This window comes from Musa acuminata, chromosome BXJ3-2 (genome assembly GCF_036884655.1).
Source record: "Musa acuminata AAA Group cultivar baxijiao chromosome BXJ3-2, Cavendish_Baxijiao_AAA, whole genome shotgun sequence".
Lineage (NCBI taxonomy): Eukaryota > Viridiplantae > Streptophyta > Magnoliopsida > Zingiberales > Musaceae > Musa > Musa acuminata.
This window is the reverse complement of record NC_088350.1, coordinates 28618915-29110299: the sequence shown is the minus strand read 5'-3', so window position 1 is coordinate 29110299 and position 491385 is coordinate 28618915. Positions and strand designations below refer to the sequence as shown.

General features: G+C 38.7%; 61 protein-coding genes, 3 long non-coding RNA genes, 3 other non-coding genes and 1 pseudogene across 115 annotated transcripts; 37 read left to right on the top strand and 31 right to left on the bottom strand.

Moving 5' to 3' along the window:
- Positions 1 to 14372: 14372 nt before the first annotated feature.
- LOC103975673 (serine/threonine-protein phosphatase BSL2 homolog) lies at positions 14373 to 26843 on the bottom strand. The gene is made up of 21 exons (XM_009390697.3): positions 26074 to 26843; positions 25665 to 25725; positions 25384 to 25462; positions 25155 to 25234; positions 24977 to 25071; positions 24764 to 24863; positions 22864 to 22933; positions 21021 to 21122; positions 20841 to 20922; positions 19838 to 20017; positions 17930 to 18203; positions 17522 to 17765; positions 17187 to 17357; positions 16638 to 16876; positions 16192 to 16276; positions 15975 to 16073; positions 15689 to 15888; positions 15513 to 15588; positions 15298 to 15433; positions 15076 to 15215; positions 14373 to 14949 (listed from the first exon to the last, which is right to left on the bottom strand). Exons 1-21 carry the CDS (start codon positions 26435 to 26437, stop codon positions 14866 to 14868), a joined length of 2961 nt encoding a protein of 986 aa, XP_009388972.1. The 5' UTR covers positions 26438 to 26843; the 3' UTR covers positions 14373 to 14865.
- A 1678-nt stretch (positions 26844 to 28521) lies between these two features.
- LOC135631878 (nuclear transcription factor Y subunit A-10-like) lies at positions 28522 to 35235 on the bottom strand. The gene is made up of 6 exons (XM_065139927.1): positions 35089 to 35235; positions 33812 to 34072; positions 32797 to 32906; positions 32628 to 32696; positions 29967 to 30107; positions 28522 to 29640 (listed from the first exon to the last, which is right to left on the bottom strand). Exons 2-6 carry the CDS (start codon positions 33906 to 33908, stop codon positions 29236 to 29238), a joined length of 822 nt encoding a protein of 273 aa, XP_064995999.1. The 5' UTR covers positions 33909 to 34072; positions 35089 to 35235; the 3' UTR covers positions 28522 to 29235.
- A 3059-nt stretch (positions 35236 to 38294) lies between these two features.
- LOC135631877 (uncharacterized) lies at positions 38295 to 43478 on the top strand. Of its 5 annotated transcripts, none has more exons than XM_065139922.1 (11): positions 38295 to 38347; positions 38733 to 38779; positions 39150 to 39206; positions 39324 to 39562; positions 41006 to 41120; positions 41197 to 41277; positions 41364 to 41505; positions 41582 to 42024; positions 42265 to 42389; positions 42834 to 42923; positions 43219 to 43478. In XM_065139922.1, the coding sequence occupies exons 3-11, from the start codon at positions 39186 to 39188 to the stop codon at positions 43322 to 43324; spliced, it is 1362 nt and encodes a 453-aa protein (XP_064995994.1). In that variant the 5' UTR covers positions 38295 to 38347; positions 38733 to 38779; positions 39150 to 39185; the 3' UTR covers positions 43325 to 43478. The 5 variants fall into 5 exon arrangements, with proteins under 5 accessions (XP_064995994.1, XP_064995998.1, XP_064995993.1 ...); XM_065139926.1 differs by having other exon boundaries at positions 38297 to 38347; positions 39144 to 39206; positions 41364 to 41487; XM_065139921.1 differs by having other exon boundaries at positions 38297 to 38347; positions 39144 to 39206.
- Positions 43479 to 45868: 2390 nt separating this feature from the next.
- On the top strand, positions 45869 to 48930 carry LOC135632153 (uncharacterized). Its single transcript, XM_065140624.1, has 4 exons — positions 45869 to 46019; positions 46765 to 46866; positions 47950 to 48110; positions 48666 to 48930. The coding sequence occupies exons 1-4, from the start codon at positions 45920 to 45922 to the stop codon at positions 48768 to 48770; spliced, it is 468 nt and encodes a 155-aa protein (XP_064996696.1). The 5' UTR covers positions 45869 to 45919; the 3' UTR covers positions 48771 to 48930.
- Positions 48931 to 49051: 121 nt separating this feature from the next.
- Positions 49052 to 54590, bottom strand: LOC103975678 (methyl-CpG-binding domain-containing protein 11). The gene is made up of 3 exons (XM_009390707.3): positions 54332 to 54590; positions 50029 to 50179; positions 49052 to 49902 (listed from the first exon to the last, which is right to left on the bottom strand). Exons 1-3 carry the CDS (start codon positions 54449 to 54451, stop codon positions 49274 to 49276), a joined length of 900 nt encoding a protein of 299 aa, XP_009388982.1. The 5' UTR covers positions 54452 to 54590; the 3' UTR covers positions 49052 to 49273.
- A 1082-nt stretch (positions 54591 to 55672) lies between these two features.
- LOC135632152 (uncharacterized) lies at positions 55673 to 60777 on the bottom strand. Its single transcript, XM_065140623.1, has 4 exons — positions 60182 to 60777; positions 58294 to 58443; positions 57361 to 58023; positions 55673 to 56992 (listed from the first exon to the last, which is right to left on the bottom strand). Exons 1-4 carry the CDS (start codon positions 60515 to 60517, stop codon positions 55913 to 55915), a joined length of 2229 nt encoding a protein of 742 aa, XP_064996695.1. The 5' UTR covers positions 60518 to 60777; the 3' UTR covers positions 55673 to 55912.
- Positions 60778 to 68819: 8042 nt separating this feature from the next.
- On the top strand, positions 68820 to 74478 carry LOC135631369 (protein YABBY 2-like). 2 transcript variants are annotated; one of them, XM_065138983.1, is made up of 7 exons: positions 68820 to 69327; positions 70830 to 70949; positions 71485 to 71602; positions 71919 to 71967; positions 72106 to 72181; positions 73673 to 73804; positions 73958 to 74478. In XM_065138983.1, exons 1-6 carry the CDS (start codon positions 69259 to 69261, stop codon positions 73796 to 73798), a joined length of 558 nt encoding a protein of 185 aa, XP_064995055.1. In that variant the 5' UTR covers positions 68820 to 69258; the 3' UTR covers positions 73799 to 73804; positions 73958 to 74478. The 2 variants fall into 2 exon arrangements, with proteins under 2 accessions (XP_064995055.1, XP_064995054.1); XM_065138982.1 differs by lacking the exon at positions 73958 to 74478 and having other exon boundaries at positions 68821 to 69327; positions 73673 to 73924.
- Positions 74479 to 76902: 2424 nt separating this feature from the next.
- On the bottom strand, positions 76903 to 79253 carry LOC135632024 (fasciclin-like arabinogalactan protein 17). 2 transcript variants are annotated; one of them, XM_065140299.1, is made up of 3 exons: positions 77694 to 79253; positions 77086 to 77189; positions 76903 to 76989 (listed from the first exon to the last, which is right to left on the bottom strand). In XM_065140299.1, the coding sequence occupies exons 1-2, from the start codon at positions 79048 to 79050 to the stop codon at positions 77116 to 77118; spliced, it is 1431 nt and encodes a 476-aa protein (XP_064996371.1). In that variant the 5' UTR covers positions 79051 to 79253; the 3' UTR covers positions 76903 to 76989; positions 77086 to 77115. The 2 variants fall into 2 exon arrangements, with proteins under 2 accessions (XP_064996371.1, XP_064996370.1); XM_065140298.1 differs by having other exon boundaries at positions 76903 to 77189; positions 77694 to 79252.
- A 4167-nt stretch (positions 79254 to 83420) lies between these two features.
- On the bottom strand, positions 83421 to 84269 carry LOC135585961 (uncharacterized). The gene is made up of 2 exons (XM_065138984.1): positions 83973 to 84269; positions 83421 to 83805 (listed from the first exon to the last, which is right to left on the bottom strand). Exons 1-2 carry the CDS (start codon positions 84097 to 84099, stop codon positions 83651 to 83653), a joined length of 282 nt encoding a protein of 93 aa, XP_064995056.1. The 5' UTR covers positions 84100 to 84269; the 3' UTR covers positions 83421 to 83650.
- A 2054-nt stretch (positions 84270 to 86323) lies between these two features.
- LOC103975682 (uncharacterized) lies at positions 86324 to 87656 on the bottom strand. The gene is made up of 2 exons (XM_009390712.3): positions 87267 to 87656; positions 86324 to 87128 (listed from the first exon to the last, which is right to left on the bottom strand). Exons 1-2 carry the CDS (start codon positions 87591 to 87593, stop codon positions 86658 to 86660), a joined length of 798 nt encoding a protein of 265 aa, XP_009388987.2. The 5' UTR covers positions 87594 to 87656; the 3' UTR covers positions 86324 to 86657.
- Positions 87657 to 88823: 1167 nt separating this feature from the next.
- LOC103975683 (myosin-binding protein 7) lies at positions 88824 to 93330 on the bottom strand. The gene is made up of 3 exons (XM_009390714.3): positions 91841 to 93330; positions 89301 to 89347; positions 88824 to 89220 (listed from the first exon to the last, which is right to left on the bottom strand). Exons 1-3 carry the CDS (start codon positions 93149 to 93151, stop codon positions 89118 to 89120), a joined length of 1461 nt encoding a protein of 486 aa, XP_009388989.2. The 5' UTR covers positions 93152 to 93330; the 3' UTR covers positions 88824 to 89117.
- A 3374-nt stretch (positions 93331 to 96704) lies between these two features.
- On the top strand, positions 96705 to 102831 carry LOC108952198 (probable inactive leucine-rich repeat receptor-like protein kinase At3g03770). 3 transcript variants are annotated; one of them, XM_065138902.1, is made up of 9 exons: positions 96705 to 97303; positions 97382 to 98801; positions 99144 to 99277; positions 99874 to 100114; positions 100224 to 100426; positions 100519 to 100565; positions 101340 to 101451; positions 101634 to 101934; positions 102447 to 102831. In XM_065138902.1, exons 2-8 carry the CDS (start codon positions 97466 to 97468, stop codon positions 101910 to 101912), a joined length of 2352 nt encoding a protein of 783 aa, XP_064994974.1. In that variant the 5' UTR covers positions 96705 to 97303; positions 97382 to 97465; the 3' UTR covers positions 101913 to 101934; positions 102447 to 102831. The 3 variants fall into 3 exon arrangements, with proteins under 3 accessions (XP_064994974.1, XP_064994972.1, XP_064994973.1); XM_065138900.1 differs by having other exon boundaries at positions 96705 to 97318; positions 97393 to 98801; XM_065138901.1 differs by having other exon boundaries at positions 96705 to 97318.
- Positions 102832 to 104724: 1893 nt separating this feature from the next.
- Positions 104725 to 112935, top strand: LOC103975685 (cationic amino acid transporter 2, vacuolar). The gene is made up of 14 exons (XM_009390720.3): positions 104725 to 105182; positions 105837 to 106038; positions 106292 to 106376; positions 107245 to 107385; positions 107464 to 107582; positions 107658 to 107754; positions 107950 to 108122; positions 108228 to 108294; positions 109654 to 109812; positions 109981 to 110251; positions 110441 to 110549; positions 112155 to 112267; positions 112355 to 112430; positions 112599 to 112935. Exons 1-14 carry the CDS (start codon positions 105023 to 105025, stop codon positions 112750 to 112752), a joined length of 1926 nt encoding a protein of 641 aa, XP_009388995.2. The 5' UTR covers positions 104725 to 105022; the 3' UTR covers positions 112753 to 112935.
- Positions 112936 to 113819: 884 nt separating this feature from the next.
- Positions 113820 to 116086, top strand: LOC103975686 (glucan endo-1,3-beta-glucosidase 8). The gene is made up of 2 exons (XM_009390721.3): positions 113820 to 114747; positions 114826 to 116086. The coding sequence occupies exons 1-2, from the start codon at positions 114416 to 114418 to the stop codon at positions 115940 to 115942; spliced, it is 1449 nt and encodes a 482-aa protein (XP_009388996.2). The 5' UTR covers positions 113820 to 114415; the 3' UTR covers positions 115943 to 116086.
- A 2500-nt stretch (positions 116087 to 118586) lies between these two features.
- LOC135630861 (uncharacterized) lies at positions 118587 to 122190 on the top strand. Of its 2 annotated transcripts, none has more exons than XM_065138110.1 (7): positions 118587 to 118932; positions 119033 to 119109; positions 119290 to 119424; positions 120324 to 120378; positions 120587 to 120674; positions 121581 to 121679; positions 121767 to 122190. In XM_065138110.1, the coding sequence occupies exons 1-7, from the start codon at positions 118622 to 118624 to the stop codon at positions 121893 to 121895; spliced, it is 894 nt and encodes a 297-aa protein (XP_064994182.1). In that variant the 5' UTR covers positions 118587 to 118621; the 3' UTR covers positions 121896 to 122190. The 2 variants fall into 2 exon arrangements, with proteins under 2 accessions (XP_064994182.1, XP_064994184.1); XM_065138112.1 differs by having other exon boundaries at positions 118794 to 118932; positions 119013 to 119109.
- A 775-nt stretch (positions 122191 to 122965) lies between these two features.
- Positions 122966 to 123722, top strand: LOC108952162 (uncharacterized). Its single transcript, XR_001976752.2, has 2 exons — positions 122966 to 123076; positions 123162 to 123722. It is a non-coding gene; the product is annotated as an uncharacterized LOC108952162 (long non-coding RNA).
- On the top strand, positions 123446 to 123526 carry LOC135632175 (small nucleolar RNA R12). The gene has a single exon (XR_010494630.1). It is a non-coding gene; the product is annotated as a small nucleolar RNA R12 (small nucleolar RNA).
- On the top strand, positions 123653 to 123735 carry LOC135632166 (small nucleolar RNA SNORD24). The gene has a single exon (XR_010494623.1). It is a non-coding gene; the product is annotated as a small nucleolar RNA SNORD24 (small nucleolar RNA).
- Positions 123736 to 125496: 1761 nt separating this feature from the next.
- Positions 125497 to 126390, bottom strand: LOC135587079 (zinc finger A20 and AN1 domain-containing stress-associated protein 9-like). Its single transcript, XM_065138299.1, has one exon. The coding sequence runs from the start codon at positions 126246 to 126248 to the stop codon at positions 125739 to 125741; it is 510 nt and encodes a 169-aa protein (XP_064994371.1). The 5' UTR covers positions 126249 to 126390; the 3' UTR covers positions 125497 to 125738.
- Positions 126391 to 127979: 1589 nt separating this feature from the next.
- Positions 127980 to 132314, top strand: LOC103975690 (uncharacterized). Its single transcript, XM_009390726.3, has 7 exons — positions 127980 to 129011; positions 130223 to 130277; positions 130503 to 130577; positions 130669 to 130760; positions 130943 to 131024; positions 131873 to 131956; positions 132041 to 132314. Exons 1-7 carry the CDS (start codon positions 128674 to 128676, stop codon positions 132158 to 132160), a joined length of 846 nt encoding a protein of 281 aa, XP_009389001.2. The 5' UTR covers positions 127980 to 128673; the 3' UTR covers positions 132161 to 132314.
- A 783-nt stretch (positions 132315 to 133097) lies between these two features.
- LOC103975691 (GATA transcription factor 12) lies at positions 133098 to 134482 on the top strand. Its single transcript, XM_009390727.3, has 2 exons — positions 133098 to 133325; positions 133731 to 134482. The coding sequence occupies exons 1-2, from the start codon at positions 133254 to 133256 to the stop codon at positions 134346 to 134348; spliced, it is 690 nt and encodes a 229-aa protein (XP_009389002.2). The 5' UTR covers positions 133098 to 133253; the 3' UTR covers positions 134349 to 134482.
- A 1418-nt stretch (positions 134483 to 135900) lies between these two features.
- LOC135631752 (glutamate dehydrogenase 1, mitochondrial) lies at positions 135901 to 144510 on the bottom strand. 3 transcript variants are annotated; one of them, XM_065139587.1, is made up of 12 exons: positions 144371 to 144510; positions 144209 to 144273; positions 142810 to 142886; positions 142580 to 142708; positions 141777 to 141890; positions 140412 to 140633; positions 140231 to 140305; positions 138984 to 139100; positions 137647 to 137897; positions 137358 to 137433; positions 137178 to 137264; positions 135901 to 136307 (listed from the first exon to the last, which is right to left on the bottom strand). In XM_065139587.1, exons 4-12 carry the CDS (start codon positions 142685 to 142687, stop codon positions 136122 to 136124), a joined length of 1236 nt encoding a protein of 411 aa, XP_064995659.1. In that variant the 5' UTR covers positions 142688 to 142708; positions 142810 to 142886; positions 144209 to 144273; positions 144371 to 144510; the 3' UTR covers positions 135901 to 136121. The 3 variants fall into 3 exon arrangements, with proteins under 3 accessions (XP_064995659.1, XP_064995660.1, XP_064995661.1); XM_065139588.1 differs by having other exon boundaries at positions 144367 to 144497; XM_065139589.1 differs by lacking the exon at positions 144371 to 144510 and having other exon boundaries at positions 143821 to 144273.
- A 1773-nt stretch (positions 144511 to 146283) lies between these two features.
- Positions 146284 to 150119, top strand: LOC103975694 (autophagy-related protein 8C-like). Its single transcript, XM_009390733.3, has 6 exons — positions 146284 to 146424; positions 146545 to 146594; positions 148104 to 148159; positions 148236 to 148288; positions 149638 to 149756; positions 149820 to 150119. The coding sequence occupies exons 2-6, from the start codon at positions 146558 to 146560 to the stop codon at positions 149912 to 149914; spliced, it is 360 nt and encodes a 119-aa protein (XP_009389008.1). The 5' UTR covers positions 146284 to 146424; positions 146545 to 146557; the 3' UTR covers positions 149915 to 150119.
- Positions 150120 to 150980: 861 nt separating this feature from the next.
- On the top strand, positions 150981 to 154551 carry LOC103975695 (FRIGIDA-like protein 4a). Its single transcript, XM_009390735.3, has 3 exons — positions 150981 to 151996; positions 153336 to 153508; positions 153764 to 154551. The coding sequence occupies exons 1-3, from the start codon at positions 151120 to 151122 to the stop codon at positions 154298 to 154300; spliced, it is 1587 nt and encodes a 528-aa protein (XP_009389010.2). The 5' UTR covers positions 150981 to 151119; the 3' UTR covers positions 154301 to 154551.
- Positions 154552 to 155301: 750 nt separating this feature from the next.
- Positions 155302 to 156379, bottom strand: LOC103975696 (non-specific lipid transfer protein GPI-anchored 5). Of its 2 annotated transcripts, none has more exons than XM_009390736.3 (3): positions 155854 to 156373; positions 155654 to 155788; positions 155302 to 155569 (listed from the first exon to the last, which is right to left on the bottom strand). In XM_009390736.3, exons 1-3 carry the CDS (start codon positions 156254 to 156256, stop codon positions 155493 to 155495), a joined length of 615 nt encoding a protein of 204 aa, XP_009389011.3. In that variant the 5' UTR covers positions 156257 to 156373; the 3' UTR covers positions 155302 to 155492. The 2 variants fall into 2 exon arrangements, with proteins under 2 accessions (XP_009389011.3, XP_018677870.2); XM_018822325.2 differs by having other exon boundaries at positions 155348 to 155569; positions 155654 to 155782; positions 155854 to 156379.
- A 545-nt stretch (positions 156380 to 156924) lies between these two features.
- On the bottom strand, positions 156925 to 158495 carry LOC135632128 (leucine-rich repeat extensin-like protein 6). Its single transcript, XM_065140556.1, has one exon. It carries the CDS (start codon positions 158254 to 158256, stop codon positions 157111 to 157113), a length of 1146 nt encoding a protein of 381 aa, XP_064996628.1. The 5' UTR covers positions 158257 to 158495; the 3' UTR covers positions 156925 to 157110.
- A 16245-nt stretch (positions 158496 to 174740) lies between these two features.
- LOC103975698 (uncharacterized) lies at positions 174741 to 176443 on the bottom strand. The gene is made up of 4 exons (XM_009390738.2): positions 175932 to 176443; positions 175488 to 175645; positions 175330 to 175410; positions 174741 to 175153 (listed from the first exon to the last, which is right to left on the bottom strand). Exons 1-4 carry the CDS (start codon positions 176071 to 176073, stop codon positions 175019 to 175021), a joined length of 516 nt encoding a protein of 171 aa, XP_009389013.2. The 5' UTR covers positions 176074 to 176443; the 3' UTR covers positions 174741 to 175018.
- Positions 176444 to 176675: 232 nt separating this feature from the next.
- On the bottom strand, positions 176676 to 180806 carry LOC103975699 (2-methyl-6-phytyl-1,4-hydroquinone methyltransferase 1, chloroplastic). 3 transcript variants are annotated; one of them, XM_009390739.3, is made up of 4 exons: positions 180655 to 180806; positions 179410 to 180020; positions 178463 to 178769; positions 176676 to 177113 (listed from the first exon to the last, which is right to left on the bottom strand). In XM_009390739.3, exons 2-4 carry the CDS (start codon positions 179970 to 179972, stop codon positions 176958 to 176960), a joined length of 1026 nt encoding a protein of 341 aa, XP_009389014.2. In that variant the 5' UTR covers positions 179973 to 180020; positions 180655 to 180806; the 3' UTR covers positions 176676 to 176957. The 3 variants fall into 3 exon arrangements, with proteins under 3 accessions (XP_009389014.2, XP_009389015.2, XP_009389016.2); XM_009390740.3 differs by having other exon boundaries at positions 179410 to 180035; positions 180655 to 180790; XM_009390741.3 differs by having other exon boundaries at positions 180608 to 180724.
- A 154-nt stretch (positions 180807 to 180960) lies between these two features.
- Positions 180961 to 185086, bottom strand: LOC103976288 (large ribosomal subunit protein uL4z-like; annotated as a pseudogene).
- A 460-nt stretch (positions 185087 to 185546) lies between these two features.
- Positions 185547 to 190762, top strand: LOC135630803 (F-box/LRR-repeat protein 17-like). 2 transcript variants are annotated; one of them, XR_010494144.1, is made up of 11 exons: positions 185547 to 186118; positions 187135 to 187236; positions 188081 to 188225; positions 188313 to 188497; positions 188731 to 188835; positions 189038 to 189135; positions 189260 to 189507; positions 189590 to 189656; positions 189735 to 189820; positions 190182 to 190295; positions 190402 to 190417. XR_010494144.1 is itself a non-coding variant. In XM_065138016.1 (11 exons), exons 1-11 carry the CDS (start codon positions 185547 to 185549, stop codon positions 190462 to 190464), a joined length of 1770 nt encoding a protein of 589 aa, XP_064994088.1. In that variant the 3' UTR covers positions 190465 to 190762. The 2 variants fall into 2 exon arrangements, 1 of the variants encoding a protein (XP_064994088.1); XM_065138016.1 differs by having other exon boundaries at positions 190197 to 190295; positions 190402 to 190762.
- A 764-nt stretch (positions 190763 to 191526) lies between these two features.
- LOC103975702 (auxin-induced protein 22D) lies at positions 191527 to 192736 on the top strand. The gene is made up of 4 exons (XM_009390743.3): positions 191527 to 191795; positions 191871 to 192088; positions 192174 to 192276; positions 192366 to 192736. The coding sequence occupies exons 1-4, from the start codon at positions 191587 to 191589 to the stop codon at positions 192445 to 192447; spliced, it is 612 nt and encodes a 203-aa protein (XP_009389018.2). The 5' UTR covers positions 191527 to 191586; the 3' UTR covers positions 192448 to 192736.
- Positions 192737 to 193703: 967 nt separating this feature from the next.
- Positions 193704 to 195862, bottom strand: LOC103975703 (sec-independent protein translocase protein TATA, chloroplastic). Its single transcript, XM_009390744.3, has 2 exons — positions 195446 to 195862; positions 193704 to 194080 (listed from the first exon to the last, which is right to left on the bottom strand). Exons 1-2 carry the CDS (start codon positions 195755 to 195757, stop codon positions 193940 to 193942), a joined length of 453 nt encoding a protein of 150 aa, XP_009389019.2. The 5' UTR covers positions 195758 to 195862; the 3' UTR covers positions 193704 to 193939.
- Positions 195863 to 196133: 271 nt separating this feature from the next.
- On the top strand, positions 196134 to 205253 carry LOC135631837 (light-inducible protein CPRF2-like). Of its 3 annotated transcripts, XR_010494528.1 has the most exons (7): positions 196134 to 196859; positions 198620 to 198716; positions 200704 to 200887; positions 203557 to 203632; positions 203707 to 203832; positions 204316 to 204496; positions 204673 to 204810. XR_010494528.1 is itself a non-coding variant. In XM_065139812.1 (6 exons), the coding sequence occupies exons 1-6, from the start codon at positions 196392 to 196394 to the stop codon at positions 205081 to 205083; spliced, it is 1338 nt and encodes a 445-aa protein (XP_064995884.1). In that variant the 5' UTR covers positions 196136 to 196391; the 3' UTR covers positions 205084 to 205253. The 3 variants fall into 3 exon arrangements, 2 of the variants coding, with proteins under 2 accessions (XP_064995884.1, XP_064995883.1); XM_065139812.1 differs by lacking the exon at positions 204316 to 204496 and having other exon boundaries at positions 196136 to 196859; positions 200728 to 200887; positions 204673 to 205253; XM_065139811.1 differs by lacking the exon at positions 204316 to 204496 and having other exon boundaries at positions 196138 to 196859; positions 204673 to 205253.
- Positions 205254 to 207025: 1772 nt separating this feature from the next.
- LOC103975705 (protein WVD2-like 1) lies at positions 207026 to 213630 on the top strand. Of its 7 annotated transcripts, none has more exons than XM_065140471.1 (8): positions 207038 to 207234; positions 208597 to 208679; positions 208820 to 209258; positions 209790 to 209878; positions 209978 to 210050; positions 210142 to 210213; positions 211280 to 211390; positions 213061 to 213630. In XM_065140471.1, the coding sequence occupies exons 2-8, from the start codon at positions 208633 to 208635 to the stop codon at positions 213361 to 213363; spliced, it is 1134 nt and encodes a 377-aa protein (XP_064996543.1). In that variant the 5' UTR covers positions 207038 to 207234; positions 208597 to 208632; the 3' UTR covers positions 213364 to 213630. The 7 variants fall into 7 exon arrangements, with proteins under 7 accessions (XP_009389026.2, XP_009389025.2, XP_064996543.1 ...); XM_065140469.1 differs by having other exon boundaries at positions 209960 to 210050; XM_009390749.3 differs by having other exon boundaries at positions 208597 to 208708; positions 209960 to 210050.
- Positions 213631 to 215684: 2054 nt separating this feature from the next.
- LOC103975706 (TNF receptor-associated factor homolog 1b) lies at positions 215685 to 231142 on the bottom strand. 9 transcript variants are annotated; one of them, XR_001976844.2, is made up of 14 exons: positions 230985 to 231141; positions 230234 to 230457; positions 227885 to 227996; positions 224662 to 224750; positions 224489 to 224557; positions 224266 to 224395; positions 223203 to 223361; positions 222676 to 223039; positions 221169 to 221281; positions 220596 to 220746; positions 218630 to 219084; positions 218351 to 218549; positions 216122 to 217518; positions 215685 to 216016 (listed from the first exon to the last, which is right to left on the bottom strand). XR_001976844.2 is itself a non-coding variant. In XM_009390752.3 (13 exons), exons 2-13 carry the CDS (start codon positions 230418 to 230420, stop codon positions 216172 to 216174), a joined length of 3375 nt encoding a protein of 1124 aa, XP_009389027.2. In that variant the 5' UTR covers positions 230421 to 230457; positions 230985 to 231142; the 3' UTR covers positions 216030 to 216171. The 9 variants fall into 9 exon arrangements, 3 of the variants coding, with proteins under 3 accessions (XP_009389027.2, XP_009389028.2, XP_018677979.2); XR_010494131.1 differs by having other exon boundaries at positions 230234 to 230449; positions 230985 to 231138; XR_010494132.1 differs by having other exon boundaries at positions 220596 to 220743; positions 230234 to 230449; positions 230985 to 231138.
- A 2341-nt stretch (positions 231143 to 233483) lies between these two features.
- Positions 233484 to 237570, top strand: LOC103975707 (uncharacterized). Its single transcript, XM_009390754.3, has 5 exons — positions 233484 to 233702; positions 235225 to 235297; positions 235387 to 235435; positions 235898 to 236021; positions 237257 to 237570. The coding sequence occupies exons 1-5, from the start codon at positions 233700 to 233702 to the stop codon at positions 237335 to 237337; spliced, it is 330 nt and encodes a 109-aa protein (XP_009389029.2). The 5' UTR covers positions 233484 to 233699; the 3' UTR covers positions 237338 to 237570.
- Positions 237571 to 238079: 509 nt separating this feature from the next.
- Positions 238080 to 238963, bottom strand: LOC103976289 (uncharacterized). Its single transcript, XM_018822084.2, has 4 exons — positions 238703 to 238963; positions 238425 to 238569; positions 238208 to 238325; positions 238080 to 238133 (listed from the first exon to the last, which is right to left on the bottom strand). The coding sequence occupies exons 1-4, from the start codon at positions 238752 to 238754 to the stop codon at positions 238080 to 238082; spliced, it is 369 nt and encodes a 122-aa protein (XP_018677629.2). The 5' UTR covers positions 238755 to 238963.
- A 1986-nt stretch (positions 238964 to 240949) lies between these two features.
- On the top strand, positions 240950 to 241023 carry TRNAN-GUU (transfer RNA asparagine (anticodon GUU)). Its single transcript has one exon. It is a non-coding gene; the product is annotated as a tRNA-Asn (tRNA).
- A 2957-nt stretch (positions 241024 to 243980) lies between these two features.
- LOC135583151 (glycine-rich RNA-binding protein RZ1C-like) lies at positions 243981 to 249125 on the bottom strand. Of its 4 annotated transcripts, XM_065138055.1 has the most exons (4): positions 249002 to 249064; positions 248752 to 248888; positions 245948 to 248202; positions 243981 to 244996 (listed from the first exon to the last, which is right to left on the bottom strand). In XM_065138055.1, the coding sequence occupies exons 3-4, from the start codon at positions 245993 to 245995 to the stop codon at positions 244148 to 244150; spliced, it is 897 nt and encodes a 298-aa protein (XP_064994127.1). In that variant the 5' UTR covers positions 245996 to 248202; positions 248752 to 248888; positions 249002 to 249064; the 3' UTR covers positions 243981 to 244147. The 4 variants fall into 4 exon arrangements, with proteins under 4 accessions (XP_064994127.1, XP_064994126.1, XP_064994124.1 ...); XM_065138054.1 differs by lacking the exon at positions 245948 to 248202 and having other exon boundaries at positions 249029 to 249125; XM_065138052.1 differs by lacking the exon at positions 245948 to 248202 and having other exon boundaries at positions 249034 to 249114.
- Positions 249126 to 249580: 455 nt separating this feature from the next.
- LOC135631882 (small heat shock protein, chloroplastic-like) lies at positions 249581 to 250614 on the top strand. Its single transcript, XM_065139945.1, has 2 exons — positions 249581 to 249969; positions 250068 to 250614. The coding sequence occupies exons 1-2, from the start codon at positions 249690 to 249692 to the stop codon at positions 250499 to 250501; spliced, it is 714 nt and encodes a 237-aa protein (XP_064996017.1). The 5' UTR covers positions 249581 to 249689; the 3' UTR covers positions 250502 to 250614.
- Positions 250615 to 251110: 496 nt separating this feature from the next.
- LOC135585775 (peptidyl-prolyl cis-trans isomerase FKBP16-4, chloroplastic-like) lies at positions 251111 to 256897 on the top strand. 2 transcript variants are annotated; one of them, XM_065139946.1, is made up of 10 exons: positions 251111 to 251228; positions 251325 to 251474; positions 252416 to 252471; positions 252565 to 252620; positions 253467 to 253524; positions 254710 to 254784; positions 255046 to 255135; positions 256099 to 256176; positions 256455 to 256495; positions 256579 to 256897. In XM_065139946.1, the coding sequence occupies exons 1-10, from the start codon at positions 251174 to 251176 to the stop codon at positions 256604 to 256606; spliced, it is 687 nt and encodes a 228-aa protein (XP_064996018.1). In that variant the 5' UTR covers positions 251111 to 251173; the 3' UTR covers positions 256607 to 256897. The 2 variants fall into 2 exon arrangements, with proteins under 2 accessions (XP_064996018.1, XP_064996019.1); XM_065139947.1 differs by lacking the exon at positions 256579 to 256897 and having other exon boundaries at positions 256281 to 256485.
- Positions 256898 to 257406: 509 nt separating this feature from the next.
- On the top strand, positions 257407 to 259226 carry LOC135631881 (GDSL esterase/lipase At5g03810-like). 2 transcript variants are annotated; one of them, XM_065139943.1, is made up of 5 exons: positions 257407 to 257923; positions 258005 to 258135; positions 258210 to 258443; positions 258619 to 258877; positions 258947 to 259226. In XM_065139943.1, the coding sequence occupies exons 1-5, from the start codon at positions 257557 to 257559 to the stop codon at positions 259153 to 259155; spliced, it is 1200 nt and encodes a 399-aa protein (XP_064996015.1). In that variant the 5' UTR covers positions 257407 to 257556; the 3' UTR covers positions 259156 to 259226. The 2 variants fall into 2 exon arrangements, with proteins under 2 accessions (XP_064996015.1, XP_064996016.1); XM_065139944.1 differs by having other exon boundaries at positions 257419 to 257923; positions 258962 to 259226.
- Positions 259227 to 259634: 408 nt separating this feature from the next.
- LOC135630911 (exonuclease 1-like) lies at positions 259635 to 269708 on the bottom strand. Its single transcript, XM_065138211.1, has 14 exons — positions 269436 to 269708; positions 266821 to 266940; positions 266510 to 266633; positions 266183 to 266320; positions 265838 to 266047; positions 264902 to 265077; positions 264734 to 264806; positions 262888 to 263011; positions 261795 to 262024; positions 261670 to 261724; positions 261242 to 261594; positions 261103 to 261154; positions 259998 to 260217; positions 259635 to 259897 (listed from the first exon to the last, which is right to left on the bottom strand). The coding sequence occupies exons 1-14, from the start codon at positions 269594 to 269596 to the stop codon at positions 259843 to 259845; spliced, it is 2091 nt and encodes a 696-aa protein (XP_064994283.1). The 5' UTR covers positions 269597 to 269708; the 3' UTR covers positions 259635 to 259842.
- A 308-nt stretch (positions 269709 to 270016) lies between these two features.
- On the bottom strand, positions 270017 to 272929 carry LOC103975713 (protein NRT1/ PTR FAMILY 2.13-like). The gene is made up of 4 exons (XM_009390767.3): positions 272766 to 272929; positions 272475 to 272692; positions 271102 to 271673; positions 270017 to 271025 (listed from the first exon to the last, which is right to left on the bottom strand). The coding sequence occupies exons 1-4, from the start codon at positions 272869 to 272871 to the stop codon at positions 270164 to 270166; spliced, it is 1758 nt and encodes a 585-aa protein (XP_009389042.2). The 5' UTR covers positions 272872 to 272929; the 3' UTR covers positions 270017 to 270163.
- A 2303-nt stretch (positions 272930 to 275232) lies between these two features.
- On the top strand, positions 275233 to 283921 carry LOC135631315 (exocyst complex component EXO84B-like). The gene is made up of 7 exons (XM_065138874.1): positions 275233 to 275722; positions 276832 to 276929; positions 277934 to 278972; positions 280727 to 281242; positions 282233 to 282421; positions 282529 to 282662; positions 283497 to 283921. The coding sequence occupies exons 1-7, from the start codon at positions 275525 to 275527 to the stop codon at positions 283657 to 283659; spliced, it is 2337 nt and encodes a 778-aa protein (XP_064994946.1). The 5' UTR covers positions 275233 to 275524; the 3' UTR covers positions 283660 to 283921.
- Positions 283922 to 284429: 508 nt separating this feature from the next.
- On the top strand, positions 284430 to 298383 carry LOC103975715 (squalene synthase 1). The gene is made up of 14 exons (XM_009390769.3): positions 284430 to 284706; positions 286907 to 286949; positions 287904 to 287993; positions 289057 to 289132; positions 291268 to 291337; positions 293010 to 293153; positions 293260 to 293364; positions 294344 to 294490; positions 295586 to 295661; positions 296605 to 296693; positions 297626 to 297717; positions 297790 to 297832; positions 297918 to 297992; positions 298119 to 298383. Exons 1-13 carry the CDS (start codon positions 284512 to 284514, stop codon positions 297978 to 297980), a joined length of 1233 nt encoding a protein of 410 aa, XP_009389044.2. The 5' UTR covers positions 284430 to 284511; the 3' UTR covers positions 297981 to 297992; positions 298119 to 298383.
- A 1583-nt stretch (positions 298384 to 299966) lies between these two features.
- Positions 299967 to 307086, top strand: LOC135631665 (uncharacterized). 3 transcript variants are annotated; one of them, XM_065139418.1, is made up of 9 exons: positions 299967 to 300359; positions 300922 to 301014; positions 301195 to 301590; positions 302200 to 302335; positions 302459 to 302621; positions 304238 to 304366; positions 305595 to 305789; positions 306333 to 306455; positions 306580 to 307086. In XM_065139418.1, the coding sequence occupies exons 1-9, from the start codon at positions 300170 to 300172 to the stop codon at positions 306673 to 306675; spliced, it is 1521 nt and encodes a 506-aa protein (XP_064995490.1). In that variant the 5' UTR covers positions 299967 to 300169; the 3' UTR covers positions 306676 to 307086. The 3 variants fall into 3 exon arrangements, with proteins under 3 accessions (XP_064995490.1, XP_064995492.1, XP_064995489.1); XM_065139417.1 differs by having other exon boundaries at positions 300033 to 300359; positions 300934 to 301014; XM_065139420.1 differs by lacking the exon at positions 306580 to 307086 and having other exon boundaries at positions 300032 to 300359; positions 306261 to 306399.
- An 804-nt stretch (positions 307087 to 307890) lies between these two features.
- On the bottom strand, positions 307891 to 316538 carry LOC135631667 (succinate--CoA ligase [ADP-forming] subunit alpha, mitochondrial). Its single transcript, XM_065139421.1, has 7 exons — positions 316223 to 316538; positions 315642 to 315851; positions 313987 to 314157; positions 313785 to 313908; positions 311538 to 311599; positions 309985 to 310066; positions 307891 to 308266 (listed from the first exon to the last, which is right to left on the bottom strand). The coding sequence occupies exons 1-7, from the start codon at positions 316457 to 316459 to the stop codon at positions 308127 to 308129; spliced, it is 1026 nt and encodes a 341-aa protein (XP_064995493.1). The 5' UTR covers positions 316460 to 316538; the 3' UTR covers positions 307891 to 308126.
- Positions 316539 to 318129: 1591 nt separating this feature from the next.
- Positions 318130 to 329191, top strand: LOC135631905 (serine/threonine-protein phosphatase PP2A catalytic subunit-like). 2 transcript variants are annotated; one of them, XM_065140018.1, is made up of 12 exons: positions 318224 to 318461; positions 319794 to 319850; positions 320155 to 320238; positions 320384 to 320455; positions 321497 to 321571; positions 323004 to 323075; positions 323262 to 323302; positions 326060 to 326126; positions 326858 to 327049; positions 327122 to 327211; positions 327307 to 327414; positions 328859 to 329191. In XM_065140018.1, exons 1-12 carry the CDS (start codon positions 318366 to 318368, stop codon positions 328922 to 328924), a joined length of 1020 nt encoding a protein of 339 aa, XP_064996090.1. In that variant the 5' UTR covers positions 318224 to 318365; the 3' UTR covers positions 328925 to 329191. The 2 variants fall into 2 exon arrangements, with proteins under 2 accessions (XP_064996091.1, XP_064996090.1); XM_065140019.1 differs by lacking the exon at positions 321497 to 321571 and having other exon boundaries at positions 318130 to 318461.
- A 1834-nt stretch (positions 329192 to 331025) lies between these two features.
- On the bottom strand, positions 331026 to 334458 carry LOC103975719 (lipid phosphate phosphatase delta). 2 transcript variants are annotated; one of them, XM_009390775.3, is made up of 9 exons: positions 334284 to 334458; positions 333904 to 334201; positions 333620 to 333715; positions 333441 to 333515; positions 333182 to 333312; positions 332883 to 332986; positions 332569 to 332697; positions 332354 to 332469; positions 331026 to 331737 (listed from the first exon to the last, which is right to left on the bottom strand). In XM_009390775.3, the coding sequence occupies exons 2-9, from the start codon at positions 334066 to 334068 to the stop codon at positions 331330 to 331332; spliced, it is 1224 nt and encodes a 407-aa protein (XP_009389050.2). In that variant the 5' UTR covers positions 334069 to 334201; positions 334284 to 334458; the 3' UTR covers positions 331026 to 331329. The 2 variants fall into 2 exon arrangements, with proteins under 2 accessions (XP_009389050.2, XP_009389049.2); XM_009390774.3 differs by having other exon boundaries at positions 333904 to 334209; positions 334284 to 334457.
- Positions 334459 to 335959: 1501 nt separating this feature from the next.
- On the bottom strand, positions 335960 to 339311 carry LOC135631672 (uncharacterized). Its single transcript, XM_065139428.1, has 3 exons — positions 338908 to 339311; positions 337966 to 338288; positions 335960 to 337888 (listed from the first exon to the last, which is right to left on the bottom strand). Exons 1-3 carry the CDS (start codon positions 339302 to 339304, stop codon positions 337229 to 337231), a joined length of 1380 nt encoding a protein of 459 aa, XP_064995500.1. The 5' UTR covers positions 339305 to 339311; the 3' UTR covers positions 335960 to 337228.
- Positions 339312 to 343823: 4512 nt separating this feature from the next.
- LOC135631117 (protein TIME FOR COFFEE-like) lies at positions 343824 to 350353 on the top strand. Of its 3 annotated transcripts, XM_065138545.1 has the most exons (14): positions 343922 to 344191; positions 344286 to 344666; positions 344734 to 344873; positions 344978 to 345284; positions 345365 to 345737; positions 345813 to 345858; positions 345941 to 346030; positions 346112 to 346346; positions 346442 to 346505; positions 346583 to 346658; positions 346729 to 347130; positions 347232 to 347862; positions 347956 to 349659; positions 349765 to 349906. In XM_065138545.1, exons 1-14 carry the CDS (start codon positions 344062 to 344064, stop codon positions 349806 to 349808), a joined length of 4623 nt encoding a protein of 1540 aa, XP_064994617.1. In that variant the 5' UTR covers positions 343922 to 344061; the 3' UTR covers positions 349809 to 349906. The 3 variants fall into 3 exon arrangements, with proteins under 3 accessions (XP_064994616.1, XP_064994615.1, XP_064994617.1); XM_065138544.1 differs by having other exon boundaries at positions 343824 to 344191; positions 347265 to 349659; positions 349765 to 350353; XM_065138543.1 differs by having other exon boundaries at positions 343824 to 344191; positions 347232 to 349659; positions 349765 to 350353.
- An 873-nt stretch (positions 350354 to 351226) lies between these two features.
- LOC108952184 (uncharacterized) lies at positions 351227 to 354310 on the top strand. Of its 2 annotated transcripts, XM_065139917.1 has the most exons (5): positions 351227 to 351918; positions 352026 to 352176; positions 352250 to 352316; positions 352428 to 352492; positions 354173 to 354310. In XM_065139917.1, exons 2-5 carry the CDS (start codon positions 352114 to 352116, stop codon positions 354212 to 354214), a joined length of 237 nt encoding a protein of 78 aa, XP_064995989.1. In that variant the 5' UTR covers positions 351227 to 351918; positions 352026 to 352113; the 3' UTR covers positions 354215 to 354310. The 2 variants fall into 2 exon arrangements, with proteins under 2 accessions (XP_064995989.1, XP_018677823.2); XM_018822278.2 differs by having other exon boundaries at positions 351228 to 352176.
- Positions 354311 to 355309: 999 nt separating this feature from the next.
- LOC103975723 (uncharacterized) lies at positions 355310 to 356546 on the top strand. The gene is made up of 2 exons (XR_010494548.1): positions 355310 to 355807; positions 356433 to 356546. It is a non-coding gene; the product is annotated as an uncharacterized LOC103975723 (long non-coding RNA).
- A 7540-nt stretch (positions 356547 to 364086) lies between these two features.
- On the top strand, positions 364087 to 367095 carry LOC135631874 (protein neprosin-like). The gene is made up of 7 exons (XM_065139916.1): positions 364087 to 364285; positions 364796 to 364882; positions 364963 to 365214; positions 365368 to 365532; positions 365613 to 365666; positions 365894 to 366040; positions 366210 to 367095. Exons 1-7 carry the CDS (start codon positions 364121 to 364123, stop codon positions 366585 to 366587), a joined length of 1248 nt encoding a protein of 415 aa, XP_064995988.1. The 5' UTR covers positions 364087 to 364120; the 3' UTR covers positions 366588 to 367095.
- Positions 367096 to 374228: 7133 nt separating this feature from the next.
- LOC135631692 (tubulin alpha-3 chain-like) lies at positions 374229 to 377468 on the top strand. The gene is made up of 5 exons (XM_065139464.1): positions 374229 to 374479; positions 374973 to 375187; positions 375289 to 375488; positions 376346 to 376854; positions 376953 to 377468. The coding sequence occupies exons 1-5, from the start codon at positions 374367 to 374369 to the stop codon at positions 377266 to 377268; spliced, it is 1353 nt and encodes a 450-aa protein (XP_064995536.1). The 5' UTR covers positions 374229 to 374366; the 3' UTR covers positions 377269 to 377468.
- Positions 377469 to 380043: 2575 nt separating this feature from the next.
- Positions 380044 to 386864, bottom strand: LOC135631833 (protochlorophyllide-dependent translocon component 52, chloroplastic-like). Its single transcript, XM_065139806.1, has 7 exons — positions 386270 to 386864; positions 384831 to 385018; positions 383692 to 383784; positions 383346 to 383529; positions 383053 to 383256; positions 381137 to 381324; positions 380044 to 380715 (listed from the first exon to the last, which is right to left on the bottom strand). The coding sequence occupies exons 1-7, from the start codon at positions 386765 to 386767 to the stop codon at positions 380460 to 380462; spliced, it is 1611 nt and encodes a 536-aa protein (XP_064995878.1). The 5' UTR covers positions 386768 to 386864; the 3' UTR covers positions 380044 to 380459.
- Positions 386865 to 389061: 2197 nt separating this feature from the next.
- On the top strand, positions 389062 to 400423 carry LOC135630652 (uncharacterized). 2 transcript variants are annotated; one of them, XM_065137747.1, is made up of 17 exons: positions 389063 to 389395; positions 389841 to 389997; positions 390096 to 390284; positions 391478 to 391654; positions 391856 to 392264; positions 392523 to 392641; positions 393957 to 394034; positions 394146 to 394286; positions 394395 to 394439; positions 394979 to 395145; positions 396616 to 396694; positions 396775 to 396860; positions 398367 to 398496; positions 398578 to 398710; positions 398876 to 399018; positions 399411 to 399603; positions 399804 to 400423. In XM_065137747.1, the coding sequence occupies exons 2-17, from the start codon at positions 389878 to 389880 to the stop codon at positions 400007 to 400009; spliced, it is 2415 nt and encodes an 804-aa protein (XP_064993819.1). In that variant the 5' UTR covers positions 389063 to 389395; positions 389841 to 389877; the 3' UTR covers positions 400010 to 400423. The 2 variants fall into 2 exon arrangements, with proteins under 2 accessions (XP_064993820.1, XP_064993819.1); XM_065137748.1 differs by lacking the exons at positions 399411 to 399603; positions 399804 to 400423 and adding an exon at positions 399110 to 399394 and having other exon boundaries at positions 389062 to 389395.
- Positions 400424 to 401649: 1226 nt separating this feature from the next.
- Positions 401650 to 410513, top strand: LOC135583122 (phosphoglycerate mutase-like protein 1). 3 transcript variants are annotated; one of them, XM_065137756.1, is made up of 10 exons: positions 401650 to 401914; positions 402732 to 402793; positions 402892 to 402999; positions 405869 to 405948; positions 407508 to 407670; positions 407965 to 408039; positions 408143 to 408231; positions 409687 to 409806; positions 409936 to 409980; positions 410057 to 410513. In XM_065137756.1, the coding sequence occupies exons 1-10, from the start codon at positions 401704 to 401706 to the stop codon at positions 410172 to 410174; spliced, it is 1071 nt and encodes a 356-aa protein (XP_064993828.1). In that variant the 5' UTR covers positions 401650 to 401703; the 3' UTR covers positions 410175 to 410513. The 3 variants fall into 3 exon arrangements, with proteins under 3 accessions (XP_064993828.1, XP_064993829.1, XP_064993830.1); XM_065137757.1 differs by lacking the exon at positions 405869 to 405948 and having other exon boundaries at positions 401780 to 401914; positions 410057 to 410338; XM_065137758.1 differs by lacking the exons at positions 402732 to 402793; positions 405869 to 405948 and having other exon boundaries at positions 401782 to 401914; positions 410057 to 410338.
- A 3202-nt stretch (positions 410514 to 413715) lies between these two features.
- On the top strand, positions 413716 to 418415 carry LOC135631721 (probable E3 ubiquitin-protein ligase LUL2). Its single transcript, XM_065139514.1, has 3 exons — positions 413716 to 414460; positions 416259 to 416760; positions 418020 to 418415. Exons 1-3 carry the CDS (start codon positions 413898 to 413900, stop codon positions 418152 to 418154), a joined length of 1200 nt encoding a protein of 399 aa, XP_064995586.1. The 5' UTR covers positions 413716 to 413897; the 3' UTR covers positions 418155 to 418415.
- A 2879-nt stretch (positions 418416 to 421294) lies between these two features.
- LOC103975730 (patatin-like protein 6) lies at positions 421295 to 424244 on the bottom strand. The gene is made up of 3 exons (XM_009390790.3): positions 423940 to 424244; positions 422545 to 423839; positions 421295 to 421781 (listed from the first exon to the last, which is right to left on the bottom strand). Exons 2-3 carry the CDS (start codon positions 423775 to 423777, stop codon positions 421512 to 421514), a joined length of 1503 nt encoding a protein of 500 aa, XP_009389065.2. The 5' UTR covers positions 423778 to 423839; positions 423940 to 424244; the 3' UTR covers positions 421295 to 421511.
- Positions 424245 to 427538: 3294 nt separating this feature from the next.
- On the bottom strand, positions 427539 to 429123 carry LOC103975732 (phosphoenolpyruvate carboxylase kinase 2). The gene is made up of 2 exons (XM_009390791.3): positions 428292 to 429123; positions 427539 to 427941 (listed from the first exon to the last, which is right to left on the bottom strand). Exons 1-2 carry the CDS (start codon positions 429094 to 429096, stop codon positions 427871 to 427873), a joined length of 876 nt encoding a protein of 291 aa, XP_009389066.3. The 5' UTR covers positions 429097 to 429123; the 3' UTR covers positions 427539 to 427870.
- Positions 429124 to 431178: 2055 nt separating this feature from the next.
- LOC108952185 (uncharacterized) lies at positions 431179 to 441971 on the bottom strand. The gene is made up of 3 exons (XR_001976777.2): positions 441360 to 441971; positions 431656 to 431765; positions 431179 to 431445 (listed from the first exon to the last, which is right to left on the bottom strand). It is a non-coding gene; the product is annotated as an uncharacterized LOC108952185 (long non-coding RNA).
- A 2890-nt stretch (positions 441972 to 444861) lies between these two features.
- On the top strand, positions 444862 to 446723 carry LOC135631661 (protein SHI RELATED SEQUENCE 1-like). Of its 2 annotated transcripts, XM_065139413.1 has the most exons (3): positions 444862 to 445160; positions 445243 to 445931; positions 446167 to 446723. In XM_065139413.1, the coding sequence occupies exons 2-3, from the start codon at positions 445301 to 445303 to the stop codon at positions 446553 to 446555; spliced, it is 1020 nt and encodes a 339-aa protein (XP_064995485.1). In that variant the 5' UTR covers positions 444862 to 445160; positions 445243 to 445300; the 3' UTR covers positions 446556 to 446723. The 2 variants fall into 2 exon arrangements, with proteins under 2 accessions (XP_064995485.1, XP_064995486.1); XM_065139414.1 differs by lacking the exon at positions 444862 to 445160 and having other exon boundaries at positions 445168 to 445931.
- Positions 446724 to 450906: 4183 nt separating this feature from the next.
- Positions 450907 to 454281, bottom strand: LOC103975734 (uncharacterized). Of its 2 annotated transcripts, XM_018819422.2 has the most exons (2): positions 451830 to 454281; positions 451593 to 451744 (listed from the first exon to the last, which is right to left on the bottom strand). In XM_018819422.2, exons 1-2 carry the CDS (start codon positions 453803 to 453805, stop codon positions 451732 to 451734), a joined length of 1989 nt encoding a protein of 662 aa, XP_018674967.2. In that variant the 5' UTR covers positions 453806 to 454281; the 3' UTR covers positions 451593 to 451731. The 2 variants fall into 2 exon arrangements, with proteins under 2 accessions (XP_009389069.2, XP_018674967.2); XM_009390794.3 differs by having other exon boundaries at positions 450907 to 454280.
- Positions 454282 to 456352: 2071 nt separating this feature from the next.
- LOC103975735 (uncharacterized) lies at positions 456353 to 466156 on the bottom strand. Its single transcript, XM_009390795.3, has 11 exons — positions 465437 to 466156; positions 463278 to 463663; positions 463091 to 463180; positions 462695 to 462934; positions 461845 to 462063; positions 461429 to 461765; positions 461154 to 461338; positions 461000 to 461064; positions 460868 to 460917; positions 458179 to 458234; positions 456353 to 456754 (listed from the first exon to the last, which is right to left on the bottom strand). The coding sequence occupies exons 1-11, from the start codon at positions 466041 to 466043 to the stop codon at positions 456683 to 456685; spliced, it is 2307 nt and encodes a 768-aa protein (XP_009389070.2). The 5' UTR covers positions 466044 to 466156; the 3' UTR covers positions 456353 to 456682.
- A 384-nt stretch (positions 466157 to 466540) lies between these two features.
- LOC135630672 (probable protein S-acyltransferase 14) lies at positions 466541 to 472063 on the top strand. Its single transcript, XM_065137785.1, has 7 exons — positions 466541 to 466841; positions 467389 to 467635; positions 467746 to 467837; positions 469349 to 469472; positions 469562 to 469647; positions 469727 to 469792; positions 471733 to 472063. Exons 1-7 carry the CDS (start codon positions 466629 to 466631, stop codon positions 471850 to 471852), a joined length of 948 nt encoding a protein of 315 aa, XP_064993857.1. The 5' UTR covers positions 466541 to 466628; the 3' UTR covers positions 471853 to 472063.
- Positions 472064 to 472678: 615 nt separating this feature from the next.
- On the bottom strand, positions 472679 to 484831 carry LOC135631745 (uncharacterized). Its single transcript, XM_065139578.1, has 13 exons — positions 484639 to 484831; positions 484404 to 484562; positions 482567 to 482818; positions 482326 to 482445; positions 480704 to 480784; positions 479441 to 479533; positions 479008 to 479103; positions 478486 to 478539; positions 478203 to 478406; positions 477639 to 477764; positions 475182 to 475247; positions 473545 to 473844; positions 472679 to 473345 (listed from the first exon to the last, which is right to left on the bottom strand). The coding sequence occupies exons 1-13, from the start codon at positions 484699 to 484701 to the stop codon at positions 472869 to 472871; spliced, it is 2091 nt and encodes a 696-aa protein (XP_064995650.1). The 5' UTR covers positions 484702 to 484831; the 3' UTR covers positions 472679 to 472868.
- Positions 484832 to 491385: the final 6554 nt, after the last annotated feature.

The following is a 491385-nucleotide window of genomic DNA, read 5'->3' as shown; positions in this document are numbered from 1 at the left end:
CTAATGTATCTCAGGATGACTTGCTTGGATTACCTTCAAATGTAACTTTGCTTTTGATTTGGTCCTTGGGACAATCCCAATATCTAAGCCTCTCTACGTAATGATATCATTTAAGTAAGTGGAATTAAAAAAACAATTACAAGAACTATTAAATAAGGATTTTATTTGGCTTAATATTTCATCATTGGGTGATCCGGTATTAGTTAAAAAGATGAATGTAACATTGAGACTTTACATTAATTTTAGACAATTAAATCATGTGATAAAAAAAAAACGAGTATTTTCTAAAATAACGACTTGTTTGATTAACTTCAAGGTACACAAGTATTTTCAAAGGTTGATTGAAGGCCGGGTTACCATCTATTGAGGATCAAGGAGGAGAATATTTTGGACAGAACATCCACATTCATATAAAATTAGAGAGCATTTGGTTGCCCACAATCAAACTACCTATAGATCTGTTTACAATAGGAAGCTTGCTGACTAACATTTGATTATCCGCAAGTAAACCACTTACAACATATATCCATCCTTATAAGTGGTCTTGGGGCTAATTATATATTATCTCATGTAATTAACTATCTATAGCATCTCGATCCCTATACTTTTAAAAATTATATTGAGATATCTATACTTATGAAAATAAAATATTTAATATCATTTCTCTCGACTTTGCTAATGAAAATACTATAGGGTTTGCCACTGAGCATATATTGACTCTATTTCATTTTGATTTATCACTAAGTATGTACGATATTTCCATCAATAGAATCGACAGTGTGAAAAAAAATGAGATTAAATATTTCACTTTTATAAATATAAAGATTTCAATATAAGTTTTGAGAGTATAAAGATCGAAATATTAAAGATAATTAATTATAAAACATAATATGTAATTAGCCTATGATCTTGAAATGTTTCATTCTGCATTTACAGGTTAAATTGTAAATCAAAATAAGATCTGAATACTTCTCTCATGCATCGCATCCTAATAAATTGTCATCTTCTCTACAGTAGTCCGCAGAGCCACAATCACTACAATACATGTAGGTATCAAAACAATTGTGCCCACAAACTACTACACGCAGCATTTCTTTCTTTTTGTTTTCGTTGAAATGCTATCCGCTGACATCTCTAGTTATCAGCAATCAAATCCACCTAATTGCAAAGCAATGAATTGGTGATCATATCTCATCTAATCTTCACCGACCGCAGCCATTTTAGATACATGGATCCAGTAGCAAGATAAATATCTACCATATGTCACCATTCCGCGTTCAATCTCATCTATCTCAAAATAAGCACCAGGACTGCTTTCTTTACAACCGGAGAAAGTAGTGGCAGGTCCGTCACCCCCACTCTTTCCACTCAGTCCTATTTGTGGGCGCCACATACAAGCCTTTTGTAGGTCCGTCACCCCCATCATTTACGCTATAAGCAGAACAAGGCTCAAAATATTCTGTTTTTATCCAAATAGCCATTACAAAGGGCGGGTTGACAAAGCATCAGTCCTGGTTAGAAAAAATAACTATTTCCATGTAAAGAAGTGATAAAACAACTGCAGCCATTCAGTCCCAAGTCAAATGTTATTCTGCTGCGGAGCCCATTGCTGAATGAACACATCGATCAAACAACAATAACAAGAATCCCAATGACTTGAGAACCGCTATATAGATTTTTCTTGAATCAATCATACTTCACTTTATCTTGCATACCAGACTCCAATAGGTTTTCTTACGGCATAAAGTGCCAGTACATGATCCAGGAACCTATCCTCATAGAACACAGTTAACAATCCTTTGAAACTCCTTGAAACCAAACTTGATAACGTTCAAGGACAAATATTCATCCAATATGCTATCATATAACTTCTCTGCGTGAAGTACATTATCCATAAAAGCATAAAAATACAGTCACATATATGCTTTGTATTTTCTCCCCATAAGTATGGGTTTCACTATTTTCTATTATCTTGGTGTTAGTATAGAGGCAAACTATTGTGCGTAATCCATGACGTTATAAATTATTGTTTAAAATTATGAGAATATAAATCAAAATTTATGATTAGATAGGATTTTTAATTTAGGAGTCTTAGTCAAAATAGGATTTCTTATCATAGTTAAAGTCAAAGTCTTGAGTTTATCCCTCTATAGATAAAAAAACTCATGAACAAACAATTAGAAGAGATGAGATAAAATCTAAAAAGTCATATCTCTAGAATTTGAAAGATAAGTTTTCATATTTAATAAGTTTTTGAGTTTTGAAGTGTCTCCTCTATTCTGACTCCTCTATGATTTCATGTTCATGACTTTTTTGAGAGATTTTTTAATATGATATTTGAGCTTTTTTAATTTCTAACATGGTTTTGGAGCGGGTTTGATCTTGAAGGTCAAGCTAAAACTTGAAGCGATAGATCAAGAGAGAGAGAGAGTACTCCATCCTAGGAGAGGTGCCGAGAGAAAAATAAATACTACAAGTATCTATCTTATATTGTTGAGAGACTTATTTGAGTCACATTAGAGAGAAACATAGGTATATTAGACAAAGAAATAGATCTATAAAAAGAAAATACTATTGTTAGAGAGAAATAATAAAGAGAGAAAATCCAAGGAGGAAAAAACTATAAAGAGAGAAAATTTAAGGAGAGAGAAAAAAATCCTAGAAAGAGAATATTACTCACAACATCAATGAAGAGCATATTTGATCATGATAATCAATAAATAAGAGGAGATATCGAGATAAAAACAATCATATTTAATTATAGCAAAAGAAGGATGATCAACGAAAGAGTATCACGATGATGATTAGTTGATAGAGAAAGATCGACATATTGAAAGTTTGATCACTTTCAAAAGAAAAATTAAAGGTATGAATGATGACTTTTATCGATTATTTTGGATCTCATTATTACTTAGATTTGATAGAAAAAATTACTAGAGATGAATAATTATAATGAAAACTTTTCTCGGATCGAAATGTTTAAAACAAATTATCTTGTATGATTTTAAAAATGTGATGGATGACAGAAAGAATAATTGTAGCTGGTGTTTAACCGAGAGGGAGATAAAAAACATTGAAGTTTATCTCTCAATGAATACTAGATAAAAGCATTATTTTATGAATTTCTGGAGCTAAGATAGGCAAAGAAGTCTAGTTGATTTTAGAATATATTTATGAAAGAGGTATATATCCTTCTACATCATTTGAAAATGTTAGAAAATATTCATATGTGAGGATTAATTGGAAAAAAAAGGACTAAGAGAATAGTCACACATTGGAAAATATCAAGAGAGCCGGATGATATATATTTGAGTAAAACCCACAATCCAATAGCTAAACTTTTATAGTAGTCATTATAAAAGTTTTAATCTAATATCATAGCTACGGTATGTAAGATGATACCCAAGTAAAGTTTGTGATATGGATAAAGTTAATTGCACAAAACAATCAAGTTTGCGATTGCAGATAGAGTTAACTATATCACTTACTAAGCTAAGAATGTGAATTAAGTTGGCCGCACTACATGCCCAATGATTAAGCTGACTAGGGGAAGAATGTTATAAAGATATTCATGTGTGAGGAGAGATTAAAAAAATAAAAAATAGTCCCACATTGATAAATATTAAGAGAGCCAAATAATATATATTTGAGTCTAGTCCACATTCTAATAGCTTAAGATAAATCAGAAGTAAATAATGCAAAATTAAAAGTGACTAATTATCTTTTATCAAGTGAAAATGAAAAAGAGATATCATGAAACATGTTAGAGATTCCTGAGATTAAATATACTAAGATCTTGTAAAAACAATATTTAGACTACAAAATGGATAATATTAATTATGTTGGAATAGATGATTTTATTTTTATTGAAAGCATGAAAATATTTTTAAATCACTATGAGAAAGAAAAATTTTCACAAGCAACTATTGAAGATAGAGAGGAAGATGTTGTTAATGCTGATATGAAGATCTAGAAGCTAATGGATATTCTACGATAAGGTTGTTAGATATATATATATATATATATATATATATATATATATATATATATATATATATATATATATATATATATATATATATATATATATATATATATATATATATATATATATATATATATATATATATGCAAATGATAATATTGATTAGATTAATTTCGTATTTGAAGAATGATTGAAGAAATTTGACAATTTTAAACAGATCAGAGTTTTACAATTTATCACAACAGATGATCTTATTTTCATCGAAAGCATAAAATATCTTTACCTAACTATGAAAAAGAAAAAAGTTATAAAGCTAACCATTAAAGATACATAAGAAGATGCTATTAATACTGATATGAAGATCATTGTTATTTAAGATCCAAAAGCTATAAAGATAGATGAATATTCCATGATAAGTCATATATATATGCAAATGATTATGTTGATCAGATAGATTCTGTATTTGAAGATTGGTTCAAGAAATCTAACAATTCTAACCAAATCACAAAGTTTTATAATCTATCAGGGCAATTAAGATAGATCGAGCACATGGATGACTATTATGGATTTTATAACTCAAAATTCATATATTCAAGAAAACATTATATATAGTAAGAACATCAAAGGAGATTACATCAAGCTTCAAGGTTTTTCATAATATTTTTTTATAAAATTTAATTTATGGGAGGAAATTAGAATATAAATCATATTTTGTCACTAGATAAAATTGTTTGAGTCTCAATCAAAATAAGAGTTCTCGTAGTAGAAGTCAAAGTTTTGAATTTACCCCTATATAAATAAAGAAAAAAAACTCATGTAATGCTTTAGGCACACACTCATGTAATGCTTTTGTCACTCCTCTTTGATTTTTTTATGTTCACCATTTTTTTTCGAGAGATTTTCTAACTTAGTATCAAAGTTTTTCTATTTATAACATGATATTAGAACATGTTTGATCCTGAAGATTAAGTTAGAACTTATAAAGAGATAGATCAAGAGAGAGAGAGAAATCCACCCTAAGAAAGAAGTGTGGGAGCCAAGAGATTACCGAGATAAATATAGGTGCTATGAGTATCTATCTTATCTCGTATAGAGTTCTATTAGAGAGAAAAACAGATATGTTAGAGAAAGAAATAGACCTATAAAGAAAAAACACTACTATTAAAGAGAAAATTAGTAGAAAGAAAAAAAATCCAATAAAAGAAACTATAGAGAGAGATGATTTGAGGAGAAAAAAAATTCTGGAGAGAAGAATCATTCACAACATCAATGTGGAGTAGATCTGATCGTGACAACCATCAAATAAGAGAAAAGATACCGATTTCAAAATAATAACTAACATATTAGATTGCAATAACAAAAAGATGATCAACAAAAGAGAACATCACGATGTTGATTATTTGATTAAAAAAATCGACAGATTGAAAGTTTGATCACTTTCAAAAAAAAAAAAAAAATTGAAGGTATGGATGCTTTAAAGATATAACATATAGAGATTTTGAGTTACTCATAAAGATATTACAAAATCACGAGAAGAGACGAGGTACAATTTAAAGAACTAACTATAAGTTCTTTTTAGCATCCCGATCCTTAAGAAATATTTTTATCTAAGAAAAATCTACGGATCAGGATGCCTAACTATAAGAGATAATCTATAATTAACCCTTAAAGAGATAAATCAAAAGAGTGAATAATTCAAGAGGCGCAAGAGCCAAGAGATTGTAGAAAGAGAAATGTTTTAGGAGTATTTATTTTTTCTTGTCCAGGATCCTAATTGAGTCTTATTAAAGAGAAAAATAAATATTTTTAGAGAAATAAATAGATCTATAGAGAGAAAACACTTCTATTAGAGAGAGAAAATCCAAGAAGAGAAAAACTATAAATAGAGAAAAAATCCTAAAGAGAAAAGAATTACTCATTACATCAATGATAAATAGATCAATAACTATCAAATAAGAAGAGATACCGAGATGAAAAAAGTTAATCAACTTATTATATTATAGCAAAAGAAAGATGGTCAATGAAAGAGATTATCACAATGCTAATTAATTAATAGAGAAGGATCGACAAATTAAAATTTTAATCACTTTCAAAAGAAAAAATTGAAAATATGGGTGATGGCTTTTATAAGTTATTTTGGATCATGTTATTACTTAGATTTGATATAAAAGATTACAAGAGATAAAAATTATGATGAAAACTTTTCTTAGATAAAAATATTTTAAAAAATATATTTTAGATGATTTTAAAGATGTGACAAATGAAAGAGACTTAGTTACTCTCAAGAACAATTAGTTTTTAATAAAAAGAGAGAGATAAAAGAGCATTAAAGTTTATCTTTCAATCAAGATGAGAGCATTCTTTTCTAAATTTTTAGAACTAAGATAGGAAGACAAGTCTGGTTGATTTTAAAATATATTTATGAAAGAGATAAATATCCTTTAACGTTATATGAAAATGTTAGAAGATATTCATGTGTGAGAATTAATTAAAAAAGAACAAAAAATAATCTCACATTGATAAATATCAAGAGAATCGAATGATATATATTTGAGTCTAACCTATGGTCTAATAACTTAAACTTTTAAGTTGAATTGATGTCCGACTTGATATATGTTTATCCTGACTAAAATTATTTAGACTAATCAAGTTTGCAGAGCCAAAGTTCATAAGATGATAACTAACTCAAGTTTGCAATGCGAATAAAGTTAACTACACCAAACAATCAAGCTTATGGATGGAGTTAGTCGGACCACCTATCTAATGATTGAGACGTATGGATAATAAGAGATTGTTAAAAAGATATTCAAATGTGAGGAGATTAGAAAAAGATTAAGAGAATCATTTGATATTGATAAATATCGAGTTAGATAATATATATTTGAATCTATTTAACAATCTAATAACTTAAGCTAAATCAAAGATAAATGATACAAAATTAAAAGAGACTAAATTGAGATCTTGCAAAAACAAAATCAAATTACGATATGGATAATATTAATTTTGTTGGAGCAAATAATTTTCTTTTCATGAAAACATAAAAGTATTTTTACCTCCCCATAAGAAAAGAAAAAATTACAAAGCCAACTATCAAAGGTACAAAGGAGGATGTTGTTAATGTTGATATAAAGATCATTATTGTTCAAGATCCAAAAGTTGATAAATTTTCTATGATAAGTTAGATATATGTGCAGATGATCATATTGATCAGATTAATTTCGTATTTGAAAAACGATTCAAGAAATTTGATAATTTTAAATAAATGAGTTTTATAATTTATCAGAACAGATAATTTTATTTTTATCAAAAGTATAAAAGTATTTTTACCTCCTTATGAGATAGACAAAAATACACAACCGACTATTTAACATACAGAGGAAGATGTTAGTGTTGATATAAAGATCATTATTATTTAAGATAACGGTTAAAGACAAATGAATATTCTATGATAAGAAAGTAAGATATATGTGGAGATGATTATGTTGATCAAACTAATTTCAGATTTAAAGGTTGGTTCAAAAAATCTACTACTCTAAACAAATCAAAGTTTTACAATTTATCAATCAATTAAGATAAATTGAGCATATGATGACTATTATAGATTATGTAATTCAAAATTTAGATAGTCAAAAGAATACTACGTATAGCAATAACATCAAAGGAGATTACATCAAGTTTTAAGGCTTTTCATAATATTTTTTTTATAAAATTTAATTTATGAGAGGAAGTTAGAATATAAAATAAATTTTGTGATTAGATAAGATTGTTTAGGAGTCTTAATAGAAATAAAAGTTTTTATCATAATTGAAATCAAATACTTGAGTTTACTCCTTTATAAATAAAAAAGCTCATGTAATACTTTAGATACACAACTAGGTGAAGAGGTTGATAGAACCTGAAAAGACCAAATATCTAAAATTTAAAAGATGATAAGTTGTCGTATTCATTAAGAGTTTTTGAGTTTTGAGGTGTCTCAACTATAAATTTTATATTTAAACCCAATGCATTAGCTATCAGTGGTTCATATTGGATTGTGCAGCTTATATGTAATTAAGTATTCTCAATATTCAAATTGCATTGCATATGCTTTAGCATACTGTCATACGCAATACTTTTTTACTGTCGAATGTTGTGGCTGCTTCTTTCAGTATAACTCACGTCACGCCTCGGAAGAGTAAAGAAAGAATATATCGTGGCTATTTTTATTATAGTTGTCGTCGCCCATATGAATACTATATGACACACAAACCCATCCATCTTATAGTCCAGACACTCTTGGGATGTCAGACGTCAACTCATCAAGAATATGATGATACTTTTGACTAAAGTAAATTATCTGCCTCAACATCGTCTGCTGAAGACCACGGAGGAGTGTGACGAAAGAGATGATGGTAAATCATACAGCACCATCCGACAAACAAGAAAAGACACCAGCATCTGCTGGTTGGCAGTCAAAGGTTAGATTAAGTCATTCTCCCGAAACCTCACCAATCACGGTCCATTCTCAAAATTGCATAATCTAATGTCGACACTGATATCCCATGCTAGTCTTCTTTATAGACACGGAGTTATAGTTGAAGTCCCTCAACCTTATTCGAACTTTTGTGTCATTAAAGGACATAATTGGAAAGGGGAGGAAGTGGCCACTCAAACACCTCCCACTTCATCCATTGGTCGGCAAAGCTGCCCTGCAGAATGGAGGCTAACGGGAAGTGAGCAACCCTAATCCCTAGAAGGATAAGCAAAACAACACTAGAAATAATTCCCTAATAATGAACCCATCTGAAGTGGGCGGCGGCATCAATGGAAGGTTGACTTCAATTAAATTACTACGAAAGAGGAAGAGTTTTCAAAAGTCAGACGCTAGAATATTTATGTCAGCCACATTCTGATCAAGTCTACTTGTGAAAGTGGAATCACAGGCAGCAACATCACATGGCTCAAATGATCTTCGATTTCATTATACTTCCTTGGACAAAGTCAACATGCGACCAAATCTTAGAGTGTGCTTCACAAAGTGGCTTCCTAGGCAAGCATATCATATCTAAAAAGTAGTCCCAAATGGGATTTGGACTGAGGCCTGTGATGATATGAGCAAGTTTCCACCCAAAATAGATATTTTGAGTTGACTTATCTCGCCCATGTGGTTCCAAGCGACTGGTGAGGTATGATACGATACAAGAGCAACAAGACACTCGCGTAGTATGAACGACGATGGGATCTAATCTGCATCCCGATGACCATCTAATTTAAGTTTACGATGTATATGAGTCATACATTTAACCTAAAAGAAGACCTTATTATTACTATTTTTCAGCGTTTTGATCAATGAAACCTTCGGATTTAGATTGTGACGCCATAGCCTCTCTAATGATCCTCGCCCCTCCGATAAAATACTATGATGGATTTCTAGAATGCCCAAAAGATATACAAAAATGAAAGTGCAACATTCGGATCATCACAATGAACATCAGCGGCAGCAAGGAACTGCTGCTGACTGGAGATTGATAACTGATTACAGCCACTAGGTGGTGCATACACTTTGGTGGTAGAGCACAAGGAATCAATCGGATCTTATGTTTATAATAACATCCAATCAAATCGACGCCGTTAAAGAATATCTTTGTGTGTCGAATGATATTCAAAGAGGGCAGGGCAGTTGACCGAGCCACGGGAAAGGCACAATCAGACCATCCCACTATAGAACTATTCGTCGATTGGTGGAGAACATGTGATCAGTAGTGCTCGTCTGATGGACTGAAATGTCGACGTCTACCAGCTAGCACAATCTATCCATCCGTTAAAGGGTCAAAATTAGTGGAGGTTTGGAAGCAATGTGGACTTTTAACACCATAGCAAATGCGTCGGCCGTGATGCCATCAAGCAGACGAGGCCCAACCGAAGCATGATGGTAAATGAGATACTTGCAAGTGGCGTCTCCAATACCTTGCTGATTAGGCTGGTAAAGAGAACATCACTTCTTTGAAGGGGCCGATATATGATCAGCCACATCTCTTGGACAGTGGACTTCTAGCCTGGATTACGGTTCTGGAGTTGACCAAAACAAACATGGTACTTCACGACCAAACAATCCCCAAAAGACACGTGAGCCTCCCAGATACCATGAAGGCAATGGTCGATATACCCTACGTCAACTCGAATTTGATTAAAGACTAGAATCCATATCGAAATCCAACTCAACCACCTATTTTCCTTATTCGAAACTAAAACAACAATATATCATCATACCATCATTTAACACGAATTAGAATGAGCAATACACTTGCTAACCCTACTAGAACCTGGATCAAGTTGAAGTTGAATATAAACCTGTCTCAAACCCAATTAAAAAGTACCCCAACATGATGATTTAATAAGGGCTGAGTAGGGGGTATATATCCAGAAAACCCCCAGTACACTGTCATTCCTAAAGAACAGAGGACGCTACACTAGACGTGCACAATGACGAGCACAAACACAAACACAAAAGCTAAGATTTCAATGTCAGAAGCTCCAATGTCCCGTAGATGTCTTTTCTAGCACTAGTTTATGATATATATTCCATTCAAATTAGATATCCACATTTTGGTCGGAGTTGATCTCTTCACATGGACGCATGCACCCAAACACAAAGCATAGTTTTTATAATTGCAAGTCCCATCACGCCATCTATAAGTCCGCCCTTCTATCAGTTGTTTTCCTTATGGCGTCTATATCCGATTAAGACGTATATGGACCGACCAACGATCTAAGTCCAGGGTGATGTTCGTGAATAGCTGAAACTCGAAACAATTTTCTGCTTGTAAAGCATGAGAGCCAAACCCAAACGACGAATAAAGATGATGGCCTAGTTAGTTCATGCTGGGCTTAGTAAAAGCCCAATAGTATTTAGTTAAACCAGTTTATATATCACAAATAATATGACGACATAACTACAAGCTAGATAATGATTTAGATAACTACAACATGACTACCTCGCTTGTAGTTATCTATAATGATTTAGATAATCAAATTAGATCGGAAACGCAAAGCCGATCCCCGCCTTGCACTCTCTCTCTCTCTCTAAAACTCTCTCTTCCTCTCTTCCATCTTACCCCTTTTTATCTTTACATTCATTCTCCCTAACCTGACGATCTATCAAAATCTAACTCTCTGTTTAACAGAGCTGTCGCATCTATCATTGAGATTTTGGATGATTGATCGACAACCTCCAATACTAATTTGCGTGGATAATTACGCTTTCGCCTGTAAGTAAACCTCGCCATCCACCTACTCGGTGACTTGAAAAGGCTACTAACTACATTGGTCGCACCATGATAATGTCCTTCACTTGACCCAGTCCGGCCTGATATCCTCCAAGTCCAAGACCTGGGCTCCTTGGCTCCCTTCAAGTCACCTTCGAGCTCAAAGCGACTCTGAAGTCAAGCAATGTAAATTTGAGGCTAAGCCAAGCCCAAACACGAGAAATTGATCTCTTCTAAAACTTGAAGCAACGATAACAAGGAACACAAGAAGATAGAAGGGTCATGATTTAGCACTACGTAACTACTATAGTGCCTCAAATGTTATTCAATGCTTATGAAAAAAATCATTAAGCTTAGGAAATGTAGAAACTAGATGCAGCAGGAAAGTAAATGGTGAGTACAACTGACGGAACAAAATCAATGAGACAGTGGGTAGCTGAGATACTTACAAGATGATGGAAGTATAACGAGATCCTTGATAGACAATGGAGGTAACCAACATTTTTGCAAGATGTCACACCCAGCGAGTCATTTACACTGTTGCAGAACTCAATGGTGTGTAAATTGGAACTAGAGCAGCAAATCAAAGAAAATTTATGACGTCTTATGCAGCAGACACTAGATGTGATTGTTATTGTTCATCAGTAGCCATCTATTCCACAGCAATGTTGCATAAAGAACAGGACACTGATTGGGAACAAGTGTAACATTCATTAAATGATAGCTGACACTGATTGAGAACAAAAGGGTGACGGAAATTCATGACAGGAATAGGATCAAACAATATTGAAAATGAATCAGTGCCACAATTTTAGATTTCAAATTAGGAATCCTATGGCATAACTGGAATCATTCACAATTGCAGACAGAAATTTCCATGCACTCGCAACCAAATCAGTTAAAAGCTAACCCAAAACAGGGTAGGCTAAAGGGGTTTAAAGTTGGTGAATACTCATTTAAATGTTCCTCCAAGTCAGAAACACAAGATAATTTAAACTACTCAAATCGAATCAAAAGCAAAACATGAAAGGTAAATGAACAAAAATCATCTTGCTATTATGTTTCCAGAAAGCTAAAATTGTATGCCTGATATAACTCCCGGTAAGAGATCCTACATCTGTATATTACCGTCTGCCAGTGCATACATGAATAAGCACATTCAAAGTTTAACATAACTCCAAATCTGAAAACCCAACTTCTGGAACATAAATTGAACTCATTATTTAAAATTTGATGCCACAACAAAGCATCTTACCCAGTCCTTCTAATGCTTAAAGTTCAAACTTCTAATTAATATTGAGAACTTACTGATTTATCGTTTCCATCATGCAATGTCATATAAATAACTAGTTCCCCCGTCCATAGCTCAAAATAAGCCAATATATCATAGTTTTGTTCCATACATCGCTAAAGTTTAAACCGTCCTCTCTAATGACTCCAAGAAAGTCTGAGTTTACAATATACAAAACACAGGCGCAAATTTAATATTAATTTACCACTTTACTATACTGTTCCAACTAACACCAAATATAGAACTGAAATAATCTCGTCGGCTTCTTCAATCCTTCGCACAGCAACTACAACAACCACGTCTATCAGGCTTCAAGAGTTCAGCGGCACTCAGTGACTAATGAATTGCATTGCAACGATCTTATTAGTGAATACTGATGTTGCATTGTAACGATCACTATGAAGCGACTAATGTGCCATCTATACTCAGCATTGCTTGAAAACCATATCCGTCCTAATACACCAACACCCAAATCACCACCATCAAGAACAAAGTAATCTGATCTTCATCAAAACACAAGTCGAGGAACAAGAACCAAATTCAACATTCACATGCCATCTCGGTGAACGACACTAAACCGTAAACGCATATACAGGAAGTAAAAGAAACACGCAAAAATATAAGATCAAAGAGGTAAAGACGAAAAAGAACCCTAACCTCCCGAACCGGCGATCAGCTTTCGCGCGACACCACCTCTCCCTCCTGATCACAAACCAGAGGAACTGTGCTGCGATTAGAGGTAGAGTGATCAAGCCAACAAGGAAGAGAAGAACCAAGGAAAGAGGGCGAGCCAAGATCGCTTACCTTTCGGTGAATCTCGACCTCAAATGAAACAACGAGAAGAGGAGAAACCAGCGAAATGTGCCACAATATCGTCTTCCCTCATATATATACCTCCATGGTATGTAATTTTCCAATTTACCCCCTACAAAGTATAGTTTATCATATATGTCTCTATCACAATATGGATTAACGTGTTGTAGGAATGTTTCCACATTTAAATAGGGTCGTATATGTTATTTACAAACTTCATAAGGATTGATATGAAAAAATACCGAACGCAAAGACAAATCGTGTTCTCACCGTAAGTTGGGATCCTCTCCAATACGTAGTCTACCATTCCTGACACTTCTCTCGTTACCATCCGTCGCCATATGTTATGGATGTCCGCCTGTCACACGTGGCAGATGGTCAAGATGATGGAACTCATAAGACACAAGCAGACTTGAACAGGATCCCATTGTCTCGACTTTCTCTCTTTGGCAAATGCCCGCGCTGGATGACTTGGGCGCCAAAAGTTAGTTAGGGAATAACTTTTGTTTTTTGAAAATTCAATGAGACTATCTTTGTATTTATGTTTCTAGAAAACACTTCACACATGGTTTTTTTAGCTGGTTTCTCTTCCCAACGTTTACAAGAAAAGTGATCAGGATTTGCGAGGATTTTTATTTTTGAGATTTTTAGTTTTTATGTAATTTAATTGCAAGCATTAGATTAACTTAAACGAAATAAAATGAAAAAACTTCAAATTTCAATTATCATTCCATCAACCAATAAAAGTTAGATAATAAATAGGAAAATAAAAAAACACTAGATGGTGTTATAACAGTAACCAACTGACTCCCCCCAAAAATATGTCAATTGTAAATGAGATGAAATCTATATTTGAGTGTCAGATTTTTATTTCAAATTAATAGAAGAAGTAAAGAAAAACCTCAGAGAACACGGAGACGACTCATGTGTTCATAAACGACTCAACGATCCAGCAATCTTAGGTCAACCTTGATCGTCGGTCTTCATCCCAAACTGCGTTGTACAGAACACAATCACACAAATTACATGGCACGAGTGCTAAGAAAGAAAAAATCTACTATATTTATTATACAGGATTTCTCACAGAATTGCCCGACTCAACGTTTGCTTTCACCATCAACATTATGTCTTCTACAAAGGAGAGATGTAAACATAAAGAATACCCGCCATGGCATGGTAAGCCTATTGATTTGAAGAGATGACACGACCACATACACTAGCCTACTCAAGCAGAATATACAGGCGTGAAGCTTCTCTCGGTCAGTGAGGCAATTTCGAATCCATTTCTTCCTGGTGCAGGTAAACCAACAGCCTGGGTTTCAGTTTACAGGATGATGACCCTGAACCATCAACATCAGCTACTATGCATCTTTTTGGATTTAGCTCTCCCTATCTGGAATCATCTAGATCTTTACAAGTTTGGATGGTTATCTCAGAAACCCGTATGCCTGGTTGTAAAAAGAATGGGTTGGGCAAACCCCCACCAGGAGCCTCAGACCAAAGAACACGAACGACTGCGACATCAAAGATGGCTAAATCCAGGCAAGAGAACCCCGATCACTTGCCACTTGAGGACGGCCCCTGGTAGGTGTCGGTGGTCGATTGGCATTGAGCTCCTAATGAAACATGAAAAAGGGAAAAGGGTCAGAAACCCCAAAACATCTGGTGGTGGTTACAAACTCACAGTTATACTGTAAACATCAAAGATCCAAAGATGTAGACTGAAAGAAATTATGCCATACCTGCATCCATGTATCTTCAATGTGATGCTCTGGTGATGCTTCAGGTGAACTTACGGCAGGTGGTATAGGATGAATCAGCTTTGGAACAACCACAAGATCTCTGCCCAAAACCAAGATTGCGCCTGCATTGTTTGCAGTGCCTGTTTATAGACCAAAAAAAAAAAATCAGGGATGAATACCTAAATACAGACATCTAGGCACATCATGAAAACCAATCCTTACCGCAATAATTAGTTGCAGAGAAAAGAGTAATCAAATGACCCTGAGCAAAACGCTCAAAACCATCCATGACGCACTCATGTGCTCGAACTATCAACTGGAGGTCATTATTATTGCAGAACTCCATAACTCGGTCAGGCTGTGGCCACAACAAGCAATCAATCTTAACAAACTAGCAAAAAACAGCAGAATAAAAAATCAAAGGTAAAATCACTAACCCCAAAGGTAACCAGGCCTGGACCCCTGGCATTTGGCCTTAAGCCCTCAACACTATCGTTCTCCGTTGGATCAGACCTGCATGGATAAGAAAAATGCCAGACAATTATGTACTGACAGACCAGAACACACATACCTAACAAAGAAGTCATTTTCTTTTAGCTGTTGGAATATTGACCATAGTAAATCCATAAGAACTACTGAGCCTGTTTCCATGGTGATGGGTCGTTGAAGGTTTTCAATCTGTTCTACATGATTTATTGACCGACCAATTCCGCCATGCATGCAGATAATTTTCTTCTCAATTAAAGCTGCTAATGGTAGCCAATTAAATAGTCGATTAATGCGGTGCCAAGTCCAGATTCCATCACGCTCACCCTGTATCCGAATAATGAAAAATGACAATAAGGAGCAAACTTTACTCAATAATTTCAATAATAGCAGTAAAGGGTAAATAATAATACCATTCGCTCAATGCACTCAGTCCGGAACCCAAATAGAGCATTAATATCTGCTGCCTCATGGTTTCCACGAATTAAATGTACATTGTGAGGATGCTCAACCTGAAAATATCAATTAACATATTTTTTATTTGGCTCCTTAGATGACTATTCTCTTAAAAAATATTTGCAAAAAAAGATTGGATCTAATTAAGAGCTTGCTTGCATTATATACAATAACCTTCAATGCAAGGAGAAGAGCAATAGTTTCCAGACTATGCTGGCCCCGATCAACGTAATCACCCAAGAAGAGATAATCGATATAACTGAAAGTGGAAAAAGTAAAACACCATTATATTCAGAGAAAGTGGGGAATGAACAATACATGATATATTTCAGAACAGGGAACATAGCACCCTATTGTGTTGTAAGAACTAAGAACTATAAGTGAATAATGGCCACCTATTTGCACTTCAATATAAGCCATACGGGTGGAAAAAATTGAGCTTGTTGGCTGACATACACATGTTAAAGCACAAGGGAACAAGATAAAAAAGATCGATAATGTTTTACACTAATTTAATGACAAATTATATTGTATTAGATAACTTCCAGAAAAGATCAATCTACAAAAGAAATCCAGCCTCATCATAATTGATGTATCTAATGTAGTAAAAACAAACTTACGCTATGTCGCCTGCTGTTGAAGGGGCACCATACTCATCAAACAAACGCATGAGATCTCCAAACTGACCATGTAAATCACCAAAGATTTTGACAGGAGCCTTAATTTGCAAAACACTTGGCTCACTAGTAAATATTCTTTCGGCACTATCACAGAGATCAGCAATTTCATTGCAGTCTAAGAAGAACTGCCTGCGGACAGGGGGCTTCCAACCACGGGGTTTCAATAGATGAGCAATAACCTATATATTGAAAGCATGAGGTGAAGTCACTATCTGCAAACACATACTTTACATACATCATTAATAAGATAGCATAAGTGTCATTCTGATGCCTTGGTCTGAACTCTTTCACTTCGGTTTGTAGTAAAATAAGAAAAAAGGAAGTATAAAATGTTAAAACAAATTATTTTGAATCCATATTACATGCTGATAATTTACCAAGATTAAAAAAATTCACATAAAAAGCCTCTTGATTATTAAATAGCAAGGGAAAAATACAAGACTACACCTTCATGAACAGTACAAACATACTATATCTAACTATCTTTACCTTTTTTGGCACACTGTTGATTGACATTTGCCGATCTAATAATTTCCTAGCTGCAGTTGCACTCTCGGGAGTGCCATAGCTGACCCTTCTGCCTTCATTTTCAAACTGATCAATTGAGAGCTGCCTAACCATACCACCCAATGCACCCCCTGTCTCGGCAGCAACGACGACCTGCATAAAGGATACTGTTATTTCATGACCCAACAAAGCAGCTATTGTTTTTTTTTTTTTCCCTCTAATAGCTATTTTCTCAAATGAATAACAAAGTTATGTTATTTCATATATTCTGGCAGAACTATGGCAAGGGAGCAAATTTCATGTCTCAGTGAACTGACCGCTCTGTGATGTAGTCGGACCCCAGTGGGTGTGCCATTATTAGGTAGCGAAGAATCTGATGCTTTACTCAGGTTACACACTTGCTTTCCACCTAGAGTAGCCTCTGAACCATGAGCTTGATCAGGCAATTGCTCAACCTCACCATTAACTTGCCGAGCTTTGGCTGCAGCTAAAGCAGCACTAATTGCCTCAGCCTCTGCTGCTGAGGCTTCAACCAAGTATTCAACACCTTTGCTCAGTCTCCTGAAACCAAATAAGTCCCAAGTAATGATTCAAAATAAATTCCAGCAAATCCATTCTAGTGAAATACAAAGGAACTAAAAAGATTCGCAGTCTACAAAAAAAATCCAGATATATTAAGTCAAATAAAATGCTTTGACAAATCCTAAACCTAAGCAGTATGCTACCTTGATCCCTGGAACAGAGCATTTTCAGTACTTATGTCAGCAAACATATCTCCATTGACAGGAGGAGCCACTGGAGTTCCCAAGGCAACTGCACCATCAGGAACTGCTTCAGGACTACTTTGCCTTGATCTTTCATCAGAAAACATGTATCTTCCAGCTGATCTTCCTACTTGTACATTTGAAGCAGCAGCTACTGCAGCGGCATGGGAAGCCGAGTTTGTTGTTTCAGCAGCAGCCAGGTCTTCGGCAACAAGTAGGTCATCAAGCAGAACACCTGCAACAAAAAACATCTAGCTAAAACTAAAGTGACAAAACTTGATGGATATCAACAATGAAAGAGCTAACCAATGGACCTAAATAGGCATCATAAATGCAGCATTCAGAAATAGAAAAATCCCAGTGTATTCATAGGGTTTGCACTTATGATCTTGGTGCGCTTTAATCCAACGAAAACTAGATAAACAAAATAGCTAAACTGATCCAGAATGTCAGATAGAATTGAAAACCAAAAAAGGTTCGTATAGATGGTTAGACACTCCAGGTATTTCCATACGGGTCAACCAATAAAGATATGCTTCTATTTAAGATGATGAATAGTTCATACACGTTTATATTCAGAAACAGAGCAATGGGTGTGAATCCATCCTTTATCATCTACCACCTGTGCTTATAAGACTTTGATCTCACTAATCTGACAAGTCTTTGAAGTCGGTGGTTTTTCAAACATTGTCCTTTTAGGATAACTATGCTAGTAGACAGTCATTTCTTCTTTCCTTGTGCGGTTCAGAGAGCTGTTGATTGATGCTACCACAAACATAAAGATATTACATAAAATAAAACAAATATATGAATGGTTCAAATAGCTAAAATGCATTATCTCAAAAATTGAAGTAGTTTGCAGTACGGATTACATGCTAATACCGAAGGAATGTTTACCAATTGTCTATAATAGAAAACAACCAGATAAAATTAACATTCCATAAGCATTCATATATTTGTAGAAGCATGATTACATGGCAGCTAATAGTAATTCCAACAGCAAGCAAACAAATGAAATCCTAGGATGATACCAGAAAGAAGGATTAAAGTTTTGGAGGCAAAGGACCTATCGGTAGAATGATAATGTTGAGATGGATGTGTGAATTTACTAAAAAAGAGAAAAAAATAAGTATCACTTTGATAAATGATAAAATAATAAAGAATCATTTAAGATGATATGAATATTTGCTCAGGAGATCTACAGATATAGTAGTTCAAAAATTAGAATGAATATTATTAGTGGTAACAAGGAAAGGAAGAGGAAGACCTAAAACATTTTTAATAGAAACTTTAAATAAATATTTAAATATTTTTACCGTAACTAAACATATGCTTTTTACATGTCTCAATGATGGCAAAAGATATGTAGCTAAGTTAGAAGTTTACGGCTTTTTTGTTTTGTTGTAATGGCAAGATAGGCTAAAGGTCATTACCAATATACATTTAATGATTCTTATTTGAAATACTTCAATCCAACAGAACTCCTTGGTTTTGGACTATGTGTTTTGGACCTATGCTCGGTATGACATGGCCCTTAAAACCATGACTAGAAGTTCTCTGAAAGCCTTGATTTTATCTATCCACTCTCAGTATAGATAATTTAACTTGTATAAATGCTGCAAGTACTGTCATCAAAAAATTGGAGGTTACAAAAATAGAGTGAATGAAGAATTTATCAGATTACTAATAAAAACAACAAAAAAGGTAGGCATAAATGCTTGTAGAATAACCAAAAAACTTCATGCAATGTAATGAAGCAGAATATAAACTGAGAATGTCTCAGTTAAGAGATACAGTAATTGACCTCTAGGTATTACAAATCAATCAAATAACATGTGCCAAAACAAAATAAAAGGATTCAATTCTTACCACCACGTAGTCCTCCATATATGAAAATTAGATCACCAACTGCAGCAGCTGCGTGCCTACAACGCCTTGTTAGCTCAACAGAAGCATCTCCACCGGCTGCATCAACACTGTACCTCCCTGGCCGGGGACTTGTAACAACAGACTTTGTATCACACCAAACTCCAGCAGCAGTATCCAGCACTAAACCAAACAAAGCATATAACAGGTTATGTAGTAAACTCACACCTAGAATACAAATATATTAGACCATGAAATTCAAGATTTCAAGACATCCAATAGCAACACGTGAACGTACTACCCTATAACTTGTATGACAGATCTTGCCACGTTGCCTAAGGTATTTATGCCTGAGTTATAAGTAGTAAAAAGTAGTCCATGGATTGAACTACTGGAATATCAAGATCTTCTCACACAAATCCATAAAGACCTCATGAAGGCACCATGTATCCCCTAGAATGTCTAACTAGTTTCAATATTTATATTAGAAAAGTTAAACTATTCTGTACCAATGCTATCCCAACTAGCTAAAGCTTCATTGATTATCATACCTCCATCATACACATTTAAGCTTCCAATAGCCGGACAAATACCATCCACTCATATTGCATCATTAATCAACGAAGCAATTTGGTTCTACCAGCTGATCAAGCATCACCCTTCTCTCACACACACTGAATTCAATGTCATCACTGTTCCTTTGTAATACTCATTTTTCCATTTCAATAATTTTTGTTTGAGCTTGAGATTCCCTTCTCAAATATAAATGGTAGACTAGGACGTGCTTGATATCAGTAAAATTTTCAAAACATCAATATAATTCAGAAAGCATGTTGTCTTAGCATACTCTAAAATACGATAACTCAACTTCCATGCTTCAGCAACCAGTCAATTATCTCACAGGCTAATATATGATAGGAGTTAACACATCCAGTTATCGAACAAGCCAAACACAGAGTTGGTGTACCTTAAAAATTAAATTTTTTAATCCATAACTATCAACTACCTGCTATGCTTGAAGAATCTTCAACCATGCGTCCACCACCAAGAGCCCCTCCAGAGACATGAAGTCTTGCATTGACAAATACCTACAAGATTATTGATATATGTACAACTACAGATTTAGTTATAACACATAAACAACAATAACAAAAAACAAAAGAGAAAAACAAAATGTAAGTCCCACAGCAGCATGCTGGTATCTCGGAGATGGAGAGACCCCAGGAGCAATAGCCCACTCCCAACGACCATCCCTGTGTTTTGCAAGACCATATGCACTTGATAAAGGCTGCAGGAGTAACATATATGTAAATCAATCATAAAATACCTATTCAGTAATATAGACAACACACAGTATCTACAATAGTTCAGATAATCCTACAAGCTGGTTTGCTCACTTATGAACAGGACATATCCCATTTGTAGTTAGCAGCCTAGGAAATGCTCCACAGATTGCTTATGAAACCAGATAAGTTATTAAAATCTCAGTAGGCATTTTTTCCTGAACAGATTATGTAAAACGAAAGACAATGATAGGGAAGTCTTACAAGAATCCTAGCATCTTGGTCACTGAGAACATTATTCAGGACAACGATTCAGGCTAGTTAGAAGTCTTACAAGAATCCTAGCATCTTGGTCACTGAGAACATTATTCAGGACAACAATTCAGGCTAGTTAGATCAGTTGACTTATGGTTGACCTAAAGAATTAACCCAAAAGGAACCTCCGGATGATACATGTATCAAGTTTGAGCATGGATATGCAATCACATTTGCAGATTTTATTTTGCTTTTATTATAATTGTTCTTATAAATGTTAAATTTAATATTGCCACAACCAAATAGTTCTTATGTTAAAAGACAATCAACAAATAGAAAAGAATCATTTGGAGCTTTACTCATTTTTAATTGCTTATCACATAATGATTTAATAAATGAGTACATATATCATCCGTTAGTGCCATATAATAATATTCTTTATTCGTACTTGATTATAAACTACTCTGATAACTTTACTGAAACCATGTGGAATATGTGTATTGCAGTTCCTTGACTGCCCCATAATGTAGCCACTGTTTTGAATTTAGATAATTGATTGCAGCAACTGGAACCAACAATTTTCTCTCGAAAGCATTGATATATTTATACCCTATTGGACATTGTGGTTCCTTGACTGCCCCATAATGTAGCCACTGTTTCGAATTTAGATCATTGGTTGTAGCAACTGGAACAAGCAATTTTCTCTCAAAAGCATGGATATATTTATTCCCTATTCCTTTGTTGTTTAGACATAACAACTCTCCTGCTACTTCTGCTTTTCCATACATTTTCCCTACTCAGTTTTTTATCAACAAAGTCCTAATTTACTGGATTTTGGATCCAGTATCATCAGAATAATCAGATAACTTAATCTTTAGCATTTGTAGCTTTTTGGTGCTCTAGCTGTAAACTAAGTGGAATCAAAGTGAAGATCCTGTAAGTGATGAACTGTGTTACTGACAGAAGATACATACAAAGGCAAAGAAACCATTGTTTTGAACAATATAATGGAAAGAGTATAACTTATGTTCAAAGATTATTTAAGTTAAATATATATAACTCAATCCTAACTAACTCCTTTATAATATTTATTTTGATACTTTTGCTTGTGTTCACATCAACTTTCAACTGTGGGTAGCATACACACTAATATTAGCAGAATGTATTATGTTCCACAGGTCTACTGCACTAACAATTTTCTTCCTCTAATTCTTCTCATATACTTTATTACCCAAAGTATCTATGAATTTAGTTTCTCTCTTTATGTTCCAAAAATTCTCCAAATTTCAGAAATATCTGTAAATTTAAGGTATTTAAATTCACCTAATATGCATTGGATCCTTGCAAGGCAGAATATGGAAATCACCTGGTGAAAACAAATTGAAATATCATATAATTCAAAATTGCAACTTACCACAGCACTAATAATACTTACTTTTTCTGCTTTGCATATAGTTAAACCATTATTCAAAAGCAACATTGTTTACTTACCACACCATTTGCATCCCTCCCACCACAAAGCAAAAGAAGACCATCAGAGCGTGCACTTGCAGTTGCATACCTAAGATGAGAACAATCAACCACATCAACATATATCATGGCTGAAAAGACAACAATCACTGGTAAGAGTAATCATACAATTCCTTATTTAAATATTATGCATAAAAAATTCCACTCCTGAAACTGGCCATGAAGAATTTTTAAATAGTCATTATTGGATTAAAATTTAAAAATAAATTTAGCCAGCATTACATTCTATAATCAAATTCTTCACAGCTTTCACCTGAAAGCTTAAACAACTGATATGCTACAGATATAGAGTTCAGTCTCAAAAGACAAGTGGCAGCACGACCACAATTGGCCATTACAAGTGTTTGCATCCAGGAAGCCAATAACTAGATCCAAACAATATAACATTGAGTAAATTGCAGTTGAGTCAATTTAGGTCAAAGAAATTAATTAGGAATTGATTTGGAATAAGTATGAGGCTCCCGACATGCAGGGTCTATAGAGATTCAAATATATAATCTTAGCCCTATATGCTTGAAGGTTGTTTCTATTACTCAAACCTTAATCACCCAAGTGACAATGAACAACCTTATCATGGTGCCAAAGGTTTTCTGATTTCATTTATCTAGCATGATAATTCTAATTAAATGATTGTCGCAGTTCATCATACTTTTATGTCATAACCACTTATGCCTAAAAACAATGTCAACAACCCAAAATCATAGAAGGTGCTTATATAACAGATAAGAATATGATATCCAACAATATAACAACATCAAGAATATAATTAATTGATAAAATTTTTCAGCATCAGCTCAGTATGCATGAAACACATTTTAAGACATAAATTACTACCATCGAGGAAATAATAAAATGGACAAGTATGAACTTTATTTTATTTGTAAAAGAAAATCCAATAGAAGTAAAATTAAAGTATTTTTTAAACACCAAGAAACAAATCACAAGGAGGATATGCAGCATTCAGAAAAAAATATGGAACATCCAAAGAGGCAACTAATCAAGCAAGTGATAAAACAGATGATGCACAATAATACAGAATATCCTCAAATACATCAAGCAAGTGATTTAAGTCACTATTCAGTGCATCAATCCTAGTTATCAATGGTTACCAGGATACCAGTGAAATTATCCATAAAAGTATATCACTTTGTAGCGGACCTAGAAATCTAGTATAAAGCAGAGAGTGCAAGGTTCTAGGAAGGTTAAGGATTAGTAATTATACTTAATAAGCATGCTAGAAAACCAAGCCCATGATTTTATTCTTCCATCCAAAGTAAGTGCAATATAGTCACAAAAGAAAATTTTAGAATATTAGATTAATTAAAGACATGTCTGGAGCTAAATATGATGCCTGTTAGGACTATGGCACATTCATATTCAAGAATGTAAAATTTTATTTTAAACATTCTCTTGGCCTAAATAACCAAACAAATGCTAAGGAGATTTCTATACCAAAATAAGAAACCAAAAAAATCATAATTTCAAATGGTCATGGCTAAAACACTAGCATTGAACAGATCAGCCTATTCAATGATTAACTTCTAGCTGATACAAAGCATGAACTAAAAATCTGCAATCAGCTAGTCAACAAAATTAAGTTATCCAATTTTAGAAAACATTTATTGATCAAAAAACATTTTCATGACATTAAATAAGCAATCTTTACATGCTTCTAACATTCATTGATTAGATAAAAAGCATAAATGGATGAAAGGCCTGTAATTATACAATACTTAATATATAAAAAGCATTAACAACTAGGACATGCAGTATAGAAACACTCATCTACCAGATTGCCCCTACATGACATAATATATAACAAGACCACTCTTTTAAAAGAATAACAGCTTAGATTACTCACATGCACGGAGGTGGACCTTCGCCTTCCGGTTCCAACTTCCTCCATTCATATGGTTTGGCAGCAGTATCTAGGGCCCAAACATCAGCTAAAGGTCGCTTTCCTGACATCATAACTTGTTTTTATAAACTCATCTATAGAAAATGCAAACACATATACTAATTCTTTTTGGTACAAAAAACCAAGCTCCTACTTATACAAACAAAAAGAACCGACCATCATTTCCACCAATTGTCAGTAGGAATCTCTGCCCAACTAAAGCCATCACATGCCCATAACGTGCTCCTGGACCAGGTCCTTGGACAACAACCCTATGTGCAAGAATTTTATTTCAGCATTGGTAAGTAGAAAGTCGATATAATAGTCAAAACTGTCATGTTGATGTGACCATGACCTATGCCACCGTGGCCGCTGTTGTGTCAAGTCCAGAACATGAAGATCCTCGGCAGACAAACCAGCAGGGCCAATTCCACCCTGAATAGATCGCAAAAGATAAAATCTTCCCATGAATGTATTCAAAGTGGTTTACTTTCTCACTAAAGGTTAAGTCATGTTAGAAAGTGCATACTATCTTAATTAAAGAATCATGCAGTAAAGCTACTGAATGCAATGTATAAGACTACCTGAATTACCACCATAGTACCCACAGCAGTTGCGACATGTGCAGCCCTGGGTGATGGGGGTTCTCCAAGAGGTGTCACCCTGAAAACACATACCAGGACCACTCATGATAGCTAAATAAATATCACACAATTTCTTGAAGGGATACTCACATCCAAAGACCATGAACAAGATGCTGTTCTCAAAGAACTTGTTGTTGCTAGATAAAACAAAATCAACTACAAATTCATGGAATTCGATGTATCAAATATAAATGAATTATCAACTTGTTAATGAAACTTACCTTGTCCATTTATTAGAGAGCACATCATAGCAATGAACATCAGCTGTTGCACCTGCAAGACCTGCAACCCAGCGAGGAATCAGCAATAGAAAACAATTGCAATAGCAGATCTTCATAGTTACAATCTAACACACACTAAACCGCTCATATAGAAGCCAACGTATAGTTCGTCAAATAGCATAATTCGAATTTTTTTTCTTCATCCGGTCCTACCCATTTTTTTCTGAATGCCTAAGCTAGGTTCCTAAGAGTTCGATAAAGATCCCAAAACTCCAGAACTATCTCAGTTCAAACCACTGACCGAGATTCTTTCTGTAACGAGAATTAGGGTTCCAATATGTTAAAAATGGGGATCCACAACTATGCATCAGCTTAAGAATCGAGGCTTTAGAGAAGAGAGAGGACATACGGATGCCAGCACTTCCGGTCGGTGATGCTGGAGCAGCTGAGTTGCCCTCGAGCGCTGTCGCTCCTCCAAAGAGTATAAGCCGCGGCCCGATGTACCCAGGCGTTCCCTCTTCACCGACGGCCGCCACGGCCGTAAGAGTGTGGCCGCACCTGCAACCCGGGCCATCCTCCTTCCTCTCTATGACAGCATTCACCACCGAGTACCCCGGCGCAGGCCTCGGCCCGGCCGCGACCGGCTGCGCCTCCGCCGGAGGCACGGCCCCGGGAGCGGACGGCGACGAGGAGGGCTCATTCGGGTTCCCGGTGTGGTTCCCAGCAGCCGGATCGTGGCCGGACTCCGTCGACATCGTCGAATCAACCTCCATAGCAGCAGCTCGTCGCGGGGGAGGGGATCGGGTACAGGGAAGGGTGTCGACCTAGGACTCGGTCCACCGGACAGCGCTGCTCCTCCGCAGCGTCCCCGGCGCTTTCGGCATCACCGCTGTCCGGGGCAGGTTCAGCAATTCAACTCGACCGCTGCCGCCGCCGCCGCCGGCGAAGAAGGAGGCCCCAATCTATCGGAATCGCCCGCCCGTATCGGCTCGCGAGGGAGAATCTTGGATGAGAGGAGGAGAAGGAGCGATCGCCTTTTTCCGTTGGACTCTTTTCTGTCGATCTTTCGCCCAGGCAGACGGGAAATAAGAATTGAAGCGGAATTAATCCGGGAATTAAAGTGGATGAGAGAAATGAAGCGAGAGAGAACCCTTTCGTTCCTCCCGTGTTCTTTTCACTTCTTTTTTTGTCCTTTTCCCAACTATCTGTTAATGACGTCCAATTAAAGGTTTCAGGTTTCTAAACCTACACATACCCATCCGAACGGTACCCGCATCGTTTCTCCGTTATGATGCCACGGACGTCCGATCGAACGTGACCGCGGCTACATGGGACCCACCAGCTGTGATGCCGGTGTTGATCAGGTAGGACTCCCGAAGACGACGGGTGTATGTCCGCGTTTTCCATAGAAATCCATGTTTTACCCGTTTTTGTTTTTCGTAGCACTCCTTTTTTTTTTCAGGTGGGAGCCACAGGTTAACCAAATGGCAGAACAGAGGTACCGCTGGGTGCCTTCAACCAACGTAAGAAAACAAAGGTTGCCATTTCCTACGGCTCATCGGTGGGACCACTATGGGTCCCATCTGTTCGTTAACCTGTTCCTCCGGTCTCCACGCAGGTAACTGAGCGAGTACTGAGGTGCTGGGTAGGTAAAGCCTAAAGAGTGTTTGAAATGATGAAAAACCTACGAAACAGGTGAATATATATATATATATATATATATATATATATATATATATATATATATATATATATATATATATATATTATAACCATATTATGGAAGGATACGAATGTATCATCTTATATGTATGTAAATGAATGCTATGAAAAGGAAGCTTCTGTTTTGAGTTTAGGTGGTGTTTGGCTTCTTTAGGTTCCCTCAATGTTCTTCCAACCAGGTTCTAGGAAGGTGGTTGACAATGATAAATAAATAATGTAAAACAGCATGAGAAGATGCTATGGCAGTGCATCTCTTTCTCTTTGTGGATCATAAATGTGCATTAGTTTTAAGGTGCCTTCTGATCTAATTGTAATCTTGAGTGAACTTATGGGATCTTATGCCCAATTTCAGAATAAAATACTTTTTGTGGGTCGTTGACATAAATAGATCAACTGCATCTTGTGCTATAAATAAACACTTAATCACAGGTGCTAATCTTTTATTTTAGGCATTTATCAAAAGCTACTTTTAGTAGCTTGTGAGAGAAAAAGATAAAAATAAAACTACCAGTTGAATTCTAACTACCTGTCAAGATTAACACTTTTTCCCCTGTCCCCTTATTAAAGTAAATTCTTTTTCCCTGAAATATACTAATTTATCATTGAAAGCTGCAAAAAGCTGTTTCTCAACACATTGAGAAACAGGGACTAGAGAGCTTTCTCATGGAGGCTGCCTTGGCTGAGCAAATATATGCTGAGGGGCTAAATGCAATGGTGGATTGCTCATCAGCATGCTGCATAGATGAATCACATAATGCAGACAAAATATTCAGCTACAACATACTCAGGTGAAATTTACTGGAAGATACATCTAATTAATAGATTTGTTCTAACCAAACTGATCACATGAAAATTATATGAACCCTAGCTTCCTTCAGTCATTCATGTATTTCAAATTCGAGATACCAAACATGTTCAAAAAGCTGAGCTAATAGATTATATTATGGGCTAGTAGAAGATTCAACCTAGGTCATGTAGGTTAGCTGACATCTTTCTGAATTGGTAGGCTTTCTGGTACTAGTCTTCCTTTGTTGACTTGCATGAGGAAGAAGCCATCATAAAGACACCAGAAGCCCCCCTGTGGATCATCATATCCATGTGAAAAAGGAGCAATGTGAAGAGTAAAGAGGGAAAGTGAAAAGGAAAACCAAACTGCCACAATGATGTCCAGATGATGATCTAGCTGCACATAAAAGGCAAATTTTCCAAAGGGATTTGTTATCAGGTCCCCAGTTCAAGGAGCAACCATCTGCACTTACAATGTTCAGGAAGACCTTGTTCACATCAAACCATTATTTCAGTTGTGATCAGTGTCATAATATCTTCATTAGGAGACCTGTAATGGAGCAAAATAGATCACCAACATTATTTGAAAGGTCCTAAACATATAGATTCATCCAATGTAAGACCGCTTTCACTGTGAGAAATAATACCAAAGCCACAACTTCACATTGTCACAAGGACTTAGCAAACAAGGTTTCAATCAAGCAAGCAAACTCCAGGGCCACAATGCCCACAGGTATCTGACTACTAATACTTCTGATACTTGGTGTCACAAGCCCTGTCCATATTGTTACAGTGCATAGAGGACTTCCATCATCACTGTCCCGAGACTGCAAGATTTCTTAGAACTGTTGGTGATTCTGAAAGTCTGATGAAGATGAGCCAAGAATGAATTGCCTTCTAAAAACAACCAAATGATAGCATGCCATTAGTCAGCTCTTCCATCTGGTCGTATTTAGTTTTGGAGGGGAAGTTACCAGGTCATGGCACTGCTCTCAAGCTGAAAATACTCGGCTTAAGGATGCAAATACTGCAACTTCCAGCAACCCTCCCAGTATCACTCTCATCAGACATTGAGGAGATCACAGCAGCCATCGGCTGCTGAACCCCACTTGCTGTGGATAACACTGGTACTTTGTCCCCCATTCATCACACTTGACAGAGAATGCAAAACAGATGGATGTAGATGCTGAATGGCACCAAAGTGATCAACATCGTTGAGAGTGCACACACTGGTCACCTCTGATCCTGATCCACTTGACCCACCCCTTGCTGAGTTGAGATTTAAGCTGTCAGATTGCAGGACTTCAGAGCTTGGAGATGCAGCAGGGAGACGAGGCACCACATCATTCACCTTGTGACCAGTGTTCCCAGCCTGTGCAATTACTTCCTTTTTGGTGTTAAAAAAACGACCACCACAGTCCCTAGCTCGGCGCGCTGCATGAAGATGACGCGACACATGCATATATGGCTGCAGGAGAGAGAAAACTCAATAAGCATACAATGGAATCTAAGACCATATATAAGTAAAAGAAAAGTAAGGATGATGCCTCCTACAGTAAATATATGATGATTCTTTTGACTGTTATAAAAATGTAAATTAAATGTGTCACAAGTATTAGCCACCAGATGGTATATAAAATGAAACGACTGCAAATTAATTATATTGAGCCCCTTAAAAGATTGATATGGTCTGCCAAAAATAGATAGCTCAAATAAATAGTAGCTACTGTTATTATTGGTCATACAGGAATACATGAATCTCAATATGTTGAAAACTTCACATCTATTGCATACCTTCCTAACTTTAATCAAGTTGTTCTCTTTCTCAGCCTTAGCTCGAGCTTTGCGACGGCGAATAATTGCATTGAACTGTTTTGCATTCACATAGATTGGTCCTTCAGCTGTTGTATCCATTGGTAAAAGCATTCGTCCATGCTGGAAAATTAACATAAGGAATTCACTATCACTTAATTTTTGATAATAATTAACTACTAGAGGTAAGTTGCAAATGCTCATGATTGATGAAGCTGTTCCTTGGTCTATCATTTTAACTATGTTAAGCCACCAAGCATCATGGATCAAAAAAGAAGTATAATGCAAAGTGGTTGGCGAGTACCTATTTTTATTTGTAGATTTGCTTCCAGATTCACAAGGATAAACAAGATTATAATTATTTTATGCAAACTTCTAACCCCAAGTCAGTGAACTTGAATATATGTTCACAGATGAGGCCATTTCAAGAAAAATAGACCTCTATCACAATTCTACATCAACCAACAAGTCCTATAATTTCCAATAGCACCATTTAACTTTTCAAATGGGCTGCTTGTTGACTAATTAAGACCACAATAAGCACAAAATTCCATGTAGCGACATTTGATAAAGCACTGGAACTTTTTAATAAACGTTTTCAGATGCTTCAAATACCAGGCAGTCTACTACATAAGGCACTAGGTTGATGGTACTCAGCTTTTCAACAGTCGTGCATTTTTCATGTTCTGCTGGTAAGGAAGCATACAAGTTATAGCAAAGGTAACATATACTAAATTTCGCAATACTAACCTACAGAACACAAGATGTGCCTCAAGCCAGAAGTACCTCAATGGCTCAATTAGCATGTCATTCTTTTGGATTGTCGTGGACTATCGTCGCGCACCCACAACACCTTCGTGAACAGACCGTTCGTCGCTTTTGTTTGCTTTTACATATGTTTGACAATGTGTTTTACCTAGTTTTATGTGTTTTTTATTGAAAACTATGAGTAGAAACAGTTTGCAGGGTTGTAGAGCGATCGCTCACCAGAATGGGCAAAAGTTAAAAGTACCCCATCATGGCCTAATTTTCATGTGTCATGACCTGTTTTCTGCAAGTTGTGGTGCAGTGCAAAGTGTCAACCATCTCAGTACCCTAGAACCACCCGGGTGACACAGAGCTAGATGGCGGTTTTAGATAGTGTTGGGCGTTAATTGAATTCACAAGTTTACATGTAAAACCTACGAAGACTTGCCAACACACTCTACACTCAGTGAGCAATCGTTTCGTTTATGGACTTGCAACTGTTCGTTTGTCTTCTTAAGTCCTGTTTTTCTCTTTTCTCTTTTTTATCTCTTGCACACCAAGTGCTTGCTGAATTGCTTATAAAACTACCCTCTTTGTGAGATGCCAGGACTTGTCCGTCATTCGTTTTTGGAACTAATCAGGTAGTTCTTTTACCGGTTGTTTGAGACCTAAGCGAGGTTGCAACTAGGCTGACCCTTTGCAGACGGATAATGCAAGGGTGCTTTACGACTTAGACAATTCCAGCTAAGTCTGTGACAAGATAGCAAATGCAGCAACCATGTTGAGTGGCAAATTGACTATTGTTGACCTGATTCATTGCAGCTCAACAAATTTTCTAGTCAATCATGAAAAAAATATTTGATGACAATCCAATCTCCTAGCATTTTAAATGTCAATTTGTCAAACCAATAATTTCACAACTAAGGTGATAATGCATTTATTATTATCATATTATGGAAATTCCAGCTTGTTTAGGTTATTTGATCTACGAGCAAAATCAATTGACTCTCATTAGGTTTCTTGGTTTAAAATAAATGTTCCAACCATTAAAGTAAAATGCATAACATGATGAGATGAAATCATTCAGATTAAAAAGAATCTAGTCGTTCCTTGCAAACAAACAAGATGCTGCTTGCAAACAATCAATAGTAGCATAATATTAGATTTAACTTGTCTTTATAAGAGAGCAATAAAAATAATCCGCCCATGTGAAAATTCTCAGAATGCTTCCTAATATATATTAGAGGTCTAATCCAAACAATATATTTCAGACCTATTCTGCAACTCATTGACCAACCTTCACCTTTCTTAGGTTCATTGTATTTTGAGATAGATGAACTTTGCCAGCAACTTAGGCCAAAGATTAACCAAGAAGAACCTCCATGTCAAAATTTAACCAAATAGCTTTCCATACATGTGTGTTAAGAAAGATTTAACACAGAAACCTAAGCATTTAATGAATCTAGTTCCAAGTCAATCCCAGATTCTTAGTCCATACTCCTAACATCTAGCAAAAAAAGAAAAAAATTGTTGAGAGATTGATTTTGATTGCTGCTAAGCAAAGGCAGGACTTTTCCAATATAACAACATTAAGGATTAGATATTTATTATTTATTGTAGCTCAAAAATGAAAATAACCCAGAAAACTAGAGGCTCCCATCAACAATAACTGAAGACAGCTAAAATGTTCAGGCTCATATGCAAAAAAAAAAAAAGAGTATTTTCTGTGAGAAATTGAAAATTAATGAGAAAAAGACCAGTATAACCACTCCAATGGATTTAATTACTTGAAATAATCCATACAGTCAAAATAGTTTCCTTCACTCAAGAAAAAAAAGAGAGCACAATTGAAACCCTTATTGTCATTCAGATTATATAAGATTAGAAGAAACCAACCATTGCTTGAGCTCCATAAGTTGCATATAAGCCATAGAACTGGTCAACATAAGACTGACTTGGACAAACCTACACCAGTATTATAAAAACAAAAGAAGAAGAAGAAAGCTAAGTGTCGTTGTGAATTTATTAGTCAAACAACTAGAGAGTGAGAAAACAGAAGCCCTACCACAGACTGACCAACTCCTTTGAAACCTGAATTTTCAGGTAATAATGACTGTAGAGAGAAGTGCCCAAAATGTTGCTGGGTCTTCGGCTCTCCTCCCAACTCCTTGGAGTCTAAAGTAGAAACACATAGAAGTTGTCAAATTTACGTTACACAAGCAACAGCAGAGAGAAAACTAGAGAGTACTAAAGCTTGGAAGAAACTTGTATGCAGTGGAAATTTATACCATGAGTTCCTTTACAACTCTACTAATAAGTGTAACACATCACCTGGAGATCTATACATGGCATTTTAAGCTTTTACATGGTGGAAATAATTATCCAAAATCAATAACACTTTAAATTAATAACTTTGCTTTTTTATGCTTATTGAAGCAGATGATTATGTTCTAGTTCAAGGAATTGATAGTTATAAGTGATTTCTTTATGATATTCAAACATCCTGCATAAAATCCTTTAAATAATTCTATATTTCAGCACATTCAAATAGCTCTTGCAGAAGGAGTTTTATTCGGACATTGTATCCACTGGATCCCACATAAAGTAGTATCAAGATTCAAGTATCCACACCCTGAGCCAAATTATAGCAACTAGAGCAAAATTTTAGTTCCAGAACTATGATTTGGATTCAAATGTCAAGAGTAGCCATTAAAAGTCAACTTAAAACTATTTTTCTTAGTAGCACCAAGAAGATATTGAAACAAACACACCATCAAGGAAAAAAAGCTATAAATACTTTCACCAACAGCAATGATCAGAATACGAACAGTCACCTATAAATAATTTCCTGTTAAATGTTTTCTTTAACTATGTAAAGAGTTGTTTCAGGACCACAGATAAATAATGGTATTGTTGCCAGAAAAATGGCACCTAGAGGCTTAAAGGAAGAAATATTTCAGTCAGACAAATAATAATAGATCATGATTAGATTTATTTCAGGACCACAGATTAATAATAACATCAAATGCAATGATAATGGTCTGAAACAGGCTCAAAAACAGTGCCTGCAAAAACAGTACCTGGGAATATTGTGAACTTAGCAGTATTATTGCCCCCTTTCTCTGGGATTCCAAACCCCAGTCGTGGCCCCTGACTTGGGTCTTCTAAATGATTCATTTGTCGGGTTACTGCAGGTAGCTGATCCTCAGTTTTCCCACAAAAAAGTTGATCACGCCAAGATCCTTAGTTATTGGAAATCTGAACCCCAACAAATCTTAACTCCTACTATATCAGATATCTTGCTGCTTCTTGATTGTGACGATCAGCTTGTCTTCCATTACCTGCAATTTGAAGATCGATGTCCTAAATTCTATCTGCTATGAACAAAGAGAAGCGTAAATAAAAACATAACCAAATCAGTGCCATAAACCCGCACTACCAAGCAAGAAACAGGGTGGAGTAAAGGAGCAAGACGAAGTAGGGGGAAACTAAGCATAAGTAACCAACACACAGTGAGCTCAGTTTCAACGAGCTATGATTACACACCAAAGTAGCATCTCTCCGCCCTTTCTGCTCCGAAACTTCAAGAAAAGGTGCTCTCAACTTGTTATCAAGAGACCTTTGACTCGCAAAGTTTTCGAGATTTGAACTTTACTACGAAAACCCATTCGAAATCAAGAACACGGAAGCCAAACCAACCAAAGGAGGATGTTTTGGCGGTTCCATGTGCGAAAACACTCCATTCAGAGAGACCAAACATCGAAGCATCAACACAAGATCAAGAAAACGTGGAAGCAGCAAATCCAGCCAAAAGAATCCTCGACGGCGACAGAAGGCGCGTAGTTCCAACCAAGAACAGAGAGTGGGAAGACGCCACTCACGTTTTCGTCGCGGCGGCCTTTCAAGATTTGAACTTTCAATACGAAAACCCATTCGAAATCAAGAACACGGAAGGCAAACCAGTCACGGGAGGATCTTTTGCCGGTTCCACGCACGAAAACGCTCCATTCAGAGAGACCAAACATCCAAGCATCGATACAAGACAGGCAAAAAGAATCCTCGACAGTCCAAGCAAGAACAAAGAATGGGAAGACGCCACTCACGTTTCCGTCGCGGCGGCCTTGCAAGATTTAACCTTTCCGAGAAAAACCGTTCCAAATCAAAAACACGGAGGGCAAGCCAACCAAAAGAGGGTCTTTTGCCGGTTCCATGCGCGGAAATACTCCATTCAGAAAGAACAAACATCCAAGCATACACACCAGATCAAGAAAACGCGGAAGCAGCAAACCGAGGCAACAGAACCGACGGAAAGCGCGGAGTTCCAACCGAGAATAGAGATCGGAGAGACGCCACTCACGCTTCAGTCGGGGCGGCCGTCGCATAGAGCGGAAGACAAGAACGAGAGGCAAGCGTGCGCGTCATTGTGTGAGAGACAGGAAGAGGGAGAGAGGGGGCCGTCGTGCCCTCTGTGAGTCTTCAAGCATTTGGTGGTGATACATTTCGACATGATTATCCACCACTACTTTAATCTCTCCATAGTTGTTCGCATGCTTTTCTCTTCCTTTTGGTGGTGCACGACTTCATGAAAAGGCCAACTTGGATCAGCTCATAGAAGGACGGACGTACTTTATTGATTAGTTAATTGGTGGGCTCGGAGAATTTTGCACAGCTATCCACTCACCTAATTAAGAACCTATTTTATTAAAAAATTAATTCTTAATTTAATTTTTAAATATTAGTAAATAGCAGAATTTTATAGTAAACTAATATGATTTTATAGGAAATAAATTCTTCTCAACCAATTACAAAATAGTTAATTGACCTATCAATTTTATTTGATCTAAATCAATGATCAAAATATTTAAGCTGAAGTTGATAATAATACACTCATCATATTCTTATAAGTCGATCTTAATCCTACTCACTTCTAATATGAGATTAATTGGTTATATGTACATAACTTTTATATTCTCTTTGTCTTCGAGAATATAAAACTATGAAAAGACAAACTAATTATTCATATAAAAAATATTTAAGTTACAGCTGATAAAAGATAAAACAATATAATCAATAATAAAAAAGTAAATAGTATCTTTGAAGGATAAAATCCCACCTGCCATAGTAAATAATAATAATAATGATAATAATAATAATAATAATAATAATAATAATAAATTAATTTTGAAAGATCAACTAAAGCTGTAAAGTTCATCTATAAGTACAACTATGCAATTTAATTTACAAGGACACAGTAATTGATTTAAAGACAATGAATATTGAACACCTTAAGCTTTTGAAGGAGGCAAATCAATATGCCAATTATTTAAGAATAGTACAAGGCTAATTGTTCTAGTGACAAGTTTCTTGGTTCTTTTGTCCTCTCCAAAGCTTCATAGTTGACCTTTAACTCGCTTGGCCTTGCTCAGATTCTGACTTTTGAATGATTTCCACCAACCATATCTAACATTGAAAAAAAAAAATCTAACAGTATAGTTAGATCCAGACATTTCAGCTACTAGCAGTCACTTCAGTGCTAACACATTATGTAACATCTTTTCTGGCATAATTCAAATAAAATGTTCCTCTATATTAGCCATACATCAACAATGCACATACACACTGAAAAACTTGATGGAAGCAGCTAACTGCAATGATTGGTTGGTATCAGAACTAGAAGAAGGCAATGGAGAAGTACCAGTAAGCTTCCTGGAGGTCTACGAGCCCTGTAAGGATAATGGAGGAAGTTCTTGGCAATTCAGATGCACCTCAAATAAGTTAAAACTGGTGACAGTAAGCATCGGCGTTCAGTTAACGCAGAACGGAGAACAGCCAGAGAACAGTAAGAGAGAGCAATAGATCAATGGAAATAAGCGTTGCCAACATCATTCCGTTCTCAGTCGAGCTTACTCAAAGTGTTCCATAGGAATAAACTTTTAGAAGGAACAATTTATAGTCTTATTGGAAATTTTTATTAGCCAAACTCACCATGAGACCACCTTGTGATCCCCTCTTCCAATCCAAAAAATTAGTCTTTTACGAACTAGGTGTTGGTAAACTTATGTGTTGGGGCCGAGGAGTCAGTACGGCTTGGTCCACGGGTCAATGTCTGGAGTTCTTGGTCGGTTAAAAGAAGTGCTGGAGCTGGCTAAATTAGGGGTTGGGACATTGACACCATTTTCTGGGAGCGCATCTCTCGATCGTTTGGAAGAGGTTATAAAGCCGGTTGGGTCAGGAGATGGGACGTTAATGTCTTTTTCCGAGAGTACATCTCTCGGTCATTTGGAAGAGGTGCTGAAGCCAACTAGATCAATGGTCAGGACGATTGTGCCTCCAGGGATGGTCAAGTTCCTGCACACAGGCCCCGATCGAGGGTTCTGGACGCTTGTAGATTAAGTCAGTGGTTTTGTTTCCCTCCTTTTTTTCCCAAATCAGATGTTGGTCAGGGGCTGGTTTATACTATTACTCGAGGATCAGTCGTATGCGGATTTGACATGGCGATCAATCTCCCGAGTGATGAGATGGTGCCGTTATGCGATCGTCACTCGGTATACACAGAACGGCATCATGCGGTGTCGTCCCGAGCTTTTCGAGATGAGACTCGTCGAGGGGACGTCTCCCTATACGGGCTTCGCGTGGGAAAGCACCCCTCATGCTGACTTCACAGGGGCATGACGCAGCGTGGGTCGTGATCCAAAATATATCTTGAAACAATGGAAACTAAAAGAGAATGATCATCAAAGGTAAAACAAACACATATGAGATTGTGATACCTAAAACCAGAGTGACCTAGAGCCTCATATGGATCGACCGATGTTGTCAAAAAAATCCATATGGATTGGGAATTACTGTGCATCTTTGGGAGCGAACTAAATCCCACGATACCCGACAAACAGAATCCAATTGACAACATCAAACGGACGACCAATAGCAACTGAATGAAAAATCGGGACTTGAGGACTAACAAACAAGAAGAGAACACAAAAGATTCAGTTTCAGCTTACGCGATACCGCCGGGGTCCAGAATCCAATCGACAACTTCAAGCGGACGGCATCGAGAAGGAGGGGATCAAGCAAGCGCCCATATCCGACCACACACACTCCGACGAGAGAGAGGGGGATCCGAGAACGGTTTCGAATCCAAAGCTCAACTGCAATGCCGCCTGTCACTTCCCGTCTCGCTCGTCCGCCGCCACTTTCCTCTTCCTCGCAGTCGCCTCCGAAGCCGCCGGTGTCTATTCATGATTACCCGGGGTAAAATGGTAAAATAGCTACCTCATTCCTGCTCTAAATTCCAATCTTACCCCTCTCAGACGCACAAATTGCGTACATTAAAAAGGTGATGCCTCGTAGTCGATCGAACCTAAATCGAGCGAATGTCGAGTTTGTGCTCGGCCAATGATCCAGCGGATTAATAATCGATATCTGATCGGGTTTGATTCGAACCAAAACGTTCCCGGATCCAGGTCCGAGTTTGAGTCGGGTTATCGGGTTGTCATACTATTTCGGATCCGCGCCTCAACTCCCAAGTGCCACGGTCTATATAAACGTTACCCATTCCCCCCCCTAGTCGCCCCTCTCCCTCGTCGGCCCCTTCTGCTCGTTGCGCTAGAGATCAGGTAATCCCTTCTCTTCTTCGGTTCCTTGTTTCCGTTTCGAATTCGCCTTTGTTTTCGATTTTTTGCGTTACTTTCTCGTCGACGTATCAGTTTATTGCTTTAATTTTTCTCATGCTAGTTGGCTTGCGGGATCGAATTTTAATTCTGAAAGGAGTCGTTTACGGGAAGGCCGATTTTTTCTGTTCTTTTCCCTTCGTTTTTGGTTACGATTTTACTTTTAGAGTGATCATTTTTCTTATCTTTTGCCCCTTATTGTTTGTTGGATTTGGCAGTAATTTAAGGGTTCTTGGATTGGATTAGGGTTTCTTTGAAAATGCTATAATGTTAATGGTTAGGTACTTTTTGATCTAGAAATCAGTTAAACGCTTTGATTTTTCTTGTGCAGGTCTGAGATTACGGCATCGATCTGCTTGACGATTTTCAAATCTGAAAGTATGTTCTTGAATCAAAATTTCATTTTTTTATTTTTTTTACTTCAAAGTTTGATAGGGTTCTGCTTTTGGAGTGATTATTTTTCTTTTCTTTTAGTTAGCGTCTTGCTCTATGGTTGAATTTGTAGTGATTTTGGACTTTTGGATTCAGGTTAGGGTCTCGGTAAATTTCAAAGTAAGAATCTCGATAGATCCGTATGTAGAACATATTTTGACAGATGAATTGATTTTGTTATAAATCCAAGAAATTCCCTTTACAAGAACTATTTTCTTCTTGGTTTGTTTGGTTTTTTCCTTTTCGTTTGCCACTTTGTTGGTATTTTTGTCAGATTAAGCAATGATCTTTACTTTTTTTCTGTTTGAAGTTTCAGGTCTTCTTTAGAACCAGTTGAAGATTATAGAATAAAATGATTCAGCATCATAGAAACGTAAGTTATTCAATTTTTTTGGCCTTTTACCAACAATATATGTGCATGTTCAGTTTGCCTGAGATGCTCTGCTTGTTACTTTTGCTGATTTATTTTGGTATTATGTTAAATATGCAGGGTTTTCATCAAAGGCCTCATGAATATGAAATGGAAGACTATGAAGAATATGAGGAGGAAGCTTCTGAGCCTGATGAAGAGGAACTGGAAGCTCCAAAATCTACCAAGGATGAACAAGATTTTCTTAAGCTGAGAGAACAATTAAAAGCTAGATTCAGACAGAAACTGAAAAAACAAAGCGCTGGTGCTCTTGGTCGGCTATCTCAGACTCAGGACAAAAGAACAGCGACAAATGACAGGTATGTTATTTCAGCTTTGTACGCTTTAGGCTGGCACCGTGTGATTTTGTTATGCTGCAAAACTATTGTGAGTTTTATCTTTCTAGTTTGTATCATCTGCACAAGGACAGATCTAACAAAATGTACAATATAAGTGTGTAACTTACCAAATAGGTGATGAAACTGGATAAAGGATGTATTTGAAATAATCAATACATACCTGCGTTAGATTTTTATGGTCTTTGGATAATTTAGTGGTACAGTTGCTTTTGGTACAACGTAGTTACATACTCAGTAACTGGAAATGTGAAACTCTCTTCATGGCTCTTACTAGTTTTAAAAAATCATTACATCATATCTCTCCAATCCATGTGTATACCATGAAGGTACATAAGTTGTACTTATGAATCAACCTCAAACGAAGCGAGGTTGAAATTCATTTATCTTTTTTTAAAATTGATGATTTGAAATAAGATAAATATCCTTTTTATTAATGGTGTTGGTGGTGCACATTGTATCATGACTTGACATGATGATATAATTGGCTTATTAGTTTCGTTGGGCCTAAACTATCGACTAAAATGTTTAAGCTTGAAGTTAACAGTAGTACATCCATTAGACTCATTATAAGTCAATCTTAGTCTTAGTCCACTTTCGATATGGTACTAATCGGGGTGTTATAATATCTCCCACTTAAGGGCTTGACGTCCTCGGCAAGGCTCAGCATAGCCCATATCAAACCCTAGCATAGTGAATGTAAGACATAGCCTGGTGGTGGCTCCATGCTATGACAAGTCCTCTGACTTCGTCTAGCGGTAATCCTTTCTTACTCGAACCCCTCACTATGCCTCAATAGTAGGTTGACTTTGATACCAATTGTCACGATCCAATATGATAGAATAACTGGCCTATTAGCTTCGTTAAGCCCAAATCACTAGTCAAAATGCTTAAGCTAAAATTAACAGTATTACACCTATCAAACCCTTATAATGCAATTTTGGTCTTAGCCTACTTTCAATGTTGGACTAATCAAAGTGTTACATAGTGAATTGAATTAAAACATGATCGCATGTTTTGCTCCATCTAATGTGTTAATTAAGTCTATCTGCAGAAAATCCAATCAATCCTGACTTGCTCTTTGTAATCATCTGCCATGTTGTATAGAAGGATATGATAATCTAGATATCTGTGCTTATATTCATGTATTCAACATCATGCATGATGCTCGAAATAATAGTGAACTAAGGTTGAGATAAAAGGCTACATTTTCACTGTCAAGTTAGGTAAACAAGGTTCATCGTAAGTGATGAAGCTTTCTTAACTGAAACTCGGGATAACTGCACTAAGATGAAAATTTTATTGTCAATGATCAATAATTCATACTTGGCTTGCTGGAATGCGAGAAATTTCTGAAGTTGTTCCTTCTTGTTCCTCTTTTCATGTATGAGTTAATTACTCTTGCAGATTTGGCTCCTTTTTTGGCCCTTCACAACCTTCTATTGCTCCACGAGTTATTGAAGAAAGCCGATCTATTCGAGAAACTAAACATATCATGACAAACTATTCAAGTTCTTCAACTGTATGTATATGGTCCATTTCTTCATTCCTTTAAAATTTTATCTGAACTTATATAAGGATCGCTTCCTGATATGCAGAATAAAAGAGATCCCACGTCTTCTGTACCAAGGACATCTGCAGATCACCAAAATCACCAGCGACCAAAAATTGTAAATCAGGTAGTGACCATTTAGCATAGAACCAATTGCAGAGCTTGTGGTTATTTTATATGACTTTGACATGCTAAAATTTGTACTATTTTTAGATTAAAAATAAAGCACAGACACTAAAAGATATGCGAGACTATTCCTTTCTACTGTCTGATGATGCTGACCTTCCTACCGCAAAGGAGCAGCCTAAACCGAGGAGTGCCTCATCAGCAACGTCTGGTATGCACAAGCCTCTAGGTATTGACTAGTATATAATGGGGCATCTTAGTCTTTTCATAGAGGATACTTATACAGGTTTCTGATCATGTGGAAGATGGTCGGATGGCTCAATCATCATTAAAGAGCAAAGTACCAACAGGCAAACCTGCTAAATTAGCATCTGCCGGGCATGAACAGAAGAAACCAGCTCTAAGCAATCAACATGTACAGAATAGAGTTGGACATGTGAAGGAACCCACACTCAACAGACCCAAGTCATCTTCAAATGATTCTCAGAAGGTCTTCGGTGATGTTAGAAATGGACCTGGAAGAACTACAGGAAATATTGCTTTGAAGGGCAAAGTTCCTAATCAGAGTACGATCACAAATAGGCCTCCTAGGAGCGTTACAAATGCGCCTAGTATGAAGAAGAATGTTCCATCCGCCAAGACTCATTCTTCTGCACAGAATCATTACTCTGAGCAAAAAAGATTGCCTCCTGGGATGGATCGAGCAAAAACAACAATGAAACAACCAATGTCTTCCTCAAAAGCTGAGGTGTGTTTATCTCTCTATTTAGCTGCTTGTTTATAGATATGTCATGTGTAAAATTTATGCTGGAACGGTAATAACGTTACATAGTCAATAAATATACGGATTTCTTATACTACTATCGATAAGCTGTCACCATGTTCTTCTGCAATGCATACATGCCATGTACATATATGACGTCTGGATAATTTTGGCATTAGTAATTACTGTTGACTATCCTGACATTTGGTTTTCAATTTGGCGCAGCCTTCTAAGCAGAACTCATCACGCGGAGTCCATAATGATCGTCTAAATCAAAGGCCTGCAAAAAGAAAGTCCAGTGAGGAAGAAGACGTCGATGATTACCGCAGAGCGATCAGAGAAATGTTTGGGTAAATATTACTTCAGCAAATTTGCATATGTTTCTATGTTATTTATATCTCGATGTGGTTTTGTGCATCCTGCCATTTAAAAACCTCTGAAAGTGTTCTTTGATACCACTATCAAGTCAATAGACTCAAAGAGCATTTTTAGCAATTCTATTTTAATAGGCTAGAGACCAATTTGGAAACTCCACAAGTTCAGATACGAGGAATTCTCTTGTTAGTGTAGTACTGTTTTTTCAAATTTCTTATTACGGTTGGTGTAATTCTGTCAGACTACTGGAACAATGCTTGGGAAGTATGATTTCTTGCATAGAGCTTCAATTTCTTTCTAAAGAACTTTCGTTTTCTTACTAAATCACTTTGATTTGTTTAAGGGGCTTTCTTTTGGGAGAAGTATCAAGTTTGTTGTGTTTTTGTATAGTGTACTGAGGTTATCAAATTTTTATGCAGGTATAATCCTAATAGATATGCTGGGATGGATGAAGATGACAGTGACATGGAGGTTGGTTTTGATGTAATCCAGAAGGAAGAGCGGATAAGGTATTATATTCTTTCTTAAAATTTCATGGTGCCATATAGCGCAGTATTATATTCTTTCTTAAAATGTCATGGTGCCATATAGTGCAGTAACACTGGAGTGCTGTGTAATTTTGAAGACTATCTTGCAGCTTTTGTTCGTGCTTTCTTTTTTGCATCAAGAGATGATATTGATTCTACCGATATATGTCTACAATTCTACGTTTGGTAGAAAGGAGGACTAAGCATGGATGTTTTTGTTATTGCATTCTTTTTTGCATCAAGAAATGAGATGAATTCTACTGAATTATGTCTACAGTTCCAAGATTGCTAGAAAGGAGGACGAGGAGGAGCTTCGCCTGATCGAGGAAGAAGAAGAACGAGAGAGAAGGATGAGGACGAAGAAGAAACTAAAACGAAGCTAGCGGTGAAGCGGAATGATTAGCATTTATCCAAGTCCATTTGTTGTGGAATGATTAGCATTTATCCAAGTCCATTTGTTGCTCTACATCATGTGGTATTGTGAAAGCAAACGAGTCATTCTAAGATGGATGAATCAAAAGAAATCTCTTTGCTGCATTCATGTTCCAGGCTAGTATTTTGTAGGGCAGGTAACTTAATTTCTTTGTTGATCATTGCTGTGACGATCAATATGGTCAATTCTGCTCTGGCATTTGGACTGCTGGAAATTTATACATTGCTTCCAAGTACAATGAGAAAGATGATTCGAGATAGACAATAAATGTAATGTTCAAATGAAGAGAGTATTATTCTGTGCCTCCCCTGGTGGGAATTATAGTCTATTCTAAACATCAGCATCAACCATTTTGGCATTAAAGAAGTCCTTTTGGTGTTCCAATCCATCATAACGAAAACATTTCGGGAGATAAAATGTTTGATAAATTACTATATTTTTCCTCAAAAAAGAAAACTGTATATATATATATATATAAATAATATATATATATATATATATATATATATATATATATATATATATATATATATATATATATATATATATATATATATATATATATATATATATATAAGAGTTATCCAATTGGATGCTGCAAACAACAAAAAAAAATTAATCAATTCATCAGTAGAAGCTTTGTGCAAAAGTTCAATTATCTTCTCCAAGCTGTATTACATTTCTTATGATTGCAAGATCGAAGCAACTCCCCCACTTTCCCACTCGAGTCACAGTTATTCTCTCTTTCTTCAACTAACCAATCCTCGCTTCCCACTACAGATCATAGACAACACAAAGAACCGTTCTCATTTCCACTCTTCATTGTCAACCATATCATCCCGTAGAAAGGCAGAAGACTGTGATCAATGCGAGCCAAAAGGTGGCCGATCCAACTCCGACTGGCCGTCGTAGCCACTGCCTGCATTGGCTGTTCTCTTGCTCATCAGCACCTCGTAGGGGACTCCATATGGTCGATTCCTCCCAGCAATGAGTTCTACAGCAACTGGGCCAGCAACAGATCTTTCGCAGTCGGCGATGATTTAGGTAACCTAAACTTTCACTCACTAGAATCGTTCACATGCTTCAGATATAAACGTTCGAGTCCTTCCTCAGTCTTCAGGTTCGAGTTAGGGTTCTACGACGTGGTGCAGGTGTCGAGGAGGGAGTTCGACAGCTGCAGCGCCGACAACGCCTTCCGTTCATTTCTCGTCGGTCCGGCGACGGTGAGTCTTAACGAAGAAGGTGTGTTCTACTTCATATGTAGCTTCGGAAACTACTGTCTTCTCGGCCAGAAGCTATCTGTTACCGTTCAGCGTCTGCTACCACCACCGACCGGTGCTTCTCCCTCTTCAACTCCTCCGGCGTCGCCACATCTCAAATGACTAGAAAAGTACTGGAATGAGATCTCATGTACTGCACCTGTCGTGCCATGTTTCGTTCTGCTTGTTTGGCTCGTTAGAATTTGATGCACTTGACTAACATGAAAAGGAAGAGAAACTTATGCGTGGGACTCTCATGGAAGTGGATGATGAATACAACATCTAACATAAATACTATCTCATCAACGTGAAAATTTTATGAAAGGAAATAATTGTAAGAAAAATAATAAAAAGTTCAAAAAAAAAATTTCTGGAATCGTGTTTGATGATACTCTCCTAACGAACGGTTCGTTAAGATCGATTAAAATTAGACATAATAAGATTTTTTAAAACAGTGAAAGAGAAAAGAAGAAGGAAATATATGACCGAGAAAGATATATGAGAAAAAGAAAAGAAAATAGGAATGAAATATGTGGAATCTTCGAGAAGAAGAAAAGATCTCGACGGTTTAGGTTACCTTAAACATTAAACCATAAAATAAATGACACGTCGAAAACAATATATAAAGGAAATAAAACAAAAAGATATGAAAAATAATAACGTTGAAATAAAACAATAATAACACGTCGACACATTAAAAATAATATAAAGAAAAAAATAAAGTATTTTTGATATTTTTCCGTTACTCAATCCTAACAATAATAACGTTGAAATCTCGGCTCCATCCAAACTCTTCTTCAATAGTATAGATAAAGGTTGGTTAATCTCTTGATGATATGGATGATCGAACCAACGAAGCAATCTTTCCTACGGAAAAGACGAGTCGTCGTCGTCTTCTATCCACCCGCCCTCACCTAACAGTCTTTTCTTTTTTATTTTTGCTAAATTCTCTTGGAAAATTGTTCTGCGCCGTAGCAAATTTACATGCGTATATAATTATTAATATATTGTCACAAATTTATAATATTGATTTCTCCTCCTTCGCTTTTGTTATTTACTCGAAGCGTATTTATTTTAATTACTACAAATTTTAATTAATAATCCACAGAATTATAAATTGTATTAATAATTCCCGTTATAAAATTATTAATGGATTATTACCGGTTGAGAATTCGAGGGCTAAATATGTAATTGCATCTGTACAAGTATCCTATAAATTCCGAAGGACAGAACGTTTCCCTCTGTCATTGGATTCTTCCGCTTGATCTCCGCGAAGAAGCCAAACGATGGCGTCGATGGTCGGTCGTCTCCTCCTCTCCGCCGCCTCGCTCCTCCTCCTCCTCCTCCTCGCGCCGCTAGCGGCCGCCACCGACGTTGACTACTGCAGTGAGTTCCCCTTCGACCCTTTCGCTTCCACTTTCCCCTTTCTTCTTTCGATCGGTCTGTGACCCCGTACAACCCCCTCGGCGATCTTGTTCTTGGGTCCTAATCTTTATGTTGTTGAGATCCTTAGGTTTTTTTCGTGGTCGCGTGTTCCCTAGTCTTGCCTTACCGATTGTTCTTGACCACTGCGTTCACTCTTTCCCTCGTCGATCGCTTGGTTTTGGTCCTAGTTCTTCTCCAGCCCGGAAACCAGAGCAGGGATTAGGTGGGCCGACATGTGTCCTGTATCTCGTTGCGTAGATTTGCCGCATTAAACAGGAAAGGAATGTTTTTTTGTTTATTTTTCTTTTTAACGAATTTTGATCTTATTATCAAGAAATGTTTGTTTATACGATAGAAAGGGAAACCTTTGCAGCACTAGTTAATAATCTGTGTGCGTTCAATCCTAACATTATACTTCAATTTCCTCTTGTGTCTTCTTGTATCTCATTTGGTTTTATCTGAATCCTTATTTTGTTCTCAAGTTTGTCCTTTCACAGGAATTCTTAACTCTTTGGTTAAGCTTGCTTAGTTCATTATTGGTAGCTTGTACTGCTTGTTTGTTCGGTTATACGTTGAGCATGATGATCGAGTTGATTGTTCAAACAATCGTTATTTCCTCGAGGTTGATTATTTTAAAGGATGTGTGATAGCCACTATAGATGATATTTTTGCTGATCTCTTTCTGAGGGTTGTGTTATCTTTACAGAAAAGGGAGCTGACTATCCAGTGACGGTCAGTGGAATTGAAATATTTCCTTATCCAATTGCTCGCGGCATGCCAGCGACATTCAATATCTCAGCAAGCACTGGTACGGTCAGATGCTTTGCATGTTTCTCATGTTCTTTCTTGGAGCAGCTTTTGGCATCCAATTTATTTTGCTTCAATCAACTCTTTTGTTTTGATAACAATTTATTGATTTGAAATGAACCACTTGTTGTGGAAATTGACCTAGCACCGACAATACATCAAGTACATTTACATATTTTTATCATGGTGCTCCATGGTCATTTCGATAGTGGTCTATCTATCACTGCAGTATTACAAAGAAGGATTCTAAGAGATAACCAGGTTACCAGCTAGTTAGCAAGGGGCAAACTGTGAATACATTTGTTTTGTTTTGAAATCTAGATCAGACATTGGAGAGAAGTTCAGTGTAAAAGATAATCAGAACCTACGAACAAGATTCTCTTATTTTCTTTTTCAGACAACAGTATAGCTTGATTTATAGAAAAAAAATTTAAGTTTATATATGATGTCCCACAAGAGTGTTGATTGTGAAAGGTAGGAAGGTTCTTAGACATTATATTTTTTCTACAAGCTAGCGAGGGATGTTTGCTTCCGTGTCAGCAAAATAGAAGATAAGCAGGTTAATTTAGAGGAACAAGGATCGGAAGACTAGTAGATATCCCTATTACAGATTTGGTAACATGCAGTAGTGTTTGTCCCGCTAAAGAGTATGCTATGGACATCTAGTAATATCTGATTGTTGAATCGCCGACGGTAATTAAGGTTAGATGATCAGTTCTCCAATGGAGAGGTAAGAATTGCACATGCCAGTTAGCACGCGTGGGGCTAGTGTTCCTGACCTGTCTTTGTGGGTTTCTTTTCTAAAAAACTTTTGTCTTGGCTTAGAAAAAATCTGTTAATTTTAGGATTTATGTTAATTAGAATTTCCAATACTGATCTAGGTTTTACACAATAAAAGTATGGAAAGAAAACTTTTAGCCTGCTTAACTTATGCAATTTGCTTCACAATTAATTGTTGATGCAAACAAAGTGTTTTTGAGAGTTCTTTGGAGTACATCATAGATATTAATTTGCTTATGTGAAGTTTCTACCTTGTATTTCGTTTGAAGCCCAAGTTCATTTCTGATTTTGGTGTCTTAAACAGGAGATGAAATATCAGAAGGAAAGTTGATAATTGATGTCAAGTATTTTGGATTTCATGTTCACCAAGAAACTCATGATCTTTGCCAGGAGACATTGTGCCCAGTCTCAACTGGTGACTTTGTACTATCTCATCAGCAGACTCTACCATCATTTACGCCACCAGTAAGATGTCCTATTCAAAGTTTTTGTCATTATGTTTTATTGTTATGGTTGCTTTAAACAACTTCGATTTTATATGGTACGAAAATGGGGTATGATTTTGGAGAATTGTGTTTGGCTTTCTTGACTAGTATGTTGATTGACACCTTACATCATTGTTGTTTTGCTTCAAGACTAAGAAAAAAGGAATAGGAAGGGGAGAAAAAGGAAGTGTGTAGATAGGGACTTAAGATGTTTATTGCATGATATGTACCACCTACCAAGAACAATATATATGATTGGAGTATCTAAGAAGAATTCCATTAGAAGAATTATGTCGTGGAACATAATCACCAGTATAAGCTATTCTATATTATTGTTCTACATTGAATGGAATCTTTTTGGTCTCTTCAACAATTTAAACGAAGCAAATTATATTTGCATGTTATACACTAGCGTGCAAGTTTTCATGTTTGTATCCATAATGCTACTTGAACTTGAGATTCAGATGGAACCGATTTGATTGAATCACATCAGTAGTGAATCTGATTTGTTTGTGGTGGTGTCTTTATCCTGCAGGGTTCATACACACTTACAATGAAGCTGACTGGAGAGCAAGGAAAACAACTGACATGCATCGTTTTCGATTTCAGCATTGGATTTGCATCTGTGGCTGATAGCTGAATGTAATCCAAATTTACATAAGGTGGTGTGTTCTTTTGTCTATAATACTACAGCACTCAGAACCATAGTTCCTCCAAGGAATCAACCCAAATCTGGCATGTATCTAGAACATCCATCTGAAGACTCTCCTCCATAAATAAACTGTTTCTATTTTATGGTTTGCCAGCGTTTTATGGATATATCGTGTAGAAGCTTCTCCTTGATGTTGTGAATTCTGATGATACCATTCCATCAAGACCACAGATGCCCTCAGTTTCTTGGTGTAACAACAGGAACACTCATGAGTCACAAATTAGTTCTTCTGTTGACAGATTCTACTGGAACCTGTTCAAATGATACATACAAAGCATGACAAAAGACTAAACCACTTAGTAGTTTACACAGGATGGTGAGTTCCGGTTGCCATGATCGAGTGTCTGCAACCGCCCACTTATACCAACTACAAGTTCATACAAAGGCCTACAACTAAATGACATAATGGTACATCCGAGCATTTGTGAGTTTCAACAGTTAACAGGAGAGGTCTTAGGCAGATGTTGCCCATCTGTCGCCGAAGGGACTTCCTTCATGACAACGGCACCAGCATCCTCCTTGTGACTGCTTTTCTCTGATAGAATCTCTCCATCCTGGTTCTCCTTTGCAGCTGATGCCTCTTTGTGGTGGTCAGATGGAGGTGGTACCTCATTGTCAGCTGGTTTGTCATCTGCTTCCCCATTGTTCTCCAAAGTAGTGTCAGTTTTCTCTTCAACACTTCCATTGGTTTTGAGGAGGGAATTATCTTGCTGTGGTGCATCTTCATTTATAACTTCAATGGCAGGATCCTTGTTCACTGCAACCTCTTCAGTGACACCCTCATCAGCCGAAAGCCCCACTGCAACATTCTCGCCTTCCACCTTATTCACATCGTCATCAGCTTCTTTCATTTCCACATCAGTAGGCACTTTCGCTTCTTCTGTAGTGACATCCTCCTTCATCTCTGACGTTCCATCCGCTGCATCTCCACCATCTTTCTTTTCTTTTGCTCCTTTCTTTGAGCTTGATTTCCTTTCTCGCTTCTTTGGCTTTTCGTCTTCTGGGGTTTCCACAGCCTTGGCTTTCTCCCTAATTCTTGCTGAACGTCTTGGGGTGTCACCTGCATGCAAGTCGTGCAATGAAGGAAGCACAAACTGATTCTTTCATGCTAGATTCTTATGGGTGCACGCTACATAACTGTATACGTCCACAGGCACTTTAAAAACATAGGGAGGGAGGAAGGTACCAGTTCCCCAGTCAAATTCAGATGATGAGGGCCCTCCAGGGTGAGTCTTCAAGTATTGCTGTAATTGTCGTTTACTCTTAATCTCCTCGCCAGTTGGTGATATGAAGACGATCTCATTCCTTCTTGGACTTCCATCCTCATTTAACATGAACTATCAATGTAAAAAAATATATATCATCAGTGTCGTAAAGAAAGAACAAGATGAATGGAAGCATTCCATAGTCCAGACATGTTGATTATATATATGACTTCTACAATTAAGAAGCAAATCGGCTAGAGGTATTAAGGCAATAGAATTTTTAAACAATAATGTCCAGAAAATATAATTGTTGCACAGCTGGTCTTACATCATTAGAGGAAAAAGTTCCAAAAAAATACAGAGTGGTTCAAACTCTTTGCTATCAATCAGAAATGATAGAAGAATATCATAGATACAAATGGTTAATAAACATCACTCGAACTTGTCATTACCTGATTCAAATAAGAAAAAAGAACATATAGAACATTCAAGTCTCTTAAGGCCAATGAGTATCTAGAGATTAGTGTTACTTTTAAGCAGTGATGGAGTAAGTTACCCCAAAAGGCAACAGAGCTTACTTTAATAAAAAAAGGTTTTCATCATAAAAAATGAAGGCAAAAGGTAAAGGTAGCCAGCACTGTACAGGATATGGGCTGGCTTGTCTATACTAACATATTGATCCACCTAATGAACACACAATAGAAATGTCACATGTGCCTGGAATTTGCAAATTAATGATTAAAGCATCTAGCTCCCACATTTAAATAAAAAATATAAAATGACAGCATTATGTGCTTAAATAAAAAAGCGAGCCTCAAATTTTGGTTTATTGAATATGCTCAAACAATCAAAATCAATAAAAAAGAACACACAGGCACATGTTTCAATAGGCTAGAAACACTCAAAATCAATAAAAAAAAAGGTGATTAAAACACAGTAAATAGTAGCACATGTCTCTTATGGAAACAACTCTATAAAAAAGGAACAAATATGACACACATGAAGCACTAACTACCTTATGCCAATACATCCATGATTATTTGTGAGAACAAGGACTATGATTATTTTTGATAAATCCACTTCACTGTTACAAATCCTATCTGAAGCAATACTTGATTGTCATTTAGATTTGGTTTTGTTCTATTCAAAGGCTTTAATGCTATTTGGCACAATTCCTTTCTATATGGTCCCTTTTTTTTTTTTTTACAAATTACAGCGATGCTTTCTAAGCTCTGATTGCTCATCTTCCTCTGTCTTCATCACAAGTCTGCCAGCAGGAGAATCATCAGATAATCGTCAATCTTTATCATAAGAAATGCAGCAACAAATTGTTTAATTAGTAAAGAGAAACTAGTCTGCTTTTCTCCTACATTGTTAATCAATTACTTTTTACATTTAGCTATATGTTGGCCATGTCATTCATTAAGGAAATAACATCCTCAATTTGGTGCAGAATGAGAAACAAAGAAACATTCTATATTAGAATATAATTAATCAACTGAGTTCTTACAAGTTGGCAGTGGCAAATACATCATCATATACAAGTAGAGTGAAACTAAAAACAAAGGGAATCGAGATATGCAAAAGAGGAAATGCTGACAGAAGCAAGAATAGATCATATGAAAGGGCTAAAGACCCAAAACAGCTCTTCAATCAAGTAGACATGCAATTCCAACAGAACAGTTGAACAAACCATCACAGGAAGGAGACAATTTAACACATTCCTCTTTAGAACGGTAGAAAAAGGAACAATTGATAGCTGTTCCAGACTTTCCTTAATTAAATAATTGAGGACTATTTAGACTTCTGGTAGTGTCCGACTAGATCCAAAAAACTGCACAAGGCCTCAGTTAGCCTCTCAATGCATCCTTGTCTGGGTTGTATAATTGGTGTTATCAACAAGAAATTATAGTTCACAACTGGTGAACTGAAGCACTGAAGACATGAAAATTTTTTTAACCACCCTGATCAACATATAACTTTAGCAAAAAGATCCACTTAGGATTATCAAATGATGTCTATTTTTATCAAAAAGTAAAACCCGTGAATTTTGGAAAGTAATCACATGACTCGGAGGTTGGCTAATCACTTTCATATGTCTTGATCAACTACAATTAAAGACATCAATCACCTTGAACTTCACATTATATAACCAAAAGCTTCGTATCATCATCTACTCTGAGCATTTTGCCTTTATAAAAAAGCAAAAAAGAAAACAAGCTTGATCATATTTAATGCTAATGTTGACCCGATTTCAATTACTGTGATAGAAATCAGTTGCAGCCAACAAACAGGATAAGAAAAAATGATGGACAAAATTAATAAAAAATATAACAAGAATAAGAGAGAAGGGGATAAATGCTTCATTTCACTCTAAGAACTGATCTACCATTCCAAACCTGCCAAAGATAGATGATTAGTGAAGCTTAACTGGATAAATTGCCAAAGAAAGAGATGATCCGTAAATTTGTCCTACTTTAATATAAAATCCAGAAAGGAAACCAGAGCAGTTAAGCAATTGTCATAGTTTAGTTAACTTAAAACACCACAATCCAGAGGGCAAGCTTTGTTACCACAATCCAAAGGGAAAGCTATATTACCGCAATCCTTTGAAACTTGGATGATCAAAGTTCGTGTCAAGAAGAAAACAATTTTTTGCTCGCAGGGACAAGGTTGCATACATTGACCTTCCTGAAACCCCGCATTTGCAGGGAGCCTAGTACATTAGGTTGCCCTTATTTTCTTGAGGACCACACATAAAATGCCAACAAGCAGAACACAGAAAAAATAGAAACGTAACAACGAGTCAGCTATTATGTGCTCTTCACTGCGTTGCAATAAAACAAATCTCAAAAAGGGAAAAAAAAAACCATAATTAGTTGACAAAGTACCGAAAGAAAAAAGTTTCAAGGTGTTTCAAGAATTCAAAGCCCTTGTTTGGATGACAACAGAGCCATTAACTTCCTTCAAATAACAACTAAAGATAAATATAATGACAGAAATTCCTGCAACATACCAAAAATGACTCAAAGACCAATAACCTGCTACACAAATTGGTTGACTACCATATCAATTAATTCAGGATAACATATCACAAAAACCCAAATAATTTCAGTTCTCATCAATATGCAGCAGGATGTATGTTAGACATAACCAAGCCATGGATTTCATTTCAGTAGTTGCTGCCACGAGTTTGAATAGCTTCATATGTCAGTTTTCAGTTAAATCAGCCATTACATAGATGACTTTTATCCAAAGCTAAGATCAGTACTCTGCGTCTAAGCATCTTCTGGACTTAATTTAAATGTCTTCTCCCCTCTTCCTCTTCTATTAAATCTCAAGTGACATGTGATTTGTGTACAGGATCAACCGGAAGCCAGTGCTTTTACTTAGATTTTTTGGTGGTCACAAAAGTATCCAACGGTGAAGCCGTCGTTACTTAAGTAGCTTTCACCCAATTCCACACAATAAAAAGATTGTCTTATGGACACATATTCACTATGTAAGTTTCGAATTTATGAAATTACCAAATTTCTAGTTTGATGGTGAACATGTTAAGAGTCCTTCCCCAGATTCCATGGCATCTCGAATGCAGAGCTTGTGTAAGCACATCTCCTGTGCTCTAATCTAAAAGCAATTAGATGCTGTACTAATTAAGGCATGCCTTGAAGAGTAGGTTGCATGCCGCCATCACTTTTATCATGCAGCTCAGAGCAACACTACGATAAAGATCTTCAGGGATAAAATGGCATGCAACAAACTATTTAGCAAAAGCTAGTCCTTGGACAGGAAAAGGCGCGTCTTTAGCCAGAAACTAAAAACCATTCATGTTTCTGACAGCGCACCTTGCAGGAATGCCACTAAGCACCTACTTCAACAAGTATAATTCTAAATACAGACTAAGCATAAAGACCATCAAATCCATACTTGGACAGCACTATATCCAGAGATAAACCACCACTCAGCAAATATACGAGTACCAAACCCTAGGTCGAGCTAAAACAGGGACACGAAGCAAAGCAAGAAGAATTACCAAAAAGGAAGCAACCACGACCACCAATTTGACCATGCTCATACCAAATACCCTTTCAAAACCCTAATTCAAACGCATACCTGCTCCAGAAAGCACGGAAACCCTAGAATGCACACCACACAATCATGAACACACACACACACACACACACAACAACAACAATTACGTGAGCTCCCCAGTGCAGCTGAAACCAGAGGACAAGAAATTAGGGCAGGGGGAACCGAACACGAAGGGATTCCTTGGAACCGGACCTTCTTTTTCCACCCGGTGGGCGCCGGGAGCTCGACGGAGACGACCTCCGCGTCGTCCCTCGCCTTCTCTGGCGGCGACCCCTTCTCGGCGCTCGCCCCTCCGCCCTCCTCCGCCGTCATCGCCCTCTCCTTTTCGCGCTGCCTCGACTTCCCGCTCTCGGATGCGCCAACGAATCAGCACGAAACCAAGCGAAGAAAACGAGCAGAATAGTTCCTCCGTCTCGAGGCCGCAAAAGCGAAACACCACACCGTAAACGGCGTCGGGTAAACGGCGGAACTCGAAGTGAATCCTGCGTCGGATTGAAACATGGGCTCTCGCGTCCGAGATTACCGACTCCGGATTCCCTGTGTGGTACCGTTCGCAACCATTCTGTGTCATCGCTTCCGTCGATCGGATTCGGTGGGACCCAGTAGCGCTCCTTGGTCACCCATCAGATTAAAGATATAATCTTGAGATGGTTTTCAGACAGGGGATTCACAGCACGGGCAGATTTTGATGCGCGCCACCGCTGTGGGGGTTGGGCTCGGGGAACGTGGCGCACTGCGATTGGCGAGAGGTGAGAGGATAGAGCAGACAAGTGAATCTTAGGAGTGGCACGTGTGGCGTCGACGAGGTTTGACGGCGTTTATCAAACATCGTTTATGGTTGAGGATGTGAGCGGGGCGGAAGTTGACAGCGACGCGTGGCGTGGTGGTATCGCCTCGGCATATGCGTTCTCTCGGTTCAAATCTTATCCACTCCCACACGAGTTAGAAGAGCTTGCAATGTTGGATTAATTTAATATTTCTTTTACACATATTTTTCTATGTAAGTGACTTTTCTTACTTGTCCTGTAAATTTAAATTTAATTATTCTTTACTATTATTTTGTAATTATTAAAAATCTAATTGACATCAATAATCTTGATTTTCGTACTAAATTAATCTTCACAATTCCACATATATTTTTCTATGTAAGTGACTTTTCTTACTTGTCCTGTAAATTTAAATTTAATTATTCTTTACTATTATTTAGTAATTATTAAAAATCTAATTGACATCAATAATCTTGATTTTAGTACTAAATTAATCTTCACAATTCCACACCCTTCCAATAGAGTGAATACACCAATAAAACAAACATAACTACATATATACAGACAAACACCTAAGTTAATTAGGTTATATACTTACACATGCATGCGAAATTATAAACCGAAATAATATGATGTTTATCAGCAAAGCTAACACCTTCAAATTGAAAAAATAAATAAATAAATAAATTATTCGATAATTTCTCTGTCTATAAAATTCTATCGGTGATCACCGAACCATCAACGATAATCCATGCAAGTTCAAAAATGATGGTAAAAATCTTAGTGTGCATTGGCTACTAGCTTACTTCATTAATATACAGGAAGACCAACAAGTTGAAACAAAGCATTCAACACAAACTTCACAATGTACCAATGCAAACAGACACAACAAAGTCCCTATAGTTAGTTGAGGTCAAGAGAGAAGCACACTATTTAATGTTTCTCTATTTTCCGCCATCCATCCAACTCAGATAAGCACATAATTACCTAACATTGGAGATCGATCTTATACAACCAGAACTGCAGGTGCTGTTGAAATTGCTCCTGCTGGTTTGACTGGCCATGCCAACTCAGGAACAGATTCTGTTGATGAGGATAGAGTAGCCAAACCGAGCTCATTGGACAACTCTGTGTAATGGAACTCGATCTGAAGGCGGCGATGCAAGGGAGCGGAAGATATCCGCCCTTTCTTGATGTCGGCTTCGAGCTCCCTGATTGGAATTGCCGCAAGGAAGCTCTTGATGTACTCCTTGCATGCCTCCTTTCCCCTGCACACAAGATCCCCCTCCACAACAACATTTCCTTTTTCCAGGTCCAAACTCCCAGCAACACCATTTCCTGCTGCTGTGGCCTCACTGTCAACATTCTTGCTCCCACTAGAAACCTTGTGAATGGCCGTGCTATCATCAAACTTTAGGATGTAAGCCTGCTGGCACCCCTCGTACAGCCGCTCACCAAGCGTGTCTATTATGTAGCAAGCATGGTGTTCAACCATGAGGACAAAGAAGTGGTCATTCCAGCTTACTATGTATAGCTGAGGACAGCGTCCATCGCTTGGGCAGTCTAAGCCAATTCGGCTAATCTCATCCCAGATGCTGTCAAACGACATGGCTCCATGTAAGAAATCGAAGCCACTGTTGCTGGCGGGGCCTTCAGGATGGAAGAATCCAATGAAAGATTTCCTTGGAACAACAGAAAGTGGTCGAATCTTGGCTTGAAGAACTGTCTCAAGGTCAAAGTGCTTGTCAGGGAAACATTCACGATATGCCTGATTGTCGCAAAGGTTTCTCCACTCGAGGGAGCCTTCTCGGATGAGGCTATCAAACTGGGACTTGATAGGCATCATGTCTTTGTTCCTATGAAACCAGTCAGCAATGACAGCAACAAGAGCCGTGCATGCACTTTCACCAGCGGCTCGCTCGCTCCTCTGGTCAATGGATGCAAAGAAAACCTGAGTGGCAAGCTTCATTTGCCCATCACGGCTAACTAGTTCCTTTGATTCCCAACTGCCTATGACAAAGTAGTCATCACCAAAATCAGATAGTGATGATCGGTACATAGCACTATCGTCATACCCTTTGTGCCTCTGCAAGAAAATCATGCAAACATTCTCAAATTCCTTCCCAAATAGGCTATATAATCAACATAAAGAAAACATGTATAAAGACATTTTTTGGTCAAAATTCTGTAAATATTTGATTATCTTTACTGCATGTAGGAGAAACCTACTAGCCAATTATGACTGTCAGACAATCTAAAAACCGAGAACAGGACCAGGAAAGGGAAGGCTGCACATTATCATATGGTTAACCCTGTAAGGCTTGTTCAGTTATCAATAGCTGGAAACATCAACCCATACAAAAATAAAAAAATAATAACAATGCATTCTATATATCAATCTAAATAGCTTTATAAAAAATAAACTAGCAGAAGCAGTAAGCAAGAGAAGCATACGCCAGCAGAAAGTGATTCATCAGAGGAACTCAGCAGCCGCCGGTCATAGTCAATGTCATCACCTCCTTCTTCATATGCTTTCTTTAGCAACGGCTCCCCTTTGGGCTTGGGAGATCTGAAACTCAGCTTCCTCTTTTTCCATGGGAGGATACTTCTCTTAGACAGGGAAAATTCAGGAACGGATGCAATTGTATCCTCTGCATGTGAACAACCTACATCTGATCTTCGATGATTGTAATAGATACAATCCTCATGGTCCCCATCTTCCCTCATCTCATAGCCAATATTGTTAACAGATGCTAATGTACCATAACTGAATGACTTTCTTACATTGGTATCCTCTTTGCTTTCTTCTACTTCTTCATCAAGTTCATCATCTGGGGAGTCTGTATCACACGGATAAGGGAATTCTGCATCATCACTCTTAGTAGAGCACTTCCCCTCACTACCAGCATCATCTTGGCATGTCTTTTTAGATTTACGAGTTGACACAAGCTCGGTCAAGATTTTCACCTTTCTTAATCCAGCTTTAAGAGCAGAAAGCTCATCTTTCTCAGGAGGAATAACATCCCCAGAGAAGGGTGACGAGGGTGCAGCCGGTGACCTCTGTATCATATCAGAAGAATCTTGTGAAGTTCTCAGTTCTAATATATTGAGAGCCAGCTGCAAAATAAACAGCTTCACATGTCACATTCTAGAATTTTGTAAAAATTCTTCTAACGAGGTTCAGCGATGAACACAGAGAACATAGGGGAAGAGTAAAGGGCAGAGCAGAAAAGTTAGTTGAAAATGGGCTTGGGGAGGAAGATGTTCCATGAAAATGAATCTTGAATGGGATATTCAAAAGCATCATCATTTCCTAAAACCATAGTTATCCACATTAAAGTAGAACTAGTAGACTCGAAAATCAAAATCTAAGGTGTCTTAACATACATGAAGCGCCAAGTGAGACTCGACGGCACCAGGAAGCAACAATGGAAGGTAGAGCTCAATCTCCTGATCAGCAGTAGATGTGAATTCTGCTATGTTCACTGAAGCCACTCCAAGAACAGATTCCTTGTTCTTGGCACCATGGTTTGAGCCCTAGATCAGATGGAAATCAGTTTAGCTCCACCATACTTAATTTGATCAAATTTATAACAAATAGACTTTCACAAAAAAAGGAAAACCATAAAATTTCACAAAACAGATGGAAAAATAAAACGCATAATAATTTGACAAGTAAAACAGGTCTATATGCCAAAAGGTAAAATAACTAAACATGTCCCTTCCAAATTGGTAATAATGACGCAGAGCAGATCTCGACATAAGCTGACTTATTTATTTTCCAAAGTGACTTGATTGAAGTTATATATGGAAGATTGCAAAGCTTCAAATTATGATGTTCAATATTAATTATTAAGCAATTAAGCATATCATTGCTCTACAGCAGCACATCTTACAAATCATTAAGTTAAGAATCATTGCCAATGATTTTATATATGCCAAACAACAATGTTTTTCATTTTAGAAATGGCTTTCTCATTAACAGCAGTACATAGCTTCCTAACAGAAGCTATGTGCCACAACCCGGGCCTGATAGGTTAATTGGCTCATCAGCTTAATTTTACCTAAACCACTGGTCAAAATGCTTAAGTTAAAGTTGACTATTACAAATCAATCTTAATCTTCCCTACTTCTAATATGAGACTAATCGAGGTATTATAATTTTTCTCACTCAAGAGCTTAACATTCTCGTCAAGACCCAACATAACTTAGATCAAATCTTAGCATGGTGCATGTGAAGCATAGCTGGTCGGCTTTGATACCAAATATTATGACCTTAGCTTAATAGGTTAATTGGCCCATCAACTTTGTTAGACCTAAATCATTAGTCAAAATATCTATGCTAAAGTTGATATTAATATACTCATTAGACTCTTATAGGTTAATTTTAATCTTATCCACTTCCGATATGGAAGTAATCGAGGTGTTACACTATGAAGAATAAGTTAGTGTCAGAGGCAGCTATTAGGCGATGTTAAAAGTTAATTAAAGAAAGTTGACTTTTTTTTTGACAAAGCAACTCTTTAGATGTAAAGAACCAAATTACCATTAGAAATCAAACAACCGTTAAAATTTGAGAAAGACATTTATAAAAAAAGACCAATATTTAGCAATCAATAATTCATAAATATAAAAGCAATACAAAATGTTTCTCGCTTTCATTCATGAAAATATGGAAAGAAAGGAAAAGGAGTAAGATGAGTACTGAAAGAAGGAAAAAATCTTCTAAAAACTGAAAGAAAGAAAAAAGAAGAATAAAAAATTATGTGTGTGAAACACTTGACAGAAAATGACATCCTGGTTAAAAACAAAAATGAATTTACAAATAATATAACTAATTCACAGCGAAGGATGCCATCCGATACGGGATATTCAAAAGGCATACATAGGAGAAGATACAACTTGACCAACCTCTAACTCGCGTTCAAAGAATCGGTGTATCTTTCTAGATTTCGAGATAAGAAAACAAACTTCACCACAAAACCCCTAAAACAAATATCAAAAACACATTTTTGATCAGCCTAAACGAAAACCGTGAAGAGAATTCGAAACGTTCGACATCAATTTCGACAAGTATAGTCTAAATGAATTAGCCCAATAATGAAGATTGTCGAGAACGAAACTGGGACCCTGGTATTGGTAAATGCCCTAATGAAACACCAAATCGCCAAGATTCGGCACAAGAAAACAAAAGTAGGATGAGAAAAGAACAAGCAAATCAAGCAGCATTTCAGATGAGAAAACAACAAGGGAATCAGGGCCGATTTGGACTCACATTGAAGACGGCAAATACGATCTCCCATGGATGGAACGCGTTTCTCCTATGCGCCGTCAGGGTACAAACCATCTCAAATTCCTCATTCCACGCTACCACACCCCCATCGCCCACCTCCTCCTCCCTCGTCCGGTTCCTCTTTACCGTCCTCCTCAACGAGCTCAGCGCCACCTTCGGCCCCTTCCACCTCACCTCCGCAGCCACCTTCCTCCGCACCTCCTCCGCCGCCTCATCCCCAGCACTGACCCCTTCGACCCTCCGAACCACCAGCCTCACCTGAAACTTCTTTGACACCAGCGGCGGCCACGGCCGCCACCGCATCATCGTCACCGCCATCCCTGCAGCCGATCCAACCGCTGCAGAGCCCACAACTTAGCACAGCCACGGGAAGCCAAATCTCGAGGTCCAGGCACCAAAACACCTTCGGATCACCAAATCTCCACCAAAAGGAGCTCAAAGACCACGAGAAAAACCGCGCCTTGGTATCAAAATCGACGCAGGGGTCGAAGGATCAACAAGTGTGGGAGAAAAGGAGGGTTTTTGGCGGAGATTAGGCGAGAGATTGAAGAAATGGGGGAGAGAACAGAGCAGAAGCGCAACGCATATGCGAACCTTGACGTGGATGTGGATATATATATATATATATACATATATATTTATATTTATATTTATATTTATATATATGAACAGATGAGGGGAGTTCTTCGAGGCCTCTGCCGGCGTTACTCTGTCGTTAGCAATATAATATATATTCCCGATAAAGCTGGTCCGACGGTTCTCGGACTTAACGGTGACGGAATCATCATACAATTACCAAACTAACCTTCCTGATTGCAGAGAATTCACTTGAAATGCACTCAATAAGAGAGGGGAAAAACACACCATCTATTTAATTAACCTAAAAAATATTTATAAAGAAGAATAGATGTAATATTATAAAATATTTTTTTTCTTTTTTGCAGTATTAACATGACTATATAAATCCTGTGATATAAGACAAGTTATACTATAATTATAATTATTGATTATATCTAATTGCAGTCCACCATGTTTATCCTGATACAAACTTAGGTAACTGAGGGGTAATTTTGGAAGGGAAAAAATAATAATTGTGATTTTGATCAGATGTGACAGATGAACAAGAGTAATTAGAAGATCCAAGATATATTATTTGATTTTGTTGGTGGGGTTTTAATATAATATTTTGGATTTAGAACATATTCTAGTTAAGCCAATTCCTAGTTGAGCATCTTTCATGTGGATAAGTTCTTCATCATTAATCCAATAAAACATTCATGAACAGGATCTTGTGGATATGAATCTTCTCTTGATACACTGTCCACTTATATATGTGTATGAAGGTAAAATATTGAAGTCTAATAAATTTGCATGAATGTCACCCAATTAAAAGCTCAGGATTACCAGACTTGTTTCTCTGCATTTGTTGTTGTGTGCCAATTCAACTCAACTGTATGAACTTATATGTTGACACAACTGATATTTGAGGGTTTCAAGTCAAGGTTGCCTCTTTTGTTTTCTTTTTCTTTTCTGTGTTTTTTTTACAGTAATCTTATATTTTTCATATCAGAAAGCCTCAATCTTGATCATCTTCATGTGATCCTATTACACAATTCTTGTGTACTTTGTACTCTCTTCTCTCTTCTTCATCTCCTCCATGTGATCTCCATTTCTTGAAGTTTCATTGTAATATATTTATATGAGACAGCAAGAGAGAGAAATCATGGCTTCTTCTATATTTTTACATCTATCAAGAAATGAATCACATCATTGCAGTAATTCCTTTTGTACCTACCTTTAATTAGCTAGGCTTGTATTTGAGTGTTCTGATACAAGAGAAGGATGAACAAGATTCTATTGCTTCTCTGTAGCATGTATGATGATATGATTTTTTCCTTTGGATGATTGGTTTCCTAGTAAAGTGGAACATATGGAGATCTATTATTCCTTGAGTCCTTTCATGACACATCTAATCTGCAACAAAAGGTTGAAAACTTGTGCTTTCCTTTTTTTCTTCCACCAGTGGAAGTGACAGACAAGATCATTCATTTAGTCTTCTTTTGTCAGTGCTGTTGGGTTGCCATTACATGAGATTTGGTCTCATTTTCTTAAAGTGAAGCTCAGACACCATGCTTGATCATATAAAAGCTGGATATCAGGAGAGTAAGAAATCAGATATTTATGTGAATCTTAACCTTGGTTTTCTTTAGACTGAAAAATGATCTCAATATCCTTCACAAGTTTATGAAACTTGAGTCTGAACAATGAGCAAAGGCAGTGGAACTACATTCAGGCAAGTGCCTTTCTTTAGAAGCTAAATGTGTCATCAATCTCAATTGTTTCATTCTGTCCTTCTGCATTCAGTTCCCTTCATACCATTGCTGTTTGCTTCTTGCTTTTCTTACAACTAATTTGGTTCTAGTCTCATGCAATACCAAACAAGCAGACAAAATGCTTACAGATTCCACACCCACTCTCACATGTTTTGGCAATTTGCTTTCTGACATCATGACCACAGGGGAAGCACATCCTCTGAGATGTGTTGAGTCATTGGCTTTCTGACCCTCAAAGTTGGTCTCCACACTTTCCAAAGAGAAGCCCTCATTTTGCTGGTGTTGACCAGGTAGATATATATGCTCACATGTGGTGAGGGGTGACATGTTGTGTTCCTTGAAATGGCTTGCATTTTAACCTTGGCAGTGGCACTTGCTTTGCTTGAAATCAAAGATCTCTTGTATTTTCTCTCAGCACTTCAACCATCATCAGCCTGAATAATGAGATTTGGTCAAGGCTGAGAACCAAGAAATGAAAAGCTAATAATTATTTCCAAAGGAAATGTTATCATTCACTTGTCAGCATCATTCAATTTCCTTATCTTCCAGTCCCTACTTGGGCATTGGAAGATGAACAACTGAAAACCTCATTGAGTGATTCATGAATTCTCGGACCACAGTGAGAGTGATTCTTACCATGAATGTTCATCATGTTTAAGTGCTATATTAGGTTGAGTTTGGAGGAAACACTTTAAAGTCCACCTACCACATCTTGATTTCTTTACAACAGAGTAAAAAAGGATGATGGAGCAAGGCAGGTGATGACTCCTTGTTGGATGGTGATCTGTAAGATAATTCGGTACAGATCTTTTGTGAACAAGGTCTCACTCAATGACAGGTTCCAGCATCCATCAACCGAGGAAGGAAGGAACATGTCATAGTTACTCAAGAACCAATCTTTCAGCAAAAGATTGCTGAAAGAATTGAATGAGGCAGGGGATTCTTCTTAGGTTGTTTCAAAATCTTACCATAAATTCCACTTGTCTGAAAGGAAATCAGTAGGCCTACATTTGCAGTCCAGTTATCAATCCTAAATCAGAGAGTAGTCAGCTGCATTTTTCTTGGGCAAAGTTTTGTTCATTGACGATGATTAAAGAATTGTTAAAAATATGAAAAGAGGCCACTTTGTGAATCCAAGTTGAACAGCCAAGATCACAAGCAACAGAAGGAAACAAAATCTTTTGGAGAACCTAATGCCTGTTTGAGCTCTTGGCCTTGGCAGGATCTTAATGGCATAGGTTTGGCCACTGACCTCAGCTCTTCCACAGATGTGACACAAAACACCAACAAACGACAGTGGATTCAATCAATCACCGACCATTTGTCCTTGGCTGTGACTTGTTCTTTTTGATCCACTTCGAGGCCAAGAAGACAAAAGGAAAGGTTTCCCAGCTGCAGCCATCATCACTTGGCTTTATCTCCAATGGTTGCTGATTCCATCCCTTGTTGTGAGCCTGACAGTTGTTTAATGATAATGGCAAGGATAAAGATGTGGTGGTTTAGTGAGTGCAACAGTTTTGACACACTTTCTTGTTCTAATCTTCTGCCCTTCGATGTGATATCCAAGAAATATGAAATGCAGACCAAATGCTCCAATGAGTCACTTGGCATCTGCCTCTCTTGCATTCTACTTTGATTTGAAGGTAATTTATCCGAGTGTGTATGATGCCAAACATCATTGCACACTGGCTGACCACTTGTAATGTCAGCTTCGTCTTCTGGTAGAACATATTATATTCGTGTGATCTGGTGTCATGTATTGGCACCAAATCACACCAATTTGGTTGCAGAGCAAGAATGATTGTTGTCACCTGTTCGACTAGTCTCAGAAGTGAGCTCGTGAGAATAAATGTTTGATTTGCCAATGATAGGATGATTCCTGGAAGAACACTTGGCCGACATTTATCGAACATGGAAGCCACCATCTTAAAAAAGCAACACCTGCTTAGCAAGGCATCCACCCAACCTTCATATGCTGCTTTTGGAGATTAGACAATGCCATCACACTACCTAAAAATGAAATCTTGAACATTGGTTTGTGGCCAAGAGGTCACGCAAAAGCTCCTTTGTCAAAAAGAAAATGGCAAGGGACCCAGAGCTTAGAGCAGAGCTGAGCCTCCAGAACGAGGAGGGGGATGAGAGCTAGTGGGAGAAATTATGGCTCCATTTTTTATGCCTCACCTGAGTGAGGGACATGATGGCAGGATGAGGGTGAGGAGATTGGAGGTCCACACACCCTGTGGCCTTTGTGACTGATGGATCCTTCTCCTTTTTGATCTCCACTATGTCACAGGTCCCCAAGTTCATCTCATGGATGTGCCATGAGAAGAAAGCATCCTGTTCTATCCTTGGGGAGAGGATTCTGTCATCACATGGCCGAAAGGGATGGAATGCTCCTTACTCCAGTGATTGATGTGCTTCAAAATCTTTCCCCTGGAAGTGACCGATACATTGCATTAGCTGATTAATTATAGTTCTTCCAAGACAGTGAATCGAGAGAAGAAGATTGCTGCAACTATCTATCGAGCTTGATTGTTTATTTGATGGCATATACGATGAAAGAAATGTCAGATTCCAGCTGCTAACGTGCTGTCCACTTCAGGGATCAAAACAGGAGCTTGATTACACCAACCAACCACTATACTGTGACCCACTGCAGATCATCATAAATGAGTTGGAGCAGTTTAATGACCTAAATAAGACAGTCTAATGCTTGCTTGAATGCGAGTTTAGCAAGTGTCGATGTACACAATCTTACTCACTCGGTTTTAATCGAATGAACAATTTCTCCTCGGATCCAAGTGAATGCCAAGCAGTCCTCAAAATGTGGGGATGCTGCTGAGTGCACTACAGAGTGGGACATGGTCGAGTCCAAACCTGAGGTCCAGATGTTTCCCACCAAGATCTCTCAACATGATCCAAGTGGATTAGGTTTGCCTGATGCGTGCAGACCAACTGCAATGTTCACCAACTTGTCAGCAGCTGATCTTTGCAGAAACCTCGAGCCCTGTCCTCTGCCAAGATTCACCTTTGTACTGGCTCCATTCTTCCTCCGATTCCATGTTCATCATTCATGGCTTCCTGCTGGCCATTATGTTGGTGGTGGGAGCTCTCATTTTCAAGCTACAAGCAAAGCGACAATAAGGAGGGTGACGGTGCAACCTAAGGAGAAGAATCCTGAAAGTTCATTGGCAAGAGATGGAGATGCTGAATTAGGAATTCAGTCACTTATATATCACTGAAAGCTCATACAATGATCCCATCGAAGAAGTTTATAGACAGCACAGACCATTGAATCTGATCGAAAGTTCATTCGAGCAACTTCAAGAAAAGTTGCTCAAGCAAATGGTTTGTGAGCTGTGTGGCTTTGTGTCTGCAAACCGATGGCCTTTGGCGGCGAGGTTGCATCACCTTCGGCATGTTGCCATTCTACTTGGTGACTGTGGATGGAGTTGGCTCCACTGGACAACCACTACAATTCTCACAGCAAGATTGTCAAAGTTCAGAAACTACTGCTTTGAGTGGCCATATCCACCTTCAGAGGAAGAGAACTCCACTTGATTGGCCCATCACCGAGTCAATAAAAACCTAAGGGTGAGGGTTTTCCATGAATCTAGGTTTTAGGCTTTATTCAAATGCAATACTGGAACTACTCTCTTGGACACTTGTAGCCCTTTTCCATGATCAAATCAACCTTACCTCATGGAAAGAAAGGGACAAGTCTTTGGGATGCAAACTCTGTAGACCATTCTACTATAGATCTTGCACCCGGTGCTTTGTCCTCATCTTCCCAGTCTTCTATGTTGTCACCAAACCATCGTGAAGCTTTATGTGGGCACAGGAAAAGTTTACATTTATCTGTATGCATCTACATTGGTCATGAATGATTCTAAGATGAAGATGATAACACTCGCTAGATAACCAGTGATTTGTTCTCAGAAAGGGGAAGAGACCAGTGATTTGATGAGTTGTGATGACATTAGAGAAGATAACCTCACAAAAGGAATCCAAAACAAAATTGCTAATCACAATGTAAAGGAGATAACCTCAGCTTTGATGGACTTGACTGAGGATGACTAGATACAATTACTTGTGAGTGCTTTGAGCATTACTCATCACAAAGTACTTGGATGGAACACTTTCATGGATGACTTTAGCATGTGGCAACTATCGATTAGATTAGATGATTCCGATCGATAGATAGTCGAAGTCATTGATGATGATGATTTTGAGGTAGTCGACGAGAATCGACATGTCGATTGGTTTTAATTTCTTATATTGTAGTCTTAAAAATGCTAGGGGCAAAATCTAGGAATGACATCACTCTAGGAAAGGATTGGCTTTGTACATGGATGCTTCGGTTTTAGTAAATTGATCACGATTTATGATTGGATACAGACGAAGAATTTTCGTTGCTGAAGGAATTTAGCCGTGAAATCTCTCATAATTATTGTTAGCTTTTCTTCATCTATGAAACTTGGTACTTCAGAATATTAACTTGATCAAACATGCTCACTTGAATCTAAAGCCTCCCTCTTTTTCTTGGTGTTCTTGATGCAATTACATAGATAAGGTGGTCAGCAACAAATCAAGTCAAGCATGTAGTTAAGAGGGACAAACACTTTGCAGCTTTCTTTTATCTGTGAACAGTGTAGCATGTCTTGTTTTGTCAATTCTTGCATCCACTTGAGGTACTCAAATACTATTGAGGGAAGGAAAGAACCAAGGCATGCATCATATCAAGGGACATGGCAAAAAGCATGACTTAATACCAAGCTTATGTGGCTACAAATCCTTGATGTTAACTCTATATCGAGATATCAAGAGGAAGAAGTCAGTTTGATGCAGTGTAGCACATTGAAGATGGAGATGTGTTCTTGAGTGCCACTGAACAGTAGATTCTATCAAAATATGAACTTAACTGCTACCTGTACTTGACAGAGGAGGAGGCAAGCAGAATTAATCATGTTATATATCATGACAAGACCTATATATCACATCCATCATCTCAATCTTCACATGTGCTCCAGATGAAGGATCCAAAATGTCCAATCTATGTGATATTACATGGGTGATCTCATACAAAAGTTTTGAGCAAAGCTTGGGCACCTGGGAACAGCTGCTCATGAACATAAAGAAAACTATCAAAGGAATCATTAGAAGGACATGGTTGTAATGCTTGTCTTTTATGCTCATAGAATATACACTTGTGTAGCTGGAGATGTCTGCTGCTACTTCAAAAAAAATGGCAACCATTTAATTCAAAATTAAGTTCTCTCAAAAGATCATAATTAATTTGCAGAAGATTCACATGACATTTTTGGAGGTATTTTCTGCATTTTTCAGAGAGCATCAATGTTGGTAATAGAACTAAATCCATGTCATTTCCATCATTAGACAATGTTAGGGATGATTGAGATACATTAGTTTGTGATTAGATGGTTATAAGAATCCTTGTAGAGTCCATTAAAATGCCTCAAAGATGAACAAGACCAAACTGATGGTAGATACACTTGGAAGGACAAAGATCACACACACTGAATCCATGTCTAGTAGGGGTAATCTTTATGTTGTTCCTATCAACAATACAATCTGATCCAATTTTGACGTTTTGGGGAGACTAAATTGACCAATTTCGATGAATCTAGATGAGACATTGACATCTTCTTCGGTCATACCTCACTCATCACATTTGGATTCTCCCTTATCTCAACTTCAGAACAGCAGCAAAGACCCTAATGACAAGGAGATCTAAGCTCCACATTCCATGTGACCGTGAATCGATCCGACAGTCTACGATAAATGTGCGATAGTCGATCGATGATTGATGCTTTCGGATCACCAGAACTGTAGCAGACGTTTGGAACTTTGCTCATTATGCTGCATCTTCCTGAGTCGTCCATGTCAAATGTACGTTGCGCAAACGACAATTCGGGTCCTGTGAATGAAGGACTCATGCTGATATTTTGGAGCAACGCATGCATGTGCTTGGAAACAGCATTCGGACATGGTAATTGATCACCACAAGCCATGGTTAAAGGATCATAGCAATCTGATCTAGCAAACACTATTTCTTACTCTCTACTTTTTATTTGTTGACATCATAGATCAGTAGATGCTATATATTGTCAATCTTTCATCAAACAGTTTTCAGGATCGATCTTTGCTTTGCTAAATGATCGTTATAAGCTATCATAATGTGTGTCTAATATGAGGAAAAGTAGCTCTTATCTATAATCATCTACCACAATGGTATCATATGATAGGAATACATCCTTTGGAATCTATTGATGTTCTCCATGATCTTCTCTTGAAGGGATTAGCAATTCATTCACCTTCATCTCTCTCCATTAGAATAGTTCCTTGCCACCGCCCACATGATGTCGAGCTACAGAAAGAGAGAGAATGAAAAGCAAGGAAGAAGGATACTCTCACCCACTACTCGTTGATCCAATCATGGCCCCCTCAAATCTCCCTCAAGACCATCTTCTCAGAAGGGGCAGCAGTGTGCTGCCCCCACCCACACACCATCGTCTTTTGATTGTATCCCAGCTATTACAAAAGAGATCCGAGAAACAGGCGGAGAGAAGAAAGATAAGGAGAGCTTCCCTTTCATATCATAAGCTCGCCGTCAGCTTTGCTCCTCGGATCGTCGCTTGTGTCCATCTCCGTCTCCCTCGTCCTATGTGCGGAGTCCTCCTCCTCTTCGCGCTTCATTGATCGCCAATGTCGGCCCAAGTTCTGCCCGAGCACATTTGCTATGTCCACTGCAACTTCTGCAACACCGTCCTTGCGGTATCCATCATCCTGAATTCCCCTTTATTTTCTCCTCTCCTCTCCTCTCCTCTCCTCTGTCTCATCTCAGTTTGTTCCCGTGAATTTTCTTGATTCGATCCAAGTTCTGATCATATCGAGAAAATTAGTTTAGCTAAGCTACAAAAGCTTGAATCCAGAGCTTAAGGAAGTTTGCAGAATGGGTTGAGTTCTAAGTAATTCTTGATGTTAGCTGCGGGACGAGAGGAAGAGGAAGAAGAAGAAGAGGCTTGATATTGTTATGGAATGGGTCTAGAATGTTACATTTCTAATCGGATGATGTGACAAAATCTCATATCATGTCAAGATGATATCTTGCATGGACACATCATGTCTTTGACAGGTGAATGACATATAATATATTTCAATATCCTACCTTTGCTGCGTATTGAAGAGTTTCAGGTTGAGTATAGGTTATAGGTTGATGCTTCAGACTAAAATAGGTATACCTTTTGACCTCTTTGGATCCACTGAGAATCCATCAAGTGTCCTTAAAGATCTATTGCATGCCTTCCCTTCTAAATTTTCTATGTTGTTGTGTCTTTCTTGTGTGGTCAAAATCACTTTTTGGTTTCATAAAGATGTGATAAAGTTCCTCTCTTTTTTTGGCTCTACAAAGCAACATCAAATTCCTTTTGAATCAAGATGTGATCAGTCACTCTTCCAGTGAGCTCCTTGCAATGAGCAGATCTCAACAACTGTTTGTGCTTCTTTGTTCAGAAAAGATAGAATCCAACTTATAATGGTCAAGATCCTCTTTTCCTTGGAGATTTAGAACATAGGAGATTCCATCTCATTCAAGATTTTGAGACCACACTAAACGGCATGGGGAGTGGGGTTTTACGGCCAAATCTTTTTGGTCCTTTTTTCCTGGCTGGGTAATAATGGTGGCTTCAAAGCGGAAGAGATGAAAGATGAGATGAGTCTTCGAAAAAGAAAATGATGCTCTTCACAGGTTCTTTTTCTTTGCTTCTTCATTAGACCTATTCTGACTCCTCTGAACCCTAATTCTAGCAGGGAGACTGCACCCTTGTTTCCGCCCGAGAGAAGGTCCAAAAGTCCTCCAGGTATACGGAGCTCCTACAAACCTACAGATCTAAAGAACAACACAAAAGTGAGATACCTAAAAGTAAACCCATCCTTGTCGAAGATACGAAGAGACCCATCATCTTTTGTTGCTAATCTTGTTTCACCACTTTGCCTTTACTATGTCCTTTCTTCCTTTTCCTTCATCCTCCTCTTCTTCTTGTCGACTAACCTTCTTTTCATCCTGCAAATACTTTGTTTCTCCTGTGCATGCTGTTATGTTAGATTTGGTTAAAAATGGCTCATTTTTCTGATAAGACGAGCATCAATGCATCAAGAACGAGGTCATACAGAATGTTTTGGGTCATCAATCATGATATTTTCTGCTACTGCAGCTGAATGAAGTAGCATTCTTGAGATCAACTTACTATTAGTTTTGATCGTCTTTGATGATTCAGGTTAGTGTCCCTGGCAACAGCTTGCTCAACATAGTCACGGTGAGATGTGGGCACTGTTCTAATCTTCTGTCCGTCAACATGGGAGCTTTGCTTCAAGCACTTCCTTTTCAGAGTCTTCAGGTCTGGATGTTCCTTCCTATCCTGTGATTTCTGGAGGTGTTTGATCTACTTATTTGTTGGTGAATGTTTAAGGCACCAAGGTTCCGACATAACCATTCTTTTTCTTGATCTATTGCATTGCGATTTCTGGTGGCTGAAATAGAACAAGCATGATAATTAGATGCTCAAATCACTAAAACTATCAGAATTAGATGGAAGTTCTTAGGTTCGCTAATATGAAATCGATTGTTCTTTTTGCTTGAATCCAGCAGAAGCTTATTATAGTGAAGAGGTTAACATGTGATGCATCCATATATATATTGTGTACATAATGTAGGAAAATGACCTTCTTCATTTCTGATGAAAACATACCACAATGAAGTGAAAGCATGCTTGAAGGGAGAGCAAACTTCCAATGTAAATCAACTACATTGTTTTTCTCCTTGTAAAGGCAATTATTTTTTAGTTTTCAAGCACTTCTTAAACTTGAATCCAAAGCAAAAGTAGAATCTAACAATATCATCATCTGCTAATTTGGTGGGAGAGGAAATTGCAGACTCGCAGCATATGTTCTCAAGGAAATGGAGTGGAATGTGGATCACCTTCCAAGTGCAAAAGGACTTCATTGTTGTGCACAATGCCGAAGGATCAAGAACAAACGTTACCGATGCATCGTAAGCCTCTAAAACTCTCCAAATTACTCTCTTCTAGTATGTCGAAAGAATTGCAAGGAATTCTCAAGCGAACATCTCATGCAACAAAGGTTGGAGGCTTCATACTAATATGTATTTTTTAGCTAATTGAAGACCAACTACATTATGCTAACCTCACATAATAAGTCATCATAGCCCATTGCTTCCTACTTTTGTTCTTGGTGGTTGGTTTCATCTCTCTTTGATTAGACCATGGTGGTTAGCTTGATAAGGGCTAAGTTGACCAAGAACCAGTTGTGATCAGGCTATTAATCTGGTTTCTTTTATGCAAAACCAGCTCCAGAGAAGAGACACCGCGCGCCTTCTGCATATAACAGGTTTATCAAGTGAGTTTTGATCTGTTGTGCTTCACTAGTTTGAGCAAAATTTTATTGCAACATTTCTGCAGGACACTTATAATGGAAAATTTAAGCTAAATAAACATTGTTAGTATTTACTTTGCAAGTATTTAACTCCATGTTCAGGGAAGAAATACAAAGGATAAAGGCTAACAATCCAGACATCAGCCACAGAGAAGCATTCAGCACTGCAGCAAAGAATGTAAGTGTTCCATAATGTTGCAAAAGATGAAAAGGAAAGCTAAATGATATACTAAGATGAACTGTAGAATGAGCAGTATATCTTGGTCAATAAACATAGATTCTTTGGATCTCTAGTCCATTGCAACCTTCCTAAACAAACAATAGCAGTATCTTTCCTTCAGCCTCTCAGTGATTGGCTCTGGCTTACAGGAACTACTCCTCTTCTCTCTCTCTCTCTCTCTGGATGTCATCCATACAAATGATGAAGTGGCTGTCCTACTGAATATTACTCAGAAGAAGGGGAACAAGAATTACTGTTCTCCTAATGTAACATATGGATAAGAACATATAGGAAGTTACTGTCTTATAAAGCTTGAAATATTTCAATTCTCATTACATTTCAATGCTCACCTTTCAATATTTTGAATGTTCCATCAACACCAGCTGCCTGCAAACTATCAAGAAACTAGAATCAAGATACTGATTGCATTAGTATATGGAAAAGTTGTACAGTAATAACCATTAGGAAAAATAGTATACTTGAATCTGATACAAAGAACTTAAGAAAGATGCAATATGCATCTAACATTATCATGACATATACACTACCTGATAGTTGCCTCAGATAAAAATACAGTTGTTTCCCAAATCAAAGTAGTGAAGTTGAAATACCAAAATTTATGTAATAATGCAAAATTCACTCACGCATCGATCTTTAAAGAAATTATTATTCCAAGAAACTTTTTCTAGGATTGAATTGGTGATTTGATGACATAAATATATGTGCATAAGTAAACAAAAGGAAACCAAAATTGATTACATGAGGACTGTTCATCATTAGCTGGATTAGGCTTTAATATTATCTTTGTTTTAGCCATCCCATTGTCATCATATGAGCAGCATGCTCTTCAATCATAACTTGTTCTATTTATGTTGCTACATTGCACTTTACATTGTTAAGTTACAAAGTCATCCTTGCATCTTTACAAATACTTCATCACTATGCTACTCTAATTTCATCAGGACATCATGATCAGCAAAGTGCATAAATTATGAAACTTCATCTTGAATGCCCCTAGTGAGTTCATCCATTATGTGCAGATAAATTATACATCGGATATTGATACTTGATTATTATAATATTGCAATAGTTAGCAAATTAATTTGTGTTGGTAATATTGTTCTTACTCTGGTAGCTATCGTAGCATGCATTTCTCCCATCATATTAATTAGAAATCTTTCTAAAAGTTCACCATATTTTCATTATATATGAAGAATCGTGTTTTCTATATTTTCTTAAAACCAGTAAAAATTATTGTGTGCCGCTATTCATGCATTTCATTCATCGAAATAATTCGTAAACAACTTAATCTTTTGCTGAAACAGCTTAAAAGAATTTAAAATGGAGTACATGAACACAATTACAATCTACACAATAATCACTCAACACAGCAAAGATGATTCTTTTCATAATGTTCAAGCTAAATTTCTTTCCTTTTTTCACTTGCAGTGGGCACATTTTCCTCGCATCCATTTTGGGTTAAACATTGATGGCAATAAGCAAGCAAAGCTTGATGAGCCAGTAAGTGCACCGGCCAATACACCTGGGGGCCAAAAGGGTCACAGTTTCTGCTGATAATTAGTATGTGTAGTGAGTAGATGCTGTTCTGCAAGTCAATTTGTAGAATATGAGCACTTCATTGTAATAGAATGATCATCTAAGCACTTTGTTATTTAATGCAATTTTCTATGTTTATGCCAACCCAATAATTTTTCTTTTTTTGCTTCTCTTCAGCATGCCTTTGCACTGGAGATCAAATCTCTGATATCATCTAAATCTACAGATTGTGAGTTGTGCTTGAAATGTCCATGAAACACTTGCAGGCTGGTCTTTATTTCTCCTCCTCTGTGATACCTATCTAGATCATGTTGGGTTCTTGGATGTTGTGTTCATTAGTAGCTGCAGCAGTGGTGGCCCTATGGATTCTTTGCCTATGTCCATAGAGATGAAGTTGTAATCTAACAACGGACCAAAGATATACAGCTAGGGTTAGGTTGTTCTTGGGTGTTGCACATCCGAGTAGATAATGCATGGATGCTGTAGCCTACGAGTCCTTTGTCTATGTTCAGAGGATTGGACTTGTAATGAAGGGTTCAGCACACAGCTTGATGATGTGCTGTGGTTTTGTGAGAATGGCTTTTCTTCTCTGGGAAAACCTCACAGACTAATCCAATTGCTTCTTGAAGAGAAAGATGATACGGTCATTACTGTTCCTTCATTTCTCAACCAAACCAATGGCGCACTATAAATGCAGCTACTTCTATCTCTTGTGGGCAGATTTATCATCTAAATTGTAGCAGCAAATAGAGGGATACTAATTATCCTTCTCAAAACTGTATGAATGTCTTTGATATGTAACAAACATGATCTTAACATCATACAAATCATGTCACACATCTTGTTTCCTCCATACCTTTGACTTGGTTTAGTTGTGTCATTGGCAGTGATTTGTGAGTGTTATTATTGCTCATTGCTGTTCTTTCGGTCAATGCTTGAAGGATAATTTAATGTGTGAAAATGAGTGTAAGCTCAATAACTAATGCATGAGAGAGAGAGAGAGAGAGAGAGAGAATCACGGTGGGAATCGGTGGGAGAATGAAGTGTCACTGTCAACAGTGATTCAGAATGTGCGAGGGACTGCAAAAATCTGTAGCTCACAACATTGCAAGGACACTCCCTCCCTAAAATTTCTCGGTCTTCTTCTCTCTGCTTTGCCTGGGATTCCACAACAGAACCATTTTGCCAATCCACCAGCTTAAGCTGCAGCTTGCAGGCCTGCTAAAAAGGCGGCCAACCATGCACTTAATTTCAAGACTACATGAAGCTACTTGTACCATTCCTACCCATTGAACAAGCTGGTAAAGACATCCTACGTAGGAGATATGTGGATGCTTCCCGGAGATCCATTCCAATGGAGGAAGAGCAGGGAACACAGCCACTGGAGAGAACAGGCTGCACAGGCAATGTGCAGTATCCTCATCATGCTGCTCCACAGAGAGAAAGAAGTAAATGACTTTGACCTCATTACTCCACAAAAATGTTACAGTAGTCGAGACATGACCATCCTTGATTGCTTCCAAACATGCTGCTAATAAATCTTGGATGATGTATTCATTCCTGGCATCTTGAAGCAATATGCATCATCCAGCTGCTACCATTCCACTTGTTTGGGGCTTGGTGAAGGAGGGTGAGAGCTCACCATCAAGGGAAATTAGAGTGATGTTTACTTGCTATCAAACTCTTTAACTTACGGCATTGTTTTCCAAGAGAAATAGTACATGAGTTGTGTTCTAAGTCATACACTGTGACATCACTCTTTGGCAAATAGCAGCTCATTCTGACAACAGTTCTCCATCCAACCTTCTGCTTTGAATTCAATCCAACTCGATCCCCGCTCTGCTTTGAGATCAAACGTGCACAGCAAGTGTTCTACGACGAGTGCGTATGTTGCATACAGTATGCATCTGAGTTCTTATTTCATTGTGGGCTTCTGTGAGAAGATTTTAACAGAGATAAGGAATCAGTTCCTGCCTTCATCAAAGATCCAAGTCACGCACACGAAAAAAAGAAAAAGGAACACTGCCTTCATCATGAATGCAGTGTGCATCCAAAAAGCATGCAGCCATACCTCATCCTATCTTGTCCTCCGGAGTCAAACATTGCTAGACTCAAGAAACCAGATGTTGTGTGCTGTTGTGTTTAGCAAATAGATGGATGAGATCTGCAGGAGGAAGCTAGCAATGGCGTTCCTCTTGCAGCAACAGTAATTGATTCCCCAGGTGGACCAGATGCAGAGCTCATGAATGTCCGAGTCCCCAATAATTCTTGTGTTGAGCTGCTCAAGAACAGCCAATAATTGGCTGTCCACCTCCCTGTTCTGGGCACAAGCATAGCTGTGTTCTGAAAGAGACCAGCCTCCTCCTCAATTCATTGCAACAAAATGTTGGGGAATCCTCCATATTCATCATGTCCAAATAAAATCATTGGATCCATAAAGACGGGTGGCATCAGGATTCAAGAATGCAGGAGTGAAGGCCTTTAACTTTTAATCACAGTCACCTTTGTTATAAGATGTTATACATCTGTTTTGCAAGATAAACAACTTAAAATCGAAATCAGAATAGGAATGAAGACCGAATGGAGCATTGGCAAATCAAAATTATGGCTGGAGAGGTCAGAGATCAAACAGATTCAGCCAAATTCTGAATCTGAACTAGAAAGAAATGGTCAGCTTGTAGTTCACAGAATAGGACCTAAAGCAGGCCAACTGGAGAGCATGATCACCTGGTGACAACCAGGCTGGAAGAAGACAGCAGCATAGGAAGAGACAGCTATGAACACAAAAGGCCGAAGACATCAATCAACATGGTGGCATATTTGCATGTTATGCCATGTTTCCACTTTCCCACAATCATCATATGCAAGGCTATTTATTTCATGCATGATACAATTATCTTCTTCCCCATGAGCTCCAGCTCTTAAATCAGAAAACAATTCCTTTTCCTGAATCAGAAAACTCATTCTTCTAATTCTGCAATGTGAAATGAGTGGAGAAGAGAGAAGGCAGTGACATAGTGCATGATCCACACACCAACCGTTCATTCTTAAACAGAAGAATCTTTGAAGGCATTATTGCAGATTGACTTTGTATCCAAACAAATATGGCTGACAACAACAAAGGGCAAAAAAGAAGCATTGCCTATACATGTTCATACACCTCAGTAATCACTGGTATCAACACTGCATACACTCAGTTCATCCCCTCCCTGCAGCATCATCATTATTATTATTAGGTAAAGAATAGAGGGGGCATATACATCTCTCTCTCTCTCTCTCTCTCTCTCTCTCTCTCTTGCTTTTACCTTTGGCTTTTTGTTCTAATGTTTTCTCTCTTATTGGCAGGTGGCAAAGTGAGAACGCTGACCAAACGCCCCGAGCAGATTGCACCCAATTTCTAACAATTTCCCTGCATTAAATTGACAAAGAATCATATCTTAGTTTGATACCATGCACAATAAAAAGACATATGCCAACTTAATTTGGTCTTTGAGAATGAATTCTTAGGGAAAAAGTTGACATTTTCCTTAGGGAATGGTTCAGAGGTCAATGTCAAACAGGGTGGGATTTTGCAGTGCCACCAAGAAAATAATTCTAGCTTTTGAAGGTGACTAATCACCTGTTTGTGTTTAAGTAATATAACACGTTAATGGTGGAGATGATCACTTCATTGGACAAAAGAACTCTAAGCATAATTCTATGGCCTCTAATTTCTCATCTATTATCACCCTACAAAAGAAAAAAGCGTAGAAAAGATGATAGATGTCTCTAAAATCTAAATTGCTGTGTGTTCTTAGAATGAATAATACTGCAAAAACCACATTGCATGTAGAAGAGAAGAAATGGTAATAATTTGCTTCTAAAGAGAGGAAAAAAACTGAGGAAATGTAGTAGTAATGGTGATAATGATTACCTCTCCTGAGCTTGGCTTTGAGCTTGGCCTTGGCCTTGACCTGGGCGACCTCGGCCTTGTGGGCGGCGGGGGAGAGGAGGGAGGCGGGGGGCGCCTCCTCATCTGGAGGGAAGAGGACGGCGTCGATACCCTGCACGGAGATCCGGCCGTCGGTGTAGATGTCCGGGTCGAACAGGTAGGCGGAGCCCTCGCCGGCGCCGAACTTGACGGAGCCGTCGGCCTCCCGCGCCATCACCTTGTGCGGCAGCCGCAGCGTGTCGTACCGGACCTTCCCGAACCGCCGGACCGCGTTGTACATGCTCTCCTCCGTCTGGTACTCGGGGATCAGGTGGTAGTACATGATGGCCTCCGGCGCCCCGGGCTCGCTCAGCTGGTCCGCGGTCAGCCGCGCCATCGCGTCGTCGTTGGGCGCCAGCACCGTCAGCACGTAGCCCTCCGAAACCAGCCTCCCCATCTCCGTCGCCAGCGACGTCAGGTTCACCAGGATGTCCGCGAACTCGTTGTAGCCGCCGTAGAGGAGCAGGGTCTGGATGAAGTCCTTCACCTGGCTCTCGCCGTCGAACCAATGCTTGCCGGAGCCGGGCCCTGGCGCGGGGGCAGGGGCCAGCGACGGCCCGGGGGCCATGGCGTCGTAGATCGGGAGCACGGGAGGGGCGCCGGCCGGGACGGGCGGCGCCGGCTTCTTGAGGCGGTGCGTCCGCGGGTCCACCTCCGGCGCACCGGTAGGGAGCACCGCGGAGATCGCGGCGAGGCTACGCCGGCGGTTGAAGTCCTCCTGCACGGACCGGGGCACGAGCAGGCGCTCGATGCCGTGGATCACACCGTCCGGGCGCACCACCGCGTCCGGGTGGACCACAGCCGCGAGGCCGACCTTCCGGTCAACCGCGGCGCCAGCAGAGGAAGATGATGAGAGTTGGACGTGGTCGCCGGCGAGGGTGGGGCGGCGAGACTGGGGCCAGGAGTCGGAGGCGACGCGGGAGGGAACGACGTGGTAGAGGAGCAGGGTCTGGAGGGAGCGCAGGTTGCCAGGCTCGAGAAGGAAGCGCTTGAACTCGGGGTCGAGGTCGCGCTCGAGGGCCTCGTTACGGGGGGCGAAGATGGTGACGTTGTGGCGGCCGACGGCGGCCTCCAGCGAGGGGAGAAGAAGGGCCTTCTCTACCAGCTCCGCCAACTCAGTGTAGTGGGAGTCGAGGAGGGCGACGAGCACCGAGTTGGAATTGATCTGTCCGCCAGAGGCCGCCACAGGCAATGTGGCGACGGATTCGCGCAATGCAGGCGAAGATTCTGAGGCGGCCGCAGCGGCGGAGACGATGAGGAGGAGGAGCGCGGTAACGCCGCCGAGGGTGGCACGATCCATGGCGACGCCGAGGGCCGGGGGGAGGGGGACCTCTCGAGACACTTTTTATGGGCTTCCGCTTCTTCCTCTTCCTGTGCTGTTGATTTGGTGGCGCTTTGAGAGAGAGAGAGAGAGAGAGAGAGGGGTACTTGCAGCTTGTTCGCTTGTGCGCAGGCTTTGCAGTGAAGGCAGAGGGAGGAGCGGGGGCCCACCGGCTGGGTGAGACACGTGATCTCGACTCGTCGCCTGTAGATGCGGTAGATCTAAACATCGGCAACATCTAAAAGACGTAACTACCCTCACGTAGATCGCTAACCCAGTAATAATTCTGTGGATGGACCAGTAATTTTTCCGGACGTAAAAGAATAAGAGAAGTGCTAGAGGGACATGTAAAAGGACCTGCGAGCCGCATCGGGGAAACGGAAGATGAGCCGTCGGCGTTGCTTCCGACTTCGATGACCGTGCCACGCCGTAACCCCGCACGCGGACTTGCTTCGCTTCGGTGCTGAGTGTTTCCAGAGTCTTCTTTAATTTTTCTTTAGTAATATTATATATATATATATTCTTATAAATACAATTTCGAATTTCCTTATAAATCTGGTATATATATATCGAGTATGAAAACAGAAGGTGGGGTCTGAGACGCCAGGAAATTACTCGGGCGTGGGACCCATGAGAGGAAGGTGAGTATTCGAGGGTGGCTTAAATGTGAGGTCAGATTCTTTCTTTAGCCCTTTTGATTTGGTGATAATGGTGGGCCCGATCAGACAAACAGGTAAGCGAGTGGGTAAGAAATAAATGAACAGGGAAAAGCATCGTTTTGCCACTGTCGGTGGCTCTCTCCACGTCGCTTAGAATCATGGAGGAATGAGAAGACTACGAGAAAGAAAAGGAAAGAATTGGCATGTCTCGTTGTTACAATGTTGATCGGTGTAGAAATATGTTTGGCTTCCACCACCTACCATTAAACTCGGATTACAGTCATGAAAAGGAACGGGAGTAGCTTACTCGCTGCCACGTGCTGATGTGGTTCTTTCGGCCATTGATGTCCTAGTGCAGCTTTCGTTTGTTTCTACGTACTACATGTTTCTGTTGGCCATTAATGTCAAAAGGCCTTTCCATCAGTAAACCAATAAAATGCCTCTGATACTGCAAGCTTTAATCAGTAGATGCAAATGCAATCCACTTACTGACTTGATAGGCTAACTACTGTCTTTGTGGACTCCTCCTAAGTCAAGAGGCTTATTAATTATTAGAACAAATGCAACTCACTCCTCTTCTTCGTATAGAATAATAGCTAAGCAATTTTCACGTCGCATGGGTCTAAAAATTGATATATAAGTCTCACCAACACCTTGTAGGGTTCGACAGTAATAGTCAAACATAATATAATTCCATAACGTGCTCAGAGATGGCCTTAATTTTTCTTTTCCCCCTCGATTATTTAATCAATTAATAAATTGTTTGGCCAGCAGAGCCAATGACAACCAGCATGATTAACTATCAGTCTCTTTTGAGGCTGATGTGATTGAAATAGGCCATTCTTTGGATCAATGGAATGCACATCAAGTCGTCCATTTCTATCTGAATGATAAATATTCTTTTGCATCTCTCATTCTGCTTTTGTCTTATCAGATCACTTTTATTATATATATATTATTTTTCTCTTATCAGGTCATACAGTAATATTTTATTCATCAAGAGTAGGATAGGATAGGACGTAGAGAAAGATACTCCATGTGCATGAAAAATGAAGAGAAATATCAATTACTAATAAAAGGAGAATTATTGATGAAAGCTTTTCTTCTAATGATGGTATGTATATTCATCAAATCCCATTGAAGCTCTGAGTCTTGTCGAATACAAACTAACCAAGAAGGTTAATTCAAATCCCTGACATGATTATCTCAAGTCAAAATAGCATTAAATTTCCAGCCAAATAGCTTTACATCACACAATTTTAGGTTCTTGCTGTATCCTTGATTTCTTCTATCCATCAATGTTCTTTGATGAAGCAACATTTTTAGACTTTGGGCTTTAGGGGGGCCAATTCTATATATATAGCCGGGGGGCCAATTATTAATAACATAATGATATCTTGGAGCAGGCAAAAAGCATCTGGATTGGGTTTTTTTCTTTCTAAATCAGTTCAATCTGAATGATGAGATAGATTACATGAGGAGAATGACCAGCCTGTTATGCTGCCAACAAACTGTAGCAAGTTAAATGCTCTGATGAAACCTAACACAGTAAATAATATTTTCACACAAGTCTAAGAGGAAAATATTACTCTTGAATTTTTCAGAAGGTGCCTATTTGCTGCTGCTTCTGTGTAAGAAAAGAAAGAAAACCAAATTTCTACAATCTTCTATTTGACAATCCATAGTTGTTTGGGTACAAGAATTTGTTCTTCAGAGTTGATGCCACTAGTATCTACCTGCAGGAGATACGACATGGATGAGCTATTCTAACATCCGCCCAGGCCCTCAAACATCTTTTAAACCGACACACAACTTTTCTCTTCGGTGTTTACACCAATCTAAAGCAATCAAACTGAAGAAACGAAAACATAGAAGCCAAGATGTGTTTGGGATGACCAGGTGCCTCTGGATCAATCCTCTTATCCTCCATGCAGCTTGCTTGGAGGCAGCAGTGCAATCACTCATTCACACTTGGCAGCAAGAGAAAGAAACAAGGAAAGAGAAGCAATTTCCGTATACAGACTGTCGTCTTGGGGTGGGGGCGGCTGGGGTTCTACCTTACATGTGTTCTTTATGTAACTTGTAATCCCTGCTCTCTGGGTAATTCCATCTCGAGTGTCGGTTCAGAAGGCAGCTGCTTTGCTTAGCTTCATCAACTTCTCCTTCTCAAATCCATTATAATAATCTGTCCATATTCTATGGGCAAATTGATTCCTGGCCTTGACTATTCTCTTCGTCATCAAAACGATACATCCAACACCATCTCAGACTTCTCACAAAATATTTGTTGCTCTGGTAAAAAGCCTCAAACAGTTCGAATAGCTTGTTCTACTGCTCTTAAGTCTGACATTTGCTTGACTCTTTAGGTTAATGATGCAAATCAATACGAGCAAAATGGGTGTCAATATGTTTCTGGAAATTAAACGTTAAATGCCTAGAGAACTTCATGCAAATCCAAGGTAGATCAGTGTTAGCCATTTTCTTGACTCTATTTGATGATGCGAACCACCTTGCAATAATGAGTTGATCTGTCACAATCATTGAAAGACATAATACTTATAGTCCTAGTCTTTGCTACAATATTTAATCCAACTTAGACTACTAGGGAACATATTACCAGGAAGAATCAGCAATCATTACCTTTAATTTCTAGAGATTAATTCACTGATATTCTTCCTAAAATTACATATGGTAAATTCATGACTATTATTGTCTTACGTCCTCCCATAAATGATTGCATTAACCAGAAAAACTAGCAAAAGACTTCCCCAGTTTTACCCAACAGTATTCATGACAATTATTTTTTTAATTCCGACCATAAATCATTGCATTAACTAGAAAAATTAGCAAAAGACTTCCTTAGTTTTACCCAACAGTTTACAATGATAAGACCCTAATATAGCAGTACATATAGAAGCAAAATGTTAGGTAGAATGCTAATAGCACACACACACACACACACTCTCTCTCTCTCTCTCTCTCTCTATATATATATATATATATATATATATAGTCATAATAAAGATGCAGCAATCCAATGGGCGTTGAGATTGATATATTTGGACAAACAACTGATGGCAGTGGTCAGCTTTAGAAAATGATGTTCATACTTGTCAAGTTAGATTTGTACTATGATACTTTTCATTTGCCTAACCATCACTGTTCTTAGCTTTGGTACATAGTTTTGAATTTTCTAGACTTGATAAGTTCTTGGTCTACATCATCCACCTAAAACTTCTTTCATCTTTTGTCACTGAAGCTTAACTGACTTCTGCAAACTACTATGACCAATGCACAGGGAAAGGTACATTAGTTCGGTATTGTCTCAATGCACATAATTAGTTATCTTAAAGAAGTGTACATAACCATTGATTTCCCTTCACATTAGCCTCTCTTAACAGCTTTCATCAGGAATCAAAACTTCAAGTCATCACCATTACAAGCCTAGTGATAGTTATCATATCAATCAAGCAATCCAAAACACCATGTATATATGAAACCTAGAGCAGAAAGAGAAGCAAAGGAACACCTAGAATTGTCATCAGAAGAGGAGATATCTCTCAAGAAATATTTTGTTTCCATATGATCTTGGACTGGAATTCCTATCATGACAATAATTGTATGGCCTCTGTGATTTTTTTCTTTTCGTTCAAAAACTACATAGAGCCATCCGGTTCGACAACCAAGGTAAGAAATTGAATCCAGGGAATCCATTGTCGCAGCTATAATTCAGCAGATGGCACAAAGCTGTTGCCTTCAACATGTAGGTGTGGGCGTACTGACAGGGACATGAATCTAAGAGGATTCAGATACAGAACAGACTAATCCTTCCGATTTGCCCTATAACAAAAAATTCCACAAAAAAGTAGTGTATTTTTGTTACTTTGTACAACAAAATCTCGGCCAACTCCACCGATACTTTACAGGGACGACATCATCCTACGCCTCCGATACTCCTTATTGTTCGACGACGGCTCCATCACGTCGGGGGCAAACCTCACCTTCTTCTTCGGCCTGTTCCTTTCACGACCTATCCAAGTTCGATTGCAGAGCAAACTAAATGCTTGTACGTGGCCTAAACGACACAAATCGAGGAGGAAGACTAAACCGAGAGAGAACTCCACTTATCCACTACTCCCCAAACCAATCAGCACAAGAAGCAGTTCTCGAACATCTCATCAATGCAGTCGACATGAGGGAAAAACAAGAAGCGGAATCAAGAGACAGGTGGCGAAGACATACCGATTTCGGATTCGAGCTTCTTGATGAAATCGGAGGCGAGGCGCTTGTGGATCTGGAGGACGACGAGGGCGACGCTGCTGGAGACGGCGACGACCACCATGAGTCCCATGCAGTTGGAGCTCTCCATCTCCTTCTTTGGTATCTATGTTATGCCTTCCTGGTCCCTCTTCCTTCGAGCAAGACTACGAATCCATGAGGACGGAGGAGGAGGAGAGAGAATTGGATTTGGATTGGGAGAAGCGCTGCGAATGCGGGAAGGGGATGAAACAGGGAAGAGGAAGGGCCGGGAAAAGCAAAGGGTTGGGCTACATTTAGACGAGGGAGGACACGCTTTGGAATTTGATGAATCTTCGTTTGACTTCGTTCCAACAATACTCTCACCACTCATCGGGCGGTTCCCCAATTCCTTAGCTGGTCTTTGATTACCAAGAGATTGGAGACCGTGCGGGCCCGGGTAAATTACCCCAATCACAAGGCTGGTGTAAAAGATGAGGTGGGCTCGTTTGGCATTTGCTGAATTCTTGCTTGACTGTTCGAGAGGCCATCGTACGAGTGCACGTTACTCGCGCCCGTACCTGCTTTCTGATCCCCCGTGGGACCCACGTAGATGATTGAGTGGGTAAACAGCTGGGGTAAAAGTGGGTTAAGTTTAGACACACAACGAGTTCTCATTTGGCGTCGTGGCGCCCCCATCAGGAGAAATACTTGTCCTTGCCTGAGGACGCCTTGCCGTCGAACGGTACTGCTGGGCCCATCCTAGAATCCATTAACGGTTGAGGTAGGTGAAACGGGTACATAGCGAAGAGGACCGAGAAGTGTTGTCTGGAAGACATTCTTAACTGTCTCTTCGGAGGGACGCCACCTCGGCCGTATCGTCGGGTGACATGAAATGACCCAAATGCCCTCCTATGAGATATAGTTCTTCTCTTTTTTCTGGGTTGACTCATTTCAATTTGGATGTTGATGTTGACCGGATCAGTTTCCCAAAAATTTGATCCATGTAATTATCTTCATCATTCTAAAATAAACAAATAATGCTGCTAAAAAATTATTTATTTATTTAGTTAGCATGTGTCACCATAACAAACACAATTTATTTATTTGTTTGTTTGTCAACATGTGTTGACTTTGGATTTCCAAGTCAAACCAGTAAATTTCATCATCTTAATCCAAAAAAAAAGGGTTAATAGAACAAATGCAGTAAGATGATGGGTTAAATATCATGATTTTAATATTAATATTTTGCTAGTGGTCTAATCCATACATTAATTATATATGACCAAACATGGAGAAGTAGGGAACACACTACAGAATGAAGTCATAGTGTGGGGATTAAGGTCAAGAGGACCACAAAACCTTCACTATGTGGTTAGCACACATATCACACTGTATACTATCAGAAGGGTGGATCCTTCTAGAACTGAAAAATGTCAATAATGTGAGGTTACAGTGAGCTCGCATGTAATTAATGTGCCTTCAACTATAATGCAGTGCCAAATTTCAAGCTGAAGTTTGACACAGATGCATGGATAGCATTCAGTGTCAGAAAAGTTTGGGACCAGATGTCTTTGGAGGACCACACAGTAGATCGTGAGCAGAGCAGAGATAAGAAACAGTACTGATGTAGGACAGGAAGAGGAAGTGAACAGTAGAAACAGAGCATTCTTGAATTTTTTTCTCTTTTTTTTTTTTTTTCCTTTTTTAAGCTGTATCAATCAATATAATGAAACAAAGAAATGATCAATACACGTCGTCTTGCCTTCTTGAAGAAGTTGTACGAGTTTTTGTGTCTGTTCCTGATTCCAAAGTGAGCAAATATTGAGGTATTGGAAGATGGTGCTGATGAAATGGATAATGAGGTGACATGTGCAACAATTTAAGAACAGTGCAGCTGAAAGAGACTGTCTGATCCTTTTTGATGGCTTGTTAGGGTTTAGTTGGAGCTGAGAAAACCGGGGAGAGGTTGAGTAAAAACACCATAAGACACACCATAAGAGAGGAAGAAGAAGATAAGACACACCATAAGAGCAAAGTAGATGACTCCCAGATCTTATATAAGACATCAGACCTTCAAATCTTGATTCCTATGAGTTTAGAAAATGTTTCTATGGTCCAAAAATGAAAATTTGATGGAAATTACCAAAAATGAGATCTTTGAATTAGATCAATGCTTGAATTCACAGTAATTTGTGTTGGACATAACATAAACTATTGTAACAGTTACCAAGATTGTAAACTCATAACTGCAGTAAATGCATGATTCATTATATTTCAGCAAATAATGTGTTCTTGTTTCTCTCTCATGAGTCTCTTCTGCACAAGGAATGAAGGTATCTCTTCCAAGAACCAAATTTTACACAGTACACTGCACACAAAATTTTATTAAGAGGGCTTCAATAACAGAGAAAAACTAATAGGTAAGCTCTAATATCAAGCATTTGAGATTTTGAGGGACACTAAAATCTCAAACATGATGGAAAAGGAAATATAGAACATAACATGGATACATATTTTTCTTGCTGAGATGTAGACTAGTCTCCAAGCATTTTACACATGGATGCTGATTCCAGACACACTTGAACCTTTTTTTCTCAGCACATAGAGATGTGCTAATTATTAGGAGACACTCCCACACTATATCATGAAGATGAAGATGATGATCATCTCCCAACACAATTCATGTGGCTAGAAAACGTAGGGAATCAAAGCCTTGACTTGTTTAGGGAAGTTCTCGAATTTGGAGAGGTACCATCTCCTTGTTGCATAACTCCTGCCCATCAAGTACCAGAGTGTCCCCAGTGCAAATAAGAAGGAATACAGAGTCTGGGAGATGAGGCAGAACCCAATGAAAATAATTATCTCGAAAAGGTAATGTGGACAGATGACCAGTCCAAACAGGCCACCCTTTGGGATTTTGTATGTCTTGTCACCCTTCTCCCTGAGCTTGGAAAGCAGGTAATGGTGGTAGAAGTTGCCTGTGATCCCTACCAGGAAAAACACCTCCCCTGCAACCTTCAGATCCAGTTTTGGCCCTGGCATTCCCTGGGTGAGATACTGAGCATAGATCATGCACACAGTGCCCGTGAAATAACTTAGGGTTATCGGGATGACTGAATCCAGTATCATATTTCCACTGTATTGGTGGATGAACAACACCTGAAAGAATAAGCAGCTCAAGAGAACATAATCAAGATAGAGATGTATAGGATTTTTGGCAGAATATAGGCACAGATTCGGTGTGGGAGGGGGAAGAGAGTTCTCCATAATATTCCATCAACTCCTGGCTATGCATACCTCGAAGTCTCTCTTGAAGAAATGGAGGGCGAGGGCGAGGGCAAGCAGCCGGCACCGATCGTCGGCAACGACGGCGGGGACGGCGAAGGCGGCCGCGGCGGCCGCGAGCGCTGGCGTGTAGAGGAGCAGCATGCCGACGCGGCTAGAGACGCGGATCTGCTCGCCGGAGGGGCCCGAGCCGGCGTTCCAGAACTTGGAGTACTGCAGGTGTTTGCCCCAGGCCTCTGAGAGGCCGAAGTAGACGAGGGCGCCGCTGCTGATCGCGGTCATGGCCGTGATGATTGCCGAGGGCGGCGGCGGGTAGAGGAAGCCGGACAAGATCGACATCTCCTTCCTTCCCTACAAACACGATCGATGAAGAGAGAGAGAGAGTGCGCTTCGTGGCTTTAAGAGGCGAGCACGCGAACCACATGGCATTGACATTGGATGGACATTTTGATGCGAATGACAGGTTAGAGGAATATTGATGATGTGGCCTAATAGTGTTATGATGTGATCATTCTGCGATGTCCACATGGCAATAGATTCTTACTGTGCAAACACGATCGATGAAGAGGGAGAGTGTGTGCAGATGAGTGCGCGCGCGCGTACGTACGTGGCTTTAAGAAGGCGAGCACGCGAATCACATGCCATTAACATAATTGATGAATAGTTGATGAGAAGGCTTTAATACTGTTATGATGTGATCAGTCTGCGATGTCGACGTGGAGTTCGGTGGACCTCAGTGTTTGATTGGAGATGCTTCCCAGCTTGCATCCCCACACCATTCTTTTGTATATAATGAAAATAAAACAGATTGATTATATATATATATATATATAAATATCATTACGAGTTATATGGATTCCTATTATTTATATAAAAATACATTAATTAATTCGAATATCTTAATAAAGACAAAAAAAAAAAGGATTGGCATTAGTCTGAATTTTCACTTAGAAACTCAAATTAGATGCCTCAAGAGATACCCTAGCAAAAATGAGACACAAAACAAAACATTATTCTCTCACAAGTAGGAAAAGGAAAGGAACAAGAGAGAGAAGCAATGAACAAGAAGCTCAAGAAACCAACATAAACAATAAATGGTGTTCTAACCAGCATGAGAGGACCAGATGACCTAGCAAAAATGAGAAACAGCACAGAATACTATTCTCTCACAACTAGGAAAAGGAAAAGAAAATGAGAGAGAAGCAAAGAACAAGAAGCTCAAGAAACCAACATAAGCAATGAATGTAGTTCTAACCTGCATGAGAGGACCAGATGACCTAGCAAAAATGAGAAACAGCACAGAATACTATTCTCTCACAACTAGGAAAAGGAAACGAAAATGAGAGAGAAGCAAAGAACAAGAAGCTCAAGAAACCAACATGAGCAATGAACTTAGTTCCAGAAAATAATGTAACCTGCATGATAGGACCAGATATCCATCCTACAGACGGTCCAACTCAAGACTTCATTATGTAACCAAATGATAAACAAACAGTGACGCTCTTGGTATCCATATACACATTACATAAATAGAAAAAAAAGGTACAGAGAAATCACACAGGTGCACAATTGGAACAGTACAATTTCATCATCAGATTGAAACCAACATGCTTTTCGAATATCAATCCTAAGAACTAAAGAGCAACCCTCCCCAGACAAGCTCATGGTTTACTTGTAAACCATGTGGAACACCTCCAAGCCCAAAAAACGATTACAAGAGGAAAAAAAAAAAGAAGCAAACTTGGGACTCGAACAGATCCTCACGAAAAATGCACTCCCAAACATGATGATTTGGTTAAACAATATCATGATTTACATTTATCTTATTCACTTTGAATTCAAACAAGTCAAACATAGTCAAATTCACCCATGTGTTCTTGTGACACACTTCCAGTTGCTGATTCGATGTGTCTTGTCTAAAAGCAGCAGCAATCCAGCATTGTTATTAGATGACCCAAAAGAGTACCTGTAACATCCAAAGGTATAGCACCATCACTTGGCTTTTGGATTAAAAAAGGAACAAAAAAGATGAGAATGCTCACATACTTGATTCGTGATGCCTTCTTTCTCCAGACAATAAATGACACTATCAACTGAAACAAGCAACACAAGACAAACATTTGGCTTCAAGGCAACAAAGCTAAAGAACAAATAAGAGCATATGCTTCCTAAATTTAATCAACACAGCTTCAAAACCAAATAGGATTGAGAAAAATGCAGTAGAAACTGAAATGCAGCATCAATGGGTTTTAAGTAATGTAGGACATTAGAACTTACTCAGAGAACACTAATAACATTTTCAGTGTTCAACGCCACCACTGAAAGTGGTGAATAACAAGGGAATATGCAGTAAATAAACAGTGAATCACAAAACACCAAGTTGAAAGTTCTTCTAGCAGTTGTTTGCTCATCCTAAAAAACCCAAGTCATGACCACATGTAGATGCATCCCACTACCTGCCACTAGCATCCAGCCCATGGAGTGAAAACTACTGGTAAGTCTACCCTAAGATTAGGGTCCTTTTTTGTGAACAAAAAATTAAAGAAAAAACCATCCGTTAAGTAGAAGCCCATCCAGTAGTGTTCCTTCCTTTCATTTTATTAACAGCAAAAGAAATGAAATTCTACTTTTTAGTGAATTATCACTGCCAAGCAATAGTTATTGAAAATTTGGAGTACTTTTACCAGCATAAAATTTCTGACAGAAATATCATCAAAACAGGAATGTCTACAATCATGCCATCCCTTGCAAGTTTCTTGATTGTAACTGACTGATGTTGCTCGCTAAGTCAATTGACAGAAGTTTAAAAGGAGCCAATCACTGAGAATTTCTATTTTGCCAATTTCATACCAGTTTAAGAGAAAAATAAGTATTTTACTGGCTTCTCTCCTAAAAACCCCAACTAATGCCCTTGTCAATCTAATAGATCTGGACACCACCAAACAAATCTTCGTGTAAGATTGTTGAAATCACAAAAACTTGCTAAAAAGGCATGATATATAGTCAATTCCAAACAAATTTCATGCAACTATTTTACTGCAAGAAATGTTGTCTTTGGTTTCAAAAGTTGCACCATAAATTTTGTTATGATGCATGTTTGCATTCCAACTTCTGCTTATTATGGTATACATTTTAAGCATAATTACTACTGGTCCAGCAAAGTAATTATCAATATTATCAGTATTATATAGCCTACTTTGTGATAAAATCACTTTTTAATAATTGTGTAGCAGGATATTTGCTTTTATACACCTTAATATCAAGATTTTTTCAAATACACTCCCTTTAGTGTTGCCTCATGTGGCCGAACTCATCTTAGCAGAGGATGTGGTGCTCCAGCAGTGACACGGTGGGCCTGTCTTCCTTCAAAAGTATTGACAAAATTTCTCCCAACCTCTTTCTTGTTTTAATTTTCCCTCTTATTTCCATGTAAATCTAGTCACCACTCTTTTAAGTTTTAACAATGTTTTGATTCTCAACCTGGGCTCCATTTGACAAGTAAATTTTTTTTTAAATACAATCATCTCAAAATTTGGGATGGTGATTAAATTCTACTAATTAAAAGGATTAGGCCATTGGCATAACTCTGTCTGATGTATGTATTAACACCAATGGCATGCCCATGGAAAGAATATTGTGGAACTTGCTTATTGTCTTTTCTCCCTGATGCATAGGTCCCCTCTTCCTGTGTTTTTTAACAAATTCAAGACTTAAGCTACACATCAAAGCAGACTTGTCCATGATGAACAAGCCACACATCCGAACTGGGTTAAAATTACCACTATTGCCACAGAGGAGTGATGACTCTTGCAGGAATAACTCGTACAAGTGTAGATTGATCATGTTGTAAACATTAAGGACTTTATTACTTTCTACAATGTCATGTATCATCTCTTTCTGAAACTCATTAACATCTTCTTGGTCCATGTCATTCTGATGCCACAAACAAAATAAATATGATGACAGAATATTTTTTTCAGAAAGCAAGGCACTCTAATGGCCAAAGAAAGAAATCAAACATGCATGAAAAAAAGGGAACATAACTGGCAATTATATTACCACTAATCAGAAAATCAATGTATATAGCAAGAACCATTTACTCTAGGTCCATCACACAGGTCTTATACTAGATAGGTATGTTGAAAAATTAACCCAGGAAACTTCCAATACCAAAGCTTCCAATGTTGGAGATAACAAGCATAGTTAAACGTGTCACGCACATGAAATTGACATATTAACTGACGAATCATTAGTCTTAGGAGCGACAAAGACAATCTACCAACTGCTTTTGAAAGGTCTCACTGTCACAGAAATTTTACTAGTCCCACTTGTGTAATCTTCTTATTTAAATTTCATTTTTTTCTCTTTTTTTCTGTAAACATGATTTCTCAGTATAATTTACTTCTTTAAATTTCATTGCTTCTCTAGATTCTTCTGATGCTTTCGATAAATGTAATACTGTTATCTCTCCACAAATCCAAAATTTGGGCTACAGCACCCAAGGATAACAACTATGTGAAAAAGAAATATGCTATAATTTCCCAAATAAACCAAATTAGTTTGATCAAACACTAGGAAAATATTACCTTAAGCAGACCAACAATGGAGAAATTCGCAGTCGAAGATTTCTTCTTGATGATCTTACTCTCAGGAGCCACCTCCCTGTAAAGCTGCTGTGCTATCTCTCTGAGCAGCACCAATTGTGCCTTCTCTGTTCGCATGGAAATGATGGTCTGCCTCATCGACTCCCTATCTGCCTCGAGCGCCTGTAGCCTCATGTACAGATTCTTTATATCTGGACTCCCACCTTCTAATCTTCCATCCATCTCCCCATTCTTCTCCTCCTTCACTGGCGTGTCCACACAATCCTCGGACACAATGACCATCGGAACTCCATGTACGGCATCTATGGTGTACACCCTATCGGCCATGTCATCAAAGCCACTCCCATCGTCCAATGGTTTGTCCGCTGAGGCAGGAAACTCCTCGCCTTTTGTGAGCCCTGGCAAATTCTTGGCCGACACAGAGCCATGGCTATCAGCAAGCGAATGCCTGGAATCGCTGAGGGGCCGTGGCGATTCCTCGATGACACCCTTTTCCATCAGACTGATGTCGTCTGGATAGGCTTCGAGCTGGCATATACGCTGCTCCAAATCCTCGAGGTCTTCTTTGGCCTGCGGTGTCTCCACAGAAGCATACTTTTCGAGATGAGGAGCCTCATCATAATGGTCCTCTTCGTGTTCGACATCATAGGGCAGGGTGCACTTGAGACGAGGGTAATCAAAGGTTGGGAACTCGTCCAATTGAGGAGTCCAAGCGTCGTCTTTCGCACCACTGGTGGAGGCAGGGGCAAGATCGGCACCAACGGCATTGGGGTCGATGCCGTAGCTGAGAAGGCGGTGCGCATAGGCCTGCAGCCGGAAGGTGAGAAATTGGACGGCCTCCTCGCGCTTGAAGAGGAGATCTTCGAGGGCAAGAATCTCCTGCTGATCGTGGTGCATCTTCTCCTCGGCGAAGCGCTTGAACTGGCGGGCCTCCATCTGGGCCTCGGCCTTCTCGCGCTGGAGACGGAGGATCATGGACATGGCCTCGCTAGCGGCGGAGGCGGCGGCGTTGCGCTCCTCGTCGAGCTCCGCGAGCAGCTCCTGGATCGACTGCTGCTGGCTCGCCATGGCCTCCCTGAGGGCGGCCACCTCGTTCTCGACCTCCACCCTGGCGGCGACATCGCCGCCGGCCGGAGAAGGGGCGGCGCAATCGGCGGACGCCTCTGGGTCAAGTCGGCGCTTTATGGAGCGACGCCAGGAGGGAGAAGGGGACCGGCAGCAGAAGGGGCAGGCGCAGGGGCAGAGACGGGTATAAGCGGCGGCGTCTGGTACAAGTAGGGTCTCGAGATCCATGATGGACCGGGGGCGAGCATGCGATCACAAAGGCACGATCTTTCTCGACGAAAACTGAGGAAGCAGAAGCGAATCGGAATCGGAGATCGAGTTCTTCGTTGGATTCCTCCGCCTCTTATCGATGGATTCGATCAACAGAGGAGCAGAAAGGAAGGGGGGGCGGAAGCGGTCTCGTCTTTGTTGGGGGTTTTGGGAAGCGACTCGGAACGCGATGGTAGGCAATCGTACACACGCCCGGTCGGGAATGCTGACGTCGGATGAAGTCGATAAACAACGAAGGGATAAAGCTGAAGGAACAACTTACGCCACAACCAACGACACGAAGATCGTTGGAGGTGCTATACACCTTTCGGCCCGGGCCACTGTTTTGTAAGCCTAATCACAATTCATAATTAATTAAATATATTTAGTATCTTAATTATTATATTTTTTTAAAAAAATATTAATTTTTTTAATATTTATTAAAATAAAATAAAATATTTTTATTTTTATATTATTAATTTTACTAATAAAAATATCGTAGAATTTACCATTTAGCACATACTAACTATCATTTATCATCGAATACATTTCGTATTCTCATGAAAAAAAAAAAGATTAGATGTTTAAGTGTAATTATAATGGGTAATATATAATTAATCCTTCTTTTTATTTATAAAAATCATGTGCGACGAACAGCACGCATAAAGATATTACGGGTTTATCCGAATCGAATTCAGATATTTTCTTATTAGATTTAAGATTGGTTCAAAAGAATAATAACTATTCAAGTAAATCGAAATAAAATCCACATGAATCATAGCTTAAGTCGTAACTTAAGTTGCGTACTGGGATTGGGATTGGGATGGGTAGATAGGAATATATCCTGTGAAAGATACCGAGGCATCAGAACCAACTACATCAGCCAAAAATGATCAATGGATAGATGTTTAAGCAACCCAAGGGGGATTAAAACAAATCTCAAAATAAATCAAACAATGAATGAATCTTCTTTGGATACATATGTTTCCTAGTGAAATGACAATGTGATCCTACTTAAAAGGATCCCACTCCCAAAGTCAATTAAATTATGATATCATCATCAAAGAGATTTATGTTGTGGCATAAATTTGTACATGATACTAAAAATTAATTAATATCTGGATGGATGGGCACTTTTGCTAAATCTTCTGCTTTATCTTCAAGAGATTTTCTTTTGATCCACTGGTCACAACTTTAATATGTAAATGGGCCAATCATGAATGATACTTGAAAGTGATCATTGGACAGCTACTTGATATGAAAAGAATTTTGAAGTTTTAGTATTATATATAGTTTATCAACATAAACAAGTTTCATCCTTTGTGTTATGGTAAGAATATAAATCAGATCATATCTCATCTACATATTTAAGCTTTTAGATTGCTTTATGCATCTGTCTCTTTTGAATATATATTCTTTTTTCTTCACTTGCTCAAACATAGTTGGCATAATAAACATTTATAATCATACTGGAAAAAAAAATACTCATATATGGCCTACATGTACATATGATTTTGTTTCATAATCAATCTTGGATTCTTTAGATGTTATGTGCTTTAAACTGTTGTACAAATGAGTCTGACAATAGCTGTATCTTTCTTCCTTGTCTGAAGGAATTGCTGTATCACACCTGACAACAAGAGGTTATACTTTTCAGAATCAAACAACATCACATCTGATTTGGACTGGTATTTCAACTTGTTATGTTCTTTTGTTGGATAGAACTCAACCATCAGATGATGGCCCACCTATCACTGGGACATGTCTCTCACTTGCTATTATTACTTTGGACATGCTCTTCTTTTCTACTTTCTCCACAGAAGATGCTTGAGATGCATGAATGATCATTTCTTCCAATTGTTAGCTGCTTGTGTAGATAATGATGCTGCAATATGATCAAAACTTTTGAGTTGTTGCTTATGATTGCTCCTCATAATGATGTTTGAAGTTGGGGATCTCACCTGCAAAAGTTCTAATTCTTGTGCTGGAATACAAATGATTTGAGTCCTATCTCATCTATCAGTTCAAGCTTTTAGAAAGATTTACAGGAGTTAAAAGGTTTTTTGTTTTGTATCTTTCATATTTAATTATTCAATATTGATTCAGCAAATGGTCATTAAAAACAAAATCTAGTTATAGATTAGTATGCAGTCTTAGTGTATACTTATGTGTTCTCTGCATATCACATCACAATATAACTGAAGTGTGCTAAAATGCTACTGAACAAAATTAATTGAGAATATAATAAGAAAAATGTGATTCTCCAGCTCAGGCCAGTCGAGGGAAAGAGAAGCATCACATGATGGAGAGTCTGCATTGTCTTTTGGATTAGCTCTCAGAGTTCATCATTTATGGAGTTTTTTTATCTGAAGTTTGTGCTCTCCACTTTGTTGTGGCCCCTTCTGTGTTGATGACAATGTCCAATCTCTTTCTTTGATATCTTTAAGGGTTTGGGTTCTGTTAAATCCAATCAAGCTGAAAGCCAACAGTCATGAGGACACAATTATGATGCTACAATATCTCTGTGATAGTTGTCTGCATTCTGATGTCTCTTATGATTAGAGTTATACAAGGCTAAAAAGATTGAGAGCCACCAGTGATGGGTGTCTGCAGTAAGAGATATCAACCTCTTAGGATGAGGGTTTTGCAAAGCCAAACAAACTGAAAGCCACCATGGAAAAAGTTCCAATAAGATCCTTCTTGTCTGTAAAGGCTCTAAGAATAGTTAGCAGCCAACAAAGTAGAATCCAATTCTTGGCATGCACTCCAAGGAAGCTATAACAGGATATCCAACACTGACATTTCACCTCAGATCTTGAAATCTGAGGAGCAAAATAATAAACTAGTTCTACTTTTCTAGCATTCCATAGTTATAGAATCGAGGGTGAAGTGGAAGATGATCATGAACTTATCTTCTCCATTGTATTTTTGGTGTGCTTTACAATTTGCAGCTCATCTTACCAAACTAAATTCTTCTTTTTTTTTCCTCAATAGAATTCTTTAATTGTTGAAAATGTTGAGGTTGATGCTGAGAAGTAAATCCAAAATGAGAAAGAAAGATTTCACATCGTCCAGAATTCATTAATTACTGTCCTTCTGAACTTAAGAGGGCAACTTCTCAACCATGGCTCTTACCATCAATCAAACATGAACACCATATGCCTGCAGTTCCCGGCAGTCAAAGTTCTTGTTCTTCTGTTTCTTTCAGGAAGACAGTGAGTGCAGTACTTCAATTCAAACCCCGCAACTTCAAGCCTATCTTCTCCCATGTCTCAGCCCAGTGGGGAATAACAGATCATCACTCTAATGGCAGAAACTCGACGAGTATCAGCTGCACACATTCTGCAAACGTGGTGGGCTTCTCAGTCTCATCCTCATGTGATGTTTTGCTGTTTCATGCGTTTGTCGGAGAAGTCAGAGTGGCTGTCAGTGTTTGGATGTAGATCATTAACCCGAATCCGAGATGGTTGTCGGATCGAGTATGGGTTGCTTGGCCTGGCAGGTGAATCCGACCCGATAAGAGTGCACTCGTGTGTCCTGTCGACTATTTATTAGGGGCAATTTCGTCAATAAAAATATCGACACTGCCACGAGGAGGGCGGGAGAGAGAGACGCCTTCGAGAGATCGAAGGGCGAAAGCCGCTCCGGGGGGGATCACCTCTTTCGCTCTAATGGCAGCGGTGAAAGCCGCAAGGGAGAGAGCATGAGCTGACATGTCCGTGAGACCGCCACGCTTCGTAGGGAGAAAAAGGAGGGTGGGTTTTGTCGCCACCCGCCTTCCGCTCCCGGCCACTTCCAGCTCGGCTTCCCCAGATCTTTTGGCGTTTTCGCCGTCCAATTCACCCGTGATGGAGAGAGAACCCGAGGAGGTAGAGGAAGGCTTCTCTATTGCCCTAGGTTGGCGTTTTTGGATCTGGATTGGAGGACGCAATGATGGTCGAAGGGATTTGGGACTGTAAAGTTGCGAGTTTTGGAGTTCATGTGGAGAAAAAGAGTGAACTTTGTTTCATTTTGATCCAACTGGAGCTGATTTAATTCTTCGAGTGGCACCGATTCTCCGTTTTACTGAGGCACTCAAAAGTTGCGATTTTGATTCGTTCATCCTCGGTTTCTCCTACACACACTTTTGAGGTATACTGAACGAAGGTATGCTCCATTTCTTTGTCCTTAATAGAACAAGATGCAGGCTCCAAATACTATCTTTTATAGTTCTCTTGCAGTATTTTGGTGCAGAAAGCAGGGATATTGTTGAGAAAGATTATTGTGCTTCAGCTGCTAGTTTTGTTCTGGGCAATGTCTCCAGGAAGCTACATTGCTTGTCTGCTCACTCTATTCGTGGTTTTGGTCCTTGTACCCAACACAAATGAGCTGCAATCATCAGAAGCTTGGTCCCTGCTGAGAATCCAGCGACTTCTAAACTATCCATCTGTCTTGAGCAACTGGAGCACCAACACAGACTTCTGTAATGCCGATCCAAATCCATATCTGACAGTCGTTTGTTATGAAGACAGCATAACCCAATTGCATATAAGCGGTAGTGAGAACTCTCCGCCTCTTCCGAGGAGTTTCTCGATCGATTCCTTCTTCACTACCCTCACTCGGCTCCCAAACTTGAAGGTCCTTTCTTTGACATCACTAGGCCTTTGGGGTCCCCTGCCAGCAAAGATTTCTCGTTTGTCTTCTTTAGAGATCGTCAATATGAGCTCAAATTACTTATATGGGGCAATTATTCAGCAAGTTTTTAGTTTGGATAACCTCCAAACTCTTATACTTGATCATAACATGTTTAGTGGCCGTGTTCCTGATGCTATAAGCAAACTTCATCTGTTGGCTGTGTTGAGTTTAAGGAACAATACCTTCAGTGGGCCTTTGCCAAAATCGTTTAGTGTTCTGGAGTCACTTCGAGTCCTTGTGCTGTCATCAAATAGTTTGTCTGGAGATCTGCCTGATCTTAGCCGTTTGACTAACCTCCAAGTTCTTAATCTAGAGAACAACTATCTTGGACCTAATTTTCCACGTTTGGGAAGGAAGGTGGCATCAATCATGTTGAGCAAAAATATGTTTGGTGGTGGGTTTCCAGCTAATCTTAGCTCATATTATTTGCTTGAACAGTTGGATGTCTCTTTCAATAGATTCGTCGGGCCGTTTCTGCCGTCATTGTTGTCTCTCCCTTCTATTCGATACCTAAATATTGCTGGAAACAGATTCACTGGAATGCTTTTCCGAAACATGACATGCAATGATGATCTCATGTTTGTGGACTTGTCTTCAAATCTTCTGTCTGGGAAATTGCCGACATGCCTGACTTCAGATTCTAAGAACAAGGTGTTTCTGTACTCCTCAAATTGCTTGAGAATCAAAGATCATAGTCAGCACCCATCCTCATTTTGCCAGACTCAGGCTTTAGCTGCGGGAATACTGCCTCATAAAGAAATGAGAGTATCAGGTGGAAGAACAGCTATGGCGGTAGGTGCAGCCGGAGGAATTGTTGTAAGTGTTTCCTTGGTCGGTCTTGCAGTATTTTCTGTGCTTAGAAGAATAAATATCAAGAGGGCAATGAAGAAACCTCCAAGAAGAATAGTAGAGCATGCTTCAAATGGCTATCCTCCCAAGTTGCTGGCTGATGCAAGTATACCCTCCATCCCTGCCTCCCTCCCTCTATTTATTCTGTTATAGACTGAACATATGTTGTTAACTTAGTCGAGTTGTATTGCTAGTTGTTTCTGTACAGTGGTGTGGTGTTATAGTCCATGAAACTTAGTCCTATGTTTGCTCATGCCTCTAATAAAGAAAAAGAAAAAGAAAAAGAAGAGATTTAGCTGGATAGTAATGCCTTAAATTTGTGCAATTACTAAGTTTCAAGTATTTGGTCTTAATATATATGAGGCCATTGCATATCTGTTCCATTTATTCTACGTTGATGCCACTCATTTTTCTGCTTTTTAATATTGATTTTATACTTCTTTCAAAGGGTACATATATCAGACAATGAAGCTGGGAGCACTTGGCATACCATCTTATAGATCATTTTCGTTGGAGGAGCTTGAAGCTGCTACAAACAACTTTGAAACATCAAGTTTAATGGGAAAAGGTTCTCATGGTCAGGTATGCCGTTACCTCATAGTCTTAGCATCATGTTCAAGCATATGCTTTTTAGCTCAGATGTTTTATACTTTAAATGTATCACAAACAACTTCTTTTCAGTCTGCCTATTCGTGCTCCGTCGATTACTTGCTTATATTGCTGCTTTGTTGATTACTTGCTTAACATTTCTTTTTTATGTTTTTGTTATGTGTTTTAATGGGTTAATTAAAACACAATTTTCTGCTTCTGAGATTTCTATGATTGTTTTTATCCTGATCTACCCAAATGTTTGTATCAGAAGCGATGTAACATTGATGAATCAACCAAATTGTTTTTACAATTTTAACATTGTATGATAGCCATGCTTTCTAATCGAGTTGTGTTAGCCAGATTGACTATCCATATTTAACCGATGAAATCATCGGCATCAACTAAAATTCAAAAGAAAAAAATATCAACTAAACGTATGGATGCTGAATTGCAATGCTTCTTTCACTTGGTATAAATGATTGTGACAGAAAATTTAGGTTCATTCGACTATTGTTTTCATGTATTTTTCTATGAACCTTCTGATTCGTCCTACAATTTGTTTGACAACCCTTTTTATGTGACATCAGTTATACAAAGGAAAACTCAAAGATGGTTCCCTTTTGGCAATAAGATGCCTAAAGCTGAAAAAGAGCCAGAATTCCCAGAACTTCAATCGCCACATTGAACTAATTTCCAAGCTTAGGTATCATCATTTAGTGAGTGCCCTTGGTCACTGCTTTGAGTATCACCCTGATGATTCCAGTGTCAGCAGATTATTTCTCATTTTTGAATATGTGTCAAATGGAACATTGAGAAGCAATATATCAGGTATGAGGGAAACCTGGCCTTAAAAATCTCCAATGTCATTTTTTGTTAGACAATTATGTTCTCCCTGATTATAATCTTAACCTATTCAAATTATACAATTTTTTTTCAGTGGAAGGACATAAGTTAACATGGATGCAGAGGATATCTACTGCCATTGGCGTAGCAAAGGGTATCCAGTTTTTGCATGGGGGTATTATACCCGGCTTATTTGCAAATGATCTGAAAATTACAAACATACTTTTAGATCAGAACCTTATTGCAAAAATTAGCAGCTATAATCTTCCAGTTCTAGCAGAGAATACGAAAGCCACGGTAAAATAAAGCTTCTGCAGCCTTCTGGCTCCTGTTGATTGACCTATTTGATCCATGCATTCTATCTGATATCCATCTTTGTTTTTGTGTAGGTACTGGCTGGAAGTTCTTCAAGTGGATCAAATGAGCTCGGCGAAAGGCATGTGGAAAGACATTTGATACCTTAAATGCTTAGTTAAGATCTATAGATGACAACAAAATATAGTAGCGTCCAACAAAGGAAACCGAAGAATATCAACTTAACAGATGAACAAAATGAAGAATCAAGGGCTTTAGAATTGGGCAATAATTTTATAATTACGATGTCTTCCAATAATATGTATGATCAAATATTTGAATGGAAAACAAGTGTTTTTGCAATCAACTTATGTTAATAAATTTTGAAGAACAAATATCAGTTAACTCGGAAATCAGGCTATAATTGGCTTACTCTACATGTTGTGCGGGTCAACTTCCAACACAGTTTATGGACAAAACTGTATCTACTTCCTCATCTTATATGAACTTCAACATATAAAGATTGTCTAGAAACATTATATAGCCATCAAGCAGATTCTATATACTTGGTTCATTTATTGCTTTGCTCCGAAAACATGATTTTTTAAGATATTAATTTTTAAATTGGTAGAGTAAGTTGCATGCTTTAGTCAAGCATGTAGGAGCACAATCAGTACTGTGTTTCGAATATTCAAATCACTTGCATGAAATCGATGCTCTTTTGCGCATTGCATGTCTGTATTTCTTGAATGAATTTATGAAATTTGTTTTATTGTTTATGAGCCGTCACTCTTATGTTATTGCATGCATTGGCATTGTGTCAGTTATATATTGCATATATGATAGTATATGTGTTTTGCATCTTTGAGTTATTTATAAATGCTGTAAGCATTTTGTGACTTGTGGTCTTTTGCAGAACTAAGCATTTGGAAACGATTGACATCTATGATTTTGGTGTCATCTTGCTCGAGATTGTATCTGGAAGACCAATCATATCAACAAATGAACTGGACATAATGAAAGATGAGGTGTGAACTGTTTTTGTTTTTAATGTATGCTTCATTTTTTTTAATTGTTTGCAACTGCTTTTGTAGTATTTTTCAAAATTGAATAAGAAAATTTGGTTATGAATGTGAATTTGTGAAACATATTTTTTTGGATCTATTAAGTCTGCATGCTTCAGTATTCACCTTGAGTTTTATTTTTGTAGTTACAAGAAAACATTGTAGCTGATGGAACTGCTAGGAGAAGCATTGTGGATCCCGTCATAAGCAGGCAATGCTGTGATGAATCACTGAAGGTTGTCATGGAGATCTGCTTACGATGCCTTTCATTGGAACCAACACAGAGACCTTCAGTTGAGGATGTGCTTTGGAACTTACAATTTGCTGCTCAAGTCCAAGAATCTTGGAGGGGAGACTCTCAAAGTAGTGAGGAATCATCACATTCACCTTCCCAGCCGCCTCAATCACCAATCAGACTGAATTAGGAACACGAAATATAACATGATAGTAAGTGAAAATCATGACATGAATTTTGTGACTGTTCAATTCAGTTAATTGCCATATGAAGTTGCTGCCTCTTTTATGTTGATGTATCATTTAACATGAACTTTGGAACTCTTTAAGTGTTTCCTCTCTTCCAAATAGACTAGTACGAAAGGCTTGTGTAATTTAAACCTGATGAGTACATGACCGTGATGCAATGTCCCCTAATTAAATCCCTCCCATACTGCACATTTGATAAAATTGTTGCTTTGTATGGTTTAAACTACAAGTGAAGTGAGAGAGCATATTCTTCCAGAGACTGACGCTTCCAAGTTTTGATATCACTCTGTTGCCTATCTTTGCTTTGTTTTGCTTTGCACATACTTTAGTTATCTGTCGATCATAAAGTCTTCAATTGATCAAACAGACAGATGAATTTTCTGGGATCCAAAAGTTGTCATTTCGGTATTTGTCATTCAGAAATTTCTTCACAACTTGCTGTGGTTAATGATTTGATAAATATTTTCTTTGTATAGGTTGATCGGCTTCTCATTCCCAAGCAGCTAGGATCAAGGATTGAAGCCTGTAAATGTGTAGGCCTTGACAAAACTGACGAGTGTTATGAAGATACCTATCCATCAATCACCATTAGATGGGGTCTTCAATATTTTTACTGTCTCAACCTGAAGTTCCAATCTAACTTCACCAGAGAAAGAAATCCTGCAAGATGAATATCAGATTTCATGTCTATCCTCAATTTGTATTTACGCTAGGAATATTCTTCTTCCTTTTCGACATGGCCCCATGTTATTATAAATTCAAACATGGGCAATGACTAAGAACATCCATGATGTCTTACATGACTTTGCATTGGCAAGAGCTGTGTGCATTGGGTTGTCTTCTTATGATATCTTCTTCCTATGTGACAGTATCTCAGATCTGGCTTCAGCATACATCACTCGGGTTGAAACAATTCATGCTTCTTGTTAAATTCTACCTGGATCTGGAATATCAAAAGGATGATAATAATGATGGTTCTTGCCATGGTCATCAAGCTTGGCCACATTATATGGGACAAGGATGAGAACAGATGAAATAATTGTGTCATGTTTGTTTCCAAGGTAGCTAATTGTGACCATAAATTGAAAGGTGTTTTTTGCCATCTGATTTTTCTGAGTAAAAATTTCTATAAGATTTTTAAGGACACAACACAGCCAGCTTTCCTGTGTGTTCTGTGAATGTTTTGGTTAGGTTTAGAATTGTCTCAACTCTCAAATCATATCTGCTAACATTTTTTTCTTCATTTCTCTAATCTCAAACAGGACAAATCAAACAACTATGGAAAATGGAGAATTCATGGTACTTCAATATTGAAGATTTGAGCCTAAAAAATTTGGATCAAATGATCTTCTTTTTTTTGTCCTTTTTACTGTATTGAGTTGGATGAGAATGAACCTATCCCATACTATTATAGATTTCCATCATACTGGCACACTGGATATTTATTGAACCCTTATCTGGAAATCACAGCAACCAATGCTGTGGATGTGCCAAAGTGGAAATCACTTTCAGATCTCATGTTGAGATATTTCCTGATGCTCACATTTAGCTTGTCTACTACTGGAGCAAAAAGTTAGATGAGGAATCATTTCATGTGAAGCTGAATTGGAGAAAAGAACTCTTGCTAAAACTTGACCTCTGATCTTGAGAACATCCCCACTGCAAATTCATATGAAGCACTCTTTGGTAAGTTTTTTTTTTTTTTTGAGATAAATTGTCCAAAATATATGAATGAAGAGATAATAAACTATCAAAAATAAAAGGGAAAAATCATTGGAACTGCACATCTGAACTGTGAAGTTCCAAGTGTTCTTCTTTGTGCTTTCAGAAGTCTGAAGAATTGGGATCTGTGGTTCCTCCTCCTCCTCCATGAACACCAGAAGCTTCATCTCCATTGAAGGTCAGAAACAAAAGCGTTCACTCCACGTTTCCGGTCACATGAGAAACAGCAGCCACACAGCCCGTTGATGAGCTGCCAATTGTCTTGAAGTGTGTGCGGAGAACACGGCTGCAAGTTGCAGGTATCGATCAATCATGGTTGCGTTTCATCATTTCTCTGTTCTTTATATATTATAATGGATGCTGGTTGTGACATCAACCATTATCTCCTTCATTCTTCGCATGCACATAATGCCAAAAGCCACCTCTCTCTCTCTCTAATCTCCATCATTCCATAATTAGGTAAAAATATCTAGATCAAAATGTTCCTTAAAATCAAATATGTTATGTGGGCAGGTGGCGAGTACGTTGACCGAGAAGGTCAAATTTCAAGTATCTCCACCAATTAAATTGCTTGACGTGTTGATGTTAATGCTGTTAGAAATTTTAGTTGAAGTCTCAAGATAGATTCTGGAATCTTCTTCAGTGTCCTTCCCACACAAGTTTTTAACGTGGTAAGTTCGCATGTCGTGTCACCCGCTTCGGGCTACCCTGAGGCAATTGGACTTGAGACCGGGACCCACGTGGTCTGCTAGTTATAATCCTTGGGTACCTCTAGCGGTAAAGTTAAGGCGGGTAGAAGATGTACTTCCATCTCGTATCATCCAACCGGGTCATTTTCTTTGAACCGGTGGTGGGATCCTCTCCACTGGCAATCACAGATCTGGCCCCATTGAACGGTCAGATTTCGAGATATTTGTAGACCGACAGATTGAACGGGATAGATGTGCGAATAGTTGGTTTTATTAAAAGTAGGATTGGAGAGGATCTCTCTCCAAATCATATTCTCTCATTCTTGTGTCGGCCCGTAGGAAGAGGCTGTCTATCGACGAGTAAAAGGCCGGAGAGAGAGGCAGAGAGAGCGCCTCTTCATAGCACGAAGGAGGAGAGAAGGAGGAGGAGGAGGAGGAGGAGGAATAGAAAATAAGAAAAGGGAGAAGAAGTCGTTTTCTTCTCCCACTTCTCCTCCTCTCTGCCCTCTCTCCTCTCTCCTCTCTGCAAAGAAGGGATAACTTTCCTATCTTTTCGAGGAATTCGACATCGAGCGAGTTCTGCCGCCTAATCTGCGGATAAATTTTGCATCTTTTCGGGGTTCGGTGCGTTATTTTCGGTGATGGGATTCGAAGGGGGGAGCGGGAAGGTGGGAGGGGGAGCTGGGGCGCGGTTCCGGTTCCTGACGAGGAGGAAGCAGGTGGATTCGGATCGGGTCAGGAACCGCGGAGGGTATTACCAGCTCGCCAAGGCGTTGTCAGTACCCGAGCTCGTTGCGATTGGTATCGTCGATTGCCTCGTAAATCGTTATTATTATCATCTTGTAGTTCTGAACCAAGATGTTATCCAGTCGTGTTGCCTTGTTTCCATTTTGCCCTGTCAATTAATTGACGATTGGATTAGAATTGATTCTTTAAGAAGGAAAGAAAAAAAAGGTGATTTCTACAGCAGTCAGTGCGTTCGTAGAGACAGGCATTTTTCCCCTTGTGTGTGATTTCTGTCCTTTTTGTTCGCTCTTCGAGAAAGGGAATTGATTTTGCTAGGTTTTGGCACGGTGCACTGACTCTTTAGTAGTCTTATGCTTTCAGTATCAATTCCTATTCCTTTTGTTGCCAGTACTCATATAATCTGTTGTTCTGTATTTTTCGTTCTTGTCTTATTGGTTGTCCATCCATGAAGAGAGAATGAACATTCTTCCTCAGACTAATGAAGTCACATGAAGATCCCTATAATCGTCTTGAAATATTAGAACATTGAAGAATTTGATTTTGTTGTGACCACTGAGTGCTAGAAAATGATTATGCTCAGCTTTTAGTATTCCAAGGTTAGTAGTTTGTAACTTGCTTTCCATGCTTCCATGCTCGTGTAAAATTTTCAAGCCTGACTTTATAATGTTAGGCAATGTCTCTTAAAAAATTTCAGTTCCTGTGTTCCAGGTGTTGGTGCGACAATAGGTGCTGGAGTCTATGTTCTTGTTGGAACTGTTGCCAGAGAACATGCTGGACCAGCTTTGGCCATTTCTTTTCTGATAGCTGGGATAGCAGCTGCTCTTTCTGCTTTCTGCTATGCGGAGCTTGCGAGTCGCTGCCCTTCTGCAGGGAGTGCCTATCACTATTCATACATCTGTGTTGGGGAAGGGTAAATTTTTGAGTTTATAAAAGAATCAGCTTGCATTTTTATTTATTTATGATATATTAGATAAGTCAATTAAAGATTAATCTCAAAAAGGCAAACTATATCTGATAATATTTACCTTCAGCAGTTCAGAGAGTGTAAAGTATACTAGTGACTGAAAACAAATATTGTTATGAATAGAATGATGGCATCAATTAATTGTGCCAGTACCAATAGTCTTCTGGGTATTCTGACTCTTTGTTAATCTTATTGTTAGTGTTGCTTGGTTGATTGGTTGGGCTCTTATTCTGGAATATACGATTGGTGGAGCAGCTGTTGCACGTGGCATATCCCCAAATTTGGTAAGTAAAACTTTATTATTTCACTCATCTTTCACTTAAGTCAATCCCTCACTTATATACAATAAGCACCATAATGTATTTATATTAGGCATGTTCATTATGACTCTGTAGCGTATCACACTTGAGCTTGTATATCTGATGCACTCATGTCTTGGAACAATATTGGCATATTTTATATTCTGAAGCTAACACATTCTGATGCAAAGATGTTTGGAATGATACAAGCAATGATCAGCTGGTGTTAAAATGGCTAAATATTTTGTACTTGCACTCATCAGTGAGGATTCACTTCACAAAATTTGTTGTCATTTCTTTCTTTTCTTTCAAATAACTGAAACCAAGATACTTGCAAAATCTACTTAGATATCTTATTCCCTGATAAGTTGCATTTCCTCTGGAATATCTTAATTCATGATGGGTACAAACAAAGTAATGTTCGGATGGCACAAGTATAACAAAGTAATAACTGGAACAAGGCATGCAATTCCCCATATGGAATTCTTTCTAGAATTAGGGTTAGATTACATATTCAATCTTTCTTAATGGTCAACAATGTGTGCTGATATTTGTAGGGATGAGAGGTAATGTTTGATTTTGGGAGTCCATAGGTTGCACCTTTTTCTTAACCTATTGCATATGTTTCTCAAGGAATGAACTGTTAATTAGAATCCTCACAACATTAGTGTAACACCATTGGTTGGTAATAGTGCAATTTTTCCATGTTTTGTTGTATGCATATACTGTTTAATTAGAATAATCACAAGTTCACAACATTAGTGAAACACCATAATTGATTCAAGTTTTATGAGCAGTGAGAGTAAATTAACACTTGTTTTCTTGATGCGGTTTTTCTTAAAAATATTTTCAGGCCTTGTTTTTCGGAGGACAAGATAGTCTGCCTTCATTTTTAGCACGTGCTCACATTCCAGGCACTGATATTGTTGTTGATCCATGTGCTGCAGTTCTTGTTTTGATTGTTATTGGATTACTATGCTTGGGAATTAAGAAGGTATGCTACTTCCTGTTTTCTGGCCATCCCTGTTATCTAGAATGTTATGATAATAACCTTGGGTGATTTGCCTCACAGAGCTCATTTGTACAAGCAATTGTCACAGCTGCAAATGTCTGTGTGTTGTTATTTGTCATTATTGCTGGTGGGTATATTGGCTTTCAGACTGGATGGGTTGGATATACTGTTAATGACGGGTAATCAGACTTAAACATCTCATGCAGGAATTTAGTTGATTCTTGTAACTCGCTCATTTTGTTTCTCAACTTCAGATATTTTCCTTATGGAGTAAATGGAGTGCTTGCTGGTTCAGCAACTGTCTTCTTTTCATACATAGGTTTTGATTCTGTTGCCAGCACTGCTGAGGAAGTAAGTTTTTTTTTTTTTGCTTCTAGTGCTCATCAATGCACTAGGTGACTAGCTGTTGCTTAGATGAGATTTACATTATGATGTCCAAAAGTTCCTTTCGTGACTATATTCTATAAACTGAAAATGATAGAGTTATTATTTGGCTTCTCTCTTGATTAGTTTCTTTTCTTGTGCTAAGCATTTAAATTTTTGCAGGTTAAGAACCCTCGAAGAGATTTGCCATTGGGAATAGCAACTTCAGTGACCATATGTTGCTTACTCTATATGATGGTTTCTGTTGTCATTGTTGGTTTGGTGCCATATTTTGCCATGGACCCCGACACCCCAATCGCATCTGTGTTTGCAAGGAATGATATGCAGTGGGCAGTGTAAGTAGTAGTTGTATCTGCATTTCAATAATTCTATATGCAGTTATTCTGTACTAGAATCCTTGTTCCTTCTCTTAGGTCTTTGTATATCTTGAATACTAATAGGTATGTTATCACATCTGGTGCTGTTCTTGCACTTTGCTCAGCTTTGATGGGCTCCCTTCTCCCACAGGTATGAGTCAACTTCCCCTCTCCACTGTAACTATTATTTATGAGTGAATCTTCTTTAAACTTCTCTTCTTGTTGACCCATAGATCCAAAATGCTGAAACTTGAAAGCTTTTATTATGAGAATTACTAATCTATCTATTTTACCTATATCTTCGACTATTCATCAATTATTTGGTGAAAGTCATGTGGTTAGCCATAGAGCTGTAAACTATAGAATCATATAAAATAAGAATTGGTATCGAAAAGAAAACTTTTCTGGAAATGCAACTGAGTATTATTATTAAAGCATGGAATTGTTCAAACAGTAATAGATTGCTTTGAGGAAGCAATACACCATTGTGTTTATATACAAGACTCAGGCATTTTCTGATATTATAGAAACATATGGGATAGACTAACTGAAGGATATCTTTATATTCTTTTTATTCAAATATTGTCCTATCTAATTAGGATTTACTATGGAATGCAACCGAAAATTCAAGAAGGGTTTGAGGATCCAACAGATTGACACAACATTGTGATACATGCCAACTGAAAAAACTTTATAGTCGGTACCTACTCTCCAGTCTGAATATGTTCAAGCAAGAAAGACTCTTTTGAATTAAGTTATTAAATGAGAATATTTCTGATACATTGATCTTGAGTTGGCAAGATCAACCACATGATTGTTTACTTGTTGGCTAATAGAAATTTAGAGAGAAGAAGACAATAAAAAGGTTTTAAAACACAATAAAATGAGTTTCAGACAGAAAGGAGTATCTATTCGATGTTGATATGGTCAAGTATATGTTTGAAGAAAAGTGAGTTGCTTGTCACAAGAGATTCACATGAGAGGAAGAACCTTGAGTTGTCTATATAATTTTATTAGCTAATGGGTAAAATTTGAAAGTTTATTGCTATTCTCTTAAATAGCAAGAGTAGAGGACAGATTGTATCCATATAGAGAAATTTTAGAAATCAAGAGGTTTTAGAATAAACAGGAACAAACGGGAATACATGGAAGTATGATTATACCTTTAGTCAGTGTAAATTAAAACAATGAAGGTGTAGTTGAGAGAAATTTGCGTCAATATCACATTGATTCTTGCAGCTTTGTGACATACTGGATAAGTTGTCGTAATATCAGATTTGTTTAAAAATTCAAGTATAACTCAGTTCCTCAGCTATAAGTTGTCAGTTTTACAAGCTCATACACATATTTTTGAGTTTGCTGCTCTGCTTGTCTCATACAGATTCACTAACCTTTGAGATTATTTCATATGCCTATAGCTTATTTCAAGTCGAAGCAAATTTTGGGAAGTGACAAAATAGAGGATAATGCAACCTACTGATGTTTGGATTTTTCTTGCTTCTTTTACCAGCCAAGAATACTGATGGCGATGGCTAGAGATGGCTTGTTACCATCTTTCTTCTCAGACGTTAACAAGCGTACTCAAGTTCCGGTTAAGAGCACAATTCTAACTGGGATTTTTGCAGCTTCCCTAGCCTTCTTCATGGATGTATCACAACTGGCAGGAATGGTAAGATATTGCTTTAGGATTTATCATTTTCTTAACAAGTTTTAAGTTTTCACTCTGTAGTTGTATCTGAAGGATAAATGAAAAGAAACTGCGATAAGATGTATTATTCAAGGCATGAAGTCATGCAATTGACCATTCTGTATTGGACTGTTGTACTGTTTTATGTAGGTCAGTGTTGGCACACTTCTAGCATTCACCATCGTTGCAGTTTCAATCTTGATATTGAGATACGTTCCTCCGGATGAAGTACCTCTGCCGTCATCTCTTAGGGAATCAATTGATTCGGTTTCATTTCGCTATAGTGTTCGACAGAACAATGCAGAAAAGACAGATCCTATTGGAATTAAGAACAGTGACCAAAACCAATGTGATGTCTCATCTCAAGCAATAATTAAGGAATCAGTTGAGTATCCTCTCATGGTGAAGGACAATAATCAAGGTATTGATGGCTGTCAGTCACACTCTTCTGGGTTCTTGGTAATTTGAGATTTCCCGTGTAAACGTGATTCGCACCTAGTTTCAGTTCCTTGTAATTATAGTTGTTGAACAGTTAAATACATGTATTTCCTTTCTAGTTGTTTTGGCGATCATTATTTTCTAGTGTTCATCTTATGAGTTAACTTTGCAGATGATTCCGATGAACAAACTCGGCGACGAAAAGCAGCTTGGAGCATAGCATCCATTTGTGTTGGAGTTCTCTTCCTCACAACATCAGCTTCTTACTCATTCGTGCCTGTGTAAGTCTAGCTGACAACTGTATATATGTCCTGCCACTGATGCTGATGAAAAATTTCATCTGTCTCTCTAGGGTCTTACGATGAATTGTTTACTAAATAATTTACCAATTGCCATGATGAACAATAACAAAATGTGCAAAATATACTAAACTCAGTTATTCATTTCTTAAAATATCTGCTCTATGGGTTATATGTTCTTGGCACCTAGTGATGTTTAGTTACAAGATAGAATAATGGTGCATTCGTAGAATAATGGTACATTCGTAGACAAATACTTGGGGATGGTTCCAAAACACCACGAATCCCGAGTGCAAGTTTTGATAGAAAAAGATGGAGGGTTGCATTAAGCTTGTCACAACTCAACCCGATGGGCTAATTAGCTTATGAACTTTGTTGGATCTGAGTCGCTGGCTCAAAATGCTTAAGCTAAAGTTAATATTAGTGGATCCATTGGACCCTTGTAAGTCAATCCAATTTTTAACCCACTTCCAATGTGAGACTAGATCTGAGGTATTACAATCTCTTTCATTTATGGATTTGACGTCCTCATTAAGGTGGCTCATGTGAGACTTAACCCAATGGTGACTCCGTGCTATTTTGTGCCCTTTAACATTGTCCACAAATATCCCCTTCCCTACTCGAGTCTCTCATCATGTCTTAGTATTAGTTCGGTTCTAATACCAATGTCACGACCCGACTTGATGGATAGCTGACCTATGAACTTTTCTTTAGCCTGAATCATCGACTCAAAATGCTTAAACTAAAGTTAATAATACTACGTTCATTATACCCTTATAAGTCAATCTAAATCTTATGTCACTTCTAATGTTTGACTAAATAAAGGGATTAGAAAGCTACCTATAATTGATATAAAATTTTATCATATCTCATAAGCAAGTTGTAATGTTAATCAAACCGATACATAATGACCTATTATTTATCGGTTTGGCCAATATTGATATCAAAACATATAGTTTTATTCTAGTACATATTAAAATTTCTATTTTTATTACTAAAACTAATATCGGATTGCTACTTAAATAATTGCTCATAAGCATTTTATTTTATTAGGAGGTTAAGAAATAGCATGTATAAAAAATAATGAAAATAGAGGTGGTTGCATGGAGTTAAAAAATATTTTCGTTCGAGGAAAAAAAAAAGGATGTAAGCTCTATAGAGGATAAAATAAGAAAAAATTATCTAAGATAGTATAAATTATTTGAAAGAGATCTATAGATACTATGGTTAGGCTATGTAAGTCAATTAGGATCAATGTTATATAGAAAGATAGAGGGAAACATAAGAATACTTTACTAGAATGATAAAAATTGGATGATCTTGAATTAACTAGAGATGTTGCATTATACATAGGGCTCAATAATGGAAAATATATGGCTAACCCCAAATAGTTTACACGCTCCGACTTCTTATTTAATTCAAGATCTGAGCTCCATTTGGTGCTCTGCTTGCTCCAAAAGCGACTTTTTGGACCATCCAAACAAAAAACTACTCTCCTATCAGATTATCTGTTAGATGTGCATCTTTTGAATGTTCAGATTCATCATCTATGTTTCCTGATGATTCTCCACTCACTTATCATAACAGCTTTGTCCGCTACTTGGCTTGCTCTATTGGAGGCTTACTTGTGCTGGGTGGTCTAGTTGTTCTCTCCTGGATCGATCAAGACGATGGTCGTCATAAATTTGGACATGCCGGAGGTACCATACATATAATCTCATTCCCTGTAGTGTAGCTTATTATGATATGATGACAACCTACTAACAATCGAGGCTGGGTCTATGCAGGTTTTATTTGCCCCTTTGTTCCATTTCTTCCTGTTTGCTGCATCCTCGTTAACGCATATCTGCTGGTAAATCTTGGGTAAGTTATAAATTTTGGCATATCGATCAATAATTAATCACCTAGTCAGTATTATGGCGATTGTCACAGAAATGGTTTGAAATAATTAACATGATGTTGGATGGCTTGTCATGAAGTCAGGATCATCAGAATCAACTCTAAACTCGCAATTTACTTTCTGATACGCAGTGCTGGCACCTGGCTACGTGTTTCTTCATGGCTATTGGTCGGGGTCTTGGTGTACTTGTTCTACGGACGAAGCCACAGCTCGCTGACTGACGTCGTATACGTGCCGGCAGCACATGTGGATGAAATATACAAGACTTCAGAAAATGTCGTTTAGAACTCATCACAACCTTGTATTATATCTTATTCATTAGCGTTATCATGTCGATTATCATTGTGGTTTGGTCATCAAGGATTCATTTCATCCCTGCATGTTTATGTAATACGACCATCTAAAACAAGCATTGCTGCTTACCTCCTACAGGAGGAATGCAAATGGTTAGAATAAATGATTGTATCAGATGAACCTGTGCTTTAATTCTGGATTGATCATCATATACTTTTCTCTATAGTTATATTTAACCCAATTATAATGTGACCCCTTGATATAATGAATCCTAAATTGGCATGATGTGATGTTTTTCTCCAGATAAATAAAATTAGATCATGTAACATTTACATAAACTGAGGAACTCAAACAGGCCAATTTCGTCTCTACAATAGCAAAATTAGCTTTTTCTTCTCCCTATAAAAAACACAACCAAAACGTCTGGAAAATGATGATCCTTTTTAGTAAACTGCGTGCATGTTTTGTCCACGGCTCTGCCTGCCTTTGACTTTTTCCTCCTAAAAGTTGACTTGTGACACACGCTCCTCAATCAGCACGATTGCTGTCTTTTTCTTCCTATAATTCTAACCAAAAATGCTTTTTAATGAGAAAATTCATGATTGATAGGGTCGATTAAGTATAATTTGTAAGATGAAGCAAAAAATATAATCAAAATTCATACATCTCTCCAATCAATCGGAGGAATGTGCACACAGCAAATGATGTGCTGCAGCAGTGTGTAACCAAAGACAAATAAATAATTTAATTAATTAAGATTTTTATTCCATCCCCAATACCCACAGTAGCAGCATGTGGCCCCCACCTTATCGGATGGTGTGTCTCGATCTGCCAGAGGAGACGAGCACTTTGGATATGCGCCACTGACACAGAGCCGTTGGGTCATTTGATTCAAATCAAATCATTGTTTATTTCTTCTCCCTTCGTCGACTGTTGATAGTTACTGCAAACTCCAATGGATGTAAATATTCTTCAATTGTTTATGTTTTTATACTATACTTTGATAATATGCATGTTTTCCCCAAAATTCCCTCACGCCACGTGGATTTGCTGCTATTTCTGATAGCCTCATCCGTCTCTCTCTCGCTCTCTCTGCAAAGTGCTCACGCTTTTCATCTCCCTTTCATGTTTGTTGCCGTCGTCCTTCTTCTTGTTGTCGATGCTGGGGAGAGTCTATCAGAAAGCTGAGCACTCGTAAAGCTTCTCCTTTGTGCTCCTGCTTCACCCAGAAAAAATCTCTTCTTTGAGCTTGAATCGCCTTGTGTTCTGCTCTTTCTTCCTTGTCCGGGCAAATTAGCGTGTTTTCTTTTGGTAGACTGAAGAAAGATTCGAACTTTCGCATAAAGATCATCACTTTCCTGGAGGAAAAGTTGGTGTTCTTGCGCTTTTTGCCATCTTGTGGTTTGCTTGTCCTTTTCCTCTTTCTTGCAGTTTCCTCTTCTTCTTCTTCTTCTTCTTGGTGTCTCCCCTATTAATTTATTTGTCTTCGAGTATATCTCTTGGTTTTCTCCTGGTCAACTCATCCAGCTAACCGATTGGATTCCGAAGCGCCGCAGATTACCCACCCCCTTCACACAGTATCCCAATCCGGCTGCGCTCCCAATCATACATTCCTTCTTCTTCCTCCTCCATCCTACCCTGTCCCTGCAGCGACATGGCGGGGAGCCGATTCTTGGTGGTCTCGGTGCTTGTCGTGGGGCTATGCTCTGCTTTGGCCCAGGGCCTCGGGGTGAACTGGGGCACCATGGCGTCGCACCCGCTGCCGCCAAAGATCGTGGTTCAGCTCCTCAAGGACAACGGGATCGACAAGGTCAAGATCTTCGATGCCGACTCCTCCACCATGAAGGCCCTCGCCGGGTCTGACATCGAGGTCATGGTGGCCATTCCGAACAACATGCTCCGCACCATGACCGACTACGGCGCCGCCCGGGACTGGGTGAAGACGAACGTCACCCGCTACCACTTCGAGGGAGGCGTCAACATCAAGTGAGTCATCCTAACATCCATTGATTTCTCTTGTATTGGTTCTTTGCAGATCCATTGATTCTGTCCATGGTGTTGCAGATATGTAGCAGTCGGAAACGAGCCATTCCTGTCATCCTACAATGGTTCGTTCTTGAACGTGACCTTCCCGGCCCTGAAGAACATCCAGAACGCCCTCAATGATGCAGGGGTCGGTGGCAGCATTAAGGCCACCGTTCCCCTCAACGCCGACGTCTACAACTCGCCCGAAAGCAACCCGGTTCCCTCAGCCGGAAGATTCAGGACCGACATCAGCGATCTCATGACCGAGATCGTCCAGTTCCTGAACCAGAGCGGTGCGCCCTTCACCGTCAACATCTACCCTTTCTTGAGCCTCTACGGGAACCCCAATTTCCCAGTCGAGTTCGCCTTCTTCGACGGCGGGAGCGACCCCGTCGTGGACAACGGGATTCAGTACACCAACGTGTTCGACGCCAACTTCGACACCCTGGTCTCAGCTCTCAAAGGAGTCGGCTTGGGAGATCTGCCGATCATCGTCGGCGAGGTGGGCTGGCCTACCGACGGCGACAAGAACGCCAAGGCGTCCTACGCCCAGAGGTTCTACGACGGCCTCCTGAAGCGTCTCGCGGCGAACCACGGCACGCCTCTTCGTCCCAATCAGTACATCGAGGTCTACCTGTTCAGCTTCATCGACGAGGACGCCAAGAGCATCGAGCCGGGGAACTTCGAGCGGCACTGGGGGGTCCTCAAGTACGACGGGCAGCCCAAGTACAACATGGATCTCTCAGGGCAGGGACAGGCCAAGACGCTTGTGCCGGCGAAGGACGTGGAGTACCTGCCTAAGAAGTGGTGCGTGTTCGATGCGAACGGTGGCGGCAACGTGAGCACGCTCGGGGACCAGATCACGTTTGCTTGCACTTGGTCGGATTGCACCGCGCTAGGCTATGGATCGACGTGCAATGGGTTGGATGGGAATGGGAACGCCTCCTTCGCCTTCAACATGTACTACCAAGTGCAGAACCACCAGGAGCTGAGCTGCAACTTCCAGGGATTGGCCACGGAGACGACGCAGGATCCCTCGACGGCCGGCTGCGACTTCACCATCCAGATTGCTACTTCTGCCGCCGATGCTCCCATGAAGCCATTGCTTGTGGTATTTATGATGTATGCATACGTTATGGCACTTCTGCTGCTGTAGTTGGTTGGAGTTGTCGTCGAAGGGTGTAAGTTGGTGTGATGGTTTTGGGTTGCTGGCCATATTTGTATGTGACATTCTTGAGGAAGTGTAGTTCTTTGGATTCATTGTTACATTTACTAATAATGGTTAGAGTGATTGGGCTCATTTACTTTGTGCTTCTTCTCGAGATAGCCAGACTCTGTTCTTATCAATGTGATTAGCATGATCTTGCAGATTGCTTGGATTAATCTCTCTCTCTCTCTCTCTCTCTCTCTCTCTCTCTCTCTCTCTCTATCAAGCAAAGGTGGCACTTCATATCAAGTATGCTTACATATTTCCTCAACCATTTGTTGTCTTCAACTTAGGCCAACTTGCAAAGACAGCCAATGCCATTGAAGAGGTGCCCAAATTGGTGGCAGGAGAACATGCTACTGAGCAAGTGGTTAATTTCCTCACAGAATGCATGTAGCCATCTGAAATGGAGTCTCAATTATTGATGCCATGTGAAGTGCATGGACAGATCATATGAAGAAGCTCAATTATTTCTCAATAAATGAATCTGAATGAAGAGTATGATCTGAACTTATGAAGATATCCCTCCCAATACATAAATCTGAAGGCCAATTGGATTAGAGGACATGATCCATTGAGGTTGGTTAACATGGGATCTCCTGTAGCTTTAGGGAGTTCAATTCCATAGTTAGAGAGGCATAAAGAATTAGCCCTTCAGTGAATATAAGATTTGCTTGGCCCATAAAAAATCTTTATCCATATGTGTAGCCTAACAAGGAATATAAATATAATATGTAGAGAATAAGTGAGGATAATAAAAAAAATTACAAAGGATAAATGTGATTATGAATATGTAATATTTTTGATTTAGTCTCAACAGAGTAAAATTTTGAATTGATAAATATGTAATAGTTTAACGTGTGTATTAATAGGGCACATTTTGGATCATCCTACGACCTGACATTTGCTACATTAGCCCGAGCACAAAACCTCGGGAGGGAGATAAAGTCATGACAGATGGGCTATTGATAATCCAGGATGCAATGGTCATCTCCCTATGTAGTTTGGCATCGCGCCAACTAGTCTCGTCGAAACAAGGATCGTCCTGGGAAACTCGGGACGACGCCATGCGTATCCCGGACATGTGCCTTTTGCTTTATCCTTATAATTTCATTCTTCATTATCTCATTCTATCATGGTATCAGAGCAGTGAGAAAAGCGAAGTTTCGCTCTTGCCTTTGGCCAGCGACCAACGTCGTTGAGAAAAGCAAAGCTCTGCCCTTGTCTTCGGCCAGCGACCAACGCCGCTGCAGTCACATTCCTGAGAGGCTTCACAGCCAATCCTCATCTTCCTCACCGCGGTAGTCTTCGCTGATCTGCCAACAGTCGGCGGACTTAAGGAGAACGAAGGGCGGATATAAGGAGAACGAAGGGAACGCCTGTGCCCTCACAGCAACAGCAATCGCAACAGCAACAGCGATCTGCTCTTGCCCTACTCACCCTCTTGTTTTAAACCATTCTTTGGTTCGATCCAAGATTGATATCCTTGTTAGGAGCACCATCTTGTCGGGGCATGATAGAAGATAAGATTTCCCCAACTTGATAGAGATAAGATTTCCCCAATTATATGAGGAAATCTCTCTATTCTGTTTATTCTGTTGAGGAAAATCCTTCCTCCTAATCTGTATAAATAGGAGAGGGAACATGTTAATAGATTCAAGCTAAAGCTATTTCATTTCTACAATAAAGCTTCTTCAATTATTGTTCTTATCTTCTATTATTTCTATCACATTCGTCGCTCACAATCATACGACCGACCCCCGGGAGTCATAATAAAAATCTCTCACCAGCATCTAACAAGAAGCATGAGAACATTAGCAAGCTACTGACTCAAGCTTCAGAGGGGCTCAAGTCGGAATCATTCCCATCCCGACCTAGGCCAGTGCGTAGGAATCCAGGTGTAAAAACGACGAACGAGTTCGGGGGAGAAGCGTGTCACCACCAAGTCCAATCTCGACCCACTCGATTGAGATCTTTGCCCTCAGGACGATTCTGGACGTCACCCGTTGGACCAAGCCGTGCCGGCCACACAGCTCGAGATTCGCATAACATAGTTAAATTGAGTTTAAATGTTCTATATTTTTAAAAATTAATTTATCAGTTATATTATTAGGTCATATCATACTAAATGATATCAAAACTAATTTTAATATTAAAATTTTAAGTAAATATATATCCATCACCTATAAGACATATTGATAGATAGCTAAACTTCAAAAACACTTATATTAGATTTTAATCCAAGATTATATTGATCGAGTATATCAATCTCTTATGTATTTAAACGAGATTAGAAGTTATTAAATTATATTGGTTTTACACCTTTATTATTTTAAAAGTAATAATTTATTAAAAAAAGTGGAGGCTCTAATTCATAATTTTGTTTTTTTTTTAATTGCTAGAGCTTGTTTTGCAAAATAAAATTTATAGGATATTTTATTTTTCTCCATATTCTTCTTTCCAAAGCATTTAGGGGATTTTTTTTCCTTAATAGTCAAATTAATTAGGTTTTAACCCTATGTTATGTTTGCGTAGATATTTCTATTTCCTAAAACCCCTCTTCTATATATTTGGCTACCTGAATGCAAAACCTTATCTATAGTTACTCTTGGGGGTCGGGGGCGAAGAATGGAGGCATGCTGTCTCTGCTCCTCCTCCTCTTCTCCAAAGCCCCATCTTTCTTTCAATATCTCCCCCAATTCTTCTCCTTTTTGTGCTCGTAGGCATCCTCTGCTCGTAAGCTTCCATCCGATACCCCTAAAAGGCCTCATCTTGTCGCCGTCCTCTCGGAGTTCCCTGCAAATTTCGCCACCCTTTGCGGTTGCCGAAGCCTTGGAACAAGCGGCGGAGACGTCGGCGTCCCCCAGAGGCGCGTCCTCGTCTAAGGTCGATAAAAGCGGGAGGTTCTGTAGCCCTAGAGCCGCTCGCGAGCTCGCTCTGTGAGTTGGAACCTCGTTTGGGTCTTAAAATTTTCTCCTTTTTTGTTTCTTTGAGGCAATTGGTGAAGAATTTAACTTAGGGAAGAATGGCGATGTTTAGGATGATCGCTTATGCTGCTTGTTTAGAAGGGTCTGATCCGGTTCGGCTCTTCGACAAGAGAGTCAATGCAAAAAGAGGCAAGCTTTCTTATAATCCATGCAGGTGCCGTTGTTTTTGGATGGTTTAATCATGGAAGTATGGTTAATCGAGAAATTTGTTCTATGATTGAACCTTTTTCTTCTTGGGTTGAATGGTGGCTGGTTATTATTGGTTTTGTTGATCTATTATACATGGTTTCCTTGGTTTTCTGCTCCCAGAGCCTGGATATGTTTTCGACAAGGCCATCCTGTTACAGTATGATCACATGAGCTTTGGTGGGGCTCCTGTTGAGGTAGGAACAGAAGAAGAGGCAGAGGGGCTGATGCTTCAAAATGATAAGGATTCAGCTAATGGTAATTAGGTTCCTGTATTGTCTTACAGTTTCTTTTGGGTTTCAATTTGTTGAAGTTAATGAAACCAAATGCTTCTATTATGATTATTTGTGCATGAATTGCCTAATGATATCAGTAGGTTGTACTTTATTGGAAGGGCATCTATTTGACAAGATAAGTGGGACAGCATCATGATAATCAATATGATCAAGATAGGTTGTGGAGCTACAATAATTGTAGGAAAGGATGGCATACATGGCTCATGATGGTCAACTTTGGCAGTGGAAGTGGTGCCTGTTAAATTGCAAGTAGTCGACATTTGTGATCATATACATGCACGCTAATTTTGTCTGGAAATTAAGGTCAAATGGCTTATATTACAATTCCAAATACATGGTTGCAGTATATGCCTCCAAATAACTTCATTATACAAAATAAACATGTTTGTAATTATCAGCAGATGTTAGAAATTGATTCTAAATAATCTACTTCACCAAGTATCAACCAGATGCAAGTGATGAGATAATACCACACTGGAGTGTTTTCTGCATCACTGCCAAAGGTAGCTTAGTTTCAATTGGTCTACATCCTATCACATAATAACCAAGAAAGAAAGACACCTCAATCCCCATACACAATATCAAGGTTCCATGGAGGGGAAAATGTTCTCTTTGTTTCAGTTATCAAAATTTCATAGTAATTGGAGTTGTCATTTAGTAATAAATACTTGTAGGATCTGATGCTTGTTAGTTGTCTTATCGCATGATACAGACTTTTGTGGCATCAGCTTTTTTTTAGTAATTTATTTCATATTTGTTGAAACTTGAAACATTAGTCAAGTTATTCATATGACATGTTCTGTTGGTTCCTTTTACATAGTTTTCAACCATAATTCCCTCGTGATTTTTTGTAATTTTCAGAAGCAGAGGTTCTATCAGCTCCTCCAAAGCTGGTCTACAACAAATTTGTTTTGCGGTGCTTCCCTCTTCCTTCAGCCCGACATTTCTCCCATTTCCGTCTAGCTAAAAATCTCATGCAAGCTGCATAAATCTAACATCTTACTGATAAATTTTATGGATACAGTTAATCATGTTGATCACTAATTGCTCTTTTCATTCTTTTGGTTCACATTATACTCAAATCAAGAATTATTGTTTATAAAGTTGATTAATGCATTTTCCAGCCTGACGAGGAATATACTGGTAGCTGTGGTTGATCGGTGGAATGATCATGTTCGTCTAATCGCCAAAGTAATTCCCCAAAATTGGAAGGTACGGTGTGCATGTCTCAAGGCTTAAGTGAGCTCTTCTCCTTTTCCATAATGACACTGGGAACATCAAACTTTGGAGTTTACAATTAACTGGCTTCATGTAATAATCCTACTCAAGTAAAGAAACTTGATGATATATTTTTTTAGGCTAACACAAATTTTGCACGCTTGAGACATCTTTGATACTTTCAGGCTTTGGTTGGCTCAAAAGATCTATATGCATTATCATTTCTGACAATTGCAGGTTTCATTACATTCTTTGATGGGCATCTTCATATGTTCAATCACACAAAATATTGCAATCTGAAATCCCAAAAGTTCTTATTCTACGGCATATGCTCTTGCGTATATAAACTTATGGAGAAATTTCTAACTCAGAAAATTTTATGTCTTGAGATGTCTGTGTTGTTTGTCTTTGATAAATGTCCCTGTAGTAACTGTTCGAATCTATGGTTTGTTGTTCTTGTTACCTACATGAAATTGAGTTTGTATGTACAATGAGTAAAGGCATTTTAGATACAGTAGATGAGTGCTTTCAAACAAAATGTTCTACCTTTTGTTCCATAGAACACATTAATTGTTTGATAAAATAATTAATTTAGGTATATTTTGGGCTGAGTTATACATTTGCAGAATCAAGCCACATATTTCTAATTTAACTGGAGAAATATGATTTATTTGAAATATAGGCGTTTCAATATCATTACGATCATTTGTCGGTGAACATACAAGTTCTTGACTCTTTTGTTTAGTATTTGTATGCCGTTCTTGGATATTACTTCCAGTGCAAAAAGCTTTTGCAATATGTCTTATCGTAGTTTGTGAATACCTTGTTGAGACCGATTTCATTTAGTTTTCTGGAATTGAACTCAAGACACCCTCCTCAATACACAATCTAAAATCGCAGGATGAGCCTGCAGCAAGAATCTTGGAACTCTGCATTCTACACCTTGCCATGGCAGAGATAACATCAATAGGAACAAGACACCAAATAGTCATCAATGAGGCAAGTTTCCCCATCCCACAGAACCTTTATCTTTGCCTATATAGCCTTCATCATCTTCATAATCGATTCTGATCTCTTGTCGTGAAGGCTGTTGATCTCGCCAAGCGGTTCTGCGATGGTTGCGCCCCTCGGGTAATCAATGGATGCCTTCGAACTTTTGTGAAAGAGTATAACACAGTCGATACTGTTCGGCCCTCAGAAGCACCAACAGCTTGAAAAGCATGCATAGGTTCTCAGTTATCATTCTCATTCTCATTCTCATTACAAAGTGGGGTGATCAACCTCAGAGGATGACTTAATCTGTGGCCACAGCTGAAAGTGTTTGCAAGTTCCAAGTGGCTGCAGGAAGAAGGATAGAGATTGGAGATGGATATCACAAGGCACACTACTAGTATTTGGATCATGTGATGCTTTTAAAGAGAAAGCAATAATGGACACTGTAAAATTTCAACAGCTTCTTGTGAATTTTCCTTTCAGTGGAGATGATCCAAAATTGGTGCCTTGGAGATGATGCTAGATGCTCTTTATTTAGTATATGCATGCAATGTCCAATGGTTTTACTGTACTACTAGATATGATACACAGATTTAGGGTTTTTGTTGAACTTACTGATGCATTAGCATGCATGTGGTGTATGTGATGAAGTGGATCCATGCATGCTCCAAATATATAGTCTCACTTGCCATGTGGATGCCACATCAACATCTTGAGTCACCATGTGTAATATATATATATATATATATATATATATATATATATATATATATATATATATATATATATATATATTTATAGTGTTATTTTATATTTTCAAGGTTGGCCTGTCGCAATTTTTAGCATATCTATTAGGAATCTAGTGTTTTTTTTTAATGTAAATTTAAATTCGGATTTAGTTGGATTAGGAAAGAAATATGCATTCATCTATTAGCATATCTATGTTAATGATCGAATCAATTCAAGAATGTTATTATTATTATTATATATTATTTTATTGATCGGAGCCACTTAAATCGTATTTCGATAATTGATTTTGTATAGGAAAAGCTGCACCCAAAATTATAAGCATAAACCCTAATTTGGGCGCCCGAAACCCCTGATTTATAGACACGGCCGGTGTTTCTGCTGTCCCGCGGTGCATTTCTCATATATTGAACCGTTCGGTCAGCGTGGTCATAAAAACACCCCTGGCAAAACGGTTCAATATACGGGTACTGCACCGCGGGACAGCAGAAACACCAACCGCTTCTATAAATAATGGGTTTCGAGCAGGCGAATTAGGGTTTAGGGTTCGATCGTGTGTTGCCGTCCTCTGCCACCCTTGTGTGATACCTTTTTATATGTAACTGTTAGTCGTTTGGATTTTTCTGAATAGGCTGTTGATCATCTCTGATTATTCGGTACGTTCTCGCCGATTTTAGGGTTTCTTATCTCGGTTTGAAGGCCTAATATTGCAATTTTTTGCTGCTGGATTTTGCTGTGCAGCAAGGAATCTATCGTTGGGCCAGATACATTTCTTCCTTTAGCTCCGATGATCCTTTGCTCGACTTTGTTCTCTCTGTAGGATTTTTCGGTGACAAGGCTGATACATATCTCTTTTCTTTTCTCGATCGATTATGTGCTGCGCATGGTCTTTCGATGCTGTTTAATGTTCGTTCAATATCCGATTTTGATCTGTCCAAACTGGGATTTTTGGTGGTACAGTCGTTTTTTTGCCCTTAGATGCGTCATTTTAGTTCAAAATCTGATTTTGATTTGTTCTACCCGTGATGTTGGATGATGAAAAAAATCAGACGGATTCCCAATGATGTCCAAAAGATGATATCAGAAACCAGCTACTTCTGACACATCACTGGAACAAATAGCAGTAACTAGAGTTTTTGATATGTTCTGCATGATGAATTCTATCTATTTTCTTTTCTTGGACTTGGAAAAGAGTTCCAATTCATATGTATGATTAGGTTTGGTTTCTTGTGGGCCTAAGATGTGAGAATAATATTTGCTACTCTTGATGGGGTCACCCATTTGATGATCCTTATCCACCAAGATCTCTGAGGCCCATCTCATGATTCGCCATGAGTTATATGAAATGATTATAATAGACAAATCATACAAAAATTATTATTATTTATTGTTGTCAACTGTATTTATAAATTATTGTAGTCTATTATATTACCATGATTGTTGCTATTTTGTTTTTATTAAAAATAAGTAATTTTTTATTTTATCTGGATTGTGACTCAAGTTTTCTGGTTTTCTTCTTTTATCTACCCATTTTTATTGGATCAAATTATTCAAAATCATATCCATCCATCTGCTTGCAGCAAAATGTGCAGGAACATTTCCAGAATAAAAATTCTATAGTCCCTAACATAATTGTCATGTAGTTGGCATCAGTGTTGTAATTTCTGATGCAAAACAACATATTTCACAATCAGTACATGAGTTAATCTGGGACTGAACAAACCAACTTCTTATGGTAGAAAATGATCCTGCTATGCTAACACATAGTAGCAGTCTATGGGGCACTTGCATGTGTCATTCAGGTCAATATGTGCAAGAAATTTGCAGGATAGGAACTTTCTGGCACCAACATTATTTTCATGAAAAGATCACCAGAATTTATGACTTCTGATGCAAAAAAATGACCAGTAGATGTATATAGCATCAGTACAAGGAGCAGGTTAAGAGTCCCAAAGTTCAGTATATAATTGACAAAAGCATCTGTGGTTTCACAAATCTAACTTCTACCTTTTAATTTCAATTACTTCAATGCCACAAGAAGTATGCTACATCCAGCCAACTCTTTCACATTGGAGCAATGATAATGTGGAGTAGGCCCTAAAGAAATATTACTGACAGAGCAGGTTCTCTGGAGCTGGAATTACAGGTCTTAAGCAATTTTGTTAAGCAAAACCTCTCTGTCTACCCTCATTACCTAAATCATTCTTAACTAACTCAGGTTTAGAAGAGCTTTGAGCAAATATGTTATTATAGGAACTTGTCAATGCTAGTCCTGTTGTTGCAAATGACCCCTCTCTTAGGTGACACTGACAGATCTTGAAGGACCTAATGCAATAAACTAAATTTCTCTTTTATCTTTGCATAGCACTTGAACATGCTATCCTTAAAGAAATTGTCATACCTCAAATGAAACTAAAGTCAAGCAAGCAATACAAGTCTCAATGTCTGAATCAATCTTCCATGTTGAATGGCTTGAAAAGGCAGCACTTGCACTGGTAATCATGGTCAAGAACCACCTTTTTGAATATTAAGTTGTATCACCAGAATGTTAGGTATAAGATGGCTAGCATTAGGTTGTCTACCATGCCTTTTCTGTGATCAAATGCAATTTTATGTGTTGCAATCACAGACTAACCAACCATGCCATTTGGTTGGCCCCCAGAATTCTTGAATCTTGATTAACACCAAGAGTGATAGCAACCTGTGTCAGGGTATTTCTCATAATCTTATTCATTTAATGAATATTAAATAGTTAATAAAGTTGTCATCAATTGATTAGAAAATATCAAATATCATCTATAAATAGTCAAATTACCTTGTAGAGTTGATGAGCCATCAAAGCTCATCAAAATGTAAATGGTGAATATTACTGCAAAAATGCCAAAATGGCTGCCAAATTGTCACAAGCATTTTAGAAAATTGCACTAGTTTCAGTTTAGTGATCACCAATCTTGTTTTGTCTGTCCACAGATGCAGTATTTGACTGCCCTAAAGTTTTGACATAGCAACCACACAACTTTGTTCTATATGCCACCAGAAAAACATGGACAAACCCACAATTCAGAACAGAGATTCCTGAAAGTTCACCAAAGAGTGGAAAGATACTTAGCACATTACAAGAAACATGGACAATGAGAAGACACTCAATGCTTTTTTACATTATTTACCACTGGAAATCACATCAACATCCACAATCTGATAGTAGACCGACCATATTGTGAAATCCCCATTCATAAAAGTTAAAACTGTTGAAATCTATGGGAAGGTACCATTTAAGATAAACAGCGAATGATGTTTTATACCTTCATCAGAACAATCTTAGATCTTGTTGATCTTTTCTGCCTTCACAACAGGGTTCTCTTTGGCTATTGCCTTCCGACCAGCAGTCTTGTAGTCAAATGAGCATTCATGAGCCTCGGGGTGCCGGTGAGCCGAACACAAGGTGTTCTCGCATCGGCATTTGAACCCCGTTAATCCTACTTTTTTCCGGCATCGGAAACAGCGGTTAGCAGGCCGCTTGTTGCATAAGTCCTCCACTTGATCCTTAACAACATTCATGTCGCATGGTCCTTCAACTTCATCCGAGCTGATAACATTAGGTTCAATTTTCACCGAAGAAGATGGAATACTAGTTGTCTTCTCCGCCTCAGCAGGAGGAGTCGTCAGGATGGATTTCTGTTTCATGACAAGGTCTTTATAGCATTTCGAGCACAGGTTATTGGTCATGGCACTCCCGAAAAAGCCACAGTTATTAGCGCATAAAATTGGGCTTTCAGGTGTCTCACACTCGGTCTGCTCAGTCTCCTTCTTCCAACTCTCCTGAGCCATTATTCACAAGATACTCTGTTGCAGTATCTCAACAGACCTCAAGAAACCTTATTTGCTATTGTCCAACTCGAAATAAACGCGTAAAGCACTAACAATTGAAGATCTCATATAGTTCCAAGTCAAATAGCTCAGGCAGAGGTGAGTAATCAGTACATCATACAGGACCTACAACATCAGTTGAGAATTTATAGTTCATAAGAAAGGCAGCAATAGATAGAACAAGTTGATCATATATAATGCAAATGTAACAATTGAGAGACAGCATCATATTCCTTGAAGCACAATTCTAACTCCAATAATGTTTTGTCGGTAGTAGAAATCAGGAAAACATTGTTCGAAGGCATATGTTCCATATCATGAACTGATGTTCAAGAGCATAAAATTCGTAGGGATATTATCATTCACAGACATCAATCGCATGAACACCAACAAATTACTAGAAAATAAATCTGAAAGCCTATCAGTGAATGATAACTGCAAGAAGAGAGAAAAAAAATCTGTGACGAGGAAAAGATACTTCTTTCTTACACGCTGATGACACAGAAGATCACCGAAGAACACAATACATCTGAAATTTCAACGAGAAAAGTTCCAAATCGAAAAAGGCAGGGGTAAATGCGTCCCATCCCCCACGAATCGCAATAAAATTGGTCGAATCGAAGCCAAGAAATTCATCTACTTCGAATTCGCAGGGTAAATAATCCATAGAAAAGGCCGATCCACATCCGAATTACGATGAAAACAAGGAAACCCCAAAGCAATTCTTGCAACGACGCAAAAAAGATCAAGTAGTCCTCGCAATTGACAAGCGAGGCAGGGATCGGATTACCGCAAATTCGAACAAGAGAAACTGGAAGCAGAAGATTGGCCAAGCAGAGGCCACACACCTCGGAAACCTTCGACCGATCTGCTTCGAGGGGGCCGAGAGGGCGACAGGATTTTTATTGCAGGGTTAGGGTTTCATTTATTTCTCGATGTCTTAGGAAGATCCTTAATAGGACTAAAAGCTACAAGACACTTGCCCTACCCTCTGCCCAAACTCGCCATCTTACTTGGCTGGCAATTCGAAGAATCAACCGGGCCCGCAAGCTGACACCACACAGACACATCGTACTACAAGAAGGTAAGAAAGAGGGTAATAAATTAACGCGTGGAGAAGTGTAGCGCAGCAAATCTTTGGGACAAATGATTAGTATTAGTGTTAGTAGGTTTTAATCGGGCCCCAACTCTAAAGGTCAGCCTCGTGGAGGAGAAGAGTTCCACAATTGGAACTTTAAGATTACCATCGCATGATGTTTGGTGGGATAATTGAGATGATAATAGTAGCCCATCCAATCATGTGTCACAGTATGTGATTTCATTAATGGAGAGATGAGGTTGTACTAAATAAAGGAGAGTTTGGTGGAGTCTCATCTTTGATGTGGCTCATTTGTGTTCTCAAATTTAGCCCACCAATCCATCATAGGCAAATGTCACAACCAAGAATCTATTTTGGATACTGGTCTTTCATGCTGAAACTTTCATGAATGTATGAGAATTTACTGCTAATGATGACTGAAGCTATATATATATATATATATAATGCTAATTTGGTGCTCATTTTCTGCTTTATTGGCTCAAATATTTATATTAGTGTGTTCAATGGTATCAAGCCATTTGGACCTACCATGAAATGAGAATACAAGAAATGAGAATGGAGTGGGAGTTTTTGGTTTTCTTTCAGAACATGGATGTTTAGTGTTCTTAGTAGCTGTTGGATCAAATAGTCATGGTAGTTCATAGTTAGTAATCCACAGAAGCTGGCAAATTGGGTATCTCAGAGCTGCATGAATGTGCTCAATGATGTCTGGGTTTCTGTGGTTGTAGTTTAGTATTGTTCTTCTAAATTCTATTGTGTTTTGTGGCATATTTGCATATGCAAATCATGTAAATGTCAGAGGAATGACTGCACCTGCAAAGGATCTTGGGATGTTGATCTATATGAAAACAATTGTAATTTAGGGACTGATGAGCAATCTATGTTAGATCTCAAAAATCTAAGAAATGGGGTGTTGGGAATCACAGGCTGTGAGGGAGAGAGAGATATTCCTTTGTGCCAAACACAACTTGTGGCTGTGAAACCTCAACAGTTGCCACACTCCGTCAAAGGCCTTCTTCTGTCAACTCTCTCGTCAGGTCTTGCATCCAATTTGCTCGAAAGAAATCTTTAGATCCAATACTCTCCCACCCTTCGCCATTCCCACTCAGGATCCTTCCCTGCCTCTGCTCCCCAAAGGCCCATGTGCCACCCAGAACCCAAGAGTTGAGCTCGGTGAGACAACTACACAGGTCATTTGCAAGGCTTCAGCTACTGCAGACTTGGATCAGGCTTCAGACCTGACAACTTCACCCTCAGACAGGGACCCTGGAAGCCAGAGCTACTCCCATGGCCAAGCTCACAGCCCAGGGGAGTCTCAGGCTGACCTTGTGCGGAGACAGAGCCTCCTTCTGGTGTGAACCACGAGACCAGGTTCGCTGCAGGATTGGTGGTGGGAAGAGGCCACTTGATAGCCCAGTTGGGATCCATAGGAGTAGCAGCGGCTTCACGTCTCCTGAAGCTGGTAGGGTTTGGGCTGTGGGTAAGAAGTCAAAAAGCTTTAAGCCTGATGAGTTTGAGAGTGGGGAGGGTAAAGAGGTGGAGTATGAGGAAGAGGAAGAGGAGAATGAGTTGCAGAGGGATGAGTTGTCATGCTTCAGAGGTTTGGTGTTGGATGTCTCCTACAGGTAATCAATTTCATTTACATTTTGTGTTATCTATCAGTCCAGTGAGATCCTTATTAAGGTTTTCATTGCTTGGGGTAAACAATAATTGAAATTAAGAAGCTGCTACAAATTCTCAATGTTGTTGATGTCCCCCATTTAATGGAGCACTAAAATTTCCTTTGGAACATTGCTGCTGTAGGAAGAAAATATTGCCTTTAGTTTTTTTTTCAAATGATCTTCTTCTTGACATGTTTTTTGATAGGATCAGATTTCAAACAATCTTCAGTAGCATTAGTTTCTTAAGATCTTTCTTGGCCAGCAGCAACTTCTCGTACATTGCTTCAAAACAACAGCATTTGATAGTTGAGCCTGAGCTTTGCAGTATATGTTCGTTTGCGCAGCTGTGTGATGCAGATGATCATCAATTGATTTTTACATCCGTGCCTAGGCTTTCCTGTTGTTTGTCCAATTCATTTTGAAGGATTATCCAAATCATGTAGTTTATAAAATTTTACCGATATTGTTCTATTGCAAAATTAGCCTTTCTTTTTTATCATACCATTAGTACCATACAATTGGCAGGAGTTTTCAGATTAGATTCTGCTCATATAATATGAAGATGTCTAGTAATTTTAGAGAAGGCTGAAGGCTGACTTCAAGCAGATACTTTTGTAAATAGAAAATAAGTGGGTTCTAATTTAAAGACTCAAGCAAGAACTGAAAATAATCCTAGAAAGAAAATTGTTCCAAGTACCAACACAACAAATATGCGACTTATCCAAGATGGGACCAATTCAGGGTATTTGGCAATAACGAGGCTATATAACATACCTAGACATCGTTCTTCAGGACAGGTAAATCTTCTACAAGACCATGATGAATCTCGTAGTGGCTTGATGAACAGGAATCCAGGGATGGCAGAGTTATGAAGGCATTATCAGACTTTTTATTCAGATTTCTTGATTCATAGCAGCACACAAATAAAGTTGCGTCTCGATGAGTAAAAAAAGGCTAAGCAAACTGTTGCATGGTTTGCTTAACACCATCGCTTGATATCAAAATTCTTCTTATTTATTTTACTGAATATCAGAGCATGTGCCTTCTGCATCGTTCTTGTTGTCATTTCACAGTGCACAGTTCTATTATCAGAATAACTTGAAAAAAGAAATAGTACAGAGCCTTTAAAATTCTGCATTTTTGCGTGTGGATCTAACTTTTATCATGCTCACTAGGCCCGTAAATGTTGTCTGCTGGAAGCGTGCCATCTGTCTGGAATTTATGGAGAAGGTTAGATTGCTTTGTGCAGTCTATGATCATATTGCTGCTTGGGATCAAAAATAGAGATTAACTTTGATCTTTATATCGAGGATATATTTGGTGATCTTCTTTAGACGTATTGTCATACAATTTTGTCAAGCATATATGCCATGTTATGTGGAACTATATTACCCATATGCCTGCATGCCTGCCTACGAGCAACGAAGCATAACAATTCTTGATATCGACTGACAGGCTGATGTTCTGGAATACTATGACCAGACGGTGTCTTCGGCACAAGGATCCTTCTACATACCAGCAGTCTTGCAGGTTTGTTGTACACCTCTTGTAACTTTTGGACAACAACGACATACTATTTTACTTCTTAACAAGTTATGTTCAATAATGTTCCACTCCTCAGATTCCACATTTGCTGCAAGTTGTCAAGAGGAGAAGGATCAAACAAAACCTTAGTCGCAGAAACATATTTTATAGGGATTCTTTTACTTGTCAGTAAGTGTTCCTTTAAAACAGTATTTGATGGGAATTGGAAACTTCATACTGTTATCTTTGTTAAGTTCATTAGTCCAAAAAATTAATCCTATTTATTATATGTTTAATTTAGCCATATAGCATAATCCAGTCAAGGCTTGCAGCTTATCACTGATGCAACAAGCATATTATGTTCTCTACAGATATTGCTCTTCTCGAGATAACTTGACGGTTGACCATGTGGTACCAATTTCACGAGGTGGTGAATGGATGTGGGAAAATCTGGTATGTAACACTTATAGTGCATACCATATCATATTTTTTTAATTTCATCTTACTTGAAAACTCAATTCTGAGTGCTATATCTCTTGTTTACTGGGAATAACATGTTTCGTTTCGAGCCAATGTATGTCTTGTTTTTGTCTGGACCATTATGTACATGTTGAAGTACTTGAATTTTGAACGATGTTGTCATAGCTGTTTAAATGAAGTGGTGTATAACAGGATTGTAATTTTGAACCGTTTGGTCATACATTTTGAATGTTTGATAAAATGAAAGCAAAAGTGAAATTTTCTTTTAAGTGAATTATGTAGTCTTAACAGTGTAGCCACTAAGAAGAAATTATCTAATCGTTTCTAGTATTTGTAGTTCTTAGTCATTCAGTTCACCGTCAAATTTATCCCAAATAGCGTATACTCACTTCATCATAATATGAAACCTCAAACAATAGTCACACATGATCCTTTTCCATCTGATAATAATGAAGGCACAGTGTTCCTAGCATATAATAACGAGTACCGACAAGATTTTAAATTTACCTGAAGCTAATAGCTGAAGGCACTCAGGAAACACTGATTTATGGTGCAACAGAAACTGCAGTGCGAACAGTTTCTGATTTAAAAGTTGAATTATCACGGCACGGTATTATGATAAATGGCCTCAGATGCCTATCACGCGATCTTATTTTCCATGCTAGCAATGATTTTGGTTTGCGTTGTGAGGTTCATTTCATAAATCCGCATCAGAGAACTGTTAATCTGAGTTTGAACCAGAGCACTAACAGGTTATGTTGCATAGTTCTAATGCATTGATTGAACCTTTCCTCCTCTCATGCTTCCTATCCTATTTGCAGGTCACCGCATGTGCAAGATGTAACTCCAGGAAGGGACAGAAGACCTTAGAAGAAGCAAACATGAAACTGATTAAAATTCCCAAGGTTTCTGGCAACTATTTCTGATCAATTTTCTCAGCCACTCTCATGGATTTTCCACACCAATGTGTCCTTCAATTCCCATTGCAGGTTCCTAAAGACTATGACATACTTGCCATTCCCTTGACATCAGCTGCTGTCAAGATGCTGAAGATGAGGAAAGGGGTGCCTGAAGAGTGGCTTCAGTACCTCTCCAAGCCAAGTCCATAGTCATGCTTGCCATCAGTGACCCACACAGCCTCATTGGCTTCCTTCAAGTCCTCTGCACAGAATCCCAGCTCGACATGTATTATTATTATGAGCACAAAATTGGCAACTCATGTACATAACAAAACCACAGATATATATAACAATCTCTTCTTCACTCATTGCTCAATCATTGATGGCAGCGTGTATAATGGGTATGTGTAGGGGCAGAAATCATAAAGCTTCTGGGTGTTGAAGTCCATGCAAACAATGCTGAACAATAACTTCCTGATACAGTACCAGCAACTTCTTTGCTGCTTAATCTGTAGTCCAAGTTATCATGGTGCAGATGATGAAGATGAAGTGACAACAAAATAGGACTCTCCAAGGAGGGGAAGGTCAACAAGGAAGCCAACAGCTTGTCCCTTGTTTCCTAGCTAAGATGAGTTTGAAAGAGGGAGCAAAGACAGCTGTGCTCAAGTGGAAGTAATGGAGTTCCTCCAAAAGTAGAGCCTCCAAAGTAAAACAAGCTTCAAGAAATACCAAAACCCCTTCTTCCTTCCTCATTCAAACTCAGTGTCAGCTAATCCAAGAGAGTTGAGCTTAAATAGAATCCGATGGCCAAGACCCTGAGATGGCTTGTCATGGTGGTTGGACCTCAGCATCTCAACACCCCATCCACCCCATTTACTGCTGCATGAAAGGGTTGTGGATATGGACTTGAGGACCCACAGAAAGAAGAGGGAGGAGAGATATCATCACTTGCATCATGGATTCAAAATTTAAAAGGGTAGAGAGAGATGTGTGTGTGTGTGTGTGTGTAGTATACTCATACATATTGGACGGAGATATGTATGTGTGTGTGTGTGTGTCCATCCGTGTGGAAGACGATGTAGTCTGTAGTCTGGTTGTATTCCTCTACCGACAAAAGAACGCGGAGATAAAGGCCAGAGAAAAAGAGGGAGGCAGCTGTTGCCTGCCCCTCTTATTTAGGCCTCCTTAACCCACAACAAACATAGAATTCACCACCTCACTTGCTCTCCCCTCTTCTTCTTCATCATCATCATCATCTTCTTCTTCTTTTGTTCTTTGTCTCTGGCTTGTTGTGCAGCTTAAAATGGACACCTGCAACAAATCCTCCTCTGCTGGCAGTTCTTTGTTGGAGGAGTTCATCCCTGGAGATAACATGGTCATTCTTTTCAGCCATTTTCTTCTCCCTGTGATCAGTGGATTTTCCATTAGAGTGCTGAAATTTATTCCTCGGATGATATGTTCTTGGTTGTGGTTGCTTGGTGCAACGATCACCAATCTCTTTTGAGGGACTACAATTTTGAGTTTGTTCTCAGTCTTCTTTCTTCTTTTCCTTTCGTGACTCTGAAAACTGCTCTCATATGTTTGAATTCTTGATTTTCTTGTGAACACTTGTGATCTATCTTTAGAGTCAAGAAAAGAATCTTTCGACTCTGATGGTTGCCAGCTTTTGATTTGTGGATTTCTGCCCTCATTTTGCTGTCAGATCTTCTTTCTTGGTTTGGTTGCATTCATTAAAGTCAAAAAAAGACATTTGAATTGCTCTCACTGTTCTTGCATGCAGGTAGAAGGAGAGGATGAGAGCCTGGAATGGCTGTCCATATATGTGGAGGACTGCCTCTCTGGTGCCACATCCTACACCACCACCACCACCACCATTTCCAAGCCCCTCCCACCGACAGCAAGACTCCCACAAAACCCAGACCCCAAACCTTCATGCAGAAGTCTTGCAGTCCCAGCAAAGGCCAGAACCAAGAGAAGAAGAATCACCCCAAGAAACCCTTCTCCTGATGCCTTCTCAACCTTCCATCTCACCTCTTCAGACCCACCTCTCCTCCAGCAGACCTACTGGCTTGCAGAGAGTGAGCTGATCGTCCCCATAAAGGAGGAAGGGGGCAAGACAGCAGCCGCGGGTGGAGGAAGAGTAGGGGAGGAGGAGAAGGTGGTGGTGCAGCCAAGGAGGTGCAGCCATTGCCTGTCACAGAAGACTCCACAGTGGAGGGCAGGGCCTTTGGGGCCCAAGACCCTCTGCAATGCATGTGGTGTGAGGTTCAAGTCAGGGAGGCTGCTCCCTGAGTACAGGCCAGCAAAGAGCCCCACTTTTGTGAGCTACAAGCACTCCAACTCACACAAGAAGGTGATGGAGATGAGGATGGCTTTACTGTCCTCCAATTCCACTTAAGATGATGCTTAGTAGTCAGTCATATGCAACATATAAAAGTACATCTTTCATATTTTGCTTTCTTTTTCTTTCTCCTTTTGTTGAGCCTATATGATGCTTAAAATCTGGTTGAACTAAACTACCTTTTATGAGCATTGTTGACTGTTGCATGCTCTTCAGTGCACCAGTTTGACTTCTTTATCATATTGCAAGGGAAAAATATAAGAAAGATCAATGGAAATAAGCTCTTCAACTTTAAATGGGGAAGCATGACAACAATCTGACTATTCCCCTTTCAAATGGATAAAAAAATATAAACAAATCATTTATTTTTTTATTATACATATATTTGGTATAATACATATAATATTATATTGCCATGAATGTCATCAATCTATCACATCAAAACAATGGATAAGGATTCAAAACCCTGTTTTTGGTTCACTTTCCAAGCTCCAAGGAAAGATAATTTTGGGACCAGCCATGTTCAAACATCACTGTTAAGCAGCTGGTTGTGTGTAAACCAGTCCATGTGTTATCAACCTGTGCTACCTTCAATGAATACTCTGTGGAAACCAACCATGCCATCCAAGATAAGTGGCACTGGCAAGGTTCAATGTATCCTTTGACTTGAATGCTTTGGGTTGGTTCCACACTCCTCAAGCTTATTAATTTGAAGGTGAAATTATATATACATTATGATTTTTATTTATACATATCTCCCTAATTGATAGAAAAAAATGTTCATCCTCAATTAGGAGTTACATTAACATAGCAAAAAACGATAAAGGTAATATCAACTTAACAATAAAAGATAAAAGCGATAGATCAAATCCACCACGTCAACAAGAATCGAAAATACACATAAATCTATTTTGAAATTTCATAACTCGGATGTCGGAGTGACCTTATCGAGAGATGCACTCGATAAAAGTCTTATTGTCGGAGTGTAGTTTATTCTACGCCACCACGACACCATGAATTAACACTAATTATTAGGTTAAATATATGCATTCATGCGAAACCTAACAATTTTTTGTGTCTAGTCAATGGAATGTGTGCAAGAATGTGCCTCCACCAGATACCTGCTTTGCAAAGAAAACAAGTAATGCATGACATGGAAATTTTGCTACCAGAGGATGGCCAAGAAGTGAAGTCTTCCTAGTTGGAAAGCAACCTATCAGATGGAATCTTGGAAGAAAAGCACATAAGAAATTTCTGAAAGGACACTTGTGCCAAGAATGTTTTGGATAGCAGATCATGAAGCATGTCAAGCTGAACTGACCTGGTGGAGTTGCATCAAACAAAATGTTCAGCCATGAAGAAAGATTGGTTTCAAGAATGCTGTCCTTGTGTTATGTGAGTCACAAGAAGAGCCATCAGTTTGCCTCTAATTAATTGTGGGCAATTGAATTGCATGACATAAATATGTGACATTGCCCATGGCAAACTTTCAAGACTGACAGGAAATTGGCCAACTACCTTGTTCCAATTGTTTTCTTCATCACTGAATTTTCACAACAACATAAAATCAGCAAAAGCAAGTTTCACAAATTCTCTTGCCAAAGAAGTCTTGCATAAAATCAGATCAATACTAATGATTTGGTTTTAGAAAAAGAAGATCATCAAAATCAAAGTGATTGATGACCATCAAGCATACCCAACCTCACAGTACCTCACATCAAAGTCAAATCAGGTGAAGTTTTTGTTGATGACAGGGCCCAAATTGTTCTCTAAATGACAATTAGGGAACTATTATTTTGTCGCAATATGGAAAAAGGGGGAATCAGGCCACTAAGCTTCCCATCCTCGGAGAACGGTTGCTCGTGCAACTCGGTTGACTCCAAGTGTGAAAGCACCCATGCGGAGGTCACAGTTGTGCGTCTTGCACATCTCCTTCATATCTTTGAAGCCTCGAGTCATATATGTTTTCAGCTCCGCATTAACCTTCTTTTCATCCCACATGAATCCTTGAATATTCTGAATGCAAAGAGAAAAATAACACTTTTGAACTTTGATACATGCAAACTACACAAGAACAGGATAACTGTTGAGAGTACGCACCTCCCACTAGTATTTCTGATATAAGTAGTCATGCAGCTCATAAAATAAGTTTTTACTTGTTCATATGTGGTTCATGAGCCCATATTGTGGGGAACTAAATGTGAGGACATATAGTTCAACTAATGAATTGCCATATTAACAACCATCTGGAGAGGTGATATGAAAGCTAAGTGATTTCAACATCTTAAATTTATTTTCTACCGAAAAAGAATCCGCTGTGTTGTGTGGTTTCTATGGTGACTTTACTGGTCTAGAAGGGTTGTTCTAGAGGACAAATGCTTTGCTCTAAGAGAAACTGATGTTTAATCAAACAACAATGACATTTGTCACAGTTAACTGCAGAAAGCTTAAACTCCTCCTGGAAGATCGCTCAAAACCCATCAGAACAAGCTGATATTTTCATCTCTTGTACACAGATGTTGCATTAATATGTTGATGTCCGGTTGCACTCATCATTCTTAACAGCACTATCATAAGATATTCTTATGCAGAATAAAATAAGGAAACAAGACGATAAGCAAGATCCTCGGTACTCTGTGGAACTCAGTATAGGTCTATCAAAAATTAGTGATTGAAGCTTCTTTATTGATGCATCACTGGTTAGATCGTTGCTAATTACTGAGTCATGAGTGCTTTAATGTTATCAATGATCTACTCCGCTTTCTTACATAAAATAAAGAAATGTCAGATTTAGACGTTGAAATTGAACGTACATAGTCAGAAGTTCATTGATGAAATAAGAGTTTCAACAAAATAATATGAACAGGACGGAAATTAAACACTAACCTGAACCCACTCAAAATAACTCACAGTAACACCGCCAGAATTTGCATATATGTCTGGAAGAATGATAACACCTTTCTTTGATAAGATCTGAAATAGAAGAAAAAGTTCCGAGAATAGCTTCCCATTGTGCTGACAGTTATCATATTCTTAGTCTATAGAGCAGTTAGAAAGTTGTCTTACCTCATCAGCCTCAGGGTCAGTTGGATGATTTGCTGCCTCAATGATGAATTTGGCCCTTATGTCATTAGCATTTTCCCTTCAAAGTGGCAGAAGAGGCCAAAAATAAAAAGTTGATATCAGATTAATGAGTAAATTTAGAAGATCAGCTAGCAAGGAAAAGAAACAACTTATTTCATTTATTCTAGCCAGTTACATGTCAAATTTTCTCAAGAACCACTGTTAGTAGCCTATAGAATTTTAATAATTTGTATTTTTTCTGGAATCAACTAAGAATCATAAGAGAAATAACCTGTTTATTACACCTCCAAGTGCTGCTGGAATAAGAACATCACAGTCTTCGGTAAGCAAGGAACTTGGATCAATTGATTCTCCACCACTGAAACCTTTGATTCCACGATTCTCCGCGCTGTGCTTAAGTAGTTTTTCGATGTCAAGACCATTAGTGTTCTTGACGGCCCCTGTTACATCGCTTATAGCAATCACCTTACCACCAGCTTCACTGATAAGTTGGGCAGCCCAAGAACCAACATTACCAAAGCCCTGATTATTGAAAGATATGAGGAGTTGAGACCCTTACGAACCTCAAAAGTCTCTGATTTTGTAATTTCATTCAGTTTAATAGACCGAATCATCATGTAATGTAATCTGAATTAACAAACTAAGATTTTGAGCAACTACCGTGCATGCATGGCATAAAGATAAGATTACTCAAGTACAATAAATTATAAGGGGCCACTGATTTTGGAGCCAAAAACTTCAGTTCAGGTATTAGGAATGCGAGAGTCGGGCAGGCAGCTGACATTTTGCAGTAGATCTGCACTTGTATACCACCACATATCTGTGTACCAGGGGTCAACAAGATAAACATTCGCAAGCCAAAGAATATAATTCTGCTCTATAAAACAACTTAAGAAATCTCTAATTTTTGCTATATTTGTTTAGTGGAAAATTGAAGTCATATACCACTTGAAAGCCATATAACTAATTCCACAAAACTATTGATGCATAATACCAGTGAAGTTTCTGCCAGCATGCCTCATTTCATAAAAGTGATTTTGTCATAACATTAGATGGACTAGTAATCTTGATCACCGATGATATGAATCACCGTATAAATGCTAGTAGCTAAAGATGATTCGAGAAAGTAAGAATTAGTTAAGTTTGGCATGATAGAGGTGTGTGCTTTCCCAATAGTAGCAGTTATTGTATTTAAATTAATTCTGTAAGTCCTAGCATCCACAGTGATGAAAAAAGAAGCATCCAGGGCACAAAAGAGAGAGCATCAAAAAAGTGCTTTCTTTAAATATTGTAAATGTTAAAGACTTGTCTATTCCTTATAACAATATGCAAATAGCTCTCCCTTCAATGAATATCATCCCCTCTTTATACATAGTAAAGAAATTCTTATTTTAACATTCCAACTCCCCTGTATATTAGAGACCTCAAAGGTTCTCTTTGTGAGTAATCATATTAGTGTTACTTTTGTGAAAAGGAATCACACGATTGTTTGTTTGGCTAATACTCCTAGATTTATGGTTCAAATTGTTGTGATGACTTTTCTTAATTCCCATTTGCAATTGGTCTGTTCATATATGATCAACAACTACTGAAGAACCATAGCTTTACCTGTATTATGAAGCGCTGATCTTTAATGCTCTTTCCATATTCTGCAAGTACGGCTTCTGTTGCAAACAGGACCCCCCTTCCAGTAGCTGCCTCTCTACCCAGAGATCCACCAAGATCCTTTAAAGGAAATCAGCATTAGGTATCCTAAAGGAACAATTAATTACAAAGTATTCAAGAATTTTAAAATATTCTCTCTCAGTGAAGCATAAAATGAAGGAATTACCTTAGCCTTATTTGCTAGTCTAAGATGGAGAATTTATTGCATAGAATGACATCAAGGAACAACCAGATACATTCCATGGTAAGCATGGAACACAGAAGACCATATTCTGGTCCTTTAAATAGAGAGAACACTGTATCAACCATCTTATCATGATTGACGAAGTTGTTCATCAGCTATTCTAGGCTAGATGAATGCCAGAAATTAGATACCATTAATAAACAGAAAATCATAAAGAAAAAGATAAGCAATATTAAAGGAAGATCCATTTGTAACTTTCACTCAACCTGCAATTAAAACCAAAAAAGCTTGACTTAACAATTATTTGTTTCTAATCAACTGCATATATCCTGCTTAAATTAAATATTAATTTAGCATGCTCTTAGTGGTGTTTGTGACAAAATATCTTGCATGACTTTCCAGAAACTGGGTTTAACCACAAGCAAGATCATAAACAACCTTTGTATAGTGAAATGAAGTTTCTACATATAGGAAGACTTCTATCACAGAAATGTGGCCATCATAAATCTCATATTCGCAGTCCAAAAAGTATTTTGTGATGGCTACGTGAGCATTTTCTGGTCATAACATTATTCTCCAAGGTCAAATTCAATAGAGCCTCATGGCATATCTAAAAATGTGAATCTGTATGGTGTGACAAAAGTTTTTATAATTCAGAACGATTTTCTGAGCAATTGAATTTTATGATATTCTCCATCCTTTTATGTGAACTATCTCAATCTTCCTTTCAAGTACCAGTACTTCGTGTTACATACTTAGTTTGGAAAAACCTGCAGCTCTGAAGTGCAAACTTTAACCTAAGATGGATACCTTATTATTCTCCATCCTGCTGCAAAACTAAACATTTTCTTTATATGAAGAACTTTAAATGTCAGGTAAACAAGTAATCACCAATAGTCACATTTTTGAATTGTAAACTATAGTGACAGCAGATCTGCAGGGCCGTATAAGCCTTCAAATTATCTGTAGTAACAAATGTAGTTGTTCCAAATCATAGTGTACTTACAATAGGTTTTCCAGTCACAACTGCTGGTGAGTGGCCATGAAATTTTGAGTACTCATCAAGTATCCAAGCCATTGTCTGTTGCATTTACAGTAAAAACAATTAAATCTGTATTTTAAGCATACATAATATATATAACTTCTCTAAACATCATAAAAGAAAAGTGAAACCAAAAATGAATAACCTGTGAATTAGTTCCCATATCGGGTGCTGGAACATCAGTGTGAATGCCAATTAGATCATGTATCTTCTGTGTGAAAACTCTGGTAAGCCTCTCAAGTTCAGAACAACTAAGTTTTCCAGGACTGCATCCTATTCCACCTTTAGCACCCCCATATGGTATATTTGCTACAGCTGTTTTCCAAGTCATTAATTGTGCCAAGGCATTCACCTCGTCTGGGTCAACCTAAAGTATATCACATATTAAAAAAAATTTTAAAAAAGAAAAATCTGAAATTGTTCGCTTGGTGTCCTCAAGTACTATTGGACTTGCTTTATCAACGTCTTTGATGCTCAAGCATAGACATGAAAAAGAACAGCCACATTGTATGATGAATGTGCACTTATGTTCAATAATTTGGATGCAGACAAATTTGGTATGGCATACTGCTAGGAAAACAATATAAATAATGTTTTCTCACCAATATTAATTTTGTACCAGTTGGTGTGGTTCAATATTTGAAACCTTGGCTTGCATGAGTAATTCTTTTATATACCTCAAGTTGAATACAGAAAGTACAATTACCCCAAGCATATATTTCCTTATTCAACATATAAAGATACGCAGAACACCAATCATCTATTTCCTTCATGTATGCATAAGCTCCCTTTTTCATTTTAGTAGTTCAACAAGGTAAAGAGGGCAATTAGCATTTTGGAGCAGTTTGTGATCCTCATATTTTTTCAATAATAATTATAAACATAATGATGACTACTGGAAACTGGTTCAGAAAACTGTGTAAATCAATAGGATAATGTCTTTACTTTCTATATGGAAAGAAGCAAAGTAGTTTCCCATCATCTATGCTTTATTAAATATAAATATTGTGGATATGACAAGTAGCAAGGAAACACATTTCACACAATGAAACAGCACAAAAGAGAAAATTATTATACATATACAAATAGAATGCACTCAAGTACAATTTGTTTGTAAAATCCATAATCTGTTCTGATAATTGCAGATTTAGTGTGGATGAGGCAAAAACCTTGTCAGATGTTTCATTAGGAAGAAAATCCTGTTTGACAATTTTCCTGAAAACAAGGAGTTACTAGAAGAGAAAATTCAAAAAAAAAAAAACTTGACTCTTTCTTAATCAAAGTTACTGGAGCTAGTGATTGACAGAGGCAATTGATCTGAGACCTTACTGAATATACTAGAGGTTATGCATTGTACAATTGCACTGCCTTCACATCTGTGAATACAGTGTCAATCATGCTTTTAATAAACACTTAAAGAAGTGACCGTAGAATACAATGACACAAATACCAAGTGATTTGACAAAAGATCCAACAGGAATAAGAATGGGAACATGATATAGCAACCCACCTCATGATGGTATCTGATTCCTCCCTTCATAGGGCCTCTGGCATTATCATGCTGCACCCTAAACCCCACAAAAGATGCCAAAGTGCCATCATCTTTTGGAATTGTGCACTCAACCTGCAGTACAAAAATGTTGATGCTGCCAATGAAATAGAACAATTTTTGCATAAATATATTGTATCTTCTTTTTTCCCTGAAGCATATAATATACTAAACATATAATATAACACTCATCATAGATAAAGCTAGTTCACTGATAAATCATTCGCCAGTATCAGAGAGAACATGCTTCTTTAGTAACAATCAACACTCAAGAGTCAGAACCCATTTCAGTTTAACTGATTCACAAATCAACCATCTTTTACTATCATCTAAAGCCAGAGAGATATGCATCATGATGAGATTGGAGACTTGGGCATCACGATGGAAGGCATACACAGAACAAGAAATATGTAGACACACACAAACAGGCATCTTTGCTCATAAAGATAAAAAAAACTAATATTCGCAAGTGTGTAAAAACGGTTTGAAGTGGAAACATATTTTAAAAAACAGCTAATTGAATCATGCCAAAAGGTTCAGAAGGAAGGTCATCCAAATATGCAGACAATGCTGAATTCTTTACAACTCGTACCAGTGCACCTCTGTTAGAGAAGCTATTGAAGACGTGAGTATTATAGTAGGGTAATCAGGCTGAAAAACTAGAGAAGATGGGCTGGACTCTAGGATACTTCAACATGAAGAGTTAGATAACATAAGCAGGACCAATGGGGGAAGAAAAAAAAGGTTTGTGCTGCCTTCCTTACCTTAATCTCTCTGAATGGAATTAGCAAACTTTTTTCCAGCTTAGAGTCCAATCCCAGCAGCTTAGCAGCCTGCTTGAAATTTCTACTTGTTGCGACCAGTGCGTTCATTTTCTCCAAATATCAGATACTCTATATAACACAAGAAGGAAGCTAATGATACCAAAAACCCATAAAGAGTAGGAAAGCCTATGGCCATCTCCTTTCTCTGAAGTCATGGCATAGTTCCTTACCAGAAGTTCTGCAAGCCTACCAACTGCTGGAATCTCTCTTCTCTCTGTGATGGCTTTCCGCAGGATCAAACGCAAACCTGCCAATGAGTAGTCAGTGACTAAGCATGGAAGATGGTTAAGAACCTAGGGTATGTATAAGAGAACAGAGATGGAGAAGCAGACAAGACTATGGTAATAGATGCACTGGAGAAGTACAGATCAATGCTGATGACCCATGTGTTGATCCCTGAAAGGCATGCATAACAGAAGATAGGAATACCACCAATTGCTGACTAAAAGCCTTGTCCAGTGTCAAATATTTGAGTTAAACTTATCCAGGAAATGGGTTATCCATCCCAGGTAAGAATTAATGGTATCTAATCTCATGTTGAAAGGGGGATTAAGAAGGGTACGATAAACCAGAATATTTTTTTTATTCAACATAGGAGGCAAAATATGTACATAGTGCATTATTATTTCTCTGAAATAACTTCATGAGATTAGCCTAATGCAACCATAACAAATGATATTAAAGTAGAAGATGAGATGCCATTTAAATAACCATCAAAGTCATCTAAATGTCTCATGTTTGGCACATTTAGTAACCCACAAACCATCTCAAATGGTTCTATGACTTGGAGAGGCTGACATGAAGACATTCTAAATCAACTAGGTGACAGGAACACACACAGACAGTTCTTTCCTCCATGTTTCTAGTTCCAGACAGGAATGGCAAAAGTTGGCCATGCTGATCAACACATATCATGCTGACACACCTCGCATGTAAACATTATCAGCATGTCCTTGTGCCATGAAACAAAAATCATCAAACCCCATAATTTGTATGGGTTCTATAGGTAATTGATGGGTTACACTAGCAAAGGTTTCACAAGTGCTCGATCAATGTAATTCTGCTTAGAAGCCTCAAGATTGCAGAAAAACACATTATGCAAATGCCAAAAGAGTTAAAATATATTAAGACTAACAAAATACAATAACCCTTATATGTTCGTAATGGTGTATCACACTGACCTTTCAGATTTGCCCTTCTTTAGCCATCTTGTCTACTTGTTTGAACAATGGCACAAGAACAGCCCCGCAAGAAGCATCACACTACCAATTCTATTTTAATCTGCCTAACCAAGGAGCTATCTTTAGGTTGGAATCTGAAGGCGGTTCAGTCTCTGCTACCTAATCACAAGAAAATATCTTTTTTTTTTCTTTTGGACTTCAGACTATGCCTATGCAACTATTATGTGGGAAAGGATAACATTTTGTGTTCCAAACTTCCCTCGCAAAAATTTTCTCCTCCCATACTGCACCCTCACAATCTTGACAAGTGGATGGGACCTACACACAGAGGAAGATCCCCACCGGCTTCGACGCAGTGGAATAAAGCCACGTTATGTACTCATCATACCTCGAAGGGAATCGGTGGAAACGCCTCCCACAAGCCCCGGATGCGGAGATGCAAACGGAATTCACCTAAAATCCAATAAAGATCGATTCTTTAGCGCAGACTTCGGAGAAAGCCTCCGTAAACGAAGAGGAAACGTAAGGAAGATGAGGGCTTAAGACCTACGGAACCAATGTCTCGCAGGATGGTGAGCTCAGAGCTTCCGGGAACGGGAAGGGGGTATAAAAGGCCGCGGGGAAAGGCGAGGGCATCCGCATCCACATCCGGAGATGAGGAATCCTCGGCGGCCGGTGGGCCAACTGCACTGCCGGTGGAATCAGCTTCCATTAATGGCCTCTCTCTTTCATTTTTGTTTCTTTAGGGAGAGATGGGGGGAACCACGTTGAGCCATTGCGGGAGTCGCGCGAGCCAGTCCCTGGATTCCACCTCCTCTTCCCACCTTGACAATCTCCCATTTGCTTAGAAAGAGAGAGACTCTTGGGTGCTAAAGCTAGGGTTAGGGTTTAGTCCAAGGAGATGATTGCTTGATTTGGGTTTCCATGGAGGATATGTGATCACCCAAAATTGATCAATAAAAATTTATGAGAAATTTAGTTTGGACGAACTCCAAACAAGTCAAAATTTGAACTTTTTTTTGCTCGAGATTTTTTGTTTATAATGTTAATTATTAAAAAAAAAAGGTTAAATTATGCATTAATCTTTTGATTTATACTCTTAATAACACATCGAACTGATACGCTACGATGGTACACTTCGAATGCGCATTAGTTTATGACATCAGTGATGGTACATGAGATGAACCAAGAAAGGACCGCCATGAAGGTGGTGAGGGAGGAATCACGGCCCACTGACAAGATACAGACTGATGAGGGGGAAGCATCACGATCCACTGACAGGATGATGTGGGATGATGGAATTGTATTCCACTCCCACATGCTTTGGAAGAGTGAGAGCAGCTTTTTCCTGCAGTTCTTGCTGCCGCAGCAGCAGCAGCACCACCACCATCACCACCAAGAACGGGAAGGCAGTGGGATTCCAGCACTCCTCGCGTTGCTGCCGGTGACAGCGGCATCTCGCGTCCCATTCCTCTCCTTTATGCTGCATGCAACGAGCATCACCGCGACGCACTCGCGTTGAGAAAAAGGAGGAAAAGCTTCTGGATTCCTCATGGAAACTGGCACAAACCTGACATCAAACAATGTTCCCCGGGAATGAATGTAGTGTTGTAGTGGCCAGTGACTCATTACAAATGTGCACTGCAAATATTCTGAGATCTAGAAAGTGAATGTGGATTAGGATGTGAGCGTGTTTGTGGAGGGGCAGAAGGATAATTAGATACTGAGAGAGTGTGGTAAGGAAAAGTAATGGAGGAGGAGGAGCGAGGGAGAAGAATAGATGGAGGACGAAGAGCTGAAGAAGCCAAGTACGGAGGATTTTGAAGCAAGTGGGTAATTTTGAAATTTAAATAAAATGACACCATTTTCAATAAATTATCGAATAATATAAATTAATTAAATTATCCTCTTATGATGATAGGGTATGATAGTTTTTACACAATGCTTTACCCCCCATTGGGACTTACTGATCACCGACAACCTTAGGGCCCACCACATTACTGCACATGTGTGCAACTGAAATCCAGGTATGCAAACCGGGTACTGTGGCAGGGTGAAATTTGTTTTGGTGTATCATGCGGAGAGATCCTCCTAGTTTCCCAAGCAACATACGAATGTACCTGCCTTTCGATTCAGGGATATCCAATGGACCACGTGGATCCACAAAATTTCTTCTTGTACATCCAATCAAAACAAAGGTATGGAAGTCGAGTAGTCACACGAGGTGTCGAAAATTTATTTTCCATTGGGTCTCGTATTATACGGAGATCCATCTTCTAATCATACAGAGCAGATTTGTAAAGGATCGCGCCAGTGTTTACACCACATTTATCCGCCTCGTGATTCGGAATGATACGGAGCCCACAACAATATTGCTGATATAACCAATCAAAAGACAGGTAAACATGCGTTGGGGTCAAATTTATTTTGGATGGGCTTCCCTGTATCATACGGGAGATCCGCTCCCCTTTCTTGCGCGTACATGTAACAGCCACAACGCCACAGAGAAACGTAAGAGTCTTCCCTTCCCCCAAATCCCTATCGAGTCTATCTTCCTTCCGTCGATCGTCCCGAAGACCCTTCGATCTATCCTCGTTGCGTTAGGTGCGTGATCTTTCTCGTATTCATCATGTCGATTTTGATCGATGAACGGGAGATCTTCTTTCACGATTCTTTTCTTGGTGATCTTGACATGGCGATGCCGGCTTGTTTCTGGGATTGCAGGAAAACGGGATCCATGGCGAAGAGTTCCTTCAAGTTGGAACATCCTCTCGGTCCATGCCCTTCTTTTTATCCCCCTTCTTGATTATTCTTGTATTAAATATGATATGATGTTTGTATTATTTTTTCTGGGTGATTATTCTTGTGATATAGGGTTCTCTTGAATTCTTGTTGAAGTTGAACTGGTTACAGAGATCCTGGATTGGAAATTTCCTTTGAGAATTACATTTGGGAAAACGAATTTTCCATAATTTTATGAATATAATGTTGACAGAAATTATTTTTGTGAATACAATGTTGGCCATGGTAGTTCTCTGGTCTTTGGAGATTGGTACTCTCTGTTGTCGTTGAATAACAGGTTTAGACAATTAAATTGGACGCATTTAGAGGATCCAGCTTTTCATTTTGAAATTTATGTAACAAAAAAATCCCCTCCTTTTATAATAATGTTGGCACAAATTATCATGTTTTACACAAAACTTATCACAAGATTTAAATTGCACAAGTTAAATATATGTGTTTTTCATGTCACTGGCTGACCACATTAGGACGTAGGGTAGAGGAAGACAGTGTGTACCTGAAGATTGATCTTTAACAGCCTATTTAAGTGCCTGTCGTAAGCGATTCACAATGACCTGTATTTTCTATTCTGAGGTTGAGGGTTCAAGTACGTCGATAACCTAAGAATTCTTGTCTCTTGTTCGATTAGTTCAACATTTTTTTCTCGTTAGCTTCCTTTTAGCATTACAGTTCTTGATCACAAATTATTTTGGCCATCAATTGTTTTGATTGCTTATTGTGTAAACATCTGTTATGCAAAGAATAAATTGTTTCTGGGGTAGTTCCTGAATTGTAGTGATTTCAATCTTTGTTCTTTTTTAGAACACAATTCATTTCTTGCATGCCATGCTTTTGATCTTTGTCCTAAATTTTAATTTTGAAAACATGGAAAAATGCTCTTTGATCAGTTTACCATTTGTGTAAGACTTCTATAGGATTATAATCCTTTCATTCAGTTTCCTATATATACTTTAATTTCTTGATCTTTTTCAGTCTATCAATTCAAAGGAAAACGGGGTTTTGGTTCTCCCCAACATGCAATCTCTTCATATTGTTAGAAGTTTTTATTTTTATGATTTCAGTTAGATGTTGGCAACCTTGGATACCTGAAGTAGGCATGAAAAGACAGTCCACTGCATTCTAGAAAAGTGTTACATGATAAGACTAATTTGAAATGATTATTTTAATTGTTCCTCGGGGCTATGTGGTACTGATGGTTTGGCTTCCTTTCAATTGCAATGCTACATGCATCACATGATCAAACTTATTTGTTGTGGCAACTGACTAGAGAAACTTTAACTGGTCTAGCACGTGGTTACATTTTAGAGAAGTAGAAGGTAATTGCATCTCAATAGATACTTGGGAATTATTTATTTTTTCGAAGGACACGTGCTTCGTGTAACATCAAGTATGCTTGTGTTGCAATGCTTTTAAGTTTGATTGAAATGACTTTCAAGATGATTTAATTTTATAATTCCTCTAAAGCATATATTGTGTTACAGAAAGGAGGCAAGCAGAGGCTGCTCGTATCAGGGAGAAGTATCCTGACAGGATTCCTGTAATTGACATCATGTTGATTATGCATGAAATAATTAACTGATGTTTTATTTTGTCTAACGCTTCATTTGATATAGGTGATTGTGGAGAAGGCTGAAAGAAGTGACATTCCAGACATTGACAAGAAGAAGTTAGTTTCTTAACATGTTTACATTACCTGTTGAATCATGTCTCATTCATAACTACTCACATATTATGAGGAACTTATAAAACCTTGCATGTTCATAGCAGTCTAATAGTTTGTTTTGAACTGACCAATTATATTAACTTGGATCACCGCTAGGTTCTCCTACATGCTAAAAGCTAAGCACGACTATCATGTTGTGTTACATGTCTTTGGCTATTATAGTCTTATTGGGTTGTCCTTTTTTAATGTTTTACTAATAGATCATCTACATGTTAGATACTGTACTCTACCCTTAGGTGGTTCACTTTGCATAACATGGCATCTATTATTTCTTCCTTTATTCGGAATATATTTTGTTATTCATCTGAAGTGAAGTTAAGAAAACATTGAGATACAATAAATTCCTAAATGGATTCATTGATGTGTGACATGTCATTTACAATGCTGTGTGCCACTTCTGTAGGCCATAATGCTGATGTGCCATGTAATGGCTACATTTTCACTATTTATAATATGTACTTTACATGTATTACTACATTTTACTTGTTGGGCTGTTGTGGCTCATTTATTGCAATTTATGTGACTCCACGAAGGACACAAGCAGATGCTATTCTATGGTTTCTTGTTTTTGCTGTAGCACTAGGCAGTCAATAAGCTGAGTCTTTTTTTATGGGCATTACCTACTTTATTTATTTTGTAGTTATATTCACCCTCTCCATGTGATTTTGAATTTATCTACCAAGGAATTTTCATTATGATATCATTTTTTATGTGATGTGGATATGGTACTATATTTTACATGATTTGAAGAAACTCCTGGTAGTTTAAGTGTTACATAGTGGCAAAATGAAATGAGATGATCCTGGGTAATTTATAATAAATTATGAATGTGTCAACTAACTTATTTGGTAAAGACTTTAACAGCTTATCACCGGGTCCTGAGCTCGAATCCCGCTTTCACTCATTGCAAAAAAAAAAAAAACAACCTGATCTGATATCTAGCTGAGCTAGTTCCGGCAAAGGTCAGAACACTTGAACTGGATTGTTCATTGTTGGGGAGCTGAATCCAAAGCCCCTGGAGTGTTCTCAGTTTGGATTGAATGATGTTACTCAAGTGGGCTGTAAGGGTCTTTATAGGAGCATAGCAGTGTGTCACCCTTAATCCTAATGGCATAGACACGTTGCTGGATAATAAATATGGACAATAATTCTGTACTTGTTGCTTATCAGAATGAGTGATGCTCGAATGTAGATAATTCTTTTGTGGTCTTGGTAGAGAACTAGTTCATCTAGCTGTGCAAGGTTTTTGTGCTAAGATATTGTCATACAATTATGATAACAACTTGATGCAGGTACCTGGTTCCCGCTGATCTCACAGTAGGACAATTTGTTTATGTGGTGCGGAAGAGGATTAAGCTCAGTGCTGAGAAGGCCATTTTCATCTTTGTGAAGAATACTCTTCCATCAACAGGTAAGCTCTACAAGTGTTAAATTAATTGTTTCACAATGTAGTTTAACACTAATTTTCTTCCAGCTGCCATGATGTCCGCAATCTACGAGGAAAGTAAGGATGAGGATGGTTTCCTGTACATGACTTACAGCGGGGAGAACACATTTGGATCCATGTAGACAAAGCAGAACATCTTCTGTAAATAAGAACTGATATTTATGTATATTCTTCTCAGTACTGTTCCATTTTCATATGCACGAGTCTAATTCGGTATACTTTGAAGTTGGGTTTCTTATGTACATTCGTCTCTTTTAACTATTGTTTCTTGATTGCCTGCTGTGCTAGTGTGTTGTTATTGTATATGGAAATCCGGTATTGGGAATACTTCACATGAGTTACGTGCTTTATTCCTGTGCACACGATATGAGAATTAGCTTCTTAAGTTGCAGCCAATGTAGGTACCTACGTCATTGAGATACTTGGGTATCTTTTACCCAATTTTATTCTTTCATGATAGAGCAAACCTTTATGAATTATTTTTTTTTGGAATATAGTCCTTCAAGATTGATAAGCTCTATGAATGCTATTTCTATTTGAAATTTTGTGGGCATATGTGAATTTCGGGTTTCAGCCACAATAACTGAATCATTTGCGTTTTATTAACTTAAATTATTGGTATGTGTGAATTCCTCTTTATTTAATTGAAAATTGGGTGTCGATGTGGTAAATCCCCAAAGTAGGTTTGTCCTATCAAAGTGTAAAAGATTGTTTATTATTTTAAAATATTTTAAGGTAATTCGATCCAATTCTGAACCTAAGCATATAGCAAATCATAGTCGGGTTCGAATCATCACAAACATGTGGACCTGATTACGATGAGCCCCATACGACCTGGACTTGATAGACCAGGTGATCTCGTTTGGCTAAACATCGCCATTGTTGATGTGACCAGACTGGGCTTCACTCGGATCCAGAAGCTTATCATACGACCCGTTATTAGTCACCCTCCGAACATCCGAATTCTGGGTCATGGCCCATGAGATCATTACTCGAGTCCCGTGACACGCGGTGAGCGCACCGGTCTCATCGGCACCTCCCTCCTCACTTGTGACGAGTCACCCCCTTGTATTCTACTCCGCTTTAACGCTTTACAGTGAACAAACCGCCACTTTTCGTCCTCCCATTGGCTCCTCCACCGACCGTACTTACTCCCTCCACCCAGCCCTCCTTTTCTTCTCCTCCCTTTTCCGACCCTTGTTTTCTTTCCCCCTCTCTCCCTCTCTAGGGTTAGGGTTAGGTTCCTCTTCGTCTCTTCCTTCTCCCTTTGCCCTGGCGATCAAGAGCAGAAATCGAGGGTTTTGACTGAGATTCGGTCAGATCAGAGATGGGATCCGAGGCGGCCGCCGCCATTCCTAGCTCGCTGGTGCAGGACAGCTTCGCGGAGCTGGAGAAGCAGCGGGAGCTCATCACCTGCTGCACGCTTCTGTGGAAGGAGCTGTCCGACCACTTCTCCACCCTCGAACGGGGGCTCGAGATCAAGTCCGAGGCCCTCCGGTCCAAGCGCCAGTCCCTCGACGCCTCCACCCGGCGCACTCTCGGCTCCCTCCGCCGCCGCGAGCTCTCCATCGACGCCGCCGTCGACCTCGCCCTATCCAAGCTCGACGAGCGCCGTGTCGCCGCCGTACAGGCCCTCGCTGCCACCGCTGCCGACGGGGACGAGCTTGGTCTCCCCGAAAAGCTGCGATCTCTTTGCACTAAGATGGATTTCGACGGGTTCTTCGACCTCGTGGTGGCGAAGAGGAAGGATGTGGAGCTTCTCCGGTCGGAACTCCCTGTGGCCCTCGCGGACTGCATCGATCCGTCCAAGTTCGTGATGAACGCCATCTCTGGGGTCTTCCCTGTCGATAAGAGGCTGGTGAAGTCACCGAATGATCTCGGGTGGGCCTGCGTGCTGATTCTGGAGTCGCTGGTGCCTGTCCTGGCGGATCCAGAGCTGGGGACGGCAAGGCTGTTGGTAACTCGAACCACAAGGGAGCGGGCCAAGGAGATAGCGGAGGAGTGGAAGGAGGGGCTGGAGCAGCACGGTGGGGTCGAGAACACAAAGCCATCTGATGCGCACACGTTTCTCCAGCTCGTGGTAACTTTTGGGATCGTAGAGAAGGATGACAAGGCGTTATACCAGAGGCTTGTGGTTAGTTTTTCATGGAGGAAGCAGATGCCAAAGCTGGCTATATCATTAGGTCTTGAGGATAAAATGGAAGGTATTCCTTTCGTCTGTGGTTTCCTTTTCGGTAGTCTAATGCATCCTAGGGCTTTCCTGATATTAGATCATCAAAGTAATACTATTACATTTGCACGGTTGTCTTCGCAGTAGTGTAAGAATGTTTCTTTAGCGAACTAGAATAATTATGAAATTGCTAGTCTTAGTAATGCTATGCGCTGTAGTCTACGAATGTTCGAACTAGAACAATTATGAAATTGCTAGTCTTAGTACTGCTATGTGCAGCTATGAAGATGAGGAGAAATAAGGTTTTATCTCTTACAGTTATCTGGAGCTTGTTATCTTCATGCTTGCCATAAACTATCAAACAAATATAACCCTGTGGGATATATATGAAAGTTTGGGTAATGTTGATTGACTTAATGCTACATGCTGTTATCATTAGTATCTTATCTCCCAATTCTTTAGTTCCAATAACCACAAGGGGGTATTTTGTCGGTATTAAATTTGTTATGCTTTATGCATGGTAGCAATTCTAAACAACATGAACCATCTTGAAGTGCCATGTGTCAGCTTGGCTAGGCATTTTTTGACTGTGGATGACACATGTTCCACAGCTGCTGCATCATTTTCAGGTGTAATATGGATCGATGGTTGTTGCATCAAAGTGCATACTCCAATTCTTCTAGATGATAAATTACCTGTTTATTCTCATTGACTTTGGTATTTTGGTCATATTCAAAATGGCCTCGAGTTATATGGGCTACTTGGAACTAGGCTTCTGTAGTCAGAAGTTGGAATGTGCTCTGGTGGCTTTCAAGCACTCATCATGTGTTCTGTGGAAGCTCATGTTAACAAGTGATTCCTGTTGGAATGCATTTTCATGAGTTCAACATGCACAATTATATATATTTTCTGTTGAGGTGCAACTGAAAAGAGATATGAATAACCTAACGCACTCCTGTGGAGTTCTAATTACGCTCCTTAGATGGTGTCAATGTCTCTATTTGAGCTGGGGAGGACTATCTGATAACTATTATGGCATATTACATGAACTATAAAGTTTAGGTGCTATGTGATAACCATCGTTGCTAGACAGAATTCCTTGAGCTGATCGCTTAATATGTGATCCAAGAGTTGCATTAGTCCTTGAATACTTAAAAGCTTGTTGATATTCTTTGTAGTCCTTCCTTTTGGAACTGTACCTTAATGTATCGTGAATTCAGTCTGTACATTTTGGGATTTTGTAGGATTGTTATTTAAATGTCTGCAGGAAAAGAAAATGCAGCTTGTGAAGGATCAGTGCTACTGCCAATTATTCTATGGAAGATCCCATCACATTTAGTTGTTTTACTTGAGTTCTTCTTTTGCATCTGCAGATATTATTGAGGAACTGATCAGCAATGGGCATCAGCTGGATGCAATAAACTTTGCCTATGAGGCTGGTCTTCAGGACAAGTTCCCTCCTGTTCCACTGCTAAAATCCTTCCTCAAAGACTCTAAGAAAGCAACTTCAACATCTGATGATCGCAACAATTGTGGGCAAACTGCGGTATACCTACGCATTCATTCTAGAGGGTCTTGTCTTTAATCAATTGATGTGACTAATCATTAGCTTAATTCAATAATGTTAACTTTAGATACTTCCATATGGGCTGCTTCTTTTTGTCTCTCTGATAAATTTATGCTCATATTCTTGGATACCTAAGCTTAGTAATTATTTGAGATGCTTAATATGATTTTGTAGCTTGTCTAATGTTTCACATGGATGTAGAAGCCAGAGGGTGCTCATTCTGTTCTATTGCAGAATAACACATGCCGCAAGGAACAGTCAGTTATTCGGGCTGCTATTAAATGTATTCAAGAACACAAGCTCGAAGCTGAGTTTCCTTTAGAGGGGCTTCAGAAGCGACTCGAACAATTGGAGAAGGCCAAGGTTGAGAAGAAAAGACCTTCTGTTGGTGGTCCTGCCAACAAGCGAACCCGAGCCAGTAATGGGGGACCAATGCCTCCTGCCAAGGCTGGTCGTCTGACTAGCAATGCCTGTGTTTCCTCCTTCCCTGCTGCTCCCGCCTTTGTACGATCACCATCATCCCATGCGACATACCCTGCAGCTGCTCCTTATCCTTACGATAGTCCAGCAGGACTTGGGGTCTATGGTAGCAGGAGCCCACCAGCTCTCAGGGACTCCTATGGATACCCAGCTGAAGTTGGCTCTGCTGCACTTGGTGCATCATACCCCTCGCCACCTATGAGCTATCCAGTCTATGGGAATTACAACAATGGCTTGGGAGGTTACAACAATGCATTGACACCAGTCTACCAGCAGGCTTACTACAGGTAGGTTTGTATCGAGACTTTGACAAATTGACCTGGCTGGATGATATAACTAGTAATAAATTTCAGCCACTTGCTCGATGGCCTATTTTGTAGCAACTAACTAAAACTGTAGGATGTGTGCTGTGTGCTTACTAGATGGTTTGCTTTTAGTTTCTTGTTTAGATCAGCTGTATTCTGCTTTCCCCTACCGCATGTAAATTATATTGGATCAAAATTTCAAGATGCTTTAATCCTTAGTAGCCGAATACTTTTTCATATCAGATTACTTAATCCATCGTAGAGATGTATATGGTATCTTGGTTCAACACTTGCTGCTTTTCAGACAATCATGATTGTAAAACTCTTTTGTACTGGACATGAAGAATAGGTATTGCATGTTGCAAACTGATTCATGTATGAACCTGTCATTGGTCAGTGTCGATAGTTCCCTTGGGTAGTTGTATTGATGTTTGTAGGGGAACCTGCCATGTGCTCTTGGTTCTTTGAAACCCCTGTTGATAGTGCAAAGTTGACATGGTTTTGATCTCATATGTTGGCATAGTGTGTGCCTACTTCATCATCACTTTAATAGCATTTGGCTTTTTCTGGTGGTTGCTGCATGAATGCTGCACTTGTCACAGCCTGACCATCAACAAAAAGATGCCCTTCTTTGCCTTGCTTTTCCAATCCGTCGGTTGCTTAGGTGCACAAAATTCTCTGCTGGTTTGTCATCATATGTATCAGGGTTTTATCTGAAGAAGGTTGCAATGTCTCAAACGCATAATAAACTGATATTAATGCAGTGGTTGTGCTGTCTGAATTATTTGGATTAGGTGCAGCAGGATCTACTTTTGTTGCTAGCTCTGCTATTCTTGCATGTTTCTTGGGCATATCCCCTCTCATTGTATTCCCTCTCTGTGTGACAAGCTTCACATCATGCTGATATAATTTGCATAATTCATCAACATATCTGATAATTCTCAAAATCTTGAGCTTTGTGAGCACAATGACATTTTATCATCTCTCTTTAATTCTCTTCATCGAGAGACTTACATTATTCTACGACGCACAACAAAAGAATTTACTGTCTTCTCAAGCTAACAAGCAATACATGAAACGAGCCTACTTTAGCTGATATTTGTCGGAAGATACGACAATGAGCAGTGCCAGAAATCACTCACGGACGAAGCCTTCTACTCCACCCATGCTGATCTCTATCATTGATTCCATGCCCACGTACTTGAGAGGAAGAAGAGCAGAACTATCAGAGACCGGCTCGATCTGCTGCCTGAATCTGTGTGGTGTCATCTCCTTTAGAAGACAAAAGAACCAACACCATCGTCGTTATCTCGAGGCATCAAGTATTGTGGAACTCTACCTGCGCTTGACCGTGGCGTCGTCGACGGGATCTCCGACGCTGGGCTGGCGGGAACCAACGGCGTCGATGGGATCGCCGCGGCCGGTAGTGCAGCAGGTGAGGCCGCCGGTGCGCCGCTGACACCTGCTGCTGCACCTATGAAACGACTCGACGTCAACAATGCCGCCTCGGCGGGGGCCTTAGAAACACCGGCTACGTACCTTTGCACTGGCTAAGCGGCGGGGTGTTCACTTTGCAGGCGCCGGGCAGTGCCAAGGCCTGGGTCTTGTTGACGGCGAGCCCGAACGACGTCGCATCGCCGTTGAGCACCGCGCACAGGCACGTCGGCTGGGACCGCACCGCGCTTCCCAGCTGCGTGCAGCACGCGGCGGTGGGCGCCGCAGGTGGTCCAACGCCTCGTTCCCTTATGAAGCTCATGCACGGGGAGAGGCTCATGATCACGGAGGTGCAACCCAGTTGCGCGGAGGCGGGGCCCGAGAGCGTCGCCGCGGCGATCAGTGCCGTGGCGAAGGCGGTCGCGGCGGTGGTCGTGGTCGTCATCTCCATCTCGTGGGGGGCGGCGGTGGTGATTGTGGCGAGGCGAGCAAGGGAGGAGCGGTTCATATGGCAGTTTGAATGGCGTGGTTGACCTCCAAATGGGTGGCCAATTCTGCCTGTCCATGGATGCCTAAAAGAAGAAGGAAGTAGGTGACATAACTATATCTACTTACGTACATATAAAGATTTATTGGCCACAATTAACATCATCTTCAAATGTTTGGAGAGAAAGATTTGATTGAAGCCGTGTATAATGATAGTTAGCTTCGCTTATACGATTATATGGTCTAATTTAGATTGGATTTACAAGTTGGACTTTATGGGTTCACACCACGAATAGCCCAACAAAGTCAAGTCAAAATTGCCATCTTACAAAACCCAACAATAGAATTGAATCAGATCTAACCAATCGATTTCTATGATTCTGTTCTTTTATTCGTAGCTCATTAATAATAATGTAAATCTTTCTCGCATAGGAGTCTTCTTCTCGTGGCGGCTTCGAAGATGCGGATGAGTTAAGGCTGTCAAAGTCAAAAGACATCTCTCTTGGCATTACATAGCCGAATGCCATGGCCTTTCGATTCCATGGTGCTCACCAGCCTGGCATCCTTCAGGTCTTGACCAAGTCAAACAATAACTATATTGTATTTTCATTCCAAATCTTGTAATTATCTCATAAATTATTTATCGATTAGGATGAGGTTTCGAAGAAGAAGAAGAAGAAGAAGAAGAAGAAGAAGAAGAAGAAGTGTTTTTAATTGATGTTTTTATCTCATACATGGCACTATCTGCAAGAAAACGAAAGATGAACTGCCCGTCTCCCACTACTCCACACAAATCCTTATTCTGAATGTAGTCTGTGTCCAGCAACCAATAGTCCACACTTCTGATCAATGATGTGCACCGATCACGGATCGATCTCAGTAATGATGATGTGGAGGCGGCGGCGAGGATGGCGGTGGAGGTGGAGGCGGCGGCGGCGGTGGCCGTGCGATGCAGCCATTGGAGTCGCAGTATTTCGGCTTCGACAAGAAGGCCATGCACTGCTCCGGCGGCCGTTGGTCCGGCCGGTACGGGATGCAGTTCTTCCGGTCGTCGTGGCTTCGGATCTTCAAGCACTGCGGCGGCTCCCCGCAGAAGTAGTTGTAGGAGTAGGTGAAGTTCTTCAGCCTGGGCAGGTCGCAGATGCTGCATGGGATCTCCCCCGACAGCTTGTTGTGCGCCACGTCCAGCTGCTCCAGCTTCCTCATCCCCCCGATGCTCTCCGGCAGCGGCCCCACCAGGTGGTTGTAGCTCACGTCGAGCACCCGCAGCTTGTCCAGCCTCCCGATCTCCGGCGGTATGCATGCTCTGAGGCCGGTGTTCAGGATCACCAGCTCCCGCAGGGTCTCGTGCATGTTGGCTATGCTCTTGGGGAAGCACCCGGTGATCTGGTTGTTGGCCAGCACCAGGACCGACACCGGGGAGTTGCCGATGTTGTCCGGTATGGAGAAGGTGAGTTGGTTGTTGTTGATGAACAGAGCATCCAGCTTGAGGTCGAAGACGCAGGGCGGGACGTCGCCGCAGAACCTGTTGTAGCGGATGTCGAGGAACTTGAGCGACGGCAGCTGGAAGACGACCGAGGGGAACGATCCCTCGAACTGGTTGTTGCTGACGTCCAGCTCGTAGAGCAGCTTCAAGCACTCGAGGGAGGAAGGCAGGGCGCCGTGGAACTTGTTGGAGTTGAGGTGGAAGAGGGCGAGGTCGGCGAGGAGGCCGAGCTCTTCGGGGAGAGTCCCCTCGATGGCGCCGTGGTTGAGGTCGACGCCGGCGACGGTGAACTCGTGGGGGTTGTCGGGGGCGGGCGCGCAGTACACGCCGGTGTAGTTGCACACGTGCGGGCCGCACCAGTTCTCGGTGAAGCCCTTGGGATCAGAGGTGATGGAGTGCTTCCATGCTTGCAGAGCCACGTAGGCCTTCTCGAGCCTGGGGTTGGAAGGGCGATAGTATTCAGAGGCCGAAAGGAGGGGAAGACACAGGAAGAAGAGGCCTAACAAGGCTCTGTGCAGGCAGATAGAGGTGACCATGTTTCCACATGAAGTTTAATGTTTGTGTCGGAGACTGGCTCGGCTTTGGCTTCTATATATACACAGACAATGAATGGGACCAAAGATGAGCAATGGCAGGATGCTTCCATCTCTTACGATGTGGCAAAATGGATCCAGGAAATGAAGGTTGACTGGGTAAGAGAAGCATGTGTTTCAAGTTAGTGTGCGGGCGAGTATGGTGGACAGCAACACAAGGAAGACGACTGTGGGACAATGCACTGTCCGGTTGCTGCAAATGGAGAATAAGATAATAATAGTCTCGTTGGGTGACTGCTATTGCCTGTTGCGACACCAAATACACGGTTTGGGGTTTCCACATGAGTTGTGAGACCAGCTTGCAATGGCCATGATGGACGCTGCAACAAGAAGAAGGCATGTGGAAGGAAAGAAAACCCATATCAATTAGGGTTTTGCTTGCATGTTGGGTTGCTAAATCCACCACTTTTGGTCTTGAGGAGTGGTTGTTTGTGGATGTCTTCTTCTTCTTCTTCTTCTTCTTCTTCTTGCATTATCTATCTATCTTTGGAATAATTGTAGTAGCTTTTCCTTTCTTCTTAATTAGAAGTAACTCATTGTTTCTAATTTTTTGGAGAGACATTTCCATGATCTGAAATCTTTGAAAAGATTTCTTTTGACAAGTCAAACTTATGGTCACCAATCATGCATGCTTTTGGAGAAAGAACAAGTCAAAACCACAGGCAGTGCCCATTTGCTTAAGCAGTAAGAACTCTTTCATCAGCTGACCACTATTCATTGATCAGACAATGAAAATAGAGATCAATGCATAAATATCTACACATGAGATAAAAATAATAATAATGTAATCTTGTATTTGAATATGCCTCATGAGTCATACACCATCACAATTTCATCTACAACCTCTTATATATTTGACTTGATGATCACAAAAAAACAAAAGAATGTTTTGTCATTAAATCAAAATGATGGTTAAGATCAAACCCACCAAATGATCTAAAAGGATTCAGAGAAGCCTTCAAATTTCTTTTTTCTTATTGGCTTCAACAACAAAACAAGAGTCACATACATTCTTGTTGGAAAAGGTTTAATCATTGTTTTCAGTTTTCTTTCTTAGACCATCTCACTTGCACATACAAATATGAAAGGTATCATCTACCTACTCAAATGCTCAAATCAACCACCACTCAATGTGAATTGACAAGTACATGTTATCAATTTGCTTAGCAATCTTGCCTACAATGTATAATATATATATATTACATTGCTTGATTGATGTGATCTTTGGGAGCCACTTGAAGCAAGTCTTTTTATGCAATACTTTTATGTGGTTGGATGTTGACTACTTGGCATCCTTCCTTTTGTTTGGGGGTGAGTGGTTATAGGTACCCAATCCCTTTTGTAGAGACATTAGTTTATTACTTCTTGGATTTTATGTGGAATAACTATCAATCTTAAATGTCATATAATCGAACTCGAATACTCTATTATATTGTATGCATATAATACTAATTCTTCAGATACCTTCAATCATCTCATAAATGGTTATTCGAGCACAGAAAAAAAATATATACATATATATCTTGTAAAAATGATTGATTAACCATTATATATTTCAGGAAATTCTAGATTGACATGCCATCACACACACATGGTGACCATGTCACCTCCTCTTTTACCATGGTTTGACGTGAATTCCATGGTCCAATGGGTGTGCAGCAGCAATGTCCACATCATGCACACAGATGAAGAGAGAGAGAGAGAGAGAGAGAGAGAGAGAGAGAGAGAGAGCACCCTCAAGAACAAGGCAGTGAGAAGAATCTTGTCTGAGTCATTGTGGTCACAGGGTCCTATGAAAAGAAAGAGGATGGTGCCATAGAGCCTTCATTTCATGCCAGTAAAATGCATCACTTTAATACTTTGGATTCCTTCTTTGTGATGCTACTTCTTGCATCAAACAAGCTTTGTCATGGACTGTTCAACCATATATGCCTTTTTGACCATCTCCCTTATTATTATTATTATTTTTCCTTCTTTCTTTTTCTGATTTGGAGGGATGAGTGTTGGAGATTCAATTAAACTTTATCCAAATATCACATGCAAGATGTTAATTAATTAGTCTAGCTGATAAAGATCTTGATATTGATCGTACGATTCTGAAATCGAGCAAGCAAAAAATATTGTTAGTTCTAAATTGATGTATCGAAATCCACTTTCCAAAAGATCTTTTGCTCTCATGTTTCTGATCAAGGAAGCATATAACCTTAATTTTGAAGAGTGCATCAATTATTTGTAAATATGCTAATATTGTTGTTTATTCCCTGATTGCTTCTTGTATATTCTATTTGTACAAATGAAATATTATTGCAGCTATATTTCATAATCAAATGATCATTATCTCTTTCTATTCATTATCTCTTACTTATTTAGATGTGATGATCATTACTTTATGAGACAGTCTATAGTCTCTTTTTCTACTCATTCTTGTATATTAATTGAATCATCCTATCCTTATTTATTCGGTAATGACAATTCTTCATTTTTGTCTGTTGATTGATACTTGTGAATTAAGTTTGGAATGATGATCATGGAGTCTGGAACATAATTATCTACCATATGTTTGACCTAATCCCAAGTATGAAATTACCAGTATAAAAGTATAATAATTATTCAAAATAATAATAAGTATTATTATATAATGCTTTCATCGGCCCATGGGCCTATGGATTTTGGCCCAACAATCGGCCTATGTTTGAACTTTGTTTGTGATAAGCTCAACACACACATCATGCATGATATGATGTGGATAACACACTGATCACAGGGCATATATTTATTTACCTTGCATTTTGTGCCCAAACAATGGTGAAGGTGGGGAGTTGTCATCTTTGATGTGTGCTTGTTGTGCTGCTCATCGCATCAGCATCTATGTTCTTTCTACCGTGTTGATGTCGAGCAATGACAATGCCACGCGTGGTGGTGATAGTACCACAAATGCCTCTCAAAAGATTCACAAGCCTTCTATCGAAACTCTACAACCTTATCCATCTGCAGGATGGTGCCAACCTTTACTACAAAACCTAGGCTTCCTTCATCCTTTGATCTCACCATCATCCGGCAGCTCTCATCTCGATTCCACCTTGTTTTACAGAATCATGCGTGGTTGCAAGCTTCATGTCTGCTTGCTAGAATCATGAATCCATCGGCAACCTTGTTTCTCGATTTACCCAGATGAGCCATGGCTGAGATCGAAGTCTCCACCCACTGCAACTGCTGCAGCGATGACATGCTTCTCTACGGATCATCTATAGCCTCACGTATCAGTTTGCGAGAGAACTAGACGGTGGTGCATCTGAGGCCACACTCGGCACTGCTTCTGATCTTTCAACTGGCCGGATTTGCCACCGTTTCCGCTGGCAGTCCAGTTCTGAATCCGTCCAGCAACGCACTGCGGTCGATCACGGTGGCCTTCTTGCATATCCATGTCTAGGAATTCACCTCCATCCAATTCAACTCCCATGAACACTGTGGAATTTTCATTCCTTGTCAAGCATTCTGCTTTAAGCAGCACAAGTGTGCCTTCTGCTATCTCGTTAGCTCTTTGGGTTAGCAATCGAGCTCTACTTTGTGCATGAGCTAATCATTCGACAACATGCAAACGATCTTGGACTTGGACTTCTCGTTCACGCGTAACATCGGATTTCACAATGGCATGTGCGAGCGATACAGAGCATAATTAGGCGTAATGTGATGATGGTCCCAATCCAATTTGCTCGATGACCTAATAATATGCAAAACGCAGTACACACTTGCTGCGATGCATCGGATATTTAATGGCCTGCTTGTGCTCGTTGGTGGTGGTGAGTATTATTGAATGGGGAAGAGAGGACAGGACCACAGCAATTCAATGGTGGTGACAAGGAAAAGAGAAAGAAAGGCTACTGCATGCATGGACCACAAAGCCATTGTTTCCGATTCTAGGGTTTTTCTTTTTTATCTAGGGTTTATTAGGACTCCGCAGGAAGTTGCTTCACCGTCTGCAAGCCCTGCACGGGGAGACTGGCATCCTCTTGGAATCAGCTCACAGATGCAATGGCAGGGACGGTGATGGGTGAACTGTTTGTTTTGTGGAGAATGGTACACGAGCATCTTTCCAATCTGTTCCTACTAACATACCACTTCCATGTTTATCTCTTTCGCTTACACCATGGACCACTGCGTCGTGTTGCAGAGCTGAGTACAATCGCAGCTGCACCGTGAGGTGTTGATTCCTTGGAACCTCAGAGATCATCGTTACATGGATGCTCAGATGGCCCACCGATCACATTATTGAGCTTTACACCATGAAATGAAAACTTGGTTGCAGATATTGCCTCCGGTACTTTGATTCCCCTATCCAATAAACCTACTCATAAATGTTTGCTGCCGGTACGATAAAGAGATGTCGAGCCACAACTTTGTCCAAGTGGGGCACCAACAATTCCTATACTGGTAAGGTAGTGTAAGGTGAAAAGACGTGGATCCATGGAGGGGTGTGGATTCTCTCCTTTGGATACAATAATAATGTCGGAAGGAAATAAAAGATTACAGAATCAAACACAGGAAACAGAGAGTCATTCCCTGCTTGAGGTGAGCAAAGGTTTGTCGTAAAGATTTGAGATCACAAGTTCTTTTGGTTCATAATTAAGAACCAGCAGAAGATCATACATAGTACAGGTTGCATCAAGATCTTTTTCTTGTTCACTTCTCTATGTCTGGGAGTCGTTTGCTTTCATGCTGTAAAGTGAGTACAACCCTAGATAAGATACAGGAGAACGAAAAGATGGGTGTGGGTGTGCACTACTTCATCATCTTTGCATAAAATCCATTGGGCAGGAACAAAATAGTTCTTGCAGATAATTAAGATCGTCTTTTGGATGCAATAACTTAACATAAAAGTGGACAGAAATGGACGGCAGCAGCTTCTTCCCAAACTTCCATCCTCTCTCTCTCTCTCTCTCAAAGTTGAGACACTTGAAGAGAATGAAAGAACTGAAAGTGATCTTTTTTGTGTTCCCTCTTTGTGACCCAAACAAAGCAAGGGAAAGTAGTCTTCTCTCTCTCTTCTTTTCTCATCTCACCTTCTTCCTCTTCTCTTTCTCTCTTAGATTATTATCCAAACACAGACACTTGTTCAGGGGAGCTGTATCCGATGGAAGGATTGTGGAGATCATGGTGACATTCCCTTCTTCCTCTTCTCTTTCTCTCTTAAATCATTATCCAAACACACACACTTGTTCAGGGGAGCTGTATCCGATAGAAGGATTGTGGAGATCATGGTGACATTCCCTTCCTTTCTGCAGTGGATCTAAATGTTGTGGAAGTGTGGTTGCCTTCCCAAAATATGCATGTTGCTTACCTAATAGAATCTGGCCCTTTGGGAAGGCTGAAAGCAAGACTTTGTATATGGTCGAGTACTACTGCTTCAAAAGAATATTGACAAGACCTTAATTAATAACACTATTAGATATATAACACCAGCCCTGGCAATATAGAAGAAACATAAATAGTTCAATGACATTACTACTGTCATTATAATTTCTGTTTTACACACAACATACACATTTTATCTTGGCATTAGGTGGCTGAATCAAGTACTTCTTTAACTAGTGCAGACTCAACTTTACAAGTACATGTAAAGGAGCACCCAAGAGGAACAAAAGCAAGCATTGGATGGAAAGAAGGCATGGAAAATAAACACTGGAGTCCTTGAGAGGTGATAAAAGAAAAGAAGAAGACTGTATGGGTAGCAAGCTTTGTCTGGTGAAAGGGGATAAAGTGTGAAAGAAAGCTATTATCTGAGGTAATTAAGTTGTTTGACATTATTAACAGGGAATTCACACAGTAAAGTGAGAAGAGCAACAAGAAATAAAGCTTCAATTCATTTTTGTCTCCATATTTATATTGGCATCTTCATCCATCTGACATGAGAGACATTGGATTAGCATCTGTTGTTACCATTTTGAATTTGAATGGGTTATTCACATCATATAATTGGGTTTTATGTTCATTGGAGATGGTATTTATTATATTGATTTATTAGGTTGATGATGAGTGGTACTAAGGGCCTGATCCTTATGAAAGTTGAAGATATAAATTCCTCCTTTGGAGGATCAAGTACTTTTTTTCTCTCTCTACTCTCTCCATTGTTCTCATGTACTTTTGCAACAATGCAAACTCAATCAGAGAAGATTTTGATGTCCTTCTCAATATGAAGTAGCCTCATCATCCCAGTCTGGGAGTAGCAGCACTTCCTTCACAAGATGACATTTTTCAGTGACAACAGGGAACAACATAATCTCACAAATCATTGTGTCTTCTTATTCCCTTCCCATGGATTGCAAATTCACACTTGAATTCTCTAGTACTGTCTTTGATAGTTCCCACTTAGCAATGTAATCAACTAGAACAACATGATGTCAAACATAATTACACATAAGAAAAGTAGCAAAAAATAGATGAACGATTAAGTCAAGCGAACATCAAGTAATTTTCTCGATCACAAATTTATCTAACTAAATCTTGTTTATGACGAATTCGATGACCGATGATAATTGTGGGTCATTCAAGAACATAATTGAGCTGGTTGAAGCAATAGACTTGTGTAGATTCAACCACGATTATGTTTTGCACAGCAAACAATTGAATCAAGTTAGCTCGTCACCATCTTTTAGCACCTGATTAGGTTAACTTAATCAGCCACAATCTTGCATTATCTCTACTCACCGATAAATGTTTTGGTTCCCGAATTATTCAAAGCACTAAATTAAATGAAACTGAATTAGGAAGAATTCTCAAATCCATTCTACTATTTTCCTTATTTTTCTTTCTACTCAAGTTATTAACTATTATTATACTTCGCAAACTTATCAGGAAAGAAACAAGCATGAAAGAATTCACTTGGACAGCTAAATGTTCATCAAACCATCACAGAGCTAAATGTATCATGAAGCTACAGATCGTTCTACATCTTTGCTACGCTATTTCTCTTGTTGTGTGATTCAGAGGTCATAATTTGCATACCATCTCAGAGCTGGCTTCCACTGCTTCGGATATAGCAAGATGATCTCACATCTCAGACTCCTCCATCTTGTTTCATCCAACACTTCATGTGGACATAACCTTACATGCATTTAATCTTGTTGATATCCATATAATATATATATATATATATGTATATATAAAATTAATGCATGGCTACACCTGCAATGTAATATGCATTTTATATGTGTAGAAACTACTACATCATAAGAATATATATGTGAGGGACTTTTGTCCTCGATATTGTAGCATGAAGCTTTAAGACCCAATAATCGATCTTCTGAATCCGCATGGAGTACGGCCTCTCATATATATATATATGACTGTCTCCAAACCTTTGGTGCTGCACTATGCCACCCTACAGCCTGCAACCCTAAAACCCTAGACATAATATAGCACTGTATGACTGTAACCCTGACCCAAACCCTAACACCTAAACACTCTCACTAGCCGCTGTCTCGACTTCCTTCTCTCTTTAACTCTTCACTTTATGTGTCTCAACTACCTTTGTCTTTGGCTTTGGCTTGAATATTTTATGTTGGGGGGGGGATTGCTCGCACCACCAGCATAAAGACTTCATCCTTCCCTCTATAAATCCAGTTGTTGGGTCTTTTGAGTGTGACATATTCCCATCAACTTCCTCCACCATGCTTTACCTTTGTTTTCTTGCTTATTCTATTCCGGGCATACTCTCCTCCTTTTGGTAATGTTGCTTTACATGCTATAGTTTGACATTTTTCTGCCCCTTTTTTTTTCCTCTCCCTTTGATTCTCCTGTCTCTTCGTCTGGTCTGGAGCTGCTCCAGTTAAGTAGTTGCACCTATACAGCTTCTTTTTTTCTTCTCTGGATTTGAACTTTTTCATTGCTTTAGTTTGATCTCTCTTTTCTCTTCTTGATCATTTTTTAGCTACTATTTTTCTTCTTCACACTGTTTGTTCTTTAGTTTTCTCTGATCTTTCCCTGATTTCTTGATCCAGGATTTTCTGTTTTTAGCTCCATAAAGCTACCAATTTGTTCTTATTATTTTCCCTTGGAGAAGCAACAGTTGATGTATTATATGCATCTATCTATGCGACTTTGATAACACTGTTTGCTTGAATGAACTTTGAGAACTTGTGTTGCTTGCTTGTTGGTTAAGGTTCACATTCCTCTGGATTTTGATATATGGTAGGGGTTGACCTACAGATATATGCTCATGCTAGCTCTCAATCATTTATTCTTTGGACTCCTCTCCTTTTCCTTTCTCAAACTGTTAACCTAGTTATCATGTCATATTCCCTAGTTCCCTCGCATTCTCTTTATCTCTCTCTCTCTCTCTCATACTCTTACATCCACACGCTTCTTTTTCTTTCTGATGGAAGAGCTCAGTCAAGGCTACTAAGAAATGCCCAGAGGAATGAGTGAAGCTGCCAGCATGATCTAGCTTTGGGTGACCAGAACACTCGTATGCGTGTTCATGAAGGTTGATCATCGCTAGGTCATGCTGTGCCAGCCTCACTTCTTCCCGTTGTTGGGCATCACGATCACCTCCGGAAACGAAGAACAAGAGGCAGCAGCAGCAGTACCTTTGAGTATGCTCCTTTTCCTTGTGGTGTTCCCTTCACATCATCCTGACTTTGTGTTTTCCTCGGTGTGGCATCCCCACATCTCCAGTCTCTGCAAAAGCCTGAGTGCGCAAAGAAGATGTGGCATCTAAATCTCCATTTTCTGCGCAAGTCAAGAATCTGCAGATAAGAGGAGACCCACTTCACCTGCTGTTTCTCTTATGACCTTCGCGTTTTGCCTCTCGTACGGACAACATGTGTTCTTGCTCTCAATTTTCTTTGCTTTTTACAGTCATATAAAGCACTAACTGAAACAAAAAGGCATGAATGTGATGTGAATAGTAGCTTTTGACATCGTTCAGCACACACATTATTTTTGTGGCCATTTTCTTGTGATTCTGTTTTCCCTGATCTAAGCAAGCATTCTCTGAATCCTCCAAGACTAATCTGTTTACACTCAGATGCTTTTTCTAGCCTCCGATGCAAGGATTCATTGGAAGCAAGAAAGTCCAAGACAATTGTGATGATAATTTCATGCTACGATCACTGGAAATAGGCCTCAAGATAACACTGCATCCCCTGATGCATGGTGGCCACTTGGTAGCTGCCGAAGACAACTGACCTGGGAAGTCTTTGTTCCTCGCTCACAAATCTCACCTCCCATTTCTGGTGCTAAAACATCCCATTGCCGTCGTTTGAAGTGGTCGGGTTCACTAAGAGACAAGATTCACGTCTTCCTTCAGCTCTGTAAATTCTACCAGGTCACAGTCAAGATAAGCGACAAACATGTCCTCTTCACTCTTGCCTAACCTTCAGAATAAACTAATATATTCGGACAATAATATTGGAAATAACAGTGCAAGAAATATATTTCTAGCGTCAGTGGAGATTGACCAGAACACAATGATCAAACGACTACATTGTTGCTTGGAAGAAATAAAGTAATTGATGCCAGAATTGAAAGGTTCTGAAACTGATATGGAATGTTTCATTTTCAAGTTTCTGACTTGTCGACAACTCTGAAGATAGTAGTATGTGATAGATGTCACTCCAACAATTAACTATCTTCTTGCTTCATTTGGATCAGAAGAAGTTCAATTAGCACAATCCTTTTTGGTAGCAGGAAACTAATTCGTGACATACTTCAAAAGAAAGGTGAGACTTTAATGACATCTGAGAAAAGTTGAGTAGGTTGAGTTTGAGTCTCTTCTGAAGGGGCAAATTCTAACTCAGGCAAATGCCTTTTCATCACCTGCAGACAAACAAATTGCCCCATGAACTTTGTCCCAGGGATGAGTCCATCCAAGAAACCTTTTTTCTCAGATCATTCTGACATCACATGCTGTAACTCAATCAGATGATATTACAAATTTAGTCTCATTCTTCAGACATTTAAGTTAATCCATTCCACAAAAACTGTAGAGAATCTAAAGGCATTCTTTTGACATTACCTCCCTAGCCTGTTTGCTAAGTGTTGCATATTTCAGTTCATGCAGACTAGATCTTCAAATATTAATCTCTAAGCATGAGAATTTATTGGGAAAATTAAACCCCTGATGTGATTGCTTCAGATCCTTCATGTGGGGATTTGTTCTTCTTGTATGGTATCAGATAGATAGAACAAAATGACTTGTTGACATGGCTTCTCTTAATATTGCTAAGAAATGATTCTTGTTCATGTGTGATGAGAACCAATGCTGTCATTTTAATCCTACTCAAAAGGAGTGTCCACTTGCTATTGCTTTTGACTTGAGCTCAATATATACCACCTAACTTTACATACATTTTTAATTCATGAAAAGCAATTCATATTCTCCAAGTCTATGCATAACAAAGAATGCACAGTTGTTTGGCAATACAATTAAGGCCTTCGATTTCTTTATAAGAACAATGTTACAGTGATTAATTAGCAAGACCTGCAAATGCTCATTCTGCAGCAAACACAAGTTTGGACTTGACAGTGTAAAGGAAAAGTGTGGATTCCCAAAAGTTGAAGTTAGATATCAGTCTCTATTGAGCTCACATTTAGATCTAACAGAGGTATTTGGAATATCATCAAAGAAAAATTAAAGATCAGTGGAAAAGTGAATCTTCACATCATCTAATGGAAAAATAGAGAAGTCTGTGAAGTTTGCCATCAAAATTCATCTCATCTCTTACTCAACAAACTTGAGAGATTTAGATTGTGAAATGAGCATCGAGCAAAGAGAAAGGTTTTGGATTCTAAGAACGGGGAAGAAAATTTAGAAGAACAGAAACCAAAATATAGTCTTTGTCTGAACTGATAGCAACAAAACAAATCTCCTGCTGAAATCTCTTCTTATCTTTTGAATCCTTCCAACAGTTGTTCTCATATTAGAATCCCCGATCCAAAAGCACATTTTTGCCAGACGTATGACTGTGTCGCTTCAGTCATGCAGTGGCTTGTGCATGCTGGTTTCACCATGCTGCCATATGAAGACAGCTACACCATACACCTCTTGCAAGCAACATGCCAGAGACACAGATGTGCATTCTCTTCGCGGACAGTGGATCCTCACTCGACAAAGAACGTTTGCAGAAGAAACAAGGAGAGCAATCATCCTAGTGATGTTCTTCGACCTACAAAAATTGTTTTTTCAGCAAATAATATAATGATTCAGAATAAAAGGCAAATAAAATTAATCAAAATATAATTTAATGTGAAAGAAATGTTTGTGTGCCACCAAAACTGGGCCTCAACTGTAGTTGTGATAAACGTACAAGAGAGAGATCTGAGCTTATCCCTCCGACCCACACGCAAACAAACAGAGACACATAGGGAAGAGATATCACATGCACTTGTTGATATGCTCACCTCATCCTTGTGCGAGAACAGCGTACTTGTGGAAGCAAGGTGGTGTTGGTCCATCATGGCCTTCGTTATCCTGCGCCCCCTCACCTGTGCCGTCACTGTATGTAGTAGGGCATGCATTCCATGGAAAGGGACGTGCAGATGCATGAAAGGTTGTCACCAGCAGTCTTCGGTGTAGCTCACAATAAAGTTAGAAGCCCCCAACTGGCCCATGCATGTATGACAACATTCAATGTTGTCTTCTGATTCTGGACCACACTTTTAGGTTATTCTTAGCCTTCTTTTTTGCTCAGAATTAAGCCAGAAATCCCATGACAACCAAATTAGATAGCCTCTCTCTACCTTCCCCTTTCCTCCTTCCTTCTATATATTTCCTCTCCCCACCTCCTTCCCCCTCCACAGCCGCCACTCTCTCTCTCTCTGTCTCTCTCTCTCTTGGTGGTTGGTCATGGGTTTAACTGTGATGGGGGTGCACCATGAGAAGCTGAAGCTGCCAGCATGATCTGAGAAGTACTCCATCCTCTCTATCTTCTGGATCTTGGATGAAGTCATGCAGATCATGTTGCAGCTTCATCTACTGGTGGGAGCACCAAAAGAGCACAGAGAAAACTCAGCCTACTTTTTCTTTCTTTCTCCTTTTAACCTAATAATTAAGGTTTCATGGGAAGTAAATGGGATGGTTGCGGATCTTGACTCGCTTGGCATGACGAATCTGGGAAGTAAATGAGATGTTTGCTGATCTTGATTTCCTTACCATGTTGGATTCATGGGTATTGTGCTTGTTTCTATTCTGACACTGTTGATACCTTGTGACAACAAAGAAGACCCCTAATCATGTAAGAGGAATGGGATGGCTTGGCTCTCATTTTGTTGGTGCCTTCGAGATCTCGACCTTGGAAGAGAACCAAGGCATCCTACCCTGTGAGTACTTGTTTTGTTCTATGAATCGTTTCGGCTGCCATATTTTATGCAATGTTCTCTTGACAATGGGTCTCTATACCAATATCTAGGAAGATTTACAGGTTATAACATCATCTCTTGCACGCACAAATTTATGTATGTGCTCATTACTTGACTTCATGACTGCTACTAATTTTAATCCAACTTGCATGCATAAGATTCTTCTTATTTGCTCTCAGAATAATCTCGAAAGATCTGAACCATTTTGAGCACCAACATCTTTGCATGACCTAAAATTTCAAAATTGGGAATTGTGTGATGAAAAGCATGGAATTAGCAGAGCTGCATTATTTTTTTTTTGCATTAGAATGGAGATTTTTATTTTTGTGTAGTATTTATATGAATCTGAGTACCTAAAGAACTCAAGATTTGTCATAGATTTCAACTTCTTTTCATTTTGTTTTTGAAGCTTCCCATGGCCAGAAGATTAGGTAAGTAGGTAGGGTCTTCTCCTGTTGTTTTTGGCCCCTCTCTCTCTCTCTCTTTATATTCTTTTTAAGGTACATATATGTGGCTTTCTTTATAAAGAACAGCAACTTGAATTAACCTCTCACTTGAAAGATTATAATCAATGTTAATTTGTTGATTATTCAACGACACTCGTTCCTTTCCTTTCAACTCTTTTCTCTTGCCTGTTGCTTGCAGCAGTTCGACTTGCTTTCCTCTCCTTGGAAGCTACATGGGTGCCAAGGAAATCCAGCTATATTAGCATGATTTGTTTGGTGCCCTCGTAGCTTTTAATGCCCGATTCACTGGTGGAGGACACATGTTGAACTGTTCCCATCCATGTAGCGTTTGTCTCATGCAGCCTCACCGTTTGGTTGCATGGAGTCCAGAACCTGTGGAGCCTCAGTTGAGCTTAGCACCAAAATGGAATGGCTATGTATGTTCATATATGACTGCAAAAGCTTCTCCCCATGGCTCTTGTTATGTTTAGTTCCATGGCAGTGGCTTGGGCATCTAAACACAAAAGGGATGCTGAAAGGGAGAGATGACTGCAAGGAGTAAAAAGGAGTTGATGCAATTGAGGAAAGTGATCTGTCTCTGAGAATTTAAGTCCCATTGTAAGGTGAGAAAGTCATGTGTCTTTTTCTTTGCTGATGTTACAGACAGTAGTACTTAATTGGTTTCTCAAACTTTGTGGAACTGTTGATGGATTCCATCAACAACTTGCCCAACATCTAATTGACACTCCAGGAATTGCTGCCATGAGACATGCAGACCATGATCGGTTTGAAGTACACAGAGTTCAGAGACAAAACTTGCTGTATAGATTTATCACACAGGTGATGTCAGATTGGAAAATGATTCAACTTCAATTTTATTTTGATTGGATAATCTGTTCATTCATGGTAGCAAATTCCATTGATCCAAACAACAAAAGAGTTCAATGACTAGTGACAGTATTATACCAAAACATCATGCACTACTTTGAGAGATAATGAACAATCAATGCTGTTTCTGACAGTGAACAATTTAAGATAAATAAGAATTTGCATAGTTAATTTGATGAGAAATCTGAAATGGTTACTATCTCTGATTATGAGAAAGGACTCTTATGATTGGGTAATCAAGTCTGCTTCACTTATTATGCATTTATGAGCACTGCAATCTGCAATGAGTTGGTAGCTCCATAAGATGTATTTTTCTTATTGTTAATAAGGACATACTTTCTTAATGGTAAATGAAAACAAAACATTAGATGTAGCATTAACAGTAAAATCAGTTAGATCATCAGAAATTTGCACTCACAAAAGGATAAGATGAACCAATTTGGGATCTTAAATAGATAGAGGAAATCCAAGAAAGACTTATAATATGTGGAAGAGATGATATAAAACAAAGATCTATATTTTCAATGAGAATTAAGTTCAGACTTCCATGAACATCATATCAAAATTAAAAGATCTGCATGTTTTTGTTTGTTTGCTTGCTTTTAACTGAGTTTGTCGCGAAGTCAATCATGTGTATCAATCATTCTTTGTTAGTATAAGGTGTTGATCGAACACAAGTTCTTCATTCAACTCAGCAACATGCACAATGCTGTTTGTTCTTCAGATTCTCCGACTACACTCCTTTTAGCTTCTTGACTGAATTGAAATTGTTCTTCTTTTAGTCTTCGTTGAGGTCTGGAATAATATGAAGAAAAAGCTTTTCTTTCTTTTTGTGTGAATGAGATTGGCTAGCTAGGATCCTATTCAATTATTGAATCGACCGTATTCTGATTAGGTTAGCATTATGGTCCACCCCATTGACAGAAAGCTTTGTTCTCATTTGAGATGAATGTTCATCATTGGAGCCCTGTGGTACTTATTGCTTGCAGATCAGGATCATCATCAGCCACAGTGGAAGCTTTTTGGATCAAAATTTCATGTTTTTTTGTAGCTTCATGAAATTGATAAGCCCACATATCATTGTGCCAATGAATGTATTGTGTTCTTGCAGCAGATGCAGCTTACACAAAACTATAGCAAGAAATGTTCTTGCAGCAGCAGATACATGTACTCTGAACCAGCAAAGAAGCAATCTTACCATTCTAATAGTTACTTCGATCCATGAACAGTGAGTGCAGTATTAGCGTAACCTGATGAAACCAAAGCTACATTTCAGCAGAGGAGGAAGCCATGTCCAAACTGACGGACAAGAACTGCGACACAGATCGAGAGAGGTGCTGTAGCCATGGACCAACTTGTCATGGATTATAGTTCCAGGTTGGTTGGTTGATAGCAACTCCACAACCGAAAGATCTTACGGAGGTGATCCACAGGGACACGGAAAACTGTAGCTTGGATTTTGCTTCACAGTGCCAAGTTGTTCCACCGGCATCATCCAAAAGAATCAGAAACCATGTCTGGCATTCTTCCCTACCGTGGAAGGTGTAATGAGATCATGTACTGCTCTCAACCCAAACGCTTCTTTCTATACTTTGCACCGAGCATTATATTCTATACATCACAAACTTTATCTGTGCATAGATAGATTGGAACAAATCCTCTGAGTAGCATCCTATGAGCTTATGTTCAGTAAAAGCTGCAAATGCAAAACCTGCGAGCTCAGACATTCTCAACATACTAATTATTTGCATCAAGTAAGTCTTCTTCTTCTTCTGCCAAGATATGTACAGCTACAGTGCATAGCCCGTCCATGGCCAAAAACTGATCAGCCTTCTTATTCCGATGATGAGAACAGAAAACCCTAAATGGAAGCAAAAAAATTAATTATTTTTTCTCTTTCTTTTCCCCCTTTCCTTTGCCTTCTATTTCGTCATGGAGTGCTATGCTAAAGCCTTCATTCAAAGAAAAAGGTTGCATTAAGTAAGACCAACTTTTGTGATCAGTGTCATTTGACAAAGGAGTTCCCATGCAAACGTTTGAGGACTGCAGATGACAAATGTTAGGAATGGTTGACCTGAGTCAGCACTCTACTTGACTTTCTTTCTTAGTTTGACTGGGTCAAAGTGAGGACCTGCTCTCCATGTCAACATCTCTTCGATCCAACACATTGCAAACGCTGGAAATGGTTTAGCATTGTAGACAGATATTAGCATCCTGTAGTAGGATTATTGAAGGATAAATGTATATAGATAACACAAAAATCACATTCCTTCTCAAAAGACTATCCATTTTTAAGGCCAGAAAATATATTTCAATACAATAACAAATGATCATGCAAGATCATGAAGGACTTGGAATACAACTATCAGGATGTCACTGCATAGACTCTGTCATTTCATGTTGTGAGACATCTATGAGAGCTTGGCATGCATGCGCAGAAAAGTAAACCTTGGTTTGGAAGATTAGAGAGGAAGAAATCGACTCGACTTTGCAAGTCATGTTTGATGTTTGATCTGCCGTGTCAACGAGGGAGTGTTCTCTGGATGTGTCCAAGATGGAGGAGAAAGAAACACTTCACCTCGTGTGTTAAGAGAGCAACATGAGGACTTGAAGTATCCACCAAGTAAGCTGGAAGATTTGTCGTTTCCTTGACTTGGTCTGAGATGTTTGATTGATGTCATCAGGGAAGCATGTTTCGAGACGATGTCTAATCTCTTGCGCTATGAATCATTATACTGCATTGTGAATTTTCTAGCTTCATTAATTGGATGAACCCACAAACAATCTCAATGAATGCTTATAGTCTTTCGATTTGCAGCTTCAGTGATTCCAAGAAGAAGAAAGAAGAAAACTGAAGACCAGACTGCTGACAAAGTAATGTTCATTAGACAGAAACAAAGACTGTGATGAGAAGACAAATTCAATTTAGTATCAGAAGATGTGGTTTCTTAACACACAGCTGATGGAAATCAGTGTGGATCAATCCATTGTGTGGTCTCTTCTTTGAAAACCAATCAGGTGGTCATCATCATCTGCACAAATTCTTCATAGTTCACTTGCCCATCTCCATCCAAGTCTGCCTCTCTAATCATCTGATCCACCTCTTCGTCAGTCAACTTCTCCCCAAGATTCATCATCACATTCCTCAGCTGCAACAACAGGAAAGTTGGGTGTAAGCTTGAGAGTTGTACACAGAATTCATGGTCATATGATCCATCTAATTGTTCTCAGTGATCATTTTAACTCATGAACTGGTGGTTTAACTAACAATTAATGTTCCAACAAAAGCATGAAAGACAGAGTCAAAGATGAAGCTCAGTTTCACCTCGCTGGCCGAGATATAACCATTTTGATCATTGTCGAAGACCTTAAAAGCTTCCTTTAGTTCTTCCTCCTCGTCTGTCTCCTGCAAGGAGGGAAGTGTTGTGTGTCAACTCCCTTGTTTACAATGCAAACATCTTGACAGAGTTCCAAGTCATTTACCTTCATTTTTCTAGCCATTAGGTTCAAGAATTCTCCAAAATCTATGGTTCCATTGCCATCCAAATCGACGTTTCGGATCATTTCTTGCAACTCTTCCTCACTTGGGTTCTGATCCAATGATTTGATGACTGTGGCAAGCTCTTCCAGTGTGATGCACCCTAAAAAACCAATCAAAGGCAAATAATTCATGTAGAAACAAGTCAAACAAAGTGAAGATTCAATTATACTTCCAACTAAATGCCACATAAAACAACAAAGCCATGTAAGTAATTAGTTCCATGAATCCACCAAAAACATATCTACCTTAAATTGCCATTATACTTACAGCTTTCGAGTTTAAGGATAAATAATCAAGTCCTAAAACTTTCCCTTGGAAACAATCAGTAAATATAGTAGGATTTAACCCATAAAAAATAAAAACTGAGAGAGAGAGACAGAGAGAACCATCTCCATCTTTGTCAAAGAGGCAGAAGGCTTCCTTGAACTCCATGATTTGGTCCTCCGACATAAGATCCATACCAGAACAAGCGGAGAAATGGTCTAGAGGTTTGGATGGTGGAATGAGACGAGGGGAAACCATAACCATGCCTTGACCTTTTATAGACCAGGGAGTGATGGTATGTGTTCTCGGAGACTATTTTGACGTCTGACTTCATCAAGGTTCATAAGAAATCTAGAAGGGAAAGAAATGACTTTTGAATCATCTAAGAGAACAAGATGAACAAATAAAAGTCTTCTCAAACCAGTTCTAAGTGGGATCGATTAGGTGTGTCAGTCACCTACCATTACACATTCAAGAAAAATTTTGATCATGAAATTATTAACACTGTATTTATTCAACCATAAAATACATTGCATTTGTTCAACCAATATTACAACCAGATTAAAATACTATGTTGTTTATTAAGTTTTGATGATTACTCCTTGGTATTGCACCATTTAGAGACGAAGCTGATGAGAAAATAACATGACCTTTTGAGAACATATGTACATAAAAAAAAAATCCCATATTTCCAAATAATAATAATAATAACAAAACACAACACAACATTTTGAGCAATCTATTCATTTTGATATATGGTTGGCACCCCACAGATTTGTTTTTCATTTGGATACCTACGGAGAACTGTACGAGAGAAAAAGATCAGAGAAGTTGTAAAATTATGGAACAAACACATTCTCCAACAGTGAAAAATTTACTACCACTATTAAATTTAAAGGCCTAATGCTGGATAATAAAATAATTTTGCTACATATCAGAACAAAGAAGAAATTCCCCGATGAGTATTTAAGTGTTTCTCGTAGGAGATGCATGCCTTAATTTCTGACTGATACAAGCTGTCCAAACTTAACAAAGAACATCTGTCCAAACTTAACAAGGAACAACTTAAAAGATCTAAAACAAAATATTACATGCAATGGATTATTATCTTGGACTGTGATGTTCGTCGCAGGATCAAGGCTACTGCTCTATATAGGCTGCCCTTTGGGGACAATCTGATCTTTAATCCACATGTAGATCGGCACCAAGACATAATATGTCGCTGCGACCGTACCCAAAATGAAGCGTAGGAGGAAGGCAAATGGATTCACAGGCTTCTTTACGTCCTCCACTTTCGGACCCAGCTGCAGAATGATCCAATAATTTCTTAGCCAGAGAATCGTAATATGTCTATGAAGCAACTGATTAAATGTTATCGGTATCTTTATATGATGTTGATGAACTGCACCTTATGGAAGTAGATTATAGTTCTTTCCCAACATTTTGTGGAAAGAGTTGTCTTATGTATATGCCAAATCGTGACAAGTTTGAAGTCAGTTCCAAGTCTGAAAAAATGCTGAAGAAACAAAGAACTCCTAACCTTATGAATCTCTTGCTACTATGAACCAAAACAAGCGATCTCAAGAGGTATCAAATCCTCTTGTCACTATGAACCAGAATAAGTATGTGCAGGTGATGCACATGATTGCTCTTACCAAGTCAAAGTCTCTTCAACTGAGGAATTCTTTGCTCTCAGTGGCTAAAGTTGTCAATAAAAGTTTGGTACTAACAAACAATAATGGAAAAAAGAGAAATAAATACCTTTATATATAAACATAGCTAGAAAATAACAGAATAACAATAACCAATTCTGGCTTGGCCACATAAGTTAAGGATGGTAGGTATTCAAATTCCACCATGTTATCACTATTGTTATCAATATTTACTGCTCATTCTCTCATTCTTAAGAAGCCTTGCTTATAACAACTCATTTCCATGCTAAGTCAGTCGTAATTTTTTTGCAAATATTTCAATCATTCCACACGAGTCAACAGTAGAATCCAAAATATATGAGGATCAAAGTAGGAATATAAACTTAACTAAATTTTAAGGCACTAACAAATCATTCCAAAAAAGGCATCCTCACAGTGCGGATTATGCTATATAAATACCGGCCATTGAAATTCATCGAGGCCCATATCAGTATTTCAAATGAGTTATCATGTATTTTTTTGTAGTATCTTAAAAAGCTTCCTTAAGTCTCCATTTTCCCTTTTCTTTTCACCACAAACATGTTTTATCATTTTAAATAGTTTCTCTCATTTTATTCTCGACTGTAGATATTTCAAACCGTTCACATTTTTTATTTCAGAAATAAATTATATTAATTTTTTTAAAAAATAAAAAGGACATAGGTGCATATATCAGATAACAACTTCAAATAATTATTAATGATGTGTATCATCCAATATGTGACAACATCACATATGATAAGGTAAACAAAAAGGTCCATCGCAATCTCACATGATGCTGAAAATTATTACCAAAAAATTCAATTAGCATCCAACTCATAGATGCATATCTAAGTATATGACTTGAAACATATGAATGCAACATGATCTATGGTAGTGGACATGATAGTCGAGGTTTTACTAAAACCAAGCAGTTGATGCCAAGAAAGCTTAGAATAATGTCTGATGAAAGAAATAATTACCTGCAAAGGTGAATCACCAGATTCTCTTTTAACACCTGTGACAGAGCAGCCCATAATGAGACCATGACGACGGACACCACGATACCATTTGGGGCCAATTCTTTTCAATTTGACATCTTTAAAACCAGCCTTCTTGAACCACTCAATATATTCCTCTTCCTTGGGGAACAGCATCCACATGTCAGCGAAGAAGCGTGACAACCAAAAGGTTGGGTATACAGGACCAATGATACAGGCCAACCCTCCAAGTTTCAACACTCTGTATGCTTCCTTGATTCCACGTTGAGGATCGGGCCAATACTCAATACTAGATGTTGATCATAAAGTAAGCATTAACAAACAAAGACCACGGTATATGATATAATAATATTACTTGCCATGATCTCTTTGAAATGAATTAAGAAAGCTGCTAATAGTCACGAGTTAGTGTAGAATCTTAGCTAGAACATATCTCTAAAAATGTTTATTTTTTTTATGCCTGAGTGTAAAGATTGTCCTGACAATTAAGGTTAAATCTCCTATTTTCTTTCTTTTGAATTGTTATTGACTTGTATAGAAAGACTATTTACCTAAAAATACATGTGAGGATCTTAATATCTAGAGGGACATATATGCTATATTAAAATTTATAATGACAAATACACTATTCCCAAACTTTTCAAGTATAGATATGTAAAAACCTCCAGAAAAATAAATTTTCAATGAAATTTATCAGGTTTTCTACTCCGTAAGATATTCACAAACAAGAATCAGAAGAACTTTTGTCATTCGATCATCATACTTAATCACAGCTCTATGTGGTCCTATGTGCTGAGGAATATAAGCTCAGGAATCAAACTAGAAAGAAGTATCTTCAAAATAGACTATAACTGGATCACTAGAAATATGAGTTCCATTTCAAAAAAAGTTTTATCAAACGTATTGTAAACAAGTCATGGAAATCTTACCTTCCTGCAGAAATATACCGATCCACAGAGTCGGTCGGGAAGGGAAGTTCCTCGGCATCCCCTTCAATGATTGTGCACTCTTTCAGTTCCTCCTTCTGCCTCGCCTTCTCGAGCTGGTGCGGTGACTGGTCCAGGATGGTTACGTTCTTGGGGTATATGTGTTTAACAATGCCCAATGTGGTGAATCCAGTCCCACCTCCGACATCTACCACCTTCAACCTTGCATCATATAGATCTGCAGGCTCGAGCGCCTCATCCCTCATGTCCTCAGTCCAATGGCCAGGGTTTATGATGTGGTCATAGACTATGGAGAGGAACCTATAAAACCAAAACGCCTCCTTTTTGTGCTGAATGAACCTGGGTTGGGAAGCTGGCCTAGAAGAGGAAAGGCCACACGCTGGCACTAAAGATTTGGCCTTCATACTACCACCACCAACGGAGACCACACCCATCTTGGGAAGGCATATCCCATTGAGAGAAGACCCCCTGAAGCCCAACCCAGTTGGAGTTCTTCCTTTGGGGAAAGTAAGCGCTTCAGCTCCATTGAGCATATAGGAAGTCATCTATGGTGACACAGACAGTAGTGCAGATTGGCCCTCCAACGTGCAAAGCTGCAACAGAAGAAACTACTCTGTTCATCAAATTTCAGAGAAAATACCAAATCTTTTACTAGAAAAAAGCGTTCTTTTAGAGATCTAAGAGAGGATCGGTGGGCCAGAGACAAAATTTGCACTAAAGGCTAAGCCAAACAAATGAAAATATTAACGCTCGTCAAAAGAACAGACGTCGTTTTTCTACACACACTCTGTCCTCCAAAGCTTGGATTGCTGTTCCAACGCCATAGAAAAGCTCTTAAAACAGTAATGTTCCATCACAATCAGAGACAATATCATATTTTCATTTGAAATAGACAAAAGAGAGAACCAAAATTAGCCAAAATCTTGGCAAAATAATCTATATTTTCTCCACCCTTCATTTCCTTAAAACCCTCATGGCTGTTCCCACGCTCCTGCAAAGCTTTAAAAAAAACCTACGTTTCATCGATAATCGCAGACAATTCGAATTTTTCAGTCGAAAAAAGTATCCTTTAGGGGCTTGATGACGGATCGACGAAAGATAGAAAAAAGAAATCACCAAAAAACAGCCAAGAAAACGGGGATCTTTGCACTTCTCCGAAAAGGAGCAGTCTTGTCCTTACCAAGAACGGAAGCCTGAAGAGATGGAAACCAGCGGGATATGGCTTACCTGTTCGCCGATGGATTCCCAGACACTGGAGAGAAGGGAAGAGGCGCAGTACTCCCACACGCACCACAGGTCTTCGGAGGCGGAAGTGATGGGTGTGTGGTAGGGTGCCGGGTGTCTGATTGCGCATACTTGATAGCCTGCCACTAATTTGTGACTCACACAATGGCTCGAGGATGAGGAGAGACATGTGATTGCCACGTGTGGCTCCTACCATCCAAGCCAAATGGAGGGCTAATCTTTCTCCATCCGTAACGCACTCTTATTGTTTGGTTGCTATTTCTTGTTGATTCATGTAATGCGGTGGGACCCTTTCATAATTACTCTCTTGGTAAAGAAATGGAATTGTTGAAGCCTATAAAAAAGTATGAAATAATTGATGAATTATTTAAAAAAAATGTTTAGTGATCCCCAAATCAAATCTACTCAAAATATTACTATGCAAAAATTGGTTGATAATTTAGTTGATTAGAATTAAAAAACATAACTATTTAACGATCTAATAATAAGATTCAACATAGCATTCTAAAACTTACTAAAAATTATTGTTATTTACATTACAGAGAAAAACTTTATTTGAAGATTAAAATCAATTCAAGTATGTTAGAAATTTCTCTAAAGGTCATGCTGTGGTAAGAGTGATCTGACGAACATGAACCGGCCATTGCGATTCCGTGGGTTCCACTTGCATTCTGTGATCTGAACAAATCGGAACAAAAGATTCAACACAATGAATACTTCTAATACGTCAATTGCAATTGATTTGATCGATTGTGCTTGCAGGTCATACATACCATCGGATGTAGATTCTATGAATCTCTCAAGGAAGACAAAAGAGGGGGCTTCGTCAACTCAGATCAGAGCAAGAGCAAATACTGGGCTGCGGTTGCTTACTGCCGTCGTTGACGATGCAGGAATCACGTAAAACTGTTGGAAGCAATGCATCAAATTGGTAGCAAATGATTCCAAAGTTTCCCTAGCTGTAAAATCACTGCATATTTGCAATCGTAAGATCTCTTCGTTTGTCGACCAAATCTACCTCATGAACTACTAGACCATATAATAATGATTAGCAATCCATACATTTAATATAAACTTAGTCATAACCAAAATTTTTCTTAAAGAAACGCAACGGGATGCAAAATTCCCTCTTAATACACATACCTTATGCTGAACACCAAACACTCACTGTCTGAGATCATAGTCTTGTACCATGCCGGACCTGCAGCCTTGATTGCAGCAGCTTCTTCCTGGAGGAGTATAAAGATGGAAAAAAAACTCCAGTCACAAAACTAGAACAAGACAAATTGGCAAGTGTAGCCCTATAGACCATTAAAAGATGAGCATCTTGGTAATAAAATCCCAAAATTGCCGACTTATTAATGAATTCATAAATTCAGCCACTGCTTTGGCTATGACACCTCAACTAGCAAGCAACTATTCTTTGAAACCCTTTTTCATCCTATTCAAGTAAATATACTCCTAGAGAAGGCATCCTTGAATGCATCAACATCATAACCAGAAAGCACCAGGTACACTACTACTATCAGTTATATATTACTTTATCCAGGCTAGTTGTTGCACTACCACTATCAAGAGGGACGGACCGTAGAAGTCTAGGACAACATTCAACCGCATTTACACTTAAAATTCAACAAAAAACACCAGGTGTTTATCAAATAAAATTTCAAAAGAGAATGTGTTAAAGACAATTTCCTGCTTCAGTCAAAGCTGCTGCGATTCCAGTATGTCATGTATTAGGATATCTGTTCCATCTCATGTTCTCTCTTTCAATTTCATACAGTAGAACAACAGCCTTTTAATCTTGAATAATTTTGTAGACGATGTCAATTTTTTTCAATGCTTTTGGTTCATTGTTGGATGCAATTAAGAGACATATTATAGTACATATTTTTGTTCTTAAATTGAAAATTATTCATATTATAACTATAGTCTTTAAAATGTACTACACGTTAGAATGTTAAATTTCTCAACTAGATAATGTGATCTCAATCCCACGGACCCAGTATTTCGATCTTAGGCTGCGAAAGACTACATAAATAAGAAATGAATTAGACTAATTATTTGCAGAAGTTCACCAAGGGTATAATTTACACACTGTCACTCTGGACCAACCTAAAAATAGACTCCTAGAGCATGCTCACCTCTCATGTGGACATCATTGACTTGAAATTTTCCATAGCTAAAACATTTTTTATAAAGGATTCAGGATTATCAACACAGGACATTCTATATCCATTTTTGGTGCCAAAACATCATGTCTTAGTAAAAGTCTAATAGCATGTGAATATCCAACCATGTTATACAGTTACCTGAAATTTTATCTTTAATAAAGGGAAGAAAATCATATGACCATAAACATGACAAACAACTAAAACCAAGCTAAAAATCGTTCCAAAGAAATCAATCATAAAAAAATATATGTACCAAATTTCAAATGCTAACATAAATTATTTTCATCTTAGACATTAATGTCAAATATTAGTACAGATTTTGCAATCAAATAACAAGAGTTTTTGACACTTACAAATCTAATTAAAAGCATCCTAGCAGATGGAGACATTTCATATTACCTCCATGTTTTCCTTAATTAAATCAAGAAATTTCAAGAACAGTGGAAGTAATAATAGAAGTCAGAAAAATGGACTAATTATAAGCTCCATACTAGCCTAGAAAAAAAAAACAACAGAAACAGTCAACTACGCAGCTTAAATTTCCACATATAGGTCAATCCACAAGATAACAATGATGAATTGCAATACCTTGGGAAGCTGGGTCCTCTTCTTGTCAAGCTTCCCCCTCTTTGCCTTTATGTGTTGTGCCTCTGCAAGCAAAGCCATCCTTCTCACCATCTTGGTGTAGGGGTTAAGCTTCAGCAACGTGTAGAGATCCTTCAAAAGGTTCCTCTTCGATGTGTGCCTCTTCACATCCTTCTTGATCGGTTGCACCACCAACTGCACCTTGTCAGAGTTACTGATCCCTGACAGATCCGTATTGTGCATCTTCGACCTTGACAACACATAGCCCTTCTTTTTCTCGGCCGGCTTATTAAAGGTTCCAAACACAGAGTTCAACTTCTGGCTAATTATAGATTCACCCTTATAGTTAATTATCCTTAACATATCGATCTCTATACTTTCAAAAGTTACATTGATATCTTTATACTTACAAAAATGAAACATTTAACCTCGTTTCATCTCCCGCCGTTGACTCTGCTAACATAAATACTGCATGTGCTATACATATGAAAAATAACATTAAAACAAAGTTAAAAAGATAATTTCACAATGTTATTCTCACCGATATTAATTTCTCATTTTGTAACGTCTGTAAAAATAGCAGTTGAGAAATCAACATTTCTGCAACAGTCAACGGATGAAGAGGTAGGATCACAAGAGAAATCCTTTCTACCGAATGCTTTACTTTGAAGACAAAAAAAAAGTGAAGCAATTGTATAATGTGCATCACTTTGTTTCCCAATAAAACTCGACTCTCTCTTATTTTTTCTCCTTTGGACGATAAAAATAATATTATAAAATTATTTTTTTAATTTTATTTTAACATCATTTTATTGGACGATAAAAATATTTCTGTAGCAGAGTCGAGAAAAGAAACAAGATTAAATATTTTGCTTTCATATGTATAGAATTCGGATCGAGATCGGATGACTAACCTGTCGATATGGTCTCCCGAAGCCAACTTTACAAGGTTGAGGCGCTTGACATAGGAATATCGTGGAAAGCTTTCACGATCTTGGAACCCTCGGTTCCGTAAACGATCAGAGGACCCTTGCGAAAGATGTAGCGGCGGTTGCGCATTTTTCTCTTACCAGAACCGATGCCTTGGCTGTCCCTAGCCTTCTCGGCGTCAGGGACGGCGCCAACCTGCTTAAGGATCTTGATCGCCGAGGCGGTCTTCTCTACGTCCTCGGCAGTGTCAGAAACCACGAGAGGGAACTCGGGAACGGACTCGATGCGGTGGCCGCGGGCGAGGACAAGCGAGGGGACGGCGGAGGCGGCGAGGGCGGACGCAGTGAAGTAGCGCCGCATGTTGACGTTGACGTGGCGGTGCCAGCGGCGCCAGGTCTCGGTGGGGGCGAACATACGGCCGCCGCGGCACATGTTGCCGAAGGCACCCTAGCCGGCGCGGTGTGTTCCGCCGCCGGGGACGCGGGGGATACGGGAGACGGCGCGGCCGGTACTCCACAAGACTCGGCGGAGGTCTGGTGGCCGGCGTGCTTAGAGACGGCGCACGGCTGGCGGCTGTTCCTTGAGAGGCTGGCGTGGACGAAGCGGACCACGTCGGGGCGCATCGGGGCCTTGAGGACGTCGGGTCGGGGGACACCGGCAAGAGCGTTAGTGGCCATGTGGCCCTCGAGGGGCTGCACGGTGACGAGGGGACGTACGGCGGCCATCGGACGAGGAGGTAAGTCCCGACTTACGGTTTCAGGAACGGGAGACGAGGCTAAATAGTGACGGGTAAAAAACTTCTATAGGAGAAGGGTAGGGTTTGATCATGACCGTCCGTTGTCTCTTGATCAGTGCGTTTCCGCTGATGCGCTTGATGTCATAGTGGAGGCACAAATGGGAAGAAGGCCCAATGTGTAATGGACCATCGTTATTGGGCCAATTTCAGTTGAGGCCCAATACGTGATCAGGGTCATTTGAGTAAATTTATAGCCTCTCCACAACCCCGCGTTTCGACCTGACGTGATCGCGCACATGACTGAAATGGCGCGAAATCATCTCTAATCTCCCGCCACTTTCCGACGACGCTTCCCTCCCATCCCCTCTATTTCACCTACCTCAACTCCGCCCTCCTCTCTCTCTCTCTCGCTCTCTGAGCGACCGAGGCCCCGATCTCCTTCCATTAACATGATCCACCATCCGCCCACCGCCGCAGCCCCCGCGAGGGTGGTAGCCCCCAAGAAGCGGGGCAGCTACAACTGCGGACGCTGCGGCCTCCCCAAGAAGGGCCACGTCTGCCCCTCTGCCGACGGCGGATCCGCCTCCCTCCACCTCCCTCGCTCCGGCAACCGCCTCCGCCGTGCGCTCTCCTTCGACGAGGACCGTCCCTCCTCGTCCCCCGCCCCGGCGCTGGAGGATGAGGATGAGAGGGTGATCGAGGCGGCGGCCCTGGTGACGATGGGGGAGCCAGAGGTGGTCGTCGAGGAGGGAGGAGAGGAGGAGGACGACGAGGAGGCGGGGTGGGATGGAGAAGGGTCTCTGCCGTCGTCGTGCATGGTGGAGATCCTAAGGCGGCTGTCGCCCAAGGAGCTGATGCGGGCGGCGGCGGTGTGCCGGGGATGGAGGGAGTGCGTGCGGAAGGTGTGGCGCTCCGCGGAGGAGCTCAGGCTTAGGGTTTCACCTCAATCGCAGATCGGGTTTGTCGGGTCGGTGCTCCACAAATGTGCCGGATTGACGCGGCTCACTCTGACGATGGAAAGGTAGGGTTTGGTCTCTCTGAGAAGGATGAGGGTGGTCGATTGGATCGGCTAAGGAAAACAACTTAATTAAGATTACATGACAGTGACAAAAAAACCAACCTTTAGTCAAATATTGGTAATAGATGAACACATGGGGCAGATCTAGGCTTAAACCTCGCGAAAGATTTATATGAAGCAGATTTAAGATAAGAATGAAAATTTGATATTTCGATCGTTGGTCAATTGACAATATCAGATCTGGTCATGGATCTATCAATTTTGGCTTTGATCTTATTGTAGATCCAAGTCAACCTGTGAAGGGAACCATGACATCTGTTGAAGTGAACTGTGAGGAAGAAACGATAAGGACATGTTCTACTCGTTGAATGAGTGGAGATCTTCCTTCCCCACTTCAAGATCTGTTTTTCTGTTATGCGATTATGTCTTCATATGTCCTAGATCTGAAGGGAAGAACTTGCATTGGCGACATGGATCACAGAGGCCCTACCAATATGCCTTTTGATGATCTATTTGATTTGGCTGAATAGTTAAATAATGATGCAGAATGCTCGGATCTGTCATTGATGAAAGGCTAGATCTTAATACTATCTGCATACTACATTTTGCATTTTATACTTTTTCTTTTTTTTTTTCTTGTACAAATATACTTCTCCTTTTGATTATGGTTTTTCACTTTTTGTTATTGTTTTCTTTGTGTCTGGCTTGGGTTCCGCAGATCAGAAGGTTTAATGATTGATGAAGACTCAGGTTAGATGGATTCATTTGTCTATTATTTCTCTTTGTTTTGAGTGAGATACATTTGTGACAATCTAGTATGAATCAACTCAGTTAGTGGCTTTTTAAACTAATAATATATTGATAAAACACGCCAGAAATAAAAGTTATGCCTTTTCAAGCATTTGAAGACTGGACTATGTAACAGATCTTTTCATTTGGTTTGCTTCTTTTACCAGTGTTAGGTGAAAATCTGGTACTATAATGTCTGATTAATCTCTCTTTTTGTTCATTTTCTGCAGTGATATTGATGCTACCATGTTAGCTTGTGTTGCATTCTCACTGCCTAATTTAGAAGCTTTTGAGATAAACATGGCTGAAAATGTGGTCAACAGGATAACAGGGTATATGTCATTGGCTTTTAAACACTCATTTTCTTTTCTTGGTTACGTTTTGCTTTTGATTCCTTGCATCATCCTGTGTAGTTTCAAGTATCTTAGGTCTAAGCTAACAGTTCACTCGTGCATTCTAAGTTTGGTTGATCCTCATCTATGTTAAGCTACTGCACTGAATTGTTGGCGCATGGATATAGAGCTCAATTTTTTACAGAATGACTTGTTTTGGTTTTAGTGTTGATTTCCTGTCTTAGGTCTGGTTTTGTGCAGACCATCTGCTTGACACACATTGTATTTTCTTATTAACTGCAATTGCAACTTAGTGTATTATATTTTTGCTGAAAGGCCTACTAATGTTTTCAAGGATGTTTGCCTGTACTATCTATTCCATTTTTTCTGGCACTTTTGACCACAAAATATTTACTTGATTTACTTAAGATTTGAACCATTCCAGACCAATTTACCTCTCATTAGATGTGTTTCTATCGTTGCATGTCAATTGTCAGACATATTTCCTCAAAGAAGGGTGAACTGTCACATCCTGAAGAGTGATTCACATGTACTTATCATTTCATGCATGATTTTAAGATAAATAATACATTGATTTTTGTGTAATTATTTCAATTCTTTTTGCCTTAGCTGCCAGGATTTTATATCTCTTCTGAAAATCTTTGATATATACCTCTTTTCAGAAGAATGCTGGTGATAAACTCTATAGTTGTGCTTTTAGTCTTGTAAATTCAGCCACATCCAAGGTCTATTAATAGAATTTGTTTTCCAAGGTCATTTACAAAATCAATGCAATTTTTCTTGTGCATAACCATATGTGTGCCATCTTTTTGTTTGTTTGTAGGGATGAATTGGGTCGTTTTGTTGCTGAGAAACGATGTCTCTCAACGCTTAAAGTTGAGGGTTGCACCAACATTGGATTTCTCAGTATCTCTTCATCAAGTCTTTCATCACTCTGGCTATCAAATCTTTACTGCATCTCAAAAATGGTATGTGACTGTCTTGCTTATAAAAATTCATTGTGATTTATTTATCTTTCCTTTTGTGCATGTAAGGACTTCTAATCATTTTGATAGGTATTTAAATGTCCTAATCTGAGAGAGCTGTCTCTTGATTTTACACGACAAGAAAATGATTCGACAGATCTTATCACGATGATGGAATGTTTGGGGCGTACCTGTCCAAGGCTAAGAAATATTCATGTTGCCTCAATTCATCTTTCTAATGAAGCTGTCCTCTCTCTTACAAGTGCAAATCTCAGGTAGGTATTATGCTTGACGTACATTCATGATGATGTTTAACAATTATGAACTGGGCACATGCATCCCATAAAGACTCTAATGCTAAAGTAGGCTTTGTGATGTATTTCTATCTATAGTGTAACAGATGTTAGGGCCCAATCATACTAGATGAAATTTATTAAAAAAGCATTATTTTTCTACCGCTGCTTAGTTTCCATTTCAGTAGATTGATGGTTAAATTTTGTTTTCTTAGGGATTTGCGTATGTTGTCATTGGTTCTGGGTTCAAGAATCACAGATGCTGCTGTAACTGCCATCGTTTCGTGTTGCACAAGTCTAGAATTGCTTGATTTGAGTGGGTATGTTTCATTCTGTGCTAAAGTAGTGGTTATATATAGTTATTATCTTCGAATCTCTGGATTTAGATCTCATTGTAACATTCAATTTTCTATGTGAATGCCAATCTGTTTCACATTGCCTTTAGAGTTCTGGTTGTACATGCTTTTCACTCTTTTTTTTATTATTTGAGTTCTCTGGATTCACACTTGCTTGATTCTTTAGGTCAAGCATCACTGACAGTGGAATCCGAATGATATGCAATGTATTTCCTGAAACTCTATCCAGACTCCTACTTGCTCTGTGCCCAAATATTACTTCGAGTAAGTATTTGTTTGTTTCCTCATCCTTCGGTTGCTTAATTCCTTTGTCCAGCAAAGGTTACCATACCTTGTAAATCGGGTGACTGCATGCATTGTTCCTCATTTCTCTGTCCATCTTTTTCAGATGGAGTCCAGTTTGCTGCAGTTCAATTGCCTCTTCTCCAGCTAATTGACTGTGGGATGAGCATATGTGATACTGATTACCAGAACGAAAGTGCTGAAGAAAATGTATATCCCAATAATGAAAGGAGTGGAGAATATACCAAGTGCCAGAAATCATCTACCATGAAGTCACAGAAGATCTACCAAAAGCTTATTATAAAACATGGAACTCTGAGGAAGCTCAGTTTATGGGGTTGCTCAGGTTTAGATGTAAGTGAAAATGCATAAGAATCAGCAGAACTTCCGTGATTTCTTTCTCATCATGCCTTCTGAAATGACTTTGGCACTGCAGACCCTGTACTTGAACTGTCCGGAGCTCAATGATCTTAATCTTAACTCATGTACAAACTTACATCCGGGTAGAATACTGCCATTGAACTTTATGATGTTATAATGACACATCATGGTTTCTAACAAGGTATGCTAAAATCACACAGAAAGGTTGTTGCTCCAATGCCCTAATTTGAAGAATGTACATGCTTCCGGATGTCAAGACATGCTAATTGGAGCTATACGGAATCAGGTACCATTCTTATAAGCTACATTTAATTGCTTGTGTTTTGTGCATGACAAAGACACCTGTTTTTGTTTTGAATTAACAAAAATTTTACCAACCCTACACAATTTTTACGAAGATAAGAATGTAAACAGGGTGGGAAGATAAGAAGATAACAAAAATTTGTTTCCTTTTTAGTTGTATAAAAATGTAAACAGGGTGGGAAATTTGTCCCCTTTCTTTTATACAAATTTCATCTGAAAACTTGCTATGCTTCAGTGTGCTCCCTCCCCCTTCTAATACTGCCTTGTTTAATATTCCAAGTTGCTTTATGTCTGGCACTCAAATGAAAGAAGTTTTTCCACTGTTTTTTCTCTTCTTCAACCAGTGGCCATACTTGTAGGTACTCAATGAGTTTGCTGCTGCTGTCAAAGACCATTTACCATGTAAGCGACTAGCTGATGGATCTAAAAGGGTCCAGGTTCCCCATTTTGTCCAGCAGGTGAGTACGAGCATCTTCAGAGCTACGCCTGCTTCTTCAATGCCTTGGTGTTAAGTTTTGTTTCCTGAAAACATAGTCATATGCTTGCTGCTGCTGCTGCTTGCAGTTATCCGATGATGAGAAACAGAAGAGGAGAAGGATGACCCAATGCATTGTGCATCATGACTAATTAGCTCCAACAATGTCAAGTATCTTTCAACCTCTAATGTGACATACAAAGCACTTCAAAAGCGTTCAGGAATCAGGGACTTGTAGAAGAATAAGATTGTTCCCAACGTGTTATTGCTCACTTTGCCCAGAAATTTTTTAGCTTTGTATTATTAGTTGGATGGTTTTCAAGTCCTCATCCATAGATTTGAAACCATGGAATCTTAATCTTATTGTCCTGATGCGATTCAAATTCACTACAACAAATGTTGTGAATGAATCATTCGAGAGATATAAAGTAGCTGAACTCTGAACATGTATCCATCTATCTATCTATCTATCTATTATAAACCTGCACAGCGCATGTTGCTTCACCTAAAATGCTCCCTCTTATTTGATTAACATGATGTTGTTAATGGGAATCCAACTAGCAATGGACCACGATTTTGTACTAAACTTCAAATTCAGCAACTTTGACAGAGTGGTCAGTCATGCTTTTCTCGTTGTTGAAAGATGTAAAGATTCTCACGACATGACACGTTCAAATACAAAGAGAAAAGAACTTGTCGTGAAATTGACTTTTGTCTCCCCCTCGTTTATAATAATCGATCTGTCTCTCACCTTTCGGTCGGTCAATAAACGTCGTCCAACATATCGATCACTAATTGTTGTCGAACAGATCAATTTGCACGGTGCGATTATGCAGATATTACGATGATTAGATAAATTAGATGGTGTTAAGAGCCCTACCGACCAAACCCAAACACCTCATGTGCTCCTCCACTGTTGCGAGCTCCAAAGAAAGCTGTGTTGGTTCCCTCGACCACATGCCGCTGTCCTGGGCCAGACCGGAGGGGATGGTTCGACGGCCACGATCTTTGCTAAACCACCGATCAACGAATCCCAGCCGTAGGATCGATCGGATCGGGTCGGCCCGAGGCCTAATCGGTCCGGCATGGTGGTCACCCCTGTCCGCCATCTGGGCGACCAGCGACCTCCGTGCACTAAAGCCTTCGCACAGCGTGCGTTCTCCTACTACCGCTGCTGCTTTCATGTCAGCCACTATATATCTCTACCATCCTCGGAAGGCTTTCTTCCACCTCCACAGGCACGGTCTTCCGGCATCGCTTTCATTTGGCACACCATGGAAGCTGCGGCGAGCTACGTGAAGGACGGCGACGACCTCAGGGACACGGAACTCAGGCTCGGGCTGCCGGGCACCGAAGCGCCCGAGAAACCGGCGGCCCCCTCGACGAGGGGCAGCAAAAGAGCGCTGCAGGAAGATGGCGACATGGAAAGCCGTGCCAAGAGCAGGCCTTTGGAGGTGGACTGCGGCGAAGCACCAGCGGCAAAGTAAGAGTGCCTAGAATGATTTCTCGGTACCATGTGGTTTTTGTTTAGCTGATGGGTGATTCCTTGACATGGCAGAACGCAGATAGTTGGGTGGCCGCCGATCCGATCGTACAGGAGGAACAGCTTCCCGCCGAGGAAGGTGGAGGCGGAGGCGGAGGCGGAGGCCGCCGGACTGTACGTGAAAGTGAGCATGGACGGGGCTCCTTACCTGAGGAAGATTGACCTCAAGGTTTACAAGGGTTACAAGGAGCTCAGGGAGGCCATCGACAACATGTTCAAGTGCTTCACTCAAGGTGAGGGAACTCATCCTCAACAACAGCAACATCAAGAACAAGCATGGCCATGGGAATGATGCAGATCTCCCTTCATTTCTTGCAGGAGAGGTCTCAAGGAAAGAAGGCTGCATCAGTGGATCTGAATCTGCCATCACCTATGAGGACAAAGATGGAGACTTGATGTTGGTCGGTGATGTTCCCTGGGAGTAAGCATCTGATCTGCTCCTGTTAGATCTCATCTCTTTCTCCTTTCACTTGGCTGACATGCTTTGTCTTCTTGATTTGGTGTCTGTAGGATGTTCATCTCCTCCTGCAGAAGATTGAGGATAATGAAAGGATGCGAAGTAAGAGGCCTGAGAACAAGACAATATAGCTAGGGCACAGGCTTACAAAGAAGAAACGAAGATGGAGAGAAGAAGAAAGAGAAAGAAGAAGAAGGAAGCATGATGTCTGTGTCAAGAACAATCTTGTATTCCAACTTCACAAGATGCAGAGTTTGTTCTGCATGAGATGTTTTCTGTATAAAGGATCTCTTTTAAGGTTTTTTGAGTTCTGGTTACACTATATAATCAAAGGATTGCTTGACTTCCTATTTCATGTACCACCATGATCTGAATTTGAAGAAGCAAACAGAACAAAAGAGAAGATAAACCATGTTTCAGAATCTCTCCTATTGTTCTGATATCTCTATCTTTCTACTTCTATTCCTTCTCAAGTTTTCTAGGTAAATGCATTGATACAGGAACTTGTCTTCTTTTGAAACCAGTGCCCAATTTGCATTGCAGACAAGTGTACCACTTGGGCAGAGATTTACATGGTGGGAACACTTGGATCTCAAAGTCAAACAATGTTTTCTATATCAGAGTGATGGGGGTGTGCAAATAAAGCTAACACTTGGTGGCTGACAAGATCCAAGAAGGCCAGTCCATATTCCTTGAATCCAAGACAGTGGGAATCAACATTTCTGACAACACATGTGATGCAGATGGATGAGAGTAGGATGGAAACTTCCAGTTTGGTTGCCATGGTTGGATCCCATCTTATTACAGATCTGTGCCTGAAAGTGACTTGAACTATGTTTAAGAAATTAGGAGCCTACAAAAATGAATGGAAGAACAGATCTGTGACAAATAATACTACTCTCTTATCAGCTTAATTTGTCATATTTTTTGCATCTGAAACTTGAAAGTAATTTTCTCTTACATGATAGCACAAAGATCAACCACCAATACCAACAAAAGCTAGAGAGAGATGTAAACTTGACCCAAGACTGGTATCAAATCAACCCCAAATTGGATGTCATTGGATGAAGATTAATCTTGAAGCCAAGTCAGGTGGAAGTGCATTACATGCCTGGATTGATCATCTTGAAACTTAATCATGTCCAGCACAATCAATCAATTACCCCAACAATAGATGCTGCATATTGATTCTAAAAACATCCTTGCTACAGTATGCACATTGATTATCTTGTACTACAATAAGGAAGAAAAAAAATCCCTGCCTGCAGGATAAAAGCACTCCTTCAATACATGAAAATGAGCAATTCCAGTGCTGAAAGGTTGTGGAGAAACAATCAATTGGTCATATCATTTCAACGATGTGTTATGACCTGGTCAATCAACTCTGACAGTTCATAAGATTCATAAGATTAAAGGATTGAGCTTCAATCTAAGTTGATAGGCATTAAAACTAACAGCCACTTCATTCCTCCTTGCTAGAACTATTAGAACATAACTATAAGCAGCTACAGAAACTCCAAGAAAAGCCGTGGTAGCTTTAACTAATTCAGACTCTCATGTCTTTTGCATAATAGAAGGAAGAACTCATTTGCACCATACTAATAGTTTGGACCTTGTCAACAGTCGATCATGAACTGTCATTTGTGCCTGATGTTTCAAGTTCCTTCTTTTCATCTTCACTGCTAACTGCTTTAGGGCTTTCAGCTGGAGCAGATTTACTTGAATCTTCTGGATCCTTCTTTAACTCGGTTTCAAATTCTTTTGCAGCCTGAACAATCAAAGACAAGCTGGCCAGTTAGACTCAGATTAAAGAAGTAAACTCTAGAATCAATATGGTAAAAGTAAAGAACCCTGGCAATTGAATAATATGCAGTGCTCAATCAAAGTAACTACATAATATGAAAAAAGCTCAGGAAAGTAAAAAAGAACAAAGGTTTTCCTTACTGTACAAATCAGGTTAGCTGGGTTAATAAAGGGGCTAAAACACAAAAAGAGTGTATTGGACCCAACGCAACCCAACCTAGCTATGTATTTTTCACGATCCACCTAAATGGGATGATTATGAACCACTGTTCCACAATTCTTAAGCCAAAATTAATGGAAGGGGACTGATCTAGCCTTTACAAATTCGTTCAAGTCTTCTCTCACTACTGATATGGGAATAAGTTGACATCTTCGTCAAGAACCAATATGGTTAATAATCAAAACATATCATGGTGAAGCTCAGCCTAGTTGTAGTTCCACGTCGTGATGTGTGCTTTGGTCTTGTTCACAGATAGTCTTTTCTACTCTGCCTCTTATCGTGCCTAATACTAGATCACCTTTGATATTATTTGTAATAATCCAACTAGATGGAACAATTGAACCATTAACACTTGTTGAGCCTAAACTAGTGGTCCAAAATGCTTAAGTGTAAACTCGTGTAGTCTCTATAAATCTATTCAAATCTTCTTCCGCTTTTGTTGTGATACAAATTCAGGTATTATAGTAGCACTTCTCAGTTGGATAATAGTGCAAAATTGACATAGTATTAGAATCTATTCTCAACCTTTCTCAGGGATAGAGCTCTGTTGCATGACAAATTTATCTCTAGTACATCACCCGGCAAACATTATATTCATCATACAATACCAGATGAGAACATATTATGCTGCTACTTATTGCTTAGCCAGCAATTCTCAAATTTGGGTGTGATGCTGACAGAGGTACACTATGTACCAATTGGAGATCAATCTGTTAATCAAATCATGGTCAGATAAGATTGAGATGGGAGAAACTGGTTCATCTACCGAAAGAAAATTTTGAGATGGCCCAGTTTTGGCTGAACACAGCCTGAGTTGCCCTGGCAAGTTGCATTTGTGATGACGAGTTATAAAGCATTCACAGGCAAAACAATTGAAAGCAGTAACAGTATAGTCGATCAGATTATGCCAATTAATGGAATAACACAATCAAAATTCAATAGCATAGTGATTGTGAAAATAGCTTGAGAATCGAGATGGAAGATTAGACCCACAGAGGGTGTTGCCTAGTTATTATTCATCGATAGATCCACTTGTTCTTAGGAGGAGGAGACAAAGTGGGAGCAAATGGAGAAAAACCATCAAAAGGAACAATTTTGAGTGCAGCAAACCTGTTGGAAGCTCTTGACGGTCTTGCCGATGCTCCGGCCAATCTCTGGGAGATTCTTCGGGCCAAAGACGAGTGCGGCGACCCCGGCGATCACGACGAGCTCCGGCACCCCGAGGCCGAACAAGCAGCGGCACCCGAGGCCGCCGCTCCTCCCGGGTCGCAGCCTCCTCTGGAGGGCGCGGGTGCGGTGGGCGGCGGCGACGACGAAGAGGGACTCGGATGATGCGAGAGAGGAGCGCTTCGACAGCAGCCGAGGCGAGGAGGACGTCGTCATTAGAGCGGCCGGCGAAGCAGCAAAGGCCATCGCCACCATCTCTCCGTTTGTCTCTCTCTCCCGCCACGCGCGATCGATTTTTTTTTCTTTTTCTCCTTGTATTTATTTCTCAATGGATAATTATCAGAGCGTGAGATTGGGAACAGCGAGCAAAGTCGGCGTAGCGACAAACAAATATCGCCACATGATAATTCGTTGAATTAAAATTATGTCGAATCATAATGTCACTATAAATATTTTTCGTGGCTGTTTTCATAATCTCCTAACTTATATATTTGATTATAGCAAATGTTTATTAATTGGAATAATAGCTATTAACATAAGTTGTCGGAACTACGAATATAATTAAAAAGATAAATACATAAAAGCCATCAACAGAAGCAAAAAGGGACGGAGGACGAGAAAAAGGTAGAAGAAAGCTTTCTTCTCGGTGTAAGACACGCAGCGCTATTACCCAGCGAAGCTACCTGCCTTTTTATTGGCGGTAAAGATGGCCCCTCTGGTGCTTGCTCTACGCAGCTAATTGGAGGTCAGGTAGGCGAGAGGAGAAGACGATCAGCGTGCCGTCTCCCCGCCTCCCCCACCTCACCGAAGAAGAAGAAAAAGGAGGGTAGGAAGACCGGCAGCATCAAATCTCAACTCTGCTTCTGCTGCTTCTTCTTGATCGAGAGAGATGGAGAGGGTCTTCTCGGCGGATGAGATCGCCGACTCTTTCTGGGCCGCCTCTCCCGCCTCGGCAGGCCTGCCCTCGCCCACCGGAGCCGCGATGAGCCGGTGCCCCTCCGAGTGGTACTTAGAGAAGTTCCTCGAGGAGGCCGCCGCTTTCTCCGCCCCCAGCCCTAACCCTAGCCTCAACGCCAACCAAAATAACTGTAATACGGTCCCCTATCCTCCGAGCGCCGTCTCCTCGGCCTCTAGCCGCAACCCTAGCCCTAACCTGGCACCCAATCCCAGCGCTTCGTCCTCCACCGTGGGGTCCAACTTTTGTGGGGCCCCGAGGGCCTCTGGACGAGTCGGAAATGGCGAGGTGGTGGAGATCAAGGCCCCCTTTGGTCCGCCGGCTGCTGTCGATCCCGGGAACTACCAAGCGCTTCTGAAGCAAAAGCTGGACGTGATCTGCGCTGCAGTCGCCATGTCTCGAGTACACCTTGTTTCTAATTCTCTTGATGAAGTATTTAGCCTGTGGTGAAATATTTTCTGCCCAATTGCAATATGCTTATCTTATATATGGAAATTAAACAAGTTTTATCACTTCTAATCTCATAAAAGGATAATCTTTTGACATATTTCGGTTTGGGGATTTGGCGATTTTGCTTCTAAGATTGTGGATCGCCTTTTGACTGTTATCCATATATTTTGCATCTTGTCACCTATATTATACTGTCACTATTGGCCTAGATAATTGCTTGAACATTTTTTAGAAGGATGAAATGTGTTGATTCAAAGTAGTTGGGATGTGTGAAGTCTATAGGAATTGCTTCTTACTGGCCAAATTATTCCTTCTGCCTAGTTTGCTGCTTATACGACCTGTTAGCAACTCTTGAGTGGATGAAGGGGGTAAATTCCTTATTTTTCAAGCGCAAGTTTCACCATTAGTTACTTAAGCAAACATTTAAACCAAACTTGAGCAAGTTGTGACAGGAAACAGCTTGTCTAAATTGAGCTCAAGGTGGCTGATATAGTTAGGGACTAACACTGGACTATCTATGAATGACTTGTTTGAGATTCATGGCTCAATGTAGCTTGCAAAAGCTTTTCAGACATGTATACTTGAATTGAACCATGCTTTGAGAATTGAGATCCAAACCAAGAGACAAAAGGATTTCTGAATAGATAAATTAGAAAGTTGAGTCAGATGTAAAATTAACTTATTTAGTCACTGATACTATAAGCTAAATCAAGTGTGACCAAAATGAGTTGGCAAGTTTCAAATTTTATTTTGTATACTTATGGGTACAAAATTTCAGTTAAATTTCAGGCAGAATGCATACTTCATTAACTCTGCGACCATTTAATAGTAAGTTGCTAAATATTAATAAGCATTCCAAGGACAGAACTCTCACACCAAGAAACAATAGTTACATGGAAGCATGAAATTGTCTGTTTTATTGCTTACCACATTGAAAATTAGAAGGAATGCTTTCGTTTACTTCCTTCCTTAAGATTCGAGGTTAACGTCGGTGCTAAAGCAAATCAGTTATGTAGACCTATGCAAGGAACCATCTTGGTGGTTGGTTTGGCCCATGCGTCTTTTTTTTTTTTTTGGCAAAGGGTTAATGGTGAAGGTAGGATTTGAGCCCAAGACCTTGCGATAAACTATCAAATTCTTTACTAGCTACGTTATTCATTTTATCATTAGCCTTAAGCTAGTAACCAAGCAAAAAAAAAAGGGAGCAATTATCTGCAGTCAAACCATTCTGTAATTGTGGAATATGAGGTTTCACTCCTCTGAGACTGAAAATTTTAAGCAGGATGTTATCATGTTTTGTATTTGATGAATATCATCTACTTCATTTACATGTCTTTTATCTTACTAATCAACTGTTGCTGTCTTTTAAAGCTATTTGTTGTATGCATTAAGTTCTAATCTTTAACTATCACTTAGAAGCTTACCAAAAAATGTATAAAGAACAAAAAGTTATGTATAACACTCATGTTTCTCTTATTACTGAAAGATATGATTGTATGTTGAGCTATTGAGATTTTCTTTTTTCTTTTTAATCTTTGGTTTCTCATTAAAAAGAAATTGACTTTACACATTCTTGGTGCCCTGGATAATTGCTCTTCAGTATAATCTTATATGGAGGACTTTTATTACATTTTAAATTCTATTAGTCAAAAAAGAAAACATATGTGGATGTTTGGATTTGGTTTTTCAAATTGTATATTTCTTCATTGCAGAGCTCTAGTGTGAATCCACAAAATTCTGCTTCTGTAGCTGACAGCAGGTCACCGATTTCCGATGCTTCACAGTTTGGTTCTCAAGTACCTGTGAAGGGTATAATTGCTAGTCCAATTTAGTGTTTGAAGACATGATTTAGGCTAATTTTATCCATTTCTGAATTTTCAATTTGTTCGGATGAAGAGGGTGTTTAAAGAGATATGCATCTTCATGGACTTGTGTGGCTTTTTGACTTTCTTTTTCCCTACTATGTTTGTCTCCTCGATTAATTAGGTAGAGTAGTATTCAGTTTAGTTTAAATTTCTTCTTTTTGGTATGTCTATTATAAATTTATTTGGGTTATGGAGCTACATTAGAGACTTATGTCGAAAAGAGAAGGGGCTAAATAACATTTTATACGCTTATATATAACCAGTTGTCCTTTTTTTATTTCATGTGAAAGTCAAAGAATCATTGAAGGGCTCGGATTTGTCCAAAAATGGTAGTTATGTTGAGTGAGGAATAAATATGGTTGATCTTATTCTTTTTAGTGTCATGGATTAAATGGAACATGACCATTTCCTAGTAAAGATTAGACTGAGCTGAAGAGAAAAGGGATTGTGTACATGATCTCTTTTGAGAATATAATATTTTTGTTATGTTTAGGCCACTCTTGTCATTCTTTCTTTTTAGTCTTGTTCCGCCCAGCATCCCTATGCATTTTATGTTTAGACTTATTTCTTCTATGTCTTTATATTAAACAAATAAAATATACTGAATTACCAGTCATCCTATTCTGAGATGATCTTTAGAGCCATCACTATTATAAATCCTCATTGTTCATGATTTGTTTATAGTTGTATACTAGATGGAAGCATTGATATGCAGGATTTGATCATGAAAAGTTACGACCCCTGAAATCAATAAGAGCTACATCAAGATGCTAGAATAAAATAGTTATATTTGGAAAACGTCTTTGGTAATTTCAAAAAGGATGTTAAACTCAATTACTTGGGGGAAGCTTTGGCTTATCTGTAGGGCTGGATGAACCACACGCAAGAAGAAGTTACCACAACCTTCCAGCAAGATGACCTTAATGAGCCTGTACTACCACCCATATCTCCAAATTGGAGCTGTCAAAATGGATCATAAAGAAATATAGTCATGGGGAGCATAAATATTTAATGGACTATTCAAGGAACAAATTCTTACATCTGATTTCTGAAGTTTACCATGATAATTCTTTGGTCAATGACATTGTTGTCTAGAAATGCTGGACTTTATGAACATTCATTATTGATTGATCCACCAAACAAAATGAAGTTTATTCTAGGAAGTATTCGGGATGACATACTCATTGATAGTGATATGGTGAAAATTTTGTTAATGTATCTGTTCATGTGCAATCTTGAAATGACAGAATTTATCAATTTATATGGATTCAGAGAAGCTGGGTTATGGACAATATAACATCCCAAACATCTTAAGGACAATATTTTCATAGAGAAAAAGATTTTATATATCTAATTTTTATATTAGAGATAGGTAAGTTTCAGTCTCCATCTGTTGGAAATTTGGTAGGCTTTTTGAAAACATCAGGTACATGTTTATAGAATTTGGTTCACTCTCTCTTTTCTTAAACTCCCTAATCAGTCACTATTGGTAATCACTGCTTACAATTTTGAGTGCCTTTAATTTTGTCAGCAAAATTGCTGAATATATAGATTATGTTGTGCATTTGTAAGTTTTAGGTGTAAAAGTTCTGATGTAGCCTGAATTGATCCCAAAAGCTGTATAACCTGCATCTTTCAGAATATGGTGTTGTATTTTGATTGCTAGCTTTTATACAGCCGTATCTTATTAAAATATCAACATGGTCTAAATTTAGAAAGGGTAGCCTTTGTTTATCACTTAAGGTTGAATGCAGTGTGATAGCATACCTTTTGTTTTAGCACATATAAAAATTTTAGCATGCTAATTTGCATGGATAAAATTTGGTTGATGCATATTTATTGCAACTTGATATTTTTTCTTTCTTTTTCTTTCCTTTTCTGCGTTTAACATTGCATAGTTAGGAAATGCTTCTAAGTTGTAACGTAAACAGGTGATGGACCTGTTGGAGTTCCAGCTCTATCCATTTTGCAGAACTCAGGTACCCAAGGGAAGCCAGCGACCAGTGGTTCATCAAGGGACCAGTCTGATGATGATGATGATGATGATGATGAACTTGAAGGAGAAGCAGAGACCAATGAAAATATGGACCCTGCTGAAAGAAGACGCATGAGGAGGTAAAATATGATTGTGTGCTGATTTGAGTATAGCTTTCTTGAGATAGTAAGCCTTTGTTAACCTTTACTCCCACACATTATTAATCATGTGTTCATTGTGTTGTCTGATTAGAATGTTTTTGAGCACACCAATAATTTGCATGAACACCTGTACCTAGGTTTATCTTGGCTCATCAGTCTTTGATTATTCAAGCTTCAGAATGGTAAATGAAGGAACTGTCTTTTTCAGATTTGCTTGGAAATCCGAGTTTTTGGAGCTGCAAAAATGCTGCTGTAGCTAGACTAATTTACTGAATATATTTCATGCCTTGCAAAGTGGATTTTTCTGATAGATCCGGGTAATTTTTGAAAAAAATTACTGAGAAATGAATAAATAAGGCAATGGCACCGAAAAGTATATTGGGTTTGGATTTCTGTTCCCATAATTAGTGTTGGTCAACAGAATGGTTTGCTATTTTATGCGTAATAAACAAGAATGTGCTGCTAGTTTGTCGGCAATAGTGCATTAATTTTACGAGAACAAATGCTTGTCATTTCTTTTTCTTGTGCTAAGTTTAGTGAATGGTAGTGGCTCCACTTGGACCAGCGGCAAGGCATTCTGCAATGGGTTAAATGAATTCCAGTCAGGGAAATGGCATCCCATCTTGTGGAGGCGATGCAGATGATATCCGAACTCCTTATATCCACATTGTCAGTTCTTTGTTGAGCTGTCTTCGCTTATTGGGCAGCCTATATCTAAGCTCTTGCTATCAGCTTATTCTTCTCTTGGTTTTCAGTGGCATAATCCGTTCCTTCTGTGTTTCATAACTGGAGAGACCTATACCAGAACTCCTGAATTTTCATGAGATCAATCACACTATGTCAGAAACAAATGAATTTCAGCTGGAATGGTTGATTTTGGCTGGGTTTTGACTAGTTCTTGTAGATTCTTGAATGGAACTTAGAAGATAGAGAAAATGTATAAAAGGATTTATAAGAATTTGTGAAGTTTGCTCTAGTTAGTGAGAATTTTATTCATCACCAATAAATTTTTTATTGTTGTGATTCTTCAGACATTAAAAAAGGATGGTTCACTGCACAAGTTTCTTTCCAATGTGAGCCCTAGGTAGGATCAATTGCCAACACAGAACTCTGGAGCATTGTATTCTGTTAATAAAGGATTCCAGACTTAAAAGGTTCTGTTGGACATTATATCAATAAAGCAAGGACATGCAATCCACTTAAATTGAAATTATTGTATTTCTGACTATATATATTTTCTCATGAATTCATATTTTCACATAAAGGTCATTCATGAGATTTAGGACTCCAACAAACTCACCTGAAGGATAACCAGAAATTAAATTAAATGAACCAAATAATCTGGAAGACTGTTTTAGACTTCCAGTTACATAAGTAAATCTGAAATTTTTTCTTTAAAATAATAGGCCAATTTCCCACCATTACACTAATGAGAAGTACATCTTTGATAGGATAATTTGCTGCAGAGAATGCACGAAGTGTTGGCTTTTAGCCTGTAAGAAAGTCATTTGTAGAGCCATAGTAGAAAAGGAAGGAATAAGGTGTGCAATATAAGTGCTTCTAGCCACTTGAGATATTTGATTTAAAGTGCTTTCGGCCACTTGAGATATTTGATTTAAAGTGCTTTCGGCCACTTGTATGGTACTTTTTGGGATCCAGGATGGCCCCTTTCACCAAAAGCTTAATCCAACATAAGCATGATATTCTGGTCTTTGGGTGACATGAAGTATCTGCTATGTCTTTCATGTTAAATGATAAAAAAAGGCCAGTTCCTTCAACATAACCCTAATGACAAAGAGATCCGTTAAGGCTAATGGTGCACCAAGTTTAGTTCTAACTGTGACAAAAATGGCCTTGTACTAAGAACATAAGTGAGATGCATTTGACATGTCCTTGTGCTTCTTTCGGAGAAAGTTCTTGTTGCATTTTTTTCCATTTTCTGTTACATTGGTTGCATGACTGGTGTATTAATACAAAATGTTGGTTTTCTTGAACTTTTTTCTATTTTGTGGTATCATACTATCACGCACTTAGCTTGTTTTGTCTAAGTCATGCGGCACCATTGCGTGTCTGTTCGCAATGGTCAGCCTCCCCGAAACCTCCTGTGGTCCCTTAGGACCTACAAAATGGAAAACGGGTTAGAGAAAGCGTCTCACTCGGGATCCACAAGCAATCATTTCAGTAAACACTTCATAGCCAATGCAAATTACAAACAGACTTTACAAGCTCTGAACGATCGCAGAACAAAGAGTCCAAATTGGTCCACTACAGTCCGAGATCCCCACAAGTGCCCATATGATACAACCTTTGTTTGCAAGCCTAGAACGGCCACCAAAACCAAAGAAAACTAAGCCTAGTGCCAGCCTTTTATATGCAAAACCGAAAGACACAGACATACATAAGCATTACATCGAATATCTCATTTACAATTTTGTTCGTGAGAATACGTGATCTTGTATCTCGTCGTTTTTATGTGACATCATTCTTACAATTATTTAAAAGAATGGGCTTGTGTTTCTCTATGGTAAGACGTAAAATGTCATACATAGATAAATTCTAGATTTGTGAAATATATCCTGTGCAGGTATCTTTACTTTAATACTTTTAATTCTGTGTAATGAATCTGAATTCTTTCTGTTTGTGCCCAGAATGCTCTCAAACCGAGAATCTGCAAGACGTTCAAGAAGGAGAAAGCAAGCACATCTAAGTGAACTTGAGGGACAGGTTGCTTTCTGATATTGATTTTTTTTTGTATCTTCAAAATTATTGGTGTTAAGATTTGTCATACTTTTTGATAGGTCTCCGAATTAAAAATTGAGAATTCAACACTGTTAAAGCGTCTAACTGATATTAATCAGAAGTACGGTGATGCTGCTGTTGGCAATAGGATACTAAAAGCAGATGTAGAGACATTAAGAGCAAAGGTAAGCTGTTCACTGGTTTATGTTTGTTTACGCTAGACGTGTGACTGAATCCATTCTGTTGTTCCTTGCAGAAAACTGGTAAATAATACTTATGTCATTTCTTATATTGTTTGTGAATGTAGTAATAAACCTAAATTCTCTATTTCTTGTTGCTTAAGTTGTGAATCTTTCTAAGGATGCTCTTTTATCAATTGCATGGCTTTTGTTCATGGAGATGATATCAAAGGTTTCAATGTCAGTACACTTTTCAAGAGCATAGAAGCAAATACAACATTTTGAGGGGTACGATCTGCAAACAAGAAAACATTATAATGACAAATGAAAGCATGTGAATGGCATGAAATCTACTGATTATATGACATAAAGTGATAACAATGCATTGAACAACTTCTATATTATTGATGCAATATCTGGCTTTAAAAACTTTTTTGATTTTAGACATCCTATGAACAAATTGCTTAATTAAATGTTATTACAAAACAGACATGACTTACAAGCAATGCCAAGGCTTGTGCATTGTCCATCTCAATCATCTTTTAATGCCAATCATTGGACCACTATTCCCCCTGTGATTGTATGGTGATCATCAAGCTCCTATTATTCTTCACTTCATCTGAAGTGGTAGACAGCTAGTACTTTAAAGCACCTGTGGCTACGAGAACAGGTAAGTGGTAGTCTGTAGGTGTATTCTTGCAACTATAATCAGTTTGCTTAAGAACATTGTGATTAGTTCTGAAGTTCTACTAAGATGAGTTTGGTTTCGTCAAACGCATTGTAGTAGAAGTTTTTTTTTTTTTTTACAGAACTTATTTGTTCAAGTCTAATATCTATGGCATTCAGGTGAAAATGGCAGAGGAGACTGTAAAGAGGGTAACTGGAGTGTGTCCTTTGTACCCGATCATCTCAGACATGTCAAATATCAGTTTACCGTTTAACGGGAGTTCATCTGATGCAACCTCCAATGTTGTCATTCCTGTTCATGACAGCACAAACCGCTTCTTCCATGTGTCAGCATACGATCAGAGAACGAACACCTGCCTTCCTGACATTGGGATCCGTCCTCCGGTTGAGGATGCTGTCCATGGTGCTGTGGCTGCGGGGAAGGCTGACGGAGCTGCATCCATGCGGCAAGCTGACAGCCTGGAGCATCCTCATAAAAGAATCCTCGGAGGACCAAACTCATCCCCAGAATGGGACTCAGCAGCATGGGATCCGAAGACCTCTGTCACTGGCAAAAAGAATCAGGGCTAACAAGTTTCTGGGACTGTGTCATATTTAGATGTCATAAGCACATTGTCCATTGTGAAGGCAACCTAACTACTGTTTTGGATGCTACAAGTTATGATCTCATCTTTCTTGTTTGTCAAAACATCAGTCCCTGTTTGGAAGGGCAAAAAAGGCATCTCAGGTGATTTCTCCTCCTTTTTTTCTCCATAGAACATCCCTGGTGAATCAAAACTGATTCAAATATGTGTTATCGACACCAGAAACAGGACAGTGTATTCACAGCTGAAGCGCTCTCTGTGGTTCCTCCTCCTGTCATGTGGTTCCAGCTTTCATAAACCATGACGGATGAAATGATGCATCATTAAATGGATGTGATGGATTACACATTACTGAGTGCATGCAAATCTCATGTCTTCTTCTTCTGTGGACATGATATGAATTCTATGGATCTTTTATTGTCACTGAGTATTTAATTCTTTTCAGGAAACCTTAGATGAAGAAAAGTATACTGATGGCGATTCCATCACATGGGAATGGATTCTTATTCGAGGATAATTAGAAAAAGTCAAAATTACTTGGGAAGGAAGATCAGATTGACATCTGACGTAATTAATAGATGAAATCTAGGGACGGAAGGAAGATCTAAGCATTCGAAGTTTTGGAACAGTGAGTCATCTCTTCGAAATCAAGACAAAGAAGGTGGTCTCGATGAGGACGAGGGTCACCGGCCAAGTCCCGATTGGTCTACAGCCAACGTCAATCGACAGAGACTCGACAATTGTCGCTTACACAGCCTCCTTTGGATCTCACTGGTCGCTCGTCAAAGAAGGTCTAAAGGGAGAACAGACCATGGAAAGAGGCATCAATAATTAAGCTTGACTCATCTTTTACTTGGTGAAGCATGCACCCGCTTGCGTCTCACTCAAAGCTAAAAGTGACTTGCAGATTATAGTAGTCCTACATGAACCATCATCTCTCTCTCTCTTCTTGGCACCTTAGCTTGTGATAGGCTTTGATAACGATCAAGATTAGCAATCGCGATAACCTCAAACAATCAGAATGTATAATAATATCATCAATCTCAAATCTAATTTAGATCGATGAATATCTTATTCCAACTTAAGTATATCATAATTTAGATAGATCGACAGACGTATGTCAATATCCGAATCGTAGTAATTCGAATTAATTATCCAATTATTCCAATATGTATTTTCCTAATCCCAAAAAGAAAAAGGAAAACAAAAACAAAGAAATCAACGTGACACGCGATTCCCGTGATCGAGCAATTCGAGGTGTGTTGGTGACGGTCCGGTAGATGCGCCGATTGGTCCTCGTGGTGGGACCCGTGTTGAAGGAAAGGTGGGTCACGTGGCGGAAGACCATTGCAAGTCTCGCGTCGGTATCTGTAGAAGGCGCCAACGTTTCAATTCAAAAGCCGCTGCAGAGCGGGTCGCTCGGTTCGCAGTCCGACCCATGAGGTGGCCCGCTCGATCCACCACTCGGTACCGTGGGCCATTCTTCCATTTACATCCTCCGAGGATCTCTCTTTTACATCAACGCCCTCGTGAGGATGTGTGCGTAAAAGATCGCTTTACGTGCAATCCAAAATCACGTTATGCAGCTCTATTTAGTCAACTCATGGTCTCAAATGTGACCTAAAAGTCAAACATTTGTCCCACATTTCATTTCAATGACCTAAAAGCCAAGTATTAAGCCACAATTATTGTGCGCTAGGGAGGTACCCATCTACAAATAACACATCGACAGGGGGTAAAACGCGAAAGTAACCTTCCAGCGGAGGGTATTTTCGTAAATTAGGGCGGCTAGTAAGTTCCGTCACGACGAACACGAGGGGGTGACGACGTGGGTTTAGTTCGTGTGGTGCTACCTGGGGATCCCGTCACCGGAAGGTGAACAGGTGACCGTTTTGAGCTAATAAAAGCCGTCGCTGAGCCCCGACAGGCTCGAGAGAACGACGACACCGGGAGGATCTCGAGACCCCCCCCGTTAGTTGACGGCGTCAACTTCCGGGCGGCTATAATAGGAGTAACAGCAGCGGTCGTCGCCGTTCTCGAGGGGGTGAGCGGCGGAGGAGAGCAAGGCCAGGGCACGCAAGGTAAAGGAAGCCGCCTCACGACGAGATCCTGATCTCTTGGACCGGTCTTCCGATTTGTAAGTAATCCGTCTCGTTCTCCTCCGTTTGGTTCTCCCATTCTTGGTTCTTGATCTCGAATGCGGGTAGGGGGTTCGATTGGGAGGGTCGGATCTGGGGTGGGTGTTTGAGATCTGGCGCATTCATCCGGATTTCGAGTTTTTCCTACCGTTTGGGTGGACATGAGCGAGGGTTTTTGGATAGAAATGACGCCTTTGAAGAAAGATTTGCCCCTTGTCGATGCTGGTGGAATGTGCTTTCGGCTGCTAAGCTCGTTCGTTCTGATCCAATCGTTTTCTATGTGGTTTGAAGGAAGTAAACTAATGTTTTAGTTCCATTCCACTTTCCCGTAGTCTTATATTGTATTGGTTTCTTGGGGGATTCCTTCCCTAAAATACTGATTCACGCAAAATAGGGTAATGAGTTTATTCCTGGTTCGGCAAAGGTTCAATTTTTACTGTTGGAATGTGAAGGCAGTCGATGGATTTCCTTGATTCGTTGTTGAATGTTGATGTGTTGGACATTTGATCTATTTCCCTTACAAGATTTCATATGAGAAAACAAGATGTTGATTGTCGGAGAGTCAATATATGAAAGGGAAAGAAATAAAGCAAATAGAACTATAAAGGCCACATGAGTTACTTGTATCAGAATGTCGCACTTGTGTTGAATGCTTCAGAGGTGAGTTTCTGAATGCAATATGAGCGTCATCATGCATGGTAATCTTGTTTAACGTACTTTGACAGTGATATCTAAGCTCTCTGCATGATGTTACAGAGACATACATAAAGAAAAAATTCCTCTTAATTTCTTTAGCTTCAGAAAACAAATTATGATAAAGATGATGTTGCATCTGCCATGTTATGCCGCCGCCCCAACACAACCCCCCCCCCCTTCTCTGTCTCTCTTGTCTCTCTCTCATTTAGCTGCTAGTTATCCAGATAAGTAGTGCTAATTTTATTGGACAGATTTCTCTGAGCAAAATTTTTTTTAATTACTCTGGAGGCACTTGGAAATTTGCTTTTGCTGTTCCATCATACTTCGGAATATGAGAAGCTACCTTTCTCCTTTTGCTATTTTCTCTTTCTGCCATGCTAATGGAAGAAGCTCTCAATTTGTTCCTTTAGAATTGAGCGGATGCTACTTATATGAAAAGTTTCTTCTATAGTCTCATAACATTGAATGGAGAACTGCAAACAGAGAATTTATTTGCCTCCAAGGAAATGCATATAATGGACGTATTAGAGAAAGACCAAGCACTCTTATTAAAAAAATGTTCCTTCACTGGTTCTACATGCACATGTCATTCTTCAAGCATGTCTCATTTTTTTCATTGCTAGACATGACCAAGGAAGAATGCCTCAATTAAGTTAATGTTACAGATAATCCTACTATGGAAGTACTATTCTTGGGAGAATATGAACATGTTCGTGATGATAGGAACCAATAGACATTCCTTCAAATGGTAATATAATTACTGCATTTATGTGATAGGTAAATATCTGATTTATATTTTGCCATTAGATTCATATACACACCATTTATTTTTGTGCTTTATCACTTGTCATACAAAGACATTTGATCTGTGTGGTTCACTTTTTGCAGCTCAATGGGTAAGGAAGTGACAGAATTATCAAGGGATGGGGAAAGAGATTGTGTTCTCATGCATGCACCCAACGGTAAAACTGATCAAAAGAGTCCCTGCAAACCTTCCACAGTTGCTGGGTCAGATGAAGCTATAGATAATAATCAGGATGATGCAAATTCTCAAGGGCATGCAGTACCTCATATTAAAAATTTGAGTATAGATCAGGACACAACAGAAAAGAACTTTGGTGATCCAAAATCTTCAAATCAGAAGTCAGCATCATCAAACTCTGATAATGCTACTGGATCTGACCACACTGTTCCTCAGCCATTTGCTCCCACAACTGAAAAGCATGTTTCTGGTGGAAATCGTGCTTTTGTTGCTAAACCTGCTATCAGTGGAGACAAACATCCTAATGTAGATATACAACGTGCCAATATCCATCAGAAGGCTCAGGTCTGTTTCCTATTGCTTCCTACTCCTGATCTTTATTTATTTATTTTATACACTTGCAATACCATGCTTCAGTGTAATGCATCATTCATACATTTTGCTTTGGATAATCTGAGAACTAGAATCATAACATTTTCTGATACATTTGAGTCTGTTATGTTTGGGTTAGAAGTCAATATATTGCAACATCTCTTGTTTTCTTTTTTATTCAAAATCAATTTACTTCTATAATATGCTTGTTCTAACTGACCTCCCTATGCTAATATGTAAGAGATTACACGCTAAATTTTCTTGTCATGATTGGGCTTCATCTCCTAAAGCTCTCGTTAGCATTTAATATAAAGCATTAAAATTAGTTCTACAACTTCCTGATTTCTCTTGCACATCTTTAATAATTTTGAAGTTTAAACCTTTTTATATATAGTAGAAAAGATTGCTGTATTTGAGAGCATGTATTTTTGTGTGGTACTTCAACATATTGAAAAATTAGTTAGTGGGTTTATTCATTGTGGTAGTTCTACAAGGTGTTTGCAGAGTAACTTGATGCTCACGTCTAGGAAGCCGCTTCATCCCGATAATATCATGCACCCAGACGATGAGGATTCTTGCTCTGTTGCTTCTTCGTATCCTTTTTCTGATTTATATTTCTTGAAGTCCCTTTATTTGTAAACAAAATACAGTATTTTTTCCTGAATTATTCATGGTAGTACACTATCTATAAGGAATTTGAAAGCTAGAACAGTGGCAGTTGCCCCTACATTCAGATCCAGTGAACGTGCAGAGAGGCGGAAAGAGGTACGTTCTTTAAAGTTAAGGAATACTAGAATTTTGCAATCATCTCTGGTTTATAAAGAGGATTTTTAATGTTTTTTCCTACTTTATGTAGTTCTACTCGAAATTGGAAGAGAAACATCAAGCACTAGAAGCTGAGAAGCTCCAATGTGAAGCTAGGACCAAGGTACGTCTTCTTCCATCTATCTGTTGCTGAGAGGAATGGTTCAAAAGGCATTAACATAGTTCCATGTGGAGTATCTAGAGCTCCAATGATATTTGGATTTTGATGTTATCATAGTTCCATGTGGAGTATCTAAGTGGGACATGAAATTTCTCTGCTGATGAAATCATTTCGAATTCTATTTAATGGCCTTGTACTGACCAAAATGATGATCAGTGCCTATGATTCATTTATTTGGACATCAATATTGTGTATCATGTTTAGTGGGTGGGCTGCTGCACATTATACATTCTCCAAGCAGACTCGTATTTTTTAAATTTATGACAGTCTAAATGTGAGCTTTTACTAATGATTTTGGCAGTCTAGCAGAATACTTGCATGAATGCTAATTGACCACTTAAATAAAATCTGCAACTCAGGCAGCAGACACTACATTTAGAAGAAACATTTATAATATTTATTTTTCCAAAGTCGCAAAACGCTTGTGTATTATCTCCTCTTCTTCAATTTTAATTTGCTCATCACTCTCTACCACACAAACTGCTTTTCTTTAGCAAATATGTATCTTGAATGTCTTTCTTGAAACCAGATACTTATATACCTAAATTGTTTCCTCTCTAGCATTGTAATGACCTTTAGTTTTCATCTGCCGTACAAGAGATATGAGCTACCTATATTAGATGCATCACATTAGATGTCATTGGTCCTCTTTTTTATGGCTATCTCAATACCATTATTGACAAACATATTTCAATAGGCCCAGATGCTGGGTTGAAAATTTCTCTCTCCATGTCATTTGACTCCAATTATGTTGTTAATGACAAAATATATTAGAATAATATGAATATGAGGTCCCATTAAAAAATGTTGACAGGAAATCTTGGAGGGTTGTTACTTTATTTTGTATGTGAAATAAAAGACTGAAGGATTATAAAGGACCAAGTTGTAATGCAGTGTGTTATTGGTGTCATTAATGTCATGACAGCTTGTGAGTCACTTTTGAGCTGAACAAGTTCTAGAAAACATACTTTAGTGAGTATTGTTAGTCTCAACTTGTAAATTTTCCCAGGAAGAACAAGAGGCAGCTCTAAAGCAACTAAGGAAGAGTTTAACTTTCAAAGCGACACCAATGCCCAGCTTCTACAATGAGGGTCCTCCGCCTAAGGTTGAACTAAAGAAGGTACTTGTCTTAGGCTTTCATTTGATAGGCTACTTAATTCAAATAAGTTAGTAAGTTACTATAATAATTAGCTATTTGCTGGATAAGTTGAATATAACATGAGCAGAGCAAACATGTTTGCTATTGTTGTAATCAGGCACACTTTGTAGTCCATTTAAATAAGTGCACATTTGAAGGAAAAAACCAATGTGTTTACAGAGAACTGATTCTTCAGTTTTTAAACATAGGCAACAAACTGTATTGCTCGGACTTGGAATACAGGTGGGGATATAGATACCTAAATGTTCTATGTTAGGTTGAGGGATGATTTAAATGGGTTGAAATCAATATGTGGATACAGAGGTTCTAAATATTTTTTACATATTCTAATTTATTTTTACATGTAGAAAAAATGTTCTTTTACTATTTGAAGTTAAAATTTTAGTTTAAAATATATTTCTTTTATTCTCTTCTGTTTCACATCTTTTCTTTTATTTTCTTTTCTTCCTTTTATTATTTTATTTTCTCTTCACTAGACAACTAGGATGATGTATTTTGCAACATGTTCAAAAGTCAAACTTGAGGATGTTCAGGATCAAATCCACCAGAGTTTGAATTGGTTAAGATTAAAAAGGGCTATGAGATTTTGCTGTAGGCATTGGCTATTTCCGATTTGGCCCTTCCCATTCTTTATACAGAAGCTGTAATGGTGTGTGTGGCAGCAGGATGTGACCAATGGGCGATTGTAGGTTGACCTCTTACTCTTCTCCTACCTCCTGTTTATTATCCTCCCCCTCTTCCTCGTCCCCTCCTCTTTCTTCTTCCCTGGTCAGGATCGGCTGGAATTGGCTGGGATGAGTGAAATTTGCTACGATCTGCTGAGTCAACAGACTTCACAACAAATTCTGTGGATCATACCTTCTACTGTCATGACATGCATACCATGCTGAGTGCAGGTTCCATAAACGAGTTTTCAGTTTTAATACTTTTGTTCATAATATACTATTATATTTCACTCAAAGCTCCTAGCATATGCCATCACTAGTGTTACTTCTATATATATAATATATATGTATTTTGCCTTATCTTGGGATTCTGACCTGTAAATTTTCATTACTGCAAATAACTATACATTTTCTTTGTCTGATATCCGGATTATGTGGTTGATATGTTAAATTGATTCACTTTTCGCAATGATGAGCAGAAGCTATTTTAATATTTGTGATTTCCTAACTGACAAATTTCAAGTGTCTTCTCACAAGGAACTTCCTATGTTATCCTACCATGTTCGATCTTGCATATATGACATTACGTGATTTTCCTCTACCCATCCAGGCACATTGCAATTACCAAGATCCTCTATGCTGCATTCTTCTCACAACAAATTCTGATTTGCTATTTGCTATCTAGATTCTTGCTATTTGCAATTACCAAGATCCTTTATCATGATGATCTTTCGACAACATGTGCCTCCTGTAAATCTTTGGTTCAAATTTTAATGCTATTTTAGTGTACTGAAGATATTGTATGGCTTCGTATATCCATCCAGGCCACGTGCTTATTCACTATCTAAGTCTGGTTGTTTATGAGATTTAGGATTTTTCTCCCATCAGATATTCATTTCCTATCTACATCTGATTGTTGAGTTTATGAATCTTGCCTTTGGTTTTGCATTTTCCTTGGACAAAAAGGTACCTCCAACTCGTGCAAAATCACCAAAGTTTGGTCGAAGGAAGAGCTATGGTGACGCGAGCAATGTGGCCGAAGGAGAGAACCACAGCGGAGTACGAGTTCGGCTTCAGCGGCACAGTGTGGGTGCTTGCAAAGATGCCGCAAACAAGTTACACAGTAGTCCCAAGAACAGAAATGCAACCAAAGCCAAGGATGGGGCGAAACCCACTAGGGAGAACTCTACTCCCCATGCTGACAAGGGAGCAGCTCAATCTGCCACCATCACCACCGAGCCAAGTCAGGCGGACACTCTGCAGCCCTAATGTCTGCCTTTCCATGCACTCTTGACCTTAAATTTTTCTTGCCTCGCAAAATTTACCCTATAATTTGCCTCGACATGGAAGTGACAATCATCAATGTGAGCAAGTTTGTCAGTGGACTTTAGATGTAAGTTGTAGAATTAGTATGTATGCAGTGATCCTGACGGTTGTGTATGTAAGCTGCTGGAGTTATTATTATTGTTCATGGAACCTGAAGTAGAACATTTGGTGCCTGCTTGATATTTCTAAAATTTATTTGAATATTTCTCATACCATTAGAGTTATTACACAATCACTCTTTTTTTTTTTTTCAAGTAGTAGGAAAAAAAAAATTATGTAAACAATGTTAAATAATATTTCACTTCAACTCAACTATATATTATGAAAACATCAGTTAACAAAAATATTATTTTTATTTTTTTGATCTGTTATGCCAGAGGTTGGGGAAAAAAAGAGTAAATGTACAAGAAAAAGATGAATCATATCATTATTTTTTTCGGATAGAAGAAAATATTTACTTAAAATTGAACTTATAGTTCATTGTGGAAGACGTTTATGAGGAATTGAACATGAAATAATATTTGATCTATGCATAACATCATGAAAAATAGATACAAATTTGAGAGTACTACTTAGTTGAAAGGATCTGATGTGGTGTGAATGTGTTCAGTCTTTTTACTTCTTTCCGGCCGGATGATAGATATATTTCTTAGAACCGTGTGGGCCTCACACGCTCACAATTAAGCCAGTGATGAGAGCCCCAACCGATACGCCACGAACGAAAGCTGTGGAGCGAGCACCGGCCGCCCCAAGTAAACGGAAGCGGAGACGACGGTGCCTATATATGGGTGTGGGTATAGATGGAAGCGTTTGCAGGGGCCTACATACGAGGGATGAGCTGCGCCCGTGGAAGAAGAGTTGTCTTCTTCCTCCTCCTCCTCCTCCTCGTCTCCCTCGTGCTATGGCTGTCGACCACGCAGTGCGCGCAGGCGGCGAGGCTTTTGGATGAAGCGGATGACGGGTCCAGCCCCGACACTCCCACGGATTGCTGGATGGACGGCAATGGCGAGCAGCACTGCGAGCAACGCGCCCCGGTTACCGAGGTTAATCCTCCGGGGAAGCCGACGCAGGAGCCGTTTAGGTGCAGCATCGGAGGAGGATGTCCTCCTTAGCGTTGTCCAACACGGCAATAAAGTTGTTATGTTTAGGTGCAGCATCGGAGGAGGATGGCCTCCTTAGCGTTGTCCATCACAGCAACATATTATGGTACGAGGCTGTGGTATTATGCAACAAAAATGGCGTCGCATTTCTAATTTTGCTATGTTATGTTCACCAAAACGATAAGTGGTCTTTAGATATGCAACTCTTTTTGCAGTTCTTTATTAAAAGGTGTCGAGTGATTGATTATTGGATTTGCATCTGTCTTGAGAATAACAGATAAAATGATCATCCAGAAGATGATGAATTGGATGACCGATATATATAAAGTCATTATAATAGTTAGATTTTTAATCTAACAAAGGTGAGGGGAATTGCTAATGCAGTATGCCAAGATAGATTCTAATGAGTAAATACAGATTGATTCAACCACAGCGGATGCGAGTTAGTTGACTTGACATAATCAATAAGGACCTATGAGGCAAGTTGACTTGACATAATCAATAAGGACCTATGAGGCATGGGATCACCCTCCATTGTCACTGCATCCATCACTCCATTTCGTCGTCGTCCTCCCACGCACCGATCCAACCTCGAGACGACACAACCCCATCTCTCACCCTCACTTTCTCCTTTCCTCTCTCTCTCTCTCTCCTACTCCTCTCTTAGGATCAAAATGTTAAGATCGACATCCTGAGATTCATACCGATAACGGACGACCCGTGTGTCGATAGGCTGATGGACCGATATGTACCATCCGATACATCCGAAATTAAAAATATTATGAACATGTCCGATAGATGTTTATGGCTGAGAATAACTGCATGTTCTGTGCCAAACATTAATATCGTGAATATAAAAATAATGGTTCGGAAAAGCATGATGAATCAAAAGTTGGAATTCATAAATAAATAATCAACATTCTTGACAGTAAATAATAATTGCCTGGAACATCATGAGAAGAGAGAAAAAATGAACAAGATTGTTGCATTTGAGCTTTTCCAAAGCTTACACTGTTGTAACGATCAATGCCAATTTTAAGTCCCAACTTATTCTGATTCTTTCACGGAAGCAACAGCTCCAACACATGCAATTAATAACCTAACCTAAGAGTTTCCCTTTTCCACGACTCAAAAGGTTACAGGATGAACTTCAAACATGGATGCTCACAATAAACCTTTCTCCAAGTCGATATTCCGTAATGTCATCAGAAAGAATATAAAACATAAGAGAAAGTAATCTTAATAAACCAAACAGGCAAAGGTAAATTTGCTATGGGTGGCGTTGAAAAATCACATGAATCAGCTTCAGAATTCGGAAATTTGCTTGTAGGGGGGAATACTAAATGTTCGTATGGCTTCCTATTTAAACATGAAAGACACATGCCAGTAAATAAGTAGAATTAGCACCTCACCTCCGCACTCGAGGCAAGCAGACAAATTCAGGTTCCGCTTCCGCCGGCAAGAAAAACTCGAGAAACATTCAAGAGCAGATGGCGCTATGAAAGGAAATGCAAAATCACTCTCTACGAAATGCCTTTCTTTAAGTGGAAAAAACAAGGAAAGAATTACATCTCACCGGAAAGCTCAGAAGAACAGATTACCTGGATTATAATCATTGTTATGACCAAATGGTCAATCCTATTATGTGCTCTCAAGGCCCATTAGCAGGATGATACAAGTATCTGTTTCCACCTCTTGCACGATAGACTCGGAACTGGTAAGGGTACGTATTAGCATCCCCGTCCCCCAATCTGAGCATGGATGGATCAGTGTTCCCATAAGGCCAATGGTTCCGCATCAATCCATCAAGCTGGCTATGGTTATTAGAATATGATGAAAGATCCATCTGCTGGAGAGCTCCATCCCTCAGCCCTTGAAGGGGGTTAGCGGAAGTGCCGTAGCCCCCAAGGAAACCCTCTTCATAGTACTGATCTGAATGGTCAAACCGGCCAGAGCCACCTAATGATCCAAACTCAGCAGCAAACAAATTACTTGGCAAAGAATACTGCCTATTGAAGCCATGTTGTGGACCTCTAGCTGCCCGTTCAATGTTTTGTTCATCATCGAGCAAGTCATTGATAATGTCGAGGTGAGGAAACTCCTCTGCCACCGTACCTTGGACCTGATACGGAGTAATCCTGGAAGCAATCTCAGCTGGATATTGTTCTTTCCACAAATTATTATCAATGTCAAGCTTCTGCATGTTATCCACAAGAGATGAACCAATCCTCTGACTGCTGCTGCTGGATTCATGGTAGCTGTCATCTATCCGCGGATGATGGCTATGGACTACTTCCGGCTTGAGGCAACCAAAGGTCAAGCCAGGTCGAACTGATGTCTGGTCCTTCCTTACAGGGGCCTGAGGCGGAAGCATAGAGGCAGATGATAGGCATACCGATGGAGACTGTGAGCATGAAACACTTTGGCCTGAGGAAGTAGTCTCATCAATAATATCAGACCTCCTTGCACGCATAGTTTTACCGATTATCGCATTCCTGTATGACTGCGGAATATAACTTGGGGCAGATGGTGATGGATCAGTTCCCAATCGACCAGCTGCACTAACAGAGCGTGAAAGGAGAGGTACTGCTTGAACTGTGGAAGCGATGGAAGCAGGTGGCCTTGGTGCCGGGACAAGAGGAGCACTGGAAGGCCGTGATATTGCATTGTCTTGATGAGAAGTATTAATCTTTAATGGCATGTTCTGCTTCTGAGCTTCAGACTGGGAACTGGACGAAACTGGTGCTGATCCTGATGCAAGAACAAGAATCTTTTCGGTTTGAGATGTGCTACTCGATGTTGCCTCTTTAGAAGAAGCTGGCTCCACTGTGGTGATAGCAGCGGTGATGGCAGCGGTGGAGGTGGTGACAACTGAGGAATGCTTTGGCTGCTGAATAGTGCTGAGTGGCTTTTTACCGAGGCCAGATGAAGAGGATTGACTGTCCGCATCAACCTGATCTTTGGATGTTGATTTCTTTTGTAGAGAAGAAACTTCCTCCTGGGAGAAAGAAAAAGTCATGAAATTAAGTTGCTTGCTGAGTAACTTCAATAACATTATCGAACACCAAGTAAAATGTTCAAGGTTTGACAAGATCAGCACAAAGAGATTATACACTCCTAGTAGATAGATACAGGGATATGAAAGAAACTCGAATAAGGGAATTATGCAGATGACACAATCATGTCAATCCTAAAATGAAACAGCAGGCAATGACCTTATTCAAGCTTAATAGCTTCGGCAAAGACTCACCAAAAAGACTATGTGCTAAAGTATTACTTTCAATCAAGAGAAAGCTAATAGTTCAGATGTACTCAGGCGAATCCAGAACAATGCAACAAAGACAATTAATTGACATTAAAGCAGCACTAGGCAATGGGAACTTCAAGATAACATTTCATTTCAGGGAACAAATAAGAAATTCAGAGCTCTCAAAAACACAAATAATAAGCATAGCTGCATTTTCAAAAAAGTCAAGGAAACAATAGAACAGACGAGAATTAGTGTATACATAACTGGACACATCAATTGGCGCTACATTTGAGGCCAATGCCAAGCTGTCCCCAAAATATTTACAGTACAAGTTGTAATAGCAGCAAGCATGTCAGAACAAGCCACAATAACCATACAATGTCATTCATAAAGCTGCACAATGGTCAGACATGCATGTCTCTAGAAATTTATAGTAAACTACACCAAGTAGGCATTACTGCATAGTCAAGTATAGAACAAACAAAGAAGCAACATCTAACATATGGAACATATATAAGTTTGGAATGATCATAAAACCCCCAATGCAAAAATAAAACGTCAATGTATCAATAAACTCCACCTTCCTGGCTAAATTTTTGCCAAGATGCTGTATCTCATTCTTGAAGGAGAATCCAGTGGCCTCCAATTCAGGTTGGGAAGCCTTGCTGCCAGTAGCATCATGTGAATGGCCATCAACAGAAGTAGTTTCAGGTGGAATTTGCCCACCATGAGTTAAACTTATGCGGTTGTTTGTTTCTCTACTCCAATGATTTTTTCTTCTGCATATACAGTTTGTCACTCGTTAAAAACTCCAGGTGTTACAGCCACCACAACATAATATGCTCATATCTATATTTACCTGTTTGGAGAAGACTGTGCACCATTGTTGTTTGGTAAAATGTTTCCTTTATATGGTCCACTCATGAAAGCAGAAGGAACTGAGTCGGTTGAGCACGTTGAGGAGCTATCATCCATAACAGATTGACTCCTCTTTTCAGTTTGTCCATTTTGCACATCGCTGCCACTAGCTTCAGTGATCAGATGAATTTCTGATGTATCTGTGTCCCAATTAGTAGGACTGGTATCTCTGTCATCTAAATCAGGTTGAAGCACCTCAGCAACATCATCTCCAGTCTCAGACACATCTTCTCGTGCATCAATCTTTTCAATAATCAATTCTACCTGCCCAGAGGAGAAGCTATCTGAAGTTCGCTCTTCCAAAGGAGTTTCTTGTTGGAGCCTCTCCTGTGCTTGATTACACCTCACGTCCTTTACTTTGTCTTTACCCTTGCGACTATTACGCTTCTGTTTAGCCTGGAACAAGAGTAAAGAACAAGATTAAGCAGACTACAAACTCATCAACTTCTATTCTTGAATTATGAAACTGAAGTTAATCAAACACCAAAGCTAAAAAATAAAGGGGAAAAGCTACTGTATATCTTTTCAATTGCAAAAATGATGTAAAAGCTCAAAAAGAACAAAGAGACACGATGCCTGTAGGAGTTTGCAAAGAAAGCAACTACAATAAAACTCATAAAGTCTAATGCAGCATAGGATAAGTTATATTGGACTTAGAGATGGTTTCATGTGAACATCAACAAGTTTTAAGTTTTGTCACCTCCTCTAAAATCAAAATGCAATTGACTTACCAAGAATAAACACGATCTGACAATCTAGAAGGATCAGCAATAGATTCCATCGGTGAATAAGTCAAGCATGAATGGATCCCTGCTTGTGTTTGCTTCAAATGAACATATGGGTTTTTATGATTGACTTGAGCTCAGAAGGTTCATATCAAGGTTTAAAATTTCAGTCCGGAACCTGTACTTGTCCCTGGGTGGACCGGTAAGGTATCAGGAGGGTTGGACATACAATGCATCTTTATGCTCCTGTGCCGACAGATGGGTCTGGCAAGGGGAGGAGGAGGAGAGGGGGGCACAGAGAAGGAGAAAGAGAAGAAGAATTAAGGAGGAAAACGTGGAAGAGGAAGAAGTGGTGACCTAGTGAGAGAATAGGTGAAGGCAGCAGCAACATGGGGGTGGAGGAGACAAAGGCAGCATGGCAGTGATGAGGTGGCAGCAGTGTTGGTTGGAGGAGGCAGCGGCAAAGGAAAAGAGAGAGAAAGAGAGGAATAGTCAGGGACATAAAGAGATGGAAAGGCGGAGGGAAAGAAGAAAAAAGAAAGATTGACAACGGTGACAACTGTCATAAATTTAAAAAGAAAATAATATAGGTACAAACATTAGGCTTACCACCAGATACTTAGTATACAGTAAGCATACTAGGCCATACAACTTATCCCAAACAAAATCAAGCAAAATCACCTAGTCCGCATGTTGACCCCTACCAAAGTGGTGAAAGCTGACCATCCTGAGAGAAACTGTCGGTCTTTATAACCATGGTGCATATGTTCAGAAATAAAATGAACCTGAGATAAAACCAAGCTCAAGTTCCAGCTGCTCATGAATATATTTCGAGTCTCTCAAGAGCAGAACAGGAAAAATGAAGAGAGGGTCTAGAGGGAGGTGATCAATTAAAGGGATGGGTGAGGCTAAGGCTTTCACAGACAGAATGCGGGAGAATAAGTAAAGCACATAAGAAAGAATTTAGGATTTCTATACACTCTTATACACCATTATTCATAGAAAATTTTGTCTTAAACAAAGGCCAGGTAATTTGGTCATATTTGTCATAATTCATATGTGTCATATTCTGAGGGTTCAAAAAGTGTTCACATAAACTTCCAACCTAAACAGTGCCCATGATGCTAACATATAGGTCTCCAATGCACAATTCCCAAAATATTGACAGAATCAAAACCCCACCTGTTTTTTCTTTGCACGTTTTTCCTTTTCAGCAGCACCACGCTTTGACTTAAGCTCATGTTCAACCTGGCCAGCAGCTTCCTCCTCCCGAATAAGCTCCTCTTGCCTCTTTAGAGCAACAGCCTCCTGGTAGGAAACTTCAATTCTACTGCTGCCCGCAACATAAAAGAACATAGACATTAAGGACAAAAGATCCCATAGATTAGTCCACGGACAATTTGAATAAATAAGAAACAAATACTAATGACAACATCAAACTGTAACATATATAAAAAAAGGTAGTTCATAAAATTTAAATTTCACTACTTTAATTAAAAGAGCATTAGGACCACATTTACTTGCACACATGAAACACTCAACCTGAATGGCTTGTGAAATGCTTAAAGGTATATGGTTAGACATTTTAGAAAGATATATCTAGAACATTACTGTTCATAAACTGATCTAAAAGGATTAAGCATGGCCTGGTCAATAATTAATTGCACAAAGAATCTTCATAGTGTACTGACATAACAGGGTAATGTAAAACTTGGTTACAAATGCAACCAGTAACGTCAGAGATAAGTTAGTTACCTGAATATGTGAGCTAGGACAAAAATTTCAATTGTCCTACGACCCAGCTCCATAAGTCGCTTTTCATCACGCTCAATGGAGTCCTTATTAAACTCATCCCCAGAGCTTCCATCCTACATATGTAACTTGGTTAGTGTATATTAGGGACTAGAGGTCTGAAAGATGGGAGTTTGATGCCCGAGATTTATATTATGTGAAACTTTATCAAAACAACAGACTGTGGGGAAAGCCAGCAATGTCTATTGTAGGGCAAACTATGTACACATTAACAAGATTTCCTAAATAAAAAATCAATGTTTATGTTTTTCCAAAACCAGAGATAAGAGAGATAGTGATGTCAATTCTATTAAATGAAGACGTTCATAATCAACACTGAACAGCACAAAATTTTAAACTAGACAGGATGCATAAACATCAAGAAACATGAGCATGCATCTACTGAATATTTACAACACAAACAAAATGGAAAAGTGGTAGGTACTGTGCACCAAAGCATCAACTAGACTATAAGGTCATGGACACAATACAAATTGGTGAATTTCATTCACTAAAGAAACAAAAGTTGCCAAATTTAGTTGCCTTAGAACCAAATTCTAAATCCTAACAAACATGACTAAATTTTGGATTAGACTACCAAGTCAATGTCAAGGGTTCCCATGAATACAATTTGGAAGAAAAAAATTTATTGTATGCACTATGAAGATATTTGACCATCTAGATTGAGCTAATGAGTACTACGTAAACCCAAAAGGATTTTATGGGACAGTGGAAGTACCTTTTCTCCCACATCTTAAAAAGTACGAGTACCAAGTGAGTGCAAGAGGAAAGGCATGAGTTTATATCTCCTATAAAGTAAATAGCTTATCATAGTATTGGTTTAGCCTCTCAGTTGTTGGTTGGAAGTTCTTATGTTTCCACAAAGTTGATAAGCATTAATTAAGAGGAGTTGTTCCTTACAGAACCACACATTACAATATACATATAAGGAAATTGAGCATCCATACCTCAGTATTATCTTCTTAGCAGTCATCGTTAATTAGGGTCGGCTACACTTATAAATAATTAAAGCTCAACAAATGGCCTAGAGATATCTCAATCCTTAGCCATTAACAGTAGGAATAACACCCATCTTAAAAGCAAAAATAATAATCCCCTAAACTAACTATAGGTTCCCAAATTATGTAACTATCAGGAAGATTACAGATTGCAAACCACCACATTTCATCAAACTTGCAAATTGTGGTCATAACAGAAAATTGAACCCAACAGCACTTACACAATAGCCCTTAAATATATAATGATGCATACTAAATAATACAAGAAATTTCCATAAGCCAAAAGCTAAGTACATCTGCTAAAATGGGAAACCTCACAAAAGAACCTAGATATTTCTCATAGAATTTTATGGAAAAAAAATTGTCACTTCCATTGACAAACAAAATTCATCCAGATTAAGGCATACAACATGTCTACCTAGATAGCAGACTAAAAAGTGTTCTTTACCTACCTTGGTACGATTCTGTGGACACTTGTCATCTTTCGAAGGCAAAGGCTGATGAGGCAAGGAGTCTGATACCACTCTTTCAATCAGAAGAATTACATCATCAGCCAATACAAACAAATCTTTATCAACTAGGATCATAGGAGATGGTAATTCTTCCAAATCCACTAATCTAGCTCTTCCTTTCATGTTCTTGCTCTGAAATTCAAGAGCCTTTAGCCCACTGTATAGAGAATCCATAACCAAAGTAGATGTGACTTCTTTCTCTATGAAAAAATGTTTAACAACTGCTTTCAGTATAGCATCTGTTCTGTCTCTTGACATGCGCCACCTAGAATTTAGATCCATTCCGAACCAAAAGGCACGAAAACTGCAACATCCAAACAATATTTGGTCACAAACTTGCATATGCCAAAAGGGAATCTTAATGCCATCAGGAGGTAGAAAACCAGATGCAGCAACTTTTGATAAAATTAAAAGGTAAGAGTAATACAAGGGCTCATTTTAAACTATTAACTCAGAAAAATGTTTACCCAGACCACCTCACTTTATCCTCAACAAACTTGCTAAGCTTGCCTATTCTCTCTTCTAGAAAATGCCGGCAAACCTTCTCTACATTTGACAAATATACTCGGACCAGTTCCCTCCTGTATTGGCAATCAAGACAACGAAAAGGGCGGTCTGCCTTCTCCCTGAAGTTTCAGTTGCACAAATGAAGAAACATATGTAAAGATCAACAAAATGTCCTCACGCAAAATAAAATAATAAACTATCATAGTAAGTACAATAGAGATTTCCAAGCAAAATGGTCCTTAGAAAAAACCTGAGAATTTATAATAGGTATCCGTATATAAACAAAACAACAATGAGAATATGCAGCCCAAATTAAATATGTAAAAACTAAGTACTGCTCTCAATAGAAACAAGATTAAGGTCAAGTATCCATATCTGCACACATATCAAAAAAATAAGTATTGGAACACCACTGCATTCAAGGTCAACAACATTGAACTAAGAGATCTTCAGTCATTATGTCTTTCATCTCATTTACCAAGTTATAATCCAAAGTACGAAGTCAACAGAACACCATGCAGAAAAGATTGAAAAACTTGGTTACACATGCTTCTTTAATAAGCCAGATGGGTCTAAACCTCTAGACAAAGATTACATATACCAGTCCAATTAAGGTTTCAGAAATTGGTGTACCAGATTGCCCTTATAGTTCCAAGATATAGAGTGATATAACGACTTGTGTGTCTAGAAAATGATAGAAAACTTTATAATGAGCAGTACCAATCTTATAGTTTCATTATTAATGTTTGGTTGGACCTGTAAATTTCGGTCAGTACATACTAATTTGACTAGTATTTTAAACCATGTTTCAAACATACCGCTTCCCCACATTTTTACTGAAATCAACATAACATAATGCACAAGGCAAACTATGAACCGTGACCACATTAACATGTGCATCTATGTCAACTACAGATTCTAATTTTTTGTTCCTGTCAAGAGTTGTTTAACTAACCAATCAAGTTATAAACAGATATTAATATTATGGACTAGGAACTAGAAACAGATATATGTAATGTTTACCTGATAACTTGGACTTGGGCTTTAATAACAAGAGTGTCAGCAACAATAAAGCCATCATACACTTTAGATAACTCCATGAACTTTTTCCAACCCCAATCATGCTCCTTTTTCCAAAACCTATGTAATGTATCTGCAAATTTCTTTACAAGCATAAGCTTTAATGCAGCTTAGTGAAGGCTAAGTTGACTTTCTGTAAGGTTAGATCATCTGATGATTGACTGACCAGAGTACTTTGATTTCTTTGGGTCTTTGTTGACTACAGCTATTGTAAACTGCGCAAAATGACTCCATCCTTCCAACATCATGAATTACAAAGGAATTATAAGGTTTGCTATTGAAATTTAGAAATCAGGCTCCACTTAGCCAAAAAGAACAGAAAAAAGCCATGCTGCAAACCTGGGAGAAGTTTGTCATGATTAGCAACACAAAGAAATAATGAAAGATGATTGCAGACATCACAACCCTGTGGGTAGATCAAAATGTACCTGCAAAATTAATTAACAAACTGTTACATCTTAAGCCAAAGTTACACAACAGACATAAGATTGAGATATATCTGAATAAGTAAGCATGTCTATTAGTACATAACAATTATTCAAGATCCTAGATGCAATAATAAACATGTCATTTCAGCTACTACCAATGCAACCTAAATTCATTTGACCAGAATGTCTCTGTGGTATAACCAAAAAATAAAGAAAGTCACTTGTCTTGTACTTGTACTAAACTGTAGTGACAAGCAATCACATACGGCAACCTACTCTAGTACAAGGTATTCCAACAATACAAGGCAGACCTCATCTAGCCGTTCCATCGGACAACGTAATCATCCATGCTGAACAGTATGGAACAGCATGTCAATCCATGTTCTAGCATACAAAATATTATTAATTTGTAAAAGGAACAAGGAATTGGTAAAGGTAATTCTCAATCAGGGTTTTGGTACCAGTCCGAGCGGTGCATTCCATAGACCATGTAGATCGGCACCAATCTATACTTATCAATGATACTAGGCTGTACAAGCCAGTAAACCATCAAGCAAGCTAGTATCACAGCAATCCGATGAGGTGTTGGAACTGGTATTAGACCAGAAATTTAAAACTTATTTGCAATAATCAAGATAAACAAATGCAATATAAAGCAGTGACAAGCACCTTTGAGCTTAAGTGCTGTCCTGCTGCAATAAAGATTAGAAACTACTTTAGGAAGCATGACAAGCTGTAGATGGGTACTGCATCACCTCCCTTTTTTTTTTCCTTTTGGTTCCATCGCTGTTATATAAATTTGAAGTAAGAAAGAAAAGTCTGATGCTTCATATACAGCTACACAGAAATGGAAATAAGGTCACTTTGCAACTAGCTGAAAACTAAAAAGTAGGACAAGTTATGTTTTGGGAATGGGTTGGAAGTACGGAATAGTATTTAATGGTGATGCTGATCCTATGAAACAATCATTGTGGAATATCAAAGCTTTTTCTCACCATGGGAAAAATAATCTGCCAGATCTATAGAATTATAATGGTAACAAAAGTAAGCAGCCACTAACTTTTTTTCCATATAGACATCTCTTTAAGAGCATTTCAAGAGAGTCAAAGAAGTTTGACCAAGCATATGTGCCTGCTCCAGGAAATCCTACACTTGGAGATATATATATATATATATATATATATATATCTCCAGAGGTTTGATTCAGTAATGTGGCTGTGTCAGAATTATATGATGACGTCATGTATATATTTCTCTTTAATCCATTACAACAAAAGAAGCACATAATGTGCTCAAGTATGTTCAACATATTCAACATGTTCAAGTATGTGCTCAAGTATATAAATTACCATCTTTTTATAGACATAAACAACATATTCAACACAACAGCATACAGCAACATGACAAACATTATATGTTCATATGTGCCTGAGTGTATTAAATTAAAACCTGTTTTGATTGTTCACACATTTATCTCCAGCTTGCAAAATAAACAAGATATTATGTTGTAGCAATTCTCTTTTGTTAAAGCATAGTATACCAAATTAAACATTGTTCTCAAGTAAAGTAGCTAGATAATTTTTTTCAAATACCAAAATTTAAGAGGTGGCTAGGCAAAACTAGTATAATACAAGTTACTAAACAAATCAAGGAACAGAAGTGAGCTTATCCAAAGCTGCAGCAAGGCACCAAAAACAACTATTTTCCTTAATATAAATCATAGTACTGACAGTAGAAACTTAATTATAAAAAATATGACTGATGATAGAATTTTTCATTATTTGATTTTGGGTTTGATTAGTTAACTCATTTGTCTATTTGTTCCTTTCAGGTGAATATTGATACCCTTACAAAAAGTTGTATCCCCCTACTAGACTTTTCATTGGTCTAGGGTGATTTTGAATTTCAAACAAATCCCTATTTTGCCTAAAGGTGCATATGAACTCAGCATTATCTTTTGGATGGTTGAAATTAGGTCGACCATTATGAAACTTTCTCATATCTCCCATGAAACCATCCCAATTCGAGTGTTTGTAAAGACCAACCCACACTCTCAACGAAATGCTTGCTAAATGAATACATTAATTTGTTTTTTTTGTTCTCAAGTAAATTACACAAATGTTCCCAAGTAACAAGTAGATTGAACTACACTCAATTGTGTCTGCAAGTAAAGCACAAACAATAACAATATAAAAAATGACTACAACAACAATAAAACAGTAAGTCTCATCTATTTGGGTCGACTACATGGATCTTTTGCTGCCATTAAGATCTGTAAAAAGTCATATGTTTAGTTAAATTCAGAATACTTAAATCTTTATTTATAGCTTCTATTAAAGTCCTTTTAGATTTTTCTTTATCTCTCTCCGTACCACTAACATTAATTATTTTATCTATTCTGACTATCGCATCCAAAGGTCTCCAAAGCATATGCTCGTACTATTTTAAACGATTTTCTCTTATCTTATCTTCTATCGAAATGATACCTAGTTATTCACGAATAAAAATATTTCTTTTCCTATCTTTTTTGGTAACTCCACACATCCATATCAACATTCTTATCTCGGCACAAACTTTTTGTATATGTTTTTTTCTTAACTGTCCAACACTTAGATCCATAAAGCATTGTTAGTCTCACAACGATCTTATAAATTTTTTTTCAATCTCAAAAGTATCCGATGATCACACAAGACTTCTAACGTCCTTCGTCATTTTAATCATCCTGCTTTTACTCTATGAATGCTATCATCATTAATCTCTCCATCTTGTTGAATAATTGATCCAAGATACCTAAAACTTTTACTTAAAATGACTTCTAGTCCATCCAATTTAACTATATCCTCTTGTCTATTTCTAAAATCACTAAAATTATATTTATATATTCAGTTTTAATCCTACTTAATCTGAAACCTTTAGTTTCTAAAACTTACCTCCATAGCTGAAGTTTATAATTAACTTCACTAAGGCTCTTATTAACTAAGACAACATCATCAGCAAATAACATACACCAGCGAGGTCTATCATGTAAGTGACCAGTAAGTTCATCCATTATTAATGTGAAAAGATAGGGACTTAATGACCAAGTAAACAAAATAATGAAGTATTGGCACAAAAATTTTATATAAGGTTTATACCACTTGTAGCCTCCAACTTCAAATGCATTACTTCGCAATTCTCTTTTGTTGATTGTTGAAAATTTTTCAATCTTCCACGTAAATCTTCCATAGAGCTCGAAAGTCTTTGATCCTAAAAGAATGTTGCATCATAGGTTCAATCTCAAGAAAAATGATAATGCTACGAAAAGCAAAATTTAAAAAGAACAAACATCTCAAGAGGATAACAATACAACCCTGAAAGCAAGTTCTCAGGGCTGTAAGCTGGATCTGTTCAAAGACCATTTGTATAATCATACACCAATACAAGCACTCAAAGAGAGAAGATCACATAAATTAACTATCCAGCAATATGGTATGTCCCATTACAAAAGTAAGGAAGTTATTTCAGGAAGGAATTAGACATAGAAAATGACTACAATACAGGTCTTATCTGTGTTTATATCAAAAAATTAAAATTATTAGTTGCAGAGTTCCACCTAAGTAGCCTGAATTATATATTGAATACAAGCATTGAAAGAAAGAAGATGGCATAAATCGACTATCCAACAATATGGCAAGTCCCATTACAACAATAAGAGAGCCGTTCTAGGAAGGAATCAGACAGAAAATGACTGGAATCCAAGTCCCATCAGTGTTGATGTTTAAGTACCAAAATTATCGGTTGCAGAGTTCCACCTCAATAGCCTCAATTATATATTGAGCACAACAGTACAGAGAAGCCCATACACGACTTCCATCTGCAGGGTGTGAGGTGTATACACTGTCTTAAACCTGCATGTGGAGAAGCTACTTCTACTGCTCAAAACATGATACCCATGTCAGAGTGAAGCAACCTTACGTAAATACAAAGGCTCACCTTCAAGAACAAGAAGCACTATACTGAAGTTATCTATCGGATGAAATCCAGGAATATGAACACAAATGTGTGTATACTGAATGTTATGATTATGCAACACCTCACTTTCAATAGTTTCTAATATTATAAAAACTTGCATATCAATAAAAATTTATTATTGTTGGATACCAAGGTGATAACGCAAAGAAAAATGGTACAGCATCTCACATTCAAAATTTTGATTAGCAGGAAAAAAGGAGGAAGACAGATATTGATCATTCCATCAAGGAACCTAGTAGACAATAAAAGCATACAACTTTAAACAGTTACACAAAGGACTACCTTTCAGAAACTTGTTTAAAGAACAATGATTTTTTCTAAACAACAACTTCATTCAGTGTACATCAGACCCACAAACGAACACCAGTGTGTGTTTGTCAGACCAACAAACATCTCCTCAGGTAAAGTTACTCAATGGAATTGACATAAGAGGAAATCATGACTATCAAATTTCTTGAACAACACATACTACAAAGTAAATGGTCTATAGAAAGACCACTTCACTTCATACATAACCTATTTTACTATCCATCATGGTATTAAATTTGAAGGGTTTGGAACTTCTTTTTGTATATTTTCTCATTTGCTTCTAACAGCACAGCAACTTCCCACTATTTCATCGTGTTACTAACTTGTTTGCAGTTCATATACAATTTCCGAATTGTCAAAGCTGACATACTGCAAAAAAAGCAAATTGAACTCAAAACTATTACACAGACAAATTGAGTTGTTATATATGCATCTTTCCTCAGAATTCTAAGGTACATTTTGTAGTTGGTTTCTTAACATGTTAATGTTTCAATTCAGAAATATAGTTCAGAAGCTAACTGAAAAAAATATATCAGTTATAGTTTTTATGTGGAGAACCCTTAAATTTCACATGTAGCAAGCAACTGGCACCATATTTTTCAGGAGCTCTACTTAGCTGATTGTTTGATAGGACTTCAGATTTAAAATTTATGGCCAATGAAAGATGCAATGTCAACTGGGACTGCAGAATCACAGAGGAAATTCTTAAGAAAGAATAGCAAACATGTTTCTATACATTATGTAAACTATGTGAGACCTGCATTCAAATCAATATATTAATAGAAACACAAACAAAGAGATCACTTTAATTACCCGTCTGATAACATGTCAACATCATAGTCAGTTTTATCAACTACATAGATGCTCGTTCCATTTCATGTGTGAATGTGGCACAAAAGAAATAGATTTTTAGTTTCAAGTGACTAGCTTAATTTAAATATAAAGCCATGTAAATCAGCTTTTAGAATGCAGCATAAATCTTTTGATGCATGGAGATTAAAGTCCATCAATGAGTACACTTATGTTTAAGCAAACAAATCTAAAATGACAAAATAAACAACTACTGATTATACCCAAAAGAGAATCAAAACCACATGATCTGATTGCAAGGAAGATACTTCACAAGAACAGAAAAACAACAAACTGAGGGGAAGATAGCTCACTGCCATCATCGTCATCATCAGTATCCCAGTATGGGGGTGAAGTGGAAGGTGTCCCATTCTCAACCTGCTCGCAGGACCGCCATTCCGTGATTGAATCACTGGACGGGCAGCGCTGCTCGCTTAACATTCCCTCTGTAGCTGAAGACCTAAGGCTCATTCCGTAATCCTCTGTTATAGTTCCGGTCATTGCCCAAACAAATCCCTTCTCTTCTTCACCTGACAAACTTATCAAACACGAGCATGCATGAGGAGGAAGAAAAAAGACATAAGAAGAGATGTTGCCATTTTTGTTCGCCGGAATGACCCATACCGAACTGCTAAACAGAATCTTGAAACAAAGTATGGCAAAAACTACAGCTCTAGAATTCATAAAAACGAAATAGGTCAACAAAAAAAGAAATCCACAAGCTCCAAATCCATGCCCATAAGAAAAGGCTCCATGAAAGCCACAAATCAAGCCCTAAAAATCCTATTAGAAACCTGAGCCATTCACCAATCTCAGTTTTCCCTCGTGTTCCCGCAACCATAAACCTCGAAAACCAAATCAAGACCAAAACGCCCAATCGAATCTAACATCTCCAACCGCACCGCAGGGCCACAAATCAAAGAAGAAATCCCACATGGGAATCGAGCTAGAATCTCCAGCGATTCCAAAAATTAACCTCCAATAGACACGCCGAGGACCAATCGACTGCCCACACGAAAGAACCCGCGCCAAGCCCGAGCTAAGAAACAGATCTAAATCGAGTACCTTGCGTTAGCGCCGCGCAGCTCAAGGAGCTGGAGATAGCGAGTTGAAAACTCCTTCTTCCCACTCGCCTTCGACGGTGAGCGAAGGACGAGCTGACGATGAGGCGAGAGAGAGGCGAGAGAGATGGGAAAGAGATTGGGAAGCAGCAGAAAGGAAGGAAAAAAAAGGGAGAAGAATTTGGTGCAAAATAAGCGCAAATTTGCAAATAGATCCCTCCAAAGGACCAATTTGAATTTGTAGCCTCTCTATTTAAATTTATCATATTCAACCCATAAAACCTAAAACGTATATGTACGTAAACCGTTACAGTAGCAGCTCCCATTGGTTGACTGTCAAAATGACAGTTAGTTGAAATTTAATTGACATTAATATTCTTTAATATTTTTTAGGTAATTTTAATCTCTTTACCGATTAAATTATCGACATTTTTTATATTTAATAATCCATTGATGTAGCTAAGAATATTTTAATTGTATTATATTTTTATTTCAATTTCTTGAATAAATAATAAAACTGGGGAAAAGTAGGTGACACGTGGCAAGTATGTAAAACTAATTTCTCGTTGTTGTAATTTTTCATATAAAAAATTAAATTCAAAGGTATTGTCAGTATAACGCGTACAGAAAGCGGTCTTTGTACTGCAACATGCTAAAAAGATAAAATAAATGTGATTTTATATATGGAAAAGAGAGAGGATTAGGGTTCTATTGGATTCGGATTCGGATCGAGTTTGAAAGGTAAGATTTGGGTCCGTATTTGTTGAGCACGTGGTAAAATAAACGCTAAGAAAAAAAAACAATAAAATATAATTTGCGACGTAAAATAGATAATTACACACGTGTCTCTCGTCAACGCCACGCTCCAGCGGATCGATCGCTTCAGCTCGCAGAGCTCGGGAGTGCGATGCTAAGAGGAATGGCGATGGAAACGAAGAAGACCACATCGATCGGAGAGGAGATGAGACTTGCTCCCACGTAGAAGAAGAGAGATCTGTTGGGGACAGCACAAAGCGGTCGAGGAGGGGCGAGAGAAGAACCAGCGATACGCCTGCGGTGAGAGAGCCTTCATCTTGCCTTGACCTTTCCATGGAAGAGGAAGCAGCATCAGCGACAGATGCTCGTGGCGGATTCCTGCGCAGCGCAGCTCTTCGCTGCACTCCACGTATTGATACAGCCCTTTTCAAACTCAGATGTTGCAGACGTTGGAGACTCGCCGTCTTCTTGGGAGCTGGGCAGCTGCTGATCTCAAGCCTTTTAACTGCAGGAAGGCTGGAGAACAAAGGAAGCTACTCAATCTTTGTCAGGGAATCAGCGCCATTCATCTGCAGGAGGCTCCAGCGGACATGGTTGCTCCAAACATCATCCAGCACCTGTAAGCTCCTCTTCGCCGTGTTCTCGAGTTGCTATTTTTGTTCGAGCTTCGCGATGGCTGCCTCCTGCACCAGTTGTCGGTGAATTGTTGGGAGACACAAGCCCATACCCTGATCAGGAGTCAGGTTTCAGCCGCTCACCGTGTGGATCCTTCGAGCTTAAGCAGTCTTGCCTATTCCTCGAGCTTGCACTGATCGATTATAACGTCGACATCATATATGATTTCTTTTAGATTGTTGACCAATGGTGGTTTGAGTTCCAAAGGCGGATACGCATCTATCCATCTCCACGCCAAAAAAGGAGGAAGAAGAAGAGCCATTAATTTCCTCTGGTTTGAGTTCCATTGTATCGTCATATCAAAGTCAAAATAGGCACCAGCGTGGACAATTTCCATCACTCTAAAACCTCTCTGGCTTTTTCTAATAGATAACCACTTCGATCTCTTCATCCTCCATCCTTTGTCGGGTGGTATATCACGGCACGAGTAGAACGATATATGGACGGCGGCACGCAATTGAGATTCCTTGTTGACCTTGAAACCAGCATCAAGTGGCAATAGGTCGAGTCAGGTCAGATCGGGTCAGATTGCAATCGATGCTCGTGCATCGGGTTTGATTCGACCCACCCCGAACTCTTGTGATGTGGATTCCTCGATCGACTCGAATCCATAGAGCAAGTTGGTCTGGTTGGATCATCAACTGGCCTGATGAAGGCCCAAAGTTGCTTCATCGATCGAATCGTGTGGGCCAAATGGATCGGGTCGATCGATGATCCAACCTGAAAATGACAGCTCCGCAGCAGACGTCAAGTCAAAGTTGAAGTGTGGGTCCCAGGAACGCGAAGACAGCTCGGCAGCAGACGTCAAGTCAACGACGTCTCATTCGAAGCGACCTTATCCGACGGTGGAGAGGAGCCCTGCTCAACCAGGCCCTAGGAGGATCCTATCCAACGAGATAGATGATTGCAAGCTTTTCGCGCTCACCTGAACCGTTCAAATCTCGGAGTTCACAATAGATTCGAAAATTAACCGTCCAATTTTACACGGATGAGAGAACGCTTGGAGGGGATTCCCATGCGTTCTCCACCGGGGCAGGGGCAAATTCGCAATATCGATCATAGTCTCCCCCCTTCTTCGTTACTCCGCACCAATTACTTGTATGCTGCAAGTCTCAGTGGTTTCCCGTGGTGGTCTGGATCCGCTTACCGACGTCGCCGCTCCCGCTTCGCGGCTCCTCCTCCTCGATTCGAGACGCTCCTGCAAGCCCTAATCTCCAGTGTCGATCCCCAACAAGAACCGATCCTTTCGGCTGGATTTCGTCGGAGTTAGTTTGATGCTATAAAGAGCATGGTAATGCCTCATCTCTTGCCGCCTCGTGTTCGAAAGGCATTTTCTTTCCTAAATTTTTTATATGCCCATTTCCTCTCGATCTAGCTTGGTTGGTAGTGAGCTGCTGTATGGTTGTAGGTCTTTGAGATCTTGATTTCTTTGTAGCGATCAATTTGGGTCTGTTTGTTTCATTTACTATGTTGTTGAAAATCCTGGATTAGCTGCATTCATATGGATTTAAGTGGGATCGAGGATATATTAAATGTTCATCGAACCCCCAAGAACTGCAAAATAAGGAAATCTCTGTATTGGATGCTTAGACTCATTATGAAGCCAACCATTTAACTTTCAACTCATATCGAGTTTCTTTTTTGATAACTAGTTTCTTCAAATTAGTTTTATGCTATTTCTAAATGTTCAGGTTGAACAAAGTCTTTGTTTCTATACATAATGTAGGAAAAGAGAGAAGAAAAAAAATTGGTCATTTTTTTTCTATACAATCCATTCACACTTTATGTAAATCCTTAGGTAAGGTTTCAGATATCAGCCAGAGAACTGGTAATCATTGTCTCCCAAGAATAAAAAGAAAACAAACAAACAAACAACAAACTACAAAGCCTTAAGTCCTGGGAAGAACAAAAATAAAACAACTAAAGAAATAGCGAAAACGAATTTAAGCGAAACCTACCCCTTGAGCCAGCTGTTTGAATCTCTTAGGAGAAAATGTACTTCTAAAATTGTCTAATATATAATCTATTCTTTCTATGTAAATCCTGAAAGACAGTGATTTCCTTCTTTGGGTATATAAATTAAATAACGCAACTTCCATATTCAACTTATTACATCTGCAACTTCAACCCTTTGTTCAACAGTTGACACTGAAACCTAATGTTCTTTAAAAATGTTGACTATTTTGGCAATGAAACTAAGGAACCATTGTCCCCTGTCTTGCTTCTATGCATGAAATGGTAGGTTAATCTATGCCTCCTTTGATCCGGTAACAAATGCTAGCATGTAGAAAATTAATTTTCACTATATATTAACTATTTATTTTGTACCATCCCTGATATGATTATATAAAACAATCCGACAGACTCATGCAGTTAAGAGTATGGTTTTTTAGTTAGCAGCTGCATCATTTATTCAGAGTTAAGAGGTAAATTTATGTGTCATATAAGGAACTAGAGATTCTACACTCAAATTCAATTAGTCTTATCTACCAAAGCACAGTTTTGAAAAACATTTACACTCTACTATTAACTTCCTAAATAACTTCGACAAGTGAAGCAACAATCACCAGAGATAAAATTACACATGATGATACAAAGATGTCAAAAGAAGCCATGTAAGGCCATAAAGTAACGAGTTGTGTTTCATTCTTGCGAAATGTCAAAAGCTTGTAACAAGATTTACAGTTAGCATCAAACGAGTATTAAACTTGCTGTTGTTTTGCCATTTTCTGTTCAACCTTTTTCTTTGTGTATTAATGAATTCAGGTTTATTATTTTGTGATGTTGTTTTATCGCTAAAATGCCTTCTGCAGGAAAGGGAAGCAAAAAAGGAAGCTTTCAGGAAGTATCTGGAATCAAGTGGGGTGCTTGATGCTCTCACTAAAGGTTTGTCTGTTTTGTTGGCTCTTTTCATTATGTTTTTTGGCTAGATGTTTTGGTAAACCAATGAATACCCACCTCATTACGTAATGCAGTTCTTGTTGCACTATATGAAGAAAATGACAGGCCTTCATCTGCTGTCGAGTAAGCTTTCTGACTGTGTTCCTAATATTCAGAATATAACTTGATGCAAAGTGCCAATCAAGTTTAAAATTTTGGATTTTTTTTAAATGATAGATCTATTGAAACCATTTTGAAGGAACTTGATGTTTTACTTGCCTTGTGTATTTTGGGCTACATTGACCAGGGCACTAATTACCAAGCCCCAAATTTTATTTTTATGATATTGCATAAGCTCTTTCATCACAGATTAACCAACAGTTTTTTTATGCTGTTATTTAATTTTGTCCATCTAATATATAGATAGCTGCAACGATTTTAACTTCTTTGCAAACAGGCTGGTGTTATTTCACTTCTCCGGTTTTTATACACCTGTTCTTTATTTTCAGTAAAAGACTGCTTCTATTGCAAGAAAGAATTTAAATTCTAGTGTCTGTGTTTGTTTAGATATTTTTTGATACAAAATGACTTGAATGACTTTATCAGGTTCGTCCAACAAAAGTTAGGTGGACCATCAATTTCTCAATATGAAAAGCTACTAACTGAAAAGTCGGATTTGCAATTGAAGTATGATGAGCTCTTAGCAGCTCACAGAGAAAAGTGCAGAGAGGTTAGTTGCAACTTGCCACATCAATATCCTCCGGCATATTTTCTGAACCTCTTAATTTAACTTTGGGGCTACATCAGAAATCTTAACTTTTTCTTTAATTAAATTATCATTTGTGTACTTGCAGTTTATGAGTTTAATGTTTTTTTTTAATGCTGTAAAAGTTAACTACTTATGTGATTTGGTCATATAAGAGAAAAGCTGTAATAATCCCTAGATTTTTTTATAAGGTGACCCTAAATAGTAATAGGGATGAATTGCTGGAAAAAATCCATGTAGTTAAAACTAAATAGTTAAGAGTAGAGGCTTGCTATGCTGTTTGCTCCACTGCACAAGTTCACTTGGTTCCAAAATAGAACTTGCTGGTCCTCAGCTACTCCAGAATGAACACTACTAGGCATGGCATGAATTTATTTGCCCTTATATGCTTGTCTGGTAAGAAGATGTTAGAGGACTGTTGATAGGTAAGTAATGAAGGCAGTGATAATGGTCCTAGCACCAGGCATGGTAATGGTGATAAGTGGAGAAACATGGTTAGGTGGTCCTAGCATGTATGTCCTTTTGCATATATGCTTACATATGAATTGCCCTAGCACCAGCGATAATGAAGGCAGCGATAATGGTCCTAGTACCAGTGATAATTGCCCTTCTATGCTTATATATGAATTTTTTTTTTCTTGTACATCCTTTTGTCAAGATATACCAAGAATTTATTTCTATGTATTTCCCATTTTGTAATTGCTGTATTTTAAGTTGTGATTGTTGTTACAACTTTGACTTTTGTGGTTGTTAAATATGTTAGAGGTCCATTCACTTCCAGTTGTATGATCTCTCACCTTATATGAAAATTCCCTATTCTTCATATTGCAATTTGCAGGACACTTCAGTTTTGTGTACCTTTCTGACTCCTAGTTAAATTGTTCATGACATTTTATGAATTAACTTTACATTGTGGCTCAAATGAAATTTGGGCCTTGGTTGTGCTGCTCCAGTGCTCAAGTGCTGTGACAATTTTTTTTACGGTCCCTGCATGCATGGAATTGATATAACCTGAAACGTACAAAATTATAATACCTTCTCTTTTGTTGCTTGCCTAATCTTAAAATACATCAACATCTTCAGACTCTATTTATAGCTTTATGTGAGGAAAATCACCAAAATAAGAGCTGAGTTTGCAGTTTTTTAATCTCCATTTTTTTTTGGATTATAATATTTCATTATCATTTGGTTAATTGCAGCTCGAGGAACTACGAAACTTGAAATTGACCACAACATTAAAGGAGAATACAAATGGAGATAAATTGAAAGACGGATTGTGAAGAACTCCCCAGAAATGATTATACATGTTGGTTTTAACAAATTCCAAGATTTGTTTGTCAGATTATCTTTTGTGCAATATATCACAGAAAAAAAGGATGATTTGTCTGCTGAAGTATATATCTAGTGTACTACTGTTCACCACTGATGTATCACACATGAATTCCCAGATATTATCTCTTGTGAATTGCTGTTTAATATTACAAGGAATGGACATGGACATCTCTCTCATTTATTTCCTGGTTTATTCCTTTTGGGGCACTGCTTCCTTGTATACAAACTTCTAACTTTTAATGCAAATTGACTCTTTTCATGATGTGATTATAAGAAATGGCCTTGATAGGTTAGCTATTGCTTAGAACTACCAATAATTACATACTGTTATATCTTTGAATATTGTATACCAGTTGAGCCAATCTTCATGTAATTTCCAATAATTTACATACTGTCATGTTAATAACTGATTTATTTATAACTATTGTTCTTGTAGCAGCACATGCTTAGCTTGTTCATGACAAAACAAACAAATGACTTTTGACACCTGGTATGAAAACTAGCAAATGAATCCAAAAATTTTAGCTATATTGATATTGAAATCAATGCTTGCAGAAACAAAACCCACAAGTCATCAATCTTCCAGTTCTAAAGGCAACAACACTAATGTACTCTATGCACCTTATTCTATGGCACATAATATTATTTTGCCTAAAAGACAAGGTGCAACTATAACTATGTTAAGAGAAGCTACAGATGTACAGCCACCAATGTGATCAATGCTGCAACAGAACAAATCAAAGCCTGCAAAGCATTGACAAGGTCAGCAACAGTGTGAAGCTAGAACACTAGAATTCAGATGCTTTAATCTCACTTACTGCAATTGCAGATGCTGCAAGCCCTGCTCTTTCCCTTGGATCCTTGAGGTGGTACTTCCCAAAGTAAAGAGCAGTAGCAATGTACCAGAGCAGAGGGAAGCCAAAGCCCAAGATGAAACTGGCAAGGTGAAGAAACACCAAGCACAGAAGGATCAAAGAAGAGAGCCAAAACAGATGGTAATCCCATGAAAAGTTCAGACAACAAAAGGATCATCACCAGGCCCATCCTATGCCGCAGCCGAAGCACGCGAGCGGCCGGTCGTAGATTCCGTCAAACTCGCCGAGATATCGATGCTGGAGGAGAGAGCATCCACCTCTATCAGATTGCTGTTCTAACTGCTGCTTGTTCTGTTGAGCTCCACCTACACTTGGAGCAATGGCAAGCTTCTTAGTGATGCAAGAACAGGTAAGATATCTTCACACATATAAATATATATGATGTCTTAATCTATGTTATCATGCAATCTCAGTGCATGTATTACAATTAGAACTTACCTCCTTCCATAGAAAGAACCACTCCAACAAAACCATCTGATTTGAGTTCCATATGCTTCACTACAAAGAGATCTTTTATTAGCTTTGCACCTGAAAGATTACATGACTGCTGTCTGAAAGCTATACAATTGTCACAGGAATTGCATGTTAGATTTGGCTCATCAAATCAGCATCTATGTGCATCAAACACATGCTGTATGTATGCTTCATTACTGTGTCCTAATACATTGGGCCCTCACAACGAAGATTGTGAAGCATGAGTAGTGTCTTCAATGTATGTGAAATCTATAAGACCACAGAGAAATGTCTCTGTTTGTTCTTCTTAAAGTTATCAGCCTACTAAATTGTGCTGAAAATAATGATGTGAGGGTGAGATACATAAATAAAAGAACAATCTATTTCCAACTAGAATTTGCACCAGAATTTGGAGGGATGATATAATAAAAATACTTTATAATGATGTAAAAGAAAAAAAAAATGCTATTTGTACATAATTAGAACCCTATAAAATAGATTATTGTTTCGATTAGAGATCAAATCAGTGACTCTTTTTCTGTGAGAAGCAGTTTGTAGAACCTTATGAGGATACCCTTCTCTTCTTCCTCAAGAAACCAAGAAACTAAACATTTTTTGTCAATTAGTAGGAGTGGACTGAATTGTCAGACACCCAATACAAGTCAAAACAAGATGTCTTCTCTACCCATAACAATCCATCATCACCCCATGTCTTGTTGAGTTCTTCATGACGTGACAAAAAGAATGAATGAATGAAAGAAAGAAATACTTGTGTCTTAGGAGACATGGATATCAGAAAGGAAAGAACTCATAATTCCTTCTAAATGGGGGAAAAAAAAAGGTAATTCACATGGTAATGGAAGAAACTGAGGAGATGCATCACCTGTGAGGAGTGAAGAAGAAAGGAAGACAGGAGTGCGGTGACTGAAACAACTGCTTCTCTCTCTCTCTCTCTCTCTCTCTACAGTACGGCAATCACTGTGGCAACTGCCTTCATGGGTGGCAACTTATAACCATTACCAATCATCAAACGAATGCAAAGCCAATCAAAACACCATGAATTGATGATGATGGCAGATTCTTGAGTTCAAACCATCCCTTTCTTTTTCGACATCCGTTTGACTCGGGTCGAACCCGCCCCGATCGAATAGATCTGTTCGGGTTTCTATGTTGACTCAAACTTGATCCATTTTAGGGTTGACTCTGAAACTCAAATCCTAATCAATACTTACATACTCTTATTCCTAATATGAATTCTCACGATCCACATCATGAAGAAGTTAATTTTATTGCATAAAGAGCTGTTTCATGTTTTTTAACCAAAGCAACAAACACAACGAAAAAAATAAAAAACAAAAAACAAAAGTAGAATATGACTTCCATCATCGACCAATTTTCCTAATATTCTTGGCATATGTGGTTTAAAGGACATGTGTTCTTCTTTGTCTTTTAATTCCAACAGCATTTGTCCATAATCTAAAGCCAACTACTTTTCTTTATTTTGGTTATTTAAAATATACTATTAGTAATAAATAAATAAATAATAAAATATTTAAAAACAATATCCATGTTATAGTACATCATCAGATTCATCGATTTGAAATCTTATTCGATAAATTTTTAGATATATCAACTTGCTTGGTTGATAAGAATTCGAGTCTCGATGACAAAATCTCGAATCAAATCTCATTTTCATCTTTTTGTTTATTTTTTGTTAAGAAAAAAACTAATGAAGCATTAAAAAAAAAGGAAAAAAGAAGGCTATATGTATATATAGAAGAAAACAAACTGTCTTTTCTCTTATCACACCTTTTTCCACCTCGACAGCGAATCTTATCATATGCATATGTCTTTTTTGTACGTATGCATAGAACATAACGAAATGTAATCTACGTTTGGTATCTATCACCACAAATGAGGACGGCTTCCACCTCTCTCTCTCTCTATTTTTACGTTTGGTATCTATCACCACAAATGAGGACAGCTTCCAAATCTCATCTTCAGTTTCTTCTCTCCCCTAGTCTAAGCTTCCTACAAATCCACCCATAATAGGTTTGTCGCATCCACTTGCATGGCAATCAACTTAATACTTGTTCTTTTTGTTCTTGGACTACTTTGATTGCCTTATTGTAACAGTAATAATCATACAAAACTTCTTAAACGATCATTCATTTTAGCTCACAAATCAAATATTTTAGTATTTCATTATATATGTTTCTAAATTATTCATAAGCTGGAATAGCTCAGTTGGTTAGAGCGTGTGGCTGTTAACCACAAGGTCGGAGGTTCAAGCCCTCCTTCTAGCGTATTAATTTATAATCAATTTTAATACTCAAATATATTATTATTCACTTATTTTTAATAAATGTAAACATACAAAAATTTTAATCCATTTAGAGGCTTTCTATTTGACATAAAAATATTTTAATCGATGTAGAAGAAGATAAACATTTAAACATGTATCCAAAGTGAAATAAAGACTCTATTATTTAACTTATTACATATAAAGATTTTTTTTTACTTATAAAGATTTTAATGCATGTAATCCAAAACAAACAAAGACTTTATTATTCGACTTATTTTTAATCCATGGAGATATATATAAAAAAAATGACATGTCAAGAGTTTAATCTATGTAATCAAAGATAAACATTTAGCCATACAAAGACATTTTTCTTTACATCAAAAGATTTTAATGCATGTTGGCAAAGACAAACAATGATTTTATTATTTGACTTATTTTTAGCCATGTAGACAAATAAGTGTTTTTTTTTTACCTACATAGATTTTAATACTTTATTATTTGGCTTAGTTTTAATCCATCTAGACATATAAAAACTTATTTTATGTACATAAATATTTTAATTCATAGAGTGGACTTCCCAATAGTTAAGATTTTATGGGTTTACTGTTATTTTTCTATAAGAAAATCAAAACTGAGATAGACTAAGTGTAGTCAGGCTAAGTAGGATATTGTTCAACTTTAACAGGTAAAGGATGTAACAATTGAAAGACACAATAATCTGACAGTAATCTACTGAGGATTGACATGACACATCTGCCCTGTTCTTTCTGGGACACTATGTAACATGCCCATGTCATATGTTCCTATCTATGCCTGCATCCAGTGGCATGGGATGGCAGCAGCCAGTGTGGACAATCATTACATGTCACATTTTCACAGTTCAGCTTGTCAAACTTCTAATGGTGTGAGATATTATGAAAGGGATTTGAGAAATAACAGCTGCTTGAGAGTGCAGTGTAATAGGATACAAACATCAGCATGTTAAAGATGCATCATCACAGATACAAACAGAACTTCTAATTAATATGAGCTAACACTGACATAGAGATCAAATATGCTTTGACACAGAAAATATGCAGCCTTGTTTGTAGTTATTTGAAGTATGATTCTTCTCTAATTGATAGTCCAAAGATTAAAATAAGAGGAGGCAGCAAATATCCACCAAAGAACAACATATGAAAGCAATAATTTCTGATTCGAACCATCATATAAAATCTCTACTCATTTTCGACTCGAGACCGAGGCACAGGATGCAGATATATGACTTGAACAAAACCCAACAATAGATCACAATCCGATCGACCTAAATTTACATAAAGAAGAGGAAAAAAAGAAGAAGATAATTCTACCAAAAACAATCCCAAAATTTCCTTACTTGGGGAGCTTCCTGAGGATATTGCTCCGGGAAATCGAGTTGCAACTGGTACTTGTCGTTTTCATATAGCGTCCTGAGCGTCCCAATCACTTCAATTGTCTACCTTTAGAATGAATCAAATAGAGAGACAATCAAGTGGGGATAAAAAAAATTGAACGAGTGAGATGAAGACAAAGGCTCAACCTTTGGGGACAATCGTTAGATATGCCGAGTCACATGAGAATTCAAATAATAGAAGGGATTGGGAGACGACGGCCGGAAGACAAAATCGATGGAGTAAAACGGAAAAAGAGAAATGGAGAAGAGGGGTTCAACCTTGAGGGAGGGTGCGGAAGAGCTGGCAATGCTTCGGCGGAGAGCGGAGATGAGGAACAAAGGCGTGCTTATATAGTTTTCGTTGCTTCCCTTATTACCTTCAATGGGTATAATTGACATTTTAATTCCTACAAATTAAACCCTCTTCCAATTAAATCCTTAAGCTTGTCGAATCGTAAACCGAGTCCTTGTTGTATTGGAATAATCATCACTGCTCGAAGTCTGCCATATTTCTTTGGGACTGCCACAAACTAAGAACAAAGCATCACACAAACTAAGAACAAAGCATCAACTTCAATAAAACAAAACGATTAAGATAATGACAAAATCTACTCGACTTAAGAGGTAAAAGAACAATTATAGCTCGAGAAAATTGGCAAATTATACAAATGAATTCTTTGCAAACATAACAATTCAATACAACTATCTAACATTTGATCAAGTTAGTATGATAACCATACCCTATAACTAATATGATAAATAGCCCCTTGTACCACATATATCATCTGGCGAGCACACTGCTATCAATAACATCAATTCTGAAAAGCATTTGCGACTACTAAAGTGAACGACCAACTCTCGTTCCAGCCTTCATGCACCAACAACTGTCTGATTGCACTATATCAGCAACAAAGTGGAACTGAAGACTCCGCCTTCGACCAGGTAATAGAGCATGAGACTGGCAGTCAATTTAAGGGATTGAAGAACAGAGTGGGGCTTATTATTTGGCAACTGCAGAGCCCTGATGGCCGGGAATCAGAAACGAAATTCATACGTATATCAAAAGTGCTGTCAACATTAAACGACTTGAATCCATACAAAAAAGGATCTTCCATCAATCTTACAGCAAATAAAAGTGGACCACCATATGATCCGATAGCTCATCAACCAGGAAGCAACTGCCTCAAATTGTATTACAGGCACAGAAAATATGACCTGATCAGAACTCATTTGTCAATGGTGTTATAGTGCAGAAATCAACAGGGCTATAAATTTTCACAGCTTCACAGAAGACAAAGGGGATCAGCACTTAAAGATACTGCTATCAGTAAAATATTGTGACAGGTTTCTCAATAGTAAGCACAATAACAAACACAACTTGATCATGAGCCAAAACCAACATGTAATAACAGCCTGCACTGACTTATAAGATCAACCAGATATAATCATATCAAACTGTGGGCCACCGGCAGTTCAGATAAAGCACAATCCTTCATAAAGTTAAGATTCCAATATGACCAGGCCACTTGCAAAAAGGCTCAGTCTCATAAAGCTAAGTGATCGATTCAGAGGATTTCACAGCAAATGGACAGCATAGATTTTCAATCCCAGAGTCTTAACAGAATCACTGCATTGTTACCATGAGCTATCCTAAAATACCAGAGCATAAGGTTCGGGAAAACAAATACAGTTTTGACTGTTAACAACACAAGCATCAGTAGCGAACATCATAGGATGATGGACGTCTGCCTCTATTTGGCCGATCATAAGGCCCAGGCCTGTTCCTGAAACTTCCACCACCATCATAACGTGCAGGCCCACCACTCCCGTATCTATCACTGCCGCCACCACGAGGTCCATCCCTCTCATAGCCACCACCACCTCTTGACCCTCCATCTCTGTCATAGCCACCACCACCACGAGGTACATCCTTCTCATAGCTTCTTTCCCGGCTGTATCCATTCTGTGGGTACCGATCAGGGCGCCCTCCATATCTATCACCAGAAAAACGATCCACAGGAGGCCCATACCGATCATTGGCATATCGGTCACGATCATTGTCAAATCGATCACGACCACCACTATATCGACTGTCCCTGCTGTCAATATGATCACGGTCCCCATATCGGTCTCCATCATAACGGTCATCCACATATCGGTCACTCAAGCGATCTGGTCCACCAAATCGATCCCCTCGGCCACCACCTCCACCAAACTTGGAACGAGAAGGGAATCGACCGCCACTACTTCCCCCAGCTGAAGGGCATTCACGTGCCCAGTGTCCAAGTCGTCCACACTTGAAGCATTCATCAGAGCGCCCTGCGGGTGGTGGACCATCATTACCATGATAACCTCCTTTGCTTCCTGGAGTGTATCCTCCACCATTGTAGCCATAGGTAGAGTCATCTGTGCTTATCTTAGGTTGAGCCTTATTCACTGAAATGACACGTCCGTCAAGCTCACGCTCATGCATCTCGCTGATGGAAACCTCAACTGCACGTGGATCAGAGAATGTCACAAACCCAAACCCGCGAGGACGACCAGTATCTCTCTCCAGCATGACCTACACATAAAAAGACTGCTAAGAACTGAAAGAAAACAAAATGAAGTAGGTGCACCATCATCCTTCAGACAGAGACAGACACAGAGATAAGATGATGACAATAACATGGAAAAGGAATTATATCAAGGCTACCCTTAGTGGATAAATTTTTGTTCTTTCTATACAAATGAAGGCCAGAAACAAAATGACTAAAAAATCAACTATTGTGTATAAATGCCTAAAGAAATTACATGTTATACCTAGGGATAATCAATAGCTGAATAGAAATAATATTTGTTACTGCATTCCCTATTATTTTAATATCATTCAAAGAATTCAGTCCGAGCAAATTATTATGTCCCTAAGTATTTTTAAATCAAAAAGTCACAATTGACAAATAAACTATAAAAGAAAATGTCAGAAAATATTTCAGCAGAAAACTACTCTTGGCACAAAAAATATGGCATATTTGTACTATATCATAAGAAAACTTTTCAATATATAAAGGCAGAGGACATAAAAAAAAAGCAAGGTGATGTCATATTCAACAGATTTACCCACTGGAATTGCAATATGAAATCCCATTGTGTAGAATTCGGTTGGGAGGTATTATAAAAAAATGTTTATAGCTGTTATGTGGCAAAAATGCTGATCCTATACTCAACTTGCATGAATGATGACCACAAAACATGAAAAATGTTTAATGCGGCAGAAACATTTTAACAACTAATTGTACAGTTTTAAAATGAATATACAGGAACCGGTGAATATTGTTAATAAAAAGATAAAAAAAGACGTACAAAAGAACCCTTGTATCTTTAATCATGAAACAAGAGGATCAAATTTTGAAGATTAGTATCTTTGTAAAAATATTTGTAGCACTAAATTAGACATAAGAAGCTGCAGTATTAACAAATTAAACATGCCAAAGAAAAGCGACCAAGGAGACAAAAAAATGATGATATCGCTTACCTGATAGTAACAGGATGTACCGGTTATGCGAACATGCATGTGACTCATTCAGACATCTCACTGTGATCTCTGTATAGGCCACAATCTACTATGACTAAAGCAATCCGTGCAGTGTCTTTTCCTACCTAATATATACATCTGACATTCACGAATATCCAGAAAATAGCAAAATCTTCATCTTATATCCAAGCAAGTGGCCATGTAACAAGCAAAATTCGACCAAACAATAACAGGTGTGAAACAAACGTCCTAGAGAACCATTCAGGCAATCATTGGTGAATTGATATTGCAAACACAGCAAGCATCAACTCAGGTGATATGTTATTGTTACAATGAGTTTAACACTTCACGGGATAAAAAGGTTCAATTCTTGTAACACCTTCTTTCAAACCTTAACACGACCTTTGCTGAATGAAACTAACTTCAGAAACAGCAGCCATAACAAACAGGCTCAAACATCTCAACTGAGTAATTCTAACAACTGCTCCACATCCAAATCTCAATCCATGATAAAGGATCTGTTGCTTAGGAAAAAACAACTGCAGCAATCTAGTGCAAACAATATGTAGAGAATCACATTCTGCAGCATGAATAGTTGAGCAGCTCCAGAGGTACATTCAGATCTCTCAAAAGACTACAGAAGACACCATAATTCAGATGTGACTGACCCTGTGATCAATTTTGAAGCAACTTTTACCATCAAACAAAAAATACAGCATCTATCTGACAGTTTGTATAACACAACCATCTGTTCCATTTGTTCCTCTTCCTCTTCTAACTCAAATACAATCCCGTAAACAACATTTCACCAAATACCATCCAAAACTAAATCAGCAAGGATACATTTAACCATTAATCTTCCCACAACCAGTGGAGTTTTACTCAGTTCCATGATCTCAAATTGTCACCAAAATCATTTTCTACTGCCAATTTGCCTTTCAAACAACAGGGCCAATGTCTCACTTGCCTAAGTTTTACTTTAGCAAATTGTAAAATGCCTTTAGAGTGTCAATAATTGTTCATATTTAGTGGCATACATTGAGAAAAGTTGTGCCCTAGTCCCAGAAATACTAACAGGAAATTTTTTTAACAAGAACATTAAAGAGAAAGAGAGAGATATACATCAGAGAAAGAAGTGATGCAAGTTATAGTTGCAATCGATGCGCATGTTGATCAACCATCAATGTGCCAAGTCTGCAACATTTATTATGACAAAGATCAAACACCCTGGTGCACATTGTGCTTATGAATACACATGGAATGTTAAGGCCATCACTCAGTGCTGCCAAGAAACCATTCATCGCTTAAGCAGTTTAACAGGCATCATGGAATTTTCTAAAAATCCTCAGCTGAAAGATCAGAGACTGCCGAGTTTCTCACAATGTACTGAGAGAGGCCAGCCATCTGAAGAAATGGTCAAGCATGCACCTGAACCTTCACATTATGCATCCTTTATCCCTTTCGGTGCATAATAATAGATAAATCAATTATCCAAAAAATCCACTCCCTCTCAATTCCAAGTTTCACTTAAGCGCCTAATTGTACTAAACAAGACTTACACAAAACTAAAATTTTTCATTGATATGCAATGCAGAGCAGAGAACATTAAACCAAGCAGCCTAATCTTTCCTCAAAATGCTGCATGGTGCTGATATTAATCCACAAATATAGCTGAAACTGAAAGAACCTAGCAAACGTTTGATTACATATACTTCATTTCAGACAGTGTCTTGGCCAACAAGCATCTCATCAAACAATAAACAAGCCTTACATCACCACCACGGGCATGCAAGGTGAATTACCTTATATACCTGTCTCAAATGGGCAAGCCATCAGGGTACGACATAGATGTAATATTAGTGAAGAGTATCTATCTGTCAATGTCAAAAGCCAAAACAAGCAATTCAACCCAACTTATCTCTTCCAGGCTACTGAAGATTGACTGCTCCATATGAAGATCTCAAGGCTCAAAGACTTTCAAGCCTCAAAGAAGCAACTTATCAGTGACATGCAATGGCATCAACCAGCACTAAGCTCATAACAATGGCAAAATGACAGCAGCGGATGGCATTATCCTCCAAAAAGACCAAACTAGTAGAGGTGTCTATATCTGCTCACTGATATAGCCAGATAAAAAGCAAACCTTCTTTTATGCTTACCAGCTTGAAGAACACATATAACACGTCTCCTCCTCACATACACAAAAGAGTGGAACGGAGATTGATATTCACACAAAGCCAAGAAACGAAGGAGGTCTCACCGTGATACATAAGAAGAAAGTATGGAGTCAATGAGAAGGACAAAGATAATAATACAATAAATTGGTACAAAATATACAGTCTCACAAAATAGACACGCTGATAGAACATCAGCACTGCCATGTTATGTTCGCACAGATAATAGAGGACATCTATTTTATTTACTTAGGTACCGCTTCTTGCATGGAGAACGGTAATATCCTTAAAGATTTATATTGAAGTTCAAAAACTTCATTATAAAATTAAATGCCAAATAAAGCATCAAAGTGTCTTTCTTCAGCTACTAAACAAAAAGAAACCTATGAACCATCTTAAAGATATGAAGATTCAGACCAAAGGCAGCTTAGTTTGTAACAATTTTACGAAAAAATAAAAATATATCACAGTTTGCAGTGTTAATCACAAAATCATAAAGAATATTTTATAGTGTTAATCATTTTTTCTGATATCAGTCAGAGGCACCAAACAGATGAAGCAACAGATGTATCACAAGAAAAACCTAATCGAATTGCCGAAAACATTGGAGGATGAGGGAGCGGTCCATACTTGAGTCTCGATAACCTTTCCGAAGCGACTAAACTCGGCCTCCAGCCGCCTCTCTGTTGTGTCCCACGATAAGCCTCCCACAAAGATCCGGTTTTCTTCCTTCGCAGACATCTCTGCTTCTGTTCCCTCCAAAGAATCTACAAAAACAAACAACAAATTCGAAAAACAAAAAAAAAATCGTTCAAAAATAACCTAGAAAACAATCAGAACAACAGAAATCCAAAATGTAACGATCCCCCACTCGACGCACAGGGATCCACGAGGAAGAAGCCAATACCCTACCGAGAAGAGGCGGAGCGACGGCCGAAACCCTAAAAGCCAGAGCGAGAGCAGCGTACGCTTATATACAACGACGAATTTTCGGTAGAATGCCTCGCGGTATGAATTTAATCTTAAGATGATACATAATTAGGCCGGTTTATAAGTGGATTTCGCGTCCTGGTCTTGCCCTTATTGAACCGCTTGGAGTTCTGGTCGAGTCACGTTGAGAACCAACCACTTCGAATTCGGGTCGAGTCCTGTTCGGATTGAACCGCCTCGACATCGAGTTTGAGTCCCGATAGAATGAAATAATTGCATATTTTATGTATTATTATTGACATTGCCACTAATACATATAAATAGGATTAAAAATATATTTTTAGTTGAATTTGAGATAGAATTTGGATTCTTGATCGTTATCCAACGGTTCGTACGAACCCGACGCGCACAGAACACACTGGAGTTTTCTTGACGGCGCGAGAAGGTGGTCGCCCGAGCGTCCACGTGTCTTGTACTTCCACATATTAGCCGACTCCGGAACGTTCCCAGCCTTCTCCGACCCTTCCCGATCTCTCTTTCCCTTCCGATTCCTCTGTATAAAGCACCGATCTCTGCATTCGATCCTCCACAGCAAGCGGTTCACTGTCGTTTCTCTTCTTCGTTATCCGTTGATTGCTATGGCCTCAGCGACTACCTTACCAGGCCTTGTCCTACGCCCTTCTCCTCTGCTTTCCGGGCAAGCGTTGCGCCGGAAGCAGCGCCAGCCTTCCACAGTAGCATTTCCATTTCCATCGCCTTCTTGCCGTCGCCGGCTCTCGGTATCGGCCTCCGCGGCGCCGCAGAGCAAGGAGACCTCCTCCTCCATCGACGTGCACGTCAACAAGGACGCTAAAGCCGGGAACGGCGCCGCCATAGAGCAGCGGCGTCGCCGGTCGGGCTTCGACGTCTCGCCTTTTGGTAAGTAGTTTGCTTGATGACTGCCTGTTTGTATCCTTCGAATTAAGGAGACAACTTCACGGTCACTATATCTGTAATCTGTTTCTGGAACAACGAAGGTTTGGTTGATGCTGTGTCGCCCATGAGGACAATGAAGATGATGCTGGACACGATGGACCGGCTGTTCGAGGACGCGATGTCCTTCCCCGGGAGCAGCACGGGGGAGATGAGGCCGCCGTGGGAGATAAAGGAGGAGGACAACGAGATCACGATGAGGTTCGACGTGCCGGGGCTGTCGAAGGAAGAGGTGAAGGTGTCGGTGGAGGACGACGTACTGGTGATCAAGGGGGAGCACAAGGAGCAGGAGGCAACGGCGGAAGGGGAGGAGTCCAAGTGGAGAGGTTGGAGCTCCAGCTCCTACGACTCCCGGTTCCTTCTCCCCGACAACTGTGACAAGGAGAAGGTGAAGGCTGAGCTCAAGAACGGGGTGCTGCTGGTCGTTATCCCCAAGACGAAGACGGATCGCAAGGTCATAGACGTTGAGATCCAGTGACGCCATGGAAGCTTTGTAGATGTTAAGCTCCTACAAGGCTGTCATGTTAATTTCCACTCTTAATCCTGTGTATGCAGTTTCTCAGCTCTGGTAATATATTATTACGCCACTAACACTGTGCTGCACAATGATACTTAGGCATGTTCTAAGCAGTCTCAAGGTTGAAGATGATGTGATTTGTGTCGGAGATTTTATTGTTTTTAAATATTAAAAATTCTTACTTACTAATAAATATTTTTTAAAATTAAAAACTATTGTTTTTATATGACTTAATTAATGTTTTATAATTTAGATATTGTCACACATAGTTTGAAATGCACTTCAAATTTAAGAGGTGTATGTGTCTAAGAAATGATTTTAAAATAAATTAAAATTTTAATCAAAATAATGAGAAGATGTAATTTTGCAAAGCAAGAAGATAAGATGGAGATCAATTAGAATATGTCTTTAAATGAAGGGAATGTAATCAATCCTTATAGTATTTCAGAAAATAAATTATTAGCATGCTAGAGACTTTGTGTTGATCAATAAATCAGGAAGTCAACATTGAAGTCAAAGATTTATGTCAACCTCTATTTTCCATATATTAAAAAATAAATAAAATGGAAAATAAAAAATCCTTTGCTCCTATTTTCCAACCGCCAGCTCCTCACCACTCTTTCGCTCCAAGCGATGGAGCTCTCCCTCCACCTCCTCCTCCTCCCTACGAGTCCCTCTCTGTACACCGGTACGGCTCCGCTCTCTCCCTCTCTCTCTCTCTCTCTCTCTCTCTCTCTATCTATCTCATTTCTCGATCTTTTGGTGGTTTATGCGTCCGTTACAGCGAGATTCGCGGCGAGGAGGTTTCCCAAGAGGCGGCCGTTCGTCTCCTTTACGTGCCGCTGCTCGAGGGATACGCCTGCGCGGCCGGAAGAAACCAGTGCTGTCTCTCCCGACGGGAGGAGGTGGTTCTTGGGCTTTCTCCTCGCTTCTGGTGAGCACAAGTTCTTGATCGCTCCCTCCTTGTGTGAAATGGGAGATCGTGAAGATTGGCATGTTTATGTACTTTGATGGGAATAGTTAGGGTTTGAAATTTTGCTCCTGGATATATGCCACTCCAAGAAACAGGTTATTTTGATCCAAATTTGGGTTTTTCGCTTTTGCTATAGTGCTTGAGTTTCTTGAAGACTGGAACTTGACAATTTCCCATACCTTTTGAATGAAAAGCTCAATATGTGATCAGATAAACTGTTTGGATGAATCTGAAAGTGTTATTAACTAGGGGAAGAATCTAAAGCCTACGAAAAGGAAACAGAATACCAGTGTTTACTGTATGTAGGATATGCCATCGAATAGATAATTTTGAAGTGTTATATATGGTCAAGGGATCCGTAGCTTATGCATGTTAAACCTAGAAGATGATTGTCTTGGAGGAATCATTAATTCAAAATTATTAATTCACAATCTGAAAAATATAAAAGACGGTTTAAATTGCATAATCTTGAATGGTTATTATTTCTTGTTGTAACGTAGTAGTAGATACTTTTGTGGGATGATCTGAAATTAAAATTATAGATGCATGATAATTCAGACCATGATTGCTTTCCAGGGAGATTTCTGAATCTATTGCATAGATTAGAACACTGAACATTTGGCTATAGAAGTGATGTTATCATCATAGGACGTTGGCATCTGAATTTGTTGTCGCTTAGATTTAGAGATACAGAATTGATTGTGGTAGAGACATGGTGGTTTTACCTCAATACTACTACACCAACAAAGCCGTAAAGTCCCAATTGGTTTTACCTCAATACTGATATCAAATTAGTTTTTAGTGTCTCAAGTTTTAATGTAGAGATAATGTATCATGCACACCCATCTTCATTTTTCTCTTCTGTGTGATAATTAACTAATCTTGGTCTTATGTTATTTCAGCTTCCGGACTCAATTTTTGTGGCGATGCTGAATCTGTATCCTCCAGCAGGAGAGCTGTAAGAAAACCTTAGTTCATTGCTTTTTTTTTGTCAACAAGGAGACCGTATTGAAATTTTCTGTTGAGTTTTTTATCTCTCATTCCTCTACAGCTTAGATCGGCAAAGGTTCCTGAGACCGAATATACTACTCTACCAAATGGCCTCAAGTTAGTAACAGCCATTAAACTTATGTTATAGCCTTATCGTTCTCATAAACAATTGTAGATCTGTAGTCAGTTTAAGACTGTAATTTAGAAGAAATAATGCCTTTTCTTTTCATCTTGGTATTCATTATTGAAAGTGGATTATATTATATTTCATATGTGTGTTTACACATCTTTTGACTAAAATGAGTTCTTCCGTATTTACTCGCCTCATTTGCATGTGTATTTTCTATTGTCTAGTTCTTTCATTGTTTTGAGCTTTTCTTGAATGGTGATGGATTTTATTTGTCGTAGTTAGTTTACTTTATAAAACCAAATATTAAGGAGGTGAATCATTAGTTTTGATGAATTGGATCAAGATTGTGATAATAACATCTGGGGTGCCAACAGCAGTACTATGAATTGGGATGTAAAAAACTGTATCACTGTTTTGACGGGACAAGTGATCTGAGACCCAGCAACCATGATACATTATATATTAAAAAGAAAGACAATTATCATAAAATTGACTTATAATGCAATTTGATTCGGAATGAAGGGAACTATAAATGGTTAATCATTATTCCACAGGACAACTTGGCTTTAAGCTACTAAAGCATGTTGAATTTGCTTTAGTAGCTTTGAGCTCATGGATCATAGTATGGGTTGGCAATATATCTCTTTTGCATATGATCACATATATGGAAATTTTTTATTATTTCAAGACATCAAACTATTACTATCCTTTTGCATATTTGTCACAATCTTGTTTAATTTTGTTTGCAGTTTCCTCTTTTTGTAAGTTCAGAATATACATATTTTGCCATGTGAACTGTTTCCAATTTTCCTGATCTTATTACCGCCTACTAGGTACTATGATATAAAGGTTGGAGGTGGACCTAAAGCTGTGAAAGGATCACGAGTCACTGTATGATTGTTGTCCCAAGCATTTTCTGTGAACTAATTATCTTTTGCCAATTAGAAATAAAGATTATGATATTTGAATAAGTCAGTAACCATGGTGACAATAAGAGATTTTTTGTCTTGGAGGATGCTATTGATGAGAGTCTGGTATATCAACATATGTGTAGTTAATAACAGAAATTAATAGCAAACAAATAGCTGTTTATGTATATTGATCATTCCTTGTTCTTATTTGAGTGGTAATAGTATATTCTAAAGAGAAGTTGTCAACAAATCAAGACTTGCATATCTTATATTATTGAGCTGTACCTTGTCAGTTAGAATAGAAGCTTAATTGTCGAGCATATCCAGTAATTGAATATTGACATTCTATTTTAATAGATCTGTGGAAGAAAACCTTGTTCTTATTCTCGTGGTATACATGTTTAATCATATATTCTAAAGGGAAGTTGTCAACAAATCAAGACATGCGTAATTGTGTATTGAGCTGTACATTATTTAGCTGTACTATGTCAGAATAGAAGCTTGATTGTCAAGCATATCCAGTAATTGTGTATTGACATTATCTTTTAATAAATCTGTGGAACTAGACTTAAAAGTTTTCTCTTAATATATGTCTTGTCAATATTCAAATAGTTTATATGGTTGGAACATGCAAGTTTGTTGAGGTTAATCTTTTAATAAGGATAATATAGCTTGCTTTAACACACCTTTTAGATGATAGTTGCTCTTGAGCTCTTTCTATACAGTCCCCGTGCATTACTTCTAACTAGGTTTCTGTCTTGAGAGCCTTGACGCATCATGCCATTCTACTGTTTCGCAGCATCTAATATGGATGTTATTTAATATCTATTTAAAGTATGGGATCTGCACACGTGTTAAGGGCCATATGTGATTCACTTTCTTAGCAAAGTGGCCTAAATGAACTACTGAAGCTTCTATTTATCTCTTAGAAGTTTCGAATCTATATAAAACATTGCATGTAATTTATTGCTCATTCAATCAGTTCACATCATTTTGTTCATGTCAGCCTTCTAAATTTCAGATATCCAACCTGCTTATATGATGCTATTTAGACTAAAAATAAAAGATTCACACTTTATTTCTTCATCTCGTCCTTCCGATTCCTTTTATGCTTCATGCTTTTAGTTTTTTACAAGATGAATGAAAGTTAAATTTCTCACTGCAGTTACATTATGTCGCCAAATGGAAGGGCATAACATTTATGACGAGTAGGCAAGGGCTTGGTGTCACTGGTGGAACGGTACTCTTTGCAACTCTTCTATGCTTTTAGTTCTTTGACAATTGATACATTATAGTAACTGCCATCCGTATCTGTGTGTTGTGACAAAACACAATAAATATTATGCTTTTTTTTAGTTCTTCTATGCTTTTTTTTTTCGGTAGTTTGAGTTGGAAGTGACAAAACCTATAGGAAATTTTATGCTACTACAAATATTTGCATCTGATTAGTTTACCTACAATTTTATGTAGTGATGAATGACTAAAGCATCACTAATTGCAGCCCTATGCTTTTGATGTTGGTCAATCTGAGAGAGGAGCTGTCCTGAAAGGTTTAGATTTGGGGGTCGAAGGAATGAGAGTGGGAGGCCAGGTCTGTATTTCCTGTTGTTTAATTTAATTATCTTACTCCGTTCAAAATGATTTCTGTGCACTTATACCTTTTTGCTGGAATATGGACAACCATATAGTTTTTACCTTACAAGATTGTAGAATGTGTATCTTCTGGATCCTTGAATAATTGCATTCCATTTTATCAGAAGTGATCCGCATGGAGTTAATTTTAGATAAGCTTGAGAACTCAAATAGTTTTCTCATTTTACATGTGCCCAGGTTCGTACCAATGCAGGTTTTAGGGAGGGGCAATATATGCTATCTGACTAAACCATACCTTACCACTAAATATAGTGAGGTTGTTTATTTCTTTCCCTATATGGTGTCCTAAAAATTACTGCTATGAGTGACTAAAACCACCATTGGCCTTAAAATAATAATTCATTTATCAATATCATATATAATACAAAAGCAAACTGTTTGACTAATAAGCTAATGTAATAGTTTAGTTGGTTTAGTCTTGCTTGATATTTGGGTGCATGATAATCGTTCTCATGAATTTGTTTATCTTGACTTGGAAGTTTGTAACTTTAAGCTCTGCTTCTGTGCATTTTTTTATCGGTTTCTGGTTATATACATAGGAGGCCCTCTCTTTTTTTTTTTTGTTAGATGGTAACTCTTATTCTCGTATATATTCTTGGAACTTTGGGTCATGTCTTCATTTCAGTTTGAGAAATTGATAATGTCCTCAATGATGACAAAAAAAAAGGGTAGACAATGGGGAAACAAAGATTGTAGACTGGTAGACTGAACCAAACAGATGTTTAATTAAACATATTTTTGGACCTAATCTCCTTTCCTTTGGAAAGCAATTTATGATCAAGCTTCTGGAGTTTAAGAAAATTGACAGCCTTTGGTAATTGATTCTGTTCAATCAGTATACTCGAAATGGTTTCTGAGTGCTTTTGGTTCATTTACTAACTAATGGTTACATAAACTTCAGAGATTGTTGATAGTTCCTCCTGAGCTGGCTTATGGAAGTAAAGGAGTCCAAGAGATCCCTCCAAATGCGACAATTGAGGTTAGCAGAAAATCCCATTTAAAGCCATCAAGCTAATTATCTATTCTTTCCTTGTGATATGTCCAAAAAAATAAATCCTTAAGAATGATATAAATCGCATAAAGTTCTAGGAAATGATTTTCGATATGAAACTTGAAGGCAAAACTAATAGCAAGTTCCCTGGACATATTTACACAATCATATTTCTAATTGGTAAGGTGAAGGCATACCAGTGTTTCTTTAATCATTCTTAGAATGATTCAGTCACCTTTTTGACTTTCTTATCATAACATTCGCAGTTGGATGTTGAACTACTGGCTATCAAGCAAAGTCCATTTGGGTATGTTCAGTCGCAAACATCCTTTCATCCTTCTTGCCATGTTTCCTTTCTGCCTGTAGCCTCACAATTTAATGGTTGCGCAGGTCGGGTGTGAAGCTTGTTGAAGGCTGAAAGTGCATGCCCCTATTGTTGGTTATTGGATCTTTCACTTTCAAGCTACACCAATTTCCTCTTTTGTTTCCCTTTTATCGAAGAAGGTTCAGATCTCCGCTGGTTTGCAACTTTTATTTGGTCTCTCTGATCCTTCTTTATGTGGATATGTGGCTCTCCTCATATGATGCATGAGGTTCTGCTATGCCCATAACTCATAATTATCACTTTCATCAACCTGTGTTTTCGATGGTGCAATTTGGGCATTTTGATTTCAAGGAAATAGAATCATGGGCATCCTTATACACAGTATATTGTGTAATGATTTCATGTGGGGCTTTACAATGGTGTGCAATTTTGGCTTGTCTTAGAAGGTTAGCTTGATGCACACTCTGGGACAAGATCATGCAATATGAGATCAGAGGCTGATTCCTGCAGTAACCTTACCGGTACCTTCAAACTCAACTTAGAACTGAGTAAATTGTTGATGTATCACCTCATCTATATGCTCATCTGTATTCTTCATATACCATCTGAAATGATTAGTATGTGAAGCATAAAGTGTGAGCAGTTCATAACAAAAGTGTAGCAGAAACTTGAAAGAAAGGTTGATGTATTACCTCATTTATATACTCATCTGTACTCTTCATATACCATCTGAACACTATCTGAAATGATTAGAATGGAGTGAGTAGTTCACATCAGAAGTGTTGCAGAGACTCGAAAACTGTGAAGCCTGATGATGAAAGCAGGAGCTCATATCTTTAGCATTAACAATCAAAAGGATGACAACGGAATCACTCTCTCAGATGAGGTTATGCTTCAGCCACTATTATCTTTTGTCATTTGAAATCAGCATACAGCTTCGAAGGGAAAGAGGAAATGGAGGAGCGGTTGGTGGCCGCCTCAATCACTGACCTGTTGAAGACACCAAAGCCCACTTTTGCTTTTTACGAGTGCCATCCCCAGCTATGCTCCTCACACTCCACTTCGTAAGTGCCCCACTCATCTCTAACTTTTCCACCTCCTCATCGCCCCCCGTCATCTCCGCGCCACCACCGGCGCTTGGCGAGGAAGAAGAGAAGAACAAGTGCAGTGCAGCCATGGTTCCGATTCTGGTAGCTGCTGTTCAAGTGTTGGCCGGGCTGGTGGGGGTGTCAGAAGGGCAGGGGCTGGTCCCTGGTGTCATCATCTTCGGCGACTCGACCGTCGACGTCGGCAACAACAACCACCTCCTCAGTCTCGTCAAGGCCAACTTCCCCCCCTACGGCAGAGACTTTCCCCACCACTCACCAACCGGAAGGTTTTGCAATGGCAAGCTTGTCACCGACTTTGTTGGTATGCATCCGACTCTTCCTCTCCATTCTTTCTTTTCATTACTGCAAGTCTTTCTGTGAACTTTACATACACAATCTGCAGTCGAGGTCCTTGGATTCACGACACACCCACCGGCCTATCTCAGCAAGGAGGCTACAGGAAACAACCTCTTGAACGGTGCCAACTTCGCATCTGCGTCTTCTGGATACTTGGATGCTACAGCAAGTCTCTATGTGAGTGGCTTCCTGAATCCTTGTCATGTTGCAGAGGCCGGAATGATTAGGCGATGGCCGTGTCTTTTTGGCAGCAAGCAGTCTCTCTGACACGGCAGCTGCGATACTTCGGGCAGTACCAGGCGAAGGTGAAGAGCATCGCGGGGAAGGCGACCGCGACGGCGCTGATCGCGGATTCCATCTACGTGCTGAGCGCCGGAAGCAGCGACTTCCTTCAGAACTACTACATCAATCCCTTGCTCCGTGCGATTTATAGCCCGGATCAGTTCTCCGGCTTGCTGCTGCAGTCTTTTACCACCTTTGTTCAGGTCTCTTCTTGATGCTAAGATGAAAGCATTCACGTAGCCACATCTACTCCTTGTGGTTCCGTCTCTTCATGCAAACTATCGGAGATCACCTTCTTATGCAAAGAAAGCCGGTAGATCCTGTTATTGTTTTGATCTCTGGTTGCCAGCATTCACGATGAACTCCTCTATGGATCAGGAGCTGCACGACATGGGAGCAAGACGGATCGGGGTCACGTCGCTGCCACCGATCGGCTGTCTTCCTGCGGCCATCACGCTGTTCGGCGGCGGCGACGGCGACGCCTGCGTGGCGCGACTCAACGACGATGCGGTGGCCTTCAACGAGAAACTCGACGCAGCAGCTCGGGCCCTCAAAAGGAACCACGCCGACCTGAAGCTGGTCGTCTTCGACGTCTACGGCCCTCTGCTGAAGCTGATCCGCAACCCCGCAGACGGTGGTACGCATCTCCTCCTCCGCCCATTGCATGGTAGTTTCTTGGGCGCATGAAGGCGAATGACCTGTAAAGTTGTGGATGGCAAAGGTTTCTTGGAAGCACGGAGGGCGTGCTGCGGGACGGGGACGATCGAGACGTCGCTGCTGTGCAATGCAGCGTCCCCGGGAACATGCGGCAACGCCACGGGGTACGTGTTCTGGGACAGCTTCCATCCCTCGGAGGCGGCGAACAGCGTGTTGGCCGACGCCCTTATCATCCAAGGCATCGATCTCATCTTCTAATCTACTACTGTGTAATCTGGCTATCTATCTTTGCTTTCACATCATGATCATAAATTTCTCTTCGGAAGTGACTCCTCTCTCTCTCTCTCTCCGCCTAAAAATAAAGAAAGAAGCAGACGACCACATTGTCCAATTTCTCAGACGTTGAAGTTGCAACAAGATGACGGTGAGGTGTATGATGGATCACCATCATCACAAGTGACTACTAGGAATATAGTCTAGTGCCTCCTGCATCACGAACTGGTATAAAGAGGCCTAACCAAGATTTGATGATGGATGATAGGAGTCGGAGATGGTGACAAGGAAGTGACAAACAACTGACCATGCAGCCACTAATTCTGATTTATCGAACCTTACATCGGTTGGACTCAGTCAACCTTTTATCTGACACCTAAACTTATTACTTCGTATTCAAACTTGTAGCCCAATCAATCACTTTCACCGAGTTTGCAGATACTTCCAAGTAGCGAACACAAAGATGAGGAACAAAATCTAACATGTATTAGCATAAATATAGAAAGACAATGTTCAGTCCTAACATGTAGTAGCAATGTGAATGAATAACGAGTATGGGAATGAAAGGCGTTCAAAAGCCAGAAGAAATGGGATAAATGAGCATGACCACTTATACATACAGATCCCAGATGATAGTATTATCCATCACGTGGAAGATCCTGCTGACGGGCTTTATTTTTTGGATGAATATGCAAATTTGTTGATGTTGATGGGTGCAACAGTCCGCCTTCATTTAAAACAAAACAACAAAAAATGAGGATCATGCGGTGGAGATAATCTTAGAAACACATTCGGATGATTGTTCAGATGAAGCGTAGAAGACATACCTTGAAGAACATGTATTTTGTACATCTTTTAGCGGGGCACGAAGGCCACTTGCACGTGAACCTGATGAAGTGTATCTGTAGGACGAAATGAGCGCAACAAATTTTTCCATTGATTTCTCTGCTATACCAGTGTAGTTGTTCAGGTGCGAAATATTGCATCCAAATTTTCCGTTCTCCTGCATCTCTTTGCCTTTGTTGCTCGAATCAGAAGCTTCGCTATCTGCAGGATAAAAAAAACATCCAAGGGTAATGTAACACTTTTGAAATCAAAACATACATATTTCTCAAACAAATATTGAGGATTAGTTTCCTCCTCAGACCCAATTCACTAAAGGAACTTGAGATTGAAAAGAGCAGTAAGCTTAATGTTTTGATAAGCTGAAATGTTAACTCGCTTGAAAAAAAATGTTAACATAAATCACAATATGGAGTGACTGGTCAGAGCATCAACTAGTGATATTGAATGAAATAAGCAATGGAATGTTAAATGACATGCTCTTATGTTTTGAATGCCATAAAAAAGAAAATAGGTCCAGTTGCAAGTTCAGGGGTATATCTATTAGATCTAAGTGAAATCTCTAGCAACCCTAAAACATCTAAGGCCTTTATTCTGATATTTTAAAAAACATCTAAGCAATCAAGTTTTCAGCTTTCATAATATGATACATTTGGGATGAACCAAAAATCAGGATAAACACATGACAAGTGGTTGCAAGTTAAATAACTATCCACAAGGGTAGATTACATAGTCAATTAATACAAAGCATCAAATAAAAAGAGAGCCATTGCAGACCATAACTAAAGTCATATACTACTAATTTCTTTTCCATGAATTCATAATTAAAAAGATGAGAACAATACATGTAATATTTAATATAAGTCATACATGAATGTGCAATATATTTAAGATGTCATACAACAATAATATGCTGTAATGTCCCAACTAATAGTTATAAGATGGCTATTTACAATTTTTTAATACACATTAAAACAGAAGATATGAAAAATCAAAGCAAAAATTACTATATCATAGACCCATGCAAGATAGAATTGATAGAATCCTATGTCAGAATAATTTGTTTATGATTGCAAAGCCATTCCAAACCTTCTTCAAAATAAGTTGAAGTTGTCCGTGCATTCTTCGATCCTAGATCTCCCTGATTCATTAAAATGCATAAGCAAGAGAGCACTTAAAATAAAAGCTACTTAATCTAGGAACCACACAAAACAACAGACGAACACACCAGTTGCTTGTCACTGATATTGACTGGCTTTCTTTTCTTCATGCCACTTTTTAGACATGCATTTCCACATGATGCACCATTAGGCACAGGACAATCACAAGAAGTGCAATCGTAATTTTCATTATTCACATTGGTGCCATCATTTTGGTTCTCAGGATCATTGTCATCCGATAGTTTATGCCTAAAATATGAGCTCTTGACGATGACTTTTCTTTTTGTCGACTTTGTCGTGACATCGACATCCACCATTTGAAGTTTAAAGTCATATTCCTTGTGTGATGTCAAAAATGGTTTACATGTTTCATTCTTCAGCTCTGGCAATAAGGAAGAACATTGCAGATCCTTAAGGTCACCTGTTATGGTTCAGACACAGGAAAAAGTTTTTCATGATTTCTATAATGGTGGCAGATAAAATTTTTCATACTTACTATTCAAAGGTAGCCTGCTAACTTTCTGGCTGTGATTGGTAGACTTATCTTCCATCTGAAAAGAAGAAAGAGTTATGTATTCTTCACGAGAGACTGTAAATGAACTTTAATATTATTTCCAATACTTTTGTTGTATCTCCTACACAATCCTCTGCGGGCAGACTATCATTAGTAGTGCTTGCATTGACTGGGGCACGTGCTGCATGATTATTGATACAAGTAACCTCTTCTGCTGAACCAAGTGATTCAGAATCATATTTTTCTGAACTTGGAGAATCAGAGTCCATCACCACCAACTCTTTTGGCATGACTTTGGGGGCTCTGAATTTCCGTCTTGCTTCAAGTGACGCTAGACCTTTACTTTGTTAAAGAATTGGAAAAGAATGCTAAACATCTATAGCATGCCTCACTTAAGTAAAAAGAAATGAAAACAAACATACCATAGCAGCTTTAAGAATAAACTGGATGATAGAGCCTTGGTCGATGATGTTTCTTGAAATTGATGACCACTAATGCAAAATGAATTACTGTAATAATGATTTCTTAACTAGATCAGTCAATGATGAATGAGAACAATGTTTTAAGGGGAGAAGAAAGAAATAGTAAAACATTTTGGCTTCTTAAAGCCTAAGAATGAGAACAGGCAACAGCATTGATCACATATAGTAAATAAAAGGAGAACAGGTCAAGATGAAACTACTCATAATTTCCTTTAAAAATTTTATTGCACTCGCAAGAAAACATGCCAAAGATGATTTATCTTTGATAATAAGAAAATTGCAGATGCCCATTTAAAGTTCACAACATTATCTTTGATAATCTTACAATTCTTCTACTATCAGAAATAACAAAGGAAAACATTAAAAAAAATCAGAAAGTTTCCAGACTGCTCCGAGAATTCGGATAAAGTAAATGGAGAAAGAATGTGTTTTATCCTGAAGTATAGAAACAAGAAAGTTGGATCACAACGTCTTAAAGTATAAAACCCAATTTCTTTTACTCGAATATTATTCATTTTCATAAGCTATATCCAGCTATTGTTGGCTACATATAGGAGATCATGATGTATGGCTAAAGAAAAGTAAAGATATTATAGCAATCTGCTAATCTAACTAAATATGAACTAGCAATTAAGTGATGCACAAAGAGCATTCATTTGTGATGCTAATTATGGATTCAGTAATGGAATATTTAAGTTTGTCAAAATCATTTGGATACAGAAGTAATTGGTCAATAAATTTTTCTGGACAGGCAAATCTAGCTTTTTCCTTCCACTTGATGGTACAGATTCTTTTTCTAAGCAATTTCTACCAAGCATCAATTGTCTGCATGTGTCCTTTCCCTGCAACCATAAATCGAGAAATAATCAATGAATACATCATCTGGAAAAAGATAAGTGGAATAATTTGGCCAATTAGGAAAAAAGAAGTCATGGGAAAATATATGCAAAACAACAACAAATAAAATGGATCTAGAAAGAACATACTTTCTAGTTCCTGTTAATAGTATAATTATGCACAACTATCAAGAAAATACTAATATAGCATCCTCTACTAGTCAAAACACCACAAGATAACCATAAAAAGAAGAGCATTAGTTAATGCTGCTTAAGAGGGGAACTGCTGACAATCTGTTGTGATAATATGTCTACTACTTGATGGAACATGTAAATGTAGCATCAGTTAAACATGTAATGTATATGGTCTTCAGCAATAAGTTGAAGCTGCAGGCCCAAAGGTTTGACGTCAATATTAAAGTTTTGATTACAAGAAACATTGAGTGTGTTTGTTACATAAGTTTTATCAATTGTTATTTATTCGATAATTAGAGAAGCATCTCATCTAAGTGTGCAGGGTGACTACAAATCTAAAAATCACATGAATTGAAGTCTCAGTTATTGCACCAAGAGTGGAAAAATAGACATGGGAAATCTGGTTTTCATGTTTAGAGATATATGCTTGTAAGGTATTAAGATGTTTTAAGATATTTTGAAGACATGATAGACTTGTGGAATGCTAATCAGAAGCATCTTTATCATCTATAACACCCTGGAATAATGGGAGTATACCTAGCTAATGAAGGCTCCAGTAATTCATATAATCCTAATGGACTCAATATGGAACAAACAACTTGGATATGGTGGTTAAATGTATGAAATCAAAGTGATTGTCAAAATATGACTAAGGTACCTCTTTGATTGCCTATAAATTATTTCGGTCAAGGAGTAAATTGTAAAGAATTCTATCTCATCCATTTCAGCATTCCTTAATCAGATCACCAACTAACAAAAACAATCTGAAAATTTGTAAAGGAATATGAGAATAAGCTTATTAGTAATGAACTAAGTTTGGAAATTGATTTTTCTTGAATTCAAATGGAGGTAATCCCTTATGTACCCGAATACTTCAAGTAAATGGAGAGAAACTAAAATCATATAAATAAGAGCATTAGTTAGAGACTATCCAGTTTATGAGATGGTTGCATGTAGATAGGCTTAAACAAGATTTTCTTTTGTAAAAGGCAAATGGTGAAGGCGAATTTTGATGTCAGGACCTTGTGGTAATTTGATAGTCTTTACCAAGCAAGCTAGTAGCACCTTCTAAAATATCTTGGCTGAGGTTTCGAAGCCTCAATTTTGGTAAGTAGATACGGCCTAAATAGGATTACCCATACTATGTCATGCTGACCAAACACCCTTTAAGGTTAATTAACCAAACAACCTTTGAGGACATGTAGCCATTAGAATAATGGCTAATCCTCCCATGTTCTATGAATGGAGCTCTTCAAGAACTCTCTTTTGTTTTTCATGAACTAAAAATTGAGCATATTCTTGAGCTTCTACGTTTTCAGATATAAAGCTAATCAAAAGAAGGAAAATGCAGGAGAAAGATACTAATGGGTTACAAAATCAAAGATATTTTCATCAAAGTTCAACTTAATTTTGCAAGAGATATGTAATGCTTAAATAGGCTAAGGGCTGATAGATATCAGAATTTACATAACTAATATCCCAAAAAATTGAAGAATATGCTAATATCAGCAGATCAGGTTCAACTAGAAGAACCTGGAATGGCATCTTCGTTAATGGATCAATGTCTCCTTGTGCTATTTCCTTAGCTATACCTTGTGGTAACCATGTAAATTCAGTCAAGGAAAGCTACCATCATTTCAAAGGAAAAAAGGATATAGCATGGCATGTATAGTAAAAACATAAGTAGCAGATGAAGGATATGGGCCCAGAAAATCCAAATCTTCAAAAACACCATGAGGTATGTCCGTCAAATGAACAATGTCTTCTTTTGCCGGATCATAAACTCTCTGATGCTGAAATGCCCAGATCGCTTTTCCGAATGATTCCTCAAAAAGTGGTGGGATAGAAACAGCACTATACCTTAAGTGCTTAATTACCTGAATGAACAAGATATCTTATTCAAAATATAACTGAAGGTCAAAACATTCATCAAAAATCAAGAATTAGTACATGATCAAGTTAACAGTAAATTATGGACGAAGGAAGAGAAAATGTTTCATGAAGGTAAAACAAGGATGGCAAATATGTGATTCAGTATATCACTACATAGACAAACATGACATTAATGATGCAAACTTAAGCTACATGAACCCTACAGGTAAAATCCTCTAAATATGGGGAAAAAAGTCCTCTGGATATGAGGAAAAACCTAAAAAATGAGAAAATGAAAAAGGTGAGCAAGTGAAAGAGTTAGATGTTCTACTACTCAAATTGAGTAGCCAAATGCTGAAAAGAAAGCTATTCTGAAATTGCATTATTCGACTTCCAGCTTACTATTCTACCGATATGATGGCCCTTACTCCATAAGTTTTGACTGGTCAGGCACCAAGAAACCAGTTTAAATTAAACAGTATAATGGCTGACGATTACCAAATTAAATAATTGAACTAAAATCATGATAAAATAAATTTACAGTTGGTGTTACATGCTTAAGGTAAAACTATAGTATAACATGTGATTGCACAAACTAGATTTAAACAATTCAGAGCTTATCAAAAAATTGAAAACTAGAGTACAAAATAGTGAAAGATAGTGCTATAGAAAACAATAAGATGAGGACAGCTATATATTCCATTGATGTAAATCATCATCTTTCCGATTGCAGTGCCTAATATGATGCATATAATTTTAACTTACCTTATCGTAGCTCTTAAGCCTCTTGACGAGTGCATGGGCCCTTTTCAAGCCCATGCCAGGCAGTGATGGTAGATAGTCACAACCACTAAAAATGCACATCTCAAGTAGCATCCGATTGGTGAATCCGGTTAAATCAAGCTCCTTATTTTTTCCCAAACGTAAACTTTGAAACTCGACTCCCTGGCCAAATTTGTCCATTTTGAAGATAATCTGAATAAGGTACTTGAAAAGTTAATATCTTAAAAGAAACAAGGTACTACAGAGAAATAAATAAAAAGATAACAAAATGATTAAGATATACATTTTTAAAGCCAACTGGTAGAAAGTCTTTTAACATATACTCACTCTTGAACAACCAAAGGGTATCAAGTCTGAGTCTTCAGTGATGACAGCATCAACAAGGCTATTTATGGACAAGAATGTCATCTGAGCATCAGCTTCATAAGGTGCCACAATGTAATCAACATGTTCTTGTTTCAAAACCTGCAATAGTACATCTCAAAAGTTATTAGATTTAGACAAAGTTGCTTGTCAGTGATGATGGCGTCAGTCAACAAATTATGCATGGAAAAAAGACATTATTAAGAGAATATAGGGAGTTTATCTCATAGCATGGGCAAGGAGTTCAGGAATGTTGGATCTAGAAGTAACCCAAAAAAAAAAAAATCCTACCTGGATTAGTTCAAATGCAACCAAAGGTGAAATATCAACAGCTTTTTGGTAGCACTCATAAGCAGCAGAAGAATTACCCAATGTCTCATGTTCCATTGCTCGTGCAAGATTTTCCTTCCTGGTCCTGAATTCATTTCATTTAGTTAGCTATCATGCATGACATTTTGTGTAATATATCTAAGACCATAAGAACCAGCATATTCCAGCAAAACATATTGACATTTGACATCCCTCACTAAGATGAAGTCTCATATCAACTTTCATTCTTCTCAAATATGAAGCTGAAGCATATTACCAATCACAGTCGGTACCTTGAACGCTTGGTCTCTTGTTCAATCTTCATCGGTAGAATACCACCATCAAAAACAAGAATAGGTTTGACACCATGATGCTTCAACAAATTTACTCTATGCATACAATAGTCGATATGCCTAGAATTCCACATATAAGTTAGTCGCACTTAAAGGATATCATATCATTGAGAACTTAACAAGTTTCTTGCAAAACAATTGTAGAAGGTTGTAGCCATATGAAAAAATAAGAGCAAACATCATTATTAAATCTCATGTTTTGAGTAAACATGCATGCTTCAGAATACTGCTCCGTAGGTGCCCAGCAAAAAAATATAAATCTAAAATCACTAGCTCAATTATTAGGATCAGAATTGAAGTCAAGAGGACATATCTGACAAAAAAATAATGCATTTTTGCATATATTGACTGCCTCAAGTTGACTGATAACTTGCACAAAGATAGAATGAGAAAAGGAAAAGCATTTTGAATGCAAAATGTAATAGACATATTTCAAAATGTGATTAACATTAAAAATAAGGAACGACAAAAGAAGCTTGAAACAAGTAAATCTAGTAGCATGAGTGAAGGAAAGTAAAGCCTACATATATTCTTAAGAGAAAAGGACAACTTTAGTCTCAAAGGACAATTATCAAGCTCGTAAGAGATTGGAAAAAAAGTATGTTTACAATCACAAGAAATGAAATTCTCACAAGAATGATCAAGGCAGAGTTTATCAAAGATTTGACGAGCCAGTCTGCTTAACTATTGGTTTCCTGAAAATATGATTAGACAGACAATCCACTAAAATACACAACATACAGTCCTTCAAAGCAGACCTAAAATGCCACAGCAAAATTACATCTTTCGTTAAGAAAGTTGATACGGTTAAATGAGAGGCAACAGAATCAGTTGACTACTAGTGCATTTACACTTCAAGAATATAGTTTTAAAACTTAGCATCACCAAAAGCAACTGCATCGAGCAATGCACAGAACATAACTATGGAAATCCATAGCATCAGGACCAATGATAGTACTTTAAACCAAGGTTTGAAATTTCGTACCGTACCGGAGTTTCGACGATCTCTCGGTACGGTACGGAACGGTATACCGCTCGGTATACCGAGCGGTATACCGAGTGATATATGTATATATATATTATATATATATATATATATATATATTTTATTGGCCGACGTCGCATCGCCTCGGCGACGTCGCTTTTTCCTTCCCCACACGGGGCGACGTCGCCGAGGCGACGTTTATTTAAATTATATATATATATATATATATATATATATATATATATATATATATATATATATATATATATATATATATATATATATATATATATAGCGACGTCGCCGAAAAAGGCGACGTCGTGTCGCCTCGGCGACGTCGCCGAAAAGGCGGTGCGTTACCGCCCGTTACCGAATGGTACCGGGCGGTAACGGTCAAAATTTCGACCGTTACCGCCCGATATTACCCGTAACGGCCGATACGGGATAATTTTTGCGTGTACCGCCCGGTAGGGGGCGGTCCGCGTACCGGTCGCCTCTCGGACCGGTACGTACCGCCCGTACCGGGCGGTACGATTCGGTAAGTAAAACCTTGCTTTAAACCAATTGAAACATACCATTCTTTTGAAATTTTTCATCGCAAAAGCGGGACATAAGAGGTAGGTTGCCACAAGAAACTAAGATTTTTAAAGCTATCCCAAGAAAAAGAAGCACTTAATATAGAACAAATTAATGGTCAACTATAAAGCCAAAATCAACTTCGGAGTGACAATGAGATCACAGAATTAACCTAGCTAATTTCAAACTCCATTAGTCCATTACAAGTATCTCTCAGTCGTCAGCAAATCTACACTTACAGGAAAATCATATGTATAGGATGCCAAGGGACAATATTTGCAAACCGTAGAAAATGTCCATGGACAACATAAGATGTTAGATTAGATGAATTTTCAAGGGCGATATCATGATCATGTCTGCCCGAAGATAAATCAAGAGTATCATCGAAAAAATGTATGACGATAATGATTTCAGCTGATGACAGAACAATGTATAATGCCCCAGAATTTGGGTAAAATGACAAGCTTACATGAAGATGCACCAAGCTGAAAATTTAAAGTCCAAACGAAATCCTGGTAATTAAACAGCAGTCGTCATCTTTATGAAGAATACAAAGTGGAATGGCGGCAAGAGATGGAAACTTCCATGAAATTGTTCAGGGAAAATTAGAAAAAGAAGGAAAAAGAATCGTGAACCAAGACTCAAGAAAAGAAAAAAAGACCATGAATGTCAGATCATTTTTTTCCCGAGTTCTTGTCTTTGTCCCCTTTGCTCTTCATAAGGTTTCTCTGGAGGAGAAAATAAAATGAAAACGACGACAGGAGAACAGAAACACAAAATGCCGTTTTTGTAAAGAAATATCAAGAAAGAGAAAAAAGAAACCTCTGTCGAAACCAATAGGAAGAAAAGAAAATGGATCGACAGTGGCGTAATAACAAAAAAGAAGAATCTTTCTTCTCAAAATGGGCAATGAGAGCCTCCATAATTACATATCTAGAAGAGTATTTTCCTTCGGGCGAAAAAGAACAGTAGAAGGAAATGGGTTTAGGAGTACTTCGAGGTTGGGAGGCCTTTGCAGAGCTGGGTGGCGCAGGAGAAGGCGCCCTTGTGGAGCCAGGAATAGGCGTCCACCGCCACCGTCTGGCCTCGGAGCTCCTCCACATGGATAGGCGCCATGATCGACTTCAGCAAGGGAAGCAGCCCTTGGATCCCCATCGCTCCTCGTCCGCCGTCGCAGCCAAACCGATCGCGTCTACCCTCTCGACCTCGCCGTCTCTGCCACTTCTTTCCTCTCGCTTGGCTCGAAGCTTCCCAGTTCGTCCTCCAAGAAAAGGAAAGAAAGATCGAAAAACCGAGTGTTCGATGAGAGAAGAGGCGGGAAATGAAAAGCCTGTCTATGTCACGTGACATTCACGTGTTCTTATTGTTCTTGTTCTATTTCAGTTGACGATCATTATAAAATTATACTTTATAAACAAAACATATATATATATATATATATAATCTTATTGGAAAAGAAAAGAAAAACTTGTCATTATTGCTTTAAATTGTGTAACTATTTTATTTAGATGATTGAAATAATATATATATATATATATATATATATTAGTCTATAATTATATATATAGAATCATATCCAAATCAAAGCTTGTCATCACATTGCTCGTGCGTGCGACTACTGCAACAAGTTACAACCTTTTGGTAGCATGTTGTTCTCTAACAAAAACTACTATCTTCTTATTCTCCTCTTGTATATGTAGCTTATGCTGCAGATTGCAAGCTTCAAAGGACGGCTTTAATGTCCTTGCATCCATCTTCCGGCTCTGGAGTGCCCTTGTAGCGGTAGAGATGCGCGCAGACCATGAAATATAGCAGATTGCCTACTCCCAAGGCGGCGATCAGGTAGTAGTAGTAGTCTACCTTGCCGACGTTGATGTCGTCGTCCAGCCAACTGGCTCGGCCTGGTCCTCCGGTTCTCTTTTGGACGAAGGCGATGAGAAAGGAGCTCAGGTAGCTCGCACCCGCCAGGCTGCAGTGGAAGAGCGACCCTGCCAACGTCTGCATGTGCTCCGGGAACTGCCGGTTGTAGAACTCCACCTGCCCGACCGCGTTGAAGGCCTCGGCGACGCCCATCAGGCAGAGTTGCGGCGCGAGCCACATCGCCGAGAGGGGGGAGCTCCCGTCCGCGCCGCCGTGGGCTAGAGCTGAGTCCCTCCTCTTCTTCTCCACTAAACCGGCCACCACCATGGACAGTATGGCGATGGCCATCCCGGCGCCTTGCCTCTGTAGGAGTGTGATCCCGCCCTCGACCCCGGTGATGCTCGTGGCCATGGGAACGAGGATTTGGTCGTAGACAGGGATGAAGAGGACTATGGCCATCAAGCAGATGATGCCCAGGGAGCCAGGAGGGATCTGAAAGCTCGGGCAGAGATGGCGGTCCATTTTCATGGACTGGAGAGCCGCCAGAGTCCACTGTTGTGTCAGGGCGACGAAGCAGATGATGCCGGAGGCCCAGATGGGCACGATGCGCATCAGGCATTTCACCTCCTCGATCTGCTGCACACTGCACAGTTTCCAGGGATCTGCAGAGCGACCGTCTTCCTTCATGTCGCCCTCACATACTATAGCAGCCTTGTTCAAGAACCTGCAAAGAAGTACCAACCGATCGCATCTAATGGAGAACGCCGTTTCCATTGCATGTTCAGAAGGGGGCTTTATACCTGAACTGAAGTGTCAGGGGAAGCTTCATCACCACGGTGCTCTTCCTAGCATGGTTGCCGTACAACAGCGTCTCCTGTTCCGCCGCATCGTTTGGTGCAGGCAATCGAAGCTTACGCTTTCTGAACGCGGCGACGAGGACCTGCACGACGCCGGAGAAGACACTGCCCTCCGGCGGCACGAACACGTAAAGCCTGATCCCGGCGAAGAAGAAGATGATGGCGAGGAGCATCAGCGCCGTTGGAATGCCAAACCCCAGCGGCCAGCTGACACTGTCTTGGATGTAGACGACGGCTGTCATGGCCACCACCGTTGCGCCGGTCGAGATGGAGTAGTACCAGTTGAAAAAACTGTTGAGGCCGCGCCGCCCTTGCTCTGTGCTGCGATCAAATTGGTCGACGCCGAAAGGTAGGCTGCAGGGGCGAACGCCGCCGGCGCCGAGGACTAGGAGGGCCAGGGACAAGAATAGTATGGCCAAATGGACGCCGGAGGGACCCAAGGGTTGCCCGGATTCCTCATCTACCGGTGGCCGGAGTTGAGGAACTGCTGCCGTCAAAGTCAGCACTACCATTCCCTGCAGCAATCATCGGATCGATCAAATAAGATTCCATGTCTAAATCACCGAAATACTTCTTAATTATTATTCGCTACTTTTTGTCGAACACAAATCCCATTGCTGTCGAAAGAAAAAATATTATCAGCAAAATTTCCAATAATTATTTATTCTCAGAAATAATAAAATAATAAAATAAATTCCTCAAAGAAAACCTTAATTTTTTTATTACTTTTAAATTTATTCCCATAAAACGTCTATTCATTATTAAAAGATTATATTTATTATCCACAGTCACCGGCAACAATTTTTCGGGCCCAAATAAATATCTATACATTAATGTTGCTCCTGCACCAACGGGCTTTGGACGTGAAACATGTGGCGTTGTAGAAAAGATCTTAAGATCATTAATGCCTTCGACAAGAGGTAGGAAGGGAAGGGGACGAGAAGCTAACAGAAGGTAAATAAGTTTGAACCGAAGGATAGATCTGTAGCAGATGGAGTCCTACCACTTCGTGAATACTGAGTACTAGTCATTACCCTGTAATTGAGGGCATTCAATAATTGAGGTTCAAACTCCCAAACAAGGACACCGCGGGCAATGTCCGGTGTACGGTTCATTGGATCTCCCTATCCAAGGAAACGAGAGAGAGAGGTGTGTTCATGGAGAGAATGCCGATCCAAGTGATTCAGTTTATTGCATTGCGGATGAATTCATCTCGAGTCTGCTGCATTCTCGCATTCATGGTCGATGCAGCTCGTAATGTTCAGCAATCAGTGAAGGATTGGAGGAGGAGAAGGGAGAGAGGAGGAGGCATGCACCAGGAAGGTGGTCACCGAGGCGTAGGTGAGGGTGCGGAACCGGCCCCAGTAGGCGTCGGAGACGAAGGCGCCGAGGAGCGGCGCGGCGTTGCTGGTGCCGGAGAAGATGTTGCACAAGTTTGCGGCCGCCATCTGCCTCATGCCGTACTGCTCCACCAGGTACACAATGAAGTTGGCCGTCAGGCCGTAGGTCGCCACCCGCTCGAACGCCTCGTTCCCTGGCGGCATGCAAGTTTAATTTCATGTACACGCAAGCAGAAAGAAGTGAGGAAGAAGAGTTCCGGTACGTGCCTATGATGAACGGCATCGACTTCCATCCTCCAGGCTTCCTCTCTTCTCGGCCGGTCTCGTCGGAGGCGGCTCCGGCACCGTCGAGAAGCAGTGGGTTGTGATCCATGGAACTGTCAGTCCGACTGCTCTTGCTCGACCTCTTCCATAGCCTCACTCCGGCATTTATGCTAGAGAGAGAGAGAGAGAGAGAGAGGAAGTGCCGATTGAGGCAGTCATTAATGAGTTACCGAGGTTGAAGCCGGGGTTACATTTAACCTGCATTTAATCTTCTAAATTTCCACTTGCCAGTGCAAATGATTCCATGCTGCGATAATAATTTGTGGAGGAAAGATTCTTTTGTCCGATCTGTACAGATATCAGAGGTAGCGCGAGAGCAGCACTAGTATCCAAAGATGTGAAATGACAAGAGAAAGAACAGATGTGGCCGGTCCGGCAGGAGAGACAAGGAACAGTGAAGTGTTTGTCTCTAAGTTGAAGCAGAATCATCTCTAAAAAATAATCCTCAAGATAAGAAGAAAAGCCTCTAAAATTTTGAATTGATCTATAATGATTTGAGAGCTCTTCTGTGGTCTCAATCAACTTGCTCTCATGTAACTCATATCTCTTCACCTTGGGAATCAGCAAGTCATGTCCCTTGGAGCCTTTAAATCGGCAAGTCATATCACAAGGCAAAGATCTGGTGATATGTATATGTTTGGTTTTATGTAGCAAGTCATCTGCCTTGGAGTCTTAAATCAATTTGCTTCATGCAAAGGTCATGTTTGTTTTGCTTTCATGAAGCAAGTCATGTATCTTGTGGTAGATGATGCACAATCTCTTATTTACTTTCATGCTCATCTTTCCTCGCTTTAGGAAGACTTAGAAACATATATTTACTATCATGCAGCAAGGAAGACCTGTAACATGCATTTTGATTCCATGCACCAACTCAATATAATCTCTTATTCTGCTTTCATGCAGCAGCTCATAATTCTTATGAACTCTTAAACAGTCTCAAATCACTTTGCTTCGTGCACATCTCTCTCTCTCTCTCTCTCACTTACATATGTTTGCTTGCATGCAGCAAGTCATGCGTTTAAGTGCTCAGGTTGGTAGGTGTCCTAACTATATTTAAATTAATGTATTAAAATTTAATTAAATTTAATTTTTTTTTAAAATAAATTAAAATTTATTCCTATAAATATATACTGAGTCTCAATATTTTTATTAAAAAAAAGATAAATCACTTAAGAAGATGCTCATAAGAATGATCTTAGGAGTTTTAAGAAACAGTAGAGAGAGATTTGATGTTTATGTAAGAGGTGAATAAGGTAGATCGTACTCGAGTTAGGATAATTCAAAAGTTTTATAATTGATTTCATATATTATAAAATTAATTTTCTTGATAAATGAGATTTATCGAATGTTAATCTTGGTTAACTTTTTAATATGATTTTGATCGTCGATATGAGTATTATCTTTTAGTTTTGATAATTTTTCTCCCTCCCAACAAAGTGGTATCATAGCCTAAAAAATCGATTGGCCAAAGATTTAATAAGGATAAGTTATGAAAATTTGATGAAATATGAATCAAAATTATTTTCCCTTTAGGAGATACAAAAGTGAACAAAAATACGCGAGAGATTATTGGGATCGGTATATATTTTAGAATTCCTGAAATTAGTATTCAAATGGGATAAGAAATCATAATACAAGAAAAAATTTATGTGACAAAAAGGAAACTTAATAATTAGGGTTTGGTTATTCTATAAATATTTCATGTATTTATGGATTTTGACGAGGGATAGCAAGATATATGGAATATTTTTTGTATTATTAGATTTTTCTTTAGCCTGATATTTTATATTGATTATAAAGAGGGGAGATAAAATAATATATATTTTGCATAATTTATGTGAGATGGTTTATAAGGAAATCATGTTTAAGTAGTGATATTTTTAATTTTTGATAATTGATAAATATGATAACATATATGGTGAGATATTAATTGCTCGAGCTATAGGTCGACGAGGAAGATTTTTTGATAATAATAAATCATAAAGTGATATGTTAGAGATCAAAAGTCAGATGTTCAGTGTTATATATATATATATATATATATATATATATTATCGATGAGTGTATTTTTATCATGAACATATCTTTATAATATTTGCTCACGATGCAAAAAAATGAAGATTGATATTCATAATTTTCAAAATAGATTTTCAAAAACAAAAATCATTTTTTATCCCATTTTGATTAAATTTGTTGTTTGTTTAGAGGTAATCGCATCACATGGTGGAGCCCACAATTATCAACCAATAGTCGTTTCCCAGTCGGTGGTTCCCACGTCGGCCCGTAAACGGGTGCCACGTGGTCGACCGTCTACGTGCTGACGTGTGTGTACACGGCGTTTCCTCTTTGATCCGTTACGGCACGAATCAACTCGTATCCTTCCACCCTTTCACTGTAAAATAATAATTTTTCCCCCAACAGCTCCACCAGCCTTCCTTTTCTTCCCCTCTCTCTCCGCACGCCGTCCCACTCCGCGGCCACCGGCTTCACTTCTCTCCACCAGGCCATTCACGATGCTCCTTCTGGCGGCGATCTAATCGTGCCCGCGATCCCCACGATGCCTCCTTTTCCCTCCCTATCGCGGCGATTGTAGGGGGATCTGTTCCTTGTATTTGGCCGTGGATTGGGGATCGGACTTGAGAATTGTTGGAGTTTGTTGGCGGGTGGGGAGGGATCTGATCGGTTGGGTTTAGATCGCGGGGATGGCTTCGGCGAAGTCGTCTCGATCTAGGGCTTCGGCCCCGTCTGGGCAGGTCGCCGCTGGAGTGCCCCATGCGAATGGGGGCGGCGCCGGGCAGGAGGCTGGGGTCCAGCTCGCCGACAAGCTGAAGATCTTCAAGACCGATAATTTCGACCCCGATGCCTACGTGCAGTCGAAATGCCAGAGCATGAACGAAAAGGTCCGGTGTTTTCTTTGTTAGAATTCGGTGCCGTTGGTTCTTTAAGCAAATTTCACCCTGAATATTTCCTTTCTTTCAAATAGTCTTTTGTTTGCATTATCTTTCATTTGATTGGCCATATCGATCTATGAGGTGCTGCCGTTGTGGATTTGCATGGTCCCTAAGAGGCTATGTTGTTGTTGGGGGATGGTGAATGATTCTGACTCACCTTTTTTTCGAACTTATTAAGTTTTCCCTGTGCGTCCATCACAATTCTTCACCAACCAACTAGTTTATTATCGAATGTATTATTCTTTCGGCCAAAAGCTTTTAGCAGAATGGATATTTCTGGATGCATTAACTGGTTATGATTTTACTTGCCTGATTGGTTGATTAAGGAGGAAAATGATGACCCTAAATGAATTGTCTTATTAATTGAAGAAAATCCTTCTTCTTTTGAAGGCCTATCTCTTGTATGGTATTGCATGATTCCATTATGAAAGAACTTCCAGGTTCGTGTCAATGATTTTGATCAAGTTCCCTTGGGTCTCCCCCTCTCTCTTTTGAATCATTAATTTGAATAATCTTTAGAGCCATTTAACTTGCCGAGCGTTAGTTGGTGAAATGCATTTCTCATTTTCCACAAGCATTAATATGTGCATCCTTACCCTTACAAGTACATAGGCTGTTTTTGTGACCTCGGTCACCTAGGTCACAAACGGTTGCATGGCACCATTACATGGATTTAGGATTCTAAATTGTGGTTGTTTATTAGCTTATGCATGTAGTTCAACAAGAAGCACGTGCTTGTTGGTCACAGTGCCTCACAAGCTCTTGCCCTTGATCTCCTCCACATTCTCTTTCTTTTTGTCCCTGGCTCTTCTATCCTTCCTTCCAATTTTTTTAAAACAAAAAATTACTGTTGTATAATATAATCAAGCATTATAAGCTCTATATGGTGTGTCTAAGCTATTACTTTCTTTTCATAGATTCTTGTTATTATTTGGTAATTGAAAATTTCCCTTTGAAGTAAATTCTACTGGAGTCTTAGTCGAAAGTAATTTAATTAAAGCTTGTTTAAGCATATATAATACAATATGATTTCTTACTTGTTCTATTACTCTATGAAGGAAATAAAACAACTATGCAATTATTTACAAGATTTAAAGAGGGCTTCTGCAGAAGAAATGCGTAAAAGTGTCTATGCAAACTATGCGGCATTTATAAGGTGAGTTATAATATTCGTTATTTTCATTATATTGTATTGTTTTTTCATGGAACCTATCAACTGGAATCATACCACTAGTTGCAAGATTAAGTTTCTTTTTATATTCTCACTGTTGCTTTAAAAATAATGAATGTTCTTTTCCTTAGCAACTTGTAATGTATGGGTCTTCTTGCTTGGGCAATGACATTTGAATATCTGTATAGTTCTTTGTTTTTCTTCTTATTTTGAAAGTGAAGAGTTTCGGAAGTTCATGGTGTTGAAGAAAAGGAATGTTGACAGAAATAATTGAACTTTATGATCTGCTGGTGCAATAGTCTTGACTATAGCAAAATGATTATGATGCCTAGTGGGGAAGCCATCGAATGAACCTTACATATGGATTAGCCACTGTTTTTCTTCTAAAAGTCAATCATGAGCAAAACCTTCTTCTTTAGTGAATATTTATATATCAATTTCAAGGTTATTATTTAGATGGTTTATTCCATATTACGAGACCATGTAGAATACTGGCATTAGGTAGACACATAAGGAAACAGAGAAAATGGAAATAAATACTAACCCGAGTTTTAGGTGGTGCGATTTAAAACTGGAAATATAATGCAGCGAAAATCAGAAAGGAACTTAAGGAATATATCAAATTGGCAGGAAAAATTATTAGAATCATGTAAAATATATGTTCTTTTTGTCATGGTTCATCTTATTGGTTCGTACCAGTGTACCGACCGACCGTTATTATAGTACTTATTGAGCCGTACTGATATATCAACAGATGGTATGGTGGGGCATACTGACAGACTAGTATGTACTGCCCATATCGATCCTCTGTCAAACCAGTATATACCACCCGTACTGAGCCGTATGCTGCGGTATGGTGAACCTTGCTTTTTGTTTTGTGTTGTTGAGTTCGTTTTGCTTCCTTGATGTGTGCTTTACCTGATTATACAACACGAACAAGTTATAAGTATTGATGCAAACTCTTTGTGCGTTTAACATGCCAAATACAGAACATCAAAGGAAATATCAGATCTGGAAGGCGAGCTTTTGTCTATAAAGAATCTTTTAGGAGCTCAGACAGGTTTAATTCATGGTTTAGCTGAAGGTGTTAACATTGATTCCCTGTCTGCTGGTTCTGAGAGCATAAGAGAAAATGACATCTCAAATGTGGAAGACCGAGAACCTTCAGATCTAGAAAAATGGGTAGAGGAGTTTCCCGATATGCTGGAAGTTCTGCTGGCTGAAAGGAGAGTTGATGAAGCTTTGGATGCTCTGGATGAAGCAGAACATCTAGTTATAGATGCAAAACAAAAGCAAACTGTGGGTACTGCTGAACTTTCATCATTGCAGAATGCTATTTCTGAACATCGTCAGAAGTTAGCTGATCAACTTGCTGAGGCTGCTTGTCAATCTTCTACCCACGGTGTTGAACTTCGTGCTGCCGCTGCTGCTCTCAAAAGACTTGGCGATGGTCCACGGGCTCACAGTTTGCTGCTTAGTGCTCATTACCAGAGGCTTCAGTACAATATGCAAGTTATTCATCCTACTAGTACTTCATATGGAGGAGCATATACTGCTGCTCTGTCACAGCAAGTATTTTCTGCCATTGGTCAGGCTCTGAACGACTCTCAATCTGTCTTTGGGGATGAGTATGCATCAGAACTGGTCATATGGTCTACAAAGCGAGCAGAGGCCTTTTCACATCTTGTAAAGAGGCATGCATTAGCTTCATCGGCAGCAGCTGGAGGGTTACGAGCTGCTGCAGAATGTGTGCAAATAGCCATTGGACATTGTTCCATGCTTGAAGCTCGTGGGAGATTGTCACTTTCCTCTGTTCTTCTGAAACTATTTAGGCCTAGTGTTGAGCAAGCATTAAATGCTAATTTAAAAAGAATTGAAGAGAGTACTGCTGCCTTAGCAGCTGCAGATGATTGGGTACTTACTTATCCACCTACAGGTGCACGCACATCAAATAGAATATCTTCTACAGTTGTGGGTATCCAACCCAAACTTTCAAGCAGTGCACATCGCTTCTATTCAATGGTTCAGGTGACTTATATTTACACTGGGATTAGTGATTTTCCAAGTTTCTTCTTTTCATGTCAGTTTAATTTTGTTTGACTTTGCACGATGATATGGTTTTTGAGTACGTATGATATGGTTTCAACTTTCAAGATTATTTACACATGAACAAGCAAAAGCTAATATATATGTTTATACTCTATACCTACAGAGAGATATAGAGTGCTCACCTTCCTTTTAGTTTCTGATGGTCCAATTTATTTCTGTTTCTGAACAACTGAAAAATTGGAGTTATTAGAAATAACTCTTTGGATTACATCTCTCTCTCTCCATTCTTCCCTGCCCTTCCACTCCCCCCTTCTCTCTCCCCCCCCCCCCCCCCCCCCTTCATGCCATTTTCTCAATAATATATGGTGATGTTGCTTGTAGTATGGGTGTTTCTTTATACTTTATAATATTGGCTCTTTTTTTGTCTTTCCCGACTTAAAGTAATCATCATGTGTTAGAAATTCTTAGCTGTTATCTTAATTGTACATTTTGTTAATACATAAGGTTTCCTAGTAAATTACATATCTTCTTCCGTTACATGACGTACACTGGTGTACCTCTATGAATATGGTGTCATACTGGAGCATTCTGCATTTATGCAGACACAATTTGAATGTAGCCGTCTGCAATACTGCAAGTTGAGTCTTATAATGGGTAATGTTATGTGAATTTGTTAATTCATGCACGAACAGAATTGATCCTAAATGAACTGATCTATTACCTTTAATATTATATTGCTCTGATTGTCTGAACATGAAGGCAAATGAGAAGGCAGACCGAGAGAATAGGAACAAAGGGAAGAGGTGAGATTTAGGTATTGAGTGCACTTTATATTCCAAATCTGGTGAATCAAATGGTTGTTCTCTTATTATATTGCTCGCCATTGTTTGACAAATTTATCGTTTTTACTAATATTATTAGTGCATAAACAATTATACGTGCCTTAATATTACTATATCGAATGTTTCTATTATTGGTCAAACTGGTATGTGTTATTAGTGGTTCAACCAAGATCCAATATCCCATCATAAAACTCAGTACCAGTCTATATTTTTCATTATTCTTTTGTGGTGCCAAGCTATACAGGTTGGTGTACTGGTTGGTATACCAGTATCCTACCAGTTTGAAAGGTGTTGAATCCAGTATTTGACAAAAATTTAAAACTTGAATCCATTTACCATTAAGATAGATTATTATTTAAAATAATCCATCCCAGTTTAGTAGACTGACATGTACAAGAAGCAAACAGATACTTTCAATTTATTTTAAATGATGTATATTATATTTCTTCCTTCTGTGTGATGGCTATGTTGTTCTGTGGGTATTATGCTGCACACGCCAGCCAGAGGTTGCACTAAGCTAAGCTGGGATTGGGGGAACAACATTCTGTTTTCTGAATCAACTATCTATGCCCTGGTCTATAAGGCCTGGTGCATAATAGACAAGATACTAGTAGTTGGCATGTTGATGCATGCAAAGGACATGAGGAAAGTAGCATCATATTGTCTGGTGCCATATGAAAAATAATCAGATCGAACCATTTCATCAACTTTATTTGTGGTGTGCATTCTATTAGATGATTTAAGTATGTTTCATGGTTATGACTCCATCAAACTAGATGCAGTAGGATTAGTCCAGACTTGCTATTATATTTCTCGCTTTTCCATTAAATTATATGTAAAATCATATATTCATGTTCATCTGTTCATAGTTGATTTCAAATAAATTTGCAGGATTTCTTTGAGGATGTAGGGCCACTTTTAAGCATGCAACTAGGGGGTTCCACCGTGGATGGTCTTTTAAAGGTCTTCAATTCATATATCGGTCTTCTGATAAACGCATTGCCAAGTTCAATAGAGGAGGAAGCAAATTTGGATGGTCCAGTAAACAAACTTGTTCGAATAGCAGAGACTGAAACACAACAATTAGGTTTATTAGCAAATGCATCTCTATTGGCAGAGGAGTTGCTCCCTCGAGCAGCAATGAAGCTTTCACCAATGTATCAGGCTGGTGGAATGGATGATTCTCGTAGACGAGGCTCAGATAGAAACACTCGTGTGCCAGAGCAAAGAGAATGGAAAAAAAAGCTGCAGCGATCTGTTGACAAGCTGCGAGATAGCTTTTGTAGGCAGCATGCACTTGATCTTATATTCACAGAAGATGGTGATAATAATCTAAGTGCAGAAATGTATATAAGCATGGATTTAAATTCTGACGAGCTAGAGTGGGCTCCTTCTCCAATATTTCAGGTATCTTAACCAGAATGTTTAGACATTTATTATGGGAGATGTTTCTTCCATTTTCAAGGTTACACTTGGATCCTTTTTTGGTTACGTAAACTTGCTCTATAGAATTTGCTTCAAGAAATATGGATGATTCCATCATTTTTTTATGTTTGGTTTATCAAACAATCCAATTCTGGATTACATTTGATGTTTTTTTTTCTTCAAAAATCCAAGTAATGTTGCATTGCATTACATCATGTAATACTTGAACAATACTTATCCTGTATTACTATATGCCACTGAAGGTACTTTGCTGCATGACAAAGTAATTCCTTTACAAGAGTCACAAATGTTGCTTCTTTCCATGTAGTGATTTCTGATTTTAAAACCCTCAATTTCAGCTTGTTAGTTATTTTTCCAAAAGATCAGTAATATTTTAGTTCACTTAATAAAATAAGATCACAAATTATATAGAAAATTATTTGGAGAAAATAAAGCATAAACAATCATAAAAGTTTATTGGATGTTTTTTGGAATGGAATTAACATGGTTTCAAATGCCTTGTTATACTGATTGAACCATACCTGTCTAATAGTATCCTGATATACCACTGAATTGACCATTTTGGTTGATACTGACATATTAAACATTTTTAATCTTTTGTTAATGTACCAAGGCATACCATATATTACCAGTTAATATGTACCTAACAGATGAGATTACGATATGTGCATTAGTATCGGTTACTAAAACTTGATCACTCATGTAAGTTATCTTTTACTGTATCACCTATTCTCATGGTTTAATGAGAGAGAATGATGGATTAGATATTTGTGATTTTTAGTTAGTAAGTTGGTGAAGCTTGTATTAAAGTATCTAAAATTTGCACTTGGTTGTAAAAGAGTCCTTCACAGGCTGATGTGCACCTGGTTATAAAATTGGTAGCTTATACATGTTTCTCTTCAGGCTGGTTTTCCAAAAATCTAAAAGCTCCTAACTACTGTATTTGCTTAGGAACTATATGCCAAATTGAATCGAATGGCAAGCGTTGCCTCAGATATGTTTGTTGGTAGGGAAAGATTTGCTACCTTGTTGATGATGAGACTCACAGAGACAGTCATACTATGGCTTTCAGAAGATCAGAGCTTCTGGGAGGAAATTGAAGAGGGAGACAGACCTTTGGGTCCCCTTGGCCTTCAGCAGGTCTTGATCCTGTTTTCCTTAACATATATTTTGTATTACTATGGACAATCAGAAACTTCTTATCTTCTATTACTTTTTAATGTCGACTTGTTTTTCCTTTCCTGCAGTTTTATCTAGATATGCAATTTATAATTCTTTTTGGAAAAGGCCGTTTCTTGTCTCGAAATGTGCATCAAGTTGTTATCGACATCATTGAAAGAGCTATGGCTGCATTTTCTGCAACTGGAATGGATCCAGATAGGTGAGTTATCTAGTGACTGCAGCACTGGTACAAGTATTTTTCTTGTTTTTGCTCTTTTTTTTTCCTGTTACTCTATGTATAAACTGTTAGAGGGTCATATTTTACATTTGTTAAGCATATATTTATCCTGTATGTGATAAATTTTATTTTGGTGATGGCTAACTAATTTCCATTTACTATATGTAATCCTACTATGGTAGTTTTACCAGCAACACTAAATTGAAACATCTTGATCAAGAGAGAGGTTCTCGATGCAATTGGTGAGGAAAAAGAATGAAAAAAAAGGACTCGATGAATGGCCAATGTACAAGATCAACATAATGTTCAGCATGGTCTCTGATACCAAATTTTCCAACCTTACGATACTGGCCTAGAGGCGTTTCAACCATACCAAACAGTGCCAATGTGCCAACTATACCAATTCGTATGTACCGGTATGGGTGTCAATATCTAAAACCTGTGTCTAGGCCCATCAGGAAGTCAGTTAAGGATGCCAGCAGTAGTAATTGAAGTATTTTAATAGTTAAACATAGGTGCTAGAAAAGTAAAGATATGTTCAATTCAGTTTGGCCCTAACTCCCTCCAAAAACTAACGTATAATACAATTCCTATGTTTAACTATTATGAGGAATTTAAGTTCATAAAACCCTTTTGAATAACAAATTGTTAAATGGGTTCCAGTGTGGTTGATGGTCTCAGACATCCTTCTCTATTGTAGATAGCATGCAATGGCCTCATATTCCTAGTTTTATATACAACATGCATTTCATAAAGTTGTTCCTAAGATTGCTTTTAGGCCTTGTTTGGTCAAGCTAACATCTGAGTTTCATGCAGTACTCTTCCAAACGATGACTGGTTCTTTGAAGTTGCTCAAGAAACTATAAGTAGGATAAGCGGTAGAACAAGGGTTGGCAATGGAGAGAGAGAAACAAACAGCCCAACTGCATCCATCTCGGCACAATCCATATCGTCATTCAGATCTCATGGGAGCTTGTAGCGTGCATCTTTTCTTGCAGACAGGTTCTTGTATAATAAGCAGCATTGCGCTCTGTGTGTTTGTCTTAGATGATTATGGTTTATGTCAGCAAGTCATCTAATTTTTGGAGTTTGCATATGTATTTATTGCTTTTTCTTATACAGTCCAAAGTCCAGCTTGTACCATTCTTTTCACTCATTCATTCATTCATTTTCCGTCATGAGAGGACAAGTGGAATGTGTTGGCTGCGCACTATAATGCTCCCCATAGTTCTATTTGCTTCTGGATGTGTGTTTCACCCGTTGATGGTGTCTTGTAGACACTGCTTGTGGTTTGTAGCTGTAGTCTTTGGAATGAAATGTAAGCATGAAGGAAGGAACATAGGATTCCTACACTGTATTCAATAGCACAATAGTTAATTTAACTAGCAGTGTAGCATATGGAATAGATTAACTGGAGACTTGCTGTTGTAATCTTATTAGAACTATTGGCTGCAGTTGGGATGCTGCTATTATCCTCTACCAGATGGAAAATATCATCATTTCATATACATGTCTTTCTCGAAGAGAAATAGACAATGGGTTTGTGGCCGTGAAATGGAAGAGGAATAGGTCTTTGGACGGGTATGTACACCCGTCGTTGTCGGACAGTATTCGAAGCCTCGTTTTATTGGATCAAGTCGATTTAATTATTGGATAAACCAAACGGTTCGAAACTACGGAAAAATAAGATAAAAAAATAAATAAAAACCACCGGCGAACAACCCGTCGCGAAGACACACGTTCTTCACGCCTTTCGAAGGCGTGAAAGGCATTCGGTTTTCGAGTACTATTTGAACACATCGACCGTGTCGAGAGAGAGAGAGAGAGAGAGATGGGGATGCTGGCAGCGATGGTGACGCATCCCGACGAGGTGTACCCGATGGTGAAGCTGAAGCTGGCGTCCGACCGGATCCGGCGCCAGATCCCGGCGGAGCCCCACTGGTCCTTCTCCTACTCCATGCTCCAGAAGGTCTCCCGCAGCTTCGCCCTCGTCATCCAGCAACTGGAACCCCAGCTCCGCGACGCCGTGCGTACCCACCTTCCCTTCTTCCCCCCCCGCCCTTTCCTCGATCCGTCCCCTCTCGCTCGCTCTCCTGTTCGTTGCTTCGTTTCTTGCGACGATCGGATTTTTCTGCTTCATGCCTTTTTCAGATTTACATGTTCTTCTCATGTTTCTTTGACGAATACCCAAGTGCGAATCACATCAGTCGTGTCTATGGAGATGTGCTAGAAACCATGCTGCTAATTTCTCAGGAATGCGGTTAGGTTTTCTCCTTTCAACTATGTGTTTGAACGTGTGGTCGTGGTTATGCAACCGCATTGCTTGTCGCCTCGAATACACGAGTATGTTTGTAATGTGGCTATGAGGCGGCTTGAAACTAGAATCAAATATGCAGTCCTTGAAGTCAAATATAATATGAGCCAAGTGTGTGGGTTATCTATCCCGGATGTACTTCAGTTCGCCTATTTCGACCGCTATGCTCTGCTACCAACAGTATCGTTATTGTCCTATAATACATGGGATATTATTGTTATTGTATCGATTTGTGAAGTCTTATTACTAATCGAAGCAATTACTGGACCTGCTATTCCTTGATCCTTCCGATTACTGGAATGAAGTGCATCAGATTTCTAGGACACTGTTCAGATTTGCAGTCGAACCTGATAGAAGAATGTGATCCGTCTATGGACCTACTGTCCACAATTTTGTTGATCATAAACATGAGGTTTACAGTTAAAATTTGGAAATAAGCTATGAGCCTCTTTTAATTTCATGTAGAATACATATGATTTGCATTTGTAGGAAGATTTGGTCCATCACATAGTCTTGCTTATTATGGATATTGATGTCATAGACGGAAGGTCTTTGAGCTGATGTATGTAGATATACTTACCTCATGGCAAGTGTGTGAGGGTTTTATTGGTGTACAACTTTTTTATACCCATGTAAATATATCCGCACTTCCTGTATGTGCAATCGCATATATTCTTGTATTTTTATATGTGTATATGTTTGTAGGTGCACACATCACCTTTACATTTACTATAAATATTCTCTTGCCGTACATAACTTTGTCGAACTTTTAATTAAAACTGCAGTTGTTTGCTAACAATATTGTCTTCATTGATGAAAGTTTGGTTAAAATAAATTCTAAGTCTGAATTATTGAACTATTGTGACAAATGCTAAAAGTTTTTACACTAAGAAGGACAAATGCTAAACTCTATAGTTTTTACACTAAGAAGGACTGGGACCAAATGTCTAAAATGCAATTTTAGCGATATTAAGAGAATAACTGTTAGGTAGTGATGATGAATAGACAAGAAGTTCTTATAATTAGAATTTTTAGGTATCCTAGATCTATTCTTTGACAAGGAGTTTTGGAGATAAATGTTTTTATACTAAGTAGGATTAACACTAAATGTATTAAATGGAAATATTGTGTTGCCAGTAGAAGAATTGAGTGTGCAGTTAAGATAAATGGAAAAATGGTTACAGCAACCAAAATTTCTAGGTATCTTAGATCTGTTATTCAATGGGAAGGAAATATTGATGAAGACATCCTTCATATAGCCAAAGCAAGGTGATTGAAATAGAAGGGGCATCACTTTTGATTAAAATAAAATTTCATAACTACTATCAAGAGACAATATAAATAAAAAGATGAGCATCGTGTATTTATTGAGGTAAATTTATGGAGGGACTAAAAAACAAAATAAGAAATTGTCATCCATAATCAATTAGGTGTAGCCATAATAGAAGATAAAGTGAGTGAAAAACATTTGAGTTGATATGGACACGTTTAAAAGTGTCATATAGATGTCATAGTTCGACATGTTAGTGGTAATGGTACACTAAGAGATAGGTGAAGATCTAAGAGAATTTATCTAGAAACAAAAGAAGTGATTTAATTGGTCTTTTACTTAACTATGGATATTCCCCTATATAGAGCTCAATGGTGGGAAAAAAATCCACTCAAATAGTTGAGACATTATGGCTTGTTGTTGCCACTTCTCTTGTCAAAGTTGACCCATAAATGACAGAAAAAGCAGTCAGATATAGACCTGTATTTTTTGTATATCATAGTTGAGTAGATTATAAAGTATCAATTTTACAAATGCATCTGCTCTTATTTTTCTGTTCCAAAATCTTCAATTTTTTAAGACTTTTTCCTTGACATATAGTGTTCTTGATTAAATTAATATCCTTATATTCTGCTTTTGTAGGTTTGTGTTTTCTATCTGGTGCTCAGAGCCCTGGATACTGTTGGTCTGTTCTGTGCCTCTTATTGCATAATATATTATTTGTCTCCAAATTATGCATTCACCTTTTATGTCCAAGGAGGCATGAGTTGAGATGAAGCTTCTGTTACTGATAACCATGGCCAACACTGCCATATATTGTGAACAAGATGAAATTATGGCTTTAGGAATTATACTGCTTCTGTGAACAAGATGAACAAGCTTCTGTTATTTTGTGCATGTAGAATTATACTGCTGAAAAAATATGGCTTTAGGAATTCTGTTTCCTAGCTGACTACCACATTGCTCAAAGAAATGTTACTTTACTGAAGAACTTGGATTTGCAGTTTTACCAAGTGAAGGAGAAAGCAGGTACTCATCCAACATTGGTCAAGTTGTATAATTAATATTGAACATTTATAAGTTGTGAATATGAAACATAAAATTTCAGTCAATCAGATAAGTACCAATTTTGTCAGTTTCTTGAAACTGGCTTGCACAACTTAATGCCCAAACTAATGATTTAACAATTGGACTTTGATAAAGATTTTAAAAAAGTTCTTGGAAATGATGCTATATATGCAGCTCTTTGATGTCTTTTATAATCCACCTATATAGAGGGTGGGCCTTGGAACAATGGTGCATATCGGAACGGGATGAGCTAATGCAATAAATCAAAATTGTAAACAGAAACAAAGTTCTCTACATAAGTTAACAAGCTTAAAAACAAATTGGCTGATCTTACTGCTAGTCCTGATCTAGTGATTTAAAATACAGTATTCTGTAGAGAACTTTTACAAAAAAACATCTTACTTTCATTTTTTGCCAAATTTGCATCACATTATGCAATTAGTTTGAAGACATGCACCCATATCGTGTTAATGGAATTTGCAGATTTTTCGACACTTGTCAGCTTGGTATATTCCTGATAAAATTTGAAGGTTGAGCTCTTCATATAACTTGTATCCTAACAAAATTGCAGAAGATGATACGAGCATACCTTCTGAAATCAAAGTGCCAATTCTGCAGAACTTTTATCTCCACATCTATGATCGCAAATGGCATTTTTCATGTAAGGGTATCTTCTAATTGAACTTTTTGGTCATCCTTCATCTTGTGTGTCAATTTTTGAATATTATAAAGTTTTTAATATACATCATATCTACTTTCTAGATATGTGTTTCTTCCTTACACATATTATGAAAATGAACTGTTTATTTTGTATGAAATGTAGGCAGTTTTCAGCAATCTAAATTATTCCTTTGTGGGTACTTGATTTCTGACTAGAGGATGCTATTCTGATGACACTGCAAATTGGGTCCTCTCTGATTCAATTTTAAATGAATTGCCTAATCGTACAAGTCATGTCCATTGGACCAAACACAGTTTGTGAATCAAGTGTCAGTATTACCATCCATTTTAAATATGACTATCTGATAAAATTGGAGAAGATCGAGTGATTGACACAATCATCTCATGGTTGATAGACTCTTTAGGGTTTCCATTTGAGAACAAATAAATTTTAAAAATATATTAATTTGAGAGAATATCCTATTTTAACTAGGTAAGAATGATGTATTCTGATTTAAAAATTAAATACAAATTAAGTATCAATTAGTTGGAAAAAATAGAATCATTGACATTGTTTAATTTATGTTTCGCATGTGTACATTAGATTTCTGTATATTATGTCAACATTTAAATTTAACATAAACAACTTTTTCTATTATTATTTCTTAAAACATTTTATTTTTATTTTTTGTATCTGATGTTGATGCAATTGATCTGGTGTCGTTGATCATGATCCTAAGCCCATGTCAATGTTGATCCTGTGAACGTTGGGATAAACTTATTATACTGCCTCCTTAGAATTATACAATTCCTTTTGTTGGAATGTTCAATTAGTTACATATCCTTATGTTTGGCTTTAACATTCCCTAGTTTACTAGAAACTAAAATGCACATTCACATAAAGATATTAAAAACAAACCACAGATCCTATTTTAATTGGAATAAAAAAATTATTATGCATTATATTCTTACAGTGAACTTTTGTATGGTACAAAGGTCTCTGGAATCTGGGATCAATTTCATATTCTTGGTTTTTTGCTAATCATGCTGCCCTTTCTTAATAGGTGGTGCAAAGGACTACAAAATTCTTATGGATAAATTTCATCTTGTCTCAACTGCTTTCTTGGAACTTGATAAAAGGTCAGCTTTTCCAATATTTGTTCAATTTAGCAACTTAAAAAAAGTCAAATGCATGCATCCCTACAATTACTTTCTTTTGTTGTATTCATATATTTCATACTTGTCTATATTTGCCTCTCTGGAATTTCCAGTAGATGTTTACAGTGAACAATCATGTATGCTTGTGCTTTGTTGGCGTATTTACACGATCATATAACATCTGCGTCTAAGTATGTAATTATATTGTACCAGGTGCCAGTTATCCTTATCATGCACAATCATTGCCATATAACTAGAAATTAAATTTAAAGTTAACAATGATTTTCTTAAACATCATAATCCACTAAAAAAAGATCAATTGTGTGAATATTGTCTAGGTTTTTGTCAATGGATTGTCTCACTTGGATGCTTTATCAGTTTGAGGATATTGAGAGTTCAGAAAATCATTGGGTGATGATCAACACAATAGAAATGAATGAACAGAATCTAGGTTATAAGTTCAGGCTGAATTGCAACGAATTTGTTATATATGCATGTACTTTGATGAATTAGTGTCTCTTTCAAGCAGTGGGTCTGCTCTCTTTATTTACATTACCCCTTTTGTTTCTGCTGTATTTTTTGCTACCTTTCTCTATTATCACTTGATACAATTGGAGTTCTGTACAGTTCTAACTACTCTGATTCTTCTGTCCTAAAATTTTCTGATACCTTATTTTCTCTAGCTGAATTTTCTATCTATGTTCACGTTGCTGCTTGCGGATTGTTTAATCTCAAATTTTGTCTTAGTAAGTCATTTTTATGGAACAATGATTACCTTGTCTTAACACTGCTACATGCTGATACCCGGTATTCCTTCTTATTCCAGCACATTATAAATAATGCATATCATGTTTAGTGGTGTGGATTTTTATACTTGAATGTTCTAATTTTGTTTTAATTTGGGAGGATTGAAGCCTCAAGCACATTGGTGTTTGCTAAACTGACTTGTGTGTAAAATTAACATGTGTATGCTAATATATGTGTTAAGAAATTTGGATTTATTTAGATAGCATGACCTTACAAAGATCTTTCTTATTTTTGATCCCTCAAAATATGCTTTCCTTTGTTTCCTCAATTGAATCCTTTTGCCATGATTATCCTCAACGTATCTGGTATGAGGCTACCCTAGTCAGTGACATTTCTCTGGTAACATTGACCTTGATGAATGCCTACCGAGATTGCGGCTCAAACATGAAAGGCCCTTTTCTCAGTCGTATCCCTTTATCCATTTCTCATTCTGCGCACACTCATATGTAAGTATACTGTGTACCAAGCTGTCCTGACTCCGTGCCAACCATTGGCTGTCATGGGGATGTGCCTCAAAAAATATTTCCCAGTTAACCTATTTATGAAATTACCTATTTTGGATCACAAGAATATATTTCTTACCCATTTTAACTTTCTTGCCTAAACGTGGTAGCAAAGCTATCAGAGGGCAAAAAGGACACTTCTGGTTGGTTCTTACTTCTTAGGGCCTATGTTTCCCTCTGGTCATCGCACACTCTTTCTTCCCAGTTTTAGGTGGGGAAGTGAAAATTAGTAGGCGAAGTATTGACCTGTTTTAAGTTCATTTCTACAGTGGAATCTTGACTAGCATCCTCTAAGCACTGTCTCTCCTGGATATAAAGCCTGCCATTGTCCCTAATATGCACCATCAGGCCTATACCATTCTTGATGAGCAGAGATTAGTTTTATATATCTCATGTGAGCAAGCTGTGTGCTTAAGCTGATTTTGATTTGTTATTCTTACGTGGATGTAATGGGCTTGAGTAATGGTAAATGAGTATTTCTTTTCTTGAATCAGACTATTATTCTGCCACCATTCTATGTATCAAATTGTGAATGTGTTACATTGGCTTCTAATTGATGCTTTAACCTAAGATACAGTTAGCTTGTTTTTATAAGTTCATTTCTTACATGTTGTGGCATTACTCCTTAAGCTTTTATGCCTATTAATATGTCCAGTTCTCCACTCATTTTTTTTTCCTGATAAATTTTTATTATCTCCACTCAATTTGGTATGACATATACAAAATTATGTTAGATTAAAGATAATTTTCCTCCAACTTTAATAGACTGTTCTGATATACCAATTCTATTGCTTTTGTGGCATCCAGTTATCAAGAGGCAATTGAAGATATTACCAGGAGAATGGGTGCAGGAATGGCAAAGTTCATATGCAAGGAGGTCTGAATGCAATAGCTTATGTGCATCAACTCGCACAAACTTACAAGATAGAATCACCACACTCACCTAATTATTGCTACGGTTTCTTGGATATTTATGAAATAAATAGATCCAACCTCTGAGTTGATTCATGATTTTCTTCAGTATATTATTTGTTATTGTTAGTAAGTTTTGTGTTTTTGATATTTCAACTATGCTGAGTGTTATGATGAAGTTAAGTTTGTTACTAATGGAAATCAATTTTAAATGTTAATTTCCAGCGTGCTTTCTTTAATCACAATCAGTTATAGTCAGCTATTCAAAATTTTCTAGCTTAATTCCGGCGCATAAACTGTAATGCATTGCCAAAATAAAACATTTAAGTTTTAAGATTTAAGTGAATCAAGCTGTTACATTTGTATGACATCCAAGTTCCTTGTGAAATCAAATTATAGAAGCTGCTTAACACATATGAAGACGTTCAAAATGAATGGTTTTAGAAACTGTAGTTGGTAAACCAACAGCTAATGTGTGATGCTATGTTTGGGTTTTTATAAAGTTATCTAGGCATCTGGCCAGTAATCAAACCAGTGAAAAACATCGCAGCATTCAAAAGAATAAAAATAAATTAATATATTTGTCCATTTAGTTCATGAACTTTCTTCAAGCATGAAAAAACTCATTAAGACATACTCAAGAAACAGCATTAACATTAGTGCTTATTTTGTGCAAAGTAGAATAATGGATTATTTGCACGGTTCAGGAGATAATTAATGTAAGTATGTAACAACTATTATTTATTGTCTTTAGTGAGAAATATAGTGAAGCCAATCATTATTGACATGAGCAAACTGGCTGCAAATTTACTAACAGCAGAAAAAAGTTATTCAAGTTAGTCATTGCCAGAGTCAATGGTTACCATGACCTACTCTTATTTTGTTCTCCAATAGGTGTCTTTTATATAAGCCAGCATCAAGACATCCCTCTCTTTGTCTTCTGATTGTTCAAACTTTGTTGGAAGAAAAATTTGTGCTGCAATTACATTAATTTGAAGAGTGGATACAACATATGTGCTATGGTGGTTGGTCCATGGATATATGGACAAAATTGTTCCATGGTTTTGTTAAAACAATTGGATTCGGATAGGCATGTAGGTGGGTCCAGTTTCCTAAGTTGTCGCCTTACTGTTGATCATCCAGAAAAAACAACAGGGCTATAGGCAAGAGGTGTGCTTCTGTGCTTCTAATGGCCGTAGCTACCATTTTTTGAACAATTTCTCAACATGACTTATTGTATAGTTTCATAAATAATAGAAAGTTTAAAAATAATTGGTGTAAAACCTTAAGATGCGGATCCACATTTGTGTGGTTATATATAATTTATTATTATTTATCAAGATCATTATAACTTAAATATGCATAAAATTCTCAAGCGGAAGAGCTACAGAATGATGTCCGTCACATTCGCTTGCCATTGCCTGGTTGACCATGTAGATTGACATACTTGCATTTACTTATTTGTTCAGAAATTATAAAAACACTTCACAGTGTTGTCATATCTCAGTCGCAGATTACAATTTTTAAAGTGTATCTTGGGTTATCTAAGCATGCTACATGTCTAATCTATAACTTTTCTCACATTATTATACTCTTTAATCAAAATATTATTCAAGTGTTCTTTACATTGTTTGCAGGTGGAATCAATAGATGATTATGATGAATATTGTCACTATGTGGCAGGACTGGTTGGGCTAGGACTTTCTAAGCTCTTTCATGCTTCTGGGTCAGAAGAACTGGCTTCAGATAATCTGTCCAATTCGATGGGTTTGTTTCTTCAAGTATGTGTTAGGCATATATGACAATCTTCATTTGTTGATTGTGGTTGCTATTTATTCTTTTTTCAGTTTTACCATGTAATGGCTTGTGGCTTCTTCTGAAATGCAGAAAACAAACATCATTCGGGATTATTTGGAGGACATAAATGAGATTCCAAAGTCACGCATGTTTTGGCCTCGCCAAATCTGGAGCAAATATGCTGACAAGCTTGAGGTTTATTTTTTGCATTTGCTTTATAAGTTTCACAATCATTGCTTTGCATTGTGTTAGTTGTAGTAGCTTATGTCACCTTCCAAGGGAAAAAAGAGAAACAGCCACCATCATACAAAGCAAACACAAATCTCACATTGTTCGATGCGTATCTCTTTGTTGGCGAGTCAGGCTCACTTATTAGATCTCCAAAATCAACTAGGAATGGATACTTCAAATGATAAGTTTTATCATATCTTAAAGACAAAAGTGGACCTGTTTGATTTTTCCAGCTTCATATGTACTTAGTTTTAGTATTTCACATTTTCTCAATGTACAAGTACAATGAATACTCTAGTTCAACATAGATATCTTCTATATATCCATGTATCTCCCTTTTTCTTTTTAATCTATTACTTGGATATGAATCAGTTTCCAATTGTTTTGTTCATGCAATATTGGGTTTTATGTACTTAAGTCACTGCACATGTCATTCTTCCAGAACCTGATATAGTTTTGTCTTGTGTGGGGCTTTTCCTTAGTCTTTTAAACAGTGCTCAATGGCAGTTGATATATCCAACCCCAAATAACATATACGTTAGTTTGTTAGTTGTGAATAAATATAAATATGTTTCCTGTTTAATGATTTATTGTAAATATGATTTATAAAAATAGCACCTGCAAATAATATGTTACTACACTTGCTAGTGTCTCTTTCCTCTTCATTCCATCAAGCAATTTTATTTCTTTTTAGGGTGTTCTGGCCTTACTGTTTAAGATAATGCAGTAATCAAATTTATGAGATGCTTCATGGTGATGCAGCTATTTATGCTTTCATGTCTAGACTCTAGAGGATAATTTGTTTCGTTAAGATTCTTCAGGCAAGCCTATTTCATTTTAGAGGGTTCCAGCCTTATTGTTTAACTAAGGTTTAGATAGTGCAGTAATCAGGTCACTGATTTCTTCAAGTTGATTCAGCTGTTTATACTTTTGTGGCATTCAGGGTTTCAAGAACGCTGAGAACTCAACAAAGGCAGTAGAATGCTTGAATGACCTTGTAACTAACGCTTTGATCCATGCCGAAGATTGCCTACAGTACATGTCCGCACTAAAAGATCTTGCTATCTTTCGTTTTTGTGCCATTCCACAGGTATGGTAGAACATTGGTACTTCAAGGACACATTTACAGCAAACATAATATTTGAATTATTTTCTTCTAGCTTTTTAGTTATATCGATTCTAATATATGGATGTAAGGTTGTTTCTGCATCTTAGTTATATCCTGTTAACCACATGGTCTATGCATCTAAGAAGAACTATTTACAAGATGGGGTTGGCTTTGTGACTCTTATACTAATCAAATCTTAAGCCCACATCCAATATGGGATTAACAGGATTGGGGTATTACGATCCTCCTGCTTAAACCCCTGACATCCCCTCGTGTCACACGCATATCACATCAAATCGAATCACCAGGTTTCCTCATAGGTGATATGGGATTTGGAAGTGTTGGTTCTACAATGTCATACTGCCATTGTACTTATTGTATGTCTTTGTGGAACTAGAGATTCTTCAAAATGCACAATAGGTCCCAGTGTGGACTGCCATACCATAAGCAGTTGTTGCTATGAACTAATTTGTCATGAGTTAAGCTTGAAACTGCATGTGTTGTGCCTCTAAACAAAAGTAATCACAAGATGGGGCCGGGTCGCGACATTTACTAACCCAAGTCTAATACATATCTGAGGTGAGAATAATTAAAACTGTTGCAGCTCATATTTTCCTTTTCTAATTCATATTGTATTTTGTGAGTAATGCATGAGATGCAGACTTTTATATTTCAATTTTCAGTGTGTTGGTTTCCTTAATGCTTGAGCATGAAACTTACAATTGACATCATGATGCTCAAACCTAAGTTTGTTAATGTTAGTTATCCAATCAGAACATGTTTTGCTGATTGTTTGTCACCTTTAACAGATTATGGCAATTGTTGGTTTCCTTAGAGCTTGAGTATGAAACTTACTATTGACATCATGATGCTCAAACCTAAGTTTTTTAATGTTAGTTATCCAATCAGAATATGTTTTGCTGACTGTTGTCTCCTTTAACAGATCATGTTAATTGTTGGTTCCCTTATAGCTTGAGTATGAAACTTACTATTGACATCATGATGCTCAAACCTAAGTTTTTTTATGTTAATTATCCAATCAGGACATGTTTTGCTGATTGTTGTCACATTTAACAGATAATGGCAATTGGAACCCTAGCCTTGTGCTATAATAATGTGGAGGTGTTTAGAGGTGTTGTAAAAATGCGACGTGGTAAGATCATTTGACAGGATTAATATGATTTACATATGTTCTTCTCTACTTCCTAATTGTATACTTTTTCTCATTCATTCTTTTTTGATTGATTCAGTTTTGATGTTACAGTGAAAACTGTTCTCTTATTTTATTGTATAGACTCTTATATACGAAAACATTATCCTTGGATTTATGGAGTGCACAAATTCTCTCTCTTATTCTTAATTTGCTAATGAACAATTTTAAGGTGGTCATGTTGATCATGAATGAGCTTACAAATTTATAAGGATCCAAATCCCAAAAAAAGTAAAATATAAAAACCATATTACGGCCCTAATGTATTAGAGATACAATTACACATGTAAGTCCTAGAAACTATCTTATTTAAATTAGGATATACAGCCGTATAGGAATATAACTTTCATATTCTAGGAATGCAACTTCCATACTCAAGGATTACAGCTTCCACACGCGTGTGATTCTCCAACGTAGCTTCCATATTCAAGGATTTGAGCTTCCATAACTATGTGATTTACCAACAACAGCTATAGTTGCTTGAAGCTTGACTCACTTGTTTTTGCTAATTAGCATCTAGAGTAGGTCCAGGTTGACTCTTTTTTCCAGCATTTACTGATATCAAGAAACTAAAAAATATAATATATATTGCAAGTGACAATGGATTTGTTCCCATAGAAGATGAAACTTTATAACAATCATATGATAAATGTGACTGGCTCTCTGTTTGTTTTTTTTTTCTTCTATTTGCTGTTAATGATCCTTGCCGTGACTAGTTGACAAGATGATTTTAATTATTGGATGTACTTAACAGAAGGTTTGGGCCATTTTATTCGACTTGGATATCTATAAAGTTTCATATTTCAGTTCAGGACAATCCAATTTTTTGTATTATCGATTGATATATTTCTGCACTTATTAATCTCTTGGCACTGCTCTTTTACAGGACTAACAGCTAAGATTATCGACCAGACAAACTCAATGTCAGATGTATATGGTGCTTTTTATGAATTTTCTTCTCTGCTGAAATCAAAGGTAGGAGTCCTCTATTATGCAGAATAACTATATGATAATTTTGAAGGTTAATGACTTTTCACATGTGCATATAAAATGAATAAAGATGAGGTTGCTATTTTGGTGGACCAAATCACACTGAAAATTGTTGGAAGTATCATCACCTACCACAGACCCGCTGAATGAGTCCCGACACATTGTCCCCATCTTGTGAATTAATTTACTGAATTACTTGGTAAATGTTATCTGATTTACTTGATCAAAATGTCATCTGAGTTAAATGTACTAAAATTCTTTGTAAACATCATCTTGTAGTTATTTGGTCAAAATTAATTTACTGAATCAAACCAAACCTACTTGGTAAATGTAATCTGGTTTACTTAATGGGTCAGTATGGTTTGGTAACTAATTTTTTTGGTATGTTTTGTGGAATGAAAACCGGATAAGCCGAATAAACAAAACTAAGATTAGACTTTTCTTTAGCAATCTAGTCGAGCAGTTTACTCTTAGTATTAATGTGTACATTAAACTAAACAGACTTATTGATGGCAATATAAATATAATTTAGAAACCTCTTTTAGGAACCAGCCTTGGTGTTTGAACAAACAAATGGAGCCATAATCACTAGCCTCCACTTGGAAGTTGTTGCTCCCATGCAAGTCAAAAACTGACTGAACCAACTGAATTTTAATATACGGCATGGTATGGTCAGTTCATTTTTTTAATATAATTCAGTTCAGTTTGACAGATAAAATTCATAATTGATCAAGAATTCCAATAAAACCAAATAAACTGACCAAATGCTCACCCCTATTTCTTCAACATGATTTTGTTTGGATCTCCGTTTTTGTTGAACTTGAAGATCATGCTAAAACTGCCCTTCATTTTCACTTATGATCGTAATCCTTAGTTCGGTACATAAGGAATTGACTAAAAGTTAATTGGCTATGCAGATTGATGATAATGATCCAAATGCCAAGCTCACTCGTAAGCATGTAGAGGCTATACAGAAGGCTTGTGGATCTTCCGGGTTGCTTGATACAAGGTTCGTTATTAAATCATTGTTCTCTGAAGATTCTTATTTATGCCATTCTTTTTTAAAATTTGATTGTTTTAGGAGACTTCGTATGCACGAGAGCAATCGTCACACCTCATTGCTGGTGAGTTGTGCTCCATACACCAGAACAATCATTGCTTCTTTAAGGCTAGAGTTTCACCTAAATTTCCTGGTAATGTTCAATGCAGATTATGGTGGTCTTCCTTTTACTAGCCCTGTTATACTTTCCTTTCTACCACACTAATGATTAGTCTCCATCGAGGGTAAGGATCATTGTGAAAGATCAACAGCTCATAGTACATTCTTTTAAATGTCAGAAAGAACAACTTTATAAACCGAAAATGAAATCTTTTCATACTCCATCTGATTCCGATTGCTGATAATTGCAGGACTCGGATTCGTATCTCATCCCCACTGTGGTTGGAAGGCTCTATGTTTGGTCTTGTGTGCGCGATGGATTTCTTTTGTTTCTTATGTGGGTGGTAACATGTTCTTGCAAGGAAGAGTATTGGCAGTATTATTGACCATGTAATGGATTAAGATGTGTTGTAATGGAATAACAAAATGAACTGTTTTCCTCCTTAATATATATATTTTATCAGTGCATGCTTTGTAATGAAAAACTTAGTTACTAAAATTTAGATTTATTTGTCACCATTTGTGTACATCTCTCTCTCTCTTTCTTTCTCTCTTTTAATATATATCTCAAGAATTAATGTTGTCAGAGACACATCAAGATTTGAAGCCTTTTCATCTAAGCTTTCTTGTTATGTTAGACTTTCAGTTCTTCTAAGAATCAACAAATTACTGCTCACACGCTCTTAATATCTTCCCCAAAATCACCAGCTATCACCTTTTTTTTTTGTTAATTCAGAAAAGAAAGCTTTAAATGTCCACAGAACGACCTTAAGAACTCAGGGTACAAAATGGATTTCAAATCCAAAAGAAGGTGAGAGAACCCAACAGCGTAGAAAATTGGCATTCAAAGAAAAAGATGTGTGGTAGATTCTAATGCTATTTATATGTGTTAAATAGGAAGTGATTTTTTCTCTCTCCCTTTTATTTTTTTCCAAGCAATTAAGTAATCTCTCTCTAATGACACAATTTTTTTTTTGTCTTAATGGTATCTCTCTTAATTAGTTGAAACAAAACATTTAGGATTCCTTTAATTCATCAAAATGACTGTGGAAGTGACAATCATTTTGATGAATTAAAGGAATCCACATGAAATTATCTATCATGGAGACGTCAACAATCAAAAGCACGAGCGAGGGTGTTCTACTTGTAATCATAAATATATTCGATGTTATCCCGTGAAAGGTGAAATCCATCTCCTTCACTTTCTCCATCCTCGACGAACAAACCTCGAGAGAGATCGTCGTCGACAAGGAATTTATCCATACGATAATGATCACACATCGTGAAACATGCTTCTTTTGACCGGTCAATGCTTACCTTTCGCTGCTTATAACGAAGTATTGAAATTTGATACTACTAAACGCATCTTTACCTGTAAAGTATTTTAGATCGAACCCTTTCCCTTGAAATGCCATGCTTTTTCAATCAGAATATGTTGAAATTGATTTGGATTCATGCACTGTGTGACGCTGTCACATCATTTAAGCTAACTTGAGTGCCCGACTCTCCGACTCATCGACACCACAATAACTCTCGCAGTCAACGAAGGCGTTGGCCGAGGACATCAGAGTCCGAGTTGATCCCACCCACTCGCCCGCACACGTAAGGATGTTAATGTATCCACGTCTCTCCGGTCGACCGCAACCTTCCACGCGATCCAAGCGTGGGAGGGCAACACCCATCACAGAGAGAGAGAGAGAGAGGACAAGAGAGCGTGCGGATCACAGCGCCCGACACGCGGCGTCACCTGAGCGAAGCCTTCCAAGAAGTGCAAAGAATTTCCACTCGTTGGCTCCTCAGCCACCATTGCACCCGGTTGTTTTACGTGGGCCCCACCTATACGCCAATGACAAGAGAGGTGAAGCGAAGGGTAACGATCGGCCAAATCTCTGCACTATTCGCCCAATCCCCGCCTCTCTCTCTCTCTCTCTCCTGGTGTTGCCGAGCGGATCATGTTTTCCCGCACTTGTTCGTTTGTTACCCGTTACCTCGGTAGGTCATTCGGTGCGGACCCCATCGATCAACCAACAACAAGAGAGGTGTACAAGGGATGCGCCAATCCTCTCTCTCTCTCTCTCTGTCGCTGTTGTTGAGCCGATCGATCATGTTGTTGGTTTTATAATGGAGATGTGGATACGATGGTATTGACGATGTGAGTTACGATCCCCCCAAGTCCTCCTCGGTCGGGCCGCTATTCTTCTTCCTGGATCTCGGAATCAGATTGCAGACCCCAACATTTCGATCCTGAGGGAGGTGCAGGAGAGAGAGAGAGAGAGAGAGAGAGAGAGAGAGAGAGAGAGGGATGGGGTTGTGCGTCTCGAGGCCGGACAGGTGCGTGGGAGGGCGGCGGAGCTCGCCGGGAGGGACGCGGCGGCGGCGGAGGAGGGCGACCAAGTGGCGGGCGGCGACGCGGAAGGTGATGGAGAGGATCGAAGAGGCCCAGGGGTTGGACGGGGCCGATCCCATGTCTTACAGCAACCCCGCGTTCCAAGGTGATGGCTTGATTCTGTTTCTGTTTTTTCTTTTTTGGGGCTTGATGCGGTTGCTTTTGGCGAAAAAGATCGGTTTTCTTGATCTGTGCATCGTTTCCTGATGTGCATTGTGCCCGGCCGGTTTTGCTTTCCAAGTTCCGATTTTGGCCCCCTGGTTCGAGGTTTGGACTGATAATTTGAAGGCCCTTAGAAGATCATGGTAAAGGGAAAGAAAACGTTTACCTCCAGTTCTTAATGGTATCAATCTATCTTAACAGAACTAATATCTTGATCAAATCGAGATGTTAGCCAGAAGAAGCTTATAGTTTATACTGCTGCAATCGTACGCAATTTGACGGAATATTGCTGACTCAGATTCTGCATTTGAAATACACAGTTTATAGCAAAAATTTTCTTTTTCGAGTGAATTCTCAAGGCTTGAAATATTGATCATCGTCCTCCTTCTTGGACGTGTCTCATACTGATTTTATCTATTTTGCAAATTGTTTGCAATGATTGGAATTATTCCTTTGAGCAATCTTTTTCTATTACTCTTAACTGTTTGGCATTGCTTAAATTGAAGTTATGGTGTCAGCCACGACCGTCGAAGAAGCATGGTTTGACACTTTCTCTGCTATAGAATCAGATGAGGAGGATTTCCATAGTGTTCAAGATGGTATGTTGCACGTATCATATTGGTACTCGATCATGGACTCTTGGTGATGATTTTTCATTTTAATTGATTTGATGAAATTAGGATGTTCATCGTTGATGCTGTCTGCGATTTTCTTTGAGCTAATTCCAGCTTCCTTGGTACTGATATGCATTGTAAATTTCTCTGTAAATGGTTGTGAAGGTGAATTCACAATGAGCCCTACATCCTATAGAGATGACAACCTTGGAGCGAACGACCCAAATGCTTTCACCAGCAATTCTATTGATGGAAAGCAGAAGGGACTAAAATTAGGGGAGCAGTTGTCAGTGAACTTGGAGAATACTGCAAAAGCCTTTGTAAGTCATGAGGATGTGTCAGTCATTTCTGTGGATGAGAATGCTGGTCACAGTGACAGGGGGATTTTGAACAATTGTGGTATCCTTCCAAACAACTGTTTGCCTTGCCTTGTTGTTGCAACGTCCACAATTGAAAAGAGAAAATCCCTAAGCACCAGTCCACCAAACTCGGCCAAAAAGGCTTCTTTGAAGCTTTCCTTCAAGCGGAAGTCAGGGGAAGCACATGCTACATCAACACTATGTTAGTAACTACCCTTTTTTATCTGGATACGGGTTTTTCCATATAATGATACCAAACTCCTCCGACTTTCGGCTTCATATGATGCTGGTTTTTGTGTGGGACAAGCTTGTTATGTTTTTTTTTCTGAAACTAATAAGCAATTGTCATCAATCAATTGTTGATCCCCACTCTTTGCCTTCATATATCTTCTCAAGTGTCATTATTTAATTTTCTGATGTAGGTCTCCCAAGTTATAACATTGCCTCTTCGGATTTCTGTTTAATATTACTTATTCTAACTCTTGTCTAATAGATTAGTATTGTATTTATACCTTAGTGTTGAGGGGTACCTCTGGCTATCTGAGAATATTTCTTAGTCATAACTTGACCACCAGTAGATTGTTCTTTGGCTTTTCTACATTGTTTTGTTTCTGATTTATTGCAAGAGAATCTTGGACAATTTTGGTTGAACTATGTTATTCTGAAGATTCTTCACCGATGCCATTTCGCTTTTTTCAGTTTCTTTACAATTTGAAGAGCATATCCAGCATAAGAGATCATGAAAATCTTTTGAGGATTTCTATCTGTGATCATGTAACTTACTGATCTTTTGTCTTTGCTTCGCATTAAGTTTCTACAAAGGCCTTTCTCGAAAAGCCACTAGCAGGATCTCAAGTCCAATTCTGCTTGCTGGAAAAGAAAATGCTTGATAGCTGGTCGTTCATTGAACCCAATACATTCAGAGTGCGGGGAGAACATTACCTTAGGCAGGTGTTGTCCAATTATTTTAATTTTTAGCTTCTATACAATTTAGCATGCATACTTTAACTTGGAGTTGGAGATGATCTACATGTGACTGAAATTTTACATTAGTTTGTGTCTGATTCCAGGGATAAGAAGAAAGAGTTTGCTCCAAATTATGCAGCATACTGTCCTTTTGGTGTTGATGTCTACCTGTCTCAGCAGAAAATTAATCACATTGCTCGATTTGTGGAACTTCCCATCTTCAATCCATCTGGCAAGTTCCCACCTATTCTTGTGGTTAACATTCAGGTATAATCCCGAGTGACTCTGACTGAAGTTATATATATTTCATGAATTCTATTTCCAGGATGTTTGTTCTTTATGATGTTCTAAAATAAAACTTTACTAAGTTCAGTTTTCTATTCATGCTAGTTAGTAGTTCAAATGAAACACTGCCTCGAGTTGTGGTTTTCTTTGTCTTTAAAAATAAATTCAAATTTATCGAAGGCATCCTAAGATATCTGGACAGACTTTATCTGCTTATTAAGATGGATTAGGTTTACTTTCGTTGTGGGCATAATAGAGTTTCTGAATTCCTTTCTTTCGTGCATGACATGCTGTGGCTGGCATATCAAGGGGCTATGTAACCGAACAATTTGTTAATTGTTTTGCACTTTTTGTTTCTATATGAGACATTATTGTCATGATTTACATGCTTATTTCTTATTACTTCTTTGGGATGTTTTTCCTACCCAGATGAAGTTGATTATTATTCATCTTATATAAATCTTGAAGACAATCATATGGATAGTGATAATAGCTATTCTTTTCTTGGCATCCAAATCTACATCATCAATATTCAATAATTACAAGGATAAAAAATCTTGACTGAATCAGTCAAGGGCAACACTATTCTCCTTATTATTGAAAAGAGCCATAAAATTTAGTATTAACACATTTGCCAACAAGCAGAAATACCAAGAACATACCTTGAGTACTTTGAAAATATTAAATATATGGAGATCTGTATGATAGAAGAAATTTCACAAATATAATTTTCAGATAGAGCAAATAGTAAATAGCAATCAGTGCTTAGTTGTCTAGCACCCATATATGTTATTATGGGCTTCAAAACGACGACAACAACAAGACCGTAAATCCCAACTATTTAGGGAATCGACTATATAGATTCTTTGCCGCCATTGAGATCTATAAGAAGTTATATATTTAGTTAAGTCTAGAGGATTTAAATCTTTATTTATAGTTTGCATTGAAGTTTTTTAGGTCTTCCTCTACCTCTCCCACTAATATTAATCGTTTCACCTCTTCTAAATATCATATCCGGAGGTCTCCTAAGCATATGTCACATCATCTTATATAATTCTCTCTCATGTTATCCATTCTCATCTTATGCATATATATGGGCTTCAAAAGGATATAGCAAGAAAAAAAGGATATATTGACGTGTTGTTGCAACATGTAAGGAAAACAAAAAGAAGAAAAAGGATATAGTGACATGTTAATGCAACAGCTAGGAGATCAGCATTGTCAGCTGGCAGCTGGTCATTCATTCCTGATCTGCTGACTAACACAAAGGATACATAAGGTCTCCTTGAGTTGAAACTTGTATGTCATTTTATAAATTTGTGAAGCCAGGTTTAGATATTGAGCCAAATGGTCCACAATGGTTTCTAGAAATATAATCTTTCTCAAGTTAGCTTGAACATATAAGCATTGTACATGTTCTTGCTACCAGAATGATATTCAAAAAAGAAAAAGCATTTCACACAATGAATCCAGGATCCAGTAAAATATCGATCTAAATTGATGTTTTGAAGAATTTTCCTTATTATTTATATTATTTCTGTAGCTTTTTAAGTTTTAGGCTGTCTCCTGATCTGCCAGATTTGTCATGTCTATTACAGATTCCACTCTATCCTGCTACCATATTTCAGAGTGAAACCGATGGTGAAGGAATAAGTTTTGTGTTATATTTTAGGCTCTCTGAAGGCTATTCTAAGGAACTTCCATCGCATTTCTTGGAGAATATTCGAGTGAGATAAATTCTGCTCATCATGTTGCATTTTTGTCCATCTAATAAACCGTATGCTTTTCCAACTTCAAAGGCTTTATACATCTTAACAATGATGTAATGTGCCCTGTTGTTTTACATCAGCCAATTATTTCATCTTTAATGCTCGACCCTGTAGCTTAAACTCAGTATGTTCAATAAATTTTATCGATACAGCAATGTAATTGATTTTCTTTGTGCTTTTTGAAGTACCAAAATTGAAAGGTTTTCAAAGTTGAGGTGCTTCAAATGCACAAATTATAGTTTTTGGTACATGTGATGTCGTATGAGTGGTCAAATTGGATTTGGACTAATTTCCTTGCCCTTGTTGTGCCTTGTCATAACATTGTGGATAACCTGAGTAGTCCACTAGTCTCATACAGATCACATCACTAGTATATTTTGATCATGTTTTCGTAGAGAAGACCTAAGTGACTATTTTTTTAATACGAAAATTGAAAGGGTTGTTCAAATTTGTTATGCGACATCCACCTCAATCTATCACAAAGATTGCATTACTAAGCCTTGATTCAATAAAATTTTTTTTGGAATCTGCTTCGCAAATCACTATTCTGTATGGTTAACTGACAGTACACCATGTACCAACTTTCAGCCCTTTTCAATTCTTGGAGGACCTGTGAAGTTGCAAAATAATCATCAAAATTTAATCTCATTCCTGCCCGCTAGGAAGTGGTTTTTCGATTAGCATTTTGATGATTATTCTGAGGACTTTTTGTTGAGCTCCCAGCCCTTGTGTCTTGTTGACCTTCTATAGATTTAGAACCACCCATCTACTGTAGAAAATGACAAGATTGCAAACCTGTTCCCACATAAGACCATTGACTTCTTCTAAAACCTGTGTAAGTGAAGAGGTATTGTTGGATTTATATTTCTCTACTTCTAATCTCTCTTATATTGTTTAATATTTCATGTTCTTCTCTACTGCTATACATAAATCTGATCTTATTATTCATTTCTATGGCCCGCTATGCCATCCATCTTATGTCAATTTGGTATACCAAGACGGACAGGCAGGCCGGCTGCTGCACAATAGTATGCAGGCATCAGCAGTCTATCTTGCATTGTTGATTACCTTGCGCTTCTAATTTGTATTTCTTCAAAAATGTGCTGCTTTTGTCAGTAGGAAATATAGATATGCTGGTTTTCTTTATGCTCAATTGTTCATATATTTCTATCTTGATACTTGGTAGAGGTTAATCGATGATGAGGTAGAAAGGGTCAAAGGTTTTGCTATGGATACATCAGTTCCCTTCAGAGAAAGGTTAAAAATACTTGGTCGTGTAGCAAATTTGGAGGATCTTCCTCTAAACGCTGCTGAGAGGAAGCTTATGCATGCCTACAATGAGAAGCCAGTTCTGTCCCGTCCTCAGCATGATTTCTACTTGGTAAGTTCATCCCTCTTTGTACATTAAAGCAAAATCATATCATTTTCAGATCCACATAATACTTAGTGATTATGCAATTATTCTTACTATATACTTTTTAATATAAAATTGATCCTTTTCATCTTTAGCTTCATAGGTCTGTGTTGTGAGATCAACCTCTCTGCCTGCATGTAAATTCATGCCTCCATTGTTTCAATTTCCTCCTACATATTAAAGCTACATTCAATTTCTGATCAGATATTGAAGACACAAATATTAGTGAAATATTATATGCTTCCAAGTAACTACTTATGTGCTATCAAAATCACAATAGTTAAAGAGTACACATGAGGTATGGATTACCAGAAATTTAAAAAGCAATGCTTGCTCCATGCCCGCTAAACTGTGTTCAAGTTTGCTTGCTTTGAAAGTTCACTTACATATTGTCAATAAATATTCTACCTAAAAGTCGGGATCAATTGCTTGCTGCAGTGATGCTTATTTCAGCACTCAAATGCATCATATGGTGAGCCTAATGTTGCCGCTATGATGCAACATTTGCAGGGTAAAAATTATTTCGAGATAGATTTGGACATGCACAGATTTAGTTACATCTCAAGGAAAGGATTTGAAGCATTCCTTGACAGGCTGAAGCTGTGTGTCTTGGATTTTGGCCTAACGATACAGGTAGCTCTTTTATGTTTAGTACAACTTGAATAAGAAACATACGATGGACTACTTCCTTTAAAATTTAGCATTTACGTGCTTAAAAATTGGGAACACTGAAGTAAGTAATTTCTTTCTTGTACAGGGAAACAAGGCAGAAGAATTGCCAGAGAATATACTATGTTGTGTACGGTTAAATGGAATTGATTATACCAAATACCTTCAACTTGCAGCGCATTGACATCAAGTACAAAGGTCTCCGAACATCTCAAGTGATTGTTAATAGATCAACATTTTCAAATCAACATGCACCAGTGCAACTTAAGCAGCTGTTAATAAACATGAAGAATGACTTGCTGAAGCAGCCGTGGATGGAATGAAGAAGACTTGTGCAAATTCTCTGAAGAAGCCCTATTTTGACATGGGATTCATGTCAATAATTTTGATTGTTTGGTAGATTGTCAGGAATTTTGTTGTAAAAAATATCAATCGAAGCAATTGGCAGAACAGCAACTATTTATAGGTTGCATGTAAGAGAGTCATAAGGTGAGAGTCATATGAATGATTAGCCTTCTTAAGATGTCACCCAAGACATCATTGCTGTAGTATATTTGATGTGTCAATCTATGAAAGAAAAAGTGATTCTTTTTTATTTATTGGGCTGCTTCAGTTACTAAGTCTATTTAGATCACTCTTAGAAGTGTAGTCTAATTGCACTAACACAAAAATAGAAGAGCCCATCTGAAGTTGTCATCCAAATTCTTAAAGTCCTTACGGAGATGAGAGATGAGGGTGTAAATCTTGAGAATGAGCATTACAGAGATAAGGGTTATATTGTTATAACAGAGATTGCAGTGCTGAAATCAACTGAAGCTAAAAAACACCCAACTTTCAAAACAACAAAAAACATTTGATAATACACAAAACATTCGACTGGCACTCGAGCACCAAACGATAATACACGATCTTGATCTCGTGGCATTTGGCACAAGGGAAGACACTGAGCATACGATGCCACTAGTAGACGAAAGCGACGAATACCAAAGGTAAAAAAATAAAGATCAAAATGGAACATTTTGTGGGAATAAAACAAACAAAAAAACACTATAAAAAATAATGAAAACTGAGACTTTCGGGAAGAATTTGCCCTGGTAACATAACTAGAGAAGATAAAGCAGCAAATGCAAAGAAGAAAAGATGCAAGTACAAATTGTGCTTTTGCATGTGAACTTTTAAAGGCGAATTATTTGATTATAAAAAAAAGATAAGCTATAATATTGCTCCTTTACCTAAGTGCTAAGGATTTGAATTAAAAATGATATCATCGCAAACAGAAAGGTAAGACTCTCTTGAAATTGCATTTCATGCTACAAGACAAAAAGATTCACCACACAACCATCAACAAGAACATTGCGCCCCTCCAATTCAAACACAACCAAAAGATCCCCTGGACAAATGATCAAGCAAAAAGAATAGTGAGAGATTGCATTAATACGCTAATCTCACACAATATATTCCTTCAGGATTTTTCTTATTGATGAGCAGGGAAGGGTGGGGGGGGAAGTTAATATTTCAGAACTCTGAAAAAATCAGATGGATTGCTACAACCGTGCATGGAAAGCCCCCAGGCATCATAAGTCAAAAAAGATTTATGGTTTTGCAACATCAAAAGATCAATAGCAGGAGTGCCGTCTACTCTGCAAGCCCACGCTGCTTGAAAACCTCGAGCATAGCCACACCAATCTTGGCTGGGGACTCGACCACCGTCACGCCAGCTTCTCTGAGGGTTTTTATCTTGTCTTGTGCAGTTCCCTTCCCACCTGACACAATTGCTGCAACATACCAAACGAAAATAGTGAACACACCAAGAAGTGCTTTCATGGTATATGTCACCTAAACAAAAGTTTTAGTTGTGTAATTAATAAATCCAAAAGTGAAATACATATATGTGTGACTAAACAAGTAATCAACAACAGTGAACACTAACATTAATGCTCAAGTGGGAGTAGTAATAGTGTGATATATCATGGAAGGTAAAAAAAAATCAGTGAGTCTTGGTATAACAGAATGAACTACCTTTATGATGATCTATCCAATTGACTAGAACTAGCAGTTGTATCTCTGCAGCAGGCCATGGTGAACTCTAGACATGATCGTCATTGGAACTCACGGATGAGCACAGGAACATCTTTAAAGCAAACCTCAAAATCAACTAGGCTCCAAAAGATTTGATAAACCAAATTCCAAATTCCAAATTGTGCATTAATGTGACTTACCTTGTAATAAAGTGATTACATTAGTTAATACCTCTAAAACAAAGACCAAATTCTTAGCCAGATTTACATTAGTTAATCAAGTGACTTACCTTGCAATAACAAGGCTAGTGAGCAAGCATAAATTTTCTTTGTTGGTAACAGTTATGCTCAGAAAACAAGAAATCCCTCAAAGATGCTTGACCTTGGAAGAGTCCAGGAAAAGGGATCTTCACCAAAAGGAGAAACACTCATTTCAGAGGTTGAAAGAAACCAGAAAGACTAAACTTGACTTTAGAAGAGACCAAGAAAAGGGGAAAGAGAAGTATACCAAAGGGAGAAATAATGCTTATCTCAGATATCAAAATAAGCCAAAAAGACTACACTTGACTTTGGAAGAGTCCAGGACAAGAGGAAACAGACCTAAGGCCACAAATGAGAATCACGTACAGGCATTAACAACAACAACGACGACAACAACGACAAGCCATAATGTCCCAACTATCTGGGATCTGCTACATGATCCTCTTGCTACCATTGAGCAGATGATAGAATACAAACCCAAAAAGATATCCAAATGCTAGTGATTCAAATAAAGCAGACTAAAGTTAAACATGCATTCTCCAATTTATAGCTGATGAGACATTCCTGTACCATGTCTTAATCAATGAATTCAAAATTGTCCACTATTTCAATCATAAGTTGACTACTAAAAGCAAGTGGGCTTTTCAACTACTACACATATTTCTCAACTTGCTTAAGTATCCTGATTTTGCTACAGCCATCTGAGCTCTAGACAAAGGGTTGCCACGAACAATTCCAGCATAAATAACAACAAATAATAGGCATAAATGCAATTACATCAATAGGATGCATTTTTTTATACATGCAAGCTGTTAAAATTTAAGATTAGTGCTATTTGTTTGAATAATCCAGGAAAACTTAATGTAATTTAGATGCACATGTAAACCCCTAATCTCTATGCTTCTCTAGAGAAATTTGTCTCTCTAAAGCAAAATATAGGTAGCTACTTTATATACAAATTTCAAAAATTCTCAATGTCGCTGCTCTATAAAATATTGAGTCATTCCTGAATTTGCACAATATATCGTGCTTTTATGTTGGTATATAGGTTTCAAATCTCACTGTCATGAAAAAGTTGAAGTATCGTGCCCATGCTGATCATATTTCTAAATACAACAAGTGGACATGCATTGGCAAACGTGTTGGCATTTTGCACATAATCAGCATGTAAACTCATGGAGTATATAACTTGACCTAGAATATATTTTACATACCTCCAGCATGACCCATGCGGCGACCTGGTGGTGCAGTAAGTCCAGCTATAAATGCAACAATTGGCTTCTCAGTTCCACTTTCCTGTTTAATATAGGATATTTGAGAAAATTAAATACATATATTCCAAACTGGAGAAAATATACGACTAAAATAATCAAAGAAACCACAGGCATTGTAATATGTCGACGATTATATTAATCTATGTGCATGGTTTAGGGAGCGTCAATGTAAGAATCATTATGCCAATCAAGAAAATAGGCTGATTTGAATCTTGATCACCTAATGTGACATAAGATGCACCCCTCTTTTTTTTTTTTGCAACTAAACATGGATATTTATGAATTAGGTTCAGTATAAAGTGTACATTCATGCTTGACCTGCGAACATTTGTCCTACTACATCTGTGTGACTGTGGTTCTTAAAACATTTCATCCAGAGAACTAACCTCATATCACATTATCTTGTTTGAGATATTTTCATTTTGTGAAAATCAAATTTCCCATGGAAGGCTATTCATCTTTTAAAAATGACTATCCAAATATCAAAGTCATTTAACATCAAACTTCACTATAACACTAGGATACGGACAGGCAACCAAGAGCCTGTTCAATTACATCATCCCTGGAGCTAGTGGTAGATCCTGTATCTATCAGATCTAAGAATTTCATCAAATTAAGTTGCTCGACAGTAGCCTACCATCAAAGATACACCTAATAATGTTTGAAAAGCTGTAATGAGAGTTCTAACCAGCACAATTACATGCAAAAAACCATTCATTTTCACCATCTCAAATAAGACTGCACATCAGCATAAATTAGCGGCTACATGTCCAGTTTCACTGGTAATGGAAATTGTTTTCCCGTGTACCCCTGATAAATGATTATTAGTCATCTTTTAGCTTTTGCTTGCAGTTTTACTTTAATTAAAGGCATGGTGATGTAGAAACTTCCCAGCCTTGGTACTATTGCAGGAGTACAAAATTGTCAAGTATTTATTTCCAAATTGCCAGTGACTTATCATTTTGGTTTCTCAATTTAATACATGAGCACACTTGTCCATCAAGCAGATTTTGGATATTTTCGTTTATCATTCTCTAGAAGCATTTTGATACTGTTGCAAAGTGTTTCATGAAACACTTCCACTTATAGATAATCATGAGAACTGCAGGACCTTAGAGATAAATGAGTCACAATTCTATGTATAAGGATCTTTTTATAGGAAGCATTAATGTATCAAAAAGCAATATCTCAATTTCAACATGAGAAAAAAAGATCCTTATAGAAAAGATAAAGAAAAATTTGCATGAGACTTTAAATAAGAAGCCATCCTAATGGATACTATAAGTTATGATATAAAGAAAATGTACTAATCATATTAGGATAAGTTTATGAAAGATATTATATAGGACTTTGGTCAAATAACAAGTTTATATAGCACTTTATACATAAAAATGTGGTAAAATTTTCACACATTAGTCAATGAAGAAAAATAATATGTAAATACTCAAAGATGTGTCATGCAAATTATTGAATGAGATAAAAATTTCACATACAAGTATCAAAGCAGCAGCATCCTCTTCTGCAGTTCCTCCAATCTCTCCTATAAGGATAATACCTGGAATGCAATAGCAGGTAAACATCAATCGAAAAAATAGCCAACTATATCATACAGACACAAGTTCATCAACGTTGAAGCCAAGTACTGGATGCATGATTTAAAAGAAGCTTAGTAACAAAGTTATCTGAATACACTAACTTGATAAACAATTTTATGGTTTTTTTTTTATTTATCAACAGACATACCATACATACTAGAGGTAGTGCTAATGTCAAAAACTATAAGTCTCTATCACTTGTAACAGATTTAGATAATTAGAAGATTCATTGGCAATGAACTGGTCTGTCTAAATTTTATCAACAATATAGTGAACTGACAAAATAGTAGGAACAATAATCCATCTCAAGTCTTACTAAACAAAAAGGGATAGTTTTGGCCATGATTTATACATATATCTGTAAACCGACCACTAGTTTTCAGCCAATTTCTGTTAATAGAATCAACAAGGTTTTGGTATAGTTACTTATTCAATGTGCCATCCAGTTTCATCAGTTGGAACCGGGTGTATCTGTAAACAAAAATAATTATCCATCTCAAGTCTTACTAAACAAAAGGGGACAGGGACAGTTTTGGCCATGGTTTAGAGTCTTTAGACATATATCTGCAAACAAAGGGCTAATTACAGAGGATCCCCTGTAATTAGACCTCCTTAGCATCCTAATCCCTAGACATAAAAAAATTACATTAAAATCCTTGTTATTATGAATGTGAAACATCTAACCCCGTTTACTCTAACACCATCGATTTTACTGACAGAAAATACAACACGTGCATGAATGACACGAAAACGATGGGCAAAAAAATAATTTCAATGATAGTGGCGGACAGTAGCGCTGTGGGTGGCTATTATGATGGTGGTCGACGACAACGACGTGATGGTCGACCATGCCAATGTCAATCCGAACATCAACGATGAGGAGGAAGAGGAGGCAGAGCGGTGAGGCATTTGCGTCGATGCCAAAGGAGGAAGAGGAGAGAGGTGAGGCATTTGCGTTGGCGCCGCATCACTCGACCTTCTCTTCCTCCTCTAACGTTGCTCTGCATCTGCATCTGTGTCGGAGGAGGAAGGTGAGGTAGATGAGGCATCTACGTGGCTGACGACAAGGAGGGAGGAGGAAGAGGAGGCAGGTGAGGCAGAGCAGTGTGGCACTAATGCAGATGCCTCACCTGCCTCCTCTTCCTCCTCCGGCGCTAATGTAAATGTAAAGCAGTGCGATGCTGACGCAGATGCCTCACCTGCCTCCTCTTCCTCCTCCGGCGTCGATACAGATGTAGAGCAACGCCGACGCAAATGCCTTATTGCTCCTCTTCCTCATCATTGATGTTCGGATCGACATCGGCAAGGCTGATCACCATGTCATTGTCGACGACCACCACCACAATAACCACCCACGATGCCACCATCCGCCACCACCATTGAAATTACCTTTTTGTCCATCGTTTTTGTGTCATTCAGGCACGTGCTGTCTCTTTTGTTAGTAAAACCGACGACCTTAGGATAAATAGGGTTAAATGTTATACTTTTATAACTATATAGATTTCAATGTAAATTTTTTAAGTCTATAAGTCGGGATGTAATTAGCCCGTAAACTAACCACTAGTTTTCACCCAATTTCTGTTAATAGAATCAATAAGCTTATGGTATATTTACTTTATTGAATGTGCCATCCAGTTTCATCAGTTGGAACTGGGTGTACAGGGCAGCAAATTGACTGCTCTTTTTAGTATCACTTTCTTTTTCATAGTTGTCTTCTTTTCTTTCTCTCCTGTCACACATTCTCTCTCTCTCTCTCTCTCTCTCTCTCATGTGTTATTTCTCTTCTTTTCCAACTCTTTTGCCTCCTCCCCACTATGTCACTTCTTCCTCATTATCACCATAAAGGTTCTCGCTAGCCCCCTCGTCTCTCTCTCCCCCACCTTCTCCCTTGTTCTCTCTGGTTTGAATGGTACCAACCACCGACAATACTAGTACCTTACTGGTCCGGCAGTCAGTGGGTATCAACAACAGACAGATTTTAAACCTTAGTTTTGGGAGTCAAAGAAAAAAGATGGTCTGATTAACAACTTACCTACAGTTAGAAGATCAAAAATACTGTAACATTCTTAAAGATGAAAAGTCAACACCCGAATTTTCCAGCACCACATCATTTATGCTATACACAATTATACCTAAGCAGCTTACCTTCGGTCTGAGGATCATCAAGGAACTTTGTTATGCAGTCAACAAAGTTTGTCCCATTAAAGGGGTCTCCACCAATACCGACACAGGTGGACTGTCCAAGACCAACGTTAGTTGTCTGGAAGACCTGAAATCAGAAAACAAAATTACTGATGCATAGAAGTTCCCTCAATGGTAAACATATCCTGACAAAATAAAACCATACCGCCTCATAGGTTAAGGTACCAGATCGAGATACAATCCCTACACGTCCTGGCTTGTGAATATATCCAGGCATTATTCCAATCTTACACTCTCCAGGTTTAATAATGCCTGGACAATTTGGTCCAATTAACCGAGTTTTAGATTGCTTGTTTAAAGCAGCTTTGACTCGTACCTGACATTCAAATATCACATTATAGGCCACTTATAATACACAGAAATAAGTATTTACTTTTGTGATAAAATAACTAGAGACTGGGTCATTGAAGTTACAAATATGACCAAAACACATAAAATTTTTGCAGTAAACCCCTTGAAGCAAATTTGCAGTTCACTATAGTAAGGAAACTAAGTCTAGAGCATCTAACAATATAATCAGAGTACAAGAAATTATCTACATATATAAACATCAAAAGCGAAAAAATAATTATCCTTCAGCAGAAAAGCCAGCTCCAAGTGCATACATCCTTACACATCATGCGAACAAGCAACGATATTGGCATCAGCATTAGTAGCAGAGTAATACATCAGGCTTAGCAAAACACTAAGACTCTGTGACTTGAAAAACTGAAAAGAAAAATACTGAGTTTGAAAAAATAAAGAGCAGATATGTGCATCAGCATTTGTAGCAGTGTAATACATCAAGCTTAGCAAAATACTAAGATTCCATGACTTGAAAAACAAAGGTAAAAAATCCTAAGTTTGAAAAAAAAAAAAGAGCCATGTAAGCCATAATCGATGAGGTCAAGAGGCTTGTAGCTTGCAAGATTGACATCAGAATTGACTAGGGACAATATGATCAAGATCATTAATGCTAGTCAGATAAGACCAATGAGATCAAGATCATATGCAGAAAAAAGTTAATAAAGATTACATAGGCAACAAAATATTTTAAAAATGTAACATAATTTATAACAGAATGAAATATATATATATATATATATATATATATATATATATATATATATATATATATATATGTATGTATGTATGTATATATATATTACCTTTATGCATCATAAAATATTTAATATTTAAAAACCAAATTATGGGTCAATTTTCCAATTCTGATTCAGCTTGTGCACAAAATTCCATCTTATTTTTTTCCTAGCAAATTCTCTTTGGTGAAGTAAACAAATGATGAGAAAACTCTAATGAAACATTTTGCTTTTTTATCGAGAAATTGAAATGGAAAGAAGCATCTAGATATGTACTATTCCATGACTATCAACAAATATTAAAACAATGAAAGATAGGTGTGTTTATTATCTCTTATCAAACCGGTTGAAATAAAAAGCTGCCAGAAGGCTCCATTATCTTCACAATCTCTGAATCTCAAAGACACATTGCAGGAACCTTAAATCAGAACAATCAACTTATAGTCTTAAACTCTATCCGTCTGTGTACACAAAATCAGCGGCTAAATTTCTAGATTTGGCTTACTGTGCTTGTTTATTCTTCCATCTTCTAACTTCTAGATGTTTTGTATTTTCTGCTTCAACAGTATAGATAACCAAAAATAGGGTTGAATGAAAGAGACTGTCCCCTACTTGCAGTAGCTATTACTAATCTTTGCTTCACCTAACATAAGACTAATTAAACATGAAAAAGCATGAATATGAAAACAATTTAAATGAGAAAGCTAGAATTTTTTTTTACCATGTCATGCTGCGGAATTCCTTCAGTAATGCAGACAACAAGATCCAACTCCGCCTCCATAGCCTCCATAATTGCAGCAGCAGCAAAAGGCGGGGGAACATAAATAACTGATGCATTTGCTTTTGTCTCAGCCTTGGCTTCCGCTACGGTATTGAAAACTGGAAGACCAAGGTGTTCAGTTCCACCTTTCTTAGGTGTCACTCCACCTACCTACAAAGATCAAACAATAACATTTGATAGGGTGTTTAGTAAGTTCGATATGCTTAGTCGTACAGAAACAAGCAAACGAATACTTTAACCGCAGCGATATGCCCGAAACCTCATGAAGGCATTCTGAAAAGCCAAAATACAAGCAGAAAGATCAATAGAAATACCATCTAATTTAGTGCCCGTAACATATTCGTGGAAGATAAAACTTCGGCCAAAAACAGATCTATAGAAAGAGAACAACATATAGATCGATAAATCGTATCCGATCAGCCGAACCATCAAAGGAAGAAGATCCAGAAAAATAACGATCTGTACCGAGACCCTCACGACAGATTCCCTGAACGGGAAAGAGATTGATGGAGAGTGCTCACCATCTTGGTGCCGTACTCGATGGCCTGCTCGGTGTGGAAGGTGCCGTTCTTTCCGGTGATCCCTTGGCATATGACGCGGGTGTTCTTGTCCACGAAGACGGCCGGGGGCGGCGGCGGCGCAGCGGCGAAGTGGCGACTAGGGGATGAGAGAGTGGAAGATGAGGCGGCGGATGGATTCGGCCTGGAGAAGATCTTGGACGCTAGGGTTCCGATCAGCCTCGAGGCTTGGCGATTCATGGCTGATCTCTTCCTGTTCTCCGACCTTTTCCCTTTCTCTCTTGCAGTCGAGGTTTTCCTCCGTTGCTTCTTTCCTGGTATTCGGCAACAAAGAAAAGGAAACAAACAGGAAAGTGGAGCGGACCGGACCGGACGGCATGGGGCGAAATCGGCCGAACCGGATACAATTTGAAATCCAACCGGACCAGATAGGAACGGAACGAACCGCGGCCTGCAACTGACCTGTTTCGATTTGATTCGATAGTCTCATCAAAACATGACTTCGATAGTCTCATCAAAAAATGATAATAAATAATATGCAAAATTAATATAAAGATAAATGTTACAACGGATATAAATCAGTTTAATATTGGTAGAAGAATTTAGAAATAATTATATTAATTTTTAAAAAAGTATACTATCTAATATTTGAGTCATGATGACTAAGTTGGGTGAATTATTTACTTTTAAAACATTATAATGGATCATTTAAATTTGGATATTTAATTTCTTATCAAAAAAAATTAGATGCAATTGCCAACACAAGACTCGAGCTTTCCTAATGGGCTCTAATGATTATATTTAAAGAAATTGATTTTACATGAAAATGATAATTAAAACGTTCGACATGAGTTTTTGGTATTATTTTTAGGACCCACATAATATTCTCTTGGTTTTCTTCTTTAAGCGTTGAAAATTGTAATCTCTTGATATGATTGATTTTGGATTTATTTATTTTAATTTTGATAGAAGTATATGCCAAAATAATAATTTAAATAAAATCCCTAAAGAGTTAGAAAAAGAAATGTTTTCTTAGAAAATATTCATATTTTAAGTATTTTATAAACTATTAAACCTTTTAGCTTTTTTTCAGACAATACATTTAATTTTAAAAATATTCAAAATTTCTCTTTTTTTCCGTTAAGATTTTTTTTTTGACCTATTATAGTATCTTAGTGATCATAATCAAAATATTATAAAACCTATTTGAAAAACATGATAAATTATAAACAATAAAAATATACTTAAAATTATTTCATATATCATATTATTTTTAAAATAAAGTTTTTATAATAGTTTAGAAATAATATCACCCAAATCAAAAATAAAAATTATATACACAATAAAACCTACTCAAAAACATAATACATAATTTAAATAGACTTTTAACCTTAAATAAACTAATTATAAGCCTAAAAAATTGACATTATAATGAACTACGAGTAATGATAATAAAAAATTATGATATCACTTATAATATTTTTTAATAGTATTTATAGTACTTTTAATATCTCAATAAAAATATTTTAAATATTATTAAAAACACTATACAAGTTTAAAACTGATGAAAATAAAAAAAAGAGTATTTTAGGTATTTTTAAAATTAAAAATATTGTTTAAAAAACAAAAGGCAAGATATTGGCCGAATTATATAATATTTAATTTTTTAATTACGATTAATTTCATATTTGTGGAGAACTAGAACAAGACACATGGGTGATGCATTGACCGCTTTCTTTAACACTTTCCTTCCGGACAGCGTTCTCTATAAATTAACGATTCATTGCTAAGACCATCTTTCGCGTCCCCACAGACACAGAATATTGACGACTAACATTATGACACGTCATCAAAAAAATATAAACCCTATCTTAACCAGACAGCCACTCCCTCCCAATTCGAACGGCAAATTCTTAATTCCAGAAATTTCTCTCTCCGACGATTAAACCGACGACAGAGGTCGAAAGGTTTCTTCTTCCCTTGCCACCCTTCTCCCCTCTAATTTTTTTCCCCCCTTCCGCCATCTCTCGCCTTCGAGGGAAAGATCTGTACGATTGAAAGAGAGGGACTTGGATCCGGCAGGCTACGAAGAAACCTAGGGTTAGGGCTTTCGTTCCTCGTGGCGTTCGTGGCTTGAGAGGAGAAGATGAGCGTGAACGCGGTGCTGGCGCCCAACTCCCATGGGAACCTGGACGAGCAGATCGCGCAGCTCATGCAGTGCAAGCCGCTCTCCGAACAAGAGGTTTGCACCTCCCTGGCCTTTTTCGATTCTTGGTGCCCTTTTATGTTCGAATCCGTGTGGATCTCAGCGGATCGTGGTTGGTATGTTTGTCTTAGATCAGGAAGGATATTTGGGGCAGATCAGGAACGATTCCTGATCTGATTCGGAGTCGAGATTTCCGAAGAGCTGAAGCTTCTTTTTCTTCGGACATTTAGTTATCTAATCTGGATCAGTTTAAAGATTTTTTATAATTAGGTTGGTATAATTTTCTCTATTTACGGGCTTGACTTCATCCACAAGGTCCAGTATAGTCCAGAATCAAATCCTGTCGTACCGTGCCCTTTGGCCTTATCCATAGATAGTCTCGAGTCTGTCATCATTCTTCAATATTAGGTCGGCTCTATATCATTTATTAAGACGCAATTTGATTGGATAACTGACCTATTATTTTCGTTCATCCGGAATGCTTAAGCCTAAGTTAATAGTAGTACACCCATCAGACCAGCTAGTCTTTGTCCACTTCTGATGTGGGATTAAATCGGGGTGTTATAATTCTCTTCGATAATTTTTTTTGGCCCATGTTCTTCGTGTATCATAATTTGCATCGACTGACTTTAGTTTGTCTAGATTATTCTCTGCACAGATAGTTTCTTGTAGCATTTATGTTCTAATGCAATTATATCAGTTATCTTGTCATTATATCTACCAACACAAGATTGTGGTTCAATAATTTTCTTGCATTTAAATTTTGTTAGGCTAAGCACAGTCTCTTGAACTTACTTTTTAGTCCATGCTAGTTCCAAACAACACCGACTCCTTTAGTAGGTAATTCTGCTCCAATTGCACCATAATCCATCTCCACTGAATGGGTGTCAATTGAATATCCTTTGTGACAATCTCTTGTATTCTAGAGTCAACTCAAACAACACCTACTTCTCTTTGTAATCCATCTCTCAATTGCACCTCTCTACCCTTCTTTGTGGTAACTCTTTCAGAAGTTGAGTAATGTCAATTTGGCATGCAAAAAGCCTTGAGATTGCAGGATGGACAACTTTGCCTTATACACCAAACTTTTGCTGCCTCATTTTTAAGTCTTAAAATGCTGAAATTTATTATGTTTCTTGGTTTTCGGTAGCTGTAAAATTATTGATCTGTCTGTAAAATTTTACATGTCTGCCTTTCTTGTCCTTTCCATTGCTGTATTATAATGTTGGACATATTAGATCTGTTTAATCATCGTATATTATGTATCTGTCTTTGACTTCTTGAAATTTTTTATATCTAGTTATTGGTTCGGTTGCCATTTAATTGTTAAATTATTGCTCGGCTTTTAATGTTGATATTGTGATATAGGTTAGGGTTTTGTGTGAAAAAGCCAAGGAGGTATTGATGGAAGAAAGCAATGTCCAGGTAAGGCATTATCTTATTGGTACATTATGCTAATTCCAAACTTCCTTATTCGTATATATATTTTTTGTAACAAAGGAACCATAATACTTTGCTTTTAGTATTTTTCAACTTCTATGATTTCTTTTCACTTTAAAATAGGGTTCAAGAATGTTTAGTTGTTATGGTAGCTTAAATTTTTTTTCTTTTCTTTCAATTCTTTCTCTCTCTCAAAGTATCTTGTGATTTATGATTGGGTGCATATTCCCTGACAAATTTGATGAACTATTTTGGCAATTGTCTTTTATGCTACTTGACTTCATTTCAGCCTGTGAAGAGCCCTGTGACAATATGTGGTGACATTCATGGGCAATTTCATGATCTAGCGGAACTGTTTCGAATTGGAGGGAAGGTACTTCTTGTTTGCTACTCTGCATTAATGTCACTGGTCTTTTTTTAACATGGATCAAATTGATTTAGATTTCTGACAGTTGATTATATGTAAGCTGCCCTCCTAAGTCTAGCTATGTAGTTGATGATTTTTTTTTTGTTGCTAGTGTCCAGATACAAATTACTTATTTATGGGTGATTATGTGGACCGTGGATACTATTCTGTTGAAACTGTTACGGTAAGATAGCACCTCTCTTCTATTATGCTGTCAACAAGAATTGTAATTTTTTATTGCTATGTTGTTATGCAAGTTCATATATATTCCCTACATTTCATTGTCATTTAGAGAAAATCTGCCACTTTCTTTAAGAACGCAAGACTTGCAGTGTTTTTGGTTTCAAACTTGTAGTAGACATTGTTATTTTATCCAGATATTTCAACTAATATGATTCTACACTAGAAAAATTGCTTCATCTAAAACAATGTTTGGTTTGTAAATTATTCAATAGGTTGCAAGTCCCAAGAGACATCATGCATATGCTTTCAGTGAGTATTGGTTGCTTTGTGTTGGTTCTTTGGGATTATGTGTTTCATATGTTTTGCTTCCTATAAGCCCTCCTAATGGATTCCTTTTTAGTTTTTAACTTATTACACAGTTGCATCTCTATGCATAATATGTGAACCTTCATATGTTGAGGATTAAGCTGCTTATGTGGATGCTGATGCTAATCCTAACCATTACATTTTGGAAAGATACATTCTATAAATTCAAATCAAGAATACAAGTTGTCAGTGTGTATTAGCTGCAATTTTATTATAGATATTCCCAAGTATTTCCTTCTCACATAAATGCCAATGGCTGTTAGCGCATGTGCAATTTGCACATGATATAGCATCCTTACCATGTCAACATTGGTACGTTGGTGGATAAGAAAGCAGAGACCAAGTAAAGATAAAAAAGCAGAAAGAGGAACAATAAAGTAAGAAAAAACCTTGTTACTCCAACTAGTCTCAAGCCTAAACTCCTTTGGCAGAAAGGTTCAAAGTGCTGAGGCAAGTGCCTTGGCGTAGACCTTTCGACATAGATACCCGTCTCCTTGATTGAAACCTTGAGCCCAATGTGAATAAGTTTCTTGGGCCTGTAAAGTTCTTTACATTTGATTAGCCATTTCACGTATCATCCCTGAGTTGGTAGTGATGTGAGTCAATTAGGAATTAGTAATACAATAAAAAGATATAGGAGAACACAAGAAAGGTTGACTAGTGATGTTTTCAACAGAGCTCAATGGAGGAAAGAATTCTAGCATCCCAACTCAAATTGTTGGAACCTTGCTGTTGTCATGTGCGTGAACAGGTATGCTGTCATTATGTATATTGTATGCAGAGACAATTTTGAAAATGCAAATGAAAGATTATAACAATTTCACAAAGTACATAGTTAATTGGCATTAGACACTGAGGTCTGTTTTTAATAAAGTTTGCAGAGGGAAGGTGGTGTATTGGCCCTACTTAGATTCTGCATTGGCAGAAATCTCATGCAGTAGACTGTCTTTTTATCTTTTTTTTAATAAATTCTTGGTAATTTATGGAAAAACTATAAGTTCTTTTCATTATTATAATGATCATCTGATAACGAGCTAATATATTTTTAACTAATTTGTTTGATATATATTTCAAATATATCAAATTTTGACAATGTTTTTATTGATCCTACTTAGATTATGCATTGACAATGTTTTTATGCATATCTTGAGGGGTATAGATTGGCATTATATATTTGTGGTTAATGAGGCATGCTATTGTTGGCAAGCTTAAAAATTGGGTTTGTATAGATTGTTTGCAATATCAGAAACTGCAGCAAGTATTTGCTTGTCTTCATGCATGCATGCCATGTTATGCTAAAATATATGTTTATTACCAACTACTGCAAAAACACTTCAATGAGAGAGCCAATATGTTATTGCTGTTTTCCATTTATTGGAACGGTATTGTCATTGGTTGTCATAAATCACTAAATGTGAACATGGTTCTTTTGGAACTAAATGGTTGGAAAATTGTTATTGTTGTTGACTTAATAGTTAATGTATGTGCTTCTCGTTTCTTGATGTAGAGTTTTTTTTTGACATGGAGGTAGATATCCTTACTGTTGGTTTTTTTTGGGTACTTGTACATGTCTGACAGACTCATGTTCACGTTTAGATGGTACCATTGTTTAACCATACTAATCCCTAGTTATGCACTTCTATATTCCAATGTGTTAGTGTACTGTGATGATAATCTTCAATTTGTGTGCAATTTCATAACCAATGTTGCTACATCTTGCATCACTTTCTTTGCATCTGTGCCTGCATATCTCAGCTTGAACAATCTGAACATTTTTCGCTTTATTTTCGAACTTGGATGTTATGACTGTTATGAATGTTATTATCACATGGTAGCATCATGTCTGAACGAGTTGGTTTTATGTTTGAGACACTTTATTAACCTCAGGCCGTGCTTATGTGCATGTGGTTTTCCGTGTTTTGCTGGAATTATTGTGGTTGATCTAGCTGAAACACAATCAAAACTCTTGTTATAGGTTATATGCATGTTGTGCCATATTTATCACATATTGTGTTTTCTGACATGACTGAAAATATTATATTTGAATGAATGAATTTTTTTTTGTTTGGATTACTATAGTGCATCTTTAGTTCTGTTAGGATATTCTGCTTGTTGAACATTTTGTAACTTTACATCTTTATTTGAATATTTGAGATAACACATTGGTGGATTCACATGAACAGCTTTTGGTGGCCCTCAAGGTGCGTTATCCTCAGCGAATTACCATTCTTAGAGGAAACCATGAGAGCCGTCAGGTACCACAGTTCATCTCTTTCCTTATCATTGCTGACAGTGTTTATGTCTAATTTTTTTGTTGCAGAATGTATGATGGATAGAAATTGACTATAATATTGGTCAATTAGACTTGTAGATTTTTGTTCAATCATTCTTAAACATATTGCAGATAGATTTTAACTGAAGATTGTTGTATCATATTGCAGATTACCCAAGTTTATGGATTTTATGATGAATGTTTAAGAAAGTAAGCTCTTGCTGCCTTTGGATTCAATTTTTCATATCTGTTATATCCCATTTGTTCTCATTCACATCAAGATTTGGCTTTGCATAATTTTTTCTCTTCTGCCAGTCCATGGAATTTCTTACTTGAAATACGTGCATACTGGTGAATCTGTGTGTTTAATATTTAGTCACATGTGCTTGTTCTATACTTGTGATAAGCAGTCTTGGGTATGATTTCCATGGCATGTTGGGTGCCAAACCCTATATGCCTAGCAAAGGCTAATAGTTTGTGTGGCCGTATATGGACACCTCTAGCATGGGTTGGTGTGTGATGGTTGCTGGTAATTTTCTGGCATACTGCATCTCAGCACATACTGAACCATGGTGATAGGCATGACAAATTTGGTTGTCCTTGTACAGCTCCACGAACTATCTACTACATATTTCTACAGTTTGTCTCATACAACAGTTGTTCTTTGAAGATCTATATACATGCAGATGAAACTATAGTTGTACAAAATGACTTGTAATTTTATTATTGTAAGCCCATCATGCAAAGCTACGTTAAATTTGACATTATCACTTCAAGCATATATTAGCTCATTCTTGTTAAATCAAGACATTTCTGGGGAATTCTTCAGGGCATGTGTGCCTAAATCAGTGTTTGTCAAGAAATATAAAGGTCATATCATGGTATTGCAGAAATATAACATCCAAAAGACAATTTCATTGGTATTCTCTACCTATGTTTTCTTGGGCATCATGCAAAGCTACATTAAATTTGACATTATCACTTCACGCATATATTAGCTCATTCTTGTTAAATCAAGACATTTCTGGGGAATTCTTCAGGGCATGTGTGCCTAAATCAGTGTTTGTTAAGAAATATAAAGGCCATATCAAGGTATTGCAGAAATATAACATCCAAAAGACAATTTCATTGGTATTCTCTACCTATGTTTGTTTTCTTGGGCTTCTGCCTAGAAATTACTAGATAATCAATTTCAAGTCTCATAATAGCATGGAGCATTTCAAAATTCTCCATGTGAATTCAATGATCTGACATTACAGAAGACTAATTTCAATCTAGTGGTTTTACCCTCAGAAAGTAGGAAGCAATATATATATATATATATATACCCTTGCTAAATTTTGAAACAGATAGATGTCCCTTAAGTTAGCTATTGTCTCCATTCTACTAGAAATTTGTGTAAGTCCAGTATACAAGGCTCCTATCGATGCCTATGTAGGAGTAATGTGTATGGTCTAATCGTTTTGAGGAAAGCGGTTGTTTTCATGACTTGAATCTTGGCCGTCCAAATTGCAAAGGAGCAATCTTTCTATCACAATATGGCCCACCCTCTTGACTATTAGATTGTTGTTAGTATTTAGAGTAATATAGATGCCCCCTTTCGCATGTGCCTTCTGTTGCAATTATATAGAGTATAGACCATATGTAACTAGGGACAATTCCGTAGATTATGTTGAGTTGGGTCTTTGGTATAGTTAGGGGTTAGGGTGAACTTACATAATTCATATGTTGAGTGAACTCATGATAAAAAACAAATAAAGGAGAAAAGATTATGTTATTGTATATTTGTGGAAATATGCAACTTTTATGGATTGGTGTAACGTCTTCATGGTTGAAATAATTTGCATATTTTGTACAAAGTTGGTTTTTTACAACATTGTAGATTGGTGTTATTGTGTGGTTGCACTATATGTGGTACTATAACATACAAAGTTCGTAATTTCAATCTGTACCGATGTACCAAGCCTTGCTCGGTATGGTACATATCGAGGTGTACCACTCCCTAAGATAGCTAAAAACACTAATACATATTGTATTAGTGTTTCCAGCTATTTTAGCTAAAATAGCTAAAAGGTCGGTACCAGTCGAGTTCGCCTGGTACAGGTCAGTAATGGTCAATTTTTTTATCGTTATTACTCGATATGGCGCCAAAAATTTGGTACTGCCTGGTAGCGGGGTGGTCTGCATGCTAAGAGGCTCTCGGACCGGTATATACCGCCCATACCGGGTGATACACATTGAAATTAAAAACCATGATAACACCTGGAATTTGTCTTTGGAAAACAAATTTATATGCATTTAAGTGGACCAATGATAGTTAAGCTTACTGCATATTGCAAACATGTTATTATATCCTCATTTAATAAGTGCAGGACATACCAAGGTGGTAGTATCATTGCCTTTGCTGTGAGGTAATTATAGTTAAGAAATATATTTGTAATGGTCAGAAGTGTCAGGTGTCCCAGTTCTGAGGTGTTGTGCTGTCCTATGATTGGATGTGTTCCCCCTGCAAGGGGCAAATGGTGAAGATTGATGATTGCAGAATCATTGTCCAAGTCATTCCAGTTTATATCGCATTTCATCAACTACAATGGGAATATACATGCCTTCCCTGGATGGGCAGAATTAATTGTGGAAAAAGACAAACATGTGTTACTGAGGCGTGATAATAAGAGAAAAAATATTGGTTTAGGTGATACAAGTGCGGTCAAGGACTTATTCTTCGATTATAGTAAATCCAGTGCACTGGTAGTACACAAGACATCAATTCCGTGGTTGTAATCCTGCTTTCTCTTTATGTTGAGTTTTGTTGTACAAGAAAGCAAAACCAGATACTTGTTGATTTTACAACAAAGAATATACTATGAAATCCATGGGACTTGTCAATTTCCCCTTGTTCGTGTTCCTATATTGATTTGTCCAAGTTAATTTAACTTTTTAACATTTGCTTTCATTATGTTATGGCAGATATGGTAATGCAAATGTATGGAAGACCTTCACAGATTTATTTGATTATTTCCCATTGACAGCACTGGTTGGTACTCTGAAAATTTCTTACTGTTCTTGGTCAATGAATTTTTGTCTTGGATACTAATATCTTTCAGTTATTTTGTTAATATCAGGGTGGCATTTTTGGTTTTAATTTGCATGTGCAACAATTCTGTAAGCTGATTCTGGAAGTGTTCTTGTTGAACACTAGTCGATTATGATTATTTTTGTTATTCTCATGGACTAGTGCAAGTGCAACTATGAGAGATGAAATATATAAAAGAATATCTTCTTAAGGAATGGTTTGTATAGATATAAATGATTTTGTACCAGTAAAGAGTTAATTATGTTGGAAGCTTCAGTTAGTATATCGTAATAATAATGTTTCTTTATGATCAGAATTTATATTATTTTTTGTGACATGGGTACCTAATTGTTGGGTGAAAGACATGCATTTTATTCTGTGGCTCATATTTTCTTCTTTTGCGATTGTTTTTATAGTGCAAATTACTAAAATAGAAAGTCTTCTTTATATGACAACTAATTTCTTTATGTTCTTTTGCTAGTGTCATCGTTTCTCCCTTGTTGAAGATCAATTTGCATGCAGCTTGATTTTTTTTTTTTTTGTAAATGTGTTCCTCATGATTTTTCAACTTGGGTACCTGAGTGTTTATGCCTATAAATAGCCATTGCTGATGGCTGTTTCTTGATTCTCCAGACCTTGCTCTCTTGAACTTGGCTATCTGACTTGGAAAAGTTTTCATTATGTCTGTGCAGGTTGAATCTGAAATATTTTGCCTGCATGGTGGATTATCTCCATCTATTGAAACCCTTGATAGTATACGTAGCTTTGATCGTGTTCAAGAAGTTCCGCATGAAGGCCCTATGTGTGATCTTTTATGGTCTGACCCTGATGATCGATGTGGTTGGGGTATTTCTCCTCGTGGTGCTGGATATACTTTTGGCCAGGTATAATGACACACTTTCCTCTTCCTTATTGGTTTGATGGTCATCTTTTTACTAAACTTCTGGTGATTTCAGGATATATCAGAGCAGTTTAACCACACCAATAACCTTAAGCTGATAGCAAGAGCTCATCAATTAGTCATGGAAGGATACAACTGGGGACATGTAACTACCCTTTGTCGTTTGTCTTTTTAAGTGTGATTCTTCTGCATTGTCTTCTGGTAATCCAGAATTTGAATTACTTTAATTGCCTAAAACAGGACCAAAAGGTAGTGACTATATTTAGTGCACCAAATTATTGCTATCGGTGTGGTAACATGGCCTCCATCTGTGAAGTCGATGACTGTAAGGACCATACATTTATCCAGGTGGATCTCTCTCTCTCTCTCTCTCTCTCTCTCTCACACACACACACACACACATTTAAATGTGTGCAATATGCTCGAATGCATGTATTTAGCCTTCATTTATTTTTTATACCAACAGGTTCACATTTTTTCAATATTCACATTGTTGATTACATCCAATATTGACATAAAATGAAGATCATTATGAGAATCGGAACACTTCTATGAAGGGATTTGAACACTTATTTGTGAAGGAATTAAAGAATCTGATTGAAAATGTTATCACAAATCTGTTGTAGTCTACAACCAGACAAACACTTGTGTTTTGCTACATGACAAGAGTGGATTGACATGCCGAATAATAGTACAGTATACTTCAAAGCACTTGAATTCATAAGCCAATTTGTTGTTTTTTATATTGATAATTCTTTCTAGAATGTCTGATTGGTTATTGGTTATCAGACATAATGGTAAAATCATATTTCACATGTATATATTGCAAGACTGGATCGGCTACTACTTTCAAACAAATGACTCATGAATTTGTTTAGAGTGGTTGTAGCTGGTTTTTAACTTACAGTTGGTCAATTTCAATGGGATATAGTTTTGTCACTTTGTTAATATTCATATCTGCACAATCATTTGCCTGTGACAATGTTCTCGATGCTTTGGTAATTTGGATGGTTCTTTTATTCTTCCGAATATATTTTTTGGATGTTTGTTGTGATGCTAACCTCCAGTAGTTCGCTAAATTAGTTTTAAGCTGTGACAAATCTTCCTTACAGGGTCTAGGTTTTTTGCCATGTTAAACTGTTAATACATCTAACTTGTGAAGTTTCTTTGTATCCTTGTTTGTGTCAACATGGTCAGACCAAGGCAAATTAAGAATCTAGTAACATAGAACCAATCACCAAACCAAATGGGTTTAAGCTGCCTTTACACCTGGCTTGACCTTGAATAATGTGTTTTCATTTGAAGTCCAATGGCTATACGTATGCCCAGGTCTGAGAGGGTTCAATGTTGATTGTCCAGACATTGGCACCTGTACTAACAGAAATGTTGCTTATATTACTTTTGTTATGTAAAAATGCTGAACATTAATGTGCATCAAGGTGAAACTTTCCTACACATAATGTGCACAACTGAAAAACTGCTCCCTCTCAAATCGGTTGCATAGCATCAAGGTGTCCTAGTAGCACAAGCTGGGTGTAGATGACATGTACACCCAGCGAGGCTCTTTTTTTTTTTTTTTTGGTGAACTTAAAGATTTAGCCCAGCATGGCTCGAGGTGGATGCTACGTGATCAATTGCTTCTCACTTAAGCTACCATGTAATTTTTCGACTAACTTAGGCTGGTATTATGGGCTGAAGCACATCAGTTATCATTATTTAGCTAGATTGAATAATGATTTTTTTCCTCCCTAGAAGATAAACCTGTTGTTGATCTAGCTTTTTTGTGTTGCAGTTTGAGCCAGCCCCCAGGAGAGGAGAGCCGGATGTGTCTCGCAGAACTCCTGACTACTTCCTGTAAATCAGCTAGTGGAGGAGTTGAATTCTTGATTCCTCACAGCAAGCACTGCTTGCTAAATGGCATTGTGATTGGAGACAGTTCCCTCCCAGGATCCTACGATCAGTTTGACATTTTTATTCCAAGCTGCTTGGCTTTGGTGGTTTGGATGGAATAGATGTATATTGATGTTGAAAGCTGTACCTCTAATGGGGTTCCATTGTTGTTGGAGGTAGCAAGGCTGACAGTGTAGCAGCGTGTATCATTTCCAAGGGAATTCTTTGGTATCCACCCCTTTTCCCATTTTTTGGTTATCTTTTCGTTTTTGCTGGAATCATTTTCATCCTGCAGAGGGAACTTTTAACGTATGGAGTTGCTTCGACAATATCATAGATTTAGCCCACCATTCTAGATCTGTTTCTTCCTTCCGTCTGTGTGTTAGTGACTGCTTCTCTATGTTGGAACCGTGCCTGAACCATTTCTCGCCAAGGGTTTCTTTTCTACAAGAATGCACAGAAGTTGTTTCCCAAATAAGTATTTTTTTGGAGGGTAGTAGTACCGGAGCAATGTACGGAGGCAAATCCTCAAACTATTTAGTAGATTATTTCAGTGTCATTTAACTGAAAAATAGTTGGAATCGTAATTTGGCATGTACAACATTTGGGCTTTATAATACGAAGTGTCATAATAATAATAATAATAATAGGATGTATTGTTACATACATTGTACCTTCGTATTATAATGCTTCCTGCCTTTGTTATAATGTTTCCTAAGCAAAATGGTATTATGCCCCTTGAAAGAGGACCAGTGTTGGTGTTACAATGGTATTATAATGCTTCCTGCCTTTTAATACGTGGGCTAATTATATATTATCTTTTATAGTTAATTATTTTTAGTATTTATATTTTTATACTTAATATTGATTTTATCAATAAAAATATAAAAATAAAAGGTAAAAAAATAATTTTAATGATTGTTATCGATGAAGAGAACGATTACGCGAGATAAGAGTCATTCTACATCGATGTCGATACAATTGTCTAGCAATCATCTATGATAGTCACTCGTGGCTCCTAACAACGACATCGTCCGTCACGATCGACATCATTTATTATCATCAATTGAAATATTAAATTTATTTTTTTATATTTTATTTTCATGTTTCGATTGATAAAAATTGACGATGCAAAGATAAATAGATTTATATATTTTATTTTTATAATAATATAAATATCAACATAACTTATAAAATATAAGAATTGAAATATTAAAGATAGCATATGTAAGTATTGGAACTGAAATATTAATGATAGTTAATATATAATTAGTCTCATTTATGAGGTAAGTGATTAATGTCGGAGTCAGAATAGCTATTCTCTTTGTTTTTTATAGAAGCTGTCGCTTTATAAGACTATTAGTTTTATCGAGCTTCTTCGGACTCCCCGTCGGTCGCCTTGCGGGCCCCACCATATTCCGACGGCCGAATAATGCAGCCCGTGGTTTCCCTTTAATTGCTCGGCTGCGATGGACTCGGTCAAAATACGGCAACTCGTAGTTTCCTGTAATTTCTTGGTCAATCTCAAAAGCTTTCGTTGTCGTCGCATGCTACGCCAGCGTTCGCAGGAATCCCTCGCATGTGCAGAATGGGACGCGTCCTCGTTGTCTTTATCATGGGGTGCTGAGATGTACGACGGCTGCAAACAGGTTGGCAGCGTCCCCTGTAACGCTGCAAGTGCACAACTTGCCAGTTTCTTCTTCCTCGGACGGTTTGTTCAACTGGAGGCTTCACGACCCTCACCTAAGATGTCAATCCTGTGATATATATACGTATATTCATTCATGTAAAGCCTATTTTAATGTTTATATTCCTGTTAAGACTTGATAGATGAATTCCAGTAGAGTTGCTCATCCGAAATGGTAAGACATTTAGTTTAGAAAGTGTAATGCTTTGTAAATTGAGTTGGATTTTAGATGATGCTTTGTACATCGAACATCAAAATCATATACAGGAGACTACTTTCTACAGCGAGTTGAATCTAATCTGTACTTGTCTTTGCAAATTCTACATGAAGCACATACAAAAGGCTACTCGTAGAACCTCAAAGTCACTGAGACCAGTCTGAATTGAGCTGATATAATAATGCCAATATATTCTCCAAAGTAGTCATTGAAACATAATGATTATATACATACATTAGCTGGGCCATGCCAGCTAATCAAGATTGTTTATACAAACCATTTGTGGCACCATACTAACACCCGATATCGAGTAAGTGATCATAACGCAAGTATTCTCATATTAGACACAAATTTATACAGCCAAATGACAAAAAAAAAAAAAATCATCTACAGACTCTTGGAGGCAAAATGTGAAGTTGTGAATTCCATGAAACGGAGAGAAGACTTGTGTTCATGCGAGGTAAACCTGCTACAAATTGAGATGAGAGAAGAGGGAGGGAACCAAATCGACCACCGACCACGCAAGGCCTGCATACTGGAGAAATCTAATTCCGGTGTCCACATCGTATGCCTTCTGAGGGAAGAGAGTCACCAATTTCTGAAGATAACCTGATTGCTTACCGTCAGAATTGTCCTTGCTATCAGACCCCTTCAGTGTTGGCACATAGCATGATGATACTATTGGAATACCCAAAGTGTTGCAAACAATAGGGAGCAACCATTTAGCAATAGCCTTGCTGCAGAACTTCACAATAAGTATGGTAGGAATGCCGACTAATACTCGTCCTAGGAATACTGCAACCGGTAATTGGGGGCTGAAGATCCGTGGAACATTATCATGGTGATAATGAAGATATGTTTGTTGAATTCCAGTAACCTGTATGACAAAAGGTTTTAGATATAGCATTTGTACTTGGACGTTACTGAATACATAATCAAAGAACAATAAAAGAGAAACCATTTTGTTGTCAGGCTAATAGAAAGATAATACATGATTTTTCTCTCCAAAGATATGATCATTTCGGTAGCTTATTAGGATAGCAAAGTTTGTGTTTTCCTTCATCTGACCGAGCCTTCTCAGGAGCCAAATTTGTGCAACATCATTATCCCATTATCTTTCAAAGATTCACTTACAGGATCTTCAAACAAGTAATGATCTTTCTGATTTTTCCCACTAGGAGGATAAGCTTGCAGAGATTTCTACATCCTCAGGTCATCAAGTCAATTTTTATCATTGCTAACACAATGAGTCAACTCTGGAAGCAGTGCACAGTGGAATAAATCCTGAATCGAATGCGACATTCCAATTGACCACACATGCATATTTGTATCTAACTATGCCAGTTATATACAAATATATATTTCAGCAACAACATTTCCATTGCTATGCCACTGAATTTAGCCATTATACATATCAAATAAATGATACATGATAAAAAGCAGTAAATATTATAAAGAAGCAAGGCTAAAAAAAGAGAGATGTTTATGCTTACTATTCCAAATGCAACACCATTAAAGGCTGTGTGGTACTCAAAGCTTGGGGTTGGAAGTTCCGGATTAGGGTATGCAAAGGACAATAGAAGAGACAGGCTTGCCCAGAAATATGTAACTGAAAAACAAATGAAAAGAAGATACAACATCAAATCAACATGGACAATTAACTCTAGAACGTTGGAAAATAAATGCTCGTTAGAGTTTTGATGCTCACCATTCTGCCCGGAGATGATGAACTCATCAACATATCCATGAACCATCAACCAAAAGGCAAAGATAACAAGCCCAAAGCTTATTCCAGCCACAACATCGATCAAGCTATGCATGCCCAAATATACCCTCCCTGAATGGATAAACAAAGAAGAACAGAAGTCATACACCTAGAAGAATGCAAAGAATCCAACTTGGAAACCAAAGATAAGATATCTTTTTTCTTTCACAGACAAATAATATGGTTCATATCTTGATCCTTTCATGCTGTTAGTGGTATACCCAAAATAACTTTTTACGAATTGGAAGTCACCTCACCTACTCCAATTAGCATGACAAACAAGAAAACTAGCCCAAACCAAATGGCAATATCAATTCCATCTCTTTGCGGATAATGTGCCAGTACATAGTGCAACATATATCTGCAAGAACAAAAAATAGTCAATCAAAGTTATGAGATACTCCATTACATTTTACTGCAGTGTGAAAAATACCAGGCAAGGGCAAGCTGTTGTTGTCAACTTATGAGATCGTATAATCCTTGAACTTAGTTTTAGAAAAGAAAAGTAAATGACAAAGTGACAAATCATTGCACTCACTGAAAAAGAAGAAATTACCCTAACAGACAAACAGTGTTCAGACAGTGTGAAGACGGCAATCCATATTCCATGGCATTCTCCTTCTCATCCTCTGTGGCGGTCACTCTTCTCACAGGTGGACAACTTGGTCTAGGAGCTGATACCACATCCTAAGTGTTCATACCACAAAAGGTTCAATAAAGCGAAAAACCAGAAGTAGCATGAAAAAGAAATATATAAAGATCACTTGCCAGATTGTTCCATCAGAGCAACAGCTTATAACTAATATCAAATATACCTTTATGGAATTCCCTATGTAGTCACAGAAAGCCATCAACAGGGTCATTTGTCTGGCCAATTTGCTATGCCCGCTCTGGAGGATTACCAACGATCAAGAAAATTCATTATCTATTCTCTCATCCAAGAGGGGGGAAAGGAAAAATAGGAGAACAAGGATAAGACAATAACAAGACCTACCCAGAAAAGAATAGGAAGGAATCCTGTATAAAATGGCACCGATACACCGCATGACAGCACCGAGAACATGTTGTCCAAGAACCCGTGGTGGAATCTCTGTTGGGAATCAACCAAGAAACCCTCAGAATTTGGATCAAAATCCTACCTTGAGCACAATTGTATGTAGAACTTGAAAACGTCAGCTGCCCGTGCCATAAATCAAACAACAAAATTCCCCAGGAAACAAAGATCCCAAAATTTTTCCGATACAAAGACAGAAAATCCAACACATATTTAGGATTCACCTGCACCCGAAGTATCGACGGGGTATCCGCGAGCACGCGGCGGGTGACCCAGGGCTGCGTCAAGGCTCTCACCCTCCTGGTGAGATCGAACAACGACGAGGCCACCACCCAACCCAAGATCGAAGACAGCATCAACGCCGGCCAAAACGATACACCCCCTTCCATTTCTCTCCGATCCCTGCTTCCGACAAGAAATCTCTTCCAATCCCGCAAAAAGGTCCCAACTTTTCCCACGGGAACGCTCCCTCCGAGCTGTGCGCTATCTGGCCTTCGAAGCCTCCGAGACCGTCCTACCCAACTGCAGCGCTATAAATGGGCGGGTTGGAATAGCGCTTCTGGAAATCAGCAGAAGAAAAAAAAAGCTTCTTTTGACGTCCTACCGATGCAAAGAAGTCGTTTTTGGCGGTCTCTTGGTGGATTTTGGACGTCGAAGAGATCTGAATCCAACAGACGAGAAGATTACGCAGTGGAGAAGGGGTCGTGGGGTTGAACGGAGACTTCGAACTTCGTTCTTGGGGGCTTCTGGTGACAGAGTTTGGACGTCGACGGCCTCCTCGGGCGACCGAGATTAATGAATGGATGGGTCTTTCGTGTCACTTTCGTTCAGACAAAACCGGTCACCCACCTAAACGATTGGAGGGAGGCCCTACATTTCCGTGTGGTCCCCACATCTGCATCCACTAGCATAACAGGTAAGCGTTTGCGGAAACGGAATCAGGGAGGACTACTAATGTCGACCGAGACTAATCGGTGGACAGAGATAAACCATCTCACTCACCTTCATGATTGGAGCAGAGTTGGGGCCCATCGCGGGCTCCATGCGGGCGCCAAGTTTCATCTGCAATCACAAGACAGGTGTAACGACGGAGGGCAGCAAGAAGGACAAGTCTTGCTCTTCTTCTTCTTCTCCAAAAGAAATATTGTTCTTCTTGGATAATGACATTTGAGTCTTTTAAATCAAATTCTTTCTGTATGATTAAATTAAAGGAAAAAAAAAAGGAATCCTGTGTGCCAGATGTGTATCGGCCGGTTGTTTCTTGTTCGAAGGTTAATAGGCAATTGAGAGGGAAGCATCCTCAATTTCTTGCCCTACTTTATTTGGATTTACTTGGTCCAACTAAGAGGAGCTATGTGATTAGCAGATAAGTTTAATGTCTCTGGTTTTACTTGGTCCAACTAAGATCATAATCGAATAGGGATCACAATAATCCGTGTAACTCTTAAATTCTGGCAATGATAGTTGGAAATGAAGGTGGAAAGGACAGTGATGACTACTCATATTTCAAATATGAATAGTATATTTTAAATATAAATCGATATTTAATAATATTATATTATAAATGCATAAATGTTAATATGATAATATTAGTATTTCATTATTTATGAAATATTAATATTTTTTTAAATTCTCAAGAGACTGTATGATATTATTTAAAATTACAAGATTATTAATATGATCAAGTGAGAAACCAATACGATTTATATTTTTTTAAGATAAAATTTTATTTATTTATTTATTTTAAAATTTATTTTACATTCATTTATATAATTATATTTTATATTTATTATGTATTTGTACCAGACCAATTTTTTTGTGAAATTACATGCATTCATTCATTGATTTTATCTATTTACTTATTTAAAAATTAAAAATGTTTTTAAAAATAAATGTATCATTGAATTTAAAAAAATAATTTTACCAAACAATACTTACATCAATACATATTAAAATATATTTTTTTATCAATTACCTATCAAATATTTAAAGTATTCCATGCTACATATTCACTTAAGTCTTTTTTCAAATATATATTAAAATATAAATATATTTTCAAACACAGCTTTAAATCACATGAACTGTGTTGACATCTGAAATTATGTAAAGATGTCATACTTCATATCTGTTTCAAGAAAAGAAGACTTGTGAATGGGTTGATAGACTTGAATCAGAAGTTACCTGTCAAATAAACCTGTGAAGCATATGCTTGATGCTTCTGGATTCCACAAAAAAATAATAATAATAAGTTGTGCAAGTTCAGAAGGCTTTGAGAAAACATGATCAAAAAACATGAAACCATTTTCAGGAGTGTAAATTGTGACATGGTTAATAGTAGTTCACTATCAAACAGAACATATTGAGCAGTTTCTAAAGTTTTTAGCAAAATAACCCAATGCATTCTACAAAAATGGAATATCTAGTACTACAGATGTGGTAACCATATGGCAAATGATAAGATGACAATTCTGTAGCCTAGTAGAAATAGGCCAATTATGTAGGAGTTTCATCAGCCTCCCTTTGAGACTAGACAAGTGTTAGGATATCACCTTCCCTCACCAGACCTTCCACAAAGGGGACGTAGTACTCGATTTTGTCACACTTGCAGTCCAAGCTAGTTTTATCTTGCAAGGCATTGATGTCAGAATCAACCAGAGTTTGTGTATCAGTTCCATGGTTTCCAGGACACAGCCCATCAGTTCCTTCGCATGGAACTTCAACTATGAATGAAGATGTTTCACTCATGTTAAGGTTGCAAGGGTCAGATGAGATGGTTGCCACATCTGAGCTACTCTTGGAAGTTTTGAACTTCCTCAAGGAAAGAACAGCTGCATGCATTGATCCTTGCAGGAACCATCATTGTTTGGCTCTGCAGTATCACCACAACTAATAAAATCATCATTTAATAACTCAGGTGCCTTACCTGAATCCATTTGAGGGGGAAGGCAAAGAAGAGAACAAGGTATCAGCAGATAGTGAAGAGTCATCTAAAGCTGCAGATCCCTTCAAAATGCACGATATATCACAACCACTATCCCAGTCAGAATTTCTGGCAATCTCAGATGCTTCAGACACTGATGAGTCACCAACAGTTATTTCCCCATTCACTTCACTCAATGTGCTGGTGGATCTGTTAGCTCCACTAGAAAGAAGTCTGACAGGAGAGGGATTGAAACCACTTTCAACACCAGCAGAAAGCTTCTAAGGCTCCATCATAATAGGGCCGGAATTTGAGCTCGGAAGTGCTCCCAATGCTGAAGCTAATGCACAATATATGGATGAGATATTTGTCCCTTCACTAAAGTTCAAAACTTCAAATCAGAGGCTAAACTAGAACCATCTTTATTATACTCATTTGTCTTCATTGGCTACGGATGACAGCTTCTTATCTTCACTACAGTTTGAATCAGTAGCTAAACTAGCATCATAATTTAAATACTCATCATCTTCGACAGAGGCCATGACACCAGCAGCCAGTAACAACAGGTGCTCTGTGACATCAGCTGGTGATGATGGGTCATGAAGAACAGTATCAGCCTATGATGCAGATCAAAAGTTGAAACTGTCTTTATTTTCTGAATCAGAATCATCTGATATAAATTCTGGGGCTGATATCCTTGAACAAGCACCTTGCCGATGAGATTGGGCTCTTTCAGCATATGTATGACATAGCTCCTCCAATTGCTGAAGTCTCATCTCAATGCTATTGAATGGCTTTAGCAAGCTTTCTTCCAATCTTAAACAGAATGCTTCTATTGTTGTCACCCTTAAAACCAGTTCATCTAGAACCCTTTCGATATGATTAGCAGCTACAAATTTGTTTCGAGCATAAGATTTTGACACCTGATCAAGGTCACTTTGTCCATTATATGTCGATTGTCCACTTTTAAGCCTTGCATGAGCTTCCCGAACAGTTGTACTTGGAGATGCTTCTTTCTCTGTTATATTCTGACTGGATCCCAACTGCATGTTCTCTGCTGACTTGAACAATGGCAAAGGATTGGGCATAAACATGGCCGAGTGAGAAATTTCTCCAAATTTTTTCCCCGTATGGACAGGAGTACCTGCTTCAGTGGTTACAACAGGGTCGGCATGTATGTAAATCTCTGATACATGAACATAGGTCTTAGCTTGAAGTGAGAGAAATCGAAGTGTAACAGACATAGTCAGACTAGCATCCGAAATATCAGCTGTTGCCTCATAATATATCTGCAAATTACAAGCTAAAAACTAAGAATTACCACGACAAACAAAGTGATGCAAGGATGATGTGCAACAACAATTACCTGAAAATCTTTCTTGGAATTTCCAGCAGCTTGCCTTGATAGAACACTTGTTTTCTGATCATGCAAGGGAGAATCAGGTACCTTTCCTTCTACCCAATCATCTTCACTGTTACAATTACTATCAGCGAGAGACATCTTGTCTTTCTTCTCTGAAGTTGCATGATTTCCACTCTCACAATCAGCAGAAGCCACATTAGTAGCAATTACTGGTGCCACTTCCTTTGCAGCAACGCGACAGTGCACGTTGCACAGGTATATCTCATATGCTCGAGCTGTACTACGCACATAGATCTTTCGTATTTTACACTTTTCATTGAAACAAACTGCGAAGCACATAATAGCTAAATTAACTTAGAAGAGGGGAAATGCTGCAATTTAGTAATGAATGAATCAAACTCTACACAAAGTATACTAACTATAATAAGTGCATCTACCTACAATCAATAGTGATGTAGAACCAAGAAAAACCCACAGAAGATGTAGTATTATTCTATCAATCAACAGGGCCTGAGAATAGGTTTAGGGCTCGACCGCTCACGGAGGCCGAGACGAAGTATTTGCCAAAGCTATTCTCCAAAGCAAGAGTTCACCCCTGTGTTATTCTTCATGCAAAGGAGGATGCTTTTCGGCATTAAATGAAGTCTTCAGGACAGCTATTGCTTTGTCGATTCGAAAGGTAAGCAAAAGAAGCATTTATCTAAGAACCAACCTCGATGAGTTCACTAGTACAGAGATCTTCCTTATATCGGTTGTAGAAACCCATTTCTATCTAACGACTCGTTAGGGTTTAAAGGGTCCAAAGGAAGAGGACGCAAAAAGCATAAGCATCTACTAAAGCCACGACGACATCAAAGGCCCAGTCGAGGTATTCTCATTCTCGATGGGTTGCGTCATATAACCCAAGATGAAGATGAGTTCCAACATTAAGATCGGTGAACTCACTGGTGATCTCGCAGGGCAGGAGGCCGGACCGGAGGAGGAGAATAGGCGTCGAGATCGCCCGGATGGCAGGGGCGTCCTTCGCGTGGGTGTCGAAGGAGATTACGTCCCGGAGACACCCACCGGCGACGATCCAGTTCGCCACCGCACCCTTCTTCGCCGCGCGCTTCCGTCGCCATCCAGAACCCGGTCGGCGCTCGTCCTTCTTTCCTTCCCGCTGGCGCCGTTTTAACTCCCGGCCTCGGGCGGCGTACCGCAGCTGGTTCATGTACTCGTTGCAGGTCACCGCGTGCGCTACCTGCTTGGTGATTCGTATCATGTAGCCTCCGATCTCTGACCCATATGAAGGGACCCACACGAGTGATGGGAATGGGGGGAAAGAACTAAAATATAAATTCATGCGAATACCCCCGCTATTTTTTTATTATATTGTTTATATTATTGAATTGTTTTAGTTTATGAAACAATGCATTTCTAATAAACAAAATATTTAATCTGTGTTTTCTTACCTTGAAAAGAGTTTAATTTTATGAATAAATAATTAAAATTTTATTTATTATATATATAAATATATTTATATTTTATTACATCAAATGTCATACATATTGATTTAAATTTAAGAGATATCAATAATACAATGACATATTAATCAACTTAGATATTTCAACAAAGATCACACATGTCAATTCTTGAGTTGAGATCTATCATTTTATGTAATAATATATTAATTAATATAATTATTTTATTTAAAAATATATTTGATACATTTTTAAAACTACAAAATAATATTATATATATATATATATAATTAGAAATTAGAGAGGCTTGTAAGTGAAGGATGTTTGGAGCATATTCCCCAATCAACCAAAACCAAAAGCAAGAAAAGAGGCCACTTTTTCCCCTTTTTTTTTATTGGGATCAAACTAAGATGGACTTTTATTTTTCTAAAGATGTGGCGTGGAAAGTGACAATTGATGGCAAAAGTGCACCCAATTTGGAGATTCCAAGTGGGACACTTTTCTCGGTGGATGGTGGGGTCACCCGTGAATTTTGTTTTAGATTCCTTAATAAAAATATGATATTTTGGTTAAGAATTTGAATTTTAATATGATGTCGGTCTCGGTGATGACTCATATGATATATCCATCCATATCATTCAATATCATAATCGAAGAAAAGGACACCAAAACAAATCACACATTTCTTTAATTCTTTAAACAATTATATATATATATAATAAGATTTCGACAATGATAGATATTTTTTATTTTTATAATTTGAATACACATATACCTATAATAAGGTGACTCATCTTTTTTTATAATTAATAGGGTAAACATCGTTAGTCATTCATTGTATGATACATAGTTTTCGTATTATAAATAATTGTCCTTCAACTGTTTGCCCACTCTCTTATCGTAAATAATTATAAATTGTACTTATGTTGTTTGCCCACATAATTGTAAATTATACCACTCTCTTATCATGAATAAAAAGTCAATCGGACATTGTTAAAGACATTCATGAGTTACTTCTCATTTCAATAATTTACAAAGTATTTTATCCCATTACAACTAGATATCAAATCTCATATTAAATATAATGAAAAGATGATTTTTTTTAACTACTAGCGTTCATACTCATCAACAACATGTTACTAATCGAAAAATCTATTTATGTCATTAATAATGACGTTATGACGTTAATAATAACTCCCCATATATAGATAGACTCGTGAGCTTCTTTCATGTATTAATTGTCTTATCCATAATACTTTTCTAGAACCAAAATTTATCAAGAATGAATAAAATCATTAATAAAATCAAATAGTTATTTCTTTTGACCAACACAATAATAATGAAAGATTATAATCAATGGAGTTTGTTCTAAACATAAATATGTTATAATTTATAGAAAATCGAAATTAATTGTATCCAACAAGTTGGGTTTTGAAGCCCAGCATTTCGAGTTGACTTACAGACATAAAGCACAGAGACTGTATTAGCGACTCAAAGGAGAATAATCGTCGAACTGTAAAGATAAATAAAATACTCTATTTTGACATAAATTTGTCATTAAAATTATAACGTAGCATATAAAATGCTTTGATTGCAATAAAGTTTATCGAGTTGACGTCTTCCATGACTCCTTATTTCCCATACGTACAATAAAATATGTCTTATCTAGTTTTTACTTATACATCCCGTATAGGTTTGTTTAACTGTGTATCAACATAAAGGTAATGGAAACTAAGAATTATGACCACCTATGGTTATAATAAAACCATTGTGGAAGGCTTCATCTCGATCTTTATGCAAGTGATATATTATCGAAGATGCCAGCTAATTTAGTCGATAAAAATTTTAATAAATTATTATAAAATTTTGAACTTCCTCACTTATACTTTAAAAACTATAGCAACTCAAAGAATAATAACCTATACAAAGTGGTCTTGGCAACTGCCATCTTTACATATAATATTACAGTATTGGCTTAGTTTGTCACTACACTATGACTTGGTCATGCTAACATAAGATAGTAGCTGATGGATTACAATATAGTAAAAGCTTATCTTGCAAGAATATAATTCTGCAGTAGACACAGTTTTTGTATTGAACTGTTAACAGTACGTGTTTATCTGTCATTTGGCTTTCCTGCCAAGGATTTAACAGTTAAAAAACATTCTTTAAATGATAGGAAAAATATTCAATTGTATTAAATAATAAAAAAAGATAAAAAAATTATTAATTATGGATCCATCATGTTATCATCAGTTAAAAAATACATAAAATATTTCTCTCAATCGATAGTATGTTATCATCAGTTAAAACCTAATTAAGCTTGTTGTGTATTTTATATTAGTCGTAGACTTATTTTTTATCACTAATTGATTATTATAACGAGAATTAGAAAGAATAATTATGCTTTCTTATTAAGAAATGAGAGAGATAAGATATTGTGAATGTGGTTGATACTTATTTGTGCTTGTTAAGTGTGATGCAGCCATGAATGAATGCTACTTGTATCTTGTTGGCCACTTAATTTTATATTAAAGGATAAGAAACAATAATTAAGCACCACTAGTCAATGTTAGAGTGCTCCATTATTAAATGTGATATTCAAATAGTTGATTATTTATTTGGAATATTAAAATCCAAAGATCAAGATATCACTAGTAAAATATTGCAATCATCTGCTCTAATATATTGTCCTACCTATTGCCCTCTTGGCCCCATTCAAGGTCATGATCAATAGATATCAACCACATTATTCAAATTAAGAATACTTGGAATATCAACATGATCTTCCATCACTTCCATGCACAGCGAATAGTTGTTCTTATTCACTTCTTGTATTCTTTCTCTCTTTTCACTTTTAATAATAATATAATAATTATATATATAGTATGAATTCCTCACAAAAGTTCCATTGTTTCATTATATTTCCACATCTCTATAAGGGCTTCATTTTTCTCCCTTTACAAAAACATATATTTCCCATTATTTTTTTATAGTTTGAGGGTATTTTTATGCTATTAAACAAGTCCCATGCTCCATAGCAAATTAAAAAGGTGCTTACTATTTAAAATTATTTTCTAATTGACAGCTCTTTTACTATCCATAATCTTTTAAAAATTAACAAAATAATATTTTTTTAATTTTTAATTTTTAATTTTTTTTCTCTTTCATATCTTTTAGATCTATCTATGCATCTTATCGTTGTTGATCATCATCCTCGGTGTATACTCATTATCAATCATAGTCTCTCATATCATGATCGCGGAGTCTATCCGATCCTTCCCATAATTATTTCATATTACATTCAAAACAGAGGAAAAGAAAAATAAAAAGAAATAATAAAAAAAAGGAGGAGAGGATTATGAAGATAAGAAGGATGGATTATTTTAAAATATTAAAAAATTAAAATAATATTATAAAATAATAATTTTATTAAAAGAAAAAGAAGTTTTTTCTAAGAATATATATATAATTATAATATGAAAGGGAGAGTTGATGGGGTGGTCATGTGGGAGGAACGTGAGGTGGACTTATCCAAGCGTGTGGGTCCAGATTTGTGATGCATGTGATGATGGCATGGGAGCCATCAATCGTTGTCACTTTAGTTTGGTTGGGGCTTTGAAATGTGTAAACAATGATAGCAACAACAATAATAAAGTGGACATGGATCACATCAGTTTTGGCACATGACGCCAAATCCTACTTCGCCATGGTCTATTTATTAGGCATTCTGAGCCGGATTAGGGAGTCAATTAGCACGATTTGGTCCACGTGGGCCCCTTAGATCCTTTGACACGCAACTCAACTCACCTTATTCTATCCCATCTATTTCCTTCCCATAAACTATTCACTTCTTTATACGAACATGCCGTTTATTTTAGTGTTCTTTTTTATTGTCATCATCTCTATTTATTTATTTATTTATTTGCTTATTTTTATAATCCCCGAGGCGGGCAGTGCGGACGTCGTGGCCTGGTGGGTGGTGGGCCCCGACGACGACGCCACCTCGTGCCACGTCGACGACTGCGACCAGAAAAAGGCGTCGGTAGGGTGGGGAGCGAGCCCGGCCCCACTCGAAGCATTTTTCGACCGTCCGATCGACCCGCACCGGCCGCCCGGGCCTTCCCTCTCGGTTCGGAGATCTCGGGCCGCCCTGCCAGCTTGGCCTGGGACAGCGTCCCCGAGCTCGCTACGTGATCCGACGGGTGTGGTTCGTCTAGCTCGGTTGACTCCCGAAATCACGACCGTCGGATTTCTGGCACGATGTTTTACCACGCCGATCTAGGCCGTCGGATGGTATGGAGGATCCGAGGGACCGAGCGGTCTGCTTCGTTCGCTGGCGCCTCATGTGGCCCTCAAGAAGTGACAAAAACCGGGGAGAGAGCGGATGGGGCTGCAGAAGGAGGCGACTGGCGACGGAAGCTGACCACAAGAGGGAGGAGATAGGGAGAGAGAGAGAGGAGGAGGAGGAGGAGGTCTGACCGGCAAAATCCCTCGCTTTTGGCGCCCTCTCGAAGGAATCCGACGAGGTTAAGCGATCTTACCCGTGGGAAGGGACCCAAGTCTGTGTAGTTTTCGGGGGAAGGATCTGAGCAGGAGCGACGAGGGGATGAGAGGAATCTGGTGATGAAAGGGAGAGATGGAGAGGAACCGTGAAGCGAGGAGAGGGACCATGGCAGCGTCGACAGAGGCCACCAACGACGGAGGTGGTGGTAACGTGTTGTCTAGGAGGAGGCATAGGAACAGCAGCAGCGTCAGGGACTCTCCTGGTCAGGAGTCTCCGGAATCTGCGTCCTTCCTTCTCCCTTATCCTTTCTTGTTCGACGCTGATTATCATCTTTTTGGGGTAACTTCTTATTTCAGATGAGGATGGAAGAGTGGAGATGCAGGAGACGTGGAGACCACGAGATCGGGGGGCCAAGAAAACTTGGGATCGGGACAGATCCAGCCGGAGCAAGAAGAGGAGAGGGGAGAGATTGAGCAACAGAGACGAAGAAGATGAGAGCTCCGAGGAGAGCCTTGACGAGGACGAGGAGGCCGAGGACGATGACCTGTTGTTGGTCCCCGCTCGGCTACCTCCGCCCTCGCCCCCTCCGTCAAATCCGGGTGCTGCGGCTTCCTCGTCGCCCAAGCAGAACCACCATCACTGCCACCAGCTGTTGCGAAAGAGCTTCCCACCCAAAGCGGTGAAGTGGCGAACAGATGAAACCATCGGAGTCACGGTGCCTAGAAAAGCTCGTTCAGGTAGTGACGAGGAGGAAGGGAGGAGCGTTGGCAAGAGCTGTTTATTTATCTTCTCGTGGTTTTGCAGCATCCGCCAGGAGATCACATGAAGCTCCAGCCTTAGGCGGAGGAGGTGGTGGTGGTCGAGGCCGAGAGCTAATGACCCGACAAGCTTCCACAACCAGAATACCGTCGTGTTCCTCGAATGGCTCTCTGCCAAAGAAGATGGTTGGATTCACTTTGACATTACATCATATTCCTCCTTCCTGGTCTCAATTTCCAAGTGATTGATTGGCAATTTGTTGTTGTTTTTTCCCTCTTGCTGACATCAGAAGCTGATCAATGGAGAAAAGCCATCAGATATCTCCAAATCGGCATCTTTGGTCGAAGATGAAATCGAGATTGAGGTTGCAGAGGTACTGTTTGGGATGACAAGGCAATTCGAGTGCCTTTCGAAGCACGATAGCGATAATAAGCTGGATTCAAGGGACATCGATGCCGATTCAGGCAATGAAGCGAAATCTAGAGCTTCGTCGCCAAGTTTGATGTCTCCATCTCCGGCGAGCTATCCATCAGACTGCCCATCTGCACTTACATCGTCCAATTCGTGCTCCAATCCTGCCTCGTTGCCTACTGTAGGTGCGCCAATATTTGATTCATTTCCTCATCCTTTTTACGAGTATTGTTCCGTTTCACTGATTGTTTAGTGATATCAACAGCTTCAAAGAGGAAAATGCAGATGCACGTAGAAAGCTTTGCAAATCCAGTGGGATTACATAACCTTTCGAGCTTCATTTTACCTTCTGGGGATAAAATGGATGCAAGGAACCAGATTAAGGCAGAGGCTTCATCGCCTGGATCAGAAAGGCACAATGCATCTCCTGCAACCAAGAATGGCAGTGGATTGATTGATGTTTTTGTCTCTCGGTCTGAGATCTCTGATGTACAACAGCAGAAATGGGCCAAGACTGTTCAGGAGTTGCGTCCATTGACAGGAGGGTCAGATGATAAGGAAGAAATCATTTCACCCGCAAAGGGATCTGCTTGTACTGATTTGGACACCAATATCTGTGAATTGATCGCTCAAAAGATGTATGTTGTGATGTGCTATCATTCTTTACTCACAAATTTGTGATTTATTTATCAAAACTACTTTCAATTTTACAGAGTGCCCGATATCCCTAAGGAGCAAAAGTTCAATATTGATCTGATGGTGAGCAGCATGGATTGGCCATCAGTTGAAGTTTCTTCTTTCAACAACAATTTAATTAAAGGAAGTTTTGTCCTTATTGCAGGCACCTCCTCCAGGAGAGCTGTCACCAGAGAGGGATGATTTAAATGTCTTTGACTCAGATCGCAAGCCAAAGGGCCCAGATGTTGAAATGGTATGTTCTGCTTAATGATTTGGCTGTAAGTTGGCAAGAACTATTCTGACTGGACCCTGGGCTCACTTCTATCAATTTTAGGCACTGAAAGAGGTAGAAAACCCCACAGATGGTGTACTGGTGGGAGATAAGCAACAGATCGAGAAGCCCATTCAGACAAATATTGACTTGAGAAAGCAGCTGGTGGTCAAGCAGAATCGAGACCTTTGTCTTGATTTGGAAAAGCCAAAGAGTGATGACATTGGCACTGGCAGAGTGCAAGTCCATAAGAAGCAAGTCAAAGAACCTAAAGTAGAGCCTAAACAAGAGAAGTCTGGTAATAATGATTTCCAATAGAGTTTCTTCTATGTCGTCTGATCTCTGCTATGAGGATATCTGATTTAAAGTCTGTTTCTCTTTTTCAACTTTTAGCATCAGCATCCTCACTCCATATGCCATTCAATCAAACTTGGCCTGGATGTTTTCCTCCATACGGGTGAGTAATTGATCTTCTTTCTCTAGGAATTTAAAGTTTGTGATGACTACGGAGGATTTCATCTTCTTCATCCTCAGGTACATGGGTCAGGGTCCAACTTTGCAAGCTGTTGTTCCTATGGATGGAACTGCAGGTCCTTCCAATTCCTTGCAGGTTTCTCCTCCGCTCCCCCATTCCATATCTCACTCTCACTCTCTGGTTCTCACAATTTCTCCTGTTGCAGCCACCACCCTTTCAACAAATGCATCCTCGTCCAAAGCGTTGTGCCACACAATGCTATATCACACAGATGATATCCAATCACCAGAAATTTATGAGGATGAGTTCTTTCTGGACTGCTGCAGCTGGAGCTGCACCTTTGTATGGGGCCAACCCATATAACCTTAATGTAGTTCCGCCTTCAGATGTTCCTCTCTCTGGAAAAACAAAGGAAGGAAGTTCCCTAGGTAAGAATATGAGTACATTGCAAGACACTAAAGGGACACCAGCATATGCTATGCCATATTCAGGGCATACCTCACAGGAGAAGATGCCATCAGCCAATAATACAAACATGGAATCTGCCCAGGGAAAACAACTAATTCTGCAGCAGATGACTCAGTCTGGATCCACAAACAAGATGCCGGTAAGGTTTCTCTGCATGTGTTGGTATTGAATCTTTTTACAATGCTGTTCTGAGATAATTTATACTCTTTTTTTGTGGATCCAATTCTATTTTCTATTTAGCACGTTCCTGCATTCATTTTCCCTATAAACCAGCAACAAGCAACACCCACAGCCTCTGCAGCAGCTGCTAATAGAGTTGGGGTAGCAAAATCTACTACGGTTTCAGGTGCTGAGGTGCGGGTATCTGGTGCCTTGGGTTCTGCTGGGGGAAGCAGTGGAGGTGGTGGATCAGCAACTCCAGTGAATTTGAGCTTTTCTAGTTTGCCTCCTAATGAAGCTCAGTACCTGGCATTTGTTCAGAACAATGCATATCCTTTTCCTATTCCTCCCCAAATTGCTGCAGCTCCTCCATTTCCTGGAACAAGTAATGCTCAAGCAATGCCCTTCTTCTACCCTTCTCACATGCTTCATGCATCACAACAACGATCACAACAGCAGCAGTTGGCAGGGCCTCCACGACAGCATGGTAAACAAAGCCACCCCAATTTGAGCACCTTAAGTGGATCATCCTCACAGAAATATCCACAGAAATCACAATGTATGGGGGGAAATGGTGCTGGTGCTGCTAGTGATGGCGGTGCAATCTCTTATGTATTTTCAGAAACTCATCAACAGCAGGACCTACTGTCTCAGCAAGCTTGCCATAATGAGTGCAATAAGGACATGAAAAATGACCTTCCCGCTGCTGATGGTACAAATTTTCAATCTCAGAAGGCAATCTGTTTCCAAAAAGGTTCTACTCCAATTCATCCTCAGAACTTCGTCTTGATGTCTACTGCTGCAGCTGCTATCGCAATGGGCAATAGTAAGGGTCACGGTGATAAGCAGCCAGTTTATCAGCAGCCACAAGAGAAGCAGAACATGACGGCAGAGCTTGCATTGCCTCAAGCTTTCACAATTCCCTTTGCATCCTTTGGCGGAGCTGGAACTGTACCATCAGATTTTGATTTTTCTTCCATGACACAGAATCATTCCATTTTATGGAGCCTTCCAGAACCTTCCCGGGACGGCTACCACCAGATGGCAAAAGCTGCAGTTACTACCACTGCTCAAGCTGCAGAACAGAAGAAGGTCCACCAAGTAACAGAGGGAAAATCTGCAGCCTGGGAGTCAGACACAAGTATCACAGTTGAAGAGGGCAGAAATATTATAGCAGCTAGCAAAGGCCTACAGCATTTGTTTTCATTTGCAAAATCCGATAATGAACCTCCCATCCAGTCAGGTGTCAGTAACAGTGTCTTAGACCTCTCTTCCAGATCAGTGAACCTCATCCAAGCTCCGGGAAATTGTGGTATATCTGTTGACCACGCTGCTGGCACTTCTACAGCTGCAACTTCTGTTCTCACATCTACCAACAATGTTGCCAATTCCCAACAACAGAAACAGCAACTGATTCATTCTCAGAAGCATCAACTGCAACAGCTGCAGATGCAGCACCATCTTGCATCCTCTCATGCAAAGTCCTCAGGCTCAAGGAACAACACCAATATCCACCCTGAGAGTCTAACTGAGGGTTTTACCGCTAGGTTCCCTCAGTCTCTAAGTGGGCCCCCTCAGGCTCTTGTGCATGGTGGCAGCCCCATCCAGTGGCCTCAGGGCAAAACATCCAGAGTAGGAGATATTACTGCAGTTTCATCTACTCCATTACCAAAGAAAAACCTCAGAGAAGGTCACCAAATACAGATATCTTTTGGCTTGAACTCAAATGAAGTGGTGGCACTAGGGGGTCAACACCTCTCTGGAACATGTGATAGTCCATCAGTATCTTCTGTCACCATTGCTGTTGGTTCATCTTCGAAATCTGTCTCTAAGATTGCTGGTGGCAGCCCTAGGGAATGTGCCAGTATGAAGCCTGGTCCATCGACCTCTGCAATTGCGCTCACTCAACAGTCAGCTGTAAAGCAATCAGTGACAAGCTCTAGTTCAAAGCCGATATCTATGAGTAGCTTTAACATGCCATCCATTCTTGGGCGCCCTCAGAAAGTTCCTGCCCCAAGTTCTAACACTAAGCAGCAGCAACAGCCTCAGCAATTACCAGATCATCAAACCTTTTCTCAGGCTCAACTCTTCTTCTCTAATCCTCACATGCAACAGGTCCCATATTCTAAATCCAGTGCTGCTGCTCCCACTGTTGTGCAGTACTATGAGAAACCTCGATCTGAACAACATACACGACAGTCTCAACTGCAGCAACAACTCAGCTCAGCTCCGTCTTCTACTGGGATGCCATGTTTTTTTGCTCCCACTGCATTTACCCTAGCCGGTGTTCCCACATCTGACCCTGCAAAGGCCATGGCTGCTGCCTCTGTGGTTGCGGCCAACAGTATAAAAGGCTCTCCGCCATCTAATTTTCTGAATGCTACTCAACTAGCTTTGACTACCCAGTCTGCCTCTGGCTCTCCTCACCCTCCAATTTCTGCTACATTCCCTTACATGTCTTCGCTGCCATTTTCCATGAAGCCCTCAGCTGAGCAGAAGCCTGTAGCTGGTAAATGCTTTCTTCTCATCATTTCTCCCTTATTCTTAAATAAAGATAAAAAATAGCTTTATCAGATTAGTCTCCTCATTGCTCTATCACAAATCATTCTATTAGGAAATGGTGGTATACAAGCTTTCTGGCAGTCTGACAAGAGGTAACGCTGGACTGAACAACAATCGCTCGCTGGTGCTATATGAGCGGATGACGCTTGGGCTCACCGACTGCATCTGATGCTTCTTTGCATAAGATTCTGAAATCTAACAAGAGGCTCTCTGCTCCCTTCCCTCTTCCCCCTGTCTCTCTGCTCAAATGTGTGCAAATTGAAGTATTGAGAAAGAATAGAAAGAAGGGAAAAATGAGAAACAGGGAGAACAATTGCAGAGGGAAGATGGGTGGTAGGCCATAGCTTCCAGAACATGTCAGCATTTTGGTTTCGCTCTCAGTTTCCAGTTAGCTTGATTCGTGAACGTGGCCGAGATGAGCAGAAAGCAGTCCAGGAAGATGATTATTACAAAAGGTTTCCTCTTCTCTCAACTGTCTTCGGATGCTAATGGCCATCATGAATGTTTCTTTGATTTAATTCTAACTTCATTAAGATTGGTGAGAGAATTAAATTAATGTCATCATTACATGTTTCTCCTTATCTCTACATATGTGTATCTGTTCTTTTATGGAGTAAAAAACCAAATTTATGTTGTTTTCATGCTACCATTGTTCCTTTACAATCTGGATGATTAGGATGAGTCACAGAAATAGTATTTCTTTACAAGATTAAGATGGTGTATCATAATGAGTTTATAAAGGAGTTTTAACTATCTTTTATTCCTTGGACTTTTGATATATAGTGAACTCAAATTTAGATAGATAAGTACTAAATCTTATATAAAAATGAATATTTTAGTGTATGTTCAATTCTCGTCTTAAATATATTTCTCTTATAAACATGGTGTATCTTTACTGGGCAAATAAAAAAAAAAAAACTCAAGTTTTCACTTTTTCTCGTAAAACATGTTTTTTATTTTATTTCTATAATATTTTTTATTTTTTAGAAGATAAGATTATCTTTATCCTTCGTCCTATCGATTGTTATTTTGATTTCGTTGTGACTATTTTTGTCTCATGGTTGCATTGTGAGGCTTAGTTAATTTTGCACGATTGCCTTCGTCTTATTGTGCTCTATATTACACTCTTCAATTTTCGATCTTTTTTGTCTTTATGTTGTCCATTTATATTGTGAGGCCACTCTACTCGACCTCTCAAGTAAGTGGTATTCTCTTTCTCACCTCACTCGTCACTCTTTATCTTCGGAACTCTATTGTGGCCATCTTCGCCCAAGGGAGAAACTTTCGGAGGGGCAATATCAAGTTAGCTGATAAATAAGAAGTACTATACTCAAAAAAGTGAACCTTAGACGTTCTTCCAAAATTTATCCATTTTTATTTCTAATAAATTTATTTAAATAATTTATCTTATTATCTTAAATATATAAATAAATAAACCTTTGTTGTCATTCCGGAAATAGACCTATATATAAATATATGGACACATGAAGCTGACGAACGGCTTTAGCGGGACTGCCTATTGCTTGTAGTGGAGCGCTTCTCTCTCTCTCTCTCTCTGCGTTCCTCAATCTCTGCTACCGCGAGGGCGATCGGCCGTCCTGGGTTCTCGACGGAATGCAGTAAGTCAATCTCCTCACTGGTGGCGTATCTCGTGACTACGGCGGCGCGCAGGGGCGGTGTTTGTGATAAGTCCTCCCTTGTTCTGGCCTGTATCAAGCGGGCGGGCGAAGCTCCTTCTTTCGTTGCTTTGAGGCCGCTCGATGTGTGTGATTAGTCATTTGGAGTTCTTGGCTGGATTGGGTGGTCGAGGCTCCTCATTTCGTCGTTTCGAGGCCTCTCTGAGTGTTTGCGATAAGTCCTTCCGTGTCCTTGGCTGGGCCGGGCGCGCGAGGCTACTCATTTCTTTGTCTCGAGGCGCGCAGGAGGCTCGGGACGAGGGACTTCCCTTCTATTTTCGGAGACAGCGGAGTTCAGGTTCGGATTCCTCATCGGCGGCGGGGATGGCGTTGGCAACTCCGTGCAGAATCTGTTGGCTTGCCTCTACCGGACTCAGCTCGGTAGCTGTTCTTGCTTCATCGGCACTACGTGGAGCAAAGTGATCGAGGGGCCAACGGTTGAGCACAGGGATTGAGGGTTGTGACGGCCAGTGCCTCTGCAAAGTGGACATCAAACCGTGGGCTTTATCCACGAAGAAATGATCTAAGAGGTGAGAGCAGCAAAGTGGACATCTTCTGGGATTTGTCTGCTGCCAAGTTTGGGATGGGAACTCAGCCGTTGGAAGGTTACTATGTCACTGTCTTCTTTGATCTTCAGATGGTCCTCCTGCTCGTCGATCTGGCCAAGGAGGCCCACAATAAAACTACAGCGTGACCCTCTGTATTCAAATGTGGTTTTGGTGGCCATGAGGGAACCTATATATGGGAAGACGGTCCGACAATGGACAAATTCATCATGTTGCAATTGGGTACGACATGATTGGGAATTGGGGTAGGTATCCATTCCTTTAAATCCTTATTGATATGAAGCGGGTAATGCAGGTCAAGCTATTTGTGTGGGAATTCCATGGAAACCAGGCAATCCTGGTTGACATCCTTCCCCATAGAGGTATTTTGGAATGTTCACAACTGGCTTCTTAGAACTCCTGGTGGAAATGCAGTCTTCATGTTTCAACATTGCCTCTAAGTGGAAAAATTGTTGTTGGCATTGATATTGCAGGGTTTCAGACAATTCCAATTTCAAGGCGTTGGCTTTTCATTGATGTTACATGCTTCAATAAACAAGTAAGATGATGCAGGATAATATTTTTGCTTGTATTTTTATTTGAGTTCAAACACTAGCTAGCAAGTAATTGTTTTGACAATGTAAGTGGGGCTCCCATTTCCTTCATATCTTTTACTACTTAAAACTCTTTCCTGTTTGACTAGGTGGCAAGCTTCTAATACTTCTTTAGATTCCTCAGCATGTTTCTTCTCTCTTTGTTCAATCATGGCTTATTGTAGGAAAAAATAATGCTTGCTATTTAACCATAAATAAAATATGTTCCCTTCTCTATTCATTCGAGAATAATGGGGATACAGAATTTATTTTGTTGCTAAAGCTGAGCTGACGAGGACAAGCATGGGTCTGGTACATACTTTTTACGAATGATATCCTTTTTTATGCATGTTACTCTTATTGTGAATACTTGTTTTCTGAGTGAGGTTTGATGATTTTATTTTCTTAGTAATTACTGTGGGGTGAAATAATTTTAACCATTATAACATGAGCTGTGAAGCCACACATAAAGCCTTTGTGATCCTGTCGTTTACTTATGTTACCATAATTCATGAAAGATTTAACTATCAGTTTTAATAATTATAAAGGTGGTCAAAATATAGAGAATGATTGACAAAAATCATAAAAATCTTATCATGTCTAAAGATTTGGTAAAGTCTAAGCTAAGCTTGATTATTGTTACAATAGATATAGGTTACATAAAACCAAGGTTTGCAATACCGTATCGTATCGGTATTTCGACCTGGGCTCGGTACCGGTACGGTACGGTATACCGAGCGGTACACCCAGGTGTGCCGAGTACTGTAGCACTGCTACAGTGCTACAGTGCACTCGGACCGGTAACAGACGGTCCGCGTACCGACAACCTATCGGACCGGTACGTACCGCCCGTACCGGGTAGTACAGTTCGGTACGACAGACCCTGCATAAAACCATGTAAACGTTTGTCTTATTTTTCTACCTAAATTCTTCTTGTTTATTTTTTATTAACATCAGCTGTCATCAGTTCCACTCTTTAAAGAATAAATGATACTGTCACTGGCCAATTTCCACAAAATTTAGGAAAAGTTTAACCATGTTTTCAGTAGTTTCCCTATATGTGAGCTTTTGTACAGTACTTTAAGCATAATCCATTAGCCAGCAGATGTCATATAAAATAATATTCACAATCTTATTGTCTTGCACTTTGGCCAACTCCTGCATCATAAGTGGATTTGAAATATTCTATAAATCTTATCCTAACCATGTCTCCATACTAAATTTGGTCACTGTTTGCAATGGAGCTAAAATGAATTAACATGACAACTAGTTATATTCTTTAAGATATTAGACAATAAGTTTGGAGCTATTAATTCCCACTTGTTCATTGCTGACTTCGTCTATATGTGAGCATGGCAATTGCAAGTTAAACATCAACTTCTTGAATTAAAAGGGTCTCCTTGCAAGAGACCCTCTGCTTGTTTTGTTGAGAGTTTAAGAAATGGTAGGCCACCATTAGTTGAGAAGCAGGAAAGAGAGGAAAAAAAAGTTTAGCTGACATCATGCAGATTGTTTGAAGAGAGAGCATTGTGCCTTCTGATATCTGAGAAACTTATTGGGCAATGTTCAAGAGGTGATTTCTGAGAAGAGAGGTGGACAGTGATTGGGTACCAAGACAACATTGTGATTCATGATTTATACTGCAGGAGGATGGAAATGGACTTCCACCTGAGCCTAAAGCAGACTGAGGGTTGTTTACTCTCCTTTTCTGCTCAACCTGCATTCAACCACCACCAATGAGCCAATAATATACCCACCTTCACTTCTCCTGCAGATGGGGTGGCTCCAATCCCTCTTCTCCCCACTGAAGAAGCTGTGGATTCGCCTGCATTCTGCACATAAAAAGAGTATGTTTCACTGCTGCTGATAATGCTTCATCTTCCTTTTGCAATTCCAACATACTTTAATTTGTCAGCAAAGACTTGTCTCAACATGTGTTTTCCTTCGTACTCTTTATTTCCAAAGCTGTTCTCAGTTTTTTCCATATCACATGTGTGTACATGGCATATAGCGATTAAATGGTTATTCTTGTTCTGTTGACAGAGAGAGGGATCTACATCCTCTATGAGGATGTCAAGTCATGCCCATATGAAGACGTGCATGTCCTCTGGTCGATCCTCATGGAATCGCATGCGCCACAGTTGCAATTGAAGCAATGAGGGTTTGTTTCCTTAGGGCCTCAGAGAAGAAGGGACTCGAAGAGATGAGCACCATGGTTTTGATGTACAGTAGAACATACAAGTATGTGTTTAACGCCTCTCCTTTGTAGTCATATAATACCTGTTTGTAAGTGTGATGAACTCTGTAGGCAATTTTTTGTACCCTTTTTGCTTGTATACTTTCTTTGCTTGTGTACACATGTATTCAAGTAGATCAACAAAGAAGAAAAAGACTGAACGAATGCCACTGGATTTGGTATGATATGCTTATTTGTTTTCTCTCTCTCTCTCTCTCTCTCTCTCTCTCCCTCCCTCCAATTGTTGATTTGTCTATTGTGTAGTTGTGGAGCAGCAGGCATTTCGTTCTCATTGGTTTCATGTCGCTATTTGAAGGTTTAGAGTTTTGTTACGTGGTGACTCTATGATGTTATTCTCAAGTTAGCTATTTGATTTGTGCTTATGTTGATGTAAGAGTCGAGATTCAAGGAACTAGTGGCGATGGTTTAAGATTCGTGCAAGGATCTGGGAACCGGTACCAACGGACGAAAACTAACCGAATCGCATCACCGTAGAAATGCGTTGAGATGAAAACTAGGATCTAAACACAAATCACGATGCATCCTCGATGTCTAGTGACGATTTCTTCTTTCCCACGGTACCCTCGCTTCTTTACCTGGCGGCGGACGGAATACCCAATTAGAAGAGAGGAAGAAGAAGGGGAGAAGAAGGACTATGTGAGGAGGCAAAGGAGAAGAGACGGAAGAACAGAGAAGGGGAAGGGAATGGTGTTCAACGCAGGGTGGGTGGCGGCGGTGGCGAGGGTGTCGGCCGAGGCGTGCCAGTACGTGGCTTGCAACCCGGAACGGCTGAGCAGTGAGGAAGTGCTCGACCTCCTCTTCTGCCTCCCCCTCCGCCATCTCCGCGGCTTCGCCCTCTGCCTCTTCTCCTTCCTCTGCTTCCCACCCTTCCTGTCCGACGACCTCCGCCGCAACCGTCTCTATTACCTCGGATCCTCCTCCTCTTCGTCGTCCTCCTCAGACGAATATGACTCCACCGGCGGCGGCTACGACTCGCATTCCGACTGATGGATAGAACCCGGCGGATCTCTGTTCACTATGCACAGTAATTTTTCCTCCTTTCACTTCCCTTCCGATGATTAATCGGTCGTCTTGGTTGGGATTGGCACATTTTGTTTCTCTTATGATCACGATGACTTGGAAGTCTTGTATTGACAGATAATTCATCTCTTGTATGTTGGATCTTGTAGTTTGTCGATCCCTAGCTAGTCATGTCCTCCCGTGGTAGTCATATTTGAATGCTGAAGCTTGTTCATGTTTATAGTTACATTTGGATAAATATTTTATAGGGTAATTGAACACTTTTGTTTTGCCATCGGAACAATCTGAATTCTCATTTCCATCTTGGTATATAATGGAGCTTGACTTTTGATATCATGACCAAACCAATCTTTACAGGACAACCCACTTACTAGTATAACTGGTATTGTACATGAAAGACACCATTGAACAGGTTTTGACTGTTTAATCATATTATTTGGAGCAAAAAGAAAATAAATTAAAATATTAATATTGTAATTCTAAGTTTCGTGACATGCTTAGAGCTCTTCGATAACATCTTCTGTGGGACTTCAGCGAACAATTGTCAAATTGACTTTTAAGTTTACATGTTAAGTACATTGACTTCCTAATAACTCCAAAACTTACATCCTCAATTTTTTATGTTTCAGGTTAAATTTGGCACTAAAACTGTTCCATTATCAGGATCGTTAAATTTGAGTTACAAACATTTCAGGTCTTATAGCTTCTTACATAATTGTCAGTGTTTCTTGATCTATTATCATCAGCTCTTCTTACTTGCATTCTTTAACTTGATATGAATATTCTCCTATTTAAGATCAAGTTCCATTTATTTGCTTACATTGCTTTATTTGCTAACTTCTAGGTCATTCTTTTCGTTCCTCCAGTATATATGCTTTGTTTTAGGTGCTGCATTTTTTATGGATCCTGATCTGGTTTGATTCTGTAATCATTATCGTAGGATTTTAGATAAGCAAATCACTCTCCAGATGATAAATATGCATGTGATGCCGATTGTTTGCACATCTTACGTATGATCCATCGCAGCTTGTCGTCTTTCTTCTATAAGTCCTCTGTCTGGTTTACAGCTTAAGATCTTACATGTTAGCCTTTGATGCAAGTGTTTCTTCATTGTTTGCTACTTTTTATATTTCTGAATAATAATCTGTCTTTTTTGATTGGCACTCTTTTATATGAGCATGAAAATATCAATCTGTGGAATTGCATATTGATTACAAAAACACTTCACCTTACAGTTTGTTTGGAGGAACAATGATGTTTATTTCCACATATTGCTTTCAGTGTTTATTATTTTGCATTGATCTGTATTGAATATCAAATTTTTAAAAGCTATTGTTCAGAACATAGTCATAATAAACCTACTGCTTCGGATCCTATTCTTTGGTTTCAGAACAATGTCCAGACATTATGTATATTCAATTTAAATAAGGAACAGGAAGTTTTTAAATTTAAATTTTTTTTGTTCATTTCTTTCTCATCTATATACTGTTAGAAGGCATTATTTTATTATAATCAGGAGTTTGTTTCATTTGTGAAGTTTTCTTTTTCAATACTAATTAGGACTTTGTTCCCTGTGGAAGTATCTAGGGAAAGATGGAACTCTGTAACTATGTATACATAGAAAAAAGGATCAAACAGTCTGAAATGAACAACATATTTGAGACTTAAATGAAGTACCATAATCTTTCTAATGCCTCAAGGCTCTTATATAAATTATGTTTGTGGCATGTGTAAGAAATAATGAAATATAGGTATACCTATTGATGCAAACTTTCTTGTTTATTTGAGGCAAGGATGGGATGTTTGACCTGCTGATGTAAGCTTTTTGAAAAGGAATCAGTGTCAAAAGTACAAAAAAATATTTGTGTTCATTCACTTAAGCTACAATATGCATATATGTTTTAGTTATTTTCATTACCAACCATGCAGGTTGTGTAGCTTTCAGGTATAGTTATCTCACTTGAATGTACTATGTTAAGACAAATTTGTTCTTATTTGAAGTTGCTGTGGCTTTGTTTGGACAGTATTGTACTGCTCTATTTGTTAGTAGTGCTTGGTTTATGTTTAACATTTTAGATCCATTACACTGATTGTGTACATGAGCAGTTACATGAGCATTAGATATTCCTACACACTCATTTTCAATCTATACTTCAAATTCTATTTGTTATAGATCCTCGTGGTTCTTTATTTAAGTAGTTCCAGTAATTCTCAATCCAGACATTCTAAATGCTAGCTGGTCTTATCTCTCTCTAGACCAGCATTCAACATGTCAATGGACCAGTAAAGCAGGCCTGAGCACAGTGGAACTCCTTTCTTTTTATTCTGACATAACAGTCTTCTACTAGTAAGTCCTATCTCTCTATTTCTTGTACATTTGTATTGTGATATGACAAAGATTTCTACTAGTTAGAAGCTCTCTCTCCTGCCTATCTATTAGAAAGAAGATGAACTAAAAAATTGCAGATGATAAAATGGGTGATAAACTACAAAATTCATGTAATTAAATGGTCTGTCTTTGTGATGAAGCTGTCATACAACTGTGAGATTCTGGTGAAGATGCATGCCATTGCACATCATAGACAATCAATCTAGGTGGGTGCCTACCTGATAAGAGTTAGGATACCTGACTCGAACCAATCTTATTTATCTTTTCTTCAAATAAATTTGATTAGTTTAGAGGTTATTTTGCGTATCATAAGTTGCCATGTGGCAACATAATGAATAATTCTGATATAGTTTCCTAATTTACTTAAGGAAGAATAAAATTTGGAAAGAATTTAAGAAAGATCAAATTATGATTGTTATTGAAGATTCTAAATCTTGATATGAGATTTTGTGAAGATTGAGCTCTACGAGGATGGAAGCATATCAATTAAGAATGTTATCTTGTTCGAAGGGAAGATTGAATCATATATTTGATTTGATTCAATTATAAATTTTCACTTTTATATTTTCTTTTTTTTTTCTTGTACCTAGCTTATAAAAAGGGACAAGAACATTGTAATGCAAATCAATTAGAAATGGATTAATAAAATTTGTTCTTTTTTCACCTTTGTGTGAGTGGTGCGAGGCCACATTTGCTTTCCGATGACATGATTCCATCGTCCACATGCAAGATGTGTGAAGGTGCAAGACTCTATTCACCTGTACGTGGAAGCAGTGACTAATTTTTAGTATTTTATCAATAATAATTTAAAGTTTGATATATGAAATCTAGCTTAAAATTTGCTATATTGATGCGTACCACCTAGTACAGGTAGTATGTACCGATCTGATAGAATACTGGTACACGGACCATCCTCTATCGGGCGATACCGATCACTTGACCTCGTATCGGGCGATACGGGGCTTGTACCCGACGATAATGGTCGAAATCCGATCATTACCGACCTGTATCGATCAATATGCTTAGATTTCAACTGTTATTGACTTGTATCGAGCAGTAACACCTTCCAATTCTACAACAAAGATTAAGAGACGATGTTAGAGTGAGTCGAAGCAACGAAGAACCAAGAGGATCCTCTACTTGATGAGGCGAGAGATCCTCAACGTCCTTTGCATTTTATTACCGAGACAATAGAAGATGAGGAAGCACATCCTCAACAGGAAAAAGATCCCCCCCCCCCCCCGCGATTAGAAAGCGGTGGAAGGAGTCGGACAACATCGAGTCAGACTGCTTTAGGAACTAGAGACACCTAACCGTCACAGTTGTCTGCCCAACATACAAAGGTAAAGGCAAGGGGGAAGGCAGTAGCATCAACTGCACCATTGGAAAGAATTAAGTCAGGCGATGAGACACCTTTGCAATCGCATTCAACAACTTGCTTGGTCCAAAGATACGACAACGACATGGACTACAGTGCCTCAACCGATGATAGTGGTGATGTTAGGGAGTTGATGGTCTCGTCTACACAATTTGAGGGTGGTGTATGGATCGAGGAGCAATATTTTACACGTCACCCAAGATTCAGATCATGGAGCTCGACGAGGTATTGATCAAGTTTATGTACGAAAAGGGAATGAGAAGCTAGTGGATGATTTTGAGCAGATGCAACAGAGCCTACATGTTGTAGACACAGAGTGAAGCTCTTCGTATTCATAGTTGTCGTATTATGGAGAATCTTACGGTCAACAATAGTACGATGATCGTTGGTCATACTTCTTCAAGCAATAGTATGATGATTGATCTTATGATATGAAGCAACATATCAGTAGCGAAAGTAGAAGTTATAATATTCTCTATGCTCCACACCAATACTTGTCACATTCGTCCTTGCCTTAGGAGCCACCTCGGACATATGTGGTTCACGATGAACAGGCTACAATCATCACCACATTGATGCACCAATGACATACACTGTATTAGTACACTATGTCGTGTGGTCAATTTCAGAATTGGGTCTGATAAATATTTCATATTGATACAGTTATATAGGATCAAGGATCTCGATCCATCGTCCGTGGAGTCTTGTCATTCTTTTTGGTGGTAGAACCAGGTATATCTATTGATTGATTACTTAATTCATTTGAATCTTAAAGCTTAAATTGTATAAAATATAATTTAACAATTCAAATAATTTTTTGTAGATAATTCAATATTAACAAAAAGACGATTCGGAACGTACTACAAAGCTATTCCCTAAAGTCCAAAAAAGATATGTGGCACTATTCTTTCCTAATTTATATTATTTTTGTTAAAATTATACTAAATTTATATTTATTTATAACTTAAAAACTCAAATCTAATTTTTTTTTATTTTATTTTTAGGTATTTTTGATTTTTTTTTTATGATTTTAGACGTAGTATGCCTCGATACGCATCATATCGAGTAGGGCTTTGGTATATCGGTATGGACCGAAATTGCAATCATTGATTTAGCCTCATTTCACATTTCCTATTTGGTATGATACGTACCAAATAGCTAATCCTGCTATTTGGTATAGCTATTTATTGACCAGCTTTGGTTTAATAAACATTACTGAAATCAATTGAGTATTTCTCGCCATCCTACTAATTGATGCCTAATTAAATTCAATTCCTGTGCTGTTTTCATTAGTTTCATTGTAAACAGAGATTGCTATTTACTTATCGATTCAGCCTGTGGAGAACAATAACAAATCCTTGTGTTTATACACAATTAGAAGTTGTAACGTTTTAAATATTTGTGATCGACTATCTGAAATGTTTATGGGTACATAATTATTGTCACTGATATAGCTTGATATGTGGTTATATCTATGATGTTGAATTCTTTACCCGTAGTGTGCAGGGTGAACTGTTTATGGGTACATAATTATTTTTTAGCTCAATAATTAGCCACTTGGAGCTCTTCACTTTATGAAGTGAACATGAAAAAAGTCCATATCTAATTTTCAGATTTAGCTGTTTGTATTGTTGAATAATGTGCAATATTAGGTAATTACTAGCTAAAATTGCTAACGTATTTTAGAAAGAAGGGTATTTAGATCTTCTGGTTTGTCAATAATCTTTACCTTTTGTTAGGTGAGAAGCTTGACTAGTAGACGACCTAACTTGAGCTTGATTCTGATAGTTGAACCCTGAGCTAGGCATAATAATCTCGTTTGAGCTCTCTTTTACACTGTGGATTCACCAGACGCATTTTTTTTTTGTAGGCAGGAAGGAATCTGTCATCGTACCTTTACACAGTCATAGTCTTTACGCCAAACCTTTGTGTCCATGTTGATGAATCCTCTCCATCTTTCAAACTTTCTTGAGTACAGGGAGATCTGAACTTGACACTAGAATTGTTAGGTAGTCAATGTTGATGGGTCTTTCCTGCAAGCAGCCACATTTTAATGTTATTGTTGCATATTTTCCAAGTTTATGTTATTGTTGGCCATGGATTTCAAACTTCGGCAGAGTGAATGGACAAAGACATCTCTTTCCACTCATAAGGTTAGTGTGACCTGACCAAAAACAAAGAAGCAGGAGTCCCTCACCTATATATCATATATAGGTTAAATAAACAATCCAGGATAATAATATAGCCTTACACTAGTGGTGATTGAGATGTAAGGATTTGAAGTTTCCAGTGCTCTGTACATTTTGGAGAGGATCCTAACATGAATTCAGCAAATATATATATAATTTGAGTTCAGCAGGTGACTTCATCTGCCACAGTGTAATAGCTTTGGGAGATTTCATAGTGGAAGAAGGCAGATAGGTTTAGATCAGCATTGGAAGGTTTCCTATGTGCATTCTTCCATGAACATTATAGTTGGTTCTTTTTTTCCTTTTTATATTGTGTTGAACATGAAATACTCATTTTCTTCTTGTTGCTTCTCAAAAGCAAGGCGAAATTTCTGAGTTTAAGGAACCCCAACCAACCACCCCTCTCTCTCTCTCTCTCTCTCTCTCTCTCTCTCTCTCTCTCATGTATTGGTGGTATCAAAAGAGGTGGAGCATTGCCAACTAACCATTTCTCCCTACTCATGGCAGTACCACACATGAATCCTGTTTCTGTTGTGGAGGCTAGCATTGGTCCTACCCTCTCTCCAGTCTCATGAAATATTGCCAAACTTGCATGCCTTCTTTTGTGAGCCTAAAGGACAACAGTGGTGTCTTTCTCCCACCTTTCTTCTCTTTTTTTCTTATCCTGGGGCTTATCCATGGCAACCACCCATACTTCTGGTGGATATAGATCTGCAGATGGTTCCAGGTGTTCATGGCTTGATAATATAATAGCTTTCTCCAATTTGCAGTGAACTGGCCACACACAACTGCATTTGAACATGATCAAACAGATTGTCAAAGGAATAAATAGGTAATGATTGAGCTTCCCCTGTATTTACTTGATTAATGTAGTGTCCCAGTGCCTATGCAGAATAAGAAAAGTCTTGTTCTTATGAGCAATCATTCAGGTAAACTCTAAGAAATGTTATTGATTGGCTTTATCAGTGCCCATTGAGACAATTGACAGGGCAAGGGAATGACAGAGAGGCAGGGTACATGGTTGGTCAGCATGAGCAATCATGTGCAGTTGGCTTGGTCATGTGAACAGTAAATGCATCACACTCTCCAAGCACACAAGAGAACTACAAAATGGGGTGGGGACTGCTACTCTTTAGATCTCAATCAAGTGTTGATTGAAGAATCTTCTTAGATGCATGGTACCAATTTGGCACCATGCTGAGAAAGCAGTTGAACAAAGTGAAGATAAGGCTATCTATTGCAGCTCTCAATAAATTGAGGTACACACACTAAACACTCTGGTTTTTTTTATTCTTTGTAATCTACAGTGATCTTAAGGAAAAGAAGGTCCTTTCAAACATTTCTATATTTTGGTCAATTTTGAAAGTACATCTTGCTCATAAAAATGACCATATTCTGACTCTTGCACTGATAAATTATAAAATGTCCTTTCTAGATTTGATCTAAAGTTGTTTACTTATTAAGTTGATATTTTAACAACATTGATTATTAGTGTGAATTTATAATACTCATGAAAGAAAAAAATTACCAATGGGTCATGGTTTTGGCAAACATTAGCAGGACAAGGAAAGTTAAGATCCCCACCTAACCCGAATCTCCACGCTGTTGTCGATTCGATAGCCAGCCATATCGAGATTCGTGCGACACTCTATGCATCGTGATTCGTGTCAGGGTTCGTTCCTAGCAAGATTCTCCTCCGGTAAAAGGAGCCGTTCGTTCTGCTCACTCCGTTCCTCACGCCACGTTCACGCTGTTTTATAACGTAGAATAGCATAAAGCCCATATCCTCATCCAGACCGTCCGTTTGATCATCGGACGGATGGAACGGCAGCAAAACATCACGTGATACGAGATCCCGTCACCGCTCCTCCTTTTTGGTTATCGTAGCGCGTGAAAAACGGTAACGTTTCGTGCGATGAGGAAATAGAAGGCGATGAGGGTGGACTTCGAACCGGCCAGCCAACGCACGTGCCTTATCGCACATTCTCGACCAAACCCCGTTACGTGACGCATAAAATCGAAAGATATATCGGCTGTATATAACGGATATGGTTGCGCTGTCGATTGGAGTTTGGCGTAGCTTTGTGTCAAAGGGACTCGTATATCTCGCAGGATGTTCGTTACATACACTGTAACGTCCCCACCTCCTCCCCAGCCGTTATGTTTGACTCTATTTTGACCGATAAATCATCTTCTTCCTATTCTACCCTCCTAGGGATACATACACATGGGCACGGAGATCCGGGAGACAGTGGACGGGCACGAGAGAGAGAGTGAGGGAGAGAGCGCTTTTCGGTGACCAAAAAACTAGTACTGTTCGAGGGGGGGGGAGAGAGACGAGGAGGGCGGGGGGAAGGAGCCATGGCGGCGCATGGTAGCGTGGGCCGCAGCCTGGTGGCACTGCTGGCGCTGATGGCCTGTCTATCGTGCGCTGCGGCGGGGCGGGCCGGCGGGGTGGCGAGGCAGCGTCTGGAGCTGCGGCGACACCTGAAGCGGCTCAACAAGACGCCCGTCAAGAGCATCAAGGTCTCTCTCTCTCTCTCTCTCGCTTTTCTTTCTGGATTTATCGGTTTTCATTTTTGGGTTGGCTTCTTATCGATTATGGGTGTGTATCAGATAATCCTACATATTTTGTCCTGTTTTGGAGATTTTAATTTCTGTTCGTGGAAAAAAAAGGTCAATAGAAGCGTTCCATTTGTTTTTTGTAATGCATGCGGTTAATAGGCCAATTATCTTCGTTTTTGTTTACGATTTTCCATCTTTTTTGTTGTATTTTGGCAAACTCGGCGTGTTCTCCGATAGATTATAAAAAAAAAAGTGGATTCCTTTCTTCCATTCGTTTAAAATTTTAGCATGTTGATCTCTCTATAAATAAGAGTGTCGCTTATAAAGACAATTTCTATCATCCGGTTGAGAGTTCTCCTGTCATCAAAATACTGGAGTTTTGGTCTGCACTTTTTTCCCTTCTTGTTTTCCGTACCTAAAAATCTAGCTTTTAGCATTCTAAATGCTTTCCTTCTTGATGTAAATGAGCAGAGTCCAGATGGAGATATTATAGACTGTGTGCATGTCTCTCACCAACCAGCCTTTGATCATCCTTTCCTCAAGAACCACACGATCCAGGTTTCTCTCTCTTTTCTTGCTCCAAACCTTTTGTGGTTTCTCTACTTGACAATTCACTTTTATGCCGATAATATTTTCAGATGAGGCCAGCTTATCACCCAGAAGGCTTGTTCGGCGGGAACAAGGTTGTGTCTCAGACGAAAACCCCCTCCATGGCTCAACTGTGGCATCAGAATGGTAGGTGCCCTGAGGACACCATCCCCATCCGGAGAACCACCAGGGAGGATGTGTCAAGGGCCAGCTCTGTTAAAAGATATGGGAGGAAGAAGCACAGGAGCCTTCCCAACCCCATGTCTGTTGACCCTGACCTTCTCAATGAGAGTGGCCATCAGGTTAATGCAAACATCAATATTACGCTTCGGAATCAAGTTCACTTTTTGTTAAATATTTTAGCTTGCTTTTGAATCTTGGCTTTCATCTTTTCCTTTCTCATTGGTTTTGTTTTGTTCTTTTTCCTTTGTTTGTGTGCGGATCCTTTTGAGTAGCATGCAATTGCTTATGTGGAGGGAGATAAATATTATGGAGCAAAGGCAACCATAAATGTGTGGCAGCCAAAGATTCAGCAATCCAATGAGTTCAGTCTATCTCAGATCTGGATTTTAGGGGGCTCTTTTGGGGCGGATCTTAATAGCATTGAAGCTGGTTGGCAGGTACATTTCTTATTTCTGTCCTTTGATATAATGAAAGGGACTATGCATGCATTGAATCCTCTTTGTGTGGTGAGAATCAGGTCAGCCCGGATTTGTATGGAGACAATTACACAAGGCTTTTTACTTACTGGACTGTAAGTTTTCTTGTCCTTCCAAGCTTCATCTATCCTTTTTTCCCCCCTCTAATTATACCATCCTGCACTGTGTTCCATGGGTTATTATTTATATTATAATTTTGTTAGCAGAATTGTTTTGCTTGACTCTTCTTCGATTCGTTAGATGAGACGGTGGAATGGTTTCGGTAATCGTTCTTATATAATATCGGTCGGGTTTAAAATAGGTTCTTTACATGATTTTTCAGAGTGATGCATATCAAGCAACTGGCTGCTACAACCTACTTTGCTCTGGGTTCATTCAAATTAACAATGAGATTGCAATGGGTGCCAGCATCTCTCCGATCTCCAACTATGATGGCTCACAATATGATATAAGCATACTTGTTTGGAAGGTATGTAAAAGAAAAAACAAAACAACAGAGAATGAATCTGATCCACCTACTCTTGTTCTTTTTCATGCACTTACACATTGTATAATTCTGCTGCTGCTTGGATTGTTTATTACTTTCTGCCTTATCTCTTTCAATAACGATGATAACGTGGTTCTGATTAACTGTGCAGGATCCTAAGGAGGGGAACTGGTGGATGCAATTTGGGAGCGACTACGTTTTGGGCTACTGGCCTTCTTTCCTCTTCTCTTATTTGGCAGACAGTGCCACCATGATAGAATGGGGAGGGGAGGTTGTGAACTCGGAGCCGGATGGTGAGCACACCTCCACCGAGATGGGCAGTGGCCGTTTCCCTGAAGAAGGGTTTAGCAAGGCAAGTTACTTCAGGAACATTCAGATAGTTGATGGGTCTAACAATCTAAGGGCACCTGAAGGTGTTGGAGCCTTCACTGAGCAGTCAAACTGCTACGATGTGCAGAATGGGAACAGTAATGCATGGGGGCAGTACTTTTACTATGGGGGGCCTGGTAGAAACTCTAATTGTCCATAGAAATCCTAATCAAATTCCCTCCTTTTCTCTTGTACCATTCAGTGTAATACCACCCCTTTTCAACACCTTGGCAGCTGTGAAAATTGGTCTCTTCTTCAGAGGTTTTTGCCTTCCTTCTTAACTTTGTACTCTTCTTCTCTCCATATAGAGCTGGAGAGAGATAGAGGCTAGGTTTCTCAAGAGAAACAGGGCCTGTTATAGTCTCTCACATGTATTTGTTTCTTTGTCATTTGCCCCTTCTTGGGACTATTGATTCAGGTTATGCTAATGGGTGAATGGGATTCTGCGACATGTGAGCTTTAGCAATCTTGGTAGTGTGGATTTGGGGCCTTCGAAGAAACAAGCAGAGTGAGGGGGAAGTTTCTTTGTCTTTTATGATATAGGCTGTTGATGACAAGCTGGGGAGAGTCAAAGTGCTGTTGTGCATGTGAATGACCTCCATGGCTTTTTGTGCTGCATGTTTTGGACAGTTTTGGCTTCTGAGAACACTGTTTGGCTTGTTCCACTACTCCTGGTCCTTGTAGATTTCTGGCTTTTACCCTCTGCATGTTTTGGACACCTCAAGTAATTCCACAGCTGGTTTTCCATAGCTCAGGAGAACAATACAAACAAGGCATGTCACATGGCACACAGAAGATTTTGTTGCATTCAAATTCCCAGTCCCTTCTGATTTTGTTGTCAGACATTTTACTGAGTTACCAGCTTTTGTGTTCTCCTGCATGTGGAACTACATGCAGCCTGCAAGTGCAAGTAAATCTTTTGCTTACCTTCTGTGCTCAATGAATCATTCCACTGTACTCTATGCATAGCATTATGTGGCATGCAGTGCACATTTTGTAATGTCTTCTGAACATGACCTTCCTGGTAGTGCTGGAAACACCACTTTGTGTGGCTGAGAGACACATTTGACTTCAAAATATTCTTACCATGTCTGCTTCTTTGAACTACACCAGTGGATTACAGATGTGGAACTCTTTCTTGAGATTGTCAAAGATGGAACTCCATATAGCAGAAGTCAAAAATGCTACTTTACCTAACTATATGACTGCAGACGAAGCAAAGAGTTGGAACTCAGCTGGATTCAGGTTGGAACATTGCTTCTAATACCATCATCATGCTTGAATCATTAATGCATGTACATTTCTCATTGCCCAGCTATTTTCATTGGTTGCGGCAGACCTAAATTAATTATAATTAATTCTACTATTTTGGAATGATTAATGTAGAAAATGTTTTTTTTTTTTTGCATTAACACCACAAATTTGCAAAGGTCAGCATGTCAATTAAATCCAAGGGTTCGATTTTGAGTTCGGTCGATCCGATTTATCTAAGATCCCGCTTGACGACTTATTTATGGTTAATCGTCGCTCCATGTTGGGTCGATAATCTTGATTCGAGTTCAAAACAAGTCTTTACTAATCTTGTTTATGTCAAACTCAATCCTAACCCAAATACACCTGAACAATCCCTTTTTTTTTGTCTTATGATAAACATGATATGATATGACTAATTTACAACCTTAATGCTGGACCTATTCACATAACATTTTCTATTTGACTCTTATCATGTTTTATTGTTGTCATTTGATGAATAACTAATTCAATAACATGATAAATTTGAAGTATTGACTCAAAATACTTAAGTTTAAATTAATGATAATAACGCATTTATTCCAATCTTACATGTCTGGTCTCACCTCCTTTCATTCATATTCATTGATTTCAATTCGTTCACAGCCTCTCCTCCACCTTTGACAGCTTCTTCCTTCCTAATTCTCAGGCCTTCTGCCCAACCACACAATAGACAACACATCTCCTACTTCTGTCCACCATATAAACCCCCCCACGCCACCACATGAAGGCACTCCCACCTCTCTTTTCTTCTCATTCCTCGAACACATTACCAGCCTTTCCTCCTCTCTCCCAACTATACCTTCATCATCATCATCATCAACAACAACAATGGAAGCTGGTCTCAAGCTCCGCTTCTTCGCCATGGCCGTCATGGCCCTCCTCATGGCCTCTTCCCTGGTGCAAAAGGCCGCTGCGGCCTCCAGCCACGCCGCTGATGCCGCCGCCGCCGCCGCAGCCAGCCCTGCCTCTGATGCGGCCGCAGCCGACCCTGCCTCTGGCGCCGCCGCCTCTGGCACCGCTGCCTCCGGCCCTGCCTCGTCCGCCCCTGGCTCTGCCGCAGCCGGCCCTGCCTCCGGCGCCACCACCATCGCCGCGCCTGCCGCCGCCCTCGCCTCGTTGGCCGCCGTCGTCTTCGGATGCTTCCTCGCCTAAGAAGACAACCGCAAGAGACTAAACCTTCTTTTACCGTCTCGTTTTGTTTTCTGTGATCTCTTCATCATGTCGCGTTTGGTCTGACGCGTGCAGAGATAGGAATAAACGTTTACGTGTTTGATGCATGCATGCATGCATGCATGCGCTGGTGATCGACGTACGTGACGGTCTCTCGGTTAGAAAGCAGAGAACTGTCCTGTTGGAATAAAACTCAATAATATATGTTGCTTATTCATTTACTTTCTCTGTTGGAGTCATGCATACAGCAGATCTCCGATCTCCGATCATGACAATTCTAAGCTTACAGAGATCTCCGATCTCTGTTGGTCTCAACGTGGTTCTTTCTTAGGCTTAGTTTACAGGGTTCCAATCATGACAATTCTAAGCAAAAGAAACGTACGAAGCATTAACATCCATTTATTTGAGTCTATGAGGGGCAAAATTGCTACCTTCAACATATATGGATTGGCATTTCAAATAATTTTTTTCAACCTTTAACAAAATTTCACACTCATAATATAAAAAAAACTTGATCTAATGTTCTTAGGATCGATGACGACCGTCTTATTAGCCTTACATCTTACCGTCGTACCAAGACTCGTTCTGACAAAATTAATATTATCAAACAAATTTGTCAGCTCAAAATTCTGATACTAAAAGCCTATCTAGCAGAATTGGGTTTATGTCATTCACAACTAGGCTTTTCTCATCTTACCAAAATATGTCTAGGCTTGTCAAACTGATCCTCATAATAATAATAATTAATGGTAGAAGAAGTTATAGAAATTCTAATATGCAATGTAATAATCAATATTCCAACTATGGTGAGTGTCATGTCACAAAGTACTTTGAATAAGACAACTAAGTTGGAGGAAACAACATCCAATGCACAAAGAGGAAAAAAGAAGATGATATTAGTATCAGAATAGAGGGCTTTTTTTTGGTTTTATAGCATGATTTTTCTTAGTGAACCTTTGACTCTGGTATCATATTGAGGTGTTAAACTGATAATGAGTTTGAATCAAACTAATTAGAAATAAATTGATTGGAAAGGAGACCTCTGTTTGGTCAGCCCATTTGACACCAGTACAAGTTAAGTTCCTGGTGAGAAACAAGGCATGAAGAAGAATCATCACTCCATCTTTTTACCTTTATCCTTGGACAAGATTTCATGGAGGATAACTGCATCAACAAGGAAAGAAGCTATCATGTTTTTAAAGATTGAATTGCAAGCAAAACCTGGAACCCTTTTGACTTTTAGAAATGCTGAAGGATTCTGAGGCAGATGACTGCCAGCCAAAATCCAAGAGATGTCAATATCCACACCATGCCTTACCCAAACTTGTGGGTGCAAATCCCCATATGGATAGTGCAGCTGAACAGCACAATCACTCCTCATGAATGTTAGGTGGAAAAGGAAGCTTCATGTGAGTAGATTCCCTGCAAGGCTGCAACTGGAGCTAGAAAAACTTGCAAGCACCAATCAGTTCGCTTTCTGGTTTGAAATCAACAAGACTTCTACTCCAAGCTGGAACAGATCCCATACATGCATTAGCCTCAGAGCATGCTGTCACACATGACTCACTCCTTTGGCATAGAAGCAACCAAGAGATAGCATCTTGGAATGGAGACAAGAATAAAAAAGAAAATAAAAAGGAGAGAGAGATTAGTTCTCCTAAAAAGATTACTATATTGATTGAGAAGTAGAAAAATCAAATAATGACGTATCTAATTTTATATGATTGAGTAGAAAAAATCTCTACTTGCAGCTTGGAATCCAATTTGAAGTGACAAAACTGAGTGGGGACTTACTGCAGAATGAATGATTTCTTAATGATTCAAGAACTCATAATTACAAATGATGATTTATTAATGCATAATTAAGTTATACTAAATAATTAATAGACAATATTATGTACTGGTATTGGCCATGAATTGTGATCATAAGTAAACCCCTATCAGCTGTCCATGACCTTTTGCTTAAAAGCCTAAATATAGGAACTCCCTGTAGTTTGTTTATGCAGTTGGTTCCTCATTTAAAGTTGGCTGCTAAATTGACTTCAAAAGAAAGAAGGACATAAGCTGCAAAGGTAGTAATTGCTACTCACTATCAAACTTCCCTCTATCCTGAATGTTCTATATAGATCTGCTTCTTCTTTTCTTCTTTTTTTGTTTCTATTTCAAAGTGAAGGAAAAAAACAGAACTTACATCACTTTAGTAGTTTAATACTTCCAATGCTATATGTTCATCAACTCAAAACATCAAGTAGCTTAGGAGGTCAAACATATCTGAGATGAAAAATCAATCAGTGAACACAACAATAAGCTCCTGAAATAAATCCATGTCCAAAAAAAAAAATGTTGATAACTAAGATATGCTTTTTTATTATCATAGAAGACAAGCTTTTGCACTTGGTTATCAAACTCAAAAATGTTGTCTGGTTTGAGTCTCTAGTTGACTAAAACCTTTCTGATTTCTCCAGAAATAACTCCACTTGAGCTATGATTGGAGTTGTTTTCTTCAACTTAATTGCAATGTTTCTTCTATGGAAGTCTGTCAAAGTTCAGTGAAGGATGGAGATGCTGTAGTTGCATCAGCTGGTGACACCCAAACTTGCTCCATGATTGAGTTGGGTGTGCAGCATCAGTAGTTTATTTATCACTGTCTCTTGCCCATTTAAAATCATGTCGGAGGTGGGTTGCAATGAACTGGTGGACCCATGAAGCTTCAACAAATGGCAGGCAACAGCTAAGCAGTCTGTCCTCACTCACATGCTCTCCACTGCAGACTGTTTCCATCTACCCATTTTAACCTCTCTCTCTCTCTCTCTCTCTTCTTTTACATGCCAATACTTTTCTCTCACTATAATATTATACAAACCATCCTCGAATAATATACAAGAGGTGATGTCAGGAAAACAAAGATAATGTTACTCAAAATACATTTCCTGTGTTGGAGTTGAATATTCTCCAACATCATTCAACATATAGCCCGACAACAAGGTTTATTATGTGGTTGTCTAAAAACATTGCACATCAAGAAAATAATCCAATTCATGAAGGTTTTTATAAGGCAAATTCTAGTTGGAAAAGGTTCATGTTTGAGCATAACATGATAATTCCTTGGCCTTCTTATAATAATATGCTCTTCGAGAATTAAGTTAGCAACAAGAAGACATAATTAGATGTTTGAGAGGAAAAATCCAAGAGACAATTTTATTGAAATGGACAGGTACTTGATGATCCTCACGTTATATAGAAGGTAGGGAAAAAAACATAACATAAGAGAAAAGTTGACAAGGCAAATAGCATGGTCAAAATCATTAGTTTCTTTAGGTTGAGAAAGCATGGTGGCTAATTTGTCATTTAAATTAAGGTCTTTATGACAACTACAATGAGTATTTCAACAAAGAGAAAAAAATATAATGGTTGTCCTAAATAAACTGAAAGTTATAATATAGTGATTTTACTTTTATTTTATCATGTTTATGTGTTTAATTATATTTATTTCAGAGTTCTAAGAAATTAAAATTGGGGTTATAATGCTAAGATTTATTATTAATCTTTTAAGGATATTTTTGAAGTTTCATGAAACTCATATGCATTCTCTAAAATATCCCATATATATATATATATATATATATATATATATATATATATATATATATATATATATATATATATATATATATATATATATATATATATATATATATATATATATATATATATATATATATATATAACACCTTATTCTTAGTTACATGTATATCAATAGGAGTGTAACGAAAAAATAAATAATCTTAAAAGTAAAATATGCTAATTTACTAAACAAATGATAGAATTTCATGCGTGCATGATAATTTTGGCACTTGTACATAATTATAATATCTAATTAAAAGAAATATATATATATATAAATAATATGTCTTACTTCACTATTATAGTTAACCAAATGATTTTAAATTTTCATAAACTTTTATAAAAAACTAAAAAATATATAAATTTAAATATTTATAAAATTTTAGTTTAAAATAAATCATTTGAAGATTAAACTATTATCCTAATTCAACTATCAATACATATTATATTTTCTAAAATTGAGTTAAGGCTATCTAAATTTATAAACCTCATATATTGGGGAATAGGGGTGGTATTCAATCATTCTAAATCCCACAAAACCTTATATATATATATATATATATATATATATATATATATATATATATATATATATATATATATATATATATATATATATATATATATATATATATATATATATATATATAATAGAGCATAATTATATCCTTAGGGAGATTAATTTAGCTCGAATCGAATCTCTTAAAAAAAAAAGATTCTGAGTATCTAGACACACATAACTCTATGCATCATCTCAAATCAAAATCATATAAGAGGTTTTGAAACTATAAGAGATTTATACAAAATATATCAAAAAATTAAATATTAATTCGAAGTCTAGATTACTCAAAATTATATGAAAAGATTATTTTATAATTTATAAAACTAAAATTCTAAGTATTGAGTATTTTTTATTTTAAATTTTCTTAGAACCAAAATCATTAGGCTTCAACGTAGAATTGATTGAATTTGGAAAAAAAAAAGAAGAAAGTAATGAATTTTCATGCTGGTAAAAAAGATAAGATTGAAGATAAGATTATGAGTTCAATCACGTTAGACCTCCTCTCAAGTTTATTTTTCTTAACATAATTCTGATATTACAATAATTAAATTTAAACTTAATTTGGCATGATAAGAATGACATATTTTGATCTAAATTAATTATTGAATCTCACATATGAATCTCAATATTTTTAATATAATATTTTTTTCATCTCTATTTATTTTTTTATTATTTCATTTATAACTAAGTAATTTATTATTCTCTAATTTTTAATATGAATAGTACTAGATATTTCTCTATTAACTATTCTTCTCTTTCTCAAATTGATTCCTCTATTATATAATTTTTTTATAATATTTGACTAAGATAATCTTTTTATTATGAAGTTTCTTTTTTTTTATCAAGAATTTATACAGTCCTTCTTATATGTTAATTTTTTATCTAATTTTATTAGAATAATATGATAAATAATCTGTAATATATCTTTTCAATATTGATATATAAAAATATATTATACTTGTAAGATTAGTCTAATAATCATATTATCAGTTAATTAAAATTTTATATGATTCGGTGCAAAGGCCCACCTCATGGGGGCATTATGGTCTTTCGGGAGGGCATCAATGAGCCCACGCCCGCGCTGTGGAGGCCCACTTACTGGTCTTCCTCCGCACTCTTCCTCCTTTGCCCACTAAATAAATATACGCCCCCGCCTGCTGTCCGCTGTCCGCTGTCCGCCGTCCCCTGCGCCCATACAGGAGCCGTCAAAAACCCTACTCTTCCTCTTCGTCTTCCATTTCTCCGATACACATCTTCCACGGTTTCTGCTCGAGAAGAGGAAGAGGAAAGATGAGGGAGATCATCAGCATCCACATCGGCCAGGCCGGGATCCAAGTGGGGAACGCCTGCTGGGAGCTCTACTGCCTCGAGCACGGCATCCAGCCCGATGGCATCATGCCCAGGTCTCCCTAACCAAACGCTTTTCTTCTACAAATCGTCGATTCCCTACTCTTTCTTTTGTTAGATCCGGTGGTGTTTTAGTCCCATTAGTTCGTTTCCTCGCTAGATCTAGGGTTTTTTTCCTTGATTTTTGAAAGGGGCTTGACGCCGAAGCGAGGACACGATGATGAAAGGTCGCTTTTTTCCCGCTTTAAAACCTACCCTAACCCAATCATTTCTTTAACTTGGCAACGTCTTAAGAAAAAGTTGGATTTCCCAACTGTTTTTGTCAAAGATCACACCTTTATTTTTTTGTTGTTATGTTTTACCCTGCATGAGTTTGCAAAATCTCACCGTGCACGTTTTTTAATGGAGTCTAGCGACTTCTTGTTCCTTTCTCGTTCCGTTTAAGGAATCGGAGCAAAGGAAATGACGTTTACCTGTGAAAGTTGGAACATTTTGTACCAAGGAATAGTTTGTGTGGTTTTTGGCTTATAGATCTCTTGTCTTCAACAGTGATACTTCTGTAGGAGTGGCGTGTGATGCCTTCAATACCTTCTTCAGCGAGACTGGTTCTGGTAAGCATGTGCCGAGGGCCATCTTTGTGGACCTCGAGCCGACTGTCATCGACGAGGTCAGAACCGGGGCTTATCGCCAACTCTTCCATCCGGAGCAACTCATCTCCGGTAAGGAGGATGCTGCTAACAACTTTGCGCGGGGCCACTACACAGGTAGTGACACCTTTCTTTGTACCCCATGAAAACCTATTGTTTCTGGTGGAAGAGATTCTTTTTATTCTGTTTGTAACCTTGGATTGTCTTGTGAGCTGCAGTGGGGAAGGAAATTGTGGATCTATGCCTTGATCGTGTCAGGAAACTGGCTGACAATTGCACTGGCTTGCAAGGGTTTTTGGTTTTCAATGCTGTTGGTGGTGGAACTGGATCTGGTTTGGGCTCCTTGCTTTTGGAACGATTGTCTGTGGATTATGGGAAGAAGTCGAAGCTTGGTTTTACCATATATCCTTCTCCTCAGGTATGAACAAGTTGTGCAAGCTTCCTTACTTTCAGTCAATGGTCAATGTCTGATAGATTGATTTCTGTGAATTAGGTCTCTGTTGTTGAACTCTAATGCTTTCATACATTATTCTGATTTTATTGGTCATTGATGTGAAAACTATGTTCTAGGACTCTGTAAGGCATAAGATGCTAATATATGATCTGATTGAACCCAGAAAACCTAATTATCATGTTAATATTCTTAGCAATTGGATAGTTTTGTCATTTAACAGTGGCGTTTTAAGTTGAAAAGCTTTTTTCTCCAGAGCAAGTGAAACTCTGTTGAAAATATGTTCATTTTTATGCAAATGCCTATGGTGGCAAATTGTGAGCTTATTTATACATGATGTAAGTTGGATGACTTGTTAGAAAAATGATAATGGATAACAAAGTTGCATAACAAAGTCTCATTTGGTTCTTTGTTTCATTGCAATGCTGATGAGAATTAAAATTTATCATACAATTTCTGCAAACCATAGTACATTAAGTTAACTGGAGATGAATATATAGTGATCAATTTTTGAAAGCATATCAATATTGTATCCTTGTATTGATGTACGATTTAGCATGGGCACATCTGCAAGATCCTCTATAGCACTGTTCTCTAAAAGAGGAAAGCCTTTCAACACCCACCTGTCATGTGGCTGCACAAATCTCGACGGGTGTTGGATGGTCGTCCTCCTGCATTGGACCATCCTGTACAGTAGAGGATATGATTCTAGTGATAAGTATTGATTGGTGTCTGGTCTCTTTATAGCTGGGTACTTGTGGCTTAGTTGGTGTGTCATCTTTTTCTTTTGCACAAATTATTGGTCATCTGTATTTTTCTTGTAGGTTTCTACAGCAGTTGTAGAACCATATAACAGTGTCCTATCCACCCATTCCTTGCTCGAGCACACTGATGTTGCAGTTCTTTTAGACAATGAAGCCATCTATGATATCTGCAGAAGGTCTCTGGATATTGAGCGTCCAACTTATACCAACTTGAACCGGTTGATATCTCAGATCATATCTTCCTTGACTACTTCCCTAAGGTTTGATGGAGCCATCAATGTGGATATCACAGAGTTCCAGACCAATCTTGTTCCATATCCTAGAATCCATTTCATGCTCTCCTCGTACGCCCCTGTTATCTCTGCCGAGAAAGCATATCATGAGCAGCTCTCAGTCCCCGAAATCACAAACGCTGTATTTGAGCCATCCAGCATGATGGCCAAATGTGATCCAAGGCATGGAAAATACATGGCTTGTTGTCTGATGTACCGAGGAGATGTCGTGCCCAAGGATGTTAATGCTGCTGTTGCAACAATCAAGACCAAGAGAACCGTCCAATTTGTTGACTGGTGAGCTTATTGTACCAAGATCCCTCCTCTTTCTTCTCTTAATTGCAAGGTTGAGTTGCCATGCTTTGGAATTGATTGCTTTACCATCTGCCATGAAGGTGTCCTACTGGTTTTAAGTGCGGAATCAACTATCAGCCACCATCAGTGGTGCCCGGAGGAGATTTGGCCAAGGTTCAGCGTGCTGTGTGCATGATCAGTAACAATACTGCTGTCGCCGAGGTGTTTTCACGAATCGACCACAAGTTTGACCTCATGTATGCAAAGCGAGCATTTGTTCACTGGTATGTTGGTGAAGGGATGGAAGAAGGTGAGTTCTCAGAAGCACGAGAGGACTTGGCTGCCCTTGAAAAGGACTACGAGGAGGTCGGAGCAGAGGGCGGAGATGATGATGATGAAGAGGCAGAGGATTTCTAGGCTATTCATGTTTGCATTGTGGGAATTGGTCTTTATGTGGTTGTGCATTGTAGTCTCGTTCTCTACCTACGACATGTCAGTGATGAACTTGCCATTGTTCTGTATGTTGTGAACATTGGGTTGTTGTGGAACTTGAGCCAGGATTGTTATTGGTTTCGGTTATTTCAGATTAAATTAGGTCCTTGTGACAATTGTCATCATCTCCAAGAAGAAATCGTCATTTGGATGGTTTTTTTTTTGTCTCACCTACAAATTTTGTGAGAAAAGTCAACTAATGTCCCTGGAATTATCTAATGGAATTATGTGTTATGAGGTATGGTAAATGCAGGTTAAAAGTGATAACTAATGTCCCTGGTATAATATCTAATATTAGCTGTATCAGGAAATCATCTGAAAAGTGATAATACGATGTTCAAAAGATATCTAATGCTATGTTTCATTGATCATGTGAATTGAGCCATGAGTTATACATGTTTTCTTCCAAAGATACTAGACCAGTGTACTGGAACAGTTGCTTAACAATCTGTCACTGGCAAGTTGCTGAAAGTATTGGCTCTACTACACTTTCGGATCTTACACAGCTGCTATCCAGATGTCCAGATTCTACACACTAGACACTTTTTTTTTTTTTTTTCTTGTTCTTTTGATGGATAAGGATCAACTTCTAGACAAACATTACATGTTAAAAATCTCAAAAATAAAAAGTAGCAGTAAAATAAAAAACACCGGAAACTGGAAGACCAGAAGAGATTGGAAGAGTTTGATGCTTCCATGTCAATTAATCCATTATGGGAAGGAAGACATTGTAGCCAAGGTTAGATTGGCCAAATAATAGCATGAGGAACTCCAAATCTATCTACATATACATACATAACTCTCTAAGGCCACAAACATGTTCAGCACAAACTCAAACAATCTCAACATCAACTTGAACACCACAAAGTCTAAATAAAAGTGACCGAGAAAGCCATGACAAGCAATCTACCACCTTGGTCATCCCTGTGCTATATATCTCCTTCCTTGTCTGCAGCCCGCCATCTCACATCCATGGAGCTCCAGTTCAAACCCCAAAGGAATCCAATGCCAAATCCCAACTCGAAACCTGGCCTCAAATACAAGGTTAGGAGCAAGAACAGCACCCGCAAGTTTGTGGGTGTCAGGTAAACGCCTTCAGTACAGTGGGTGGTGGAGATCAAGGACACCACGCAAAAGATCATGATGTGGCTGGGTACCTTCCAGACTGCAGAGGCTACCGCCCAGGGCTACAACAAGGCCGCTTTTGCCTCCTCTGAGGCTCCAACACCAGCACAAACTTCATCGCCCACGTCAAACGTTACCGCCAGCTCCTCCTCTCTTGCGACCACCTGCTTGACATGCCATCCTTCTCTGACCACAATGGAACCTGAGAGCTGCAGTAGTAAGAACAGAGTTAGCCACATGGATATTGATGATGTTGAAGTGTACAGGCCATGTAGTGGTGACAGCTGCAAGTAGCTCGATGCTCTACACCATGAATGGAGTCCAGAAGTGCTTCAGCATCGTGCATGAGCCTATGGATACTCCGAGGGATCTCCCTCCGTGATGCCATTTGTCTTGCAGGACTTACAATCTTTACTACCGTGTGTTGTCTTCGATCTCTTTCTGTATCTTATCCTAGAACAGTGATTGAAAAAGGCGCTCGGGCGAGACGAGGCGAGGCCCGAGCGCCTCGCTAATCTCCCAGGCGGCGCGCTTCAAACAAGCGTCACCTGGGCGCTCGCCCGAGCCCAAGCGCTTCGGGCAAGCGCTTGGGTAAACCAAGGCGACCGAACCAGGATTTTAGGTCTGGTTCGGTCCTGGTTTGGTTGGTTAGTTGGTTCAATCGAACCAACTAAACCGATATAACCCTTACCCAACCTTAACCCGCTGCCGCTGCCACTCCCAATCCCGATCCCGATCCCGATCTCGATCTCGCTGCTCGCCGCTGTCGCTGCTCGCAAACGCTGCCTCTGTCGCCACTCGCGCGTCCCGCTGCTCGTCGCTCCTGTCGCCACTCGCCGCTGTTGCTGCTCGCAAACGCTGCCTCTGTCGCCGCTCGCGCCTCCCGCTGCTCGCCGCTCCTGCTCCCACTACCGCTGCTCGCAAACGCTGTCTCTGTCGCCGGTCGCGCCTCCTGCTACTCGCCGCTCCTGCTCCCGCTGCCGCTGCTCGCAAACGCTGTCGCTGTCGCCGCTCGCACCTCCCGCTGCTTGTCGCTCCCGCTCCCTTTCTCGCTGCCGCCGTTGCTGCCGCTACCGTTGCTCGCCGCTGCCGCCGTCGCCGTCACTGTCGCCGCTCGCCGCTGCCGCCGCTTCCTCGTTTCTCAGTTAGCAGGCTCAATATACAATATACTATTAATATTAAGTTTATTTGAAATAATTAATTTTCAATACTGTTAATAGATTTTCTTAATTTAATAGCATATTTTTATTTAAAATTTTAAATAATTATATTTATTAAATATATTATATATTTTTATATTTTAGCGCCTCGCTTCGCTCGGGCGAGCGCCTCGGGCATTTTGGACCTTGGCGCCTAGCGTTTTTTAAATCACTGTCCTAGAATCAACTAGATCTGGTTTGAAATTTTCAATCATACAGAGCTTGAGAACATCACAAAAATCTTGGCCTCCAAGAGATCTCAAATTAATGTTGGTCAAGCAGAACTGGTCTGACCAAGCTCAAAGGTAAGTAGTGACAAGAGCTGCATCTTTAATCACTCCCGTCTCAGTGCATTCTCATGCAAATTTTCAGATACTGATCCAACAAACATAAAAGCAATTTATTACTTTGTCATTTAACTATGCACACATACATGTTAATAATCTCATGATGCCTGGATAAGAGCTCAAGAATATGGCAAGCACAGTGAGGAGCACTGAGTGAATGGAAACATTGTTTTACAATTATAATGAAAATTGTATGTATCCAAAAACTGCAAATAATCCTGATCAATACTGTAAAATTTCTCTAGTTGACCCAAATAGTTTGGACTTACTGCTATTTTGCATCTGCGGAATGGAAGAACTGCATAGCGAATCATATGATATGTGATCTTGTATGTCTGTTCATAGCCATTGACCTTTTATACATAAATCTCAGAAGAAAGGATATTGACAAACAAACCAGAAGCATGTTGATTTATTCACACTGAGAAAAGCAGATCCCTATTCCTCATCTGAAAGCATGATCATAATCATGATAATAGAAGTTCTTGTAGATGAAAACAGAGAGCCACTTGGAAGCAAGGAAGCATATAACTGCCGTCGAGACAATCACAGTCCTTGTAATGGTCGATATCATGCTCTGATTAAGGGCTGCGACAATTCCTACAGAAGCTATTGAGATAATCTGCAGAGATAACTTAAGGGCCTTCAGAACTTTTAAAGCATCACGACAGCTACTGCATTGGACGACATGGGACCAATATCTGAAAGTAGTGAAACAGACAATGTTTTAGTTTTAGTACTTCATTTTTAAGCAAGCTACACTTACAGTACAGAAGGGGAAGCATATAAAAAAATAAATGCATGTTGCTGAAGTTCAAAGTTATCAATCTCAGTACGAGAGAAACAAACACATGAAATGTCCAATTGCATCATAAGATTAAATATCTTGCTTATCACTTGAGGACAGTCTGACAGAATTAGATTCCCACGTGAGTGAGACTGCCTCTGCAGAGCTGAAGTCCTTCTGACATATACTATGCATTTTCTTATTAGAATCTCGTATATTTTTATAGATCAGTGGACATCATTATTGTACTATGTTTCCTACAATAGAATACACAATTGCACATATGCATTTAATAATAATTTACATAGGAATGAATAGACCACCATAGTTTTTACCTGTCCATAAGTTGCTCTCTTGGAGGAGTAGGCGGAAGTTGTTCACTAGATGTGGTTCCCCAATTGATCTGATTGTTTGAATATTTCCTTAACCAATTTCTGAAGGCAACAACCATAGCATCTGACTTTGTTGGTACAAAACAGACCTTTGGCCAATTAGAATAACCAGCTTTGGCAAACTTCCGCTCCTGTGAAGAAAGATATATTAACGAAGAGCCAAACAGACAAGCCTTAAACTTTGGTAATACTACAATAGTTGCTTCGAGCCTTCCGCATATTAACATTGCTGGTCTTGTCTTTAACGAGCAAATCATCATTCAAAAATTAAAACAAGGAACATCATAGCAGTGTGACATAAATTAACAAAATAATTAAGAGACTTAGCATATCGGCAAGGAATATCTTCCACATTACCTTAACTTCTGTGATAGCCTAATATAGCAATTAGAACCATGCTTTTGGAAGATTTGGCAACATTAACAAAATAAGTGGATATGCTGCTGCTTTGCAACAATTAAAAATAAAAGATTATTAGGCCGGAGCACTTCCTGTTTTCCTTTTGTTGCTTATCAGAGTTGATCTCCAACATGACGAGTTCTTATCTAGTTGCAAGAAGACACATATTTATGAGATAATGCCATGAAAGACAAATATGTACCTAAATTTCCAAAATCTTATGTCATAGAAATGTCAAACACTCAGCTTTAAATTTCAAAAGATGATGTGGAGAAAGAACAGAAAAGATAAATGGCTCAATTTTTGTTTGTGGATATGGATGCAAACATCTGGGTGCAGGTGCATGTCCAAGCATATGATCTTTTGAATCCTAAATCATAATGCAAGCTTCAATCCTGCAATTATGCCATTTTGGTCAACACGGGTCCAAGCCCAGATGTTATCAATAAATAATAGCAAGAATAGAATACAAATTGCCATAACACAACGTTGAAAGTGAAGTTTCCATCTTGCCATCAAGAACCAACAAAGTGAGAAGACTGATCAATTAATGTGACGCAGTGCTACTTAACTTATTTCCTGCATTTCAGATGTTCCTTGGAGGGTGCCGAAAAGGAGAAGTGCAAATTTGATAAAATGGTACGTGGTCCCCAAGAGGAAAAGACTGGGGAAATAAGCACGATTAATGCTTCATTGATGAGGAGGTTATTATGGAGATTGGATATTAGGAAGCAGTAAGTTCATTTGATTTTTAGAAGATGTGCTAGAAAACCAAAGGGGTTTTTAAGTCCCAGAGCTTCCAAATTGAGTTTCTCTGCAGAACCTATATAGTTACCGACAGGTCAAGACTCAATTACTAGAAAAAGAGGAATTAGCTTATTTCAGACATAGTTGAGATGATTAGCTCTCTGACTGCTTAGCTTGCAAGGTGTTTTAAACATTGCTCAGAGTAGAAATTAGCAATCTAGTGTGCAGAAGCAGCTGGTTGTGAAGATCAATCCCAGTCAATTCATGTGCCTGATAATTCTTTGATCACGCCCATGATCCCCGGGTAAAACATGCAATTGGGGTGCATAATGGATACATACACAACCACAAACGCAAACAAGCTCCACTAGTAGAAGGGTGAAAGAAGGTATAAGCAGGATATTTATTGACTATCTATTATCTGTTTAATTTTAGCCTGCTAATGTTTGGTTCATTGCATAATGATATGAATATTACCTCATATGAAATATAAAGATTTTTTTTTCCCATAAAGATATCCCCAGGACATAGGGAGGAAAAAGATGAGGATGAAATTAAGTAGCTTAAAGAAAGACAGAGGAACTAAATATGTCTTGCTGAATTACGGTGAAGACATCTTTGTCCTTTAAGATTTAGTAACTCATTTTAGTTTAAGTTCATAAATTAGTCAAAATAAATATATCAGGAAGAAACAAAGAAGAAAGTAATCTTACCTCTACATGAAGAAGATAGAGGTCGGAATCAAGAATAAGATTCTGGCCTAAGTGAAATATCCATCGTGGAACAACTTGATCAACCCAAACTGCAAAGTTTCTTGGGAAGACATAAATCAATCTGCTTCTTCCTGGACTAACTGGAATACACATAAAAATTAGAAGAAATCTACGTTGCTTCTGGAGTGTCTTCAGTGCAGAACCCTGAACCCACAGTAGGTTATATATCTTAGAACAGAGTGGACACTCTCCAATTGTCATAGGAAATGAATTAATTGGGTCCAAAACATTACCCCTTGGACATCCGATGATGAAGCAGATCCATTCCCTGACATTAGACGATGAGGTGCAGAATAAAATACACATGGTGCTATAAATTTGTTATAGCCAATATCCCGCTGTGCAAGTAAACCATTTATGTTTGATGTCTCAATTCTTATATCAATAGGGCTGCCTCCTTCCCTGTCACCATTAACTGTGAAAGAGTTTCTCTAGTTAGTGAAATAAAAAAAGGATAACTTGCACAATACAAGTGCTTAGTTTTCTGTTGACTTGCAATTCACGGATTAAATGTTAGTAGAACACAAGCTCAAGTGCTTCAGTCAGCTAATTTGAGACAAGTTTTCAAGAAGTACATATCTGCTAGTCAGACTTTTTGGGATTCTCATTATTCCATGGTGTGCATATGGAACGTGAGCCGGGTCCATGAGGTTCTCTATCAGAACTTCATACCTGAAATGTCGGGCAGGTACTTAGTGATGACTTCATATTCCAAGAAAAGCTGAACAATAAATCAGGATAATCTAGGCCTAGAAGAAGAAAATGCAGATAACATGGAAATTTAAAATAGTGTATTAATTGTCATCACCTAGAAACATCTGTCTAAACATAAATATGAGTGGCAAATGGTTAACTGGTGGCAGAAGAATCACATCCACGGGCAAGCATTGCCTTTTGCAGCATGAATGACAAATCAGAAAGTTAAATGCCAAAAACCTAAACAATCTTTTCTATAAAGCAAACACATTGATCAAGGTTGCCTAGAAGACAGATCGAGTATAAAATGCAAGAAATTTAGCAAAATCCAATAGACTTGCCATCACATAATGCCATACTGGTGTTATGCATTTCCTTCACCTTTTTTCCTTATTTACATGTTCTTGCAGTGATTTTATATCATTTCATTATTTTTTGAAGAAATCAAGACATCTGAGAGAGTAAGCACTGGCTGCTACTTGCAATTTCTATGCGATGATGCCTACACTAATGAACAAGAATATAAAAGGGCAAGTTATGACATTAGTCAAGAGGCACCAACACGAACAAGCCCAAAGTTCTGTACACAATTTTAGAAACTGATGAATCCCTCTATGTTCAAGCTCATGTTCTTCTTTTTAAAAAGGTTCTCAAACTGAACTCCATAATTATTACTAAATGACATACTGAAACTTAAATTTAAACTCCACTATTGGAGTCACCGGTTTTTTCCACTTGCCTTGGAAGAGGAATGTTTTTGCACACAATTTAGCTAACTACAGTAGACTTAGCTAACTTGTACGTGGGGAGTTGAAGCTTCCACCCTATTCAGAATTTTATGATAGCCTTCCAATGGAAGCATAATGAAAGTTCTTCATTTTCTTGAAAAAAAACTCAAATTTAAGATCATAACAGGTAATTTGACCAAGAATGGTCAGTTTATAAATGTTGGGATTGAAAATTTCATAGTTGGGATTGTAAATGTTTGATGATAGGAAATTAATCCAGAGAAAAGAACCTACCCATATGGAAGATCTCTCATTCCCATTGTAGAAGTGTACGATGGATCATCTAACTCTTCAATGTATGGAGGCTTTGCTTTCACTGCGATGTCTTTGCACTGAGGATCTGTGCTTGGCCAGAACCACAAAATCTTATTCTGTTCAAAACTTGGATAAACAGAAGCACAAGCCTTCCTGAATGTATGAACCTGTAGGGTTGGATGATCAATCAATAGTTTATGTTTAACTTTATTTAAACAAAAGGTTAACATATCACACAATCACACAATGCCACACATACACATTATATGATAGCTATTGCTTATTCATAGAAGTTTCCATTTATATCATTACTTCCTAGTGGAAAGGCCCTTGACTTCCAACCCAAAACTTACTTCCTCCCCAGTTTGAATAAATTAAAAACAAAGAGTATCTACCTGCATACTCTCATACTTGTTTTCCTCTAGGTGGTTTGTTTAATTTGGGCTAGGTCAATGTGGAATAAAATTGATCCACTAATTGGACAAAAGTAAATTTAGTTTAGTGCACTAGCTATACAGTCAACATATGATGACTTGTGTCTCAAACAACATGTTAGTTATTTAATACTTGTAATGAATAAAACATTTGATAGGCTACCACCCAATACAAGTCAATCAGGTGGAATCATTACGATCGACATGAAAAATAGAATCCAACAGCCAGTCTTATTGAAATTGATATCAGATGGTCACTATATGGCCTATTTTGCACATTGTTATGAATAGCTCAGGTCTCTGTCGAATTGACTTGAATTAAATCCAACAAAATCAAGTCCCACTCTGGCCAAAACAGATTGATTTGGTTCCTGTTTAGCTCTATTCTAGTTTAAACCATTCAATTACATCTAACCAAATCAAGAATTATACCATTTCACCTGTTGTTCTATTATAGTTCCAACAATTTTGGTATTTGGAAAGCAAATTCACATGATTTCCTATATTCCAATGCTCAATTTTAGCTCGACTGTCACGATGTGATTCTCAGTCATGTGTGTTTGTTTCTCATTGACCAGCACTAGAGTCGTGAGTTGTTTCCTTGAGTTGCAATCACTATTCTGATCTACTAATATGTGTCTAACCATGGTCATGATCAAGGAACATGTATCGTTTTAACCACATTTAGAGCGAGGAAGAAATTATCTATTCGTCATGTAAACAAAAAAGAACTTATCTACTCAATTGTAACACACCTAAATCAAAAGCCACCATACAAAGTAGATTATGCAAAAGCAAGAGCTTCGATAATTGTTCAGCGGGTTACAGTTGGCCACCTCAGGCGGCAAATTCGTCGGACTCAGCTCCACAAGGTGAATCCATGTATACAATCCACACTATATATACTCTAAGAAAAGCATCAACCAACAAACTTATTTCAACAGCAGAACACAATAAGATGGTCGGACAAGCAAAGTTACTCACCGGAGGCCCATCGTCCGGCGCCTGGGGGATGTACTTGCAGCTGCCGCTGCCGTCGAAGCACCAGCCATGGTACACGCACTGCAGGCGGCCCGACGGGTCGATGCGGCCCTCTGAAAGCGGGGCCAATCGGTGGGGGCAGCGGTCGTCGAACACCTGCCATCGCCCCTTCGTCCGGTCCCACCACACGACGAGGTCCAGTCCCATCACAGTCTTCGCGTGCGGCCGCCGCTTGTCGAGGTCGCAGATGGGGGCGACGGGGTACCAGTGGGCGAACCAGTCGAACTTCTCCCCCTCACCGGCGGCATCTGGTTCCGCTTCGGTCACCACCGCCGCGGCCGAGGAGGAGGCGGAGGCATGGCAGTGGAGTCTAGCGTTCTTGATCGAGGAGGAGAGACGGAGTACCGAATATTGGAATGACGGGGAAAGAGGAGATGGGAAAGAGCGAGGGGTTTTGGATGGGAGGGAGTGTGGAGCGAGGAGAGAATTGAGAGCGGCCATGAGGCGATGGGTTCGGAAAGGGCATCGAGGCAAACGAGAGGTGCTAAAGGAGGAACACGACGGCGCGTGGAGCGAACATGTGGTGCTATGAGATGGCTGGACGAAGCAATCGATGTCAACCACACTATTTGACCATTTCCGACCGTTAAACTATTTGGATAATGGGCAACATCAAATGTGAAATACATAAGCATATATATATATATATATATATATATATATATATATATATATATATATATATATATATATATATATATATATATATATATATATATATATATACGTACATGGGTGATTAACTGACTCGTATGGGTCCATTGCGGTCCGGTTTGGTCTATTTCGGGCCGGCCCATTAACTGACTCGTTTCGTCGAGCCGTTGCCGCTCCACTACGGTCCGGTTAATGTCCTCGGTGGTTCCCTATAAATACCAACCACCATGAGGGTTCCGTTGTTTTCTCTTGCTGTCGCTTTTGCTGCTTCCGGCTCTTTGTGGAATTGATCTCGGCAAGGTTCGAAATCGAAGAACGCCTCTTCCTCTTTCTTGTGTTTCCTTCGTTCTCTTTGCAATGGATTTTTTTGGTGTCGTTGTATGCTGGGTTATATAATGTTACGCTATTGTTCTTGTTCTTTTAAACAGGTGTATGACATATGTCGTTTATGCTAGTTGAGACGATCCACTACAGAAGATGAAATTTTTTTGCGTTGTGGGAACGATTAGGATCTTTAGTTGCTTATAGTGATTTTGGTCGAAGATAAGTTCTAAAAAAGGTTTTCTTGAGATCGATTTATGATGTTTCTTGATAGGGATCGGTAATTCTGGTCATGCATCTTCTAGATGGATGCGATCTCCTTAGCTCCAGTAAGTTGGCAAACTGAAAATTGGTTCTGTTTGCCATAGTGAGCATTCCGTTACAGAAACTTTCTTTATGTTCCGCGAGTAGAAAGCATCACAGTTTCCTAGAGGCACCTATTTGTCCAACCTATACAATATGTATGGGAAATTGGCCGTCATAGCCGGAAGTTCGTCTTTTGATTGTTGTTATTTGAACTTGAAATTGGCAGTTCTGTGAAGGAAATTGACAGGCATCTTATGAAAGGTCTAATTACTGGTTACTGCATGTATGCTGTCCGATTCTCTCTAGTGGTGTGTGCGATTACTATAATGTAGCAATTTTTTTAGATGCATAAAGTATTATCATTTGCATTGTTTGAAGAGCCCTAGATGCTATCAGGATTCTTGTTGTTAACCCTGGCAGCTTTAGTAAAGACTGAGGGTTCAAGTTTAAGTCTAATTAGAATCAATATGTTCTAGTTTGTACTCAAGATAACAGATGTATTATCTGTAGTTATGATGGAAATTGAAGCACTTTTGGGTCTACTAGGCATGTAAAGAGGAAGGGCAAACCCGAATCCCTTTAGACTGTTGATGAATTTGGATTTGGGTTCAATTGACATGTTTCAAATCGAGTCTAGTTTTTTTTTTTTTTGGGAATAGTTTTAGTGCCATGGAAGGATTCTTTTATAAGAATTATAAGTTGTTACATGGCAATATTTCCTACATCCTATCTTTATTTCCTGGATTGCTCAAGGCCGTGGATAGGAAGTTAATGAAAAAAAGGAGGGAAGAAATTAAAGATTTAATCTTGAAAAATAAGTGTAATCTAACTGCAAAGATGGAAGTGTTTCTACTTTCCATAATAATTCTCAGTGACATATTGTTTATAAGAGCTGCTATAAAAACATCATTTATGCTAGATATGCCTGCCCTTAGACAGATGATGCCTTACCTTTTCATTAGGTGGATCATACCACAAATTTGCTGGGATGTTGATACCACAAGGGAAAACAATGCCAACAACGAAATGAACTCTTGTTGAACCTATAAATTGACAAGGGGGGAAGAGAGAGACGCTACGGTATTAGAGAGTTGCTGCAGCTGCATGATCCTTGTAATCAGGCAGACCAGTGTTTGAGGAGTTGCCAAGGTGGGAAGAGGTTGGGCTTTGTTTACATTTCTTGCTATTCTTTCAGCTGCTGTTTGATTGTGGAAATACATGCTCTCTGCCATAATGCATCCACCATTGAACGGCAGCTGTTGTCAGAGCAACTGCTAGAGACACAGGTTTCTATTTTGTCTACAGTCTATATGCACTGTTCATGATGTCTAGATCCACCATTGAGCGTCCGGTTTAAATAGTTGAACCGAATCAGACTTTTAAGTCTGGTTCGATTGGCTAGTTGATTCGATTGAATCAACTAACCACTTTCTTACCTACAAAAGCCACCCCGCACGCCCGCGCGACCCCGAACGATCAACCCTAGCGAGCGTTCCTCCCCTCGCGGCCGACGCTTTCTGCCGCTGCCTCCACCGCAGACGCAGCGGACCGAGGCCTCCTCTGTCACCGACGGACGGGTCCGACGGCTTAGCCTTCGTCCGTAGCTTCCTTCCGCCGCCGCTGGCAGTTCCTTATACCGTCGAGGGAGAGGACCGCAGCTTCCTCCACGACTGACGTACACTTCGGAAGCTTCGTCCGTCCACGACGTCGCCGTCCGCCGCTGTCGCAACTGCCGTCCGCAGCTTCCTCCGTCACCGCTGCCTTCTCCTTCCCTACTGTCAACCATCGGTGACACTTTTCTCTTTTTTTGTCTCCCCCTCTGCTACTGTTAACGGGTTTTTTTCCCCCCCCTCTAACTACTGTTTAACAGTAGATTGTTAAATCTCTAATATTTATTGTTTTGAAATTATATGCTAGATGTTAGAATTAATGACAAGTGTACAAAGCAGTTTAATTCTAATATATGTCTTCGTAAACATGTTTAGCATATTTCTATTTAGTTGTATATTCTTTTAATTATAATATTCGAGAGCATCTCGTTTCGCTCGGGCGAGAGCCTCGGCGTTGTGGGACTTTGGCGTCATTTGGCTGTCAATATCATCACTAACCACACTGTCGATATATCTGCTTTATGGATGCAACAATGCACATCATGCTTACCATGTCTTTCTCTATAATCTGGTTTAATGATTGAACTGATCTTCATGTTCTTCATTTGCTTTTACCTCTGCAGCCATCGAAACCCTAGGGTTGGAACGACATCGGGCACCATGATCCCGGGAGGTCAGAGCTTAGTTTCGTCACCTCCTGTCTTCTCGCATGATGGCAAGAAGCTCCTGGTGTGCACTGGTTGCACTGTCTCCATCTTCAGCACCTCTACCGGCATGAAGGTTATTCGTCTGCCTCAAAGTTTGATTTCGAGATAGGGAGATAGAGAGTGTGGGAAGAGTTTAAGTTTGATGATCAAAATCCAATATTGATGTGTCAGATTACGGAATTGGAGGGTGGTCACACTGACCGCGTCACGTCGGTTGTCGTTGTTCCAGTAGCCGCGCCCTCGAGTAAGTTCATCAGCTACTGCTGGACGTCATCGATAGATGGGACCATCTGTTACTGGGATTTCTCTGTGCCTGAGTTGATAAAGAAGGTGAAGGTCCAGCTTCCAATCCATTCGATGGTAAGTATTGTCATTCCACCTCTTTGTGATTTTTGTTATTCTGCAAGCTTGCTGCATTTGACAAACTAACTAGTTAATGATTACCTCTCTGCTTCTTTCTTTTCATTTTTTTGTTAAGTTTTCCTTCTTTATATGGAGAGTTAGAGTTTAAGTGATATTGAGGTAGACATGTACGAACAATAGCGGTTTAAGTCGTGATTTTAGCTTGTTGCAAGAACTACTTGGTCGTTCCATATCAGAAAAGTGTTATCTTGGACTTGTCGGTCATAAAAAAAATGGCCTCTAAATTTAAACCAAAATGTAGCATGTATTGCATTTGGGTTTCCTATTTTCTGAAGAACATTGACCAAGACATGAAATCGGTAGCCTTTTTTATAACTACTTCAATCATCTCAAATCACCTTCCATGGTTCCTGATTCACCCAGTTGGTTGACTATTATCCAAGGTGAGTAACAATTTTAGTTTCACGTTTGCTACTTTGCTAAGAAGACAAGCTTTGGGACTTTGTTATCACATAAAGATTGCTCTCATATGGCCTGACTGACTGGGTTTGAAGTTATAGAAGTAGTTTCTTTGTTTTCAAGTATAAGACTGTATGTATATATTGACTATCCCTAGACCTTGCATTAGTGTTTCCGTTTTTCACTTGAAAATTAAAATTTGTCCAGAATCAATGTTATATGTGGATCAGAAAGATATTATATGTTATTTGTTAGATCTAGATTTCCTAGATCTTTCACTCTATGAAACTTCAGTTTGGTGGAACTACAGTTCTACACTCAAAATGGAACTTGTGAAACATTGAAAATGCTTCTAATTTTTGTAATTAAATATTTTAGATGTATTTTCGGTTAGTTTCCTAGTTAGGATAGGCATAGATTGGGATCTTTTTTTCTTGTGATTTTTGGATAAAAGGTTCATCATTAGTTTTCCAAGTTATCTCATTACTATAAGTCGCTTTAATTCTTATGATCATGCTTGTATCTTTTGTAGTTTTTCTGTTATCTGTTTGAAGTTTTATATTGTGTGATATACAGATTATAATCCATTTTTGTTATTGTGAAATCTTTTTTGCTTGGCTATCTATTTTTTTCGACATGTCTTTATGTTTGAGGTCTATTTCTTTGTATTGTTTTGTTATCTTCATGGGTTTTTTTTGTTAAATTTTTAACATGGTATCATATTCTTGTAGGTCATTCCGAATATTTCATGCACACCCATTGGAAGCAGTGAGAAGACATCTATTCATTATGCATTTATATCAGTTGAAGATCCAACCATATCGGCTGATGAAAATAAGGCATTTCGTGGGCAGATCCAGATTTACAATTTAACAAAGTCACGTCGTGTTAGAGGATTGTTGGCTGAGGTATGACCATGAAAGTATTCACTCTGCAGTCATTCTTAGGATTGATTGTTTAAACAGTTCCTGTTAAATTGATGTGACATCTAATCCTATTAGAACATTAAGCAAAGATTTATTTTTTTTATTTGCTGAACTCACAACTTGTAATTCTAGTTAATGACTCAAGAGCAGACTGTAACATGATATTGAATCTGATTTCTGCAGACCAGAAAACCAGAGTTATTATCTGTGAGTAAAAATGGGGAATTCTTAGGTATAACGAACAAAAGAAAACTTGACATTTGGAAGATTCCTTCAAATGATTTTAGGATTGACGAAATAAAAAAGATCAAGCTGCATCACACAAAGAAGTTGACTGCTTTAGCATTTCATCCAAAACTGAGAATGGTGGCTGGAGGTGATGTAACAGGAAGGATCTTGATATGGATTGGTTTTGGGAGAAGAAAATTCTCAGGAGACTCACAAGCTACCAATAAGAAAAAGAATTTAACTGATGAAGAAAAGCCTGGGGTGAGGAACAATGATGATGCTGATTCCTGCTCGACATGGCATTGGCACCCTAGTGAGATTAAGTTTCTTTCCTTCTCTTCTGATGGAGCTTATTTGTACTCAGGTAGTGCATGTTTGACTATGACATAATTGATTAGAGCTTATTATGATCTTTTAGATGTTACAATGTAATGCCTTATCATGTTGGCATTAGTTCATTGGCAGTTGATTGACTATAGTCAAAATACATCTGATCATAGAAAGGATAAAAAAGACCTTCATTACTTCTTTGAAGCTTCCTGATTTTCAAATTTTTCTATAACATATAGTTTAAGTGTTGCATCCTTGTTCTTATCAGTAAGCTTTCATTGGATTGTATCAGGTGGAAAGGAAGGAGTCATTGTGGTTTGGCAGATTGACACTGGAAAGAAAAAATTCAAGCCACGTTTAGGATCACCACTTTTATACTTTACTGAATCTCCAGATCCTTCTCTTTCTTGCGTAAGACTTCTGATAGAAAATTGTTTTATCTCCCCTTGTATGATCTAATTGAATATTGATGATTCATCTGATGCTATGCACTTATTGGATCGATAATTTTTTTAGTTTCTTGCTGTTCTCTTTAGTTTATTGTTCAGATTAAGTCCCTAGGAAGATGCAGTAACTATTTAGTGGCTTCTAGAAATCTGGTATGGGTTGCTTGCTTGATCCTGACTGCAAAACATGTAATCTTGTTATGAAGCTCTATGAGGGATGCTAGGTGACGGCTATATTTTTCAGTCAAATAAATTTGTGCATGAAGGACATGGATCTCAAATCAGCATTTTGGTTTGGCCATTTCAAGACTGTCCTGCTTACATCTCAATGTTATATCAGATGACAGCTAAAAGTTCACCTGGAATCTAGACATTTCCTTTCTAAAACTCTGATGGTCTCTTGATGTTATTGTTTATAGCTTAGTATATTTTTTAGGCATCATAGTTTTTGGGTGACATTATATTAAAATACAAATCAAAGTCTAGCTATGTTGCATTGATATGACAGAATTACTTGGCTCTCTTTCATGAGAAAGCAAAACCAGCTAGAGTTGTAATTCAACTAAGTCATTCAGTCATCACCGAAATTCGTTAAATATTCTTTTTGAAATAGTATGTTCCTCGTTATAAAATAGCTAATATCCGGGTTTACGTAGAAATTTTAACAAAATTTTATTTGCTTATATTTTTGGGGCAGTTCAATGCCAAATCCTCTCTATATCAATCTGGATTAAATTGTTTTAGGACATTGGTGTCAGAAAGCAATCATTATCCTGCATTCTTATGAGGCTAAAAAATATCTGAAGCAACAACATTATCTGCACTTATCACCTTCAAAATAATGATATTTTTTTATTGGCATGTATCTGGCAGTGGAACTCAACCGGACATTTGTAAAAATATTGCACTAGTTTTTTGTTAAGTGTGTCCATATATATATATGTATATGCATCTATATATATATATATATGTATATGCATATATATATATATATATATATATATATATATATATATATATATATATATATATATATATATATGTATGTATGTATGTATGTATGTATGTATGTATGTATGTATGTATGTATGTATGTAAGCAGCATTTTTCATTTTTACATGGATTCTTGTGTACACTTTATCCAAGAATTAAACATACAATGTATGAGTTTGTTGTCCTTTGTTCCTTCTCTTTTACTGTACTTCGTCGTTCCTTCATGGGTATGATACATATGTGAGTTTTCTAGAGTAGTTGATGTTAATTCATATTTGGCATTTCAGGTAACTTGTGCAGATAATCACATCCATCTGTTAAAAATGCCTACAATGGAGATCACAAAGTCTATTGCTGGAATCAAGGTTTGTCAGATGGTTAATACACTAATCCCCTGTGGGATTATTTCAGACTTAAACAGTGATACATCCTTGCATAAGCTACCTTCAATTAATATATACTTGTATGATCATCAGCTTCCTTTTTCATATCCTGTTGGACATAAAGGCTTGTGCACACAAGTTGCATATGATGAGACAGCTGGGTTAATTGCTGTGCTGACTGAAGATTATTGTGTACAGTTCTTTAGTTTGTTTGATAACCATGAGGTTTCACAGGTGAGCAATCTTCCTCTGCCTCCTTTTTATGATCTGAAGTTGTCTGTTTATTGTTCTATTGTTTTTTTAGAGAAATATATTTATTGTGAACATTCTGATATTTTCTAGGTGCAAGTGTGCAAAAGAAATTTCCAACCCGTGGATGATGTCACGGTAAGGAACAAACTTATTCTAGATACACGTATCTTGCTGTAAGGTTCGTCGTATCATGACATATTGTTTGGTATGGGCGATATTTACCAATCTAACAAGGGATCGATATGGGTGATAGATATCAGTCCGTCGGTACACTCTATCATATCTTGTGTCGATATGTTAGTACATATCATACCGACGGTCAGTTGGTTGGTACACTGGTACGGACCGGTAAGGTGAACCATGTCTTGTTATATTATCTTGTTTGTAATAATTAAGTCCTCTTCGACTCCAATTCTTGGTGTATGCCCCTTTTTTTGTACTCTAACTTGTTTGCTGGCTGTTCATTCATGCAGAAAGTTGTAGGCATGTTAATTTTGACACAGTTCTTTATATCATGGAATGTTGCTAATTTAGAAGAATAATTAATTTTGTCACCATCCTGTAGATATGAATATATATATATATATATATATATATATATTATATTATATTATATATTAAATTTTTACTGATGCTTTGTGGATTGGTATTGTTTGTACTTTTGATGGTTGCAGCTATATGTGGCTCTAGTCTCTGTTTCCCTTGATGGCTCCCTAATGGGCACAGTTGATGTTAAGATTCCTGAAGACGGATTAGGTGGACTTGTAAGTCTGAAATTTTGGATGCGTGGCTCTCGGATTGCAGAGTACTCATTGTCAACTGTCATTTATGAGCCTCACAGGTAAAAATACTTACATAGCTTCATCCAGAGTTCAATATCTTTACCTCTGTTAATTTTACAATGGTTACTTGATCTCGTATTTCCAAGTTGGTCTAAATGAGCTCACATCTCTGTTCCACACTGCTGCTTCTTGTCCAAGTTACAAGTTATATCCAAAATATTTTTTGGGACTTGTTGTGTGATGTAATGAGCAATATACTTGTCATCAATAAGAAGGAAAAACCTTCTAGGTTTTTCTGTAAAACCTTCATAACTTTGCAACAAAGTCGAATGTTAAATCTTCGATTTTCCATGCTACTAAATTTTATATATCTCGAACTACTAGTCAGGGTGCAAAGTGGAAATACATCATTGCACAACCTAAAATTGTGCATGTCGTAGCACTTGCCTGATCACTAAAAATAGTGAAAAGATTATTGCCTTCTTAAACTTATTGCAATATTGAGACTGTATTCACATGAAAAACCTTCTAGGTTTTTCTGTAAATCCTTCATAACTTTGCAACAAAGTCGAATGTTAAATCTTCGATTTTCCATGCTACTAAATTTTATATATCTCAAACTACTAGTCAGGGTGCAAAGTGGAAATACATCATTGCACAACCTAAAATTGTGCATGTGGTAGCACTTGCCTGATCACTAAAAATAGTGAAAAGATTATTGCCTTCTTAAACTTATTGCAATATTGAGACTGTATTCACATGATATCTTCCTGTGAGGTGGATATGCTTAAGTATCACAAATACTTAAAGCAAAAATAATGTGATTTGAGATGACCCAGTAGCAGGAATTAATACATATGATAAGAAAGACCAGAAAACATGTTCTTTTCCATACTTTTATTATTTTCTTCTGCTTCTTTCACGATGCTTCTTTCCATAATTTTAAATTCCAGATGCTCTATATTGATCTTTTATCATTTAGATCTAAAGATACGGCCTTCTGAATTCTATACTTTTATTTGTTTTGATGCCTTACATGTGGATCTCATATTTTTATACAAGGTTACAAACGTTTGGTTGAAGGGGGTGTAATAATTACTCAGAAATATTTAATACATTGAATCACTGATGTTCGGAAGGTGCATTGACTGAGATACCGTGATGTGTGGATGGAAAAATGGTCAAATAAAGTTGAAGTTGTTTCAATTTGTCAGAAAACAGAGTCTGAATTTTACTATGGAATCTACTATTGTGAACTACAGTCAAACACTTAAGTATAGAAGGAGGAAACATATATTTTATATGAACAAGGTTATGAAGCTATTAGTTTTTAGGATATCTAAACATTTGACAATTGTCCGATTCACTTTTCTTTTTCCTATTCAACTTGGTTCCAGCTTGACGGTTGTGATCCCTCTTTTTAAAATGGATATCCGGAATTTGTTTCTAAAGTTGTTTTGTGGTTGTTGAAGATCCTTGGTTCTGAAAATATGATATCTTTTTTGTAATTGCTATTCTTTCTTATGCAGTGATGCTGAAATTTCTTCTCTTGCATTCCGTCCTGGACATTGCATGGCCGTCACATCTTCTTTTGGTGGTGATTTTAAGGTAATACATATTATTTACTCTTCCTTGTGTTACTCTTTCTGTGTTATGTCTGTTGAATATCAATTTTTTGGACTTTGTAGATTTGGATTCATAATTTGGGCATCAAGTTAAATGATCAGTTGCACCAGAAAACTGGTTGGCGATGCCAATCTGTTGGTTCATACAAGTAATAAATATTTATTGTTCATGTTTTTTTAAATATTCTGATCAGATTTTTTTTTCATGTACTAAATGCCTTCTCTTTGCAACTCTCCTTTTCGCATGGCAAAACTTTAGCGGTGAATGAAATTGAAATTATTTCTAGAGGCTGCAATCTGTTGAATCAAACCATTGGAAGCATTCTATTGGTTGATGCTGTTTGTAATCTCAAATAAGTAAAAAATATTGAATGCTTGATTTGCTGATTTAATCCTCATAGACAAATTGAGGATACTTGCAATGATCACATTACATCTACCTGAAACCAAAAAAACTACATTCAAGGAAAAACTGTGGAGTCTTGTCAGTCATTATGATATGAACATCCAGAGATACTTGGTAAAAAATAACCATGTGGATTTTCAAGTTTGCATATGAATAACCAAGACAAGTTTGCTAATGTTAATTTTGATAGGAAACTAGTGGCCATGGTCTATGTAAAATATGATGGATTAAGCAAGTTCAACACCTAGAGTCAGTTAAGGATGTTGCTTGGTATCACAAATGAGTGGTCATGATTCTAAACATTGACTTGGCTGAAAAGTCATGTTGAGTTGTGATGCATATTGACAGGGTTTGGTCATGAGTTGCTGCTGCAGATTCACGAGATTTGGGCATCAGTTGACTAGGGATGGAAATCATGGTAACTTATCAGTGTAGATTCTAAGATGTACGACTACCAATTTTGTGTATAAAATGATGACAGAAGGGTAACCTAGCAGGAATTGAAGAGTGCTGCTTCCTTCGCTTGGCAATGTTATTTTATAAAGGATCTGCACCTTTTGCTAGGAACTAGTGGATGCTATTACTTATGAATATTGGAAAATGTGCAATTTTATATGCAAACTTATTATGTTACTAGCAAGGTGCAGCACCGATGGCCATGCTGTTTTGTTTTTGATGAAAAATATGTTGTCATGCTATCTTGGTACAATAGCTGCTATTCTTAAGTAGTACTTGTCTTAGGTTTTTAATTCTTTGATGGCATGGCTAGTTGAGGGATTATATGCAGCTTCTAAACCTGGTCTCAGTTAACAGTGGTTGTTGGACCTGTGATGATATCTGTGATTTTATCAAATTCAAGGCTTCTCTCAGATGAAATGGAGCCACATTACTGGCATGATGTTTCTAGTTGATATTTCACATATATTGGCGTTGTGTGCTCTTTAGTAGGGGGTTATCCAGCATATGTATTCCATACTGCTGTTTACCTTGTTGAATCATTTGCTTTACGTTACTAGAAAATCAGTGTTGAAAACATATGATTGATATGCACATATCATTGTAGAAAAACAGTATAATTCAGTTTCTTTTGCAATAATACCCGGACATTTAGATTGATTTAATGGTGATATACTTGAACTATATGTATGTGTTCATCTTTTTTTCAATCTTATTGAAATCATTTATCTATCTATCCCTTTGAATGATCAATGAATTATACTTGGTGACTAATTTTACAAATTGATGACAGGGGTAGACCTATGACAGCTGCAGCTTTTTCTGCTGATGGATCTGTTCTAGCTATTGCAGCAGAGTCTGTAGTTACATTATGGGACCCTGATAGCAATGTACTTGTGGCTGTAATTGGAGATACACATTCGGTGATTATCATCTTGCCTGTATTGCTTTTATTCGCAAGCCCAAATCGGGTGAAAATGTTCTGATCTTGATGTGCTTTGCAGCCAATCACGTCGTTGTCATTTATCGGGAATTCGGAGTATCTGGTGTCACTTACAGGTGGTTCAACACCACAGTTAGCTGTTTTGAGTACTTCAAAATTAAGATTGTCTTGGTCATACAAGCTTGTTGCAGAGGGTATGTATTTTGTTTACTGTTAAATGCTCATGTTTTGACTACTGCCTTAGGACTCACACATTGTGTGAAAATTAAAACATCATATGCATTTTTCTCTTTGTACTCTCAGTAGGTTACTTGATGGTCTTAGATCTTTGAACTAATTGGTTTTTCATTTTTCTACAGCCTTAAGCAGTTCTCGTGATACATCTCAATTTTCTGTACTAGTGCTTCTCAATTCACAATGTGGAATTGAGAAAGAAAATGGAGTAATATTATTGTTCGATGTGGAAGATCCAGTTCCTGTGGCAACTTGGATGGTGAAGAAGGTAGATTCTCTACATATCTAGTTGTACTTTAGTGACTATTTTAGATGCAGGTTTGCTTATTGTACTTGTCTCCTTATTTTCCATTTGGCAGACTTTGCGCTTTGAAACTTGTCTGAGCATTTACGGACCACACTTCAGGATTAATGCAACCTTTATTGAAGATCTATTTGTATATCATTGTGCCTTACTTGGCTTCTGTGTTACCTTGATGATCTTTCATGACGAAGAGTCATTTTTTCTAATGTCTTTGGTTCAGTGTTTTGTCTAGTTTCATGATAGCTTTGCCTTCTATATTTATTAATTACTGGAATTAAATTCAGTCACAAAGTATCAAATATGTAGTAGTTTTCTAGTTCAGTATGCCAGTCTGATTGCTCATTTGCTGATTCCAGGCAAAGGGTGGTAGCCTTGCTTTTATACCTGCTAATCCATCTTTTGATGAAATCAAAGCTATGGATGGAGAAAAACCTTCTTTGCTGGTATATGTGAATGGCGATCATGAGTACATCATCTTTGATCCACACAACATGGACAATAGAATTGGCAAGAGTTCTCGAACAAGTCAAATTGCTTTGGAAGAAGCTGGTAAGAGTCATGATGGCATATCTCGACAGCATCATGTTCTATAGATTCTGTGGGAGGTTCCACATGACTGGTCCACCCACATGACATAAAGCTCTCCTTGCAAGCAGTTTGCTTATTTTATCTACTTGCACAATGCTTGAATGTTGCAATTACTAACTTTGGTTGCATTTATTTTGTATCTTCCTTTGTGGGGTTTGCAGGCATGTTCGGGTATGCGTCAATTTATGGGGATCTCTCTAACGTAAATCCAAAGCAAGACCAAGTTCCAGAAATCACATTTGCCCCCTCAGAAAGACCTTGGGAAACCATATTCAATGGATCTTCCCATGTTCTTCCACCACTAACCAAACTTTGCTCCACATTTTTGGCATCCTTGATAGAGAAGAAGCCAAGTATGAATGAATGATACGTTTAAGATCTTTGGACTCTAATATGCAGTCACCACTATGCAGTCTCCATGTCTGACACATGAAGAGTTTACAGAAAGCGATAAAGGCCTTCAATCATCAAAATGGTGGTGTTCAGTCTTTTTTTGAACGCTAAAAAAGATTCTATGTTTGTGGCAGCCAGAGGAGCGAAAATCAATCTGCTTGCAGAAAGTGGCCATTGATTTATAACGTGTAGAAATCTCAGGAGGGTGCTCATGAGCTCGGCTGGGTTCTGAAAATTTTGTAATTTAGCTAATGTGCTTTGTAAATTAGGTTTCCGAATTTCCTACTTATAACTGGCAATTGTTTTCTTTAATTTTTGAAACTCTTGATTCCCAAATGCATTGAGTTGAGATTGATTTCGATAATATATTTATACATTTATTTTTGAAGGTTTCCCAGGAACAGCTATTTTCATGTTTTGAACAAGTGGTTCTTCCTTTGGTGTTGCCCTCCCTGCTTCCTGTGATCTTGCAACCGCCGAGTCCCTATGAGCTTTGAGATTCCGAGGTGGATCAAGATGAACAGGACTGATCAACGGTCGTACGTGACCTTTACCAGGCAATGTGAATGGCTGCAGCGATGGGGCCCACAGGGAGCCATGGTGGGGCGGCTTTTCCCACCGGCTCTTCTAGTTGGGTCCGCGATTTGTTTTTGCCTATTTGGATTCTTGGCCGAATTCTAAAAATATATATTTATCCTTTGAAAATTATCAAATAGTACTTTTTTATCAAAATAATTATTTTCTCTTTGTCGACCATTCCGTTTTGCCCGATTGATCATCCTCCCTTGGTTGCTTTTGTCCTTATGTTCTAGTACTCCATCTGTACACAGGTTGATTTCATTGGCCACACTCATGCTTGTAAGTGCAAGCTGGTCTTATCGATCGCCTCCCTTTGTGTGTGTGACACTGTTGGGGTTGAGGAGGGTGGTTAGAGCTGATATGGGACACCCACACTCGTGCCCATAATACTCCTCGGTTTGATGAGAGTGCAAAGGTGATGACAAACATAGTGTAGAGAGAAAGAAAAAAACGATGAGTTCAACAAATATAGAGGTATATTGGTTCGTACGGTACATATTGAATTGTACCGAATATACCAACACATAATACACTAGGGTGTACCAATGTACCATATATATCAATCCTCTATCAAATCGTTACGATTGTACCGAATGGTATGGGTAAAATAGTCTTTTCATTAGTTTAAGGATGTTTTATGAAAAAAAATTAAAATTAAAAATATCAAAAATTTTGAAGCGTAAGACTTTTTCTGGAAACTCGCTCATGATTTTTTTTTTTTCAGTTTACGTGCCCAATGTCTACCAGCCACATGAATGGCGTCATTGGTGGGGCCCGAAACAGAGCCGCGGTGTTACTTGCTCTTCACGCCATTTGTTTTCACATAGGAAAGGGGTTTTCTGTTTGTTTTTCTTTTGCTGTTTTCTTTTTACGTGTCCACTGTCTACTAGCCACGTGAATAACCTAGTGATGGGCCCACGTTAAGCAGTGTGTGCGGTCTGCACGCATTTGCACGTGGTGTTTCTGTTCGGCAGGCGCTTTTGTTTGTTTTTGTCCTACGTGGATGCATCGATGCGAGTTCCCTGAAAAGTGGGGCACGATTGCCCCCGTCTCGCCCCAAACCGCACGAATTGAAGCCCGCACTTGGATATGACCCATTCCGTCTTCGCCTCGCCCTCATCGTCCTCCTCTGTCTTCATCGCCACAACCAACCATCGCTGCTATCACCGCCGCAAAACCCATCTTCCGATTACCTCCCTCCCACCATTTCTTCGTCGCCCGCCGCCTCCTTCCCCTTCCTTGTCTTGGCCACGCCGGCTTGCCGCTTCGGCTCCCGTCCGCTGCACATCCGGCTTGTCAGGTAAACTAAGACGCCCTCCTTCCTGGTCTCGTGTTCTTTATGCCTCTTTGCTTGCTTGCTTGCCTGTTTACTTCTTTGCGATTGCGCTTCTTGAATTTGCGTTTCTTTAACTGGCCCGAATTGGGAATCTTGTAGTTGTGCGTTAGGGCAATCCGCTAATTGCGTGCTGTTAGATCGGTCTGTTGGACGATTTTGTGCACATCACTTTTAGATCTTGATCTGTTTCTTTTTCAAGATTTGCACATATCTACGTGAAATCTTGAATGATGACTAAGGCAGACCTGAATCTTGAAAAAGGTCATTAGGGATGTCAGGCTTGGCTTCGATCACTGGTAACGCATGCGTGCTTGTAGATGAGAGCAAGGTACAGGGTCTACAATGGGAAGTGAGTAGACGTTGTGCCTATTTAAGGTAGCAAGGGTCAAACTACATGCTACTTGCCATATTAAATTTAAATTGTCCGACATCCCATGCCAACTACACGGAAAAATGCTAATCTTTCACCACCCTATTTCACTTGCACATTTTCTTACATGTCGGTGGGAAGGAATCTATTTGATATGCCTGGTTGTTGGAACCGAACTTCTACTTCTATTTATGTTAGTATCTTCAGAGCATTTTTTCAAAATATGTCGGTAAAAGGAATAAACCAATTATGATCGGAATGGCCAATATGAACCTATGGTGATAGGAACTTTGTCTTACATGACTTTCATGAAATTCGTAATTCGTGAAGATTCCATATGATATAACATGAGACATGTTGCTCATGTTTTTTTTCCCTGAATTTGTTTCAAGTTTCTCAATTTGGCTGCAGAGATGGATGATGTCACCGGTTCAAGCTTGTTTCCTTTGCAGCGTTGCAAAACTGTGCACGTGGTTTGTTATAACTAAATATTTTATCCATAAATCTCTTGTTTCAAAGCAAACTCTCAGGCCTGAAAGTTTAATCTATAATATCCAAAATTTGTGTGTAGGTTAGGCATGCACAGGGCATTCATAATGTGGAAGGCGAGAAGGACTACAAAGCATACTTATCTCCAGAACTTTTTGATGCACATCTTACTCCATTGGGATGGGATCAGGTGCAGTCGATGTTTTTTTGGTTTTATTATATCACAATTAGAGCAAATACACTGTTTCTCTTTATTTCCTGCACATCACTTGTTTGAGTAGTCTATCTCTTATTGATTCCAATGCGAAGTCAAAGAATTTTTGGTGCACTGGTGCACAGCTTTTTTTGTCATAATTTTTGTGTGTGCATTTGATGTGGGCTTCTGCAATTAATATACCCTATTTGATTTAACAAATAATTTATGAGATACAAAATGGTATCTTGACATTACTGCTTGCGGAAAATTGTGTGAAAAATATATTACTGATAAAAGCTGTTAATCACTTGCAGTTTTCTTGATGTTAATGCAGCATTTATGTGTAAGTTCCAGCACTTTCACAAGTGTAGATTCTTGCAACTAAATATGAATTGAGACGAAAGCTTTATTTTATGCTCTCATGATAATATCTGCAGCTCTCTATGGTATATTCTATTGATAAATTCCTGTAACTTCTTTTGGTGGGTACCCTTTAGTCTAGTTTGGGATGGGTGAAAGTAGGAAAGTAGGCACTTGATTCAGAGATGGGTCCAGGCTCTCTCTGTGGCTCAAGTGCCTAGATAGTCAGATTTGGGTTTATGTTTGGGCACCCTACATTGTCTTTCTTAATATGAGGTGGGGATGACAATGGTTGAGCTTTTTGGGTACTTAGGTGACTGGGTCCATCTGATCAAGCTCAAATTGGATTCAAGTACCTTTTAAATGAGTTTGGGTAGAAAGTAGGTAACCAAATCGGGTTTGGATTTGACTTCAGGGGCCTAGGTTACTAGATAGTCAGTTTCTGGTGAAATTCATTAGTACCTAACACAATGCCATCTCTAACAGCCACTCATGTTGCAGTTTAGTAGAGACGAACTGCTATAACACCTGGCTAGGTTTGGCGGTGTTAAAAGGTTTGACACAGTTTTACACAAGGAATAACATAGGACTAGTTTGCAAAATGTTCAGGATACTTGTGGTCCTGACACTGAAATTACACATTGAAGTTATTCTGTTGCCAATGTTAGTGTGCCTTGCATTTGATGATGCCATTGGACCAAGAAAAAGATGACTAGAACTCTATAATCAATTTCCACACATTAAGAGTGATTTCCTAAGAAAAAAATGACAAATCTATCTTTTGTCAATATTTGGTGAGATTATGAATGGATTCTTAACTTAAACCCTTTGGGTAAGTGCAAATTGACCTAGACCATACCCATTTAAGATGACCCATTGGGTTCATGTCTTTGGTCTGGGTCAACAGTTATTAACCACTGGTGGGATGGGATGGGTTAAATTTTGGTCAGGCATATGTTACCTTGATAGTATGGTTTAACCCTATATGCTAGTTATATGTTTTAAATCTGGATCAAGAATATTTGGCTTATTGGCAGGTCAGGTTAGGCTCGGATTAGCATCAAGTGAACTCAACCTAATCTGGCCATTTCCTACCTCTAGTTGAGATCTCATTTTTTCAATTCTTCATATTTGTATATATATTTTCAACAAGATTTGGAATGCTTATATGATCCAAACTCAACACATACTTTACAAATAATTTGATAATGACACAACTTGACCTATTTATAAGAGCCATACATTTATTTGACACACTAAGCTGTAAAGACTGTTTAACAATTTTGACATAATTATTAATTAAATCTGTTTGGGTCAATCATGTCAATTCTTTAAATTCAAATCCAATTCATTTAATAATTGGGTTGTCAACCATTTTATGACCCCAAACATATAAACCAAACACAAACCTACTAATGCCATGTCGGCTTTTGTTGCATTGACTTGTCGGGTCATGAATTACCACCCTACATGTAATGCTGTAAAATAACCAAACTGGTGAGAGATGAACTACTTGGGTTGTGATACGTATTGAAAAGAGATAAAAGTACAGACTTGTACCTTTGAAATTGAAAGGCTATGAGAGGATCGAAACTAGTGGAATATGCAAGGTCACTTCTGATGCTTTAAAAACATTAATGATTCAGTGCGAGTGATACCTTATCAAGCAATAGGGTACCATGGATTGCAACAGTAGCAGTCTTCTTGTCATGCCCTACAAATTCTTCAATAGCTAGTGGAATATTCAGTTGCACATGGCTAACATTAATGATTCAAATCGTGGAGATTGTGATATCCCAAAATGGCCCCACGTGGAGAAGAAATAAAATTGTGTGGTGTATATGAACTTGAGTGGATGCTAATAGGGAGGTACATTTAGGCCACAGATTCCAAGACACAAAGCAGTATTGGACTTGGTACATGTCATGGCAAAGTTTGAACTTTGGAAGAATGTTTAAGATGTGGCAAGAAATGAATAATTCCACCAAAGAAAGATAATGCAACATTTACTTAATAATGTGAGGAATGGGTGTGAAATGCAATTTGGAGGGTCTTGAACCATATGGGGAAATTAGAATTGCGGCTATAGGGTGTTAGATCACTGCATGATTTCATTCATGGATGTAAATGTGGTAGAGATTGATATATGACTGGAATGTGGCTTGAATAGGTTGTGAGAGGCCAGGAAAAAGTTGTAAATACAAAATCTATCCAAACCAACATAAAAGATGGTTGAGCATTATTTGGAAAAGTAATCCCATTGTTTGGTTTATGTTTAGCAATTTTGTGTATGGTAACTTAGATGCCTGTTCAACTTATTCAGACATCTTTGTTCTGATTCTAACCTATGCATATTCTGCATGTTATTGTAAAACTGATTCCACAATAAAAAAAAGGGGCGTACCAAGGCTCCACCAATGCAGGGTCTGGGTACAGTCAATATATGCAGTCTTATCTCCAAGTATTGAAACTGATTCACAATGATTTACACTATTTTTTCCAGGTTGATAGTCTCCATAAACACATTAAAGCTTGTGGCCTATCTAAGAAAATTGAATTGGTTATTACATCTCCTTTGTTAAGGTACATGTCTTGACATAAGTATTTTATTGATATGAAATATGAAATATTGTCCCTTTTTTCATTTGTAAATTCCTACTGCACTTTAAGAACCAAGATGTACAAGGAGGACATGTTTAGTCCTCATATTTCACTTCTTTATGTGCTGAAAATATTGGTAGAATTATTGGGCTTAGTACAATTTATATCTACAAGTATTATGAAGGGGACACCCTATCATGTTGAAGCATTCGGATTCTTTAGAACATCAATGAAGAAACTGTTATACAATATCATGAAATTTTGCCATGGGTTCGGTGTATATGATGCATAGTTGCATACAATGTGTTGGCATAGATCGATTTATAAATGTACATATAGCTAACGAGGACTTTTCTACTGTTTATTGGCATGAACCAATGTAGTGCATGAGAATTTCTTTCAGTCGTCAAACCTCTTGAACTCATAGATTGGTGTTTCTAAAGTACTTCTGTCATGGAAAGTCAATTCCACGTTTCATGCTTTACAAAGGTTATGCCAATACAATTTGAAATTGAGAAGATATAGAGGTTTGACGGAAATTGTTTGGTTTGTCTTTTGGTTTATAATTTTATGTGATTCTCCTTGTTTATTACCACTGTTATTGCTTTATAGATCTCTAAAGACAAACCAAATTATAGCAGTTGAATATTGCCAACATAATATTAATAGAAATATGAGCCTTCTGTCTTTTCTTTTATTTTTCTTAAGAATAAATGGCTTGCTTATGCTCTAGACTTGTTAGCATCTCAGAATTGTTGAAGGCCTTCCAGTTCCAAGATTTTACAAATTGGTCCATTTTCATGAACTCGGAATCAATCTTAATAGAAAATCATTTTGAAAAGTAAATCGAGGATGATGTATCAGTGAAAATATATCCCTAATAGCAAATCTTTTATCTTGTAGACATTTAATTTCTCACAAACATAAAGCATAATCAAGCTTGGTCAGTACAATGCCTTCAGAATATAACAATCCACTATATCTTGAAATCCTGTAAGCTACCATAGTGGTTGTCAGGTCAAATCCCATCTCTAGCCACCAAATCAACTCATTCTAAGAATATCATCCACATTCTTTCTAGTTACATTGGATTGTTATGTGATGTTGAATTGATCCACATAGGCAGGGAAACCTATAAATGCCAAAGGAACTAAATTTTTTCATGAGGGGACAAGTGTAAGGCACACATTTTGAAATGAGATGTTGAGATGAGCCCAAATTTCTTACTAGAAATGAGATTGCAAATTATCTTTACTAATTATGAATTATCGTACTAAAAATTTCATAAGGATTATCGATACTCATTATGAATGTTATTCACAACAGTATTACAAATTCCAATAGCAAAATGCTCTGTTAGGAATATGAATGAATTAAAATCTTTGAATCATCTTTTTGTTTCTGCAAGGATGAGTTGATTATGGTGGAGTTAGTTTCATTTTCTTCGGTATCATAGTTTATATTTTGTCAGTGCATCTGGAAAATGTAGTTAAATTGTGGCTCCATTGTAGTCACTTATAATGACAAAAAATATATTGCAGGACAATGCAAACTGCGGTTGGGGTGTTTGGAGGTGACAGCCAAAGCGATGGAAATAACACACCAGCCTTAATGGTTGAAAATGCTGGGAAGAGTCGACGGCCTGCAATTTCCAGTTTGAACTGCCCACCATTTATAGCAGTTGAATATTGCCGAGAGCACTTGGTATGCCTTGCCTTTCTATGAGTTGATGATTTATTCAGTCTTTTATTCGTTACATTTGAAAGCTCAATTTACAAGAGTACTTCTATTGTCTAATTCATCATAGTTCCCTTTGTTGAGTCTACTTGTTGATTATGAAGTTAAGATCCAGTTTGGAGTCTGTCCTCATTCAGTGAATATTAATATATAACATGAATAATTTATTTATATGAAACATATATCGAGTTCTATTAACTGTCATTCTTTAATAAAGTTGATAGTTGACTTTCTTATGTAGAAGATGTACACTGATTGCAGGGAGTTCACCCTTGTGATAAGAGGAGCAGTATAAGCGAGTATCGGCAGCTTTTTCCAGCTATTGATTTTTCTTTGGCAAGTACTTAATCCTGTTGATGGTTCATTTGATGATTGGATAAAGTTTTGTGGAAATTCATCTTTGTTGGCACATTATATTAAATTGGGGCTCTCTTTTCAGATAGAAAATGATGAAGACATCTTGTGGAAAGCAGACATCAGAGAGGCCAATGAGGAGGTTGCAGCTAGAGGAGTGAAATTTATTAACTGGTATTATTTAGGGCTCAAAAGTTTTCATGAACAACAATTGACTGTCATTTTTTTGGTTCTGTCCACACAGAAGATTAATTTTAAGTTTCAATTGCCTCTTTTCTTCTGAATATCATTACCAATTTTAATGAACTAATCTACTGATTGCCTTTGCCTCTGTTCTTCCTGCCCTTGTAATTACATACTTATTGTTGCCCAATTATTTTTATGTTTTTTATTTATGGTTCATTCATACATAAATTATAAATTTGTTTTTATGGAAGTTCTCTACCATTCTTTTATCTTGAACATTTTCTTTTACTATTGATGTGGAAGATTAATAACAACAACAACAACAAAGACGAAAGTCTCAATAATTTAGGATCGGCTATATGGATCTTTTGTCGCCATTAGGATATATAAAAAATCATATGTTTAGTTAAGTTTAGAATATTTAAATTTTTATTTATAGTTTTTATAATTTTATTAAGGTCCTTTTAGGTCTTTCTTTGCCTTTCTTCTTGCCACTAACATTAATCATTTCACTTCTTCTAATGACCGTATACATAGGTTTCCTAAGCATATATCTATACCATCTTAAACTATTATTTATCATCTTCTCAAGATTAATATTCTTTACATTTCCATGTTAATAGTTGTTCCTTTGCTTTGTACATGTGAATTTGTGTTGTTATATTACATTTCTTGAGAGCTATTCATTAGGAGAGTGATATACTGACTCTTTGTTTATCTTGTGACATATGATCACCTTTTATTCACTTTGATTTTTAAGGTCTCTTTTTCTTATGAAGATGCTAATTTTAAATTATCCAGATCATTTTAGTTTATAATCACACATCAAACTGTAGTATTTTAAGATTTTACCGAAGAATAAATTAACTTTGGGGGAACAAAGGAACTTCCAATAAAATGTTCATTGTATTTTGTTTAATTTCCAACATGGCATAAACCAAAAAGCTTACAAGCTGAACCATATTGAAGTTTTGATGAGACAATACTTTATTGATAAATTATTATTATTTTCTTGTTACTGGTCAATCTTCACTTCTTAAGAACAGCTTAATTAAGAAAAAGAAAAACTAAAAAGGATATTGTGTTTTGTAGAAGTTAATATAGTGAAAAAAATGGAGTCGTTCTGTAATATCCATAAAAAATGGAGTCGTTCTGTAAAGCATTTTGAGTTTACAGTGACCTTGTAGTTATAACATAAATTGGTTTATTAGAAACCTGTCTTAGCAAAACTTTATTCTCTTCAAGATGTCAAACTGTCAGAGGTGTATATTATTCTGTGCTCTCTCAAGGTCTCAGATCTTCATCCGTTATATTCCCTGACAAAATTGAACTTTATCTGAACGAAGTTCTTGTTTGCGGTAGAAATGGACTTGTAGCATAAAATGTCTCTTAACAGAGGAAAGAATGAAACTAGATGCAACTTACTTTCCTCGTTGACTTCAGGTTGTGGACACGTAAAGAGAAGGAGATTGCTATTGTTAGCCATAGTGGATTCTTGTTTCATACCTTACAAATGTTTGGTGGTGACTGTCATCCTATTGTTAAGGAGGAAATTGGCAAACAGTAAGTGTTAATGGAATCATTTTGTTGGTACCTACTAATCAAGGGCTAAGATTTTTATTGGGACAAGCTACGGTGTTTAGTTGTGATGGAAAATCTGACTTCTTCTATTGTTCACTTATTGTTTCACAGCTTTGCGAACTGTGAGCTGCGATCCATGGTATTGGTTGACAGAAGGTGAGAAATTCTCCTGTTGTTCATTGTTTTCTGAGTCAGTTATCGGCTAATCATGCATCAGGATTTTATTTTACAGTATGCTTGGTTCAGATTCATCTTGTAGCAATTATCATCCCGGTAAGGCACCAGGCGGCCTTGATCTGCCCAGTGATGTTGCTCATGAGAAGCACTGCACCCAGAAAAACATGGTGTGAAATAGATTTTCCAGGATGGCCTTCGCCTTCGGTTACATCTGGCAAGGTGAAATAGGCCTTCAGGTGGATGTGATGCCGCAGGATTCATTTTCTTTTTTTGAGAAATCAATCCTGCCTGGAATATTTACTTAATATCTATATTTTTTGATGTGATGCATCGAATAGACTGGTCCCACGCAGCTACGGTTTTGTCTAGAGTTATGACAAGCTGAGGCTGGAAGATGCGTAGAACACTCGATGTGGAGATTGTGCATTGTTGTCACTAAAAGTTGAATGTGTCTTACTATAATCCTTGACTGCCATACGATCATGTTCTTTATGAATCTCTTCGTTTACCTACTTTGGCTTTTTAGCTTTTTGGATTCAAATACATCATTCGAGAATAATGTTTTATCGAAAAAACCCTTAATTACATATTTATCTTTCTTTTGCAAACTTCATATTGATCCTTGAATATTTTCATATCACAAATGATGTGATCTATTAGTTGGGTTGTCTCGCAGTCTGGATCTTTGGGCTTATACGGAAGCATTATGTTGTGGATTCTCATACGAAAGAAATTTTTAATCTCAAAGTTTTGCAAGAACTTTAGTCAACTCGTACAATTCTGTCTCTTATAGAGAGATGAGATATAAATACTTTTTGTCCTCCTAGTAAAATAGGGTATTAGGTATGAGCGGTTTTGTTTTGGTCACCTAAAGTAGTTAGATTTGGATATTAGGTATGACCCACCTAACCTATCCAAATCTGTTGTCGCTCTTCAATAGTTGCACTGTACCCACGTATTCCTTTGCGACAACATATGCCCCAAACGTTAACTTCATCCATTGCGCCGAAGACCGATGTTTCCTCCTCTAGAGCGCATGACGTGTCCAAAGTATTCCATTCCCTCCACGGTAGTATATATATATATATATATATATAAGGTATTCAACACGACTAGTAGCCTCTTTCCACATAAAAAAAAAAGAAAATTAACGTATTCAATTGGATCAAGGTGACCCATTTATGTGTATTTGTTTAGAACATAAAAATAAATAAACCGAAGTGTTTATTTATATTCTTAGCATAAAAAAATATGTTACTAGATCATATATGTTTAACATGCATGATGCCACAAAAGTCTCTCCCAGCATGTTATACGTTTGTCTAGCTAAAAATTCTTGAAGCACTCGATGTAACTAAGGTGTTTTATGATCCGTCCATAATAAAAAAATATAAATAGTATCGAAAAAGAATCAAAGTATTTCGTTGTATAAGGCTAATTATATATTATCTTGTATATTTGATCCTATTAGTATTATGATTCTTATAATTAAAAAAATTATATTAAAATCTTTATAATTCTAAAAGTGAAATAAATAATCTTATTTGTTCTAACATTATCAGTTGTATTGATGAAAAACAGATACCATATACTAGATCTACATGAAAGTGATAAGCAAAAAGCTAATAAATTTTAGCATTCCTTTCGTTTTCGATTTCACAAAATTATCTTTTTGTTGATCAAATAATTAGAAACGAAAGGAATATTAAAATTATTCTTTTGTCTATTACTTTTGTGTTAATCCAGCACATAGTGTCACATGTTATATTTTCCTTCAATGTAATTAACAATATTAAGATAAATAAGATAATTTATTTTATTTTTAAAATTATACAAATATATAATTAACCCCTTTACATGTGATGTGTCCACCCGATATAAGACACCAGATATTTGACGTGTCCACCAGAAGTTTTGGATGCAACCAATATATTCCTTTGCATATAGTGCATTCACTTAGAATAAGAAAGCATCGAGACACCATTTAAGATATACAAATAATTATTGAGGTCTCAAGATGGACATTATGCATAAGAACAGGTTAACCTTTAACCCCAAACACAATGGAAGGTTAATGATGTAATAATTGTATTTGATCCATTAGGACTCGACATGCTGAATTAAGTTAACATCTACTTGACATGTCACGTTAACAAGACGTTCAAAGAAAAAGTTCTATTAAATCCACGATTACAACACCGATAATATAAAAGCAACCTCTCCAACACGTTTCTATTGGAAGCATTCTAAACTCTTAAGCTATTTAAGATCTTTTATTTTTTCATCAACAACTAGCGACCCAACTAATTTGAAAATTGAGGGGTTTTACCATATAAACTTACGATACAATCTTTTACGAGAATAGAGAAAGCAAGATATTAGATGATACACGACTAGGTTCGACTTCAGATGCGCAAGGTTGTCCGGTGTAACGTTCGGGTAGCAAAGATGAACGTCGGTCTTCCCGTGTCTGGCATCTCATCGTGTGATAGTCGGATCCCTACACGTAGGTCGAGATCGAGAGATTTCTCGACCTAACCCCTTCGAATATTAAGTTAGCCTTCTGTCTTCGAGTTTTCCCCCCCTTTACACTTACTAGGGGGTGAGTTTTTATACATGTGTACAGAGTCAATCGTACTCGATCGATTAGTGACCATCGACCATTGGGGCGGACTCGTAATTACCATGTGGGCGTCGATTGCCCACACAGATCGGTGCCAAATGGCATCGCCTCGGGCTTTCTAAGGGGCCACGTACCTTGCGGCATTGTCCTGAGCTTTTCGGGATCACATCCTATGAGTTGACGCCGAGCGACACCACCTCAAATTTTTCGAGATAATATCATATCGCTCAGTGTACCACGCATGACATCGATCTGAATTCGACTTGTTGTGTCACCTTGGCTCTATAGGACCCCTGACGATGATGTGACTGTGGATCACTACCTGAGGGCGTGTGTCGTTACTGTATGCCCTATCACTAGATATAGATGTTTTTTTCTTTCTCGAATTAAATGAAACAAGATACCAGCGTTATTTTTTAAGCGCAAATCGGAGATATAGAATAGAATCATTTTCTATCATTTAAGTGACAATCTATTCTAAAACTTCTTTCTCTCTTACAAATACATGAGTGTTCCAAATATAAATTATGTTAAATCAATTTGATTAAATCAGATTGATGATCAAAATCTGACGACATCATTACTCATCTCATGTTAGTATTGGCGAGTTAGATTTTATGATTCTGATTTTGACTTGAAGTCAGACAGAGCTCTTATTGTTGACGAACAAGTGGATCAAATTATAATTATTTAGGAATAATAATAGATAGAATATTCTTAACTTTCATCGAATCTATCAATCCAAGCATATGTTTTTTGCATCAAAACCATGGACACCATCATTTTGTTGCAAAAAACATGGGCTCCATCTCCTCGACATCCGCTCCACCGGACGACGCGTCCCTCAGCTACTCATTTCGGGAATCTTGCAAGGAGGCCCCTATCTCTCTCTCTCTCTCTCTCGGTAACGCCCGCCCCCGCCCAGAGAGGGACCTCTTTGGAAATTATAATCTTCTAGGGGACTCACACATAGAACCTTTAGAAGCCGAAAAAGAAAGGGCTTTTTTTGATAATTTCTGAAATTATTAGGACCCATTTGTAAAAATGTTGTGGATTTGGGAAAGTTTTGTGCTGGCTTCCATCCTGGCGTTCCTCCTCTTCTTTCCTCCTTTCCCCCACCCCCGTTTGGATTGTGAGGAATCGCCTAAATTGGATATCAAATCGCTGCAAGAACGGATCTTTGTATAATTTTACTGTTCTTCTCCTTGATCCCTGAAAGCCGTCAGATTTTGCCGAGGCGAGAAGCTGATCCCGATCTGTATTTCGTTGCCGAATGGGGAACGCCGGGAGCAGCGGCAACGGCGGAGGCGGCGACGGCGCCGGGGTTGGTAGTGTTCGGCGGAGGAACTCCGGCCGTCACCATCATCACCACCACCATCCGCTCCCTTTCGGTCCTTCGCCTGCTCCACAACCGCCGCAGCCGCAGCAGCCGCCGGAGGCGTCCGCCAACCGCTACGTGTTCGCCGCCGTGACGCCTTACCCGCCGCAGTACCCCGGCCCTAACCCCCCTCAGTACTACCAGTACGGGTACTATCCGCCGCCGCCACCGGCGATGCCGGTGCCCCCTTTTGCGTCATTCGATCACCACCACCGCGGCGGCGGAGGCGTCGGGCCCAATGGAGAGTATCCGACCCACCACCCGGGGTGGGTGGGCGGCGGGAGGTATCCGCCATACGGCCCCCCTCCTCCTCCGCTTACGTACGTTGAGCACCAGAAGGCCGTCACCATCAGGAACGACATTAATATCAAGAAGGAGACTCTCAGGGTCGAGCCCGATGAGCAGAACGCTGGTCGATTCCTTGTGGCCTTCACGTTCGATGCCACCGTTGCAGGAAGGTGGTGTTCCTCCTTTCCACCTTTCTTGTGCCTATAGAAAATAATTGCTCGTACATATATATATGTTTGACGCCCTTCTCTTCGTATCCTTCAAAAAAAATTTTGGACTTTGCTGGTGAGATTAATCCAACATTTCTAACGAAGTATGGCCATATGAGTTGAACTTGGCGTGCTCAAAAAAGAATTGTATTTTGGCAACCTCTCCTTTGTTGTGAGGTACTGTTAGATGACATAGTTTTAGATTCTTGTAAAGCTGACAAGAGTTTTCTTCATGCTTTAACCTTGCTGATAATCTTAATGATAAATAATTCATTACATGCGTTCAACACTATTTCCTGAAAACAAAATGTCTTCAACTGTACTACAAGAACGGCAACAACAACAACAACAACAACACCGTAAATCCCAACTATTTATGATTGATTACATGAATCTTTTTCCGTCATTGAGATCGGTAAGAAGCCATATGTTTAATTAAGTTCAGAGTACTTAAATCTTTATTTATAGATTCTATTAATTTTTTTTAAATCTTACTCTACCTCTCCTCGTACCAAAGGATATAGAAAATTATAATTTTCTATATACCAAGGATGGTCCGGTCAACTATAAACTGCTTTCAGTTGAGAATCAAGCAAGATGGGAACATATTTATTGTGAATATGACCTAATCTTCTCGATTTTCCATTAGGATTGACTTTTCTCTTTCATAAATAACTTCTTTTTTAAGTTCAGAAGTTGATGTAGAATGGACTTCTCTCTCTTCCTTCCCTATTGATGCTCTCAATAAAGAGCTGCCTCAAAACATGGATACCATTCTACACCTATATAAACCATTAGATGTATGCATGTTCATGTGTGTGCTACTAGCTCGCTTAACTGCCATGTGGAAGTGTAACATACAAATCTCAGCTTGTGGAAGTGTAACATACAAATCTCAGCTTCTATGAATCTTGGAAATGAATACAAAGTTCAGTCTCCTTATATTAGAATTTCTCAATCTCAAGTTTGCTAATATCAGATTTTTGAATGAGGATAGAAGTTGCGACTTGACATGGCACGCCAGTACGTTGAATAGTTCATGTTGGTTTCTATGCTGCACTGACACCACATAACCTGGCACGCTATAAGCATGACAAAAGAAAAAAGCAAATATATAAGTATCACCTGTATCACTGTAACTTAAATCATAACATTAAGCTTTGAGTGAGTAGATTAATAGATTTAACCATTCTGTAGGAAAATGGAGATACATTTTACAGCAGTCAAACAAGAATTTCTTGGTAAAAAATGAATACAATTATACATGAATCTCAGCACTTGTTGTCTCTACCAATGCTAGTGTCCAAGGCTGATGTGGCCTCTGGAAAAAGTCAAGGAAAAGGGACCGAGCTCATGGAGGACCAAATGCCAGGTTTGAGTGTATTATGGAGTGTCGAACTCCTTCTCACACTCCTCTAGCATGGTTCTAGTTTTACTTCAATCCCTGCTTTCAGATCCACATTCTTTAGGCCATGTCCTGTCCTATATGATCCGTGACATTGACTCGCTAGCACCACTTTCCCGGTGATTCCATCTTGTCCTAGATTTTTGTTGAAGATAGAATAGGATCTTTGACCCTGTGCTATTGGATCAGGAATGATCAATTTAAAAGATAATAACCTAATATCATACCGCTATTAGTACATGACCTCTTTATACTTCATACTGTATCTCCTATTTGTAACTTATTTTAATATGCAATGATACCTTAGAATAGTTTATCTGAACATTGTGTTGTTTATAAAATTTCTGTAAACAGCATCACTGTGTTCTTCTTTGCAAAAGAAGGTACAGATTGTGACGTGACTGCAACAAAGGAGGACTTGCTTGCACCGGTCACAGTATCTTTCAAGGAAGGTTTGGGTCAGAGGTTCAGGCAACCATCTGGGACAGGAATTGACTTCTCAATTTTTGATGAGGCCGAGTTGATGAAAGGGGGAGAACTGGGTATGTATCCCCTTGCTGTAAAAGCAGAAGCTTCTCTGTCTGGTAATCAAGGGCCAGTTGGTGAGAACCAGAAATTAGAAATTCCGAACTCACAAATTACCCAGGCTGTGTTTGAGAAGAAAGAGAACTGTGAGTATAATGTTCGTGTGGTGAAGCAGATCTTGTGGGTGAACCAAACCAGGTATGAACTGCAGGAGATTTATGGCATAGGGAACTCGGTTGATAATGACACTGATGGGAATGACCCAGGAAAAGAATGTGTGATTTGTCTTTCGGAACCACGTGATACCACTGTCCTCCCTTGCAGACACATGGTAAGTCAAAGTTTTAACTCTGTAAATAGTCCTTGTTTATGCTAGTTTTTATAGCCAACATTTTCCAGAAATCTAACAACAGTAGTGTTCAGAAGGTAATTTTGGTTCATAGAGAGATTGGATGCTAGTTGTTAGTCATGTTAGAAAGGAATGCATTAATAGTTAATGGTGACTTTGACCGTCGTAAAAATTTAATTCACCTTGTATGCTTCTAAATTCTGCAATATCATGGATATTGGCAGCATAATCATTATTTCTTCTGTGTGTATGTTTTGATGGCAAAAATCAAAGTCATCCTGCTGCTTCCTTTTGGTCTTAGGTTCATTTGTTATCGTTTAACATTGCTCCATGGTAGTACATGGTATTTAAAAAGTAGTTTCGGTCAAATGGGAAGGTGAACTATATAAATCAGCATGTTAGCTAGGAAAACTTTTGTACTTGCTTTTGTATCTGTTAAACTTTTGATATGCATTTCCCACCCCTATATCATGAATGTTGCCAATAAGCTTCTGTGAAGGTACATTAAATCAAATTGCATTCAAAATTTTTGTAATATCTTGACATTCAAATTTGATTAGTTTGAGTTGTAAACCAAGGTATTTGCGTTATTAATTTCTTCTCTCCACTTTTGAATTGTTTTCATTCACGCCATTCAGAGAGCTGGTTTTCATTATGTAGCTTATGCATTTTGAAATTCAAGTTGACTTAGCTCAAGCTAAGTTTTTGGATTCGCACCACACCAAATTTTTACTGAAAAAATCTCAATCCACTTACCTTTTCTACTTGTGGATTTGAACCATCTCATAAAGATGCATTAGATATCTGTAGCTAATAAAAAGTTGGCTTTTAATTACTTCTTATAGGTTAGCACATCATAAGTTTATACTTTTTTCTGTATCTGCTCATGTTATACTCGGTGAATCAGTCACTTCAAGTTATTCTGCTGCATGTTTGGCATGCTTATCGTCCATCACAACACTGGCAGCTTGTAATATCTGAATTTTAAGGATTAAGCCTAGGAAGCTGAAACCACTGTGACCTTGCTAACTATAATCATAAAAAATGTAAAGCATGCCATCTTGGACTCTCGATCTCTCTCTCTCTCTCTCTCAATAGAAATGTCTAAATGTTTCATATTAAGTTCATATGTTGAAGTATATACCACTTTGTGATCTTTGAAGCTGTGGGAAATGAATCAGCTTTTCACAATCAAACTTTTGCTGGCATGAACTAATTTTCCTTTGTTGGCTTTGTTGCAGTGCATGTGCAGCAACTGCGCAAAGGTTCTCAGGTTCCAGACAAACCGATGCCCGATATGCAGGCAGCCGGTAGAGCGGCTACTGGAGATCAAGGTTAACAACACAGCGGAGCAGCAACAAGAGCCACAGTGCTGATCTAGTCAATGTGTGATGATGCCCCCTGGAAGTTGAATCAGTAGATGGTGTGGCCATTTAGTTGGATGCATGGTTTTGTGAGTATAAAAAGGACTGTAAGGATTGACAATAATATGTTGTTGTTTGGAAGAGCAAACCAGATGTATATTCTTGGTATCTGCTAGCTTGATTGTGGTGCCTCTGTTAGAACACCATGTGTCAGACTCAAGTACATATTTGTTCCAATCTATTCTTCTATAGTAGCTTGCATGTTTTGGTGCACTTGACCTTAAAATGCAACCAATATGTTTGGTATAAAGGTTCTATTTGCTTCCAAGTGATGGCAACACTGTTTTATATAACTTGTGATCACAGAATATGTTTGTAATTGTCATCAAGCATGAATAATAGCACTTGCTAAAGGAGTTCTTTGCAACACCAAGAGGAACATAACACATGTTTAGAAACATTAGTCATGGTAAGAATATAATCCAAATGTATGTGTAAGAATTGTGGACTAAACTATCTTAGTAGATAAGAATTTTTTGATGTTATACTAGATTTTGCAGGGTTTATATGTTGTTTTTGGAATTTACATGTGTAGAAATAACAGACTTTTATTATATAATATTAAAATGATTTCTCTCTTTTTTGACATAATTGAAGTTTAGATAATAGATTGTCCTAGATTTTGCCAAATTTAGATTATAAAAAATGTAACTTCACCATATATATATATATATATATATATATATATATATATATATATATATATATATATATATATATATATATATATATATATATATATAACCTGCAAAATTCTGGTTAAATATGTATTTAATATATTAGATGGGACAAATATATTGATCAAACTATTATCAAACATAGTCACACATGCATAGTTATACTCATTTGTAACCATAGCCAGTGATGCTAGTCCAGCATCCAACTCAACCTGCACTGTGCTCCGAGGAAAATTACTTCCTATAACTTCATTGTCGACAAGGGAGAGAAAAAACAATGAATGGTTAGCTTTGAGAGAGAGAGAGAGAGAGAGAGAGAGGTAGGTGATTCCTCCACTCAAAATGATGCAGTAACAGGGCAAATAGTACATATTCTCACTCAGCAAGAGCAGAGTTCTTCAGCAAGAAGTCCCCCATCAGTCCCACAAACCCTGGTGAGCTCCCAATGAGAGATCTATGGCGACAAGAAGTGGCCATTCCTCCACCGGAGGAAGATGCAGTAACAAGACAGTAAAACTTCCCCTGGCAGCAGTACAAAAGTCCCTCTGTGGTCCTCCAAGCATGACTCTCAAAGATCAATCAAACCACCACATTGCACTCATGGGGGTGGTGGGCTCTCCGAACTCTTCCTTTCAGAAAGAGGAACCTCCACACACACACACACACAAACTACCCCACACACTCTTTTGTCCCTGTCCTGTGAGATCCACCATCACTGCCCACAAAAGGCTTCTTGTGGGGTTTCCATGGTCCTCTCCCAAATATGTTCTCGTAGCAGGTACCATGTATTTCTGAAACAAATGAGGTAAGCTAATTAAGCATAGGTTGATGAAGATTGATGTTGGGAGTTTGGGAAGAGTGTTAGTGCATCATCGTCAGACTCCCAATGCAGTAGCCTTTTGCCACAGCCTTTCTCTAACACCAACCTATGACCTCTTTCTCATCTTTCATTCTCAGATTAGATTATGTAGAGGACATGCCAGTGGCAGAGAAGACACAAGCATATGAGCATGGAAGTTTAATACCATATGAATCAATTTGCATATATTTTGAGTTGGAAATAGAAGCATTAAGGAGAACATTATGCTGATCTCCTTGGGAAATTCTACCTGTTTTCAATTCAAAATCCACACATTCTGCTCTATTTTCCTATATAACTTGACCCTCTTTCAAGAGGCATTGCATCTAATAGATAGTAAACAAAAATAAAGAAGATTCAGAAAACACTCTACAGTTCTTTTTCAGAAATTATTATTATTATTATTATTATTATTATTATTATTATTATTAAAACTCAAGCAATCTCATCTAATCACAGAGTAATTATTTGTTAATTTCTTGGTTTAATATTGTTTCAATTATTCAACAGATGGTTAAAAGAAAAAAATTTTGATTACCCAAGAGCAGTCTGGTAAAAGATTCAAAACATAGTATTCCAATATGAGCTTCAAGGACAATGCTCAGAGACATCAGACAAGTTGCAGAGGAAAGTGACACAGTCACTAAGCAGTTGATACCATTCATTGTTCAGTACAAGCATGTTCCTACAAAGATTTGGATTTGACTGAGTGTTGAGCTACAGGCTCCATGAGATCTACAACTTCATGGAAACATTACTGGAGTAAAAATGTCTACTTGAGTTCAAATCTCACTCACTACTGCTGAAAAAGATAGAACCACCAGGCACAGTTTATCATTCAGTGAATACCATGAGCTTCTGATGGAAGTCATTTAACCTTTTCTCTGCTAAAGAGGAATCAATTTCTGGGTGATGAGCAGAATCAGGGATGATGTTGAGGTGACAGGAAACACAGAATTTTCTGAAAGAAAAAGACAAAGACACTCATCTTGTGATGTTGAATCCATTGATTACTTGTGGCAAACTGTGTTCAAGTTACTTGAACAGATGAACCAGGTGGAAGACACAAAAAAAATCCTCAAGAATGCATGAATTCTGGAAGCTTTGTTGGTAGCTCATGGACCACTTCACTGCAGAGAAGTAAAAGAAAGGTGGATTTGGCTAGCTCTTACCTTCAAAAAGGATAGGTTAAGAACAAAAAGATTCCTGAAAATGCAACTAAAAAAAGGCTAATTTTGATGCTACAATGGATTTGATAAAGAAAGAAGCCGGGGGAAAGTGTGTCAGATTGGAAGAGAATACTTAGGGATGATAAAGAGATTGATAGGAGGACATAATTGCATGAACATTCATGCTCCATATCGTTCTATTCCACAGGATGTCAGCTATAAGATTCTACTTGACCTACCACGAAGAATGAAAACCAAGATGAATATAGTATCACGATGCATATTTGATAGCATATGACAAGCTATTAGACCATAGAGAGAAATTTTGATTTATTTGTTCACAATAACTTGAATGTAGAAAAGCCCAGAAGGCAATGTCCGAGAAACTGAAACAAATGCAATCTCTTCACAAACATCATGAAATGAGACGACAAAGGTGTTCCATAGTAATGAAACATTCGACAATTTCTTTTCACCGTCTTGAATTCCTATGGAGATCAATGCTATTCTGCTATGCAAAAACCAGCAGGATCCAGCAAATGACAGGAGTGAAAAAGAAAAGGAAAGAAAGATTAGCTTTTTACTCGCAGGCCAATCAAAAACTCTAGTTGGACTTGGAAGTTGCTTGCTTGAACGCAACCGTGGGAGCAATTCGGCAGCGCCGCTGCTGGTGCTCCAGCACCAGCTCCCCTGCAAACCAATCCAATTTCTCCATATTTGTTTCCTCTCCGATCCTTCTCCCGCTGAATAGCACCGACTCCACATTCTTCTGCTTCAGCATTTCTTCAGCTGCCCCCAACAGTACCTCCACATTTGCAGGGCTTGCGTCGCAATCCATGTCCACTCCACACCTCCCCATGGTTGAAGGGTTTGCCTGTGATCAAAACCAAGATGCATCAAATAAGAAGAATCGGCTAAGACCATAAACAGAGATGGTACCCGGTGTGTTCATCTAGGGACAAGTAGGCAATTGATAGATGCAACCATAACAGGTTGGATTTTGTCCACCAATGCCATCTTTCCTACCAATGAACTAAGCATAACATGCGGTTCATGATCTGAAGAACAAAATATAATGGATGAAAAGAAGCCTACAACCAAGTTTTTCTTGCACTTTTAGCAACAAGTTTTGTTTTGCCAAGAAAGGAACCGTGAAAAGGCTGAGCAGGGGCCTGAGACAGGGACCCAAATCCCCTGTTCTGAGAGGGGGGAAAGGCCATGGTGATGCCATTGCCTTGTCAACATGTGATCTCACAGTGATCTCGTATCAGGGAGCGCTGCTCTGCCCACCACCATTACCACCAGCGGCGCCGCCGGGCAAAGGAAGCCACCAGAACATAGACAGTTCACCACCATTGCCTCATCCTCTTCCTTTCCCACCCACGAAAGACAACGCACACGGAATGTAGAGGGAGAATGCACGTTTCCTTCTCCAAAAAGATCACATCTTTGGTCCAATTTGGGGCAGAAGAAGGCATCCCCACAGCCGTTGAATGATACAGCGGACCCGAGGGCACCTAAGGCTCACGTTAACACCTGGGTGGTCCTCCTCCACCTCCTCCTCCTCCTTCCGCCCCCAGCAGGCGTACGTTAGGTTTACGGTCTCATGTTAGCGTCTGAGGGTGTGAGAGGAGTACCTGAATTCGGACGTAGTTGGAGCTCCGGTACGGGCCGAAGGCCAGCGCCACGGATTGGTCCACCAGGTCCGCGGCGCCGTCGGCGGCGATCCGCGTGATGGGCCGGACCCACTCCCTGGCACCCCACCGCCGTAGCCTGCGCTGGTCCGTCTCCGGCACGACGGTGGTGCCGCTGCCCGTGCCGCAGCCGAGGGAGAGGACCATAAGGTCTTCGACGCCGCGGACGAAGGGGAACTCCTGCTTGTTGTGGAGGACGTGGGTGATGGCCGCCGCGGCCGGGTTGCTCATCGTCAGCCCGCCGTCGACACCGACACAGGTCGTGGAGCGGTCCACCGACCGTATCTCCGCCGGTTCGAACCTGCCTGGTTCCGCCCACGTGGCCCTGCATACCTCCCACAGCCGGAAGTCGAAGCTCTCGCTCTCCAGGGCGTCGGCGCGCGAGAAGACGAGCGGGGCGGAGCTTTGCAGGTCGTAACACGGGATCAGCACCGGCTTCACTGTATTGCGCAGCGTCAGTCTATCCCCGAAAGCCTCCTTCATGACCCTCTCCATGGCCGCCGTCGCGGTCCCTCCGCCGCCCCCGCCTTGGAACACTCCGCACAAGAACCCATGAGACGGCGTGGGGGAGGTCGGAGAAGAAGTAGACGCCTTTCGGAAGAGGCGCTTGCCGTGATCGGCGAGGAAGCGCCAGGTGTCGTCAGCGCGGAAGAGTGGGCGGGCGCCATCGCGAGTGGCGAAAAGCATGACGGCGAAGACGCCCCCGACGCCGGTGCCAGCAACAACGTCGAAGTAGTCGGAGATCCTGGCGTCGGGGTCGCCGGACTTGGACCTAAGGGCATGCTCGAGGTACGCGAGGGCCTTTCCCGGGAGCATCCCTCGCATCGCGCCGCCACCGCCTCCATCGATGCAGAGCACGCAGACCTTGCCCCTCTGGCTCCTGACCGGGGACGGCACAGCCGCGCCGGTGTCAGGCGCCACCGTCATGTCGGCGTCGGATGCGTGTAAAGGAGACGCTTTTGGGACCCAGAGCTGGTGGTCATCGTAGCCGAAGAGGAACTTGCTTTCCAGGATGGAAAAAATGTCGCAGTTAAGCTTGTCGGCATGGATGCTGGGCTCCTCCTCCTCCTCCTCCTTCTTCTCTCCTCCACCCTTCTTCCCCTGGCGCACGGCCACCAGCATCTCCTCCGCAGCCGCCATCCCCTCTCGCTCGCTCTCTCCTCCGCTCCTCTCCATCACCTCCTCTCTCCCTACCCCTCCCGTCTCCTCGTCGGCATGTCGGGAAGACAGCGCAGGGCCTGCGAGCGGAAGGAGCCCATATATATATGACTGGATGAAGAGGAGGCAACAACACAGTGTAATTATAGGAAGTAGCTAAAACAGGGGATGCTCTCCAACTTGAGGGTGGGAATTGCCGCAACGACCAAACCGGATTGCTCCGCCTGCCTATCTAAGAAAGAGAGGGGCAGATGAGCTGCCTTCTTCCTCTCTTTGAACTCGGTCGGTCGGTCTGCTCTCTCTATCCTTGTCTGCTTGTTGCGGATGTAGTTGATTAAGGTTGGCTTCTTGGCAGAGAGCACGCGAGTAAAGGAAGGAACGAGGAAAGTTGGAAGAGTGGGAATGGAGTTGCAGGGGAGGTGAGGGAACACAAAGGACGCAGATAGATTCAGAGCATGTCTTGTTCTACTTGCCCTGTAACTCATGCTTTTATTGCTTCTCTCACTCTCTCTCTCTCTCTCTCTTCCCAAATTAATAGTTTCTCCTCCTCTCTTTATAATAATAATAATAATAATATTATTATTATTATTATTATATAATTTTAAAATACTTTCACTATACAAAATTATATATTAAAATGCTAAAAAAATAATTATATTATATTATCTGAAGAAAAAAATTACTTTTTTATCGTCTGAGTTATTCAAGGTGGTCAAAAGAAAAAAATATTAATATTCAAGACTTAACATTTCATATATTTTGTTGTTATTATTACTTTCAATAAAGATAGATCTTTATGTCACAATAAGATTACGTAATTGGAATCAAGAGAAAGCCGATAGGATTCCACACGCATTTGGATCGCTCTCATATTTGGATATCCAAAATTAGGAACGATCGAAACAACTCCAAAGGGTTTTTTACTCACAAAACAATATTTTAAGAGGATAATATATTATCTTAAATAAAACACCAATTTCAATAAGGTTTTCCTCAAAAAAATTAATATCTTTAAAGAGTGATGTTGTTGGCAGATCTTGATGGATCTATTGACCTTTTTATTTTTAGGTGTGTGATGACATTCCAAAAGATTATAGTGAAGCTATTGTCCAAAAGATCATAATTTTCTTTTTATACAAGATATTTGTCATCTTCAAATTAAATTATTTGAATATTTTACTATTTAAACTATTTGTCATCTTCAAAATTTTATCGGATGAAATTTGTAGTCGTCTGATGATTACTCATATTATTTTCATAATAGACAAAAATATCAAGAATAATTTTTTTAATGTAAAATGATAACATATATTAATTCCACCCATACTCATATTTAACGATGACAATTGAAAATGTGTTACTTTCCGATAGATAGTTTGACTTATGACAGTAAGATCTTGGATTTAAATTCCGATAGATAGCTTGACTTATAACTTATGACAGTAAGATCTTGAATTTGGCTATGTCAGATGCTTTTCTCCCCAACACATTCGAGAGTACTTTAAGGATATTCAAATCATTACGATAGTATATATATATATATATACATACATATATATATATATATATACATATACATACATATATATATATATATACATACATATATATATATATACATATACATACATATATATATATATATATACATACATATATATATATACATACATATATATATATATACATACATACATATATATATATACATACATATATATATATATATATATATATATATATATATATATATATATATATATATATACATACATATATATATATATATACATACATATATATATATATGTATGTATATATATATATATATATATATATATATATATATATATATATATATATATATATATACATACATATATATATATACATACATATATATATATACATACATATATATATATACATACATATATATATATATACATATATATATATATATATACATATATATATATATATATATATATATATACATACATATATATATACATACATATATATATATACATACATATATATATATATATGTATGTATATATATATGTATATATACATATGTATATATATATAATATGTATTATGCATCCATATTCTCGATGCCCTTTCTTCTGCTTTAGTTGATTAGATCAAGAAGAATACATGTAATTTAATCTTATTACACTTATTATTATTATTATTATTATTATTATTATATATATATGTTAATTTTTTTATATTTGTAAATGGTATGGTTATGAAGGAGACGTTGGATCAACTACGTTGCTCACCACCTCATGTGGGTCTAATATAATGCATTACAGTGAACGTTACCTCCTCCAAACCCCTTCTTCTCTTCGACGTTGTGTCTTCCTCACATTTCTTATTCGCAAGTAGCTCCCCATATCAAGGATGTATGGACAAAGAGTTTGTGGTCCAACGATGAGTATAGCTCATGACTTCCAACTCTATCAAACAATAGAAAGAACAAAAAGAAGAAAGAAGAATAATATCACGTACGTCGATACAAGAAGAGACATATTGCATCCCCTCTTGTTGAAGAAAAGTATAACATCATCATCCATCCTAATCCTCCCTTTTTCTTTTCATCCCGCTTTAATGATAGATTACGAGCTTTCAGCTAACGTTTGGGCCACACAACTTGTTCTCTCTCTCTCTCTCTCTCTCTCTCTCTCTCTCTCCATGTATATAGGGAGAGAGAACGAGAGAGAGAGAGAGAGAGAGAGAGAGAGAGGATAAATGGGCCTGATCTGAGCTACTACAACAGTAGTCTGCTCTGGGTTGGGCCTTGGTGGGCCATGGACTTTTACGTGGACATCTCTTTTCTTATGCAAGTAATATAGTAATATGAGGAGTAACCCTTTTCCTGGTGTCATTTGAGAGTTATAACTTTACATCTTTGGATTACATCCTCAATCATTGATAACACACCATAATGCTGGTGATTAAAGCATCTCACCCTAATAGAAAATCCTAATTTTAGTTACATTATGTTTAGAAAGTCCCCTCTTAGATTACAATTTTTGGCAAACATGAACTCAGGCATGGAGGACAGGGCTTGCTCCAATCAGTGATGCCTCCTCCAATTCATTGTTTCAAAACCTCCTTGCCAACTTAGGATGAGAATGGTCCCTACTCCCATCACCACATGATGGCAAGGAGACATCACCATGTTCTTATTTAAGGCTTTGTCTTGTCAATTTTGAGGTTTATCAATCACTATGGAGAATTGTTTTTTGTTTTAAGCAATGGTGTCCCAGTGCAAGTTCACTTGAAAGCATTTCACTGTTCAAGCTAAACTTGAGGTTATTGGATCACAATCTCAATACCAAGTAGCATGAAAACTGAAGCAAATTCCCATCTGAACTCCAGTGATGGAGTTGCAAATGTAATGCATCATCCACCAGTTGAATCATGTAATTGGGAATCAAATGAAAGGGCTTGGAATGCAAGTCTTTTTCTTCATCAGAAAAGCAATTGGAAGACCAGATCTAAAGAATGGAGAATGCCATTCACATTATCTGATCTAGAAATATGCCAAAGGTGAGGCACTGTCCTCTGTGAATCCATGTGGATGTCTTGTTAGGTATATATCATCTGCATTTGTCTCAAAATCAATGCTTTGTGAAGAAGGTCTCTGAAGAGACATGTCAATGTTTGGCACATTGTTTGTATATATGTGGCTAATGGACAAGATCATGTATGTGCATGAGTCATCATCACAAGAGATGCACTGAATGACCTTCTCATGGAAAGGATTGACTGCGAAGGTGGGTGTAGATATTGAGTAGACAAATTTTAGAACGTCTCATCAATCAGTTCCATAATGGACAAAAATCTAAATCGAGGAAGCTACAACAACAAAGAAGTGAAGGGGAAAGAAGAAGAGGGAAGAATAAGGGACACTGAAGCTTTACATGTGTAGAAACAGAGGATGCCATCTCTCTTTCTCCTGCACACACAGCTCAAGCTCAGAGTGCGTGTTATGGTTCTGCAGAGCACTCTTCATGGAGCCACAAGGAGAAGCCAAGGAGAAGGACGTACAGAGCTAGCCACTGCAGAATCCAAGAACCGAGGCTTCGTCGTGCCGTTACATGGAGAGTGATGGATCTCCCTCTGCTGGCCTCATCATCCCTCCTCTGTTTGTAATCCATCGATGCCCTGTAAAAATTACATATAGATTAGATCGAAAGATCAAGTTTTTGTTTTTCTTTCTTGCTCCCCAAACTAGTAATTTGAACAGTAACACAATTCCCAAACAAATCAAATCAGACGAAAAAGCTTCCATTTTTTTATTGATATGACAAAATCATTGGAATCGACGGACTAAATCTTTGAATTTGAAGGAATAGAATCGCATTTCTTTTCGTTGGGGAAATCCCAGAATCCGATGAAACAGAGCAAGTAAAAAGGGTTTATAGAACCCTAGAAATCGGTGTTTTGAAATGAACCAATAGAAAACCCTCTCAAGAATACGATCAAAGAGAGATGGAAGTTTGATCGGTACTAACTGAGAACTTGCTCGGCGGAGAATCTTCTGGAGACGTCCTTGCAGAGAATCCGCCGCATCAGGTCCTTGGCCGCCGGCGACACCGAGCGGAATACCCTCGGCGGGAACCTGAGGTTGGCCCTCGCCACCGCATCGAAGATCTCCACCGCTGTTTCCCCATAGAACGGGGGCAGCCCCCCGGCCAGCATCATGTACATCACCACCCCCACGCTCCACACGTCCACCTTCTCCCCGTAATCCCTCCCGGTCACCACCTCCGGCGCCACGTACCACGGCGTCCCCACGATCCCCTTCATCGGCACCCGGCCCCCGTCGGCGCCCACGAAGCACTCCGCCGACCCGAAGTCGGCCAGCTTGAGCAGCCCCCTCGCATCGAAGAGCACGTTGTCCGGTTTCACGTCCCGGTGCACCACCCCCCTCCGGTGGCACGCGGCCACGGCCTCCGCCAGCGCGGCCACCACAGCCGCCGCCTCCGGCTCCGCGAACGGCGTCCCCTGGCGAGCAGCGATTCGGTCGCAGAGGTCGGGCCCGTCGAGGAGCTCCAGCACCAGGTGCACCCACTTGTCGTCCTCGTATGCGGCGTGGATCTGCACCGCGTGGGGATTCCCGGCGGCCGCAAGGTAGTGGATCTTAACCTCCCGTTCCGCGCACTCGCGGTCGACGTCGTCAGCAAGGAGGCGCTTCTCGATCGACTTCAAGGCGAACTCCTCCCCGGTCACGGCCGAAATGCAACGCCGAACCAACCCGAACCGGCCCCGCCCGATCTCCGCCCCGATCTCGTAGTCCCTCACCAATCCCTCGCTCATAGCGCTTCGTTCCTTTCTCGGTATCCTCTTCTGCAACTCGATTCCATGGCCGCTTGGCATACTTATAAACAGGGAAGATTCTGGTCACCCGCTGGGAATATTCCCACCCATCTTTGACCACGTGGACGGTTCTATCAGAAGAGTCTCTGAATCAGACGGACACAATAGCCACGAATATTAGCTTTCCACGGTCTTTAAAGTGAGGCCCAATTGCCCATCGTGGATCCATGACCGTCAGATGGGATGGGTGTCCCCGATTTTGTCGGCTTTTTCCGGGAACTAATTGGGCGTTGCGGAAAGGGTCCCACGAGAGCGTTCCGCGCGAAAAGCCGACGCGAGGGGGACCCACGCGAGAAGTGGGCGTTGATTGGGACGGGACACGTGGGTGGTGCCGGGGAGTTTCGGTATGGTTTGCGTCGGGGACAAGGCGTGAAAAGTAGGGAGCTCTTCGCCATAAGCTATCGTCGTGGAATCGATAAGCTGGTTGCGTTTGACCGTCGCGATTGCGTGTCGCGGCCGTGGTTCAAGGAAGCATACGGACTACTGCTTATCGCGTGGAAAATATCGTGCTTTGAATGTCGCGCAAAGGTGGGTTCCGATGGAGGACTTGAACGCGCGAGCCTGGAGTTACACGTGGTGTTGAAGCGAAGGCTGCGAGGTTCTCTAGAAGATGGCAGGAGTCAACACCACCCACACTAAGATTAAGCTTAATTAGTGCCATCAATTTAACACCAAAATTACATGCGTAGCCAAGAACAATCCACATAAGCTTCAAGTTAAAGTGAACTTAGTTCTAATTACGTCACGAATCGTACCGTTCGAAAGATTCGGGCTCTCCGGTAAGCTGTAAGTCCAGTGGCAGGTCACGTCAAAGGGCACATCAACGAATGAAATGAAGGAACGGGTGGCCAGCTGCCATACTAAGCACTCTGGGGTTTATTATTATGTGTTTCAATCAAATTTGATAAGATATATTAAGAATATAATTAAATTTTGATGATGATTATTGATCAATAAAAAAAATTAATTATAATATTTCTAAAAAAATAAAATTAATGATATTAATTCTCATAATTATTTATCTTAGATTTTTTTGCTATCTGATCTTTTAATAACCTAAAATCATATAAAATATATTATAATTAAATATATGAATATATAAATACGTGAGTATACAAATTCATCGATCATAAGAATTCTGTGAATGATAGAAAAAAAAGAAAAGACGAGTCTAGTTATTCATTGACATCATTATAAATTTTGAATTCGAAATGCCTATATATCAGATAAATTTTTTTAAAAAAATATATTATAATATTTAAAATATATTATTATTTGATTTTAAAATTTAATATTATAATTCGTTTGTTTAATAATAATATATTATGATTTTTATGCTTATATTTGACTCTTATTTTGGCATGTGGCTCTCACCGGGGCTGGAAAAACCAGGGCGGTCAGCTTATGGTGTGGAATGGAATTGGATCAGTCGTTCTGTACACTTGAAGACAATGTTGTAAGGTAGTATATGAAAGGTCCAAACGTGGGCTTCGTTTTGGGGCTTCGGAATTGGTCAGAAGATGTGCACATTTCTCAGTCCTTTGTAGAAATGTGTGTAAATAATTCCTCCTGAGAACATGAGTCAATGATATGTTGACTCGGAAAATAATCTCTAAAGAAATCTGATTAATAGATACCCAGAGGCAGTTAAAAGAGGTAGGACACACACGAATACTACAAAAAATTAATCCACTTCCATCCAAGCTAAAATTTATAATATGTTGATTTAATTCCACATCTGAAGTGGAAGGAGACTTGAATTTAACTTAAATTATTACTTTTAATTTAAATTTAAATATTTTAAATCAGTGATTTATAATCAATAAAGTACCAGATCAATTATCACATTGGTTTCGGACATAATAAAATTTACTACAGTAAACCAAAGCTAGCAATAACTTAAATTGACTACTGATAGAGAATCTGTGCAACACAGCTAGTCGGGAGGCATCATATGATCATTGAGAACACATATTCCAGCATCAGTTAGCTAGACACATTTCAGGATTTTATGCCCAAAAACCTAATATTATTATCAATCTTCAGAAAAGTTTTAACATTGAAGCATTTCTGAACCTGAATCAGTCTCTGATAATTACAAACAATCACAAAAATGGTCACTTGGCTAATTTCTGAGTTCGACATGTTACATTCCCATAGTCTTTGTGTTCAAGTGATTAAGCAAAGAAACAATTTAACTCATGCTTCTATTCCCTAAATAATACAACACCACCATCCATGATCAGAGAACACACTCACATGTTTCTGGTTCATTGTTGCATTGGCAATCTGGAAAAATCAAAATAAAAAACATAAATAGATTCTGTTAAAATCAAGACCAACTACTTGATAAATCTCGGCATAAAACTGGATTTATGGTGACATCCCTGCCTGCAGTAACTTGAACAATAAAAGTGTTGGCCCAAGTATTCTAAAATGCTCACTTGATCTAGATGCAATAGAAATGAACGCCATGAAATAAACAATTTGTATTAATACCTTTCTGTGTGGAGCCATGGGGACAGCAATAACGAAGTGAATGCCGATGCCAAGTTGCCTGCGGAGAACAATCTTGAAAAGCTATGAAGCTGTTCTAGGGTAGCTTTGACCTAGCATCAGAAAGAGTCACAACACTCATTTGGGCAGCTAATAAATGTATGAATCAGAAACGGTAAGTCTAAGCAGATGCAACTATAGTATGGAGAAATACTGCACAAGTTTAATGTCCATCAATTCTGTACATCCCTTACCAGAATGTTGGCACTTGCAGAATAAGCCTCCCCTGTGGAAATCTAATGTATTTCTAGATTAGTAACAAAGAGAAAGCTTTATTCCATGATCTTAAAAGTACTCGATGTTTTGCAACTTGCTTGAAGACTAGTTAGCTACATAAGCTAATTTTATCCTGCCTATATCAACCTCACTTTATCCACGAAATGTTTGTCCCGCTATATATTTGCACCAATATTGTAGTAACAAAGGCTGTTTGATTTCATACCTTTACCAAACTCCATAACACGCCAAGCAAATACTTCCTGAACCCATTGATATCCTAATCATGTGTTAAAGGGATTAAAAAGTTTCCCAATGGTTGATTTGAAAATTCTAGCAATTTAAAAGCAACTTTTTGGAATATATTCTTTAAGATGTCTTAGGTCACCATAATTGAAGCATTATTTTGATGAGCTTTTATGGCTAGAGATCTTAGGTCACCAAAGAAATGAATACCTTTTATGGTTAGAGATCTTGCCCTACAAAGCATGTTATTTAGTCAAAATAATTGGCAATAGCAAGGATTACAAATTGGCAATCTTCAATTCCATTAAACTACAACTTGATATGATATTGTCTCTGTTATCTAGGATCTTGTTTCTTCAAGGAAAGAAGGTATCCTCCAAGAGATATTAGCAAGAAAAGATGTTCAAAAGAGATATGGAAGGAACAAGAGAAGATAGAAGAGAGAAGAGAAAAGAGGGTTAGAAAGGAACTGAGAAGGAGATAATATTTATAACTTTAATTCAGATATAATCTAATGCCTTTAAGGCTTACCATGGCTCCTAAACATAGCAAGACTTAATCGGACTTGAGTAAAAGACTTAATTGTTGTCTTATTCCATATGTTACAATAATCCATTAAATAACTAGCCTAACTATACTACAGCCGCATTAAGGTTTATGGACAACATATCAACTCTAAGTAGAACTTTAAAAACCATCCAAAATCAACTTAGAAAATAAGGATGAAAATACTACAATATTCCTAATCCAAGTGTGCCTAGGACTCTTCTGAGACAAAATACCGAGTTGGAACTCAATAGGATCAGGCTAAGGAGCCACTCCAGAAACTTATGGTGCAATCTGATGCATCAAAAATTATTAACTGGTTGAAAGGGATGAGTGGAGTTCCGTGGGACCACAGATCAATGGTGGCAGATATTTTGGAGTTGGCACAGTAACTCATTGTGGTACAGTTTCATTTTGTCAACAAAAGTGTGACAATTATGGCACATAATCTTGCTAACTTGGGTAGAACAGGAAGATCAACACTAACCTGGAGAGTTGAGGATGCTAACATTTTTGTAAATGGACACTCACTGAGGGGTGATATGACTCAAAGTTGAATGAACAGTTTTTCTTTTAAAAAAACACTCGATAGGATCTTAATTCAGATATTTACTTGAACCTTAACTTGGGATTTAATTTGAATGCCAATTTGAACTAATCATCTTCTACCTTGATGCAGAGATTGACACCATCAGTGGACCCACCCAAGTGCTATAGAGTCTAATAAAGATCTCTATAGTCTATTTTAGGCACTAGCTTCTATGGAGTTTTCTAAGTTGATGAAAGTGAATTACTTGTTAGTATTTAGCATAGCAACAAGATCCAGTGTTCTTATCATACAAAAATCAACCCATAATGTTGTCATCACTTATCGATGGATAACTCCATGTGAGAGGGAATATTTTGATACCAATCGCTATTCGCCAACTAGCAACCACCAAGGAGCTGATGTGGAAGACAGTGGGACATCTACATGACGTAGAAGATGATTGGGCTGGCAGCCGACACCCCCTCGGTCGTCCTCTGCTAGCGCAGTGCTGCAGGGGGGTGTACGCCGCACCACGGAAGGTCGTACCAGTCGATCCGCACCTCAGGAGATCGTACAAATCGACCTGCGTCTCGGGAGATCATACCAGCCGACCTACGCCGCAGGGGGTCGTACCGGACGACTGTCCACATGAATGTGCCACAAAAAGATGTATAGGTAGTCCCTAGCGACCGTAGCCCCATCCCAAAGGCTTCGTAGGTATAAAAATCGATCACCGATACTTGAACAGGGATCAGATTCTGAACCTCAAAAAGGCTACAGTCCCCACTCAAAACTAAACCAAGTGTCGGAGGGGTCGAGTCGAGAACCCCCACCTAACACTGACCTGTTGTGCAGGGCGCCGAAGAGATCGAGCTCACTCAAGGCCCATCTTGGGACAACCCCTATAACTCCTGTCTCCCATCTCGCCCTCGGGAGGACCTTCCAGGATGACCCTACACCTTCGAGACAGGACCGACCCGTACCGACTGCCCATCCACGGCATCAAGTTGTTAACACCACGAAAAAGGATTGTTGTCCTAAAGAATAGCAACAAATTCGTTACATATAAATTTTTTGAAGAGTTAATTATTTCATACCTTAAGGTTCCAACATTATTGTTCTATGCTTTCGAACTCAGGTTCCTCCTTAATAAGATAATAGAAGTACGAGTATCTTCTATGATTCAAATTTTTGGTATGAGAAAATATTTCATCACTTTGCTTTCCTTAAGATGCATGAAACATTTTCTTAAGTTTGTGCTCTGTTAACTTCTTCACATCATTGGCACCTTCGAGATAACTTCTTTTGCAAATTTGCTGTTTACTGTTTCTTCTAAACTTGTTTCTTGTTTAAGATTTTGCAAGTTGCATGAACTTAAAACTATTGAAAAAATATTAGCCTTCCTACCAAACAACTTGGCTTGGTAGGCTTTAGGTAATCTCTCTCCTGTTTAGGCATCCAGTAGTGTAATAGGCATCCTGGTGACATAAGTAATAAGAATGAAAGAAGGAAAGAATAGCAGCTTACAATAGCTTGTTTTCAAAAGGGGGGATGAAGTGATTCATGCCAAACATCTCTTCAGTTCCAGGTATCTTAACCATCTTCTGTTAGGACTCTAGCTTGGAGAGTCCTAATTGAGAGGGACAATCATGTAAAAATGTTAGGACTCTAGCTAGGAGAGTCCTAATTGTGAGGGGCATTCATGTAGGAGGTTTTTTCTTAGAGAAGAATTAGGAGTTGTAAGGGAATAGGAGTCTTGAGTAGGAGTTCTATTAGGAGTTGGTTAAAAGTAAGAGTCTTAAGTAGGAGTCCTATTAGGAGTTGGTTGAAAGTAAGAGTCTTAAGTAGGAGTCCTATTAGGAGTTAGGGTTTAGAAACCCTATAAATAGCTATGTATTCCTTCTCTTTTCTTAAGCAATAGATGAATCTTTTCTGCAGTCTTTGAGCAGCAACTTGGAGGGAGGAACCCCTATAGAGTTCCAAGGAGGCCGATCCCCTAAAGAGATCAACCCCAAGTTTAGAATCTGCAAGGGTTCTAACACCTGGTATCAGAGCAGCGTTCTTGGCGTCTCGCTGCCCTTTCACAGCCATCCATCAACCCTCCACAACCATCCAAAGCAATTCCCACAATTGCTTAAAAGATCGTCACCGAATTCCGCCATCATCTCCACCACCACGGATCATCCTTTGATCTCCCCGTGAATTGCAACAGGTTCTGGTTTCCTACCTTACTGCTGCTGCAATTTAGTTATCCTTATTCGAAAATCCAAAAAAAAAAAAAAAAAAAATCGTTCCTATATTACTGCATAAACTTTTCGTCACAAAGTTTTCATCTCTACGACGAAAGATACATTGCAGAATTCCAGCCGCATAGCACCATCTGTTTGATCTTGATACTGTGCTTTTTCTATCCAAATTTCTACGAAATTTTTATGACATCTTTGACACTTCTTAACAGTGGATTTCCCTTTGGTTTCATCAAAAAATTCTCAATATAAACTACTGATCTTTTATGTCCAATCTGCTGCACTTGAATTGCAGAATTCAAGCCGCATAGCACCATCTGTTTGATCTTGCTACTGTGCTTTTTCTATCCAAATTTCTACGAAATTTTTATGACATCTTTGACACTTCCTAACAGTAGATTTCCCTTTGGTTTCATCGAAAAATTCTCAATATAAACTACTGATCTTTTATGTCCAATCTGCTGCACTTGAAAATCTATGCTGCAGAAAATTTTAGCTGCATATCGTTGCCTTAACCCATCTATTTGCAATCTTTTTTGAATGAAATTTCTTATAGACTTCATATATCATCTTGGCTTCCATCTAAGATTGATCTATTAAGAAATTCATCTCTAAAAACGATTTTATGTTGCTGCAAATTTTCATCGTAATCTGCTGAAATTTTTCGACGAGAATTCTGCTATCACAACTTGCACCAATTTCCTTGCTGTTATACTGCCGAAATTTTCTTGATTAAATTAGTCATCATTGCTGTCATATAAACTGTGATTTTGCTATCAATTCCCTCCTCAATTCTCTCAAGTTTTTGGTGGAAATTACGTCGAGAAACCGCTGTTTCTTCGACGACAATTCTGCTCTTACAAGACAGCACATACTTGCTGCAACTTCCACTGATTTCTCTCAAACCTTTGCTGCCATCTACCACAGATCCAAAACTTTCATCCACAGCCCTAAAACTCCACCAAACCACACCCTCAAACTGCACCCAAAACAGCCACAAAACAAGCCTAAATCGTAGCCTACATCCACCGATCCATCAACCCTTTCGACCATCACTTCTCTCAACCTATACATGCCTTTAACCTAACAACAAAAGAGAGATCTTAACATCATAGATTTGGAGGCATATACTATGGCATCTAAGGAGGCAATCGATGCTAAATTCGAAGCCTTGGAGGCGCGAATGGAGGATAAGATTCGGATGCTCTTTACCGAACTCAGATTGGGCCGACCACTAAGCCCGAAGAAATCACATCAAGGAGAGAGCTTTGCCCAATCACACCAACCCCAAAGATATGACTTCCAAGAGAGGGGAAGCTCTATGACCAACCCCAACTATCCATGCATGAGAGTGGACTTCCCTAGATGGGAAGAAGGAGACCCGATTGGTTGGATCTCGCGCGCGGAGCGATATTTTCGGTACCACAAAACCGCGGATGTATCTATGGTGAAAATTGCAGCTATAAATCTTGAAGGGGATGCTATACAGTGGTTTAACTGGTTTGAACATACTTATGGAGTCCTTTCATGGCGACAATTCAAAGAAGGACTGCTGATTCGCTTCAGACCAACCGATTACAAGAATAATGACGAACAACTAGCAAAGATCCAACAAACCTCCACCATTCAGGAGTACCAAACCAGGTTTGAAAGGTTATCTAATCAAACTCATGATTGGTCTCAAAAACAGCTATTGTGGACCTTCATTGAGGGCTTGAAGCCGGAGATCCGAGGAGAAGTTAAAGCGCGACAACCGTATACGCTTATGGCAGCCATCTCTTTCGCACGACATCAAGAGGAGCAATTGAACCATGAAGCTCGGAGGACTAGGGTCTCTCCTCAACCAGTAATATTGAAGCCCTTAGCCCCCCCTACTATCGACCAAGTCCCTACACTAAAGAGGTTAACAAGAGAAGAGCTTCGGGAGCGATATGCGAAGGGGTTATGTTGGCATTGTGATGAGCGCTGGAGCCGTGAGCATCGCTGTAGTAAAGGGGGACTTCTTATGATTGAACCGATAGAAGAAGAGGTCATTGAACATCCAAAAGAGAGCCTTGAACATGAAGAAGAAGATGCAGAAGAAGAGCCACAACCGACCGAAGTTACGGTACATACACTAGCTAGCTACTCAAACCCGCAAACGATGAAAATTGGAGGCCTTCTCAAACAACAACCAATCACTGTTCTCATCGACACGGGCAGTACTACTAACTTCCTAAATAGTAAGCTTGCTGTTCGGATATCATTACCTATCGAGAATCGCTGCAGGTTTGATGTTAAGGTCACCGACAGACGGATTTTGAATTGTGATCATAGGCGCTTGCAGGAGAAACTATTGCTGCAGGACCAAGAGATAATTGCAGATTTCTTCCTTCTCCCTCTTAACAATCATGAGGCCATGCTCAGAATTAAATGGTTGACGACATTAGGTGATATTTCTTGGAATTTTATAAAACTAATTATGAAATTTTACAGTAAGGAGAAACAGGTGACATTGCACGGGAAACGTGGGGGCGACATAACAACGATTTGCACACAACAAATGGAGAATGTTTTGCATAAAGCATGCAGCGGCTTTTTGGTACAACTTGAGCAGCAAACTAAGGGAGAGCCAATAGAATTTGAAGATCCAAATCTACTTCCTTTGCTTGCTAAATTTTCAAATATATTTGACGAACCGCGCAACCTACCTCTTACCTGTCGGCATGATCATTGTATAATGATTCTTCCAGGCAAATCTTCAGCAAATGCTCAGCCATATCAGTATCCACATCTCCAGAAGGATGAAATAGAAAGGATTATAAAAGAGATGCTCGAAACAGGAGTTATTCGGCCAAGTTGCAACCTCTACTCTTCGCCGGTGCTACTTGTACGCAAGAAGGACGGAACAAGGCGAATATGTGTTGATTACCGAGCTCTCGATGGCATAATCATCAAGGACAAATACTTTATTCCAATAGTAGATGAATTGCTAGATGAAAGGGAGCACAAATCTTTACAAAGCTGGACCTTTGATCCGGGTATCATCAAATACGAGCATGCGAAGAAGACATATGGAAAACCACCTTTTGAACACACAACAACCACGAATTTTTGCTTTCTTCAACAAAAGGTGGAATATCTTGGGCATATCATATCAGAGGAAGGTGTGGCAGTGGACCCCTTCAAAATTGGAGCAATGCAAAACTGGCCGACCTCGAGAAACATAAAATTGCTACATGGCTTTCTGGGTTTAACAGGCTACTACCGCAAGTTCGTGAAAAACTATGGAAAGATCAGTGCACCACTTACTTCCTTACTAGAAAAAGATGTCTTCCAATGGTTGGACAGAGCCTCCGCTGCCTTCGACAAACTTAAGGCAGCCATGACGACGATGCCGGTGCTAACACTACCAGATTTCAACCGACCCTTCATTATTGAGGCCGACACATCTGGAGTCAGAATTGGAGCCATTCTCATGCAAGATGGTCGACCACTCACATACACTAGCAAGGCATTATCTCCTTCCGATCAAAATATGTCAACATATGATAAGGAGATGCTCGCCATTGTGCGCGCAGCAACGAGGTGGAGATTGTACTTGATCAGGCGATACTTTCAAATCAAGGCCGACCATAAAAGCCTAAAATATCTCTTGGAGCAGAAGATATCTTCCCCCGAACAGCAAAAATGGGTAACAAAACTTCTTGGATTTGATTTTGAAATAACTTACAAAAAGGGGAAAGAGAATGTTCTTGCAGATGCGCTTTCGCAGCTACCTGAGCAAGTTGAAGTTTCGACCGTTTCACTTCCGACCAGCGACTTCCTTGAGGATATTAAGATGGAATGGCAGGAAGATTCAGATACTAGTAAGATTATAAAAAAATTGGAGGAAGCACCAAGCCCCATGGCTCATTACAATTGGGACTCAAAAGAATTACACTATAAGGGTACTAAATTGAAAAGGAGTACGACATATCACCCACAAACCAACAGCCAACCGGAAGTTTTAAACAGGTGCTTGGAGACAGCCCAAAGCCACCCACCAAATATGACTACCCAAAGAGAACTCCAGACCCAGCCAAGTGCCATTATTGATCGACGGATCGTGACTCGACGACGACGACCCACTAATGAAGTGCTAATACAGTGGGCGAACCTACCAAAAGAAGATGCCACTTGGGAGAACTATGACGACTTAAAGATCAAATTCCCAGAATTCATGAATCATCAGCCTCGAGGACAAGGCTGATTTGAAGAGGGCGGGTCTGTTAGGACTCTAGCTTGGAGAGTCCTAATTGAGAGGGACAATCATGTAAAAATGTTAGGACTCTAGCTAGGAGAGTCCTAATTGTGAGGGGCATTCATGTAGGAGGTTTTTTCTTAGAGAAGAATTAGGAGTTGTAAGGGAATAGGAGTCTTGAGTAGGAGTTCTATTAGGAGTTGGTTAAAAGTAAGAGTCTTAAGTAGGAGTCCTATTAGGAGTTGGTTGAAAGTAAGAGTCTTAAGTAGGAGTCCTATTAGGAGTTAGGGTTTAGAAACCCTATAAATAGCTATGTATTCCTTCTCTTTTCTTAAGCAATAGATGAATCTTTTCTGCAGCCTTTGAGCAGCAACTTGGAGGGAGGAACCCCTATAGAGTTCCAAGGAGGCCGATCCCCTAAAGAGATCAACCCCAAGTTTAGAATCTGCAAGGGTTCTAACATCTTCCTCCATAGAAAACCTGATATATTCTCTATTCTCTATGTGCAAAGCCGTCCCACTCTGTCAAAGTAGAATTTTTCATATTCCTGCATGAATCAATATTGAAAAGGAAAGGATCATGAGTTTCGAATTCCAGAAATTTATCAAGATTGAAAAGGATAATAAAGATATTTCATGAAAGTTTGGAGCCTTTTAAATTGCAGTGTAAAAAAGCCCTCATTCTGTACATGTGACAATTGTCAGGAGCAAAGTTAAGAAAAACCAAATAAAAATAACAGGAAAAAAAATTACCTATGCGACTTTGAGAATACATTTACACCAGAAACTATCTAACTATTAGAATATAAAGAATTTTTTTAAATTTGCAAAAATATCATCAAATCTAAACCAAATATAAACAACAATAATGGTCGACTCATAGTTGATCACTCTACCATTCCTCTATAATTCTGTGTTAATACAATATAATTCCCACTAATTTTTATTTTATTATAAAATTCGTATATCAAATAAGAGATTTATGGGTATAGTGAGTAACTGAAATTATTTATTGATCTGATTTTGCAAACTTCAAACTTAAAAACAATAACAACAACAACAACAAAACCATAAGTTCCAATTATTTGGGGTTGGCTATATGAATCTTTTGCTGTCATTTAGTTAAGTTTAATTAAACTTCGAAAAAATTATAGTAATTTCTGTTTTATTCCAAATGAAAAGACTAACACCACTGAATTCAATTTGAATTAACTAGAATCAATTAGTTTATTGAACTTATTAAAATAAGATCAATCTAATTAAATAATTGTTTTCAGCCAAAAACCAACAAGTCCGTTAAGATTAAACTAATGCTAATATATTGACATACATTTCAACGTAGGTAGGATACTATACATCTAAAGAGCATGGAGGTCCAGTTTTGCAAACTGTTGTTTCAAAAATAGAGGTGCCTAACTTCTTACAATGATGTACTTCAATTTTACCTAAACACATCAAGAATGAGTGTACGAAATGAACTTATGCCCATTCATCAAAGAAGATGCTAGGTCGTCATAATTGCAATGTAAAATGAAATGATTCAATATGCACATAACCATTCATCAGTTGGCAAACAATTTGATCAAGAACAAGTTCCAAAACAATCGACATTCATACAAAAGATACATGAAAGAACGAAGTACCAGTTTGCTGGTTTCTAGTAGTGAAAGCCACTGGCAGAACAGTTCGTCGGCTAATTTAGGGTTGTCACTCGGAGCCAACTGAGACATTTCCGAGAGCTACAAAAGATCAGGGACGAGCAATGCCACGTCTCGTACTATGGCCACATCCATCCCAACCATTTTCTGCGTCTCTCGTACAACAAAGGACGAAGCAAGCACCGCTAGAACCCCAACAACCTTCAAAGAAAAGATTCCGAAATCCCAAGTTTAGTCTAACCAATTGCAGCAAAACAACCCTAGACATCCCAAGAGCAATTCGGGCCGCTCCCTCGTTCGCCACTGCAATCCAGGCATCCAACACTCGTAGCCGAATTCAAAGAAAGAACCCTAAAATTAAAGCTGGAGAACGGAAGAAAAATCAGATCGTCTCGCCTCGCGAAAATCGTCCTCTTTTCCGGCTTCGTGGCTTCACGGAATCGGTCGAGCTCGAGATCACTCGCTCGATTGAAGGAGACTGAGGGAACGCGAGGAGGACGAGGGATTTTATGGGAACTCGGATGCGATTTAGATCCCGAGCTCGCCTTACTTAAGAACGAAAGGAGAGGGGACAGAGGAGATTTAAAACGAACACAACACGAGACCAAAGAACGTGGAGGGGCGAAGAGTGAGCGGTTCAAAACACCAAATACGTATGTATACGTATATGATTCATTTCGATCCCAAATAACATCTAGCTCCGCTTCAACCACGAGTTAAGACACGATCTAAGTAGCCAGCGGATGCAAACAGGAAACATGCGTTTCCTCCCGCAATCGCAACCACGCGGCTTCCTAACTCGTAGGTAGATCTGTCGTGTCTAATAGGACCTGTAGTCCACCACTAGAGGTGTGTATTATTAGTACAGGAGTTCTACAATGGCAAACTCGTAAATTACAGCCAAAGAGAGGAAGATTAGTTTTAGAAGATTAGTTTAAGATATTAGACTGTAAAAAAATCATAATATATTGAAAGTAAAAAAAATAAACAGAAATAAAAAGAACAAACACAATGCACAACACTCTCATGTATATGGGAGGGTTATATAGGCAGTCTAATAAGATTTGTTCGAATAATGATCCCTTAATCTTAATGACGAGTCACCAGAATTTTTTGATTTATTTTCGTTGTTTTCTAAACGATTCGTTTTTCGACGAAAAAATTTGATTAAAAAGTATTTTCTGGTTTTTGTTTCTGTTTATTGCTTTATTTTCTGAGATATTATATTTGTTGTTTTGCAGTTTAGTCCAGTTTATGTTTTGTTTTCTATTTTATAATCCTTCTCTTCAGATTTGTCAGCTTAATAGGGAAATGCTTCTAATCGGTGCAACAAAACTCGACCTTTCCGACTACACTACATAGATTTCCTTCAATAAAGTCAAAGAAGCAAAACTCGATCTTCTGCATATAGTCCTTTTCTGATCTCCTCTTCTGTGCAGTAAAGATCTGTAGAGTTAGATGAGGTTTGGCTTTGGGTTACTCATTTAACACTGAACAGGTTTCGTTGCTCCCTGCAGTTTTCAACGTCGATCGATGAAAGCATCTCTTGTTCTTTATCTTATATTTGGTTGCATGAACTTAGACTTCTAACCTGACTGCTCATTCAGCAGTGATCCCATGGCGTGCTGAAAGGGTCATTAGATACATTCTGTGCTATTCTCTGATTACATGACCATATACTTCTCTGATAAACAACACCATGTCCATGTACATTCTGTGCTGAGCACGGCATGCATGCATGGTTCAGGGTGTGTCCTATCACGTGAGAGAAGTCTCGACCCGGTGTCAACACAAAACACCGACGCTGTTGGGACGAAGAAGACTCCCTTCGTAGCACATGGATGCTATGTTGGCTCCGGGATTTGTGATCTGCCTTCCATTCCCCCACCCTCTCTTTCTCCGCGTATTCGATTCTTTAAGGGTATCAAGCTGGCTCCGCGTCCGACAATGCCAGGCGAGATGAGATGCGAAGAAGAAGAAGGAGGAGAAGGAGAAGACGGGAAAGCAGGAGAGCGATCGAGGGTGACTGCTGCAGATGAGGGAAAAGAGGAGAGTCAACTCCCGGGAGGCCGCGCAGGGCTCGAGGAGTGGGGAGAAGAGACAACAGCAGCACCTTCATCGGGAGCTCCCCGCGTCATTCTCCCGGCAAATCAGCTCTACGGAGACGTCCTTTTAATACATTCTATATCCATACTAACATGGTAACAGTTGGTAGATGTGAACAGTGGTACCATTTTCTTCCTCTGGCTTCTCCCCCATGAAACCTTAATCACGTTCTTTTTCTGCTTTAGGTATGCATCTTCTTCTTGCTTGTGTGCTCACTGGGTCGATGAATATTTTGACTTGTGGGAAAAAGTCCAAGTGGACTTCCCCAATGTGACTTAAGAAGCTAAATCAATGATGAGAGACAAACAAAGGGAGGGAAAAGTCAAATGGTGCATGTTATGTAGTAAAAGATAAGCAAGCATATTACTGCATCCGTGTCAGAAGCATGTAGAGGAGTATATTTATGATCGGTGGCTTCTCGTAGTCACCCATGCATGTAGTACATACGCTGGAGCGTATTGAAGAGTTTTGTCGGGAATGGCACGCGTCCCGAGTCGAGTAGCCATATTCGGCGCGACTCCGGACCGGCGGAGCAATGAATGCATCACAATAGAATACTCATGCACAGTACTGCACGTAAAAAGCTGCAGTTTATACGCTTATAATATGAGGAGATCAACAGTGCACCGGAAAAATAACATCTCCCTGCTAATGTTATGCTAATAAGCTTGGTCCAAAAGAGGTCACAGGATAAACTATGGTCAGCTTCCTGTCATCACCTACTCATTCTGTGAACTGCAGCACTGATATTGAGGTACATATTAACCTTTACTTGTCTATTTGGGATCTTTGGTTGCACTTCAATTGGTGTGGACATCAAGTGTTGCACACTGAAGACAGTGGCAGGGGCGTTCAAATGGGATGGGTTCAATGGGGGCAGACTTTTGGCGAGGTTTACTTGGGTCTCTTGTTGGTGTTGGTGTTGGTGGTGTTGTGCTGCCTCTAACTTTTGAGCAGGTGCAGTAAAGTAGAGAGAGAGAGAGAGAGAGAGAGAGAGAGAGAGGGGCTGGGAAAGTACCGGGTTTTGCGCGTCGAGAGGGTGGCCGAGCAACAGCTGGCTGTCAGACACGTGGAGCTATCTCCTCCCTCCGATCGTGCGGAAACATGGTCCAGAATCTAGCGGTAGCTCATGATGGATCAGTAGGCAACGAGAAGCAAGCAAAGGGAAAATTGGGCTGATTCATGTTTTCTTTGATCCTTTTTATTTCCCTTTTTGCGACCACAATTCGTTGATGATTACCAGCAGCAACCTCGTTCTTCAGACTTTTCATCTGATCTTAAATCCGATATGCGAGTTTGCTTGTTTTTAGTGGGAGAGATGATGGGAGGAGAGAGGGGGGGAGAGGAGGGGGTGTAATAAATGGAATTGAGGTTGTGGCAGTGGCAGCGAGTGATTGCAGTCTCCATGGCGGCGTTGCAGTGGCTCTAATTCCGTGTCTTAAATATACTCCCCAAAGCGAGTGAGGGCAGAGAAACAGAAAGACAAGTGAAGGGAAGGGAAGGGAAGGGAATTCAAGGAGGGATCGAGGATGAGGTAGCAGTGTTGCTACAGCCGCTGCTGCGGCCTCCCTCTCCATCTTATTGTTAGGGATTGGAGGAGGCGAAAAATTAGCAGGGAAAGCGAGCATAACAAGAACGACATCTTTGCTACTCAGTAGGAATACAAGGAAATCTCTCGAGGTACAGCCACCTATTTATTCTCTCTCAGAAATTCTACTGCCTTGTAGATTTATCATGATGCAGTTTGTGCTTCTTTTAGCAGAGGGGCGAGGAGGAGCGATCGATCTTGTTATGGATTTGAAGCTTGGTGGGTAGGAAGCATGGCAGGGTTCTCTCTAGGTGGGGGAAACAGGCAGGGCGGAGGTGACGAAGGGATCCCACCAGAGAGCTTATTCCTCTACGGCAGCGGAAGCGGCGTGGGCGGCAATAGAACCGAAGAGATCGGCTACGGGAGAGGCTTCGAGCTATGGCAGCAGCACCAGCAGCAAATCCATCGGCAACAACCTCAGCAACAGCAGCAGCAACTCTACATTTCCTCCACCGCCGGGCTCCTCTCTTTCTCCGATGAGCCGCTCCAACCTGGCGGATCGATCGAGCGCACCGTCAGCTTGAGGGACAGCGGAGGAGGGGGGATGAGCTGCCAGGACTGCGGCAACCAGGCAAAGAAGGACTGCTCCCACATGCGATGCCGGACCTGCTGCAAGAGCCGGGGCTTCCAATGCTCCACGCACGTCAAGAGCACCTGGGTCCCCGCCGCCAAGCGGCGCGAGCGCCAGCAGCATCTCGCCGCCGCCGCCTCCTCCCTGCAGCAGCAGTCTCAGCAGCTCCGAATCGGAGGCTCGACGAGCGGCGGCGGAGGAGATGTTGGTGGCAGTGGAGGCGGGGAGCCCTCCAAAAGGCCACGGGAGATGACCACCCATCTATCCACCGTCATCACCACCGCATCATCAGGTAGCAGCAGCACATGCAGTACAAATCATTCTACTATTTCGTGAATCCACTCCACTATTCACTCGAATCATTTGCGTGTGCTCCGTTCCATCACTCCCACTCGCTCCCGTCTTTCACTGTCTTCCTCTTTCTCCTGCACCCATCGTCTACTAATCCAACAAGAGACGAGTGTAACACCTCCTTGCACACTTCTTATGTTACTTGATGGCCATTAACTGGAACCACACTCTGGCAGGAGGGGAGGTGAGTTTCCCGGCCGAGGTGAGCTCCCCGGCAGTGTTCCGGTGCGTGCGGGTGAGCCCGTTGGACGACACCGAGGACGAGTTCGCATACCAGACCGCGGTCAGCATCGGTGGGCATGTGTTCAAGGGCATCCTCTACGACCACGGCCCGGACGTGCCGACCCCGTCGACTCCTCTCGCGCTGCACGGGGAATCCTCGTCTTCCGCTGCCGCCGCTTCTATCTCGACCGCAGCCGCTCTTGCCACCGGCCTGGCTGCACCTTCTAGCTCAGCTACCGCGGCGGCTTCCACCGGATCGATGGATCCTTCCGCCCTCTATCCGACGCCACTAAGCGCCTTCATGGCCGGAACCCAGTTCTTCCCTCACCATCCCAGACCTTAGAGAGCTAACGAGCAAGGCTATATAGCATGGTAGACACTTCAGCTAGAGCTAATATTTTTACCTGCTTCTTTTAGAATTTGGAGCAATTGTTGGGTCTTATTCTTGTTTCGAGTTTCCTACCTTGACAATGCAGCGTCGGGAGTCAAATCCTACTCCATTCTAACAAAAGTTGCAGTCATGCATGGCTTAGCTTTTCTTCCTACTCCTTTCATTCTGAGCCTTTGTCTTCTTGGGATTGCTATTAGAGAAAGAGCTAGGCTATCGCATGCCCTCTAGGTCTGCCGGCTTGGGAGTGGGACGACCCCAACAGCATTGACGAGTAGCTTGGCAACCGGAAGACCTGCAAGCGAGCTGGAAGCATGGATTCCTTTGTTCTTGATGGCTTTGCTTGGGTCTTGGATTCTTTAGCTCAAGAAACGTCGGCATTATTTAGCTTGAGGGTCATGTCAATGGCCCGGACTGCACAAGGTCGCGGCCACGCATGGCATGGGTGTATACGGAACTCGAGGAGGGGAAAGCTCATCTTCTGCACCACCCATCTATTCTGTCGCTGGTGTTCCTTGCATGCATTACTTCTTTATGCGAGTTGCGTATGATTTTTCCGCCTCTTTTAATGGCATTGATGGATGGATGTGACCTTCGTCTGTTTCTTTCCAATGGCCTCAATATAAGGAAGAATGATATGAAAGGATAATAGAAGCAGAAACTGAGAGAAAGAACATAACTTTATTAGGTATCGCAATGATTTGTAATCTCTTATCAACCCACCTTTTTTGCTACAAATTGAATACTGAGTACTGGGATTTGCCTGCTAGAGATGATTAATTGTATTAGGTTTTCCTTGCGTCTCTCGTGAAACTTATGTTTGTTGATGTTGCTTCATATGACAAGAATCTATGTTGAGGTTTGGTGGAGATTTTTCTTGGCTTAGCTTCTGTGTTTCCAAGTTAAGCTTCCGAAACAACTCTCTAATCTGGTTAATGACATCTTGGATTACAAAAGCATGTTCTTTATGTTATTTACTTGCAAGGAAAAGTTGTTCATCAAATATTTAGGGTTTATCTATACCACCCAAATATGAACAAACATGATGACCTCCTTTTTGAACAAAACTAGATTCGTTTGGATTCATCCATCTCAGTTTGGATTGTGTTATTTTAATTAGAACAGTTACTTTGTTTCGACTTAGTGATATATCTTTTTAAGAATGCCGTATTCAAGTGGTAAATGCCTCTTCTTTATAGGGTCATGATTATTTCTGTGCTAATCATGGTCATACGTTCTTGTTCAAATCGAGTTACTATCATAACATGATATCCTTGACATGCAAAGATTGGGCAGTCTCCAAGTAAAGGTTGGGGTGAGTGACAGGTGACAATAATGATGATTATTAGCACACATAGTTGAATGGAGTTCGAAGTAAATTTCGTCTTCGGAACGAAAACCTACACCTACGAATAAAAGTGAATCATCGCTCCTTTTCGTTTCTCCCTCCATTCATGATCGATCTTGAGAATTGAGTTCCATAATGTTTCTCTTGACTCGTGATATCGACCATTAGAGAGATATATATACTCTTTCTCAGATGTACCTTTGTGGAATCTGGTTTGACATGTCTCGACCATCCCTTTGTCGCCTCTTATAGGCTTTTTTTATCTTCTCAGACGTCAGGTTATTTTTCTGATTCGCTTGATCCGTGAAGAACTCAATTTCATCGTGATGCTAAAGCAACACGAGTATGGAGAACAAGTGGGCTGTTGTTTTGTAGCTAATACAAGCTGTTTCCCTCCTTATCAAGGCTTCATAAGACTCCAACGCGCGCACGCATCCTCTCGTCGCCGATCCAAATGGTGGGAAGCCGAAGCTGTTTCCGCTATGGTCATCTCTCTAGAGCGCCGCCGCTTCCTCGACGTTCCATAGAACAGGAAGGGCGATGCCAGCGACGAGGGAGGGAGGGCGGCAGTGAGTTCTGCTGCTTCGTTATCGGTGCGCGGCGGTTCCTTCTCAGGTCATGTATTGCTGCTCTGTGCTGAGTTCTGCATGCATGCGTCCATAAGCTCGGGAAGAGCATGAGAGGCGGAACAGGCTGTGATAACCGGTCCAGTTATGATCGATCGGGTCTCGACCGGTCTCGATTTGACATGAACCGATTCGAACCTCGAGTCGATCATGATCCTCATAATTGGGTCGATTAATGGGCCGAAACCCGCGGCCCAACACTGATAATTTTATATACATAATATTATATTCATCGAGCGGATTACTGTAAAATGTGATTTTTGCTGATAATAAAAATCAGCAAATGTTCACCGGGTTCTCTCGCTCGAGGAGTCGAGACACGCGGCGTCTCATGGTCGAAAGATCCGCCGCCGCGGCGGTGGTTCGGAAAAGATTCGCTGGTGGCCACCCATCGTTGTCAGATATGATACGGTGGAGGGCCCGGCGTTACGTCAGCAAGTAGGTCCCACTTTTGACGGGATTGTTTGACCGGGTCAAAATAAAATGCCGCAATTTTTTTTTTGTTTCAGCAAAATTAAAAATAGTTCTTTTTTTTTCTGAGCTGGCGATTTTTATACTTAATTCTGTAATATTTAAGTCTACTAATTTGCATTTATCGGAGGAAATATAATTAAATGAGATAAGAAGTTGTAGTTACATTAAGTACAAACATTTCCTCGATTATTTCTTCTTTTTTTAGCTGATAATATTTCCGTCAATTTAGAATCAAAAGTAAAATGTTGGAAATTATTTGATTATCCGCTATAAAATCACTCGAGTAAAGCAAGCTAAGGATTCCTTCCAATATACTTGAAAACCGTCACCAGATTCGTCGTCGACGATGGGCCCTTTGTATTCCGAGGAAGGGAGGAAGGCAAAAGGAAGGGGCGAAGGAGGAGGAAGAATAGGGGAGGGGAGGGGTAGAGGAAGTGGTTGGGATTCTCGTGGAAAGCGGCCACCTTCGTCCTCACTGCTTTTGTTCGACATCATCGCTCTCCCTCTCTACTCACCAAAAGCGCAAAAAAAGATCGATCCAGTTGGTGAGGCATCAGCATTCCCCGCCACCCCCGCCGACACACCCTCCACCGCCTCGTGTCTCTCGATTCATGCCCGACATCTCGCGTCGACTCGGACATTAATCCTTTTCCGCTTCTCATTTACGCCTGTCAGCTTACTATCATGGGTAAGTCGAGTCTTTGGCGAAATGGATTTCCGGAATCCTTTGCATCCGATCTTTAGACGCCCAAAGGACATAATATAGTTATTTTTAAAAGAAATATAGTAAAAACATTTATTTAATTTTTAGAATTATTATACCAATGAATTCATAACACCTTTTCTTACATTTTATTGAATGAAGGATGAGGGGACTTCTCCCCTCGTACTAGAGAGAGAGAGAGAGAGTAGAAGGTGGCTGCAGTGCCGCTGCTTTCCAAAACACTGCATCTACTGCCTACTAAATCTTCATCCGCCCAACCCTATACCAAAAGCTTCCACCTTTTCCCATGTTTATAATATCCCATACTACCATCCGACGCAAGAAAAGATTCCCAACGCAGACGTCGTAGATTTAATAGTATTTGATCTCGATCCCGTAGCTGTAGCATCATATAATTAGTCCACACATGCCGGTATTCTGCAACTATAATAATCTTAATTGGTGCTCTCCTTATGGCCACATCACATACATTATCGAGCAGCATCCCTGTGACGTTGATGTCTCATCTCCTGTCCTGGGGAGGAGAAAAGTGAGTCACGATGTGTAGAAGACAAGTCATGGAAGGACTGGCTTTAGCATGGACACGAGGATTCCTTGGGAGGTCTCCCGCTGTACCTCGTGCTCTCCTAGGTTGGGTTTCTGATGCAACACATTCCTAGGTTGAGAACGAGATGCCCAGCTTGTGTGACAGACTGAGATCGAAGAAGATGAGAGAGGGGTGACACTTCCTGGGACTCTTTTGATTTAGGTGCCTCTGTCGCTACGGCACCAGAGTGTGTTTAGCTGCGGTGATCGATTCAGAGTCTCCTCCTCCTAGAGTTAGAGATGCTCGATTCAGGCTTGCGAAGCTCCACGGAGAAAACCAAATTCTTCACGGGATTAAGATAGCGATTGCGAGGCAATTATTCGGTTCTTGTGATGGCGACGCTTCGTCGAAACAAAGCAGAATTAATTAAGCGTATCGATCACAACAAAACCTTTCTGAATGGATCAAGTGTGTAACCTGCCATGGTCTGAGGTGCAGGAAACACATTATGTCAAAACTTAAGAAACAGCAAGTGAAGACTTTGATAGAAGTATTCATGATGTAACTCAAAGATCAAATTGCTGAAGATGAGCTGCATGCTAACATCCTAAAAGAACAAGAAGCAAGCATGCATTCACAATCACTTCATTTGCAGGACTAGATCAGTGAATCAAGCAACAAAAAGAACGATAGAAATCGCCTCAAGGCGAACAAAGCCCGACCCCATATACATATATTATTCCTCAAAAAAAAAGAAGCAATTGTTACATGGTTCTTCTTGTTTCCCACCTCTGCATTGATCCTCTCCTGTAAACAAGAAGACTCCCAGTTTCTTACTGCAGGCTCATTTGTCCCCAAGAATCATAATGCCCATGCAGGAAAAGCTGGAGTTTTAGCATGTCAATTAGGTCTCTCTCATGCCCCCACACTCCCCCACCAAACCCGCCTCCCCCCAACCCACCCAAAATCTAAATGGGCAAATTGAAATATTTAGACTTTGAAGGAAAAAATTCCTGAGAATTCCTACTAATCCAATTCTACAAAAGGCACAATTGAAGCAATTAAAGACATGAGATCTCACACCGAAGAGGCTTCAGCAAAAGCTGTATCGTTTAGACCATCATCTTCCCCATTCATCAATGTGGAATCTTTCTCTTCCTCGCTCAAAAAATCTCTTCTTTCTAGCTTTGCATGAGCTGCCACGAACACTAACTTGTGCATTCGGTCGATGCTGGTCCTCGAGCGATCACGTGCACACACCCACCGCAGTATGGATGGATTGTGCTTGAAACCACATGCGGTGGCGTGCAGGAAGATTATCCTCACAGCCACTTTGCCAAGGGATTTGAACTCATTCAGGCATGTTTCCCACACCAGCCTGCTGCTCTGCGGGTTTGCGATCCTCAGCTTCCCTGTCACTGGGTCTTGCTGCTTCACCTGCACGGCCTGCGCGTACAATGGATCCAATCCTTCAGTCCTCCACTTCATCAGCTCCATCAGAGCAATGTGGGCTTCTTCACGAGAAACCAACCTGGTGATCAGCTTGTCCACATCCTTCTCCTGATCAGCCGTCAAACACTTAAAGGGCGGAAGGTACTTCCCGCTCACATCCTTCACCAAGTACAGTGGATCCAATATGAACGCTGCCGACCAAGCTGGGTGGTAGTTCTTCTTAAACCTTTTCTCGACCACCTTCTCCACAGGCCCATCCTTGACACCATACTTAGAGCACCAGTTCTTCACCTTGGACCTCAGCTCCTCCCACATTGGCAGGCATTGCCCGACGAGTGGCCTCTCTGTCTTTATTTCTTGAAGCATATCGTCGAACAGCTTGACGAGGAAGTGACCTGCCTCCAATTCGTTCCAGAAGCCCGTGTCGTGGATCATGTCGGCGCAATCTCTTGCGGTAGGATCATCGTGGCAGGCCAGCTCGTAGGACTCATGGTGGATGACCGACCGCAGAGCCCGAGCAGAGCTCAAGATGTCCTCCATCATCATGAAGAGGGACGAGGCGCTGCAGCCTCCTACCAGTGGGTCATACGAGGGCGGGACTCGGAGGAGGCATGCATGGTCGAGCTCTTGAAGCTGGTACTTGTGGAAAACGCTTCGGACCTGGGAGTGGGTGTTGAAGAAGGTGGCGAGTTTGTGACACTTGGCCGCGACGGTCTGGAAGAGCGGCAGCTCGCGGGCGAAGTCCTTGATGAGGCTGCGGAATCCCTGGAGCTGGCAGGAGAGGTTCACCAGCCACTGGTTCTGGTTCTCCAGGTTTAGGAGGGCCTTGGACTTGAACTTGTCGGCGACGATTCCGACGCACCGCCGGGTGGCGCCTTCGCCGGAGATGTCCGCAATGGTGTGCGACAGCACCACCTCCGCGAACTGGGACGGGGACCGGGCGGGAGTAAGCACGGACCTGTGGAAGACGGTGGTGCCGTTGGGGAGGTTCACGGTTAAACTCACGATCGAGTCGCCACCGGAGGACGAGTCGTGGGGCTTCCAGCCATCGGCCGCTAGCTGGAAGAAGAGTGCGTCGTGTGTGCGGGCATCGGCTTCCGCACGGGCCTCATCGTAGCGAGCGTCCAGGCGACGGCCGACGATGTCACGGCGGGAGATGGGCGGGAGGCCGACCTGGCCAAGGAAGGCGCGGAATTTGGGATGCTCTATGGAGGACAAGGAGACGGCGCCGGCGCCGGCCGACTCTTGGAACCAGTCGGAGAGGAGGGAGAGGGCGGAGTCAGCCTGGGCCTTGGAGAGAGTCGGTCCAGGGGAGGCCTTGGGGCTCTTGAGCTTCCTGACCCTGTCCTCCAACATCGCGAGCGGGCCGACGTCCTCCCTCCCCCCGGAAAGGACCAGCTGAGGCTGCGGCGCGGGGAGCGGCAGAGGGGGCGGGGTGGAGAAGACGACTTCGCTGGCACCGGCAGCAGGGGTAGTTGGTGACGAGGAGAAGCGGGAGTGGTCCGCGATCGCGAGGCGAGGGGCGTGGAAGTGGGCGGACGAAGGGTTCGCGCCGACAGAGGTGGAGGAGCGCTTACGGCTGTTCGGGTGGTGGTGGTGGTGGTGGGAAGCGGTAGAGGAGGAGGAGCAAGGGGCGATGGAGGAGATGGGCTTGAGGGCGGCGAGGGTGGCGGCGGAGGAGGAGGAGGGGGAGCCGAAATTGGGGCAGGTGCCGCGCTTGAGGTGCTCGGAGGCGGTGCGGGAGGGGTTGGAGGCGGAGAAGACGGTGTCGCAGAGGACGCAGCGTAGCTTGACGGCCTTGGGGAGGCCCGTGTCGGCGCTCTGCACCATCACAGGCTCCAGGTGCGCCCAGTACCACGCCCCCTTCCCCTTGATCGCCTTGCTCCTCACCGTCGTCAGCGCCTCGTACCTCTTGTGCACCGCCTTCGCCGCCACGTCCTCCGCAACCGCAACCGCCCCCGCCCCTGCCGCCGCCGTCGCCGCCGCCGCCGCCGCCGAATCATCCATCGTCGGGGTCGACACCGCCGTCGTCGTCAACGCGTTCGCCGTCGCCATCGGACGCCACCTGAAACCAGCAGCAGTCTCCTCCCTCTTCAATCCCCACAAAAGCAACACTAGTTTCGAGTGACGCCGCAGCAGCTACTTCGCTTCCACCGCGGAGGCATCAGCGAAGACTTCATCAGAGTCACCGACTCCCTTTGCATTCAACTGGAGCGATCCAAAGGAGACGGCATGGGTCGGAGGCTCGCGTCGAACACCTCGACTGCGCTGATCATGGTGACGAGGAGGAGGAGGACGGGTTTTGGGTTTTGGAGAGCAAGAGAGGGGGAGAGGAGAGCAGCAGCAGCACTCGAGGAGACATGGGAGAAGGGGATTGCTGTTTTGGTGGGTTTCGCTTTCTGCAGCTCGTACTATTTCTTGGCATCTCTCCTTTCTCTTTCTCTCTCTACGTCGTCGTCCTGCGTCTCCTTTTTCTTCGTCTACTACTACGACGCTCGAGCACAAACCCTTTTGTTTGTTGTGTGCGGTGGATGGGTGGGGGGGAGGCGACGGGGGGCCGAAATAATTCTGGCTTTTGGGCGGCTTGTTGTTCCATGTGACTTATTATGGTGGGCCGAAGGAGGCCAGCACATGGTGGGCTCCGCTCTCCCCGGACCCATCCCGACCTTGCCATCCACGCCGTCAATTTTCTTTAGAGCATCCGAGCTTTGCTTTGCGCGGCGTGCGATCTCATGATTAAGCATTTCTGTTTCAAAAAACGAAGCATATATATATATATATATATATATATATATATATATATATATTGATTGCATTAAGACGTAAATCCCATCTTACACACACATATATAGATGTCATGGTTTATTCTTAATTATTATGACATAATGATATCATTATAGAAATATACCCATGTAATGAATGCTTGTGTCGGGAGCTATGGGGGCCTTCTTTTCGGATTCTCGGTCAGGGTTGACCGGTCTGGGAAATAATATTGTTTTAATTGATATTTTTGTCCAATTGTATTGAAATCATAAAAATTACCATGTCATATGTGTATGTATTATATTAAAATCATAACCTTACTTAATCAAAACTTTTGCATGTGTATGCATTTTAATTATTAAGGTGCTCCACCCAACGGCGAGCGAATTGAGTCGGGATTGATGGACAAGGGAACGCCATGAAACGGACGACCAAAAGTCCGCGTTTGTTTGGGCGTGGAGGAACGCGGAGGGCGACGAGAGAGAGAGAGAGATCGAGGTAGCGCCACAAGGAATCACATCTCCTCCTATGCCAAGATATCGAGATCATCTTCGCAGCTAAAAGCTGTTGCCTGAGAAAGTCGCATCCACTTTTCTCGCTCTCTCTCTCTCTCTGCGTGTGTGCCGTTCCCCCTTGCAGCAACGAAGCAACAGCAGCAGCAGGAGGAGGAGGAGGCGGAGGCGGAGGAGGAAAAGACTCGTCAACTTCCTTCCCCAAAGCTGTGACCTGACAACCAACCACAAACATGTCGTGATACGGAGAGCAAAGAGACAAGGGGGGGCAATAAAGAAGAAGGAATGCGTGGGAGCTCCCAATCCCCTGAGGAACACAGCCATGGTGACCGGGGACCATCTTCTTCTCCGCCTTGCTACACCAAAGCCGGGTGCATCCTTCAAGGCTAAACAGGGATTCCCAGTACAATTATACGTGAGCAAATGATGGCGCTTTGACAAAAGCCACGGCCACCTCTGCGATAAATCCTGCAAAAGGGAACAAAAAGAGGAGGTCTGCCATCAGAAAAAGCGATGAGGAGGGGGGTGAGCTGAGGAGGAGGGTACACACCTCCAACCTGGCCTCGAGCACACAGATTGGCTGCCTCATTAACTCTTTGAGCACTCCACCATCAGGAATGATGAGGGGCGTATCCTCTGGTCACTGCAGAACCAGCCCCAGGTGGTGGTCGATGCAGTCGCCATTGATTCATACTTGTCCACCTGCAGCCTTTTCTCAACCCATCACTTTTGCTTCTCTCCTTTCCCAACAGCACCACCCGCTGCTGCACCTCTCTCTCTCTCTCTCTCTCTCTCTGGCACTGAGCTCGACGAATTGGCATCTCCGCAGCGCACAGGCTACACCAAGAAACGTGTTCTTTTCTTCATTCATCTTCATCACATTCTTGATCTGAAACTACTGCTCCAACTTATCTTGCTTTCTTCTCACCTGACTAATTGTACTGATACAAACAAAACGGTTGCCATGAACCTTGTCTGGAAACATTTAAGCTATCATGGATTGGATCTCAAACATTTTTGGTAAACACTTCTCTTTCGATGATGTTATTATCCACATACGAGGTCCACAAATTGATCGCTACATTTCATATTTTGTTCTAGAGAAAGAAAAAGATTGTTGGATCGGCTGGAACAATTTTATAAGAATAAGAAGAGGTGAAAACGAACCTGTTCCTGAAGCCACACGATCGTCATCCAAGCTTAGCTACGGGCCACTTATCTCCAAAAAATGATGTGTAAAAACTATCAAAGCATCCCATGTTGACAACTTTATACCATTTGAACTTCGAAATTTGTGTCGCAATGTAGAGTAACAACTATAGCAGCATACTGCAACCAGATTCCATACATAAACCCAGATATCATGTTCCCTATACAACAACTGTGTTTCATGAAGCCACAAGCATTTTAGTCCCAGCACAAGCACAGATGGCAATAAACAAAAAAACTCAATGGCTTGTTTGCACTGGTAAATCTTGAGAGTGACCATTAATCGAGACAAATGGAAGCTTTCAGCCCCTTTAAGATGATACACTATCAAGGTGAAACAAAAAGATCTTATGGAGTAGCTATCACCTTTTAGAAATCTTAATCATTCAGTGTGTCTGCCAACAGGCCACCTTCAGAACAATCAATGACCAGATGCAGACTATGTGCGTCAGTAATAGCCGCGAGGTGCGTGGTTAACGCGACCAGGATACGCTCCGATACTAGGATAAGCATAACCACCCTGCCAGCAGCCAAGAGATCAGGTAATGTCCGACATAGTTAATCATGATAAAATGTCTACAAGATTGACAACTCAAATTTGCAAATAAATTGGAAAATATGGTAAATTCTCCCACCATAACACTGCCTGCATAAATCCACATTCAGAATTATTCAGTAATAGCATTGTTTTCATATAATTTTTTCAGGTAGTCATGTTAACCATAGTAAAAATGCTCTAAAAAGTTATTGAAAAACACTTGAATCGATCAACGGATGAAATAATTCTCCAAATAAATCTCTGTAACCAAACTAATTTTCTAGATATATGTATATATTGATAATTCACAGTATATGATATTTTTCCAATTATCTTTTCCTATTTTTCATATTAATGATTCTTTAGTTTTTTAGATTAGTTTCTGATTATAGAGCATGACATGACATAGTAGGGAGTAGGGACCCCACCACAGTGAATTTTTCGTAAGTAGGTCACAACATAACATTGAATCAGCAGATGATATGTATAACTTGAATAAAATATAATCATTATATATAATTTATAAGAAGTATGCTAACTATTCATCTGAGTTGCAAAAGTCACAAAACTACTTCAAACACGTATACAAAACATGCAGTAAATCAACACTCAAATTTGCATGCCAAATTTGTAGTTTTGAAACCTCATATAGAATAAAAAACATCTTGCATTAACATAAATGTGTCAATCATACAAGAGCAAATAATATGTTCTGAAGTACCCAGGATGTGTTGGTAGGTATTAGACAAGTGTCATGTCCAAAACAAAAATGACATGGATGTGACATCCAATTCAGCTTTCTGATGGATCAGTAAACTTGACGTACCAATAGCATCCAGCAAAAGAACAAAGGAAAAAAAAACTCAAGAAAAAACAAAGGTAGAACCAGCATAAAAAATGATAAATTATAATAGTAGAAGTCTAAGCATGATGTTGATGGCAGGATCTTCTTCCTTGCTGCTCACTTCATCACGATTTATGGCTCAAAGCATTGAAATATCAGCAATGGACCAGTTAAATTCTAATTACTCCCATAAATATCATATCCCTCAACTGATCCCAAATCACTTCTCTTGATATAAATGAACCAGGTTTATCTGAATAAAGATATTGATCTGTTTGGTTGATATTCCTCAGACCACTCAACAGCAGGGTATATTATTTAATATCGAGCAGTTCAATTGGTACAAGGAATTACCATCAGGTTTAGGTTGGTCCATGTACCAGTGGCACCCATGGATGGCACATCTGGTATCATCGGTATATTATTTTATGCCATGAACAACATTATCAAACAATGATTTTCTTATCAAACAGACCTTACCATTATCCATTCTTGTGTGACAATATCATTAAGGTAAAGCTAAATAGTTTTTCATAATGATAAATTAACTAAGACTTAATACCTGGTAACCAGTTGAGCTCGAATACACGGGGAAGGATGTTTGAGTTGCTGATAGTCCTGAAACAGAACAAAAAGGAAAACTTTTAGATGTAAAATGTAAATAAGCAGTAAATATGCTAAAGAGGAAATAAGAACCAAGGACATTTTAGAAGAATAGCCAACATTAAAACACTTGATTAATAGTCAATGAATTTATTAAAAAACGAGAAGTATTAGTTTTATTCGATTTAGAGCATGGATATAAGTTCACTGTATAATTTCACAGCCTTTGTCTCCCCAACTCAAAATGTTCTTCAGCGATTTGTTATGACTTGATAAAGTAATATCTTAATTAGGATTTTCAAAGAACAAAAATTGTCAGTTGCTATAGTCAAAGATAATCCCAGGCTAAATGTGTATCAATTGTTCAGATATAATCTAAACTTTGAGTGCATCAACTTGGATAGTCCATTATGCAGCTTTTTAGAACATTCTAAGAAGATTAAGTTACTTAACTAACATGTACATAGAAGCATTAACAATTTACAAAATTAATTTTATGCAAAAAAAATATTAGTTGGGAAAGAGTTTAGGTAACAACAAAGCCCAGGAACTCATCCACAAAAAGCCAATCAGAGGTAACTCTACTTGTGCTCCAAGTGCCTATTCAAGTACCATGAGGTCTACCATGCACACAGAATGTGGGTCTAAAATGCCACAGCAATGTCAGTAAATTTCTAGTGGAAGACATGATATGCAGCAATCTCATTCCATTACTGGCAGAGCCCATATCTTTGTTGATGTACACAGACAATCAAGGCTCAGTTTTTAAATTAGCTGCACATCCATCCTTTGACGCTACCATCCAGTAGGCATGATGTTTTTACACACCATATCAGAACAAGCGTCAAAGCCAGGTTTCAACAGTTACCTAAATCTCTAAGACATTTCCTTGTCATCAATCTTCGAATCCAAGAAAAAGATCAGTATCGTAAGAATTAGAATTGTAAATGCAACAGTTCAAAGTTCAAACAACAGAAAAAATTTCAAGCGTACATGATGTTCCCCAAGTAATTATAATTCCAGTTAGAAACTATATAAACTTGCCCATGGTCTGAAAAATTGCCCAATCCATATCTGGTTTAGGATTACCATGTTCTGATGCTGCAGCAGAAAAGAAATTGAAATCCTTGATCCTAGGTCCCATCCGACTTTATTTAAGCCAACATAGAAGAAAGAGAAATGGAGGAGAACAAAAAGGAGAAATATGTTGCTTGTTGGCAGAATGAGGAAAAAGAAGAGGAGAAAGAAAAAGGAGAGTAGGAGACTGAAGACTTGCAGTTGTAGCTAGGTTGCACCTTTGCAACCTGGGTAAGCAGGGTTTCCAACCATAATTGGAAACAGCCCCAAACTATTTAACTGACTGGATGAGAATCCTTCCAACCAGTTCATTTAGCTTGAAATCTGTAGTCTTCCAACAAGAAGATTGCAACCATTCAATGGCACCAATCTTTTCAAGCATGAATGGTTCAACAAAAGATTAACAATTAGAGATGTTCACCAGCTGAAAATAATCCAAACTGAGGAATAAACAAAGAAGAGCATTAAATAATAAATAGAATATACTGCACATAACACAAAATTACAAAAAATTATAGAATTAAGACAAATAAAGAAAAATTGTCATTAATATCATTATATAACAATGTTGTACAAAAATATCAAAATGAGTGAAAACTATTCATAACATCAAAATAGTAACTAGAAAATGTATATGGTTAGCTTTCAACTATAATTAATAATTAATAATGACAACAATGTTGATTTAAAATTATAAAAAATTCAATATATTGAATTTAAATATTATAATTAATAAAAATGGTAAATTTTCATAAAACATAAATATCTAACGCATAATTTTCAAATATTATATTAAAATAATAATATAATAAAAAACTATATAATCGTTAAACTTTTAAATGTTTATTTTAGTATTGGAATACAGAGTTATCAATATTGTTTCACCATTATTTTAATAGATATCACACCAACAATAGATAAAAACTCGCTATAAGAACATTATTAGAAGGATCAAATGTGGAGTATAGAAAATATTAATGTACCAATTTGACTTTACAAGCAGACAGATTGTTTTTGAACCTTGGTCACTTAGGTTAAGGAACAATTTTAGTTGAAGTGGCATCAATACTCGTCCTCTTAGAAAAGAACATAAATCATGTAAATGTAATTTACAAAATTTCATGATAAAGACTACTATCTCAGTGCACATTCTTGGGCAAATATCAAGTACTAAAACTTCATATAAATATGTATAAATAGGACAACAATCACATTAAGATGGGAAACAGAATTGCAACACAAGCAGTGTTGTTAATCTCATCTACTCAGTTGATCAAGTACACTACCAACAACAAGCCATAGTATCCAAACTAATTTTGGGATCGGCTACATCAATATTTTCCTATCATAAGCATGCAACATACATGGAGAGAAAAAAACTACAAATTAAAATCAAAAGCTGCATTAGCATAACACTAAGAAAAAGCAATGCTGCATGCCCAGCTGGTGATGGAAAACCACTAAATGAGTTAGGGGAGAACACTCTTTTGATTCAGAAGCACATCCATATTTGAAGCATTAAAAGAGCTAGCCATAAACTATATTTACAACACATTCTTGTAAGTAATTACCTCCGGTGAATTCAGAACCTCTATTTGGTTGGACATCATAAGGAGCAACTCTGAAACACAAAATAAATAAGACACATTGAGGAACAACATATTTTGGAAGGTTTACAAGACATACGGATACCAAGAAGAAACCTTTGCTCATATCCATAAGGGTATTGGCGACGTTGTGAAGCAGGAAGATATCCAGCATGAGGCTCCTGAAAATTAACACAAGCTACACATTAAAGACATCTTTGAAATTGAAACTCAGAGTGACCAGATGGAGGAATATGACAGAAGTACTTACTAGATCAGGATGGTGAATTTTAGATCCAGAAGCTCCAGCATAAGCATAACCCTGGTAGTTAGTTGCTGGCAGTGCATATCTTGGGGTATGACTAACAGTCTGCAATACGTAACTGTCTCTCGGATTTTCTGAATAAGCATCCATTTGGTGATCAAAGACAGTGGAAGGTCTACCACGCGAATTACCTATATGTTCAGAAAAATAAATATAGGATTAGTATCAAAAATAGAAAATTATGAAATGTACAAATTACTATATATTATGCTTTCACATACCATAGTAATAATCTCTGCGAGCTTTTTTTGATGATCGTTCATTAATGACAATTCCCCTGTCTCCACCACGTTTTTGTGCTTTGTCAGATTTTTCTGATTTATGGTACTTCTTACGCATATCACATTTACCTCGAGACTTACTACTTGATTCATCTTTTTTCAGTTTGCTTTTGGCATTTCCCTGGACAAAAACCTCTTTTGATTTGTCTCTTTTCTTCTTTTTGGACTGGGCAACTTGTTTTGTAACTTCTCCATCCTTGCTAATTTTGAATCCACCTCGAGCACCTCGCTTGGCAAGCCGTCCTTTGCTAGGAGGCCTTGCAAGGTTTACTTTAATCTGAACTTGAAAGATAATTAGGGAACTTAATTTACAGTTTACTGATACAAACATCAGACAATTCAGATGTATGCAATACCTTGACCTCTCCTTCCCCATTCTGGGCACTATTTACCCCCTCCATGCAAGCCACAGCACTCTCTCGAGATGTAAATTCAACAAAAGCAAAATTTTTCTTTTTAGTTGTGGATTTCTTAAATAGTTGTACTTTCTCTACTTCACCATACTGTTGGCAAATTTCTTTGATTTTCTTACCATCCCAAAAATCAGGAATACTCTCAATATAAACAGTTTTGACCTGCAGACAGGCATCCATTATTAGTTGAGCAAAAAAGTGCCAATCTAAACTGGTAAACAGACTAAAAGTTAATCCACTTCTTAAGTAAGCAAATTAAGAGAAGACAGTAGAGAGCAACTGAAAAAAATGCTGCACATGGCAAAAGATCCATCACTAAGAAATATTGAATAAACAGGACAGTATAAGAGAAAGATGACCAAAAATGCAAAGCAACAGAGAGAAGCAATATGGAAATTCAAAGTGAAAATCTAATTTAATACAGAACAGAAATAATGAATGAAAGCGACGACAATATGTAGGTTTAGACACCGTCATAATCAGGTCCCCTCATCATTTGAACTGATTTTTCCCAGCCTAAAGAAGTCTAAAAAGATGTTAGCCGACAAGTTTCAAGATTGTCATGTTGGGAAAGATGTGCCAAACTAACTTGATGACTTTGAGTTGGGTGGGATTAAGGATAGGATTCTGTTAGATATTGACCAAGTAATAAGCTACAAAAAACACATGGTCAAGCTTTGTCCAACTAGCAACGAATGAGATTGAATTAGACAAGATTCATACAGCGAAAAGAAAGATAAGGAAACTTAAAAAAAGGAATAAAGAAAATGAGGTAACAAGAAGTATATTAAACCTGTAATGTTACTTCTTCACTTGGATGCATTGAGTTTTCTGCAAAAGAAACTTTAGCACTTCTATCACGACCAAATAAAGCATCTGGTTTCCTTAAGCGTTGAAATGCTGCCATCGCATCTGAATGCGAGTTAAACTCTAGAAAAGCAAAACCTTTGGTCTTGCCTTCATTTTTAGGATCATCTGGCAAGATTATGTCCTCAAGTTGTTCAATTCCATACCCTTTAAGTGTCTCGATCACCTATAACCATCCAAAATGCTAGTTAGAACATCCTAAGACAGTAAGCAGGAAGAACCAAATAAAACAAAAGCATGCAAAGATAATGGCCAAGAAAGCTTGTGGGCATATGCAGAAAAAATGGCGATGAGGTAAACATAAGAATGAGTAATCGCATACTTGTTCTTTTGTCCAAGTCTTGCATATATTTCCAAGGTAAAGGGTGTCATTATCCTGACTAGCAGATATTCCTACTTGTTTGCCTCTCACCTGGACAAAGTAAAATATAAAACAAAGTTACACAACTTGTTTGACTTCTTTAAAAAAAGAATAAAACTAAGGAGGCATTAAAGGTCTAAAGCAAAACCTCTGTCCCATCCTTTAGCTCAGTAAGAGCCTTCTTTGCATGATCGATATTAGCATAATGAATGAAAGCATATCCCTTACTCTTCTGTGTTACTGGATTTCTAACTATCCTCACAGATTTAATCTCCCCAAACACACCAAAGACTTCAATTAGATCTTTCTCAACAGCACTTTTATCCAACCCTCCAACGAATACTCCAAATTTCTTGTGCTTTTTTCTCACTTCCATTTGGGCTTGCATATACAGAGCAGCAGCATCTTCATCATTCTCTTCATTATCTGCATTATCATCAGTTCTATTTCCATCACCATCATTTGATTCCTCTACACCTTCATCATCATTTCCATCGCTGACTTCAGCTTCATTCTTGACTTCTTGTTCTGTACCTGATAAAATGAATTTAATTGTATTTTAAGTAACATCTAGACCTACAGCATCAGAAAACAGAATATTTTTTTTGTACATTTTTTAGCTGTATCAGTTTTGAAGAGGAACACAAATGTGTATAAGGGAAGAACATGCTAATCCAACATCAGTCCATGTAAACAATATTTTTTCAAGAAAATGTTCACATAAAATGTCATAATATGTCTCTTAAATATCTATTTATTAATACAAATCAAGAGATCACAAGATAATTCAAATAGGAAATTTATTCTACAAAGTTTGTCACTTCCATGACTGTATGACACACAACACTGATGTTACTTAATCTCTCTTACACTACATATTTCTGTTAAATTATTTGCATACAAGAGAAAGAGAAGAATTCATCAAAAACAGCTATAGAAATGTAATGTTGAAAATGTCAAATGATAGCTGCACATTCCTCTTAGTGACTCCACAATGAATCAGACCGCAAAATCCATTCCCATTGATAATTTATAATTAAAGTGGAAGCACATTCTGTCCAATCAAATTGATCACTCCCAATAAGCATCATTCTGCACATTCTGTACTCAGTGATTCCTTTTCCACTATCCTTTACTATAACCAAAGAATGAAGACCCAGAGATATGGAGCATATCCACTTCCACTTCCTCATTCCAACTAAATTGGCCATCAAAAGTGCCTAACTTTACAACTCTACCAATGTCCGACAATAATGACCTAGTCAGATGCCTCTGTGAAAAAAAAAATTCCATTGGTCCTCTCCATCAACTAGGCCAAAAGTCTGGTTAGAAGGAAGCCATCATCAAGCTAAATCTATTACTTAAAATGCAAAACACCACCAACCAATGACACACCTCATTTTGAATGTCCAACCATATCCATCTCATGACTGGTATTTTGTTTGTGCTTCTCTGGAGACATCTTTAATGTTAACTTTTGAGAGTTTTTAAATAATCCAAACAATTAGAAGGCTGATATCATTGATTCACATAAGATTAATGGGTTCTGTCACTACTTTTTTAGGTTTTTCTATATCCCTAAGAATTTGTCTATTACTTTTCATGGTTATGATCCTCTCAATGATACTTTAACTTACTAATTAAGCATAACCAGGCCTAACTGGTAAAATTCAGGATTCGTCATCATCCTCCCATCAGTGTTGGGACTAACCTTTTACGAAAACTATTGAACCGAGGCCCAAGCTAAAGGTTCGTAGAACAAAAGAGCAACCTAATGGTCAGAAACAGTTCATGCTGCAACGGTAGACTGGGCAAATGGATACAGTTTGTGTTGAAACTGTGGATGTGGCAAAAATGGTTGATCATAAGGGTGAAAAAGTGGTGGGTGATTTTAGAGATGAAATAAAAAAATGCCTTTAATGGAAGCAAGACAGAATAACTAGTAGGTATGTGAAGCACAGCAGTATTCAGTGTCAGTGGATATTTTCTCATCAATTAGGAAAGTGGGATCTGATAATCCTTCCAATTATGTGATTTTATTTTCTCTCAAAGCTACAGGCCAGCACACTGAGAAATTATAGAATTTTACAAGAGAGACAAGATAATTCCTAAACAATATTGAGTTCTTCTACATGGCACCAAAATGCAAGATAACATATTTCCCCTCTCTGTGTGAGAAGCAAATCGATGCTGAAACATATTTGCCTAGTTCATTCAAATTTATGATCGAAAATTACATAAACATTTTCATACTATGAAGAGTCAGATGCCAATGGTTCAATCAGAACGAAACTGCATAATACATACCTTCATCAACATCAGTCTCATTTGCAGAATCATCTGCATCCTTTGGAGCTTCCACGCTTTCTGAAGGAAGAACAGTTGAATCACCACCTTTCTCCGAAGCTGTCTCACCGCCACCATTAACTTCAGCGGCAAATTCTTCTCCAATCTTCTCGACGATCGCTGCTCCCTCAGCCTTCTCCTCAGATTTCATTTCCTGCATCACCATAGCCTCATCCTCAACTTCCCGCATCGCGATAGCATCTCCAGTAGACACTTCCTGAGTCGTAATAGCCTCTCCAATCTTCTCGACGATCACAGCTCCTTCAACCTTCTCCTCAGATTCCGTTTCCCGCATTGCCATAGCCTCAACCTCTACTTCCTCAGTCTTAACCTCTACGAGCACTTCTCCCCTGTTCTCCAATGCCAGAGCATTCCCCTCCTCCGGCGCCTCCACCGCATGCGGGGCGGCGAGAACCTCCTCTTCCGCCGGCTCCTCCTTCACGGCGGCCACCTCGGAGGGCGACTCTTCGACGGCAGGGGGAAGGGTCGTCGCCGACTGCGGCGAGGGTTTCTTCGCCCTCGACGGCATCTTCCTAGTGGCGCTTTTCCTCGCCGACCGCGGAGGCATCTCCCCCACGCTTTACTGCGATCGTGAGGGGCAGAGGCGGAGTGGAGTGGCTAGGGTTCGAAGGACGAAGAGGGAGAGAGAGACGATAGGGATGAAGACGAAGGGAAGGGCTTGCGATCGAAAGAGCGGACGAAGGCTCGAGGGTTACCCCTAGATCGCCCCATTCGGATGCGGATCCGGAAACGCGAACCGGGTTCACCCTTTGCTTGGATCCGCCACGTTGCTCGCCCAATTACTAAATTCATTGTAAATTTATATTAATTAATGATTAATGAAATGAACATCAAAATTGATTGTTTAGCTATTTAATCAAAATGATTAAACTATTGGACTTTTGGATCAAATTGGTCGAATCCGATCCAATCAGGTCCGGTTTGGGTCGAGATCAGTTGGGGATGAAGCGATCCCTCTTCTCGTTTTCCTGTGAATTATAAGATTTGACTGAGGCAAGCGTACGAAATGGATATCATGGTTGATGGTCGCGGTAAAACCCGAGAAGTGGAAGGAAAGAGAGGAGGGGGAAAAGAGGAGAGAAAGGGATATTTTTGACCCGTTCTCTTTTTTTAGAGGGGCGGACGGGGGGCGATGAGATCGGGGGCGGTGGTCATGGCGTGGAACGTGTTCAGGTTCTGCACCGCGCTGCGGGGCCTCGGCTCCCTTATGATCCTCATCGTCGTCGGCATCGTTGGTGTCAGCTACTACGCCGTCGTCGTCGCCATTTACGGCCCCGCCCTCCTCACCGCCGGCTGGCTCGATTCGCTCCTGGCCGTCGGTGTCTTGGTCTCCTTCCATCTCCTGGTACTCGATTCACCTCCCCGATCCGCCTTTCCCGCTTCGATTTGCGGTCTTCAGCTGTGTAAATCGTCGCTAATCCCTCCTTATCTGTGCCTGGTTCTCTCCGATGTTTGAAAATTTAGATTTTTCAGTTGCCCCCGCTCTTAAATTTTGTTGATCTTGATGTTCCAGCGTTATCTATGCAGTCGTCCTTTTATGTTAAGCAAGATTGTGTTTGACATCATTTGATACTTCAACTTCCGATTTGGCGATCAAGAAAAGATTTGTTAGTCTTCCGGGAAAGTCAATCAACCATCCATGATAAGAAAATAAAGTTTTTGGTACAGATTGCAAACTTAGGCCTTCAAATTATTGTACTCCAATTCAAGAAAATGAGCTGATTTTATAGATGGTACATTATATTTTAAATCCAAGAATCTTGTACTGGATTTTCTTCCTAATTATGAGAAAAAAAGTTACTGATGCAGAATGGAGGTTGAAGGGGAAACAAAATGAGTTTGTATGCTTATATTGTATTATATCTACCTAATTAATGTATTTGGTTACACAGCTAGGATTGCTTCTATGGGCCTATTTCTCTGTTGTCATCACGGACCCTGGCAGTGTTCCACCACATTGGAAGCCTGTCATTGATGAGGAGGAAGGAGAAACTGCTCCATTAGCCAACTCGGAGTTCACTAGTCATATTCTGAATTTGCAACAACCAGGACCCGTTGCGGACACAGGTAGCCCAAGGATAAGATACTGCAGGAAGTGCAACCAGTTGAAGCCACCTCGTTGCCATCATTGTTCTGTTTGTAAGTCCATGCATCTTAAATTATATATAGTTGAAAGATTATGTTAAAATTTGTCCATGATACACTCTCTTCTATTGGCCTCTTTTGTTTGATCTGTAATCCTTATTTAGGTGGGAGATGTGTACTAAAGATGGATCACCACTGTGTGTGGGTTGTAAATTGCGTGGGAGCTTTAAATTATAAGTTCTTTCTTCTTTTTCTGGTAAGAAGCTTAGTTCCAATTTCCTACAGCATTATGGTGATATGCTTCTGTCATTACTGCTGGTAGACTGGCAATTTTACGAAAAGCTGCCTCTTCTGATTTTCTTGGATTTTTTTTTATTCTATTCTATCAAGTTGCAATGTCCAAATGCAAATTAAATAGTTCAGTTACTGCCTATATATTTATGGAAGAAGCTAACCTGCATATATTTGCTCCATAACTGGTTTTTCAGAATTGCCTGTCATTGCAATAGGATATTAATTTATTTCTTTGAATTTGATTTTTGAGTTTATTTTGAGCATACAAAAAATAGTTATCTTGATGACCTTGATCAATTTGTTAACTTGCTTTTAGTTCTTTGTTACTTTTTTCCATTTGAGTAGCAAAGAGGAATCACAACAGCTTCTTGTTTGATCCAGAATTACAACAGCAGATTACAAGCAATAAAGAGAAATTAGTTGCAGCAAGATCAACCATGTGCTATTCTGATTCAGTTATCATCGGTTGATCCTGTGAACTATGATGGTTGGGATCTAAGGAGCTGCTGCATGTGAGATCGGCTGAGTCTGATCAATCTTTGGTTAATCATAATGCAGTCTGGTTAAATATAATTGATCCATAAAATGATGGATTTTTTTTTCTTGACCAAAACTAATTTACATAGAGCATGATTAATTGCTCTGACCTCAGCTTGCAAACCATGACCAAGTCTTCGTATAGGCTATTTAAAAAAGCAATGTCCAATTCAGTTGGTCTTAATAGAAATAAGGGGAAAACTTTTATGCAGTATAAATAATTAGTATTCATTTGGGTTGAAATGGTTGGTTCATGAAGGTAAATAAAGTTTCCTTTTCGTCATGCCAAAGTAGGTAAAAAAGGAGAAATCCATTTCCTTTCTTTCCTTAATTTTATAATTCAAGGTGCTAGATGACTATTTAGATTGATTCCAAATGGAGAAACCAATCAAGACAGTATTTGTAGAATCCTTGTTTGTAGGATGCTAAAATCTTAAAATATCCCAATGTCAAGGGTGGAAACATATGTGCAGTTTCTCTCGTTTTCTTTTTCCCAGTTTTGCAGCCTACCCCAATAAGCATAGACTTATTTAGGGTGCCCTTTTGAGTGTTTGGGCCTTTCCCCGTAGAAAGTGGTAACAGGAATAGGTCAGAATTGTGGCTGGAGCTTCACCTTTGTGAAGCAGGTTCTCAAGATGTCTCAGTTTAGTATATTGTGAATCATAAAACTGTATTTAACTGTTCAGGCAGAACCTGATGTCATATACCTTGATACTTGGCATTATTGGTTCTATCATTGAATATTTGTGACATTTTAATTAACTATTCGATGATATTTGTCAAATTTAACTATCTTCATTTTGATTATATTGTACAAATGCAAGTAATTTATTCAAAGTTTTAATTTAAATTTTCAGCTGTACCGTTGTTTTGTCTGTTTTGTTGCATTGTAGCCATTGATCCTTGATACCGATCTTTTCTTTCTTATGGGTGCAGTTTTACACATTTCTTGAGACGACTCTTGTTACTGTTTCACTATTTCCCCATTTTATTGCTTTCTTTAAAGATGTGGAGATCCCTGGAACACCAGGAACACTTGCAGCTACGTTTATTACATTTGGTATGTATTCTTTCCTTTTTACTTAAACAGTAGCTTATGTTTTCAGACAACTTTGTTTTGGGTATTTGACAGTTATTCTTATTTTCTAGTGTTGAATCTGGCTTTTGCATTAAGTGTTCTTGGGTTTCTTGTCATGCACATATCTTTAGTGATGAAGAATACTACAACCATTGAGGTTAGTTTTCTTTTGTTTTGCTATAATATTGTCTCACCTGATATGAATAAATATGAAGGCAAACATTTCCAATAATTAGGCATATGAGAAGAAAACAACTCCAAAATGGAAGTACGATCTCGGTCGAAAGAAGAACTTTGAACAGGTTAGTTCATCTTTTCAGTGCCTCACCAGGTCTGCTATAATGCTTGAGCAATCTATTCTTTGTGTCATTCCATTATTGGTCGACTTTGTTGACTAAGTTCAGATAGATCAGAGAGGTTTTGAAATTAGAATCGTTGAGTCTTTGGCCTTTGTTAGCAATTATGCATGGAAGTATTGATGACGGTTGATTGGCTGGTAGATTCTGGTCTTATGCATACCTAATTGAAATCAACTGGTAGTTTATAAGCTCCCCCTAGAGTATAGAGGGGTTTTCCATTCGAGGACTATGGTCGAACTAAGGAAGAGTAGATTGGAAGATGATGGTCTAAGAAGCACGGACAAAGACATGGGACACATACACGATAGGGACATGACGAAATGCCATTTTTAAAAAATTAAGACATAGACACGAAGAGAACATGTGTATTTTTAACATATATATACATATATATTATTCCATTAACATTAGTCTTATGGTCAATTAAATTTTATAAACTAAATAAATACAATTAATATGATATTCTCTTTTTGTGTTATGAAGCTTTGTAAAATAATTAAATTCATAAAAATACATTGCTTTAAAAGCAATAAGAGATTTATCTAAAAAGAAACACTAAAATAGAAGGCAGAAGCTAACGAGATACAGAAATGAAGTTGGTTTCTGACTTCGTTCCATTGATCAATTCCAAAATGAAGTAATAGAAAGCAGAAGCTAACCGGTGTCCGAATTAATACCGAAGTGGTAGGGGCCCTTCAAGCTTCTCCTCCCCTCCTCTACTACTGGCGTGTCACCCTCCACTTGACCTCCCCTTCAACGAGGGCGATTGGATTCCCATGAGGAGATTGGATTTGACACAACGAGATAGGATTCCCACAATGTTGGTTTAAGGATGGGACGATGGCTTCATCAGTGAGGTCACTGAGGGCGCGTGATGGGTCAAGGTTGGCTCGGCTGCTTGGGGCAAATGTACACCCAACGTTGGTGGTGCAGCTAACCAGTGTTAGAAGCCAAAAGCGAGCAAGGGTGGTGGCTTCATCGGTGAGGTCGCCAAGGGCGCATGACAAGTCTTGGACGCAAGTGGGCTCGGGGAAGATGTATAGCCAACGTCGTCGACGCAACTAATCAGTGTCGTAAGCGTAAGGGAGGGGGGCCCTTCGAATGTCGACGTGTCGCTCTCCACTCGGCCTCCCCTTCAACAAGGGCGATTGGATTATTGCGACAAGATTAATTCCCGTGATGTAGGTTTGGGGGTGGGATGTTGCTTCTCTAGTGAGGTCGCCAAGGGTGCATGGGTTGTGGGCTTCGAGCATAGGGCCACACAAAATTTCATATAAGATTTTCATGTTCGCAACGATTCTAATAAGAAATCCTGAAGAATTATGAGATTCACCCGAGCTCCATGCAACGAAGCTTGTGGGAGCATGCGGGAGCAGTGCCATGTCCAAAAAAGAAAACGAAAAATAAATAAAAAAGACGAGTAGACACATGTCTGACACGTGTCAATGACATATTAGTGTCCGACATGGGTACGCCCACGAAATGCACGTGTTCATGCTTCATAGATGATGGTACAACCACTAGACAAGATGCCTTAACAGTAGAGTTGCAACCATGCGTATATCTCAGGAGTAATCTTTAGGCAAACAAGTACTGACTTGAAAAAGATTACGAGGTGAGGTTTGTACTCATGCCAGAGCAAGAACCATCTACCTGAATTAAAATACTGAATGATCCATTCAAACCTATCTATCTCAGCTTGTGAACTCAACTGCTTGATAGGTAGGGAAAATTGGATCCAAACAAAAATTTGGTCAGACCCATGGTTGAGTAAATTTGGCATGTTTGTAAATCCATGGGTTCATCATCTCTTGATCATATTATTTGTTCAGTATTCTTGTTGTGAAAAATGTAATAGTATGGTTAATTTGTTTGTGGAACAGGTGTTTGGAACGGATAAGAAATACTGGTTCATCCCTGCATATTCCGAGGAGGATTTGAGAAGAATGCCAGCCCTGCAAGGACTCAAGTATCCCACAAAGCCGAATCTGGATGTACAGTAGCTCTAAAGGTTGATGTGGAAATGGAAATCTCCTCTTCCTCTTCTGCAACAGACGTAGGCCCGAGAAATAGCTTTGTACATGCAGACCACTGATCTTTCGCGGCTGTTCAGCAAGCACATCTCCTATCACAATCTCTTCCAAAATTTAACATAAAATGTGTAAGCAAGATAGTTGAGAAATAAAAATAAAAAAAACAATGTGTTACTCCAAATTTGTCGAAGTTTGATGGCATTCCGACAAGATGTTCACGGTATATATACTCTGTTCATACAGCTGTTGTAAAGAGCAGGGTTTATACAATGCTCGGTGTGTGTATGGTATTGTTCCCATAACAGGAGTCGATGATCTGACAATATTTTCATGTGATGATACCATGACAAACGAAAAAGCACCAACAGGCGGTGGATAAATTAGAAAATGATTAAGTATCTGAGAAATCATGCTCTCTGCTTGATATTGATAACCAAAACGCACGTGAGGGAATAGGCTTATTCTGCCAAGGATGCTGGGAGAGAAATGGCTTCATCTGCATTGCTGTGTCAAAGAAAGGGAACTCTTCATGGAAGATGATTGCATGAGCTCAATAGCTTCTCCAACCAATGAAGGAAGATAACAAATTGTGTATTTTTTTTACATGAACTTACCGCAGTTTAGATTTTTCATCCAGTGAAAGATTAGGCTGCATGCATAGGTACTGAAGCATCACCATATAATAAAATACCAGAAAAGAAATTTGAACGAGTCGATGACTACTAAACCCACATAAGTAAACATTCATGTCCACAACATTTGTGACGCATGGATCAAATTCATGGGAACAGTACAATTGGGCTGCAATAAGCAAAACTTAGCTGTATAAGGAGTGCATGGTAATGTTAGTACAACATTTTCGACTGAAGGTGATAATATATATATCTCTGACGTGCTGTTATGTTACTCATTTGCGATGTCTATATAGCCTATTTGATCCCAACTAAGGAGAAGAGGGGAAACCTTCACTCGGAAGCCACTAGAGTTCACCTGTGTTCACTTGAAGCTCTTGGTTTCCCCTTGCTTATGGAATTCAGGTGTTGGGAGACGAAAATGACTACAATAACAACGATCAAGCAACCTACAAGGGTGCTGAAAAAGAGCGCTCCAGGCTGCCTGGTCTGTACATATCCATAAACCCCACCAGAAGTTACCAGAATAATGTCAGTGAGGCCGTCATTGGAGAAGTCTTCTAACACCAAGGCGTGTGTCGGCAGTCCAGGTAGCTCGATGGATGCTAACATGCTGCCTCCATGAGATATCACCACCGCCTCATGCTCACCAGCTGCAACTATCACCTCCTTGTTACCGTGAGCATGCAAAGGGAAAGATTTCAGTGTGGGCACAATGACGTCTTCCATCATGCGAAACGGGGATGGGACATTTGACCAAGTAGCACCAGTTGAGATTTGCCATCTCCAAACAGCATCATGGCCATGCAATCCCGGGGAGTATGAGGTGACCTTAAATTTATCAAATGGAAGTATTACTTCGAAGCAAGGTGTCTAATATATGTAATCTCTAAGGAGAAAAAAAATGAACAACCAAATTAGCAATAAGCAAGTGCCAAATATATTTAAGCTCATGCATACTGACCATGTCCCGAAATATCTTTTCAGTTCAACCTTTTAAAAAATGCAATTTAAACACACTATGACATACCTCCCCGCGGTTTGTCAAAAATACAACATCCCCATGGCTTCCCTTCCGATGCTTATGGCCGTCATCTCTGCTTACCAGGATAGGAGTTGCCACCTCTAAACTACCTACATCATAGTTCCTTCCAAAACTTCTTGCAAAGTCTCCATGTTGAAATAAATTGAAAGGAGAATGATGACAGATAGAAACGTTGAAAAGCTGCTCTCGTACAGGTACCCCAGAGGTAGCAACAGCCCAACAAGGTTTTAACACCTCCATAGAACCACTAACAACAGTTTGTTCGGCACCGTTAGCCCCAACAACCTATAAACAAACAGAAATCACCCGACTTTGGATCCACAATTATTATTATAATAAGTTTCTAAATTTAAATGAATAGATACATATGCCAAATTCAGCAAAAGATTTCTGATTAAGTTAATGGAAGAAAGACACATCAACCAAAAAATGAATAGAACATATGTTATGGTATACCATCCATTTCGCCTGCAAGTACTGGCCCGAGTAACAATATACCAATACTGTAGTACAGCAACCAAACACCTGCACTATATTTTTATTTTTTAATTTGGTTGTAACCATTACTACAATACCATAGTGGCCAATCAATGCCAAAGTCTAATAGAGCTTAGGTGTCAATATCAGACCAGTATCCTGAATTATCCTATAAAAATATGCTCTATTTAAGATGACATTAATAAGTGCATCATGTTTGACAAAGAGTTATTTATCATCTGATGAGTTTGAGCTCATTGAAACCTGAATGTCAAGATAGAATTACACATTCAATTAGTAAAATAGAACAAAGATACAATTACACGGAGTCCACTTGATTTCTGATCACATAATATATTTCAACCTCTGGATATGGACTGCAATCAGTTTTCTACAAAATCTGGAGGAACAGTGCATCATACAATCCACGGCCTATAGCTGAAATAAAATGTAAAAGACCTCGATCTGAATTTTTTTTCTCAAGTGATGTTGCTCATCTCGTTTTGCTTTACCATAACTCTCTTAAAAAGTTTAATTTGTTTGCCTATAAGCAATTTAATCAAATAATTGGTATGTGCACCTGATATTTACGCTTCCATGTAATGTTGCACTTGTATCCATTAAAGCAATTTTCAGCACTATTCATTCAATTTTATCAGTACCCAAGAATAATAAATCAAAATTAAACACGCATCCAACCCTATTCTAGATTTAATCAACCAAGTGTGCTAATGATCGGCAGCATCAAACAATAATGTAGACATAAAAGAAGATTGTGAATAGATAATTTAGATTCAGGACAGATACAAAGGAAGATTCAGATAGAATCTGAGTATAGTTATCAGTAAGTAACAGAGAGTCCTGAATAAGGACCTTTTTAACAATAAAGAGTAGGGTTATCACTGAAGAGCCAGAGAACAGAGAAGAAACTGGTAGCAGTACAATAGATCAAAAAACCAGAAAGGAATTGACATGTTTCTAGCCTTCTTTTTTTCACTTATAAAAAACTCTTTCTACAGATCATTTCAATGATAACTAGAGATGATACTTTCTGGTTATCCACGCCACAAATCAAAATGAAAAATTAAAATCAACAAATAACAAAAGAAAAAAGTCAATATAAAAACAAATAAATAATTTTGCACCTGAACATGATCTAGGACACCGTCCCCATTAATATCAGCATGAAGACCTCCTTCAGGCAAATGTAGCTGAAAACAAAAGAACAAATAAAACTCATTGGTGTCTAGTGAAAAAAGTTATGGAAGTCCTGAGACAGATAAGGGTCATTTTGTTGTCAGTTAACTAAAGGTCTAGAAGACAGAAGCAATTAAAATCACATTACCGAGTAGGATTTGTTGACACAGCTCTACAATTCACATGAATTACCTAGAGCAAATAAGTAACCACAACAACGGTAAAGTAATTGACATATGACTCTTTACACCATTGACAATCCGTGTAAAGCGTAATCAAATTTTGAATGCAACTCCTAGTATCAAAGTGAAAAATGTCATGCTGCAAGAAGCTCAGGCTATGAATAGCAAAATCATAAATATCCACATTATCTTTCAATGCAATCAAATTACTCTTCCATGATTTTCAGAACAAAAGGTTTATATTAGGATAAAAACACTACTTAAGTTACATAGCTCTATTTGAATTCACTCTTAAACCAAATATGTAATAATCAGCTTTAGAGAAAAAATGTTTCATATTTCAAAATGATCATATGTAAGGAAATAAAAAGTGACTTAAAATGGAGAAAATTTCACGACAAATTGTACAAGTATAGGAGATATTAAATAATTAGAAAGATTTCCATTTTATAATGATTTCACTACACGAGATTATCAATCAAGGATTAGAGAAAGATTTGGTGTCAGTGAGTCACATGGAACATAGTTACTAAAAAATTAATTCGCTAATGAAGGGACATGACCACCCACAAACAAATTCTACAAGCTAAATCTCATCAGCTAACCTGACATTTGGCATCAAATAGGACTATAGTTTGAGAAAGGAGGATTTGCCAAAACATTAAGATTTCTAGAAGGCTATAGTAATCGTATGTTTCTAAAACTTATATAACCACATTTGATGATTCGAACTGAGCTCAGCAACAGAATCAGAGTTTTCAGTTATTTCTATAGGCTTAAAGGTGATCAAATGTTAAAAAAAATTCTGAATGCACAATAATTCTTCAAATTTTATAAATTATGAGTTGAAGCAGTGGTTCATTTTATAGGTTGAGACATTACTAAAGCTCAGATAAACCTAATGAACCAAAATATGGTTAATCCTTTAACCCACGTATGATTGGGCTGAAAATCAGTTTGACAATCATTATATCTACATTGGAGAGTTAGAAGTGAAGCGTCTAGTTTTAGCATACTTGTAAAGCCAACAAAAATAGACAATTTTCTAAGCACAATTCAGTATAGTAAATATTTGATGTCTTTAACCAGATTTAATTATCAAGGATCACTATATCATACAGCACCTACCTGAACTATTCTGATAGGCTATAAATTGTGAGATAGAGATAGTGATGTTTGAAGAAACCACTATGTGCTAGACCCAGCCATTGAAACACAGGCCAAACCAACATAGAAATGGCTTAAACCAAACTAAGACTTGAGTTTCCTGTTCCATATCTAGCCTTCATCCTTGACAATTTCAAAGACTAGAATTCATTATTGACAATTCTTGCTGTTGATCACCACTCCTATTTTCACCTAACTGCCATCTTTAAAGAGAAGGGGAGGTCAAATATGAAAAAGCAACCAGCTGAGTCGATGAGAATAGATTTATCAAGAAATTAGATTTGATTGATGTGTTCAGGTTAAACACAGAAGTCCTGGATTTAAGTGGTTCGTGTCCCAGTCAACAGTCAGATAGATAAATACCAGCCAAATCATATGGAACTGTGAAAAATTAAAAACCTTGATGTATCTCAATTCAAGTATACTATATATTAAACTTATAAACATAATTTCTCTCTCCCAATTACTAACATTGAGCTAAGTGGGTGAGGCTTGAAACATTTGCATGCTGAGTCAAGGACAAATAACTCATTTTATTGAAAATAATATAAATAATAATATTACGGACAACACAAGAGGCAGATACGACATTCGGTGTAATTAATCAACAAACAAAAAAAAATAGTTTTCCAACTTACTGCAACATCAATCTTGATCAGCTAAAACATTCTTGATCTTACCAAAGGCTGATTAACTGCATGCCAGCTGCTTCTATCCACCAATTTGATAGTGACTTCAACGTCATAGCATTTACTAGTGATTTCTCTAACAAGTCACTACCAATCACTGCTAACTAGGACATGGATGTGCTACAATTCGATGATACATCATATTTGTTATATCGTTGGAGTAAACACCCAAAACAATAATATAGGGGATAAGAAATATAAAATATTTTTCTTATTACAATCTGATGTATAATGTCTTTATCAAAATCACAACAGATAATCAAGAATAAACCTCAAAAGCAAAGACTAAACTTGAAAGAGAATTGACATCAAAGGTACCTACAGTATAAGAAAAACAAAGTTTAATAGACACAATAATCAGGTATACCTGGCAAATTGTCCGCCCTGATGCCAAATGCACAGCTTCTATTCCTTCCTTCTGATGCGCAACAACTACATTTGGGACCCACCAAACTTGAGTGTGATTTGTTATGGTAGGAATATAGAGCGACCTCTGTAGACGTTAAAAAAGTTTAAAAAACATTATATTCAACATGAAAAAAAAAACATAAAATAGCAGTGCCATAATATTATCCACTAAGTTGCATATAAGAATATTTATGACAATACTATTGATTCTATTTTAAAATGATTTTAAATATAAACAATAAAGCAGGAAGGAGATTAAAAGACATACAAAAGAGCCATGTAATTTTATTTAACTATGAACTGAACAAAATACTTGCAGCAAAGTACTACAATCTTCCTTTCTTTATCAGATCAACTAAAAACCCTGGATAGAGAGAATATCACTATTTGCAGCAAACACATGTCTAAAAAAAGATTTGCCATTTAAAACTTAAGATACTCATATTATTTGATGGGAAAATAGTATGAAAAATTAATATAAACTTTAACTAAGTACCAGCAGCCAAATATCCATAAGCTCTACCTTCTTGGTTTTCGCTGAACCAGCATAATCTGCAGCTTTTCCAATCACCCTCGCAATTTTATTTGATGAATCTTTCCCAGGTGGATTGTGATCGATAGGCTTATGGAAAGGACTCGTAGTACCCTTCCCAGGTGTTTTCTTAAGCGACTTTCTTTTATGCCTCCGGAAGTTTGATAGTTGCAAAGATGTATCTTCCCTCCTATCCTGACGAGAAAGATTATTGCACCATGAGCTTTAGCAATTCTTCACTTAATAGATAGTAGAAAACAAAGTTTATGATTACCCAATGATGAGGCATCACTCCAAGAATTGATTCTCTGAATTCTCTACATTCAAACTGCAAATGAATGTAAAGCAATTATTTCAGTTGGAAGTTGAAAATAATCCCGACTTGTCCTCATCATTAAAAGATAAAAAGTAGCAAAACTTCTCCACATATATTTTGACAACAAAATTGCTAGTTAGATCAAAACATGTGCAATCTTCTAAATAATAGATATGATGATAAGTATTGTTCTAATCACCAAAGAAGCATATTATATTCTCAATACAAACTCCATATTTATGCTTAGGATATTGTCCTGCAGCACAAAAATAGTGACAAACATATTAAATAACAGTAATTGTTAACTATGTCTTCATAAGTAGCAAAGTACATGCAACAAACCAACTACTAAAATTGATATTTAGTGGAATAGTTCTCCTCTGACAATTTTTTTATTGTTTACAACACCAATGAATTCATTCTTTCATAATAGAGAAACAACTAAATGTCAAGTATTTTGTGGTTGTTGCAGAAGCATACCTCTCCAGGGTGACGAGCATTCAGAGCATGAACATCAAGCTTGTAGTTATGTTGTGGAATCAACTGTGACGCATCAGAGGATTGTACCTGGATATTCTACAATGTCCATTTTATAAAATAAGTATATTCAGAAAAAAGAATAGATATTTATCTACCTTGAATGAAATTCCACAAGATCATCCTCTGCAAACTTTTGAGAGGAATCATCAAAGGCATTAAGTAGAATGATGAAACAAAACATAAACAAAAGGAACACTGTCTAAAGACTAGGGTCTAAATCACAGAATCATGTTATTTTAACATATAAAGTTATAAACTATTGACCTGATGCTCTGCATATATATATATATATATGAGCATACATGTCTGCAGTTTTAAGTCACTATAATATAGAACTCCCCATGAGATGGACCGTATGAGGAAAAAAACATACGTCATTCTTTCTGCTCCATCTTAGTGTGCCAGTCCGACCAGCAAAAGCATAAAAGGCAAAATGGCGTAGATCCACATTGCCACTTCCAGAGTTCTGCATTTTAAGAACAACTAACATTAATAAAGTATCAACAATAAATTTGTTTCATCACATGTGTTGTGCATTGATGAAGGTATCCCTTTACATGCAGTATGCAAAATCCAGGAATTAAAATTGAACACATCCTCTGGATCCACTCATTTGTAATTTATAGCTGAAGTAGTTAAGCTAGTAGAGGAGTGACAAAAGCATGCCAATCATCAATAATCACTCAACACAAATCTATCTATGACTTAATTGCGTATTTATTTAGTCCCCACTTTGACTTCAGTAACTATATCTTTGATAATTGCAACCCAGTTTATCAGGGTTAGTGGAGTCTGCTTGCAGTCAATTAGCTAACTATAAAGAAACTAGAAGTTAGAAAAGACATAATTGATACAAGATCAAATCCTATCATAAGTATACAGTTAAAGGTACTTTTTCAATAAAGATGAGGATCTTAAAGCTTTGTAGGAAAAGGAATCCAGAGCACACTCCAGTGTGTGATCATCATAACAGTGAGAAAATCAGCATTCTTTATGTTTATAGTAGTCATAATCCATGAAAATTTCTGAATCTTTTGAGGTAGCAAGATAAACAAAAGTCTAGCATTAAAGAAGAGAAAGGTTAGGCAGGTAGAAGACAGTCAATTGGAAAAAGGTCTAAGTAGGAAGAATCATGCAAGAGAAACAAAAGGTTTCTGATGTTATCAAGTCAGTCTCAAGATCAAAACTCACCACATTATTTGCATTTTCAAATATATGGTTCAGAAAACTAAATCCATTGTAATACAGAGGATGATTGACAAGTATATTTCAGTTTTCCATATCAACTGCACTTATAGCATGTTAAAATTCTAGGTGAATATGATGAATATTATTTTCATATAGCAAGTCAATTCACATAGGAACAGCTTAGCCATGTTAGCTTAGAGGCTTCTAGTGAGGTAAAGAAACACCAAACAAGTCTTAGTTTAAAAGAAAACAATGGTCTTCGAATCATACAAGAAACTTGCCCATAATTAAATCCACTGGCAGAGAATTCTCATTAATTAGTTCATAACACATGTCATGTTCAAGTGTACAAAGACAATATCATAGTTTAATAGGACATCTCTTTTAGTGAACTTACTAACAGAGAGTTGAACAGCATATGCAAGAGACCAACTGTAAAGTAGGATACCTCTTTTTCATTAGTGTTTCTCCGATGCAGCTCACCACCTTCATCTGCTATCATGGTTTCCTCGAATAGATCCATAGAGCTCTATAATAATAATTATTTGGTGAAACTCATTGAAGCACTAAGAGGATAAAAAGGAGAAAGACTCAAATATGAGCCATAATCTAATCAATAGCATAAATAGTGCAATCAACGTCCCTGTACAGATCCCTATACAATTATAACGATGACACAGAAGCCATATCAAATCAACAAAAATTCTATAAGCACACAAAATATCAAAACAAGTAAAACATTCAACATACACGACTCAGATGGAAAAAGGGGTATAATAAACACAAATTCTTACAGCATCAGATACATCAAAAACAAACCAAGGGAAAATATCCCAGGTGAAAAATGAAATAAACTGTCTAATGCAACTATCAGCTAGCTTTGGTTGACAGGACGCTTCTTGTGATTATGTTAAGTCGTACAGAAGTTTCCACCATTACCAATACATGCTACTTGAAAGCGACCATCACATTCCCCACCAGTTGAAATTAAAAGAAAAAGGCCATGTATGCACTCAGGATCTAGAGTGCAATACTTATAATGTTAAAGATTTTGGTTTATCACACAGCTGAGAGGACAGAGTACGCTGCCTAGCTTGGAATGGAATAAGGGGTAGCATTAGTCGTCTGTTGTTTTGGGTTTGGAATCACTGATAGTCTCTTGCTATATAAATGTATCATTCATCTGATTGGTCCAGTAACAATGGCAGTAGAAGACCTAGAAGCCATAACTGAATATTTTCTATTTTGTGTTTAGTTGTTTAGAGCAGGGATCGTGGACTGATACAAAATGGGTGGCACATACCAATCAGAGCACTGACTGGTAGCGCCGCTGCATAAAAGAAGTGGGAAACCCTAATTCCCACTTCTCACACGAGCGTCGCCTCCGATGCTGCGATCGACGCTTCTCATGCAGGCAGCTACCGGACCGGGGTGTGATCGTGACCTCACTGCACAACGCCACATCTCAGGTAAGGCTTTCTCCTCTTCCTACTTCCTACTTCCTCATCCTACGTCGCTTCCTCATCTTCCCTCTTTCTTCCTCCTTCAACTTCCCTTCCTCTTCTCCCCTTTTTTTCATCCTCTCCAAAACATCAATACTTATTGGTGCATCTTCTGTCGGTACAGACGAGTACGTACCAGCCTGATGAATCTCCGAGTTAGGTCCAGTACCCGGTTTGGCAAACCCTGGTTTAGAGTTATTCCAAAAAGATCCTAGAAAATTAATGAGTACAATTTAAATTGTGTTTCATTAGTCTATATTTGCAAAATTGTTTGGTACTGATGAGATTAGATTATCAAAAGGCATTGTTATTTAAGATGATGAACCTAGTTTGTTGTTCCAAAAGCGATAGTGGCATCCAGGTAGCAAGCTTTGAAGAATAATAGTTGTCAAAACTTCTCATCATTATACTAGTTCAAGTTTAAGACAAATCATCTAAGCAAGACGACCAAAAGAGTTCTAACAGCTCATGAATATGTTCTAGACTTGATTTTCAAGTACAAAAGCCTAAACCTGTCATCAACATTCATAACACAATCAGGCATGCGAGATAAAACAAAGTGATATACTTGATGATGCATTTCCATCCTCCCTCCCACTATAATCAATCCTGCATCACCATGCTTCAATGTGTAATTGCTTATTGATATTGCTATCTCCCTGTGGTGAGCACCATGAGGAAAATCATCCTGCACAAACCATAAGTCTAGTGCATTCAAAGCTTTATCTTTACACATTAACATTATAGAGATCAACAGTCAAAATTAGGATATTTGAAATGGCCATACATTAAACAGAATATACTATTACCTGTAAATTGGTTTCCCATAGCTTTTTAAGGTTGTGATCAAAACACATTACCAACCAACCTGATGTGACAACAACCACAACCTGCTTCCTCATTTCTCCATGTTTATATGACCGATCAACCACACCTGCAGCAAGAGCAACAGGACGCCTTCCAGATGATATGCGGATCTTATCAGGCAGCAATGAAACCTCAGCCAAAACTCGCGCTTCAGCAAATCCTTCGTCAACACGTCTCCTATGAGGCTCCAAGACCTAAGAATAAAATAAGAGTTCTAACGTAAAATTTTAAATGTCTGCTTTGATGTTAATAAGCTGGTTGATAACCTGGGAGGCATCATAAAAACCACATGCAGCCAGAGACAGTTCTGCAGTCTTAAATCTATGTTCATATGACACAAACTATGGAAGAGACGAATACTTCGATCCACAAATTCTATCATGAAAATCGACCAAAGAATTGAACAAAAGGTTCGAGAAGTTAAAAAGATGACATCTTTACATCAAAACATGTAAAAGTAATGAACTACTGGTGTTCCTTAACCAGATGGAAAAATGGAACCATTCAGAACATTGACATTGATGACAAATTTGACAAATTACTTTCCTGTAAAATACAAAACCTGTCTGCACTTCCCAAGAAGATAACCACAATTTATCCTCATTAATATTTCCTAGACCAAATATCTGCATGTGCACAAAAAAGGACTGATGGATACAATCTTGAAGCTTCCTCTATGCTTCCAAATGTGAAGCTTTTATAGACTAATTTTTAGTAATAAAAGAGAAATGGATCAGGAAATTCAGAATTATTTAGATATAGCGAGTGGTATCAAATTACCAACTTCAAATTTATTTCAGGTGTGAGTTATACCACAAAGTTGGTCATGTATATCAAATACATATTAGATTCTATTAAGCATGAACCTGACCAGCAATAAACAGGGTATAAACACCACCAATTACCAACTTCAAAGTTATTTCAGGTGTGACCTATACCATAAAGTTGGTCGTGTATATCAAATACATATTAGATTCTATTGAGCATGAACCTGAACAGCAATAAACAGGGTATAAACACCACCAACGGGACATAATTGAGACCGGTTGAATAAATCCTTTTAGTATATTCTTCTAGGTAGCAGAAAAAATCCAGCTTCAAATAAATGCAACATTTAAAGGGTCCATAGAATGTACAAAATAGTACATAATGCCTTAAATGGATAATGTATGTACAAAAAACCTTAAGCGCAATGTATAAAAAGCCTTAGTGCAGTATCACCAGGGACATAAGTATAGGATTCTCTAAAAAGTTACTTATCCTGGTAAAGCAATGTCCCTCGTTATATATTACAACTATCTAATTACTAGGAATCATATTATGATTCTATCAACTGGCATTACTTCTCCTTATAATAAATTACGATGACCCGATTATACAGTCATAACAGAGACAATGCATTCAAATGGATCCAAATCTATGAGTAATTTGGGATTTTTTTTCCTAAATAACTTAATCAAACCTAGACAAAGATATATTGCAAGTACTACCACCATAAAGTGGCAGACTCGTCCCACCAAAGCGAATTAACTAAGTACGGATGAAATCAAAATAAAGAAACATCGGAACTTGATATTGGTAGATTTATGGGAAAACAAACAATGTCTCATTAAACCCCTTGAATAAAGATATTTGTGTATTACCGCAAAATTTAATAGGTTATCGATGTAAGGATCAAACATCGGCACCGACCAAGAAAGTTCAGAACCTTTTTTTCCAACAAGAATAAGATCTCTATCCCAGCAAAGCGATAAAAGAACACACAAGCGATAATCTCACCTGAATCTTAGCGTCATGGGTGGCGACGAGGATTTCGCTCTTTCCGTCGCCGTTCAGATCGACCACGACGGGCGGAGGGAGACGTTCGGCTTCAAATTTAATAGGATACTCGTCGGAGAGATGGTACCACGCCTCTTTGAAGGAGAAATCGCCTTCATGCTGGAGAAAATACCCGACTCAGTGCCAGAACAGATCACGAATCAAAATCAAGAAAAAGAGGGATCAGCGCCCGTACCTGGAGGGAGAAGAAGATGGCGAAGGCGGCGAGGAGGAGGATGCCGAGATCCCGCTTCCTCATCTCGTTCTGCTCTCACGGCGGGCGATCGCCGGGTTCCACCGCTTGTTGACGACTGAGAGGACGAAGAGATCGGCCAGAATCAAGGAGAAGTTCCGGAAAATTCACGTGGGGGTTGCGTTGTAGCGCCGCCCTAAAGAGGGAGGAGACCTCTCGATCGTTCGGAAACGTTTTTGTTTTGTGTTTTATGTTCTGTGTTTCTCGGTTTTGTAAAACAAAATGATTAAAACATAACACAAAAGCATATGTTCTTTTACATATTTATCCTTTCGGAGAGTGAAAATATCACATTTACCCATGTAAATCTTGATAAAGCACATATATACTTCCATCCACTGACAAGTTCGGATGGACTATGACAAGTTATGGTGTTTGTCATGCTCCGTGTTTTTGCTCTGCGTTTCTTAGTTTTATGAAGCAAAGACATTAAAAAGGAAGACAAAAGTGTATGTATTTTACATATCTATCCACTGAAAGAATATATCAAATTTACCTTATAAATCTTAGTATGGCATATATATCGTATGGGATTTACATATCTATCGATACTATGTGCATAAATAGCACGAAAATAATGAACAAAATAATATTTTCAGTAATGGTGACAAACGATGACACCGTGGGTGATTATTGTAGCAGTGGTCGACGACAACGATGCGATGATCGATCTTGCTGACGTCGATTCAAATATTAATGAGGAGAAAGATGAGATAAAGTAGTGAGGTATCTGCATTAAGGAGGAAGAGGATGGATGTGAGGCATCTACGTCGATGTCACACTACTCTACCCATTTTTTCTTCTCCGATGTCGCTCTGCATCTACGTCAATGTCGAAAGAGAAAGAAGAGGTAGGTGAGGCATCTACTACATCAACATAGCATTGCTTTACCTCACATGCTTCTTCTTCCTCCTCCAATGCCAATGCAAATGCAAAATAATGCTGGAGGAGGAAGAGGAGGCGAAGTAGTACGACGCCAACATAGATGCTTTTATTCTTCCTCCTTCAGCGCCGACACAAATACAGAGACACAGATGCCTTACCACTCTACCTCCTCGTCATCGATGTTCAAATAAATATTGGCAAAGTTGACCACCACCACAAATAACCATCCATGGTACCATCATCTGCTATAATCATTGAAATTATCTTTTTACTCATCATTTTCGTGTCATTCATGCATGTGCTATTACGTATTGTATCTTTCGTTGATAAAATCGATGACATTAGGATAAATATGATTAAATATTTTATTTTTATAATTATAGGGATCTTAATATAATTTTTTTTAAATTTAAGAATCGAGATACTAAGAGGATTTAAAGAGGTTGAGATAATATGTAATTAGCCCATCTTAGTATGGCACATGTATTATTAAGACTTCTAGGATACATCATTTCATCGACATCGATGAACTCAGATTAACCACGACTAATTATAGTAAATATTAGTCAGTTTGAATAAAAAGATATATAACGACATAGATTTCCCCCGTGTTCTTTGTCATAGAGTATTAGTATCATTTAAATTTTCAAATAGAATCAAATAATGTCATATATGAACAAGGTTTTAAATATTGTAATATACATACACTAAACACAAATTTGGAGGGACAGATATGAAACAAACTTATATATATATATATATATATATATATATATATATATATATATATATATATATATATATATATATATATATATATATATTTATATGTATATATAATTGTACTAAAATACTAGGATCATAATTTTAGATCCGTTTTTACCGATGGGGTCCCAATTTTTTGGCGATTTTATTAATAATAAGCAATCCTTCCAAAACATTTCTCTCTCTCTCTCTTCCTTTTTTTGTTTTTGTTTTTTTGTGATATAAGTTGACGATTAGAGTCGTTTAAGCTGAAAGGAGAACGAGTGACAGTGTTAACTACCCACCCTCTTAAGCTGAGTTATCTACATTTAATAATTAAAATTGCTTTAAAATAACTTCGTATCGCACCAACTATGTTTTAAAGCTTCAACTTCAAACTTTTTTGATGATAAGACAGTAAGGACGTGAGATCTGATGTTGCTATCGCAATCAAAAGTAAAAGTGTAACTCAAGAGTCGAAGTTTACCGTACTTCTCCAACCTTGTAATCCTTCAATTAAATACAACCCAAAGGTGAAGTCAATTTGTCACCATCGCACGCCCTAAGACAAACAATCAAAATTTTCGCTATCAAGCATCAAAAACCAAAGAGTAGAAAAAGAGTTTAAGCCTCAACATAGAATATTTAAACCTAAATCTGCGACGAACTTTAGTAGTAAATCCAGTCGAGTATGATATCAGGTGGCATTAGCAGAATCGAAATGAGAATATACATCAAAAAAGTATATTACTGAAATTTTAAATTGATGCAAAAAAACTATTATTAAAACAGCCCTTAAAGTGACTCAGCCAATCAATAAATGCTCGGCGTTGACGAGTGACCAGTAGCAGCAATACTTGAACCTAGATTTTATTAATAAGCACCATTAGCATATGGGACATTGCAGGAAAATATTGAAGGAAATACAACTATCCAATTTTTGTAATACTTTATTGATAAGCACCATTAGCACACAAAGACATTACACGAAAATATTGAAGAAAACACAACTGTCCAGTTTTCACAGCAATACCTATCACAAGGAACCTAAATTTTATTGAGAAGCGCCATTAGCATATGAAGACATTGTAGAAAAAATATCAAAGGAAATACAACTATCCAGTTTTCAGCTGACATCATTTGGAACAGTTATTGGAAAAGTAGAACTAAGTGTCAAAAATCTTCTTATTGATCCTGGTGAAATGTGCTCCAGGAACCCAACAGGTATAATCAGCCATGGAGGCAGAAGTACACCAAAACAGTAGAAATTGATGACAACTAAATTCAATCATGCAGTTAAAGAATCACCACACACCACATTCTGTTCCTCAGTGGTGGCCTTTTGCCTCTTCCTTCTTGTGATACTTTGCCTTGACCTGGAGAGGATGTGCAAGAAACATTAAGTTAGCCACCACCATGGAGCTTATAATAATCAAAGTTGTTTAACTTGTATCTTCAATAACAATTTTTGAACACTGGATCAAATAGTGCATCAGAAAAAAATGACATGTTATAAACCAGGATTAAGCGAGAGGTTGAATCACGATCACAAAATAAATAAAATTCCAAGTGAAAAACGGTAACGTGGAGGAAAAAGGAAACGACACCACAAGTTGAAATTCAAATTCCACATCCACATATGACCCTGCAATAGAGCTCCACAAATTTTCATATCACAAGTAACAGGCTTCACATAAATCAGACATAATTCTGTAATTATTTGAAAGAATACTGTGAGGAAACACAAACAAAGTGCACAAAGGCTTTTGTCAATGCATGGTATGAGGAGGACCGATGTATCTTCTAGCAAGTAAAGAGGTTGTTTCTGTTACTTGAACCATCATCACCCATATCATAAAGATGTGCTCTTACCTTGAACCAAGCTTGCCCTCAATGAACCTTACAGAAACAATAAAGAAAATTATTGCTTCACAGAATCCTAGGCCACCAAAATCAAACTTTGCAATAAAACTGTGCACCATAGCAATCAATGATGCACAAACTACCGAAATGGTCCCCTTGGTTGACCAGCCAACCAAGAAGAACATTACTGAGCATAAAGCCTTCAGCACTTTGAAGGAAGATGCCTATTGATGCAGCTTTGAGTTTTTGAGAGTGAAGATTTATTTGGTGGACCTAAGGAAACAAGTAATTAGGCTTAGTACAACTTTGTCCACTTGGTTAAGCAAAGTGGTGGCAATTTTTTGGCTGCCAGCAAACAAGAGCCCTAAGAAAATGAAAGGAATGGCATTACAGCAGAGAAATTCCAACAAGAGCCCTAAGAAATTGGTAAGAACAACATTACAGAAGAGATACTTGGCACATCATTGAGTGTTCAACTATTATAGCCTTGAAACTAATTTGAATAGGACCAATCAATTTTCAGTGATCCGGATTCCCTTGGCAGTTCACTAGCTTGACCTTTGCTCCAAGTGGGCTTTTGTTAGGGTTTTAATCTTACCAGCCTATAGTGGATTAAATTAGCATTATAGTCAGTCCCAAGTTAACGCAATGATAACAACTTCCAATCTATTTATCTATTTTTCATGAAAATTGACCTTCCCACAAACTGCCACAAAGATTTCTCTTCAAAGAACAGTAACACAGGGATAGCATAGCATGACCGTTGATAAAAGAGAAAAAGATGGCATTTGTAACAATCTTATTCGGCAAACATTTATTTTATCATTCATTTGAATCGTGAAAAACAAAAACCGATCACTATGCTTATCTGCAAAGATAAAGTGCCCATATGTTCAAAGATAAAAGTGTCTACAAACTATGACGCATCAATATGTGACTTCAGGTTCAACTATCAGTCTCGTCAATCTTTCAGGTTTGCTGAGGAAAACCAGCTTAATTTCTGAATCAGCCACAATGGTTATAGCATTTCAAAATACTAGCTTGGTGTTAATCTCATCTACCATTTGTGTGCAAGTACATACAATCATACCTCAACAAGTCACAGATACTAACTGGAATACTCAAAGAACAACCATAAATTACATCATAGCTTAACAACATACAATACAACTGAGGCAGTTAATGTCCAAGGAAGCACAGAAAAGTCGTCGGTCAGACGACAGAGAGCAAGAATTTAGTACCTGGAGATACGATAGCTTGACGCTTCCATAGACGACACCGAACGCGAACGCCGAAGCACGAGCAACCTATTTAAGACGACCGCCGTCATTGGAAGTCATAGATTGATCGAAAATGAAAGAGAAATAGAGAGAGAGGGAGGGAGGGAGCAAAAAGGTACGTACGAACGCGAGGGTGCTGACGCCGGAGTAAGGGCCGGGTATCGCCATGGAAGGAGCGGAGGGAAAATGGGGAAACGGGAAGAGGGTTGACGATGAAAACCCTAACAGCAGTAACGCGTTGGAAGCCGCCGTCCGTGTCGAACCATTGACTTCAATAAAAGAACGCTTGGGTGTTTCTTTACCTGCTTTTACAAATCAGCCACTTCACAATTTAAAATGTCATATTTGCCCCGTCAGAATTTACCATAGCAAATATTTTATGGTATATGTATTTGTGAATTTCCGAAGAAAACTCATGTGTCTGATATCACTCATATCTATAAAATAACCAATTTAATCATATTTTTATTGAGCTTATCATTGCCTTCACCCAGCATCATCTTTGCTTTGCTCTCATGCGATGAAAGAAGGGGCACTATAATGATGGCCCTCGTATATACAGGAGGGTTCAACAAAGTTCACATAAACAGTGATGATCCTCGCGCGACGAAAGAAGAGGACGCTGCAACTTTAACCCTCACGCGAGGAAAAGATAGTGTGATGATGACGGCTCTTATTATGCTCACTTGTGGTCTTCATGCATAAAGGAGGGTCCACGAGAGGTCGTCATTGTTGATCGTTGCATAGGGCAAAAGTAGTAATAAGTTCAATAAGAACTGAGGACAAAAAAGTTATATTAAAAAATATTATAAAAAATAAAATATTATGACGAAAACTTCTCAAAGATAAAGGTATTTTATAAAAAAAATCATCCCTATATTTTAAATATTTAAAGGTAATTTATCGAAAATATCCTTTTATTATAAAATTTTTTAATTAAAAATTACCGTATGGCACTCATTATTACGTATATACATTAGATCATTTTAGTTTGAGTTTTTTTGTTGTTAAATCAAATCGATTCGGTTCGAGTTAATGAATCGGTTTTGATCCACTAACTCAGCTTTCTTCCTCCTCCACCTTTTGATTACTTCCTTCTCATCTGCTTTCTTTCATCTTGTCCTCCCCGTCCACTTTATTAGCTTTTGTTGCCAATCATCAAATACTAAGTTGTTGCAGATGGAGTATTTGGTAGAGAGGAGAATCAAGGATTCGATCAAGACGCATTACGAGTTCATTAGCAATCCGATCTACTTGTTGATCGAGAAAACCACAAAGAAGGAAATCAATGATGGTGAAGATGAAGAATCAAAAAAGATAGGCGAAGGGGATATCAAAGATATTGATGAAGAGAATCAGAAGTCGAAGAAGAGGGTGAAGGAAGTCACCGACGAATGACAACTTATCACCGTTTTTCTGCCTACTCTCGACAACAGAACAAGGCTCCCCCTATTATTGACGACGGAACACGGCAAGCAAGAAGCCACGAAGCGATCGTTAGAAAGAGCTTCTCCGACTCTCCACACGTATTGCATCTGCGGCCCAAGCATGGCTCGGAGTTGCAGCACAGCCCAACGCTCCCCTTCAGTGCATGTGCCGAGCATTTGAGAGCTTCTATTTCCAGCTCTGTGTTAGTATAAATTTAGGCTTGGGTGTTAATCCAGTAATCTCATTTTGACCTATTTTATAAGTCTGACTCTAATTGATCCCCAAAGTGAATCTTAACCGAACCAATTTGATTGACTTTGATATATTCAAAGTGATTTTGATTGAAATAGATTCATTCAAACAGTTTGACCCGAATTAGAGCTAAGTCCAAATTTGATTGGATAGGGTGATTCTAGAGTAAGTAGTACATAAGATTTTGAGTTGGTACAATTAGATTCTGGTTGAATTTGAGTATATTTGACCAACGAAA

Excerpts from the sequence above, each read along its gene's own strand:
- LOC103975706 (XM_009390752.3), bottom strand. The coding sequence starts at position 230,420 with ATGACCGGAACTATAACAGAGGATTACGGAATGAGCCTTAGGTCTTCA. Across the intron at positions 227,997-230,233 it reads TGATGATGACGATGATGGCA|GATCAAAGACTTTCGAGCTC; the intron begins GTGAGCTATCTT and ends ACATTCTTTTAG. Across the intron at positions 221,282-222,675 it reads GTCCACAGAATCGTACCAAG|GATGGAAGCTCTGGGGATGA; the intron begins GTAGGTAAAGAA and ends TTACATATGTAG.
- LOC135631315 (XM_065138874.1), top strand. The coding sequence starts at position 275,525 with ATGGCTTCGGCGAAGTCGTCTCGATCTAGGGCTTCGGCCCCGTCTGGG. Across the intron at positions 281,243-282,232 it reads CTCCTTCTCCAATATTTCAG|GAACTATATGCCAAATTGAA; the intron begins GTATCTTAACCA and ends GTATTTGCTTAG. Across the intron at positions 282,663-283,496 it reads ACTGGAATGGATCCAGATAG|TACTCTTCCAAACGATGACT; the intron begins GTGAGTTATCTA and ends AGTTTCATGCAG.
- LOC135632024 (XM_065140299.1), bottom strand. The coding sequence starts at position 79,050 with ATGGATCGTGCCACCCTCGGCGGCGTTACCGCGCTCCTCCTCCTCATC. Across the intron at positions 77,190-77,693 it reads CAAAGCCAAGCTCAGGAGAG|GGAAATTGTTAGAAATTGGG; the intron begins GTAATCATTATC and ends AATTTAATGCAG.
- LOC135587079 (XM_065138299.1), bottom strand. The coding sequence starts at position 126,248 with ATGGCTCAGGAGAGTTGGAAGAAGGAGACTGAGCAGACCGAGTGTGAG.
- LOC103975735 (XM_009390795.3), bottom strand. The coding sequence starts at position 466,043 with ATGCCTCCGCGGTCGGCGAGGAAAAGCGCCACTAGGAAGATGCCGTCG. Across the intron at positions 463,664-465,436 it reads TGAGACTGATGTTGATGAAG|GTACAGAACAAGAAGTCAAG; the intron begins GTATGTATTATG and ends TCATTTTATCAG. Across the intron at positions 460,918-460,999 it reads CCTTATGGATATGAGCAAAG|AGTTGCTCCTTATGATGTCC; the intron begins GTTTCTTCTTGG and ends TTTGTGTTTCAG.
- LOC108952198 (XM_065138902.1), top strand. The coding sequence starts at position 97,466 with ATGTCTCCAGGAAGCTACATTGCTTGTCTGCTCACTCTATTCGTGGTT. Across the intron at positions 98,802-99,143 it reads CAAGTTGCTGGCTGATGCAA|GGTACATATATCAGACAATG; the intron begins GTATACCCTCCA and ends CTTCTTTCAAAG. Across the intron at positions 100,427-100,518 it reads CAGAGAATACGAAAGCCACG|GTACTGGCTGGAAGTTCTTC; the intron begins GTAAAATAAAGC and ends GTTTTTGTGTAG.
- LOC135631874 (XM_065139916.1), top strand. The coding sequence starts at position 364,121 with ATGGCGGCGCATGGTAGCGTGGGCCGCAGCCTGGTGGCACTGCTGGCG. Across the intron at positions 364,286-364,795 it reads CGCCCGTCAAGAGCATCAAG|AGTCCAGATGGAGATATTAT; the intron begins GTCTCTCTCTCT and ends GTAAATGAGCAG. Across the intron at positions 366,041-366,209 it reads TAAGCATACTTGTTTGGAAG|GATCCTAAGGAGGGGAACTG; the intron begins GTATGTAAAAGA and ends TTAACTGTGCAG.
- LOC135631369 (XM_065138983.1), top strand. The coding sequence starts at position 69,259 with ATGTCGGCCCAAGTTCTGCCCGAGCACATTTGCTATGTCCACTGCAAC. Across the intron at positions 69,328-70,829 it reads TCTGCAACACCGTCCTTGCG|GTTAGTGTCCCTGGCAACAG; the intron begins GTATCCATCATC and ends TTGATGATTCAG. Across the intron at positions 70,950-71,484 it reads TTCCTTTTCAGAGTCTTCAG|ACTCGCAGCATATGTTCTCA; the intron begins GTCTGGATGTTC and ends AGGAAATTGCAG.
- LOC103975702 (XM_009390743.3), top strand. The coding sequence starts at position 191,587 with ATGGAAGCTGCGGCGAGCTACGTGAAGGACGGCGACGACCTCAGGGAC. Across the intron at positions 192,089-192,173 it reads GTTCAAGTGCTTCACTCAAG|GAGAGGTCTCAAGGAAAGAA; the intron begins GTGAGGGAACTC and ends CATTTCTTGCAG. Across the intron at positions 192,277-192,365 it reads GTCGGTGATGTTCCCTGGGA|GATGTTCATCTCCTCCTGCA; the intron begins GTAAGCATCTGA and ends TGGTGTCTGTAG.
- LOC135631117 (XM_065138543.1), top strand. The coding sequence starts at position 344,062 with ATGGAGAGGAACCGTGAAGCGAGGAGAGGGACCATGGCAGCGTCGACA. Across the intron at positions 344,874-344,977 it reads GCTCTCTGCCAAAGAAGATG|AAGCTGATCAATGGAGAAAA; the intron begins GTTGGATTCACT and ends TGCTGACATCAG. Across the intron at positions 346,659-346,728 it reads GTCCTTCCAATTCCTTGCAG|CCACCACCCTTTCAACAAAT; the intron begins GTTTCTCCTCCG and ends CTCCTGTTGCAG.
- LOC103975734 (XM_009390794.3), bottom strand. The coding sequence starts at position 453,805 with ATGGCGACGGCGAACGCGTTGACGACGACGGCGGTGTCGACCCCGACG.
- LOC135631882 (XM_065139945.1), top strand. The coding sequence starts at position 249,690 with ATGGCCTCAGCGACTACCTTACCAGGCCTTGTCCTACGCCCTTCTCCT. Across the intron at positions 249,970-250,067 it reads CTTCGACGTCTCGCCTTTTG|GTTTGGTTGATGCTGTGTCG; the intron begins GTAAGTAGTTTG and ends GGAACAACGAAG.
- LOC135631877 (XM_065139922.1), top strand. The coding sequence starts at position 39,186 with ATGATTCAGCATCATAGAAAC. Across the intron at positions 41,121-41,196 it reads ACTATTCAAGTTCTTCAACT|AATAAAAGAGATCCCACGTC; the intron begins GTATGTATATGG and ends CCTGATATGCAG. Across the intron at positions 42,924-43,218 it reads CAGAAGGAAGAGCGGATAAG|TTCCAAGATTGCTAGAAAGG; the intron begins GTATTATATTCT and ends TTATGTCTACAG.
- LOC103975678 (XM_009390707.3), bottom strand. The coding sequence starts at position 54,451 with ATGACGGCGGAGGAGGGCGGAGGGGCGAGCGCCGAGAAGGGGTCGCCG. Across the intron at positions 50,180-54,331 it reads CCACCGGGTGGAAAAAGAAG|TTCATGTTAAATGAGGATGG; the intron begins GTCCGGTTCCAA and ends TTACATTGATAG. Across the intron at positions 49,903-50,028 it reads TGAATTTGACTGGGGAACTG|GTGACACCCCAAGACGTTCA; the intron begins GTACCTTCCTCC and ends ACTTGCATGCAG.
- LOC103975686 (XM_009390721.3), top strand. The coding sequence starts at position 114,416 with ATGGCGGGGAGCCGATTCTTGGTGGTCTCGGTGCTTGTCGTGGGGCTA. Across the intron at positions 114,748-114,825 it reads GAGGGAGGCGTCAACATCAA|ATATGTAGCAGTCGGAAACG; the intron begins GTGAGTCATCCT and ends ATGGTGTTGCAG.
- LOC135631905 (XM_065140018.1), top strand. The coding sequence starts at position 318,366 with ATGAGCGTGAACGCGGTGCTGGCGCCCAACTCCCATGGGAACCTGGAC. Across the intron at positions 326,127-326,857 it reads ATTTCCCATTGACAGCACTG|GTTGAATCTGAAATATTTTG; the intron begins GTTGGTACTCTG and ends ATGTCTGTGCAG. Across the intron at positions 327,212-327,306 it reads AAGGATACAACTGGGGACAT|GACCAAAAGGTAGTGACTAT; the intron begins GTAACTACCCTT and ends TGCCTAAAACAG.
- LOC135631837 (XM_065139811.1), top strand. The coding sequence starts at position 196,392 with ATGGAGAGGGTCTTCTCGGCGGATGAGATCGCCGACTCTTTCTGGGCC. Across the intron at positions 198,717-200,703 it reads TTCTCAAGTACCTGTGAAGG|GTGATGGACCTGTTGGAGTT; the intron begins GTATAATTGCTA and ends TAACGTAAACAG. Across the intron at positions 203,833-204,672 it reads TAGAGACATTAAGAGCAAAG|GTGAAAATGGCAGAGGAGAC; the intron begins GTAAGCTGTTCA and ends TATGGCATTCAG.
- LOC135631878 (XM_065139927.1), bottom strand. The coding sequence starts at position 33,908 with ATGAATCATTTAGAAGACCCAAGTCAGGGGCCACGACTGGGGTTTGGA. Across the intron at positions 32,907-33,811 it reads TAAGTTCACAATATTCCCAG|ACTCCAAGGAGTTGGGAGGA; the intron begins GTACTGTTTTTG and ends TTTCTACTTTAG. Across the intron at positions 29,641-29,966 it reads ACTTGATTAAAGTTAGGAAG|CCATATATGCATGTGTCGCG; the intron begins GTATGCAATAGA and ends TCTCTCCTGCAG.
- LOC135631661 (XM_065139413.1), top strand. The coding sequence starts at position 445,301 with ATGGCAGGGTTCTCTCTAGGTGGGGGAAACAGGCAGGGCGGAGGTGAC. Across the intron at positions 445,932-446,166 it reads CATCACCACCGCATCATCAG|GAGGGGAGGTGAGTTTCCCG; the intron begins GTAGCAGCAGCA and ends ACACTCTGGCAG.
- LOC103975698 (XM_009390738.2), bottom strand. The coding sequence starts at position 176,073 with ATGGTTATGGTTTCCCCTCGTCTCATTCCACCATCCAAACCTCTAGAC. Across the intron at positions 175,411-175,487 it reads TAATGGCTAGAAAAATGAAG|GAGACAGACGAGGAGGAAGA; the intron begins GTAAATGACTTG and ends CCCTCCTTGCAG. Across the intron at positions 175,154-175,329 it reads GTTATATCTCGGCCAGCGAG|CTGAGGAATGTGATGATGAA; the intron begins GTGAAACTGAGC and ends CTGTTGTTGCAG.
- LOC135631833 (XM_065139806.1), bottom strand. The coding sequence starts at position 386,767 with ATGGCCGCTCTCAATTCTCTCCTCGCTCCACACTCCCTCCCATCCAAA. Across the intron at positions 383,257-383,345 it reads CATCATCGGATGTCCAAGGG|GGTTCTGCACTGAAGACACT; the intron begins GTAATGTTTTGG and ends CTGTGGGTTCAG. Across the intron at positions 381,325-383,052 it reads TCTATCTTCTTCATGTAGAG|GAGCGGAAGTTTGCCAAAGC; the intron begins GTAAGATTACTT and ends CTTTCTTCACAG.
- LOC103975685 (XM_009390720.3), top strand. The coding sequence starts at position 105,023 with ATGGGATTCGAAGGGGGGAGCGGGAAGGTGGGAGGGGGAGCTGGGGCG. Across the intron at positions 105,183-105,836 it reads ACCCGAGCTCGTTGCGATTG|GTGTTGGTGCGACAATAGGT; the intron begins GTATCGTCGATT and ends CCTGTGTTCCAG. Across the intron at positions 110,550-112,154 it reads TCTTACTCATTCGTGCCTGT|CTTTGTCCGCTACTTGGCTT; the intron begins GTAAGTCTAGCT and ends TTATCATAACAG.
- LOC103976289 (XM_018822084.2), bottom strand. The coding sequence starts at position 238,754 with ATGGAACTCAAATCAGATGGTTTTGTTGGAGTGGTTCTTTCTATGGAA. Across the intron at positions 238,570-238,702 it reads GGTTCTTTCTATGGAAGGAG|GTGGAGCTCAACAGAACAAG; the intron begins GTAAGTTCTAAT and ends CTCCAAGTGTAG. Across the intron at positions 238,326-238,424 it reads TGCGGCATAGGATGGGCCTG|TTTCATCTTGGGCTTTGGCT; the intron begins GTGATGATCCTT and ends TCACCTTGCCAG.
- LOC103975682 (XM_009390712.3), bottom strand. The coding sequence starts at position 87,593 with ATGTCGATCTTGTCCGGCTTCCTCTACCCGCCGCCGCCCTCGGCAATC. Across the intron at positions 87,129-87,266 it reads TCTTCAAGAGAGACTTCGAG|GTGTTGTTCATCCACCAATA; the intron begins GTATGCATAGCC and ends TTATTCTTTCAG.
- LOC103975690 (XM_009390726.3), top strand. The coding sequence starts at position 128,674 with ATGGCCAAGCTCACAGCCCAGGGGAGTCTCAGGCTGACCTTGTGCGGA. Across the intron at positions 129,012-130,222 it reads GTGTTGGATGTCTCCTACAG|GCCCGTAAATGTTGTCTGCT; the intron begins GTAATCAATTTC and ends CATGCTCACTAG. Across the intron at positions 130,761-130,942 it reads AGGGATTCTTTTACTTGTCA|ATATTGCTCTTCTCGAGATA; the intron begins GTAAGTGTTCCT and ends TGTTCTCTACAG.
- LOC135585775 (XM_065139946.1), top strand. The coding sequence starts at position 251,174 with ATGGAGCTCTCCCTCCACCTCCTCCTCCTCCCTACGAGTCCCTCTCTG. Across the intron at positions 252,621-253,466 it reads ACTCTACCAAATGGCCTCAA|GTACTATGATATAAAGGTTG; the intron begins GTTAGTAACAGC and ends ACCGCCTACTAG. Across the intron at positions 256,177-256,454 it reads CTCCAAATGCGACAATTGAG|TTGGATGTTGAACTACTGGC; the intron begins GTTAGCAGAAAA and ends TAACATTCGCAG.
- LOC135630652 (XM_065137747.1), top strand. The coding sequence starts at position 389,878 with ATGATCCCGGGAGGTCAGAGCTTAGTTTCGTCACCTCCTGTCTTCTCG. Across the intron at positions 390,285-391,477 it reads AGCTTCCAATCCATTCGATG|GTCATTCCGAATATTTCATG; the intron begins GTAAGTATTGTC and ends ATATTCTTGTAG. Across the intron at positions 396,861-398,366 it reads CAATCTGTTGGTTCATACAA|GGGTAGACCTATGACAGCTG; the intron begins GTAATAAATATT and ends AATTGATGACAG.
- LOC135631692 (XM_065139464.1), top strand. The coding sequence starts at position 374,367 with ATGAGGGAGATCATCAGCATCCACATCGGCCAGGCCGGGATCCAAGTG. Across the intron at positions 375,188-375,288 it reads TGCGCGGGGCCACTACACAG|TGGGGAAGGAAATTGTGGAT; the intron begins GTAGTGACACCT and ends TGTGAGCTGCAG. Across the intron at positions 376,855-376,952 it reads ACCGTCCAATTTGTTGACTG|GTGTCCTACTGGTTTTAAGT; the intron begins GTGAGCTTATTG and ends TCTGCCATGAAG.
- LOC135631665 (XM_065139418.1), top strand. The coding sequence starts at position 300,170 with ATGGGGTTGTGCGTCTCGAGGCCGGACAGGTGCGTGGGAGGGCGGCGG. Across the intron at positions 300,360-300,921 it reads CAGCAACCCCGCGTTCCAAG|TTATGGTGTCAGCCACGACC; the intron begins GTGATGGCTTGA and ends CTTAAATTGAAG. Across the intron at positions 305,790-306,332 it reads CTCAGCATGATTTCTACTTG|GGTAAAAATTATTTCGAGAT; the intron begins GTAAGTTCATCC and ends CAACATTTGCAG.
- LOC103975694 (XM_009390733.3), top strand. The coding sequence starts at position 146,558 with ATGGCGAAGAGTTCCTTCAAGTTGGAACATCCTCTCG. Across the intron at positions 146,595-148,103 it reads CAAGTTGGAACATCCTCTCG|AAAGGAGGCAAGCAGAGGCT; the intron begins GTCCATGCCCTT and ends ATTGTGTTACAG. Across the intron at positions 148,160-148,235 it reads AGTATCCTGACAGGATTCCT|GTGATTGTGGAGAAGGCTGA; the intron begins GTAATTGACATC and ends CATTTGATATAG.
- LOC135631672 (XM_065139428.1), bottom strand. The coding sequence starts at position 339,304 with ATGAATTTATATTTTAGTTCTTTCCCCCCATTCCCATCACTCGTGTGG. Across the intron at positions 338,289-338,907 it reads CCTGCCCTGCGAGATCACCA|TTTGTTTCAATGAAAAGTGT; the intron begins GTGAGTTCACCG and ends TGTGCTTCGCAG. Across the intron at positions 337,889-337,965 it reads ATTCCAAGAAAGATTTTCAG|ATATATTATGAGGCAACAGC; the intron begins GTAATTGTTGTT and ends TGTAATTTGCAG.
- LOC103975703 (XM_009390744.3), bottom strand. The coding sequence starts at position 195,757 with ATGGTGGCGATGGCCTTTGCTGCTTCGCCGGCCGCTCTAATGACGACG. Across the intron at positions 194,081-195,445 it reads CCGTCAAGAGCTTCCAACAG|GCTGCAAAAGAATTTGAAAC; the intron begins GTTTGCTGCACT and ends TTGATTGTTCAG.
- LOC135631667 (XM_065139421.1), bottom strand. The coding sequence starts at position 316,459 with ATGAATCGCCAAGCCTCGAGGCTGATCGGAACCCTAGCGTCCAAGATC. Across the intron at positions 314,158-315,641 it reads GAATTCCGCAGCATGACATG|GTACGAGTCAAAGCTGCTTT; the intron begins GTAAAAAAAAAT and ends TTTGAATGTCAG. Across the intron at positions 308,267-309,984 it reads CCGCATGGGTCATGCTGGAG|CAATTGTGTCAGGTGGGAAG; the intron begins GTATGTAAAATA and ends GGTATGTTGCAG.
- LOC103975699 (XM_009390739.3), bottom strand. The coding sequence starts at position 179,972 with ATGACTTCCTATATGCTCAATGGAGCTGAAGCGCTTACTTTCCCCAAA. Across the intron at positions 178,770-179,409 it reads CGGTATATTTCTGCAGGAAG|TATTGAGTATTGGCCCGATC; the intron begins GTAAGATTTCCA and ends ATCAACATCTAG. Across the intron at positions 177,114-178,462 it reads CTGGTGATTCACCTTTGCAG|CTGGGTCCGAAAGTGGAGGA; the intron begins GTAATTATTTCT and ends ATCATTCTGCAG.
- LOC135631745 (XM_065139578.1), bottom strand. The coding sequence starts at position 484,701 with ATGAGGAAGCGGGATCTCGGCATCCTCCTCCTCGCCGCCTTCGCCATC. Across the intron at positions 475,248-477,638 it reads CAGGGCGGACAATTTGCCAG|CTACATTTGCCTGAAGGAGG; the intron begins GTATACCTGATT and ends TTTTGTTTTCAG. Across the intron at positions 473,346-473,544 it reads TTTTGACAAACCGCGGGGAG|GTCACCTCATACTCCCCGGG; the intron begins GTATGTCATAGT and ends GATAAATTTAAG.
- LOC135631881 (XM_065139943.1), top strand. The coding sequence starts at position 257,557 with ATGCTCCTCACACTCCACTTCGTAAGTGCCCCACTCATCTCTAACTTT. Across the intron at positions 258,136-258,209 it reads ATGCTACAGCAAGTCTCTAT|CAAGCAGTCTCTCTGACACG; the intron begins GTGAGTGGCTTC and ends TCTTTTTGGCAG. Across the intron at positions 258,444-258,618 it reads CTTTTACCACCTTTGTTCAG|GAGCTGCACGACATGGGAGC; the intron begins GTCTCTTCTTGA and ends TCTATGGATCAG.
- LOC135583122 (XM_065137756.1), top strand. The coding sequence starts at position 401,704 with ATGACCCATTCCGTCTTCGCCTCGCCCTCATCGTCCTCCTCTGTCTTC. Across the intron at positions 402,794-402,891 it reads GTTGCAAAACTGTGCACGTG|GTTAGGCATGCACAGGGCAT; the intron begins GTTTGTTATAAC and ends ATTTGTGTGTAG. Across the intron at positions 408,040-408,142 it reads CAGCTATTGATTTTTCTTTG|ATAGAAAATGATGAAGACAT; the intron begins GCAAGTACTTAA and ends CTCTCTTTTCAG.
- LOC135630861 (XM_065138110.1), top strand. The coding sequence starts at position 118,622 with ATGGAGGCATGCTGTCTCTGCTCCTCCTCCTCTTCTCCAAAGCCCCAT. Across the intron at positions 118,933-119,032 it reads GCCGCTCGCGAGCTCGCTCT|GATGATCGCTTATGCTGCTT; the intron begins GTGAGTTGGAAC and ends GGCGATGTTTAG. Across the intron at positions 119,110-119,289 it reads GAGAGTCAATGCAAAAAGAG|AGCCTGGATATGTTTTCGAC; the intron begins GCAAGCTTTCTT and ends TTCTGCTCCCAG.
- LOC103975732 (XM_009390791.3), bottom strand. The coding sequence starts at position 429,096 with ATGAGCGAGGGATTGGTGAGGGACTACGAGATCGGGGCGGAGATCGGG. Across the intron at positions 427,942-428,291 it reads CTCCGCCGAGCAAGTTCTCA|GGCATCGATGGATTACAAAC; the intron begins GTTAGTACCGAT and ends TAATTTTTACAG.
- LOC135630911 (XM_065138211.1), bottom strand. The coding sequence starts at position 269,596 with ATGGGGATCCAAGGGCTGCTTCCCTTGCTGAAGTCGATCATGGCGCCT. Across the intron at positions 266,321-266,509 it reads TTGCATTTGAACTAATCCAG|GTTTTGAAACAAGAACATGT; the intron begins GTAGGATTTTTT and ends GTACTATTGCAG. Across the intron at positions 260,218-261,102 it reads TTCAACTTATTTTGAAGAAG|ATAGCGAAGCTTCTGATTCG; the intron begins GTTTGGAATGGC and ends TTTATCCTGCAG.
- LOC103975695 (XM_009390735.3), top strand. The coding sequence starts at position 151,120 with ATGGGATCCGAGGCGGCCGCCGCCATTCCTAGCTCGCTGGTGCAGGAC. Across the intron at positions 151,997-153,335 it reads TCTTGAGGATAAAATGGAAG|ATATTATTGAGGAACTGATC; the intron begins GTATTCCTTTCG and ends TTGCATCTGCAG. Across the intron at positions 153,509-153,763 it reads ACAATTGTGGGCAAACTGCG|AATAACACATGCCGCAAGGA; the intron begins GTATACCTACGC and ends GTTCTATTGCAG.
- LOC103975730 (XM_009390790.3), bottom strand. The coding sequence starts at position 423,777 with ATGGAGAGGAGCGGAGGAGAGAGCGAGCGAGAGGGGATGGCGGCTGCG. Across the intron at positions 421,782-422,544 it reads CCAACTACGTCCGAATTCAG|GCAAACCCTTCAACCATGGG; the intron begins GTACTCCTCTCA and ends TTTTGATCACAG.
- LOC135585961 (XM_065138984.1), bottom strand. The coding sequence starts at position 84,099 with ATGGAGAGCTCCAACTGCATGGGACTCATGGTGGTCGTCGCCGTCTCC. Across the intron at positions 83,806-83,972 it reads GAAGCTCGAATCCGAAATCG|GCCACGTACAAGCATTTAGT; the intron begins GTATGTCTTCGC and ends TGTGTCGTTTAG.
- LOC103975707 (XM_009390754.3), top strand. Across the intron at positions 235,436-235,897 it reads AGGCCTTCATCTGCTGTCGA|GTTCGTCCAACAAAAGTTAG; the intron begins GTAAGCTTTCTG and ends TGACTTTATCAG. Across the intron at positions 236,022-237,256 it reads ACAGAGAAAAGTGCAGAGAG|CTCGAGGAACTACGAAACTT; the intron begins GTTAGTTGCAAC and ends GGTTAATTGCAG.
- LOC103975696 (XM_009390736.3), bottom strand. The coding sequence starts at position 156,256 with ATGAACCGCTCCTCCCTTGCTCGCCTCGCCACAATCACCACCGCCGCC. Across the intron at positions 155,789-155,853 it reads GCCGCTTAGCCAGTGCAAAG|GTGCAGCAGCAGGTGTCAGC; the intron begins GTACGTAGCCGG and ends GTCGTTTCATAG. Across the intron at positions 155,570-155,653 it reads GACGCCACGGTCAAGCGCAG|ATTCAGGCAGCAGATCGAGC; the intron begins GTAGAGTTCCAC and ends GACACCACACAG.
- LOC103975691 (XM_009390727.3), top strand. The coding sequence starts at position 133,254 with ATGGACACCTGCAACAAATCCTCCTCTGCTGGCAGTTCTTTGTTGGAG. Across the intron at positions 133,326-133,730 it reads TCATCCCTGGAGATAACATG|GTAGAAGGAGAGGATGAGAG; the intron begins GTCATTCTTTTC and ends TCTTGCATGCAG.
- LOC135632152 (XM_065140623.1), bottom strand. The coding sequence starts at position 60,517 with ATGGCGGTGACGATGATGCGGTGGCGGCCGTGGCCGCCGCTGGTGTCA. Across the intron at positions 58,444-60,181 it reads TCGTATTTGCCGTCTTCAAT|GGCTCAAACCATGGTGCCAA; the intron begins GTGAGTCCAAAT and ends CATCTGATCTAG. Across the intron at positions 58,024-58,293 it reads AGTCTCACTTGGCGCTTCAT|CTGGCTCTCAATATATTAGA; the intron begins GTATGTTAAGAC and ends TTTATTTTGCAG.
- LOC135630672 (XM_065137785.1), top strand. The coding sequence starts at position 466,629 with ATGAGATCGGGGGCGGTGGTCATGGCGTGGAACGTGTTCAGGTTCTGC. Across the intron at positions 466,842-467,388 it reads TGGTCTCCTTCCATCTCCTG|CTAGGATTGCTTCTATGGGC; the intron begins GTACTCGATTCA and ends TTGGTTACACAG. Across the intron at positions 469,473-469,561 it reads AGCTACGTTTATTACATTTG|TGTTGAATCTGGCTTTTGCA; the intron begins GTATGTATTCTT and ends CTTATTTTCTAG.
- LOC135632153 (XM_065140624.1), top strand. The coding sequence starts at position 45,920 with ATGGCGTCGATGGTCGGTCGTCTCCTCCTCTCCGCCGCCTCGCTCCTC. Across the intron at positions 46,867-47,949 it reads CAATATCTCAGCAAGCACTG|GAGATGAAATATCAGAAGGA; the intron begins GTACGGTCAGAT and ends TGTCTTAAACAG. Across the intron at positions 48,111-48,665 it reads TACCATCATTTACGCCACCA|GGTTCATACACACTTACAAT; the intron begins GTAAGATGTCCT and ends TTTATCCTGCAG.
- LOC103975683 (XM_009390714.3), bottom strand. The coding sequence starts at position 93,151 with ATGGATCTCGAGACCCTACTTGTACCAGACGCCGCCGCTTATACCCGT. Across the intron at positions 89,348-91,840 it reads CCATTGTTGGTCTGCTTAAG|TTGATAGTGTCATTTATTGT; the intron begins GTAATATTTTCC and ends TGCTTGTTTCAG. Across the intron at positions 89,221-89,300 it reads AAGAAGGCATCACGAATCAA|GTACTCTTTTGGGTCATCTA; the intron begins GTATGTGAGCAT and ends TGGATGTTACAG.
- LOC135583151 (XM_065138054.1), bottom strand. The coding sequence starts at position 248,862 with ATGTCTGCGAAGGAAGAAAACCGGATCTTTGTGGGAGGCTTATCGTGG. Across the intron at positions 244,997-248,751 it reads GAAAGGTTATCGAGACTCAA|GTCATGCTGGAGAGAGATAC; the intron begins GTATGGACCGCT and ends TTTTATGTGTAG.
- LOC103975715 (XM_009390769.3), top strand. The coding sequence starts at position 284,512 with ATGGGGATGCTGGCAGCGATGGTGACGCATCCCGACGAGGTGTACCCG. Across the intron at positions 291,338-293,009 it reads CAAAGTTCATATGCAAGGAG|GTGGAATCAATAGATGATTA; the intron begins GTCTGAATGCAA and ends CATTGTTTGCAG. Across the intron at positions 293,154-293,259 it reads CGATGGGTTTGTTTCTTCAA|AAAACAAACATCATTCGGGA; the intron begins GTATGTGTTAGG and ends TCTGAAATGCAG.
- LOC103975713 (XM_009390767.3), bottom strand. The coding sequence starts at position 272,871 with ATGGATCACAACCCACTGCTTCTCGACGGTGCCGGAGCCGCCTCCGAC. Across the intron at positions 272,693-272,765 it reads GTCGATGCCGTTCATCATAG|GGAACGAGGCGTTCGAGCGG; the intron begins GCACGTACCGGA and ends GCATGCCGCCAG. Across the intron at positions 271,674-272,474 it reads CCTCGGTGACCACCTTCCTG|GGAATGGTAGTGCTGACTTT; the intron begins GTGCATGCCTCC and ends TGATTGCTGCAG.
- LOC135631752 (XM_065139587.1), bottom strand. The coding sequence starts at position 142,687 with ATGAACGCACTGGTCGCAACAAGTAGAAATTTCAAGCAGGCTGCTAAG. Across the intron at positions 137,898-138,983 it reads ATCAGCGCTTCATAATACAG|GGCTTTGGTAATGTTGGTTC; the intron begins GTAAAGCTATGG and ends TTCAATAATCAG. Across the intron at positions 136,308-137,177 it reads GTTATTTTGAGTGGGTTCAG|AATATTCAAGGATTCATGTG; the intron begins GTTAGTGTTTAA and ends CTTTGCATTCAG.
- LOC103975719 (XM_009390775.3), bottom strand. The coding sequence starts at position 334,068 with ATGGAAGGGGGTGTATCGTTTTGGCCGGCGTTGATGCTGTCTTCGATC. Across the intron at positions 333,516-333,619 it reads TCCTTCCTATTCTTTTCTGG|AGCGGGCATAGCAAATTGGC; the intron begins GTAGGTCTTGTT and ends GTAATCCTCCAG. Across the intron at positions 331,738-332,353 it reads ATGGTGTTGCATTTGGAATA|GTTACTGGAATTCAACAAAC; the intron begins GTAAGCATAAAC and ends TTTGTCATACAG.
- LOC135631721 (XM_065139514.1), top strand. The coding sequence starts at position 413,898 with ATGGGGAACGCCGGGAGCAGCGGCAACGGCGGAGGCGGCGACGGCGCC. Across the intron at positions 414,461-416,258 it reads GATGCCACCGTTGCAGGAAG|CATCACTGTGTTCTTCTTTG; the intron begins GTGGTGTTCCTC and ends TTCTGTAAACAG. Across the intron at positions 416,761-418,019 it reads TCCTCCCTTGCAGACACATG|TGCATGTGCAGCAACTGCGC; the intron begins GTAAGTCAAAGT and ends GCTTTGTTGCAG.
- LOC103975673 (XM_009390697.3), bottom strand. The coding sequence starts at position 26,437 with ATGGAGGTTGATTCGACGATGTCGACGGAGTCCGGCCACGATCCGGCT. Across the intron at positions 25,726-26,073 it reads GACCGGAAGTGCTGGCATCC|GTCTTGCAGGTGCAACAGCT; the intron begins GTATGTCCTCTC and ends GCTGGGTTGCAG. Across the intron at positions 16,074-16,191 it reads CTCTTCTCCTTGCATTGAAG|GTTGAGCATCCTCACAATGT; the intron begins GTTATTGTATAT and ends TGATATTTTCAG.
- LOC135632128 (XM_065140556.1), bottom strand. The coding sequence starts at position 158,256 with ATGGTCACCTCTATCTGCCTGCACAGAGCCTTGTTAGGCCTCTTCTTC.
- LOC108952184 (XM_018822278.2), top strand. The coding sequence starts at position 352,000 with ATGTCACTGTCTTCTTTGATCTTCAGATGGTCCTCCTGCTCGTCGATC. Across the intron at positions 352,177-352,249 it reads ATTCATCATGTTGCAATTGG|GTCAAGCTATTTGTGTGGGA; the intron begins GTACGACATGAT and ends CGGGTAATGCAG. Across the intron at positions 352,317-352,427 it reads TGACATCCTTCCCCATAGAG|GGTTTCAGACAATTCCAATT; the intron begins GTATTTTGGAAT and ends TTGATATTGCAG.
- LOC103975705 (XM_065140469.1), top strand. The coding sequence starts at position 208,633 with ATGAACATGTTCGTGATGATAGGAACCAATAGACATTCCTTCAAATG. Across the intron at positions 210,051-210,141 it reads GTGCAGAGAGGCGGAAAGAG|TTCTACTCGAAATTGGAAGA; the intron begins GTACGTTCTTTA and ends TACTTTATGTAG. Across the intron at positions 210,214-211,279 it reads AATGTGAAGCTAGGACCAAG|GAAGAACAAGAGGCAGCTCT; the intron begins GTACGTCTTCTT and ends AAATTTTCCCAG.
- LOC135630803 (XM_065138016.1), top strand. The coding sequence starts at position 185,547 with ATGATCCACCATCCGCCCACCGCCGCAGCCCCCGCGAGGGTGGTAGCC. Across the intron at positions 188,226-188,312 it reads TTTACTGCATCTCAAAAATG|GTATTTAAATGTCCTAATCT; the intron begins GTATGTGACTGT and ends TCATTTTGATAG. Across the intron at positions 188,836-189,037 it reads GAATTGCTTGATTTGAGTGG|GTCAAGCATCACTGACAGTG; the intron begins GTATGTTTCATT and ends TTGATTCTTTAG.